We start from the raw sequence: 503,550 nt of genomic DNA on the forward strand, positions 1-503,550 counted from the left end.
CTTGAAGAAAGTTATTTCTCAGAAATGACTGAGGGAGTGCTCTAATGTTGATGGTTGCAACACTCTTTTCAACACCATTGCTTGGATATTCTTAATATAGTGGTACCACTGAAAACTGCTTCTGTACCACTGTGAATAACTTCTCCATAGACATATGACTCAATGTGGAAATCCAAAAGAAAGTGTTGTCAGTTAGAGCGCCTGTGGAAGTCCACTAATCTTGAGGTTCATAGGGAATTTGGCTCTCTTTAAATTAAACCATAAATAGCTAGAATGGCATATTTTTCCAATAATATGTCTTTAAATAGGACAAATTGTGGGGTCCTAACAATCACCTGTGATCCTTATTGTACCCGAGTCCTCTAAAGCTGACAGCAATGATTTTCTCTTTCTTGTGTGTCATGTAGGTCAGTAATGTCAGTGGAAGCACTCGTCCATCTAAGTGGCACAACTTTGTTTCTGGTTCTTCACTTTCACAGTCTCTGAAAAGGACTGAAATAATGACTCTCACATTCATCTTTACTTGATTAAATGAAAACATCCATGTATCTGAATGTCATTCTCCCTGTGGTATTTTTCTATTTTTTAGAAATATGTTTCCTGCTATTGGTTCTTGTATTGTAGAAGTTTGCAAGAATTTACTTGTGTACTGGCCTCTTTTTGCAAACCAAACCTCAGAAACATTGGTGTTACTTCTTATTCTGTCATTCTTTTTTTTTTTCTTTGCTAAAAAAATACTTCTTATCTGAAGAACTCTGGTGTATGATGTTACACGTGTTCTGTTTTGATCTTGTTATGGTTTTACTTTTTGTGTTTTTATACTTGGTTTTTGTGTAAAGCACTGTGATTTTTATCTGCAAAAATTGCTATATAAATAATGTTTACATAATTTTATTTGCATACTATTTATAGCATCACCAACAACAGCAGCCAAGCTGAACTTTGTTGCATAAATAAGAAGCTGCATTAGTCAAATTGTCCACAAGATGGAGGCCTTGCTTCACCTACTGACACCATCAAATATCAGTCACAGTTACTGCAAGAAATTGTGCTGAGACTGACAAATGAATGGAAAACAATGTTGAACATTCATCCACTTTTTTAAAATATTTTTTTTAGCACTAGTGGCGTCTATTAGTAAGTAGCAAGACAGGAAGAAGGGTCAAAAGATAAGGGAGCGACATGGAGCAAACAGCCCAGGGCCAGAGCTCAACGTAGGACAAGTGTGTCAAGAATTCAGCCTCACCTAAAGGTTCACTTGCTCTACCTCTGAGTCTCATGACACTACACCTTGACACTTTTAACCATGAATTGTACATCATCGTGCCAACCTTATTCCTGTGAGGCTTTACAGGATTTTTTTTTAAATTTATTTATTTTACTTTATGCAAGTCTGACTTCAAGACTCTGATCAAATCACATTTAGCTGCTTTGTCAACTCCACTGCTATAAACTGAGGGTCTACAAACAAATCAAAGTGTCTTAGCGCTTACATATTTATAAGGTAGGTGGGTTTTTTCAAAAAACATATGGAACAACCTCATATATCTGAAAGTAGATCGCAGTCAGAGCCTTAACCGCATATCACCGAACTTGGCTTAGTGATATTCCAGCCACGCAGCCACAGCATTTTTGAAGGTCTGAGCAAAATATTATTTGATGTTGATCTGGTACTTTTTTTACTTTTAAATCACCTAATAGTGTGTTAATTGTGAACTAGACTATTTTAAGGGTTAATTTGATGTTGTTGGGGATGCAATGAGGAATAAAGAGACTGGGATTCTATGCACTGATATTTTATTAAGAAGATGTGCCTACAGTCATATTCAATACATTAAGAATTTACATCCCAATGAGTTTTGTTTGTCATAGCAAAAGTTGAAAGTAGTGACCTTTAAGCATGTATTAAACATACTTGTAATTAAACCTACATTTCTGTTTTTAAAAATAGTAAATTTTAGAGATCTGATGTAATATCCTACTTTGAAATATCATGTTTTCATTAACTGTAAATAGAAAATCATCACAATTGGCAGAAGAAAAAGCCGTCTAAACATCCATTTGTGTGTAATTAATCTATACGATATGTTTCACTTATTGATGAAGTTCCTAAAATGAATGGGTTATTAGGTGATATTCTAATTTATTGAATGGATATGTATTTTTTTGTGAAACCTAAAATTCCTTTTGTTGTGCTGTTTGCAGAACTTGTGATTGTTTTCTGAAGGCAATTTTCCTTTTCTGATTGTCCAATGGGACGAGGATGTTCCTCTGTAGGCTCTTTGTTGACAAAGTAAAGGAGTAACAATGTTTGGCACAACTCCAGAATTCCGATCAGGTCAAATGAAATATTCTTTTGAGACCCACTAACTCCCAGAGGGTTGTTATGCTTCTAATGAGGCCAAAATACCTCAGAGAAACTCTCAGCCATATGAGAATTAAATGCTCTAAAGGTGAAAAATTAAGTAAAACTTGTCCTTGAACAACAAGTATGTCAAACCCAAGTTAGTAATTGCGATCATCATATTCCTGCATCTGATCCACTGACACAGAACATGAGTGAAAAAAGAGCATTTTAATGTAGACCATGCTACATTTGGGCAATAAGTGTCCAAAGGAAGTGTATGTCATGTTACACTTCAACATTACAAAACCACAGACTTTTAGTTTTTGCAGCAAAGTTTGAACATGAAAACAAATACTTTGCAAATGTGTTTGTCATTTATCGTCTTTATCCACAGTGGCACAATATGAGATAGGACAAAGTTTGCCGGTAGCTGGCCAATCTGTGAACTGTGATCTACATACAAATCACAGAACAGCTGTCACAACAATCTGCTGTGCTCAGATGTGTCCAGCAGATGTCAGAATCACCCCGCTTCTTCATATTTATGAACTAAATCAACCCTTCCTATGTAATTCGTCAAGGTGTAAAGAACGCTACTAAAGACTGTATGGATTTATTAAAACAGCAGCAATTTATTGCTAATATGATTGCAACTGATCAATAAACAGGTTCCATTTAATTAAAAAATGATAGGTTTAAAAATAATTTAATTATATATGTTAAGGTCTAATATATTCAGTTTGAATAACAATTACTTGATCATCATAAAAAAAAAAAAAAATCTTTGAGAATGCACATTATCGGCATCAAGCAGCATGTATGACCTTACTACACTTGTAAAACGTATTTATTTCTTTTTCTCTCTGAACCAGCAGGCTATGGGGTCTTTTTGAAGAGAAAATTTCATAGACAAAATATTTGCAACTCTTTCTGTGACATAAAAAATTGATTTCAATGTTCTTGGATTCATTAAAGAAACACATCTGCTTGAGGGAAATTATGTTGAGATTTCAACCATCAAAGCTCTGGTTTTTCCAACTCTGTCATTGCAAAAATGCTTCTTCTGTGGGCTCCTTGATGGCAGCAGAGCTGCTTGAATGTCTTCTGTTTCTTTGGACACTGTAGACCTGATGGATTTCTATCAAATCAAATCAAATTCTGTTCAAGGCCCGATAAAACCTTTGGCCAGCACTGCTGAACTTTCATAGGAAGTCTGTGGATCATGATTTCCTGCCTCAAGCTGTCTAGACAATACTTGAACACTAGATGGTGCAGCAATAAACAACACCTAGAAATCAGTTTTGCTTTGCATTGACAGTGATTGGTGCCTCACAGGGAGCCTAAATGACATGAAGTAAAAACAAGAGGAACATATAAGTTTACCATATAAACACTTACAGGTAATTTAGTTTATATTTCTTCTATATGGGCCAAACTGAGTCAGCAATTTCTGAACCATGAGTACCAGTTTAGGACAGTGACTCCATCCATTGTATTTGCCTTGTAATATCAGTAATATTATTTATTTTTCAATCTTTAACAAAACCTGAAAGTTCTAGAGTAAAAGTGTTTCTTAGTTTTTGATGATGGTATTGTACTTTTTAGTTTTACTATACAGTATGTGCATGCTCAAAGCTGCTGTGTACGTTGTATTTGAACTCCATCATGGCTTCTTGTTGGTTCTTTTTTATTTTTAAAATATCATTTTTCTCTCAAGGCCTACAATGTTCAGACACAGTTTTAAGGCCTTTTACAAGTATTGCACAAATTATTTTGATGCTATTTTATGAAAACATATTCTTCAGACTAATGCTTAAGGCCCTCCACAATTATATAATTCTAGTTGCAGTGGTAGTAGTGGTGATAGACCTTTCTATCCAATAGCATGCCAGTAAGACCTAGAGGAACTGACTAGGAGCCAGAATAAATACAAAAAAAAAAAAAAAAGAGTCTGAAATCCTGAGACTTGTGAACTTATAAAAAAACTAACAATCAGTGACCAACACAAAGCTGAAGGGAGTAACTCCATCACCCTCCCTAATGTTAGTCAGTTTCCTATCTGAGTAGATCTGTTGAGTCAATTAATTGCAAAAGTGAAACTCACACACTCATTCATTGCCCACCAGGTGATATATTTCAAACGTTTACTTCTGGTAATTTTGATGATTATGGGGATCAGCTACTGAAATTTAAACTGGAAATATTACAGAAGACCTCCAGGTAATACAGACATGTCAGCCTAATGAACGTTCCTCTTGGACGTCTTTTGCATAAATTACTGAACCAATGTGGTGTGATTTATCGTCCATCTTGGCTGTGTTGCTGTGCTAAGAAAACCCAGGTTGCTTCTGATGTCTCATCTTTTTCTTAGCAATATTCCATAACTTGTCTATGGGGCTTCGATTGGCAAGTGTGCCAACCAATAAAGCATGATGACATGCTTATTAGACCAGGTATTGGCATTTAGTGTTGGTAGGTGCCAAGTGCTGTTGGAAAATAAATTAGCAGCTGCATAAAGATTGTCAGGTGAAGGAAGACTGCTAGAAGACGCTGACTAAAAACAATGGAGAAAATTCAGCTAAGTCAAGATGGATTGTGGAAACTTTTGGAAATGACACAGCTTGAATTCTGTGCCTTTCCACTCTTCCTCCAAACTCTGGGAACTTGATCATTGAATGAAATGAAAAGTATATTTTTATGTAAAAAAGTAGCTTGGACCACTGATTAGCAGTTCAGTCTCTTATAATCTACCTTATATCAACGATATTTTCTACATGAAGAATAGAAATAAATCAAAGTCCATGAGTAGGATCTGTTTTACAGGGAACTTCTATTACGTCCTAGCAGACTTTTCAAACCTTGAGTAAATACATTAAAATTAAAGGCTACTGTTTTTTGTTTAAATTTTCCATTCCAGATCATACTACAAATGAGACTGATAAATTTACTTTAGGAGTTACTCTACATCTTTACTAAAGGACGACAAAGGAGATGTCGTACTGCTTCGCAAGATCTGTAAAGACCCACAATAATAATAAAAACTCAACTGAATTAAAACAATATATAAAAATGTAACATTTAAATCCTAGTGACTCTATGCAGTCACTAGGATTTTATGCAGAGTTTATTTCAGCATGAAACCATAAAATATTTATCACCTGACAAGGCTTTTTATTCCCATCCGTTTATGCAAAGTCAAGTTTATCAAGTGGAAAAACCAAACTCTAGACCAAATGAGGGAAGCAACATCTGTGTTGGACATTTTTACATAGTATGAAAATCGGGTCACACATGACAGCTTCCAGAAGAGAGCAGTGAAGTGTGCTACAAAGCTGCATCTCTTTGTGTTTGTGCATTAAACTTGAAATGAGCATGAGGTAAAGATTTAGAAGCAAAAGAAAAAAAAAAACCCCAAATCGTTACAAATCTTTTATTAGGATGTTTGTTTTTTTTAATTCATGACAAGTTTCATTTTGATTTCCATTTCTATAATTTGCATTTATTTTACAGTTGTTAATGTGCAATTATCTTTGATAACGTTGGGTCACAGTTACAGGGCTTTCACAAAGTTATTGGCACTTTGAACACAGAAAGAAGGAAGATGAGCAGTACAGGAGGTCCACTGGTGCTACAGGGTTACAGAGGGCAAAGAGCAGGGGCGGCGAGGAAGCGCCTAGTTTCTGGGTAAATATATACCTCATGCTGCGAGTGCACAACAAACAATCGGATCCTTATGTGTGTGTCTATATATAATATACAGTATGTATCTATACATGTATAGAATCGTATTTATATATGTACTGCTTAGAGACAAAAAGACTCCTCATGCTGTGCCACAACTTATTCATTCAAGTGTGTAGGTCTACATGTTCTGGGATGTGAAAAAAATGAAATAAAACTACGCAAATTACAGCTTGCTCTTAATGTTCAACAAACAAAAACAAACAAAGAAAAAAAAAAAGCTTTCAGTTCTCAAAAAATGAGATAAAACATCGTGAGAAAGGGACCTTTGAAAGCTGACATGTCATACTTCTTTCCACTTGAGCCTAAACCAGCGTTTATCAGTAGTCTAATCTAGAGACCTGATTAGACTACTAATCAAGTAGGATGTGGAGATTTTGTGTACTTGGGTTGGGCCGGAGTGTCGTACCAACATGGATGACTCACCGGCGAGAAGTCACTCTGCTATGAATCAGAACAGATTACAAATGGCTCAGTGGGTCACTATGCAGCGTGAACCAGTCTACAACAAGCTCGCTGCAAAGGCTTCTTTGTGCTGCACTTTACGAAAATAAACAAACGAGCGATGCGACTTCTAATTCTGGCCGCACAGCTTGAACCTCTTCTTTGCCTCTCAGAAACGCATGATTAGGCTGGTGGAAGTGAAACATGACACCAACTTGAAGCGTGAAAGAGAGGAAGCTCACAACAGTCTTCAAAGATGGTGGAGAGGTAAACGGGGGGAGGCGTGCCCACGTGGCACTTACAGTCGAAAGCAAAAAGTGAGGTTTTTGAAGTTGTCACCCTTACACAATACTGCATTTTAAAAAAAATTCTCTACACTGACCCTAGTTGAGCTATCTAAGTCAAGTCTTACATTTTGAACAATGACAAAAAGAGGTTGAGTTATTATGCATCTGTGACGCTCCCAGCAATGTAATCTGCAAGACAAAAAAGCACTTCAGATTCAACTGCATTTGAAAAGAAAGACGGATTCCCCCGTAATCGCCTGCAAAACAATATAAAAGGTTAACGGCACATTCTAAGTCAGTTCACCTGCAACAGAAAAAGTGAGTCCCCTGTACTGACATGCATTCAAAAGGATTCAGTCAAACAAACTTTCAGATTTGGGGGGGGAAAAAAACAAAAGTAAAATAAAAGAAAGAAAAAAAAAAGAACACTGGTTGTCGACATTGTTTTTCCAATCAGGTGCAAAGAAAACAGGAAGAACACTTCGGGTTTAACTCATTGGTCATCTACAAGAAACACAGGCAGGCATAGGGAGGGATAAATTAAAAGACATACTCCACCTACAGGGGTTTGATTGCTACACGTTTCTCAAAAAGATACACGAACCACTGGTTCTTTTCATTAAGGTGCAGAAACCACCCACATTTCTCTCTCCGTCTCTCATGGAAGGTGCAAAGTCATCTCAAACTCCAAAATAAAAGCCTTTCCGAGTTCCTACATTGCAGAGGTGCGACGGATAAGATACTGACACACATCTGTACAATCCACACCAAAGAACTACGTGGCACACACAGATAGTACCATTAAAATCGGTTTACTTCAAGCAATAGCTCGCTTTTTTCTTACTGCTTTCAGTTAAAAGGCACATTCTTTTGTCTGATAACTACTACTGACTCTTTTTTTTTTGTAATTTCTGTACAAAGACAAAGCTAACAGTTTTTTTTTTTGTTGTTGTTTTGTTTTTCGAGATCAATATAACCTTTGAGTTTCTGCAAGTAATCTTCAGGATTGTGAGCAAGCGGTTTATCAAAGCTGCAGATCCACAACCTAAGGAAGGGTTTTAACAGACAGTGAAATCCAACTAAAATGTTCGAAATTATTTCCTTTCAGGCTGGTGAACAGAAGACGAAATGTGTCAAATTTAGCAGTTCAACTGCTCATTCCATCTCTTTCATTTGAAAATAAAGCTAAAAATAAAATGACACAAATTCCTATCATAAGACTCCTTTGTTATACTCCTGCAAAAATAGCACTTTTCCTCTCATTTGACAATAACTCTTTCGACAGAAGCTTACTTACGTGGAGATTTTAAAACAATCACCCTCGCTCTCGTCGCTCACACCGATTTAGGCATCGGCGCCTGTATAAATATAGTTTTTCTTCTGAAAATAGAACCATCTTTGTTTACCTGTTTCCTCTCAGTCCTCTTTACAATCATCTTAGTAAAAAGCTCCCCTCCTTCCATCCCCAATTTTTAATGTTCAGTTCACAGACACAAACATGCGAGCACGTTTACAAAAAAGTTGAGAATATTTCTACAATATGCGGCACAGTGAAACACTCTGAGGTGAGGTGGGTTGAGAGGAAGATGTAAGGAGGAATAAGTAGTGTTATTGTGTTTTAATACAGTTAAATTTAGTTCTATTTCCAAGGCTGGAACACAAGTTGTCAGGCTTGCATAGAGAAAAAAAGCCAGCGACACTTACATTCATATTTTTTTTTTTTGTCACCTCTGCTCCCAGCCTGCCAAAACATCTCTCCCTTCTTCCCCTGGCTGCACTGGTAGCGCCCCCTACCTGCACCTCGGGGAATGTATCTTAAATGCAACCGTGGCTGCACTTGCACACCATATGAGACGAGGGGAGGTAGCGGACAAACGCTCAAGCATCCTTTTACTCCACTAACTCTGTTTTACAGTCATAAAGCAAAAAAAAAAAAAAAAAAGAAAGTTGTGAGTTTTTACGTCCTGGTTATAACGGAGTGACGGCTGTCGCCCCAAGGACTGTTGTACAGACAGCAGAGATGTAAAGAGAGATCAGGGAGGGGCCAAAGAGTGAGGAGGCAAGCACAACCGGGGAGTGGGGGTACTGGTACGTGCGTCACCAGACTTAAACCTTTCCAGGGGCTGAGCGTTTAGAACAACGGTACTCCATCCCCACCCACGCCTGGCAGAGATTCACCTGAGGAGCCGCCCGACTCCATGCCGGCGCCGCCGGTGGCCTCCAGGGAGGCGGGCTCGAAGGCCTGGTCCGCCCCCAGGGCTTCGTCCTCTGTCTTGACTCCGTCGGGGAGGAAGGAGGAGTAGGCGTCGCTCTCCGCCATCAGCAGCTTTAGCTTGGGGATCCAGCTCTTTCGCACCACGCGGCGGGCATTGGTGCACATGTCCGCTGCGATGGCGTTCATCTCGCTCTCTTTGAAACTCGTGGCAAAATTCTGGCAATAAACTGAGACAGACAAGACACGGTTAGGCTTTCTGGAGACACACCTGTCATGCTTTAACCTGATTAAATGTCGGAGAAAGGGTTTTACAAAGACATAGAAGCACAGGTAAAAATACTTTGGGTTCCCTTGATTGTATGTGAAACCTATATCTGTTAGTACGGAATTGCTTTTCCAACTGAATAAATGTACTCAAATGAAATGTTTATTTGTTAAAGAAAATACTCCAGTTTTCTAACTTTACAGAGTCTGACTTTAAGCTCATTTATCAATCTGTCACTATTATAATGTCAAGTAAAATTTCACACTCCCACTTAGGCAGACGCTTGACTTTTCTACAGCTGTGACAGATTCATTTTTCCACCCCTGCGGTTTTGGCGCATCGCCAGCGTGCAAGGTGCAAGTAGGTGGGACAGCTTGCAAAGCTGCTTTTTCCCCACAAACCTTAAGAGATGAAAGAAAACAGTCAGATTGAAAACTGTCGGTTAAATGCTTGGGAATTCTTTAAGTAAAATATTCAAGTCCCACCCTCACTGAAAAACATAATTAAAAAAAATATTTTACACAGAGTAGGTAGTTTCTTCAATTTCCTCTGTGATAATATATTGAAATAGTTCTGCAGCTACACAGACTTCAAATCTGTTCAATCTGAGAACATGTTTCTGCTCCCATCATATGCTCTTGAAAACAACTCAATTTAAACGCAGAATATTTGTGCAGCGAATCTATATATGTTAAACTACAATGACTAAAACTAGAAGACAGTCTTTTCAGGTGCTCTAGGTCATTGAGAATAACTGGAACTCAATCTGAAATGACTCACTTCTGCAGCTGACACAACTGGAATAAATGACTAGATAGAGCTGTGTTAGACTTGTTGGCCTATTTTATCTATGTATTCATCCAGATATCAGACATTCACTTAGCCATCTGTTAACTGACAGCCATGGAATAAAAAAAAACTGCCTAAAGATAAATCTCCAAAAATACTGAACTTATCTTGTTTTAAAACCACATAGTAAAAGATTGGGGTGATGCTGAAAATGGGAAATCCCACAGACAAATCCTTTGAGTCACACTCAGTAAAATGAGATGGAAAATTTCTGCATCTTCTCAGAACAACTCAAGACTTCACTGTTCGATTGGGGTTTAGTAGATCGTGGCTACAAAATACATAGTGCCCTCGCATTTCATCATAAATTTTCATTTAACCTATTGGACTTTGTGATAGATGGCAGCACATGCTTGACCAGGCGTCTTTAATTACCAGCAATTCCTACAAAAGTCACATTGGTGTCACAGTTTTAGAATAAAGACAGATTTCCTCAAAATATTAATGGAGTATCATTAAGACCAAGGAACACTCAAGAAGCATCCATTAATAGTAAAAGGGAAAACCTCTCAAGATATGGCCGTCCATCTAAACTAATATCTAAAATCTAAACAGACCAGCAAAGCCTTAATTAGAGAATCGGTTAGGAGACCCATCATAACAGTACAGATCCAAAGTTGGTAGAGTGGATTGGCCTGACAGCAGTTTTGCACTCCACAAAGTTGGCCTTAATGATGGTAAAAGGACGTTGTTTGCTGCAATATGACAATATTGCATTTGAAAGAAAGTGGTCTGGTCTCATCTGACCAGACCGCACAGTTTTGCACAGTTATGTCACATAACTGTGCAAAATGTTTTTGGATTTCTTCGATCAAGCTGTCATAAAGTCAATTTGTTCCTAGTAAAATCCATAAAAAACCCTAGTTAAGACTGCTAGAAAAGATTTTAACAACCTGGCCCCTATGAACTAATAAGAAAGGAAGACTTATGTAAAAATGTGTTGCTGTTCTTTACATTTCTTTTTCTTAATTAAAATAACAAGCAAATTCTTTAGCTCTTTGCATAGGCAGATAGGCAAAATGCTGTTGCTCACATTTGACCGCATGGAGAACTCTGTTGTCCAGGGGTTTGCGGCTAGGGTCGTTGGTGGACGAGCGGATCCCTGTCCCACAGCTGTTGGCCAGAGTATTCCTGATACATCCAAACAAAAATGAGGTGAACAGAATGGAGGGACGCTAAAATAGCTGTCCTATTTCTCTAAACTGAGCTCAAAAAGAAACAATAATTTCCATATTAAACCGGAGCCTCGTCTGTCTTTACATAAATACATTACAGAAATAGACCCTCACAGAGGAAACGAACCTGTCAAAGAAGGCAGCCAGCAGCCTCCTCAGCAGCACCTTGTGTCTCGTCCCTGCGCTCACATGACAGTTCATTAGCTGGGCTCTCGAAATATACACAGAAGTTCCTGCAAACAAAAGCACATGCCAGAAGGTCGAACACCCAACCACAAACAAATGAAGACATGTCCTAAACACCGATTATTTATAGAGACATGTTTATCTGGTTATGTTCAGACAGACATGGGGAAATTGTTTATCTAGAGACAACTGATTCATATCAGATTGCTGTGGCTGCTGTTGTTCTCAAAAGGCCGGGCTGTGTTTGCACCTATTTTGGTTCTATTTCGCTGCTTTCTTTGTGTCTTATATGCTTCACAGCAGAACAAGTTTGTATTCTGCAGGTTGCATTCTTTTCTCACCTTTCATACAAACACACACTCACCCCTGCACGCCCACCCCCCCACACACACAGGACACTATAAAGTAAAATTGCAGCCACACCCACATCTAATGTGGAGATTATCACAGGATGTCCTTAACACAAACATATGTGCAACACGGTCTTATACTCGAGTGCCAATCCCCTCTTATCATGAGCAGAGCTTCCTCTAAATGTGAACACACTATCACTACTCGCAAGTTTAAGATAACATCTGGGGATTAGAGCAACCAAGGTATAGAATTATTTCAAGTTTTGGCTACATTTCATATACAAAGCAAAAAAAAACAAACCCAAAAAACATAAAATACAAGCAAAGCAAAAATTTGTGTTATGTTTTTCTAAAGCTCCAAAAAGAGAGAAAATTTAATTTAAAAATGCCAAAAATAGAACAAAAAATACACAAACAACAAAGCACTGATTCATTTTCCAGCAGCATGTAACCTAACATGCAATTCTCTGAAATGTGGGAGATAACTCAAGAAACTTCACAGAAACAGCCAAGGGTTGAACCAGGAAGCAAGGCCTTTTGTGCAATATAACACCAGTGTTATCTGCTGAAATATACTATATGCACAGTAACAAACATAAGTTAATATTTAAAAAAAACACAGACCAGAATGAATTGTAAATACTGCTCACTCATTAAATCTAATAAAATAATGCTGGATATGTTACTAACTTGTCTTAAAAGGCAACCTAATAACAACTCATTGAAATATATCGGACAGCAGTAAAACAGTGTAAACAGAAGTATGATCTTTTCAACATATATTTTCAGAGACTCAGCTGAAGAAACGTGACTGTGATTTAAGCCAAATGAGAAAAATCACACAGAATTATGAATTACTAAAACTACTCCAATTACCAAAAAGCTAAATAAATAAGTAAAATAAAATAAATAAAGAGTGGTCAGGGGCGCACTGTATTCAGTTCTCTAATCTCTGAAAGTTGAATAATTAAACAATATTAGACCATTTTATTTTTATTTACAAGCCAAGTTTAAAAAAATAAACAAAAAAATCTTATTTGGACTGTAGGTCAGCAAATCTCAGCACCTGGCCTCTTTCCACACTGGGTGATGCTGTAACGTGCAAAATAGAATATTTTTTCAATGATCTTCTATAATCGATTGATTTATGGGTAAACAATCCATCATACAAATGCAGGATTTGTCTTGACTTTATATCATGCTTAGTGGCACATCGACTCTTTTAGTTTGGTAATTAAAACACAAACACCTAGTCAATAAACCTACAGTATGTATTAGCTGAATTATCCACACAGATTTTCCTTCCAGGACTTCACCGTGCCCAACAATAATCGGATGCACTCACATACCTGAGACTAGCTCTAGTTTCTCAGCAGGGTCTCCTTCCTCGTACAGTTTGGGATGGCAGCGGTTTCCTATCTGAGCAATAAGTTCTGGAGGAAGACAAGTAAGGTCTCGGCCTCGCATCCGACCTCGGGTCTCTATGTGGTCAGGAAGGGCCTCGACTCTTTCCCCAGCTGCTGGAGAAATTGCAAAGCCCACATTAAGTTCACACACTCATTGTATTTTCTGATTTTGCCCCCTAGAGTTTGATGTAGCGCTATAGAATTAGAGTCAAATATAAAAATAAAGGTTTGTGTACTTTGAAGCACATTAATGCGTATTAAATGTTTGCTTTAGTTCTACTACCTGCTGCTCCCATGTTGAGCATACTGTACATGGTATACATGTTACAGATCTGCCTGTACTGCTCCTCGGCACTTTCGTCTGTTCCCTCTTCTTCCTCCTCATCGTCATGGTAGCTGATGGGTGAGTCACTAGCGTAGGTACTCAGTGTGCCGGGGCTGGCACCCTCTGACATTCCGAGCACAGCTGCAGAATTCCCGTTGGTGCCGGCATTTCCACCAATCCCACCACTGGGCACCATGCCTGCCAGGCTGGTTGTAGTGGCGTTCATGCCCATGGCCAGTCCGAGAGCTACGGGGGTCTGGATGGCACTGCCCCGCACCGCTTCCTGGGAATAACGGGCCGCCTTTCTGGCCCCTCCTCCTCCACCGCCGCCACCCGAGCCTAACCCGCCTCCGTCGCGGGTGCTGCCGCCCTCCCACAGCCGCTTGGCAACAGGAGTGCAAACCACAGAATAAGGAGTGGCGGCTTCCGTCTGGGTGGATGGCTGCTCTGTCTTAAGTCGTGAAACGAGAGGGAGCGGCGTCACGCTGGAGGCAGGACGTGGTGCACTGTTACTGGTCTGTGTTACAGGACTCTGCGGCTCTGAGGTTGGAGCTTCCTCGGCATGAAGACCCTGGGAGTCACAACTTGGGGAAGACACCTAGAAAAAACATGTATATATAAGTTTTATGCTTGGACACATGGTCACTTTAGTAAAGATATGGACTTGCAGTTTTCTGAAGTGAAGTCATCAGTTTAGTCTTGTGTGACAAATAAACTAACATTAACAAACTATTCTTATTTGATTGCCTTACCCAGGGCAGCTGTGGCTACAATCTAGTTGCTTGCCATCGTCAGAGTGTGAATGTGTATGTTAATGGAAATGACTAATTTCATGTAAAGCATCTTTGAGTGACCTGAAAAGAGCTATACGAGTCTGATGTTATCTCATTTCATGTCATTATGTTGCAGCTGGTTTAAGAAAAGTCAAACTTCAACTTAAAACTGCAAAGAAAAACCTAAATTCATTGGAGAATTCAACTATTAGTAGAAACCACTTCAGCGAAGCTGCATATCAATTTTCTCACTTTTAACAAATGGACATTTTAGCCCATTATCTTTACAAATTGAATTCAATGTGGAGATATGTGTAGGCACTCATTAATAGGCGACTCCATTAAGATCTGATGGTCTTTAATTTAACACTTTAAAACAGGACCTCACAATGTATTGCAAATTTATCATTATTGTAATGTTACTATATGCAATATAAATAGTGTCTCTCTATGGTCATATTTGATAAAGCTTGCTGCTTAATGACACTAAGATGTTTTGGTAAGGTAATTAAGAAAGTACAACTAAGTTGTGGCTTCTTCAATTCAGCACATGTTGCCATATGCAGCTTTTTCAATAAAGCCATTTTGTTAAGACAGAAATAACAAATTACTTATTTTTCCCCCAGTACCTGAATAGCCTCCTCACCATATGCAGTCTATGTTTGTTAGGACCCCAGAGCAGAAAAGCTTCAACAGTCTTTTGTTGAAGCTAAACTTAAAAAGCAAAAAAAAAAACCTTTGCAATTTCATATTCTTTGCTGAAGATATGACTTGTGTATTTATCACAAGTAATACCTTGATTTCCTGCTTTGATTCTTTACATTTTCACCATCATGTTGTGGATTTTATCTTTGCGATTGTATTTAAGCATTATCCTGTTATGCATCTCATTATTCATCAAACTTTTACTGTTGGACTGATCCACCTTAAATTTGACTCACAATTTACTGGATAGATTTTGCTCAGGCCCTGCGGCTGCAGAACCCAAACCATTAGCCTTCCTCCGCTGTGCATGGCAGATCAAGCTATATATTATGGCCAAGCATCTCCATTTTGGTATCATCTGTTCAAATGACCCTGGTTATGTAATTATTTGAGTATCTGGCATGCAATTATTTTTTTAAAGCCTCCCCTTCTGTCAATTATTCTTTTACAAACAGTTTTGTTAGGTCTTATTCTTGCCAAACTGAAAAAAGCTTTATTAAGCGTAATTTGGCTTACAAAATGTAGCGACTGAAACCTAAAAAATGTAGCCTTTAAATTACTTTTTAAGAATAACTTTGGGCTCCTGGGACTGTCTTTCTATTGTTTTTAATCTTGCTTTAAAAGAAATTACCACTAAATATCATGAAATGGCCCGATAGCTCTGTTAGATTGAAGGGAAGTAACAGCTACTTCTTAAAAAGGAGTTTTGAATATTTCCTGCTTGAAACAAAAACAAGATAATTAAATGAAAAATGGGAGAAAACAGGAAGACTCACATGGTAAGGATCAGTTAAGTATATTTTTAGTTTTATAAGTAAGTCTTGTATATATATACAATTACATTCTGACAGAAAATGAAGCAAAGCTGACTTTATTTTTAACACAATACATCTAAATTTAACATTAGTTTCTTAGCTTACTTTTAACTGTCACTACACATTAGTTTTTCTTGATGTTTACAAACATTAAATCTCCTTCCCATTTTTTATGTACCTTTACCTTGAGGAAGAATTCGGTGCCCTTCTCCATGATCTGCTGGATCTGAAGAAAGCCGGCAGTATACATGAGAAGAAATTGGTCTCCCACTGTCATGCTGAGGCGGCCTGTGTAACAGAAAGCCAGAATCTGCTGGAAGCACTGGGGCTGCACAGCTGGAGGGAGCTCAACAACAGTGGGGCTCGTCTCGTTGCTGCTAGCAACCGGAGCATTGGTGCTGCTGCTGAAAAGGTCCCGGAAATATGAGCTGCTGGCCGCCAGAACAGCTCGATGTGCCTAAGGTAAGAATAGAAGAAAAAGAAATAGAAATAACCTTTATTGTCACTCAGCGGAGAAATTCAGGTGTCCCAGCAGCAAAGTGAAAAGCAAGTCAATTCACACCAAGGTCAAAATGTAAAAACACAAGGTAAGAATAAGAGACTGTACAGTAAGGACAAATTGAATGAAAATCCAAAATAATAACAGCATACTCCAATCCAAAGAAATGTGCAACTGAGTAAAATGATACCAGAAATGTACAACATGTCTGTATATACTTATGCTTAAAAAAAATACCGACTATTTTACCAGAATCTGAACAATTGTGCAAATAACAGCAAGGATGTAAACATTTACTGAGTCCATCTATCAATTGTACATTTTTTTTTTCCATTTTCAATTGACAACCAACTGAAGTAGAAAACGTACCACAGGATCAAATTTGATACTAATATTTCATTTAATCGGATTTATATGACCCAGAAATTGTACTGTGTGCAAAAGTGCGAACACATTCTAGTGAATCTAATGGCAGCACTTGAAGTTCTCAATTGGAATATGGACAAGTACAGTGACAAGCAGAACAATATCCTGGTCACAAAAACTCAAAAAAATATACAAATCAAATCTACCTCAGAGTTTGCTCTGACGCTTCCTGTAAAGATCACCAATGTTGAGACTCCAGTCCAGTTTATTGTGCAGGTGAACACCCAGATATTATAAGAGTCCACTATCTCAATGTCAATTCCCTGGATGCTCAGAGGCCTCGGTGGGGTGGATCTGCACCTGCGGCAATCAACCAGCTGGATTTCACCGTGCTGGAGATGGTTCAGCTGGCAAGGATCCACAAAGCTCTGTCTGTAATCTGAGACATCCTGATCTGTGATAAGGCCGACGATGGCAGGGTCATCAGAGAAGAGTTGATTGAGAAGTCTGCAGTGTAGAGGGTGAAGAGGAACAGTGCCAGCCCAATTCCCTGCGGGGCCCCCGTACTGCAGACTGGCCTGTCCATGACAAAGCCCTGTGTCCTCACATAATGTGGGCAGCCACTGAGATAGTCCAGTATACACTGGGACAGCTAATGGTCCACTCCTGACAGCTCCAGCTTGTCCTTTAGACATCACGGCTGAATGGTATTAAAAGAACTGGAGAAATCAATGAATATGACCCTCACAGTGCTTCCTGGCTTACATGATGGGCCCCAATACTCTCAAGAAATAAAGAAACTTATGGGTCAGAGGTCAGTAATTCCCACGATCTATGTGCTTCAGTCCCTCCTGGTACAAGATGAAGACAAAAAAGCGAATCTATAGTGCGAGAGGCTATCCATGTGGGGAGTCGTAGGTCATCCGAGGGTCAGAGGAGCCTTTTGTAACCCGTCTCCAAGAAGGAAGGAAGTCCATATAAGATTTGAAGTATGATGGAAAATTAACATCCCCCTCTTCTTCTAAGAAACTACTTTCTTTTCCCATTTGTTTTCCCCTTCCTGTATGTTAATCTGTTCATTTATAAAAATGTAGAACAGTGTTGTTAAGGGAGTTTTACAGGCAATAAGGTAAAGGGCTTTTTGGGGAGTTTTTTAAAAGATCATGTAATGGCCATTACATATATATATATATATATATATATATATATATATATATATATTTTTTTTTTTTTTTTTTTTTTTTTCACAAACCCAGGTTTCTAAATATTTTTGTTTGGTAAATGTCCTTTACAACAACAGTATAGTTTTATTGTTTCTTGCAGAGTAGATATTGAAAAGCATGTTGAGGTTTCAGGGTAAACAGGTTGTTTTTATACTCTCTTCACTTGGAGTCACTACCCCATTGGAGACAAAAATCATATTTCTGTATGAAGTAGATTGTTTTGGAATTCTGGGATAAGCCGTCTCTCCTACATAAATAAACACAGATGTCTCCTTGCCTATTCTATACTATCCTGGCTCCAATCTTAAGGTTTCTGTTTTTTTCCTCACTTTTCATATTCGAGATGGACTAAGGCTACGCTAACACGAGACCGTTGCCTGGAAACTGCCGCTATTATCGGACGTTGATCGGGAAAAAGTTCCACGTTTAGACAGAACCGCCAAGACACCTTGAGTCAGCTGTAGTTGTCATGCCAGACAACTATATGGTGCTGTGATTTTAGCATGTCATTGAATGCGCATGCACGTTAGACCCTTAGCTTTGCAACACACTAGCTTACACCTCATTGTAACTCGTGTCTGTCTCTCATGGAAGAAGTGCTCATGTAACACATATTCCTTATCAGAAGATGTGTTAAACTTAACAGGTTAAGGAGCACAACACAGCACAATACTATACACCAATACTATTGTTGATATCTGCTGGCTCATGCGTAGAATAAGCCAAAAATTGCCATTGTGAGAGACTCTGGTCACTGGTGTCATGAAGACAAGGATTGCAACAAAAATGTTACGGTTTAATTGATGAGCGGCTCTGTGTATACAGGACCTAAGACTTAAGAATAGCTTTTTTTGTAACAAAAAAAAATCCTGCTGTCTCTTGTATGTTTTATTGGACATAATGCCCAGCTCATATATGTAGAATATCTGGAGATGGATAAGCAGGTGACAACAGCCGGGCCTCTCAGAATTAGCTGACTAACCACTGAGCACTCTGGTAAATTTGACAAGGAATAGCCTTGGGTCAAATAGGACATCAAGACAACTTTAATAGGATGAAAAGTGAAATAAATACACAAGTAAACCTGGACTGGGTGATTTCATGCTGATTTGAGAGACTGAAGCACGGTTTGGATTTGTAACCTGAAAAAAGAAATTCTTGTCTTCTCAAATGTATAATTAAAATCTCTACTCATTTCATTATTGTGAACCCACTTATTGCATCAGACACAAAGAGAAAGACTTGTCTAGGGCGTCATTCATACAAGAACCACCACTTACCAGAACTTTGGTATTACAAAGTAAAACTGGAATTCAGCAGTAAAAATTGTCACATATATCATATCCTATATAAAACAAACCAAAAAGGTACCAAGGAGGCACAACAGCTCTAACTTCTCAAATTTTGTCCTTCATTCCCAACCAAGTCCTTCTCTAAAAAAAGAATACAACAGTAGAATAAAGTGTGATGAGTACCTTGAAGGCATGGCCCTTGACCACAACAGAGACATCACAGTAGAGGCCTTGCAGTCGCTGCTCGTTCAGACACTCTAAAATGTTGTTGCCAAAGTTTGGGATCGCCATCTGGAGGGTCTGGGCCATGGCGCGCCTACGCACACCACCAAAGGGTTTGCTGGGAAAGGAAGAAGAGACAGAAGCCAATAAGTTAAGCTACCACTAAGTCAAGTCTTTAATTTGAGACAAGGCTGCCTCTAAAGTAGACCTCAATAAATCCAATGAGCTGTTAGGCTGGCTATGACATTATTCACATGGTAACTGTAGAGCTGCTCAGCGAGTAACACTTTGATTCATGGGGTTCAGCAGCTTTGTCCACAGCTACGAGCAGGATCGAAGCCACACAGTGGGATAACTTGGAAAGAGCCACTCACAGCGATGACAAAAACTCTTCTTGTGATGTCTGTGTGGTGTGAGAAGCATTTCAGAGGGTAATGTGTGGAGGAGGAGCAATGTAACAAGGACAAAAAAGACAAAAGGCTCAAAGAAAGGAAAACAGGTGAGGAATGTGTGAGACGCAAGAAACTAAAAATGTCTCATGGAATTTCATCAGTGCAAATAAAATAGCTAAAGATCATAATTTAATCCAAATCTGCAAAAATCACATTACTTCCAACTGAAAAATATATTTAAAAGAGCAGCTCTTAATCTTCCAGAAGCATAAAAAGGTAAAAATGTGCATAAAGCCTTCAGAAAAACAGGTAATCTGAAAGTGAAAGATTAAAAACTTTAAGCATTTAATAACTGCATATCAAGTGGCAAAAATATGACTGGTAAAGAATAGCTGTTTTTAAGTGAAGTTAAGTGGTCTTGCTTTATTTTTTTATAAGTAACCAGAGATTTTTTAACATTTCATTAGCAGTCCACAACTTCATGTTTCCCCAAACAGGAACAGTCTTATGACATAAGAATTGGCCCCATTTCTCTTCACTAATCTTACAAATGGGAAAGGAAAGAGAACATGCCATCCATCCAAAGAAGATTTTTCATACATAACAATGGCTACAAGAAACACTTAAAAGCCTACAACTGGGGCTGTAGCAAAAAAATACAAATAAAAACGGATGAAAACCAAACCCAAGTTTATACTGCCACCACACACAACGAGGAAGATGGTAATGGAGGTTAAAAATAAGTCCACAAACCATACAGTTAGACAAATGGATCCCAAAGTCTCCAAAGTACCCATTAGAAACTATCTGCATACTAACTAGTTGCTCGGAAATACGTTGGACAGATGAGATCGAGACCAAGCTGTCCAGCAACAACCACTCCAGGCAGATCTGAACTGAAACAAATGAGGAGTATATGGCACCCAAACCTGGCATACTCTACCAAACAAAAAACTAAAAATGATCCAAACATACAGCCAAATCAACAAGGAAAAGGTTCACTAGATGGCATTGATATTACATTAAGACTTTTATATAAGTCTTCATCAGGGGCCCCGATAATAGCAAAGTGCTCTGTATATACTTTGACATTAAAAGACACACAAAAAAATACTTCTGCTTTCTTCCCAGTGAAGACCTTTCGTAGAGTTTCACAGATTTGTTTAAACTTCAACACAACCTATAATCACGCTGCTCAAGTAAATAACTTCAGCTGTACAATAACTGTTATTGTCAGGGGTAGGCTGGGTAAAAGCCTTTTTATCATCCTGTGTTTTGTGTAAGCTATAAAGTTGCACGTCCTCAGATAAGTGGGTCATGTTCTCTTATTCCGTGTGTGAAAGTGTGTGTGGTCTGAACAGAAACCACATTGCATGTTACAGTTCACCTCAATCAACAGTGAAACTACTGCACACTCACTTGGCTTGAAGCTTCTCTTGGACTGCTGTCTGTTAAATAAAAATTAACCAAAGGCAGACTGTGAAAATATTTGAGGACAGTGGGAAGACATTTCTGTTTACTGTTATGTGATCAGGTCTGCACGTATGCATTACTTACAGTTAGTGTACCAGCATTCTTAGCATGCTAAGTACAGTGACTTGCAGAAGCATTCATACTCTGGGAACTATTTACATTGACGTGCTATAGCCACAAACCTCAGTGTATTTCAATGGGATTTTATGTAATACACAAAGTATGTTCCCTGCCTGTAAAAGGCAGGGAACATTTTCAAAAATATTCTTGTTTTACAAGTAAGAATACAAATCTGTTCAATCAGTGCATCTGATAATTTAAAAAGTACTGTGGAACTGCAAACCAACAACTTAAAATGATGAGGACTGTGGAGATAAACTGCATAGTAACACAGTTGCTAGTGTGGTTACCTTGCAACAATAAGGTCTGGGTTCAAATCCCAGCTTTGGTTCTTGTTCCAAAGTGTTTGGATGTTCCTTCTGTACAAGGATGGATTCTCTCTGAGTAGCCAAGTATCATCCAACAGTCCAAAAACACGACTGGGAGGTTAACACAGTCGCTTACTCTAAAACGCTCCTACGTATGGAAGTGTGTTCATGGCTGTTTGTCCTGTGTGTCTATGTGCTGTCCTTTCATGGTCTGTATAGTTGTCCAGCATGTACCACACATTAAAGACATCAGCCCGCCACAAAGATGGACGGGCGAAGAAACCAAAAATCAGAGAAGAAACCAAGAGGACCAAGTTACATTTAGAGAGGAATGTCAGAGATCCACGGCTCAGAAGGATCTGTTCATCCTTAAATGCCATAAGTCATCAATTACATTTATGGAAGAGTGGCAAGGACAAACCCTATTGTTAAACAAGGATATAAAAGTCCCTTTTAAAATTAGCTACAAGCAATAAAGAGAACACAGCAACAATGTAAAAGAGGATCGTCTGAATAAATAAAACAAAAACTTTCTGGGTTCACATGCAAAACGTGATCTGTAAGGGGCAAAGCAGAACTGATCCCAGATATGAAAGGTGGTGGTGGCAGCATCCAGTTCAACAAGGACAGGGGAACTGTTCAACAGTATGGAAAGAGGGCAATACTGGGATAAAATGTATTGGGACTGCTAAAGATTTGAGTGGGGCAAAAGGTTGATACTTTTCAGACATTTCATTTGCAAAACAAAAATAATAAATAAGGGCTGAAAACTAAGTGTTCCTTAGTTTGTACTGGTCTACACAAAAACTATAATTTGAAAGACTGTAGTTGATGTACCAGGATTAAATGTGGAAAGGTTCAGGATGTGTGAATACGTTTGGTAGGTGTTGTATATACTTCGTATGCTCTCTGTAAAAGTTACGATCATAAAAGAGTCGTTAACTTATCCAAATAACATTGGTTGTTCTGACAAAAGCAAATAGCATTGGTTCTTTGATTTGCCCATATAGCACTTGTTGATGTGAAATTTTCACATGCTTAAGACTGAGCATGCCCGCACCACACTTTCAAGAAAAAAACATACACAAAGCTTTTCATCAAACAGATTCCTTGTGCTTAAAAATGCTGTTTGCATGCTGCTCTCATGCAAACAGGAAGAAACAGATATGCATCGGATAAATTCTGTTTTTCAATTGAACAAACTGACCGATACCCACCCTGTTAGAAGTATACAACCAATTTTGGTGTGACTGCGACTGAGAAGGGCTGGACTGAGCAGCCCCATCATATCCAAAGCCCTTCATTTGGGATCCAGCCAAGATCCAGGGTAAAAGAGAAATGCTTGCTTTGTCTCTGTCTCTCTCAAGCTCCCTCTCTCTCATACTAAAACACAAATGCACACACACACACACAAACTCAAACAAACCCACAAAAGGCACACTGAGTCACACACGGACATTAGACAATACTGCTTGTTTACAGTTTGGCGAGCTGCACCGAGCAGACACATGCGTGCACGTAAAGTCACACTAAACGCCACGGTGAGAGCAGGGTGTGTTTGCTCAGTTTACCCTGACAGTGATAGAGTGTGTGCATGCGTGCTTGTATCCATGTGTGTGATTATGCACTAAGGAGGGATAGTGGGGCCTGCGGAGATGAGAGGGATCATATTAGGTCCTTATGCTATTAAATATATAAAAAACAGCAACAGGAACAAGTCAATCTCATACTGTGGCTTAAATTTTATACTCCTCCAGCTTGGAGGAGAAAGTAGGTCAAACATTCTTGCAACATACTCAAAGACTTATCACTGTAAGCTTCAGGAATATTTGGCCCACATATAAATGGAACTGCACATACTTTTTTTTCCCAGAAACTTCTATTTGATTCAGTTTTTTGAGTGTCCTCTCCAGGTAGTTTAGAAAAAAGTACTGTGGATCTGCCTTAGGGATGAATATATCAGCATTAACATTTCATTTCAGATTATTTTATTTCACATTTGGATATGTAAAACTGGGCCAAAATCAACAACCAATGCTTATTTACATCTTGTTACCTTTTGTGTATGTGCTTTGGGATGAGGGGGTCATGTGGTATTTGTGTAGGAATGTGACCGTGATAGTTATACAGACAGTGCAGGACTGTGGAGTGCTTATCTGAAGCCAGGAAGCACTCAGCTGTGTGCTTATTTCTTTTTTTTTTTTTTCAAGGTGTTGAAAGGGTAGACAATGGTGTATAATATAGGTAAATATTGATTATTGGCTACAACAGCAATATTTGTTTTTCCTCTCAACACCGTTATTAATATTGATTATCGACCCCAATGTTCATGTTTCTGCTTCCCTAAACCGGTTAGTTTATTGTGTCAAGTTCTATTTGCTCAAAAAAGGGTGAAATTACATATTTTACTGTTGCATACCTGACTTTACCAACCTAATGATAAGACAAACCAAATTCGATTCATGCTACGACATGGAAAGGACGAAGAAGATTTAAGAAGAAAACAAAATTTGTTTTAATGGAGGTTGGTGTTTTAATGGTGGAAACATATTCTACAGTACAGACCATAATTTGTTGTCTAAATAAAAAGGACAATTGACAGTTACAAGCCAAATAAATACTTATTCTCACAATAAACTTATCAAATTCATAGGAAATTGTTTTTTGATACCACATGGGGATATCTAAAAGAAATATATATATACATATATATATATATATTTTTGTATGTGTTTTGGGTCACAACTTTTCATAGGTATGGGTATAAATAACTCCAAAGGACGCCTGTAAAAACGTTACAGGCGTCCTAATTTCTAACCAACAAGCATGACCTGTCACCATTGAAGCTCTGCCTGATGAAATCATTTGTTTTGACATTCAACTCTTTTCAAAAGTTTGAATATAAGTAATGAAAAAATGGTAAAATGTGAGATTTGAGTAATTTTATGACTGTAGAATACTTTAAAACAAAAACAAAGAAAAATAAAACTTAAGGCTTAAACTGGTTCAAGTATATAGGTGTGCAATGATTTATTTAGGGATATTAAGCAAAATTAGGGAGCAACAATAACCATGGGTAAGTTGGAAACTGGGTCACAAAATAGTTTATGAAACTCATTAAGGGGCTTGTCATTTTGGTCACTTTTCTACCAACCAACATTAATTCGTACCACCAGAGGACATTTCGTACCTGCTTTGAGAATAGATGGTTTGAAGTAACCTTGTACAATATACCCATAGTCTGCTCCAGTGAAATGTGGATTCTGCTTAGATCAGGAGTAAGAAATATGCTTCCTAGGAGTGAAATGACCCAAGTAGAGATCAGAACCAAAATAGAGATTAGGTGCAAGTCAAAATTTTCAGAAAATACTAAGCAGTTTAATAAAATTTTACATGGGATTAGCTGTAAAAAGAACTAACCGGATTTGCAGTGATTCAAATAAATCAGTAGAATAATAATAAAAAAAACAACAAGGAAAAGAACACAAGATTCTATTCTGTACAAACAAAAAAAATCATGTGACAACATACAACAATGCAGTTATTCTAGCTCTACATCTGCAGACAGCACAAGTTTTGACACAGCAACATGGATGATTCATGGAAAGTCACAGGTACACCTGGCACACAGTTCACTCCCTCTGTGGAGGCATTTCCTGGTGTGCATGTGTCCATGCCTGCATACCTGTGCTGCTCCTCTCATGTCAAGACATATACAGCTACAGGACAGATTTGTGATTAGTCATATCAAAGCAGCACACACACACACATATATACCCAAAGCTTCTCCTTTCTGAATCTCTGCCCATGCATGCCTCTCTGCAAAGATGTTTAAACTGGAAAAGATGTCAGACTGTGATGAAGAAGTGATACAGAATCCAGTCTGTAAAAGGTGGATGGGGGACATGAGGCAGAAGACCCCGAGTCACGTTGTTGGGTTCTAAGCAGACAAGTCGGTGGTAATTAATCCCCTTTAACAGACTAAATGCTCCATGCCCTCTCCCATCCGCAGCAGGCCTATGGGAGGAGGCTAACGGCTAAGCTAACGCCACTGTTAAATATTTTGGGCTCACCATCCCACCTCACCGGCTGCTCTCATCCCGGCTGCACAATGTCGAGGCATTTCCGCGCTACAAACATAAACAAAAGCAGCACTTACTTCCCGAGAGGACGGGGCTTAGGGACGTGCTAAGGCCCCAGGTGTCGGAGACCCCCAATTTTGCCTTCTTTTTTTTTTTTTTTTTTTAGCTTATTTGAATATTTTGGTGATGGGGGAAATCGGCTCCCCCTCTGCCATTCTCCATTCTACCGACATCAACAGGTCATCCCAGGACACGCAGCAGCTGAGGGCGAGCCAGACGGAACCAGTGCGGCACGGAGCAGAGGGGGGGTCGGTGGGAGCACAACAAGGCACAATTCTTCGAAACCGGCTATCGCAAGGGGCTGCCGGGCCAAATAAAACAAACAAACAAACAAACAAACAAAAAGACAGACATTGAGAGACTGCTTGCTCTCTCGCAAGTTTATTGACACCCACGGAATAAATCTGTTGAACATCATTAAAATCCAGATCTGAGAAAAGATAATGACGAAAGTTTAAGCTGCGCCAACCTGGATCCATTTCGCTCGCATGGTTAACCCAAAAACTTTAATCGTCCCGCATCTGCTAGACCGATTTGATCCCCACTTCCGCCGCCACCGGATCATCATCAGACCCCCCGACAGGACGCCCCCACACAACGGCAAAAAAAAAAAAAAAAAAAAGAAAAAAGCAAGACACTCACCCCCTCACTGGGAAGCTGATGCAGAGCGTTGGTCTAAAGGAGGAGACGCAGCGCTCTCTCCCCCCGTTTTTCCTCGATCCGGCCGGCCATTCAGTGCGAACGGAACGGCGATAGCAGAGCCATCGAGGGCGGTACAGTATCCCGGGGGATTGCGGAACACAGAGCCACTGATCGCACAGAGCAGAGGAGGAGGAAGACAAGCATGACGCGCTCGTCACTCAATCGCATGATCGTTTCGAGCGCAGCCTCATTTTGGGGGGAGACCTATCCCTGAACGGCGGAGACTGTTTGCGCAGTGGCACAGCAGCGGGACTGCAACGAGAAAGACTAGTCTCTCAGTTTTCCTGCTGCTCCCCGCCTGTCAGTGGAGAAACCCGGGGAAAGTAGGCTGACTGCTGACTGGCTGTACTCATTTCAGCTCGATTAAATTCTGGGCACGCATTTGAACTAGTATCAAACCTTCTGAACAAAACGCTGGGCAAGAAACCTCTAAAGCCATATTGCTGTATTTTCTTATATTTATACATATATATTGTGGCCTTAATGTGTGGGTCTTATATGGTTATTTATTGTGATAGGTTTTATTTCATGCTGCATCACAGTGGTGGTTATTGCATTAACAGCACCCTGGGCAAGCCCCCCCTTTTTTTTTTTGCTGCCCCCAGGTTGTACTACACACAACTGTCTGTGAAGCCTGGATTTCTCCTGCTCCTTAATTGAGGCAATTTTCCAACAACTCCTCTGACAGAGAAGCATAAGTGTTTCAAATTTGGCCATTCTTTTCAGTTGAAAAGCTCTAAACAGATTTCCATGTATATTTGTAAATGACCTCCTCCCTAGTCTTTGTGCAACCCTTGCAGTGGGTGAGCCTATTGATTTACTAGAGCCCAATGAACACAGGGCAGACTGACGCTTCCACCAGATGTGTGCACACAGGATCTGGGCTGGTTGTGAGTGGCTGTGAATGAAATGAAGGTGCAGCTGTAGAACCTCAGCTGCGAGAGGAAGGTTGGGCCCATGCCATTTCTAGCTCAAATCTAAACTTGTAGCACAAGCAGTAGCCTAAAATATGTACACTGCCATTTAGCTCACCCAGCATGTGCCACAGGTGCCACAATTTATATATTAAAAAGTTGTAATAAAACTGAAGCTGCGTGCACCAAATAAATCTGATCTTTATCTTCTATAAATACATGTTGAAATTATTATTTAATGAAATAAAAAACTTGTTTTTTCATAAATTAAAAATCAAAATCCCTGAGTGGGACAAGCACTACTAAAGAAATGGTGATTGGTCTGAAGCTCAGTAGTGGTTGTGCAGGTTAACCAAGACACAACAGCAGTTTAAATTCATGTACTTAAAATTAATATTTTTTAGGAACAAAATGTGTTTTGGAAAATATATTTATGATTTATGTTTTTGCTATAAATTTAATGTAACATTTTATTAGATTCACAAATTTAATTACTTCATGCAGTGACAAACTGAGAACTTTAAAATGCAGTGAAAACACAGTATGTATTTTTCTTATATTGGCTTATGAATTGCTAAATTTATTTTATGTGCAATTACATTTATTTACTGAAAAATAAACTATTTTGCATTAGTTTTGCATTGTTTGCCCATAACAGGAGCCCAGAACAGGAGTTAATGAATTAGATGTTAGTCTCTACATGACTATGCTCTTAATATTGATAAGACAATAGGACTCCTACAAGTTTTGTTATGGATTTTAAGACAGAAGGAATTCTGGTGGAACTGATGTCTTGTTTGTTGCAGTGATCAGGTTTTTTATAGTTATTAATCAAAGCAACACTGTCTATTGGTTTTCAGCTCAGAAAAAGACTGTGGTTAAATGTAATTATGTCAATTATTTTTTTCAAAACTTTCTTTTCACAATTTTCTTGTTCTCCCTGAGGCCAATTATTTATAAGTAATCGTTGACTTTCTCACGCTGCTCACATAAAGTTGTAATACATGTTACAACCACTAGGTGACACTATTACAATTAATTTTAAGTACTTGTCCTTAGATAAACTGTCAGTCCAAGTTACTGACTTTCAGTAAACTTTTTTTTTTTGAATCAAGACAAATTATGCAATTACAAAATAACACCTGTAAGAACATCTAGACTCTTTTCTTCCCTTTCTTTAAAGGCAATTTTATCTGCAATAGCCGATGCTCTGCTATTTCCTTTGAGTTTCCACTCTAGGCTTGATCAAAGTAAGCTGAAGTATAGCAATGATGGTCTTAATGTGTTTAATCATAAATGCACTGTGGTAAAATAGACATAAATTTAATTGTTTTGCTCATCTGTAATTCAGATTATGACATCATCTGACGTTGACAAGGATGTGTGAGAAATCTGAACATGTTAAAAATGACCAAGCTTCAATATTCTGTTGTTTTTTCTTTGTTTTTTTTTTCTTCAAGGTGTTACTGGTTACTTGACTTTCAGGTAACATTCTCCATACATGTTTGACTGGTTGCATGACTGTTGCATCCATGAAAAGATGTTTGGAGGAAATAGACGAGATAAATAATGCAATTACAGGGAAATGCTTCCATGATTCTTTTCTGTTGGCCCCTTGACACAAGATTGGCAGCAGCACACTGCGACTCCCTCCCAGCAACAGCGTCACAGATATGGGCCGTCTGCCACGGGGTCCACAGCCAATCGAGGACACAAACTCTGCCAGATCGCTACAGCAACCAATAGTAAACCTTTGTGTTCCTGGTGTAATCCCTCCGAGAAACAGATTCCAATGAACCCACAATGTGCACAAAGGCAAAGACAAGCCTAAAGTGGAAACTCAAATGAAATTTGCACACAGACCAACTTGTGCATCTCTAAATTAAAACAAAACATTTGTTTTAGGTTTTTGTAAAGTCACAATTGTTATTTTGCTTCCTCGTAACGGTGCCAAAAAAAGAAAATCTCGGATTTAAAACTGCATAATTTCTGTGTTGGAAATTGAATCATACAAAGCTGAATGTAGAACTTTGTCTCCATCTTGTGGACAATTCGTTCAGTACAGAAAACATTGATAGAATATAGCACACTATAGTATCATTCATTTTATTTATCTTAAAAAGCATTTACATCTCACACCAAATACATAAGAGAAACACAATAACTCTCCAAAAATATTTGCTATAAACTAGAACAAAGAACACAAGAGAAAATAAAAAAAGCAAAACAAAACAAAACAAAAATAATAATAATGAGCCACTCTATGCACACCAAACAAACAGAAAACAATGTAAAAATGTATCCATCCAATAAAAGAAAAACTGTCTTCTGGTTGTCATTATTTTGTCTGAAAGTAGAAGAAAAGAAAATCTGTCAACATGAAAGTGATTAACATTCTAATTCAAAATTATACTCAGTGAAGTACCTGCAGCAACACTATAGCTGATTCTTACCTTAATGATGAGGACAACAAGAGAAAATATGATGGTGAAGAGGAAAAAGCAGAGGAAGGTTAATGCCATAGACCAGGTTTCCTTCAATGCATCTTGACTCACATCAATGTCCTTGATAGTATCAAAGAAGTTACAGTTCTCCAGTGTGTCTGTAGAAAATGTAGTTTAATTATTTATAAGCTTATGATGACTTTAGTGGAAAAAAAGTAAATTAAAAATAAATCTGACTCACAGTGGTAAACACTAACTCTTTAACACTCAAGAAAAATGTAGCTCACATACCTGGTTTGGATATGTTTACTGAGATGGTGGCGCCTTCATGTGTCACCCGACAGGTGATAATCACGCCAGGTAAGGTGTCAACTGGTGCAAGGCGAAGGCGACTGAGAATTCTGAATTTCCTATCTGGGCCTACGTAGGGCTCGGTTATGTTGTAGTCCGACAGCTCTGTGGTTTCACTGCGGAACCAAGTGATATTGATGGATTTGGGGTTGAAGCCCGAGACCAGACACATGAGTTCGTTCTCTCCCTGGAGCAAGACGGCTGAGGGTTTGGTGTATCTCACAGTGGCTGAGGAAATAAGTTATTTGTTTAGAGAGTACTGTAGAAGAAAATAAGATTTCTGAAAACTGATTGTTAGCTTACCAAACACGTCACTTATGCTGGTTTCAAATGGAGACTCAGAGGATTCATGTCTGACAACACAAGAGTAAGTTGAGTTATTGTTCTCAACCTTAGTTATATTTAGTCTGCTCCTCATTGAAAAATAGCATCTTCCCGGTTCTTTCCATGAAGGACTGTTAATATAGAGAGATGCTGGGAGTTGTTGGCCATTTTCTGTCCACTGAACAATGACGTCAGATGGAAAAAATGCTGAAACTAAGCAAGTAAGAATGACACTGTCAGATGTATACAGCTCATCAAAAGTTGGTTCCACTATCCTCAGAACTGGCTGATACAGATCTGGAAACACCAATACAAAACAGAAGGAAAGAAATGGTAAATTACATTTAAGATAACATTTGTAAATAGTCCTTAGAGTGCTTGTAATACCTGTACTTTTGCTGATATAGTCTTCATAACTTTGGTTGGAACACAGATGTTTCCCCACACAAGACACTTGCTTATTTGAATGCCAGTCCTCTGCTGACACATAGAGGGAGCTGTGTAAAGTGTCCGTTCCGTTGTTGTGACTCACAGGTTTTTCCATATTGATATTACTTGGGGAAGCTCGCTGATCACCTACTTTCCAGATTATGGAGAAATCAGAAAGACTAGTCCCAACAAAAAGACATGTAACAGTCACCTGTCCCCTCTTTTGGAGTTCCTCCAGTTTAGGTCTCTGAATATAGACGCCAACCATATGAGAAGACGTTGGCGTAACTAAGGGAGAAAATAAATCCTTGATAAAGCAGGTGATCCATATTTAAAACTAGAAAACTACATGGACAGATTTAGTTAGAATTTTACCTGAACAGATACTGATATTCTTTTTGACATTTTTCCTTAGAGAAATGTCAGATACTTCACATGTAAACACCATTCCTCTTTTCCACTCTGCATGACCAACATGCAGTTGACTCATCACAACAACATGACCTTTGTTATTCATACTGATGTCTGAATTTGATGAGTTTATTTCCTTTGACCTGTTAAACCATTTGATTTGTGGGTCAAAGCCCCATCCGGAACACACTAGTGTTTGTTGCTCAAGTCCTTCACTGGGAGCAGGATGAACTTCCATTGAGGGTTCCACTAATATATTTTGAGAAAAGAAATTTAAACAGATAAGAAAACAGATTAAAAAATGCCACTAGGTAGCAATACATTTTCCAAGAAAATACAAACAAACTCTCACCAAAAATTTTGCTCATCAAATTTGACTTGAAGGGACTGCTGGAGAAGCCTTGGTTCACTGTGCACGAGACATCTGTGTCGATTTTCCAGGACTCTCTAGGAACAGAGAAACTTCTACTGACTGAATGAGGGCCGGATCCTTCAGGAAGATCAATATAATATTTTTGCGAAGCATCAGTTCCATTCACTTGAAATGTGACATAGAGGTCCTGTGAGGAGAGCTGTGACACGTCACACTGGAAAACGGCACTTTCTCTCTTCAGCAGCTCTGACAAGGACCTTCTGATCTCCACCTTTGGACGTCCAACTGAAGGCCCTGGATCATAAAAAGTAAAGGCAAAGTAATATGTAATCCCTGTGTTTCTCGAACATTCTGTGAAGTGCAATATTTAATGTGTAGGGCTGCTTCACCTGCTACATTTACTGTCTTTTCAGTGGGTGAAAAACACCTATGTTCTGCTCTACACGTTATGGTCTTCAGTTGCCTCCACTTTCCTGAGGGGATTGTCACATCAGTGGCTAAATGAGTCATGTTTTGAAATCGAGTCTTTGTATATTCTTCCTGAATACTCCCATCCATCAGCCAGGTAACTTTGACATCAAAAGCAGTGTGAACCAAACATGTAGCTTTCACAAGTGCTGTCGTCACAGTCTTAAAGTTTGGAATGTTCAATTCAATGTTTGGAGTTGGGCTTGAACAAGCTGAAAGGGAGAAACACAAGAAAAAAAATATGACTAAGAATAATCATTTACAAGGACAAAGTCATGGTGATGGTTTAGGCATTATGTCATGTTTAAGCCATTCTGTTCAGATGCAGTTTTCCAAGATACAAAGGAAAGGAATTGGACTTAGATTCATTAACAACAGCATTATCTTATTCAGGAATAACAATACTTTGTATCCTTGGGCAGACATAGAGTAGTTTTTGGATCAGTTGAGATGTAAAACTTCACACAACATGTAGAACTACACAACTTTAACACATAATCAACTTTTGACTACAGGTTATTTCAAATACAATAACTTATGTCATCAACAGAAGCATGGATATGCCATGGATCCCTAGTTTTAACTACTGAGGCAAACATAAACACAGAGGTGGATAAAATGGGACTTCATGGTAGCAAAGATGTTGAAAATTGTCCCCTTGCAGCATGATGGCCTTAACTGGCCTTTAGGCATAGGATTTTCATGTTCTTTCCATGTATTTATGGGTTCTGTCTGAGTACTCTCCCTGGGTATTCTGACTTGAGTGTGTGCATGAATAGAAATGGATCCTGCCTGTCATTATGCTGCTCTGTGATGGATCTGTTCAGAGTGAGTTACATTTCTCACCCAATAGACCAGTTCACTCTCCCTTCCACCCATCACATAAATATTTATGGATGACCTAGCCCAGCCATAGATGGATTTTTGGATGGAAGTGTATAGGTAAACACTGATCTCAATAACAACTAGTCACTCATTTAAATGTTTTTGACACCTGGGACCAAATTACAAGTGAATGAAGAAGAAGCTGTCACCGATCATGTCCACTCTTTCGACAACAATACCAATTTCTACATACCAGATATAATAAGCAACTGGTTTGTAAAAATTGATTGATGTGGCAGTCCAAAACTGAAGTCTACCGAAACAATTTAAAAAAAAAAATCTCACAAAACACCCAGCCCAAAACTGTGCATCATCAGAAAATTTCAGATAGAACAGCACAGGTCCCTCCAAGTTCAGAAGGTAAATGCAAGAAATACAAACAGATTCTGGAGGGCCAGAAAATCCTCAATCAATGGAAAGCAAAAGAGCAGGAGATTAATGGCCAATTCCTCAGTGAACTACAGGGGAGACATTAATATATTTTTAACATGATTGGACTACATTTACATCTGAAAAACAAGGTTAAAGGGAGATAAAAATGAACTTGAAATGAATACTGTACTAAAATACTTTCAGCTTTTTAAGGTAGGTTTAGACATCACCTGAGAAAATAAATTGTATGTCACTCTATTATCAAATATTTGCTTGTATGTAGTTCTCCAGTTTACCTGAGCAGACACTGATTTCCTTTCTGACCACTTCATTTAGAGATTTGTCAGACACTTCACATGTGAAGACCTCTCCTGATTTCCACTGTGTCTGAGCAACTTGCAGTTGACTTGTCGCGGCAACACGTCCATTCGCATCCATGCTGATGTCATGATTTGATGTGAATATTTCCTCGACGCCATTAAGCCATTTAATTTCTGGGTCGAAGCCCCATCCGGAACACAAGAGCGTTTGTGGATCTGATGCTCTACTTGGGGCCAACAGGAGTTCCACAGATGGTTTCACTAAAACGTTGTTGACAAAAATACACAGATTTTTAACGTCCTTAGAAAATACAGTATATACATGTAATTGAATAAAAGCTCTTATTGGAAAGCAACGCAATAAACTGTAAACAACTCTTACCAAAAATTTTGCTCATTAAATTTGACTTGAAGGGACTGCTGGAGAAGCCTTGGTTCACTGTGCACGAGACATCTGTGTCAATTTTCCAGGACTCTCTAGGAACAGAGAAACTTCTACTGACTGAATGAGGGCCGGATCCTTCAGGAAGATCAATATAATATTTTTGCAATGCATCAGTTCCATTCACTTGAAATGTGACATAGAGGTCCTGTGAGGAGAGCTGTGACACGTCACACTGGAAAACGGCACTTTCTTTCTTCAGCAGCTCTGACAAGGACCTTCTGATCTCCACCTTTGGACGTCCAACTGAAGGCCCTGGATCATAAGAGGTAAAAAATAAAAGTATGGTGAAATACAGTGTCACCAAGACATCTGATATGCACTCATGTTTTTTGTACTGATTTGAAGAATTTATAAAAAGCATAACACAACATAACATATCAAAATGTTACAGCCCATTTTAGAGATCATGTCACGTTATAAGAACTTTGAAGACAGTTCTTTAGTATTCATATTATCGTATCATTTTACCTGAAATACTTATGGTCTTCATAGCTGTGAAGCAGCGATGTTCAGCTTTACACTGAATTTTTTTCGTTTTTGCCCATGTCTCCAATGGAACCTTCAGTGTAGTGCTTACGAATGTTTCATTTCTAAGCACTTGGCTTTGATCCCCTACTGGAACCCTGTCCATTTCCCAGGTCAGTTTGGCATTAAGCACGGTGGAAATGGAACACTTTGCTTCCACTTCAGACTCTGTCATCACTTTCATGAAGTTTGGGGTCTCCATGTAAATGGGAGGAGTGTATTTTCCATAGACTGCAAAGAAAAAAAATTAAACACTTACTCTACAGGTCAATATATTTGGACTTTACTATTTGATATGTGACAATGCCTGTATAGACTTACTCTGACAAATGTTTATTGTTTCTGTCAAATCTTTGGCTTTGTGAGTAGACTTGCACTTAAACGTTGATCCTTTTATCCATTCTTCCTTGTCTGGAGTAATCTCGGTGGTTCGACTGTAGGTTGTGTTCTCCTCATTTGCACTTATAAAATTTCTCACATTTTGATTGCTTGTTAGAAGCTGGTCCTCCTTGTACCACCGCACAGTTATGTCCTTGGGAAAATAGTCGCTCAAAGCACAGATAAGTCTGACATCTGAAATCTTGACTTCTCCATCCCAAACAGGGTACAAGGTCATTTTTGGGGGGATCAGCCGTAAAGCTGTGGAAGAGAGGAGATTGCATGGCATCGTGAAGGTAAGCAGGGGTTCTTTAAAGATTAAATCTGATTCAAGTTAATCCATACATACCTTCATGCTGTGGTCTTTAACTAACAACCAACATTAATTAATAACCAACTTTGAATTTCAGGTGCAGTTTGCTTTTATTTACACTAGATGGCAAAGTTTTATAATCCACATTGTACAAAAAGAAATAAAAAAAATGCAAAAAAGGGTTAAAAGTCTGTTGAACAGATGTTGAGCTCGACAGAGCAGAGCGACCAGGGCATGCAACGAGCGGAAGGCTTGTGTAACACCCAGGTCCAAAACGGGGACCGAAAAGCAGAAGTGAAACAGAGCAGAGAGCAAGAGAGCGGCACAGACAGCAGGTGTGAGGCGCATCTATGCCAGTAAGAAAAACAGAGAACACATTTAAATATCTCAGGTTGCTTTACATAAGATATCACACAGACAATCTCTCATGACTTTGCCAAAGATTTTGGTTTGCAAGTCCAGTAATAACAGACCGAAAAAAGCAACCATGCAGCAAAATGTGCTAATTTACGTACAGAGTTGAACATGGGTCATTGCTTCCAGGTGCTGGTGGTTTGATGAGAACAACGTCAAGCAAAAAATGCACAACTTGAGAACAGTGTTAAAATATTGTAAAGAAATAAAAAGAGTAAAACAGTTTTCCTCTTTCAAAACTGTATCGCTCCACAAATTATATGAAGATGGATTTGGAATGATTGACAAATATCATTTGCAATTACTTACATGATATAGAAAGAATAGGAACAATTCTGAAAAAATATGTTTTTGTATTTTTTTTAATCTATTAAATGTCCTTTTTATGTACTTCTTGTTTCATTTGACCTGTAAAGGAAAAAAAGAAAGAAAAACATACATTAAAAATGGTATTATTCCTCCTTATGACTGTGTTGCTGATATAATTTATCAACATTTATGGACATAATGAATATAATAATACTCTGCTGAACTGTTTTGTTCTTTATGGACTCTCCACTGCTAGCAATACAAAGCTCATTCAGACCAAAAGTGCTATCATTGTAACAAATTAATCATATCTTAAAGTGGTTTCAGAAGAATTTCTATACATTTAAAATAAAAATGAGAAATTATTTATTTTATTCCTCTTTGTGAAAATAAAACAACACATTACACCTTTCATACAATATTTGGAGAAGCTACAAAAGCTCTCTTTATGTGTTTTCAATTTTAAACTGAATATTTTAATGCATTTAGCTGCTTTTATTGTAATGCCAAATACACCAAAGATTGCTAATTGTTTTCTTTTTAAGACACCTTTTGTTGTTATGATCATGCGGTGTGAAAATATTGTTTTGTTTTAAGAATGTTAAAGTAATTAGATTAGCAATATATAAAAAAAACTGAGGCAGGTTTTTTGATTATTTAATCATAAGTATTATTTTTAGCTAAATAAAATGAATAAAAGAATGAGCTAATTTTATTATTCTTTTTATTGTACAATTGTTAGTCCAGTGTGGAAAAGTTTTAATTCTTATTTTCATTGCACTATAAATACTTTTCTTGAAAGATATGAGCAGAAAATATAAAACATTTTCTCAGAGAACCTGACCAACTCTGGTTATAATCATGTTTTTTGTTGTTAATAGCGACAATACACAAAGATATATAAATAAATAGTTGGTGGATTTGTGCCTCATTGGTCACTGATGTTATTCAATAAAGAAATATATTTTTTAACTCATCACAATTAAATGAACAGGTTTATCAGCTAATGAATTTTCTCTCTGTTTTAATTTAACTATGTTATTAATTTTAGAACCTGAAATGGAAAAAAAAATGTTTGAGAGATACTTAAACTGATTCCACCAAAGTGTTGAAGTGTCCCTTTTAGAGTAATATCTAGAATCTATAAACTCTATAAACTAGAATGGTGATTATTGTGAACTAGTGCAACGAAAAACAGCTGAAATGTTTGATTTTGAAGGACTCTGACAAAATTTTGCATATTTCAATGGAGAGTGACATTTTCTGCATTATGGAAAACAATTGTATTTTGGAAATTTCTATGTAGATCCTTTATTTCACCTGTTTTGATGTTATACTTTAGAAACTCCAGCTGCTGGAAAAAATGTTTCTCTGAAAAACCCAATTGTCTCCTAGAGTATCAATAATAATAACAATGGGTATGCATTTTACATAAAGTACTTTACATTTAGGAACAATCTCAGAGTTACATAACAGTTCCACATACTCTTCATCTTGTTCAAATTTATAGGCCAAAGAATTATGTTTATATGTCAATATCTGCCTAATTCATAATCCGATTATAATCAAATGTTCAATTTAAATATGAAGAACACCATTAGGGTTAATAAACATACATATATTCTTCTGGTAGATTTCAATATTCATTTAAAACAGCTGAAGCATTTAGCATTGCAACTAAAAAAGCAATAGGTAGAAAATGGTTAAAGAAAGAACTCCTGGGTATTGGTACGAAACTGTTTTACAAAATGATTGTCAGGCATGAAAATAGTAATTACGTTTTTATAACTCTAGAAGACACAAGACAAAGAACTCTGAATTAGGTAAAAAAAATGCATTTTAACATTATGTTGTGTGTATGTACTATAGTACAAAAGAAAATGACAAAAAATGCCTTGTTTTAGATTTCACTGCATCATAAATACATGCCAGTTATAAAACCTTTCTTCAAGGGTGTGACTACTTGCTCCTCCAAAACCTTTGCTCATATCTGCTGTAGTGCAGTGTTTATCATTTCGCAAATACACATTTGGTTTTAAGTTCCTAATCTCAGTAATTCCAAATTTGTGCCCACACCAATTTGTTGTGTTACCTTAAATGCAGTGGTCCCGATGGAGAAGACCAGAGTGAGGAGGAAGAGAAGGATGAAGGTGATGGCCGTGTTAGTCATGTCATCTTCTTTGGTTCCACTTGAGTCAATCACGACGTCTGGTTGTACTGCACAGTTTGAAATTAGTGTATTTTTCAGTAGTGTGAGATAATGATCCATATTTTCTTTTACAATTAGTTTACAAAAAATATAAAGACTTCCAGAAAAGATAGGTTACAATTAACTATGCATTTTTTTTCTGTCCCTTTCAATTTTTTTTCTAGTTTTCCGTGTCTTTATCTATATAAAAAGTGCTACAGTAATCTGATTAATTTTAGTATGATACTGACTTGCTTGTGAAAGACCCTGTCATCAGAGTTTAAGAGTCATCAAGACTTTTTTGGGGGTGCAGAACCCAGTAGATGAAACAGTCACATAAAGACACATCACAGAAACACAGTCAGCTCTACTTTTGCAAATGAAATGAGAAAAATCTAAATTCAATACCTGATGTTATTGAGGTGATAGTATTCTTGTAAGTACTATGACATTTGAAATCCTTCTATATTATTATTGCACAACTATTTGAAATCTAAATATGTAGAACTCAAATGATATGTTATTTGGGTTGCATCAGGACAAAACTCACGTAAAACGTGACATGAACATTCAGTTTCAACACCAGATCAAGTACACACAAAGTGCAAGCGACAAACATCAACACAGTTGGCGAGTATTTTTTTTTTTTTATTTTCATTTTAAATTTGCACTAAAAACACACAAACAATTTAAAATCACAAGCAACAGACATCAAACAAGAAAGAAAAAAAAAACAACAACAAGACGCATAGACACATCTACTAGGCCTTGCACGTTTCAGGGAGGTTCATGCTAAGGTTGACCACATTGGTTTTTTCAAAGGTTCTGGATCCAATGGATCTGACAATCGCTCTGCTTGACTTTGCCACTGACTCATGATGAACAGCACAGCTATACACCACATCTTTCTTAGCCCATTGCTCTTGTGTGAGGATCAACTGGCTGTAAACAGAGAATAATCCATTGTTTTCCACGGGTTCTGTGGTACTGAACTGATATTTTGTGCCTGCCTTTTCATCATCGACAAGCCAGTCCACATAAATCTCCCGAGGAGAGAAGTCTTTCACATAGCAAGTCAGAACCACTGTATTTTCTCTAGTTTGTTCTAAGGGAGGCAACATAAACACTGATGGCCTCTTAGAAGCTTGTCCTGTAGGCATGAGAGAACAGTTAGGGTCACAAATGAATTACCACATAATCTGACGGAAACATCTATTGTTCACGGGAAGATATCCCTCACAAAGTGTTTTCTGTCATGAGAAGCAGAAGTAAATGCAGGTAAAGGATGAATTCTGAACAGTTTTCTTACCATTGTATCTTTGGTACTCTCTCTTCACTGTATCAATCCACTCAGTGCTGTGGACTTCACAGACACGCTTGAGCCCCTTGCTCCATTCATCAAAGGTGATTTCAATTTTAGCTCGATGTACATTGGATCCTATATCCTCTTGTGTGGATACCACTTCTGCGTCGTCCTCGTCCAACCAAATGACCTTCTCAAATCCCCCCTTTTTTTCGGTGACTTCACATATCAGGGTTCCTTTTCCATCCAAAAAGATGTCCTTGTTTGTGGGGGGTATGATTCTTATATCCATGTCTTCGCTACACCCTTCAGTAACTAAAAAGTAAAAGAAAAATTATAAAAAAATTAAACAGATTGGTAGGATCAATTTGGTGATTAGGTATAACGAAAAAAAACTACCATTGTACTCACCAACTGAACACTGCTTGTGGGACACAGTAGAATTCAGATAGACTGGATTTCTTTCGCCTTTTCCCTTAAATAAACATGTTAATTTTGAGCCTTCAGGCACTTCCCTGGACGGCAGTGTGAGCAGACTTGCAACACTGAACAGGGTGGTTCCATTCGTGTCATTTCTTCCCTGAGACGATGTGATGACCTCATCTATTGTGCCGGTGATTACTTGCTCATCTTTCAACCATTTGATCTCATATGTATTTGGAGAAAAATCTTTGGCAAAGCAGGAGAAGTAAGCCTCCTCTTTTGTCTCATCCACAGAGGAACACACTTTAAGAGTCGGAAGCTCAAAAACGTCGTCTGAAAGACAAACAGATACACATATATGTTTGCAGAAGCAAGGACAAAATCTATATATATGCAGAAGCCCTGGGAAACAATATGAGGCTTGGTTCATGTGATCAGGCCTGATGTATCTTTAACTGGTTCCAACAACATAATCATTTTAAGACATTCATTATATGAGCACAGCAGTAAGTTGTTCTTTGCCATTCAAGAGGGAAATACATCTATCCAAAATTGGCATTAAAGAACGCCAACACTCACTTCTGCATATACATTGACTGGCAAGCACAAAGTAATAGGGTTTACAACGAGGTTATTAATCAACAAACAGAAAAACAGACACAGGCAGAAGTCGGCAAACAAGAAGTATTGTTCAGGCACAAAAAAACAGAAGATGCAGAAGTAGTCTATGAAATGAAGAGAAAAGGTATTAGTGATGCTGAAAATACTATTGAATTTACCCTCTTGTTCCACCTGGTAAATCCTGCTAGATATCAATAAAGATATAAATAATATGCCCCATTTAAGCAATTTTAAAATCAAACTTCCATTGTTATGAATTTAAACCAAGAAAGACTTTCCAATTATTAAGAAAATAATTAAATATACCTTCATCAGAAATATGTCCCGTATACTTTAGCTGTTAATTTTTTAATTTTATTTATTTTTTTATTTTATCTTACATTTACTGATGCTTACTCATGTTGGTACTGATGGGAGGTCTGACATGAGTAGTTCTTTAAATTAATGCAAATAATTCTAGTTAAAGGTCTACAATAACTAATAAAACACCAGTTACAGGGTCCTACAATTCTTAGGACATAATAAATATATTTTTTAATTCAAGAAATTTGAACTATGGCATACAAGGCAACTAAATGCAATTTTAAAAAATACTAAAAAGGAAAGATTTATAACTTTGCATTAATCTTACTTTTTTTGGTGACTGAAGCATGTTGTCGTCCTGCAGCGTGATTTGCAATGCATTTGAAGGATTTTCTTGCTTCCCAGTCCTGTCTTTTGACTTGAACCTGACTGATTCCCATGTATTCATTTCCTTTCTGGATTGAAGGGTACTGGATGACGTTGTTCAAAGCAGTACTGCCTTGTTCCCACGAGAAGGTGATGGTGGAGGGGTTGAAACCGGTGGCAAGGCAGCCGAGGGTGACCAGGTCACTACCACCAGAACCACATGGAGCCAGAGGAAACACAGTGGGAGCACTCTGAGTGGCTGAAAATGACAAAAACAAGAGCACTTTTAAAACAACAATATATAAATTAAATAACATAACAACATAACTTAAGAAAAACAGATCTTCACAGAGTTCAGTCTGTCTTTTCTTGCTTTAAATCCTATTTTAAAAACTTCAGTTACACATTTCGTTTAAAGAAAAGATGCCAGTGCATACAAAGCCACAAACTTTAAATATGAGACATCCATGCAAAACCTAATTTAAAATTTTATCTCATTTTAACAGATAACATAAATATAGGTACACCAGTCTTACCTGACGAAACTTAGCAATACACATTTTCTTCATAAATCAAAAGCAACATTGTAAGACATTGTTCAATTAATTTGTACTGTTAACAAAATCATTTATCTCACCATTTCACAAAATCCAAATAAGACACCAAAGAACATGCTCACGTTAATTTCAAGAAAATTAAAAAACAACCAAAACATTTGCAGAGTTTAACCAATTCAAAATCCACCTTACTTACAATTGTAAAACTTTATTCCTTACCCACGATTCAACAAGCAACTTGTCACATTTGAAAAAAAGTCTATTTGACCTCAATTTTGATGATCATGAAAATCTCAAATACTCACACAATTTTGTAAATTCTGTTAAAGCTGTACAGTCTAGATCCTTTGTAATTAATTTTGACAGTATTAACTTACTACAATAAATACCATCCAAAAACAGTTTAGTTTGAGACATATTCATTTTTTTTATGTGAACATGCAATTCAAAAATTTTATCAATCAAAACACAAATGCATAATTGATAAACTATATTTGATTTAAAAAATCTCTAAAATCAAAATCATATTTCTGTAAAATTGTTCACTGATTTATGTCCTAAAACAACTTAGAGGTCGCATTTTTATTATTAGTTTTTTTTTTGTGTGGTAAATTTTCAAATCTATCCAGCATGTGACGAAATATGGCAAAATATAATCCTGTACAATTATATTTGACAATTAGAAAAGAAAAAACATTTCATACCTGAAGTGACGGTGACCATTGTCCCTTTTCCCCAATAGTCAAAAGCGTAGTAGTAACACAGTGATTAATCGGCTTACCTCTTAGTTTAAAAAGCTGATTTACTGAGTGTGAACTTCAAAGTCTTTAACACTTCAGAATCACCTCTATTTTTTAAATCAATTTTAAAAAAATCAAAATTTAAGAAAAGATCATACATTTTAACAATATTATATTTAAGGGTATTGACTTGCTACAATATTTAACTCAAGTGAAGTTTGGAAGGATATTTCCAAAGTTCTCAAAAATAATCCTGATATCCCTGTTCACATGAACGTTGCATTTAAAAATTTGTCAAAAAGTTAATTCTGAATTCAAGCATGTTCATAAAGTTATGATCCAACTTAATTTACAAGCGACTATTTTTTTTTTTTCCATTTAAAACATTATGGCCAAATTAGAAACAATTTAATTTCATACCTGAAGTGATGACGGTGACTGTTGTTCCTTTCCCCCAATAGTCAAAAGCATCGTAGCACAGTGATGGATATACTTAACAATGTAAGTAAAAAGGCCCACATACTGATGGAGAATTTCCAGTTCTTTAACAACTAAACATTCTTAAGATTTTTTGAAATCCAATTAAACTTTCTAAAAAGCCACATTAGAATGCTGGTTATCGGGTTTAGCAATGTTCAATTTTAGGATATCTAGTTTTATGCAATTAAAGTTCACATTGGGTCTTAGAAAAAGTGATTTTGCAATTAATAAAAAAAAAAAAAATCTCCAAAATTATTTTAACATTTTAATCTGTTACTGAATGTTTGTCGACCTAATGAACAAGCCACACGACTTTATACTAACAATCCTTAACATTATTGTTGAGTGACAAAAAGTAACAAGAACAGTTTTTTAAATTTAAAATTTCCTTTGCTACTTAAAAAAAAAAATTGTTTCATACCTGAAGTGACGGTGACTGTAGTCCCTTTACCCCAGTAGTCAAAAGCACCGTAGCACAGTGATGAATTAACTTAAGTCTCAGTATAAAAAGCCTAATGGACTAATGCTGATCATGTAACTGTTTAACATTTCACCACTTTCACTATTTTATAAAATACATCTAAACTAATCTAAAGGGATTAACCCTAATTATCAGTTTTGCCAATTATACATTTGAGTAATTCCTTTTTACAGTAAATATTCTCCAAGTACAGTTAAGTTTGAGTATTCAGATACCGATATTACGTAGTAATTTGATAAAAATAAACTGTAAAAACACAGTGCAGTTTTTTAAGAGGTATAAATCTTACCTGATGTTACTGTTACCATGGTTCCTGCTCCCCAGTAGTCAAAAGCCCAGTTGTCACAGTAATACAGTTTGGTCAAACTTGCAACAAAAACCTATTCCAAATAATATCTATACTTGTTTCCCATCTAGTACAAATCTGCCTAATGAATAATCAATCCACATGAATTTAACAACCATGAGGTTCAAATTTTTCCAAGTTTGAACACTGACAAAACAATATTGTTGTCTATTTATGTGCCAATTGTCATAACCCCATAAATCTGAAAATATATACCTTTTTACATGTTACAAATATTGTTTGAAACTAGAAATAAAACCTTTTCATACCTGAAGTGACAGTGACCATTGTTCCTTTTCCCCAGTAGTCAAAAGCGTAGTCACAGTAAAGCAATACTTAAACTGTCCCATACTAAAACATGTTTAAGGATTTACCTTGCCAGACAGCTTCATCAAAACATACCATAAATACTTATAAAGTATAAAACAAGTTTAAAACAACATTATTTTCACCAAAGCTTTGAGTAAGCATCAAATAAATCCACAGATTATGAAGGGTTTTCCTGAAATAAGTAGACTATCTTCTGTGGAAACTTTATTTTAACAACAAAAATGGCTGAAAATCTTCTAAAAGCCAAATTTAAACATTACAGTGACCAAATAAGATCGACTTACCTGATGTTACTGTTACCGTAGTTCCTTTTCCCCAGTAGTCAAAAGCATTGTCACAGTATGACAACTTAACAGACCCAACTTACAAAAACAAGCAGCGGGTGTTTTCCACTGCCGCTGGGATCCCAAACGTATTCGACTGAACAACTTAATAATTACAATATTTAATGTTGGAGAAAAACTGTTCATTTTAACCAGTTTTCACACTAACCTTTGTGTCTTCCCTTTAGGAATGAAAATAATGTCGTAGTTAAGCACATTCAATTTAGAGAAAATTATTTTTGTAGATGTTACAGATACACTTAAGGCTAAAAATAAGAAAAAAGTGAAAATAATTAAATGAAAGTATATCGATCAGAAGCTTTGTATTTTACCTGAAGTGACGGTAACCGTGGTTCCTTTTCCCCAGTAGTCAAAGTAGTGGCACGGTGACAAATTACAATGACACTTTAGTGCAAAAATATCCTGTGTCATCTAAAAATTAATATTTTGTCACCAGTACCTCACTATTTTCTACAGTTTTTGGTTGTGATAGACATACATTGGTTTTCACAGTAAATAAAACTACTAACCAGGATAAGTAATTAATTAAGAAATAAATATTCAATCTAATCAGCTTAACAGATATAAGGTTAGAACTTACCAGAAGTCACTGTGACTTGTGTTCCTTTCCCCCAGTAGTCGAAGTAGCCGTCACAGTGCTACATTGCAGTCTGTTTCTAATACAAATACAATAGCTCAAGTGAATCAAGAAAAGAATAAATGTTCATGGGCATTTTGCTCTGTAGTATTTACTATCGTCTCCCTGGAGACATTTATTTCCTGAGGTCTGGGTTACATAAAATGATTACAGTTATTCAACAGCTCTTGCCCACTTCCTTTTTGCCTGATCTTATTGTCAACTTTAATTTGTCCAGTTCTCTGTGCCAGAAAACTTCATATGAAAAGTCCTTTATAGTTAAAAAGTCAAACCCCTTCATCTAAATTCCAGATGTCCCTTACATGTACTATGCTTTGCAAACATTTTCATTCACCTTAAAATCATTCATACTGAACCAGAATCTAGGATTATAATAATTTTTTTTGTTTTTACAAAGAATAATCTGAAGTGAATCAAGCATGTATTCACTCTTTTTTATCAGATACATCCTCATTAAATCCAGTGCACTGGTCTGTAAATACAGTACAGTTGTGTGTAATTTAACACTGGTATAAATCCAGATGTTCTGCAAAGGCCTGAAAGGTTTATTTGAGAACATTAGTGAACAAACAGCAATATGAAGACCAAGAAACCCAACAAACACATCAGGGAGAAAGTTCTGGAGAATGTGAAAGCAATCCCAAGATTGGAATATCTCATACAACTTTCCATTCCTTCATCCAAAAGCCAACAGAAAATCTACCGAGACATGGCCAGAAATCTAAGGTGAAACATTAATCAAAACATCAATTTGTGAACAACAATGAGTGATGCACTCTACAAAACTCTGAGAAGAGGCAGGAAGAAACCTGTTGTTAAAAGAAACAATAAGAATCTTGCTTGGGATTTGAAGCTTGGAGTTTGTAACCCACGGAGAGAAGCAAACATGTGGACAAATGTGCAATGGTCATATGAGACCAAAATTGAAGTTTCTGGCTCACTTACAAAATTCTGTGTAAGAAGAAAACAGCTGATTCAAATAGTCCAATACCTTCTAAGCATGTCAAAGTTCTGCAGAGGCCTGCTAATGAACTGTCATTTGATTCAGGTGAGTTGAACCATGGAAAGAACTAAATCAAGCAGGACACCAGCCCTTGAGGACGGGACTTAGAGTAAAATATTCAAAATCAAAATCACTTGGGAATAAACCAGCACCTTTCACAGATCTAGACTTCTCTTATATATCAAGTAGGAGTCCAGTGGTAACTAACTGTTATACTGGCAGATAGATTTTCCATTAGTTCTTTAACTCACCAAGATGAAGGTTTCTCATTAAACCAACTGCTTTGTCTCCTTGATAGAAATATGTTAGTAACCAACCTGATAGTATGTTCAGTTGGATTCAGAGACATTAATGTGGAACTGGTTGGAAAAACAAAAACTAAAGCAGTAGTTGACATAATTGGTGTTTTTTGCATAAAACACATTTGTTTTGTAAAATGGGCAAAAAAGTATTTTATTACACTTTTTTTTGTCCCTGAAGATCAATTCTTACTCCACTTGAAATTTCACAATGTGAAAAACAAAAAAAAAATCCATATTTAAATCTCAATGAGACAAATCTGCTTGGGCAACGACAATTTTTAACTTTTCAGTTAATTTGTCAATGTTTAGTCTGTAGGGTGTATATGCAGACCCTTTGCAAGTCATTCAAAATTAACATCACAAACATGTCACAGCAGAATGAATTCACATCCAGTGTTTACCAGGTACATGTCCAGAGTGTACCCAGCCTTTCGCCCAGAACGTTAGCTGGAGATAGGCACCAGCACCTCCCAACCCCTCTAAGGGACAAGGGTGTCAGAAAATGGATAGATGGATGGATGTTCACCAGGTAATTGTGAACTAAATTCAGGCTCTGATGAACTAGTTCACAATTATTCTGTGTTTTGGAAGGCATTTTGATCCATTCCATTTACCAACATCTCTCCTGAGACATGCGTTTCCTGTGGTTTGAATTGCATAAAATTATCCTTCTAACTGCTCACTTCCTCTTTGCCTGTTCTTGTTGCCAACCTTTTAGTCCTTGCACTCTGCAGTTCTTTTACCCGAGGAACCCAATGATAAGATAACACAATACACCTTCTTTTTCACCTTCTAATTTGATGCTCTGCAAACTGAAATGTTATTTTGTACCTGATTTTACATCCCCAAGTCAGTTAAAAAGTATCTTTAGTGGAACTCACAGCTTGCCTCTGATTGTTCACAGTGGTAAACTGATCTTGTGGTACAAGATGTTGTGAAATGGAAGCACAGTTGGTCCTCAAAAAAAAAAAAAAAAGAAAACTATTATTCTTGACCTGGACTTGAAGTTGAGTTCTTAAAATGGGAGGTATTATTAATTTTTCAGGCACATTGGGACATTTTATCACACAATCAAAAACTATGTTACCTTCAGTTGTTATAAAATGCTGTACTTATCAAACATGAAATAGGAGAAATTTGACTTATTAATTTGATGTCTTGAATTTGGACCATCATCTTCTGATGACGGTTTCAGCTCGTCATCAGAAGAACTTTTCTCCATTAAGCTGTTGACAGCATTCTTAGGAGGGTTGGACTGAGAAGTAGCTTGTATGATGAGTTTGTATTGCAGTTCCACCAGGTGTTTGCTAATGGCTGCTGCCACTAGTCTGGGGGAACTGAGTGGGGAGGAGTGCTCTGTGGGGTGGAAGCTTGACTATAAGTCATTAAAACTTAACACCTCTAGCTCAGAACATCCAATTATTACTGAACTAAGGGGTTATTTCACAGTTTTTAGGAAATTTGGACTGTAAAAACAGAGTTTGCAAATATTTAGATCACATGTGTCAAACTCAAGGCCCGCGGGCCCATTGATTGACTTAAAATAGGTTTTGAGCACGAATTGACTACAAACTACATCTCCCATAATGCCTTCCGATTCTTACCAGCCAACATTACGGCTTCTCGCCACTAGAGTGCAGCAGAGTCACCTCAAGCTGATTATTAATTTCCCCAGCGAATAAAACTGAAACACCGACAAGCTAACAAGCTAAAGAGCGAAGTCCCGTGATGTTTCAATCGAGGACTTTTACCGTCTACTGCCCCCTGAGTTGATGCCACAGCTTCGACTCCATGCAGCTCGTGTTTTGTCCATGTTTGGAAGCACCTATCTGTGCGAACAGATGTTTTCAATAATGAATTTAAACAAGACCAAGACCAGATCGCGCATTACTGACGAAAACCTGCACGCCATTTTGCGGATTTCCTCAGCACAAGAACTAAAACCAGACATGGACGAACTGACCAGGGGAAAACGGTGCCAGACATCCGGCCAGAAAACATTGGTAAGCACGAACAAACTAAATTTAAATAGAATGAATGTAAAACCAAAACTCAGTATACTGGAACATGCATATAGTTTATTGATTTTGCTTGTGTTTTGTTTATTTACAGAACACAATGAGGATGTGTGTGAGTTGGTGACAGGGTGAAGAGGGATCAGCTTTGTGTTCAAGGACAGGCAACATCACCTCATTGTTTTGTTCTTATGTGAAATACATGTTCGTTGTGTAATAAATAACGAACAAGTTTTGTGAATGAAGTTGAGAGTTAATATCAAAACTTGTTTTTTATTCTTTGTCTGCTTATCTTTAATGCAGACAAAGAATAATTTTCATCCATCCATCCATCTTCTTCCGCTTATCCAGGGTCGGATTAATTTTCCCAGCGAATAAAACTGAAACATCGACAAGCTAACAAGCTAAAGAGCGAAGTTTAGCTGAGCAGTTTAAAAATACTGAGCATATTTTTAAACTGCTCAGTTTAAAACTATTGTAATTTTTAAACTGAACAGTAATTTTACATCCATGCAAACTCAAATGTAATATTTAAAACTTGAATACATAAAATCAGTTATTTAACAATATGAGGTGTTGTTTAATTTATTTTTAACATTGTATTTTCATACATTTATGCTAGGGTTGCCCAAGTCTAGTTTTCCAGACCTATCACTCTGCAACTTTAGATGCGTTCTTTCTCTAACACACCTGGATCATTGACTCATTCATAGGCCTCTACAGAACTGAGTTGCTGCTAATGAGGGAAGTCAACTTTTTGTCTGGGGAATGTTTTAGCAGGGACGCATCTAAAAGTTGCAGTCTGGAGGACTGCACTTGGGCATTCCTGATTTATACAGTCAATGGGGCCCGTTGAGGGTGGAAGTGGCCCTTGGTGAAATTGAGTTTGACACCCCTGATTTAGATCATGACGTCATGATGTCATGACATTGCATTTGGAACCTGACCTTTGCCAGCTCATTTGAAACCATTGTATTATTTGGTCCTGATTTCTTTGCACACATATGCTGTTATTTAACCAAATTCCAAACAGCACAGATTCAGATTTAAATGCTTTCAGAAAACAGAAGTGGTACGTACAAATTTGTCCAATTTGTCAAGACAACTTCCATGCTGTTGTTTAGGCAATAGCAGGATAGTTGCTTATATGATGAGCAGGGAACAAAGCTAGAAGTAACTGAACACGTTAAATTACGAGTGAATTCCTCTGCTCATCTTGGTCTGATGGAGATACAAATAAAAACTAACACAGCAATTAAGATTAAGATCAAGGCCATTCACATGACTACATGAATGCATGTGAAGACTGTTACATTAATAACAGTCCTTGCATGTGTAGAGGAGTGAAATCAAGTTGGCACAAGTAACTGGGCACACACATCGTTCAACCAGACATAAACCTATACACATATTTTGTTTTCAAACTCCACTGAAGTTTATTTCACACTTCAGGTTGCAACAAAACACACTACAAACCATCTTTACAGGGAAACACTTTTGTGTAGCTGTTGTTTTTTTTTTTTCCATTCATCCATACCACGTCCCACACTTTGGGAACCACTGCTTTAAGGGTTAAAAAGGTTATTGAATCGAGGGTCAACTAGTGAGTTACAATATGCAGTTTCTGATTAGTATTGTGTAGAAAATGGAACATATATCTGGAGGTTAATTAATGCTAATGCTAGCGGACTTTGTACGTGTGTTGAGCTAGCTGAGAAACAGCTAAAGGACTACTGATTTCACTTTTAACTTGTTGTATTTTGGATCTTTTGGAACGTTTCTCACACGAAATGCATTATTTTGGTCTCCTTATTTGTTTTACTGTTTGTAAAATGGACATTTCTCTATGAGTTATTGCAAAAACCAGAGAAAGCATATCGTTATGACTTTTGATAAGTAATGGCTGCCTATGTGTGAAACACAGCATTAAAGGGGCAATGTACCTTTTTGTAGTTAAAGTAGAGGTTTTTGTGTAAGGCATAAAATGTTGTTATTCTGTAAACACGTGCCAGGTAATACGTGTTCTCATATAGTTGTTGTATAGGTTACTATTTACTGTTTAAACATTTTACTTAAATTGGAATATCTATTTATTGAATTTCAGTAAGAAGCCTCAAGACAATTCAGTAACTATGTTTACAAAAGACAGCTCCTTTTGATCACTTTAGGCAAACTTTGTAAACATTTGTATGAAAAGCTATTGGACAAGCCTTTAACTCAAGTATTGATGCTGTGTTGTTCTACTTTTATATTAGATATTAATTAGGAGAAAACATATTTCATAAAAAGAATGCTTTCATGAAATGTGTTTTGAATTTATGATTTTTCCTGTTAGGAGACTGATAACGAGGAGATCTAAGAACTTTTCCAAACGTGTTAACTTTGTTGGTTTAAGAACAAAGCTTTTAATTTTATTGCAGTTTAATACACACAAATTCCCATTTTTGCCTCAGTGACATGGTGTGTTACTGTCAGAGCTCCTTAAATTTTAGTTTGGAGCTTCTGTTTCTCATTGGCATGTGGAAGCACCTGCTGTGGTGAAATATTTCCTGCAGTGTTACATAAATAACCCACTGTAAGGATGTTAACAACCACAAGTCCATGATGTACACATGTGTTGATACTTAACATTTAAACTTGGCTGTATTGCATTACTAATTTGTAATTGTTTGATATTTAAAAATTAAAAAAACGTGGCCAATTTTAATGAACTACTGAGTTGACTGAGAAGATTGACTTGTCCTGTTTAACTAACACAATACATAAGTTCACCTCAAATATGAGTTTAATATTTTATGTTTCAAAAATCATTTTGTACACAACAGAAAAGAAGATTTTCTTTTCAGGCAACATGTAATTTAAACAACCAAAATTGTATTATTCCGTATGAAGCAGATTGGAGTCCATTTTTCACAAACTGCAGCTAATTGTGGACCATACAATTTAAGGAGATGATTTTGTATTGGTGTTTCTCACAGTGGTAGCCACTGTTTACACAATGATTTATACTCATACAAAAACGTTTGCCTCATTTAGTGAACTGGTCATATTTTGAGTCGGGAAACTTCTGGGAAATTTTGATGAAAACTGACTCTTAATTTGCTACTTTTCAAACTTAATTAGATAGAGCTTTACAATAATGAAACAGTATGTATTTATTTATCAAATTAAATTCAAACAGCCTTTTTTTTCAAATTGTGCAAAGGCAGTTTTTTGGGAATCATTTTTTAAAATGTATTAATAATTAAAATCTTATTATTTTCATTTCGTCTTTACATAACCAAGAAAAGTGCTAATTAAAAGAGCCCATATCAGTCAATCTAATTCAAATTTGATTATACAAATCTGATGTATGATCTGTATCCAGTACAATCAGATATAGATCATACACCAGATTTAGTAAAAAAAAATGTCTATCTGTAAAAGAGCAGATTAAATTGAACCCAATACAATATTTATTTCTTAGGATAAGTTTATGTTTTATGATCCACTACTAGTGTATACACTGTGGTCAAACACTGTACAAGAATATATCCCTGAATGCTATTATACGACCCTTTTCCTACTTCTTTAAATAGGCTTATGACACAAATTGATTTCAGTTTATTAGTTCATTTTGTTATTTGACTTTTTCTGAATATTTCCATAGATTTTTATAAACATTCTTACAAAGTGTAAACGGACAGAAACGCGCAAAGTTTTCCTTCAACGATAGATTTCAGGCATGTACTGAGGCATAAAATAGCTCAATATCTGTAGTTTGAAACATAGAAATTATTGGTTGTGTAAAACGTTTTCTTCTTTAGGCAGGAGGTTTTTGTCACAGAGTAAATCACTGTGGTTGCCATTGTACACAGTAAAATGATCTTATGCAAAAACTCCTCCCTTCACTCTGACTTGTATTGACAGTGCATGGTTCTTTTAAATGATGGTGTTTACATTTAGGCATAGTAATTAAGTAATAAATAGGAATAAAACAAATATTACAACAACAATAAAGTAATCTGGTTGAAATGACATTGTATATGAGAAGACAATGTTACATACAATGAGCAATTTCTACATTTAATAGAAATGTAACTCAGAGCTCAAACTAAACATGATTTCTAAAGTGACAGTGTCGTTTTCTCTTGTTTTCTGTTTGCCAGGAGGTTTCTGTCATAGAGGACATCACTGTGGTTGCTATACTGCACTGTGACACAACCCCAGACAAAAACATCCCTCTGTACACTGGATACAGTAATCTGAATACCATTTTTTTACCATTGTAAAAAAATGTTTAAAAAATGTTTATTTTTCAAAAGAAATGTCAGACAAACGTGACAAAGAGCTACAAGTAATGCAGTATAATCTTATCTTTGCTGTTACAAGGATAAAGTTTATAGAGATGTACATTGTATTTAAAAAGACAGGTTCGTATTGTGTAGGTTTTTGTTTTTACTGCCTGAATGAAAATTCACAGAATATAAAAGCAATCTATTGTCTCTTTTATGAAATCCTTGACATTGTCAGTTTTGCTTCCCTGACAAATTGTAAAAAAATCTAATCAGACAAAAATTTTGCGAGATATAATGTTTACATCCTATGCCAAAGGTTTGGCTGTTATCGTTGTCAAATTTTGCTGAAATTTATTAAAAAATAAAATAAAATAAAAACCAAGCATGGTTAATTTTATTAGCTAATAGATTTGTTAAACTACTTAATTGATCATTTGATCAGCTGTGTCAATTTGTAAGATTTTGTTAATGGAGATTGTTCCTTTTTCTTTTTTCAAAAATTGTTTTGTGTTTTATGCTAAACATTGGGACCCTTGCATGCTACCCATGCAAGTTCTGATATGTAACAGTTTTTTTCTTTTACTCTGTCTCAATAATTATTAATTTATGGATGTTCAGCTAAGGCTCATCCAATGGCTTATGGAGAAATTCACTTAGTGAAACTGGAGAAAAAACGTTTGTGTACTTATTCTTCACATACAATGAATTTGAACCTCAAAGGAAACATGTTATATCCCGAATTATACATAGAGAAGTTTAGCAGAGGGTTACTGATGTGTAGAATCCAGCTCTATTGATTTTGTTTCAGATCCATCCCATCCAATTCAATTCCACTTTCTTTCTATTTCAGTTCAATCCAGTGATCAAATTAGAAAATGGCTAAATTTCACTTGTTTAGAAGTCTTTTATTAAAATTTGCCAATACAGACAATCAGCTGATTGTTTAAAATAAATAATATATTTTTTGGCACACATCAGGTTTTTGCTATAGGATGTTTCACTGTGGTTGCCACTGTATACACTGTAGCTCAACACTGAACAAAAACTTCTCTCTGAACTTCTTGTTTTCTACATCCCAACATAACTTCTGACCCAACCTAAGATTCAGTTTTTTGTGCTTATTTCATAATTCAGTTATAAAGTTTATTCTACGTTTTTTTCAAAAATAAAGTGCTTGATATGCTTTAATGTAAAGAAAATTTGAGAGGTTTGTTGTCCTAAACATTTGTACACAGAAACTCTTGTTTTATTCGTGTTTAAATTGTGATAAAATTTAATCAAAATGGATTTGCTTATCATTAATTGTACCCAATCTTTGATATGTTAAATCAAACTGTTATCTTTAAGATGATACTGCCGATAGTTTTATTATCAGGTATACTACCTGCATAGTGTGTTTAGGTTACCACTGATTGTTAAACCAGCTACAGCAACCTCACCTCTACCGAAGTTCAGTCAGATTTTGTATACCATGTAGAAATATTGCATTTTAATGCAACTGTAAAACCACACTTTATAATTGTTACATTAGGTGCTATCTAAAGCAAAAATGACATTTAAGATATTTAGAAAAACATGATTTAAAATTTCACTTAAGTTATCTACCATACATTGCTATCTGTTTAGTAGTAATGTCTTAACACGTTGTCTTAAATTAATTTGATTCATTTCCAAACGGGAGCTAAAAAATACACTGTGGCCTCATTCAATACTTTGTGTCCAAGCTATTTGAGTCTTTGGCTTTCAGTGAACAGCGTCAGTTTTGGACGCTGTTGACCCGCTTGTGGTGAAGAAAGTTTCCTGTGTGTTGCATAACTATTGAGAAGAAAGATGGTTGTCAACCACAAGTGCAAACATATGTACACATTAAATATCAAAGAAATAAAACATTTTCTCCATAATAAAACCAATTGTCAATGACATACTTGAACTTATTATCCAGTTGGAACAGGATCTTAGTGAGTAGTTTGACAATAAGTACAATTTTGAGCAGCACACCTCTGAGTTAAATGGAGTTTTGTTTTCATCAGCTAAAAAAAGACTAGACCTATTTAAACTCTTCTTCATTTGAGGAAGTTTTATTTATCGCTTTATTCTGCCTCCTTTTAAAGCTCATGAATAGCAAAGCTTTGGTAAAAAAAAAAAAAACATTTTGAAATGTTTGACAGATTCATTTTATAAATGGTAATTTGATGTAATTATCTACAGTGTGCTTGTATTTATGAAATAGACAGACTAACACTTTTTGAAAGCTTTGGCCTAAAATGGGTTTTTGTATTGCCGTTTATCACTGTGGCCGCTACCCCACACAGTGACATGTGACCATACAAAAACCTTTCAAATGCTCCTGTTTGTTCATTCAGTAGTCATGCACCATGATAAAACCTTAGTCAACTTAAAATATTGTTGAAAATTAAACTTTTTGACTAAGGTGTCTTACTGGTGCTTTTAGTATGTGCTTTATAACAATGGATGGATGGATAATATATATTATCATGAAACTTCATGAAACTTTTGTTGCACGATGGTACTTTTTTTATGCTGTGCCATTTATCATTTCAAACTTATTTATATAAAAAGGTTTTTCATCACAAGATGTAACAAAACTGTATTGTTATTCCTTTCCGTTCAATTATATTAACCAACTGATCATCTTTCATTTTTCACAAACTCTATTTGTGGAGAGGATTTTGTATTGGTATTTCCCACTGTGGTAGCCGTTATAATACACAGTGCTCCATACTCATACAAAAACCTTTGCTTGTTCATTTCATGCTGTCCAGGTGGTATTAGATTGTACCAGTGTTTTCTTTATGCAGTGATAGTAATTTTCTCTGTTAATGTCACAGAGAATATCAGTGTGGTAGTCATAGTACACTGTGACACAGACCAACACAAAAACTCCTATTTCACACTGGCTGTTGTAAATTCACCTTAGTTTCTTTTTCTATGTTTGAAACATGAATTAAAAACTGAACAGAAGAGCAAATAATGACTTAAGAGAGAACAAATTATCACTCCATCAAAACTGTAACCATACAGTATATTTTTGTTGTGGGAAGAAACTGAAACAGGCTGGTTTTCAAGCAGCTTTTTAAGCGGCAGGAGGTTTTTGTCACAGAGCTCACCACTGTGGCCGTTATAATGCACTGTGACACAATCCTGTTCAAAAACCCCACCTCACTTTCTGGCTGTAATACTCGTGAGTGTTGACTTCAGCCTTAATAGTTTACAGATTCAACCTTATAGACATATTAAGCAACCCTATGAATGATTCAATGAAATCTAACTGTTAAAATGATCTTTACATTTTTTAATAGATATCTAGATTTGAGCTGCAAGACTTTTACCAGATTTAAGAAGATGGTGAGTGAGTATTTAATGCTGCTCTGAGTGTGTCAAGTTGTCCCACCCTGTTGGTTAAGATATTTACTGTTAATATAGGTTTAGATTTGTTATATATTCACAGAAGTTTCATATTGTTTTCTTTTTTTAATCATAATTTTCATTTTTAATGTACAAAATGATTTGTTCCAAACAGGTTTTTGTACTGATGTTTGTCACTGTGGGTAGTCTACCACTGTGACTTGTGGCCATTCAAGAACCTGGACATGGAATACTGCACAGTTCACTAGATAAAATAGAAATCATTTTATTGTCATTTGCTCATAACTGCCCAAAAACCAAAAACTGGGCAATGAAATTATGCTCCGAAAACTCCCTACAACATCACTTTAAAAACCTCACATAAATTATGTGAAATTCATCAAATAAAAAAGAGAAAAAAACACTTTCAGTAAAACACCATATGCAAGCTTTAATGAACTTAAATCCTCATTTTCTCTTTTGTCTTTTCAAATAATTATTCCCATAGGTCTGCACATTCAATTCTTTTTGCAGGCATTTTGCATGTTCTGTGGATGGTGCACTTCCTCTACTCAGGCTGCCTCTCGCAGTCCAAAAATATGACTGAAAGGTTAATTGGTTGCTCTAATTTCTCCTTAGGTATGAGTGCGTGTGCACTCATGTGTGCACCCCCTCGTGTGTGCACCAGTCCATCACACCAGCCCTGTGATGGACTGGTGACCTGTCCAGGGTGTCCCACCTCTAAGCTAAAGACATTGCATGGACAAGTGGTACAGTGGATGAATGAATATTTCAAACATTAATCATCAAAAGTCAAATACCACTGTCCTGTAACACTGATATGTCACAACACTTATTTCAAAAGACAGCATTTTAAGATTTAATATTTATTTTTAAATGTTTGCACTCATCTTTCTTGAACATTCCTTAATGTTCTTAATCCAAACTTTCTAAAATTCTGTTCACATGTACTTGTAAGATATTTCAAATTGAACAACTATTTGATTTCAGAGGTTTTTGTGCATTCATGTGTGGTACCACTGAATGCACAGTGATGCATATCCATACAAAAATATTGACTGGGATACTGATTGCCAATATTTTCTGTTTATACAAAGGAGCAATAGATATTGTTTTTGTCTTCTTACATGAAATTCCTTTCAGATTTCAATAATAATAATAATAATAATCTTGACTTTGTCAAATAGTTTTGCTTGTGAAATTATTATAAATTTCCATTATCAATAATTTGTCATTTCTGGGGGACTTAGTGGGAATAAATGTCAAAGACAACCAACATGAATATGAATCTCCATGTCAATGCAAAAACATAGTTTAAATCTATATCAAAACTAACAAGTGCTATACCGACAAGAAATCACAAAAATGCAAAAGTAAAATTAAAAAGTCAAGAAAAAATGATCAGGATCTGACATGGAGTAGCTGATGAACTAAGGAAAGGAGGGAGGAAGTGAACAAGACTTGGTACAATTAAAATTAACTAAACACAAAAGGATCACAAAAAGAGGATTTTGTATTGCTGTTTCACACTGTGGTAGCTCCCATATATACACACTGGTTCCTGCTCATGCAAAAAGCACGCCTACTTTTGACAATCTTTTACATGCATTATTATTTTTAGTTAAATATGACTTTTTGTGTATTTTACTCATCTTTTGACAATAAAGTGCCAAGGGAGTTTTTTTGTTTTGTTTGATATTTAATTATTAAACTTGTTTATGTTCCAGGTCATGTTTTATGACTGCAAGTCTACCTTTTGAAAGTTTTATTTTTTTTGTTTCATATACAAGTTTGATATACTAGTTTTTCACCTTTTTATCTCCTACAAAGTGCTTTAAAATACAACTTTTGTTATTGCAGGGTACAATGACAATGACTGGTTCTGTGGATTCTTATCATTTTCAGATTAATTCAGTTCATTTTCATTTTTATTTAATTTGATTCAAATCAGTTTGATGCCAGTTCATAGAAAATATCAAGGCGCTACAGGATATAATGCAGGGAAAATAAATCTATATGGATTATAACTTATTATTTAGTTCTGTGCATTCAAGTCAGTTTATACATATTGCACTTTAGATATTTTGTTCTTAGATGTCAAAAAGTTATTTTTACTACTGTGGCCACTATGCAGTGTGGTATGGCACAGTACTAAAACCTACTGTGAAGCATTTATTTTGCTTCACAACTATGTTACTACTTTTATAAATATATATATATATATAAATATATGTAAAAACCTATGAAGCTGCTTAGAATTGTTATAAGTTTACATTATGACATTATATAATAATTAAGTTTAGTTTTATACATGTATGAAAGTATTCACACAATAGAATATCAGCTCTTAAGTCAATGCAGGTTTTTGTACTGACATTTACTACTGTGGCTGTTAACTCACAGTGAGTGAAGGCTGTTCAAAAACCATGACATAAAATATTGCAAACTTCAATGACGGTTGGTCCTTTTCCTGTAAACACCGTACAGTACACACCATGAGAAAGTTTTGCTGAGCTTTAAAACCTTTATTTTCTTTCTTAAAATGTTTTGAGATATTTGCAGTATTACAGCTTGTGCTTTTCTGAAGTTCTAAGTCAATAAGTCAGCACAGTTGGACAGAAAGCTTTTTTATTCTTTTTTATCATTTTCAATAACTGTGAATCAATGTATCCAACTCAGTGATATAATCCAAAGCTATTAACCAATTTTCAGAAAAAAGATACATCCCACAGTCTTGTAACATGTCAAGACATTATGCTTTGACAATTTTGTGTCAAAACATAATGTTATTGTGGTGAATGTTATGTTACTTCAGTGCTTTTCAATGCGCTACAAATGTTGTTATATATGGATTTGGTTAGATGGCCTGTTTTTTTTTTATTTTAGTTTATACATAACAAAAGCATATTTATAGTTGCATATTTGCTCTTTTTATTTTTGTATTGTTGATATATGAAACATGCCTTGTATCCCAGAAACAAACATGCTCCAGTCTGAATGTGTGAATCAATCCCAGATTGAATGAGAATAAAGTCACTGTTTTGAAGTGGTTGTTTTCCGTCATCATGCAGCATCCAACAGTATTTTTATGATGATCTGCACAGAGAGACCTGCAGATGTCAGCACAAGCAAATATTTTATTTTAGACCTTATCTCCCCTTCACACAGAAAGTTAGCTACCCATACTTTCCAAATTTGGAAAAAGAAGAACAATCATTTAAAGGAGCCCACAAAATACAGCTAGATATGGTATCACATTTCTAGTCAAAAGTCAAAACACACAAAGCTCAAAACACAGCAAACAGTTTCCCTGGACAAAAAACCCCCTGATAACAACGACAAACTTTGAGCAGACAATGCAATAAAAAAGGATAATACATGAAACACTCACAACAAACTCCCGACTCTGCTTGGATTCTTAGGTTCCCGAATCCACTCTGATCAATCACCTGAAGAAGAAAAAGCGAAAGTACATCTGAGCCAAAATCACCAACAGAGGGCGCTCATGTAACATGCTTCAACAGTCTGTCATATGAACATCATTCTTTAATTGACAATGACCTCAAAGGTCCTCAAGCTTATACTGAAAGCCTAGATTCTATGCTGTTAAGGCTGGAATATATTCTCTTAGGAAAATGTATAACTTTAAATTGGAGTTTAGCATTATTTAGAGGAACATACAGTACACTGCCGACAATAGGGCCTATTATTTGCATCCTATGGCAGAAACAAAATATTTGACATGCAGTGTATGTTGTTGAGTCTTGATTTATTTATGATTGATAAACTCTTAACAGACTATGTGTGTGAGCTGCAACAAAATTTCAGGATGTTGTGAGCACTTTTTTTTGTATTATAAATTAATTTATTTATTTTACAATTTTAGAGTCGGTATTATTTCCTTTTCGCCTTGCCAACAATTATCTGGATAACAGATTTTTGCTAATGTTTCTTTGGAACAAATATTGTATCATTTTGTACATCTCTTGAAATAATGAATCAACAATCATTTAAACACACAATTTAAGAGTCATTTTGTACTTCTGTACATATCAAGGAAGAACCTATGGGTTTCAAAAGCCTCAAGTGACATATTAAATTATTTAAAGGATTTAAAAAATTTTCCTCACATATAAAATTTGCAATGAATATTTCTACTTGACTGTGGAGTGAACTCAGAGTCAGCTTCGGCATAAGCAAAGTAAGCTATTTTTTCAGACCTCCTGCAGTCTTGAGGTCAGAGGAGCACTTCAATTCTAATAGCATCTGCTGATATCATTTGAGTAGTTAGTTGAAGAACATAAAAAGCAGCACCAAGTCTGACTAAAACTATGTTGTTATACAGTCACCGTTAAAGATTAAAAAATGGAAAGAAATTTTGTTGACTGTGCGATACAGTTGGGATCACAGGAGAGGTCGTTGGTGTTGGGTTAGTATGAACTTTACTCACTATGTGAATCATTTTGTGCTTGGGGACATTCTGATACTGGCAGATGTGAATGTTGCTTCAAGGAAATGTATTTATAGCTGTAATAGTGTCTACAAAGTTTCACTTCAGCAGGTGTGGTCTCAGGGGTGCAAGGAGCCGGGGAGTAGCTTTTGAAAGAATACCATGAAACATAAAACATATAGACATTTGCAAAATGCCAATTGTATTTTTGATTTTACTCAGTTTTATCTGATATTTGTGTTGACACAGAAACAATAAAAGGTACTGATAATGAATGTAATTATAGGAATTCTTTTTAATTAGATATTTATTTGGTTATATTTTTTCTATAAATCACCCACAAATCTGCATTATCATATTTCTTTTTTTGTGTTATGTTAACCACAGTGACATTTTCTGAATTATAAACAGTAAACTAGGACATTTCATGAAGACAGATGCTTTGCATAAGCTAAAAAACATCTTCTAAATTTTCTTTAAAATTTTCTGTTTACTACTCGATATTGATTCAACTCTGTTTCTTTATCCGATATCACTACTAATGATTTCTTAGAATGGACAAGAGGGTTGAAAAGAACAAATACAATACAACAAATACAAAATGCTACTGTCTGGTGTGTTATATACATCTTTAGGTCACTGTTTTTTTTTTTTTTTTTGTCTGATGGGGTTTTTGTTTTATTGTTCAGAACATGACCGACAACATCAAAAGCATAAAGTCTTCAACAAACACAGCATGCTGCATGTAATGGCAGTCAAATTTTAATTGTAATGTGAACAAACATGCAAATCAAAATGTCCTAGTTTCAAGTTTAACAGTATAGTTATTTTTGTATTATACAAAAATACATTTTATTATGAAACTATTTAAAAAAAATATTTAAATGTCATCTAAAAGTTGCAGGATAGCATCTCTGGAGGCCTGGACTGAGGCCGTCCTCATTTAGATAGTAAGAAATAGGAAGCATGTAGGAAATAAAAGCATTCATATGAACTGGTCAAACAGCAGAGAGATGATATATTTTGAAGCTGCTGGCTGCCCCAAGAATGAGAAAAATAAACATGTATGTTTCTGTCTTTTCAAGTCTGTGACTCTAACATTGAAGGCATTGTTTGTTCTAGTAACTTACTATACATAACTTGACATGAGAAAAGAATGTTGCATTTTCTTTTTTTGACATTTGCTTTGAATTGTATTTTTTTTCATTTTCTGCTAAATGTCCCACATTTACTGCTCTTGGTATCAAACGCTACATTCTTCTTTGTTATTTAAGGTTAATAAGCCAGTACAAAGCTCAATCCTTAATTTTTTAAGGAGTTTTTGTTGCGTGCACAGAGTATGACCAACAGATTAAAGGTCAAACCACACAACCTATGTTTCAAGAGAAAGTTTTAAGCTGTTATACCAAACATCTATGAGCAGAATATGCATGGTCTTCTTTTGCCCTATGGGGCAAGTATTGATGATAAAGAATATTTTTTGTTGTTGTTCTAAACTCAAATTACTGCCAGTAACTTTTCTCAGCAGTTTCAGATTATTTTACTGCAACTTTACCTTTTCTCCCAATAATTTTCAACTTTACTTTAATAATAAAACATTCTTTCTTCCATTTAAAAAAAAACGTCACTCTCCATTAGTAGAATGGAAAAAAAATGCAAATATACCACAGTTGACAGATGTTCTTTCCAGGAAGTTTAATTTTGACAGTTTCAGCAAAGTTTAAACTGAGGTCCCAGAGGTACAGAAGCACATTCAAACTTCTGTCTAATAATTTTATTTACAAAACCCCTGAGACACCAACCTTTAACTGACAGAATAAAGAAATGAGAAGAAAGGATGCACTCAAGTGAGATAAAAGTTGTCTTTGAGTGAAAGCAAAGACAACTTTAAGCATTGTTAACATAATTACAATCTCAATACAGAATGAAGTAGCACCGAAAACATTTATTCTCAAGATCATGAAAACACATACTATACATCAAAAACAAAATTATGGTTCATTTCTCTATATCAGTAATAATAAGAATTTTCTAAAAAGTAGCTTGAATACATTCAAACATTTCATACATTATAAAAAGTACATGAAATACTGGAAAACTCTTGCAGATATTCTGCGGTCATTCATTTCTGTTTTGCACATCTGAACCTTTATTATTTCTTCATCTGAAAACAAAAGGAGAAAAAAAATTAATAAATTAGAAAGAAATTATTCTCAAGATTACTGCCGTCATCAAATAGGTTCTTACTATACATGTAACACAATTTTGAGTTAGATAAATTATTCTTAAGCCTCGCTTGTGAGTATGGATCCATTTTATTCATAATGAAGTAAATGCAGAGAAAACCTCTTCATGTTTACCTGAACAAGAATGAAAATCATGTTATAGGTGAGAGAGAAGATGAAGAGGAAGACGAAGGAAGAGGTTGTGGACCACAAGCCGTTGAAGTCATCTCCTTCAGAGAGATTATCTATGCAACTTAAGGCAATTGTCATATTTGAGTCTGAGGGAAAATCTAAAAAGAGGAAACAAAATTGTGGGTGATTAGATAAGTTTTGTATTGCTACATATAAGATTTTTGAAATATCAGATTTCAGTGATTGAGCACTACTAAGCAAAAAGCCTGTTAGAAAACAAGTCATTCATATGGATTGAGAATTCATTTTCATTTGTTTTGCTTGTGTTCATTCATTCACACACAGACCAAAAGTCTCCATGCAACATTTATTTGGACGAGACAGCACGCTCATTAAGCTGTTCACAATAAGACGAGGACAATTTAAAACTCATAAGACGACAAAGAAACAGGTGCAGGAACAATGACATTATAGAGCACACAGTTTTACAACATAAAATTGATAAAAATAACAAAAAAAAACAAGAGCAAACAACATGCATACACAAAACAGCATGCTTAATCTGATTCACATGATTTACCCGAGACACTCGACAAGTCATGAGGTTTCATTTTTTCAACTGCAAAAGCAGGCCAAACATTGCAGCTGAACTTGTTTTTTTCATCAAGCCATTTCGCCATACTGATGGTGTGAAAGCTTGAAACTAGGTAAAGACTGTTGTTGATCTTCTGTGGGGGCAAGTCGATGCCCTCAATGTATGTTCCAGATTCAGTTCCAGAATCTTCTGACCAGGCGATGTAGTAATCTTGCAGCACTGAACTGGTGACTAAACACACCAGAGTGACTTCGTTTGTGTTATCTGAAAGCTTGTGGACTTGAACATCGGGTGTTGCTTCACCTAAAAGAAATTTACAATTTATTTGGAAAATGCATACTTCGAATTGAAAAACAGAAATGAAGATTATCATTTTTATGACAAACATATATTTCATGTTTGTACATTTATTACTCTCAAAAAATAATCCATTAAATTTAGATGGCATACCTCTGTTGACATCAAGAGTCTCAGTAATTGGTGCCATGTCATCTCTCGTGGCAACACACTGCACCTTTTTAACTTTCTTCCATTCATCAAAGCTTCGAATTAACGTACTGCTTCCACTTTGTGCTCCACTATTATTGGGCTGTCCATCAATGTACCACTGGATTTTAGTATTAGATACAGTAGCACCATCCAGTCCAGTAATGATACATTTTAGCTCTGCTTGTTTATCTTCAAACATCCTTTTAGGATTCGGAGGGTTCAGTGTCACTGTAAAAGATGCTAAATGAGAAAGGGGGGAAAAAAGAAAATGTGTTTAGGCATTGAGATTTTTTTTTTTTATTGATAAGTAAAATATAAAATACTTAATTATTATGTAATTAGAGAGACTGTATTTTTAGTTTACTTTCTAATAATTAATAATAAACAGTATGCAGTACCTTTTGAGGCCTTTTTTGCGTAATTTTGTCCTGCGTGAGTCACCTCACAGGTGTAAACAGCCTTACTGTCCCATTCTATTTTGTTGACTTCTAAGATGCTGGCAGCAATATAAACATCTCCATCTTTCACGGGATCAAAACTTTTGAATTTAGACACATCGTTGTTGCTTTTCTTCCACCTGAATGACACTTGTTTGGTGGTAAGGTTTTCAATGTAACAGACCAAGATCTGTTTCTCTCCATCTGATTCTGAGAGCAATTCTACTTTGGGAGGAGTGGAATCTAAGCACAAGATAAGAACAAACATAAGATTAAGACGTTTACAATTTTTCCTGTCGGAGAAAATGTCTTAGAGGAAATGAAAGAAAACATGTACTGAAATGGAAGAATTACATACATTTCACTGATACATTTTTGTTTCCTGCTGGATGAGTGAGAGAACAAGTGTAGGACAAAGCATTTGATTTTGACACACTGATCACACTGACTCCAGTGAATTTGTTTTGTTGAGGAAATATATACTGCTGAGAATCCACTTGAGTGTTACTGGTGCTGGTCCACTGGAATGTAGCACGTTTTGGAAAGAAGTCCTGGGCCAGACAGCCAAGAGTGATTGTATCTCCACTCCCAGGATCACATTGAATTACTGGATATAGAGATGGAGCTGCAGGTGTCACTGTAAAATAAGAGAAATGTTGAAGTTCAAATTTTCAACATACAGAAATAAAAATACATATTACAATAACAAATCTTAAATGCTACAATTCAGCTGCAAATAATTATTCAAACACTCTACACAGGTTTATATTTAAGGTACCAAAATTTAGATATTTTTGGAGAACACATAATATCTACCCCTACATTTTTGAAACAACTATTTTAAGTTTGAGTTCATCACATGTCAAGGATTTGTCTGATGATGAAATAATTAGGTGTTTTGAAATGTTTCTTAAAAAAAAATGTGAATGAACTGTTGAAATTTAATTTAACTATTAAGATGTAAAACAACATAAGGGAGAGGATTACGGTCAATGAAAAAAAAAAAAGAATTCTGACTTTAATCTCAAAATTCTGAGATTAAAATCGGAATTATTTTTTTTCAGTGGCCATAATTCTGCTCTGTAACATGTACAGTACAGACCAAAAGTTTGGACACAGCTGTGTGTCCAAACTTTTGGTCTGTACTCAATACAGACCAATAGTTTGGACACACCTTCTCATTGAATTCAATGAGAAGGTGTGTCCAAACTTTTGGTCTGAACTGAGTACAGACCAATAGTTTGGACACACAGTTGTGTCCAAACTTTTAGTCTGTACTATAGTTAAATTTGTTTGACAATTATACAACACTAAAACATGAAAATGTTGTTGTTATAGTCACAGACGCTGAAAGATAGAAACTTGTTTAGACATTTCTTTTTAACTTTATCTTTACAGTGAATGTTTGAAGTGCAACAAAGTACAAGATCATGCATCAGCTTTGAATTTCCAATTGCTAAATCTTTTACTTAAAATATTTTTAAACCGTCAAATTCTTATGATGAACACAATGGATATTCTCAAAATAAACTACATCAATCTGCCATTTTTTGTTTTTTTACTTGGTGACAATATTGATAAGATCAACACAACACCATGTAAGTTGCTGGTATATTTTAAGAAAAAAATCCCCACAACGAAAAAAATAGATATTTCAGATTATCTGAATGCAAACTGTGGCAGCAACAATTTCAACAGGTTATCTTGTCATTTTGCCAGAGATACTGCAACAAAATACACACTTTCTTTGATTTGCTTTTTCAGCCTTAATTTTTAAAGCATCATTCATTAACTAAATATCATAGATTGTTTTCCAAGTAACACAAGCTGCTTCTAAAAAAACTAACATTAAAAATCTAAAATAAAATACACACCGCTCTCCTATATTTTTCTTGATGGTAGGTTTTTCAGTATTATTTTTAACATATCAAGAAGTATAAATAAAATGATAGTGTTAATTGCTTATTACAAATTACAAATTGCAATTACAAAATATATAATAATATTTTTTATTCTAAAAAATACAATAGTAATTTTCTATTAACAAAAAATATTATTATATATTCTCATTATATATACTTTTTAAGGTTAATTAAATTGGTTCTTTGTTCCACTTTGCAGAAAATGTCCAGTGTCTTTAGGAGACAATAACATGTGATCTTAATTGTCAAAGCATAGGTTTTTGCAGTTCTTATTCTGCAAAAACATTGCTTGAATTCATTATGTAACAGATTCCTATGTATTCCACACAAACCCATTGCTCATTTTCTAGAGTTCTAAAATTATAAAAATATCTAATATATTTTGATATTTTTGTACTAATTCATGCCACTTTAATTTCTTTTTAACTATTCTGAAACAACAGACATTTTTTTCCCTGTGGAACTGTTCTATCTGTATAGATTTAAGCAAATTAAACCAACAAAACTCTATCAGCAAGCAGCCTCATTTAAAACAAAAAACAAACAAAAAAAAAACTTAACAGCATTAGGGGATATTTGATTTAAAAATGACTTACCTGGAGATACTGTGACATCAGTCCCTTTACCCCAGTAGTCAAAAACATCACAGTGCTACATCTCCACTTACTGCTTGAACAAAAACCTGAAACACTAGAAAAACACGTAGTAAACCAAGCAAAATTTCAAATATTTTAAAATGACAATAACTGAGACACTCACATCATCTGAGTACTTGTTTTCTGGTAATTCCTATTAATTCAGAGTTCACATAAAACTAAACTTTAAAACCAAAACACAGAGTCCCAATGTTTGAAATATGAACTTAAGTCAGCTTGAGTAAGATTAACTATTAGCTGATGAAAGCTAGATATATTTATTATATATTTCAATGTGACATGTTTAACCATTTTACCATATTATCCATTAAGACACTTTTATCCATCAGGTTTTTGTATGAGTGTATATTACTGTGGCCCCACCCACACTACAGTAAACATTATGACAAAAACTCTCAAACAGGAGTTCTCAAGTGTAACAAGCATCACTGCGACTGAATAATTAAAAGAATGGAAAGAATTAAAACTAACAAAATATTACTTCACTGATTATTTTCCAAATTGATTTTTTTAAAGTACATTATACAGAGAATTATATGTGGTCCCTGAAATAATGTTTTATTGTAATTACAAAATAAATAAAATGAAATTTTCCATTGTGAGTGTAGTCATGGCCTCACTTTTAATAAGAGTTTAGGTATAAATTGGAAATATATTTGTATAGTATTAAAAGGAAATTGTGGGATAGTATGTTTGTATAATTAACACATTCTTATACAGTTACCTTGTATTCAGATAGTTTTATTTGATTTAAATTGTAAATTAAAGCTTTAATTTACAATTTAAATTCAGATTTGTCACCTGAACAGCCAGTCTGCTGAAAGTGAGTAAATAAGTCAATGCTCACAAACAGTCATATTTCTTTCCTCATGTACTCAGGTATGAGTATGTGGAAAAAAATGAAGAACTAATTTAATATGATCATCCGAGATTGCACATCACATGACTTTGCTTTTATGTAGAATCATTTAAAAAGTAATGAAAGAACAAATTGTTAATGGTAAATGGCCCTCAGTTATACAGCAACTTATCAAGTCCCAGGACTACAATCAGTCATTCAGTCACTCATACTCACGTTGACATAATTGCCCTGGGGCAGACTGACAGAAGGGAGCTGCAACTCAATCTGCACCTCTGGGTCCTGTGGCCACCAGCAGCAGGCCAGACAGGTGAAGTGTCACAACAATTTAGACAGACAGAGTGGGCACTCAAAACCCATTTTCAAAACTCAAATAACTGCTAAAAACTTGGCCTAACTTGAGTATTTAATGTAACGTCTTTATTTTCCAACATGTCTTATTTTGTCTTTCTTAAAAAGTTTCGGACTCCATTATAAATATAGTCACTTATTTATTATTGTAGTGAATTAATATAAACTTTTCCAAAGCAAATACACTGGCTGGGAAAAATTAGTAGGTACAAGATTCTTATTAGATGGATACTGTGTGGATGACTGTCTACTAGCTGGCAACAAGTTATTTAATCCCAGCTTCACGTTTATTAAACAACCATGTGAAAAGACGCATCCTGTGATTGTGAAAAAGGTGTCAGTTTGTTTAAGAAAGGTCAGAACCTTAGCATTGAACAGAGATCACATTTAAGGAGAGAAAAAATATTGCAATTTGAAAGAGTGATCTGATGAGTCCATATTTACATTCTCCCAGATTGATGGCCCATCACTGATGGGCGCATCAGGGTGAGAAGAGAGGCAGATGAAGTGATGCACCCATCATGCCTAGTGTCTACTGTAGCAGCCTGTGTGGGCAGCATTATGATTTGCGGTTGCTGCACTTGGTCAGGTCCAGATGCAGCAACATTGATGTCTATCAATGGACTGTTTATTAAATAATGACACAGATGATAATGCCAAACTTCATGGGCTGAAGTTTGGCCAATCCATTTTCACCCATGAATTGGGTGAAAGGCCTTAACATCAGTGAGAATCTTTATGATGTTCTAGATAAGGCTTTGTGCAGTGGTCAGTCTCTCATCACCAATATAAGGTGAAAAATTAAAGCAACACTGGAAGAAAATAAATGTTGCTACACTGCAGAAGCAGAAAATTTTTTTCTGGCCAGGCAGTGTATATCAAAGATGACAGATGTTCTTTCGAGGAAGTTTTGGTTTGACAGTTTCAGCTGAGGTCCCAGAGGTACAGACACACGTCAACAAAAGATGCTTAGAAAACTGTAGAAACTCCTGGAGCTAAACGATAACAGAAGCAGAGATGCACTAGCATAAGTAATACAAAGCTGCTTTTATGACAAAGCAACATATTCAACTATACTTTCTGAAGGAAATGACAATCTAATAATACATTGAAGTTGTGTTCAAGTTTTATAAAAGTTTATATTGAAAACAGTCAAAAGATACTTAGCAATAAAGGTAAAATATACATGCAATATTCCTCATAATTGTCTTAATACTTCTGACAAAAAAGTCTGAAATATTGTCCAGTGTATTATGTAATATTAAGAACATTACATAATAATCAAATATATTAATGATCATAAAAGTACAAAAAAGGCAAGAAACATCTAAAAAATATTACTATTATTATAACTATTATTATTATGTGCCAATTCACAACAAATTCTTTCTGAAGGCAGTTCAGTTCAATCACACATACAGCAATTGATGCTAGTTATCAAACAGTACATCATGTTAAGTTAATTAATAATTCAAATTAGTTTTAAAAGTTTTATGAGCAGATTGCACCAAGTCTTTTACTTGATTCATTCCTTCCTGACGAGTACATAGAGACAGTAGACAATTACCCTCATCATGTTGTTGACTTTACAGCAATCTCTAATATTAAGCATGCATGTGGCGACAGTGGAGAGTAAAAACTCCTCTGTAGCAGCAATTTCCAGCAAAATGTGGCTCAATACATGCGGCCACCTGCTATGACTCACTGGGGATATAAGAAGGCAGAGCAGATACACAAAAAAGAAACAGAAGAACTGATATAGGATTATTGTTAGGCTAATGAAAAGTAAAATGTTAATAGCAGGAAAGGGAGAATGGTTTGGGGTTTGTAACTGTAGAAACATTATTTTAGCCGATGACCTCCTATAGGAGGTTATCACAGCTGAACACACCCTCGACAAGATGTAGTTTCTATGGAGAGAAAATAAAAAAACTGAGAGAAAACATAAAGTTAACAATTGAAATAGCAAATAATGCAAATTGGAGAGCAGTAGAAGAAGAAAGTAAAACATCAAGAAAAGTTGTTTGATCACCAGCTGCCCAAACTTCCTAGAATCACATGTGCATTTGCAATTTGATATAAAGCACCTCTTCTTTTTGTAAAAGATAATGCATTTACACAATGTTCCTGCAAAATAAATAAGAGAAACTAAAACTAATCTAAACAAAGAGTTAGACAGAGCAGAAGTGGTGACACAGGTGTCACTATAAAACAGAAAGGTTGAAGTTTAAAGGTTTTACACAGAAATAAATATGCATATTGTAAAAAACGATTTTAAAGTCAGCAACAAAGCTACAAACAATCATTTAGTTACTTATGTATGTTTCTTTTAGATTAACTGTATACTCTATCACAGCTACTATTTCAACAACTTATTTGGTCATTTTATCTTTGAAATATCCAGCAAGACTGAAACGAAATTTTAAAAAGGCACCTGATTGTGCCAAATATTAAACATTGGCTAAATATTCCCAAATGTTTTTCAAATCACACAATTACTCAGGATTGAGTAACAGTCAACCCTGACTATAGTCTAAAACCTAAGACAAATACATAACATTCTCTAAAGTTTGTTTCATTTTTTGCTATTCTTCAATTGTTTTTTACAACTAAGAAGTGCTGTCTATATGAATAATTCCTCAGAGCAAATTAGGGGTCTACGCAGAAAAAAAAGAACAGTTTTTAAAGACACACCATCACAAAACATGCATTTTTAAGCTACAGTTTTCTGATAAATATTTATATTATCAGATACTGTTGTATTTGTTGTAAACCTAATCAACAATATTGCTGAAACATTAGACAAAATGAAATATGACTAAGCAATAATGTTTTGACAATATTAAAAACATTTTAGATTTCGTGAATATTTTTTTTTTCTTTTCATATTAAGGAAACATATTCCACAGTATCAGACATTTTTTGCAGGTTTTTAGATAAACTGCAAAATGTTTACCAGGAATAATAATTTATAAGTGATAACTAATATCAGATAACAGAACATTATCATCCTCATCATCATCATCAACAAAATAAATTGTTTGCTCATTTGTTGGATCAGTCCTTCAACCACTTACTGTAAAACTAAATGAAACAACCGTCTGTGCTAATTTATATCACTTTAAAATGCTATTTTTAGCTATGTTGAAAGGATAGAAACACCTGATCTGTTCTGCCTCTTCACTGATAAGCTAAATGTAATTACTGATATGTAAACTTAAACCTATTTCGTCATAAAATGTATGATGAGGTGCTATGTTAAGAAAGACATAAAGTAGCTATTTCATATTTCACTTTGAAATTTGATTTTAAAATGTTAATGGATTATAAATACAGGTTTTATTTACTGTAGGTTTTTGTATGAGTGTATATCATTGTGCTCCCCAGCCCATAACACCACAACAAACCCTATAACAAAAACTTCATCACAGGATACTGAAGTGTAACAAGCATCTGGGTGTGAATATTTAAATGGTATCAAAGGATTAAAACTAAAAAATATTTAATTTCAATAAGAATAGGTTTTTCTTTGATTTTAGCTTTAGTGAATATATTTTGAAGACATTATTTAGACATTATTTCTTACTCAACTAATAAAAAAAGACATTTGTTACATTTTCAAAACATTTAGGCATATTTAAACATATTTCATTCAAATCATTAATATGATTCTTGTCTCATTTAATTTTCTGTATTTATTGAAGAACTGCTTTACAAACTGGACAGTAAATATCCTAAGCCATTAAACGGGGCTTCTTGGATGTACAGTTCTTTGTTAGTTGGGAATACATAATTACATCTTTTAGGATGGAGTTGAACAGCTTCAGTATGATTATATGACTAGTTTTACAAGTTTTAAAATGACACTAAATACCTGAAAAAACTATAACAGATTTTATTTTGCATTAAATGTTTCATAAAGATTTTTGAAGTGTTGATTGAAATTTCTTTAATCAATCAATTAATCATGTTTATTTCTATAGCGCATTTCAGCAACAAGGCAGTTCATAGTGCTGTACATCATAAAACCAAAAAAATACAAACTCATAAAAGACACCACACAGTCAATAATTGAGAAAACCAGTAAAAAATCTATTTTATCAAGTGCCATTGTTGAATTCGTAATTCTTTGTGAACTACATATTTAAAATGTAATGGGATGTCTCTTTCACTTACTTTTATGTAGATAATAGGTCTCATTAGCATTTAGATTTTTGCTTTCTTTATTCTGATCTGTTCACTTAGTCTTTTTTGATCCATTTTTTCCTACCATTTTTCCACTTGTACAGGCTAGCATAATAATACTGAAACATTTTTTTGATTTAAATGTTCAAAAGTACCCATTCTTCGGGCTGCATGTATTACCCACACTAATCACTCAAGACCAATGTTTGTCAGATTATACAAGACAGTTCTTACCTATATTCTTTTACAACATTACACTACTGATGAAGTATTAATGTTTTACATAATGAAATTCTTTTTAGCTCTCTTGCATATTTCTTAGTTTTGCATTTTTATTTATTAGGTTTATTTGATAGGGGAAAACAGACATTAACGTAGACACACTGTACAAAGCAGCAGTTCCATGCCTGTAGCATAGTGCTTATAACTAAGCTAATTTGCAGCATTTGTACCTATATGAGCTTTTCTAAGCAGCATAATATTAAGCTAAAGAGCTCTACATTTTCAAGAGATTTCTTAATAGTTTATCAGTCTGAAAACTTGTAGAGATTTATAGCTTCTATCTAAAACATAAATTAGTCTGTCTTTTTGTATGCTTATAAGTGCTTATATGGAGAGTAAAATCTGTTTTCTGATATTCAAAGGTGTTGTCAGAAATGATAACACCTCTGAGTTGTGTGAACAGATTTTCAGGAGTAATTTCATTTGAAAAGTTCAATCATATTGTTTTCCCAGGGTTTTTGTAGGGGTGTGTTTTATTGTGGCCCCGTAGCCGTAATCACCACAGATCACCACTCTAGCACAAAAACACACTCTTCTTTTCACTAGAGAGGAGGTGGACCTACCACAGTAAAGAGGTAAGTGGAAAAAAAAGGAATAACAGCAATTTAAGTTTTTCTACTTATTTTTAGTAAGACATTTTAAAATGTTTTATACGACAGTGTTGAATGTTTTTGATAAATTAGAATTTTGCTACCTAACCAGCCAGTGCATTTTGCAGTGACATTAGAATAATATTACCAGATAATATTTAAACTGCAACATGTCCTTTGATTAAATTGCCTGGCAGGCAAAGCTGTTTTTGTATAGCATGTTGTTGAAGAATTTTCTTCATAGATTATTAAAAACATAAATGTCATTTACTGGCAATTATTAGCTGATTTTGAATATGCAAGAAACATCTGTCATCTGACACTAGACTATTTACACAACAAATATATTACACTTCTCTCACAAACTACATGTACATTTACCAACATAAATAGTTTGAATTTCTGCTCCATAATATGTGCACTTTTTGCTAAAGAAAGTTCACATTCAAGATCTTATGGAAAGACCTATAAACTAGTAAACTAGTTTAACTATGGACACTGTTTGTTTCTATCACAGAAGGAAACATTTTTTGCTAATTATTAAGATATGTTTTTTTAACAGATCATGGATTAAGTTGTGATCAGTTTGAATATGTTGAAATATTATATGTGCAAAAGTATTATTGTTAAACTTCTGCATATGCTACATGGTTACTTAAAAAGGATGCAGACTGCACAAATTCACCACATTTTTACTGTTGAAACCCAGATATGTAAGGATGAGAAACTGTCGTACACCAAATATACAAATTACAGATTATAAAAATATATATATGCTATTTTTTAGTAGGTGTGTGGCTCATGTTAACAATGACTGTTTGTAGAAATACCAGAAAAAATTGCGTGCTTGAACTAAAGATTGGGCGTCTTTTTCACCTGAACTTGTATCAAGAAAACTCTTCTCTGTACCAGTTTATTTAGGCAATTTCTAGTAAAGCAGTATTCCATACATGCTACAATAAGCATTCAGTAACAATAGCCTTCACAATAAATTCACATACACAAAGTTTTGAGTAATTATTACAATCACTGTGATTAAATGCCAATCTGAGGTTGCTTGTATTCAAAGTTTTCAGCTGAAATCCTAGATGCTCCCCTGAGTGTGTTCAACCTGGGTCTCACGACTTCAACGCCTCCAAACACTTAAAAAAGGCAGTCAGAATGATCTAACAAAGACTGGATTTACAGTAGGATGAGCAAACAACGGGGAGTACTGTGGCAACATATCAATTACAGCATGTAAAGAATACTTTTTGAATACAAACACTCAAAGCATTTCTGTAGACTCCTTGTTCAGAGCAGCTCTCATTTGTAGCTCAAAGCAAACACTGAATTATCTCTCTGCTCCTGGAAAAACCTTTGCAGACATACTGTAAATGATGCCATTCACTATTATGTGTTTACAGCTCTTTTCAAACCAGCAAACATAAAGCAACTGAATTGATACTCTGACAATTTAAATGGGCATATTGGGAAAAAAAATTGTGATGTAATTCATACTGTAAAATATTTATTATTTAATTATGACAGCATTATTTGTTAAAGCCATACAATAAAAAATCATCGTCAAAGTCATATTCAACTGTTATTTTGATTCTGAAGTCAAAAACTTCATAAAGGGTCCATTAATTTTGAAAACCTTTTTAACATGACTATGTATCTTTATCAAGTTAAATATTTTCTTTACATAAGTAAATAACTTTTTCTTTTAAAATAATTAAGGGGGCAAAATGCTTGTGTCAAGCCTAACACTAAAGCACTCCCGCTGTAAATCGTCCCTGCAATAAGAGAGAACTAAAAGCAAATTCTGCACCAAAAGACAAACTGTTTGAAACATATAACTTATTTGCATGCTTCTTTTTATCAGCAAATTATATGGCTGTAAATATTTGCAATTTTCATATGTGCTATCACTTTCTTTTCTAATTTTCCTAAGCTGAGGCATACGTTGGTTTATTTGAAGGGAGGGCTCCCCCTCTGGTGTCTTTGAGACCTCAGGGGATTTTGTTTGGTCGTCTGATGTTTTGTGTTATGGTGCGGTCTCTTGCACAGAAATACACAGCAGTGTCTTCAGACTGCATGTTCTGGCCTTTAAGAGTCACTGTGTTCCTGGAGGAATCTATGTCAATACTGAACTTATTTTTCAGTGAATCTTTGTAGGATGTAGATGAGCCAACTCTGCATCCAAACCACTCCAGTCCCTTCCCTGCTGCCTGTCGGATCCAGCAGGTCCAGTAGCTCGTAACAGAATAAGATACCTGACAGGTGATGGTGAGAGGCTGACCTGGATGCACATTTACAGAGTCCGGCTGTGTCAGCTGTTCACAAATCACACCTGTTGGATGAAAAACATGTCTTAGTGGCAGTGATAAAATAGATCTGTTGGTTATGACTAATGCAGAGTTACTCACAGGATCCAGCTGCCAGCAGCAGCAGAAGAGCTAAAGGAGACATGTTGTGATTTGGAAATGTCTCCACTCCCAGCTGATATAATTTATAAATACCCGAGAGGAAGGAGGGGCTCAGTGAGTTTGCATAAAACCAAACAAGCCGTTTCTATCAGTAGTGGTTTAATCAAAGTGAGCTGTAATTTTGGGTTGTTACATGCCACATGCATAAACATCCACAAACACATAAACTCACACTGTACACTTTTAAGCTAAGTAAAATAATTATCAAATGTTATTGCAATTTTAACGTATTAATAACCACTGCATGTCAGGAAGTCAGAAACCACAGCAGCCGTTCTTTCTGAGGTGTGTTTTTATGTCTTTGTGTTTACATAAGTTGTGTTATCTTACCACATCTTCCTGTCACCTGTGGGTCAATGGGATTCGTAATTTAGATGAATCTCATTTCAATATTGAAAGTCATCAAAAATTGGGAAAAATTACATGTGTGACTATGGCTCATTTTTAGAAGTTTAAGCTTCTAGAAAACAAAAACAAAAACAAAACAAACAAAAAAACATGTCTCATGATAATGTTGAAAACTGTTTAAACATTTTAAGGATTAATCCATTCATTTATCCATCCACTGTGTTGGCTCAGGGTCACTTATGTGACTTAGACTTGTTGCTTAAAAACTTTAAATAACCCTAAGCCTTTACAATGTCTTACGTGATGACATGAGCTATAACTGACCACTGGATAAATTTGTGTGTTGTGCAGAGCGTGTGGCTGAAAACACCAGGGAGAAAAATTGTGTGACAAAGATTTAAAATATTAAAAAAATACAATCCTAAATTGAGTGCCTGGATGTTGTTTACCAGAAACAAATACAAGCTGTAAAACATGCTTAAAGTCATTTTTAAATTTGCTCGGCATCTGTTTGCTTGTTTTGGTTTCTACTTAAGAGTAATAAAGACATACAAGTTCAAATTTTCTCATTGCTCTTTCCTACACCATGTGAATGGTAGCAAAAGATAAAATTAAATTAAAAAAAACTTTTAACAATGGGTATATAAATGTTCTGTGCTCCACAACTACAAGAGAGAGAGATTAAATACCATTAACCACCAAACTGCCAGACAGGTTAAACCTCAAACTATCATGGTGCCTCAAAGTTTTATTAACTTACTACAATGACTGAATCTATGACTTTGTAAATTTATTTTGTATTTTTCTTTTTTCTAGGATACAGATGGAGGATTTTGTGCAGCTCTCCACACTATTTTTTTCACTGTGTGTGTCTAGCACAATAATAAACAGCAGAATCTTCTGTTTTCAGGCTGTTCATCTGCAGATACACCTGTTGTCTGCTGTTGTCCCTGGATATGGTGAATCGGCCTTGAACTGACGGAGAGTAGTATATTAGACCGCCATCACTTCTGACATAAGCAACCCACTCCAGTCCTTTTCCTTGAGCCTGTCTGACCCAGTCCATGCTGTAGCTACTGAATGTGTATCCAGAGGCCGTACAGGTCAGTTTGTGGTTTTCGCTTGGCCTCTTTATCACCGACTCAGATTGAGTCAGTGTCTGACTAACAACACCTGTAAAGTTAAAAATAAAAATTTAGCAAAACATTAGGCTTGAATGTAAAACATCTCAAAAGTCTCTGAAAGTGAAGAAAATTTATTTACAAGCCAAGCAGAAGGATAAAAACACCAGCCCTTCCTTGCAGTCCATCATGTGAACTTTGATCACTGCTCTCTGTCACCATCTACAGTCATATAAGTATTAAAAGTGACTGAATTTTTGCATTGACTCCTCCTCAAACAGTAGAACAAAACATCGATCAATCAAACTGAGGAATCGTCTGGTTAAATATTTGCTTATTAACTAGTCGTGAGATATTTCAGTATGTAAAAAAAAATACATCATGGACATTTCTTAAGTGAAGAAAAGCTGACTTTGTGAGGAACTAAAACTTTGACAGCAGTCAAAGTTTTAAGAGATTTTCTAAATCTCCTTGAAGTAAATGTTTTAGTTAGTCTCGTTACCGTCATATACATTCCTTTCTGTTTTACAGTAAATATTTGGAAGAAAATGTTATTCCTTTTGCACACAACATGACTTCAAATATAAGACTTGTGAATTAATGAAGATGTTTGCCTGTAGTTTTTTATTTGTGCAAAATAATAAAAAGTAAAATAAAATCAAACATATCTGCTGCGACACATTTTCATCTTATTAAATGATTTTGGAAATAAAAATATTTCATTTACTCCTAAAATAAAACAAATATCTAATTAGTGTGTGCCATATAACTCAAGCATAAACAGCAGCACTGTATTTTATTGCATAGACTGCCCTCTAGTGTTCAAACATGCGAAACTGCAAAGCATATGGTCATACCACAACTTATAGTTTGTGTGTTTGTGTTATATTTTAGTTTGCTCTCTAAATATAATCATCTAAGATCTCCTTTTTATCATTTAAATGAAACAAACTCTGGAAAAACTGCACTACGGTTCAGTTTTCAGACACAATGTGCATAAAAAGTGTAATTACAAGTTTTCAACAAACCAAAACACAAATATAACAATAATGAAAACAACAATAATTGATCTTCAAGCCAGAACAGAAAAACCTTCAGGCATTGTCTAAAACAATGTATCTTTTTTTTCTTGCCCCAGTTTGAAAGTGCCATCGTGTTTCATACCCAAAAAATGTATTGTTTTTTATGTATTAAAATACAAAATAATACAACACATTCTCACTCCCGACTCATCATATATTGACGAGTTGGGACGATTTCTGACCATGCGTCACATATTGACGCGAAGGGTACCCCACGCGTCAACATGTGACACCGACAGACCTTCCCCTGCGTCAATATATGACGAGTAGGGAGTGAGAATGGGTTGCATATTATAAGAAATTTTTACATTTTTCCTGTGTCCACAGGATCTTTCAATGCAGACTTAAACTGTAGGTATTCCAAATCTTTCTTTCCATTTACACTTTTATCCGTGCATATACCCATCTGTTTTATGTTTCTCAAAATTTCTGTAAAAACTTAAGACAGGGAATCATGGTGACTGAAAGAAAAGGGAGGTTTTTTTTTGTTAATTCCTTAATAGACTTTATTTTATTTCTGCAGAAACATAGGCTTTCCACACAGTGCATTCTTTTAAGCCAATAGAAAACGTGTTTTCAAAGCATCACACGCTTCATTGCCTCTCATAGATATTATTGTTTGTCAGTTTTTGTACAGCTTTGTAGAGTTTTGTGTCACTGTGTCTCTCTTGCACAGTAATAAACTGCAGCGTCTTCTGGTTTCAGACTCTTCACTGTCAGAGAAACTGTGTTTTGCGAAGTGTCTTTGGTGATTGAAAATTGGCCTTGGAAACTCTGGGCAAATATAGTGCCAGTGCCGCTGTCAATGCGTCCAATCCATTCTAGTCCTTTTCCTGGTTTCTGACGAATCCAGTGGAGCCAAGCCAGAGGCAATCCCTGTACTTCACAGGACAGAATGACTGAGGGTCCTGGTCTCTGGACCACTGGCTCAGAGGAGGTGAGGGACTGACCCCGAGCAGCCGAAACAAACACAGAGTTTTGACAAATGCAGACATCCTGAAGCTTTTTCTTTTTTCTCAGCTGGGTAGAGTTAACTCACCTGAAATAACAGCCAAGAGGAAAATACTTCCTGTGACTATCATGGTTACAGTTTAGATTTCAAATGCGAAAGCTGTTCTGGTGAAAATATATAGGACAAGCAGAAATGGGTGGAGACTTTGGATTTACATATCTTTCTATGAGTACATAGCTTATAAAAACCTATATGAGAGGATAAAATAAAATTTTCAGAAAGAAGAAATGCAGAACATCACTAATACAGTGGTAAATAATAGAGAAATATATGTTTTAAAGTTTGAGCAATGTTTTAGCACAAGTTATGCCTCTCGATATGCATAAGCAAAAGCTTAAGTTTGATGAGTTTGATTGATGAATGTCACTAAATTCAGATGAGCAACATTTTGAATACTTTTTACTGAATTCAAAGCTGATCATCAGAAATGGGTGAGAAGTGAATGTCTCTATAGTCATAAATGTCAGAAAGCCTGATGCTGAACTTTACTGTCTCCTCAAATTCAAAGCCGCAGCTGCTTTTATGGTTTATTTAGTAAAAATGTAACTTTAACTTGTGTTCAGTGTGAATACATTACTATAACTGAGATATGCAATAATCTTTTTTTTTCCCAACAGACAAAAGAAGATTTTTGGACAGTTTTTGAAATATTTATATTTACCATAACTTAGATTAGAGAGTTGTTCAGATTAATGTATGTCACTTGAGTTTTGATCTGAGGAACTTGGTCCCATGTGTTGCATATTTAATGAAATTGGTATCATAATTTTACAAACAAAACAAAACAAAAATAAACTAATTACATTTGCCATTTAAAAACCTCCACTACTGCACTTAAAACTAATTTTTCAACAATCGAAATTACTGTGCTTATGTATTTCATGATAACATAAAAAATAAAAATCAATTAAACAAAATTGTGGGTAGTAACGTTTATTTTTGCTCTTATAATTATTTTAAAGCTATTTATCACTGAACAATTAATCACTCATTTTGCTATCCATCCATCCATCCATCCATCCATCCATCCATCCATTTTCTAACACCATTGTCCCTAATGGGGTCAGCATTGTAAATTATTGTGTAAATTTACTATGTGACTTATTCACCAAAATCTAATATTGTAAAGAAAGATCAAACAGACTGCTATAAGGAGAAAATCAAATGCTTTGTGTGGCTGGTGTAAACAGAGGAAGTAGTTTTTGTCTGACAAATTGTGATACTTTGCCTCACTGTGTCTATTCGAGCGCAGTAATACACCGCTGAGTCCTCCGTCTTCAGACTGTTCATCTGGAGATAGACTTTACTGCTGGAGTCATCTCTGGAAATGCTGAATCGACCCTGAACTGAGTCTGAATAATAAATGGGTCTACTAGATGTGTGCACCAAAGCAATCCACTCCAGTCCTTTGCCAGGCGGCTATCTGATCCAGACCCACACTGATCCACTGAATCTAAAACCAGATGTTGTGCATGTGAGTCTGTGAGACTCTCCGGGGTTTTTAACAGCTGGTTCAGACTCTCTAATGGTTTGACCTTCAGCACCGCTCAAAATAAACAAAGTAGCCACTAACAAGGTTACATCTCTGAGAGCCATGTTGAAAGTGTTCTTCGTAAGTTTTAAAAACTACCAGTTTGTCTTAAATAGGATTTCAACTCTCAGGGAATTTGTTAACAGAAGCTCCTCCTCCTCCTTCATCGTATGTTTCAGTGAAATGTAATAGGAAAATCTATTCAGGCATGAAATTGTCTTTTATAATCTTGCATATAGGAAATAGTTATTCAAGAAATGAGCCTAATAATAAACAGCTGTAATCCAACAAAATTCAACCATTTTGATCTTCATATAAAAAAAAAATCATAAAGTTAAAAAGTTAAAAATATTGAAGCTTTTTCTGACAATACATTATTTTTTCTACAGTCAAAATTATTAAAATAAAAGAAAAATTTAATTATATAAAAATCAAACCAAGATATTTTCTCTCAGATTTATTTGTCTTGACTCTCCTATGACAAATTATTTTATCTCAATATTTTTGATATCTGGGTGAAGTTGGCCTCCTCACCCAGATAGGAGGCCAACATAGGCCAGAATTCAAAATAAACAAAATTGGTTTGCACTTGTTTGTGCAGCAGAAATGTTTGTTTGTACCGGTATTATTTTAAAAATTTAATAAATGTTTCCAGAGGTCATCAAAGATAACACTCCCCCAAGTCCCCATCGGACAATTTGTGTCAGTCAACTGTGCTACAAAAATGTTTAAAACTGCCTCTGTAACAAGTGAAACTTTAAAATAAAATGAACTGCTACTGAGTTTTGGGGTATTTTTTTAAGAAAATGTCAGCTGCAGGAACTCACAAACCAAAACAGCAGCTGTTCTGTCGATGCATTTGACTGTGTCCACAGTTACATAAGTTTCATTCGTGTTACTGATGCCTGTGGTTTCAGAGTAAAAAGATGCAATTGTGTGAAATTTCCTTTTAGTGTAGTAAAGTAAATTTATTCGGAACAGTAAACTTAAACACTCTATTGAACGTGACCTGACTTGAAACATAATTTCATGACTGACAAAAAAATGAATACTTAATCACAGTGTATGGTGTTAAGTAAAGTCATGTTTATTTGTATAGCATAAAGCAGTTCAAAGGGATTACATGAAGGTGTGTACTAAACATTTCTCTAAAGCTCCGATTTTAGTTTTGCTTTCTTAAACAAATAAATAAGTTGATGGTGGGGAGTTTTAAGTAGCTGAGGTCAAGTTCTAGTAATAATGAAATCCTACTGCTGGATCTAAAAGAATGTGTAGTTTCTTCTCACCAGCATGATTCTGTTTTGTTTTTATGATTATGTTGTTATATTTTAAGATGATTTTTTTAGTTCTGCTTTTGTCTCTAATCTCTAAGTTTGTGTCTCATCTGTGAGAATGTACTGGTACATAATAACCAGAGAGGGATTTACTCCTAACATGCAGAAACTTAGAATAAATAGGGCAAACCTGCTTATTGATTGTTTTCTTTTTGTTCAAACATTAACTTTTTTTCAGTTCTATGAAAACTATGTTCTTAAATATGTTACTTGATATTGGAGCTCTTCTTTCCACTCTTTGGACCAAAGACATTTCAAAAACTGTTCACTAAACTTTATTTCCATATCTTCACATACTTTTAAATGTGAAGAAATCAGCTGCATGTTTTATTGTGTATGCAGTCTTGATGAATAATTGGATTTGAAAGATTTGATTAAATGTTCTTGTATTTATTTGGATGATATCTAAGTTAATATGTGATGACATATTTAAACTTTTGACCTTCCTTTACTTTATTGAAGCTTAAATGTTTTACACCTGAAGCCTGAAGGGTGTGGAGGATTCTGTGCAGGTTCTTAACCAATATCAGCCATTGTGTGTTTCGAGCGCAGAAATAAACAGCAGTATCTTCAGTTTTCAGACTGTTCATCTACAGATACAGCTGCTGTTTGTCGTAGTCTCTGGAGGCAGTAAACCGGCCTCTGACTGGCTCAGAGTAAAAGTTGTTGCCACCAGCGTCTGTAGCGATATACTCCAGTCCTTTCCCAGGAGCCTGTCTGATCCAGTGCATCCAGTAGCCGGTGAGTGAGAATCCAGAGGCCGTACAGGTCAGTTTATGTGATTCTCCAGGTCTTTTAACCACTGACTCGGACTGTGTCAGAGTCTGACCAACAACACCTGTAAAAAGGAAGATAAATTATTTAAGTTAACAAAAAAGAAGATAAGAAAACTGAATATCAGTGAAACTCTGCACCTTCACAGAAAATAAAAATGAGTAACAGTCCTCTCCTCCAGTCCATCATGTTAAGATGACAGCAAACTGATTTCTGCATTATCTTCATGGTCAGATATGAAAAGGCAGCAAAGATCCATGTTTTGCATTGACTCCACCCATAAATTAATGCAACTGACTGAAAGTCTTTTTTTTTACTGTAATAATATACTTCTCTGACATTTTGGGTTCAACCATTATTAAAACCATGACAATGCAAACATGCAGAGTTTTTTAAACTCAACACTCTTCATCTGTGAATAGACTTTAATGTAATAGATTTCTGCTAGAATTTGTATTATAAGAAAATTATGTATTTCAGTTTGTCTTTTGCTCCAAGCTTTACATGAAACATTTGTCAGTGAGTTGCAGGAGGTTTAACTAAAGGGACTGTTCACATCACAATATGTGGGAAAAGTATCAAAATGGTGGCAAATTCCAGGTTCAGATTAAGTATTTGAAAAATAAACACAATGCAATGAGAATCTTAGAGAGAAGCCTGGAACTGAGAGAGCAGAAGGGTAATTAATTTATAATAGTTGTTACAGTCTACCCAGTAAAGGACAAAGGCAAATATAAAAAAAATATTTTCTATTTATTTTTCAAAAAAATCTTAACAAAAGGCTTTCAACAACAAATCTCAAAAAAATATAACAAAATGGGACCAAAAGAAATCATCAACTAAGGCATACCTAACTCAGGATAAAAAACCAAAACTGACCTCCCACAATGAACACACAAGGGAATTTATACACAAAGGCTAGCCTATACAAATGAGGAGGGGTGGGAGATGAGACAAAGACAAACAATGCATAAACACAAATTCCTAATTCAAACCAAAACATTTTGACTACAACACAACTGTAAAAAACAAAACAACCTAACACCAAACATGTTTTAACAATTATGCTATTAGTAGAGAGGCAGTTTCTTCAACATCAAGACCCCTGCTTCCAGCAGCCTGATGGTTTATTCCACTTCCTGGTTTGTCTTTCAACCAGTCCTTTCCCCCAGCCAGTCCTTCAAACTCAGCAAAACAAAATAGTTAAATAAATAGTCAAATAAACATAAGGCGTTTACTAAATCTGTGCACCCATAATAGTAAACACCCTAATGCAGTAACCACCACAAGAAAGTGAAATTATAAATATATTGTGTGAAAAATTCTAAATATATTTTGTGAAAGAGTTTAAATAAATACTAACACTGGGGAAAAGATGGAGGAACATGTACAATAGTGTTAACTCAATAATGAATTGGAAATACAACTTGACTCAGAGTAAAAGACAATTTTGAGCAAATGATTTATTACTAATATTAACTGACACTCACACGATAGACCATAATATTATGAATCTGACCTTATTCATTAATTCACTCTACATTCATGGTTGGTCCATCTAGGGTTGCAAAGGAAATCAAGAAACTTTCTGGAGTCAGGTAAAAGCACTAGCCACTGATCTCAGAAATGACATTAATTTATTCTGCTTGTTCTATGAATGATGTCTATTTCAAAAACGTTTGTGCAGAACAAGCAATGCAAGGCAATTTCTATCAACACAGTGGTTGATTTACTGTAGTAAATTCTCAAGTGCCAAAGCTTTAGTGCTTGCACATGATACGTTTTTTAGGATTAAACAGGTCATATATAGTATTTGTGTGGGCATCTTGGTATTTTGTCGCACTGTGCTGATTCTGACACAGTAATATACAGCTGTGTCCTCAGGCTGGAGAGTCTGCCCTGTTATCGTTATTGTTCCTGCAGAAGTGTCTCTGTTGCTGCTGAACTTGTTCTTCAGAGCATTATTTGGAGCTACGCTCCCATCACTCCACATGGTTAAAATCCAGTCCAATGTTTTTCCTTCACGCTGTCTGATCCAACCTGTTGCATAGCTGCCATCGGTCAACAAATAACCAGAGACCCGACAGGTGATTGTCAAAGACTGTCCAGGCTGAACGATCTTTGAGTCTGGCTGGAGGAGATCAATACAAAACACACCTGTAGGGACATATAAACATTAATGCCATCTTTCAGATAAACACCAGTGTTCCTAAAGCAATTTTTATGGGAAGTTCCTCACCAGATGCAGCTGTCAGCAGCAGTATCAACGCTACAGAGTCCATGGTTGGAGTCAAAGTTGAGCTGGTAGAAGCACTGGGAACTCAGATTTGAAACAAACACTTCATTTGCTTATAAATCCAGCTTGTTTGCATACCTATGAATATTCAGATAAATGTAAAATATCCCAAGTTGCTCCACAAAAATACCAAGGACATATGTGTCGATGCAAACATACATACTCCATTGGTTTACAACTCATGACATCTATGTAGATTTTATATATACAATTTATTTACAATTTATTTAATTATTCTGGGTCTTAGGTCATAGATTTCCCTAATATTAATTATTGTAGTTTAACCTCTTGTGTCATGCGTATCCAAAACTGATTATCTCAATGTAAATCCTATTAGACTCACATCAAACACGTTTACAGTGAGATGAAATTGTTTAAAGGCCTTTGTTTATGCTTGTTCTGCTTGTGACTGACAGTTGATGTTGCTGGACACTTCCTGTGTTTATAGTGGTGTGTCTCAGTTTTTCTTTACGGAATCATTTAAAAATTAATATTTTTTAATTATTAAAAGTATTGCATTTATTCAGTACACAACATACATCTGTTTCAGAAATAATTTTAACCAACAAAGTTGTTGTTTCTGACATTGTTGTTTAACACTTTAACATTTTAAGTTTTAATCGCACTCATCAGGATTTATGCAAGCACATTAAATGAATTAAAATGACAAGAAAATTAAGAAATTCTAATGTGAACTAGAAGTGTGGCAGGTGGGTGGTTACAGCATCAAGAAGGGTAGCAGTTTTTGAATTGATTTCCCTTTAGATTTTGTCACTGTGAGACACCTGGCACAGTAATACACTGCTGTATCTTCAGTCTTCAAGCTGTTCATTTGTAGAAAGAGTTGACTTCTGGAATCATCTCTTGAAATGGTGAATCTACCCTGGACAGACGAGGCGTAATAGATAGGTGTACTAGATGTGCTTATACAACCCCTGGCAAAAAGTATGGAATCACCAGTCTTGGATGAGCACTCATTCAGACATTTCATGCTGTAAAACAAACTCAGATCAAAAACATGATACAATATTAAGGTCGTTCCAAAGTGCAACTTGTTGGCTTTCAGGAACACTCAAAGAAATGAAGAGAAAACATTGTGGAAGTCAGTGAATGATACTTTAATTGACCAAACACAGGGAAATAAATATGGAATCACTAAATTCTGAGGAAAAAAGTATGGAATCATGAAAAACGCATAAACAAAAGACCATTCAAAATACATCACTAGTATTTAGTTGCACCACCTTTGGCTTTTATAACAGCTTTCAGTCTGTGAGGCATGGACTTGATGAGTGACAAACAGTATTCTGCATCAATTTGGTGCCAACTCTCTTTGATAGCAGTTGCCAGATCAGCTTTGCTGGTTGGACCCTTCTTGTGGACCATTTTTTTCAATCTCCACCACAGGTTTTCAATTGGGTTGAGATCTGGACTATTTGCAGGCCATGACATCGACTGAATGTGTCTTTCTTCAAGGAATGCCTTCACTGTTTTTGCCCGATGGCACGATGCATTGTCATCTTGGAAAATTATTTCATCATCACCAAACATCTGTTCAATTGAAGGGATGAGAAAACTGTCCAAAATGTCAATGTAAACTTGTGCATTGATAGAAGAATTAACCACAGTCATCTCCCCAGTGCCTTTGCCTGACATGCAGCCCCATATCATCAAGGACTGTGGAAATTTGGTTGTTTTCTTCAGGCAGGCCTCTTCATAAATCTCACTGGAACGGCACCAAACAAAAGTTCCAGCATCATCACCTTGTCCAATGCAGATTCTTGACTCATCACTGAAGACAACTTTCATCCAGTCATCCACAGTCCATGATTGCCTCTCCTTAGCCCATTGGAGTCTCGTTCTTTTATGTTTAGGTGTCAATGCTGGTTTTCGTTTAGCTTTCCTGTATTGAAATCCCATCTCCTTTAGGCGATTTCTTACGGTTCGGTCACATACATTGACTCCAACTTCCTCCCATTTATGCTTCATCTGTTTAGTTGTACTTTTTCGGTTTTCAAGACAAATGGCCTTAAGTTGTTTGTCTTGACGCTTTGATGTCTTTCTTGGTCTACCAGTACGCTTGGCTTTAACAACCATTCCATGCTGTTTGTATTTGGTCCATATCTTGGATACAGCTGACTGTGAACAGCCCACATCTTTAGCAACCATGCGTGAAGGGTTACCTTCCTCAAGAAGTTTCACAATCCTCTCTTTTGTTTCAAGGGACATTTCTCTTGTTGGAGCCATGGTTCTCACCACTCCACTTCGTCCAGCAGCCCTCCAAGGTGTCATGACTGCAGGTGTTTTGAACTGCACACTAACGGGCACATCTAATCTGGGGCAGGTGTCCATTTAGGGAAAGGAAATAGACTGGGTGTGTCCTTTTTTTTCTACCTCCAATTTGAGTGATTCCACACTTTTTTCCTCAGAATTGAGTGATTCCATATTTATTTCCCTGTGCTTGGTCAATAAAAGTATCATTCACTGACTCCCACAATAGTTTCTCTTCATTTCTTTGAGTGTTCCTGAAAGCCAACAAGTTGCACTTTGGAACGACCTTAATATTGTATCACGTTTTCGATCTGAGTTTGTTTTACAGCATGAAATGTCTGAATGAGTGCTCATCCAAGACTGGTGATTCCATACTTTTTGCCAGGGGTTGTATATGCCATCCACTCTAGTCCTTTCCCAAGAGCCTGTCTGACCTAGACCATCCTGTAGCTTTCAAACGTGAACCCAGACGTTGTGCAGGTCAGCCTGTGAGAAGCACCAGGATTTTTGATGACTGGGTCAGATTGTGTCAAAGTTTGACTATCAGCACCTAAAGAGAGATATAAAAACACCAGATAAATTTTGTTCTGAAAATAAGATGAGTGAGAAATGAAAATAGGAGAAAACCTTCACCTGTCAAACAGATGGCTAAAAGATTCTGATCCTGCAATCCATGGTTTCACAATAATTATCACAAGATCTCAGTGCAGTCAGATAAATAGTGGTGGCAGGAGTCGGAGTTTTGCATAGACTCCTCCTCAAATAATAATAAAAATCCACAATAAAATGTACAATATTGCTTTAATCAGTTACTAATAACTCCAACTTTGAAATCAATCAATATTAAAATGAGTAAAAAAATCTAATGATATGATAAAGATGTATTTTATATTGTGCTGTTAATTTTTCTTAAATCGGGGAGCATATTTTGTGAACAATTCATTATATATTAAGAAGTATGTATGTGTGTGAACAATGTACCAAATGATGATAAAATATATGAAAAAAATGAGTGAGACGGTATCCTCAGAGTGACAAATTTTTTAAGGTGAAGGTTTTGCTTTTGAGATTCACCACAAGATGTCAAATATTCCTGTCTCCAAAGATCCAGATTTTCACCAAAAAGCAAAGTATTAGCTGCAGAACAAGTATGGCACTCACATTCTAAGACAATGCAATCTTTGTCCAAATATTAAGTTTAAGTCTCATTTTAGGTCAGTAAGAATAAGCAACATTTTTACTCTTTGATAAATTACACAGTTGATAGAAAGAATATGTCAGAGATTTATTCATTAATGTCTTCATAATTACTACTATATTTTTAAAACATGTGGAAACCCCATGTGATGTCATGACATTAAAAAGTTCTGATAGGTTTACTGACAGCAAAGTTAATTGGAGGCACACCTGTGGATGTGTGTTAAGGTTGCACTTTGATTACATAGCTTTCTTGTTTCACATGGAAAAGTCAAATGAAATCAGCCAAGTCATTAGGAAGAGAACTGTGGATCTGTACAAGTCTGGCTGATTCTTGGGACTGACAAAATAAGACTGACAAAATAAGACTGACAAAAACATAGTCAGATACAATACTGTGTAACTTATATCTGTGCTGAGAAAGTTAGATAGATGAAAAGAGCTGTGGTTTTTGTACACATCTTGAAATAAATTCAGTCACTGTGTCTCTTCGAGCGCAGTAATAAACAGCAGAATCTTCTGCCTTCAGGCTGTTCATCTGCAGATACAGCTGCTCTCTGCTGTTGTCTCTGGAGACAGTAAACCGGCCTTGGACTGACTGTGAGTAGTATATCCCATCGCTGTCATATTCAATAATTGCTATCCACTCCAGCCCTTTCCCAGGAGCCTGTCTGATCCAGGCCATCCAGTAGCTGCTGAATGAGATTCCAGATGTTGTACAGGTCAGTTTGTGAGACTCTCCTGGTCTTTTTACTGCTGGTTCAGATTCTGTCAAAGTCTGACAATCAATACCTGTCAAAAAGACATAAACAAACAAAACAAAATATGAATTATTACAGAGATTAGTAAAAGTATTTCCAATTTACGGAATTATGGCTTAAAATTTCAGTTGCAGGTTTGATAAAAAAAAAATTAAAACAGAACTAAAGCAGGAATTAGACTCTAGCTTTAAGGTGATAATGTTTCCAGTATTCTTTACCTTTCCAACAAATGGCTATTGCCAGCAGTATCGCTATTATACTGTCCATCCTGCTAAAATACGCTGTGTTTGTCCACAGTTCTCTTTCTTTATCCATTGATTAAATAGCAATGTCCATTTTGCATAAACCCCTCCCTAAAAGCAAGAGAAGGGAGGACTTCAGACTGCTGGTAACATTGATGATTTCTCACTTCATTTAACTTAGGAAGAGGTTAAACATAGCATGTTTAACATTGTGAGTATTAGGATGATGTCAATAAAAGTAGAAAAGCCAGTTGCTGATGAGAGCATAGTATTTGATTTATTGATTGATTTTTAATCTTTAAACTTTATGGAGGAGAAATCATGAGTTCGTCTTGGTGGTCTGTTGAGGTTTTTCTGTTTGCCTAAGTCTTTTATTTTTTTTCATTTTTCCTATTTAAATTTTAGTGTCTGTTTGTTACACAGGTTGTTACTGCCCTCTAGAGATCTTCTGAAAAGCTGCAACATTGTTTTTCTCACCCTTTACATGGACATTATCACTTTGTATTACTCTTATGTGTTTTCTGCCACTTATTGTAGTAGAAATAAACTCTTTGTAATTAAAATATAGATAGAACTAATCTTTGATATTACAGCAAGAGTCCAGTGCTACAATTAAGGTACACTCCAGTTGACACATAAAAATCCTGTTTGCATGTCAGGCTTCAGATTCTGTCCTACTATTTTTACTGCTGCTATGCTGAAGTGTCTCAGTCGCAGCAGATCTTGTTCTTCAGAGCATTATTTTGGCAAAAGCTTGCAACATTCACATGTAAAAAAATAACAGTTGATTTTATTTTTGCCTGGTGTCGGAATCAACTTGCTGCTTAGTTGTAATCGGTCACAGATGATAATCAAAGAGTTATTGGATAACTTTGGTATTCAGATCTCAATTTAAAGTCCAACAGCTTGACAGCATTCTGGATTAACTGCAGATTGACTTTTTAGGCATACATGTGAAGCCATTGTTGAATAAATCAACGTGACTAATTAATAGCATTAAACAGCATTATATTTAAATTATGTTTTGACATTGTTATCATCCTCACAGCTGAATGATAATACACATCTAACAAAGCATTTATTTTGTCATTCTGTCATTGATTTTTTTTTTGTTCAGGTCTTTCTACTGTTTGCATCGCTGTGTCTCGTCTCACGCAGTAATAAACAGCTGTGTCCTCAGGCTGCAGATTCTGTCCTGTTATTGTCACTGTTTCAGCAGACATGTCTCTGCTAAAACTGAATTTGTTTCTCAGAGCATTATTTTGGTAAAGGCTACCACTTCTTCCTCCCCACTGATCAAATATCCACTCCATTGTTTTTTCTTCCCGCTGTCTGATCCAACCTGTTCCATAACTACTATGGAGAGAATAACCAGAGAGCCGACAGGTGATGCTCAAAGACTCTCCAGGCTGCAAAACCTTTGAGTCTGGCTGGATGAGATCAATGGAGAACACACCTGTGAACAAACAGAAGAATATCAACGCCGTTATTCATCTAAAAATGGAGAGACTGGTGTTTTTATCAGACAGATTCCACAGAAAGCTCCTCACAGGGTCCTGTGATCAGCAGGAGTATTAGAGGTAAATGGACCATGACTGATGCTAAAGCTGAACTGACAGAAGATGTGACAAGCAGCTGACCTCTCTCTTCCTTTTAAATCCTATTCATTTGCATGTTGAATAATCAGCTACCTTCAACTCAGGGTAGTTAAGTTTTCCTCAGATTTTTTTCTTTTTAGAGTTGAATATTGTACAATCAATCTTAGTTTTAGCTTGAGTAATTTTAATAGATGGTGTTAAAATGGTGAAAGCCACTGTTACAAGCTCATTGATCTATAATTAAGTACTATTTTTCACAGTTCTTTATTTCTAAAAGGTTATCTCCAGCAGAGCAATAAATAAAATTCATGTAGGGATTCCAGCATGTTGTTAGTTTGCTTCTCCAGTGAGACTCACAGGAGAAGCACAGCTACAGAGAAAATGTTGGGGTTGAAAGTGAAATGATTGGAGTTTATATCTGAAGTAAAGAATAAGATCAAGTGTTTTAAGAAAACAAAGTTTGCCTTACAAACAGCCAGTAACACAGGAATGAGGAATGTTTTTTCTGAGTTTATATGGAATAAGAAAGAAATCTGTTACAGGTCATTCAAAAAAAATTACAAAGATATTTGAACATTTTTTTTACTTTCTTTTGAAAAGGTTTGTTATTAATAACATGAAGAAGCCTTACTTAGTTTCAAAATCCTGCAACCATAGGTCATAATGAAGAAAACAGTGTGGCGTTTGTTTATTTAAACAAAATGTTATCAGCAAAACCAAGCATAAATAAACAAATCTTATGGTTGTTAAAATTATTTCTTAGTTCCATCACATTTTCAGGTTGTTAGTTGTTTTTACTTTATTAAACAGATTAAGTTATAAAATATCTGAACTGCTGATTTGTATTATTTCTGATGTTCTGTGCTAAGACTGTATATAATGTGCTAGCTCCCCCTCTAGTGGCTGCATGCAACACATGCACAAGGTTGAGGGGGGGGGGTTGTACACCTCTCATGGTGTTTTATATCAGTGTGACTATCTGGCACAGTAATACACAGCAGAATTGTCAGGCTGCATATTTTGCCCATTGAGAGTCACTGTTTTGCCTGAGGAGTATGAACTGAAACTGAACTGGTTCTTAAGAGAATCTTTGCAATAGGAGCTGTATCCAACTCGATCAGTTCCGATCCACTCCCAGCCTTTTCCTTCCCACTGTCTGATCCAATGAGTGTGACGTTGATTCAACGAAAATGAGACCTGACAGCTAATGGTCGGCGTCTGACCCGACTGCAAAGTCACAGAGGCTGGCTGTGTCAGCCGGTCACACCTCACATCTGTAGAAGAAGTACAAATTTGTAGATAATATTTCATATAAAATTAACATCTGGTGCTTTATGAAAGCCAGAGAGCCTCACATCCAGCTGCCAAAACAAACAGGAGAGTTAGGAGCCACATCCTGCAGGGTAAGAACTAAATGAGCTCAGCTGGCTTTCTGAGGTACTTTTTATAGCTGAGTGATGGAGAAGCTGACTCACTTTGCATAAAATTTAAAGAAGGCAATGTCATCATGACAGGTTAAATTGTGTCCTATTATTTTCTTAAATCCTAAAGCTTGAAGTTAACATTTCAAAATTATGTATTTTTTTTCTTTATTAAAGAAATTACTAATATCCCATTCTGAATTTAATGCAATAATTAAACAAAACGTTACACCGAGTACAAACATGTATCTGTGGTATACTTGCAAGGTGACGAAGGCACTGGTGCCTATTTTCAACAGTTACTGGGAAAGAGGCTGGGTACACCCTAGAAAGGTTGTTAGTTCATTTCAAGGTATACAAACAATTTTGCTCTATTTCACAGAATCATTAGTCAAAGAGTGTTTTGGTCACAGAAAAATTTTGCTCATTATTGCAGGTTAAAAATATGGTTCTCAGCCTGGTTCTTAAATGCAGCAAAAACAAAATTAGGACTTTTATTTGTGTTCTGATAATTCACAAGCTGTCATCAGTCAAATACAAAATTAGCATTTGTAAAAAAAAAAAAGCTCTGCATGATTACAGGTGGCTGAATAAATAAAAATTAAAATAGGAATTCTCTCTGAATTTGTTATTCAGGGAATAATTTTAGAATCAAAAGTAGAATAGTTGTTAACTATGTTGCCTCAAAAAAGATTTCATTTCAGAAACCTTTTTGTGTTAGCTAAAAAACAAAAATATCTATCTATCTATCTATCTATCTATCTATCTATCTATCTATCTATCTATCTATCTATCTATCTATCTATCTATCTATCTATCTATCTATCTATCTATCTATCTATCTATCTATCTATCTATCTATCTATCTATCTATCTATCTATCTATCTATCTGTCTGTCTGTCTGTCTGTCTGTCTGTCTGTCTGTCTGTCTGTCTGTCTGTCTGTCTGTCTGTCTGTCTGTCTGTCTGTCTGTCTATCTATCTATCTATCTATCTATCTATCTATCTATCTATCTATCTATCTATCTATCTATCTATCTATCCACATACCTTTCAAGTGTATATATATTTTTACTTGACTTGATCGTCAAAGCTCTAAAACTGATTTATACTTTCCACACTTTGTCATCCCAGCATTGGGCATTAGCTTTTCAGCTCATTAAGCTTTCATTTTGTTATCAGATGGGTTTCATTTTAGTGATTTCTTCAGTAACTATATTTATGTCATGTGATTTACAGACACTACAGCTGACACCTGCGATTGCTGAAGTCAAAAAACCCAAGAAGAAAACCTCTTTTTTCTATTGTAAAGTGCAGCAACTCACATCTGCTTTGTATGTCTTCGTTTACAAATTTGCACAAAGGTCATATGATTATTGCCACTATGTCTTGTTTTATCAGCACATCATAAAAATGTCTTTGAACAGAATACTGACTCATTGCAAGCATCATTTGCTTGTTTTTTCCTTGTGTGAAAGGAAAAAACAAGCAGGCTGAGGTTAACCAAAGCGTCCTCTGTCGACGTGAAACCGAGCTGCTATCTGGTTTCAGGCAGATTTGCATCTACAGCTTTGACTTCCTGTTCAAATGTGGTTTCAACTGATGAGAATTTCATTGCTGTCTTGGTTTCCCAGATATTAAAAAAAAAAAATGTCTGCAACCCCAAAAGACCCTGAGCGACTGAAGAAGACCTTTACCTTAGTTCAATAAAACATTTTTTAGCAATAAACACTGATCTGTTTATCATTCTCTAGAACTGAAATACTTGGTAAGTCTAACAAAATAAAGTGTCTAATAATGAAATGCAGAAAAGAACTCCATTTTTTTGTATTTATTTCCATTAAGAGTTAATTTTAACTTTCTATGTTATCTGTTATTTTTTTGGTGGGGGAGCGATATTTAAAACACTTGAAATTGCTCAGAAATTTTTTGTTTGTTCATTGATTCTATATTATGGAAGTTTTCAAAAGCAAACTAAAGACACATCTAGTCTGGCCTTTATTCTCCAGCTCTATGGTATTTACTGTGTAAAATTATAGCTACCAACAATTTCAACAACATTTCTCGTATGTATGTTTTAATTATCTTGTTGCTGCTTAAGCTAATGTTTATCATGGAAAATAAAATCCTTTTTCAAGTATACTGTTTTACCTTATTTTAGATTTTATTATTTGGCATTTATGTTTTGTACGTTTACCACAGTTGTTTTAGATCATTATACATTTTGTGTAATTATCCAGTTATTTATATATATTAACTTTTCTACTGTTTCTATTGTTTGATAATTATAAGAATGTGTTTTGTTTACTCAGTTTAGTGACTTTTTAATGTTGTGTTTATCAGTGGTTTTATGTACTTCCTGTTTTTAACGTCTGAGAATCTCTTTACATTTCATTTAATGTAAAGACATCTGCACTCATGTGTGGGATCGGCTTATATCCCCAGAGGTTTTGTAACTTCACTAATTTATATAAATACAAGTTATACATTTAGAATTATCTGTCGTTTTTGCAACATGCTAAGAAATAAACTTAAAGTGACACAATAAACAATGACATCTGCTTGTTTTTTTATTTATTATTTTCTGAATATGCCAGCAAAGCTTCTACTTATTCAACAATAATACATGAATTAAAAAAAACCAAAACAAATTAAAGTTAGACTTCTTGACAGTTCAAAAAACATACAACAACATGCATATTGCTCACTGGAATACGTACTGAGAATAATTTCAGTTCAGGTCTTGAACACAGAAATGAAGAAGCCTATAAGGAAATGTTTTCCTGCAACACCTCAATTACCAAACTATAAAGCAAAACAAAACAAAAAAATGTCACTGCCGTTCACCTAAAATTTTAATCTACACCAATATTGCAAAAAATATGGACAAACTACTTTCAAAATTTGAAATATTTGTTTACAGTGACCAAAAGAGATGGAAGTTGATTTCAAATTCATGTTTTACGATTTTATTTTTCAATTAATAGACAATTAATGGCATACATATTTATTTTTTTCTACAAAATTATAAAATCTTTGCACTTCACAATGTTTATTTTCTCATATTTAAAAATAAACCAAAACTAAATATTTAAGAATTGATATTATTCTCCTTTTTATTAAAATAGTTCAATGAAATCTCAGATTTTTTAACATTTTTTTAATCATAGTGAGTCTCAGAAGAGCAGGCCTCTGATGGTGAGGACGGTGCTGAAGGCCAGAGCTTTGGTGAACACCACTCGGACTCCGTTCATCAGCAGCAGGTAGAAGTTCAGCTTGGCTTTTTCTGGACGACAGAGAAACAGAGTTCAGACTGAACTGAACACAAACAGCAGCGATCAGTGATGGAACCAAACTGAGACATGAAGAGATCAGACTCACCTGGATAAATGCTGCCACATTCATCGTCTGATTAGAGACAGAAAGAAAATCAGTCACACAAACATCATAAAAACTCTGACAAAGAGATAATTTAACCACATAAACATTTTTCAGCAATGGATAATTTCAAATTCTGTGGGAAACAGTTTCGGTCAAAACTGAGGCAAAACTTTGTTTGGTACCAGCTTCATTGTTGCCGAAGGTCCCGTTCATCCCACAGGAGTAGATGGTTTCGTTGCTGAATGCAGCAAAGTTGTAGGTGTTGTCCTTTGACAGAACAGCATCATCAGTGCTCACGTTGACCGGACCCCCTTTTCCATTCAGAACCACTTCTCCCCCCTTTGGACGGAAATCTGTGACCAGACAGACGTTTGGACCGAGCTCGTCTGCTGTCTTCAGGGGGAAGTCAGGAGTCGACAGAGGACTGAGGACGAAGAGGGACGGAGTCTGAGGGGAATCACCTGGACAGGAACAAGAACCAGGAGTTTCTCAGAACATTGTTTTGAAGACAGGAACTATAGTTAAAAATACAAGATTAAGAGTTTATCTCTATATACCTTAAGATTTTTAAATAAAACTAGTTTTTTAAAAAACAATATTGTCTTGTAAAGTTTTTTTTCAAATAAATAAATCACATAAATAAAATGCTATATTTGATATTGAGAATATAGATAAGAAGTGATTAGTTAGTTTTCTTTTTATTGGCCTTCCACAAATAATGATAACTTATTACTTATATTTTCAAGAAGTAAAACTATTGTTTTTTTTTAACTGAGAAGTATTTCTTACTGCAAATATTTCAAATAGATTTCGAGTCCGATATATTTTCTATTATTATTATTATTATTATTATTATTATTATTATTATTATTATTGTGTTCGATTTGTTTTTTGAGTCATTGTTTTTAACACTTTACCTGATGATGCTGTTTAACGTATTTTCTATTTGCGGGACTGTAAGGCTCTTTCTTTTCTATTCCAAAATAGGCATATCATTTCTAATGATTTTGTATTTCCATGTCTCCACTGGACGGTAATGTTTTTGTACAGAAACCATCCAAGTACGGAACGCAGGTTGGTTTTGGCTTCAGGTTAAATTTAAATTTCTTTCTGCGGGATTTCGATCAGCTTGTCAAACTGAGAACTTTCTGAGAATGGCTCCGTCTTTGTCGGTGGGACCAGAACCACGGAGAGAAACTGGAGGATCAGGAGTTTTTCTGTGTTTCCACTCGGACGCATTTGGATCTCTCCACTCTGCGTGTATTTGTCCAGCGGAATTTTGGTGTAAAATACGACAACATCTAATGACGAGAGAAAAGAGAATTTATTTTACTGTGGGAAGATCTGCATGCCACTTCACGCCTTGGACTGAAGTAAAGAAATCTGGTACCCTTTAAATGAGCAGACATTTTTATGTATTTGTTTTCTAAATATTGTTTCCTTAAGGTAATATTATTTCAATCTAGAACCACGGAGAACCAGAGGAATAATCTCTTATAAAACGACGCAAGATGTATCGATTACAGAAATGTCATAATAAATTATATGTTAAAAGTTATGTTACAAACGATCAGTGTTTATGACAATTACAGAACGCTTGAACGGACCAACCAAATTATGCAAAGCAAACAATGTGATAGTCGATTTATTCAATAAAAGATTAAACAGTAGAGTGTTTCCTTACGTGTTTTAATGGAGCCTAACGTTGTTCCCCCATGATATTATCCAAAGTACTGCTCTTTTTTTTTAAACTTCACACTAAACACCACAAAAAAATAGTTTATTTTTTTCCGAACTCGCCACCCGTTTTTTAATTTATTTATTTAAAGAGTTAAAAACATAAACAAATCACTTTTTTCAGGATTATTTTTGTTCTGCAAACTGACACTTAAATCCTTAAGAAAATACCAGTCGATAAGAATAAAAGTGCGACACAAATAAATGGACACAACGGAGAACATTCAGGAAACAACTACCGCCAGATTCTTTTAAAATAAAACTGAACGGGAAGCTTCACCTTGATGTTCCTTGCTGATGGTTCTGTGTTACAACTGTTTTGCTTTTTGAACAGTTATTTTAAAATGAAATGATGTTTTGTCTCATTTTTTATTCATTTATTTTTCTTATTTATTTTTATCTCAGTAGAGCATAAATGTACTAAATAAAGCTCAGTTGTGACGCAGCAAGCCGCTGGGAATTCATACCAAATCATACATTAGCTGATGTTTATTTCATTCATAAAACTCAAACAGACCTACAGTATAGCACCAACGACGCAACTAAACTTTATTTTTACTTTCACTGCCATTATTTGAGAGTTTAAGCCTATATTTATTTTATTTTTAAAAAGATAACATCATTTTTAGCAAATTAAATAAATAATATCCTATCACGATGCAGACATTTCATGTACTCTTCTTGACGCACGACAAAATGCCAGTACCACACATTTCTTTCCATAATCTGTCAGAAATCAAACACAAGGGTGAATAAGAAAACACAATCAAAATCAAAAAGAAATAAGTTATATTTTAAAATGACCTTACCTGGTACAACAGTAACTGTGGTTCCTTTACCCCAGACGTCAAAAGCATCACAGTGCTACATCTCAATGGACTCCTTCAACAAAAACATGAGGCCCCAGAAAAATAATGAAATAACTCATATAGTCAGAAAAATGCACATTGATCCTATAAGTTATACTAAGCCTTTCAGTTTTGTGTTAAAAGTCTAAAATAAACTTTGAGTTTAATTTGATTTGTATGGTGAAAATATTATATGTTTAGATCTGTGTTGTACGGTATTAAACAGTAGGTTAAAAATAGTACAAGTAAATTAGCTAATTAAAACTATGAAACAATTGTATTACTTTATGTATAAATTATAAATAGGTGATTTATTGTCTTTCTCTGTCTTTTAAGCAGATTAATCTCAGCGTTTTGAGGTGAGGTTTTTGTATTGGAGTATATCTCTGTGCCCCCCAGTCCATCACAGCGACAAACCCTATGACAAAAACCTAACCACAGGATCCAGGTGCTTTAAACCAGGAAGAGAACTAAAACATGGAGGATGTTTGGTTGATTATGATGTGAATCCTTGATGACTGACTTTGGGCACCACTGATTTAGAAAGACAGTCATGTTTTTGGACTGTGGGAGGAAGCAGTAGTATCCAGAGAATCATGCAAACTCCATGTAGACAGGACTTGATTGATGCAAGGCAGCAGTGCAACCAACTACACCACCATGCAGTCCCTTCAATTTGATTAATATTAAGGTCAACATTAAAGAATTTTTGGCTTAAAACGAGTCAATACTCAATTTCTTGCTGAAATGTTAGTTGTAAGTTGGCTTTGTCTTATTTCAAAAATGTTTGCACTAGAAACTAAACCAATCTGCAGCGGAATTGCCTTGTGTGGATGCTTATGTATGTCTGAGGGACGGGAAAAGTAAGCCAGACAGTGACTTAAGTGCTTAATGATGATGAGTCTGGATGGATTGTAGAACAGATAAAGGGAAGGTTAGGATCAGAATGGGAGAATCCTGAGTGTGTGGCTGGAGAGACATGATTGTAAACCAAGTGAGTTATATTCTGGGAAAACTACTTGGTACCATGCTGTAAAGAAATTATTTAGTAATGATCAAGAAGCATCAATAAGGATAGGTGGGCTGACCATTGTCAGATGCTGCTAGCAGGTTACCTTGTATTAAACTGACTCAGTGCTGCAATGACCATTGATGCTGGAGAAATCCCTAAATGTTTATCGTTCCAATATTTATGTGACAAATGTGGTATTTGAAAATGATCCATTTGGACTTAATCCTCAGTTTTTAAACTTTTCATTAACAAGAGTGACCTCCTGCTTGCTGTTGTCTCTGGAGAACCACAGAACCCAGCCTGTGCATTCTGTGGTCCTGGAATGTGAATCCAGAGGCTGCAAAAGTCCTTTCAGTGTTTTGCAAATTCTTAATAATAATCAGCAAGGTTCTTTCTGTGAGAAGTTTCCTTGTTCTTCAAATGTTCAGTTTCTCTACCAGGAAAATGAATGGATGATGTTAATCATTTTACTGCCACAGTGATGTAATGCTGTGTTGCAGTGAAAAGGTCCTGAGTACAAACCCCGACCACAAACCTTCCTGCATGTTTTTTCCTTTAAGCGCTTCTACTCACACTAAAGATCTGCTTGTTATTTGTTCCCTCTTCATTTCCCTAAGGTGTGGATATCTGTATACATTTTAGAACTGGTCTGGATTCATTCTGTGTATAAATAACATTCCACTTAGTTAGAATTATTCTTCTTTCTGCCACCTTGTGGTCCATGTGAAAACTGTTCATGAGGAATTTTTGTTCAGGTTCTCCACCCGCTTTGATCACTGTGCTCTTCTGGCACAGTAATACACAGCAGAATCATCTGGGCTTAGATTGGACAGTCTCAGAGACACCATGCTGTTGCTGTTGTCTCTGGTGATCTCTATTCTACCTTGAAAACTGCTGGAATAATCAGTGTTACTTCCATGTGTATAGATATATCCCATCCATTCAAGTGCTTTTCCTGCAGGCTGTTTGACCCAGTTCATGCCATGGGAACCAAATGTGAACCCAGATCCTCTGCAGGACAAACTCAAAGTCTCTCCGGGCATTTTAACCACTGGACTGGAAGGAATGGACTCCATACTCTCACCTCTACAACCTAATTAAGAAAAAAGAGAATGTCAAAGCATTATGCATTTATAACCTTATTTAAAGCTTAAGCTATATAAAGATAAAATAAAGTAAAGAAGCAAAATGTCTTACATGACAGAGAGAGAAAAAGTAACACAAATCTGAATGTATTAATTATCCTGAAGGTTGAGGTTTCTGATGCTCCAAATGAAGTGAGAATAGTCAGGGAACAGACGTACTTTAACAGACTGCTGATTTGCATGAGAGGGAGGGTCAAACAGCCAAATTATTTCTGATGGTTTACATAAACCCTGTTGACTGAGGTTAGTGTTTACTCCTAAAAACTAACCTCTACCAGGAAAATGAATGGATGATGTTAATCATTTTACTGCCAGAGTAATGTAACAGTCAGGTTAAGTTCGCTGACTGGAGAAAGGAGCTGAATGTAGAAAACAATTTTTATTTACATCCACACGTTGTTTAACATTTATTTATTTGTTTGTTGTTTTCCTGTCACTTTTTTGTCTCGCACATATTTCCTTGCATTTAAAGAAAAAACAAAAAAACCTTTGTCAAATAAATGTTCTTTCATTACAGCAAATTTAGACATCAGGTTTGAGGTTTGTCAACTTGTTGCTGCATGTTTTTGTACAGCTACCAAACCAACTTTGATCACTGTGCATCTCGAGCGCAGTAATAAACAGCTGAATCTTCAGTTTTCAGACTGTTCATCTGCAGAAACACCTGCTGTTTACCATTGTCTCTGGAGATGGTGAACCGACCTCGTACCGACTGAGAGTAGCGTTTGTCACTTCCAGCCCAAAAACTGATAGCTGCAACCCATTCCAAACCTTTCCCAGGTGCTTGTCTGATCCAATGCATCCAATAATCTCCAAAAGTGAAACCAGAGGTTGTACAGGTCAGGGTGTGGGACTCTCCTGGCTTTTTAACCACTGGTTCAGATTCAGTCAGAGTCTGACCACCGACACCTGTTAACATAAACATAGAAAGCTTATTCAGCTTGTCTGACTGTAACAAAGAAATTTTTTTTTAGATCAAAAGCAGAGTAAACTTTTACCTGCCAGGTATAAGGTTAAAAACAAAAGACCTGTCTTACAAATCATCATTTTAACCAGAGTGTGCTCTGTTCTTTGCTCTGCTCCCAGCAGCCAGATAAGAAGGTGAGGAGAGGAAAGAGATTTGCATTGACTCCACCTCAAGGGACAAATGAAACTCATCGTAAATGAATTTGCACATATATTTACAAACATTATTAGACATTTTGAGACAAAACTGTATTACTGTTCTGTACCTAATGTGTCTGTATACTGAGTGATGAATATTTTGCAAACCGTGAAAGGAATAATAACGTAAAAACAAAATAATACATTTGATTGTGAAACATTAATCTCACTTTTAAAATTAAACCTATTTTTGGATGGAGACCATTATTCTTTGCACAATAACAACTTGTCCTGATTCTTCTCCTAATAATTTCTCTCTAATTTCTGTAAGGTTCAGCTCTTGAGACTGAGATGGGCATGAGAAAGGTTGCATTTGTCTTTGGGGAACCATTTCTGTTTGCATTTGCTAATATGTTTTGAATCATTTACCCTGTTAAAAAAAACAATCACCAGTGTTCAGTTTTCTGGCACTTTTCAAATAAGTCACAAGGCCGTGGACATTAATAAACCTCACAGGTTCCAAAAAAGAAAGCAGGCCCACATTATTGTAAATCTTATATTTTAATTTCCCATTACAGTTTGACATAATCCATTAGTATTTTTTTAATTTCCTGTACTGTAATAATGCAGTCTTTTTAAGCATATCTCTCACGGGGAGTGTCTGTGGTACAGAAAGTTTCATTTCCTTAACAAAATCCATGTGCAATTATGAAAAGTGACTAATTTAAGGGAATGTGTGTAAATGTTTTTTATAAGAGAAAATATAACTTTAACTTGATGGGTTTCAATTATAAATAATTGTTGTTATTTATAATTGTTGTTGGAAAATTAATTATCAGACAAACTAACAAAATCAGCTGGTGTTTCATGTAGCACACCTTCTGATTCACCAATGTACTGTTCTTAGACAACACTGCCACCAAAAGATCAGCCTAAGAATATTTTCTGTTTAGTTTTTGTTCAGCCTCTTCACCTACTTTCAACACTGTGCGTCTTTAGCACAGTAATAAACAGCAGAGTCTTCTGGATTTAGGTCGGGTAATGTCAGATGTACCACACTGTTGCTGTTATCTCTGCTGATTTCTATTCTATTTTGAAAACTGCTAGAATACTGTGTTGTCCTTCCATGACTGTATACACGTCCCATCCACTGTAGTCTTTTTCCTGCAGGTTGTCTGATCCAGTGCATGCTACAGCAATCAAATGAGAATCCAGATCCTCTGCAGGAGAGACTCAGAGTCTCTCCAGGCTTTTTCACCACATGACTGGAAGGAATGGACTCCATACTCTGACCTGTAAAACCTAAATAGAAAAAATAATGATGGTTTTTCTGTGATTAATGACAATTATGAATTGTCAAAGAAATTGCACAACTTATAGAAGCAAGACTTCTTACATGGAAGAAAGACAACAAACAGCACAATACTGAGAGAATTCATCATCCTAAATTTAGAGAATAATCTTCTGATATTCCTCACAAAGTAGACGAGTAAGTGAGTAGGATATAAATAGCAGGACCAGACTGCAGATTTGCATCATATCCCTCAGAGGGTGTGTCTGTCTTCTCTGCACTATCAGGTTGTGAACATACTCAAGTAAAGAGGGATTGCAGAGAACTGGGATAACTTCTTCACTAATTCTGTGCTTTCTTTTTTTATTGGATCTGATTGCATCAAACCACTTTGTATTTGTATTTTCATCAGCTTGAATAAAATGTAATTAGACATTTATATTTTCTTCAAAGTACTCAGTCATTTTTATTTATTAGCGACACCTATCGATAAAATAAGTTGAAACAAATTCTCAGCCATCAAGCAAACAATTAAATGAATCGGCCTTATTTGGTAGCATCCATAGTGGCATTTTTATTGTTCCTTTTAATCCTTAACATCAGTGATTTTGCTTTCAGTCCATAATATAGATTCCAGTGATTTCCAGTTTTAAAACAAGCACTTGATACATTTTTCCACCTTTACCTTGCACATTTAGAAGACAACATTTGATTGTCAGTGTCATGAGGTGGTGTGGTGGACCCAAAAGCAGCAGGTAAAACATGGTGCGGTTTAAAAAATTTAATGAATAAACTCAGAGGAAAAAATTAACATATAAGGGAAACACAAGAACAAACCAAAGCAAATCCAAAACGGAAACACAAAGAGATTCTAAGGAACAAGGGGGAAATTACGAGCACAGAGACAAGCAGGGTAACAAGACGGACTGGCGAGTTGTGACTGAAAAAGAGGAACTTAAGAACTGGGAGGTAGTAATTGGAACAATGGTCTATTTGTTGAAGTGGTTTGCACTTCAGGGCCACTGTAGAAAAGTGATTGCAGGTGTGAGTGGTTGGCACAGGAGCTGACTGACGACCGGGGAGAAGGTGGCACAGGGAAACGAAGGAGATCTGCTGGGGACACAAAAGGAAGGAAACGGGGAGCTGAAAAATACTTGTAATACAAAAGACACAAAGAGTAAAGAAAACCTGATAAAGTAGGAGAGAAAGATATGAGGGAACCCATAACCAAACCTACATTAAAACAAGACCGATCTAACAATAAGAACTAAGGAACACAGAGCTAAAGAAACTAGAAGATCTAAACAAAGAAATAACCTAACTAGAATTGATAAAGAAAGACTAACTGAACCTAAAGTGACAAAATAAGAACAAATATTGCTTCGGGGGGGGGGATGCTAGAAGGACTTAAGAAATAACCTAACTAGAATTATTAAAGGAAGATATACAAAGACATGAAAAAATAACTGAACCTAGGGTCATGAAATTAAGAAATGAACATTACTAGAAACACTGCAGGGAGGCTGAAATAAGAAATTACTAGAATGATAAAACAGAAACAAACTATAGTCATTAAAGAAGGCTTGACATGGACTCAGACAAACAAGGACAGAACCTAAGGTAACTAAAAAATAAACCTAACTAGAAACACTATAAAGGACTGAAATAAGGAAAGCAATAAGACAATTCTAATTACACTAAATATATCAAATAATAATATCAAAAGGACAATGAAGTGCTAAACTAAAGTGAACTAAAACATAAAGCTAAATAAAATGAAAAGCAAAACCAAACCAAAAACCCAGAGTCCTGACAGTAAGTATGGTGAGAATGCCTCCTCTTCTGGCTTCATAATATGCTCAGACTCGGTGGGGTTTTTGTACAGCTGCACTAATGATTTGTATCAGTGTGACTGTCTGGCGCAATAGTACACAGCAGTATCATCAGGCTGCATATTCAGCCCGTTCAGAGTCACTGTGTTGCTGGATGACTCTAAGCTGAAACTGAACTTGTTCTTTAGAGAACTTTTCTGGTATGCTTCATATCCAACACGAGCCCCTCCAATCCACTCCAGCTCTTTTCCTGGTGGTTGCCTGATCCAATGAGTGTGATGGTTACCCACAGAATAAGAGACCTGACAGCCGATGGCTAGCTGCTGGCCGTGCTGCAAAACTAAAGATGATGGCTGTGTCAGCTGTTCACACCTCACACCTGTTGAGAAAAAAAAAAACACATTTCTGAAAAATCAGTTGTGCAAAATACCATCAAGTGGATTAAGAAACCTAGACACTCACATTCTGCTGCCAGAAGCAGCTGCAGCAGAATTAGTCGGAACATGATCTTTGGTAAAGGATACGGTCAGGGGAAGTCTTTTGTAGCTGAGTGAGGGAGAAACTTGTTGAATTTGCATTTCCACTCCTTGCCAAGTCCTTTGTATGTGGAGATTTTATCTTCTCACTATCTATATGCAGACTTCGTCTCACATCCTACAAACTGAATGCTACGATAATTGAAAAGTCTAAATTACTCTGAATGTTGGCCATGTGTTTGATGCAGTGCAGTCTGTTGCCAATTGACTGATGGACATTGGCAGTAGTCCCACTCCCCATATGACTTTTTTGACTGTATGACTATAGTGAAAGTTGCTAAACCTTTAAATGAGAAAGGTTGTAACAGTAACATTTCCCAGGACATTTCAGTGTTTTATAAGAAGTGAAATGAGAAGACTGGGAGATAAAACAGGCCTGTTATGCTTTATTTAAGCATGTGTAATCTGTCAGAGTAACATATTTTTATATCACATTAAGACCAGAATGATTCTCATTTTAAAACGTTTTGTATTTTGATCTAATGATGGAGGTCCTATTTAAAAAAAAACATTGCTGCTTTAAGCTTTTTCAAAGCTCTGGCAGTTTAAAAGCTTCCGTACTGTTTCAATTAAAGAAAAGAAAAAACACTTTCAGAATATATTTCTTTATCTAAGAAAAATATTACATTTTTATTTTTTAAATTTCCTCAGATTGTTCATCTGCAGATAGACTTTACTGCTGGAGTCGTCTCTTGAGATGATGAATCTGCCTTGGACAGAATGGGAGTAATAGCGAGAGGTACTATATGTGTGCACAAAAGCGATCCATTCCAGTCCTTTTCCAGCAGCCTGTCTGACCCAGTTCATGGGATAGTCTCTGAATGTGAATCCAGAGCCTGTACAGGTCAGTCTGTGGGATTCTCCAGGTCTTTTAGTCACTGGTTCAGACTCTATCAGAGTCTGACCTGCAACACCTACAAAAACAGAAGTGTGAGTAACTAATGAGACACATAAAAGAAAATTAAAGAAAAGATAGATTCATCTTTTCACCTGCAAAGAAGATAGTGAATACCAGGAGCCCTGACCTACGGTCCATCATGTTTAACTGTGTTTTCCTGTCTCTCTCTGGATATAAATAGAGCAGGAAGACAATTCTTTGCATTAACTCCTCCTCCGAGGGAAAATCACAAGATTAGACCTGTTAAAATTATTAATAATTACTTAAGATCAAATCAAGAACAGATATTTTACATTTGAATTATTCAGTTCATTGTGTTTAGTGAAAATAGTAAAAAGTACAAATTATTTTCCTTCTTCGTTTTGTAAAAAAACCCTTAAAATTAAATGAAATGACAAGAGAATTAAATAGCGCTTTTCAGGACCCTTGGAAACGGTTTACATAAAATCAGTAATTTCCAGTGATGCATAGTTGAAATGTTAATGATTTCTGGGAAATTTGACCCAAAAAATATTTTGCTTGTATTTGCATGAAATGTACACATTTGGAATAAGGTTAATATTTAATGTACTTTTGCATAGAATGTTATTCTTCACAAGGTAATAAAATCCTTTTAGTAATTATTACATTTAAACAAAACTCAGACTCATATCCTTTTGTCTCTATTCCCATAAGACAGATAAATCAGAGTATGATAATAAAATATTATTCTAGAAGTGCTAACAATTCATGTGTATGAACCGTTATATGTTCATATAGACATATTTCAATCTGGAGAGACTCAGACAGAGAAAGGGAGATGATTAGAAAAGTTTATTAACAAGCATGAATTAAATCTTTGGCGCTCGGGCCCTGGCTGAGGACCTTGATTATCGTAAAATTTGCAATAAGCTCGGATGAGCATTCTAGATGCTGATAGGAATGTCATCCCCCAGGACCCGGCACTGGTGGTGGTGGAAGGTTGGTGACGAATGCGGCTGAAGGGCGGGGTGAGTGGAGGTGAAGGGGCGGTGATGGGTTGAGCTCTGCTGGAAAGCGGAAGACGCCATGGACGGTGGTCCTTATCAGCTGGAACTTGGACGGTGATTGGACGTGACGTGTCTTGGACCAGCGTTGATTGCTCGACGGTGATGAACGGGATGCACCGGTTGGACATTGCAGGTGGGGCTAGAAAGAGTCTTCCAGTTTCAATTTGTGCTTAAGCTTCATTTAACAGTAAATCACTCATTTCTGTTTGAAAACTTACTGATTAAAAAATATAAACAGCTCAGAGGATATTTTGTAAAACTAAAAGCTTTGTTGTTACAGGAAATGCATCTAAGATGTTCAGTGGCCTGATGGTGCCATCTATGGTGGCTTCATGTTAAAGCTGTTCATGTAGTCGGCCTATGAAGTTTTTGAACAAATTTTCTACTTTCTGTGTCACAGTGACTCTCATGCACAGTAATAAACAGCAGAATCCTGACTTGTCAAGCTGTTCAGCTGCAGATATGCCTGATTCCTGTTTGTCTCTGGAGATGGTGAACCGGTTTTTCAAGGACGGAGAGAAGATGGAGAAGAAGAATCCAAACTATGTGAGGAGTGCTACTAAACCCAGAATATGAGCAGGTCAGCCTGTAAGATTCTCCAGGCCTTTTAACCACTGGTTCAGACTCAGTCAGTGTTTGATCATCAGTACCTGCAGAAATAGTTTGATAATACAACCATATAAAATTCCTCTCTGTTTTAACTATAACTTTATTCTTACCAGTAATGATGAAAACATGATAGGAACAACCAAATAAAAGTATTTTACCATTTTAAAAGTTACTTCTCTAGTTCTGTTTGAAACATGTTTCTGAATGAGTTTCTGATTTTGGTTTGCAACACGTTTAAAGGAGCAGATGATATCTGACATGCATGGGCTCCACCTTAAAAATAAAGCTTGGACTTGCTAAGACGGGTTTGTAGTTTTGCATCCTCTTTCTTATTTTCTAAAACACAAAACCTGCTCAATCATACTTTTCAATGTTTTTCAAACCTTTTTAGGTAACTTTTGAAAAATTAAATAATGTTAAGGTGCATGCCATGCAGAGATTAAAGGTGTAAAATTTTAATGTCTACTTAAAGTTGAGAAATGTGTCTCAAACTATTTTTTAGAACTTTCTCAAATGGTTTTATGAGATTTGAGAAACCACAAGACCCAAACAGCAGCTGTGCTCTGTGTGGTCTCCATGTAGAGGATATGTTGTTTTCTTTGTGTTTTTTCCCCCATTACTTACATTGTGTGATATTGTATGTTTTTGTGAAGCTTATTGACTTTAAATAATGGCCATGTTCGTATTCCCCTGTTACACACAACCTCCTTTTCCACATCCCACATGTCTCACTGGGATACTTTAGGTCATTCAAAGACTCATTACTCGTGAATTGCTACCTCTTTTTTGTGATTAGTTTTATACCTTTATGTCTGCATGATATACAATGAAAGTAGAAGTCTAACCCCCATCTGAATATCAGGCATGAAAAGTAAAGAGTAAGGCTTCCCATACCATTTCAAATTGACTATTCATGTTTGCTTGACTTTTTGACCTTTTGGAAGGTTTTTCATTTCCTCCATCGGAAAAAGCAAGGTATATCTCCATACTGATTGTAAGATTTGGGGAAATTAAAATGTAAATTATATTAGAATATGAGATCAATGTGTTCCTTCCATCTCAAGAGATTCAAATTGACCAAAATTAATATCTTAAATAAGTTTCTTCACACAGGGCAGAAATGCAATTTTAATTAAAATTTTTAACCTTTGGGAAATTTTTCCTCACAATGCAAAAATGAATCATTAAGAAGGATCACAATATGTTGCTTTTGTGATATCCACATACTGAAGGAACTGCTTACTCCAGGTTATCTGCTCTCAGTCTACACTGCCACCTAATGGTCAATATCAAAATATTTATATGGGGTTTTTGTTCAGTCTTCCATACTAACTTGAATACTGTGCTTCCTTGGCACAGAAATACACAGCAGAGTCCTCTGGCCGTAAGTTAGACAGTGTTAAATACACCATGTTCTTGCTGTTGTCTCGGGTGATTCCAATTCTGCCCTGAAGACTGCTAGAATACTGTGTTCCACTCCCATCAGTGTATATTAATCCCATCCACTCCAGTGGTTTCCCTGCAGGTTGTCTGATCCAGTGCATCCAACAGCAGCTAAAAGTGAAGCCAGATCCTCTGCAGGAGAGACTCAAAGACTCTCCAGGGGTTTTCACCACTGCACTAGAAGGAATGGACTCCATACTTTGACATTTACAACCTAAAATAAAGGACAGAGAGCATTCATATTTTTTTATTATTATTATTATTATTATTATTATTATTATTATTATTATTATTATTATTATTATTATTATTATTATTATTATTATTATTATTATTATTATTATCAGAAAAAAACAAGTACAACTTTAAGAAGCAAGTTAACTTACAGGGCAGAGAGAGAGAAAGGATAAAAAAAGTCAGTGCCTTCATCATCCTGAAATCTCTGATCAGACTTCTGATGCTCCACACAAAATAAGAGATAAATCAACAGGGCAGAAATACTCTGAACACTCTGCATATTTGCATCAACTCACTGAAGGGGAGGGTCAAAAACCTCCACCCTCGGGTCATTGATTTCATCTTCAGAACAACATCCAAATGACATCCTCTTACATAAATATGTAACTTCCTGAACAAACAAAATACTTTTTTTTCCCCAGAATACAACCCATCTTTGGGTCTTTGCAGTTTGAAGCAAGTTCACGACATTGAATGAGCATAGATACTGTATGTTTAGCTTTTGACTTAAATTGCATAATTTCAAATCATATGTCTGTTGATTTCATTGAGATTAAATAGATACTGTATGATAATTATCAAACAAATCTGATCATTACAATATTATCATTTATTATTAATTTATTTACTCAATTTTATCTTATTCTTCTATCTGAATCACATAAAAGAAGGGAAAACTTACTCAGTCATAGGTTTTTGCTCTTTTATGGTTGATGATTACTGTAAATTACACTAAAACAATTTTATTCACATAGATGCTGTAAAGGAAGACAAGTTATAAACTTTGAGACATTTTTACAAAGGTATGCTGTTAAGTACAGAACAACAGTAGATGTTGGCAGGGTGATCTCAACACTTTTAAAGCAAATAAGAAAATAAATACAAACAATGAATCTTACAAGGTTTTCAAAGCCAGCTCGTTTTATGTTCTCAGCAAAGGAAGATTGCTTAATGAAGTCCAATGATTATATTTCTCTTGGAGGTTTGAGTAAAATGTTCCTCTTATGTCATCTGTTGGGTTTTTTTATGCACAGTGGAGTTTTCGTACAGTGTTTCTGCTTTCTGTCTCACCGTGAGTGGCGGACACAGTAATAAACAGCAGAATCTCCAGCTGTCAGGCTGTTCATCTGCAGATACACCTGGTTTCTGCCGTTCTCTCTGGAGATGGTGAACCGGCCTTTAATTGACTGAGAGTAGTAGATGCTGCCACTGTTACCACTGATTGTAGCGAGAAATTCTAGTCCTTTTCCAGCTGCCTGTCTGATCCAAGCGTTCCAGTGATGCTGATCAAACCCAGAATATGTGCAGGTCAGTCTCTGGGATTCTCCAGGCCTTTTCGCCACTGGTTCAGACTCAGTCAGAGTTTGGCCATCAGTTCCTGTAGGCAGGTTAATTGTTATCGATTGACGTCTAATGGTTCTGTTCTGCATAGTCAACAAGCTGGTTAAAAACCTTATTGTCTTACCTGTCCAGTTAACAAACAGGATGAGAAAAGCAAACACAGCCTCTGGTCTTATCATTGTAGGAGTCATTTCTCCCTGCTCACTCTGCAGCGAGTTTGTCAGTGATTTACTGCAGTTCTTAAACTCAGAAACAGATAAGTGCAGTTACTTTGAATTAACTCCTCCCCTTTGAAGAAGAAAGGAAGGGTTTGTACAAAAATTCAACAGTAACGAAATAAATTTGAATATAAATGGAAAAAATAATTCACAAAATAATTAACTCAATTCACTTGTGAAACACATTGTATACGATATCAACAGGAGCTGATGTTTCCAAGACTCTGATTCTACTCTAATTATGATTTTCTCATTACAGCACATTAAAACACAACTTCATATTAAAGTATTAAATCAGATCAATGCAAAACAATAAAACATAATTGTGTGATTAATAAAAGAGTATGTTTAATACCTGTTCAAAAACTGATATTTTTAAAAAGTTATTTTTTTAATCATCTACATGAGCCTCGTGAAGACATTTAGTAAATTCAATACATATATTGATCATGGCTTTGCATACTTTATTTAAATTTATATTTTTAAACATGTCATAAGCTACATTTTCAGAGAACATAAAATTTTTAAAAAATATTTTCATATAACTCCTCATGAAAAATATAAAGCTCAGATCTTAAGCAGAAATGTTCTTACCAAGACAAAGAAGAGGTACAACAAGAAATGGTCTGGAACACACTGATGAAAACTAGACAGGGATGATACAAAATGTTGAAGATTTCTCTACTTTGCTTTTTTTTGCAGTTATTGAATTAATATTTCATGGGTTGTTTTTGCATACATGAATATGTTTATGAAAACTGTAGACCAATATAAAATCTCTATTCCATGCCAGGTAGGTTAACATCTCCTTCTGTCTTAACAGAGACAAATAGGAAAACTCAAACCACACAATCAACTTGTCTGTTTAGTATGCCCATATCATTGTTGTTTTCTGTCACAGTCTGCTCTGTGAGGAGTTTTTGTACAGCCTCTGTGCTCATATGAAGTACTGTGTGTTTCGTGTACAGTAATACACAGCAGAGTCCTCTGGTTTCAGGTTGGACAGTTTAAGATACACCATGCTATTGCTGTTGTCTCTGGTGATCTCTATGCGTCCTTCAACAATGGTGTCGTAAACTGTTTTACTTGCGTCATACCAAATTGCACCTATGTGCTCCAATGGTTTTCCTGGAGGTTCTCTCACCCAGTGCATTCCTGAGCTACCAAAGGTAAATCCAGATCCTCTACAGGACAGACTAAGAACTTCCTGAGGGTTTTTTACCATCGGGGTGGAAGGGATGGACTCCAGACCCTGGCTGTTAAAACCTGTCACAAAAAGCAGAAATTAAGTTGGACACAAACAATGTGAGGCATAATATACTGTATGTATGACAGTATAAAAAATCTCACAGGGCAGACAGAGCACTGTCAGCAGAACAGACAGTCCGATCAACATCTTGAAACTGAAGCTGTGGGTGAGGAACCGTCATTTAATGAAGCCAGTCTGACTGGAGGAGATCTGAAGTATGACGTCAGCATTTGAATTAGGTTTAAAAGGCAAATGCAGCTGATCCAAAAGTCCATACTATTAATCTTTTAGATTTACATATATATTAATTTTGTTGCCATCTCTTTCTCTGTGTAATGTGAGCGTGTATTTCCAGAAACCTTCTCAGTGTTTCTCTACAGACTAACATCTAGAAATTAATTTTTGAACTTGGTTTAATATGGTTAGTTTTTGTACAGGGTTTCTGTTTTTTGTGGCACTGTGTGTCTCGAACACAATAATAAACAGCAGAATCCTCAATCTTCAAGCTGTTCAGCTGCAGATACACCTGCTGTTTGTTGTTGTCTTTGGAGATGCTAAACCTATTTTTCACTGACTCAGAAAAACCGCTGCCACGGCCAGTATCACTGATCCAGCCGAGCCACTCTGGTCTTTTTCCAGCTGCCTGTGTAATCCAGTTAATGTAAGGAGTGCTACTGAACCCAGAATATGTGCAGGTCAGTGTGTGGGATTCTCCTGGCCTTTTATTCACTGATTCAGACTGGGTTAGAGTTTGACCATCTGTATCTGCAAATATGGAAACAATTTGTTAATGCAATCACAAAATAAACATTATCTTACTTTCTTTCTGCTAAACCCCCATGATCTTACCAGTTACAATACAAAGCACAATGAGAAAAACAACCAAAAAAATTGTTCTGATCATTGTAAAAGTCCCTGGTGTGAGTTCTGTTCAGAGCTCAGATGTTAGAATGAGTCCCTGAACTTTGTTTTGGAACATAAATGGTGAAACCGACTGACAGTTTTGCATTGACTCCTCCTTTGTTAGAGGAGTCAATGCAGAATTTTATTTTTTTTCATTTTATGGCTTTTCAGCCATGATCTTGTATCTGGTGGATAGGTTGCATTATAAAATATGAAACTGTGTTTGTGTGACCTTGAAGCTTTGGATTATTTGTATGGGTGCACAAGTTTTACACGTGTGTGTCTGAGAGAGAGCTTGTATTTCCCTACAGATTATTGAAATTGTCATAAATGTGTGCTTGCATTTAAGGAATGTTTATCAGTAATCACTATCATCAGACTATACTGGTGCCTTGTGGTCAACATTGAAACACTTTCTTTAGAGCTGTAGTTCAGCTTCTCCACCTACTTTAAGTAATGTGTTTCCTTTGCACAATGATGCACAACACTGTTTTTTTACTTCAACTGGACAAAGTTGGATACATCGTGCTATTGCTGTGGTATTTTACTCTAAAGATTAGACTAGTCTGTTCTATTTACATTGTTATAAACAAATCCCATCCATTTCAGAGTGTTTTCCTCACGTTTTCTGATTCAATTGATTCAAAAGGAATTAGAGAGACCAGATCCACAGCATATGGCCTTATCTGAGTGTTTAAATAAAACTAACCCTAAGAAGCAAGAGAGTTTATATATTAGAGAGCGAGAGAGAACACAAGTAGAATGAGATTTTTTTTTCTCATCTTAAAACTCAAGATATGATTTCTTCTGCTAAAAAAAACAAACAAATTTATAAGATCATATGTCTGAAAACCACAGATATGTGTTCAAAGGAAAATGAACAGAAAACCTCAGTCTTGTTGATGTAGCTAGCCGTTGACTTTATATACAGTTAAGTCACATGACATGACCACATTAAAATAAGAACTTAAATGTAAAGAATATATATATGTGTATTTTAATGCTACTGTTGCATCGTCACCTTCTTCTCAGTGGGGAGTTTTTGTACAGCCTCTGTGCTCACATTAGCCACTGTGAGGCTCCAGCACAGTAATACACAGCAGAGTCCTCTGGTTTCAGGTTGGACAGTTTCAGATATGTCATGCTAATACTGTTGTCTCTGGTGATTTCAATGCGTTCTTCAACACAGCTGGCATACTCTGTTTTACTTGAATCATACCAAATTGCACCCATCCATTCTAGTGTTTTCCCCTCAGGTTTTCTGATCCAGTTCATTCCATATCGAGAGAAATCAAATCCAGATCCTCTGCAGGACAGAGTCAGAACATCCTGAGGCCTTTTCACCACTGAGGTGGAAGGAATGGACTCCAGAGACTGGCTGTTTAAACCTGAGAGAGATTCAGAAAGTCAATGAAACAGATTAAACAGAATAAAATCCAAATTAAATAATTAAAGGTTGATTAGAATATTGCATTTAAAGCAACTCACAAGGCAGACAGATCACTGTAAGCAGAACAAACAGTTTGACCATCATCTTGAAGCTGGAAGGAGTGACTGAAGGGTTTCCCTCTAAATAAGACAGTCTGACAGGAGGAGGTCTGAAGTCTGACATCCACATTTGTATCATATTATAAAGGCAAATGTGCCAAATATATCAGAAGAAAATCACCATTATGTTTCTTCAAGTTAGAAACGCATTTTTTCTATACATCAATGTTCATTTAAGCACATGGATTCGCTGCAGTTGTTTTGTAGTAGAACTATTGAAATGATTCAATATTGAACTTTCAACAAACTCAATGTAACATTCATTTAAATAGAAAATAAAGCAACATTGTCTAATTTACTTTCAGTGAATATTTCATTTTATGCTCCTGAATTTATGCTGAGTCGTTTCAATGATACTATCCTGACCTCTATTGCATTTTTGCCAAAATTGAATACAATATAAACATACTAATGAAGTTGTGAATTTAAAACAAAACATACCAAATGATAGTAAAATATTTATATTTTAGCTGTGATTTCCTAAAGTTAAATCCCAATTTTTCTTAAAGCTTTAGCCCAGTTCTCTCCAGTCCTTTTTCCTGCAGGCTGATGAACGCTCCTTGAAGACTGATGGTCAGATGTTCACCTTACTGCACATCAGTAATTCTTCTCGGTGTTCACAATTTAAACGTGAGGAGGGGGAGATCAATCAGGAGATTCTATTAATCTACAGATAATTTCATTAAAAGATGACATCTCTTTAAAAAAAAAAGTCAGGAAATTAGTTTTCCATTTTCTATCATCAGTGGGATATTTAATGTTCATGCTTCAAACATTATAGGAGTTTTTGTGTTATTTGTGTTTGTAATTTTGCTTGTTTACAACAGGTCTCTCTTGTAAATGAGATATTAGATCTCAACAAGACGACTTGTATAAATAAAGGGCAAATAAAATAAAATGAAATTTAAGCATATTTATTCTTGTATTTGATACTGTCAGTCTAATGCTCTTTAACTTAAACTTTTAATAACACTATAGTAGTAAATTATTTGTGAAATAACTGAAAATAGAGAAGTTTGACTTTAGTTAAAGCATAATGGAAAATATTCTCAAAGGCAAACAAAATAAAAGTATTTCTCAAATGTTGACTGCAATAAATTTGCTACTGATGATGAAATTAATTATACAGATGATAAAACATGAAAAGAAAAGACAAACCATTCTGTAAAATTCTAATTAATAATAACTTAAATTATTTTAACTTGCTTTGCAATTGTAGATATCTTAACATGTCTACAATGTTAATTCAGATATGAAAACATGAGACTGTTCCCGGTGTTGATGTCTAAAAGAGGAAGTAGTTTTTGTATCACTGTTCTATCCGTGTATATGATTGTGTGTCTCTTGCACAGTAATACACTGCTGTGTCCTCAGTCCTCAGATTGTTCATCTGCAGGTAGACTTTACTGCTGGAGTCGTCTCTTGAGATGGTAAATCTACCTTGGACAGACTGGGAGTAAAAGAAATGGGAACTATATGTGTGCACAAAAGCGATCCATTCCAGTCCTTTTCCAGGAGCCTGTCTGACCCAGTTCATGGGATAGCTGCTGAATGTGAATCCAGAGCCTGTACAGGTCAGTCTGTGGGATTCTCCTGGTCTTTTAACCACTGGTTCAGACTCTGTCAGAGTCTGTCCAGTAACACCTGTCAAAATTAAAGAAAAAAAAAATCAAGTGATTTAATCTGGTGGCACAAATAAAAAGATAATATATTTAGGATGTACATAAATTCACCTGTCATGAAGACAGTTAAGAGCAGCGGTCCTGTCCAACAGCCCATCATGTTAAACTATGTGTGCATGTCTTCAGGCATTTCCTGGTGATAAATACAGGTGTTTGGTGTGTTTTGCATTAACTCCTCCTCAGAAACTTTTCAGAATTACATTTGTCTGAACAGTATGTCACTTATAACTGTCTTTATTGTGCCACAATGTCTTTTTAGTTTGAATTATGGATATTAACTTTTCAGTGAATAAAGGCATTTTGAATTCAGTATGTTCAAATGCAACTATATAACTTTTGATTGTTATATTTCTGCACTAAATATACCAAAACACATATTTCCAGGCAATAACTACAAAGAAAACAGATACTCCCCACCTATTTCTGGATGATAGCGGAACAATGTATTCAAAATATACTGATGTTACATCAAGTCTAAATAATGGCGTATACAGAGGATATTCATAACATGTAACTCCTGTTAGAGGTACATTTTATTTGGAAACCCAGTAAAAGACGTTGGGAGGATAACAGTGAAGAGACACATAAGAGCATTAATTACATTGACGAAAACTTGCATTAGGACCAAGAGGACCAAGAGGACCAAGAGGACCTCTCTGGTAATGAGAATTAAATTATTCAAAAGAAATGGAGATTTTTTTCTATACCTATTTCCTCTAATCTAATGATCTATCTGTCTGTAAAAGCTTTTGCTCTTATCTATTTCAGATAATCTGCAATCAGTCCATATTGTAAAATTATTGTTATAATTGAGTTTTTTTATTGCTATAGTCTGATACCCTGCTCCTTTTTATGTTGTTGTTGTTTCAGAATTTTAAGCAATAGCACCTTGAACAAATTATGCATGACAGTACATAAAATAGTTGCAGCCACATATTGAGGATAACTGACTTAATTCCAGTCTTCTTCTGAATCATTAGTGGTGTTACGGCGCCCTCTCTGGTCAATCAGAGGGATTAATGTCCTGGGCTTCTCTGAATTATGCTCTTTTGTTTAGCTGCAAACTAAGGCCCCAGCAACTATATAATGTGTTTCTCAGATATTTCCCTTTTACAATTACCTTTGACACTTTAATGCATTAAATCTGACAGCATTAAACCTAAAACTAACCTATTTATTACACTTTTCATCATGAAAATCCAGTTTACGACTAGAAGCAGTTATGTTTGTGTGGAACACACACACACACCCAGACACACCCCATGGGTTACTCTTTCACATACACCTGATCTACCAGGGAGTGTGAGAGTCATATTGTTCAGAGCAGTGTCCTAATAATCACGTGATAGGTTTTCAATTTGTCCATTTGTAATCTTATGGGTAAACCTGGTGCTGCAATTGTGTTGACACATCTTTGTTTTGCATTAAATTGAGTCTAACTTTTAATGCGTTGTCTTTTTCCTCCAAGAAACTGCGCCCTTGTTTAAGCATATTTGACCTGACCGCATTCTTCTAATAAATTCCCCAGAGAACATTATGCTGACTCACATCGTCCTTAATTAAGACAAATGTGCAAAGCTTTGTCATGACGTTACTTAATGGTGACTCAGGTGGAATTCCCTTTTATAATCTGCCCCTCATTAAGTGTGCTCCAGTAAACTGTTTCTACATTTTTGCATTAAAAGTACCCTCATGTAATACAAAAAACAAAAACTGCCCAACACTCTAGGATCATAGTATTTGTATTCTCAATACAAATTTCAACCAAATCTCTTTTCAGTTCTGTGATGTTTTTTTAGTATCAATAGAAAGTACAGCCTAATTCATTTCATAAATTGAAAAAGAAAAAGAGAGTCATTCTCTTCTATGGTTGTAAAAAGCTTTTTCGAAAGGCAGAACCAGAGCCAGAAATGAGGTTAACCAAATCGTACCCCGTTGATGGGAAACTGAGCTGCTGTTTGGTTCCAGTCAGATTTACATCTCCTGCTTAAACTTCCTGTCGAAATGTGGTTTCAACTGATGAAACTGTTGCACCGAAAGACAAAACGAGAACTGTAATAAAAGAATCTGAGCTTCATCAAACTCATGCTAAAAGATATGATGATGTCTAAAAATACTTTATGGAGGGAATTAACACAAAAATACAGAAAAAAGCTAATAGGTTTAATTTTCGTGCAATTTATTATGATTTATGTGTTTTTTTTTATTTTCTAAACATTATGCTCAATGAACACTCAAATAAAGCTACAAAGTTTTATTTCTGTGTATTTCAAACAAACCAGTAACACATTTCAACCAAAAATGTGTCTGTGCTTAATTCAGAGCATTAACCACAGATATATAGAAAAATACAAAAGAACCTGGAAACATATTTAATGAAATACATACCTTGATGATTTAATACAGACTAATCAGATACTTCCTGGCATTAAAGCGTGAAACACAAAGCATATTGAAAAACCTCTAAGGAAATCTTTCCATGCAACATTACCACATGACAAATTAACTAAGCCTGCAGAAAGATTTTAGAAATTCTCATCACTGATGATTAGACTATACATATTTAATACAAACAACTGAAGTCAGATTTCTAGATAAATTCAAAAGTGTTTGCAGTTTAATTATTTAACATTTTACTAAATGATTAATCAATTCAATTTGGTATATTGATTTACTTATTTATTTTATCGCATTACTTGTGTTTATGTGGACCACGCACACATTTTCTTAATTTTGTGATGGTCTAAAAGCTCTCATATTGAAAAATAAGCCAAGTGTTTAATATTTATTGCAGTTCCTATTACTCCGTTGATTGCAGAAAAACCTAAGCACATTTAATTTGAGACAAGAGCTGCCTGAATACAAATATATCTTTAATGGACAGAAGGTTTTTGGCAGAGGCTTTTTTTTGGTTTGTTTTATGATTTGCTTGGTGAAGTTGATGACATCATTTAACAACGTGTAATATTTATTGCTTATTTCATAATTGGTGTCTGTATTAAGTGTTTATGGTGCAAAGCGCTTTGAATTGCCTTGTTGCTGAAATGTGCTAAACAAATAAACTTGGCTTAAAATAAACTTGAGACTTTCAGTGATAAATATGCCACTCTTCACATTTACACAATTAGGGGTAAAAATCTGATAGCAAAATTTCAAACTTTAAATCTTATTGACTTTAGGTTTGTGTCGTATATTGTTTTTTTTCTCAGAAGAGCAGGCCTCTGATGGTGAGGACGGTGCTGAAGGCCAGAGCTTTGGTGAACACCACTCGGACTCCGTTCATCAGCAGCAGGTAGAAGTTCAGCTTGGCTTTTTCTGGACGACAGAGAAACAGAGTTCAGACTGAACTGAACACAAACAGCAGCGATCAGTGATGGAACCAAACTGAGACATGAAGAGATCAGACTCACCTGGATAAATGCTGCCACATTCATCATCTGATTAGAGGCAGAAAGAAAATCAGTCACACAAACATTATAAAAACTCTGACAGAGAGATAATTTCACCACATAAACATTTTTCAGCAATGGATAATTTCAAATTCTGTGGGAAACAGTTTTGGTCAAAACTGAGGCAAAACTTTGGTACCAGCTTCATTGTTGCCGAAGGCCCCGTTCATCCCACAGGAGTAGATGGTTTCGTTGCTGAATGCAGCAAAGTTGTAGGTGTTGTCCTTTGACAGGACGGCATCATCAGTGCTCACGTTGACCGGACCCCCTTTTCCATTCAGAACCACTTCTCCCCCCTTTGGACGGAAATCTGTGACCAGACAGACGTTTGGACCGAGCTCGTCTGCTGTCTTCAGGGGGAAGTCAGGAGTCGACAGAGGACTGAGGACGAAGAGGGACGGAGTCTGAGGGGAATCACCTGTTCCAACAAAGAAAAGCAAATCATCATTTTAATGAATCAGATGTAATGAAAAATATGAACTGAAGTTTGTCAAGCAAGATAAACATCATCTTTTTTCTCTCTCTCTAAAACGTTCATATAAACGTTTGTTTAAAATCATAACTTAAGAATTTTAAACTTTTAAAAAGTTTTCAAAAACTTTCTTATTTTCTGTACATTTCACCATTGAATTGCCTTAGGGGGCAAGAAACATATTATATTTGTAAATAAATATTCCTCTTACTTCATAAATTTAAAGACATTTATGTTGGGAAATGTTTTGCCAGTACTTTTAATACCATTTTAAAAAGGTTACTTTTATTATTTAATTCAATATCAGATCTTTATAATAACACATAAATGAAATAATTTTTTTTAGGTAGTGATATTATGTCAGATACAAAACTCCCCTGTGTGAGATTACACATGTAGATAGTTTATTTAAAAATAGATAATTTTGTGCAGGGAGTATTTTGCTAGAACTCAACATGCTTTCGGGTTATCTATTCCAGTCATTATTTTAATAAATTATGTATATTAAAAACTCTGTTGTGTATAAATTAAAATGCATTTAAGCAGCCAAAGTGCGTAACATAAACACAAGCAATTGTAAAAAAATAATTAAAGTTTCTTGGCCTTTTGTAGTTCAGATTATCACAACTTATGCTTAGGTCACCCGCTTCGGATGTTAACATCCGAAGCGGGTGCTTAGGTTTCTTCTCGTCTCTCTTATTTGGCCCTAATTTATTTTTAACATAATTTTTGGTTAGAAAAAAAAAGCTTCATGTTTTGTCATTGTATGGATGTGCTGTTTCGTTATACTCCATAGTCTTAATCATAAATAATGACAATTGTTCGATTCCCATAATGTTTTTTGAGCTCATACAACTCAATTATTCTTTATGCTGCGGTTTTTAAGCAAAAAACTTCTCTTTCATTAAGTTTTTATCAAACATAACATTATTTGAGTATAAATCTAATTACATTTATAACATTAATTTCCATAATATTGCCCATCTCAATGCAGCTTTAAATATACAATAAAACAAGCAAAGGTTTTGAGCTTCTCTGTGTTTTTGAAGACGCTGCAGAGACTTTGGTTTTGCTTTAGACCAATGGATTTAAATTCTCCAAGAATATGAGATTCTAATGTTCCAGAGGACAGAGCGGTACGTGTGAGTTTACAGGGAGAAAACTTTACTAACGTCAGCTCCTTCCACACAAACTACATTTTTGGTACAAATTATTTAGACAACACTTGAGAGTTGGTTTAATTCTGTTCCAAGAGCCACAGTGGAGCAGAAGAAACTGACTCAGTTAAGTTTTCATCTACAGAAACATTTTTCACACATCTATTCTATTTTATGGTTAAAGACATCCGAGGACTAAACTATCTCTAAATCTTCGTTTTTGCAACACCTACAAAATATAAAAACTCTGTTTCTCTTCAGTAATTAAAATGGCTTCAAAGCAACTGATAGGACAATATTAATATGGGAAATATATTTTATGTAATAAAGTTTCAATTTAAATCAGGATTTATGAATGTTTATTTTCATGTTTTCCATTTCACCACAACTGTTATGAGAGATGTGCAGTCAATGGTACAAGATAATTTTAATATAGCGCTAAAGTACTTTGTCGTTTTTCGTGTCTATAAACAATATTTTGTTGTATTTTCACAATTGCTTCTATTTATTCTTGCAGCAGTTGTCATTACATTTTGTTCTCAATTATTTTATTATGTAATTGTTAGATTTTATGTAACTGCAATGCTTTCATATGTGAGTGACAATGTGTAAGACATTTTGGGTGTTTGCAAGAAGCGATTATTTATAATACTCTTTTTTTTTCTACCCTGCTTAATTCCTGAAATCTCACATTACATGTATTAATATAAATTGAAAGCCTAAATTCTTTTATGAAGCTTTTGTTAAAAATAACAATTTTGTTGATCAGAGGGATAATTAAAATAGAACAAAAAAAATGAACAAAATTCAAGGAATATTATTTTAACAAAACAAAAAGAAAAAAAAAAAACACATAAATTAGGAACTTAATAAAATTATCTCCTCTATAATGTAAAATCTATTAAGGCGGTTCATGCAGCGTGTTTTTAACATAATAAAACCACCAAAACCAAAAAAACAACACTTCACATTACCAAAATTACTTTAAAACACAGCAATAAGAAAGGTTTTTGATAATATTTTAAGAAGCCTCACCTGGACTAACAGTGACTGTGGTTCCGTCTCCCCAGTAGTCAAAACCATAATCACAGTGCTACATCTTCACTGAGTCCTTCAACAAAAACCTGTACCACCAAAGTAACAACAACTAAAACCAGATCCATTTGTTTTACTGGAATAGATTAACATTCACTGACGAGTCTGATCTCCATTAGCGATTACTTTGAAATAAACTTGGTATCAACTCTCAATCATACTTTAAAACTGAAATGGACTCTGAATTACATTCGCTGCTTTATTAATTTAAACGGCTAATTGTTAAACTTCCAAGCTTCCAAATAGACAAACAGTATATTTACCTCATGTTCTGCAAATGCTGGTGATGTTCTGTTTTTATTTTCTCTGCATACTGGAGGATTTCTCTCAGGTTTATATTCTGAGGTTTTTGTATTGGTGTGTATCTGTGTGCCACCCCAGTATATCACAGTAAAAAACCCTAATGCAAAAACCTACACCACCCTCAGGTGGGAGGATAAAAACAGAAGTCATAGAAATGTGATAGCTGCAAAGGTTGCAGTCTTTATTCATATTTTTGATCCAATTAGCAATAATTTAAAAATGCTTTATTAGTTTTTAAGCTCTATGTTTAAAACATTCCTATTTTTAAAAAAAATGACAATTAACAATGTGTTGAGACAATAAAACAACTTTATATCAACTCATTGGTTATTTTTTCACTAATAAAAAAGGGGTTGTGGATTTCAGGTTTTTTTTTGATGCATTTTCTTTAAAAAAAATCAAAAGAAACATCTCAAAATGTTGTAATGTGTCATTGTTTCATAGTCAACTGTTGCCAAATTTGTTCTCTCTATAACAATCTGCATGTTGCTTAATATTACTTTTATACATAATTTACTGATGTCTCCTATATCCATGTATATAAACAATGCAGGATATGCAGCAGAAAAAAGATATAACAATACAGACACAAGATGGTTTCTGTGGTTTGGCTTATCTGTTTAGGATGTTTAATTAGAATGAGGTTGACTTGAAGCACATATAAATTCAACTTGGGTGTATATACACTGGAGGCAGAAACTGCTAATAGATTTGAGCTGCAGTGTCAGAAGGCGTACAGAATGTTTCAAGATCTCCTAAAGTGTAAGTGCTGAAACTGACAATGAATGTAGCATCAGAGAATGTTACTTGGTTTGATCAGGGACATCTAGTGCACACTCAGACATGGAGAGTCTGATCTGAATCCAATCTTTAATCACTATTTTGAATTGAATTGGACTGAAATCTGGGGCCAGTGCTGTTGGAAAGACTTGTGATTCCATATTGTGTCAGAGGACAGATTTTTGAATTTTATTTTAATCTAAAGTAAATTTCCAGTAAATCCTATTGCCTCACCCAGATTGCTTAGATTAGTTGGATAACTTCTTTCAACTAATTTAATGGGACGAACATGTCAAAGATGCAGCTGATTATTCTTTTGTAAACAAAACAAGCCTAATAAATATCTTTATTGTAGGCTACTGTAAGTTACTAAGGTCAAGACAAAAGAAATTTACAAGAGAGCTGAAAGTCACAATTCACTAAGCTCAATAAATATGTAAATCAGTTTTGAAAATAATATACAATTTAAGTCAGTTCTTTATGAGTGTGAAGTCAAATCAGAAAAGGAAAAAAAAGACATGCGCTCACTATGTTCCACACGGACCTAAAAGAGGGACGGACAATGAAAGAAAAAAAGGCGGAAAAGAAAGTCAAACAAAGAGGACTGGAGTTTGGGGACTCTTCATCAGAAATCCTGGAATTTGTGCAGATCTGGACGAATCTGTAAACGAGCGGAGAGGCAGCCGGTAAGACAGAAGCTGTATCATTATGAGGTCGGACTGCAAAGTTACTCACGTCCCGACAGCGGGCCGCCATCTTTACCGGCCAATTAACGCCTATTAACCGCAGCGGTGGATTGTGGTGGTGAAGTCTGGAACTGATTTTAATGATTTTAATGATTGTTGTGTTATTGGGTGTTAAGTTTAACTATTAATCAATTTAGCATTAGCTATTCATATTTATAAAGTAAATATTTATAACTAATATTGAAAGGCGGATGTTTGTATATTTAAATAAATGAAAATATTATGTAATTGTAAATGTTAATGTGAAATGTATTATAAAGTTGGAGAACTTAAGTTTAGTTACTTGTTCATTTAACTTTAATTTCTTTGTGAGTTTGATTCACAGTGGTTTGCTTAGTATTGTTTATATAGTTTGTCATCATTTGCTTTGTAGTTTGAGTGGAATTAGTTTATGTAATATTACATGCAGATTAGTAAATTTTTTTTTCCTTTTGGGTTTGTTTAAAGGTTTTTACCTGCTTCTGGACCAATCATGGAATGTCTTGACACACATTAATAAATGGAGGATAAAAAATGAAGAAAATTGCTTGGTCCTTTGAGTAAAACCCTGTTAACGAAAGTCTACATCGATTTGTCCATCCCTTCTCAAGTGGGGAAGCTGCATAAATTAGAAAAGAACTTGACAATGAGTGTCAGTCAAATTGTTTAGTTACTCCACAAGACTTATTAGAAATGCCACCATCTCTTTATCCAAACACAGAGAAGGCTTTCTGTAATTAGATTCTGATGGTTGGCTGGTTTTTGTTCAGGGTTGGTTATGGTTTATATCACTGTGTCTCGTCTCACACAGTAATAAACAGCTGTGTCTTCAGGCTGCAGATTCTGTCCTGTCATTGTTATTGTTCCAGCAGAAGTGTCTCTGCTGTAGCTGAACTTGTTCTTCAGGGCATTGTTTTGGTAAAAGTCACCATTATGTCCCCACATATGAAAAATCCATTCCATTGGTTTTCCATCACGCTGTCTGATCCAACCTGTTGCAAATACATCAGTCAAAGAATAACCGGAGGGCCGACAGACGATGGTCAAAGGCTGTCCTGGCTGGACAATCTTGGAGTCCGGCTGAATCAGATCAATACTCAAGACACCTGAAAAAAAGGAAACATTATTGATGCCATAATTCATCTTAAGTTTTGAGAATTTAGTGTCTGAATCGACCCAAAGCTTCTCACATGATCCAGTTGTCAGCAGCAGCATCAGAGCCACAGAGAACATGGTTGATTTAGAGGCTGAACTGATGGGAGCGCCTTCCTCTACTGACTGACACAGACTCCTCTCTTCTTTTTAAATGACCATACTTTGCATATTGTTGAATACATTTTATTATAACTGAGTTTCTTATTTTGTCTCAGCCTCATAGAGCACATAATATATGCAGATTAAAAATTTATATCAATAATGTGTTAAACTAAAGTTGTAATTTAATGATCAAAGTATCAAGTATTTTAAATCTAACTTTAAAATCAGCAACATTGAGTGCCCTCTAGTGTTTCAAACAAAGAACTGTCATGGAGGAGTTTTTATGTTTGAACAGGACTCTTCAGATTGCCTACTATTATACCAATTTGTTGGCTGAAATATAATTTCTTTATGTTCATGCGTGAAATGTACAATCCTCAGTAGTTTTCTGACCTCAGTTTCTGAGTGACTTGCCTTAAAAAACTCTAAAGGAAGTCTGTCTGTTCATATCTGATCCAACTTGTGATGTAGTTTTGGATCACATTTGTTTGGGAAATGATTGAACTCAGCTCCTTCTTATAGTTTACTCCACCTCTTTGTGGTCTCCTGAAGCCTTCATTAATCTCCTGATTGCTCCATCCAGACCGGCAAATTAATCCGAAGTTCAAATCCTGTTGTCTCCCAATCAGTTGTCGTGTAAATCAGTACAAAGCTGCTTCTCTCCAATTTTTAAAATTTTGCTTTCCAACAAGTCTAGATTTCTTTTATGTTTTTTTCTTTTTTTTGCAGGTGGTTAGGGGGATAGTTATTTTATTTTATTTGTTTTATTCATCTTCAACTCTGTTTTTTAATACCATTTTTTATACTTTTATTTAGACTGCTTTTATTATTGATTTCAGGACCAGCTTAACCTTATCATGATACTCATGCCACATATCCCTGACCTTTGAATAATTCAATCCACAATGGTTCAATAAACTCAATTCAGTAAATGAGTCTGGTGTTTGTACATAACAGACAAATTGGCAAAAAAAATAAATCAGCTGCCACGTGAGCTCAATTAAATTCAGCCTGTTTCGTATTTTTGCTTCCATTTTTCCACAATCTGTGGATATAAAGTGACAATAAAAATTTTTTATTGAAGAAAATATAATTTAATCTGAAATATTACTAACATGCATTTGCTACTGTTAGATGTCACCACATTAAAGGTCTTTGTCTGTGGATGTTTTTGTGTAGCAGTTCCTCAGCTTTCAGTCACTGTGTCTCTTCGAGCGCAGAAATAAACAGCAGAATCTTCTGCTGTCAGACTCCTGATCTCCAGGTACTGGGTGCTGATGGGGACATTTTCAGTCATGATGAAACGGCTTTGAACGGAGCTTCCATAGTCTACTGAATTGCTACCAGCATTCATCCTCCCTATCCACTCCAGAGCTCTCCCTGGTTTCTGTCTTATCCAGTGAATGAAGTATCTGGTCATGTCAAAACCAGACATGAGACAAGACATCTTCACTGTCTCTCCAGGTCTCTCGTCCTGAGATGGAGACTGGTCCAGTTTAATCTCACTAAAGACTCCTGCAAGATCAAAGTTTTCAGTCAATAATTCTTAAATTCTCACATTAATGTTCAAAGACACAGATCATTCTCACCATCAATCCAAATTATTAAAAGCAAACTCCAGATGACTGTTTTCTCCATTTGAGATGAGACATAGGTGTTAACTGACTGAATTTGCAGTTTTAAGAGAGGAAGGGTTGGCTTAGCTCCTCCCTCTCTATTACATTTTCCCACTAAACAAACAAGATAGAAAGTCAAGTTCATCATAGTTTCAGTTGAGAAAATACTTTGAATAAACTTCAAATTTTCCAGCATTTTTGGTAACTTCTCTAGAACATTTGGTTATTTGAGAAAAAGCTGATTTTTGGTGACTAATTGGTTTTAAAAAAACATCTTTTGGGTAATTTATTAGTACCAGCTGAAAATATTGCAAATAATTATGTCATAGAAAGAAAAAAGTCTGACTAAATTTCTTTATTATTGCTGTCGGTTAGAGAGGATGTCTAAGCAAATAAGATCTACATGCAGGCTAAAATTCACAATTCACTAAATTCAATTTCCAAAAAAAACCAAAAGGGCTGAACGGCGTTTGGGGACTTTGAGTACCTCATATGATTTCAGTGCGTTCTTTGTAAGTAATAAATATGCTTTGTTACGCAACAAGTCTAATTGGACATATCAAAGTCTCTCTATTCACATGCATGCACAGCAGGTTTTCAGGCTTCCATGTGGTTTGTGTCACTGTGCGTCGTCTCACACAGTAATAAACAGCTGTGTCCTCAGGCTGCACATTCTGTCCTGTTATTGTTACTGTTCCAACAGAAGTGTCTCTGCTGCAGCTGAACTTGTTCTTCAGGGCATTATTTTGGTAAAAAGTCCCACCACCCCACTGGTGAAAAATCCAATCCATCGACTTTCCTTCACGCTGTCTGATCCATCCTGTTGCATAGCTATCTGTCACAGAATAACCAGAAGGCCGATAGACTATGGTTAAAGATTGTCCAGACTGGACAACCTTGGAGTCTGGCTGGATAAGATCAACACTGAAGGCACCTATGAAAACATGAAAATACAATCATTGTCATAATTCATCTGATTTTGACCAAATACAGTGTAATTAGTAGTTTGAATTGATTCAGAGCTTCTCACATGATCCAGCTGTCAGCAGCAGCATCAGTCATCTCTTCTTTTACATGAACATGTTTAGCACATTGCTGAACACATTTCTTTTTAATTCAGTTTCATATTTTGTCTCAGGAACTTAGAGCACAGAAAATCTGCAGGAGTACAAAAAGGTCTGCAAAGAAATGCTAGAATATTTAGGTAAATTGTCATTCTTATATGAGATCATTTATTTGCTGGAAATTAAATATTAGATCAGATCTTTTCTTTTTACTTTATGTAACCAGAACAATCCCTACTGACAACTTAACATAAAAACGTTAAATGAAGAAATAGAATAATTTGTTTTGCTTTTCTGTTTCATGAACCATTTCTGGATTTTGAGGATGATTAAAGGATCAATAATTCAAATCTAGCAATAAAGTCAGCAACTTTGAATTTACTAGTTTTTCCAAAAACTGAGGTTTTCACTACCTTGCAATTTGTCATTTTTAGTGTTGATGTATTTTAGTTCAAGTTTTGTATGTTATTAAAATGTAAAAACAAACAAACAACAACAAGAAATATATTTACTTAAGATTTACCTGCTTAAAGATAAAAAATGAGATTTTGTGTTTCTTCCGAATTTGGACTCTTCAGACTGTTTGTTTATACGTATGTTCATCGGCAAACTTTTTTTTTATCATTCTCATCTCTTGTACCTTTTTGATGTCAGTTGCTCAATTTGTACCCACATTCAGCAACTGAGGTCATCCTGTAACATGTCCTATTGTCTTAATCTGTGTGAATTTACAGGGTTTTAATCCACCTGCAGATTATATATAATAAATATCTAAAGAGCCCATCAGAGAACAGTCACTTTATGTAAGAAGAAAAAATTTTAGGTTAAAAATCCTCCAACTGAAATGTCCCTCTGTAGTAAACTGGTATGTTTCTTAACCTTTGATTACTCTACAGTGTTTCTGTTCCTGTTACAGTTTTGCATCAGTTTTGTTGTCTGAAATGATCGATCCCCATTTTGTATCGTCAGTTTCACACCAGATCCTCATGGTCTTTGGGGAGCCTCAGTTACTTCCTGATCTGTTCATAATCCTGCCCCTCTGGAAATGATAGCTTTGTTACAGTTACACAACCCAGATGTCCCTGCATTAAAGGTCTTTGTCTGTGGATGTTTTTGTGCAGCTGTTCCTCTGCTTTCAGTCACTGTGTCTCTCGAGCGCAGAAATAAGCAGCAGAATCTTCTGCTGTCAGACTCCTGATCTCCAGGTACTGGGTGCTGCTGGGGACATTTTCAGTCATGATGAAACGGCTTTGAAAGGAGCTTCCATATATTGCTGCATTGCTACCAGTATCCATCCTCCCTATCCACTCCAGAGCTTTGCCTGGTTTCTGTCTGATCCAGTGAATGAAGTATTCTGTCATGGTAAAACCAGACATGACACAAGACATCTTCACTGTCTCTCCAGGTCTCTTCCCCTCAGACTGAGACTGGTCCAGTTTAATCTCACTAAAGACTCCTGTAAGAGAAAGGTTCTTGGTCAGTAAATCTTCAACTCTCACAAACATTTTCAAAAACCCATACAATTCTCACCATTAATCCCAATTACTGGAAGTAAACTAAAGATGACAATTTTCTCCATTATATAAATAGAACAAAGGCTAGTTTATTCCAAATAAACCTCTGAAGGTTTACAGACAAAAACTGAGTTAAAGAACTGACTGTGCTGCTTTAAGAGCTAATGGGTTGGTGTGGCTCCTCCCCTTTTATTTTCCCAGCAGATAGACAGGAGAGTATGTTGTAGTCTGGAGAACAGATAGAAACCTGTTGAGTTCTAAAACATTTCATCAGAAGTCATAGTTATTGTCTCTCCCAACTGTGAACATGAACAGAAGTAATTGAGAAGAAAATGCAGTTATTTCATGCAGGTGCATCCCAATAAATTAGAATGTCATTTAAAGTTTAAAGTTGCTCATAGCACTGAATCTGCCTTGCTCCGAGTGTATAATGATCTCCTCTTAACAGTTGATTCAGGCAACATTGCAGTTTTATTACTTCTAGATTTGAGCTCTGCATTTGATACTGTAGATCATCAAATTCTCTTACATAGATTAAAACACTGTGTTGGCCTGCGAGGCTCAGTATTCCAATGGTTCAAGTCTTATTTAGAAAACAGAACCTTTTCTGTTCATCTTGACCAATCCTGTTCTGGGGCCAGACCATTAAAGTATGGTGTTCCCCAAGGGTCAATTTTAGGGCCCATTTTGTTTATCTTGTATTTACTGCCTCTTGGTAAAATTTTCCAAAAATTTAATATTTCCTTTCATTGTTTTGCAGATGATATCCAGATTTATTTGCCCCTTAAATTGCAAAATGGTACAACTGATTCTCTTCAGCTGTTGCTAAACTGTTTAGCTGAAGTTAAATTATGGATGGAAAAAAACTTTCTTCACCTCAATGAAAGCAAAACTCAAGTTCTATTATTTGGTCAGAAACTTCAGACTACAAATCCAGATCAGATTCTTGGTTCTTTAGCTCGCTCTTATCAGACCTCTGCTAGGAATCTTGGTTTCACTTTTGACAGCTCTCTAAAGCTACATAAACAAGTTAGTTCTGTCGTTAAATCGAGTTTTTACCACCTTCGGCTTTTAGCAAAAGTTAAATCTTATTTCGGTTTTAAGGACTTTGAAAGACTTATCCATGCCTTCATAACAACTCGACTGGATTACTGCAACTCTTTATATAGAGGGATGGAAAAATCACAGATTCAGCGACTTCAAATGATCCATAACGCAGCAGCACGGCTTCTCACAGGAACCAGGAAGCATGACCACATAAGGCCAACTCTGGCATCTTTACACTGGCTGCCTGTCTTTTATCGAATAGATTTTAAGATTCTTTTGTTAACTTTTAAAGTTTTAAATGGGTTAGCCCCCCCTTATCTTCGGGACCTTTTAAATTTCCAGTCTGTGTCCAGAACGCTACGATCAAATAATCAGTTATTACTTACAGTTCCTCGAACTCGACTTAAGAGGAAAGGAGATCGAGCTTTTTCTGTTGCTGCTCCTGTTTTATGGAATAACTTACCTTTCCAGATTAGATCTGCCCACAGCCTGGACCATTTTAAATCGCTTCTTAAAACTCATTTTTATTCTTTGGCATTTAAATGATGTGTGTTCTGTTTTGTCATTTGTGTTGTTGTTTTTGTGTTGTTGTTTTTGTACAGCACTTTGGTGCAGTCTTGTCTGCTGTAAGGTGCTATATAAATAAATTTGACATAAATTTGACATTGACATCAAAAAATTAATTAATTTTTGTAATTAACTTAAAGAAATGAAATTCAGAGAGATTTATCACATAAAGTGAGATGCATTTCATTTATAGCTTTTAAAGCTGTCATCGCTAATAATCAAAATCAGCAGAAATGCATTTATGCAGTTCAGATTTGCTATTTTATTGGTTTACATAATAGCATTGCATGCTGACATTCTTCAGTTAGAGGCTTTTTCAGATTTGCCCTACCCTTCCTGCCCCAACATCATCATCCAAAACAACTCTACGTAGACACTTGGATGATATGAGTTACAACATTTAATTTCCAAATTTGAACTGGATTTTTGAACTGAATTGAATAAAGTCCCACCAGAACCAGAGGAAATGTTCACAGTGTCTTACCATGAGTGTTGCTCAGGGGTCAAAGGTCCTCTGTCCAGATTTTGATTAATTTAACATTTCATTTAGAGAACAAGGCCCAAGAGTCTGGACCTATTTTTATCGTCGTCCATTAAAAGCTACTCTGCTTGCCAGAAATGTGCTACATGTTACTTCTGAGAGGAGATGATCTATTGACCCTGTTCTGGAGACTTCTTAGCCTTTTACTGAGAAGTTGCTTTTTAAATGTTTCACTTCTGTTCAAGCTTTTTACATTTTTTTGGAACTTGCTCATGGAAAAACTACACCAAAGTTTATATACAAAATAAAAATATGAATAGAATAAAGAGAACTCTTTTCCTCTGTAAAAAATATGTTAACTGTGGTCTGATGGCTCCTCCTCTGGTGGCTTTGAAGTATTACAAAAGTATTACAAAATACGTTCAGCAGTGTTTCAGCAGAATTATAAATAATTAATGAAACCAACCTAAAGCTGTTAAGAGCAGGGGTAAAACAAATAAAATATGTTCATAAAAATAAATTCCTGTTAACTTCATATGATTATGGCATAGAGGAGCAGGTGGCCATATTTGCATGCAGTCAAACCTAAAATGCAGTTAACTCCATCTAACATGACTCATCAGAATAGTTAAAGTCTTTTAAAAAGTTGGAAAATCTGCCACACATCTTCATTCCAAATGGATTGGTTGTCAAATATAAACTATGCTCACTGAAAATTGAATAATTTAAAGTTTTCAAGTAAAATTTCAGAGCTCACTAATAATTTATCAAACACGCTTTGTTAAAGTTAGCAGAGGATTGTTCTGAAGTCAGTCGGGTTAGGTTGATATAAAGCTCACGTCTGACTGCTGAATGCTAAGTTTTTGTTCAGGCTTGCATGTGGTTTGTTTCACTGTGCGTCGTCTCACACAGTAATAAACAGCTGTGTCTTCAGGCTGCATATTCTGTCCTGTTATTGTTACTGTTCCAGCAGAAGTGTCTCTGCTGTAGCCGAACTTGTTCTTTAAAGCATTGTTTTGCCTCAAAGCACCACCACCCCACTGATGAGAGATCCAATCCATCGACCTTCCTTCACGATGTCTGATCCAACCTGTTGCATAGCTGATATCAGTCATAGAATAACCAGAGGGCCGACAGGTGATGGTCAGTGATTGTCCAGGCTGCACAACTTCAGAGTCTGGCTGGATCAGATCAATGCAGTAGACACCTGTAGAAACAAAGATAAACATCAAGGCAGTGAGTCATTGAAGCTGTCATTGTATTAGATGTAGTTATTAGTTTGACGCTATAAAAAGATGCTCACAGGATCCAGCTGTCAGCAGCAGCAGTATCAGAGATAGAGAGAACATGGTTGATGCTGAAGCTGAACTGATGGAAGCTCTTTGTTCCTCTCAGTAACACATCATCCTCACTTCCTTTTATACAAGCTAAATTTGCATATTGTTGAGTGCATGATTGTTTGTAATGATGATCAGTGTTTTGATAATTCATTTAAAGAAAAAAAAAAACAACAAAATGTATCAGGACACATCAAGACATTGAAGACCTTCTATTCGTCCAGCCATAAAAAGACAACTTATTTTCCAATGTTCTGACTGAGATGATCATATTTTTTCCCTGAAGACAATATATATCTGACACAAAAGGGCTGAAGAAGCTAAAACTAAAAGATTTTCAGAGATTTTAACTGGTTGAATTTGTTTGATCATTTATCAAACAAATTCATACAAAATATTAAAAGCAATGGACTACTCCATTGCTGTACATAGACATTTTTCTTTATAAATTACATTAAAATGTGTTTAACTCTTACTTGCTGATAAAAACAGTTTATCAGATATTTGTCCACGGTACTTTCTATTTCTTGAGGGAAACTTTTACTTAACTTTTTCCTGCTCCTTCTTTAAGGTCATTTTCTGAAGTGATTAGCCTTCAATCAAATTAGTTTTTGTAGAAACATCTCTATTTAAATAATCTTTTGTGCCTTTTTACTACCATGAGCTGATCAGTTTAGATGATTTTCATGGCAACTAAGGATTTTCCCTTTACTGGTTCTGTGGTTCATTCACTCCAATGAACTTATGATGTTTTGTCAATCTACGTTGATTAGCTCAGGATTCCATTATAGCATTCAAATGACTTTCTTCCATTATTTTTTGTCACTATTGGCCTTTATTGAATGTTACCACTCAGTAAATGGGCAGGAAGAGAAGGTGAGAATCACATGCAACAAAGATCTATTACACTATGAAGTTCCCCAGGAATCCAGATTTTCTTACAACCTTTCTTGGTGCTTTTCCAGATGTTTTAACTGGTAAACTGACTGTTTTTAACACCTGATATTTAAGATTTTTGCAATTTACGTTTCAAATATTTCTAAAGTAGCTTCTTAAAAACAGAGAGTTTGATTGAAAAAAAAAAACTTTTCTTGAAGGACTGTATAATTAAGCATACATGCATTGTTAAAGTCAACAGAGGCTTGTGCTGCACTCAGTGTGGCTTGGTTTTTATGAAGTCCATGTCTGACTGCTGGCTGCTGAGTTTTTGTGCAGTCTTGAATGTGGTTTGTATCACTGTGTGTCTCACACAGTAATAAACAGCTGTGTCTTCAGGCTGCAGATTCTGTCCTGTTATTGTTACTGTTCCAGCAGAAGTGTCTCTGCTGTAGCTGAACTTGTTCTTTAGGGCATCATTCTTGTAAAAGGTCCCACCACCCCACATATCAAAAATCCATTCCATTGGTTTTCCTTCACGATGTCTGATCCATCCTGTTGCATAGCTATTATCAGTCACAGAATAACCAGAGGGCTGACAGGTGATGGTCAGTGATTGTCCAGGCTGCACAACTTGAGAGTCTGGCTGGATCAGATCAATGCAGTAGACACCTGTAGAAACAAAGATAATCATTAGGACACAGTAATTGTCATTGTATCATATCTAATTATACGTTTTATTCTATTAAAGATGCTCACAGGATCCAGCTGTCAGCAGCAGCAGTATCAGAGGTAGAGAGAACATGGTTGATGCTGAACTGATGGAAGCTCTTTGTTCCTCTCAATAACACAGCATCTTCACTTCCTTTTATACAAGCTAAATTTGCATATTGTTGGGAACCTGTTTGCGTGTACTGACTTTATCTAGAATTGGTGTTTTTATATTTTATTCACTAACCAAAGTGTATCTATATTCATCAAGACTTTGAATACACTCTCTTCTTTTAGCTGCTTTAAACATGGTTTAAGTTTCCAATGCTCTGCCTGAGATTTCCAGACTAATCTCTCCTCCCAGACACAAGGAGCTGAAACTAAACCTGAGTTTTCAGAGATATTATCTATTTCTTTTGGTTTGATTTAACCCTTTGTCAAGAAGTCCAACCAAAAAAGTTATATAATGTAGAGACCATAAAAATAATATTCCACTATTCTAAACATCCATCTACTGCAGAATCCTGAGAGAGAAGTTTTATATCTCCAGCAGTGTTTGGGAAAGAGACGGGGCACAGTGTTGCTGGTTGACAGTTTATCTCAGGACAAAACAACCATGGACACCCCTTCACACAAATCAGGGCAACTTAGAGAGACCTATTAACCTTACACTTATGTTTATGGACTGTGGTTACCTGAACAGAACTCATGCTTGCACAAAGGAGAACGTGGAAAGTGCATGAAGAAGGACCCGGATTCTAAGAAGCTTCTTACTGGAAGGCAACTGTGCTCTGTTGTAAACAGATGTTTTAAACAAATAATATTCAAATATGTGAAGCTTTGTATGTATTTTATGAAAATAAAATCCTAAATTCTATAAACTTAGTCATTCATCACGTTAACATTCTTGTGTCCAGAACTGTAGAGGTAACTAAAATATCTAAATTTATCAGCTCTAATTAACAGACCATTAGTTGACATGACTTTTATTTAGACTCACGAATAAGAAAAGACAACTGAATCATATAGTGAAATAATCCTTCAGGGGGAAAACTCAGTGTGTAAATGCAAACATTAGTAATAGCTTATTATTGTTTGTTTAAATTGTTTTTTTGTTTGTTTGTTGTTGTTTTTTTTTGCTAAAAAATTGCTTTTTGACAAAAGAAGTCAAGTTGTTTCATATAATTTGTGGTTTATTGGCTCCTCCTATGGTGACTGACAAGTATTACAAATGTTCAGACTTTGTGGGGTTTTTGTTCAGGGGTTCTGTTACTTTGTCTCACTGTGACTCTCTGGCACAGTAATACACAGCAGAGTCTTCAGGCTGCATATTTTGTCCATTGAGAGTCACTGTGTTGCTGGAAGAATCAGTGGAAATGCTGAACTTGTTTTTGAGTGAACCTTTATAGTTTCTTGAAGATCTTTATGCTTCTCCAATCCACTCCAGTGCTTTGCCTTCAGGTTGTCGGATCCAAGATGTCCAGTAGATATTAACAGAATAAGAGACCTGACAGCTGATGGTCAGACGTTGACCTGGCTGCACATTCACAGAGGCTGGCTGTGTCAGCTGTTCACACTTCAGGCCTGTGAAATAAATGTTGGAATAGGTCAATAATTTTTCAATAATTTAATAACTGGTGTAAAGTTCAAGAAACTCACCTGCAGCTGCTAGGAGCAGGAACAAAAGAGCACAAAACATGCTGGCTGATGAAGCAAACATCCTGTTAACTCACCTTCATACTGTGACATTTTATCGCAGATGGGAGGAGGAAAAGTTTGCATACGATCAAACCCCCAGTGAGAGAGTGTTGTTTTAACAGGAATCAATAGAAGAATTGATCTTTAACTCAAGAAATTTGGATTAAGCACTAATGATGTCTACATATGATTTCAAAATAACACATTCTTGTCTAAACATAGCTTTATAATTTACCATAACAATCTTCAATCTCTGCATTAGGAGTTCTCCACAATTTTCAGTTTAACTTTATAAAAAGTAAAATCTATAAAAGATTTCTCTGAAATCTAATAATGTACCACATGCACTTTGTTAGGTCAGTGATCACATTGTTTCCTAGAGATTACATTAGGATTAATTTGACTTAAGTATAATGACAACTAATAATGTTGTCATTATTTAGTCGCTAAAATCACAGTTTTGAAAATTGTGACACAATATTTTATTTTGTCTTGATGAATATATAATGAGCAAGGTGAAGATGAAAATGAGAGGAAGTGTTTGTCAAAATGTTTCAGTGTTTTTTCTACACAACACTTTATTTATTTAAAAGTGCTTTATATATAAAGTTTTAGGTAGAGATTAAAAATGATAATGAAGATGAAGATAAAGATGAGAGGCAGCATCAATATTGGTCATCCTGCTCTAAAAACATCAACAATGATATTTCACAATTCATTTCTGTAAGATATATTGTATAAATCTGTAAAGCAGTTGGATAATTGTGCATTAAGGGCATTTTTACAAAATATGACATATTTGTTTTTTCTTTCAAATTAGCCACATATATTAGAGTGAACTCTCATCCAAACTGGCAGCTGCTCTACACAAACTCATACAGCAGAATCATTGCACATATTCACATTTGAACTTTGTGTGAGTGTATCCTGCTTGCTGTTGAGTTTTTGTACAGGGTTACCTGTGGTTTGTATCACACAATAATAAACAGCTGCGTCTTCAGGCTGCAGATTCTGTCCTGTTATTGTTCCTGTTCCAGCAGAAGTGTTTCTGCTGTAGCTGAACTTGTTCTTCAGGGCCTCATTCTTGTAAAAGTTCCCACCACCCCACTGATGAAAAATCCATTCCATTGGTTTTCCTTCACGATGTCTGAGCCATCCTGTTGCATATCTCCTCTCCGTCACAGAATAACCAGAGGGCTGACAGGTGATCAGCCCTGTCAGGCTGATCACCTGTCAGGGTTGTGACTCAGAACTGAGTCACAATCTCAGTTCTAATCATTGTTGCACCCATTTGTCTTGGACAATCACTGTCAGCCTGGACAGTGATTGTCCAGGCTGCACAACTGTAGAGTCTGGCTGGATCAGATCAATGCAATAGACACCTGTAGGAACAGAGATAATCATTAACACAGTGAGTCATTGATACTGTCATCGTGTCAGATGTAATAATTAATAGTTTGGAAGTGTATAAAGCTCTTCACAAGATCCAGTTGTCAAGAGCAGCAGTATGAGAGATAGAGAGAACATGGCTGATGCTGAAGCTGAACTGATGGATGCTTCTTGCTCCTCTGACTTACAAAGACACCTCACTTCCTTTTAAACTTTGCATCTTGACGTGTAATATGCTGCTTATTCTGACTTGACTTAGCATAATAATTTTAATGTCCTGTCTTTTGCAGACTTCATCAAAGCTTTAAAAAAGTATTTCAAACTAGTGAGCCCTATTTCAGTTGTTCTTGAACTCATTAAAAAATGCACAGGTATTTTAGACTCCATCCATTATTGTCCTATAAGATGGTTACATCATGCTTCATTTGTTGTAAAACACTGCACAAGTTTCATTTAAAATATGTGTACTTGATAATAAAAGCATGCTTTCTTCTCTAAAGTGTTCCTTATTAATATTTCATCATCTGTCCTCCTTTTTTGGGAAGGGAATGGAGGGGGGGGGATTTTTTTTACATGAATACCTTCCCACAGCTATGTTTTTTGATTACTCTATCACATTGATTTGATTTTATAGATCTTTATAGTCACACTTGCTCCTATTACTGGGCTGGGGACCATTTTTAATGATATTCTTAATTCACTCATGAGACCAAAGTCATCTCACACTCCCTTTTATTGTAAAAGCTTCTAACATTTTTTTCATTTTTAAACATGTTCTTCAAAATATCTGGGAAGCCATTTGGCTTGTTTTTTTCTCTCTACTCATCTCATATGCATTAGTACTATTTATTTAGCCACATTAAATCTGAACTACATATACTTCATGGATTAATGTAACTCCTAAGCTGTAGGGCTGGACCAGTTTTATTAATTTAATACAGGAAAGTAAAGTTTTAATGTACTGGTAGATCTTGCGGTAACTTTTTAGCAGTCGGTCCCAAAAACAGTTTGTTGAATTTTCTCCATAGTTAGTCAGATAAAACAATTCAACAGATTGTAACAAAATCAACCTCACTAAAAATGATGACTGTGAAAAGTAATTGTCAGTAAAATGTGGTCATTACATTTGGGAAAATATACATGGTACAGATATATTTACATATCTATTTGTCACTGACAGTTCTCAGAAACCAGTTGTCTCTGTGATCACATTGTTTTTAATATATTGAGGTTTTTGTGCAGCTGTTCCTCTGCTTTCAGTCACTGTGCTTTGTCGAGCACAGAAGTAAACAGCAGAATCTTCTGCTGTCAGGCTCTTGATCTCAAGGTATTGGGTGCTGATGGGGACATTTTCAGTCATGATAAAACGAGTTTGGAAAGAACTGCCATAGATGACAGCGTTGTTACCATTGTCCATCCTCCCAATCCACTCCAGAGCTCTCCCTGGTGTCTGTCTTATCCAGTGGTTATAACCGCTTGTTGCTCTGTACCCATGAATGACACAAGACATCTTCACTGTCTCTCCAGGTCTCTTCACCTCAGAGTCTGACTGCTCCAGTTTGATCTGACTCCAGGCTCCTGTAAGAAAATGTCATGTCATTATCTAATAAAATCATAAATCACTGTAAGAATGTATAAAAAAAATACATATATGAGTCACTCACTGTGAATAAAAACTACAAAAAGAAAAGTCCAGATGACTGATTTCTCCATTTTATGGGAAAAATCAGTTTGTTTGCTAGTATGATTTAAGAATAATGTGTTGTTTATTTTTTAGTTGTTTGCTCTGTGTCCGATGTAAAATATGCAAGAACTGTTGATGGGATCTTTTTAAAAGAAAAAGACTTTGCATAGACCCTCCCCTGACTATAACTTGTCAGCTATAGGTGTAGACACTATAGTTGTGTCTACACCAATAGCTGATTTCCATAGTGTATAACAAGAGAAATTAATGTGAAACACTACTAAACTTTTTTTAGTAGGATGAACAAAATGAATTTGTTTATTTATTTATTATAAACTTTGGAATACATTTTATCATCTGAAAACTGTATTATGTGTTAGTGTGGTGATAATATAAAATCCTACAGAAGATATATAGATTGTTCATACAGGTTTTCTGTAAATTGCTCTGCCATACATCATTACCAATTATGTAGAGGTAATGATTGTCGTCATGAGCTGCAGTGAGAGTGGTGGTGGAGGCGGACGCTGAGACCCAGGTAGGATGAATGATGATAAATTTAATGACGAAAGTAATCCAGAAAAATCCAAAAACACAAAAGTCCAGACAGCACAAAGAGCGGATGCAAAAGCTCTCAAAATGTGACAACAAGTACTGGACATACACAATGAGGAACAAAGAACACAGGTGGGCTTAAATACACAGAGGGTAATCAAGGAGACAAGAAACACCTGGGAACAATCAAGGGGAGACAGGACAACACAGAGACTCAGACACAGAAACTCAAAATAAACACAGAGAAGGAACAGATCCTGACAATTGTAACAATGATTGTAACAAAAACTCCTTCTCAACCCTCATTTGCCAATTTTGAAGTTAGCAAATTACTCTCATACGTTAAATGAGGTTGTGATTTTATATCAGGGTTTTAATACAAATGTTTACTTTCAGCATAGAAGCAGTAATCATCACTGTTTGTAGAAAATAGTGACAAATACAGAAATGCAACCAAAACAGAAAAATAAATGCTATTTTTTGACAAAAGAATAATGTTGGACATTTGAATGAAACAGTGCAAAAAGTACATTGAAAATGCACTCATTTGCATCCCTGATTTGTAAAACCAAGAATAAGAACAGAAACTGATAGGACCATATGTGATGCTAAAGGAAAGTGTAACAAAAAGCATATGCAGAAGTTAATATGTTTTCAGAAGTAATAATTCTTCACCTATCGTAGTTTTAACATTGTTTTGGTTCTGGTCTGTTAAGAGAAGTGTCTTAACATGACCTAAACAAAATTCATGTTTATGACATTTTCATAGCAACAGAAATGTAGCAAAACCAAGCAACGGAAGACAAAACATCATAATCATCTCAACATGTTCAACTGAATACACAGAAAAGAAATAATTAAAAATGGGTTAGTCCCTGGCTGTAACGACAAATCTAGTGTTGTAGCTCCCACTGTGTTGGGTTTATCTTAAAATCTTGCATGTGCTGAAATGTTTTGTACAGAGTTCCTGGTTTCTGTGTCACTGTGGACCATTGTACACAATAATAAACAGCAGAGTCCTCCATGACAAACTGTTCATCTGCAGATACACCTGCTCTCTGCTGTTGTCAGCAACTTTGAATTGACTAGTTTTTTCAAAAACTGAGGTTTTCACTCCTTGCAATTTGTCATTTTTAGTGTTGATGTGTCTGAGTTCAAGTTTTTTATGTTATTAAAATGTAAAAGCAAACAAACAAACACCAACAAGAAATATATTTACTTAAGATTTACCTGCTTAAAGATGAACAATGGGATTTTGTGTTTCTTCTGAATTTGGACTCTTCAGACTGTTTGTTCATACATATGTTCATCGACAAACGTTTTTTTATCATTCTCATCTCTTGTACCTTTTTGATGTCAGTTGCTCAATTTGTACCCACATTCAGCAACTGAGGTCATCCTGTAACATGTCCTATTGTCTTAATCTGTGTGAATTTACAGGGTTTTAATCCACCTGCAGATTATATATAATAAATATCTAAAGAGCCCATCAGAGAACAGTCACTTTATGTAAGAAGAAAAAATTTTAGGTTAAAAATCCTCCAACTGAAATGTCCCTCTGTAGTAAACTGGTATGTTTCTTAACCTTTGATTACTCTACAGTGTTTCTGTTCCTGTTACAGTTTTGCATCAGTTTTGTTGTCTGAAATGATCGATCCCCATTTTGTATCGTCAGTTTCACACCAGATCCTCATGGTCTTTGGGGAGCCTCAGTTACTTCCTGATCTGTTCATAATCCTGCCCCTCTGGAAATGATAGCTTTGTTACAGTTACACAACCCAGATGTCCCTGCATTAAAGGTCTTTGTCTGTGGATGTTTTTGTGCAGCTGTTCCTCAGCTTTCAGTCACTGTGTCTCTCGAGCGCAGAAATAAGCAGCAGAATCTTCTGCTGTCAGACTCCTGATCTCCAGGTACTGGGTGCTGCTGGGGACATTTTCAGTCATGATGAAACGGCTTTGAAAGGAGCTTCCATATATTGCTGAATTTCTACCAGTATTCATCCTCCCTATCCACTCCAGAGCTCTCCCTGGTTTCTGTCTGATCCAGTGAATGAAGTATTCTGTCATGTCAAAACCAGACATGAGACAAGACATCTTCACTGTCTCTCCAGGTCTCTTCCCCTCAGACTGAGACTGGTCCAGTTTAATCTCACTAAAGACTCCTGTAAGAGAAAAGTTCTTGGTCAGTATATCTTCAACTCTCACATACATTTTCAAAAACCCATACAATTCTCACCATTAATCCAAATTACTGAAAGTAAACTCCAGATGACAATTTTCTCCATTATATAAATAGAACAAAGGCTAGTTTATTCCAAATAAACCTCTGAAGGTTTACAGACGAAAACTGAGTCAAAGAACTGACTGTGCAGCTTTAAGAGCTAATGTGTTGGTGTGGCTCCTCCCCTTTCATTTTCCCAGCAGACAGACAGGAGAGTATGTAGTAGTCTGGAGAACAGATAGAAACCTGTTGAGTTCTAAAACATTTCATCAGCAGTCATAGTTATTGTCTCTCCCAACTGTGAGCATGAACAGAAGTAATTGAGAAGAAAATGCAGTTATTTCATGCAGGTGCATCCCAATAAATTAGAATGTCATCAAAAAATGTATTAATTTTTGTAATTAACTTAAAGAAATGAAAATCTGAGAGATTTATTACATAAAGTGAGATGCATTTCATTTATAGCTTTTAAAGCTGTCATTGCTAATAATCAAAATCAGCAGAAATGCATTTATGCAGTACAGATTTACTATTTTATTGGTTTACATAATAGCATTGCATGCTGACATTCTTCAGTTAGAGGCTTTTTCAGATTTGCCCTACCCTTCCTGCCCCAACATCATCATCCAAAACAACTCTACGTAGACACTTGGATGATATGAGTTACAACATTTAATTTCCAAATTTGAACTGGATTTTTGAACTGAATTGAATAAAGTCACACCAGAACCAGAGGAAATGTTCACAGTGTCTTACCATGAGTGTTGCTCAGGGGTCAAAGGTCCTCTGTCCAGATTTTGATTAATTTAACATTTCATTTAGAAAACAAGGCCCAAGAGTCTGGACCTATTTTTATCGTTGTCCATTAAAAGCTATTCTGCTTACCAGAAATGTGCTACATGTTACTTCTGAGAGGAGATGATCTATTGACCCTGTCCTGGAGACTTCTTAGTCTTTTACTGAGAAGTTGCTTTTTAAATGTTTCACTTCTGTTCAAGCTTTTTAAATTTTTTTGGAACTTGCTCATGGAAAAACTACACCAAAGTTTATATACAAAATAAAAATATGAAGGGAATGAAGAGAACTCTTTTCCTCTGTAAAAAAATATGTTAACTGTGGTCTGATGGCTCCTCCTCTGGTGGCTTTGAAGTATTACAAAAGTATTATAAAATACTTTCAGCAGTGTTTCAGCAGAATTGTAAATAATTAATGAAACCAACCTAAAGCTGTTAAGAGCAGGGGTAAAACAAATAAAATATGTTCATAAAAATAAATTCCTGTTAACTTAACTTCATATAATTATGACAGAGGAGCAGGTGGCAATATTTGCATGCAGTCAAACCTAAAATGCAGTTAACTCCATCTAACATGACTCATCAGAATAGTTAAAGTCTTTTAAAAAGTTGGAAAATCTGCCACACATCTTCATTCCAAAGGGATTGGTTGTCAAATATAAACTATGCTCACTGAAAATTGAATAATTTAAAGTTTTCAAGTAAACTTTCAGAGCTCACTAATAATTTATCAAACACGCTTTGTTAAAGTTAGCAGAGGATTGTTCTGAAGTCAGTCGGGTTAGGTTGATATAAAGCTCACGTCTGACTACTGAATGCTAAGTTTTTGTTCAGGCTTGCATGTGGTTTGTTTCACTGTGCGTCGTCTCACACAGTAATAAACAGCTGTGTCTTCAGGCTGCAGATTCTGTCCTGTTATTGTTACTGTTCCAGCAGAAGTGTCTCTGCTGTAGCTGAACTTGTTCTTCAGGGCCTCATTCTTGAAGAAGTCCCCACCACCCCACTGATGAAAAATCCATTCCATTGGTTTTCCTTCACGATGTCTGATCCAACCTGTTGCATAGCTATCATCAGTCATAGAATAACCAGAGGGCCGACAGGTGATGGTCAGTGATTGTCCAGGCTGCACAACTTGAGAGTCTGGCTGGATCAGATCAATGCAGTAGACACCTGTAGAAATAAAGATAAACATCAAGGCAGTGAGTCATTGAAGCTGTCATTGTATCAGATGTAATTATTAGTTTGACGCTATAAAAAGATGCTCACAGGATCCAGCTGTCAGCAGCAGCAGTATCAGAGATAGAGAGAACATGGTTGATGCTGAAGCTGAACTGATGGAAGCTCTTTGTTCCTCTCAGTAACACATCATCCTCACTTCCTTTTATACAAGCTAAATTTGCATATTGTTGAGTGCATGATTGTTTGTAATGATGATCAGTGTTATGATAATTCATTTAAAGAAAAAAACAATAACAAATGTATCAGGACACATCAAGACATTGAAGACCTTCTATTCGTCCAGCCATAAAAAGACAACTTATTTTCCAATGTTCTGACTGAGATGATCATATTTTTTCTCTGAAGACAATATATATCTGTCACAAAAGGGCTGAAGATGCTAAAACTAAAAGATTTTCAGAGATTTTAACTGGTTGAATTTGTTTGATCATGTATCAAACAAATTCATAAAAAATATTAAAAGTAATGGACTACTCCATTGCTGTACATAGACATTTTTTTATATAAATTACATTACAATGTGTTTAACTCTTACTTGCTGATAAAAACAGTTTATCAGATATTTGTCTACAGTACTTTCTATTTCTTGAGGGAAACTTTGACTTAACTTTTTCCTGCTCCTTCTTTAAGGTCATTTTCTGAAGTGATTAGCCTTCAATCAAATCAGTTTTTGTAGAAACATCTCTATTGAAATAATCTTTTATGCCTTTTTACTGCCATGAGCTGATCAGTTTAGATGATTTTCATGGCGACTAAGGATTTTCCCTTTACTGGTTCTGTGGTTCATTCACTCCAATGAACTTATGATGTTTTGTCAATCTACGTTGATTAGCTCTGGATTCCATTATAGCATTCAAATGACTTTCTTCCTAAGAGGGATTCATTGTTTTTTGTCACTAGTGGCCTTTATTGAATGTTACCACTCAGTAAATGGGCAGGAAGAGAAGGTGAGGAACACATGCAACAAAGATCTATTACACTATTAAGTTCCCCAGGAATCCAGATTTTCTTACAACCTTTCTTGGTGCTTTTCCAGATGTTTTAACTGGTAAACTGACTGTTTTTAACACCTGATATTTAAGATTTTTGCAATTTACGTTTCAAATATTTCTAAAGTATCTTCTTAAAAACAGAGATTTTGATTGAAAAAAAAAACTTCGAGAGGTACTGTATAATTAAGTATACATGCATTGTTAAAGTCAGCAGAGGCTTGTGCTGCACTCAGTGTGCCTTGGTTTTTATGAAGTCCATGTCTGACTGCTGGCTGCTGAGTTTTTGTGCAGTCTTGAATGTGGTTTGTATCACTGTGTGTCTCACACAGTAATAAACAGCTGTGTCTTCAGGCTGCAGATTCTGTCCTGTTATTGTTACTGTTCCAGCAGAAGTGTCTCTGCTGTAGCTGAACTTGTTCTTTAGGGCATCATTCTTGTAAAAGGTCCCACTACCCCACATATGAAAAATCCATTCCATTGGTTTTCCTTCACGATGTCTGATCCATCCTGTTGCATAGCTATCTGTCACAGAATAACCAGAGGGCCGGCAGGTGATGGTCAGTGATTGTCCAGGCTGCACAAGTTGAGAGTCTGGCTGGATCAGATCAATGCAGTAGACACCTGTAGAAACAAAGATAATAATTAAGACACAGTAATTGTCATTGTATCATATCTAATTATAAGTTTTATTCTATTAAAGATGCTCACAGGATCCAGCTGTCAGCAGCAGCAGTATCAGAGGTAGAGAGAACATGGTTGATGCTGAACTGATGGAAGCTCTTTGTTCTTTTCAGTAACACAGCATCTTCACTTCCTTTTATACAAGCTAAATTTGCATATTGTTGGGAACCTGTTTGCGTGTACTGACTTTATCTAGAATTGATGTTTTTATATTTTATTCACTAACCAAAGTGTATCTATATTCATCAAGACTTTGGATACACTCTCTTCTTTTAGCTGCTTTAAACATGGTTTAAGTTCCCAATGCTCTGCCTGAGATTTCCAGACTAATCTCTCCTCCCAGACACAAGGAGCTGAAACTACAACTGAGTTTTCAGAGATATTATCTATTTCTTTTGGTTTTATTTAACCCTTTGTCAAGAAGTCTAACCAAAAAAGGTATATTATGTAGAGACCATAAAAATAATATTCCACTATTCTAAACATCCATCTACTGCAGAATCCTGAGAGAGAAGTTTTATATCTCCAGCAGTGTTTGGGAAAGAGACAGGGCACACTGTTGCTGGTTGACAGTTTATCTCAGGACAAAACAACCATGGACACCCCTTCACACAAATCAGGGCAACTTAGAGAGACCTATTAACCTTACACTTATGTTTATGGACTGTGGTTACCTGAACAGAACTCATGCTTGCACAAAGGAGAACGTGGAAAGTGCATGAAGAAGGACCCGGATTCTAAGAAGCTTCTTACTGGAAGGCAACTGTGCTCTGTTGTAAACAGATGTTTTAAACAAATAATATTCAAATATGTGAAGCTTTGTATGTATTTTATGAAAATAAAATCCTAAATTCTATAAACCTAGTCATTCATCACGTTAACATTCTTGTGTCCAGAACTGTAGAGGTAACTAAAATATCTAAATTTATCAGCTCTAATTAACAGAACATTAGTTGACATGACTTTTATTTAGACTCACAAATAAGAAAAGTCAACTGAATCATATAGTGAAATAATCCTTCAAGGGGAAAATTCAGTATGTAAATGCAAACATTAGTAATAGCTTATTATTGTTTGTTTAAATTGTTTTTTTGTTTGTTTGTTGTTTTTTTTGCTAAAAAATTGCTTTTAACAAAAGAAGTCAAGTTGTTTCATATAATTTGTGGTTTATTGGCTCCTCCTATGGTGACTGACAAGTATTACAAATGTTCAGACTTTGTGGGGTTTTTGTTCAGGGGTTCTGTTACTTTGTCTCACTGAGAGACTCTGGCACAGTAATACACAGCAGAGTCTTCAGGCTGCATATTTTGTCCATTGAGAGTCACTGTGTTGCTGGAAGAATCAGTGGAAATGCTGAACTTGTTTTTGAGTGAACCTTTATAGTTTCTTGAAGATCTGTATGCTTCTCCAAACCACTCCAGTGCTTTGCCTTCAGGTTGTCGGATCCAAGATGTCCAGTAGATATTAACAGAATAAGAGACCTGACAGCTGATGGTCAGACGTTGACCTGGCTGCACATTCACAGAGGCTGGCTGTGTCAGCTGTTCACACTTCAAGCCTGTGAAATAAATGACGGAATAGTTCAGGATTATTCTTTTCAATAATTTAATAACTGGTGAAAAGTTTAAGAAACTCACCTGCAGCTGCTAGGAGCAGGAACAAAAGAGCACAAAACATGCTGACTGATGAAGCAAACATCCTGTTAACTCACCTTCATACTGTGACATTTTATAGCAGATGGGAGGAGGAAAAGTTTGCATATGATCAAACCCCCAGTGAGAGAGTGTTGTTTTAACAGGAATCAGTAGAAGAATTAATCTTTAACAAAAAAATTTGGATTAGGAAATAATGATGTCTACATTTGATTTCAAAACAACCCATTCTTGTGTAAACATAGCTTTATAATTTAGAATAACTATATTCAGTCTTTGCATTTGGAGTTCTCCACACTTTTCAGTTTAACTTTATGAAAAAAGAAACATTTCTCTGAAATGCAATAAAGTATCACATACATTGTTTCTTAGGTCAATGACCACACTGTTTCCTATTACTTTAGGATTACTTTTGACTTAGGTGTAGTGTTTTATAATAGCTGTCAGGTTTTAATGTTGTCATTATTTAGTCACTAAAAGCATAGTTTTGAAAATAACCGACACAATATTTTATTTTGTTTCAGTGAATACAAAATGAGCAAGGTGAAGATAAAATGAGAGAAAGTGTTTGTCAAAATGTTTCAGTGTGTTTTTTCTAATCTATTCTTGTATTTTATTGTTATTTTCTACATAACACTTTGGTCCACTGTGGTCATTTAAAAGGGGCTTCATAAATAAAGTCGGATTGGAATCTTTGGCTCCTTTTAGCAAACTTCTTTCTTTTTTTTCTACTGTGGCTCTTGAGCATACGTCAAACTCAGGGCAACATTGACTGCTACTGACACCAGGCTAATTATAGTGTCCAGTGTTTTGTGAAGTAGAGCTGGATGCATCAGCTCTTAAAGAGAAGAGATTGTGCAGAACTACAGCTGATGTGACTTTTAGGTATAGATTAGAAATGATAATGAAGATGAAGATAAAGATGAGAGGCGGCATCAATATTGGTCATCCTGCTCTAAAAACATCAACAATGATATTTCACAATTCATTTCTGTAAGGTATATTGTATAAATCTGTAAAGCAGTTGGATAATTGTGCATTAAGGGCATTTTTACAAAATATGACATATTTGTTTTTTCTTTTAAAAAAATAGGGTGAACTCTCATCCAAACTGGCAGCTGCTCTACACAAACTCATACAGCAGAATCATTGCACATGTTCACATTTGAACCTTATGCGTGAGTGTATTCTGCTTGCTGCTGAGTTTTTGCACAGGGTTACCTGTGGTTTGTATCACAGTGTGACTCTGACACAGTAATAAACAGCTGTGTCTTCAGGCTGCAGATTCTGTCCTGTTATTGTTACTGTTCCAGCAGACGTGTCTCTGCTGTAGCTGAACTTGTTCTTTAGGGCATCATTGTTGTAAAAGTCCCCACCACCCCACATTTCAAAAATCCATTCCATTGGTTTTCCTTCACGATGTCGGATCCAACCTGTTGCATAGCTGTAATCAGTCATAGAATAACCAGAGGGCCGACAGGTGATGGTCAGTGATTGTCCAGGCTGCACAACTTGAGAGTCTGGCTGTATCAGATCAATGCAGTAGACACCTGTAGAAACAAAGATAAACATTAACACAGTGAGTCATTGATACTGTCATTGTTTCAGATGTAATAATTAATAGTTTGAATCTGTAGAAAGCTCCTCACAGGATCCAGTTGTCAGGAGCAGCAGTAGATATAGAGATGGAGAGAACATGGCTGATGCTGAAGCTGAACTGATGGATGCTCCTTGTTCCTCTGACTTATACAGACACCTCACTTCCTTTTAAATTTTTACATCTTTTTGCATAGTAGACCGCTTGTTCTGACTCGATTTATCATAATTTTTCGGTACCTCATGTCTTCTGCAGCTTTAAAAGCTTTAAAGCTGCAGAAGACTTTAAAGCTTTAACAAAGTATTTTTAAACTGGGGAACCCAAGTTCAGAAATTGTTCTTAAACTCATAATAAAATGCACACCTGTTTTAGACTGTCCATTATTGTCCTAGAAAATGGTTATGACATTCTTCCACTTGTTGTGAGCAGGTTCAGTTGTAATTACAAGTTTCATTTAAAATTTGTGTACTTGATAATAAAAGCAAACTTCCTTCTCTAAAATGTACTTTGTTATTTTTTTATCCACCGTTTTTCATTTTTAGGGGGCATTTTTTTTACTTCAACCACTTTCCACAACCAAGAATATTATTAAGAATATTATCAAGATTAGATTTTATAGATCTTTAACTTCACACCTGCTCCTATTACTGGGCTGGGAAACATTTTTAATTATACTCCTCATTCACTCATGAAACCAAAGTTCTCACAGTCTCTTTTATTGTTAAAGCTTCTTTTTTTTCATTTTTTAATACTTTGTCTGGAAATATTGAATCTTCATGCATTCAATTTAATTATTTTTTGTTTGGTTCACTAGGTTTTCACGTTGATGATCTAACTGATCACTCACAAATGAGCAATTACAGTTTTGATCGCAGGATTTCAATTCTGTTAGTTGATTTTAATTTATGAAATGCAAAATAATGTGTAAATGTCTTGAGAATTTATGATTTATTTCTATTTTACTCACAGAGTCATTTTTTAGTTGCCATGAGAAATATTTCTTCTAGCTCTCTTCAAAATATCTGGGAAGCCATTTGGCTTGTTTTTTCTTTCTGTCTAATCATCTCATATCCATTAATGTTAGTTTTTTTTATCCACATTAAATCTGAGCAACATATCCTTCATGCATTAATCTGACTCCTACGCTGAAGGGCTGAACCTTTTTCAATAATTAAAGACTGGAAAGTAAAGTTTTAATATACTGGTAGATTTTGTGGTAACTTTTTAGCAGTTGGTCTCAAAAATCTTCCCCATAGTTAGTCAAATAAAACAATTCATCACATTGTAACAAAATAAATCTCCCTAAAAATGATCACTGTGAAAAGTAATTGTCAGTAAAATTTTGTGAAGACATTTAGGAAAATATACATGGTACTGATACATTTACATAGTTATTTGTCACTGACAGTTCTCAGAAACCAGTTGTCTCTGTGATCACATTGTTTTTAATCTGTTGAGGTTTTTGTGCAGCTGTTTCTCTGCCTTCAGTCACTGTGTCTCTTCGAGCACAGAAGTAAACAGCAGAATCTTCTGCTGTCAGACTCCTGATCTCGAGGTACTGGGTGCTGCTGGGGACATTTTCAGTCATGATGAAACGACTTTGGAAGGAACTGCCATAGATGGCGGCGTTGCTACCAGTGTCCATCCTCCCAACCCACTCCAGAGCTCTGCCCGGTCTCTGTTTTATCCAGTGGATATTGTAGCGTGTCATGCTGTAACCAGAAATGACACAAGACATCTTCACTGTCTCTCCAGGTCTCTTCACCTCAGAGTCTGACTGCTCCAGTTTGATCTGACTCCAGGCTCCTGTAAGAAAATATCTTGTCATTGTCTGTTAAAATTATAACTCGCTGTAAATGAATGTTTAGATAAATGGGCTGAGGCACTCACTGTGAATAAAAACTACAAAAAGAAAAGTCAATGTGATTGATTTATCCATTCTCTGGCAAAAAGCTATTTGTTTGCTGGTATGATTTAAGAAAACTATGATTTTTTTCTTCTGTGTCTGATGGAAAATATGCAAGAACTGTGGATGAGATCTTTTTAAAGAAGAAGAATTTGCATAGACCCTCCCCTGATTACAGATTACACTTGAGTCCACACCTAAAGCTGCTTTCCATCCTGTGTCACAACAGTATGGAACAGAATTTATTTATTTATTTATGATCAGCTGTTAAGTATATGATCTCATCTAAAAACTGAAGTTATTTGGTCGTGTGGTGATAATATAAAATCTTATAGAAGTGCTTTGAAATTACAAATGAAACTGAGTGATTTAGACATTCTGACAGTACAGTTGTGGTCAAAAGTTTACATACACTTGTAAAAAACATAATGTCATGGCTGTCTTGAGTTTCCAATAAGTTCTACAACTCTTATTTTTCTGTGATAGAGTGATCGGAACACATACCTGTTTGTCACAAAAAACAGTCATAAAGTTTGGTTCTTTCATAAATTTATTATGGGTCTGCTGAAAATGTCACCAAGTCTTCTGGGTCAAAAATATACATACAGCAACATAAATTGTCAATTTTGGTGATGTAGAGAGTTGTGTCAATCAAATTAGCTTCATGTCATGGCCTCTTCACTTCTTGTAAGTGACTCTGATTGACTACAGCTGTTGACTTCTCATGAGCCCATTTAAATAGGGCTCATTTGACCCAGTGATTAGACTCAGCCACAAAAGCTACAATGGGAAAGTCAAAGGAACTCAGTGTGGATCTGAAAAAGCGAATTATTGACTTGAACAAGTCAGGGAAGTCACTTGGAGCCATTTCAAAGCAGCTACAGGTCCCAAGAGCAACTGTGCAGACAATTATTCGCAAGTATAAAGTGCATGGAACAGTTGTGTCACTGCCACGATCAGGAAGAAAACGCAAGCTATCACATGCTGCCGAGAGGAGATTGGTCAGGATGGTCAAGAGTCAACCAAGAATCACCAAAAAGCAGGTCTGCAAGGATTTGGAAGCTGATGGAAAACAGGTGTCAGTCTCCACAGTCAAGCGTGTTTTACATCGCCATGGACTGAGAGGCTGCCGTGCAAGAAAGAAGCCCTTGCTACAGAAAAGGCACCTTAAGACTCGGCTGAAGTTTGCTGCTGATCACATGGACAAAGATAAAACCTTCTGGAGGAAAGTTCTGTGGTCAGACGAAACAAAAATTGAGCTGTTTGGCCACAACACCCAGCAATATGTTTGGAGGAGAAAAGGTGAGGCCTTTAATCCCAGGAACACCATGCCTACTGTCAAGCATGGTGGTGGTAGTATTATGCTCTGGGGCTGTTTTGCTGCCAGTGGAACTGGTTCTTTGCAGAAAGTAAATGGGATAATGAAGAAGGAGGATTACCTCCAAATTCTGCAGGAAAACTTAAAACCATCAACCCGAAGGTTGGGTCTTGGGCGCAGTTGGGTGTTCCAACAGGACAATGACCCAAAACACACATCAAAAGTGGTAAAGGAATGGCTAAACCAGGCTAGAATTAAGGTTTTAGAATGGCCTTCCCAAAGTCCTGACTTAAACCCCATTGAGAACATGTAGACAGTGCTAAAGAAACAGGTTCATGCAAGAAAACCATCACATTTAGCTGAACTGCACCAATTCTGTCAAGAAGAGTGGTCAAACATTCGACCTGAAGCTTGCCAGGAGCTTGTGGATGGCTACCAAAAGCGCCTAGTTGCCGTGAAAATGGCCAAGGGACATGCAACCAAATACTAATGTTGCTGTATGTATATTTTTGACCCAGCAGATTTGGTGACATTTTCAGCAGACCCATAATAAATTTACGAAAGGACCAAACTTTATGACTGTTTTTTGTGACAAACAGGTATGTGTTCCGATCACTCTATCACAGAAAAATAAGAGTTGTAGAACTTATTGGAAACTCAAGACAGCCATGACATTATGTTTTTTACAAGTGTATGTAAACTTTTGACCACAACTGTATATAGTTTTAGAAAAAAAGGTGGACCTTGAACTATATTAGGGATGTAAGATAAACAATTTTCTATCAAAAACAGTGCTACATCTTTTTTATAAGTGAAATTACATGTGCACATCACCTGAGGAGTTTCTGTACAGCTTCGTTGCTGGTTTGTATCATTGTGGTCTTGTTTGGCACAGTAATACACAGCAGAGTCTTCAGGCTGCATATTATGTCCATTCAGAGTTGCTGTGTTAGTGGAAGAAACAAATGTGATACTGAACTGGTTTTGCAGTGAATCTTTGTATAATGTAGTCCATCTAGAGCCTTCTCCAGAACCACCAATCCACTCCAGTGCTTTCCCTGCAGGATGTCTGAAAAAAGCTGTCCAGTAGCTGCTGACAGAATAAGAGACCTGACAGCTGAGGGTCAAAGGTTGGCCTGGCCGCACAGCCAGAGAGGCTGGCTGAGTCAGCTGCTCACATTTCACACCTATAAACAAGAAAATATTATACTGGAGTGTGAGAACAGTGAGCAGACAGTCTAGTGTAATCATGCTGTCAACGCCTCAATGAGACTCACAGGATGCAGCAGCCAGCAGCAGCAGCAGAGCTACAGAGAACATGTTGGTGCTGAAGATGATCTGATGGGAGTTTCTCTTCTGCTGCCTCAAAAACTATTTAAGGTAGACAACCTGGAAGTTTAATTTGCATAGAGGCAAAAGACAGATGATCTGTCCAGTCAGATATTAAATAAATGAATTAAAGTGTGGTTTTGTACAGGAAGAGCAGAACTGATACTTGGAGCCCAATTTATGTCTTTGGGCTGTTGGAGAAAACTGGAGCATCCACACAGGCACATAAACAACATGCAAACTCCATGCAGATTGACCCGAGCTGGGACTCAAACACAGGACATTCTTGATGCTAGGAAACAGTGCTTACAACAACGCAATTGACACACTGCTCATATGGGTTTGCTGTACATCAATTTGTCAGTAAACATTACCAATTATATTTAGTGATTGCAGCAAAAACTCCTTCTGAACCCTCATTTGCCAATTTTGAAGTTAGCAAATTACTCTCATATGTTAAATGAAGTTTTTTTTTCTATCAGAGTTTTGACATATACAAATGTTTACTGTCAACATAGAAGCAGTAATTATGAGTCCTTGTAGAAAATAGTGGAAAATAAAAAATCCAGCCAAAGAAAAGAAACATTTTATTTTTGTATATAAAAAAAAAATAAATTGTGCAGTAACTGATTAATAACAAAATAAACTGGAGTCTAATTTGCACCCTTATTTTGTAAAACTAAGTAGAACAGTTCATGATATGAACAGGATCATGTTATAGTTGTGATATTAAAGGACGATCTTACAGTGTAACAAAAAGCAAGTTAATGTGATTAACTCCTTTAGTAATAATCCCTAACCTTTTCCAGTTTTAACATTGTTCTTTTTCTAATCTGTTTTCCTTTTATGAAAGTGTCTTAACATGACTTAAACAAAGTTAATGTTTATGACATTTTTGTAGGAACTGAAATGTAACAAAACAATGCAAAAAAAGAGAGAAAGAAACCAAAGGAATTATCTAAAAATGTATAGTTATATGAAGAAAATAAATAGATATACTGTTTAGTCCCTTGTTGTTGTGGCCATCACACCTAAATAATTTTGTGGCGTAGTGCCCTCTGTGTTGGCTTTGTCCTAAAAACTTACATGTGCTGAAATGTTTTTGTACATAGTTCCTGGTTTCTGTGTCACTGTGGACCATCGAACACAATAATAAACAGCAGAGTCCTCCGCTGACAAACTGTTCATCTGCAGATACACCTGCTCTCTGCTGTTGTCTCTGGAGATAGTGAACCGGTTTCTCAATGACTGAGGATAGTAGGTCCTGTCACCACTATTACTGATACCAGAAACCCATTCCAGTCCTTTTCCAGCTGGCTGTCTGACCCAAGCAAACCAAATGCTACTAAACCCAGAATATGTGCAGGTCAGTCTGTGGGACTCAGTAGCTCTTTTGACCACTGATTCAGACTCAGTCAGTGTTTGACACTCAGTACCTGTAGAAAGACAGTTAGTTAGCTACTGAACATTAATAAGGTTGTATTTATCAATTGAGAAGTTGCCATAAGTTCTTACCTTTCCAAATAATTGCCAGGATGACAAAAGTAGTCACAACCTCAGTTCTGATCATTGTTGCACCCATTTGTCTCTGCTAAGTCTACACTGTGTTTGTCCCTGATTTTATCAGGTTTAAAACAGATACTGAAAAATTAAAGGAGATAGATTTTTGCATCAGCTCCTCCCATTCAAAGGAGGTGAACACTTGAGCCTTATTATTGGAGTATCTTTTTGCAGAGACTTCAGAAGGACTCATGTAGTGTGCATTACATTATCTTTGCGCAATTAACTTATCAGCACATGCTTAGATCCATTCATTTCATTCCGAAACCAAGTGGTATTTCAATTGAAAGGTAGATATATTGAAGTTGAAAAGAAGAATGATATCCTCATCTGTTGAACGTCAAGTCACCAGATCCTTAAAAATAGAAGATCCCAAATCAACATATTGTTGTTGTTGCCATCCTTTTCTGCAAATTGTCTGATCTAGTGCATTCTACACTGACTGAAATCAAGGAGTTGCTGGGGCTTTTTCCTTTGCTATCATGGGAGATTGCACTCAAGCTGTTAGAACATGTCAAAGACCCAGGAATAATTAGTAATAAATGTAAAATTAGATTAAGACAAACTCACAATGGAAGAGATGTATGACTATTTTGAAAGACATCAAGGTCAGCAGGACATACATTTGACTTTCATCTTTAAGATGAATGTGTGACCAAAGGACGTCCATCTAATATCGAAGATAATCATACACTGGGAGTTCTAAAATATTACATCTGCATTGGAATTACATTTTATGAGACGATTTCTTTTTTTAGATTATGACCAAATTTTAACAAACTAAAGGCAAAAAAAAAAAAGAAGATGTGCAGAAAACAACTTATTGTGAAATTTTATATGTCAGCTCTCCTAAAAAGGAAATGTAAAGTTTGTCACTTCCAGACAAGAAAGTAGATGTCTTGTGTTATCAGTATATTTAATTTGTTAGCGTCCCAGCACTGGTCAAAAGTGATTATACAAGTGTCGGCTTTGAGGGGGTTTTGTACAGGTTGGCAGATGGTTTCAGTCACTGTGTCTCTTCTGGCACAGTAATACACAGCGGAGTCTCCAGGCTGCATATTCTGTCCATTCAGAGTCACTGTTTTACTGGAAGAGTCTAAACTGATGCTGAATTTGTTCTTTAGTGAGTCTTTGCAGTAATTGGTATATCCTACGCCTGCTCCTCCAATCCATTCCAGTCCTTTCCCAGCAGGCTGCCTGATCCAGACTGTCCAGTAGCTGCTGAGAGAATAAGAGACCTGGCAGCTGATCACCAGGCGTTGACCTGGCTGCACTGTTACAGAAGCTGGTTGTGTCAGCTGCTGACATTCCACACCTGCAAAGAAAAAATACTTTGTAGAGTTTTAACAAACATGGCGTTGAGAATGTGTTGTGTGTTTCTGTCTCTTGAGAATGTGTTGTGTGTTTCTGTCTCTGTGAGACTTACAGGACCAGGCAACCAACAGGAGCAGCAGAGTTACAGACATGTTGACGATCTGGTGGGAGTTTCTTTTCATTTCACTTGTTTTATAGCAGACAGCTTGGAGGTTTACTTTGCATAGAAAGAGGAACAAGAAAGTTTAACTGTCCAATCAGAGATAAAGAGAGAGTTTTGGCTGAGAAAATGTGTTATCTTTTTTATTCAGACTAGATTGAACAAAATAGTTCTGTTAGTGGTGAAAGTACCTTTTCTCATACAGTTACAATCAACAACAACAACAACAACAAAAAAAGGGTCAAGTTCCGATTTAACAGCTTTTGGTTGCTTGGAAAAGGTTAACGCAAAGAGCAACCAAAGCTCTAAATGTCAGTCACTAAGCATTCAAGTGTAATTCTACCCACTGCCTGATCCAAGTGTCTGAAAAGAAAGGTGAGCCATAACTCTAGAGCACTAGTAATGCACAGACTCTTATTTGCTAAGAAAGACAGCAAATAGTTAAACAATTAAAAAAAATATTAAGTGACAACTCAACACTTTGGATTGCATTTAAGTAACATAGATATAAATTATTCTCACATTCTGTTGTTTTCATGATGGTAGCAACAAAATTTCCATCAATTAAGTAAATTGTATAAATCTGACTTTAAAACCCTTAATCTTTACAGCTAATGCAAGGTAGCACGTTTTACCTCGCATATGATTAGTGGCTTGTCAAGTTTGTCCACTAGGTGGCAGCATATCTAAATATGTTTTTGGAAGAACCAATACAGTTTCTTATTAAAACTGGTTTTACCTGAGATCTGCATGATATGAGGAGGAACTATCTTTATTTTCTGTCAGTTCATACTTCAAACAGATTATTCCTGTTCATCATTTTTTTAAATCTGAACATATATACTTTAAAAGCTGCTGCTCAGATCACATTTTCACTTTTACCTAAACTTCCTCACAACGTTCTCCTGTTGTGTATTTAAATTTGATTGTGTTTTCCATGATTTCAAGAAAAAAAAAAAACATTCCTTGGAAACATTGTAACTAAACTCTGAGACAGAATAAGGAACAAACGTCCTAAATAAAAATAACAATAAAAAAAACTGAATGGAAGATTTCAGAAGATTTAAAATCTGAAGTGAAAATTTAAAATATTTGATTAAATGCCAAACACTACAAAGGAATCCTGCTGTCACTGAAGTCAATATGTGAAAAGATTCAGCATGTTGTGTGAAGAGAAGAAACAAGCGGAGGTGAGGTTAACCTCAGCCTTGTCGTCTTCATGTGAAACTGAGCTGCTATTTGGTTTCTTTCAGATTTCCATCTGTATTTCTGCTTCCTGGTGACATGTGGGTTTAAACGATCAAACTTTTGCGCTAAGAAGGAGATGAGAAATTAGGTGTATTTCTGACTGTTGTTTCTCCTCATCATTTAGGTTATTCGCCTATAGATTACTGGAAATAACCTGAACAAGTGGCAGAGAGTGGAGGTGGTTTATCACATAATCAGTAAGAAAATAATTCAAATGAGTGAAAAAAGGAAGACAACAAAGCTTTGAATGATGAAGGAAAACATTAGTACAATAAAAATATAATTAATAACAAGTTAGTTATAGAAGATATTTGATAAATAAAGTAACAAAGCTGGAACATATCAAATAGGCTGCATTAAAGTTTATTTGTAGATCTTGCAAATAAATGAAACATGAACATAAACAGAATGAAGCAGAAACATTGTTCAATTTTTACAAACACCAAAAATTCTTTCTTCATTATCATGTCAAACAAAGACTAACCACAGAAAATACAGGACATTTGACTAAATTGAAGAAAAAATATTTAAATAACAGATCACAAATTCCCTCTTTTCTGGAATGATAATTTATTTATTTATTTTTTTTAGCAAAGTTGTCCATGTTTTTCCTGAATTTATGGTTTACAGAAAAAATATATATTTTTTTATTTCTCTTAGATATGCTTCTTTATTTTCATTTTTATATGTTTATCATGAAAGCTGCCTGTAAAAATACATTTTCACATACATAAAAGTGCATTTTGATTTTTACAACTTTTTTGAGGAAGCCAATTTTTTAAATATAAAGGAAAAAACTCAAAATCGACCTCCTTTTTGCATACAAAAATACACACATAAAAAAAAACAATAAAAGACTAGAAACAACTTTGCATAAAATTAACAGAGACACTAGAAAAAAAAAACTGTCATTCAAAGGAAATTTCAATAAATTGTATTTCCCACTATAGCAAACAAACAAAACATCTCCAATTTATGTTAAAATTCCAGCAGCTGTGGTTGCCAGAATTTTAAATATGGTATAATCCATATTTGGCAACTACAACTGTTGGTATTTTACCATGAATTAGAGATGTTTTCTTATTTATTTTTTTAAGGGTAAATTTTCCAATTTTATTATTTCAAAGCCATTTAATCACACATAATTTTTTTGAAAATGGATTTCAATTTGATATTCATGAACTAAAGGCTCAGTCTCAGAAGAGCAGGCCTCTGATGGTGAGGACGGTGCTGAAGGCCAGAGCTTTGGTGAACACCACTCGGACTCCGTTCATCAGCAGCAGGTAGAAGTTCAGCTTGGCTTTTTCTGGACGACAGAGAAACAGAGTTCAGACTGAACTGAACACAAACAGCAGCGATCAGTGATGGAACCAAACTGAGACATGAAGAGATCAGACTCACCTGGATAAATGCTGCCACATTCATCATCTGTTTAGAGACAGAAAGAAAATCAGTCACACAAACATCATGAAAACTCTGACAGTCATAAAAAGTCAGTAAACACTCTTGTAAGAACTTCTTGTTATAAATTATTAACTGAAGCTTAGTTGAAGATGGGAGGTGTAATGCTGATGAAAGAGTTTAAGAAATAAAAAAAAATACCCAAAGTTTCAATGTCTTTAAAAACAAATTCTTAGATCATGACTCTTTATACTTTAAAATTTGGTACCAGCTTCGTTGTTGCCGACCGTCCCGTTCATGTGACAGGAGTAGATGGCTTCGTTGCTGAATGCAGCAAAGTAGTAGGTGTTATTCTTCGACAGAACAGCATCATCCGTCCTCACATTGACCGGACCCTCTTTCAAATTCAGAACCATATTTTCCCACTTTGGTCGGAAATCTGTGACCAGACAGACGTTTGGACCAGACTGGTTTGCTGGCTTCACCGTGTAACCGGGAGTCTGCAGGGGACTGAGGACGAACAGGGACGGAGGAACAGGGGGAGCATTTGGATCTGCAGATGAGCAAAGAAGAACAGATCATATCAGGACATAAAAATGACTGGAACAGCAAGATTAACTACTTCATGTCAATGCATAAACCACAGTTTAAACAACTGTGACCCTTCAACCCTCACCACTTACATACAAGTCAATGGGTCCATGAAGACACTGGGGTCCCCATAACAGTTAAAATATTACAAAAGTAACAATAAGTTGATTCAAAAGTAATAAGTCATGAAAAAAAGTATTTTTAAAGTTTGAATATTGCAATCAATTAGCTTTTTAAAATGTTTTGTGATATTTTTTTTTTCCAAATAATTTAAAGAACGCAATGTTAAGTTAAAAATCTAATGCTTCTGCAGCAGCAACTTTGCCAAAAAAGGGAAATTTTGCCAAAGTATCACTTAGTTTTTCAAATGTACTTTCCAAGAGAAATAAGTATTTTGTTATGACGGAAAGTTTCCACCATCAGTTGGGTAGGTATACAAAATAAAGTAAGACGTCTGATGTTTCAAACTTTAGGGCTACAACCTTTTTACTTTCAGAAACCTCCATCATCTACATCTTGAGTTAAAAACTAATGAGTCTCTATAGTTTCTATGGGTTTGATTTGTGGGAAATTAATGCATTTAAACAACTATTAAGCTAGTTCTTTTTCCAGCAAGCCGTTATATTAATTTGGTTTAAAAACAACAAAAAAAAAACATGTTCTGTAAATGAAAAACTCAAAAACAATAAATCTTGTTCAGAATTTTGACAATTCACCCAAACACCAACTTAGATGAAATTGTGTGAACACAGAAAGAATATCAGTCACCGTCCCACAATGTTTGAAATCAATAAAGCCTAAAATTAGGTAATGATGGTGTGTCAAAAACATTCTCAAAACATGTTTGCATAAAACTCTTCAATGAATTAAATACCATCACAGATTTATCATTAAATGTCAATTTTATTGTGATAAAATTTGAGAATATTAGAGTTACAACCAATTTAATTTGTCTAAAGCTTCTTCCTCAATGTAACGAAATGTAACTGCTGTTGCAGACCTCTCTGGAAGATCAGGCTCCCGATTTAGCTTCTTATTTAGTGAAAAAGTATGTTCTGCACATAATCACAATAAATGATAAGCATTTAGACATTTTTACACAGAGTAAATGATTCAATCATTTGAGTAATTTAGTTACCTTATATTTAGTTATATTATAGTCCTTTTGTTTTCCACTTTTTTGTTTAAGTCGAGGTTTTGTCTCCATCAGATTTTTAATCCATTTTTAATTTGGAGGACTGTAATTGTTAGAGATTCTGGTAGCCATATTTTTCTTTGGTTATTTTGAGTTGCTTGAGCATAAATTATTCTTATTTCGTCTTGTGTGTCTAAATTGCCACTATGCTGCTGTTTTGCAAATCAAAATCGTCTCTTTAGTCATTTGCTTTAAGTCAAAATGTAATTTAGTTGAGAAGTTAAAACAAAAAAATATGACATCACAAGCAATTATTTGAAATTATGCAAATAATTGCATAATTGTATGCAATATATATTTTTTTGCCTTCATGTAGTATTTTCTTCTGTTTGGATTTCATATGCAGAACATTTATTTCTGATGATTCGCTGTCATGTCCCCTTTTCCTCTACAGCTTGATCCAGCCTGGGTCAGATTCTAAATCAATCTTCATTTTCATATTTTCTGGAAAATAAAATGTTTACAATCTGGACCATCAATTACTTTTTTTCAACAGATTAAATTTGTTGATCTGGACGACAGAGCTCAAATAAAAATATGAAAAATGAGAAGGTTGTAGGGAACAACTTTCGGACGCTTTTACACTCATAGTAATGAAAACTTTGGGATTATTTAACACTGAATCAAAAATAAAAGCAATTTTACCGGAGACAATATTGAATGATTTTTTTGACAGTTTGTCATCTTACTGCAGTGTTGTATAATGTGGTTTGAAATATAATATTAATAAGATTTGTCAGTAAAACTAAAATAGTACATCTACAAATGCACTTTATTCAGATAACACCAAAACAATGTAACATGACTGTCAGTTAACAGGAGCATCAAAAGTTAAAACTAATCTAAAATTTTACATAAATATTATTATCATAAACAACAATTATAAATAGAACTGTGAACAATATTTTAAAGGATCTTACCTGGTAGAACCGTGACTGTTGTTCCATTACCCCAGTAGTCTAAATCTCACAGTGCTGCAGCTTCATTGACTGCTTGAACAAAAACCTGAAGCACCACAAAAAATGGAATAAAAACTGAATATTCACATAAAAGAGTTTCAACATTGGTTCAGTCTTATGAGATGGATTTTCTTGTGTAATCATTCTGAAAGAAACTATGTATCAATTCTCTGATGCAATTAAAACATACTCAAAAGTACGACTTATAGTCTATGAATTAAAGTCTAATTAATGTGGATTTGAAATATATCAGTTAAATGGAAACACTGTGTTCTTACCGCATATTACAAAGGTAGAAATTTCGTAAACTATACTTATTTATAGTCATTGTTATGAATTACAGACAGGTTTTTGCACTGAGGTTTTTGTATTGGTGTATATCTCTGTGCCCCCATATATCACTGTGAGAAACTCTGAAACAAAAACTTACAGCAGCAGCAGCAGCAGCAGCAGAGCGGAGGAGGGAACTGAAAGACAGGAGACAGTTGGAACAGTTGTGGTTTTTAGGAAAATGTTCACATTTATTTAAGCGCCAAAGCCTGGTAGGAATAAAACGGTTTCTTCAAATGTACTGATTTAGTTAAAAAAGTTGAAGGAGCACAATTTAATTTTAATTTCCTCTAATTTTTTTATACCTGTACAAAGCAAAGATATTTTGTTCTTCTATAGTTTGCCGTATCAGTGTCGACCGATGTAAGGCTAAATTCAAAATAATTATGTATAACTAACATTTTTCAATAAACATGCCTTGAAAATAGCTACACAAAGAGTATGTAAAAGATAGATTTAAAGCATTTGATATTTTCCTCCTGAACTGTATATGTTTTATATTAACATGTTTAGTTAATTTCTTGAGCCAACATGTTGAACCACTTTGTGCAATACTTAAAAAAGGGCTCAGTGGTGGAGCAGGCACAGCATGTGATGAAGATTATTGATTTTTGGCCTTGGGCCTTTTACTGCATGTTTTCCCCTTCACACTGTGACCCTACTTCCTGCAGATATGGCTTTTGTTGATTTTAAGCCTGCTATACATGAATGATAAAGATTTTCTGATGTGAATTATTTAAAATGTGTATGCATGAACTCTTGATGCCATAATAGATTTTATAAAAAGGAAGAACTGTTGGAGGTATCTTCCAAAATGATTTTGGTTGAGTTTGACTGTGGGTCAGGAAGTTCACATATTCCTCCCTGCACAGGTCTGAATCCTCTCCAGGGTGCTTCCTGTAGGCCTACTACATCCATGATTATTTACTGAACACTCTACCCTTAGATTTGAGTGTATGCAAGGATTGCGGTTGTCTCTTCTGTATGTCTCTGTTTTATTCTGTGAAAAGCATGTGATTTGTCCAGGGTTCAGTCTTTTGAATAGGAACGAGTTTCCTATATCCCTGGACATAGAAAACTGATATAAGTATGGAATAAATTGCTGGTAAATAATTTATGGTCTGATGGTGCCTCCTCTGGAGGTTTACAGTATTTCAAGTGTTCAAATACTGAATGGGTTTTTGTACAAGTCTGTTCATGTTTTGCTTCACTGTGGAGTCTTGCACAGTAATACACAGCAGTGTCTTCCGGCTGCAGATTCTGTCCCTTCAGAGTCACTGTGTTACTGGAGGATTCTGTGGAAATGCTGAACTTGTTTCTGAGAGAATCTTTGTAATCTGTTGAAGATCCAACTGCTTCTCCAATCCACTCCAGTCCTTTCCCTGCAGGCTGTCTGATCCAAGCTGTCCAGTAGCTGGTAACAGAATAAGACACCTGACAGCTGATGGTCAGAGGTTGACCCGGCTGCACAGTCACAGAGGTTGGCTGTGTCAGCTGTTCACACTTCACATCTGCTGAAAGAAGAATTGACTAAGTCAGAAAAAAAGAGGAAATCTTGTTTGTTGAGACTTATGGTTGACAGAGATCTCAAAGATTGAAGAAACTCACCTGCAGCTGCTAGGAACAGGAACAGAGCAGCTCGAAACATGTTGGCTGATTTAACAGACATCCTCTGAACTCAGATCTGAACTGAAGCCTTTTTATAGAAGGCTGAAGGGAAGGCAGGTTTGCATATATAGGATCCACTCTCTATCACAGTTTCAATCAATCTAGATGATGAACAACATGCACATTTATTTTTTTTAAAAGTGCTTTATTGTTGACTAAAAATGTAATTAAAATTTAGCATGACTACAGTGAGTGAGAGGTAAATAAAGTTTCCTAAATGCACATTTTTAGACTTAAACCTTTGACATCACAGGAAAATCATAAAGCATAACCCTTCTCACCATCTTACAAATAATTAATATTAATTTGTAAAATGAACCTTTAAAATTTGACACATTTTCTGCATGTGTACCAAAATATTGGTTACAAACACACTGAAGAGGACATAGTAAAAGAGCTCCTATATTTTATAAGCTGGAACATTTGTCCTCATTTCCAAAATCTATGGTTGTTTGAGAGTTAAAACCGGATAAAAAGACACTCCACACAACTGACATCTCCATTGCAAGACAAAACTGTTTGATATACATGTATTATTTAGTAGTCAACAGATAGAAAGATAGAGACAGATGTAGATACACATTTTTATTACAGTCTTTTTAATTACAGTATTTTTTTCCTGAACATCAGAAGTTTCAGCTTCCCGAAGCAGCTGTTCAGTCACAGTGGGGTTTTTGTTCAGGTCTGCTGCTGATCTGTGTCACTGTGGATCTCTGGCACAGTAATACACAGCAGAGTCCTCCGGCTGCATATTCTGTCCCTTCAGAGTCACTATGTTGTTTGAATAATCTAGATTTGCACTGAACTTGTTGGTTAATGAATCTTTAATAGTTGTGTCACTGCTAATCCACTCCAGTCCTTTTCCTGCAGGCTGTCTGATCCAGGCTGTTACATATGTGCTAACAGAATAAGAGACACGACAGGTGATCTGCAGTCGTTCACCAGGCAGCACAGACACAGAGGCTGGCTGTCTCAGTGTCTCAGATCGAACACCTGGAAAAACAACATTTTGTGAGATTCAAACCATGATCTGGTGATTCTCACAAATCTATAAATTCTTACCTGATCCAGCTGCTAATAGCAGCAGCATAAGGGTGACAGAGAACATGGTTGGTGAAGCTGAAACAAAGAGATCTGATCCCCTTTTACAAGGTTTCCAGCTTTACATCCTCATCACAAACAAAACCACAGAATTTGCATAAAGTTCCTTCAGAGAAATAATTTTAATATGTTTTGATTTGCAACACGGTTTCAACAAGTCAGAAAGAGAAATATTAAAATATGCAAATATCTAATATGAATCAACTTTTTTTGTAATATACTTTATTAGTCATTTTATAAATACTGGACTACTTTCAGAATGTTTCTCGTTTAATGCTATTTTGTCCTGCAGAAATAAACGAAATAACATAAAACGTGTCAGCTTTTAAATTTATTGTTACAGTTTTTTGGGAATTTCTATATTTTTAAAAGCAGGATAAGAGCAATAAGTTGAGGTCAGTTTAGATGTGATGTATTAGCTGTTGACCTAGAACATAGTACAAGTGCATCCTTTTTGTTATTTTATTTAAACTTCAACAAATCTTCACATAGTTGTCCATGTTATTCTGTGCTTTTTTATTCCTTACAGTTTTGCTTTCTTCAGCGCTCTAATCTCTGATCATGAATTGAATTTTATTTTTTAAAATGCAGTTTATTGCTATGCATATGCATGAGTCACAAATGATGATATACACATTAAGACTGCCAAAAAAAACAACTAATTATGCCGCATCTTTGCAATAATAAACATCAAATTCACAGCAAGTATGTTTATATTTTTTGTCCTCTTTTTTTAGAGGTGGGGAAAAAATGTTTACCAACTAAAACTTTGAAATAGGATTGGATTGTGGGGGTGCAGCAATGAATGAGTGAAATGTAGAAAACAAAAAAGTCATAAAAGCATTAACATCTGGGGTGTTTAAACAGACCAGACACATCATAGAAGAATCATATTGCTCTAGGACTTTTTGTACAGCTGCTCCACTGACTTCAGTCACTGTGCTCTCTTGCACAGAAGTAAACAGCAGAGTCCTCTGTAGTGAGACCGGTGATCTGCAGGAACTGAGTGCTGCTGGAAACATCTTGAGTGAAGGTGAAACGACTCTGAAAGGAGCTGGCATAGGTAGCAACAACTGTGTCTGTGTTTATCCACCCAATCCATTCTAAACCTTTCCCAGATTTCTGTCTTATCCAGCTCATGCTGTAATCTGTCATTGTGTAACCAGACGTGACACATGAAATCTTCACAGTGTCTCCTGGTCTTTTCACCTCAGAGGATTGAGGCTGCTGCAATTTGATCTCACCCCAAACACCTGTGGGAAACAAAAACATTACTTTTGCACCCTGTTTAACAGCTAACACTTTTTCATTGAGGCATGAAAACTTACCATGAATGGTAAAAACAAAAACTAAGCTCCAGGAAATTAACATGTCTTTGGTATTAAAAATGTGATTTTTCCAAGTGATATTTGTAAAGTGGGTCTGAGTGTTTCTCCCTCAGATGAAATGCTAGTTATTGATAGTGTGTTTGGTGTATTTATAAAGCAGAAACACTTTGCATAGACGTCCCCCTGCAGGTTTAAGTGAGGAACATCTGAAAAAAGTAACACCAAATTTCAAATTCATAGCATGTTTTGTCAACTTATGGGGAGTGTGAAGTTTCTGTGAATACATTAACAGTTTGGTTTACAACAGTGTCATGAGAAAGCACAAATGATTATGCTCCCTGTATTATAGCAGAAATTTAAATTTGAAATTTACTTTGACAAATATGGTTCTATGATCTATTCCTTAAAGATGAAATATTTGTGTGGCCTGTGATAGTCTAGTGGGCTTCCCCTGGGGTCCCTTCACCCAGTCAGTACCATAAAGAGGCAAACGGCTAACATTCCTTGCTGAAAGTATAGATTTCTCATTTTTTATTTTTTTTATTTTTGTTTTTTCTTTTTTGTTTGTTTGTTTTGTAGTAGTAAAAAGGTCATCTACATGTCATTTTCTCTCGCTAGTCATAGAACTTGTAACCAGATTGGTGTCACTATTGTTCTAACACAGTGGTTCTTAACCTGGGTTCGATCAAACCCCAGGGGTTCGGCGGAGCCTCTACCGCGGAGGTAAAGACACACCTGTGTAAAGTCGTGATGACACGCCCTGCTTGGCCATCACTTGCTGCAGAGGATCGTGTTACATTGCTCGGCCAATCAGTGCTGCGGGGAATTTAGTGCGCGCAGTATCAGCGGCTGTCGTAGTTGTACGTTGTGTGTTTTTATTCTTAATATTTTAATCCATACTTAATATGTCGAGCAAAAAAAGAAGAAAATTAACAGACTTTGCTCTGAAGATGCACTTGCCAAGGTGAAGCCACGCCTCTCTGAACTGGTCTCCCAAAAACAACAGCAGAAGTCGCACTGATTTGCAGGTATGTCATTTGTGCAAAACTTTATTCTGGCCCCAAAAAAGTATTTTGTGGATTCAAAATGACAAAAAACAAATTAAATTTAAAATAAAAAAAATTAAGTTATTAAAAAATTTGTCATTCTTTGAAAAAATGTATTGGGGGCTGAAATTCTTTTATGGGGCCAAAATACTTTTGGGGGCCAGAGTAAAGTAACACTGTAACTTGCTGTGAGTTCATACCTATGTCTTGAATTAGAAAAAAAAAATTATTTATCACTAAAGAAGGGTTCGGTGAATGCCATATGAAACTGATGGGTTCGGTACCTCAAAAAAGGTTAAGAACCACTGTTCTAACAGGACTCCCTCTGGTGGATAAGTTGTAATTACAAGTATTCAGGCCCTGATAGGTTTTTGTACGGCTCTGCTGCTCATTTGTGTTACTGTGGCTCTCTGGCACAGTAATACACAGCAGAGTCTCCAGGCTGCATATTCTGTCCATTCAGAGTCACTGTGTTACTGGAAGCATCTAAGGCAATACTGAACTTGTTCTCCAGTGATTTTTTGTAGTATGAATCTCCTGTATATTTGCTCCCAATCCACTCCAGTCCTTTCCCAGCAGGCTGTCTGATCCAGGCTGTGTAGTAGCTGCTAACTGAATAAGAGACCTGACAGCTGACGGTCAGACTCTGACCTGGCTGCACAGTTAAAGAGTCTGGCTGTTGCAGCTGCTCACACATCACATCTGTCAAGGGAAAATATTAAATATTAAAAAAGTTAAACCAACTGAAACCAAATGAGTGCCATTTATTTCAGACTCACAGGATCCAGCAGAAAGCAGCAGCAGGAGAGTTAGAGAGAACATGTTGCTGTGTGAAGGTACCAATGAGAAGGTAGCTTCTTTAACTGTGCATTGAGCAGCAGAAGATCAGCCTTTACAGTAGACTCACAGGAAGTTCACTTTGCATACAGACAAAACTAAAAGACTTTGAACAGTAGTGCTCATTTTAAAACTTGATTAGGTTAGGTTGGCTTTCAAGACACTGTGATGTCAGGAACCCATTTGAATTATTTCCTCAGTAGCTCAGCCAATTTATTTTAAAGTCTTTTAATTCTTTAAATTGAGAGCCTTGTTTGTTTATTTAGGGTTTTTAAAAACAGCATTTCTACAGTTTGACTATTCATGTTTTCATGCAAGGGATAAAAAATATAGAAATTTTTAATTCATATAGAAAATCTAATTTTTACATTTTTGAACATGGTGTGAGCGAAACAATAAATCACAAACAACAGTAGTCTTTGTAGTGTGCTGAGAAGTTTATGACGAATTAGAGAACAATAAAATGAAAAGCAAACATCTTGTTTTTTAAGAGATGGTGCAAACTATTTTCAACCATCAAAACAGTTTAGCAGAGTATAAACATTAAAATAATAAAGCAGATTAATGCGAACTGGGGGAACTTGGATAATGCATTTACACCTGAATTAGAATAAAAGGGATATTTGTGTATTTGAATAGTCTAAAAATAGTAACATGTGTGTCTTCCTTTTAATTGCTTTAAACTGATTTGAACACAGCAGAAGAAGTAAAGCTAAAGAGAACATGTAGGTAAAAGATGATCCAATGAATTCTTCTGTTCCTCTGTGACTGACAGGATGAGAGGAAGTACTTAGACTAGAAAATTGAATTTGTATAATGACAGGTTAACCAGTCACAAATAGCTCTTGCAATACTGTACTTCATAATCTTGCTGATCTACTCCATTTGATGTTTTGAACAGGATGCAGTTCTCTGAGTGACGCTATTTTGTGTTTAGCTTTGGAGATTTTAGTTGGAAATTCACAAGCAAAAAATGAGGGTTCCCATAAACTGGACTATAACAAATCACACAAATCAATTCAATACAAGAGTTGTTTTTCTTTTCTGCTGAGCTGCTATTTCAAGGGTTTTGAAACAGTAAATCTAAAACAACAGTCTTTGTTTTTATAGTGTGCTAATAATTGTATGTTGGATTGGAAAACAAAATAAAACAAGTGAAATTAAAACATTTCCATAATAATTATCAAGGACTTTGACAGATAATTTGCAATGGAGTCATTAGTGGTTTTACAGCTCCTCCCCTGGTAGTTATGTGTTCAGGTCCTGAGAGGTTTTTGTACAGCCCTCCTGCTTATTTGTGTTATTGTGGTCGTATCTGGCACAGTAATACACAGCAGAGTCTTCAGGCTGCAGATTCTGTCCATTCAGAGTCACTGTTTTACTGGACTCTTCTACTGTAATACTGAACTTGCTCTTTAAAGAATCTTTGCGAGCTCCTGTGCATCCAGTGCACATGTAACCAATCCACTCCAGGCCTTTTCCTGCAGGCTGTCTGATCCAATGTGCCTGGTAGCTCCTCACAGAATAAGAGACCTGACAGCTGATGGTCAGAGGTTGACCTGGCTGCACAGTCACAGAGGCTGGTTGTGCCAGCTGTTCACACTTCACATCTGTAGATGACAACATGAAATTAATCAAAGAGTAATACCAGTAAGAACATAGCATCAGGATAATGTGAATATTTCTGAGACTCACAGGATCCAGCAGCCAGCAGCAACAGCAGAGCTACAGAGAACATGTTGTTGTTGAAGGTGATCCAATGAGAACTTCTCTGTGACTGACAAGATGAGAACATGTCATTTAAAGGATGCCATTTAATTTGCCTAATGACCAAACCAGCCAATCATCAATTCCTATTATATGCTAACAGCACAGCAGGAAACTAGTAGTTTTTTTCAAACAGATTACCCCTTAGTTCATTTGTCTGAATGGATGTATAAAAGTGACCCAATTTGGTTGTTATATGCATGAGTTGTTTTTTCTTTTTTCTCTTTTTTTTTCAATATTCCTGTCTTGCTCCTGTTCCTCCTTTAACAACCGAAGACAGTAGGAATAACCTATTTAATTTATCATTAATGTTTTTCCTTGTTATATCAAAAAAAAATATTCACAAAAAAGGTTAACAGACTCATCAAATTTATTTTCTATGGCAGAATGTTTTGACTTTTTTGATGCTATGCATCAGAATTATGTTACTGGCCTTGCATGAGTCAAGGAAAAATATGAGGCAATATTGGATAAAAAAAATTAAAAGCTTGATGTACAAAACTTGAGGATAATTTCTAGCTTAATTGGCATTTTCAATGATTTTAGAGTTTGTTTTTTTATACAGTGTTTAATACAGTGTTATTATTTTCTATAATATTACTATATTTACAACAGTGTTTTGTAAGCAAGAGTAATTTCCTTCAGCATTTATATTAAATATAATGATTTTCTCAGTAGATGAGAGGTCACCAGTCCATCACAGGGCAATGCAGACACGCAGTAGGATATTTTAATAGTTTCATTTAAAATCAGAAAAGTGGATCCTCAGAAGATAGCCCATGGTTAACCCTGCGTCTGGGCAATTTAAACCCATAACCCTGAGGTATGAAGAAACACCTATAACACCATCATGCTGTCCTCTGTAATGCACACATACATTTTTTAGCTTTATTTGACAATAACCACCAGCAGACAAATAGAAAGAGTTTTACATTTAAGAAAGTCTCCTGAAGAAGGTGTTACTCTTTCTACTTTTACTGATAGTCCTTACAATGCTTTGGAAAATATGTATATGTGTAATCATCAGTTTAATGTTTGGATATGTCCCCTTATCAACCTCATTTCATGTCAAGTTAGAAATTATAATAATTTTTAATTAGAAAATAGACATTGATCTCCCTGACAATATGTCAAATCTCACCAAGTATGCTGGTGAAAATTATGTATGAATTTAGTTAGAATTAATATGAATTAACTGTTTAATTCAACAATGGCCAATGTGTACTGTCTTTATTTATTGTCCCACCTGAAGCCAAAATATAATTTACCAAAACAATTTGTAAGAAAAGTAATAAAACCCTTCTTCTATATAAAAACAAAAATATATTATGAATTCAGACTCAAATTAAATGTAGTGTTTCAATTACACATCTGATCCATGACTAAAGTTTATAATAAAACATTCTGTTGGACCAGCTGTTGCTAAAGCTAAAAAACAGGAAATCACAAACCACAGCTTGTTTATTTTTACACAATGCTCAGTATTCTATGCAAGTTAATGCAATTTCAACATTGTACAAAGTTTTTGCACAGCCCTTGCTGCTCATTAATCACTGTGTTTCTTGCACAGTAATACTCAGCAGGCGTTCTCTGGTTTTATAGTACCCACACGCAGGTGATTTCTATAAGACCTTAGACAATGTCGGCATAAGAGTTGCTTCCAAAATCCCTGAGTGTTTTTTTGTGCCAGTCGCTCGATCCAGTGTGTGTGATCGTTGCTCACATTAATAACATACCTAAGAGATGGTGGTCAGAATCTGAACTCTGTGCTCACACTTCACCCCTGTTGATGTTCAACATGTAATATCAATGAGACTGTAGTGATATGTATAAAAACAAAAGATAATCTGATGAAAGTGTAATTGACAGATCAAGTCCTTAATTTATAGTGTTGAATTTAGATGCTACTAAATTCAACATTATTCATTAAAAATAAGAAATGAATAAAATAAAAAAATATATTATTATTTATTTATTTAATGATAATTTGTCTTTTTTTCAACAGCATTTTTCCCTCTGAAATTATTTGAGAAAAGTAGAATTTTTAAATTTTCCAACTGGAATACCTAAGACATTTGTCAGATAATCTTTCTTGGAGTCATTAGTGTTGATACAGCGCCTCCGCTGGTCATTTCATAACATACGTGTGTGTAGGCTGAGGGATTTTTGTACAGCTCTGCAGCTTGTCCATCTCACTGTGGCTGTATGGTTTCTGCCTGGCACAGTAATACACAGCAGAGTCTTCAGGCTGCATATTCTGTCCATTCAGAGTCATTGTTTTACTGGGTGGATGTACTGTAATGCTGAACTTGCTCCTTAAAGAATCTTTGTAATTTCCGTCGCATCCAGAGCACATATAACCAATCCACTCCAGTCCTTTGCCTGCAGCCTCTCTGATCCAGTGTGTCCAGGTGCTCACATCATAAGAGACCTGACAGCTGATGGTCAGATGTTGACCTGGCTGAAGAGTCACAGTAGATGGCTGTGTCAGCTGTTCACACTTCACCCCTGTTAATGAGAAAGTTTAATACATGTAAGAGTATCGTCAGTAAGAGTGTAAAGAGATAATGGTACTGTCCTGGTGAGATTCACAGGATCCAGCAGCCAGCAGCACCAGCAGAGCTACAGAGAACATGTTGGTGTTGAACTTGATCCAATGAAAATAGCTGTTGCTCTGTGACTGTTAGAATGACACTGACTATTTATAACACCATGATTCATTTGAGAAATGACAAACCATCCAATCACAAACAGATCTGAAGCAACACAATGCTTGGCAGGTTGTATGTTTGTTTATGTTAAACAGGGTGTAGTTCCTCTGGTAACTGAGTAGGTTGATGCAACTGTCATATTTCTTGAGATTTTATGGGAAGAAAAAACTTCTTTGATTAAAGTTTATATGATGAGCTTTATTTTCCCGATATTCTTATATTTCAGACATTGTTATCCACTGTATCATTGGGCAAATGAAATTTAAAAAAAAATTATTAAACTTTACATAAATTAAAACCCGATACACATATGTGGACAGAATTCTGGAAAAACAGGAAATGATCAAAAACCACATTGCTTGCTGATGACACTCATGTCTTTTGCTCTGTGGAGAGTTTTTGTACAGCCTCTCTGCTCACATTAACCACTGTGTGTTTTTTGCACAGTAATACACAGCAGACTCTTCTGGTTTTATGGTAGACAGCGTCAGATACACAATGTTTTTAGTGGTGTCTCTGGTGATTCCTATACGTCCTTGAACATTGGTGGCATAGTCGTTACTTCCACCACTCCAAACAACACCCATCCATTCAGGTGCTTTTCCTGCAGGTTGTCGGATCCAGTGTGTGCCATAGCTGGTGACAGAATAAGAGACCAGACAGTTGAGGCTCAGAGTTTGACCTGGCTGCACAGTCAAAGAGGCCAGTTGTGTCAGCTGTTCACACTTCACACCTGTTGATGACAACATCAAATTAATGAAAGTGTACAATCAATATATGTGTGTCAGAATACTGTGAGTGTCTCTGAGAGACTCACAGGATCCAGCAGCCAGCAGCAGCAGAACAGATATAGAGAACATGTTGGTGTTGAAAATGATCCAGTGAGAGCTTCTCTGACAGTGACTGACAGGATGAGATCAATTTTAAATAGCATGACATGTAATTTGCCTAATGACCGACTAGCCAATCATAAATGATTATCTTACTCCTAACAGCTCAGCAGGAAATGTTTTTTTAAACAGGATGCAGATTGAGATTATTTCTATATTCATAAAACTGACCTATTTTTGACTTTATAATATTGCTATATTTTTCTCCATTCCTCTTTACACTTTATGAGAAAGACAATAAATGTTCTACAACACATGATATAAATATTTTTCATTAACCAAATATACTCGTTCTCTCTATTGATTTTTCATGGATTTTTGCAGTAGAACAATATGCATGAACTAATGTTAGAACGCTGTGACTTATTGTTACAGAGAATGATGTATATGACCTCGATATTAATCAAGAAGAAAGATGTTACATTCAATGTTCTGTTTTTAAGCACAACATTGCTCTGTTACAAAGACATGTTTAATTTGTAATGAACCGTTTCAATTTTATAAATGTTAGTTACAATCTTTTATTAAAATTTTAACTGATGTAATCTGAATAAAGATGTACTTGTTATATATTTAAGACATTTGGTTGAAATAATCATGACACTCAATGGCCTAAGAGCTCCTCCTGTGGGCGAGAAGTAAAAATACATGTACTCAGGCTCAAAGGATTTTTTGTACAGCTGCGCTGTATGGTTGTGTCACTGTGGCTCTCTCGCACAGTAATAAACAGCAGAGTCTTCAGGCTGCATATTCTGTCCATTCAGAGTCACTGTGTTACTGGAGGAGTGTGCAGAAAGGCTGAATTTGTTCTTGAGAGAATCTTTGTAGTGTGTTGTTGATCCATCAGCTGCTCTTCCAATCCACTCCAGTCCTTTTCCTGCAGGCTGTCTGATCCAGTGTGTGTAGTAGCTTCTAACAGAATAAGAGGCCTGACAGCTGATGGTGAGGGTCTGACCTGGCTGCAGAGTCACAGAAGCCGGCTGTGTCAGCTGTTCACACTTCACTCCTGGTAAGAACAAATGTTGTCAGAAATTATGAGTAAATGTTTAAAGTTAATAAATTACTGACTGAAATAAATTGTAGGAAATTAACCTGCAGCTGCAAGGAGCAGGAACAGAGCAGCACAAAACATGTTGACTGATGATACAGACATCCTATGAAATCAACTCCACACTGTCGCATTTATATAGTAGATAGGAGGAGAGCAAGTAGCATGTGATCATATTATGTGACAGTTTCAGTTTAGCAGCTCTGTTCTTCTCACATTTGTTTTCTTCGGATGTTGTTAATCTTTTCTTTATATATATATTTTATGCAATACAATAAAATATTTAGATTGTACAATATGTATGGTTTTAATGTGACCTATTTTTTGTTTTTAAATGTACTGTGCTTACATTATGAGTAGCATTAAACTGAAACCAAGCTATCATTTACAGTTATATTCAGTGAATTATAACATACTTCCCAATGAGTCTCATATGTCAGATTGAAAGCACCTTTTAAAAATATCAACCTCTAAGAAGGCATTAAACATGCTTTTCATGAATACAACATATTTGTTTTTAATTTTAAGTGTCAGGTTTTCAGCAGCTTTTAGCAGAAGGTCATCATTATTAAGAGAATTAAACATTATATAGAGATTACTCAGCCTTTGTCTGAGTAATCTCTATATAATGTTTTTCATTTGGTGATGAAGTTACTGAAACAAATTGACTTTTCAATAATATTCTAATTTATTGAATATGTACAATAACATCAGTAATTTAATGCCTTTAATATGCTGCTATAAGAATCAAACATACAATGCTAAGCTCTTGAAAATGGATTGAGAAGAAGAATAAAAACCTTTTCCTATTAAAAAAGCAGTTTTATGAATCTGGGCCCATTTTAATTCATTCTATTCAGTTTCATATCTGATACACAATTGAAGATGTGAAATATGGACTGTTTCTGCAGAACCACCTGCTGATGAAGCTTAAAACCGGAAATCTCAAACCAAAACAACTTCAACAGTTTGAACATGATGCTCAGTATTTGTATTCAGACTAATATCACTTCTACTCTGTGAGGAGTTTTTGTGCAGCCTCTCTGCTCACATTAACCACTGTGTGTCTCCGGCACAGTAATACACAGCAGACTCTTCTGGTTTCATGGCAGACAGACTGAGATACACAATCTTCTCATTCGTGTTCCTGGTGATTTCTATACGCCCTCTGACATTGGTGGCATAGTCGTTACTTCCATCATCCCAAATAACACCCATCCATTCAGGTACTTTTCCTGCAGGTTGTCGGATCCAGTGTGTATAATAGCTGGATAGATCATAAGAAACCTGACAGCTGATGCTCAGAGTCTGACCTGGCTGCACGGTCAAAGAGGCTGGTTGTGTCAGCTGTTCACACTTCACACCTGTTGATGACAATATAAATTAATTAAAGTGCATCACCAATATGTGTGTGTCTCAGCATAATGTGAGTGTCTCAGGGAGACTCACAGCATGCAGCAGCCAGCAGCAGCAGAGACACAGAGAGCATGTTGGTGTTGAAAGTGATCCAATGAAAGCTTCTGTTCCTCTGACTGACAGCACTGACTTTTTATAGCAGTTTTACTTTGCATGATGACCGACTACCCAATCAGATTTTAGGAAAAATGGTGAGAATTATCTCAGCTACAATGCCTGCAAACTATACAAATGAATGTATTGTTTCAACCTGTTGTTGCTAATTAAAATTTTATAGAACATAAAAATTTTATTTATTGTTTAAATCCCAATGGAATCCTCTATCATATCAATTTTTCAGTGGTAGCATCTTCACTGTGATGTTCAACTGCAAACGGATCTTAAAGGAAAGATTTTATGGATATTAATAAAATACAGATGCCCTGGCATTTGTCATTCCACAGGTATTAAAAACAATATTTTTTAAAAAATAAAAAAATATCATTTGAAAAATAAATAAAACTGCTTTTCAATGTGGAATGAGAAATACAACAGAATATGTCATTTGACTATAATGAGTTGTGTAAAAATCAATTTATTACAATATCTAAACATTATTTCTCCTTTGTAATTGTGTGGTGATGAGTTGTATTTTTACACAGACATACTTGGAAAATACAAACCAATAAGAAATTTAAATTTGTTTGGATCAAATGCCGTTCCATTAAACCAATAATCCTCAAATCCAGGCCTTGAGGGACGATGTAATGCAGTACACTGCTTTAACACACCTGAGTCAAATAATGAGGTCATTAGCAGGACTCTATACAACTTGACTACACTGAGGAAGTGAGTCAGTCATTTAATCCAGGAGAATTGGAGCAGGGACACATGTGAAAGTTGCAGGACACAGGCTATCAAAGCCTGGATCTTAGGACCCCTAGCCTGCTGTAATGCTTGATTATTAGTATGTGGTTTAATGCCCAATACTGCATGTGATTATGCAATGATTAGTGCAACTATATCTTTGATAAAGACAAAAATAAATAAATAAAATAACCTTGACTTTTCTGAGTTTTTTTAAATCATCAGTGATCCAAGAGCATCTCCTCTGTTTTAGAACTGATAGCATGTAACATGTATGTTTTTGTATATCTCTGCTGTTTGTGCCAGTGTGGCATCACAAAGTATATGGGGAGCGACAAATGACAGCGACAGGCCAAAGTCATCACAACCTGTTGGAAAACCCAAAAAATAGGAAGAAGTAGTAATGTATGTCAATCCCTTTTCACTATAATAGAGTGGAGAGACGTTGCTCATGACGTTGCTCTATCAATTCCTATTTACATAAAATATGAATTACGGATAACATACTGAACAAAATGACAACATAAAATACTGTCCTGAAGATAACAACCCTAGGGAAAAAAGTTAGATTAAACATATCCTAGAAGGATAGAGAGGAAATTTAAGTCATAATTATTTCTGTTATAATTGTTTTCAAGTTTTATTCTGCAGTATACTTAAAACATTTGGATATTTTTAAATCCATACAATGAAAGGCTGCTACTTCTGATTTGTTTTGAAATAAGTGGTCTAAGAGCGCCTCATCTGGTTGATAGGAAACTATCACGGTGTTTTTGTACAGCTCTCCAGATGGTTTGTGTCACTGTGTCTCTCTTGCACAGTAATACACAGCAGAATCTCCAGGTTGCACATTCTGTCCATTCAGAGTCACTGTGTTGCTGGAGGAAACTGTAGAAATGCTAAATTTATTTCTGAGGGAATCTTTGTAGTATGTTGCAGATCCAACTGCTCTTCCAATCCACTCCAGTCCTTTTCCTGCAGGCTGTCTGATCCAGTGGGTCCAGTAGCCAGTAACAGAATAAGAGACCTGACAGCTGATGGTCAGAGTCTGACCTGGCTGCAGAGTCATAGACGCTGGCTGTGTCAGCTGCTCACACTTCACACCTGGTTAAAAAAAATAAAAAATCAGAAATTATAATGAATGTAATAAAAAAATCAATTTCTCTCTAAAGAACATCTTAAAAACTCACCTGCAGTTATTAGGAGCATGAAAAGAGTAGCACAAATCATGTTGGCAGATGAAACAGACATCCTGTTAACTCTCTCCTGCTGCATTTTATAGCAGGTTTATGCAAAATGAGGGTCTAGAGAGTGGAAATGTGGGGGGAGGAGTAAAACGCTGAAAAACAATATATGCAACAGGAATAACAGATGCCTGCATTAATCATAGATATGACTGATGGGAGTTCTGCAGGGTTTTTATAGGCTAACATTACAATACAGAATGTTATATTATATTCCGTTGAAATATATATATATCTATATATATATATATATATATATACATATATATATATATATATATATATATATATATATATATATATATATATATATATATATATATATATATATATATATATATATATATATATATATATATATATATATATATATATTTATATATATATATATATATATAGATAGATTAGATAGATATAGATATATAGATATTATAGATATATATATATATATATTATATATATATATATTATTGATCTATATATCTATATATATATAGATATATATTGTATATTATATATATATATATATATATATATATATATATCTATATACTATATCGATCTATATATATATATATATATATATATATATATTTATATAGATATATATATATATATATATTATATATATATATATATATATATATATATATATATATTTATTTTTTAAGTTGATTGCTACATCGTATCCTATCACCTGGAGTCTGACATACATGATTTCAGGTTTTTTTCAAGTTTGAGTACTAGTTTTATTGATATTACAGCAGTTTGCAGGTTTTATTATGATCTTAGTGTTTTCTTTTTCTGCAATAAAAACAACATTTGTAAGCAAATATAATTTCCTTCAGGATTCAATTTTAATATGACTATGAACTCAATATGAGAGAAGCCAAGAGACTCATGAGCCATCCCCAGTCCATCACAGGGCAACACATGAAATAAGTAACCACTGATCTACTCAGTCATGACTAAGGTCATTTTAATTGTTTCAATTAGGGGAAAACTTGAGCCCATGAAGACGATGTATGCCTACCCCCACTGTGGTTGGTACTTAAACCCTTGACTATGTTGCTATGTAGGAACAACAATGCCACCATGCTGCGCTATAGTAACACAAATATTTTCTATTATTAATTAATAATTGCCACAGCCATATTTCTTAAAAGTGTTTTTATTCATGAAAGTTTCCTGAGGAGGGAGTTACTCTTTGTTCTTTGTTGAGTCCCCTAAAAACCCTCATTCTATCTGGATGTTTAATGGACACTTCATAATCAGTTTAATATCCACCTCATGTCTTTATTTCATGTCACGTTTAATATGCATGGCCTTTTTAGAAAGTAGAAAAGGATCTCCCTGACAAAATCTGAAATCTCTTCCAGTATGCTCGTGCTAATTAGTTGCAAAGTAAGATGTGAATTGTCTGTTTAATTCAACAATAGCCAAGCTCCATTGTCTTTAATGAGTCTCCCAGCTGAAACCAAACTAGCATTTACCACCATATTTTATCATATTTTTTCTTAGTAGGAAAAGAAATTTTCTTACTAAGCTACAAAAATCAAAAATACAATGCTAAGGCAATTAAAATGCTTTGAGAAAAATAAGAACATTCTTCTATAAAAGAACTGTTTCATAAATTTTGGCTCATACAAAAAATATTTTGAATACACATTTGGCACCTGACTGAAGATGAGAAATAAAAACATTGTTTCTGTTGAACCACCTGCCAACGAAGCTAAGAAACAGGAAATCTCAAACCACAGCATCACTGATAGTTTTACCATGATGCTGAGTATTTATATTCAGGTTAATGTCACTTCTGCACTGTAAGGAGTTTTTGTACGGTCTCTCTGTTCATATTAACCACAGTGAGCGTCTGGCACAGTAATACACAGCAGACTCTTCTGGTTTCATGGTAGACAGTCTCAGATCTACTATTTTCTTATTTGTGTCTCTGGTGATTTCTATACGACCTTGGAGACTGCTGGCATAATCCTTACTTCCATCAGTCCAAATTATTCCCATCCATTCGAGAGCTTTTCCTGCAGGTTGTCTGATCCAACCAGTGTGATAGCTGGTCAACGAATAAGAGACCTGACAGCTGATGGTCAGAGTCTGACCTGGCTGCACAGTCAAAGAGGCTGGTTGTGTCAGCTGTTCACACTTCACACCTGTAGATAACAACAATAAATTAATTAAAGTTTATCACCAACATATATGTGTGTCAGCATAATGTGTGTCTCAGTGAGACTCACAAGATCCAGCAACCAACAGGAGCAGCAGCAGAGATACTGAGAACATGTTGGTGTTGAAGATGATCCAATGGAAGTGTCTGTTCCTCTATGACAGGCAGCACGAGGTTGACTGTTTATACCAGAAGGTTCATTTACATAACAACAGACCACCCAGTCACAAATTACAAAATGTATATTTGTAACAGAATATTGGTAGAAACACATTTTTGTTTAAATAAGATAAAGCTACAGAACAAACCTATGAGTGGATTCAGAACTTTGTCATTTTCACTGAGACTTTTGACAGAAACTTTTTGATCTGAGTTCATATATTGAGATTTTGTGCCCTTGTTATTATGTTCCAGCCTTTGTCTTTTTCTGCTTAATAGGCCAAATGAAAGATTGTCATGGCAACTTCTGCTTTCAAATGAAAATATATTTTGGGGACAAAAATAAAATAACAAATATTGTCACTGCATTATATGCTATTAATAATATTAAGATGAGAAATAATAATATTTTTATGGAGTAGAAAAAAAAAATCAATTTACCCATGTTTTAGTCCTATTCATTCATGTTTCACATAAATGTTCCGGTGGCACTAAATGTGTTATGATGTTTTACTACAGAAGAAAATATATTGACAAATAAGAAGGTAAGCAGACTGAAAGATTCACTTTCATTTATTTTATTGTAAAGCAATAGTAAAACAATATATTATTTTTTATATAATATATAAAAAATATATATTTTTGTATTTTGAATACAATATTTCATATGAAAACTATTTGAGTGTAAGTAATGTGATGGTAGTGCTGTGAAAATAAAGATGGATTTACAATTTTATGTATTTGGATTACTTATATGTCCAGGAGAGTTTTATTTTAATAGTTTTATAAATCAATTTAGAATTTAACTTTATGTCCACCTGAGAAGAGAGCATCAAATACAATAATGAAATCAGACCTTCTCCTCTAAATAAGTAATAATACTCTTATTCAGGTGCCAATGTCTTATATCTCCGCAGTTGGTTGGTGTTGTTTTGCTTCTTACAGACTACACTCAGCTAAAATGATTGTATATTGTGGATAAAATTTACTTTGAGAACATTCTAGCTAAATGAATGAAAATTTTGACATTTCTATAAAATCCATAGATACATATTTTTAAATATTTAAAATAAGTGTAAACTAGTTACATTTGACAATTATCTTTCTTGTCTGTAGTGGCTTTCCTTTATTGTGACCAATGAGCCTAGTAAACATTTTTCATGTGGGATTTTTGTTCAGCTCTGCTGCTTGTTTGTGTCACTGTGGTCGTATCTGGCACAGTAATACACAGCTGAGTCTTCAGGCTGCATATTCTGTCCATTAAGGGTCATTGTTTTACTGGAATCCTGTAAGGTCATACTAAACCTATTCTTTAGTGAATCTTTGTAAAACGTGGGATATCCAATGTGTGCGCTACCAATCCACTCCAGTCCTTTTCCAACAGGCTGTCTGATCCAATTTGTTCGATAGGTGCTGACAGAAAAGGAGACCTGGCAGGTAATGGTCAGATGCTGACCTGCCTGCACAGCTAAGGAGGCAGGCTGTGTCAGTTGTTCAGACTTCACATCTGTGGACACAAAACATTTTACATTTTCAACTGTGAACCAAAAGAAAAATTTAAATTCTTTAAATTTCATTTATAGACTCACGAGATCCAGCAGCCAACAGAAGCAACAGCAGAGATAAAGAGAACATGTTGGTGTTGAAGGTGATCTGATGGGAGTTTCTTTTCTACTGAATTTAAACTCAGTGGGATGAAAACACAGGAAGTTAACTTTGCATAGATGCTGAAAGGCTTTGGCAGTACAGATGATCACTTTTGCAATTGCTGTTGGGTGGAATTAAATAAAGACCTCTGTCTTGCATGATTTAGGTATATTTCACCTCCAAATCACCTGAATACATGAATCTTCTTCTCATCAGGTAGCCAAGTTTTGTAGTAGACTGCTATTGACGCTTTCATGTATAGCAGATATGTTAAAGCTCATAAACATTAAAAAAATGTCTGCACGAAATAATTTGAGTGCTGTTTACATGTAAATAAATTATTTTTGTTTAAATACATTCACAATAAAATCTGTTAAACAGAGATTTCATAAAACTTTTGGATTGTTTTTTGCTTCAACAAAAAGCCTGCCCAAGTAGTTGACAATCATCTTTTTCCTACCCTTTAAATAGTTTAAGATATCTTGACATATTCAATAAATATTATTCAATCAAGCCATGGTTTTCCTTTTTGACGTCCACTTATTTAAAAGCCTAATATAACATTCTATTCACTTCAGCAAAAACAAATGTTGTTGAATAGATTCAGTGAACAATTAAAGCCCTAAAGTTACATAATAAAATTTGACAAAAAGAAAACTGAAAAAGAAAGCTGAACATTTAATTTGGGATGTCTTTATTACAGTGGCATTACTGTATAGATTGTGGGTAATGGCTGCACCTTCAATAGATCTAAATACAAAAATCCTGAATGACAAATCAGTCTAACCATCACAGGGAAGCAGATGAGACATGAAGGAGGACATGAGGTAAGAGACTCAAGAATGAAACTGGAAGGAGGGAAGCAGACTTTGGAAAGCCTTGCAAGGGTGACAAAATACAAAAATTAATACTTTGATTTTTGTTTTTTTCAACGGTTTTCTCTCTGATCCATTGTTGTTAAACATTCTCTGAAAACCAATGAAATAGGAAAAGATACTTTTTTCTGTTAAACCACATATTTAACTGGAAAAAGCGTGAAAAACAGGAAATCACAAACCACTATCAGCTTCTGTGTTGGTCGTGTGCTCAAGGAGTGAGGAGTTTTTGTATAACCTCTGCACCTACAGTAACCACTGTGTGGCTCTGGCACAGTAATACATGGCAGAGTCCTCTGGCTTCAGGTTTGACAGTTTTAGATGCACCATGCTGTTGCTGTTTTCTCTGGTGATTTCTATACGTCCATCAACACTGCTTGAATAAATTGTTTTACTTGCATCATACCAAATAACACCCATCCATTCCAATGTTTTTCCTGCTGGTTGTCTGATCCAGTGCATTCCATACTGACTGAAATCAAATCCAGATCCTCTGCAGGACAGACTGAGAACTTCCTGAGGCCTTTTCACCACTGAGGTGGAAGGAATGGACTCCAGAGACTGACTGTTAGAACCTGACAAAAGACAAGGAATAAAAACACATAAATTACATGAAAACTAAATTTAGCAGATCTAGTAACAGTATGATGCAACCTACATGGCAGACAGATCACTGCCAGCAGAAGAGACAGTCTGAACATCATCTTGATTCTAAAGGTGTGACTGAAGTTCGTCCCATTAATGAAGAAGGCAGACACACAGTGGGAGGTCTGAAATCTGATATTTGCATTAGTATTTCATTTAAAGAAACAAATGTTTGTCAATTTTGTCAGTACTGAAAAGTTTTTTGTAGATGCCACGCTGCCTTTCAAATGGCTTTTTACAATTGAAATCATAGATTTATTGATCTGTTTGTTAAAAAAGCATATATTGAAGAAAGCTAATTATTGACAAAATATTTGTGAGATCAAAATAACATAATTAGGTGAAGTCTACATTATGTTTTCTTTTTCTTTTTTATTCGTAGCACAATTAAAATAATCTAATAATTCCAGTAATAACTTTTTTAAAGATCCCTTAGGCTTCTATTAAGTAACATGCTGCTGTTTGCTTGTTTGTATATGTGCTGTTGCTGTAAAAACACAAATAACAAAACCATATTCAGCCAACATTTTAAAGTAACATTCAATTGTACTGGTGAAGAGAATTGGCCCTAAATTTATTTGTGGATTTAGAGCGCCTCCACTGGTGGCTCCATGTTATAGGGCTCCAGGCTCTGGGTTGTTTTTGTCAGCTCTGCAGATGTGTTGTGTCACTGTGGGGCCTCTAGCACAGTAATACACTGCAGAGTCCTGAGGCTGTAGATTCTGTCCATTCAGAGTGAAGGAGTTGCTGGAAGAATCCACTGTAAAACTGAACTTGTTTGTTAAAGAATCTTTGTAGATTGGAGTGCATCCACTGCATGTGTAACCGATCCACTCCAGTCCTTTCCCAGCAGGCTGTCTGATCCAGTGTGTCCAGGTGCTCAGACTATAAGACACATGACAGCTGATGGTCAGACGCTGCCCTGGCTGCACATTCGCAGAGGCTGGCTGAGTCAGCTGCTGACACTTCACACCTATGGAAGAAACATTTAATATTGAGCTGTAAACCATCGATGTGACGTGATCATGCTGTAAATGTTTGTCTCACTGAGACTCACTGGATCCAGCAGCCAAAAGCAGCAGAGTTACAGACAACATGTTGGTGTCGATGATCTGATGAACGTTTCTGTTTGTCTTTGACTGATATTGTGAGATCAAGCCTATAGAGTAAAATGTTTAATTTGCATAATGACAGACGAGCCAATCATATGTGGTTCTTTGGCCTGTCTTGTATATAATCTTGCAAAACAGGAGATTAATTTAAACTCTCCAGACAAAATAACTACACATTTGTATGTAATTTCATTAAATGATTTATGTAGCTGTATCTTTGAATATATATATATATATATATATATATATATATATATATATATATATATATATATTTTTTTTTTATTTTTTTTTTTTTTTTTTCAAAGATACAGCTACATATATACACATATATATATATACCGGTATATAATAATTCAGCTGATTGGAAGATGTGTTTTTCTGAATTGTTTTGGAATATCTGTACATTTTAATTTGCCTTTTTTACTGTATCAGGATTTTTCTTTCAGCCAAAAAAGAACATTTCCTTGTAGTTGTGTTATGTTTGTTGAAATATCACTAAAGTATTTTTATGTCACCAGTGCAATGAAAACTGTGAAGATTTGTGTCCTTTATTCCACTAAATGGAAAAAGGGTTTAATTTTTAACTGAGGCAAAAGCTAATCAACTCAAGGAAGCGTTAAGCTTAAATATTGAAACAAAAATTTCAGCGAACCCCTACGAGCTTCCACTATGAAAACAAACATTTTCCTTTTAGACCTATACTTATTACATACTCTCATCAGGCAGCATAACAATCAGGTCAAGGCCCAGGAAAAGGGAGCTGGCACTTTGAGAGCTGTGTCAGTCTGAGACCTGAAACTAAAAAGAATAAAGACCTTTGACCTACATTCACTGGAGGTCAGTGAATGTAACACATACCTGCATGTATGGGGGGGATTTGAACAACCAGGACTGTAATATAAACCAAGAGAGCATTTCAATCTCAGCTTTTAGTTTTTAAACGTCCAGATTAGTCGAATGCTTGTTGCTACTTTAATTGGTAAGGTTTTACTTCTCACCAAATGAAAAACAGTATCCAAGAACAACCTTGACATAAATATGGAAAATATATTCAGCGTTTCACTATGTTATTTAATTCTGTAGAAGGTTATCATTCTGCTCCCCTTTTTTTTCTGTGCTTCTTTCATAGATTTTTTTTATTATTAGTCAGGTCATATGTGTGAGCCCACATGACACAAAGTAAAAAGAAACAAGAAGTCATAAAATTGTTCAGAATCTTTTCATTAAGTATTTTTTGATCAACTTTAGTTTCAAAGTGTTTTTAATTGCATCAATTTCATTCAAGATGTCAAGAAGCATTTAATGAAAAGACAATGAAAGCAATTTTCAAGATTATAATTTTGCTCTGAAATGCTATACTGCACCAAACCTGCAAAAAAAGCAAAAACACAAAATGAAGGATGTGGCTCTTTTTAATGAGAACAATACACAATATCTGATTAATAGACATGAGCTGCTGTGTAAGCCTGCTGTGACAAAAGTCAACAGATATGAAATGATTATGTACACTGCGTGGTGAGAAAACTCAAGCGGAGCTCAAACTAACCACAGTATTTTCTGTACATGTGAAACTGAGCCGATGTTTAGTTTCTGTCAGCTTCCTGTTGATGCTGCGTGGGTTTAACTGATGAAACGTCTCTGCTAAAATCTCTGATGTGAGGCTGATCTCTCACTGGGGTTTCTGCATCATCGAGTTCATCATTGACACATTTATTACTGGAAATAGCCTGAATAACCTAAATGTGGGGTCTGCATGATGACTGAAAAAAGTCTTTGAACAGAGTTAAATGAGGAAGGTAGGTATGTTTACAGAATAAAATAAAGATGAAGACAGACAAAAAAGCGAATTATTTTGATATGAAAGACCAAAATACAAAAATACATTCATATTCCAGGACTCAATCTTCAAAACAATTACACTTTTCTGGATTCAGAAAGTGTGATTTTGTGGGATGTAAATTGAATAAATTGTTTTAAAAGGGTTTTTTTGGTTCTGCAAGCCTTTATTTAACAGTGAGTGGACAGGAAAAGAGAGGGAAGACATTTGGCAAGGCTCAAACCTGTGATGGTCACATAGATGCATTGCAAGCTTTACCTCTGCACCACTGCTGCATCTGATAGTTTTAAAAATAAGCACATTTCAATTGTAAAAGTAAACATTTGTAAATTGAAGAAAAAAAAAAACAATATTGTATCGTTTCTGTGTATCTACGGTAATTTGATTCTCAGTTATGCCAAACAAAATGAGTCTTCTGCTGCATGACTTCAACATATTGGTGGGCTTCTGACAGACTATGGTAGCCTGAAAGGCTCAGTTTCAGAAGAGCAGGCCTCTGATGGTGAGGACGGTGCTGAAGGCCAGAGCTTTGGTGAACACCACTCGGACTCCGTTCATCAGCAGCAGGTAGAAGTTCAGCTTGGCTTTTTCTGGACGACAGAGAATCAGAGTTCAGACTGAACTGAACACAAACAGCAGCGATCAGTGATGGAACCAAACTGAGACATGAAGAGATCAGACTCACCTGGATAAATGCTGCCACATTCATCATCTGATTAGAGACAGAAAGAACATCAGTAAAAACTCTGACAGATTATCTATCAGAGCCTGGTTCCCTCATATTTAGTGTTAGAGAGACATGATTTAACCAGAGAAACATTTCTCAGCAGCTGATAGTTTTAAACTCTCTGAAACAAATAAAACTATGAGTTTGGTACCAGCTTCATTGTTGCCAAAGGTCCCGTTCATCCCACAGGAGTAGATGGTTTCGTTGCTGAATGCAGCAAAGTTGTAGGTGTTGTCCTTTGACAGAACAGCATCATCAGTGCTCACGTTGACCGGACCCCCTTTTCCATTCAGAACCACTTCTCCCCCCTTTGGACTGAAATCTGTGACCAGACAGACGTTTGGACCGAGCTCGTCTGCTGTCTTCAGGGGGAAGTCGGGAGTCGACAGAGGACTGAGGACGAAGAGGGACGGAGTCTGAGGGGAATCACCTGGACAAGAGCAAAATAAGACGAGATATCAGTTTGAAATTCCAGAGAAACCTCAACATAATGGCCACTATTTTGTTGTTTTTATTTTATTATTATTTTGTTCTTTAAGGTGCAGTTTTATCAATACTTTTAGAGTGTGATTGACTACACTGCTTGGACTTTATTCAACACATTTCTCTTTTACATCTGTTTTCAAACTGTGAGCAAAATAAAACCAGAAACCCTAACGATCGCCATCTTTTAATGCTGTATAGAACTGAAAATGTTTTATATACATAAATTTTAGTGCAAGTTATGATCATGTATGTGTGACATTATTTGTAATTTTCCAATTATATACACTTTGACTAATAATATATCATCTATTTATGTTTTACTATTTTATGTTTATTACAGTTTATAACAATTTTAGTACGAAATCCTATCACTTTCACATGTTTTAGCATTGTCTTCTCTTAGGTGATTTTCTTTTATAAATTTGTGGGGTTTCAAGCTTCAGTATTTATACACACACAATTTTTATTGCGATTTACTTTTTCAACATGTGCAACTGCTTCACACTTTTCCATAGAAAAAAAAAATGATTCTACAAATAAAGTTTGATTGATTCACTAATTTATTTCAGATATGAATTTTAATATTTCCAAAGTAAAATCTCAAAATCTTTACAGAATATTGCTCAAATTACGATAGTGCCTTTGAATAAAGAAGAAAAATCTGTCAATTTTGTTTCTCAATGGAAAAACCTATTTGGGCTGTTTACTTTTGCAGAAGGATAAATGTAGAGATTTTCTGTGACATTTCTACAAACGTCCAGAAAGCATTCAACGAGTGAAATAGATTGAAATTGGTCGGAGTCATTGATTATGTCGGAATTTCTATCTATTTTACACATTGATCCATTAATTTTCAAGGAAAGTTCAAGTTCAGATTTTTCTTTTCCTGCAGCCGCATCAGTTTTACTTTGATTGCGTCATTTAGAACAAACTATCGTTTTTTTACAATGATCAACAAAGCCCAAGAGAAACGTGCATAATATATCAACAGCTTTGCTAGTACCGTGAATATTTGAATAAAATAACTCTTCTTTTCTTTTTTATTTCCATTCCATCTGAGGATTTTTTTTTCTCATATAAACATTCAGTTAAGATAATTAGCACACTTCCTAGCTGTAATTTTTTTCTCTAGCGAGTATCTCTTTTTTTCGCCGTGCAGAAAGTCTTAGGAGGTTTGAAATTATCTCTGTTGTGTTTAGATTAGTGAGAAAAAGCAGCCCACTTCTCTGCTGTTCGGACTAAGGAGTCAAAACGGGACGGGATTCTTCGTCCTTGATGGATTTTTCTGGGCGCTCCAGAGTAATCGGCATCATGTAATTCACAAATAAAAGAGTTTGGCTACAAAATGTTTAAGAATATCCTGTAGCGGTCGCCGCGCCGTCTGCCCGTCTTTTCGATCCAACGGGCTCCTGGAAAATGAGTTACAGTATTTAACTGGAGGGTTTGGTTCTGGTTACGTCAACTCGGGTGACTTGAACCACTTTCAAATATTCGGTCTAATTTATAGCCTCAAAACACAAAAATAACAAAGTTTTTGTGATACAACAGAATGTCTTTGAAACAGTATTACATAATAATGCCGCAATGATATGCATTGAGTATCCGTCTATTTGTGACCTAGTTAAAGTCTGATTTCTGCACAAAATCTTATGAAATATCAACGTTTCAAGTTGTTCACCGATTTTTGTTGACTGTAAACTGAGACCTTTTTAACTATGTTTATCCAATGACTGTTTTAACTGATTTGAGCAACACAGTAAGATTTTGAGACAGTGAATTTATGAAAGATTTTACGATTGTAACGACTGCTAAAAATACTGATGCTCGATGAGCGTTTTTCTTTTTCAGTTACTCCTCTTCAAAACCAAATATGTTGTTTTCTATCACAACCGTATCTTCAACAACTTCTATATTGAAGTGAGATTTTGTTTAAAAACAAACTCATAAGTCGTGCACAACGTAAAGAAAGGATAATAGTTTAAATCAATAATCATTAAGGTTTTCATGTTCCGGTTATTTGTAAATTTTCAGCAACTAATAAACGAATCAAAATGAAAATAACTGATGTGATTAAAAGATCTTACCTGGTTCAACAGTAACTTCAGTTCCGTCTCCCCAGTAATCAAAGCCGTAGTCACGGTGCTACATCTTCACTGACTTCCTGTACAAAAACATGAAGAAGCTGAAACATAAACAATAAAGAAACAAAACCTACAACTTTTCAAAAAACACAAATGACCATGTTAGATTGTGTGGCATTTTTGTTCTAATATATAGATAGCTTAGTTGGATTTGTTGTTAATCACGTCTTAGTAAAAAATGAGCATTTATTAATCTCATGTTAGACTAAAACAGATTTTCCACATTACTAACCAGACAGCTTACTTCAATATTTATACAGAAAATATATACTTGTTTACTGTACATCTAATAATAATAATAATAATAATAATAATAATAATAATAATAATAATAATAATAATAATAATAATAATAATAATAATAATAATAATAATAATAATAATAATAATAGAATTTTCTAATAATTTTTTCTCATATATTTGTGCTGAGGTTTTTGAATGGGTGTGTACCATTGTGCCCGATCACTGTGACAGACTCTATTACAAAAACCTACGTCACTGTCAGTGAAGATAAAACACAGCCACCCAACATAATTAAGATTGTAGTTGAATTTTGCTCCTTTATTCAAATTTGATTGTTTAACTAACATGAAAGATTTGTTTGTTTTTTCTTTATAAAAGCTGCTTGCTGCAGTATTATCTCCCTCAAACTAATCTGTCCTTCTGTCACGTTTTTGAAGATGTTCTTGATTAAGTAAATGATGCCACCTTCAGACTAGACTCATCCTGTGGCATGCATGGTGGGATCTCCAGCTAAGTCAGACTGTCAATGTTTTTTGGACATTTGTATTAATATTACCTCGACTGAAAAACCTCCTTAACACTGAGAAATAATCTGTTTTACTTCAGTCTTCCAGGGGCCAATAAAACTATCAAAGGAGAAGAAGAAAATAAGAGAAATATACTAAAAAGTGCAGCAATCTTTTCAAAATGTTTTTGTGCAGAGGTCTTGAGTACTTGTGTTTTGCACAAAATATATTTTTAAGAAAACAGAGTTGTATTTCTGAGCAGTACTGATACATATTTATTCAAACTTTCCTGGTTTTAAAAATAATCATGAAAATAAAAAATAACTATTTATCTTTGTCCAGACATTTTATGCCTGGGGGAGGCCTGTGTTTCCTGAACTGTTTTCTTAAGCCACTTCACTCTTACTGTGAAATAGTGAGATGTGAAAAGTTTTGCATAAACAGAAAGGATTAACCTCAATTTGGCAAAGATATAGTTTTCAATTTTACAACAGTTTTCACCAGTTACCTCTCTCAAAAACATGCCTTCTTTCAATTTATTTCTCTGAATCAACAAAGCATACATGTATAGAATAATGTGACATTGTACAGTCCAATTGTATTTTTTTGTGTATTTTCACTTTACTAAATACTGTTTCTGAACTAATTTAGAGTTAAATGCTTTAACTATAGTATTCATCATGAAAAAACAACAGATGCAAAAAGATTACATTCATCAATATATTCTGTCAATATTCATTTGCCATGAAACCAAGTGTATGAGCAAGGCTTCACATTGTTGTTGTTTGCTGTCGAGGTTTTTGTGCAGCTGTTTCTCTGCCTTTAGTCACTGTGTCTCTCGAGCACAGAAGTAAACAGCAGAATCTTCTGCTGTCAGACTCCTGATCTCGAGGTACTGGGTGCTGCTGGGGACATTTTCAGTCATGATGAAACGACTTTGGAAGGAACTGCCATAGGTGGGATCATTGTTTCCAGTGTTCATATAGCCAATCCACTCCAGAGCTCTGCCCGGTCTCTGTTTTATCCAGTGGATATTATAGCTTGTCATGCTGTAACCAGAAATAACACAAGACATCTTCACTGTCTCTCCAGGTCTCTTCATCTCAGAGGCTGACTGCTCCAGTTTGATCTGACTCCAGACTCCTGGAAGAAAAAATATCATCATTAGCTGCCAGAGCTTTAAATAATTGGATAAATAAAAAAAAATAATGGACTGAAAACCTCACTGGGAATAAAAACAACAAAAAGAAAACTCCAGATTGCTGTTTTTTCCATCCTATTGCAAAAACCTGCTCAGACCTGATTGGCGTTATTAGGAACAAGCTAAAATTGTTTGTTATGCTCAGTTAAATTCTGTATGATAACCTGCTGATGGTTTGCTTTTAAGAGAAGAAGAGTTTGCGTAGGCCCTCCCCTGACTCTGTAGGTTAAAACCAGGATGTGACTTCAGATTTAGATAACAGGAGAAACTAAAGCAAAGCAGAGTTGAACATTTCTAATTTATAGAAATTAAACACAATATAGGTTTCCTCAGTTTCTATGGATAGTCTAAGATGCATTTTGACATTTGCGAAACAGTAAGTGCATTTCTCAAAATAATTCATATAAACAGCAAGGCCACATGGATTCAGAAACAGGAGAATTGCATCTAATGACTTGCACAAGTGACACAATGATTTGAAGATTGAACAAGTAGTTTTTAAAATGTCAATTATTTTCTGAGCCAAGGTTTGTTTACAGAGAAAAACCGTAAACATGCCTTTCATTTCTGTATTAACCATATTTTTTTCATTTATTGATCTCATGTGGTATTCTAATCTTAAATGTCATGTTAGCTAAGCATAATTAACAGAAATAAATGCTTGAAAATATTAGCATGGGTTTAAAAATCTTTTAATATAATGTGTTCCAGTACCGTGTGTTTTTATTATTATTATTTTTTTATTTTTTATTACTATTTGTTTTTCTTAGCATTTCTTCGTTTATTGTTGGTTCATTCATAAAGGGGTCAACCAGGTCTCTCAAGTTTTATCTCTGCCTGGTGTTCAGCCACGTACTCATGAAAGTATTTGAATGGTCCCTAGCAGAACAACCTCTTGCATTTATTTGGCATCTACTCCACATATTATTATTATTAGTAGTAGTATTTCTTTCCCAGTAGCATATAATAGTTGCACTTGAGGTTTTTGCACAGCTGCTTAACCCACTGCAGTCACTGTGAGTCTCTGGCACAATAATAAACAGCAGAATCTTCTGTCTTCAGGCTGTTCATCTGCAGAAACAGCTGCTCTCTGCCATTGTCTCTGGAGACAGTAAACCTGCCCTGGACTGACTGTGAGTAGTACTGGCTACCTCGAGCTTCAGTAGCAACCCATTCCAGTCCTTTCCCAGGAGCCTGTCTGATCCAAGCCATCCAGTAGCTGCTGAATGAGATTCCAGAGGTTGTACAGGTCAGTTTGTGGGATTCTCCAGGTCTTTTAAGCACTGACTCAGACTGTGTCAGAGTCTGACCATCAATACCTGCAAGTACAATAAATAAATGACTTCCTTTAGGAGTGAAAGGACACTGTAGTGATTGTATAAATGAACGATAATCAGTGATAATCTCCACCTGTCCAGCAGATAGCCAGAAGCAGCAGCCCTGTCCTGTAACCTTTCATGTTGAAGTCAAGTCTGTTCACTCAAGATCAACGGCGTCATAAATAGAGATAGAGGACATCTGGGTTTGCATAAACTCCTCCCCATTGTGAAATAAAAAAATAACTGACTCAAGAAATGAAACAAGCACTATTAGTTTTATAGGGAATGTCTTTTCATTATTCTTCAACATAATTAGTTCTGACTGATGATCTATGCAAATTGTAATGTTATGAAACAGCAGAGAATTGTATGGAAGCAACTGATGGATGTTCAATAGGATTTGCAATTTGTTGGAAGGAATGAGTCAGTGTTGTGGAGGTTCATCTATCTGTTATGAGTTTTTGTATTCGAGACATTAATACACTCTATCTGATGTGTAACAATGGCAAAATGTAATGTTTCAATTGTTGACTGTCCTATTACTTTGTATTTTTTATGATGTAAAGCACTTTGAAATGCTTTGTTGTGAAAAGTACTGTGTAAAAGGTGTGTTGCAGCTCCTCCTGTGGAGCCTCCTTCACTGGCAGGTTTTTGTTCAGTGTTTCTACTTTCTGTGTCACTGTGGATCTCTAGCGCAATAATAAACCGCAGAATCCTCAGCAGATAAACTGTTCATCTGCAGATACACCTGACTTCTGCTGTCTTCTCTGGAGATGGTGAATCGGCCTCTCACTGACTGAGAGTAGTAGGTGCTACCACCACTGCTAATAGTTGAGATCCATTCCAGTCCTTTTCCTGAAGCCTGTCTGATCCAAGCAATCCAGGGATTTCCACTAAACCCTGAATGTGTGCAGGTCAGTCTGTGGGATTCTCCAGGTGTTTTGGCCACTGATTCAGATTCAGTCAGTGTTTGACCATCAGTTCCTGTAGGCAGAAAGTTGGTTAGCTACTCAGGTAAAATAATGAGAGATTAATCACTTTAGAATCAACTTGAACCAGTCTTTATTCTCACCTATCCAGTTCAATAACAGGATAAGAAAAGCAATCACAACCTCAGGTCTGATCATTATTAAAACCATTTTGTCTCTGTTCAGCCCTCAAAGTTTGCAACTGATTCTATACATAAACCTCAACTCAGATATAAGAAGACGGAAACATGAAGGGTTTGCGTTAGCTCCTCCCACTGAAGGAAAATAATTTGTCAGATCCATTCGAGCAGTTGTGACGTCAGGTTGTACCACAATTATTGACTTAAGGACTTAGGGCACAAGGAAAATGGATGAAATATCCAAATGAGACCAAAACAAAATGACAAAAAGAATTTCACTTCAAGAGACTAAACTGCCCGACAGGTAACTGTCAGCAGAGTCTAAGAGTTACTTTCAAACAAAAGATGAGACTTTAGCATTTCATTACAGACCTGCAATAGGTCTGAAAAAATATTTTTATGTAATTTATGTATTTATGTTTCTTATAACCATTTTTAAGCTAACCAATTACCAGTTATATCTTTGTTAAATTGATTTTTGCTAAAATCTTAATCTAAAACAGATCCATCCAACAAATAAAAATGTTGGATGGATATAATTTTATTTACATATTGATGCTAAAATGTTGTGCATCTTCAAATGTTTCTATAATTTTTACCATCAAAAACTATCAATGAAAGACATTTGGAGCTTTTATTTCTTTCACATAATGAACACATTGTGTTTTTTAAGCCTGACATAAAATATTTATTTGTTACAATTAAAGTAAAATTTAATAAATATTCTGAATTGAACACCAATTACATTTGTCTGAGAATTTATGATGATTAAAAAACCGCAAACATACAATTGCTTAAAAAAGTGATGTGAAACATAGAAACATTTTAAGAACAGAGTTTAACAACAAGGTTGGTGTCATTCGCCACAGATAATATTTATAACATATAGCTCAATTATATGTTGAGCTATATAACATATAATTGAGCTATACTTCAAGACAGTTCCCCTTTCAACTGTCTTGAAGTCAGTTATGGTCTCAGAGCGCCTCCTCTGGTTGATAAAGTCATAATATAATTGTTCAGGCAAGCAGTGTAAAGAGACCCTTTTTTACAAGAAAAAGAAACGACACTGAGCTTTTTTGTTCATCCTGGACCTGCTTCAGCTAGCAGCTGGCAAAATAAGTCAAGTTGGGTCATTTGGTTACTCTTTAAACCTGTATATTAATTAGTGCATCAAAATAAACGCAGTGTTGTTGGAGCTTGTGGAGATGTAACAGGTTCACTGGGAGTCACAGCATGCAGCAACAGCAGAGGTAGAAAACATGTTGATATTGAAGATGATCTGATGGGAGTTTTTCATTTTCTGCTTCGACTTCCCTGAAAGAAAAACACTAATGGGAGAAAGGTTGGGCCTGTAGAGGGGAATAAGACAGGAGAACAGTCAAAGCAAATGTAAAGCTGAAAAGCATTTTAAGTTTGGCAGCTTCCACAGTTTCTATAAAGGCTTGACCCACCCTCATCTGAAATTATTGTATATGGTAGATCACAGTTTTTTGTTTTTTTTAATCTTCCCATATATTCTGTATTTGTGATAAGGTAAAAACTGATCTGAGCTCTGGGATGCTAATGTGAGGTTCTATCTAGTTTCAAGTTGTATTTCTTTTAAACTTGATGTGACCTCACTTTCTTTAACAGGACAGAAAACACTGAAATGTCATCAAAAATCAAAATGTTTATCTCATTTAGTCATTTATTTAAGGTCCTGAAGAAAAGTAATATTAAGTATAGAAGCAGAGTACCAATCTAATGTTTACTTCACTCCATTTGGTCATAACACATATGATGTTTTATCCATGAAAGGTTCCCAACTGAGGAAAATAAAGTTTCTATGTAAGGAATATTTTCTGAACATTCATCATTTCAGAACTGCTGTTATTTTTTTACCATCTAGCAAACCTGCAGGTAGACATTGGTAATTGCCACCGACATAAATTCTTAGAGAAAATCTACAAAGAAATGAAAAAGTATTCTAAACGTTTTAAGATTGGAAACATAGATTAGTAGAACAATTAATTGTATTTGTGTTAAAGACGGGTGTAACCATGAAAACCTGCAACGACTTAAATCAACAGATGTGAAAAGATTCTGCATGTTCTGAGAAGAGAAGAAAGGAGCGGCGCTGAGGTTAACCAGAGTGTTTTCTGTCCATGTGAAACTGAGCTGCTGTTTGGTTTCTGTCAGATTTTCAGCTTCCTGTTGATACGTGGCTTCAACTGATGAAACTGCTGTGCTAAAAACTGAGGTGAGGTATATGATGCAGTCTCTGATTCACCAAGTTTATTATTAAAACATGTAATTCGTGCTGAAAATAACCTGAGTGGAGGCGTGAGGGGTGATGGATTGTGTAAAATTTAAAAACTTTACACAAGTAGAGTTTGGACTTTACTTGCTTGAGGAGCTTCAGTAAGTTTGAAATATTAAAGAAAAACACCTGAATTCACAAAAACAAACATAAATTTCTAACTGATAAAATGATAAATCTGGAATATTTTATTTGCAGATTGTAATTTCTGAAAAAAAAGACATTTAATGAATAAATATTTCCATGCAACTTGTCCATAACTTAAGTGAACAAAACTCACTATTATCCATTTTAATTTGTTCGTTACAATGTAGAACAATGAAGCAGAAACAAATAAAAACATTGCAGTGAGTATATTTGGTAAACATATCTTAATAAGTCTTTTCTGTTTTTCTAAATATATTGTGGATATTTGCATTTATTTACATAAATATGATTGTTCTTCACTGATATTCAAACCAATTTGAATTGTATTTACAATTTTGAATTCAAAATGTGTCTTGAAACATTTTCTATTTAGAATATAATTTGAGACACATCTTTTAATATAACACCAGCATATACATAGTAAAGCATAACAAATTGATAGAAAATATTATTGAGAATGTAAGAAAAATTAGAAGATCAAAAGGAAGTTACTTTTTTTAGTTATGAGGCCATTTCTCATTTTTTGTTGTCAAATTTAGAAACTAAAGACAATTTTATAAATTGTAACTTTTATCTGGGTTTGATTTTGTACTTAAATTTCTGGTTTTCTCTGCGATAGCGTCAGATCTTTATCTATTAGTAAAAAAAACTGTTTACACTTAATATTCAGAATTTTACAGGCTGCTGCCTTTTCTTTTACTCTTGACACAACCTGTAAACGATTTTGCTAAGATAAATGGGGTAAATGTGTTCCAATGAGGTAATAGAAACAATTATTTAACAGGTTTTGTCATGGCCTGTATGGTGGCCTAGAAGGCTCAGATTCAGAAGAGCAGGCCTCTGATGGTGAGAATGGTGCTGAAGGCCAGAGCTTTGGTGAACACCACTCGGACTCCGTTCATCAGCAGCAGGTAGAAGTTCAGCTTGGCTTTTTCTGGACGACAGAGAAACAGAGTTCAGACTGAACTGAACACAAACAGCAGCGATCAGTGATGGAACCAAACTGAGACATGAAGAGATCAGACTCACCTGGATCAAAGCCTCCACATTCATCATTGGTGCTGATGTTCCCGCTCATCCCACAGGAGTGGATGTTTTTGCTACTGAATTCATCAAAGTAGGTTTGGTTCTTTTTCAGAACAGCGTCATCAGTGCTCACGTTGGCCGGACCCCCTTTCCCATTTACAACCCCCTTTGGACGGAAATCTGTTGCCAGACAGACTTCTTGACTGAGTTGGTCTGCTGTGTTCAGGGGGTCACCAGATGTCTGCTGGGGGCGGAGGACGAGGAGGGACAGAGTCTGAGAGGAATCACCTGAACAGGAGCAAAATAAGAGATTTCAGTCTGAAAACTGAAACTGATATCCGGAAGAAAAAAAACACTACAAAATGGTCACTATGCATCTTGAAGCATCTGAACACACACACCCACACACACACACACACACACACACACACACACACACACATATATATATATATATATATATATATATATATACATATATATATAATATTTCAATTTAGAGATAATAAAGTATTTTTGAATTTAATTAATTTAAAAGTAGCTGTACATTAACCACGTGAATTCAATTTTAAGTTTGTATATTATTCTAAATGTTGAACGACTCAATTAAGTAACAATTTATAAAGAAGTTCACTCTCATACACTCATAAATATTTGAAGACATTTTGCAGATAGTAAAAGGCTAAATGTTCCACATGTTCAAACTGTTTGTCATGATTTTTGAATGATCGTTTTTGCTTTAATTGGTGTCTATTTATTAAGTGCATGCAAAAGTCTGTGTTATTAAGTAGGTGTTATTACGCCTTAGAATGAAATTTAATGGATAATTTTGATGATCATAATAATCAGATGACATTTATGAGACTTTAAATGTCTGTGCGCCGTGCTTCTGCAGAATCAGTGAAGAAAAATATACAGCTTTTCAGTATTTAATATTTTACACTGAGCACAACAGAAAACAATAGAATTGCATCCACATATTGTTGTTGTTTTTGTCGGGTGAAATAAAAGCGTGTTATCATCCCATCAATTATGAAGTCAATTCTGATTAATTGGCTTTAATGCTCAGAATCGCGCAGAGACATTTCAGCGTATATAAAGCTGGTTCTTAATACGGCATCGTTCAAATGGCAAATTACGATAATTCAGAGAAGCACTGAATTCCAGTTTTTCTCTGAGGGCTAAATTGACATTATTCCGATCAGTGAAAGCTCATATAAAAATATGCTCATATATATTGTTTGCAGTGGATCTAAGAATCTGTGTTGCGGGGAGGATTATTTTACCGCTGCGATGTCCTATATGTTTCCAGTGGACGTTCCCGTTCACTGGAATTTAAAAAGGAGCCTAAGAATGTGAGTTACGAAAATATTTATACAACAGAGTCTATGTAAGCGTCTTCATGATATAACTTTGCACCATTGAAGAATATCTTATTTTTTTTCCCCAACATAAAGTCATGTGAAAATTCAATAGTTATTTCGCTCTTTTATCTTGCTGATCCTGGGAAATTTTATAGTTACAGGTTATTTCTTATTTATCTTATGCTGATTTATTATCCATTAACAGAAATTACGTTCAACTATGTTCAACTTTAACAATTAAGACAACGGAATCTAATAACTGTTTGAGAACAATTTACATATAAAATGAAGATCCGCACTTTCTGCAATTGTTTCTTTTAATGGTAGCCAGATTTCAGCGTTCACTTTACCACTGCCAACACCATCACAGAACGAGAATTGTTGCACAAAGTGTCAGAATAAAACAAATACATAAACAAACAAAAAAACAATATGTGGTAAATAATAACTTTAGATTATCTTACCTGGCTTTACAGTAACTTTGGTTCCTGCTCCCCAGTAGTCAAGAGCGTAATCACAGTGCTACATCTCCATTGACTCCTTCAACAAAAACATGAAGCAGCAGAAAAAAACAAAAATCTAAACCTGAAAAAAATTTGAAAAAACACTATTAAAAATGTCTTCACTATGATGTTCTTTGAATAGCTATAATTTTGGGAAAGACATTTTGAATTAACTACTGATAAAGTCTCAATAATGAAACAGACTTAGATAGTATTTCACCAAAGTACTTTTAAAAAGGTTTTAAAATAACTTTTTAATGTCAATCAGCTTACTAGAATAGTTGCACGCAGTACTTATTTCATTTAAATACAGCATTATATTTTTCTTTGTCAAAAATCAAGGTAGTTAATCTCATTGTTTTCTCACAGAGTTTTTGTATAGGGATATATCTATGTGTCTCTGACCCCAGCTATCGTATATGTATCACTATGACAAATCTCAGTACAAAAACCTACAACCCAACCAGAGGCGAAGATAAACCAAAACTGACAAATGAAAGAAAAACAAACATTGATTTTTATACATTTTGAATATGGCTCATTATTGTTCAATATGGCTTAAAATCTTTTATGTGAGCCAGAAAACAAAACCTGAAAAAAACACAAAAAAAAATTTAACTCTTTTTGTTTTCTCGTTCAATTTCCTCAGCCTTAATCAACCAAAATGTGTACACTTTTTACTCTGTTTCCATGTATAACTATTTCCTATTTGTAACATTTCCTTAAAAAGCTCATTTAGAGCTTGTGTATACTTAAGATTTTCTATAGAAAAAACAATAATTTTGTACATTTTTGCATGATACTAAATAAACGCCCATACGCTCTTTATTGTGGTTGCAAATAGAGGAACTAGTTTTTGTCTGACTCCTCCGACATTTTGCCTCACTGTGTCTCTTCGAGCGCAGTAATACACCGCTGAGTCCTCTGTCTTCAGACTGTTCATCTGGAGATAAACTTTACTGCTGGAGTCGTCTCTGGAAATGCTGAATCTACCCCGGACTGAGTCTGAATAAGAAATGGGTCTACTATTTGTGTGCACCAGAGCAATCCATTCTGGTCCTTTGCCAGACGCCTGTCTGACCCAAACCCACACTGAGTTTCTAAAATCAAATCCAGAGGTTGTACAGGTGAGTCTGTGAGACTCTCCAGGTTTTTTATTTGCAGGTTCAGATTCAGTGATGCTCTGACCTTCAGCAGCCAAAATAAACACAGCACCTACAAACAGGATCATCTGCTTGTGAGTCATGTTTGAACTGTGGCCAGTATGTTTTCAGACCCACAGTTTCCCTCTAATGTCATGGAAAGTAAATCTCCCCCAGAACTAGTTCACAAAAGCTCCTCCTACATTATATTTTATTTGAATAAGCCCAATTTGCAAAAACAAAAGTACAAACAATGTATTTGTTTTCTCACGGCATTTCAATTTACATCCTTCAAATTAAAATAGTCTCATATGGATATCTGCACTGTATGACTATAAACAGCAGAATAACCAACTTTTAAATGTGAATTAGATTAATAAAATAATTATATGGACTTCCTACCTCATAGTCCAAATACTATATGTTGGATTTCAACTTATTTTTCTCTACATAATGTTACTTTTCTCTGAGGTTTCTGTGCTGAGGTTTTTGTATTGGTGCACATCTGTGTGACCTGATACAAAAAGCTCAACCCCCTTTAGAGGAGAAGTAGGAGCGAAACTACAAAAATAGAAGCAAAGTTTTTGTTGGGGTTATTTAATTATTTAAAATTCCATTAAATATTAAATATAATTTTCTCCAAAAATAGATGTTTATTAGTTTTATAAGATTAAGCAAATTTGAAATACATTAATTTAGCAAGACACAGAAGTGGTTCCAACAAAATAAAATCATGATTTTCTTATGTTTAAGAAAGAATTGATCATTAAATAGACTATCTATGATACATCTGAGGCAGTAGAGAGAAAAGGCATGTTATGTTTTTCTTGTTAAGCCTGAATGAGGCCATGTTGAGTTGACCAATGAAACAGTCAGAAATGGATAAATCCATTGAAATGGATATAAAGGTTATTCATGATGAATAACAAAGAATCATAAAGTTCATATTATATATAATAAAATCAGTATTATTGTTTTATTCCTCTAAAATTATGACAAAAATAACATCATTTTCACCAGACTGTAATTAATCTTTTACATGTGATTAACAAATTGAATCAGTTTCAAATTATTTTGAGATTAGAAGCAAATTAAATGTTAAAAGAGATCATTTTAATCATCATGTTGGGTTGATGAGATTAGTTGGACAAAAATTCTGAAGACAGGACTGAGAAGTTTTAAAGAATGTGGATTAAAGAGTTATTCACAAGATAATAACAGGACACATCCTCTACTACTGCATTGTGAGGACACGCTCCCTCTTTGTCCTGTTACAAATGAATGGAGTTGTTGTTTAACAATCCAGTTGTAATAGAATGTTATTTTCCAACCTCAAAGTATGTAGTTATCACAATGTGTATATGAGATGATTTTAATGAGTATTTGTGACTGAAACTTTGTGTTTTTTTTAACTGTTGTTTAATTTGGAAAACTTTGCGCTTTCAGTTAGATCAGGAAGATGCAAGTTAGCATCACTGATCTCTATTTGAATAACTTAAGGCAGGGGACACACACTCAAACAAGGACCAGTTCCAGGCAGTTTAAAAGCCAGTCTCAGTTTTAACATTACAGTTGATACAACGGTGACTTGATCTAAAGTTATTTCCATCACTAAATAGATATATTCATGATGGTTTACATACAATCTATACTGATAGAGCTATGTCCTAAATAAATACTGCATTGACAGACTTCATAATCAATAAACATTATTTGGACACCATTCTGAACAACATACACTGGCCGAATGGATGACACCCCCTGCATGAAGAGCCAAAGTGAAACCATCACTTTTTGTCAAAACAAAGAATACTTGAAATTCAGAGCTGAACAACAAATAATGTAGAAAAGGCCATGTTTTTATATGAACCATTTTTTAAATGTTTTGGTTTACACTAATTTTACTTTAGTTTAATGCAAGTTTTTGAGATTGTATGTTTTATTTGTTTCATAATTTTTCTTTTTTCTCTCTCCTATAACAATTGATCAGCTTTGAGACATGTGGGAAACAATAGTAGGAGACAATATGGGTTGGGTTGATTAATCAAACATCAACCAAGGAGACAAAATCTTTACATTTTCTAACACAGAAGTTTATGTACAGCTCTGAGGCTTCCTGTATCACTGTGGAGGTACGAGCACAATAATAAACTGCAGAGTCTTCTGTCCTCAAGCTGCTCATCTGCAGATACACTTGATCCTTGTTGTTGTCTCTGGAGATGGTGAAGCGATTCTGGACAGATGGGGAATAATTTTTATTGTCTCCACTGGGAGCAGAAATAAAAGAAACCCACTCCAGTCCTTTTCCTTCAGCCTGTCTGATCCAGCTAATATCAGCATATGTGTCTGATATTCCTGCATATGTACAGGTCAGAGTGTGGGATTCTCCGAGTTGTTTTACCACTGGCTCAGATTCAGTCAGAGTCTGACCAAAACCACCTGAAATAAAAAATTATGTGATCAGAAAAATCTGAACAGAAACCCAGTAAAAATAAGATAGAGAAGTTTGACATTTACCAGAAACAGTTAACAGCAGGAGAAGAAAAACACACTCAGCTAAAGCCATGGTGAAAAGTTGTTGCACATCTGTTTGGTGGTTTGGCGTCTGATGACATAAATGAGAATTGATGAGGCTTTAATTTGCATTGGCTCCTCCTTGGACTGTGTATGAAGTGGATAAAACAGAATACTTATCTATTTTCTAAAGAATAACAATACTTAATGAGGTCAAAATGCAACACTCTCTACTGAGTAAATTGTGACACAAAGTTTTTTTCAAGAGTTCCTCCTGCAGGTTATCAGATTTAAACTGTTGTTTCCTAGTCATGGCTTATAAAGTTTGGAAAACACTTTAAGCAATCATGTGTGTGTAAAAGAGAGAGAGTATTATAAATATAAATGTTATATTCATCAGTTTGATATGGAAAGAAGACCTTATAAAGTGCTAACCATTTAAATTTTAGATTTTAAACAGTTTAAATGAAATTACAATGTTTTAGATAAGAAAATAATACCTGAAAAAATTTAATTAGCCCTTCTAACTAGACTGAACATTTAAAGACCTGCGATGAAATGAATAGAATGACAAACATTTGAATTAACATGTTTGCTAAAAATCTAACGCGAACTGCCCTCTAGTGTTGGCAAAACAGAACTGCAACAGTCGCTGCCACCCCTAATTTGTATTAGTATGTGAATCTTTACTGGGTCTGTGTGTTGATTTAAATTTGATTTGTGGCTCAGTGATACATTGTTGTTTATTAGGATGAATAAAAAAAAATCATCATTTATTGAGATAAAATTGCTATAAGTGATACTCACAATCTGCTCCATTTGTCCTATACATGTTTTTGAAAAGTTAATAAAATGCATCCTGTGTGAAAACTTGTGCAAATTTTTAGAAATGTTTAATCTAAATAAATTGAATAAAGTGCTAAGTTGCTGTGGTTTTTAATATGAGGTCATTTTTTGCATCTCGTTTTAAAGGGGAAATGAATACTTTTGGGTTCACTGTAAATGATTTTATGTTGAAAATTACAAAACTTACTTTTGAAGAATTAGTGTAAAATTATGTCCAAACATCATATTGGTTCATATTTCTTTGTTATTCAATAGAAAGCTCATTTTCAAAGCCTGACAAACATTGATGCCGCTCACAGAGATCTTTATCAGTTTTTGTGCAGCTTTGTTGAGTTTTGTGTCACTGTGTCTCTCGTGCACAATAATACACTGCAGAGTCTTCTGGTTTCAGACTCTTCACTGTCAGAGAAACTGTGTTTTTAGAAGTATCTTTAGTGATAGAAAATTGGCCTTGGAGATGTTGGGCAAATATTGTGCCGGTGCCACTGTCGATGCGTCCAATCCATTCTAGGGCTTCTAACGGTTTCTGACGAATCCAGTGGAGCCATGAAAGAGGCAGTCCTTGTACTTTACAGGACAGAGTGGCTGATTGTCCTGCTTTGCTGATCACTGCCTCTGAGGAGGTGAGGGACTGACCCCAGGCAGCTGAAACAAAGAAAGAGTTTTGAAAATGGCAGATACCAGATCTTTTCATTTGCTCTGCTGAGCAGCCACTCACCTGATATGAGAGCCAAGAGGAAGACACTTTTTATGACTGTCATCATGATAAGTCAGACTCTGAGTGCAAAAACTGGTTTGATACAACTATAAATCAAAACCAAAAGGGGTGGAGACTGTAGCTTTACATAACTGGCTATGTGACTGATTGAAAAATAATCAGTAGCTCTACTTATCTGGGAGGAATAAGACATGTTTTGGTCACTATTTATCAGAACACTGCATTTCAATTCAAAAATTGGACATCTAAAACAACCTCTTGTATTGTTTGTTCATTCTGTTTCATATAATGAAATTTGCTAACTATCCTCCAAAGTTTGTTTGTGACTGCTGATCTACAGCTACATCGTCGCTATCGACGAACATTTTTGAGTTAACTTCCGAGGAGGATTTTTGTTTTCTTTTCGAGCAGTTCAGAAAGGATTCATTCATGTTAGAGATCGTGTTTGAACTTTATGACGAGTTCGTGCGGATAAAACAATCCATTTCCAGCCTTCCTTCCAGCGTCCACTCCAGCTCCCATCACACCTCTCGCCATCTCCGTCAGCTCAGCTCTAGCATCTCCGGAACCAGTACCACCTTCAGCTCCAGCTCCAGCTCCCGCGTCTCTGGAGCCGGTGTTCTCCTGCCGGCTTTTCCAAGCCTCCAGCTCACTCTCTAGAAACTGCTCCAGCCAGCGTTCCAGCCGGTGTTCCAGCCGGCACACCAGCATCTCCAGGACCAGCGCTACCTCCAGTCTTAACAGCCGCCCTGAGGATCTTCCGCCTCTCGCCGACTCTTCAGTCTCAGCACCACCAGCCGGCGCACCAGCCGGCGGACCAGAGACCGAGACCCTCTGCGTTCCTCCCAAGACCGAGACCATCTGCGTTCCTCCCGAGACCGAGACTCTCTGCGCTCTTCCCGAGACCCCGACTCTCTGCGCTCTTCCCGAGACCCCGACTCTCCAGACCCCGACTCTCTGTGCTCGTTGCCGCCGCCTCAGGGCGGTCCCAGAGACTCCTCGTTGTTACCTCCAGCGCCGCGGATGGCCGCCAGACCACCTCCGTGGTTCCCGGCGCCGCGGACGGCCGCCGGACCACCTCCGTGGTTCCCGCCTCGAGCGGCCGCCGGGCCACCTCCGTGGTTCCCGCCTCCTTTGCCTCCGCCCACCCTGTGGGTAGTTTTTTGTTTGTTTTTGGACTCTTGGCCCTCCCTGTGCTTCCGCCCACCCTGATGGGTTGTTTTTTGTTATTTTGGACTCTGGCCCCCCGTGCAACGCCCCTCCACCCGCCCTGGTTGTGTTTTCTGTTCGGACTTGTTTTTGGTAGCCGCCCTTGAAGTGGGGCGGGGGGGAGGGGGGGGGAGGGGGGTACTGTCAGGATCTGTGTTTTTCTGTGTTTATTTAGAGTTTTCTGTGTCTTTGAGTCTCCGTGTTGTCCTGTCTCCCCCTTGATTGTTCCCAGGTGTGTCTCGTTCTGTGATTACCCTCTGTGTATTTAATGCCACCTGTGTGTCTGCGTCTTTGTCGGGTCCTTGTCGAATGTGCGTTCAGTCCTTCGTCTGGTCCATTCAAATTACCAGTTGCTACAGGCATTGAGCCCTGGCTTCTGCTCAGTCATGCTGCCTGGTTGTGTGGATTTTCTGGACATTCTTTATTAAAATCATTATTCATCTTTACCTGGGTTTACAAGCGTCTGCCTCACCATCACCTACACGGCACCGTTTCATGACATTGAGGGGACGCTCTCATTTTCAATCTTGTATTTATATGTAATATTCTATATTGTAAATACTATACACAGCCAATTAGTATAAGCCATGGCTGATACTTTTCCTCTTAATTTTTATAGAAGAAGTCAGAGTACACTTTTCCACTCACAGCTGAAACCATTTTGAAGACACTCTAGGACTAGGTCAACATGTGCACAATTATTAGAGCTCTTCCTGGGCTGTTATGCCTAGAGTTATCTAGAACTGTGCCAACCCGGGTGACAGTACGTTGGAGATTTTTTCGGTTTTTCAAACTTTCAAAGTGAGATAGTCAAAATTAAGACACCCTTCAGATAACTTTGAAGTCACTTGAGGTTCTTGGACAGCTACTAAACTAACTTCAGTCTCTGTGTCTATCGAGCACAGTGATAAACAGCAGAATCTTCTGTTCTCAGGCTGTCCATCTGTAGATACAGCTGCTGTTTGTTGTTGTTTCTGGAGATGGTAAACTTGCCTCAAAATGATGAAGAGTTCCACTGGGTGCTACCCTGCTGACTTAAGCCAATAAGCCACTCCAGTACTTTTCCAGGAGCCTGTTTGATCCGGTTCTTGTAGTAGTCACTGAATATGAATCCTGAAGCTGTTCATGTCAGCTTGTGGGATTCTCCTGGTCTTTTTACCACTGAATCAGATTCAGTCGGAGTCTGACCATCAACACCTATGAGCAAGACAGTCATATTGTTGAGTTGCTCTTACAGGAAAGTTGCACAAAAATCTAGTACATTTTCCTTCAACTTTTTCTCACCCATAAAGCAAATCATTAAACGGATCAGTTCTGTAGTCCATCATGTTCAAATATGTTTCTTGTTCCCCGACAACCTAAACACCATCACATTAATAAAGCTGGAAGCTATTGAAGCTTTGCATTAACTCCTCTTAACAGGAATCGAGGTACTACAACTTTATAGTTTAAAATCTTTTCTAAGTAGAATTCTTAAACTTCAGAAATATACAGTGTCTATAAAAAAATACAAAGCCCCTTCAATGTTTTAATCTTTATTACTTTTACAAATCAATCATGAACAACATTTTTTTTGTTGTTTTGACAGAAATAATGACATAAAAAATCTCAAATTAAAAGCTGATTTTAAAAACATCATGGTAATTAATTAAACATTTTTAACATAAAAGTTGTGATTTCAGTGATGTTTGATCAATTGCCAGCAGAGGAAGAGTGTTTTTCACTGTGCAGCATATTGAAACCATTTGTTTACCTTCAAGGACTTTCTGCCTCTCCCTAAGATTTTTTTCTTTCTCTATATCAGCTTATCTTTCATATGTCTGACACAAAAAACTCTCCGGTCATGCAAGTTTAACACAAAGATTGTGTGAGGTTATAATACGCACACGTAAAATAATGATGATCGGAAACATTTCATTCATAATTTGTAGTTTGGGTTGTTTGGTCTGTGTAGCATCTTACTGCAGGCTGACAATAAGCATGAATGTGTGAAGTGAGGCATATTATTTTACAGATCTTGTTTCTCTGGATATAGAATCCACTCATAAAAGTATAACAATTCCATGTTTTTTCTGTATATAGAAATTACATTTGCAATTCTAGAAGAAGCTATTTCTTTTTCTGAACGTCCGTGTTTGTCAGATCAGAACTTATTATTTATTATGATTAGGATTATTTCATCTAATCTCTGTTCACCATGTTATTTTTTTTAATCCATGTTTCCTAAATTGATGTCATTTCAAATAATTTTGCCACTGAGTTATTTATCTACAATATTAATAACAAGTTGAGCAGAAGGTTTGCAGAGGAAGTGGCAGATGGGGGAAGTTTTTGTATGAGCCTCCTGCTTCCCTGTGTCATTGTGCCCGTCGAGCACAGTAATACACAGCTGTGTCCTCAGCTTTCAGCTGGTTCATCTTTAAAGAAATTTGGCTATTGGAGTCATCTCTGAAGATTAAGAATCCTCCCTGGACTCCCTTTGTCAATGGAAATTGGCTGGGTTCTACATAGTCGATCCATTCCAGTCCTTTTCCAGGGGCCTGTCTGATCCAAGCCATGTAGTAGCTGCTAAGTGTGAACCCAGAGGCCGTACAGGTCACGGTGTGGGATTCTCCAGGTCTTTTAGTCACTGGTTCAGATTGTGTCAGAGTCTGAGCACCAACACCTGCAAAAATGTTAACATTATTATAGCCTGGGACTCAAAAAAGGTTTCCAACTTAAGTTAGCAGAAGATATTCACCTGTCCAGCAGACAGCTAAGAGCAGCAGTGATGTCCTACAGTGCATCGTGTTGAACTGAGTCTTTTTTTCTTCGCAGGTATTATTGCTTGGTGTTTAAAACTGCATCAGTTTATCAGTTTTGCATGAACTCCTCCTTAAAGGAAGGAGTTGGAATCATGTGATGTTTTGCTCAAATGGATACTTCCGTTTTGTCAGCCATAATCACATAACTTGTAATCATCTATAACATCATCAAAAAAACAAACACATTAACTCAAAGGAATAAAGTGGTACAAAAAGAGAAAACTATCTTGATTAATTCATAGCTCCTAATTAGTTCTGCTGTAAAATTAATTATTGCTGAAGAAGTAGTATCTTCATAACGAAAACTAAAGACATTGCAATGTTTTGAAGAAGTTTGCCAAATAGACTGATTTATTTTCTTTCATGTTTGTTTATGTATTTTCTTTTATATGTACTTTTATTTGTTAATAAAAGTAAATTAAATATAATTGATAGAGTCAGAGTTTTCTTTTCAATTGGCTTTTTCATTGCTACGCTATGATAGTAAAGCAGTTTTAGTCAACAGTGGTTTCTAAAACATAAAAACCAGCTGCTTCCATCTACCTTTACTGCTTTCAGGTATATTTCTATGTTTTCCTTTCTGATATGAAAAATGTAATGGAAGGGCTTAAAATTCAAATTATAAAATGTAACATGATTTACTTAAATACAAATATTAGTTCAATGAAATTTGAGGTCTAACAGATCAATATTTATTGTTGCTGGAGGTTTTTGTACAGCTGCTGAACCAACTTCAGTCACTGTGTCCTTCTAGCACAGTAATAAACAGCAGAATCTTCAGTCTTCAGACTGCTCATCTGCAGAGACACCTGCTGTTTGTCGTTGTTTCTGGAGATGGTGAACCGGCCTTGGACTGATGGAGAGTAATACTGGGTGCTACCACTGGGCCGACTTACAACTGCAACCCACTCCAGTCCTTTCCCAGGAGCCTGTCTGATCCAGTGCATTTGGTAATCTGTGAATGTGAATCCTGAGGCGGTACAGGTCAGGGTGTGGGATTCTCCTGGTCTTTTATTTGCTGGTTCAGATTCTGTTAGAGTCTGAGCATGGCTTCCTATCATAAAAGAAATTAACACATAATTGATATGTTAGTAATATAAAATAAAAAACAATTCAAATAAAAATCAGAGTAAATCATCACCTATCCCAAAGACAATTAAAAACAGCAGCACTGCTCTGTAGTCCATCATGTTAACCTCAGTGTCCTCTGTTCTCTGTAGGAACCTATAAATACAGCTGAGTTTTACATTAACTCCTCCTCACAGGAAGAAATGAGCCACATAGAGAAAAAAACTATTGATCTGGAGTTAGCATTTGGATGACTTCTGCAGAATGATAGAAAAAACTGTCTTGCTCAGGTAAATGTAGGAAATTCAAAATATTTATTTATTTTTCTTGACAGAGTGGATATTAGTTTGACTTATATTATTTACAATTTTTGTTAGGTTAGACTTTATTTCTGCTGTTTTCAGTGATTATTGTCAAACCTTCCAAGATAAAAAAAAACAAGGTTACAACAACAAGAACGTGTTGAATTTAATTAATTCAACACGTTGACTAAAACTACTGTAGACTGTAGTTTTAGTCTACAGTCTAAAACTGTAGACTCTTAAATGTTAAAATCTCGTTAACATCAGTCATCTGAGGACACCTTGTGGTGAATTCCTGCAATAGTTAGGGATTTTTTCATCTCTAAATCTGGTTTGTGCATCAACAGTAAAAGGGTGAACAACTCCTTAAGCACTTTGGGATTTTTTATTTACATTTTTTTTTCTTTTAGTAAAATTAAAGAAGTTCTAGATAAAAGCTGAAATCAAAGTTCAGAAAATACTGCCAATATTTTCAGGTTACTTTCAACAAGATGGAAGGCTGTTTTTATGTTTTTATCTTCTTTTTATCCCTGCACCTACGGAATATTATATAAGAGACAAGTGCCTTTAGAGTTAGACATCTGTAAGTCATGATAATTAATATTGTATTTATAACTAATGTTCACTAGGTTGTGCTCAAAGAGAAAAGTCCTTAAACCCCTTATTTTGTGAAATATAATAAATAGATTAACTATGAAGTTATAGAATTCCTTTTGCATAAATACCTCACAGATGAACTCATATTTCTTCACATTAGATTTATGTTGTTAATGATAGGATAGAGATAGGATATTAAATGTAATAATATTATCTTCATTCTTTACTTTGTCTCAGTGGTTCAGTGCAGTCTTCATGTCTCTATACAGTGACAATCTCTCGCAGTCACATTAAAGACTTCCAGGCTTCAATGTGACTGAAGCCTGAAAGTCACATTGAGGTTTTTGTGCAGCTGCTCCATCAACTTCAGTCTCTGTGTGTCTCGAACGCAGTGATAAACAGCAGAATCTTCAGTCTTCAGGCTGTTCATCTGCAGATACAACTGCTGTTTGCTGTTGTCTCTGGAGATGGTGAACCTGCCTTGGACTGATTGAGAGTAGTATGTTCTGCCACCACCATAAATGACAGCTGCAACCCATTCCAGTCCTTTCCCAGGAGCCTGTCTGACCCAATGCATCCAGTGGTCACTGAATGTGAATCCTGAAGCTGTACAGGTCAGTTTGTGGGAGTCTCCAGGTATTTTAACCACTGACTCAGATTCAATCAAAGTCTGGCCTTCAACACCTTTAAGCCAAAGAAGTAAAATCACATTTCTTATAATAAGATAATTTCTCAAAGACAGATGAATGCTCTTTTAGCAATTTCTCACCCACAAAACAGAGGGCAAAAATAAACAGTCCTGATCTGAAATCCATCACGTTTCAGTGTGGCTCTATGTTCTCCAAGAACCTTTTCTTTTTAACTTAACTAAAGCTGGAAGTTGAAGGTTTTGCATTGACTCCTCCTGCCAGGGACAGAGCGGAAATGAAACTTACATCTTAGAACAGTTTAACAAAATCCTCTCTTTTCTTTAGTTTTGATCCTTCTACAATTTGGTCATTAGAGATTCCATCTTTTTCATACATGATTTTTTTCATCACATTAACAGGTTTTACTTTTTGCTATTTATTTAAATATCTGGCATTTTTGTCATTATTTTTTGTGATAACTTTATTTTATTTAAAGGAAGTCAGGTTGAGATGAGACCTTGCAAAAGAGATAATAGAAACATATTTTTTACAAATAGCTAGACAAATAAAAACTATATAAAATAATTATTGACACATAAAAGGAAAGCAAAATAACAAAGCATTAAAAAACAATGTGATGGATGGATGGATGGATGGATGGATGGACAGACGGATGGATGGACATTTTACAGATTAATTGACCAACTCCATGAAAAAAATATGTGTGACTGTTATTCAAAAAGGTGAGGGGATAGCAGATGCTAATTATTTTATCAACATTATATTTTGGTTGTTTATTAATCCCACTTGATTGCATAAAAAACAAGTGAGATGGGAGCTTTTTTAATTTTCATTTTCTTGGATAACAATAAACCTCAGGTCTGTTTTTTTTTATAACATTCTGGTTTGGTTAATATTGTTTTAAACACAAAGTGATTCAAATAAAACATCAAATTATTTTATGAACAAAAAGTTACTTGTGCTCAAACATTTTGGTAATAATGGATAACATTTATTGATCTAATTTCTCTCACACACACCTTACATATAAACAAAATGGTTCTTCTTGCAATTAGAACAGTTGGATATGATCAAACACAAACCTATTATGCTTAGTTTTCTCTTTGTCTCGGTGTCAGGTTGTTTACATTTACAGTCTTACTCTGGAAGATATTGGAAAAACTCTGTCCAGATAAATTTGAAGGCATTGAGGTTTTTGTACAGCAGCTGAACCGACTTCAGTCACTGTGCCTCGCGAGCGCAATAATAAACAGCAGAATCTTCTGTTCTCAGGCTGTTCATCTGCAGATACAGCTGCTGCTGGCCGTTGTCTCTGGAGATGGTAAACCTGCCTTGAACTGACTGAGAGTAGTATGTGCTGTCACTGCCCGGATGAATTAATGCAAGCCACTCCAGTTGTTTTCCAGCAGCCTGTCTGACCCAGACCATCCAGCGGTCACTGAATGTGAATCCAGAGGCTGTGCAGGTCAGTTTGTGGGATTCTCCAGGTCTTTTTACTGCTGGTTCAGACTCTGTCAGAGTCTGACCATCAACTCCTATAAAACAACAAAAAAGCACAGTTTTAGTTTGGTGATAATTTACTAAAGACAGATTAAGTTCTGTTAGCTTTTCGCACCCATTACAGAGATGACTAAAAGGAGCAGTGCTGATCTGTGGTCCATCATGATCCAGTGTGCTACTTGTTCTCTGACAATCGTCATATATTCATGGCTGAAAATGACTGAAGTTTTGCATTGACTCCTCCTGCAACGGAGGGAGGAACACAAACTTGGGCTGGACTGTTATTATAATAGTTTTTATTAATACCATTTCATGCATGTTGACAGTTTTTTATCTTAACTGAATGAATCATTATTTTTGGAATCTAAGCAATGAAATTCTATTAATTATGCTAATAACTACAACAAAAAAATTAAGAAAATTCCTCAGCCTTTCAAATTAAAGGAAAAATAATCAAAAATAGACTCCATAACAAAAGTTTCATATTTATATATACTTTAAAACATGTTGCAATTAAAATGATATTCGTTGTATTAGGTTTAAAATTTCAACTTTCAACTAGCTTTGTCAGCATTATTTGAAAACTCTTATGTAAACCACTTATTCAGTTGTGTTCATATTTGATCCCCAATACCGTTACAATATATAAGCTTAACAAGCAGCCAATCATAATGAAATTTGCATATTCAATAAACTCACATGCAATGTTTAGTTAAATTATAAAAATATATATTTCAACTATAGCATAGAGATTTTACAGTCTAAGTTGTTGTAATGTCTAAATGATACATTTATTATTATTATTATTATTACTATTATTATTATTATTATTATTATTATTATTATTATTACTGTGTTATGTCTGTCCATAAATTCCTACAACAATGCATAAACTGGGCAACAAGCTTAAGCCAAACAAAATGTTTTCTTGCTCCACAGAATCATAAAAGCTGCTGTCTTGGCCTCTACTCCCTGCTCCATTACTCCACAGACTTAAAGAAAGACGGCATCGTTCTAGAGAGATCAAAAGACTGGGAGGTCATGAGTTCATTGTCTTTAGTTTGAGAACTTGAAGAGGACAAAGTCTCTAAAACTCACAATTTAATTCCCCAGCAGAAAGCTGGGCATACCATCCCTCAGAACTGTTTATATACCTAGTTGTTCCTCAAAAATGAAAATATAAAAACCTATTTTTAATGGTATTAAAAACTTTATTTTGGTTATAAGACAGCTGTCATTATTTTTCTTTTCAAACTCCTGTTTAATAGTGTCAAAAGTGTTTAATAGGAGTGTTAGAAAAAGTACTCTGTAAAATATGGTGATTATCCTGTGAAATGAAAACAAAGATACAGAAATGTGTGCTCCTGGCATTAGTAAGGTCTGAGGCCACCTTCTGGTGATTTGCTGCAACATTTATTCTGATTCTCTGGGGTTTTTGTTCAGCTCCTCATGTAGTCTGTGTCACTGTGGCTCTCTCTCCTGCACAGTAATACACAGCAGTGTCTTCTGGCTGCATATTCTGTCCATATAGAGTCACTCTACTGTTGGAGGAGTCTAAGTTGACGCTAAACTTGTTTTGTAGCGAATCTTTGATAGCTCTGTCTCTACTCATCCACTCCAGTCCTTTTCCTGCAGGCTGTCTGATCCAGTGTGTGAAGTGGTTACTGATAGAATAAGAGACCTGGCAGGTGATGCTCACACTTCCCCCAGCCTGCACAGTCATGGAGGGTAGCTGGTTGAGCTGCTCACCTTTTAAACCTGCAAAGAAGGATTTACTGTGTGACATTTTTATCACAGACTAAATTGATGGTTGTAAATAATCTAGAAAGACTTACTTGCTACAGAAACTAGAAGCAGCAGCAACAGAGTCAAGGAGAACATGGTTGCTGTAGTTGCAGGGAGAACATCTGATCCTCTTTTAAGGTGTGTGAAGTGAACTTGCAGTGACAAACAAGCCACTTGATTTACATAGAATCACAGAAGGAGGCGATAACTTAAGTTTATCTGAGACAAAGACAAAACTCTGGTAGAACATAAGCATGAACTCCTAACATCTATTACATTAGTGGGATACATTTTGAAGGTTCCTATCATTTCAAGGGAATGTGGCATAATATATTTTTTTCTTTTTTTCTCCTTTTCTGATGAGATTACATTGGTTAATTTCATTGGTATTATTTTATGTTTTAATCCACAAATGCGGACAACAAACTGAACATCAAAAGATACTTAAGTGAGATATAAAGAGTTTATAAACAAAACTAGAAAAGTAAGAAAATTAATGTCTGGTTTTGTAAAAACAGTTTTGGTGGTTGTTAGGTTTTTATTTTTAAGTTTATTTAATGTTTTGTGTTGCAATTGGCAATAGTTTTCTTTATTCAAATGTATTTTATGTTTTTCGGTCCACTATGACACATTTCAGTAAATGTTTCTGTGCAAGATTTTATATTCAAGCTTTTGATGATTATAAGTATGCATAAAGGACTAAAGTACATTCATATATTTAACAAACATTTATTATTATTATTATTATTACTAGTAGAAGTAGTAGTAGTAGTAGTTTGTTGTGAATTGGATTCACAGTCTTAATTAGCATAAATTACTCATCTTCACAAAGAAAATTTATTTCTCTGTTATGATGTTAAGTTCACAACAATTTCCTCATGTCTTGGAAATTATATTTCCATTAAACTGATTAATAGAAATCATGTCAGACATTTTATTTATTAAATTCACATGGAAACAGTTGTATGTTTTGTATTTTTAATTATAGTTAAATTACTGAATAAATTCAAATACTTTCATGTACAAATGTGTGCATTGTGGGATGTATTTCTCATTCATTTTTTTTCTGTTACAGATTTATATCAGGGGATTTTGTACAGCGACTGAACTGACTTCAGTCACTGTGGTTGCCGAGCACAATAATAGACGGCCGAGTCTTCAGTCGTTAGGCTGTTCATCTGCAGATACACCTGCTGTTTGCTGTTGTCTCTGGAGATGGTAAACCTTCCTCGAACTGACTGAGAGTAATATGTGCTTGTGATATCGATAGTTGAAACCCACTCCAGTCCTTTCCCAGGAGCCTGTCTGACCCAAGCCATATAGTAGCTGCTGAATGTGAATCCAGATCCTGTACATGTCAGTTTGTGTGATTCTCCAGGTCGTTTAACAGTTGGTTCAGATTCTGTCAGAGACTGATTATCGACACCTGAAAGAAGAAGATAAAAGTTTGAAAAACTAAATGCATGTACAAACTGAAAATTGATCTAAACTGAGAAAATGTGGAAAGAAAAACCTTGAATATTTCACCTGCAAAGCAGATAGTTAAAAGCAACAGCCCTGTCCTGTAGTCCATTCTGCTAAACAGGTTCCTGTTGTTCCTAGTCAGCCCACCGAAAGTCAAATATATAGCTGTGGATGACATCCTGCCCTGTAGGGCTCCTCCTGATTGGACAAAGACTTATCGGCTTATTTGTTTAGTTTTGTTATTTTTGTGAGGTTTTACTTCAGGATCTACTTTAATAAAAAAATTCTAGTTTATTTTTATCTAAATTATTAGCTATTTGGTTGATATTCTTTAAATAAAATCTGTAAAAAGTTTCTATTTATTTATCTAAAAAATCCCTGACCTGCGTGTCATATTACAAGATTATTTTCTTAAGGCCAACAAATAAAAAAAATAAACAGATATGTGAACAGAAACGAACAATAACCCTTGGTAATAAAAACCAAACATAGAGAGGATCATGAATGGATTCATTTATTGATGTTAATTTTATGTTGTTTCACACAATAATTTTGGGTCCCATACAATAAAGAAATACCATCGCTGCCAAAGAGAAGCTTTTCAAAACAGGGAACCTGTGTGAATGCCAATAAATAGTCAGCCTGACTGAAAATCTGAGAAGATATACACTATTGACTGATAAGCTCAACACAAATAGAGTACAGGACAAACACCAAAGAAAATCATAGAGTAAATGTATAAGCTGAGCTCATTTAGGCACATCTGGAACACAAAACAAATATGAGATTATATTTACCAAAAATATTCATCACTTCTTGAAAAGTAAATTACCAATTATAATGTTTTCTATTACTGATAAATACATGCATAATATACTACTCAGTCATTCTACTGTCAGCACTGCCACCATCTGGTGACAGAGAAAACATTCTCTCTTGAGTTTTTGTGCTTCTGTTGCACAGTAATACACAGCAGAGTCCTCTGGCCCTGAACTACACAGTCTCAGGTACATCATCCTGTTTCTGTTGTCTCTGGTGATTTCTATTCGACTTTATAAAGTGCTCAAATAGTCGGTTCCACTTGCATCATAATAAATACGTCCCATCCATTCCAGTGATTTTCCCACAGACTGTCGGACCCAAATGAGAAGCTAGATCCTCTGCAGGAGCAAATCAGAGTCTCTCCAGGTCTTTTCATCACTGCACTGGAGGGAATGGACTCCATCCTCTGACCTGTAGAACCTGGTCGGATTATGGAAGCTCAAGAAATTGTTTGTGGAATTGAGAATCTTAATTACATTTTTTTCTTCTCTTTTATAACTCTACAGAAAATGTGAATAAGTGTTGATAAATGTCAGTCAGTGGTTAAGATGCACCAATATGATGTCATATTTTACCTTGGAGAAAGCAAAAACAGAAAACTATAAATAAAAATAATAATTGTCATTATCAAAGCTTTCTGCTTAAATACTTTAAACAATCCAGTCAGCTTTTTACATTGTTTTGTGTGATTTTTGATTGAAGACTTAAAGCACAGCTGTGCGCACAACAGTATAGTGGTTACTAGCTGAAAAAGCCACTATGTTGCTATTAATTTCCTCCAGCGATGTGGTGAGAAAATCTTTAAATATTTTGTGTGTTGTTGTGGATTTCATTACATCTACTGCACAGTAACACAAACATATGTAGTACTGAACAAGATTGGCATAAATTGACTCTATCTGTTAATTCATGTCTGTAAAAAAGAGATTAAATTTAACACAGTTTTGTTTTTCCTAAAAAACAAACCTGTCTATTATGAAAAAGTTTTATGAAGAACATATATTTTATGATGATCACCGTGCTTTTTCAAGCACCAAAAATGTTTCTTATTTATTCTCTCATTCTCTCTGTGTGTCGACCAGATCCACATGTGTTTGTTGGCATTAGATTATATTTACATCCCTTAAAACATTTTACATTAGGTTTATTCCTCTCCTTATCTTAGAACTATTTCCATTCATCTATCACATCATTATCAGTGTCTCATGGGGGGAAGACAGTGTCACAAAAACAAAAAAAGCTCAGGGGACTTGAGGTTTTTGTACAGCAGCTGAACCGACTTCAGTCACTGTGCCTCTCGAGCGCAGTAATAAACAGCAGAATCCTCTGATCTCAGGTTGTTCATCTGGAGATACACCTGCTGTTTGCTGTTGTCTCTGGAGATGGTAAACCGACCTCGAACTGACTGGAAATGGTCTGTGCGTCTACCATCACCATTGATGTCAGCGAGCCACTCCGGTACTTTCCCTGGACTCTGTCTTATCCAGGACATCCAGTGGTCACTAAATGTGAATCCTGAAGCTGTACAGGTCAGTTTGTGGGATTCTCCAGATATTTTAACCACTGGATCTGATTCTGTCAGAGTCTGGCCATCAACACCTGTAAAACAATGGAGTCATGAAGTAAAGTTCTTGTTAGAAAACAGTTTCTGAAAGACAGAATAAAGCTCCGTCTGCATTTTCTCACCCATAAAGCAGATGATAAAGAGAAACATTCCTGATTTGTGGTCCATCCTGGTCCAGTGTGCTCTTTTGTCTCTGACAACCTTTTTACAGTCACACAAATATGGCTGAGTTTAAAGTTTTGCATTGGCTCCTCCTGATAGGGAGGGAGAAGAAATAATACATAGATTTGTGTGTGAAACTCATTCTTTGACTGGATTTGCTGTAGCTCATACAGTTTCACGACTGTCTTTCTTTTTATTTTTCCCACTAAAGTAGTCAATTGAAATTTTTCTCCTGATGTTGTTTTCTCTCATGTGAGGAATCATTGAACGATGTCAGTGTTAATCTGCTGTCAGACCAACAATGTGAGAAATGCAAGAAATTTAAAATAAAGTTTGTTATTATTGGAAAACTCATCTCAAGACTTGAGTTTTTCCTGTTAATGATGCTGGATTTTATACATGTCTTTGATTAATGCTATATCAGTAATTCTTTTTGAAAGATAATATTTTCTTATTTTAGACGACAGTATAGTAGAGTTTAGTCTACCATAGCAGCTGTCAGAATAATTCATGACCATGTCCCCAGTTGACATATGAAACAAAGGAATATCACATCTGCCTTTTTGTGTGTGTACATTTTTATAGTTATCAGTTGAAGAGTAAATTAAGAAAATGTTTTTCTGTTTAAAAATATTATTCTTAAAATAAGCAATGCATTTAGGTTTTTAATATAGAGCTTTGATCATCAAAACATTTAATATCAAGCTTAAAGATGTGGCTATTACTTATATATCAAGCTTAAAGTCAAGAAAAAATAAAACCAAAACTGCAGTTAATTAATCTGCTTTCTACGTTTTATTCTGACAATATATGTCAGTGTGATATAAACTTATAGATTAGTTAGTTATTCTAATATTACATTCCCAGACCTGGAAAGCTTTGTGAGCTGAACAAAAATAGGAAAGATTATTCTCAAAAGTCTACAGTCCTCTTGTTGTTTAGTCCACACTGCCACCATCTGGTCATTGAGAAAAGATTTTCAGTGCAGTTTTTGTTCTGCCTCTCTGCCTACTTTAATACTTTGCTTATCTGGCACAGAAATATACAGAAGAGTTGTCTGCACTTAAATTAGACAGTGTCCAATACATTGTGCTGTTGCTGCTCTCTCTGATTTGTACTTTACCCTGAAAATACTACAATAACTTGTTCTACTTCCATCTGTAAAAATGTGTCCCACAGACTGTCTGTCTAGTTTATTTGACAGCCTCCAAATGAGAAGTCAGATCTTTTACTGATAATCATATTCTTATAATCACAAAGCTGTATTTCTTTGTACTCGAGTTTTTGAAAGACATATTACAAATATTTTGTGCTAAATATGTAAGAAGCTTAAACCGATAAAGTAATGTATGATTTATTCATGGCAAAATATTTTAAGTTTATATACATTAATCAATTGTTAGAATTTAAACATCATCTTAAACTTTACTTTTTATTTACTTATTTTACAAAAAAAGCTGATTTTAAAACTTTTGTATTCCCAGTGAATGAGCAAAAATCTATTCATTATGTTAAATGTTTTGCACCTTATGCAAAAATCATAACTTTCGTATTGAAACTTTATTTTGAAATTACTTATTTTAAAATTAAAAACATGAAATAAATAACTGTGTCACTGTTAGTTTTACAGACAAGTCTCACAGAGAAAATAAAATATGCCACTAGATAACTCTGAGGGGGATTGAGGTTTTTGTAGAGCTGCTGAAACAGATTCAGTCACTGTGCCTCTCGAGCGCAGTAATAAACAGCAGAATCCTCTGATCTCAGGCTGTTCATCTGCAGATACAGCTGATTTCTTCCATTGTCTCTGGAGATGGTAAACCTGCCCTGGACTGACTGTGAGTAGTACTTGCTACCACCACCACTATTGATATAAGCAATCCACTCTGGTCCTTTTCCAGGAGCCTGTCTGACCCAGTTCATCCAGTAGCTGCTGAATGTGAATCCAGAGGCTGTACAGGTCAGTTTGTGGGATTCTCCTGGTTTTTTAACTACTGACTCAGATTCTGTCAGAGTCTGACAATAAATGCCTGTGAAGCAGAAACATATAGTCATTGTAAGAAAATAGTTTCTCAAAAGCAGATTAAAGTTCTGTCAGCAATTTCTTACCTGCAAAGCAGATAATAGAAAATAGTAACCCAGATTTGTAGTCCATCATGTTTCAGTGGGATTCTTGTTCTCTTACTGCATTTCCACAGTCCAACTAATAAAGCTTGAAAACACAAAGTTTTGCATTGACTCCTCCTAACAGGGCGGGTGGAGTTCAAACTCAGATTTGTGAGATGTGTTCTCAGAAGTAAGCATTGATGATTATTATAGGTTATTATAGATGTAATTGTGCTTATAGACTAGTCATTTTTAGAAGATTTTGGTTTAGTCACAAAACATAAGCTTATTTATGTAATATTATGGGAAGACAAAAGTAAGCTTTAAATGTTAAATAGTAGAGTGTAATGGTTTCAGGATAGTGTGTGCAAATACGAGTTGTATTTGTTACCATGAGAAATGTTAAATTACATGATTTGACTCTAAGACGGTGAATAGAATTTATAATAAAAAATTAAATAATAATGGGTGTTTATGTGCAAATCTGTTAGCACCTCTTTAAATAGTAACAGCCATTAAAAGTGAAAGTGTTGTGTTCAATGTGACCCTGAGTGCTACTCTTTGTTTTTGCACCATAGCTACAGATTATGCATAAAATAATTATGCATAATTTTTATAGGTCGTGTTTAGGGGGATTCTTCCATACTTTAGGAAATGTGTACCTTCAATTGTTAAAAATACATTCAGAATAAATATTGAAACATTAAATGATAAAACGATTTAAAAATCAGTGTATTGTATATGAATAGAATATATTTTACAAAAGAAACTTTGTTGATAGATTGTAGATATTTTTGCGATTTCTTGGCATCAGATTAAATATTCCCGATGTTGGTAGAGTGATGGCAAAGGAAACATTAAGTGTATGGATTTATTCCTCTTAGATCTTAGGATCAGTGTTTTGTGTTGTGGAAACTGAATCTTAATTTTGCAGAGAGAGGCTACACAGAGAAAATGAAATATGCCACTAGATAACTCTGAGAGGACTGAGGTTTTTGTACAGCTGCAGAAGCAACTTCAGTCACTGTGTCTCTCGAGCGCAGTGGTATACAGCAGAATCCTCTGTTCTCAGGCTGTTCATCTGCAGAAACACCTGATCTCTGCTGTTGTCTCTGGAGATGGTAAACCTGCCCTGGACTGACTGTGAGTAGTACTTGGTACCACCACTGCCACTACTGATACGAGCAATCCACTCTGGTCCTTTCCCTGGAGCCTGTCTGATCCAGTTCATCCAGTAGATGCTGAATGTGAATCCAGAGGCTGTGCAGGTCAGTTTGTGGGATTCACCTGGTTTTTTCACCACTGATCCAGATTCTGTCAGAGTCTGACAATAAATGCCTGTGAAGCAACACAGTAAAATTAGTCTGGTTGTTGTTATAAAACTTTCAAAAAGACAAAATTAATTTTTGTCACCAATTTCTCACCCGTCAAGCAAATGATAAAAACCATCAGTTCATATTTGTAGTCCATCATGTCTCAGCGTGATTTTGATTTTGTGTCTCTGACAGGCTCACCTGCGACCACTGCCATATAAATACAGCTGGAAGTTATTTATCTTTGCATTGACTCCTCCTGTCAGAGAGGGTGGAGTTCAAACTCAGATTTAAGAGGTAAACACATTGACAAATCTTTTTTGGTGGAACTTAGTTATCTCTCTGAAAATACACAATTAAGTTAATAATAGTAATGCATCTGATATAATGGCAGATTGGCTTTATTATTATTATTATTATTATTATTATTATTATTATTATTATTATTATTATTATTATTATTATTATTATTATTATTATTATTATTATTGCCTTCAGTTAAGTCACTAAAACCGATGCCTAAAAATTAGATGGGTATCTCTCAAGAGACAGTTTGACAAAGTGAACTTTTATAAAACTGAACAAAAAATATTTATTGACTTTTTGTTCAAAAAAAGCATGTCATAAATATTTATTATTTATGAAACATTTCTGTTTCATAGTCAAACCCTTCTTATAATTGTTGACCAGCTTTTTGCATGCTTTCACTTATATTTTCACAATTTATCTTTGTGGTGGAGATTCAAGCATTTCATATATGAAGGCACCTATGCCACCAAACAGATCTTTAGTTTCCTCCAGCTGGTGCACTTCAACATGTGATTATTTCTTCCAGATAAAAGAAGCATGTTGGAAAATTAAAATATTACTTTAATCCTTACCATTACCAGCTTAATTGTATGCAGAATTTTCATTTTCAGAAGACTTTGGCTTAGACACAATGTATTAAGTTTATTCATAATTACTGTAGGGTATATTTCTTTTTCACAAGATTGTTTGAGGTTCATCAAAATAAAGGTCTTCATAGAGGAGAAGCAACACTAATATTTTTCTTAAAGCATCTGCTAGAAACAGGAAATCATAAATGACATCTATTGAAGCTCAGTGTTCTTATATTTTTGTGTGCCATTTTTTGCTTTGTGGGGAGTTTTTGTCCAGCTTCTGTGCTAACATTATTATTCTATTTATTGGATAATCTGAAAATACACAAGGTTGTTGCTGTTAACTCTGGTGATTTCTTTACATCCATCAACACTGTTTTACTGGTGGTTCTGAAAAGGAAGTTTTGAAGGCCTCAGTCAGTCAATTTATACAAAGAAGCAAAAATGGAAAACATTTATTTTTTCCATGATACACATTATATCTATACTGAGTCATGTTTCCTTAAATTATATGAAAATTCAAGCTGGTTGGACAGTGATAAAAAAATGTTTCTCTCTTATTCTTCAGTTATAGTGTCAGAGTTTAGTGTCTCTGCAGCTATGTCACTTGGTTTTATATCCGTGTCTCACAAAGAAAAACAAAATAACCCACAAAATAGCTCTGAGAGGATTTGAGGTTTTTGTACGGCAGCTGAACCAACTTCAGTCACTGTGCACCTCGAGCGCAGTAATAAACAGCAGAATCTTCTGTTTTCAGGTTGTTCATCTGGAGATACAGCTGCTCTCTGCTGTTGTCTCTGGAGACAGTAAACCGGCCTTGGACTGACTGTGAGTAGTATTTCCTATCGCTGTCATCTTCAATAATTGCTATCCACTCCAGCCCTTTCCCAGGAGCCTGTCTGATCCAGTTCATCCAGTTGCTGCTGAATGAGATTCCAGATGTTGTACAGGTCAGTTTGTGGGATTCACCTGGGCTTTTTACTGCTGGATCAGATTCTGTCAGAGTCTGACAACAAACACCTGTGAAGCACAGCAGTCAAAAAAGTATAGTTGTTAGAAAACAGCTTCAAAAATGGAGATCAAAGTTCTGTCCACATTTTCTCACCTGTAAAGCAAATGACAAAAAACAGCAGACCAAATTTGTTTTCCATCTTGTTTCTGTGTGATTCTTGTTCTCTAACAGCCTTGCCTCAGTCACACAAATAAACCTGGAAATTGTTCGGCTTTGCATTGACTCCTCCTGCCAGGGAGGGTGGAGTTGAAACTCCAGATTTTTGAGGTAAAGACACTGACTCTCCATATTCTGAAACTGTAACTTGCTGAAATAGTAGTTTTGTGTTATAGCTTCAAATCTCCAATAAAATATATTGTCTAATGCAACCTAAGGAGCTGGAAGAACTCACCACAAAGTCCGAGAGCAACCAGTGAGTTAATGTTTTCACCTTGCTGAAGTCACAAGATGTCTGACCTCAGTTCAGGTTACAAGGTCAGTCATTAAAGTGTGCTCTGCAAAGACAACAGATTCAAACTAGGAAAGACTCATTTAGGGATGGATTTTTTAACAGTAAGCATTTTATGCACAAACAAATTAACATATTTTTTAATTTTAATAGATAAGACTTGAAGGAAAATGCTTTGAGCATCTGGGGAAGTTTTGCTGATAACTGGAGTTGATTAAGGATCAGAGACAAGCAAGAAGAAGGCAGGTGCATAATGGAAAAAGACATTTATTGATTAACTCAACTTAGACAAACTACAAGGGGAAACCCAGATATGAAGAGCAACCAAATCTTGCAAATGAATCGGGAAAGGTTTACACAGAAAGGAGTGAATTCAGAAGAGTGGGGAAGAGTCCAATTAACAGAAAGCATTGCAGATGTGTGAGAAAACCTGACTATGAGGGAGCAGAGGGAAAGTGATAAATGACAACCATAAATATAGAGAAAACTATAACTATTAATGCAGTAGCATTATTAGTGAAAACATTAGTGAAAAAATTGCATCGCTATACAGTATATATTAATTGTGGAGCTGTTAAAAACTGGCTTTTCAGAGATCTCTTAGACTTTTTGAATTTTGATAAGACACTTATGTAAAATGAATTTATTATTAGCACATTAAATACAAATTGCAAAATTCTGAAGACGATATTGTAATTAGCCTCTTTCTCACACACAGACCTTGCAGTTAAATTCAGTCATGTTTCTTGATCTTCAAGTGCATTTATGTTCTTTTTGGTGGGACTGTATGAGAAAATAAAATGACTCTGAGTCTTTTTCAGGAAGATATTTTCACAGTCAAAATTAAGACTTCCTTCAGATAACTTTGAAGGCATTGAGGTTTTTGTACAGCTGCTAAACCAACTTCAGTCACTGTGGCTCTCGAGCGCAGTAATAAACAGCAGAATCTTCTGTTCTCAGGCCGTTCATCTGCAGATACAGCTGCTCTCTGCTGTTGTCTCTGGAGATGGTAAACCTGCCTTGAACTGACTGAGAATAATATAAGCTGCGATCGTTGTAATGAGCAGCGACCCACTCCAGTCCTTTTCCAGGAGCCTGTCTGATCCAATTCATCCACCAGGCATTGATTGAGAAGCCAGAGGCTGTGCAGGTCAGTTTGTGAGATTCTCCCTGTGTTTTAACCACTGATTCAGATTCAGTCAGAGTTTGCCCAGCAACACCTTCAAGGGGAAAAAAGAATTGAAACAATCTGAGCTTATTGCTGTATTAAATGTAGACAAATCAGAAATGTAATTGAGAAAAGTTTATAAAACTTCAGTATTTCACCTGCACAGCAGATGAATAAAAGCAGCAGTCCTGTCCTGCAGTCCATCTTGTTAAACTGTATCTGCTGGTCTCAGTTCATCCCTGTTAACTTAAATACACAGATGTAGGCAGATTTGTTTTTCATTGGCTCCTCCTCCACAGCGGATAGATAATATATAGATAGATAATGTCACTCATTTTACAAAACAAATGTATTTTCACAATATTAAGAAACACATTTGCCTTAAGTAAAACTAGAGGTGTTTCTATTATAACAATCCTATTCAACAAAAAAGCCCCACAATTATAATTCCATACACTACAAAGCAAATATGGTTAAATAAGAATACTTAAACATCCATTTCCCTGAAAAATATAATTTACATCTTCTCACATATTTTACTGCTTTTTGTCTATTTGTGAGGTGCTGCTGAATTAGAGACACCCTATTTCCAGCAATGTGACCATAGTCTTTAAAAAAACATTCTGTTTATCTCCACATATTTTGAACACTGTGAATTTTTCATGCTGTTGCTTTCTCAACCCTGAAAACTGTCCAAGTAATATGCTTTACACTACTCTGTTTAAATGTAGCCCATAAATGTAAACGTTTTTCTGATCCAGTTGATATCACATTTTCCAATGAGAAGTCAGATCCTTTCCAGTAGTGAAAAAGCCTGAATTTTCCACAAGCTGTCTCACCAAAGGCCTGGGTATTACTTTCTCAATAACAGATACAACATCTGTTGCTGTCATGTTGTTAACTGTTTTAGTTGTACAACTGTAAGATGTATATCATAATTATTCAAACTGTTTTCTTCTACTGCCACCTTCAGGTCAAAGTATAGACCTCTGTGGGTATCTGTTCATTTTAAACAAGCACAAGTTTTGAATATGCCAATTGAAATTACAGCTTTTTTCGCTTTTTGGTGGCAATAAAAAATCTGAAAACCAAATGAGTATTTTATATTTTTTTGTATTTATCTTTTTATAACATTTTTAATTTAACCTATTTATTATTATTATTATTATTATTATTATTATTATTATTATTATTATTATTATTATTATTATTATTATTATTATTATTATTATTATTACCTCAGTATTTAAAAATAAAATAATTCTGAAAATATATTTTATACATTTTATTTTATTTAAAAATAATAACTGTTCAAGGCAAATTTATGGTTCCAAAACTTGAAGGGTTGGGTGAAGTAGACTTTTATTTTGAAGGTCAGAGGTTCACCGGACCAGACTTCCTCTAAATGTAGCCACACCTCCACCTCCACACAAACACACGGTCCCAGCTAGGCTTTTTCCCTCCTAGCTTGTGTGTAAATATGTTAACTGTACCTCTTCGTTTCTCAAAAAGAAATGTGAGGTCTCCGCGTTTTTACTAGCGTCTGATGATTGAGCCAGCTTGTCTGCAGCCACCAGTTTCTTCCTGCATCACGAGCAAAACAAGCTGGTAGGAGATGAATTACAGGAGGCTAACTCTAGAATCACTACTGACCTTTTAGTTTATTTAGAAATACACTCAAAATACTTCTCACAGCAGTCGGGACATTTATCAGGCACTGGAGTTTCACCAGCTTTTCCTGCGAGCATCGACAAATATCAACAGTAAGAGAAAAACTAACAAACAGGTTAGCATTAGCAATAACTGCATGTTATCAACACCATATCCAGGCCTCAAAAATAATCATTTGGATGTTTTGAAGTGAGGTTTTGTGGTGACGTTTTTAGCATTAAATATCTTACGTAAACTAAGATATCAATGGCGGAGCAAATTGTTTTCTCTCTGTGAATGCTAACGTCTAGCCATAGCAGAGCACATTGTTCTGAAATCAAACTTTTGCAAGATATTGATTTGCATTAAGTTTCATGACCCTGTGCCTATGTCAGTCTTAAACAAGAATAGTAAACCACAATAAAAATCGGTGCACATATATAATCACCTTCTCACTTTTGCATCAGATGGTTTCTTTGTTAACATCTAGCAAAGACTAAATCACAGGTTCTGCTAGACATTACACAACTACAAATTTCCTTTTTTTTATGCTTTTGTAAAATACTTTCCATACTCGTATCTACTTTGACCTGCACCTTTTTTTTTAGTATGTATATATTTTTTATATATGTGTTTGAGCTTTTGTTCTTGTTTAGAGATGCTGTAATAAGCCTAGTTTCACCCAAGGATCTGTAAAGTTAATTTGATTCTTCAATATACAGCCAAGAGGGATCTATCATACAAGTCACACAAATTAGGAATAAATTAAAGTATTGGTTTTGATTTTTTTGTTTTGTGAGTTTTTTTCATTATTTGGACTATAAGTGTGTTGTGGCTTTCTAATAAACATGCTTGTAAAATGGTGGAAGTCTAAAGCCTGTAACAGCTGCATCTTCTCTCCAGGCTTTCACAATTTTCTCTGGATAACTTTACCTATAAATATAAATAGAATTCATAGAAATTCTAAATTTTCACTCTTTTTCTTTGTCACTACACTGCAATCTTGATAACTCTTTAGACCTGGTTTTCTGATTGTTCTTAAATTTGATGCCGTATCTTGATGAAGCGTTTTTTTGTAGGCTTTGCAGCTGTTGTCAAATCTTTCTTTATCTATTATCAACGAGTATCTTGTTGATAATAGATAAATAGATGATATACTCAAATTTTAACCTCAGCTGCCAGTAGTAAACATTAGCTGCTCTATTGCAAGGTAACATTCAGAGTTTATTATAGTCTGGATATTTGTGTTTCATTCATTTGTTCATTTACCTTTATGTCTAATTTCATCGGCTTATCAGTACATGATAGTGGTACTTGTCATACTTTGACTTCATTACCAGCCATCATAATAAGAAATATGCACAAACTGTTCAAAAAGTTTGAAACATAATATATCTATTTACATAGCTGACATTTTCCAGCTTCACAGACGGAGCACCAAGATCAACAGATGAACACCAAGCTGCATATATTTCATCGGACATCAAGAGTAAAACTGTCAGCTGTTGGAAAATAAAGCTTTTACTGGGCTTTATGTCTGCTTTCAGGGGCATGAGGTACACACCTATATGTTTGTATAAAGATGTGTGTGTAATTTTTCTCAAATTCCACTAATATTGTTTTTTTTGGTATTGCTCTCAGATTTTCCACAGAATTACATCCGTCAATGTCTGCGGATTCTCGTGACCAGATTGTCTCGCAGCAAGAGACGGAGTCCAACCATGAAGAACCAGAAGCAGTTTGGCCTAGTAAGACTCAGGAGAAACCAAAGTCTGTTCGGATTAAAGAGGAAGACAAGGAACTGTACATCCATCCAGATGACCAGCAGCCAGAATTGAAGCAAGAGACTGAGACCTCTGTGGAAAATTCTTCAGAAGAGGAAACGGATGACAGCGACCAGGACCAAAGTGGGAATGAACTCCTCTCTCAAAGTCCGGTTAAAACTGAGAACCAGGATCCGGAAATCTGCGGTAAAAGTTTGCTGCACTGCTGTGACATCTGCGGGAAAGAGTTCAGGAAAAAAAATCATTTGACGGATCATAAGAGAACTCACACAGGTGAGAAACCCTTCCTGTGTGGGGTCTGTGGCAAATGCTTTGGCCGAAAATACGGACTGAACAGCCACATGAGAACTCACACGGGGGAGAAGTCGTATTCCTGCGACGCGTGCGGTAAAGCCTTCAGCGACAACGGTCAGCTCAACACTCACGTGAGAACTCACACAGGCGAGAGGCCATATTCGTGCGAATTCTGCAGTAAAAGTTTCAGTCAGAACGGCCATCTGAAGGATCACATGAGAATCCACATAGGAAAGAAGCCTTTCCGGTGCAGGCTCTGTGGCAAAACCTTCATGAGAAAAAACTGTCTGAAGTGTCACATGGTCACGCACACTGGCGAGAAACCCCACAGATGCGAGCTGTGTGGCAAATCTTATGGCGTTCGCGCCAATTTAACGGCTCACATGAAGACGCACACGGGCAACAGGCCTTTCACGTGTCTAACCTGCAAGAGAAGTTTCATTACGAAGTCTGCCTTGAATTGCCACATGAGCACCCACTCGGGCGAGAAGCCTTTTTCATGTCCGACCTGTGGGAAGAGTTTCAGAGAGAAAACCTTCATGACCGTCCACATGAAAACGCACACAGAGGAGAAGCCTTTCTTGTGTCCCATGTGTGGGAAAAGATTCAGTCAAAGAAGGTATTTGACCAAACACAAACGGGGTCACACAGACGACAAGCCGTACACCTGCGAAGTGTGCGCCAAAGGCTTTTGCCAGAGCTGTGATTTGAGGTCTCACATGAGAACTCACACCGGGGAGAAACCTTTTCCATGTCTCACCTGTGGAAAAAGTTTTGGTAAAAAGAGTAATTTAAATATCCACATGAGAACTCACACAGGTGAGAGGCCCTTCCCATGTCTCACATGTGGAAAATGTTTTCGAGAAAGAACGTCTTTGAACAGACACATGGAAACTCAACACCCCTGAGAAAAAGGTAGCTTGACTTCTATATCTCTGTTGAGTCTAGCTTGATATTAATAAATCTCAGTCCAGGTTTAAAAAGCTTTTTGCTGGATGACAAACTCTGACTAAAACCACCGCTTTCCCCAGATATGAATGTCACCAGATATGGCTTCACCTTAGTCAAAGAATATCATCAAAATGTTTTTTTGTTTTTTTTTCAGTAATTTAATTTAAAAAGGATCTGTATTAATTATATAGATTAACTCAGACAGATTGATTTATTTCAAGAGTTTTTATTGTGTTTTTGATGATCATAGCTGACAGCTAATACAAACCCAATGCAAATCCAAATTACCTCAGCATTAGAATATTACGTAAGACCAATAAAAAAAGATCTTAGAGACAAATGGTTTGCTAAACTGCAGTGTAAATATTTGATTGTGGCTCGTTTTGCATGGATTACTACATCATGCTGTGTGGTATGGAGCCAATGATCTTGCGGTTCTGCTGAGGTGTAAATGAAGCCCAGGTTGCTTTAAAAGCTGCTCTCATTTCAGTAGATACCCATTACTTTCCTCCTGATGGTACTCTACATGGCCTTTAGATCGGGCCTGTTTTCTGTCTAAACAAGCTGGCATTGGCAGTGAAGTCATGTACCGAGTCCTGAAAAATTAAATCAGCATCTTCATAAAGCTAGTCTGCTCCCTTTGCTCCTTTCTGTACCATGCTTTTTTCTTCCACTTAACTTTCCATTAAAATTTCTGGATACATCATTTAGCATTTACCTTTTGTTTCTTAACCCCTTTGTGCAACACTGTCTGTGAGCGGCAGCTGGAAATTTATAAAGTAAGAAGGCTTTCTCTTTATTGTTTAGGTCATAAAAATGTTTAAAAGCTGCTTTTTCAGTCGGTTTATGTAATATGCTAATGTTAGCCATAAGTGCATTAAAGAATCACAGAAAAGAAAGCTTGAAATATATCAATCTGAGTTTAATTTATCAAGTTTTACTCTTTGAGTTCTTTTACTGAAATAAAGTTTTTGATAATGTTCAAATTTGTTTCAAATCTCCTGTATAAATGTGTTGTATGAATTGTTCTCTGCATGTTCTCGCAATATTATGTTTTGCCTTCAAATAAAGGAGCAGCATATTTTGCAAATATTTTGGATAAAGAGAACAGATGGAAAATGTCACGTGTGTGTTGTTTTTTTGGGGTTTTTTTCCAAGCTGCACATGAGGCGAGAGGTGTTTTAAATGAAATGACCAACAATAGACTAAATGATCCCTGTCCTGTAAATGTCATTGTTTTTGGCTCTACATAAATTGTCCATTTAATGCAGGATTATCCTCAGATTGTGTTGCAATTTACATATTTGGAATCATTTATCATGCAAATTAAAAAAGGATTTCTACAATTGTAGTTGTGTTATGCACCAACTCAAATAAAACCTAAATTTATTTTAAAAAATAATAATAAAATTAACTTCAACGATAATAATCTGACACCAAAGAGAGATGTTAGGTTTTATGAAAAGCCTTAAAATAAATATTTTTAAAAAATTTTCAGTAGCTTATTTCATGCCAAATTAGTTTTGAAACATTGACTATTCACTTCCTTGGTAGGAATGAAGACCTAACAAACAATTGTCTTTCTTTTTCCATCCTTCAAAATGGAAAAAAAAATTAACTTTATATTCAATAATCATCACTTCAGATAGAAATGGCACAAATGTTTTTATTTACAGGTTATTAAGCAAGGCTTCATTATATTTGTTCTATTCTCTCTCTATATATATATATAAATATATATATACTGTATATATATGTATATATATATATATATAGGTATATATATATATATATATATATATATATATACGTATATACTGTATATAAAGACTTAAATTGTACTTGGGCCTATAAATACGATCTTTTAAAAAGATGATCAATAAGAAAACTAGCAGATTTTAACCATACGCTAAAAAACATTGTGTCTATGTACTTTTCATGATCAGAAAAACTTTGACAATAAACAAAAGTTTCTTATAATAAAACTTATGAAATAAATGTATTACTTTTTACAAAAAATATTCTTCAAAGTTTTCAGTGTTAAATCTACCTACATACCCATCCAGCAATTACTGCAAATATCTATTTTTGGTCTGATGGCCCCCCTTGTGGTGGATTGGTGTTCAAGCTGTTCATGCTCTGAGGAGTTTTTGTTCAGCGTTTCTGCTTTCTGTGCCACTGTGACTCCCGAGCGCAGTAATAAACAGCAGAATCTCCAGCTGTCAGGCTGTTCATCTGCAGATACACCTGATATTTGCTGTTGTCTCTGGAGATGGTGAACCGGCCTTTTACTGAGTCAGAGAGGTAGATATAGGTGCTGGAATCACTGATAGTAGCGACCCACTCCAGTCCTTTTCCAGCTGCCTGTCTGACCCAAGCGTTCCAGTGATGGCCACTAAACCCAGAATATGTACAGGTCAGTCTGTGAGATTCTCCAGGCCTTTTAACCACTGATTCTGACTCAGTTAGTGTTTGACCATCAGTACCTGCAGAAAAACAGAACAATATTAATTGCCTTTACAAGCAAGCTTTTAACTCGATTAAAAACATCTTAGTTCTTACCGTTCCAGCTTACAGATACAATAATAAAGGTAAGGACAACCTGAAATCTAAGCATTGTAAAAGCCATTTGCTTGCACAGTGTCTGCCACTGAATCACTCTGTGGCAGGTCTGTGTTAAATGAACAGATGTATAAAAGTGGAGGAGTTAGTATTTGCATAGACTCCTCCTCCTGGTGAAAAAACTGATTCATGTGATTCATGAATTTGGGTAATTATTTTAGATTATGTCCAGATATTTTAATATGTTAAGTCATTTTTAAATAAATGCTATCTGCTTCATTCTGGTTGTAATTTTGAAAACCAGGAAATCATTATATGAACTTTTCTTTAACAGAGTGTGTTGCTCTAATATTGCTAAATAATGTTCTTTGCAGAGCTTTTTGTAAAGGTCTGTGTTTTTATTTGACACTTTTCCCTTACAAAACATGTTTGTCTCTGTTCTCATTACGCTTCATTAAGCACTCATCACTAATTGATTTTGACATAAGGGTGCCTATATAGTTTTTTATAGTTTTTTGATGACGTATTATATATATTCACGTTTTTTTTGTGTTTGTTGGTTGTTTGTTTTAAATCCACATCAAGTATTGATAAAGACACGGATTACTGAAATATTGTTTATAACATATAAAAATGTCAAAAACGGTAAATCACATCATGTATGATTAGAATTTTTTTCTTGGTTAATTGTCACGTTGTCACAGTTAAATTTTAAACATAACTGTTTTAAGTTAAAATAGCAACAAGGAAGCCAGAGAGCTCCCTCTGGTGGTTTGACAGCCTGTTCAGGGGTTTTTATACGGCTTTACTGCTTGTTTGTGTCACTGTGGTTCTCTGTCTGGCACAGTAATACACAGCAGAGTCTTCAGGCTGCATATTCTGTCCATTCAGAGTCACTGTTCTACTGGAAGAGTCTAAGCTACCTCCAAATTTGTTTTTTAATGAATTTTTGAATTCTGTGTCTCTACCAATCCACTCCAGTCCTTTCCCAGCAGGCTGTCTGATCCAAGCTGTCCAGTAGATGTCCAAATCATAAGAGACCTGACAGCTGATGGTCAGACGTTGACCTGGCTGCACAGTTATAGAGGCCGGCTGTGTCAGCTGTTCACACTCCACACCTGTGAGAGGAAACATTAGAACTGTTATCAGCAATAAATATTAAATTTAATGTGATCAAGCTGTAAATGTTTCTGTCTCAGTGAGACTCACAGGATACAGCAGCCAGCAGCAGCAGTAGAGCAACAGAGAACATGTTGATGATGAAGTTGATGTAATGGGAGTTTCTGTTCTTCTGCAGCTGACAGCATCAGATCAATTGTATAAACCTGACACTTCTGATTTGCATAATTGCAAACCAACCATATCAGAAGCACGTGATAAAAAAAATGCTTTACATATGACCAAGAATGGACAGCATCCTTCAATTCATAACGGTAATTTCACATTAATTCTCTGATTCTATTACAAAGGGACAATATAAACATTAATGTAGTTTGGTGTTTCTGTTTCTATGACTACACATACTAATTCTAACATACCTCTGAGTACATTTTAATACATGGTAAATACATGAAGCTTTTCAGACTAATGTCACCTGGATTGAAATACATTTTAAATGCCACTCTAGGAACTTTATATACAACTTCAGAATCAGAAGGAGCTTTAATTGTCAAGTTTAACTAATAAATGTTAAAATACTAGTATATAAAAACAGCTTTAAAAAAAGGGGTTTTTGCAAATATTCACAAATATTGTGTTCTTTTTGTTTCTATAAATAGAAAGATCACAATAAGAAGGTTTTCAAATTCATGAAATTAGAAATGGTCCTAGAGCTCAAATACACAAAATTTTTTTTAAAAAGCACAGTTAGAGCCCCTACTCTGGTGGTTTGATATGACCTGTTCAGGTTCTGCTGGTTTTTGCACAGCTTTGCTGCTTGTTTACATCCCTGTGGGTCTCTTGCACAGAAATACACAGCAGAGTCTTCAGGCTGCATATTCTGTCCATTTAGAATCACTGTTTTTCTAGAAGCGTCTAAGTTGATACTGAATTTGCTCCGAAGTGAATCTTTGTAGCTAGAACCTCCTGCGTTTTTCCACCTAATCCACTCCAGTCCTTTCCCAGCAGGCTGTCTGATCCAGTGTGTTGTATAGCTGCTCATAGAATAAGAGACTTGACAGCTGATGGTCAGATGTTGACCTGGCTGCATAGTCACAGAGGCTGGCTAGATCAGCTGTTCACATTTCACACCTGCAGAGAAACACATCGAAACTGAATATTCAGAAAAAAATATTCAGTTTAGTGTCATGCTGAAAATATTTCTGTCTCAGTGAGACTCACAGCATCCAGCCGCCAGCAGCAGCAGAGCGACAAAGAACATGTTGGTGTTGAAGGTATATCAGGGAGTTTCCCTTCTTCTGCAGCTGATCAAGACCAAGTCTATAAACCTGAACACTGTATTTGCATAATGATAATCAGCCAATGAGTGTATTGGTTAATTATGACTGGTTAATATTTCTGTCCTTGTAGCTGACATGAAGTGCCAATAATGCATTGTTTGGGAAATATTTGACTTATTATCATCCTCATTCTTTTGTTAGTTGTTTGCCTTCTGAGTATTATGAGAGATTAGGACACTAATCTAAATTGTGACAAATTGGCCAATCAGAGTTTCCAACAACCAAAGCTGCACATTTTCTTCATTCAAGCTCATTGCATCTGTCTTAAATAATGAACAGCTCTTTTTTTTCATTATTATTAAAATCGTGTTATTATTTCAGTATTTAAAAGAAATGTGTCTTCCCAATATAGAAAGGAAAAGTAGTTTGAGTATTTATCAGCATCACTGAGCCACATGCAGGGAAACTCTCAAGAACAACAAAGAGACTTTAAGAGAGTGATCTGCTTTATTTTATGTGCAGAACTACAATTGTATTCTTACATAATGTTTTTAGCTATTGACATTTATTTTGACATTGAAAAACATATTAAGAAAAATCTGTGTATTTTTAAAGAGAAAACATTAAGAGATATCAAACATTGTAAAGATAGGAATACTTTAAATTGATGCCTGTATTTAATTTTTAATCTAATCTAAAATATTAATGCAAAATCTTTTTCTAATGGATTTAAATCTTCTGAATAGTCCCATAGTTATTTCTTCTGTGTGAAACTATTAGTATATCTAAATGTGTTGGTTGTGATTAAGAAAACTGGTGTTATGCTTCCTCTGGTGGCTTCTTGTTAAAATTATTAATTCACAGAGGAGTTTTTGTTCAGTGTTTCTGCTTTTTGTGTCACTGTGGCTCTCGAGCGCAGTAATAAACAGCAGAATCTCCAGCTGTCAGGCTGTTCATCTGCAGATACACCTGACTTCTGCTGTTGTCTCTGGAGACGGTGAACCGGCCTTTTACTGAGTCAGAGTAGTAGATGTAGCCGCTGCTTTCGCTAATATAAGCGATCCACTCGAGTCCTTTTCCAGCTGCCTGTCTGATCCAAGCTATTCTAGGAGTGCTACTAAACCCAGAATATGTGCAGGTCAGTCTGTGAGATTCTCCAGGACTTTTAACCACTGATTCAGACTCAGTCAGTGTTTGACCTTCAGTACCTGCAGAAAAACAGAACAATTAAAATTGTCTTGCCACCATTTCTTTACATCAATCATGAACCTTTATTTCTTACCACTCCATTTTAAGGATGAAATAATGAAGACAAGGAAAACCTGATGTCTAATCATTGTAGAAGCCATTTGTCTCTGTTCCTATTGTGTTCACCACTAATTCACTGCTGCTCTTAAACTAACAGACATGGAAAAGTGGAGCAGACAGAATTTGTATTGACTCCTCCTCCTGAGGAAGAAACGCAAATCATCTGATCAAAAAAAGCAAAATTGGATGATTATTTCAGATAATTTTCAGACATTTTGGGTTTTGAAGACATTTTTAAATAATTTGATGTTGATTCCTGTTTTACCAAAACAGATAAAGCTTTACAGCAGATTTAACTTATTTCAACACGAACTGTAAAATTAAGTTATTTTGAAATCATAAATCAACAATGAAACTTTAATACAAATTCTTTCAAGAATTACATTTAATATGATCTTTGTACATTTTTCAACATTTTTGTAGATATGTTTCACTTTTGCATCGCCACATGATATTCTGTGCAGAACTTTTTGTTACTTTTTGTAATGTTTCTGTGCCTTTTTTAAACACGTTTTTTTGCGTACTAAACATGTTTGTCTCCTTTTTTTCCTTGTGTTACACATGAAGTGAGTTAAAGTTGGAAATTAAATCACTGATTAAATTTCAGATAGATTTGGGAACAGTAAAGGTGTTGGTATATTTTGGAAAAGAACAATTTTAAAACCCTCTATGGCATGGCGTTGCCCTCAGGCAACAAACCACATAGCTGTACCTCACATTGCTCCTTTATTTTATTTTTTGGGGGGCATGATTTTTGACATATTTTTGTCCAAAAAATAGTTCTTTTATGAATATAGTTTTTGTTTGATTTGTATTTCATTTCTCATAATCAGTGTAGACAATCTTGGTGTTCTAGACCAATGTTACCCTGAGGCAACAAACCCAAATCTGGTTCCAGGAGGTGTCAGAGTCCGATTTTATGATTGACATGTAATTAGGGACCACCAAGCTCCCAAAGAAAGCAGGAAAATATTTCTTCCCCACAAAAATAAAAAGTCATGCCATAGAGGGTTAACATAAATGGGGGTTTTTTAGTGCTTAGAATAAGATGCATATATCCTCTGTATGTTCTATGTTTTCAGTCCTGCTTGTGTTTATTAAAACAAATGAGAAGAATATAATATTTGTATTATATCATTTTTGATGACAAAAAATAATTTTTTTAGCAGACTGAATGTTTCTGACAAACCTCTTAGTAGAAGTTGAAACACGCTATTTATATAAAATTATGTTTTAAGTCAATGTCACCTTGAACGTTACATTATAAATATAACAGTTTAAATTTTCTGAATCAAAATCAGCTTCATTCACCAACTCTGTGCACACAATGGAGGAATTTGACTTTTATTCAATTTAAATATAAACTCTATATTTTTTGTTGTGAGGATCTATTTCTGCAATGTTTTTACAAAAGAGCAAAACAAGGTTGAGAAAGTTTCCAAATATTAAAAATGAACTCAAAGCTCCTCCTTTGGTGGTTTGATATAATCTATTTATGTTCTGAGGGGTTTTTGTTCAGCTCTGCAGCTGGTTTGTGTCACTGTGACTCTCTGGCACAGTAATACACAGCAGAGTCTTCAGGCTGCATATTCTGTCCATTCAGAGTCACTGTGTTACTGGAAGTATCTAAGTCTATACTGAATTTGTTCCGCAGTGAATCTTTGTAGTTAGAACCTCCAGTGTATTTCCACCCAATCCACTCCAGTCCTTTTCCAGCAGGCTGTCTGATCCAAGCTGTTCCATAGCCCAGAGAATAAGAGACCTGACAGCTGATGGTCAGACGTTGACCTGGCTGCACAGTCTCAGAGGCTGGCTGTCAGCTGTTCAGACTTTATATCTGTAGAGAAACACATTAAAAATGTATCGTTACCAACAATGAATTTAATTTAGTGTCATCATGCTGTAAATGTTTCTGTCTCAGTGAGACTCACTGGATGCAGCAGCCAGCAGCAGCAGCAGAGCTACAGAGAACATGTTGGTGTTGAAGATGATCTGATGGGAGTTTCTCCTCCTCTGCAGCTGACAGCATCAGATCAAGACTTTATAACATGATTCTTTTCATTTGCATAACACCAAACCAGCCCCATCAGAATCACATGATAAAAATACTTTTAATGTGCTGTGGACCAGTATTAAGAAATAGTATGTTTCCAGTTATATTGTCCTTAAATTAATTCTGTGATTTAATTATTTGAAACTGAGAATTAATGTAGAAAATTTATATATATATAAACATCTTGAGCAAATTAAGTCTTTATATAATGCATTATAATGTTATGGTTGATTCATTCTTTTGTCAGAGTAGAACGATCATATAAAAATCAATTATTATTTTTAAGATATTGACTTGTTCATGTTAGAATTCATTATGCATTTTTTTTATCTACACATCATCAGAATTCTGCAAACAGACTCAAACATTTACATTCACTGTTAGCAGTCATTCTGTAATAGTTCCCTGAGAAGTACATCTCAATTAAAACCTTCTGCCATCATTTTAAAGATTAAAAGCCTTATTTGTTACTTGAATCAGATAAACCCATTTAGTTCTTTTTCCCCATGTTGTTGACCTGGTTTACAAAACTGCAAGTAAACAAGAACGCAAATTTGTGCAAGAAAATATGAGAGCTGCATCCACGTTTTACAGCACATGACTGGAAATAATGACTCCATACTCTTATCTCTGGCATCTAATCATAACATAAGTAAAGCTGCCAGAGAGGTGAGTGTGACAGTCATATATGAAAAGTGGTGTTAGGGCTCCACCTGTGGTGGCTTCTTGTTAAAACTATTAATTCACAGAGGAGTTTTTGTTCAGTGTTTTTGCTTTCTGTGTCACTGTGGCTCTTCGAGCGCAGTAATAAACAGCAGAATCTCCAGCTGTCAGGCTGTTCATCTGCAGATACACCTGACTTCTGCTGTTGTCTCTGGAGATGGTGAACCGGCCTCTCACTGAGTCAGAGTAGTACATGCTGCTGCTGTCATACCAGATAAAAGCAATCCATTCCAATCCTTTTCCAGTTGCCTGTCTGATCCAAGCTATGGCAGGACTGCCAAGCCCAGAATATGTGCAGGTCAGTCTGTGAGATTCTCCAGGCCTTTTAACCACTGATTCAGACTCAGTCAGTGTTTGACCATCAGTACCTGCAGAAAAACAGAACAATTAAATTATTTTGCCACCATCTCTTTACATCAATCATGAATTTCTTAAAAAAAAAAAAAAGAATCTTTTTTTTCTTACCGCTCCAGTTTAAGGACAAGATAATAACAGCAAGGAGAACCTTAAATCTAATCATTGTGGAAGCCATGTGTCTCTGTTCATACTGTGTTCACCACTAATTCACCAATGCTCTTAAACTAACAAACATGTAAAAGAGGAGCAGACAGTATTTGCAGTGACTTCTCCTCCTGGTGAAAAACACAAATAATTTATCAATATAAACAAAGATGGACGATTGCTTTAGGACAATTATTTTAGATTATTTTCAAACATTTTGATATTTGAATTCATTTTCAAATAATTTTATATGGATTCCTGTTTTACCAAAACATATAAAGCTTTACATCAGTTTCACTTTTGTGTTGTTACGTGATGTTCTGTGCAGAACTTTTTCTTACTTTTAGAAATGTTTCTGTTCTTTTATTAAACACAATTTTTGCCTACTAAATATGTTTGTCTGTTTTTTCCCTTATGTTACACATTAGGTATGCTAGAGTTCGAATTTAAATCAATGATGTATTTCAGATATATCCTGGAACTGTAAAGGTGTTGGTACAGTTCAGAAAGAACTATTTTATCAAGATTGAGAGGTTTAGAGTCTACAATAAGGTGCATGTGTCCTCTCCATATGTTTTTTTTTATTTTCAGTCCTGCTTGTGTTGATTTAACTGAATTCTAAGAATATAATATTTGTATTATATCATTGTTGATGACAAAAAAGATTTTTTTAGCAAACTGAATGTTTCTGACAAACCGCTTAGTGGAAGTTGAAACACATTATTTATATAAAATCATGTTTTAAGTCAATGTCACCTTGAATACATTATAACTATTTCAATTTTCTGAATCAGATTCAGCTTCATTCACCAACTCTATACACACAAATGAGGCATTTTACTTTTGTTTACTTTAATTAAACATATAAAAAATGAGACAAAAACTATATTTTTGTTGTAAGGATGTATTTCTGCAATGTTTTTACAAAAGAGCAAAACAAGGTTGACAAAGTTACCAAATATTAAAAATGATTTTAAAGCTCCTCCTTTGGTGGTTTGATATAATCTGTTTATGTTCTGAGGGGTTTTTGTTCAGCTCTGCAGCTGGTTTGTGTCACTGTGGCTCTCTGGCACAGTAATACACAGCAGAGTCTTCAGGCTGCATATTCTGTCCATTCAGAGTCACTGTTTTACTGGAAGTGTCTAAGTCGATACTGAATTTGTTCCGCAGTGAATCTTTGTAGCCAGAATCTCCAGTGTATTTCCATCCAATCCACTCTAGTCCTTTCCCAGCAGGCTGTCTGATCCAGTGTGTTGCATAGCTGCTCATAGAATAAGAGACCTGACAGCTGATGGTCAGACGTTGACCTGGCTGCACAGTCTCAGAGGCTGGTTGTGTCAGCTGTTCACACTTTATATCTGTAGAGAAACACATTAAAAATGTATTGTTACCAACAATGAATTTAATTTAGTGTCATCATGCTGTAAATGATTCTGTCTCAGTGAGACTCACTGGATGCAGCAGCCAGCAGCAGCAGCAGAGCTACAGAGAACATGTTGGTGTTGAAGATGATCTGATGGGAGTTTCTCCTCCTCTGCAGCTGACAGCATCAGATCAAGACTTTATAACATGATTCTTTTCATTTGCATATCACCAAACCAGCCCCACCAGAATCACATGATAAAAATCATTTTTATGTGCTGTGGACCAGAATTTTGAAATAGTATGTTTCTATTTATATTGTCCTTAAATTTAGTCTGTGATTTAATTATTCATTCTTTTATCAGAGCGGAACGGTCTTATAGGAATCACTAATTGTTTTTAAAATAATGACTTTTGTGCATGTTTGAATTCATTGTGTGTTTTTTTCTACACATCGTCAAAATTCTGCAAACAGATTCAAAATTCTGCAAACAGATTTACATTCACTGTTAGCAGTCATTCAGTAATAATTCCCTGAGAATACTGGAATTAAAAGCTTCTGCCATAATTTCAGAGATTAAAAGCTTTATTTGTTACTTGTTAGAATCAGATAAATCTACTTAGTCCTTTTCCTCCATGTTGTTGACCTGGTTCACAAAACAGTAAGTAAACAAGGACACAGATTTCTTGCAAGAAAATATAAGAGCTGCATCCACGTTTTACATCACATGACTGGAAAGAATGACTCCATACTCGTATCTGTAGCAACTAATCATAACATAGATAAAGCTACTAGAGAGCTGAGAGTGACAGTCATGTCAGAAAAGTGGTGTTAGGGCTCTCCCTGTGGTGGCTTCTTGTTAAAACTATTCATGATTACAAGAGTTTTTGTTCAGTGTTTCTGCTTTCTTTGTCACTGTGACTTTCGACCGCAATAATAAATAGAAGAATCCTCAGATATCAGGCTGTTCATCTGCAGATACACCTGACTTATGATGTTCTCTCTGGAGATGGTGAACCGGGTTTTCAGTGAGTCAGAGTGGCTGGTGCCACTACCACTGCTGATATAAACAATCCACTGCAAACCTTTTCCAGCTGCCTGCCTGATCCAAGCGTTAGTATAATGAGCACTATAACAAAAAGAATATGTGCAGGTCAGTCTATGTGATTCTCCAGGCCTTTTAACCACTGATTCTGACTCAGTCAGTGTTTGACCATCAGTTCCTGCATAAAAGAACAGATAACTGATTGTCTTTCCACCATCTATTTACGTTAATCACAAATTGACGTAAACCGCCCCAGTTTAAGGACAAGATGATAAAGGCAATGACAACCTTAAATCTAATCATTGTAGAAGCCATTTGTCTATGTTAAAACTGCCACTAATTCACTGCTGTTCTTAAACTAACAGACATGTAAAAGTGGAGCAGTCAGTATTTGCATTGACTCCTCCTCTTGAAGAAGAAACCAGATCCATTTGATAAATGCAAACAAGATTTGGGGGAAATTTAAGGCTTAAGGCAGATTTTACAAATTTCTATATCAACTGTGATATTATTACGTTATTTCTAAAACATAACTTAACTAATAAAATTGGAACAGAAATTAATGTAAATTTTATTTTTGTAAATATTTTTTTTTGACCTGTTATGTAATTTGCATTTATGAATGTTTTTGTGGAAGGATCAAACGAGATATTTTTAGTTGAACCACTTGTTGATGAAAACCTGGAGAAATCAAGAATGGCTGCATGAAAAGTTTCATTTATTCATTTGAAGTGTCAATGATCCCTGAGCCTCTAAATCTCACATCAGTATGTATTTGTGGAAGAAGCAAACAAGATATTTTAAGTTGAACCACATGATGAAAATCTGAAGAAACAGGAAATCATAAACTATAACATGAACTGTTTTTAACAGAGTGCATAACTATTGTATTGTCACCTTTTGTTTTGTTTTAACCTATAAATTTCTAACATAACTAACAACATAAGAAATAGCATAGAATTATTAGGTAAATTGGTTTGAAAGGGTTTGTTTACAGAATCAAAGTGGAAGTAGGTTTGTAAAAGAAAGCAACGTGAATGGCCCATCTGACCTGAATGGTTTTGTGTTTCCTTCCAAAACATGTTTGTCTTTGTTGCTTTGTTTTACACAATAAAATTAGATGAGTAAAAGTTAGAAATAAAATCAAGAATGGCTGTATGAAAAGTTTCATTCATTCATTTGAAGTGTCAATGATCCCGGAGCTTCTAAATCTCAAGTCAGTCCTTCAGATTCTTGTAGAGTTTTCAAGCAGTGGTTCATATGTTCAGAAAATGAGTAGTTATTACTAAAAGGTATTATTTTAATAGGACATTTTTAAACTGAAAATAAGTATTTAGCTGTGAATGTAAAATTTCTGTTGTTTGCAGTTTAGCAATAGAGGATTGTATAGTTTAGAACGTTCTGGTAAATCATTTGACATATCTTTATGTAATACATCTTACCTAAATATTGCTAAAAAGCAATTTACTGATATACTTACCTATTTGCTGCACCTTGCAAGTTATATTGAATTTTATGTCATTTTTTAAGCAAATTTAATATGCCTCTGAAGGTCTTTCAAGATTTGAAAAATATATCAAACAGTGTGATGTGAATATATTTCAAACACAACTCTGTTGTAATTTTGACAAATAAAGTAAATAATTTAGGATAGTTGTATTGTGCTTGCTTAGTACAGGACTGTGTGGAATGACTCCATTTAATAACAATAACAACAAAAGAACCTGTAAAGGGAGAAAGACAGTCAGGTAAGAATAGTGTTGTTAGGGCTCCCCCTGTGGTGGTTTCTTGTTAAAACTATTCATGATTACATGAGTTTTTGTTCAGCATTTGTGTTTTCTGTGTCACTGTGGCTCTCGAGCGCAGTAATAAACAGCAGAATCTCCAGATGTCAGGCTGTTCATCTGCAGATACACCTGACTTCTTCTGTTGTCTCTGGAAACGGTAAAACGGCCTTTTACTGAGTCAGAGTAGGAGATTCCACCACTGCTGTACAAGATATAAGAGATCCACTCCAGTCCTTTTCCAGTTGCCTGTCTGATCCAAGCTATGTCAGTATTGCCAAGTCCAGAATATGTGCAGGTCAGTCTGTGAGATTCTCCAGGCCTTTTAACCACTGATTCTGACTCAGTCAGTGTTTGACCATCAGTACCTGCAGAAAAACAGAACAATTAAATTATTTTGCCACCATCTCTTTACATCAATCATGAATTTGGTTAAAAACATATTTTTTTCTTACCACTCCAGTTTAAGGACAAGATGATAAAAGCAATGACAACCTCAAATCTAATCATTGTAGAAGCCATTTGTCTTTGCTCATATTGTGTTTGCCACTAATTCACTGCTTCTCTTAAACTAACACACATGTAAAAGTTAAGCAGTCAGCATTTGCATTGACTCCTCCTCCTGCTGGAATAGAAACATAAATCATTAACATTTATCAACAAAAAGCAAAGTTAGACGACTATTTCAGATTATTTTCAAACACTTTGATATTTGAATTCATTTTTAAACAATTTGATGTAGACTCATGTTTTAACAAAATAAATAAAGCTTTACATCAGTTCCCACTTGTTTCTACACAAACTGTCATTTTAATATAACTGTCATAAGTTATATTAAAATTATAAATTACCAATGAAAATTGAACACACTTTGTTTAAGGAATGACATTTAATATGATCTTCGTGCATTTTAAACTTTTTTTGTGGATTTGTTTCACTCTTGTATTGTCACACGATGTTCTGTGTACAGTCATGGCCAAAAGTATTGAGAATGACGCAAATATTATATTTTCACATGATCCGCTGCCCTCTGGTTTTCATGTGTGTATGTCAGATGTTGTCATCACATACAGAAATACAATTGCAATCATATTATGAGTAACAAAAGCTTTTAATGACAGTTAGAATGAGTTAATGCAGCAAGTCAATATTTGCAGTGTTGACCCCTCTTCTTCAGGACCTCTGCAATTCTCCCTGGCATGCTCTCAATCAATTTCTGGACCAAATCCTGACTGATAGCAGTCCATTCTTGCACAATCAATGCTTGCATTTTGTCAGAATTCCTAGGTTTTCGTTTGTCCACCCGTCTCTTGATGATTGACCACAAGTTTTTAATGGGATTAAGATCAGGGGAGTTTCCAGGCCATGGACCCAAAATCTCCATGTTTTGTTCCCTGAGCCAGTTAGATATCACCTTTGCTTTATGGCAAGGTGCTCCATCATGCTGGAAAAGGCATTGTTCATCATCAAACTGCTCTTGGACAGTTGGGAGAAGTTGCTCTCGGAGGACATTCTGGTACCATTCTTTATTCATGGCTGTGTTTTTAGGTAAGACTGTGAGAGAGCCGACTCCCTTGGCTGAGAAGCAACCCCACACATGAATGGTTTCAGGATGCTTTACAGTTGGCATGAGACAAGACTGGTGGTAGCGCTCACCTCGTCTTTTCCGAACAAGCTGTTTTTCAGATGTCCCAAACAATCGGAAAGGGGATTCATCAGAGAAAATGACTTTACCCCAGTCCTCAGCAGTCCACTCCCTGTACCTTTGGCAGAATATCAGTCTGTCCCTGATGTTTTTCCTGGAGAGAAGTGGCTTCTTTGCTGCCCTCCTTGAGACCAGGCCTTGCTCCAAGAGTCTTTGTATATTTTATGTCTTCAGTCCTGCTTGTCCTGATTAAACCAAATAAGAAGAAAATAATATTTGTATTATGTTATTGTTGGTGACAAAAAAATATATTCTTCAGCAAACTCAGTGTTTCTGACAGACCTCTTAGTGGAAGTTGAAACACATTATTTCTAGAAACTCATGTTTTAAGAAAATGTCACCTTTTACTTAAAACATGATTTTTGAATACATTATAAATGTAACAGTTTAAATTTTCTGAATCAGAAACAGCTTCATTCACCAACTCTGTGCATACAAATGAGGATTTTGACTTTTGTTTATTTTAAACAATAAACAATAAAAACAAAAAGAGGAGACAAAAACTATATTTTTGTTGTAATGATCTATTTCGGCAATGTTTTTACAAAAAAGCAAAACAAGGTTGACAAAGTTTCCAAATATTGAAAATGAACTCAAAGCTCCTCCTTTGGTGGTTTGATATAATCTGTTTATGTTCTGAGGGGTTTTTGTTCAGCTCTGCAGCTGGTTTGTGTCACTGTGGCTCTCTGGCACAGTAATACACAGCAGAGTCTTCAGGCTGCATATTCTGTCCATTCAGAGTCACTGTGTTACTGGAAGTGTCTAAGTCGATACTGAATTTGTTCCGAAGTGAATCTTTGTAGTATGAACCTCCAGTATATTTCCACCCAATCCACTCCAGTCCTTTCCCAGCAGGCTGTCTGATCCAAGCTGTTGCATAGCTGCTCATAGAATAAGAGACCTGACAGCTGATGGTCAGACGTTGACCTGGCTGCACAGTCTCAGAGGCTGGCTGGGTCAGCTGTTCACACTTCACACCTGTGGAGAAACAAATTAAAACTGTATCGTTACCAAAAATGAATTTAATTTACTGTCATCATGCTGTAAATGTTTCTGTCTCAGTGAGACTCACTGGATGCAGCAGCCAGCAGCAGCAGCAGAGCTACAGAGAACATGTTGGTGTTGAAGATGATCTGATGGGAGTTTCTCCTCCTCTGCAGCTGACAGCATCCGATCAAGACTTTATAACATGATTCTTTTCATTTGCATAACACCAAACCAGCCCCACCAGAATCACATGATAAAAATACTTTTAATGTGCTGTAGACCAGTATTAAGAAATAGTATGTTTCCAATTATATTGTCCTTAAATTAATTCTGTGATTTAATTAATTGAAAATGAGAATCTCTGTAAAGTTTAAATATATAAACATCCAGAGCAAATTAAGTCTTTGAATAACGTATTTTAATATTATGGTTGATTAATTATTTTGTCAGGTTGGAACAATCATACAAAAATCACTAATAATTTTTAAAATAATGATTTTTGTGCATGTTTGTATTCAATATGTTTTTTTTTTCTTATCTACACTTTGTCAAAATTAGGCAAACAGACTCAAACATTTATTCAGTCATTAAAAAATATTTCCATGAGAAGTACATTTCAATTAAAACTTTAATTTTTACTTGTTAAAATAAGAAAAATCTATTTACTCCTTTTCGCCCCATGTTGTCTGACCTGGTTTACAAAACAATAGATAGACTAGAACAAAGATTTGTTGCAAGAAAATATGACAGCTGCATCCACGTTTTACATCACATGACTGGAAAGAATGTCTCCATACTCTTATCTGTAGCAACTAATTATAACATAAGTAAAGCTACTAGATAGGTGAGTGTGAGATTCATCTCAGAAAAGTGGTGTTAGGGCTCCCCCTGTGGTGGTTTCTTGTTAAAACTATTCATGATTACAGGAGTTTTTGTTCAGCGTTTCTGCTTTTTGTGTCACTGTGTATAACCGAGCGCAATAATAAACAGCAGAATCTCCAGCTGTCAGGCTGTTCATCTGCAGATACACCTGACTTCTGCTGTTGTCTCTGGAGATGGTGAACCGGCCTCTCACTGAGTCAGAGTAGTACGTGCCGCTGCTTTCACCCCAGATAAAAGCAATCCATTCCAGTCCTTTTCCTGTTGCCTGTCTGATCCACGCTGTAGCATAATTACCAACAAATCCAGAATATGTGCAGGTCAGTCTGTGAGATTCTCCAGGCTTTTTAACCACTGATTCTGACTCAGTCAGTGTTTGACCATCATTACCTGCAGATAAACAGATAATTATTGATTGTCTCACCACTATCTCTTTTCATCAATTATAATGTTGGCTAAAAACATCTCTGTTCTTACCACTCCAGTTTGCAGACAAGATAATTAGAGCAAGGAGAACCTTAGATCTAATCATTGTAGAAGCCATGTGACTCTGTTCAAACTCCGTTCGCCACTAATTCACTGCTTCTCTTAAACTAACAGACATGTAAAAGTTAAGCAGTCAGCATTTGCATTGACTCCTCCTCCTGGTGGAATAGAAACATAAATCATCTGATCAACAAAAGCAATGTTAGACGATTATTTCAGATTGTTTTCAAACACTTTGATATTTAAATTCATTTATAAATAATTATATGTGGACGCCAAAACAAATAAAGCTTTACCTCCACTTGTTTTTACACAAACTGTCATTTTAATATAACTGTCATAAGTTATATTAAAATATAACTGTCATAAGTTATATTGAAATCATAAATTAACAATGAAACTTGAACACAGTTTGTTTAAGGAATTACATTTAACATGATCTTTGTACATTTGAAACATTTTTTGTGGATGTGTTTCACTCTTGTATTGCCACATGATGCCACAGAACCCTGCATTTTATTAAACACAATGTTTGCTTACTAAACATGTTTGTCTCTTTTTTCCTTGGGTTAAACATTAACCAGGTGAGTTAGAGTTAAAGATTAAATAAATGATGGATTCCACATACAGTACAGACCAAAAGTTTGGACACACCTCCTAATTCAATGGGTTTTCTTTATTTTCATGACTATTTATAAGGCAATAAATCCCACTTATTAACCTGACAGGGCACCTATGAAGTGAAAACCATGTCACCTCTTGAAGCTCATCAAGAAAATGCAGAGTGTGTGCAAAGCAGTAATCACAGCAAAAGGTTGCTACTTTGAAGAAACTAGAATATAAGGGGTATTTTCAGTTGTTTTACACTTTTTTGTTTAGTGCATATTTCCACATGTGTTATTCATAGTTTTGATGCCTTCAGTGTGAATCTACAATGTCAATAGTCATGAAAATAAAGGAAACTCATTGAATTAAAAGGTGTGTCCAAACTTTTGGTCTGTACTGTATATCAGTAAAGGTGTTGGTAAAAGTTAGGAAAAACTATTTTAACAACATTGAGGGTTTTTAGAGGTTAGAATAAGATGCATGTATACTGTATATTTTATGTCTTCAGTCCTGCTTCTGCTGATTAAACCAAATAAGAAGAATATAATATTTGTATTATATTATTGTTGATGGAAAAAAACTTTTTTTAGCAAACTGAATGTCTCTGACAAACCTCTTAGTGGAAGTTGAAACATATTATTTATATAAAATTATGTTTTAAATCAATGTCACCTTGAACGTTGAATTATAAATATAACAGTTTAAATTTTCTTTATGACCTGTCCAGGGTGAACCCCGCCTCTCACCGGGAACGTAGCTGGAGATAAGCACCAGCAACCATCCAGACCCCATTAGGGACAAGAGTGAACAGAAAATGGATGGATTTTCTTAATCAGAATCAACTTGATTCACCAACTCTGTGCACACAAATGAGGAATCTGACTTTTGTTTATTTTAATTAAACATATAAAAAAAACTTAGACACAATCTATATTTTTGTTGTAATTATCTATTTCTGTAATGTTTTTACAAAAGAGTAAAATAAAATTGACAAAGTTTCCAAATATTAAAAATGAACTCAAAGCTCCTCCTTTGGTGGTTTGATATAATCTGTTTATGTTCTGAGGGGTTTTTGTTCAGCTCTGCAGCTGGTTTGTGTCACTGTGGCTCTCTGGCACAGTAATACACAGCAGAGTCTTCAGGCTGCATATTCTGTCCATTCAGAGTCACTGTTTTACTGGAAGTGTCTAAGTCGATACTGAATTTGTTCTGCAGTGAATCTTTGTAGTATGAATCTCCAGTGTATTTCATCCCAATCCACTCCAGTCCTTTCCCAGCAGGCTGTCTGATCCAAGCAGTATAGTAGCTGCCCAGAGAATAAGAGACCTGACAGCTGATGGTCAGACGCTGACCTGGCTGCACAGTCTCAGAGGCTGGCTGGGTCAGCTGTTCACACTTTATACCTGTGGAGAAAAATATTTAATTCAGAATTAGTGCAAAATATTTAATAATTTACATTTATTAAATATTTAACAGTGTAATGTGATCAAGCTGTAAATGTTTCAGTGAAACTCACAGGATGCAGCAGCCAGCAGTAACAGCAGAGCTACAGTGAACATGTTGGTGCTGAAAGTGATGGGAGTTTCTCTTCTTCTGCTGCTGACAGAATCAGATCAAGTTTATAAACCAGAACTGTTCATTTGCATAATGATAAATAGTTACCTAGTGCTTTTTCTTCTTTCTACTCTTTCACACAGGATTGAGGGACAGTATGCTGGAATTAGCAAGGCTGACATTAAATTATTTTTGCTATTGCAGGAGAAACATAAACAATAGCCTGTTACTTTTGTTGACTCTTTGTGAAAACTAGTTATGCTGCTCCTGTTCTTCCACTAGTTTTTGAGGAAAATAACAAAGATGTAACATCTATCTGAATGGATAGATGCTACTTATATTATTAATTGAGTTTTCATTTTTCATATAAAAACAATGACTCAATGATGTATTGGCAGGAAGACTAAAAGGAAGTAAGATGATGCTTTAAAATATATTTAGATCTGTAAATATATTTATTGTCTACAATATCTATAAAAGTATGTTTCTTTATTTGTTCTCCTTTTTCAGAGGTAGCATGATTCTGTTCATGTTTAGGTTGTCCAAACAGCCTATTCAGGAAACTGAACTCATGTTTTGTACTATTAATGCTGCACAAGCATTAATTTAAACATACAAAAAAAAATCCTTTTTACTTCACTTTTTAAGATGTTTTATTTTTACTAAAATCCCCTTTTTGAGAGAACAAGGTTTATGTCCAGTGTTGTCATCATCACAAAATATGAAGTCAAAACTTTAAATGAACTTATTCAACTACTGCTTGGTTTGTTGCTGAAATAAAGGTAGGATTAAATCTTACCACAGTGGATCCAGTGTAGGAACATAAACATGTTAAGCAGCAGATATTATAATCTGTGTAGAAATTCTGGGAAGAACTAAAACAATTATAGTGTATTTCTTTTGACAGCAAAAAACTTTCAATGTTGTTGATAATTCTTTTAGTTAAATGACAGCTAAAATAAAAGGCTTTATACTATTTAATAACACATTGATTTTTAATGTTAGAGTGTAGAAAATGTATCTTTCAAGCAGTTCATTTTTTACCTCAGAAGTTTGGGAAAGAAAAACAGCCAAAAACAGTGAATTTCTTTGCTGATGCAGGCCCAATAATTCAGTGGTCTTATGGTTCCCCTTTCGGTGATTTGTGTGATGCAACTAAGGAGTTTTGTTCAACATTTCTGCTTTCTGTGTCATAGTGGCTCTCGAGCGCAATAATATACACCAGAATCTCCAGCTGTCAGGCTGTTCATCTGCAGATACACCTGACTTCTGCTGTTGTCCCTGGAGATGATGAACCGGCCTTTTACTGAGTCAGAGTAGTAGATGCTGTTAGTGCCAGAGCTGATATAAGAGATCCATTCCAGTCCTTTTCCAGGCGCCTGTCTGATCCAAGCTATGTCAGTATAGCTAAGCCCAGAATATGTGCAGGTCAGTCTGTGAGATTCTCCAGGCCTTTTAACCACTGATTCTGACTCAGTCAGTGTTTGACCATCAGTACCTGCAGAAAAAACAGATAATTATTGATTCTCTCACCACCATTTCTTTTCGTGAATCATGAACCTTTTTTTTTTCTTACCAAGCCAGTTTAAAGACAAAATACTAAAAGCAAGAACAACCTCAAATCTAATCATTGTAGAAGCCATGTGACTCTGTTCATACTGTGTTCACCAATAACTCACTGCTGCTCTTAAACTAACAGACATGTAAAAGTGGAGCAGTCAGCATTTGCATTGACTCCTCCTGGAATAGAAACAGAAATCATCTGATCAATAAAAGGAGGATTATTTCAGATTATTTTCAAACATTTTTATATTTGAATTCATTTTTAAATAATTTCATGTAGATTTCTGTTTTACCAAAACATATAAAGCTTTACAGCAGGTTTCCCTTGTTTCATATTACGTTAGTTAGAAATCAATAAATCAACAATGAAACTTGAACACAGATTGAGAAATTACATTTAATCTGATCTTTATGCATTTGGAACCTTTTTGTGGACGTTTCACTCTTGTATTGGCACATGATGTTCTGTGTAGAACCCTGCATTTTATTAAACACACTATTTGCTTACTAAACATTTTTGTCTCATTTGTTCCTTGTGTTAAACATTTTGTGACATTTCAGGTGAGTTAGAATTAGAGATTAAATAAATGATGGATTCCATATAGATCAGTAAAGGTATTGGTATAAGTTAAGAAGAACTATTTTAACAACATTGAGGGTTTTTAGAGTTTAGAATAAGATGCATGTATCTTTTGTATATTTTATGTCTTCAGTCCTGCTTGTGCTGATTAAACCAAATAAGAAAAATAAAATATTTGTATTATATCATCGTTGATGATAAAAAACAAATATTTTTTTAGCCAACTGAATGTTTCTGACAAACCTCTTTGTGTTGTCCTTAAGACATTCCTATAAATAAGTAAGTTCATAAGGTTGAATAAATAATTCTAAAAGTATTTCATTGTAATTAAAATGATTGCAAGTTGTTTAGACAAACAATTTATGCTTTATATAAGTTTTAATAAAGAATGCTTTATCGGTAAATTCTACTTCCGGTTCCGGTTACCTACTTCCGGTATTCCGTTTTTGCTAAAAACAAAGGTTCACATGCAAGAGGCAGCATGGAAATGTTATCCGATGCCATCCACTCTGAATTATCATGCAGGAACGCCGTAAGTTACATCATATGTTAGTTTATACTGTTTAGTTGGATGTTATTGTTGATTTTCCTGTAATGTTATTTTAGCGAACTTGAACCACTTAATTTGGGCATATATCTCTCTACATGTTGAGATAGAGTATATTTTCTGTCATTTCAGTTTTCACCACATGTTCATGAAGACAATTAAACAAGCTGCAACTGAACTCCAGGGTCTTCATTTGTGGTTTAACTCGGTGTCACCAACAGCTACGTTGAAAACACTACACTCTTAGAAGAAGTTGAAACACATTATTTATATAAAATCATGATTTAAGTAAATGTCACCTTGAATACATTACAAAAATAACAGTGTCAATTTTCTGAATCAGATTCAGCTTCATTCACCAACTCTATACACACAAATGAGGCATTTTACTTTTGTTTATTTTAATTCAACATATAAAAAGATGAGAAAAAAACTTAGATTTTTGTTGTGATGCTCTATTTCTGCTATATTTTTACGAAGAGCGAAACAAGGTTGACAAAGTTTCCAAATATTAAAAATGAACTCAAAGCTCCTCCTTTGGTGGTTTGATATAATCTGTTCATGTTCTGAGGAGTTTTTGTTCAGCTCTGCAGCTGGTTTGTGTCACTGTGACTCTGGCACAGTAATACACAGCAGAGTCTTCAGGCTGCATATTCTGTCCATTCAGAGTCACTGTTTTACTGGAAGTGTCTAAGTCTATACTGAATTTGTTCTGCAGTGAATCTTTGTAGAATGAATTTCCAGTGTATTTCATCCCAATCCACTCCAGTCCTTTCCCAGCAGGCTGTCTGATCCAAACTGTCCAGTAGCTGCTCATAGAATAAGAGACCTGACAGCTGATGGTCAGATGTTGACCTGGCTGCACAGTCTCAGAGGCTGGTTGTGTCAGCTGTTCACACTTTATACCTGTAGAGAAACACATTAAAACTGTATCGTTACCAACAATGAATTTAATTTACTGTCATCATGCTGTAAATGATTCTGTCTCAGTGAGACTCACTGGATGCAGCAGCCAGCAGCAGCAGCAGAGCTACAGAGAACATGTTGGTGTTGAAGATGATCTGATGGGAGTTTCTCCTCCTCTGCAGCTGACAGCATCAGATCAAGACTTTATAACATGATTCTTTTCATTTGCATAACACCAAACCAGCCCCACCAGAATCACATGATAAAAATACTTGTTATGTGCTGTAGACTAGTATTAAGAAATAGTATGTTTCCAATTATATTGTCCTTAAAGTAATTCTGTGATTTAATTATTTGAAAATGAGAATCTCTGTGTAAAGTTTAAATATATAAACATCCAGAGCAAATTAAGTCTTTGAAAAATGTATTTTAATATTAAGTTCATTCATTCTTTTGTCAGGTTCAACAATCATATAAAAATCACTAATAATTTTTTAAATAATGATTTTTGTGCATGTTTGTATTCAATATGTTTTTTTTTTCTTATCTACACTTTGTCAAAATTAGGCAAACAGACTCAAACGTTTATTCAGTAATTCAAAAATAGTTCATTGAGAAGAACAATTAAACACTTCTGCCAGTATTCTGCCATAATTTCAAAGTTTTAAAACTTTACTTTTATTTGTTAAAATCAGATAAATCTATTTACACCTTTTCGCCCCATGTTGTCTGACCTGGTTTACAAAACAATAGGTAAACAAGGACACAGATTTGTTGCAGTAAATTATAGGAGCTGCATCCACTTTTTACAGCACATGATTTGAAAGAATGACTCCATAATCTTATATGTAGCATCTAATCATAACATAAGTAAAACGTCCAGAAAGGTGAGTGTGACAGTCATATCAGAAAAGTGGTGTTAGGGCTCCCCCTGTGGTGGCTCCTTGTTAATACTATTCATGATTACAGGAGTTTTTGTTCAGTGTTTCTGCTTTTTGTGTCACTGTGGCTCTTGAGCGCAGTAATAAACAGCAGAATCTCCAGCTGTCAGGCTGTTCATCTGCAGATACACCTGACTTCTGCTGTTGTCTCTGGAGACGGTGAACCGGCCTCTCACTGAGTCAGAGTAGTAGATGCCACTGCTGTCATACCAGATAACAGCAATCCATTCCAATCCTTTTCCAGCTGCCTGTCTGATCCAAGCTATGTGAGGATTGTAACCAAACTCAGAATATGTGCAGGTCAGTCTGTGAGATTCTCCAGGCCTTTTAACCACTGATTCAGACTCAGTCAGGGTTTGACCATCAGTACCTGCAGAAAAACATATAATTATTGATATTGTTGCCACCATTTCCTTTCATCAATCATGATTTTTTTTTAAAATATTCTTACCACACCAAATTGCAGACAAAATACTAAAGACAAGAACAACCTCAAATCTAATCATTGTAGAAGCCATTTGTTTCTGTTCATACTGTGTTCACCACTAATTCACTGCTGCTCTTAAACTAGCAGACATGTAAAAGTGGAGCCGTCAGCATTTGCATTGACTCCTCCTCCTGAAGAAGAAACAGGATACATTTGATGTGTAAAAACAAAATTTGATGAAAATTTAAGGCCTATTGTAGATTTTACATATTTCTATATTAACTGTCACATTATTACATTGTTTCTAAAACATAACTCAACTAATGAAATTTGAACTGAAATTGTAGTAAATATTTTATTTCTGACCTGTTATGTAATTTGCATTTCTGGATGTAATCGTGGAAGAATCAAACAATACGTTTTCAGTTGAACCACATGTTGCTGAAAATCTGCAGAAACAGTAAATCATAAATTATAGCATGAACTGTTTTAATAGTGTTTAACTCTTCTACTGTCACCTTTTGTTCTGTGCAGTACTGTGTGTATTGTCTTATTAAAAACTCTGTTCATACATTTGACATACAGTATGTTCATGTAATGCATCTTACTTTAATATTGTTGAAAATCAATTTACTGAAATATCTGCTTATTTGTTGCACCCATGCAAAAGTTACATTGACTTTAAGGTAGTTTTTGAAGCAAATTTAACGTACCTCTGAAGGACTTTCAAAATATGATACATATATCAAATAGTGTGATGTGAATTTATTTCAAACACAACTCTGTTTTTAGCCAAATATAGACAAAAAATGAATAACCTTTCTAGAGGTTTCAAATAACTTGTTTATGGGTTTTTATACAGCTATGCATCTGTTTTGTGTCACTGTGACTCTCTGGCACAGTAATACACAGCAGAGTCTTCAGGCTGCATATTCTGTCCATTCAGAGTCACTGTTTTACTGGAAGTGTCTAAGTCGATACTGAATTTGTTCTGCAGTGAATCTTTGTAGAATGAATTTCCAGTGTATTTCATCCCAATCCACTCCAGTCCTTTCCCAGCAGGCTGTCTGATCCAAACTGTCCAGTAGCTGCTCATAGAATAAGAGACCTGACAGCTGATGGTCAGACGTTGACCTGGCTGCACAGTCTCAGAGGCTGGCTGTGTCAGCTGTTCACACTTTATACCTGTAGAGAAACACATTAAAACTGTATCGTTACCAACAATGAATTTAATTTAGTGTCATCATGCTGTAAATGATTCTGTCTCAGTGAGACTCACTGGATGCAGCAGCCAGCAGCAGCAGCAGAGCTACAGAGAACATGTTGGTGTTGAAGATGATCTGATGGGAGTTTCTCCTCCTCTGCAGCTGACAGCATCAGATCAAGACTTTATAACATGATTCTTTTCATTTGCATAACACCAAACCAGCCCCACCAGAATCACATGATAAAAATACTTGTTATGTGCTGTAGACTAGTATTAAGAAATAGTATGTTTCCAGTTATATTGTCCTTAAAGTAATTCTGTGATTTAATTATTTGAAAATGAGAATCTCTGTGTAAAGTTTAAATATATAAACATCCAGAGCAAATTAAGTCTTTGAAAAATGTATTTTAATATTAAGTTCATTCATTCTTTTGTCAGGTTCAACAATCATATAAAAATCACTAATAATTTTTTAAATAATGATTTTTTTGCATGTTTTAATTCATTATGTTTTTTTTTCTTATCTACACTTTGTCAAAATTAGGCAAACAGACTCAAACGTTTATTCAGTAATTCAAAAATAGTTCATTGAGAAGAACAATTAAACACTTCTGCCAGTATTCTGCCATAATTTCAAAGTTTTAAAACTTTACTTTTATTTGTTAAAATCAGATAAATCTATTTACACCTTTTCGCCCCATGTTGTCTGACCTGGTTTACAAAACAATAGGTAAACAAGGACACAGATTTGTTGCAGTAAATTATAGGAGCTGCATCCACTTTTTACAGCACATGATTTGAAAGAATGACTCCATAATCTTATATGTAGCATCTAATCATAACATAAGTAAAACGTCCAGAAAGGTGAGTGTGACAGTCATATCAGAAAAGTGGTGTTAGGGCTCCCCCTGTGGTGGCTTCTTGTTAATACTATTCATGATTACAGGAGTTTTTGTTCAGTGTTTCTGCTTTTTGTGTCACTGTGGCTCTTGAGCGCAGTAATAAACAGCAGAATCTCCAGCTGTCAGGCTGTTCATCTGCAGATACACCTGACTTCTGCTGTTGTCTCTGGAGATGGTGAACCGGCCTCTCACTGAGTCAGAGTAGTACATGCCACTGCTGTCATACCAGATAACAGCAATCCATTCCAATCCTTTTCCAGCTGCCTGTCTGATCCAAGCTATGTGAGGATTGTAACCAAACTCAGAATATGTGCAGGTCAGTCTGTGAGATTCTCCAGGCCTTTTAACCACTGATTCAGACTCAGTCAGGGTTTGACCATCAGTACCTGCAGAAAAACATATAATTATTGATATTGTTGCCACCATTTCCTTTCATCAATCATGATTTTTTTTTAAAATATTCTTACCACACCAAATTGCAGACAAAATACTAAAGACAAGAACAACCTCAAATCTAATCATTGTAGAAGCCATTTGTTTCTGTTCATACTGTGTTCACCACTAATTCACTGCTGCTCTTAAACTAGCAGACATGTAAAAGTGGAGCCGTCAGCATTTGCATTGGCTCCTCCTCCTGAAGAAGAAACAGGATACATTTGATGTGTAAAAACAAAATTTGATGAAAATTTAAGGCCTATTGTAGATTTTACATATTTCTATATTAACTGTCACATTATTACATTGTTTCTAAAACATAACTCAACTAATGAAATTTGAACTGAAATTGTAGTAAATATTTTATTTCTGACCTGTTATGTAATTTGCATTTCTGGATGTAATCGTGGAAGAATCAAACAATACGTTTTCAGTTGAACCACATGTTGCTGAAAATCTGCAGAAACAGTAAATCATAAATTATAGCATGAACTGTTTTAATAGTGTTTAACTCTTCTACTGTCACCTTTTGTTCTGTGCAGTACTGTGTGTATTGTCTTATTAAAAACTCTGTTCATACATTTGACATACAGTATGTTCATGTAATGCATCTTACTTTAATATTGTTGAAAATCAATTTACTGAAATATCTGCTTATTTGTTGCACCCATGCAAAAGTTACATTGACTTTAAGGTAGTTTTTGAAGCAAATTTAACGTACCTCTGAAGGACTTTCAAAATATGATACATATATCAAATAGTGTGATGTGAATTTATTTCAAACACAACTCTGTTTTTAGCCAAATATAGACAAAAAATGAACAACCTTTCTAGAGGTTTCAAATAACTTGTTTATGGGTTTTTATACAGCTATGCATCTGTTTTGTGTCACTGTGACTCTCTGGCACAGTAATACACAGCAGAGTCTTCAGGCTGCATATTCTGTCCATTCAGAGTCACTGTTTTACTGGAAGTGTCTAAGTCGATACTGAATTTGTTCTGCAGTGAATCTTTGTAGAATGAATTTCCAGTGTATTTCATCCCAATCCACTCCAGTCCTTTCCCAGCAGGCTGTCTGATCCAAACTGTCCAGTAGCTGCTCATAGAATAAGAGACCTGACAGCTGATGGTCAGACGTTGACCTGGCTGCACAGTCTCAGAGGCTGGCTGTGTCAGCTGTTCACACTTTATACCTGTAGAGAAACACATTAAAACTGTATCGTTACCAACAATGAATTTAATTTAGTGTCATCATGCTGTAAATGATTCTGTCTCAGTGAGACTCACTGGATGCAGCAGCCAGCAGCAGCAGCAGAGCTACAGAGAACATGTTGGTGTTGAAGATGATCTGATGGGAGTTTCTCCTCCTCTGCAGCTGACAGCATCAGATCAAGACTTTATAACATGATTCTTTTCATTTGCATAACACCAAACCAGCCCCACCAGAATCACATGATAAAAATACTTGTTATGTGCTGTAGACTAGTATTAAGAAATAGTATGTTTCCAGTTATATTGTCCTTAAAGTAATTCTGTGATTTAATTATTTGAAAATGAGAATCTCTGTGTAAAGTTTAAATATATAAACATCCAGAGCAAATTAAGTCTTTGAAAAATGTATTTTAATATTAAGTTCATTCATTCTTTTGTCAGGTTCAACAATCATATAAAAATCACTAATAATTTTTTAAATAATGATTTTTTGCATGTTTTAATTCATTATGTTTTTTTTTCTTATCTACACTTTGTCAAAATTAGGCAAACAGACTCAAACGTTTATTCAGTAATTCAAAAATAGTTCATTGAGAAGAACAATTAAACACTTCTGCCAGTATTCTGCCATAATTTCAAAGTTTTAAAACTTTACTTTTATTTGTTAAAATCAGATAAATCTATTTACACCTTTTCGCCCCATGTTGTCTGACCTGGTTTACAAAACAATAGGTAAACAAGGACACAGATTTGTTGCAGTAAATTATAGGAGCTGCATCCACTTTTTACAGCACATGATTTGAAAGAATGACTCCATAATCTTATATGTAGCATCTAATCATAACATAAGTAAAACGTCCAGAAAGGTGAGTGTGACAGTCATATCAGAAAAGTGGTGTTAGGGCTCCCCCTGTGGTGGCTTCTTGTTAATACTATTCATGATTACAGGAGTTTTTGTTCAGTGTTTCTGCTTTTTGTGTCACTGTGGCTCTTGAGCGCAGTAATAAACAGCAGAATCTCCAGCTGTCAGGCTGTTCATCTGCAGATACACCTGACTTCTGCTGTTGTCTCTGGAAACGGTGAACCGGCCTCTCACTGAGTCAGAGTAGTACATGCCACTGCTGTCATACCAGATAACAGCAATCCATTCCAATCCTTTTCCAGCTGCCTGTCTGATCCAAGCTATGTGAGGATTGTAACCAAACTCAGAATATGTGCAGGTCAGTCTGTGAGATTCTCCAGGCCTTTTAACCACTGATTCAGACTCAGTCAGGGTTTGACCATCAGTACCTGCAGAAAAACATATAATTATTGATATTGTTGCCACCATTTCCTTTCATCAATCATGATTTTTTTTTAAAATATTCTTACCACACCAAATTGCAGACAAAATACTAAAGACAAGAACAACCTCAAATCTAATCATTGTAGAAGCCATTTGTTTCTGTTCATACTGTGTTCACCACTAATTCACTGCTGCTCTTAAACTAGCAGACATGTAAAAGTGGAGCCGTCAGCATTTGCATTGACTCCTCCTCCTGAAGAAGAAACAGGATACATTTGATGTGTAAAAACAAAATTTGATGAAAATTTAAGGCCTATTGTAGATTTTACATATTTCTATATTAACTGTCACATTATTACATTGTTTCTAAAACATAACTCAACTAATGAAATTTGAACTGAAATTGTAGTAAATATTTTATTTCTGACCTGTTATGTAATTTGCATTTCTGGATGTAATCGTGGAAGAATCAAACAATACGTTTTCAGTTGAACCACATGTTGCTGAAAATCTGCAGAAACAGTAAATCATAAATTATAGCATGAGCTGTTTTAATAGTGTTTAACTCTTCTACTGTCACCTTTTGTTCTGTGCAGTACTGTGTGTATTGTCTTATTAAAAACTCTGTTCATACATTTGACATACAGTATGTTCATGTAATGCATCTTACTTTAATATTGTTGAAAATCAATTTACTGAAATATTTGCTTATTTGTTGCACCCATGCAAAAGTTACATTGACTTTAAGGTAGTTTTTGAAGCAAATTTAACGTACCTCTGAAGGACTTTCAAAATATGATACATATATCAAATAGTGTGATGTGAATTTATTTCAAACACAACTCTGTTTTTAGCCAAATATAGACAAAAAATGAACAACCTTTCTAGAGGTTTCAAATAACTTGTTTATGGGTTTTTATACAGCTATGCATCTGTTTTGTGTCACTGTGACTCTCTGGCACAGTAATACACAGCAGAGTCTTCAGGCTGCATATTCTGTCCATTCAGAGTCACTGTTTTACTGGAAGTGTCTAAGTCGATACTGAATTTGTTCCGCAGTGAATCTTTGTAGCCAGAATCTCCAGTGTATTTCCACCCAATCCACTCCAGTCCTTTCCCAGCAGGCTGTCTGATCCAAGCTGTTCAATAGCTGCTCATAGAATAAGAGACCTGACAGCTGATGGTCAGACGTTGACCTGGCTGCACAGTCTCAGAGGCTGGCTGTGTCAACTGTTCACACTTTATACCTGTAGAGAAACACATTAAAACTGTATTGTTACCAACAATGAATTCAATTTATTGTCATTATGCTGTAAATGATTCTGTCTCAGTGAGACTCACTGGATGCAGCAGCCAGCAGCAGCAGCAGAGCTACAGAGAACATGTTGGTGTTGAAGATGATCTGATGGGAGTTTCTCCTCCTCTGCATCTGACAGCATCAGATCAAGACTTTATAACATGATTCTTTTCATTTGCATAACACCAAACCAGCCCCATCAGAATCACATGATAAAAATACTTTTTATATGCTGTGGACTAGCATTGAGAAATGCTGATCAATTTCTCAATGCTGTAATATGTTTCTAATTATATTGTCCTTAAATTAGTTTAGACATTTATTAACTTGAAATTGAGAATTTATATGTAAAGTTTAAATATGTAAACATTCTGGCTAAATTAAGCCTCTAAATGATGTATTTTAATATTATGGTTGATTCATTCTTTTGTCAGAGTAGAACGATCATACAAAATCACTTATCATTTTTAAAATAATGATTTTTGTGCATGTTTGAATTCATTATGTGTTTTTTCTACACATCGTCAAAATTCTGCAAACAGACTCAAACTTTTACATTCACTGTTAGCAGTCATTCAGTAATAGCTCCCTGAGAATACCTCAGTTAAAGACACTTCTGCCATAATTTAAAAGATTTAAAGTCTTATTTGTTACTTGTTAAAGTCAGATAAATCCATTTACCATTTTCCCCCATGTTGTTGGCCTGGTTTACAAAACTGTAAGTAAACAAGATCACAGATTTTTTTGCCAGAAAATATGAGAGCTGCATCCACGTTTTTGAGCTAATTTCTGGAAGAATGACTCCATACTCTTATCTGCAGCATCTAATCATAACATAGATAAAGCTACTTAAGAGGTGAGTGTGAGATTCATCTCAGAAAAGTGGTGTTAGGGCTCCCCCTGTGGTGGCTTCTTGTTAAAACTATTCATGATTACAAGAGTTTTTGTTCAGTGTTTCTGCTTTCTTTGTCACTGTGGCTCTCGAGCGCAGTAATAAACGGCAGAATCCTCAGATGTCAGGCTGTTCATCTGCAGATACACCTGACTTCTGCTGTTGTCTCTGGAGATGGTGAACCGGGTTTTCAATGAGTCAGAGTGGCTGGTGCCACCACCACTGTTGATATAAGCAATCCACTGCAGACCTTTTCCAGCTGCCTGTCTGACCCAAACTATGCCAGGATTGTAACCAAACCCAGAATATGTGCAGGTCAGTCTGTGAGATTCTCCAGGCCTTTTAACCACTGATTCAGACTCTGTCAGTGTTTGACCATCAGTACCTGCAGAAAAACATATAATTATTTATTGTCTCACCAGTATCTATTTTCATCAATCAAAATGTTGGTTAAAAATATATCTTTTCTTACCACTCCAGTTTGCAGACAAGATAATAACAACAAGGAGAACCTTAGATCTAATCATTGTAGAAGCCATTTGTCTCTGTTTCACCTGTGTTCACCACTAATTCACTGCTGCTCTTAAACTAACAGACATGTAAAAGTTAAGCAGTCAGTATTTGCATTGGCTCCTCCTCCTGAGGAAGAAACAGGATCCATTTGGTGTATGAAAACAAAATTTAAGGTTGATTTCAGATTTTACATATTTCTATATCAACTGTGATATTATTACATTATTTGTAAAACATAACTCAACTAATAAAATTGGAACAGAAATTGTTATACACATTTTATTTCTGACCCGTTATGTAATTTGCATTTATTGATGTTTTTGTGGAAGGAACAAACAAGATATTTTCAGTTGAACCACGCATTGAAAATCTGAAGAAACAGGAAATCATAAAACATAACATGAACGGTTTTTAACACAGTGTGTATATATTGTATTGTCACCTTTTGATCTGTGCAAAACTTTTTGTAATGTCTTATTAAACATTTTGTTCCCTCACAAAACTTGTTTCTCTCTTCTTGCTTTGTTTTACACCAGGTGTGTCAAACTCTAGTCCTCAAAGGCCACAGTCCTGCAGTTTTTAGATGTGCCACAGGTACAAAACACTGGAATGAAATGGCTTAATTACCTCCTTCTTGTGTAGATCAGTTCTCCAGAGCCTTAATGACCTAATTATTCTATTCAGGTGCTGCAGCAGAGGCACATCTAAAAGTTGCAGGACAGTGGCCATCCAGGACTGGAGTTTGACACCTGTGTTTTAACACAATAAAATTAGATGAGTAAGAGTTAGAAATAAAATCAAGAATGGCTGTATGAAAAGTTTCATTCATTCATTTGACGTGTCAATGATCCCTGAGCCTCTAAACTTCACGTCAGTCCTTCAGATTCTGATAGAGTTTACAAAAATTGGTTCATTTAGTCAGAAAACGTTATTACTAAAACATATTATTTTAATAGGAAATTTTGAAAATGAAAATAACTATTTAGTTGTGAAATTTAAATTTCTCTTTGTAACAGTTTATCAAAGAGGATTTTACAGTATAGATTATTTTAGTAAATCATTTGACATGTTTATGTAATGCATCTTACTTTAATATTGTTGAAAATCAATTTACTGAAATATTTGCTTATTTGTTGCACCCATGCAAAAGTTACATTGACTTTTAGGTAGTTTTTGAAGCAAATTTAACGTACCTCTGAAGGACTTTCAAAATATGATACATATATCAAATAGTGTGATGTGAATTTATTTCAAACACAACTCTGTTTTTAGCCAAATATAGACAATAAATGAATAACCTTTCTAGAGGATTGAAATAACTTGTTCATGGGTTTTTGTACAGCTATGCATCTGTTTTGTGTCACTGTGACTCTGGCACAGTTTTCCTGTTGGCTGTCTGATCCAAGATGTCCAGTAGTTGTTCAGAGCATAAGAGACCTGACGGTTGATGGTCAGACGTTGACCAGGCTGCACAGCCTCAGAGGCTGGCTGTGTCAGCTGTTCACACTTCAAACCTGGGGAAAAATACAGTAAAACTCAATTGTTACCAACAATGAAGATTCAGTTCAGTTTTATCATCCATTAAATGTTTCTCTCTCAGTGAGACTCACAGCAGCCAGCAGCAGCAGAGCTAAAGAGAACATATTGGTGTTCAATGAATCTGATGGGAGTTTCTCTTCTTCTGCAACTGAAAGCATCAGATCTATGTACCCTTCGCCACCGCAGCACCTTTATTAATAATACTTGTGTCTGCACAAACCGTGTCAGAGGAGAACATTTTAGAAATAATGTGATTATGAAGCACATGTGGCCATGAAGGATAGGTTTGCAATTTTTGAATTTAATTCAGGATTATTTTGTCACATAAAGCAGCTCAGAAAATATTTTATACTTACATGATAAATCGATTGCCAGTCTCTTTGTAGAAGTGGATTAAACCACTTTTCTTTCAGTTAAGCCACAAGTTGAACAGAACCCAGAAAAACAGGAAATGATAAATATTAATAAACTGTTCCTTTGTTTTGGAGCCCTTTAGGATTGTAATATCATTTGAAAATATAGTTTTATTTTTATGTTTTCTTTTCACACTCAAACTTTTCTTAAGCTATTAACAAAGGAACTTTTTAGATCTAATAAGCATTTTGGAGAACAATTCTTCAGTTCTTTTTACAGTTGCTGAAACCTGAAAAACAGATTGATTTGAGCTGTTACTTTGGTTTAGAGCAATGTAGGGTTACATTCTGGATTATCATGTGTTTGTTCAAGAAGATTGTGAATATATTTTAAAATTTGTTAGATATATTTTATGATTTCTTTTATTTGAAATTTGTGTTTTTTGTGTAATTTGAATGTGCAATAACATATCATACTTCTTTTGATGACTGAGTCAAAAATAAAACTAGTTCCAGAGGAACTACTCTGGTGATTTTGTAACACTTTGTTCTCAGGGGTTTTTGTTCAGCTCTGCAGCTGGTTTGTGTCACTGTGGCTCTCTGGCACAGTAATACACAGCAGAGTCTTCAGGCTGCATATTCTGTCCATTCAGAGTCACTGTTTTACTGGAAGTGTCTAAGTCGATACTGAATTTGTTCCGAAGTGAATCTTTGTAGTTAGAACCGCCAGTATATTTCCTCCCAATCCACTCCAGTCCTTTTCCAGCAGGCTGTCTAATCCAGTGTGTTGCATAGCCCAGAGAATAAGAGACCTGACAGCTGATGGTCAGACGTTGACCTGGCTGCACAGTCTCAGAGGCTGGCTGTGTCAGCTGTTCACACTTTATACCTGTAGAGAAACACATTAAAAATGTATTGTTACCAACAATAAATTTAATTTAGTGTCATCATGCTGTAAATGTTTCTGTCTCAGTGAGACTCACCAAACCAGCCGCACCAGAATCACATGATAAAAATACATTTTATGTACTGTGGATCAGCATTGAGAAAAAGTATGTTTGAAATTCTATGATCGTTAAATTAATTCTGTGATTTACTAACTTGAAATTGAGAAATTATGTGTAAAGTTTAAATATGTAAACATTCTGGGTAAATTAAGTTTTTAAGTAATGTATTTAAAAAAAATATTTGATTCATTCATTTGTCAAAGTGGAACGATGATACAAAAATCACTAATCATTTTTTGAATAAGAACTTTTGCGTTTGTTTGAATTCATTATGTTTTGTTTTTTTTCTTATCTAAACATTGTCAAAATTCTGCAAACAGACTCAAACTTTTAAATTTACTGTAAATTCACTGCATAATTTCAAAGATCAAAAGCTTTATTTGTTATTGGTAAAAATCAGATAAATCCATTTACTCATTTCCATCTATGTTGTTTGACCTGATTTACAAAACAGTAAGTGAACAAAGACACAGATTTTTTTGCCAGAACTTATGAGAACTGCATCCACCTTTTACAGCAAATGTCTGCAAAAAATGGAGCCTTGGCGAAAATTCAAACTGGGAGACTCGACCAGCTTCACCACATCATCTAATCACTACGCCCGACCGCAGCCAATCCGGACCGGAGCTTCACGCCGCTCCAGCCAATCGTCGTCCAAAGACACCTTCAAAAGTCCAAGCTACCCTGGGGTCTTCCTGCTCGTCAGCCGTGCTTCAACCCACCTCCTCCCCTTCTCCACCTTCACCATGAGGGACGTCCTCCAGGATCCCTTGTGCTCTTCCTCTCCAAGCTCCGCTCCACCACCAGTTTCGGTCCCGGGGGGGAAGACTATCCCGAGCTCGCCGAGCAGACCGCCTGCTCACGGCGATCCTCGGCTCACGGTCTTCTGCCGGGTCCGAGCGCCAAAGAAATTGTACCATTAAATCTTTTAACTGCTATTTTCTTCTCTGTGTGAGTCTCTCCAGATTGAAATGTATCCATACTCTTATCTGTAGCATCTAATAATAACATAGGTAAAGCTACTAGAGAGGTGAGAGTGACAGTCATCTATGAAAAGTGGTGTTAGGGCTCTGCAGATATATTTGACTTCTGCTGTTGTCTCTGGAAACAGTGAGCCAGCCTTTTACTGAGTCAGAGTCGTAGATGCTGACGCTGCCATCGCTGATGTAAGCGATCCTCTCTAGTCCTTTTCCAGTTGCCTGTCTGATCCAAGCTATGTTAGGATTGCCAAGACCAGAATATATACAGGTCAGTCTGTGAGATTCTCCAGGCCTTTTAACCACTGATTCAGACTCAGTCAGTGTTTGACCATCAGTACCTGCAGAAAAACAGATAATTATTGATTCTCTCACCACTACTGTATCTATTTATGTCAATCATAATGTTGGTTAAAAACATGTCTGTTCTTACCACTCCATGTCATGTTCTGTGTTTTCTGTGTGTTAATTTCAAGTTTTCTGTGTTGCTGTGTCTCCGTGTTGTCCTGTTCTCCCCTTGATTACTCCCAGGTGTTTCTCGTTCCCTAATTATCCCGTGTGTATTTAATGTCACCTGTGTCTCTGCGTCTCTGTCGGGTCCTCGTCTAATGTGTGTGCTGTCAATGCGTCTTGTCCATGCGAGTAGCCTGTTGCTACCAGTGCTGAGCCCTAGCCTTCTGCTCAACTGTGCTGCCAGGTTTTGTGGACTTTTGGAATTGTTTAAGCCTATTTTCATCATTAAACTTGCATCATTCATCTTACCTGGGTCTACAGCGTCTGCCTCACCACCTCAACATACCGCTCCGTGACACTCCAGTTTGAAGACAAGATAATAACAGCAATTAGAACCTTAAATCTAATTTATTTTGACATACTAAAAAACATATTTAGCAAAATTTGTGTATTTTTAAAAGGAAAACATAATGACATATCAAACATTCTACAGCTAGGAATAATTTTAATTGATCCCTGTGTTTATTTTTTAATCTAATCTAAAATATTGATACAAAACCTATTTCTAATGGATTTTAAATATTATCAATGGCTGGTAAATCTAAATGTGTTGTTTGTGATCAAGAAAACCAGTGTGATGATTCCCCTGGAGGCTTCTTGTTAAAATTATTGCTTCACAGAGGAGTTTTTGTTCAGTGTTTCTGCTTTCTGTGTCACTGTGGCTCTCGAGCGCAGTAATAAACAGCAGAATCTCCAGCTGTCAGGCTGTTCATCTGCAGATACACCTGACTTCTGCTGTTGTCTCTGGAGATGGTGAACCGGCCTTTTACTGAGTCAGAGTAGTACATGTTGCTACTGCCAGAGCTAATATAAGCAATCCACTCGAGTCCTTTTCCAGTTGCCTGTCTGATCCAAGCTATGTCAGGATTGTAACCAAACTCAGAATATGTGCAGGTCAGTCTGTGAGATTCTCCAGGCCTTTTAACCACTGATTCTGACTCAGTCAGTGTTTGACCATCAGTACCTGCAGAAAAACAGATAATTATTGATTATCTTGCCACCATTTCTTTATGTCAGTCATGAATTTTGTTAAAATATCTTTTTTTCTTACCGCTCCAGTTTAAGGACAAGATGATAACAGCAAGGAGAACCTCAAATCTAATCATTGTAGAAGCCATGTGACTCTGTTCATACTGTGTTCACCACTAACTCACAGCTGTTCTTAAACTAAGAGACATGTAAAAGTGGAGCAGTCAGCATTTGCATTGACTCCTCCTGGAATAGAAACATAAATCATGTGATCAATAAAAGGAGGATTATTTCAGATTATTTTCAAACATTTTTGCATTTGAATTCATTTTTGAATAATTTGATGTGTATTTCTGTTTTACCAAAACATATAAAGCTTTACAGCAGGTTTCCCTTGTTTCTACAAAAAAATGTCATATTAAGTTATTTTGAAATCAATAAATCAACAATGAAAGTCGGAACCAAATTGTTTAAGAAATTATATTTACTTTGGTCTTTATGCGTTTGGAACTTTTTTGTGGATGTTTCACTCTTGTATTGCCACATGATGTTCTGTGCAGAACCCTGCATTTTATTAAACACAATGTTTTTCTACTAAACATGTTTGTCTCTTTTATTCCTTGTGTTAAACATTAATCAGGTGAGTTAGAGTTAGATATGAACTCAATAATGGATTCCATATAGATCAATAAAGGTGTCGGTAAAAGTTAGAAAGAACTATTTTAACAACATTAAAGGATTTAGAGTTTAGAATAAGATGCATGTATCCTCTGTATATTTTATGTCTTCAGTCCTGATTGTGCTGATTAAACCAAATAAAAAGAGCATAATATTTGTATTATATCATTGTTGATGACAAAAAACAAAGTTTTATTTTTAACTGAATGTTTCTGACAAACCTCTTAGTAGATGTTCACATTCATTATTTCTAGAAAATCATGTGTTAAGTAAATGTCACCTTGAATACATTATAAATATAACAGTTTCAATTTTCTGAATCAGATTAAGCTTCATTCACCAACTCTGTACACACAAATGAGGCATTTACTTTTGTTTATTTTAATTAGACGTATAAAAAATGAGACAACAACTATATTTTTGTTGTAAGGATGTATTTCTACAAAGTTTTTACAAAAGAGTAAAATAAGGTTGACAAAGTTTCCACAGATGAAAAATGAACTAAAAAGTCCTTTGGTGGTTTGATATAATCTGTTTATGTTCTGAGGGGTTTTTGTTCAGCTCTGCAGCTGGTTTGTGTCACTGTGACTCTCTGGCACAGTAATACACAGCAGAGTCTTCAGGCTGCATATTCTGTCCATTCAGAGTCACTGTTTTACTGGAAGTGTCTAAGTCTATACTGAATTTGTTCTGCAGTGAATCTTTGTAGCTAGAACCTCCAGTATATTTCCACCCAATCCACTCCAGTCCTTTCCCAGCAGGCTGTCTGATCCAAGCTGTTCCATAGATGGTCATAGAATAAGAGACCTGACAGCTGATGGTCAGACGTTGACCTGGCTGCACAGTTATAGAGGCTGGCTGTGTCAGCTGTTCACACTTCACATCTAAAAAACCAGCAAATATTGTGCATCAGTGTGAGAACAGTAAGAAAACAAAGCTTGGTCATACTCAGAGAAACTTACAGGATCCAGCAGCCAGTAGCACCAGAAAAGCTACAGAGAACATGTTGGTGATCTGATGGGAGTTTTTCTTCTTCTGACAGCAACAGATCAGGTTTTTAAAGCACAAGGCTTAATTTGCATAATGACGAACCTCCCTGTCAGTATGTTTGAAATAAATGTCAACTATTCATTTCAGGACTAAGTAGTGCCATGTTTTAACTTTAATTTTGTTGTAAATGTAAAAGAGATAATTAAACTTGATTTCTTACCAGCTATAATATATTATAGTCCGCATTTTTCTATTTTATGATCATAAGATGAACAAGAGGAATTAAAAGATTCAAAACATCTTCTTTTTAAAAAGAAAAGTATGTTTTCAAAAACATGTATTATATAATTAAATGTAGCCATATTGTCACCACATTTGTAAATAATATCCATTGATAATTATTGTCTTATTTCTTCATTAAATATATGAACTCTTTGTGTTGTTTTTTCTCATTGTGGTTTTTTGAGTGTCGTAAAACCAGATCTAAGACAAATGCACCACATGTCTTTCTTTTTTGAATGATTTATTGCTGCTATTAAGTTACACAATGAGGATCAAAGTTTCTGAATCCACAGTCTGTCCTCTCTGACAGTGCTCCAGATGTGTGTCTATGAGGTAATAATGATCATTTTATTTTAAATATAGTGGGTCTAGATCAGGGGTGGGCAACTCCAGGCCTCGAGGGCCGGTCTCCTGCAACTTTTAGATGCATCTCTACTTCAGCACATCTGAGTCAAATAATGAGGTCATTAGCAGAACTCTGGAGAACTTGACTGCACTTAGGAGGTGATTCAGCTATTGGATTCAAGTGTGTTGGACCAGGGAGACATATAAGAGTTGCAGGACTCCGGCCCTCGAGGACCAGGATTGCCCACCCCTGGTCTAGATGATAGATAAGCAGCCAGGATTTGCAGTGTTGTTCATTGTTATATAGTCTAAATTATTTTATGGTCAGAGAGCGCCTCCTCTGGTTGATGGATAATAACACAAGTTTTCCAACTCATTTAAACAGTTTGAAAGCAAAATCTAAAAAAATGTAAATTTCCTATCAATCCTTTTATCATTTGTGTTTATTTTGAATCTTAATTTGTTCTGGTCATTAAATACTAATACAAAAACCGAATAAGATAACAATACACTTTAAAATCTTCTGAAGGGACTCAAAGTTATTACTTCAGTGTGAAGTTTATATGTGTTGGTTGTGACAAAAATAAGTGGTGCTAAGGCTCTTCTTGTTAAAACTATTCATGCTCTGAGGAGTTTTTGTTCAGTGTTTCTGCTTTCTGTGTCACTGTGGCTCTCGAGCGCAATAATAAACAGCAGAATCTCCAGCTGTCAGGCTGTTCATCTGCAGATACACCTGACTTCTGCTGTTGTCTCTGGAGACGGTGAACCGGCCTCTTACTGAGTCAGAGTGGTAGATGCTGCCACTGTTCCAGCTGATATAAGCGATCCATTCCAGTCCTTTTCCAGGTGCCTGTCTGATCCAAGCATTATTATAATCACCACCAAACCCAGAATATGTGCAGATCAGTCTGTGAGATTCTCCAGGCCTTTTAACCACTGATTCAGACTCAGTCAGTGTTTGACCATCAGTACCTGCAGATAAAACAGATCATTATTGATTCTCTCACCACTATTTCTTTTCATCCATCATGAACCTTTTTTTTTCTTACCACTCCAGTTTAAGGACAAAATACTAAAAGCAAGAACAACCTCAAATCTAATCATTGTAGAAGCCATGTGACTCTGTTCATACTGTGTTCACCACTAACTCACTGCTGCTCTTAAACTAACAGACATGTAAAAGTGGAGTCGTCAGTATTTGCATTGGCTCCTCCTCCTAGAATAGAAACAGAAATCATCTGATCTATAAAAACAAATTTTTGTGATTATTTTAAATTATTTCCAAACATTTTGATAATGGAAATAATTGTCAAATAATTTAGCATCAACTTGATTCCACTTTTATCAAAAATTATAAAGCTTTTCACCATGTTTTTCTTATTAACATGGTATTATAAGAACAGATGAATCAATAAAATTGGAACAGAAAGTGTTATAAATGTTTTATAGCTTTCTTTATAGAGATTTTTGTGGCGAGATTAATTTTTCAGTTGAACCACATGCTGATGGAAATCCTACAACAGGAAACCATGAACCCTGGACGCCTCCCTGGTGAGGTGTTCCGGGCACGTCCCACCGGGAGGAGGCCCCGGGGAAGACCCAGGACACGCTGGAGGGACTATGTCTCTCGGCTGGCCTGGGAACGCCTCGGGATTCCCCCGGAGGAGCTAGAAGAAGTGGCTGGGGAGAGGGAAGTCTGGGCCTCCCTTCTGAAGCTGCTACCCCCGCGACCCGACCTCGGATAAGCGGAAGAAGATGGATGGATGGATGGATGGATGGAAACCATGAACCATAACATGAGCTGTTTATTTAACAGAGTGTCACTCCTGTTCTGCCATCTACTGTTCTGTGTAGCACTTTTTGCAAACTCACTGCTTGATACAAAAACATATTTATATGTTTTTTGCTTTGTTTTACACATTAACAAGGTGAGTTATAGTTAGAAATCAAGCTGAATGGGTACCTGAAAAGAATACTGGTTAATACTGGTGAACAGTAAAACATCCAGTGTACTTTTCCTTCATGTTTATTTAATTTCAATGAGCTTAATAGCACTAAGCCTTTAAGCTCAAGATCAGTTCGTCATATTCTGCTTTTTCAAGCACTGATTCAGATACTCAGAAGACAACTAGCTAGTATTAAAATGTTTATTATTCTTTCAACAGGTTCTAAATCTTAAAACTATCTTTATTTATTTGTGGAAATGAAGTTTGAGTTTAGAGACTGAAGCAAATTTTTAGGGTTAGGATTTTTTTAGTGATATGTTATGTAATTTTTTTGTATTGAAACCTCCGTTAATATTGTTTAAAACCAGCTGAAGCTTAATGAAGTTTATTAGACTTTGATGTCATCCTGAAAAGCAAACACAAACTATCTCAAACCTTTGAATGAATTTCAAATCATGGTAGACTGTGAATTCAGTTCAAGTATAGCTCTGTTTTTGCTCAGCAAAGTAAACACAATAGAACATAAATCACAGAAAAGTCCCCCTGTGGTGGTTTGAAGTAACTTGCTCAGGAGTTTTTGTTCAGCTCTGCTGCTTGTCTGTGTCACTGTGTCCCGTCTGGCACAGTAATACACAGCAGAGTCGTCAGGCTGCATATTCTGTCCATTCAGAGTCACTGTGTTACTGGAATCCTGTAAAGTAATGCTGAACTTGTTTGTCATCATATTATTGTAGTTTGTGGTGTATCCAGTCCGTGCATCACCGATCCACTCCAGTGTTTTCCCAGCTACCTGTCTGATCCAAGCTGTCCTGTAGCTGCCCAGAGAATAAGAGACCTGACAGCTGATGGTCAGACGTTGACCTGGCTGCACAGTCACAGAGGCTGGTTGGGTCAGCTGTTCACACTTCACATCTAAAAAAACAGCAAATATTGTGCATCAGTGTGAGAACAGTAAGAAAACAAAGCTTGGTCATACTCAGAGAAACTTACAGGATCCAGCAACCAGTAGCACCAGAAAAGCTACAGAGAACATGTTGGTGATCTGATGGGAGTTTTTCTTCTTCTGACAGCAACAGATCAGGTTTTTAAAGCACAAGGCTTAATTTGCATAATGACGAACCTCCCTGTCAGTATGTTTGAAGTAAACATCATTTATTCATTTCAGGACTAAGTAGAGCCATGCCTGAACTTTAATTTTGTTGTAAATGTAAAAGAGATAATTAAACTTGATTTCTTACTAACTATAATATATTATAGTCCGCATTTTTCTATTTTATGATCATAAGATAAATGAGAGGAAATAAAAGATTCAAAACATCTTCTTTTTAAAAAGAAAAGTGTGTTTTCAAAAAAAAAATTATATAATTAAATGTAGCCATATTGTCACCACAGTGGAAAATAATATCCAATGATAATTATTGTCTTATTTCTTCATTAAATATATGAACTCTTTGTGTTGTTTTTTCTCATTGTGGTTTTTTGAGTGTCGTAAAACCAGATCTAAGACAAATGCACCACATGTCTTTCTTTTTTGAATGATTTATTGCTGCTATTAAGTTACACAATGAAGATCAAAGTTTCTTGAATCCACAGTCTGTCCTCTCTGACAGTGCTCCAGATGTGTGTCTATGAGGTGATTATTATCATTTTATTTTAAATATAGTGATTCCAGATGATAGATAAGCAGCCAGGATTTGTCGAATAATAAATCGCTCAAAGTATTTCTGAATTGTTGTCAGTATATTAGAGTGTTATCAGGTGACATCACCAATGAAAGGCCCATATTTAAACAATCCATTGATCAAACATAAAATAATTAGAAATGTACTTGTTCTATGTTTTATTGTATGGAATGTTTTTTACACAGAGAATGTAAACACCCAGCACTGTTCATTGTTATATAGTCTAAATTCATTTATGGTCTGAGAGCGCCTCCTCTGGCTGATGGATAATAACAGTTTGAAAGCAATATCTAAAAAAAATGTTAAGAAACAGTAAATATCCTATCAATGGGAATGCTTTTATCATTTGTGTTTATTTTGAATCTTAATTTGTTCTGGTCATTAAATATTAATACAAAAACCGAATAAGATAACAATACACTTTAAAATCTTCTAAAGGGACTCAAAGTTATTACTTCAGTGTGAAGTTTATATGTGTTGGTTGTGACAAAAAAAACTGGTGCTAAGGCTCCTCTTGTTAAAACTATTTATGCTCTGAAGAGTTTTTGTTCAGCATTTCTGCTTTCTGTGTCACTGTGGCTCTCGAGCGCAATAATAAACAGCAGAATCTCCAGCTGTCAGGCTGTTCATCTGCAGATACACCTGACTTCTGCTGTTGTCTCTGGAGATGGTGAACCGGCCTCTTACTGAGTCAGAGTGGTAGATGCTGCCACTGTTCCAGCTGATATAAGCGATCCATTCCAGTCCTTTTCCAGGTGCCTGTCTGATCCAAGCATTATTATAATCACCACCAAACCCAGAATATGTGCAGGTCAGTCTGTGAGATTCTCCAGGGCTTTTAACCACTGATTCAGACTCAGTCAGTGTTTGACCATCAGTACCTGCAGAAAAACAGATCATTATTGATTCTCTCACCACCATTTCTTTTCATCCATCATGAACCTTTTTTTTTCTTACCACTCCAGTTTAAGGACAAAATACTAAAAGCAAGAACAACCTCAAATCTAATCATTGTAGAAGCCATGTGACTCTGTTCACACTGTGTTCACCACTAACTCACTGCTGCTCTTGAACTAACAGACATGTAAAAGTGGAGTCGTCAGTATTTGCATTGGCTCCTCCTCCTAGAATAGAAACAGAAATCATCTGATCTATAAAAACAAATTTTTGTGATTATTTTAAATTATTTCCAAACATTTTGATATTGGAAATAATTGTCAAATAATTTAGCATCAACTTGATTCCACTTTTATCAAAAATTATAAAGCTTTTCACCATGTTTTTCTTATTAAGATGTTATTGTAAGAACAGATGAATCAATAAAATTGGAACAGAAAGTGTTATAAATGTTTTATAGCTGTCTTTATAGAGATTTTTGTGGCGAGATTAATTTTTCAGTTGAACCACATGCTGATGGAAATCCTACAACAGGAAACCATAAACCATAACATGAGCTGTTTATTTAACAGGGTATCACTCCTGTTCTGCCATCTACTGTTCTGTGTATGTTACACAGCAGGAAATGATGGGCCGAGTCACTCCTCGTGCAGCATATTTATTCAGTTTAAACTGTAAAAAGAAAATACAGCGGTTACAGTAGCGCTCCCAACATCCGCTGCAACAAGCTGTCCTCTCTGCAATGGCGGACTCCTACAGCCTGCCAGAGCGTCACCCGCTGTTGCATGTGGTACTACAACAAATACACATGCTCTCTACTGACATCACTGTACATCTACATCCAACATACTTTCATTAACTCAACTGAACTCAAACAATACATAAGTTTAAAACACATGTTGCGGCCCTATTAAGCCGACCCACCGAGCCCACATAAGCGCGAGCCAAGCGTGAGCCGTTAGCCTCGCTACTTTAGCCTGGTGCTAACTCCTGCTTTATATCTAGCTCAGTAATGCAGCTATACTGAAGCGCCTTTGTTGTGTCATTCCGTACCCATCGGAGGCTACTGGCATTACGAGCTATACATTCTAATACTCAGCTTACCTGTAAAAAGAAAATACAGCGGTTACAGTAGCGCTCCCAACATCCGCTGCAACAAGCTGTCCTCTCTGCAATGGCGGACTCCTACAGCCTGCCAGAGCGTCACCCGCTGTTGCATGTGGTACTGAGCGCCCTCCGATGGCGAAACCAAAACATTGTTAAATCTAATAAACATTAACTCTAATGAACATTGTTAACTCTAATAAATTCTAACGCTAGGCTGTGAGTGATCATCACCAAAAACAAAATGTGGGGGGGGGCTAGTTTCATGACTCACTTTCCTAGTGCCACATGTAGCACTTTTTGCAAACTTACTGCTTGATACAAAAACATATTTATATATTTTTTGCTTTGTTTTACATATTAACAGGGTGAGTTATAGTTAGAAATCAAGCTGAATGGGTACCTGAAAAGAATACTGGTTAATACTGGTTAACAGTAAAACATCCAGTGTACTTTTCCTTCATGTTTATTTAATTTCAATGAGCTTAATAGCACTAAGCCTTTAAGCTCAAGATCAGTTCGTCATATTCTGCTTTTTCAAGCACTGATTCAAATAGTCAGAAGACAACTAGCTAGTATTAAAGTGTTTATTATTCTTTCAACAGGTTCTAAATCTTAAAACTATATTTATTTATTTGTGGAAATGAAGTTTGAGTTTAGAGACTGAAGGAAATTTATAGGGTTAGGATTTTATTAGTGATATGTTATGTATGTTTTTGTATTTAAACCTCTGTTAATATTGTTTAATACCAGCTTAATGAAGCTTAATGAAGTTTATTAGACTTTGATGTCATCCTGAAAAGCAAACATAAACTATCTCAAACCTTTGAATGAATTTCAAATCATGGTAGACTGTGAATTCAGTTCAAGTATAGCTCTGTTTTTGCTCAGCAAAGTAAACACAATAGAACATAAATCACAGAAAAGTCCCCCTGTGGTGGTTTGAAGTAACTTGCTCAGGAGTTTTTGTTCAGCTCTGCTGCTTGTCTGTGTCACTGTGTCCCGTCTGGCACAGTAATACACAGCAGAGTCGTCAGGCTGCATATTCTGTCCATTCAGAGTCACTGTGTTACTGGAATCCTGTAAAGTAATGCTGAACTTGTTTGTCATCATATTATTGTAGTTTGTGGTGTATCCAGTCCGTGCATCACCGATCCACTCCAGTGTTTTCCCAGCTACCTGTCTGATCCAAGCTGTCCTGTAGCTGCCCAGAGAATAAGAGACCTGACAGCTGATGGTCAGACGTTGACCTGGCTGCACAGTCACAGAGGCTGGTTGGGTCAGCTGTTCACACTTCACATCTAAAAAAACAGCAAATATTGTGCATCAGTGTGAGAACAGTAAGAAAACAAAGCTTGGTCATACTCAGAGAAACTTACAGGATCCAGCAACCAGTAGCACCAGAAAAGCTACAGAGAACATGTTGGTGATCTGATGGGAGTTTTTCTTCTTCTGACAGCAACAGATCAGGTTTTTAAAGCACAAGGCTTAATTTGCATAATGACGAACCTCCCTGTCAGTATGTTTGAAGTAAACATCATTTATTCATTTCAGGACTAAGTAGAGCCATGCCTGAACTTTAATTTTGTTGTAAATGTAAAAGAGATAATTAAACTTGATTTCTTACTAACTATAATATATTATAGTCCGCATTTTTCTATTTTATGATCATAAGATAAATGAGAGGAAATAAAAGATTCAAAACATCTTCTTTTTAAAAAGAAAAGTGTGTTTTCAAAAAAAAAAATTATATAATTAAATGTAGCCATATTGTCACCACAGTGGAAAATAATATCCAATGATAATTATTGTCTTATTTCTTCATTAAATATATGAACTCTTTGTGTTGTTTTTTCTCATTGTGGTTTTTTGAGTGTCGTAAAACCAGATCTAAGACAAATGCACCACATGTCTTTCTTTTTTGAATGATTTATTGCTGCTATTAAGTTACACAATGAAGATCAAAGTTTCTTGAATCCACAGTCTGTCCTCTCTGACAGTGCTCCAGATGTGTGTCTATGAGGTGATTATTATCATTTTATTTTAAATATAGTGATTCCAGATGATAGATAAGCAGCCAGGATTTGTCGAATAATAAATCGCTCAAAGTATTTCTGAATTGTTGTCAGTATATTAGAGTGTTATCAGGTGACATCACCAATGAAAGGCCCATATTTAAACAATCCATTGATCAAACATAAAATAATTAGAAATGTACTTGTTCTATGTTTTATTGTATGGAATGTTTTTTACACAGAGAATGTAAACACCCAGCACTGTTCATTGTTATATAGTCTAAATTCATTTATGGTCTGAGAGCGCCTCCTCTGGCTGATGGATAATAACAGTTTGAAAGCAATATCTAAAAAAAATGTTAAGAAACAGTAAATATCCTATCAATGGGAATGCTTTTATCATTTGTGTTTATTTTGAATCTTAATTTGTTCTGGTCATTAAATATTAATACAAAAACCGAATAAGATAACAATACACTTTAAAATCTTCTAAAGGGACTCAAAGTTATTACTTCAGTGTGAAGTTTATATGTGTTGGTTGTGACAAAAAAAACTGGTGCTAAGGCTCCTCTTGTTAAAACTATTTATGCTCTGAAGAGTTTTTGTTCAGCATTTCTGCTTTCTGTGTCACTGTGGCTCTCGAGCGCAATAATAAACAGCAGAATCTCCAGCTGTCAGGCTGTTCATCTGCAGATACACCTGACTTCTGCTGTTGTCTCTGGAGATGGTGAACCGGCCTCTTACTGAGTCAGAGTGGTAGATGCTGCCACTGTTCCAGCTGATATAAGCGATCCATTCCAGTCCTTTTCCAGGTGCCTGTCTGATCCAAGCATTATTATAATCACCACCAAACCCAGAATATGTGCAGGTCAGTCTGTGAGATTCTCCAGGGCTTTTAACCACTGATTCAGACTCAGTCAGTGTTTGACCATCAGTACCTGCAGAAAAACAGATCATTATTGATTCTCTCACCACCATTTCTTTTCATCCATCATGAACCTTTTTTTTTCTTACCACTCCAGTTTAAGGACAAAATACTAAAAGCAAGAACAACCTCAAATCTAATCATTGTAGAAGCCATGTGACTCTGTTCACACTGTGTTCACCACTAACTCACTGCTGCTCTTGAACTAACAGACATGTAAAAGTGGAGTCGTCAGTATTTGCATTGGCTCCTCCTCCTAGAATAGAAACAGAAATCATCTGATCTATAAAAACAAATTTTTGTGATTATTTTAAATTATTTCCAAACATTTTGATATTGGAAATAATTGTCAAATAATTTAGCATCAACTTGATTCCACTTTTATCAAAAATTATAAAGCTTTTCACCATGTTTTTCTTATTAAGATGTTATTGTAAGAACAGATGAATCAATAAAATTGGAACAGAAAGTGTTATAAATGTTTTATAGCTGTCTTTATAGAGATTTTTGTGGCGAGATTAATTTTTCAGTTGAACCACATGCTGATGGAAATCCTACAACAGGAAACCATAAACCATAACATGAGCTGTTTATTTAACAGGGTATCACTCCTGTTCTGCCATCTACTGTTCTGTGTATGTTACACAGCAGGAAATGATGGGCCGAGTCACTCCTCGTGCAGCATATTTATTCAGTTTAAACTGTAAAAAGAAAATACAGCGGTTACAGTAGCGCTCCCAACATCCGCTGCAACAAGCTGTCCTCTCTGCAATGGCGGACTCCTACAGCCTGCCAGAGCGTCACCCGCTGTTGCATGTGGTACTGAGCGCCCTCCGATGGCGAAACCAAAACATTGTTAAATCTAATAAACATTAACTCTAATGAACATTGTTAACTCTAATAAATTCTAACGCTAGGCTGTGAGTGATCATCACCAAAAACAAAATGTGGGGGGGGGCTAGTTTCATGACTCACTTTCCTAGTGCCACATGTAGCACTTTTTGCAAACTTACTGCTTGATACAAAAACATATTTATATATTTTTTGCTTTGTTTTACATATTAACAGGGTGAGTTATAGTTAGAAATCAAGCTGAATGGGTACCTGAAAAGAATACTGGTTAATACTGGTTAACAGTAAAACATCCAGTGTACTTTTCCTTCATGTTTATTTAATTTCAATGAGCTTAATAGCACTAAGCCTTTAAGCTCAAGATCAGTTCGTCATATTCTGCTTTTTCAAGCACTGATTCAAATAGTCAGAAGACAACTAGCTAGTATTAAAGTGTTTATTATTCTTTCAACAGGTTCTAAATCTTAAAACTATATTTATTTATTTGTGGAAATGAAGTTTGAGTTTAGAGACTGAAGGAAATTTATAGGGTTAGGATTTTATTAGTGATATGTTATGTATGTTTTTGTATTTAAACCTCTGTTAATATTGTTTAATACCAGCTTAATGAAGCTTAATGAAGTTTATTAGACTTTGATGTCATCCTGAAAAGCAAACATAAACTATCTCAAACCTTTGAATGAATTTCAAATCATGGTAGACTGTGAATTCAGTTCAAGTATAGCTCTGTTTTTGCTCAGCAAAGTAAACACAATAGAATATAAATCACAGAAAAGTCCCCCTGTGGTGGTTTGAAGTAACTTGCTCAGGAGTTTTTGTTCAGCTCTGCTGCTTGTCTGTGTCACTGTGTCTTGCCTGGCACAGTAATACACAGCAGAGTCGTCAGGCTGCATATTCTGTCCATTCAGAGTCACTGTTTTACTGGAATCCTGTAAAGTAATGCTGAACTTGTTTGTCATCATATTATTGTAGTTTGTGGTGTATCCAGTCCGTGCAGCACCGATCCACTCCAGTGTTTTCCCAGCAACCTGTCTGATCCAAAATGTAGGATAGCTGTCCAGGGAATAGGAGACCTGACAGCTGATGGTTAGACGCTGACCTGGCTGCACAGTCTGAGCAGCTGGTTGTGTCAGCTGTTCACACTTTACACCTGCAAGTAAAAGACGTTGCATATAATTTTGAAAAGAAGATATCATTCATGTGTTTTCATTATTTCTCCCTCAGCGACACTCACAGGATGCAGCCACCAGCAGCAGAAAAGCCACAAAAAACATTTCGATGTTGAAGATGATATCATGGGAGTTTTTCCTTCTTCTGCTTCAGCTGCTGTTTTAAACTGTTTTATATTTGACGCCTGTAGGTTTACTTTGCAAACGGGGAGGACCAAAAATAAACCACCCAATCAGAAGTGCAGCATCAGCTAATGCTGTTAGCATCTATTATCATAAATACAGCTCAACAACTCTAAAAGTTATGTGCAAACACTGAAAGGAGAATATTAAATAGAAAAGAATAAGAAATAATGTTCTTATTGTTGTTTGAATCCATATTAAAATTTTGAGGTAAAAATCTGTTTATCGTTTCATTAGATGCTGAGATAATTAGTCGGCAGCCTGAACTCTGTGCTCTCAGACTGAATCTTAAAAATACAGACTTACAAAAAAAAATTGGAGGGGTTGGGGGTTGCATTTTAGTGCTGACCTCAGATGTTTGTCTTGATAAATGCAGATTTATCATCTGCATTCATTCATGGTGATGTTGTTATTTACTGGATCAGATTGCCAAAAAAAAATTACTTAGTTACGTGTCAGGAAAATATAAATATTGTTCCTAAACTTCTCAAATATATGTTGACGGGTATAATGACATAATGACATAATATTTCTAATACACTAAGTACATTTTTGATAATGATAAATATATACAATTATTTTTAGTGCAATGTCACATTGACAGACTTTCCTTTTAAAAACAACTTCGAATCAGATTCATTTTTATTTGCTGACTTTGTGCAGACAAACAATGAATTTGACTTCAGTTCAGTTAAATACAAATACAGGGAAAACAAAAATTAAAAGTGTAAATATTATGTTGTGTTTTAATAAAAAGATAACAAAAAATAAATAAAAAACATAAAAATGATCTTAGAGCTCCCCCTCTGGTGGTTTAATACAACCTGTTCAAATTGGGAGTTTTTGTAGAGCGTTGTAGCCTATTTGTGTCACTGTGTCCCGTCTGGCACAGTAATACACAGCAGAGTCTTCAGGCTGCATATTCTGCCCATTCAGAGTCACTGTTTTACTGGAAGTGTCTAAGTCGATTCTGAATTTGTTCTGCAGTGAATCTTTGTAGTGTGAAGCTCCAACACCATGTTTCATCCCAATCCACTCCAGTCCTTTCCCAGCAGGCTGTCTGATCCAAGCTGTGTAGTAGCTGCCCAGGTCATAAGAGACCTGACAGCTGATGGTCAGACGTTGACCTGGCTGCAGAGTCACAGAGGCTGGTTGGGTCAGCTGCTCACACTTCACACCTGTGGAGAAAAATATTTAATTCAGAATTAGTGAAAAAATATTTAATAATTTAGATTCATTAAAATATTTAACAGTGTAATGTGATCAAGCTGTAAATGTTTCAGTGAAACTCACAGGATGCAGCAGCCAGCAATAACAGCAGAGCTACAGAGAACATGTTGGTGCTGAAAGTGATGGGAGTTTCTCTTCTTCTCCTGCTGACAGAATCAGATCAAGTTTATAAACCAGAACAGTTCATTTGCATAATGATAAATAGTTACCTAGTGCTTTTTCTTCTTTCTACTCTTTCACACAGGATTGAGGGACAGTATGCTTGAATTAGCAAGGCTGAGATTAAATTATTTTCACTATTGCAGGAGAAACATAGGAGAAACAGAGGTTTCTATTCATGTTTAGGTTGTCCAAACAGCCTATTCAGGAAACTGAACTCATGTTTTGTACTATTAATGCTGCACGAGAATTAATTTAAACATACAAAAAAATTCCTTTTACTTCACTTATTAAGATGTTTTATTTTTACTAAAATCCCCTTTTTGAGAGAACAAGGTTTATGTCCAGTGTTGTCATCATCACAAAATATGAAGTCAAAACTTTAAATGAACTTATTCAACTACTGCTTGGTTTGTTGCTGAAATAAAGGTAGGATTAAATCTTACCACAGTGGATCCAGTGTAGGAACATAAACATGTTAAGCAGCAGATATTTTAGTCTATGTAGAGATTCTGGGAAAAAATAAAACAATTGTAGAGTATTTCTTTTGACATCATAAAACTTTCCATGTTGTTGATAATTATTTTTAGTTAAATGATAAAATTAAAGGCTTTATACTATTTAATAACACATTGATTTTTAATGTTAGAATGTAGAAAAATTAATCTTTCGAGCAGTTCATTTTTACCTCAGACGTTTTGGAAAGGAAAACAGCCAAAAACAGTGAATTTCTTTGCTGATGCAGGCCTAATAATTCAGTGGTCTTATGGTTCCCCTTTTGGTGATTTTGTGTGATGCAACTAAGGAGTTTTTGTTCAGTGTTTCTGCTTTCTGTGTCACAGTGACTCTCGAGCGCAGTAATAAACACCATAATCCTCAGCAGCCAAACTGTTCATCTGCAGATACACTTGATATTTGCTGTTCTCTCTGGAGATGGTGAACCGGTTGTTTACTGACTGAGAGTAGTAGATGTTTTTACTATCCCAGCTAATAGTAGAGACCCACTCCAGTCCTTTTCCAGCTGCCTGTCTGATCCAAGCATTCCAGTAATGGGCACTAAACCCAGAATATGTGCAGGTCAGTCTATGAGATTCTCCAGGCCTTTTAACCACTGATTCTGACTCAGTCAGTGTTTGACCATCAGTACCTGCAGACAGATTCATAATTAACCACTGCAAACAACGCATATTGTTATTATGTTAAAATATCAAAGTAGCTATTTGAGGAAATCCTTTGTTTTTACCTGTCCAGTTATCTGACAGAATGAGAAAAGCAATCATAAGTTCAAGTCTGATCATTTTGTGGCTGTTCATTTCAGCTCAGTCTGAGTGTTTATCGCTGGTTTACTGCAGTTTTTAATCTCTCTGATATGACATGCAAATATGGACGCAATCGCTTTGTATAAACTCCTCCCCTTGAAAGTATAAATAACACTCATCTTAGTTTAAAGTCTGAAAACATTTTAGAAGATAATAAATGGATGCATGGCTAAAATTATAGCAATATTTCTGTTTTAATTCAGGGTGTATTTTATACAGTCATTTTAAAATATGCAAAATATAAATAAAAAAAAAATACATTCATAAAATATCAGTTATGTATCAGCACATGACAAAATTGCTCTCAGCTTTACCCTTAAATCTTCATCAAAGGATGTAGCAGAGAGCTGACAGGAGAACTATGCTACAGAAATTAGGTGTACAGAGGTGTTTATCAGTTGATCAAACTGATAAACTTATTGATAGTGATCTTAAAACAATCATTAAACTTTTTTCCTGATTGTATGATTACTTATCTGATATAAAAATAATTTTCAATCTTGCTTTAGTCAAACAGATATTTCCACCAGATGATGAAATTTACCTTTTTATTGTTTTTTTATTATTGTGGTTCCAAATACCACTCCATATTATGTGTAGTTATATAGCCTTTTAAAAAACAACACACCAAGTAAACAAAAACAAATAAAAATAATCATATACATAGAGCCATACATCAGTGTGAAATTAAAAGCTGCACAAAAATTGGTCTTGGACTGTCTCCTCTGGTGATTGAAAGCAGCAGGTGTTCAGGCTCTTTGGGGTTTTTGTTCAGCTCTGCTGCTGATTTGTGTCACTGTGGTCGTATCTGGCACAGTAATACACTGCAGAGTCTTCAGGCTGCATATTCTGTCCATTCAGAGTCACTGTGTTACTGGACGTGTCGATACTGAATTTGTTCCGCAGTGAATCTTTGTAGTATGAAACTCCAACACCATGTTTCATCCCAATCCACTCCAGTCCTTTCCCAGCAGGCTGTCTGATCCAAGCAGTATAGTAGCTGCCCAGGTCATAAGAGACCTGACAGCTGATGGTCAGACGTTGACCTGGCTGCAGAGTCACAGAGGCTGGCTGGGTCAGCTGCTCACATTTCACACCTGTGGAGAAAAATATTTAATTCAGAATTAGTGCAAAAATATTTAATAATTTAGATTTTTTTAAATATTTAACAGTTTAATGTGATCAAGCTGTAAATGTTTCAGTGAAACTCACAGGATGCAGCAGCCAGCAGTAACAGCAGAGCTACAGAGAACATGTTGGTGCTGAAGGTGATGGGAGTTTCTCTTCTACTCCTGCTGACAGAATCAGATCAAGTTTATAAACCAGAACAGTTCATTTGCATAATGATAAATAGTTACCTAGTGCTTTTTCTTCTTTCTACTCTTTCACACAGGATTGAGGGACAGTATGCTTGAATTAGCAAGGCTGACATTAAATTATTTTCACTATTGCAGGAGAAACATAGGAGAAACAGAGGTTTCTATTCATGTTTAGGTTGTCAAACAGCCTATTCAGGAAACTGAACTCGTGTTTTGTACTATAAATGCTGCACAAGAATTAATTTAAACATACAAAAATATTTCCTTTTTACTTCACTTATTAAGATGTTTTATTTTTACTAAAATCCCCTTTTTGAGAGAACAAGGTTTATGTCCAGTGTTGTCATCATCACAAAATATGAAGTCAAAACTTTAAATGAACTTATTCAACTACTGCTTGGTTTGTTGCTGAAATAAAGGTAGGATTAAATCTTACCACAGTGGATCCAGTGCAGGAACATAAACATGTTAAGCAGCAAATATTTTAGTCTATGTAGAGATTCTGGGAAAAAATAAAACAATTGTAGAGTACATCATAAAACTTTCAATGTTGTTGATAATTATTTTTAGTTAAATGATAAAATTAAAGGCTTTATACTATTTAATAACACATTGATTTTTAATGTTAGAATGTAGAAAAATTAATCTTTCGAGCAGTTCATTTTTACCTCAGACGTTTTGGAAAGGAAAACAGCCAAAAACAGTGAATTTCTTTGCTGATGCAGGCCTAATAATTCAGTGGTCTTATGGTTCCCCTTTTGGTGATTTTGTGTGATGCAACTAAGGAGTTTTTGTTCAGTGTTTCTGCTTTCTGTGTCACAGTGGCTCTCGAGCGCAGTAATAAACACCAGAATCCTCAGCAGCCAAACTGTTCATCTGCAGATACACTTGATATTTGCTGTTCTCTCTGGAGATGGTGAACCGGTTGTTTACTGACTGAGAGTAGTAGATGTTTTTACTATCCCAGCTAATAGTAGAGACCCACTCCAGTCCTTTTCCAGCTGCCTGTCTGATCCAAGCATTCCAGTAATGGGCACTAAACCCAGAATATGTGCAGGTCAGTCTATGAGATTCTCCAGGCCTTTTAACCACTGATTCTGACTCAGTCAGTGTTTGACCATCAGTACCTGCAGACAGATTCATAATTAACCACTGCAAATAACGCATATTGTTATTATGTTAAAATATCAAAGTAGCTATTTGAGGAAATCCTTTGTTTTTACCTGTCCAGTTATCTGACAGAATGAGAAAAGCAATCATAAGTTCAAGTCTGATCATTTTGTGGCTGTTCATTTCAGCTCAGTCTGAGTGTTTATCGCTGGTTTACTGCAGTTTTTAATCTCTCTGATATGACATGCAAATATGGACGCAATCGCTTTGTATAAACTCCTCCCCTTGAAAGTATAAATAACACTCATCTTAGTTTAAAGTCTGAAAACATTTTAGAAGATAATAAATGGATGCAAGGCTAAAATTATAGCAATATTTCTGTTTTAATTCAGGGTGTATTTTATACAGTCATTTTAAAATATGCAAAATATAAATAAAAAAAAAATACATTCATAAAATATCAGTTATGTATCAGCACATGACATAATTGCTCTCAGCTTTACCCTTAAATCTTCATCAAAGGATGTAGCAGAGAGCTGGCAGGAGAACTATGCTACAGAAATTAGGTGTACAGAGGTGTTTATCAGTTGATCAAACTGATAAACGTATTGATAGTGATCTTAAAACAATCATTAAACTTTTTTCCTGATTGTATGATTACTTATCTGATATAAAAATAATTTTCAATCTTGCTTTAGTCAAACAGATATTTCCACCAGATGATGAAATTTACCTTTTTATTGTTTTTTTATTATTGTGGTTCCAAATACCACTCCATATTATGTGTAGTTATATAGCCTTTTAAAAAACAACACACCAAGTAAACAAAAACAAATAAAAATAATCATATACATAGAGCCATACATCAGTGTGAAATTAAAAGCTGCACAAAAATTGGTCTTGGACTGTCTCCTCTGGTGATTGCAAGCAGCAGGTGTTCAGGCTCTTTGGGGTTTTTGTTCAGCTCTGCTGCTGGTTTGTGTCACTGTGACTCTGGCACAGTAATACACAGCAGAGTCTTCAGGCTGCATATTCTGTCCATTCAGAGTCACTGTTTTACTGGAAGTGTCTAAATCAATACTGAACTTGTTCTTCAGTGAACCTTTGAAGTGCACAGTTCCATAACTATCTTTCATCCCAATCCACTCCAGACCTTTCCCAGCAGACTGTCTGATCCAAGCTGTGTAGTAGCTCAGGTCATAAGAGACCTGACAGCTGATGGTCAGACGTTGACCTGGCTGCACAGTCACAGAGGCTGGCTGTGTCAGCTGTTCACACTTCACACCTGAAGAGGGAAATATTAAATTTAAAATTACAATATAAACGGTAATCAGTTGGTTAAGATTGATCCTGCTGTAAGTGATTGTGTCTCAGTGAGACTCACAGGATGCAGCAGCCAGCAGCAGCAGCAACGGAGCTACAGAGAACATGTTGGTGTTGAAGTTGATCTGATGGGAGTTTCTCTTCTTCTGCAGCTGACAGAATGAGGTCTTTAAAAGTCAAGGGTTAATTTGCATAATATAACCAATCTGTTAGTTTTGACTGAACCTTGCTGAAATTTTATGTGTTAATTCAAGCAACATTTGGAAAAAATATACCTGGATTTCATATAGTTATAAAATAAATATTTTGAAAATATTCTTCTTGGAAGAATATGTTATCTAAGTGACTTTTGATCTAGATTTACATCAAGTTTTTCAAATGAAAAAAGGACACCCTGTATTTTCTTAAACTTGCCAGCATTGTTATCATAAAGCCACAAAATCAATATGAGTCTTCAATACGAAATTGTTTTGTTTCATAGGGCTATGGGGCATTTGTTAAGATTATTTTAATTTAAAAACATGTTTTGTTTGTTTTAGGTTAATGCATTTTTATTGGCCATTGAATTTTAATTGAAAATGACAGCCTGACGCCCACACACTTTAAGAGTCTTTGTTGAATTGCCCAAAAAGGCTTTGGAAAAATTGTTAAAGCTAACATTTTTAAAATACTTTTACATTTTAAAAACAAACATCCATTAAGAAACACACTTACAGTTTTGTGAATGTCAAAAATGATTCAAGAAATTTACTAAAATGAGTCAAAAAAATTATTTGTATTACAAATTTTATATTAATGAATTTACTGGAAAATCAGCTTTCAATAAATTACATTTCAAATTGTTTGTAATATTTGTATTAAATGTATAACAATTCCCCTACTGTTTGTGTCTCAGTGTTTTTGTAGCAGTGGCTAGGTTGCCTCGCTAACATTACAGAGTCTGAATCACTACACAAAATCACAGCTATTACTGTCTTGCAAAATAACTTGAAGTCTAAATTATGTCATCAGCACTTTAAGGTTGAAAACAATGGAACAAACACTGACCAGTTCAAATGACTCATTTTCTGACTCAGTATATAAGCCATGTTCTAATGTAATTGTTAGAGAAAGTGTTAAAGACACCGGGCTTGACTGTCTACTGTGCTGTTAGGTATAACTGGAGTTACAAATTAGGCAGAAATAATCCTTAAAGATGTACTTCTTCTATATGCCACTGTGTAATTCACAGTCCTTTTAAAATCATTTATTAGTCCTGTCATACAGTTTGAATAAGTTTGTATAACCTAAAACGTAGATTAACTAGAATCAAACTGACTTTTCGAACTTGAAAACAGTTTTTATTTTCTTTGAGTATCATAATTTGGCACGATGCTTCCAAATTTAGGAAAACAAGAATCCATATTTGGCAGCAAAATGTCTAATGTTGATGTTATCTGTATAAAACTGAAGACTGAAAATGGCAAGCTGTTCCTTTATGAAGTGGTTGGAATTCAGTTGTGGTCTCTAGACGCCTCCTACAATGGTTTATTAATAATGCATGTAATGCACATGTTGTGGTTCTGAAGGAGTTTTGTACAGCACTGCTGTGTGTCTGTGACATTGTGCCTCTTTGCCTGGCGCAGTAATACAGAGCAGAGTCTTCACGCTGCAGATTCTGTCCATTTAGAAGCACTGTGTTACTGGACGTCTCTAAGTTAATAAAAAAAACTTTTGTCTTTGACGTCTGGACTTCCATAACTGTCTCGTCTCCCAATCCACTCCAGTCCTTTCCCAGCAGGCCGTCTGATCCAGGCTGTGTAGTAGATTAGATCATAAGAGACCTGACAGCTGATGGTCAGTCTGACCTGCTGCACAGTCACAGAGGCTGGCTGTATCAGCTGTTCACACTTTATACCTGTGGAGGAAAAAATCACTTTGAGTAGGCAATGTATTGACAATAATTTAACAGTTTAGTGTGAGGTTTAGTCTGAGAAGCTGCGGTTGGGCAGAATATACGTGTGTGTTTTTTTAACCCAATAAAGAAAACTTATCAGTGCTGCCACAATTAGGACAATACTTTCACAGATATTTTAGAGAAACTTTTCAAAATTTTCTCTACATTGAAATTACTTGAACATTTCCTTATGACAAAACAGTTACATCATCCTGGGATGATTTTATGTCAAAAATGTCCATGGATTAAGGAGTCTCTGAATCTTTTGTTTATTTTGATACACATCTTTGAGCTGTTTGTTGAAGGGAGGAAATGGACAATTAATCTGTTGAGCCACATGTTGAGGGATTCCTAAAAAACAGGAAATCTCAAACCACAAGAACCGTTGAGTCTTTTTTTACATCTATACCTGTGTCACACAGTCAGAGAAGGAAAGCTGAATAGTTTCTTTGCTCAGTAAGAATGAAAATGATAAATTCTATTTTTACTCTTATACACACTTTTTTGCAAGTTGTTTTCGTCAACTTATGTGATATAGAACATTTGATATAGAACATAAGGAAGCAGAAAAAAAATACAGAGCACAGAGAGAACAGAAAAAGAAAACTGTACTGTGGTCATCGTTTTAATGCTGGAGATCAAAATTGCAAACTAGTAAGCAGGGCAAAAATACACAGCAGTTATGAAGAATTAAATATTTTATGTACTGAGAAAGTGTTCAATTTCAATATTACATTTAACTAACCTGTTTAAGACTTTAATTTAACAGTTTATTTTCTACTTTTCATGAAATTTTGAGTTTAAGAAAAGGTGGAAAAAAGGATAGCTGATCTATATTTTTGTACAACGGCAAGAAAATCTGGCACGTATATAAGCTGTGTTCTAATGCTTGAGAATATATAAAAGATGCCTGTCTTTTGATTGTCTTTCTTTGTTTGTGTTTGTTTTGTTTACTGGACTGGTTATTGCACTGGTGTTGCATGAATTAAAAATTAGACATGAAACAAAATCCTTCAAGAAGCACAATAATAAAGGGACCTGCTAATTTGCATGACATTCTTTAGAGAAAATATGATTAGTCCTGTCTTGTTTTGGTTTGTATAACCTAAAAAATGATTTATGTAACCTATTCGACTCCAAAAACCTAACTGACTTCCAAATAGTGTTTTATTATGTCAAATTATATTTAGGTAACAATATGCTTTCAGTATTAGGTAATCAAAAGCAATTTGAACAATTGGATGAATAAAAAATGAAAGCAAAATCTAATTGGATGTGTTGTATTGTTAATGTTTTCTATGTATAACTTAAGAGTGACTGCAAGACGTTCTTTTAGGAAATTGTCTAAATTCATTAGTGGGCATAAGGCGCCCCCTCTGGTTGTTTACTGCTAAAGCATCAGTTCAGGTGTGAGGGGTTTTTGTACAGCTCTGCTGCTTGTTTGTGTCACTGTGTCCTGCCTGGCACAGTAATACACAGCAGAGTCTTCAGGCTGCATATTCTGTCCATTTAGAGTCACTGTTTTGCTGCTGGTGTCTACGTCAATACTGAACTTGTTCGTCAGCGAATCTTTTAAGTGTAAATTTCCATAACTATCATTCTCCCCAATCCACTCCAGTCCTTTCCCAGCAGCTTGTCTGATAAAAGCTGTCCAGGCACTCAGATCATAAGAGACCTGACATCTGATGGTCAGACGTTGACCCGGCTGCACAGTCATTGCAGCTGGTTGTGTCAGTTGTTCACACTTCACATCTAAAAAGATTAAACAGATGTAGCAATTTAACACAGAGCAAATAGTATAAATAATTTAAACCCAGCTATTCAGTGAGACTCACAGGATGCAGCAGCCAGAAGCAGCAGCAGAGCTACAGAGAACATGTTGGTGTTGAAGGTGATCTGATGGAAGTTTCTTCTCCTCTGCAGCTGACAGCATCAGATCAAGTGTATAAAACTTGAATTTGCATGACTAAGCAGCCAATCACTGCATTAAAAATTACGTCACATCAAGTACTTGATCTTTTGTCTGGTCTGCTGGAGTTTGCATAATGACAGTCCTGCCTCTTAGTATTTTTGACCACATATTGCAAGAGGTTTTATCTTTTTTTATTTTAAATAGGATCCAGAAATAATATTTCTGAATTAACAATGTCTGTGTTAAATTATTATTTTCCATCTGTTGAGTGCAATGTGTTTACATTCATTTGGGTAAAAAATTAATATTACCACATGGTGAATGTATAATAGTTTACAGAATGATGCACAGATTCTGTGGATGTAAAACTAAGAACCATGATGAAGCCATTATTGTTTCTTTTAATGCAACACGAATTTTGCAAGATTTTCCACATGTTCTCTACATCTTCTCCATATTTACTGTGTAGCTGAACTGGTTCACTGTTGTTATAGTTCAATCTTGCAAGTGGTGCTGGTCTAAGTCTCCAAAAGAAATGAAGAAGTTTTGGAGTTTAAAAGACAAGAAGTTGTAAAATAAAACTCTAATGATCTGCTAATTTTATGGGGTTTTTTAGTCATTTGAATAATTCATATTTCTCTGCTCACTACTAACTTACCAAATAATGTTGACCAAATCTACAAGTTATGAGGTTTTTATGTTAATGTGTAGGTGCTGAATGAGACCCTAGATAGAGTTTTATCTGGGGTCCCATTCCAGTTAAGTGGGCTCATGACATAGGGGGTGTTGCTTAAATTAAAGGGGGTGCTATGATTAAATTGTATTATCCAGTACACTGGATTTTCACTGCATGTTTTCAATTCAACATATTCATTAGTAAACAAGTTTTTTTTAATGAGATTCTCATTTTGCATGTTTGTGATTACTGTAGGGTTGGAATGTTTTTTATCCTGTGACAAAAAAAACTCCATGCCTTGGTATAAAAGGTATACCTTGTGTACTTTTAAGTATAGTTTTGTGTGCATTTGTCTGTGTGTGTTGGTGTCACTGATCCTCTTCTGCCCCCTCCAGGCTGTCTGAAAATGTATTTCATGTTGTTTTTGTACAGCCTCTGTGCTCACTTTAACCACTGTGTTCCTGCAGCACAGTAATATACAGCAGAGTCCTCTGGCTTCAGGTTGGATAATGTCAGATGCGTCATGCTGTTACTGCTGTCCTTTCTGACTTCAATACGTCCACTAAGACCACTGGCATATGTGTTACTGCTGGGATTGTTAAAACCGCTTCCTATCCATTCCAGTCCTTTTCCTGCAGGTTGTCTGATCCAGTGCATGCCATAGCTGGTAAATGTGAAGCCAGATCCTCTGCAGGACAAACTGAGAGTCTCTCCAGGCTTTTTCACCACTGAACTGGAAGGAATGGACTCCATCCTCTGACCTGTACAACCTGGTTATATGGAAATAGAGGAACCATTGATGAGAATTACAAAGGAAGTGACATTTAGTCAGTAATATGATATGAAACATATGGAAGCAGGACAACTTACAGCACAGAGAGAGAACAAGAAGGAGGACAGTGAGAGTGTTCATCATCTTGAGGCTGCAGACACAAATGACAAACCAGTCAGCAGAATTGAAATACACAGCAGAGATCAGTGATTTGCATTAGTATGAAGAAGGAGGGACAGATGGCCCTTTTCCACCTCTGCTTGACTCAGCTCTACTCAGTTATGAGGGATTTTCACCAGTAATGATTAGCATGTAGTGATATTTTTGGATCTTACTTCACAGGGTTTCCAAGTGGGCCAAATTGGGCTTAAAAGAATTTCAGAATACTATTGGTCACAGATTGGCTAGGGGGACAAGTCACTGGTTGCGTTCCACAGTTTCCTGTACTTCTCCAGTGTTTCATTTCGCTGTCCAAAGCAATTTCTACCTCTTTTCTTTTTGAGTCAGACAAAAAGCCACCACCTGACCAGAATGTTCAACATAGTTTCTATTTCCAAATTATTTGTTGCATTTTTGTCATATTACAGATCACACAGACCACTTGATTTGTTACATGGCACCTGTTTGTGAACAGCTGTTTGATTATTTAATATGTTTACTTGATTCCATGGCATAATGTCTGTGCTTTGGTGTGTTACACTAAATCATATCAAAACTCATCAAACTGTATTTTTGCTGTAAATTCTCAGACTTGAACTGCATTGGAACAGAGGAGAATATCATATTGGATCAGGTTTTTGTTCTTTCATCTGTGTATGAGTGTCTTTTTCGTGGCTCTTAATCATTAGTATTTGTGGTCAAGCTCCAAGAGGTTGTTGTACAGCTTTTTTCTGTGTCATGGAGACTTGCAGGATCCAGCAGCCCGAACCAGAGGCAGTGATACAGAAAACATGTTGGTGTAGAAAGTCATCTGGTTGGAGATTATTTTCATCTATAGCTGCCAGCATAAGATCAGCTCCTTAAAACTGAATGACTTAATTTTCACAAAAAAATCACTGCCTCAGTTTAAACTGACGGTTTGTGTTTTTCATCACATGCTGTCAGATCTAAGCTAACCAAGTAAGTTTTATATCAAATGCGCATTTTGAATAAATCTAATTACTGAACAAGTGGAAGATATTTTTTCCTGCAAGAGAAAATAGCAGTTTTCAAATATTTTGTGATTTTAAATGCAATGATGTTTAAAAGCAATTATTTTAGGTAATATATAGTTTCATCTGCATTTGTCTGTGTGTGTTGGTGTCACTGATCCTCTTCTGCCCCCTCCAGGCTGTCATAAAAATGTATTTCATGTAGTTTTTGTACAGCCTCTGTGCTCACTTTAACCACTGTGTTCCTGCAGCACAGTAATACACAGCAGAGTCCTCTGGTTTCAGGTTGGATAGTCTCAGATGGGTCATGCTGTTACTGTCTTCTCTACTGATTTCAATACGTCCTCTCACACTGCTGGCATAGGTGTTTCTACTATTATCGGAGAACCCACGTCCTATCCATTCCAGTCCTTTTTCTGCTGGTTGTCTGATCCAGTGCATAACATAGTCAGTAAATGTGAAGCCAGATCCTCTGCAGGACAAACTGAGAGTCTCTCCAGGCTTTTTCACTACTGAACTGGAAGGAATGGACTCCATCCTCTGACCTGTACAACCTGGTGATATGGAAATAGAGGAACCATTGATGAGAATTACAAAGGAAGTGACATTTAGTCAGTAATATGATATGAAACATATGGAAGCAGGACAACTTACAGCACAGAGAGAGAACAAAAAAGAGGACAGTGAGAGTGTTCATCATCTTGAGGCTGCAGACACAAATGACAATCCAGTCAGCAGGACTGAAATACACAGCAGAGATCAGTGATTTGCATTAGCATAAAGAAGGAGGGACTCATGGCCCTTTTCTACCACTGCTTGACTTGGCTCTACTCAGTTATAAGTGATTTTAATCATTAACAGCGATCATTTATTAGTGATTTTTTTTTAGACTCCACTTTACTGGGTGTTAAAGAGACAGTGGCCCAATTTCAAGGTGTCAAATTGCAAAGTCAAATATCTTTTAAATCATGTTTGATATATAAATATTTTTTATAACAACTGAAGGTAACATGGTTACTAATGCACTATGTGCCTACAGAATAAATAATGCTAACTCTCTACGTATTATACAATGAATTTGAAACCAGTATTTGCAGCAAACTACATCATAAAATGTACAATTTCTGTACATGTTTATTTCATTTCATCATGATTATGTTTCCAAGTATGATTTTGGTCCTATTAGCTTACTTTAAATGTAAACAATCATAAAAAATGGTTTTGAGCGCTTCCTCTGGTTACTGTATGCAACAGGTGTTCAGGCGATGATTTGTTCTGATCACATTTCAAATCTTCAGTGGTCTATGAGCTCCCCGTCTTGTGTGTTTTTCAAGTTTAGGCTGTGAGAAGTTTTTGTTCAGCTCTGGTGCTTGTTTGTGTCACTGTGGCTCTCTGGCACAGTAATACACAGCAGAGTCTCCGGGCTGCATATTCTGTCCATTGAGAGTCACTGTTTTACTGGAAGTGTGCATCTATCCTGAATTTACTACTCAGGGAGTCTTTGTAGTATGAACCCCCACCAACATGTTTCATCCCAATCCACTTTAGTCCTTTCCCAGCAGGCTGTCTGATCCAAGCTGTTCAGTAGCTGTACAAAGAAAAAGAGACCTGACAGCTGATGGTCAGACGTTGACCTGGCTGCAGAGGCTGCTGGGTCAGCTGTTCACACTTCACACCTGTGGAGGAAAACATTGAATTCAAAATTACTGCAAAAATATTTCATAATTCAGTTACATAAAAACTAAACTGATTAAATTCAGTGTGATTAAGCTGCAAATGTTTCTTTATCAGATAGACTCACAGGATGCAGCAGCCATCGGCAGCAGCAGAGCTACAGAGAACATGTTGGTGTTGAAGATGATCTGATGGGAGTTTCTCTTCTTCTGCAGCTGACAGAATAAGCTAATGTATATGAAACATGACCATTTAATTTGCATAGTAATGTCCAAACCAATCAGTATGTCTGCTACATATTAAGGGGAACTTTATCCATTTTGTTCTACCAGAATACAGAGTGTGTCTGAACTAATAATGCTGATTTTCTTCTATGAGAACTCATGTTACACATTATACCAGTTTCCTTTGCTTGTGGACCCTGATTATTGTGGTTCATTTTTTCACTCTGTGAATTACAGAGTCTGGTTTTGTCAGCTGTTCATACTTTACACCTGCAGAGGATACTATTAAATTTACATTTACTATCCAAACAGTTATCAATATGTTTTGAATGAAGAATTAAAAGCGGTATGTTTACATTCATAAAATTCATTGATCAGATTGATATTTATTCTGATTAAATAGTACAAATTTATTATTTATGGGCAAAATTTAATTAATCTAATCATGACATGCATTTACATTCACCAGGTTTAACTTAGAATACAACCACTGACAAGCATTTAATTGTAAAATTTTCCACCAAACAACAGAAGAAGAAGCCACTTCCATCTGTGCTGAACATAAAAACAAATGCAGTACTGGCATGTCAGCTTGACATAGAGTTCACAGAATGACATGATCAGAACAAGTGTTTATTCACTGGTTTCCAGTATGTAGAGAAACCATCTCTATATGGTCCTGTGAATGAAACCATTAAACAAACAATTCATTTAATCCTGAATCTCTTGCCAATAATTTTCCAAGGATGTATGTTTGCTGAGGTTCGATTCTCTGAGGACTTCTATCAGGTGATGCTTTACTTCAGGCTTCTGCAAAATGCTAAGTAATATGTGCCACTCACCTTTCTCTCATTTTGTTTTCCAAACTACCTGACGAAAAGAACCAGAATCGTTAAAGTTAACAGTGAGACAAATAGATAATGCTGGAGGTAAAAATAACAAGATAGTAAGCAGTAAAAATTGACCAGTTCTGAGCAAGAATATAAGCAGTTTTCAAAGGCAAATATTTGAGAAAATGTATTTGTTTTGTTTAGTGAACTGACTCCTGTGCTGGTAAGTGTTGCTGAAATTAAAAATTACACATGGGGAAAAAAATCCTTAAAGCTGCACTTCTTGAAGTATCATAAGTAGGTACCTGCTATTTTACATTACATTCTTTATAAGAACTTGATAAGTCCTATCTAACACTAAGTTGTTTAAATTTAGATTTATTTAACTTAGCTGATTTCAAAAAGTTCTAAATTAGTGTTTTATCATTTTAGACAATCTTTGGCAAGATGCTTTCAGTGTTGGGTAAATGAAAGCCTATTTGAAAAATTATCATTGGATATACAATATAAAAGCAAAACCTAACTGACTGTAATGTTAATATTGTCAGTGTATAGATGAATAGTGAAAACTGCAAGGCGTTCTTTTAGAAAATTGTTAAATTCTGCAGTGATCTTAAGACGCCCCCTCTGGTTGTTTACTAGTAAAGCATCAGTTGAGGCTGAGAGGGGTTTTTGTATGGCTCTGGTGCTGGTTTGTGTCACTGTGGAGCTCTGGCACAGTAATACACAGCAGAGTCTCCAGGCTGCATATTCTGTCCATTTAGAGTCACTGTGTTGCTGCTGGTGTCTACATCGATACTGAACTTGTTCTTCAGTGAATCTTTTAAGCGTAAATTTCCATGCTTATCATTCACCCCAATCCACTCCAGTCCTTTCCCAGCAGCCTGTCTGATAAAAGCTGTCCAGTAGTCCAGATCATAAGAAACCTGACATCTGATGGTCAGACGTTGACCCGGCTGCACAGTCATTGCAGCTGGTTGTGTCAGTTGTTCACATTTCACATCTAAAAAGATGAAATAGATGCATCAATTTAACACAGAGCAAGCAGTTTAAATAACTCAAACTCGGCTATTCAATGAGACTCACGGGATGCAGCAGCCAGCAAAAGAAGCAGAGCTACAGAGAACATGTTGGTGTTGAAGGTGATCTGATGGGAGTTTCTGTTCTTCTGTAGCTGACAGCATTAGATCAGGTGTATAAAACCTAAATTTGCATGACTAAACAGCCAATCAGTGCATTAAAAATTACGTCATGTCACGTGCTTGATCTTTTGTCTGGTCTACTTGAGTTTGCATAATGACAGTCCTGCCTCTTAGTATTTTTGACCACATATTGAAAGAGGTTTTATATTTTTTGTCTTTTAACCAGAATCCAGAAATGATATTTCTGAAGTGGGAACGGGATTAGAAAGGTGCAAATGTGATAAAGAACTTCACTTTTTTAGGTGGTTTAAAGACCTAAACCCAATGTGCACAAGGCAACAGTCATATTATAAATATATTACTTTCAACATCATGACAAAACTGTTTTATTATTATTTTTGTTGTTTCCTCTAGTAAGAACAATGTTTTAACAATTGATTTTGTTTCCATATTTGAGCTCTTATTTATTTATGATAATGACACATTGATTCGTAATGATGGAGTGCAGTAAAATAAATCTTTCAAGCAGTTCAATTTTGAAATTGGCCTGAGAACATCCCAGGTTTTTAACTAAATGTTGTAAGAACATTTTGAATGAAAGCATCCAAATTATAGAAAATGTCTTCGCTGTTGTAGAGCTAAATGATTTAGTTGTCTGATGGTGCCACCTGTGGCGATTTTTGTGTCATGCAACTAAGAAGTTTTTGTTCAGAGTTTCTGCTTTGTGTGTCACTGTGACTCTCGAGCGCAATAATAAACAGCAGAATCTTCAGCTGTCAGGCTGTTTATCTGCAGATACACCTGACTTCTGCTGTTGTCTCTGGAGATGGTGAATCTTCCTCTCACTGACTGAGAGTAGTAGGTGCTACTACCACCACTACTGATAGTTGAGACCCATTCCAGTCCTTTTCCAGCTGCCTGTCTGATCCAAGCTTTCCAGTAATGGCCACCAAACCCAGAATATGTGCAGGTCAGTCTGTGAGATTCTCCAGGCCTTTTAACCACTGATTCAGACTCAGTCAGTGTTTGACCATCCGTACCTGCAGAGAGGTTCATTATAAACCATGTTAACAAAAGATCATTGTTATATCATAATGTCATATGTATTCATCAAGGAGCTATTTAAAGCTATCCTTTGTTCTTACCTGTCCAGTTAACTGATAGAATGAAGAAAAACACCACAACCTCAGGTAAAATCATTTTGGAGGATGTCTACTTCTGCTCAGTCTACTGACTGTTTCTCCAGGGTTTACTACTAAGACTCTTTGTAAAAATATATGGAAGCAGATAGTTTGCATTAACTCCTCCCACTGGAAGTAAATTGAACTCCTGTTAGAATAAATTTTACTTTTATGAATCAATCATTCAACTCATTGCTTTAACATTCACTGTATTTTTACTGTTTTCAAATCATTTAGAGAAGCAAAAGGCAGAAAAATTGTATCCATCACCTTACGACAACAGGACTGCAGACAGAAAATACATTGTAGAAATTCAATCATTTCTCATTTTTTGGGATTTTGAAAATGTTGCATTGTTTTCATCTGTTCTGATCAATTAAAGAAAAAGAACAATAATTGATATTAGTAAAATTAATATCTGCTCTTTAAGACCTCGTATCCTAACATAAATCACAATTTCTTATTGTAATATTGATTTATTTTCTGTTTAGTTAGGTTACACATGCTTCAACATGTACACTGTAAAACATTTGAGCCATATTTAGTTGTGTCTACTATCTTCTAGTCTTTAAGTCAAATAAATATAGTGAGTTTTAGATTTTAAACTTAAATGTGTGAATTTGTGAAAGATAAACTTACCATAGTAAGTTAACAGAGCAGCAATTAGTGATTTGTAGTATGATAAAGAAGGAAGGACTTGATGAACCAAGAGTTTGTTTTTTCAATGTGCATTTATATCAGATCATATTTTCTTGAACAGTAAATTTGTTAAATTTGATCTTAATTAGTAATAAACTGATTCATTTTCAGCTGATACATGTATAAAGTATCAATGTTCAGGTACTGTAAAATGTGAAGAAAAAAATATGCAATAATCTTCTGAGATGACATTGTTGATTTATATTGTAACTTCTTTATAATTACTGTTGTGATTTGCATTTGGGGAATATAAATTGTGTTTTCATCTTGATATCTGAGAAGTAACTTTTGACTTGTATTATTTTTTTCACAAGAATATTTTATATTTTAACATTTCTGTTTGTTTTTGTTTGCTCTGGTTTCCTAAGATCAAAACCCTGTTAACACTTTTCAGTGACTGTATTTATGCTGTAACTCTGTTACCTTACAGCCAGTTGTTTGAGAAACTAATCTCACATAAAAAGAAAAATGTATTTAAATTTATTTACAGATTGCGATGTCTCAAATTGCCTAATGTATGTCATATTTTTCTGAATACATTGTCTGCTCAGTGTAAAAATAACACTTTGTATGTGTAGTGGAACAAATGAAATTGCACAAAATCGCAAAGAAAGTTTGTTTTAAACAGTTTAAAGCAAACATATTTAAACTGTTTGCTTCAACATGTACACTGCACATAATTTTACTATTATTTTTACTATTTACTATTATAAAAAAGTTTAATTTTATAATAGTAAAATTCAACTGCCATACTTTCTAACTTTATGAAAGGATGGCCACATTTTCAGCAATATTTGCTGACTTTAGTAAAATGTAGCAAAGTTAATATTGACTATACATATTTTCATAGTTATGGTTGTTGCTCTGAGCAGGTTTCAAATCTTTAATGGTCTAAGAGCTCCTCCTGGTGTATTTTCATGTGCAGGATCTGAAGAGTTTGTGTACAGCTCTGCTGTGTGTTTGTATCACTGTGTGGTGCCATCCACTCTGGCACAGTAATACACAGCAGAGTCTTCAGGCTGCATATTCTGTCCATTCAGAGTTGCTGTTTTACTCGAAGTGTCTAAGTCAATACTGAACTTATTCTTGAGCGAATCTAGGTAGAATGTGTACCAAATACTTTTACTCCCAATCCACTCCAGTCCTTTTCCATCAAGCTGTCTGATCCAAGCTGTGTAGTAGCTACTAAAAGAATAAGAAACCTGACAGCTGATGGTCAAAGTCTGACCTGGCTGAAGAGTTACAGACGCTGGTTGTGTCAGGTGTTGACACTTAACATCTGTGGATGAAAAAAATATATATTAATTGAACTGACAATGAATATAAATTTAATCTGTTCATACAGTTTTTTCATCAGATAGACTCACAGGATGCAGCAGCCAGCAGCAGCAGCAAAGCTACAGAGAACATGTTGGTGTTGAAGGTGATCTAATGGGAGTTTTTCTTCTCCTGCAGTAAACAGCAGTAGTTAATATGTGCTTTATTTGCATAATAATGTACAAGCCAATCAATATGTCTGCTACATTTTAAGGCAAACTTTATCCATTTCGTTCTACCAGGATACAGAGCCAGTGTGTCTGAACTAATAATGCTGATTTTCTTCAGTGAGAAGTGAAGTTATGTATGTCAGTTCCTTTTGTCTGATTATGAACACTAAATATTGTGGTTCTTTTTTCACAGAGAGGCTGGTTTTGTCAGCTGTTCATGCTTCACATCTATGGAGGACGATATTAAATTTAGGTTTACTAACTAAACGGTTTCACAATGAAGTGAAAGAAATGCAAGACTTATATGAAAATAGTCTTAGTTAATTAGTGGTCTTACACTGATCATAATTAATAATACAACTGTTTAGGCTCTGAGGCATTGAAAAATGTGTCTAATCTACAGACCCATACCCATTCAATAAATTATAATATTATAGAAAAGCTCATTTATTTCAGTAACTCCATCACGAAGTGAAACACAATATATAGACTAATTAGACAATGAGGTTTCAGATCTTTTAACACATTAAGTTCTTTCAAACATGATTATTTTCTGGAGTTCAGTTTTCAGGAGTTTCTGAGCCACTCATCCTTTTAATACAAATTTGTTGAAGAGAGGAACTAAGGATTTTATCTGCTAAACCACATGTCGATGGATTCCTGAAAACCAGAAATAGAAATATACAACAGAAGTTATTTATTTGCATTTATTTGCAACCACAACTATTTATGGTTGTTGTTCTGAGCAGGATTAAAATATTCAGTTGTCTAATAGTTTCTCCTCTGTGTTTTTCACATGCAAAGAGTTTTTGTACAGCTCTGCTGCTTTTTGTATCACAGTGTGTCATAGTCATTCCATCTGGCACAGTAATACACAGCAGAGTCTCCAGGCTGCATATTCTGTCCGTTCAGAGTTGCTGTTTTACTGGAAGAGTCTAAGACAATACTGAACTTGTTCTTCAGTGACTCTTGGTAGAATGTGTTATAAATACTTTTAATCCCAATCCACTCCAGTCCTTTTCCAGCAGGTTGTCTGATCCAAGCTGCATAGTAGCTGTGGAAAGAATAAGAGACCTGACATGTGATGGTCAGAGGCTGGCCTGACTGCACAGTCAAAGAGGCCGGCTGTGTCAGCTGTTCACATGCTGACACAGACGGCCTCAGTAAAAAGCAGTAAAAATTGACCAGTTCTGAGCAAGAATATAAGCAGTTTTCTAATGCAAATATTTGAGAAAATGTATTTGTTTTGTTTAGTGAACTGACTCCTGTGCTGGTAAGTGTTGCTGAAATTAAAAATTACACATGGGAAAAAAAATCCTTAAAGCTGCACTTCTTGAAGTATCATAAGTAGGTATCTGCTATTTTACATTACATTCTTTATAAGAACTTGATAAGTCCTATCTAACACTAAGTTGTTTAAATTTAGATTTATTTAACTTAGCTGATTTCAAAAAGTTCTAAATTAGTGTTTTATCATTTTAGACAATCTTTGGCAAGATGCTTTCAGTGTAGAGTAAATGAAAGCCTATTTGAAAAATTATCATTGGATATACAATATAAAAGCAAAACCTAACTGACTGTAATGTTAATATTGTCAGTGTATAGATGAATAGTGAAAACTGCAAGGCGTTCTTTTAGAAAATTGTTAAATTCTGTAGTGGTCCTAAGACGCCCCCTCTGGTTGTTTACTAGTAAAGCATCAGTTGAGGCTGAGAGGGGTTTTTGTATGGCTCTGGTGCTGGTTTGTGTCACTGTGGTCGTATCTGGCACAGTAATACACAGCAGAGTCTTCAGGCTGCATATTCTGACCATTTAGAGTCACTGTGTTGCTGCTGGTGTCTACATCGATACTGAACTTGTTCTTCAGTGAATCTTTTAAGTCTAAATTTCCATCGCTATCATTCTCCCCAATCCACTCCAGTCCTTTCCCAGCAGCCTGTCTGATAAAAGCTGTCCAGTAGCTCAGATCATAAGAAACCTGACATCTGATGGTCAGACGTTGACCCGGCTGCACAGTCATTGCAGATGGTTGTGTCAGTTGTTCACATTTCACATCTAAAAAGATGAAATAGATGCATCAATTTAACACAGAGCAAGCAGTCTAAATAACTCAAACTCGGCTATTCAATGAGACTCACGGGATGCAGCAGCCAGCAAAAGAAGCAGAGCTACAGAGAACATGTTGGTGTTGAAGGTGATCTGATGGGAGTTTCTGTTCTTCTGTAGCTGACAGCATTAGATCAGGTGTATAAAACCTAAATTTGCATGACTAAACAGCCAATCAGTGCATTAAAAATTACGTCATGTCACGTGCTTGATCTTTTGTCTGGTCTACTTGAGTTTGCATAATGACAGTCCTGCCTCTTAGTATTTTTGACCACATATTGAAAGAGGTTTTATATTTTTTGTCTTTTAACCAGAATCCAGAAATGATATTTCTGAAGTGGGAGCGGGATTAGAAAGGTGCAAATGTGATAAAGAACTTCACTTTTTTAGGTGGTTTAAAGATCTAAACCCAATGTGCACAAGGCAACAGTCATATTATAAATATATTACTTTCAACATCATGACAAAACTGTTTTATTATTATTTTTGTTGTTTCCTCTAGTAAGAACAATGTTTTAACAATTGATTTTGTTTCCATATTTGAGCTCTTATTTATTTATGATAATGACACATTGATTCGTAATGATGGAGTGCAGTAAAATAAATGTTTCAAGCAGTTCAATTTTGAAATTGGCCTGAGAACATCCCAGGTTTTTAACTAAATGTTGTAAGAACATTTTGAATGAAAGCATCCAAATTATAGAAAATGTCTTCGCTGTTGTAGAGCTAAATGATTTAGTGGTCTGATGGTGCCACCTGTGGTGATTTTGTGTGATGCAACTAAGAAGTTTTTGTTCAGAGTTTCTGCTTTGTGTGTCACTGTGACTCTCGAGCGCAATAATAAACAGCAGAATCTTCAGCTGTCAGGCTGTTCATCTGCAGATACACCTGACTTCTGCTGTTGTCTCTGGAGATGGTGAATCTTCCTCTCACTGACTGAGAGTAGTAGGTGCTACTACCACCACTACTGATAGTTGAGACCCATTCCAGTCCTTTTCCAGCTGCCTGTCTGATCCAAGCGTTCCAGTAATGGCCACCAAACCCAGAATATGTGCAGGTCAGTCTGTGAGATTCTCCAGGCCTTTTAACCACTGATTCAGACTCAGTCAGTGTTTGACCATCCGTACCTGCAGAGAGGTTCATTATAAACCATGTTAACAAAAGATCATTGTTATATCATAATGTCATATGTATTCATCAAGGAGCTATTTAAAGCTATCCTTTGTTCTTACCTGTCCAGTTAACTGATAGGATGAAGAAAAACACCACAACCTCAGGTAAAATCATTTTGGAGGATGTCTAATTCTGCTCAGTCTGCTAACTGTTTCTCCAGGGTTTACTACTTAGACTCTTTGTAAAAATATATGGAAGCAGATAGTTTGCATTAACTCCTCCCACTGGAAGTAAATTGAACTCCTGTTAGAATAAATTTTACTTTTATGAATCAATCATTCAACTCATTGTTTTAACATTCACTGTATTTTTACTGTTTTCAAATCATTTAGAGAAGCAAAAGGCAGAAAAATTGTATCCATCACCTTACGACAACAGGACTGCAGACAGAAAATACATTGTAGAAATTCAATCATTTCTCATTTTTTGGGATTTTGAAAATGTTGCATTGTTTTCATCTGTTCTGATCAATTAAAGAAAAAGAACAATAATTGATATTAGTAAAATTAATATCTGCACTTTAAGACCTCGTATCCTAACATAAATCACAATTTCTTATTGTAATATTGATTTATTTTCTGTTTAGTTAGGTTACACATGCTTCAACATGTACACTGTAAAACATTTGAGCCATATTTAGTTGTGTCTACTATCTTATAGTCTTTAAGTCAAATAAATATAGTGAGTTTTAGATTTTAAACTTAAATGTGTGAATTTGTGAAAGATAAACTTACCATAGTAAGTTAACAGAGCAGCAATTAGTGATTTGTAGTATGATAAAGAAGGAAGGACTTGATGAACCAAGAGTTTGTTTTTTCAATGTGCATTTATATCAGATCATATTTTCTTGAACAGTAAATTTGTTAAATTTGATCTTAATTAGTAATAAAGTGATTCATTTTCAGCTGATACATGTATAAAGCATCAATGTTCAGGTACTGTAAAATGTGAAGAAAAAAATATGCAATAATCTTCTGAGATGACATTGTTGATTTATATTGTAACTTCTTTATAATTACTGTTGTGATTTGCATTTGGGGAATATAAATTGTGTTTTCATCTTGATATCTGAGAAGTAACTTTTGACTTGTATTATTTTTTTCACAAGAATATTTTATATTTTTAACATTTCTGTTTGTTTTTGTTTGCTCTGGTTTCCTAAGATCAAAACCCTGTTAACACTTTTCAGTGACTGTATTTATGCTGTAACTCTGTTACCTTACAGCCAGTTGTTTGAGAAACTAATCTCACATAAAAAGAAAAATGTATTTAAATTTATTTACAGATTGCGATGTCTCAAATTGCCTAATGTATGTCATATTTTTCTGAATACATTGTCTGCTCAGTGTAAAAAATAACACTTTGTATGTGTAGTGGAACAAATGAAATTGCACAAAATCGCAAAGAAAGTTTGTTTTAAACAGTTTAAAGCAAACATATTTAAACTGTTTGCTTCAACATGTACACTGCACATAATTTTACTATTATTTTTACTATTTACTATTATAAAAAAGTTTAATTTTATAATAGTAAAATTCAACTGCCATACTTTCTAACTTTATGAAAGGATGGCCACATTTTCAGCAATATTTGCTGACTTTAGTAAAATGTAGCAAAGTTAATATTGACTATACATATTTTCATAGTTATGGTTGTTGCTCTGAGCAGGTTTCAAATCTTTAATGGTCTAAGAGCTCCTCCTGGTGTGTTTTCATGTGCAGGATCTGAAGAGTTTGTGTACAGCTCTGCTGTGTGTTTGTATCACTGTGTGGTGCCATCCACTCTGGCACAGTAATACACAGCAGAGTCTTCAGGCTGCATATTCTGTCCATTCAGAGTTGCTGTTTTACTCGAAGTGTCTAAGTCAATACTGAACTTATTCTTGAGCGAATCTAGGTAGAATGTGTACCAAATACTTTTACTCCCAATCCACTCCAGTCCTTTTCCATCAAGCTGTCTGATCCAAGCTGTGTAGTAGCTACTAAAAGAATAAGAAACCTGACAGCTGATGGTCAAAGTCTGACCTGGCTGAAGAGTTACAGACGCTTGTTGTGTCAGGTGTTGACACTTAACATCTGTGGATGAAAAAAATATATTAATTGAACTGACAATGAATATAAATTTAATCTGTTCATACAGTTTTTTCATCAGATAGACTCACAGGATGCAGCAGCCAGCAGCAGCAGCAAAGCTACAGAGAACATGTTGGTGTTGAAGGTGATCTAATGGGAGTTTTTCTTCTCCTGCAGTAAACAGCAGTAGTTAATATGTGCTTTATTTGCATAATAATGTACAAGCCAATCAATATGTCTGCTACATTTTAAGGCAAACTTTATCCATTTCGTTCTACCAGGATACAGAGCCAGTGTGTCTGAACTAATAATGCTGATTTTCTTCAGTGAGAAGTGAAGTTATGTATGTCAGTTCCTTTTGTCTGATTATGAACACTAAATATTGTGGTTCTTTTTTCACAGAGAGGCTGGTTTTGTCAGCTGTTCATGCTTCACATCTATGGAGGACGATATTAAATTTAGGTTTACTAACTAAACGGTTTCACAATGAAGTGAAAGAAATGCAAGACTTATATGAAAATAGTCTTAGTTAATTAGTGGTCTTACACTGGTCATAATTAATAATACAACTGTTTAGGCTCTGAGGCATTGAAAAATGTGTCTAATCTACAGACCCATACCCATTCAATAAATTATAATATTATAGAAAAGCTCATTTATTTCAGTAACTCCATCACGAAGTGAAACACAATATATAGACTAATTAGACAATGAGGTTTCAGATCTTTTAACACATTAAGTTCTTTCAAACATGATTATTTTCTGGAGTTCAGTTTTCAGGAGTTTCTGAGCCACTCATCCTTTTAATACAAATTTGTTGAAGAGAGGAACTAAGGATTTTATCTGCTAAACCACATGTCGATGGATTCCTGAAAACCAGAAATAGAAATATACAACAGAAGTTATTTATTTGCATTTATTTGCAACCACAACTATTTATGGTTGTTGTTCTGAGCAGGATTAAAATATTCAGTTGTCTAATAGTTTCTCCTCTGTGTTTTTCACATGCAAAGAGTTTTTGTACAGCTCTGCTGCTTGTTTGTATCACAGTGTGTCATAGTCATTCCATCTGGCACAGTAATACACAGCAGAGTCTCCAGGCTGCATATTCTGTCCGTTCAGAGTTGCTGTTTTACTGGAAGAGTCTAAGACAATACTGAACTTGTTCTTCAGTGACTCTTGGTAGAATGTGTTATAAATACTTTTAATACCAATCCACTCCAGTCCTTTTCCAGCAGGTTGTCTGATCCAAGCTGCATAGTAGCTGTAGAAAGAATAAGAGACCTGACATGTGATGGTCAGAGGCTGGCCTGACTGCACAGTCAAAGAGGCCGGCTGTGTCAGCTGTTCACATGTCACCCCTGTGGGTAAAAGTATAAATTAATTCAACTGACAATGCAAATCAACTCAGTGTGCCCATACAGTTTTTTCATCAGTGAGACTCACAGGATGCAGCAGCAGCCAGCAGCAGCAGAGCTACAGAGAACATGTTGGTGTTGAAGGTGATGGGAGTTTCTCTTCTCCTGCAGCTGACAGCATTAGAGCAAGTCTTTAAATAAGAAAGTTAATTTGCATAATTAACAACAGCCTGTCCGTATTTTTTGACAAACCAATATGGCACTACTGCATCCGTGAATTTCTAAAGCTATGAAGGTATTAATTGTGTGACTGTAAAAAATGAAATATTTTGTTTTTAGGACTTTTGTATTTGGACTGGCAACATGTCCAGGGTGTATCACACCTGTTGCTCGTTGACCACTGGAGGTAGGCACCTGCCTCTCTTGTGACCTTACAAGGAAAAGTGAGCTCACATTTTTCTCTCCTTATCGTTTGACAAATGGAAGAGTTATCATCTTCCATTTGCTCACATTTGAAGCTACTTGAAGAGGGTCATAAACCTTTCATTGATATTCTTCTTTGTTGACTGGTGTGTTTTTTGTTTGTTTGATTATTTGTTTGTTTTATTTATTTATTTATTTATTTAATCGTCTGACATGGTGTGACACTTTTTTGGTTCTTGACTTACACATGTGGAACAAAGATTGGCCATATTATGTTAAAATCAAATTCACTAGATGCATTTAAATGTTATAATTTGAGGGTGAAAAGTAATTAAGCCATTCAATATTCTCATATCAGTGTTGGTTAAAATCAACATGCAGTTTTCATAATTACTATACATTCTGCGATACAAGAAATAAATCATTTTGTCACATGAAGGGCCTATAATATTCATAAAAAGAACCATTTTGAAAAATCAAGTAATTAAAAATCTAATAATTGGATAATCTACCTGATAGCTATTTATTTTAAATATTTTCCAAAGATGTGTAAAACATTTGTAATAAATGCAAAAATTTAAACCATTTCCTTTTAGATATGTGAAGTTAATTGTCTAAAAGTGTCTCCTCTAGTCAACAGTTGTAGAACAGGTGTTGAGGTCGTGGGGGGGTTTTGTTCAGCTGTGCTGCTGATTTGTGTCACTGTGGCCGTCTGGCACAGTAATACACAGCAGAATCATCAGGCTGCATATTCTGTCCGTTCAGAGTCACTGTGTTACTGGAGCCATCCAAACTGATGCTGAACTTGTTCTTCAGTGAATCTTTGTAGTATTTGGTATATCCAATGCATTCCATCCCAATCCACTCCAGTCCTTTCCCTGCAGGCTGTCTGATCCAAGCTGTGTAGTAGCTGCTTACAGAATAAGAGACCTGACAGCTGATGGTCAGACGTTGACCTGGCTGCACAGTTTGAGAAGTTGGCTGGGTCAGCTGTTCACACTTCACACCTGTGAAAGGAAGCCATTTAAAATTGTTACCAGCAGGGAATCATTGTGGTGTGATTATTGTATCACTCTTTGTAAGACTCATAGGATGCAGCAGCCAGCAGCAGCAGCAGAGTTACAGAGGACATGTTGCTGTTGAAGGTGATCGGATGGGAGTTTCTCTTCTGCAGCTGACAGATGAAGCCTTTAAACCAGGACACTTCATTTACATAAACACCCTGCCAGTACTTTTAGAGAACATCATAAGATTTGTTCATTCAGTTTTTCAAGCATGCAGTAAGATGCAAAGTTAACACTCCATTATTTCATGGTTATAAAAACAACATATTGTGTTTGTTGTTTATTATCTCTTGAGCTACTTTTTCTAGTTTAGAAGTCATTTTCACAGCTACCACCATTGTTTTACATCATAAAACCTTTTGTGAACTATTTTAAACTCTTTAGTTCCTGTGTGGCTTATTTCAGTCTAAAATATTAATGCATTTTATTATCAATGTTGTGTTTCTAATATTGATATTTCTATTTTATAGAAACAGTGAACATTTGTTAATCTTTTGTCTGTTTTGTTATAATCCAGAAAATATTCTTCACTTTTCATTTTCTACCCATTTTGTGGGATAAAAGGCTTATTCTATAGCTTATCTGAAAAAAGTTTTGAAGAAAAAAAAACTAGATAATGTAAAGCACTTTGAGTGGTAAAAGTGACAGAAAACTGCTTAATAAAGTGAATCTATTTCCATTTCGCTAAATCAATTTTGTAGTCTTATAGTGCCTCCTCTGGTCATTTATGAGTACTGCATGTCTCCAAGCTATGTGTGGTGCTTTTTTTGTTGTTTTTTTTCTTTCTTTCTTTCTGTACAGCTCTGCTGCTGTGTTCTCTGCATTCATGTGTGGGAGGCATAACCGTAACTGATACTGAGACTCATCCACCACCTTTTCAACTCTATTCCTCTGCACGTCCTGCAGGTGTCCAGGTCATAACAGACCTGACAGTTGCTGGTAATATGTTGACCTTGGCACACAGTGACAGAGGCTGACTCTTGTTACACCTGAAACAATAAGTTATCATTAGTTTACTATTAGGTCAGCAGCAAAGCTACTGATCTGCATGTTGAAGTAGTTTCTCTTGTTCTGTAGCTGAATAAATGACATTAACTTTGAAAATCTTGTGTGTACTTTGTAAATTTCCACAATGGCAAAACAAGCCAGTCAGTATTTTTGACTTATTCTGTTCATTCAGGCAAGCAAAGTCGGTCATGTCAAATCAATATAGCTAATTTAAAATCAATTCTGCGAGAAGCAAAAAATATACTATAGCCTTTTTCTTGACTTTTGTGTATTTGAATTCTTCTCGTTGTTTTTCTCTCTACAATATTTAGAGTATAAAAACCAGGAAGAGTCATGTATAAAAGGTGTTTGCTTATTTAATTTCTCTCTTGTGTTTGTCTGTTTGTATTTTGCCTGCCTCGGTATCTACATTTAAATATCTGATTTATGTATCTTTCTATATACATTATCAAACAAGAATAAGTGATTGTTTCTAGTTGTAACATATATTCATAAAAAAATTAAAAGTTTTATAATACCTGACAAGAAAAGGTGTTATTCTCAATGTGTTCAACCCAGTGTTAGCTGTCATCCAGCACCCCCTATAGGTTTAATTAAAAATAACATATCTCATGTTTTTGCACAGTCTCTGATATGTTTAAGCACTTTGTCTCTTCCTTTGCGTGGCAATATTTTTGCAGAATCATCTGGTTTTAAGCTAGAGAGTCTCAGATGTGCAATGCTGTTACAGTCACCTCTGCTGGTCTCCAAACATCCCCACAGACTGCTGTCATAAGTGAAATAAATAGAAACCCCTTTGACTCCAGTGCTTTTCCCTCAGGTTGCTTGATCCAGTCCATGTCACAGCAAGTAAAATGAAACTCAGATCCCCTGCAGGACAGATTTAGAGTCTCTCCAGACTGTTCTACTGGAAGGAAGTGATTCCACATTATGCTACTACACTATCTCGTAACATAAAAAGAAGGCAGATGATATAGTGAGATAATTGTCTGGACGTTTAATCCCTTTGCTAATCATATAACTGTGTTTAAAGCAGAAAAACTCACAGGGCAGTCAGAAAACAAGTAGATGTAAAGTGTGTTCTTCACTGTGAAGGTGGAGATGAAACCAATAATAGGCCACAAAAAGAACAACATCACTCAGCAAAACAGAAGCACAACCACAGATATTTGCATCAGACTATCAGTTCTCTGAGATTAACTACACATTACTCTGGTTCTTTGGTTAATCAGCTTTTATTTTGTACAAACACTGTGTATGACATCCAAAATGTTCAAAATAACCCATTAATTGGAGGTCAGTTAAATATTATACAACTTTACCTAAATCTTTTAGCATAAAAACAAATTACTAAATATGCATTTGGATTTACTCTCAAAATTATATTTGTCAATATTTCCTGAGCAAATACTGTATTTCTAATTACAACATTTATTGTATGAAATAACAATGTATGTTTTGATCCATTCATGTCATCCATTGTTTATTTTACTTATTGGAAACTTGTTTGTTAAAGTTTTCTCTCAGCAGAACTTAATTAAGTTCAAAGTTTGGATTAAATAATGTTTCTTGTATGAGGTCAAAGGTCAGTGATATAATCAGGTCAGTGGTTCCTAAGACCGTTACATTTATCTAAATACTTTTGAAAACCATATTAATATATGTTGTTTGATGCCTGTGACTGCTTTTAGTTTTGTCCTAATTTCAGAGACATTTTTTTAATTCAGTTCTTATAAACTCTGAAATCTCCTTTTGACTATTTTCTTCTGATGGAAGAAAATTTAACTCTTTGATGGTGTACAAAAAATGTGACAGAAGAAAAAAGTATGAAAATAAAAATCAGTCTTTTTCATTAATTTTGTTTCCCACTAGTAAAAATAAAATAAAACTATTAAAATCTGTTTCTAATTTAAACATTAATATAGTATTTTAGCCTGAGACATCTGTGTGTGACAACAGGATGTGTTGAGGAGTTATCTGAGCTCAAATGAGGGTTGAAGATAAATGCCTAAAAGGTTGATATCTCACATTTTTAATGTTTCTTGAAAAAGAAAGTCACAAAATATGAGGTATTTCCTTCACCGACCTACTGCTTGATCATTTTATGTCAAGATGTAAGTCAGGAAGCAGCTTGAACTGAGAGCTACAGCTGACATTCAAATGAAAGGAGTCAGATGCGTTTCTGCCGTCTGAAAGTTTCATTTATATTTCTGGTGGTTTTCACAAAGTTTCACAGCTGCAGGTGTTTTCCCAGAGGTACACAGAGAAAGAGGAATCGGCTCTCTGAAGGGAAACTGGAAACCTACAAGACTTAACTGATAACGGCCGGTCACGCTATAATGGCTTCAAGGGTCGTTATCTGAAAAAACTGATCTGGTAAAAAGAAAACCTCAAAAGTTCTTGTTTGTATTTACATATTTAATGTTTTCAACACACATGAAAATTAAAAACTACAAAAGATGCCAGTGATTCTTGCTGTACGTTGTTATCACCAGCTCTAAAAGAAGACAGCATTGTTTAACTGTATATGGAAACATAAGTTACAGATTGTTAAGAGATCATCAATAAACTGTATTGAAATGTAAACAACATTACAGCACTTTTAGGATGGCAACACTTTGATAACTACAGTAAAAACATAAAATTACTCATGTGCATTTTTAAGAAAATAGATAACTGCTACGTTATTGAAGAATATATGTTAAGAAGCATAAACAGATCTGACTGGAAATGCACAGCTTTGTGATGGTTCATCCATTCAAATAGACAAAAAAAGACTACTGTGTTTGTCGCACATTCCTCTGCTCTTGTTTCATCTAAAAAAAAGAAAAGAAAAAAACAAATAAAAAATGTATACATCTTGCAAAAATGTTGCTGCAGTTCTGAAACATTAAGAGACATTAAGTTATTGTACATTAAAAAATAATGTATTCTTTCTGTTTGTCAGCAAACAACAGCCAGCAAATTTACCTTGTGCAGGGTGAGCATTAAGCTGTATGACAGACTGAATATGAAGAGGGATAGGAAAGATGAGGCCGTGAACCAAAGGCTGCTGTATTCATCTTCATCACCACCTTTATCTTTGCTGTTCAGAGTAAATGTCAGACTGGAGAAATCTGATAAAAACACAACAGGAACCGATTAGATAAATTCCATGTGTAGAATTTTATTTACTAGTTCTGATGTCTGAAGGTAAGTTGTTGCACCAGATTTAGCTTAAGGGTATTAAAGTAAAGGGGGCTGTACACATATGTAGTTTTATTGGTTGAAAACCATGTATCTATTATTATGCATCTATTTTCTATCTCATCAGTTATTTGATATTTTTCATTTGAATTGATAAGAAAAATATTTTTAAAAATACACTGAAACTTCTGGCTGTAATATGACGAAATAAAAGTTTACAGGGTTTGAATATTTTTACAAGGTGCTAATGTATGCAATAAAGAAAAAAAATATTTCTGAGTGCAAAAAATATGCATAGTTTAGCACTGCTGCCTAGCAACAAGAAGGCCGTGAACTAGAATCTCAGCCTGGGATCTTTCTGCATGGAGTCTGCATGTTCACTCTGTGCATGTGCTGGTTCTCTCCATACACTCTGACTTCCTCCCAAAGACCAAAAACACGACTATAACTTTAAGTGGTTTCTGTGTGTGCATGGTCTTTCCTGTGGTGACCTGTCAGGGTCACCTTTCACCTAATGACCAAAAGAAGGGACACCTGCCACCCTGTGGCCAAGCAAGGACAAACAGGTATAAACAATGAATGGATGGTTTTTCTTGCACATGGGTAACTTGAACTTCAGTTCTTTCTCATTAGATCCATATAAAGAAAAAAAACTTTGACAATAGGTTGGCTAAAAGTTTTCTAAGCTAGTTGCCATTGTAAAAAAAAAATTATTGATTTTATTAACGTTCCCAATATTTTAAAACTCTGATTATTATTTATTTTCTCCTTTGTTATTTATTCACAAGCATAAAACAAAGTATTTCCATGCAACATTTATTTAAAACATTTGACAGCTGGACACGTTGACAGAGACAAATCATTGTTGAAAACTGAACAGAACGACAAAAAAACAGACAAAGTGACTTGTGAATATTCACAAAAGACACTTTCACAAGGACAGAACAACATATTTGCAAAAACATGTCACGTTTAAAAGCTGAATCTAGACGTCACACTCAGTAGCGTTACCCATGGCCCGAGACACTCCACTGGGTTTCATGCGATTCCCACGGCCGGCAGGCCACACGTTGCAATAGAAGACGTAGCCTCCGCTCCACTTGTCCTTGTTAGTGGCGTAAACACTTACAACTGAGTAGCCATTTTTGGTCTTTCTTGGTGGAAAGTCGATGCCATCGTAATACACTGAGCTACTTTGTCCAACATCTTCAGTCCAGGCAATATAGTAATCCTGAAGGACATCACTGGAAACCAAACACACCAGAGTGACCTGAGCTGATGCTTCTTGGCCAATATCCTTCTCTGGAAGCACGTGGACTGTTACTTTTGGCTCTGTGCCATCTGAAAGAAATAAAAAGATCAAGTTCAAACCATAAATCCTTCTATTAAGACAGAAGACAACCCCCTAAAAAATATTAATACATTTTTTTATGTTAACTCACACCATAAACATTCGCCTCAGTGAATTTTATTGGTATTGTATCTGTAAACCCAACAGAAAGTTAATGTCAGCATGACTTTAAAGTGAATGCAAAGAGAAAACATGGCTTTCAACATTTTCCACCAATATAAATCTAAAAAGTGCGGTGTGTGTATGTATTCAAAAGCCCATGGTAACTCTGGAGGAGCTCCACAGTGAGGAGCTATGAAAATACAAGAAGAATCCCAAAATGTCTCAAAGATCAAGAGGCATAGATATTTTTACAATGCACTACATATGCAGGCCATCTGAACTCTACATCCCCTCTGTTATCAGCTCTATTTATGAGTAACATACCTCCTTTGTTGACAGTCAGGTCTTGAATAACTGGTCCCACGTCTTCTGCTGCAGCAGAACATCTCACTTTGCTCACTGTCCTCCAGTCGGAGGAATTAAAAGTGATGATGCTGTGTTTACTGCCTTCAAACATCGTTGCTTCCTTAATCTTACTTCTCATAAGTTCTCCATTAATCTCCCAGGTGATTTCAGTCCCTGACACAATGTCATTGTCCTGTCCAGAGACGACACACTCCAACTCTGCCTGGTTGTTGTTGAACATTTTTTTAGGACTCAGAGGTTTCAGTGTCACTGTGATAGGAGCTGCAAAACAGAAATAAATGATTTAAATACAAGTCACATTAAATATTTGATCTGTTCACAAAATTAAAATTTGTCAATATCTGAGACACGCTTTACCTTTTGAAGCTTTCTTTGTGTAAGTTTTTCCAAGGTGAGTCACTTCACATGAGTAAACAGCGTCACTGTCCCAGTCAGAGCTCTTCAATTTTAGGACGCTGGCGGCTGAATACGAGTCTCCGAGTTTTTTGGGAGGCCATTCATTGTGTCCAGACACTTCGTTGCTATTCCTTTTCCATTTGATTAAAAGATTTTCAGAAGAAAAATCTTCAATGACGCACACAAGTGTCTGACCGTCTCCAGTTGTCACCGAGAGTACAGTCAGTTTTGGGGTACAGGAGGCCCCTGAGTGAGTGAGGAAGAGCAGAGAAAAATTGTCAGCATGACTCAGATGTGTTTATATGACATACAAAATATTATGAAGAAAAAGACAGGGAAAAATCAGGATCTAATAGGAATTAAAATATTAAAACTAATTACAAACTACTTACATTTTGCATCCACAGTCTTGGTGCCACCAGGATGAGTCACTGAACATCGATAAGACTTTAGATTTGCTTCAGATCTGGACATTTGAACCAAACTGACTTCTGTAAATCTGTTGTTTGTTTCTACTGCAGGATAACGTAGAGAATCCAGTGGTGCTCCACTCGCATCACTCCACTCAAAAGAAAGACTCTGTGGGTAGAAGTCAAGAGCCAGGCAGCTGAGGGTGACTTTATCTCCAGATGCAGGACTGAACCAAACCATCGGGACCAGAACCGGAGGTACAGATGGTTCTGTCAAGAAAAAAGAAAAAAAAACATTAGGAAAGACCTAATGTAATGAGCTGATCAATAATCATTAAGAAATATTTACTCTTTGATTCCCAAAGCCAAATTCTAATATTTACAACTAATAAATATTTAAAATTGTGCTGATAAACTTCTTTAATCCTCCAATAAGTAAATAAGTAAAATAAAATAAAAAGATACATTCTATATCATTTTCTTTCATTTAAGATTTTACATTTTATTTGTCCAAAATAATTACATATGACTCTTTACACTGTTATTAGCTCCCAGTAATCGTATCCCCCTATTCAGTTAATCTGAACAACACTTTAATTTAACAATAAATGTAAATATATTTTAAAATCCTATATGGAGAAAAATTGCAGAGTATTGTGCATGTTGATTTATTTGCATCAATTTATGTTTTTATTTTTTAAGTTAGCATCACAGGTTTTTCTTTATGTCTGAATTTACACATGTTGTAGTTGAAGCCAAGCAAAATAATAAAAGTCGGCTGTTTTATGAGACATTTACTGTTTTACTATTGTAATAGGATTTAATGTAAAAAATAAAAAATAAAACAATAAAACATGCTCAGCATGTCCTTCAGGTATTTGATAACAAAATAATTGGATAGCAAAGTAAAACAAGAACATTTTCTAATATCTAAAAAATTGCAGCTTACCTGAAGTCACTGTGACTCTGGTCCCTTCACCCCAGTAATCTAAGGCATCACAGTGCTGCCATCTCATTCACTGTCTGAACAAAAACACCAAACATATTAAAGCATGTTATATGTTAAAATGCAGGTAAAGAAAATACAGAGCAGGTATGTCCTAACATCAGCATGATATCCCGGTGAGTCTTTGAATTTGTGTGATTCAATTAAACTTCGACGCTTTTAATTATGTGCAGGAGCGACAGAGAGAGCAACTTTTACATCTACTCACAAACGTACTTTTTATGATTTTATGAGCTAAAAAGAAGTTTGTATTTTTCCTTTAACACATGTAGTAAAAAACAACAAGCTTATCTTTAATTTTATTTTGAAAAAATTATGATTTCTTTTGTTGTGCTTTGACCTCTTTCTTTTGGTAACTTTTTGTATTGCCATATTTCTTAGTGGCATAGCCTCCTGCCCACCACAGTGATAAACCGCCATACAAAAACCACCAGGTCAGATTTACATTAAACTTTGCAGAATCTTGTTCTAGAATGGTGGAGAATTTTATGCTTTTGTGGAGAGAGAAAACTAGATCTTTTGAGGTATGTCCTGCAGGAAATAAGGTCTCAGATTAGGCCCAGATTTTGCTGGGAGAAGTATTAAAACAGCTGGATGAATATTTTCCTGCCAGAGGAACCACTATTCTAGGTCTATTGTCAAATTCAATTCTTTTTTAATGTATTTATTGTCTAGGTAGTGAAATCTAACCCAAATCTAGAGTTAGTTAAAAACTTTATTCAGTCTGAAACTTTTATTAGAATAATCCTGAGAAAGAAACTAAGGATTAGGGTTGGGTACAGTGCTGTGTAGAAATGAAAAAGGAAATTATCAAGCCATCCATCTGGTGATGCACCTGTTGCACTCTGTCATCCCTGAAAGCCAGAAAACAACTCCAGATGTGCAAAGAGGAAGAGATTAAGTTCATTGTGAATTCTGACCATTTAACACAGAAGCCAAATTTTTAATTGTGAAGGGAATGTAACTAAATTATAATTACCAGTTGTTGTTACTTATATATCAGCCACAGATCTTTTTCTGACATTTTCACTCATTCACAAACAATTTTAATTGGATCTTTGTCTTAATGTTGAGCTGATTCTTTTTGTACACTACATTAAATATGAATGAGAATATGCTTTAGCTGTGATTTCATCGCTTGTTTTTCTCTGGGAGGTTTTTACACTGGTGTTGTGGCGTTTTGAGTCACTGTGCTGTATGAGCACAGAAGTACAGGGCAGAGTCTTCCTCTGTCAGACTCCTGATGCTGAGGTCTGCAGAGCTGCTGGACACGTCATATGAGAGAGTAAAACGACTTTGAAAGGATGAAGAATATTCTTGCCATGACAATGACTGTCTTCCGATCCACTCAAGAGTTTTCCCTGTCTTTTGCCGTGTCCAGTGAACAAACTCATTAGCTTTGTCAAATCCATTCACAGAGCAGGATAGCTTTGCTGCTTCTCCAGGCTTTTTCACCACAGAGGGCGACTGCTCCAGTTTGATCTGACCCAAGACTCCTGAAAGTAAGGAGATGATGTTGGACAAAAGACAAAAATCATAGAAAAACACAATTACCAAAGAGTATCCAACACATAAAAGGCGTGTGCTTCTCACCATGAATGGCGACTGCAACTAATAAAGTCCTGATTTCTAGATTTGTCATTCTGCGTTAATGCAAGCCAGGTAGTTTCTGGTTAGCGTTAGCGCTCCAGTCAAAAATAAACCAGCTTCTTGTTGTTCTGCCACAGTACCTTGCTGGTTTAAAAGCCCTTCCCCTACTGCTTTAAATAAGGGAAGTACTTCTAAATTATTTACATTCATATACAATTTACAAAAGGAGGAACATAAATGGTATCTTTGAAAAGCAACATCACACAAATAAACATGAAGGATTAAGAGTTTATTTTTCATGTTAAATGATTTTGCTCCATTGATGATTAATTGTCCTTTTTCCTAACTACTTTGACTTAAAAAATAAAATAAAATATTGGTATTATATTTAAAAAAATAAAATATTCATATCTGCCTTATAAAAACAAGAAGTTGACTTCATAGCTATTGATATACAAAAACTAATCCTCCAGCTCTTGACAGGACCAAAATTTCTGACTGTAAACTTCATTAGACAAAGTTCTTAACTCCCTTGAGAGTTTTTCTGCCTTGTAGTCATGAAGCTTTTTGGAAACAAGCACGCTGAAGGAGTGTGAAAACTGTGCAAAGAGAGAGTCAAGAGGCCAGGATGTATGAGATAAATGAATGAATAAATGTTGGGACATTTCTGTCCCAGTTCTTTCTGTTGCACAATATTTAATCAAATCAGGATTATTTTGGAGTCAAATAACATTGCTATGCCAACTGATAAAATAATTGACAGTAGCTATTTGTTGAATCTCTCTGCCACATTTGACACTTTTGATTCCAACATTTAGACTGCTAAGCTTTGATCCATTTGTTTAATCATCTGTCTTTTTGCAACTATTGTGCATTTCAGATCATTTATTTGTTTTTTTTTTATTTCTATTGTTTTATTACTCTGCTACACCTAGTCTTGAATTATTTACCAGAGAAATTTCTACTAGTAAGAAATTAGACATTTAAATCACTCTACAGACGCCTTTCACTAAAATAAAGTCACAAGTTAGGTGGAGAATGTTTTTTTTTATGATGGCTGGAATAAAAAACAACCTGCATTGTCAATTTTTATCAAAGTTCTGCACAGATAATTAAATGAAATGAATATGATTGTCTGTGTTAGGTCTTAGTTCTGCTATGTCTTATTTCTTCATAGTCTGGCTTTCTCCCTCCATCCTGAAACATGACTGAATTGCCATTGTGCATGGCTGGCAATTTAAAGTAGCCATTTCTGTCCAATGACTGCTGCAGAAAAACACCAGCCTCCAACCACTAGCCACTGACCATGTGAAGCTATGGTCCCCATTAAGCCTATGCTGTCTCTCCGGACAAAAGCTGAAAAGATAATCCACACGAGACGTCACCGCACATCGCTGCAGAGTTCACCACTGCTGGATTCATACACAGAGAGACCCTCGTCCTCAACAAAGACACCTTGAAGATATAGGCTGGTGGAATGTAAGGCAGGAAATTTTGTTTCTTTTATTTTTCTAGTGAGCTACAGCCGTTAGAAGAGGATTTAGACTCAGCAGCTCATCATGAGCATTAAGCAGCCCTGCATCTTTCTTAGAGGAGGAGCAAAGAGGACACAAGTAAGTCAGGAGAGTTTGATGATTTAACAGTAAAGGGTGCAGCATATGCTTCTTGGTTTAGTATCTTGATCAGTCCAGATGATTTCAGCAAATTCAAATTCAATTCAATGGCTAATCTTTCTGTTCACATCTTTGTTATTGCAGCCAGCTTATTGGTGACCTTTGATTTACTGTAGAAAGGTCAAATAACTGAATCTGCAGTTTGAGAAGAGCAAACTTCCTGCAAGTTATGGGGAGTTATGAGTACTCAACTTCTTTCTGCTCAAACACTGAATTTACTTAAAACCAGGATTTTGTACTTTTATTACAATCGTCACTCATGTCCAGATTTTGACTAAAGTTAAGAATCTCATAGAAAGTTTGAGCTGAAAAAATACAAAATCCTGATTAAATTTATTACATAAATAAAGGATAAGGGATTATTTTACAGAATTATTTAACAACAAACAAAGATTCAAGATATTTCTTGTGTAATTTTGTACATTTTTCATGAAACCATCAGAAGATAACTATGAAATGAACGTATTTTAGTTTTATTGACAGATTACTATTTTCCATATATTTCTGATTATGTATACATTTCAGATAATATATGTTTCATATATGAAGCTTATATATTTTGCAAATGGACACAATGTGCAGCATTGAACAAAATATAACATTATTGTGTAACTGTATGTATCACTTAACTGAGGTAAATGTTTGTCTTTGAAACAAAGTTTTTGTTGCTTTACAGACAAGAAATCTTACTCGGGACGAGCTCGAAGGTAATGTCCAGACGGTGTTTTCAGCTGTGTTTAACCACTGAGTTAATGAAGCTTTTAAGTTTTGACAATTCTCTGTTTTCTGTGTTTGTGTGATCTATAGAGCTACGTGAAGCCTTCATAGAATTTGATAAAGATAAGGATGGTTTTATCACCTGTAAAGACTTGGGGAACCTGATGAGAACCATGGGCTACATGCCGACTGAGATGGAGCTGATTGAACTGAGCCAAAATATTAACATGAACTGTGAGTGAACTGTGTATTAAAGTCATTAAAACAATATAGGTTAATCCCAGGTCAAATATAAGAAGTTCCATTGATGTTACTTTCTCTTATCTGCAGATAATTAAAGATAATGTATGCTAAAGCCATTTTTCTAAAAGGAATGCCACAATCAGTCATTGCATCTTTTTTAAGTTTTCCCAAAAAAAAATTAACTAATTCACCTTTTTTAACAATTTAAATGCAAACCTCTGTTTACAGGATTTGCATTGGGCTGTTTTATAAATGTATACCTATAGAGTATAAATGTTAATGTCAATCACAGTAGCTCACTGTGATGTAAAATAAACCGAATGTTTTTGTCATTTTACTGGCTTGTTGTCGTAGTGGGGGGACGGGTAGACTTTCAAGATTTTGTGGATCTGATGACCCCCAAGCTTCTGAATGAAACCGCCGGGATGATCGGGTTGAAAGAACTCAGGGATGCTTTCAGAGAGGTGAGCTCAACATATAGTACATTTTATTTATATCTATGTGCAATATGGAACCCCACTGGTGATATTAAATGTACTTATTAAAAATGCTTAAAATTGGTTCTTTTTGTGTAGTTTGATATAGATGGGGACGGATCCATCACCTCCGAAGAGCTGAAATTCGCTATGATAAAGCTGTTAGGCGAGCAGACGAGTGAGAAAGAAATAGGAGAGGTGGTCAAAGAAGTCGACGACAATGGAGATGGAAAAGTTGACTTTGAGGGTAAGAAAGAAGAAGACATAATCACAGTGAAATATCAGCATTATGTAACCATCTGTACTCAGATGTGAAGTCAGAGAGGATTGCTTTGTGAAATTGCATAATTAATGTGGTTCAGAATGCGGCAATGTTACATAAAAGAGGATTACAATTAACTTCTTTCTAATAATACATTGTAATCTGTTGGCTTCCTGCTGGCAGAAAACTTTTATTTCCCCCAAACTGGTCTCTGGTCATTTCTGATTTCCTTAATCTGACTGCGGTTTATTGAAAAGGGGCTAGGATTTATTAATTAGAGTTTGTCATTGAATTATGGTGCAAAATAACTTGACTTTTGTTATCAATTATTGCTACAATGAAATGTGTTTTATTGAATGAAATCTTTATTAATCTAACAGAATTTATTTGAGGTTTGTGAAGATGAATTGATTTAACTTGACTTGATTTTTTTTATGTGATTTGATCTGATTTGAGTTGAGTTTTAATTAACTTTAGGTGAAATGAAGCGACTTGAACTCAAGTTTAGCTGAGCTGAATTGAGTTGTCTTGACTTGACCTTTATTGTTTTGATGAGTTGACGTGAGTTGAGTTAAATAAACAGACCTTGACTTAAGCTGAGCTTAAAATTTCTTGTTAGAAATTGCTGTGGGGGAAATTTATTGTATTGAATGAAATAAACTTTAATTTAATTATTTGAGTTAACTTGAATTGAGATGGTTTTCTTTCAGGTAAATTGATTTAAACTGACTTGAGCTGAGTTCACTTGATTTGATTTGATTTGATTTGATTTGATTTGATTTGATTTGATTTGATTTGATTTGATTTGATTTGATTTGTTTGTTTTGTTTTGTTTTGATTCGATTCGATTCGATTCGATTTGATTTGATTGGTTTGATTTGATTTGATTTGATTTAAGTTTAGATGTCTTGATTGAGGTGAACTGAGTTCAGTTAAGGTTTTATGTTTTCTTTTTGTTGAATTTTTCTGTTTTTTGAAGAGCAACAAAATTTGACTAATTAACTTCTTTGTTGTGTATTTGTTGTTTTACATTATAAATTATAATCTGAATCATTCCTAATTCTCGATTTCCTCGTTAAAGAAGTTGTTGTGTGGCCCCTGTTTTCTGTTTGGATGAATTAGCTGAACAATCTGCTGTTTATTTTCCCTCCAGAGTTTGTGAAAATGATGTCAAAGAAATGAGGGCAACAAAATGAAGACAGAAGAGGATCCAAGTTGTTTTAATTTTTATCTGACAAACTCTTCTTTTTGTAAATAATTTGAATTTCTAGTTACATTAATAGTATGTTTATTTAATTTATTACAAAAAAAGTTGTTGAAAAATGATGGGCAAAATTTTCAGCGGTAGTTCTTAATTTGAGAAAATAAGAAATAAACTTTGTTGATGTATAATTTCACAGTTTTCTGTTACATTTGTTATATTTTTACCTTTTGTTATCCAGAACATTTTCATTGCGTTACCAGTTTGTGTCATTTGTTGAAAAAATGTGGTTCAACTATCTCTGAAAAAAAGTAAAGAAAATGATGTTTTAACAGTAATTGTAAGGACTTTGAATTGAACCTTACGCTGTAAAAATAAACTTAAGCAAGTTACTTGAGTCTTAGATAATTACATGATAGGGGGAAGAAGCTAATGCACATGCACTTTACTAACTTGAAACATTTTTGATGTACTAGATGTACTAGGAAAATCTTTTCATATGAAAACCCTTTTACATTCAATTTTCCAACAACTAATATGTAACTGGTGATTAATGTGGATAACTGGATGTATCATAATACAGTAATGTTTTAGTGGCCCTCTGTTGTGTAACGTTAGGTTGTCTTTATTATAGATTTTGTCTTGACATTTTTCTTCCACTCTCTTTTAGATATTAAGCTCATGTGAATGACTCAATATTTACATAATTATATCATGTACAGACAATGAATACTAAATTTGCTTCTAAGATTTTTTGTAGTGAGACAATCCGACAGGTTGATTAAATGATTATGATATTAAGCATATATTTTCTCATACTTGTTAAACAGCCCTGAACAACTGACAGTGGGAAATCTTAGCTGTCAGTATTTCTGTCTTATGCAGTGGCAGCTGAAAACGATTGTGGTCGACAGAAGTACTTCAGTCATGATGGACTGCAGCTTCTCTCACTTCATTGATTGTATCTGCAGGGAACTGCCGCTGGTTTAATGGGAATGAGACTCCCAAAGACAAAAGCTGTCTCTGCCTCCTCAGCATCAATACAACCTTGAGTTAGGCCTGCAGTTCTTTGTCTCAGTGGTGACACCTGGGGGACAATCTGAGCAGCGAACTGTCTCCTGTCTACTTTTTACCCCCAAACTTTCATTTTACAAGGATTTTCACAGTATTTCAGGCTTGGGAATCCAAATAGGGGCCTCCGTTTTTTTCTTCTAGTTATCCATTATGAAAAAATTTACTTTCAGCTTTTACTGTATTTCCACTGTAAAAGCTGGACATACTGTAAAAAGTCTATAAGTTTAATTTAAGAATTGCTGAAATTATTGATTTTTTTTTCTTGTGTTTTACAAACAAATTTTCAGCAGTCTTCTCTTTTTTATATAGATGTTGAAGTAGTGGCATTTTTTTTATTAAGAGTACCGTATATCTTGTAATTCAAGTAAACACTTTTTAATTAGAAATAAAGTTGATTTGTTTCCCCTCCTAACTGTCTACAAATCCTGTTTTGGAGAAAACACTTTACTGGTGTGGTACTGAAGGTCTTGCTATCCACTCAACGCTTCATTTTTGAGCCATTTTCATATAATAATATGTCTAGAGCATGAATCACAATCAAAACAAACACATAAAATACAATAGAGCATGAACCACAATCAAAACAAACATAAAATACAAAGACATTCCAAAAATGGTGTAATGCTGCAAATAAAAAGCTTTTACATGTCTATATAATTTTGTTTTTTGCAGAGGAATAAGAAATCTGATTGTCATATTTAGATATCCACAGACATGCAACTGATTACTGAGTGCTTTGTATCCACTAATACTTACATGTAGATTTCGTGTTAAGCATTAAAATAAATAAAACCGAAGCTTACACCAACCACATTAATCCAAGCTGAACAAGTATGACTGGCCTGATATTATGCTTCACTGTCAGACTGATGAGTACAGTGAGTATTTTTTCTTCCCAACCACTTTACTCATTCTGTAGATTTTAACTAATGCTATTGCATGACAGAGGAAGTATTTAATAGTGGGAATCAGCTCTGTTTGTTAAATAAATAACAAAGAGAGTTAGATTTTAAGATATACGTGAGTGCAGCCAGTGGCCTTTCAACATCTCTGCATGAAATCTGGCAGAAAAGGCGATATTTTCTGTCCTACAATCTCCATTTAACTGTCAATGAGTGTCTCACTCAGCAACACGCTGTAAGATTGTTTTTTAATTAATTTAAACTTGTAAGGTTTTTTTTAAAACTTTACATTCTCTTACCCTGCAAAGAACAGAGACAAATGAGTTGTAGATCATGAAGCAACATACACACGACCACATGTCAACAATCTCGGGACTAATCTGTCTCTCTGGGGTGGGATTATTTCCAGATCTGTAATCCTCAACATGGGACCCTCAGAGCAACAGATGGCAGATAAGATAAAATCACCACACTAATTCTCATTTACTGTCTACAAAAAAAAAGAAAGAAGGAAAGAATGACTGAAGCATTGCGGAGATAGGAATGTTCAATGTGCTATTTGTAGTTAAAATATATGGTTTAAATGGATGTGCAGATTTAGCTGACTTATCACTGGCATGATACGGTTGGGATTTTATTTTAAACATAAAAAAAACTGCAATGAAATACTTAAAAAATCTTGTGCAATTTGGGTATGTATTAAGTTATTATTACCAATTCCTTTGGTCTGTCAAAGAGTTAATCTTATTTCTGTTTCTTAATCCATGCATGTTCTAATCCTGTCTGAGGTCATAGGTCATGGGGCGCTCTCTCCTATCTCCACTGATCAGTGGACAAGACAGACCGTGGACAGGTCAGCAGGTAGTCACTTGGCCGACATAAAAAGACACAAGACAGACGTGCATACACACACACTCCTAACGGTAACTTCAGAGTCAACAATTCACTAGTTTGATAAAGCATTTGTTTTGGAAACTGTATTATTACAGAGATAGCAAGCTTCGCCCTCTTTCTTCTCAATACAATGACTGTGTCATATCCAGAAAATTGATTTTCAGTATCATCAGATCAGAGGTGACGTATCAAAACATGAAGGTCTTTGCCTCAGAGTGCATTTGAAAACAGTCATCTGGCTTTTTCAGTTGGATTTCGAGCAATGGCTTCTTCCTCTCTGAGTCAGCCCATGCTTGTTTCAGCGTGAATTATAGCGCTGTTGCCCGCTTCAGGAAGCCTCTTTACAAGAGTTTCGCCTTTGTTCTGAAGTTGGTACCCCCATTTTACACAAAACTTTATTTTTGTTTCCCTCAAAATACATTTGAGGGAAACAAATGTATTTCTCTCTGTAGCATCACAAAAATATCTAATGTCTGTAGTTGTTTTGTGATGCTACACAAGAAAATAGTGTGTTTGAGTTTTTGCCTTAAAATACATCTACAAGTGTGTCTAAATTAAAGTTTTCCATGTTGTTTCAAGGCTTAATAATCTTAGTGTGTGTAAACTTCAAACTTCAAAGAAATATTCATTTGTAATTATTCTGGCATTTAGAAAATAGAAAGTAGAAAATAGAAACCTAGGAAATAAGTATCTTAGCTGACATGAAAAATGTAATCTGATTTAAAGTGAGAGTAAACAGAAGATTTCAATTGCATTTTCTCAAAATTTTCATCACATTTAAATTCAGAGAAAATTCAGATTTACTTTAACTCAAGAAAAAGACACAACTGACAACAACTCTCATTTATACTCTTTTTTTTAAATCTTTTACTGTACATAAAATATGTAACAACAAACAAACTAGCAAAGAGTATTTATAAAGAAATCAAAAATATAATAATAACTTTGAGACCAGAAACATTCCAGCATACAAACAGCTTTGTGTTATCATGGAAAGAAAAAACACAGTATATTTGGTTACATTTTGATTGGAAATATCTTAGGCGAGAAAATACATTTAAATTTCTGTCATTTTTACTGAAGTATTCACAGTTTTTTGGTTGAATCACTGGTAGTCACACACCATTTCAAGAACGTTTCTAAAAACCCATGCACATGCAACAACAGCTCAGTAGCAATAACAAGTCTGAGGCTTTGCATGCATGAATTAGCATAGTAAACAGATTTATGATGTCAAAATTTACATCAGTTAACCCCTGCTCTGCTGTTTGTGCTTCCAGGTGCTGTCTGCTTGTATTTTTATATCAGAATGCCATGCAGGTAGCATAACAGTAAAACTGTTTTAATGATTACAAATGAGGGCCAAACATCCAACACTGCTTGAATGTGTGGCTAATGGCTTGTCTAATTCTTAAGGGAGGATTCACACAGTGATTCTCTGACTGGAATGAGACACGTGAACTGTGGGCTAAGTTAAGGCATCCCTGCACAGTGCTCACGGTGAAAACTCAGAGGTCAGGGGTGAACATGTAGTCCAAAGCTTGTCTCTCTGCTGCAGCCACATTTGGATGCCACAGGTCCACACTCAAAATGACCCTGGGTCCAGATTCTGGAGGACCTTTAAAGAAGACACAAAGAATCCAGCTTATAGGTGGAGATATATTTTTAAACTACACCAATTTTGCTTTTGCTGCGTGAGGATTTCCTACCCTTGTGAGAGATGGTGTGAAGGAACGAATCATCAAGAAGGAGGCAGTGCCCCTCTGACCAACACTGGGGCTCCCCTCCCACCACCAGCTCACACGAAGTGGGGGTCTGCAAACCTGTGGAAGTGAGTTTTGTCATGGTTCAGCTCCCGATATGGCAATACACAGCCATGTCCCATCTGCTTTTAAAACTGAGAGGATTATTGTCAGATGGGCCAAAGTACAAGATGCACAACACAGAAATTAACCTCAACCTCTTGCTAATGCATTTCTAACCATTTACATAACTTTGAGTACAGTCGTCTCGTTGGTGATTTTGTTATGCTTACATGAGATGATTGGTTTTGTAACAAAGTGCATGTGAAGTTCATGAAATTATCAGACTTAGAATTAGACTTGAAGGAGTAACGCCATCGAGAAACCCAGAACAATAGAACGGCAGTGCATGGAAGTAAATCCTAACATTATGGAAGGAAAAAAACTAAATCATTTCATGACTGCTGAATTTGTTGGGTTTTTTTACTTAAAAAGTACATATCGTTCACATACCAAGGTGACAGCAAAGGCGTGTGTTTGTCGGTCCGTAGGAGCTCCCCAGTATCGCTCCGGGGCCCAGCAGCCAAAATCCTGCAGATCCCAACGAGTTGCTGTTTATGAAAGTACGCAGAGAAAGAAGTGTGCGATATGTGGAGGGACAGGAGCGGCAGTTCTCTGCCACACAGACCCCGGCGCTGTACAAGGAAAACACGGCCTGGCTCTGAAAAAGAAAACATATTCCAGGTTTAAGTCTCAGACGTGGCTTAACCCGACACACTTCTTCTAAATATCTTTTACAAATTAAATCTGAACTATGTGTCAAGAACTCATGTATCCACTTCCATTGAGTGCATAATTTATAAAGGCCTTCTTTCTTGATGTTCACAGCTGCAAGTGTTATGGAGAATTTAAAAATTGGTTGAGCCGAGTCAGATTGAGTGGAGAGAAAAACTGAAAATTGATGTCCAAGTGTTAGCATAAATTTTCAATTAGACTTTGGTCTTGAGTTTGATTGACCCACTTTAATACATGACTGTAATGTTAATTTAAATCTGGCTGCTTGTTCAGAGTCAGTGTCCTGCTGGATACTTTCCTTATATCTAGCTTTATTGTTATTTAAAGAAACTCTAATGATTCCTTATGTCTCTCCTTGTTTCAAAATAAAGGGTTCTAAATAACATTGTTTACATGTATATTTAAAGACTATTTTTAAACCATGCAATATGCTCCTTTCACATCATAATCATTCAGTGTTTTATGTTTGCCTATCTCATAAAGTGCCTAATAATCCATGTTTATAAATATACTTACAACTCACAGTATGTCTCATTATATAATTTTTGTACATATTTATTCCAGTTACCTTTTTAGTGTGAACTTTTAAATAAATAAAATAATATCCCTCATTTGTGAACATTTTCAGTAAGTATTTTTCTCAGACTGTTGCATTCTGTGCTTATGTTTCTTGTCTTTGTTGTGTACCTTTGGCCCCAGACAGGTCCAGCCTGATTTGGAGTCTATGCCTCTCTGGTAAACAGCCTGGAATTCAGCCAAGATGGCGGGATAATTAGCTTCCAACACCTCGATATCGTGTCGGTGAGCATCACGCGGGAAGAAAGGAACACTTGGGACATCCGGCAGGAAGAAGAGATGTGGCTTTTGTATGGTGGAGAGATCGTTCAGTCTGACCTGAATTTGGAGAAATGGCAAAGTTGCCCGTTTTGTTTTGTTTTTATATGCCATGTTTCTTTAACTCTTTAAGCCATATCAGTAACACTTTAAGTAAAATTTTGTGAATGACTCCTAACTCTCAGTAGGAAGCTCTGAGTTTCTTACCTGCTCACGAAGGCCTTTGTGAATGCGGCCCATGCCCACCCAGCTGTAACGCTTGGCATACTCTTGCAGTGCTGCGTATAGCTTCTTGGCTTCTGCAGATGCCTGGGCAGGGAACAAGGCATGACTCAGCACTGGCGTGAGATATCCCTGTCCCTGCTCCTCATCCTTCGCTGTTTCCATGGAAATGAAAGGTGCAATTTGATCGCTCCTGGACAACTTAGACCGGGCGCTGCACTTTGTTCCCATACACACACCGCTCCGAGAAATCATGGACCGCCTTGAGCTCGACTTTAACTTTCCAGCATGGCCTGGGATTGGCAGGTCAGAGCCAATTCGATAGCAGTGCCACAGAAATAGGAACAGCAGAGTCCACAGAAGGCCACTCAGTGAATGGACACCAAGCTCAACGTACTCAGGCAAAGGCAGTGTGTTTATCGACCAGTCCATCCTTTAGGCGAGGGTGACACAGAACAACTGTAAGCAAAACAGATGAAGAAATCTTAACTTTAGATTTAACTGTTCTTATAATTTATTGAAAACAAAGTTATAGCCTTGAAACATTTTCGGATTTTGTCATTTTGCACCTACAAACTTCACTGCAGAACAATTTTTTGGCCGTTTTTCTTGCGTTTGCTCAGTGCTCTGTAGGAAGTTCAGGGCTCGGTGGGTTAGCTAAAAAGATAAATCTGCTCTAAACTTACACACAAAATTATCCCCCTTATGGTTATATTTGCCACTTTTGTTGCAGTCTGTTCATTAAGAAGCATAACTAATAGTGAAACACAAAGATGTCACTTATGCTTAATAAATATTCAATGGTCAAATGCAACAGTTTACAGCAAAGAGAACAATTGTTTATTTCTTTTACTCTAATCAACATGAGTCTGACACTGACCTTGTTTAGTGTTTTGCTTTTACAAAGCCAAGATTGCCTCTGTTTCCTTCCTTTGAGACGCATCTAAAATTATTCACTTGATACGAATTTGTTTTGTTGTATCTTAAAACAGAATAAATCAATTATTAGTAACTAAAACCACACTGACAAGTGAAGCAAAATCATTATTTTTGATTATATCACTGCCAAAAAGAATGTAAAGAAAGAAAATGTATCAACATCACAACTGACAAAATTATCTTTACCTCTGCTGACTTACACCTTTACTCCAAAAAAGTCAGATTGAATGTGTTGTTACTGCAAGTTTGTTTTCAAACTAGTTAAAAATCACAATTATTATTTTTTTTTTGTGATATTAGTTATTTCAAACATTATATATTCTTTGTCCTGTAGCTCCTGTAGCTAAGTAATTTGTTGAGATTGGCCAAAACATCAATAGGTTTGAACACTTCTACTTTGTAATGTAAATTATTAAATGATATTTAGGTGTAACAACATTTGTTTTAGATGTCCTTTTTGTAAAAAAAAAAAAAAAAAAAAGTAGAAATAATTATTTTTTGGTTGGTGTTGTTGTTGTTGTTTACTTTTTGAATAATGCATCAATTATAAGTTGGACTTTCCAAAACTTTCTTTGTGGGATTTTTTTATAAGTCTTCTCTAAGAGTATGAAGCCATTTTGACTAAAAACAGCATAGTTGGGAACAGCCCAGTCTATTTTTTTATTATTATTATTATTGGTCCAGTATAATTCGACATAGATGTAAGTTTCTGAAAGGCAAACAATTTTTATCAAGCCTTCAGTCATCTGAGTAGAGTGAATCATATATGAGTTAAAATAAGGGGTGATAAAGAGGCAAGGGGGAAGATCTATATTGTTTGTAATGTACGGTTACAAGGATGCAGAAAATAAAAGTGCATGCACGGTTTGAACGTATGTGCATGCAAGTTTTGTGTCATTGCAGACTTGTTGTTGCATCAACCCCAGTGATGCTCTCCACTGGCAGGCGTTGGATGCTTCATAAAATGATGCTTCTCGCAGTGGCGTGAGCATTCATTTTGTCTCTTTGCTCTGCACCAGCCCGCACAGCTCAGCTGGCTCGTGTTTACTCCTCACATTGGCAAACACATCCACCGTTCAAGGGAATTCCTGGCGCAAAATGTTTGCCATGCATTATTAAGCAGCGCATGCAAGCGAAAAATCTCTTTCTAGCGCCGGATCAAACATCTCTGTTAGATTACCTTGGTGCACCGTGGAGCTCCGTGTCTGACAGCTTCAGCACCGTGTTGGTTGGACAGCTCCAGCTCTCCAGACAAGAGATGTAAACTTCTGCAGTTTCACCGTTCGGCCGCTAGGGCGCACTTGACGCTCCAGCACAAATGCCCTCACATCTTAGCCGAATGCGTCAAGCACACGGTAACCAGCTAGAGGCAATCTCACCAGCACAAACACAGCATTGTTTACGGCCTTAAGCAACGCAAAACCAACTGAGATACGAGAATAGAAAAGAAAGGGAAACAAGAACAGTGGAAGCATCCTGGAAGACAGGTAAGCAGCTGGCACCTTTTTATTGTTGCTGCGGAAACAACAGCGGTGATGAATGATGTTTAAAAGAAAAAAAAATCATCCTCCGCACAAAGAGGGCCGGGTGATTCTCCCTCGAATAACCCCCATCACTTATGTCACACACCCGGCTGGTATCTTTGACAGAGGAAACGCCTCGAAGAGCAGCGGAGGTGCATTTTTGATACAACTAACAGGTTGGAAACAATGAAATTCAAGGGGAACCTTCGGAGACGATGTGGGCTCGCTAGCTGGATTCTGGAATAGCGCATTTTTCGGCGCGTTGTTGCAGATTTAGATGGGAAATTGCATTGGAGGGAAAGCCTGAATATTACACCTAAAAGCCGAGTGGTGTTCCCGTGTTATAATTGTACGACGTCTGTGGCAATGCTTTGCATACTGACTTCTAACGTCACGTTTCATTCCACGCATCAATTGCATTAGGAGAGCCTTTTTCAGCATCATGTCGACATGATCTGATTTCAGTCAATTATGACCCGTTTTATGTAAACATTTCAGTCAGATTTGCGGTGACTAACACATTGTTGGCCTATTCATTACCACTGTGTGATTCCTTTGCCTCTTGTTGCTGTTATGAGCTATTAATAGGCAGAGAAATGTGCAAAATCACAAAACGCTTTCTTTGGATTCTGCTTCCTTTAACCTTCTCAGGTCATTCAGAAACATGGGGTTCGCACACCTCGCTGTGATGTTCTCTGTCACCATGATGCACGTTGTTTCAGGTAATTTTGTTTGTGTTCTCCGGTGCATGCACGTTTTTTTTTTGTTTTTGTTTTTTTTCTTTTTCTTTTTGCTGCATCAGTCTGATGCTTGTTGTTTTTTCTCCATTTAAAATCTAAAATTAAGAGAGATAATAAAATCCACTCTTTTAGACTTTTGACTTATTTTAGACTATTCTGCTGAGGGGAAATTCACATGTCACCACAGCATGCGCTAAATAATAAAGCAAATGAAACACCATGTGAATTATTAAAGACATATACACAATTTTGGAAGGCACTGCGTTTTATTTGCATTGCAAATAACAAATGCAGTAACCAGTGTTGATTGTTTCAGGTATGACCTTTATGACTCCGGAGTCTGATACTTCACCGACGTCAGCTCCAGACTCCTATCCACCAGGTGAGCTGATACATGCTGCTCTGCAAAGTAAAGAGTACCTGGGACAGGTTTCCGGAGGATCAGGTATACAGAAAACAGAAAACACTTTCTGTCAGTTCCGCATGTACTTTATTCCACAAAGTGCCCTCGCCTGGGAAATTGCATTAAACTGAAGCCGTTAACTTTGCAGGTACCACCACCAATCCAACACAGGCGGTGCCTGGGCTTGGGATGGCTGAGTCTACAGCAACAGCCATATCACCAGGGCTCCTCACCACCGCTTTAGGCTCCTCCTCTGCCGCGGGCAAAACCGGATCGAGGAGTCCTATGTCTTCCTTCCCCTTGGAAGAAGAGACCACCACAACGCTGATTACCACCACCACTATAACCACAATGCACATGCCAGGTACAAGTTTACCCTCACTTGTCACCTTGAAAGGGATGTTTTGGTTTTCTGTTTTATTTTGATGGGGTATTAGATATAACTGAACCGCATTGCCATTTACTCTTTAACATCTGTTTCTCAAGCACCCTTGTATTGAGCGTACTACAGTAGCTGCCCTTTATCTACAAACACTCATATTCATTCTCACTCAAACTCTGATGAACATCTGAGGGACCCAGAGTGTAGCACAGTGCCATGTCCAGAAGAAATTCACACAGTGCAGGATTTGAATTCAAAAGCCTCAGTCTTCTCACTAAATATGGCGAGCTGGTCTTACTTTGCATGCAAAGTTACATAATTATTGGAAATCATGCAAAGTTTATATAAATATTATGATCGCAATATCAGTTGGGATAAATTAACATTTTCCTCATCAACTCTCATTGAAATGATTCTAACTTTCTCTATGACCTTTAGGATCTTGCCATTTCTTCTGCATCAGGTGTTTGTGTTTTTACAGTTTAAAGCACATATTTGCATTCTCTGTACAAAAGGAACTTGGCTGTTTTTCTCACCATCTGAAATTAAAGCCAATACAACTTTTCCCATTTAAGGTTAGAAGCAATTATTTAACTGATAATAAATGCTAAACTCCAGAATAGGAAAAAGCTTGGTTATTTTTTTAATTTCATCAATGTCAGAGGTTTACAACTGTATCCTCATGTGGTAGGGTGCCCTTTTAAAGTGCTTGACTTGGCTAAAACATATTGGGTTTTCTTCCAAAAGATTCTTACAGTAGCTTGGTGGGAATTTTGCTTATTCCTGCTGACAGAAGTGGTGCAACTGAGTCAAGTTTGCACAGACCTTTTCAGCTGTGGACACAAATCTTCTCTGTGATTGAGATCTAGGCTTTAAATTGGCCATTTCAGTCAGTATGACTAGAAAAGCACTTTATAAAATCAATCTGTTTAGTTTTTACCATTTCAAAGCATTGAATTTATTATTACTGAGCCTCTTAATAATTAATTAGTTGGTGTACTTAAGGTCTGTGCCCATTTACATTCAAACTCTAACTTCCTGGCTGTTGTCTTAAGATGCTGTTTCACTATTTCTACATAATCTTTGGTCTATACTTTGAAGTGCACCAGTCCCTCCTGCAGTAAAATACCGTACACTTGATGCTGTCACTCCCATACATCACAGTTAGTATTTTGTTTTTGGGGTTGCAAGCTTCCTGGTGGTCATTAGGGCCAAGTTTTCTCAGAATTCAGGACGTGTTTCTAAGAAATATGTCATGATGGGTGATAGCCGGGTTACCCACATGCAAGAACACACCAAGAGGAGCGATATGAAACAACAATAATATTTATTTTGGTGAAAGGAAGAGGGGTCAGGGGAAATAGTTCTGGAACCTGGGACTGGAGGAAACTGGTCGTCAGACTGTATATGAGAAAAAGCGGAGTGAGACACGGGATGGGTCAAATGGAATAATTCTGAGAATCTTTCGTAGGATGCTTACTTGAATGCGGAGGTAGTATTGTCAATGGTGGCGGCTGGAGAAGTGAGTTACCGTCGGAGAGCGAGCAGGTAAGCCTTGCAGCTGGAGAGCAGAGTGAGTTGACTTCCGAGCGGGGCTTCGACAGTTAGCTCCCGGAACATGAAACGCTGGCAGGCTCAGCCGATGGCGAGGCACAGAGGATCCACGGGGAGGGACCAGGGAGGTAAGTGCACGGAGGAAGGCAACCGATTGGTAATACCAATGGCGTCGTGAGGAACACAAGGAAATCCAGGGGGGAGCGCTTGTCCACATCCAGGAGTCACAGGGCGATCACAAGGAAATCTGACGGGGAGAACACAAGGAGCGATCAGAACACAGGGAGCGATCATAGAAGGCTTCTTCCTAAGAAAAACGTCTACCAGTGAAGGCAAACACTCAGGCACTGGAGTGTCAGCTAGGCTGTCCTTATGAAGCACCTCCGCAGCTCTCGAAAATTAGACACAGGTGCGTCTACAGGTTGGCCGCCACACTTCTCCAGGGGCTCCGCTCACTGGTGACATCTCATGGCTGTAAAAGGAAACGCAGCTTTCCAGAAAAAACCCAGGACAGAAGAGGAAAAGAAAACAAAATAAAACAGGAAAAAGAACCCCAACCTAACAGTACCCCCCCCTCAACGGACGTCACCTGACGGACGAGAAGAGGAGGAAGGCTGAGAGGCGGCAAAATCACTAATAAGGGAGGGGTCAAGGATAAAGGAGCGGGGGACCCAAGAGCGCTCCTCAGGACCGTAGCCCTCCCAGTCAACGAGGTACTGGTGACCCCGACCACGCCGACGGGAAGCCACAATCCGGCGGACGGAGTACGCAGGATGACCGTCAACAAGACGGGCGGGAGGAGGGGGTTCGGCCGGAGGGCAAAGATCACTGGACAGGACCGGTTTAAGCTGGGAGACATGGAAAGTAGCATGAACACGTAGGGAGGGAGGAAGGCGAAGGCGTACAGCTGCCGGACTGATGACTGACACTATCTCAAACGGGCCTATAAACCTGGGAGACAATTTCTTAGACATGGACTTGAGGGGTATGTCCCGGGTAGACAACCAGACCTTCTGACCGACCAAATAAGTGGGCGCAGAGGTTCTCCTCCGGTCAGCCTGTTTCTTGTTCTGGGAGGCAGTGTTATTAAGTGCAGTGACTGTGTCTGACCAGATCCGTTTACAACGGCGAATGTGATGCTGTACTGACGTGACAGATATGTCCTTCTCGTCGGATGGCAGGAGAGGGGGCTGGTAGCCAAGAGAGACCTCGAACGGGGAAAAACCTGTGGCTGCTGAAATGTGACTGTTGTGTGCATATTCTACCCATGGTAGATATTGAGCCCAGTCTCCAGGGTCAGAAGTAGTCAGGCAACGCAGCATGGCCTCCAGCTCCTGATTCAACCTCTCCGTCTGGCCGTTAGTCTGGGGATGGTAACCAGAGGTTAATGATACCTTCGCCCCTAGGGCGGAACAAAATTGTCGCCAAACTTGGGAGATAAACTGAGGACCCCGATCGGAAAGAATCTCCTGAGGGATGCCATGTAACTTAAAAACATGTTTAATGAGAAGCATGGCAGTTTGAGCGGCAGTGGGAAGTTTGCGAAGAGGAACAAAATGACAAGATTTGGAGAAGCGGTCAACGATTGTGAAAATGGTGGTCATACCCTTTGATGGGGGTAATCCAGTGACAAAGTCGATAGCGATGTGAGACCAAGGTCTCTTGGGGATGGGTAATGGCTGGAGTAATCCTGTGGGTGGCTGATGGGAGGACTTGTTCCTGGAACAGACTGGACATGCTAACACAAACTCTTTGACATCTTTATGAACTGATGGCCACCAGAACCTTCGGTTGACCAACCCAATAGTTCGACTGATACCTGGATGTCCGGAAAACTTGGAGGAATGCATCCACTGCAGGAAGCGGGATCGAGCGGAGGCCGGGACATACGTCTTTCCCTGTGGACATGACTCGGGGACAGGCTCGGTTAACTGGGCTTGACGGATGAGGTCTTCCACCTCCCAGGTAACTACTCCCACCGTGCAGCTGGGGGGAAGCAGGGGAGCAAGTTCCTTCTCAGGGTCATCAGGTGCATACAGTCTAGAGAGGGCGTCAGGCTTGACATTTTTAGAACCTGGACGATAAGAAATGGACAGGTTGAATCGAGAAAAGAATAATGACCAGCGAGACTGTCGAGGGTTGGAACGTTTAGCTGACTGAATGTGAGACAGGTTCTTATGGTCAGTCCAAACTACTATGGGATGCTCAGCTCCCTCTAGCCAGTGTCGCCACTCCTCTAGAGCGAGCTTAATAGCCAGTAACTCTCTGTCCCCCACATCATAGTTGCGTTCAGCTGGCGAAAGTCTGCGAGAGAAAAATGCACAGGGGTGGGACTTATTATCCTTTTCAGAGACTTGAGACAGCACAGCCCCCACTCCGGAGTCAGAAGCATCAACCTCGAGGATGAACTGCTTAGTGGTATCGGGCTGGACTAGTACAGGGGCGTTAGCAAACAGGTTCTTGAGCCGGTTGAAGGCTTCCTCTGCTTGTGGGGTCCAGGTAAAACTAGACTTGGTGGATGTGAGTGCAGTTAGAGGTAAAGCGGTCTGGCTATAATTCCGTATGAAACGGCGGTAAAAGTTGGCAAAACCCAAGAACCGCTGCAACTGTTTACGGGTCTCGGGTCTAGGCCAGTCCAGCACAGCTCTGATCTTGTCCTCTGAGGGTCTTACCTGCCCGCTCTCAAGGACGTAGCCCAGGAAGGTAACGGATGATCGGTGGAACTCACACTTCTCTGCCTTTACGTACAATCTGTTCTCCAAAAGGCGTTGGAGAACCTTCCGGACATGCATCTTGTGTTCCTCCAGGGACTTGGAATAAATCAGTATGTCGTCTAGATAAACGAAGACAAACACATTAATGAAATCTCTGAGGACATCGTTTACGAGGGCTTGGAAAAAGGCAGGCGCGTTAGATAAACCAAACGGCATGACTAAATATTCATAGTGTCCCATGGGTGTTTTGAATGCCGTCTTCCACTCATCTCCCTCGCGAATGCGAAGGAGGTGGTAGGCATTGCGGAGATCGAGTTTGGAGAAAACGGTGGCTTCTTGGACGGGGTCAAAGGCTGAGGAAAGAAGAGGTAAAGGATACTTATTTTTAATGGTAATCTGGTTCAACCCCCTGTAGTCAATACAGGGCCTCAAGGACCCATCCTTCTTCCCCACGAAGAAGAACCCTGCCCCAAGGGGTGACGAAGAAGTGCGTATAATGCCTGTTGCTAACGAGTCATTAATGTATGTCTCCATGGTCTGACGCTCTGGACGGGAGATATTATAAAGTCGGCTGGTGGGTAGTGGGGCTCCGGGCAACAGATCTATGGCACAGTCATAGGGGCGGTGGGGGGGTAGAGTGAGTGCTTTGCTCTTACTGAAGACTGCAGCCAGATCCTTATATTCGAGGGGAACAATTGAAAGGTCAGGGGGGTCGGTCTCATGCTGCTCTGCTGTTATGGACGTCGGAGGGACAGCAGAGTGGAGACAAGTTGCGTGGCACTCGCTGGACCATGACTCAATAATTGCCTTTCTCCAATTTATCCGTGGGTTATGTGTGAGCAGCCACTCGAACCCCAGGATAACAGAGGAGCTGACTGCGGGGAAAACAAAAAAAGAAATTAGCTCTGAATGGTTACCAGAAATCACAAGACGGACAGGTGTAGTCCTCTGGGTTATCCTGGGCAGGACCTCCCCATTTAGGGCTGAAACACGAAGTGGAACCGGAAGTGGTTCTGTAGCGATCCCTAGCTGTTCAACAAGGGTGGAGTCAATTAGATTCTGTTCACAACCTGAGTCAATAAAAACAGCTAGAGGAAGAGATTGATGGCGATGGAAAAGGGTAGCAGAAATAAGGAGACGAGATTTACTATTCGTGGGTTGCACCGGCAGCCTCCTCGTCCTTACCGCCGGGCCTGCAAGTTTAAACGGACGGGGCAGTTAGCGATGAAATGGCTGGGACCCCCACAATACAAGCATAACCGAGAGACTAGTCTTTTTTGCCTCTCCTCAGGTGTCAGGCGAGTGTTACCCAGCTGCATGGGTTCAGGTTCTGAGGTCTCCGAGGGGTCTGGTACTTCCTGAAGACTAGGACGGGTAGCCAGTAGGGGGGCTCTGGCTGAGGGATTTCGGCGATTTCTCTCTTTGGCTCGAGACCGAATTCTATTATCCAGTCTTATGGTCAGACTTATAAACTCCTCTAGAGTTGCAGGTTCATCCAGAGTAGCTAACTCATCTTTAATCTGTTCACTCAATGCATGAAAGTACGCACTTTTAAGTGCCGTGGCATCCCAATTTGAGGCTGCTGCCTTTATCCTAAAGTCAATGGCAAAATCAGACACAGTTCTTTGCCCCTGTCTTAAGTTCCAAAGTTCTCGGGAAGCTGAAGTCTGGTCTGTCTCTTGACTAAACACCTGTTTTAATTCTTTAATGAAATCGGGATAGGAACAACCAAAATCAGTGGGGGAGGAAAACTTAGCTTCGGCCCAAGCCAGAGCTCGACCGGACAGCAGGGACAGCACATATGCTATTTTAGCGTTGTCGTGTGGAAAACTCTGAGGACAGGAATTGAAAATGATGGAACATTGTAAGATAAATCCTCCACATTTGTGCACATCACCTGTGAACCTCTCGGGAACTGGCAGCCGAATCTCCGAAAACGTGGGACGGATTGGCGGGTCTGGAACTGCAGGTGAGGCTGGGGCTGGAGGCTGTGCCTGCTGAACGGAGCCTTGCAAAAAGTTAGACAACTCGGTTAACCGACGGTTTGTTTCGGCCTGTCTGTTACTCAACTCTCTTAAAGCTGAATCATGTGACTGTATGAGAGCGTGTTGTTCCGATAAAGCCCTTCTTATAGCGTCTGCTGGGGTAGGTTGTTGGCCTGAGTGTTCTGTCATGATGGGTGATAGCCGGGTTACCCACATGCAAGAACACACCAAGAGGAGCGATATGAAACAACAATAATATTTATTTTGGTGAAAGGAAGAGGGGTCAGGGGAAATAGTTCTGGAACCTGGGACTGGAGGAAACTGGTCGTCAGACTGTATATGAGAAAAAGCGGAGTGAGACACGGGATGGGTCAAATGGAATAATTCTGAGAATCTTTCGTAGGATGCTTACTTGAATGCGGAGGTAGTATTGTCAATGGTGGCGGCTGGAGAAGTGAGTTACCGTCGGAGAGCGAGCAGGTAAGCCTTGCAGCTGGAGAGCAGAGTGAGTTGACTTCCGAGCGGGGCTTCGACAGTTAGCTCCCGGAACATGAAACGCTGGCAGGCTCAGCCGATGGCGAGGCACAGAGGATCCACGGGGAGGGACCAGGGAGGTAAGTGCACGGAGGAAGGCAACCGATTGGTAATACCAATGGCGTCGTGAGGAACACAAGGAAATCCAGGGGGGAGCGCTTGTCCACATCCAGGAGTCACAGGGCGATCACAAGGAAATCTGACGGGGAGAACACAAGGAGCGATCAGAACACAGGGAGCGATCATAGAAGGCTTCTTCCTAAGAAAAACGTCTACCAGTGAAGGCAAACACTCAGGCACTGGAGTGTCAGCTAGGCTGTCCTTATGAAGCACCTCCGCAGCTCTCGAAAATTAGACACAGGTGCGTCTACAGGTTGGCCGCCACACTTCTCCAGGGGCTCCGCTCACTGGTGACATCTCATGGCTGTAAAAGGAAACGCAGCTTTCCAGAAAAAACCCAGGACAGAAGAGGAAAAGAAAACAAAATAAAACAGGAAAAAGAACCCCAACCTAACAAAATAAGGTCCTTTCCTTTGACTGCTTTTCCAAACTGTTACAAGGCTTTTTTTCATGTTTACTCGCTGGCATTGCAGTGCCAGAACATTTGCCTTTAGTTTTCTTTATGTCGACATTGGTATTTTCTAATCCAACTAAACCAACTACATACTATGTTTGGAGCCAAGTATAACATTGCTATTTTTTTCTTCCGAAGAATATGCTTAGGTCACGTTCTTTAAAACTATTGCAGTAGCATATTACTTTCATAGCTATCAGTCAGGACAAAGCTTTTTGTATTTTTTTTATTCTTGAAAGCAAAACTAATTCAGTCCAAATCATAAACACACTTTTTTTCATATTTGAGCTCTAAAACTATGCACTAATGAATTTACAGTCGCCTACCAAACTATCCAACCAAATTAGTGGATATGTGTGAGAAATGTTTTAACATTTTTTTAAAATAGAAATTTGAAAAGTTCTGCATCCATTTGCGTTCAACCTCCTTCACTCTTACAGCACTGAATAAAATACAGTGATCGATCCAACGTATGGTTTTTCTTCCGCTCGATAATTAGGCTTTACTTTGTGTCTGTGAATCACACAAACGTGACAAAATGTGAAAAAATTCAAGGAGTATGAATTTTTTCACATTTTGAGTATGAAGATGACAAGTTGCTTTCCAGCGTTGAAATTTGATGCAACCCAGAGCAAGAATAGAAACTAAAAATGACTTAGATATGTTATATTGATTCCATAATTTTTACCCTCATGCATAGAGTAAAGTCAGTACCAGACATGGAGCACATAACATTATTATTTGATGAACATATAAATATTAATAGTAGGACTATCCTTGCCTGCCTGTGGTCTGTCAGTCAATACTATGCCTTATGACCAGCATGGGGTGATGGAGACGATCCAGTGCTAATGAGTGTCAGAGAAACAATTTGAGACACACCAGTGCAGCAGCATTTCTATTGGCTTTCGGTGCCTGTGCAGCTCTCATAGTTTGTGATTGAGAGCGGGGGAGAGAAATATCATGTGAGACAGATGATCTCTGAGGTGTGAGCGTGCTTGAGATAAAAAGACAGAGGGAGCGTCACCTGGGTCCCTCAAGTGTTTCATTTTGCCATCAGTGGTCATTGTGGTTTGCTGATCTCATGTTGTCTGCAGGAGAGATCTCAAGCATGTTTGTTCACCAGCAAGAGTTGTGCCTTAAAGTAACGCTTCAGCTGTCTTGAAAATATTCTTGCCATGGCTCGATTGTGCCGTGGGGCATACTAAATTTGAGTCTGCAACAAAGCGTTGATTGATTTGCAGTCACCCCGCATGAATCTGCAAACGGTGAAGAACAACTAAAACCAATATAGACAAGTGGGGATAAAGCGAATGCTCGCCTAACAATGAGAGTATTGCTTGAAAGAGACATGTTAGACTCAGTTTTCACTAAATTTAAACATTTTCAGAGATCTTGATAGACAAAATCTACCTTTTTTTTTACCATAACCTAGAAATTAGTAAAAGTAGCCAGTTTTTAGTAAAGCTTGCCAGGTTATGCTATTTTTAGTATTATTATAATACACATTTTGACTCACTTCTAATTCCTTTTCTGTTATTTCTCTGTTTCTGCAGTGCAGTGCAATGCCACGTTGTCAGCAATGGAGGATTTTGTTGAGTCTCCTGATCCTGGATCATCATCCTCATTTTCTACTCTGGAATGCACCTACAGCATTACTGTGTATCCAGGCTACGGTGTGGAAATTCAGGTTGTGTGAACTGAAAAGCCTATGGTCCTTCAAATTTATGAATGTTTTTCTACTGCAAAGCAATTATCAATTTGTTTTATGTTAATTTTTAACAGAATATATAGACAATATGATTCGTATTACCAGTTAATCGTCTCAAACATTTTTTTGAAGAACACTTTTCATGAAGACAAGAGCAACACAAAATGTCTGAAGACATTAAAAACAGATTAACAAAACACATACTAGTTTTAAAGAAACTGATCACATAATCAGCTTATTTAACTAAATAAACTGATAAATAAGATAAGACCGTTGTTAAGGGGCAGTATTATGTAAAATTAGCTTTACATCATGCTATAATCTTATTCCATCATCAAGGCAATACCTGGAGTGTTGCCTTGCTTCCTTCATGCATGTATGAGAAATCCTTTAATCTCCCTTGGCAACCATTCAGCTGTGCAAAATGACTGGATGGACCTAGCTCCACCTTCAAGACGAAGCTCCTTCTCTGAGCTGCAGTTTCCAAGCTACAGAGTTTCCACCTCACAGTGTCCTCCCCCCACAACTCCCCCATTCTGCTCCTTCAGACTAGCGAGCAACAATTAGCAAACCCCTGGTGGAACTGCTGAGGCCATTAGACGAGCTACTCCTCAGGGAAATGCTGGTAAATACATTGTTGAAGGGTTAATAGAGGAGCAATGTTGTGATGACTTTCTGGAGGCGGAGTTTCAGAAAGAGAGGGAGTTTTTAAAGAGACAGAGGCCCAATTTCAATGCGTTAAATTACAAAGTCAATTTTTATGAAGTCATATTTGATTTGATATTTAGTTTACGAAAACTAAATATAATCGGATAATCAAATTTTCCGAGCAAAACTTTGTAAATATTGCAACTTAAAACATAAATCAACATGGAACAGATTAAAGATTATATCACCTAGGACAATGTTTAGACCACAATATGAATAGCAGAATTTCAAAACTGTACAATTTCATAACCAAAGGTGAAAATCAACACAGTAGGATCAGTTCATCGATAACTGAATTTCTGAGTTATTATTTATTTAGCTTAGGGTGTGTAAATCTTCTTGTTCCTTCCTTAAGGTGAGGAAGACAAACCTTTCAAAGGAAGAATCTCTGGTGATCATGGGTCACGGCGGTGCAGGGCCGGAGCTCTTAGCCAATGAGACGCTGATGAAAGAGGGGCAGGTGATCCGCAGTACCACCAATCAGGTGTCCATTCACTACCGCAGTCTCCGGCAGTCCAACCATGGCACTTTCAGCCTCCACTATCAAGGTAGAATAACTTCTGTCTGTTTCATGTCACCATTAGGCTCTTTAAAAAAAACTGCGATCTACACCTGTGACATACCAGGCAGCAGGTTCAGTGGTGAATTTATACTCCATGCAAATTAAGAGAGATAATGAAGCCAGACAAAGATAAAGAAAGACATGTATCAGTATTGCAGATAGCCTGTCTTACAATGTAATGATCAGTACCTTGCAGATTAGTTGAGAATGTCCACATAAAGGTGGAGTGGATATTTAAACATTATGACAAAAGACATCCTACTTTCACATTTGCAGAAGACGTGAAACTCACCATTAGGAGATGTTCCGATGTAAAATTAAACTATTTTTACATCTTCAGCATTAATTTTTATTCTACCTTTGTTGCCAGCCTTCCTGCTTTCCTGCCCTTTCCCCACTTCGCCTGAGGGCGGTGGAGTGACGGTGACAGACATCCATCCTGGAGGTCAGGCACACTTCCACTGCGATCCAGGTTTCCAGATCCGCGGTCATGAGGTGGCAACATGTGTCAACACGACGCAGCCACACTGGAGCACTCATGAGCCTCAATGTGTTGGTGCGTACGACGATTAAAATCTATGATAATGACACCAGCGTTGGCTGATTTACGGTTTGCAAAAAATAATACTATATACAATTTTTCCATCAGTTGTTTCTTGTGGAGGATGGATTCGTAATGCAACTGTGGGAAGGATACTGTCACCACCTCCTCCGCCTGCCAGCAACCACAGTAATGGAAATAATCTGAGCTGCCACTGGCTGATAGAAGCCAAAGAGGGACACAGGCTGCACCTGCACTTTGAGAGGATCGCTCTAGATGAAGATGATGACAGGTAAGCTTGGAGTTTAAGATTTCATATCAATACTCTTGCTTATCTGACGTAATAATAGCAAAGTGATCAAATGGATGAGGGGAAAAATACCAGTGGCGCATGCGATCCTCGCTGAGTTACAAAAATTTGGAGGTGCATGAGCAAGCAGCATAACCTAGAAATAATATGAGAAATAACATGAGGCCAACAGGCAGACGCAGAGATGATACGAATGGTACGTGTGCCCTTACGCCCAGCTCAGTGCGTCAACTATACACCTAGCTTAATCCGCCTTTTCTATCACTGTTACTTGTGTATAAAAAAAATATATTTAAGATAAACTATGCTTAACCTGGCGGGAGAGCAAGTAAAGCCTGGCAGCCACTGGGGGAAACTCTGCATACCAACGCTAATAATTCTACTGTTCAATGCTTGCTTGTAAGGCCAAAAAATTTAATTTGGCACTCCCAATCCCCAATATTGATTTTTAATGGCCACAATGTACCATTAAGACCATCAGGTAAAAATCTTTGGGTATTCTTCCACAAAAAAAAGGTCAAAAAGAGCAACAATAGTACAGAGACCAGCATGTTTTACCAAAGAAGCACTTTTCCCTTTGCTTTCCAACTACGGTCCTTATTGAGACAACAATTATAGTATTTTTGCACATTTATGTCTCGTCCTGTTCCAGGTTACTTGTCCGCAGTGGGAACAGCTCCCTGTCCCATCTGCTCTTCGACTCTGATCTTGATGACGTCCCAGAGCGCGGGCTGCTGAGCGAGGGCTCCACGCTCTACCTGGAGCTCACAGCTGATTCTTCCTCCATCCCTCTGCTGCTGGCACTTAGATATGAGGGTGAGCGGGGTCTTCAGTTGCAAAGCCTACTTCTTTATGCTTACCTCATTCTTTTTTTTTTTTAGATTCCGCCAAACAAAGGAGAACTAGGAATGATCTTTTTCTCTGTGTGTCTGAAGCTTTTGACGATGAGCATTGTTGGGAGCCCTACATGCCTCATGGAAACTTCAGCAGCAGTGACATCTCATATCAACTGGGCACCATAGTCACCTTCAGCTGCTCTCCAGGCTTCGTCATGGAGCAAGGCTCAGGAACCATCGAATGCGTTGACCCCAGCAATCCCCATTGGAACGACACTGAGCCTGTGTGCAGGGGTAAGTTTAACCTATGAGCTATGGTTGTGTAACAAAAAGACAGTTAGGAAGTCAAATTTTCTTTTCTAAGTCCTATGTTTTAATTGTCCACATACCTACGGTAGCTAAAACAGTAATTTGTATTTATTTGAAGGACATGATGTTTTCAGCATGTCTATTTCTGGGTGTTCTCACTGCATTTTGATAAGATGGGCGCCTGAAGCTGCAGGATGTTGGCGCCTCAGTGATGGTGTGGTGTGAAAACGTAGAGCAGCATGGAACGTATGACTCAGAACCTTAGCTAAGCACTAAAAGCTAAATACTGTCTTCAATTTTTAATTCCAGAAAAAAAAAAATTAGCTGCCGTCTGCAGTACCTTTGCAAGATAAATGATTACATTCTAATAAGCTGAATCCTTGAAAATCCATGCAGTAGCAGAAAGGAAACAGAGAGGAAACTGCTAGCAGCAATGTGTTGGAGCAAGTAGAACCTATGATTGGTAATACCTGTTTACTTACAGAGTGCATGCATTTATTAGCTGTTTTAACTTACACTATGTATGTTTTCTTAAAGTCTCTGAAATATTTATTGTTCATCCTTCAGATTTTGGTCTCACTTGTAAGTTTCTTTGTAATATCTTAAATTAATTTTACAAATAAGCTTTCAGATTATTTTCAATGGACATATACTGTATTTGCTTGTTAATCTCTAAACCCTCAAATACTTATTATTCTGCCTTAAAAAGGGTAAAGCCTAAGGCAAGGGATGGACAAGTGATGCGCACATTTTTCCAGACTCCATTTTCTAGAGTTCTGTATGGTTTTTTCTGCCTCTTAAGCTATAAATAGAAAAAATGACAACGAATAAAACTTATCTTTAGGTACAAAATTAATGTGCTCTTCATTTTTCTTCCATTGATCATTAGGCCAAAAGCCCATTCCCTAATGGCTTCATATGTTCTCTCATTAATCACGTTCAATTCATTCAAACATTGTTTTGTAATCTGTAATTTACTGATTCCCTGTTTATCAGTCCAGATTCTTACCTAATGCTGCTGTCTGCTTTGCTCTGTAAGCTTTGTGTGGAGGAGAGCTGACCGAGCCTTCTGGTACCATTCTGTCCCCCGATTGGCCCCAGAGTTACTCCAAGGGTCTTGACTGTATTTGGCAGATCCATGGTAATGAGGAGAAGCGAATTGAACTGGAGGTCAAGATGTGAGTATGCTAACAAAGGACTGTTTGGCATTTTATCACCAACATTATGGGGGGGGAAAGTGAATTGCATTTTATTCAGTAATTATTCAGACTTTATGTCTGTTTAATAAAAATGTAAATACAAATCTTGCTTTCAGCAAAGGAATTGACAACTGTGGCAAAAATCTCTTTTTTATTATTTTCAAATTTTGAATTTTTATAGGAATTTGTAAAACTGCATGACTCTGCAAATTTGACTTTTTGATACATTTATTTTTCCTATGTCTCATTTTAGAGTCCCAACTTGTGAAAAAAAACATTACTTAAAGCATGAATATATTTTTATGTAGATTTTCTAATAATTACTAAATTGTATTTTTCATATATAATATAAATGATGTTGTATTAATTTGCAGTAAATTAGTTTGAAAGGCTACATTGATTTGTTACAAGTGCATAGCTATTCAAAAAATTTTTTGAAATATTATGAACATGCAGTAATGAAGCATAATATAGTAACGTGTAAAAACTTGTTAATATCTCCATGTTATGATACCCCAAAGGAGGAACATGAGGTTTACTGGTGAACAACTGCACAAAAGAAAAACTGTTTCATTTCCAAAACCAAATCCATATCATATCTTTTTTTAGGAATTATTAATGAAAGACATAGATAAATAACTTCATGACTTTGTTTTATAAAACCAACTGCCTGTAGTTCCATTTCCTTTCTTCATTCTCCTCTAATCCATAAAATAAAGCAGTAGCTGGGTGGATTATTCAACTTAAAAGGAAAGACTCTTTCTGAATTGAAAGCTGACATATTTTTAACTTTTTTTTTTGTTTTTCATTTTTCTTTCAGCTTGAATATTCGTCACACTGATGTGCTGACGGTGTTTGATGGACATGACGTCATGTCTCACGTGATCGGCCAGTACATGGGCTCTAAAGAGCGCTTCCAGATTGTGTCTGGGGGGTCAGAGGTCACCATTCAGTTTCAGAGCGACCCGGATGATTCCAGCTTCATCCTCAGTCAGGGGTTTCTTATTCATTATCGTGGTGAGTGAACTGGAAATCCAATTTGCTTTACCATATGAAGCTTGTTTAGATTTGTTTCACTGATCAGTAAAAAAATTATTTGCTTTCACCAAGCCTCTCTCTCTTTCTCTCTCTCTCTCTGCAGAAGTTGAACCGAACGACACATGCCCCACTCTTCCTCAAATCGAGTTTGGCTGGATCAGCTCATCCCACTCCTCTCCTGTGAGAGGCAGCGTCCTGACCTATCAGTGCCAGCCCGGTTATGACATCAGCGGCTCAGACATCATCACCTGCCAGTGGGACCTGTCTTGGAGCAGCACCCCACCAACATGTGTTAAAGGTCATAGGATAATAGAAATGATCAAAAGTTACTTATTAAAGTTAAAAAGCTAATTTGTTAATACACTTAGCTAAGAAATGATCTTCCCTCTCTCACTTTTACTTTAGTTTTTTCATTTTGAAAAAAACATGCTGTGTAACCAGACAGGACTGAGAATAGGACGTTACTCCTCCTAAGGCTTCTTGAGCAGATTTTTAAAAATATTTTTGGTTAATTTTGTGTCACTTGTGTCTGACTTTACCCCTCACAGTGCAACAGTGTCCTGATCCAGGAGAGGTGGTGAACGGGGCACGCTCTGTGCGTCCCGAAGCGGGGTTTGCTTTGGGGACAGTCGTGCGTTTCTCTTGTAATCAGGGTTATCAACTCGAAGGGCCCAGTCAAATCTCCTGCTACGGTCGTGACACTGGTACCCCTAAATGGAGCGATCGCAGCCCGAAGTGTGTCTGTAAGGCTTCTTTTTGTCTCTTCTCCAACATTGCTCGTCTTTCATGATCGCTGTTGATGTCAATCTGACTGTAAGAGTGTTTTTGTATGTTATATACAGTGAAATATGACCCATGCCCAAACCCTGGAGTCCCTGACAACGGCTACCAAACTTTATACAAACACAGCTACCAGGCTGGGGAAACTCTGCGCTTCTTCTGCTATGAGGGCTATGAACTAATTGGAGAGGTCATTATCACATGTGTTCCTGGACACCCATCTCAGTGGAACAGCCCGCCACCCTTTTGCAAAGGTAAGGGTTGCAACACTCCCAATATTTCTTTTTGCTGCTTGTGGCTTTTCATGCCACACCTTCTACACCTAGTTTTTCTTTTCTAAAAAAAAAGCCTATTTTTTCCTTTATTACCAGATGTTAGCATGTAAAGCACTTCAATGTGCCTTGTTGCTCAAACTGATGAGATCTTGTTTTATTGTTCTCAGTGGCATACGAGGAGCTTTTGGACGACCACAAGTCAGAAGGTAATTTCTCATCTCAAGCGCATTTAAAATCAATTCCTACATTTTTAAAAGCTGCTGTCTGTGGGATCTAAATGTGCCTCTAAAGGCGTACTTTTATCACAAAGTGAAGGACACAGAAAATCGTCACAATTGACGTTTGATTGTTTTGCAGTGTCCCAGTCTTTCGAGCCATCCCGTCAGATCCTGAGTGAAAACATCGCCTTGGCGATTATTCTGCCCATCATTCTGGTCATCCTCCTGATTGGAGGCATTTACATGTACTATACAAAGTAAGTTATGCTGTTAATTAAAGTTAAAGGTTAAAAGGCCATGTTATTAAAGCAGAGGATTAAAATTAAGGTATAGGTATCAAGTTCAAAATAATAAATACATGTCAGAGATAAATAAATAAATCAATATCAATTATTTTATTTTGGCAGCAGTTGTTGCTTTTCAGTTCAACATAAAAGCAGGTCACTATATATATAATATGTTTATATAATTTTATAATACTGTTATCCATAGAGTTTTTACTCAGTGTTTTCATAGTTTTGGATTTCCATTCTTAGATTCAATATTGCTTTTTTTAGTTCTGTGCCTCAGTTTTTTCACTCAGCGCTTGATGTGTTTATCATCTGTCTCTTGTAGCATTTGCAGACTAGAATGGAAGCCTCTCTTCTGGAAATCTCTCTCTCACACACACTCCTACAGTCCCATTACAGTCGAGTCAGATTTCAACAACCCTCTCTATGAAGCGGGAGTAAGTAAAGGAGCCATCACTCTATGAAATTCATTCATTTCGCTCTCAGTCTCTAAATGTTCCCAATTTCAAAGCTTAAAGTAATCCGTTTGTTTCTAATGTGATCACAGGACACGCGGGAGTATGAAGTTTCCATTTGAAGAAGAGCATTTCTGGGTGAGAAATAAAACCACAGAAGCATTCATTTCTTGAGGAAGACAAAGTCTTTTTGTATGGAAAGGCCTCACTCCCCCTATAATACTTGCTTTTTCTTTATTTTTGTGTTTTCTTTTATGTTGTTTTTTTTTTACCATTGCAGTTTGTAACTACTTTATATTGATTGTGCTTCATCTGCCAAAAGTGAGACCCGGGTAATGGTGTAACTTTTTGTGCTATTAGGACTGGTGCCTTATGAAGGATAAGAAATTGACTTCTAAAAGAAAATGGAAAAAAAATTGCAGGCAAAGAAAATGTAAATGAGAAAAGGGGGAATTTTTTTCAGTTATTATTTTTGTTACAAAGCTAAAACAGTAGAGAGCATGGCAATACTTTAGTTGAAACAATCAAAAGTTATGTTCATGGTTCAATAAAAAATGCTTAATATTTGTTTTTACTTTCTAAAGCGACTCTTATTATGTTTCAGAGTTTCGCAGCAAATGTAAAAGAAACCTCTTTTAAAACAATAAACTCTCCTTCCTTTTTTTCTCACAAGTTGTAACAAATTCACACTATTTGAATGTAAATATCTGACTTAATATATACACTTGGTGGCAGGAGGCTATATATTTTCATTATATACACATAATGAAAGTTCTGTGCCAAAATATAATGTTAAATAATTTAATGTCTCTTAGTGTTTCATCCGTTGTTGGATTAGTGTTTACAAAGGCAGTGTTTATTTTATTCTTCGCTGTTTCTGCCGTCATCTGCAAACTGTCGCACCACATACTGTATAAGCAAAGGTGAGGACATGAATGTCATAACGCTTCGAGCATGCACTGATTGTAAATTATATTGCTTTTGCTCAATCTCTTACATTAACATTATAGTTACTGGCAGGTATCATTGTTATCAAATTTGATGTTGTATGCACTCCGTTGATGAGAAACTTTAAATCTTGCCGCTTGCTGTGATGCGCATTATGTATTTATTTATAAACGATTGTTTGAACGGTGAATTTTAGACATTCACTGGGCCAAATGAGGGATTCCTGGAGATTGTTGATTTGTTGACTTAACTCTTCTATGATCATCGGCGACATTTCTTTGCTTCATATATAAATACACTTTTAAAGACAGTGAATCATTTGCAGAATTGAAAATAAAGTCTTTGTTGAATGGTGTAACGAGCTCGCAAGTGTGTTTTCATTTTCGAAATAACTGGGATTCCTATTTCACATGTCAACACACATTTAATATTAATAAGTAAATAAAGTAGCATCTTTTTGACACTGTAGAAGAAACATTCAAATGATTTATGGATTTATTCCATGTATTCTGTTATACACTTAATGGCTGACACTCCTGGTAAAGATGTGGAAAAAAGACTTGAGTACACATTGCAACAGTATATCCTGATATAGAAAATTTTAGAAAAATACATTATTTAATTTCAAGTGTGTGAGGAAAATATCCTGATAAGTTTTAAATGTTTCTAACAAAATTGGCACTATCAGAATTGCATACAGCCTTCTTAATGTACAACCCCATTTTGCAAATGGTAAATTACCTAATCTTCCTTAATATCACAAAAAGAATTGGAGCGTGAAAAAGGTTTGGCATCATTATCCTGTTGAAAGACCTAACAGCCAATTTTCAGTCTTTCTGCCCGAGTGCATCAGCGTTTTTATGTCTTGGTATTTCATGCATCCTAACAGGATTCTTTGAGAGAGAACCCAAAGAATCCAGGTTCACTGCATCAAATGTCAATCACCAAACATAATGGAGGACATGAGACACTTTTCAGATATTTATGCTTTGTTTTATGCCAGACCTACCTGGAGTGTTTGTTGGTGAAAGCTTAATCAGTTTCGTTTCACAATAAAAACTTAATTGCAGTTCTTCCCAGGTCTTCCCATTCCTCTAAAACATGGATAGATAGCAATAGCATGTATTTGTTGTTTTGGAGAGTTAGGAAACCCAAAATGTACTGAGACTAAGTTCGCTCCAGTTTTCTAATAGTAAATACTGATTTTTATATTTTTTTTACCCCTATAGTTATCCTGCGGCAAGATGATAATTAGAACTTTGTTATTTATTTCGAGTTGTTTTATACCTCATAAAACTCATACTTTATTGTTGTTCCATGTAGACGTGCAAGATTAAGCAAGCAGCTATTGTTTTGTATTTTCTGACTTAAGAAAAAAGTCAAAGTATATCTGCCCTACTTGAATGACATGTTATCTCGTCTCTCATTTTCTAAGGGTAGTTATGATACATGGGTTTCTGTTGTGTTACATTTGGAAACCAGGAAAAATGTGTGTTTTTTATTTGTTTGTTTGTTTTTGGTCCTGGAAAACAGATAACAAATCATTGACAAGTAATATTTGGTGTCAGAAAGGAGCGAACGCAGTTTCTTGTGTGCCATGAAAATCAATCCGATGAAGAGTGCTGATGTTACAGTTTCCCATTTTAACCACATGGAGGCAGGAAAACACCAGGAATTACAAATTACCTTCCTCAGGTCAAAAGACTTTCAGAGCTGAATTTTCACAAATTTTATATTATTATGAGTCTTTGTTCTACGTATTTTCTCCTCTGATTTTACATACAAAAAGGTTAGAGAATCAAAACAGACTCGGCACCTGAAGGTTGACATTAATAAGACCAGCCAGCAGGTGGCGGTAAATCACGTCCGAACTGCGGAAAGCAGCGGAAGAGGATTGTCTTGTTTTTCATTTCCGAGTGACCTATTTAGCTTCTCACATTAGCATCAGTTGATAATCAGCGACTCAAACAATGGGGATAGCGTCAGTCGATATAGTAATTTTGTTTATTGATTAGGTCGTTTAGACTGTTCACCACAGATGAAGCTGTACTCAGTAAAATACATCTGTTAGCATGAAGTGAATGAAAATAGAGCAGTCGGGGTTAGCTTGTTTATCTGGGAAGGTGGTTGCGGTAGAAAAAAAGAATGATGTTTGTGCTGCTAGCTTCGTTGTAAATGCTTGTGTGTTAATTAGCTTGTTTATGCTAGCTGATAATAATTTCCTGATATATTATCGCTACGCTCAGAAAGAGTTTTCACTCTTTATCACCCTTGGATGTTCAACGTGGTGAGTATGTTCTAATGTAAATAGCCTACGTTTATTTGCGTGTTTACATTTGATATATTCGTATCTAGACACCAGTTGGTTCTGTAATGTATTTCTTTTTCACGCAGGAAACTAAGGGGCACATTTTAACTAAGAGATTAATATTCACATAAAATGAAAACCGGGGCTAAAAATTGTTTTCCAAAAAACATAAAAACGAATTAATCACAATTACAGATTAAAATGTATTCCGATGAAGAGGATATTTAGGCTTTTACTTTACTCAGATCTGACTGATAAGGCCGTATGATGATTTTTTTGTTGTTATTTTTATACAGTTTAAAACAACAGTAATTTAACTGAGGTAGATCAAGTTATTGTACTGTAAGAGATTATTATATTGTATACAGAAATGTTTTGATATGATGTCTCTCAAAAGTATCTTTCAGGGTCAAAATTAAACACAACTGTAATGTTAGAGACTACCTGCTTTTGTTTGTTTTACAATTGCTTCTTTGATGATGTTCTATATAATCAAAGTTATTTGTCTATTTCATGTTGGATCTAAATAACTATGATCTTAAAAAGTCAACTTTATAAACCTGAACAAAAAGTCCTGAAAACAGCTAAAGTATTGCCATCATCCAAATTTCACTGATACTCACCCGCCTTGTTTATGTGGTTGAATATGACTGCGGAAATGAGCTAGCCTGTTCTTCTGTACTGCAGTCGAGAAGCGAGCCCACACTCCCATGTCTGCGGAGGCTTCAGTCGGCGGTCATGATGCTGACTCCGTCCAGTCTGCCGTTCCCCAGCCTGCCTGCCACAGCACAGACGGGCACAGAAATCCGGGTCTGATGGGGAGCAAGTACGTCAAGTTAAATGTTGGCGGCTCCCTGCATTATACAACCATCCAGACGCTAAGCAAAGAAGACAGTCTTCTGCGAAGCATTTGCACTGGCGCAACAAATGTTACCATAGACTCTGAAGGTCAGTAGATGTGTGTCTGATAGCTGCTCACCTATTAGCGCATCTAACATTGCATGATATTGTTTACTGTCCTTATTTGCTGGTCCAATGTGACCTGATCCATTTGGGGGGGAAAAATATGTTGGAACTGTATTACAGTCTATGCTTTTTCCTGTTTGCAAATCTGTTTATTTTTCTGCAGTTTGCAGAGACGTATCACTGTCTGAGAGAAATGTTCCTGTTGCTTTAGGTTGGGTGGTTTTGGAAAGGTCCGGTCGACATTTTTCATTGGTGTTGAACTTCCTGCGAGATGGTTCGGTACCACTTCCAGAAGACCACAGAGAACTTGATGAGATCCTAAAGGAGGCCCAGTTCTACAGGGTACAAGGACTAGTCCAACACTGCCTCAATGCCATGCAGGTAATTAGAAGATTTGAGATTTTTACATGTTTAGTTATTGACATGAAAAATGGAGATTTTAAAATGAGCTTGAAATTAATTTTAAACAAGTTTGTCAATGAGCTCACCTGATCTGTCCTAACTAGTTTAGTTAGCGTCAATTAAACTGACTCACAATTTAAATACAATTTTATTTTAACAAAATATGAAGTCTGGAATAGATGGTCAAATAATTAGTAACAGTTCATCATTATTTGCTTTCTAATAACTAACAGGCAGCTTTTATTTTATTGTTCTTGTAACATTTATGTAGATCTTATTGTTTTGTCTCCATTTCATATAATTGGAGGATTCTAGTTTGTAAGAAATTCTCCTTAGAAAATTTGCTCTGGCCTCTTATTAGAAATGTAATGATGAGTTGTAATGTTAAGTTCTGGGCATTATTTTTTGTATCAATTTTTACTTAGGTTTTTTAAGTGTGAAGTCTTGAGTGTTTTTTTTGTTTTTGTTGTTTTTCTGTGATGAATTTGAGGGAATTCCTAAAATATTTACAAAATCTAAATTTTTTACAGAGTGGTTTTCCTTAATGTAATAGACATGTCTCATGCACATTATTATAAATGAAGAAATGTACACATCTTTTTCTTACATATGTAAAAACATTTTTTTTTGTCTTTTACTTTTAGAAACAACAAGATATTTTCGAAAGTGTTTGCCGCATCCCAATGATCACATCAGCCAAAGAAGAGCAGAAGATGATTGCTTCATGTAGAAAAGTAACTTAAATCTAAATGAAACAAAAATCCTGTAGGAAAGATATTTTCTTGCACTTTACTGTTTCCCGTCCCTTTCTTAAAATAATTTTCAGTTTAATCATTTTTTTATATTGTTGAGTCATTACAGAAATCTGATCTTGCTTTGCCTCATGTGTTCTTGTTCTCTATTTGCAGCCAGTAGTCAAGCTCCAAAACAACAGGGGAAACAACAAGTATTCATATACTAGGTAAAAACACTTACTAAACATGTTTTTTTGAGATATACATTGCTGATTATTCTGATTATTCTCCATCTTGTCATTTTACCCTGTTACTAGTAACTCCGATGACAACCTGCTGAAGAACATCGAGCTGTTTGACAAACTGGTGCTCCGATTCAACAACCGTGTCCTGTTTGTGAAAGACGTGCTCGGTGACGAGATCTGCTGCTGGTCCTTCTACGGCGAAGGCCGCAAAATCGCAGAGGTGTGCTGCACCTCCATTGTGTACGCAACGGAGAAGAAGCAGACCAAAGTAAGCTTTGTGTGACAGGTTTCAAAGCTGTTGTTACATGTTCTTGACAACAACTTATTCACTAAAATAAGTTGTTAAAAATGTGTTCAATTCTTGGAAAATGTTCACATTTTGTCACGTTGCAAGTACAAACATTGATTAATTGCACAGTATAAGAATTTCTTGTAATGAAATCCTTATACTGGATACCATTCGAGACAAAGTAGTATTTGATTCAAAGGGAATTTTTTTATACAAAAACAAATCTTGAGTTTGGTTCACTTTTGTATTTAGCCCCCTTTAACTTTGAGATCCCAAAGTAAAAGTGAACAAAGCATTATTTAAAAGAGTAACTTGAAAAAGGTAACATCGTAGAAATGAATAAGGGGGCATTCATATAAAATAAATCATATTCATGTTTTTAGGTTGAGTTTCCCGAAGCGCGGATATTTGAAGAAACGCTCAACATCCTCATCTATGAGAACAACCGAACCGGTCCAGGAGGGTTGCACCTTTTAGATTCTAGAGGCTCGGGTTCATCGCTCGGAGCCGGCCAATCAGAGGAGGAGGGTGCAACGGGAGGGGACAGACGGGTACGCAGGATCCACGTAAGGAGGCACATAATGCATGACGAGAGAGGACACGGCCAGCAAACTGTGTACAAGGATTAACTGTGACAGAAAATATGGCATGGAAGAATTCAATGTTTTTTTTTGTTTTTTTTTTTGTATGTTTGCAAAATGAAACATTCTTTGTTCACAGTAATAATGAAGTCTTTACTTATTTCATGACATGTCTTTAAGCACTTGCAGAGACCCAGCGGTTGATTGAATTTTAAGTGAGGAGAGAGTTTAGTGATGTTTACAACAAAATCAATTTGCATATTTCAACAGAAAGTGTATAAAGTCAGCTGTGACTGAAACTGGTAGAATAATATTTCAAATGCAAGTACCTTCCTGCATGATACTGAATGAGCCTCAAAACCCATGTATCTAGTAGAGCAGACCACCTGCCATTTATTTGGGTGTAAATAGTTTGAACTGGCAGCTTTGTCTGTGTTTAATATGTAGGAAACATTTATCCAGGATGTGATGCGTCTGGTTTCTCTGTTGGAGGACGATGGTACTGCTGCACAGAGCCTGACTGACAAGTCGGTGAAGTTGAGCCTCGACATGTTAACACTGGAATTAAAAAGAAAAGCCATGTTTTTAGTTGTTGAGCAGCTCTGTTTTCTGTGTTTAAATTATTATAAATGCTGCTTCAAGCTTCTTCTTTTTTATTATTAATTTATAAACTTAATTTATTGTTTGGTATTTAACTTTTGTAAATGAAATCAATCTTTGTTACCTGATGCTTGAGTGAGTTTTGATTCTGCTGCTATTGAGCGCACTCTGTTGCTCGTGGCAGATTTTGAGATTGCTCCTCTAGATTAATGCAACCTGAACTTTTGGCTTTAGTTCAGTGTTAAAAAATGAGCTGTGACTGTTATCTTGGTATGTTTTTCTGAGCCATTTTCTCTCGTGTTTGTTTTATCTTACACCAAATCACAGGATTTAGCTTAAATTAATAGGTAATGCACTCTGTAAAAAGTTTAACTAGACTTGACTGTCATTTCAGGAGAGTTTAAGGTACTATTTCTTTTTTCCTAATCATCACTGGTGGCAACCTAAGCACTCATAAAAATAAGAAGGAAAAAACACATTGAATGCAAATGGTATGTGTGTATGACCTTGGAAAATGCACTAATTTAACTTCCGTCCTGGAAATGTTTGAAATAAATTGCTTATGAAATCCATCTTCTGCTTACTACTTTTTTTTCCTTTAACATATTAAATGGATATAAACCTTAAATGTGGTTGACCAGCTTTACACATTTGGGATAGCTTGATAAAAGTATTCACTCTACCTTCTCCAGCTGTAGCTTGACTAGAGTATGAGCCTGCTGATTTTTATTTTTACGTTGTTTATCCACTCCTGCTAGAATTTAGGAAGTGTTTAAAGATGCTAGGAGGTATCAGAGAGAGGTGAGGATGGACCTCTCCCCTCGGTTCAATATTAGCTTGTTTGTCAACATCCTAATTGAAGAGTTATACTGCCAATGCAATCCAGAATGTTGACATTTGTAGCCCATGTTTAGCATTTGTCTGTGCAGTGGCTCTTTTGGAAAGGATTTCACTTGACAATCCTCAAGGCTGAGGATCTCCCTGTTGATAGGGCACTTTCTCCTTCCAGCCTTCATCCTTCCACTCGGTTTTCTGTTAATATACTTGGGTAGGTACAGAACTCCGTGAACAACCATCTTCATTAGCAGTGACCTTTCAGCATGGTCTTCCCCGTGATTATGTAGATTACTGACCCACAGAGAAAGAGACTCAACAGCTCAGGAAACCTTATCAGGTGTCTTTATTTAATCAGCTGATTAGAATGACAACAATTTTCAATTGTTGACTGTGTGTTCTATGACTTTGTATTTTTGTGCTTTTACCTTTTAAGACAATAACAATGTGGGTCTTCATTATCTTAAAGCCAAAATAAATTCACAAGAAAAAAAAAAGGCTTGGAGTATATCACTATCTGATTTATGCGTTTCACTTTATGAGATAACCAGCAAGAAATGTTACTCTTTACTCGAAATATTCTAATATTTTGACGCTGTTGGTAGAAAAAGTAGGCCTTGTGCATGGAGAGTAGAGCATGGGACTCAAACGTCAAGACCTCATTTTATTTCAAAGGGGGCGCGCTTGATTCTACGTCACTTCCGCCTATGTTCGAGAGACCAGCCGCCAAAAACCCAGCAAGCGGAGTAGCTGTTCATGATGGTGTCAGAGCAGGAGAAAGTCGATATCCGGAGGTTTATAAAAGGTCAACTCCTTGATGAGCCAGACCTTAGGTACGTTTAAATCTTATTATCATAAAGAAAAATACTAACATTAAAAAAAAACGCGCTTTTTGTGGTCATTATTCATCTCCACGAGTTCTGTTTGTTACTTACTGTTGCTTCATTTTGATAAGGAGATGTTTGCTTCAACATTGACGCCAAACACAGACATTCAATGGTCATTTAGTTCTCTAATTACACTTTCTTCTTTTAGTGGTATAGAGTCAACCACATGACTGATCTGTCAATTAGCGACTCAGCATGATGGTGTTTTCAATTTTTTTACGGTTCAGTCGTAATAAGTTGAGCCACCTGTCCTGATTATAGTTTTGATTGATCTAACTACATGTTTGAGAAAGGTTTATTTTATTCCTTACATATCAATCGGCCTCCTCTAGTGACAAACTGTTGCCACTGCAGAAATAGACCCGCGTTTTCTCTGTTTTGTTTTTTCTAGAAAGTTTTTTTTTTTTAAGAATAGCTGTTTGGATGTGCATTTAAATATTTAACTTGCTGCCAGTACATCTGATTTTCCCCACCGTGACACAATAAAGGATATATTTCATGCTAATCTTTTCTATTATAAAATGCCATGAATTGAACATTTTAAATATTAGGGACATTTAATTGTGGTAACTGATGACTATGGCCGTCCTCTATGGTATGTTGTTTGACAGTTCTTCTTTGTTTGAAAAAAAAAAAAAAAGGTTTTCCCCTTATTTCTCAGGTTGGTCAAGATTTAGTGAGGGTCCAGGTGGTTCCAAACCAAACAGAGTTTTGTTTTGGGGTGCAGACATGTTTATTCATTTATTTGTTTGTTTTTAATCCTTCCCAAGATCTGTGCTTTGACACAACCCGGTGTTGAAGGTCTGAAGCAAATTTCTTTAACTGTATTCCTTAGTTTTTGTTCTGATATGCATTTATCAGCTGTGAAACCTTAAATTGTATGTCATTAAAGATCAGTAAAAATCAGATGCAGCTTGCTTCTGAGTGTCTTGGCAAAAAGTGTAAATATTTGTGTACGTACAATTTATTTTTTGTTGCATATTTAAAATTTCTATATCTTCTTTACATATTACAAAAATGTTTGACAAAATGTTTTTACTTTTTGTGTGCATTTAAAAAAAAAGACTAATCTGTGCTCACATCATTTGTAGAATACCTCGTAACATTCAGTGGAATCCTAGATTCATCTGTGAGTTGTTCCATCCTGCTCATTCAACGTGTTTATTTTCTTATTTTGTTTCAGCACACTGACCTTAGGAATATTGAAAAAACGATACCTGGCTGAAGCAGGATGTGAATCATTGAGCTCTGAAGCAAGACAATTCATGAAACAAGTGGTGCAGGAAGAACTCATGAAAATGCAGGTATCTGAAACAAAAGGGTTGTCAAGCCTTTAACTGTTTGCTTCAAAAATAAGATTTTTATTTTTTGTTGTTGCAAGTTGGTGAAGCAAAAAAATAGAAGGGAAATGTTTCCTGATGCAGAACGCTGCGCCTGTATTATTGTTCATGTGTAAAATATTGTAGGAAGTATTTGTACTTCTCTTTTTGCAGTAAACAAGTTGTGTTTACTCTAGGAAAATGATGAGAGTGAAAGCGAGCCGGAAACCAAAAAACCACAGAAGAAAAGAAAGAGAGAGAGAGAAAAAGAGGAGTTAGAAAGTGAAGATGAAACCGAATCCACAGCAATGAAATCACGATCACAACAGTCTGACTCATCATCAGGTATGAATTATGTATTTTGTTTAAATAGCCCACATTTAAGTCATTAACATGCTGCTGATTTGTTAACATTAAATCTCCTGCATGACATTAAGAGCACCACTATAAGTACATCACCAGTTAAGCATACGGTCTGTTTTTAGTTATGTTTTTATTTGTGGTGGCCTGAGAGAATATGTCACAGCAAAACTAAACTCTCAGAGTGTGTTAGAATAACCTGCTACAACATGAAATTACTGATTTAGTGTGAACTGAAGCTCTAACAGGGGTCCCAAACTCCAGTCCTCGAGGGCCGCAGTCCTGCAACTTTTAGATGTGCCTCTGCTGCACCACACCTGAATAGAATAATTAGGTCATTAGCAAGGCTCTGGAGAACTGATCTACACAAGGAGGAGGTAATTAAGCCATTTCATTCCAGCGTTTTTGTACCTGTGGCAAATTCTAAAACCTGCAGGACTGTGGCCCTCGAGGTCTGGAGTTTGACACCCCTGCTACAAGCTAAAGTAGCTTCACCTTGCATGCAAAAGCAAAACATCTATCAATGGCATTTTTTTTGTCATGCTGCAGTGGAAATCCTTACTCTGTGCTTCCATAAGTTTTAAAAACACTGAAAATCTTCAACGTGAAAAATGTCCACCTTGCAGATTTGAAGGTGTTGGTTGGTGCATCTTTAGCTCTCTAGAAGAAAATTGATGTTCTTGTATTGTGATCATCATTTAAAGGTAAATTGATTTTACTGTAGTTCTTGGACGCCCTCGAAGCAGACTTCCATCCGCGTTGTCTAATTTGAATCATTTTAGGAGTCTCGCCTCATTTAAACAACTGTTGCTACAACACAATAGATTAAATCTTTATAACTACCAGACTTTATTTTAATTATAAATGATGGATGTTATTTCCATGTTATGGACATAACAAGAAATCAATATTTCGTAGTAGGTTTGCATGCTGTGTTTTGACATATTTGGGGGTTGATCTTAAACAATATGGATATAGCAACTGTGACTGACATGAGGAAATGTCACCAAGACTTTTTTTTTTCTTTATGATGTTTGACAGATTCTGAAGACACGCAGAACCGTAAAGCAGGAAGTCAAAACAAAGAACAAATTAGATCTCAGTCTAAAAATAAAGAAGCAGCAAAAGAATCAGAGCATGAGAAAAGCAAAAAAACTAAGCGCCGCGTCACAAGCGATGAGTCTTCAGATGAAGAGATGAATGAGTCAGAAGAGGATGGGAACGAGAGTCCAAGTCCGGAGGAAAGGGTGAAAAAGAAGGTCAAAGCTGCTGAGAGCAAAGAGACAAGACATGTTGATGCTAGTGGAGGGAAAAAAACACCAAGGAGCGACGAGGAGAGTGAAAGTGATTCGGACAATAAGTTGGAGAAAAGTGAAAAAATCAAGGATGATGATTCTTCTGCCAGTGAAAAAGGTAACTGTTCAACATGAGTGTATATGTTTTACCATTTACACAATAATATGATTATGCTTAATGTTGTTGAATGTCTTGCCCTTGTGCCAAGTAGAAGAAAATGTAATGAAGAAAAATGATTCAGACTCGGATTCATCATCGCTCCCGTCTTTGGATGAAGAGAAGAAAAGCGACCCAGAAAAAAATAAAAATGTAAAGACAAAAAAGAAAACAATGAAGACAGATGAGAAGAACCGAGGCCCAAAGGTGAGCTCTTCACTGATGCAAGAAATCTCAACTCGAATGTTCATGCTTTCAGACTTTTTTTGAAATTTATGATGGTAAGATGACTAAAGAAGGTGCTGCAGTATTGTTGTGATTTTTTTTTAAAATGTTAAAACAAGTCTTCATCTCCTCAGCTGTCTTCTTGTTCCTGCAGGATGAAGACAAAGCAGTCGTGCGACTCAAACGCTACATCACTCTTTGTGGCGTGAGGAGGAATTACAAGAAGCTACTGGACGGCTGCCGCTCCACTCGCTCCAAAGTGGCTGTTCTAAAGAAGGAGCTTGAAGATCTTGGGCTCCGTGGTCAGTGGGGATATGTTCGTCTTTTCACTGACTTCAATCTTGGGGCCTCTCTTTTTAACCGAGAGTACAAAATCATGTTCAAACACCTAGATGAAATCAATATAATTACATTGTGCTAACTGTTTCAGTACTACAATTAAAACGTACACCTCTGTTTATACTGGAAATGCAGATTCATCATCAGCCTCAGTCAATTGCTTCGTGATTTGCTTTGATCTGCAGCATCTATCCTCAAATGAGGGAGAGGAGAAAAATGCCAACAACATTTGAAAGGACAAAAACTGTTTTAAATTGTCAAAGGATCAGCAGATGAGCTCAAACTGCTCATCTGCAGTTTTCAGGTTATTCTCTCATTCAGTATCTTCAGGTACTGAAAAAAACAATCTTAATGAGTTGAGATATTATTCAGCTGCCAGGACCTCTATTTTTTCTTACCTTTCGACATTAGTCAATAAAACAAACATCAATGTAGACTTGGTTAAATTGCTGTTATTGGAATTTAACATTTATTAAGGATATTTTGCTTCTCTAATCACTTCACTAAATCAAATCACTAAATTATTACTCTTAAAGTGAAATGACTATTCCCCTCCTGTGTAGGTAACCCCTCTATTGAGAAATGTAAGAAAGTTCGATTGAAGAGAGAGGAAGCTCAGGAATTGGCTGAACTTGATGTCGATAACATCATCTCCACCGAAGGTACGTTCTAAATATTTTTTTTCGTTCTTGAAGCCCCAAATGAGTAAGTGCCTACAAATACTATAATATTACTGTTAGCTGGTTGTTGTTTTTTGAGGGGAGGTTTAATCCAGACACACTGATCAGCCACTCATAACTTTTGAAATCTGGCAAGTTTGGATTTTATTCTGTTCATATACACATAATAAATCTACTTGTCAAGGACATTTTTTATATCTTCTACCAATTTCAATAACTGAATAGTGTTTTGATCCAATATTGTTCTTATGCTGTTTAATAAGCTTTTGTCCTGCATAAGCTGATGATATGTCCACACACCTTTCGAGCAGGTCGGCCGAGACGCAGAGGAACCTCAGCCATGCAGGTACATAAGGAACCTCCCTCCTCTTATCAGCGGACTCTGAACTCTGATTCAGAGAGTGACCAGGAAAATAACGCTCCCAAAGGACGCAGAAAGATATCGGAGTGGGCCAACCTGCATGGGATCATCAGTGATGATGCGGACACTGACTGAACATGGGCTGTTCCACTTTTATACCATTTGTTGTTGGCTTGTACATAGGTAACACTTTCTTTGTTACTGGAAGCATAATACTTTTATTAACCTTTCAAGTTAAATTTGATAGTGATTTTTTTTTGAGTGCTCCGATTAAAATAAAAGTTATGATACATGATTTCTGATTTCATTTGATTTTAATTTTATACTTTAAGCCAATTTTATATCTGCCTGTAGATGCCTTTAAATTTTGCAGAGACTGATACAAAGATTGAAAAAAATTTCAGCATTTCCACAGTTGCCAAAATCTTCTCATGGTTTTAAACTCAAAATACACAATAAAATTAAACCAGTGTATTAAAGACTCACAGAAACGGGATTGGATTTGACACCAAGAACTTAATAGAAGTTTATGTAAAAATGGTCTTCTAGTTAGGATTGCTGTGTATATACATTTATTCTACTTTTTTTATTGTTGTACAGGAGCTGTTGTGATCTGTTTTTATGTGCAGATTGCTTAATATTTTGTCAGTTATTAGCTCTGAAATAAAACTGTTCTGGAAGTTGTTGGAAAGTAGTATTATGTTGTTTAGATCGTTTTTACATTACATGAGTGGAATCTGTTTAGCTATATTGTCTTTCTGTGAACATGTTGGTGTACAGACATAAAATATACAAATACATTGTATATTTATGCAGTAGCAGATGGGGTAACAAAGGGGGTTATTCTGAGACTTAAGTGTGTGACATAAAATGTACCTTTGTATTGAAGGATCTAAAACTGTTTATTACAGGAATAAGTATATTGTATATAATGACAAAGAAAATAACATGGACACAATGATTATTTTGAAGAAAGATCAAATCTGGTGCTGTTTGGAAATGTTTAATAAATATTTAATCAGAACAGATTCCAGTGAAGCACAGATTTGTTTCTGCCTTATCACTCCTACCTGTTCTTTGCTTTTTACAGGAAAATCAGCATCTGTTACACTGACACCAGGCCTGTTGTGTGTAACACATGCTACAATCACAATCTTTAATATGTTTTGTGGATAGGTTAGCATCTGGGCTGCTGGCCCATGCCTCCATGGGGACAAAGCGGAATTTTATTTTGGGGCCCTATATACCTACTATTAATGTGGATTGCTGCAAATCAACAGACTATTAGATAATTTGAACAACTGCTATAAACTCATTGCATCTCTGAATAGTGCTGTTTATGTTATCTTATATGCATATCATCTAGTGGTTTCAAAACCAAAAAAAACCCCTAGTATGCTCTGTACTTAAAATGGAATACATGCACACATATTCATGATATGCTTTGATTAAACTAATTTATAGACTAAATAATCTGAACAGCCATGACAGCTATTGTTTTTATTCTGATGTTAGAAAGTTCTTAATGTAATGTCTACATGGGTTATTTTGTTTGAGAAAATTATTTCTGTTCTTGTGTAAACCAATCAGTTATAATTTTGGTGGGAGTGTAAATAACCCCAAATTAAGCTCCCTATTTGTTGTATTCCCTCTTTGGCACTTATCGGGTCTGCTACATTATTACTTTAAACACAAGTACGCTCATCATTAAAACTACGAAATTCTAAGATTTCATATAATTTTACTTAGGATAAAATACCCGTATCCGGAACTTAAGTCTGCATTCAAGAATACGGAACGTTTCGTTGACGGACCTGTCCGACATGGTTTTATGTCCGCTCTCATTGCTTCAGGTCACTGAAGATTTTAGTTTCTAAAGCTTGACTTAACCGGAGTTTATTATTATTATTATTATTATTATTGTTATTATTATCATTATTGTTATTATTATTATTATTTATTAATATTATTATTATTATTTATTATTAACGTTCAGGACGTAAGCGATTACTTTTACTGTTGCTCTGTGTATATATAGGATTATTTCAGATAACGTTACACTATAAAGAAAATGAGTTTAGTGATTTAGGTTAACCAGTCCTAAATGCTTTTTAAAAAGACGGGTCAACATCAAACCAGCTTTAACTGTATGTAGCATTCACTAAATTGACTGTTTTTCTCTAGATAATTATTATTAAGATTATATTGTAAGTGTGCGGTCCGTTGAATGGTGCCGTCTGAATCAATAATAGTCAAAGGTAGGGATAAGTCTTCTCTTCTCTTCGCATCTCCTCGTTAATTGAAGAAATATAGCCTGTAATCTGTTACTACAGTGTCATAAACTGGTCTTGTAGTCCAAACCGTATTGACTTTATCTTCTCCAAGGCTATATATTACGTGGACCCTTTACGTCATGGGTATATAACATTTCAACTGTGAATTGGACTCGACTCCCGCTCATTTCTTGCATAAATGGATGATGACTCACCGGATGAGGTGTTTACTGACTTCAGGACCAGACACCTTGGAGGTTGGGGTGTTGTGCAGATAGCTGCTGGCACTGGGCTTGCTGTCTATGTGATGTGGGTTGGAGTCCTTCAGCCTGGCTTTCGGAGGGTACCACTGAAGCTACAGGTTTGATGTGCATCTTTCTCAAAACTTAGAAACTGTAGGAGAATGTTTGAATATGCTCTGAACATTCAGTTTTTGTAGGTCCCCTACATCCCTGCCAGCAAAGCACAAGTAAAAAATGTGATGACTTTGATGAGAGGTCGAACAGGTGATCTAGTCGATTTGGGATCTGGTGATGGTCGTATTGTAAGTATGATTGTATTAACAAAAAATCATTTTACCATACTGATTATCAGTTTTAAGTTGTGCTCCTTAACCATTTAGGTTTTGGAAGCCTATCAGCATGGCTTTAGCCCAGCTGTTGGCTATGAGCTCAACCCCTGGCTTGTACGGCTGGCTCGCTTTCATGCCTGGAGAGCAGGTTGCTACGGAAAAGTGTCATACAGACAAGAAGATCTCTGGAAGGTTTGGTATTTTTCACTTATTAATAATTCTACCAAAGCCAGTTGTATAAACAAAGTTTGTCACAGCCACCAACCCCCTTTTGACCTTGGGATTCCATGCATACTAGAAGTTACACAGAACTGCCAATATGAACCTTTAACCAGAGAAAACCTCTCAAATCAAAACTGGTATTTGGTCTGTCTGTATTTATTTATGCAGAACTTTTCAGGTTTAATTGCAGCTAAAACTGTAGCTTAAAATTCAAAGCTTAAAAAGATTAATAAAAAAGGAAAAATCTAACAGTTAATATTACTTGCATATTAGTGAGTACCGAATAAAATTAATAAAGATTGAAATGTTTACTTCAGACAAAAACTTTATGCTTGCTTATACACTAACGGTTAGGTATGTATATGCATTTCACTTGTCGCCAGTCAGAACTTCTTTGATATCATCAGTGACACATAAGAAACTACATTACCTTAGAAATTATTATGAATACAAAAACACCATTTTTTTGTTTTTTATTTTGCTTTTTTTTGTTGTTGTTTGTTTTGTTTTTCAAATGTTTAGGGTGTTTCTTGCTGTATTGTTTCTGCCTAAACCTGTTGGTCTATTTACATTCCTCTTTGTGTCCCATCTCAGGTCGACTTGTCAAAATGCAAGAATGTCACAGTGTTTCTGGCTCCAAGTGTGGTAGGTGCTGTTATGAACGCATGGCTCTTAGCTGGAAGAGGGTGTGGTGCCTCCTTTTACAGATATTACAGAAACTAACTTCTTAAAACTGAAGGTCCTCAGGCAGGTTGACTCATGAAAATGTTTTTAAAACACTTACATTACATCATATGTTAACCAGGGCCTACTTTATTTGTTATTTTGTAAATGAAAATTGAGATTCTTACCGGCATTACCTAATATTGTTTAAGTCAATTTAGGTACACGTTTCAAATGGATTGGATTGGAACAATTGGTTCATCATATTTTTTGTGATAAAAGTCTCAAAAGGAATCTAGAAATAACACTATTAATGAAGATTGACTTTCTATTACATGTAGGTTTTTGAGTAATGTCTGTCTTTACTGTATTTCTAGCTGTCTTTATTACAGAAGAAGTTGCAGGTTGAGCTTCCGGATGATGCCTTAGTAGTGGCCGGCCGTTTCCCCTTCCCAGACTGGAGCCCTTGCAGGATTGAGGGGCAGGGAGTGGACAGGGCCTGGTCGTACAGCATGCAAGCACAACGACAGCACACAAGTCAAAAAAATGAAAACCTCATTGTTAGAAGTATTGTTAGAAAACCACCTCTTGTTAGAAGTAAGTGATTCTAACAAGAAACTGGTTCAGGAATAACAATGGACTTTGAAGATAAATTGATGCACTTAGTCAGAATGGCAAAGGTTAATAGACTGACTTTGGGTTAACCATTCTGAACTAGTGAAGTTTTAGGACTCAGTTTGACAGTTAAAAAAAAATTAAAAAAATAATATACCCTCCTTATGTCATTTAATTGTGACATCAGTTAATCTTTACAAAGTTTTCAATGTTACACTCTTGTTTATTTATACAGGTGCTAAATTAAGACGCTGGTATAAATTAGACAAAATAAAACCCATGGAAAAAAGGCTTGTGCAGTGACCTTTGGTATATTGATTGAGCTTTGGAACAAATTTTACTAGAGAATAGCTACTCTGCTTGAAATCTCCTACTTTCTGGGTGCACTGTAAGTTTCTTTACTGTCCTGTGGAACTGGATTTATATTATTCATTTTGTTTTGTTTTTTTTACTTGCCATATCTCATATTTTAGCTCAAAATATTCTGTCGTTATTAAGGACAGAATATGACTCCAGTAAAAATTGCTCTTGCATTTTTTATCTGCACCATGATAAAAAAAAACTTTTATGTGTTCTATAAGTTGTTGTTTTGCTGTTTAAACTGTATGCCAATAACTGATGATTCAAGGTGCTGTGTTGTGACTTACAATGTAGATAAGTATCATACGTTGATACGTTGATATCATATTTTGATTACAATGCAAGCAATGGAAACCAAATTACATTTCTTGTTTGTGTCCACAAACCTGGCAAATAAAGTTGATTCAGATTCTTATTTTCATGAACAAATAAAATTCACAGTGGTGCATTAATTTTTGTATTTAGCTCTAATGTGTTTTTATGTATTACACACTTATTTTTTGTGTATTTTTTTCTGACAGAGATAACCTTATTTATGAAACATACTGTATTTTTTTCCCTAAGATATAAATAAAAAGTATTGCTATTATCTTTCTATGGCTAATAAATTACCTTTTAGTGCAGAATGTCAGTGTTGACTCAGTTTATCTATTTTGACATCAGCTAAGTGTTTCCCACTCAGTATTTAAGATGATTTGTGTGATTCCCAAGTCAGGTAGTCGACCATTTAAACCACTGTCTTTTTTCCCCAAAGTAAACATAAGTTACCGTACATATCAAGTTACACAAGTCACCACAGGTCAGATCTTCCGTTTTATTTTATTGTTGTTTTGTTTCTTTCGTGTGTGTGTGTGAATTTCTTCATTCAATTTTTAGTTTTCAAAATAAAAGTTCCAACATCTTTACAATCTAATTTTCCTGCCTGTTAAATGGAGATGCAGATCCTGCACAGTAAATTGATTGATAGAGCTTGTTGGGCATCCTTTCATAACTTTTTACTAATTGGCATTGTATAATCGAATTGGGATCCAATTATACTGTATGATATAAAATTAAAATATGCCTGTATTTAGATAATATTTACAAACTGAACTGAGCAATGAATACAATTTAATTGACAAGATGTTTGATTAAAATTACAGCACAAAATATTTTGGTGTAAAGATCGCAATAGCAATTTATGGGTTTCCTGACAAAGTAGATTATATGGGTATGAAAGGCAAACAATAAAACCTTTGCATATATTTTATTGTCAAAGTAGTTATGTTGAAACAAAAAGTCAAATGTTTTTCTTGTTTTTAATCAATTATATTAAATCTTAGTATATACATTCAATTTTAAATGCTTTTTAAAATTGTGATTTAGATTTACATTTGTATACATAAAAATCAAACAATATTTTTTTTTTCTACAGAAGCCGACATGGCCCAGTTTTAGAGCTTTATCTCAATCATAAGTAAGGAGTAATTTATCTCCTTATATTATAATATTGCTTGCACTCAAAACATGTATGTTGTCAAGTAGACTCTATAGTTTGAAAAATAAAACCGGATTACGTTTCTTACCCTTTGTGACTTGACAGGAGCCGATTGGGTTGGTTATGTCAAAAGAGGAAGTTGTGAGGCAGACTCCAACCTGACGCTAGCCGCCCTAAGCTTTGAAAAAGGAAATAACAGGAACAGACGTGTGTCGAGATATTCTATTAATAATTGCACGGTTGTAAGATGAGTGTTCGATATGAATATTAATTTGAGCCGAAATAATAAACCGTAAAGAGAATTCGTCGTGAGCAACGGCCACGGAACCATGCCTGCGGTTGACATTTAAGCTAACGAAAATGATGCCTCCAGCCTTCTAGAAAAGCTAACAGCTTTAGCCGCATCCGCTGCAGCGGTAGCAACTGGGTATTTTGGCGACGAAATGGCAGACTTTGAGCGCTGATTGATGCTTTGTGACTTCAGTGGGATCGAAAGAGGCAAATCTGGCTCTTTGTTTTCGACGAATGGTCGCTCGGTTTGTAGAACTAACGGTAAATGGCGACCTACGACAATGCAGCTAACTTTTAATTTTGAGACGGACTCTTCAACGTTCAGACTGTTTTAACTTGCGAGGTTTTATTACGGATCGGTAAATATACCGGTCGCACTGCAGTCGTTATTTTAAATAAAACGGCAACTATTTTTGGCCATCGCTGTGTGCAGAGCACCAACCCAGCAGTTGTGCACCATGATAAATGCGGTGTGCTGTTGCGTTAGCCAGAAACACCTTAGCCTGTGTTAGCATAGAATTTACTAGCAACGTACTAATGTTGGCCTATTACGGTCAACTGATCAGCGACTGAACAAACTGAAGGACGCATCTGAGTCAGGCTAACATGGTAAGTACAGATTAATTTGTGTTATTTGTCTATTTCTGTCTTCCTGTTTGGTGTCTTTGCAAAGATCGTTTGAAGTGTGAACCGAAACGGCTCATTAGCTGAATAATTTCGGTGCAGCCTGATTGAATATCCCACGAATGTCTGTGGTGGTTGTACCATCTAACAGTTTGAGGCCAGGCACTTCTGCGAAATCTGACAGCTCTTTGAGCCATTTCACTGTGCAAAACGCCCGTCTTGCAAAATCTTTGCTTTGCGCAGTGTTTAGCCTCGGCAAGTTGTGGCTTATTTGAGGAATTCAAACCTGCCTGCCAGGTGGACGGCTCTTTATAGGCTCCTCGCCTTTGGGCCTAGCTTCTCCTACAACAGAAAACAAGAAAGCAACATTACGTCTTTGATCAACAGGAGTGGGTACAAAAAAAGTGCTAGTACTATTATATGAAAACTGACATAGTAGAAGGTAAGACAATTGGATTTGCATGCCTGGACATGCAGAGGAAGTTGCATTTCCATCTCACTAAATGACTCCTCCGAGCACTTGATTCATGTGCGTTTTGTTTGACAAATTCCCTCAAAAGAAATGGACAAATAAATGTTTCTGCTTAATATTGTGCACAAAATATAGTTTGATCATTTTTACTCTGAAGATTTTTGTTGTATGTGTGTGTATATATAGAAATACTTTCATGGAGAAGCTCATCTTGCATGAATGCAGATTTTTATCTTTTGTTTACCCATTCCTTTCTCAAACTCTTCAGATTAATTTATTGGCTGAATGCACACTATGCTTTTACCATCTCTCAGGCTTCGGATGAATCATCGCTGCGTGCGTTGGAGAACCTGATGACAGAGTTCTTTCATAGCTGCACGACCAATGAGCGGAAACGGGAAATAGGTATGTTCAAATTTACAGAGAAATGTAACAATTCATGGTTTCGTAAAAGGTTGAGATGGGCAATTATCAGATTAAAAATGTGCTAAAAATATGTAGTTCTTTTAAGAATAAGAATAAACTAAATTATGTTTACTAACCCCTAAGACTGTTATTGTTAGGATTTTGACGACTAAATTATTAGTCACTTTAAATGCTCAGTTGGCATTTTTAAGATAGAATTTGATCTTAATAGTTTATTGTTTTGCAGTGCAAGTGTACTACAAAATGTAACTTTTGTTGTTAGTCTTATCAACAATGCAATAAATACAACAAAATATTGTGATAAAATTCAAAGTCTCTCTCATCTATACCTAGTTTTGACTCAGTCGGAAAAACTATGGAACTTGAGTTTTAGTATTAAGAAAAAATACACATTTTGACATGAAAAATATCATACTCTGCTATTGTGGGTTCATTCTCTCTATTAAAGAAATATGTGAAACTTTATAGCAAAAAGTTGTCTGCAGGTCAAATGAGGTCAGTGAAAAGAACATAAAGCAGCTTATAGTCAAACCACAACACTTCATGGTTTTAATCAATTCTTCTGCGTTACAGTTACTGCTCATGATTTTACCAGTAATTGCTTTTGAGTAGCTGAGTAGTTTTTACAAGGTAGAGACACTTCTAATAATTAGTTTTAGAAACTGAAAATAAGTTTGAACATTTTAATACAACTTGAACATGATCATCAGAAAATCATAATTTTTCCCCGTGTCCACTGTAGTTTATCAAAAATAATTTACACTCTCAAGATATTTAGTGTGTCCATACAGGTTCCAGATAATCTCACCACTAGTCGTGCTTTTGCCAAGTTTAGGTGTAGTGAGTAAAATTCGCTGCATTCTTAAAAAAAACAAGCCTGTATGTAGGATATATCCCGTTTAGATTGTCAGTCATGTTGCCTGTAGTTCAAATGTAGGCCATGAGAACCGTTGGTGCACATAGATCCCTCCTACTCATTTCCTGTTGGTAACTCTATGTTCATCGTTGAATAAAGTCAGCAGTCCTTGTGAGGCATTAAAAAATGAATTGGGTTTCTAAAATATGTTTTATTGATTTATTTAAAGACAAGCAGCCTCAGTTCATATAACTATCAGGTAAAGTTTTACGATGTTGGACTATTTCATACAGCATATATTTGTCTTTCAAAACTCTGGAACCCTAAATGCAACGTTTTACAGAAACAATTGATGCGTTAATATTCATTTTGAGTGATTTGTTTGCTGCCTTTTTTACTTGATGTTAAACATTTCCTGTGTTGCAACATGTTACTTTCAGTTTGTCCCTCGGTAAAGTACTACAAAGTCATCTACCTCTCTAAGATCTCACGCTTACTTCCTTTTTTTTTCTGCAGAAGAGCTGTTGAATAACTTTGCACAGCAGAGTGGAGCATGGCGCCACTGCTTGTTCTTCCTCTCCAATACTCGGAATGAGTATGTAATGATGTACAGTCTCACAGTATTTGAAGTAAGTACTAGAGGTGGAAGATCAAAGTTCTTTCTAGAGTCTTCTTCCCTTTAAATGTTTTAGAAAGAATTTGGTTTTAACAGAAAAGTATTGTTTTATTCATTTGGATGATATACTGTGATCCATTGATGATTTTTGTGGATTTTTACCCACCTATGAAGAAATGAACATTCTCTCATTTTGGTTTGCATCTCATCTCAGGAGGGATTTTGGGCAACACTTCTGTACAAGAACTCTTAAAATCCTTCAAGGTTTTTTTGCAGCTACTTGAAGTTTCAGCTTCTTGCACAGATTTTTCTATAGTTCTTGAGCATTTTATAACAAGCGCCACTTCAGTAAATATCAAATTAGCCAAGTACTGCTATTTTGGCCAATTTTCTACCTTTTTATCGAATGGTAGAACATTTAAAATGCATAGTTTTATAGATTAACAGAAAGTAGTGGGAGCCTATGGTTTTTCTGCAATTTTTGACCTTAAAATCAAAAATGACTACATTGCACGTAAAACGTTGTTCTTTAATTCAACGGCAGTGTTTGTTGAAAAGGCATTGCTAGCATTATTGCATTCTCTTCTTTTGCATCGTTTTGTATAATTATTGTTGTGTATTTTCAGAATCTGGTGAACAAAATGTGGATTGGATTGGCATCACAAGACAAGATGGAGATTCGCAGCTGTCTTCCCAAACTCCTACTTGCTCAACACAAGTCCGTGCCGTATTTCATCCGTAACAAACTCTGCAAAGTCATCGTGGATATTGGTCGTCAAGACTGGCCAATGTTCTACCACGATTTCTTCACAAACACCCTCCAGGTGAGCCCTGCCGATGCAAGGTGTCTTGTGTGGTTAGCGGTGTTTGAAGTATGTGAGCTATCAAATGATTTGCCTTTGACAAACATTGCATAGCCACAGTTTTTCTTATAATAAACATGTGCTCAGGTAATATAAGTAGCTTCAAAAAGCTTACAATGCGTCTTAATCATTTTAGTAACTGAAGTCTAGAAAAGGATGCTTGAGTAAATGTGTACTGTACTCCTGTGTTAAAAACACTTTTATTCTGATTTTATTACTTTTTTAAAATTCTGATTCTGTAAATGCCATCAATCTTTCAATAAATCCTTTTACCTGGAAAGTGTTGCTCAAAGATTAAAAAAGGAACTATTTCTAAAGCCATTGCTCCAGTCTTTAATCTGAAGTTTGCAGACACATACCACAAAGTGTGCTACTGAAAATGTACACACAAATCTAGAAAGGGGACTGGGATGTGGTTAGGAATGTAACTCGAGAACAAAGAAGCAAAAATAAACGAAAAATATGATGAGGTGCTTACAATAGATGTTCTACCATTATTTTTTTCTGTGGTTGTCCAAAATCAGTCTCATGTTTACCTTTAAGTTTCCATAAAAGTGATGACTAGGTTGAAGCAACTTGAACTTTTACATCAAGTTAACTTTTATATTTTCTCACAATTTGAATCAGCTAATTTTCTCAGTGTTTAGATAGAATCTGATTTGAAAACTTTAGCAAAAAGCACTTCAGTGTTTCTGTTTTTAAAAAGACAACAACTTCTAAACGTATTGCAAGTACAACTCAAGTATGACAATGACTTAAGCTGGTGGGCAGAATTTAATAAATCTTTCCAACTGTTGCCATCAGCTGATCCAGACCCCGGCTCTTGCTCCACTGGGTTTGATGATGTTGAAAACCACATCAGAAGAACTTGCTTGTCCTCGGGAAGATCTCAGCGTTGCCAGGAAAGACGAGTTGCGTAAACTGCTGCTGGAGCAGGTGCCAACTGTGCTCGGACTGCTGACCGGTAAGAACTGCAATTGAGATTTTGTACAACTGTGTACAGATGTGGACTTGTGGCACTTATTAGGCCTGATGAACACCAGAGTTATTCTTTATTTTACAACAGTGCAGTTTCACATTAAAAGCTAATGCTGGAGTGCATTAATGAACAAGCAGCAGGGCAAAGACCAAGGAACAGAAAGAGAAAGTTTTTGAGGTTTTAAAAAGGATATAAATCAAAAACTCAAGATTTGGACACACAGCATTAGTGAGTTCGTCATTTGAAAAAGGAAACGGCCAGAACTGCAATGAACTCGTCATGATCAAAACGTATTTGCACATTGATTTTTGATGGTACTCTCTATTTTTGTGTTGATGCGTCACATTTAATCTTAATGAAGTTGACTGTAAAATTGTGGTGTGCCAAAATGCGAGCATGAAGTATGAATACTTTTGTATGGCTTTGTATTAGGGCTGGACAATAAATTAATAATGATGTATATTGCGATAGCCCCCCGATCAGCATGAATAAATAATATGTCAGATAGAATTTTCAATAATTTCACTGAACCTCGCAGCACTCTGGGGGTTGTAAGCAGAGGAAAGGCTTCAGCCACTCAACCTCTCAGAGCCAGCTAAGCAACCAGCCTGCTCACTGGTTGATTACCTAGCAACAACCCGCTAAGCAACTCGCGCAGCAGCAGTTTCAGGTTTCATCACCATGCCTTATAACTGCTTAAAAATAAAGAATAGCGTGGAGTGAAAACTGTGGACAAAACTGAAAAGGCCATGTCAGAATTTAGGCATTATTTCAGATATCTAAAACAAAAAACTAATCAATAATTATTGATATTGACCAATATGGAACACTTAAATTAGGCAAATGTTGGAGTGCAGCTTGTTACTGTTACGTAACGTTTTCATGTATGACTGAACTGGTTGTTTTCCACAGGTATCTTGGAGACCTACTGGGACAAACACAGCGTCATTGCTTCTACTCCACCTCCATCACCCACTTCTAGGGAAAGTGGTAAGTGAATTGTCCTGATTTGTTGTTAGTTTCCTAACAACAATTATGAGATTTTGTTTTCTCATCTTTAACCTGAGTTGTAACATGTCTTTCATCAAGCCGTTTGTAAGTTAACATTACCAATTTTTGTTTCTTTAATGTGTCAGTGGAATTGCTGGGCAGTTTGTTTCAGGGCAGCCAATACTCAAAGCTGCTTTGTCAGCCTATGGCTGCGTTGGACAATGAGAGTCATCAGCTCTGTTGTCTTGTTTTGGAGTGCTTGGCTCACCTGTTCAGCTGGATCCCACTGTCCACAAGTATTACACCCACCCTGCTGGCATCCATTTTCCACTTCGCACGTTTTGGTTGCGATCTACGGACAAAGGCCAAGACGGGAGCGCTCATCTCCTCCACTTCTAACGGACCGCTCAACCCTGGGGCTGTGCCAACGACAAACGGGGAGGGTCGAAACGGACAGCAGAGTGAGGTCAATAAGGCGGATCGTGCTCGTCTCGGCGTGCTTGCCATGACCTGTGTCAATGAACTGGTGTCAAAGAACTGCGTGCCAATGGACTTTGAGGAGTACCTGCTTCGAATGTTCCAGCAGACGTTCTTTCTTCTGCAGAGGCTGACGCGAGAGAACAATGCTCATACAGTCAAGAGCCGCTTACAGGAACTCGATGAGAGGTATGCCTCAGTGCAGAAGCAGATTATGTTTTTGCATAAAGTTTGAAAATATTGGTGTGCTTTCACAGATAAATTGGGTATATTTAGTTTTACTCTAAAACCCATCTAAAACCTGTTTCCCTTTTATGTTCTTGGTAGTCCAGCTATGAAGCCCTCTTTCTTTATCTTTGTCATTTTCTGCATGGATTCTTTGAAGCCATGTCTCCTTTTGTCTGGAAAAAGTGTCTGATATTTATTTACACCATTTATTTTCTTGTCTGAGTTTGACCCTATATCTGTGGTCTGTTGAGAAATAGCTTAAGGATCCAATATGGTTAATACAGACAGTTTCTTATTTTTTAATCTAATCCCCTTTTTTTCCCCAAATGACAGCCTTTCTCTGTTTATGGTAACATGGACCAATTCTGATGTTAGTTTGGTTTCTTATAAAGAATTGACACACACAAAAGAAACTATATAAAACACATTTTTTCCATAGTTTTCTGGTAATTTTTAATTGTTTTATTTTCAGAAAAAAAGCCAATTTTACATCACCTGCGAGATGGAGCAGTCACTCTAAAGCATGGTTTGCTAACATTTTAGTGATTAGCAAGGTTAGCGTAATTAGCATTTCTTATGTATGCCCAAGAAAACGCAGGCCCTTATATTGAAGCTGTTATCTGGTAAAAGCTGCCAGCAATTTGCTATCCAGGGTATGAATTCAGACTGTGGTCGAAAGATAAAATGGATAAAACAGAGAGACTTTAATCTACTCCCACTAAATTCTTGTGCTTTCTGTTGAAATATTTCTCTTTTCATAATTTCTTACAGCCTGTGTGTTTCCTCTGACTTGAGTACAGGATGTAATGGCAGCCACACTAGCGAGTGCTGCTGTTAACGGTGACCTGGAATCACTCCAGCTTTCATTAATTATTTTTAAACCAAGTTTGGGAAAAGTCAGCAGAGTTGTGTTAGAGCTGTAGTCAAAAGAAAAACATAATATTGAATTAAGCAACCAATAAATATATGACTGACAACATTCAGGGGAAAAAAATGCAGCCTAACTTAACTGTCTCTTACATTTACGTCCTCTATCTTTCTTTTCTTCAGGATTGTTTATCAAACAGACTTTCGATGTGGTTTGACAAAGATGTGTTCGTGGTTTCCATTCAGAATGGAAAATAGAACATGGCCAGCTAGGTCTATGGTTTTATATTATCATAAACTGGATGATGCTGTGAAGCAACTTCTAACCACAGATTATATTACCTTGCAGACATATAGCTACCCCTTAATATTTGTAACATTACAGCCACATGTGTCAATTACTCTAAAGATTTGTGTGACAGACCAAGCGGAAGGAAAAAAGCGCATTGTTTTCAGAATTTTTTTTCAAATGACAATTGAAAAAGTGTTGCGAGCATATGTATTGTTATACATTAAATCAAACTCAGTGCAGCCAATTCTTGCTAAGAGAGATTCAGAGATAGGCCAGGAAAGAAGTCATGGAGAACTTTGTTTCCCATCATCAAAATGCAAATTGATTACATTAAAGGTTTTAACCAGGCAAGATGATCAGGTTCTATGAATACTTTTGCTAATAACTCTTCATGTAGTGAATGTCTTGTATTAATGAAGTCTTTGTAATCTTGCAGTTACTTGGAAAAGTTTACAGATTTCCTGCGCCTGTTTGTGAGTGTTCATTTGAGACGGATCGAGTCAAGTCCTCAGTTTCCAATTGTGGAGTTTCTGGGTCTGCTTTTCAAATACACCTTCAACCAGGTAAAGGTGGTTTCATCAGTAATCATCATGTTTATAATTGCTACAGAGCTTATTTACGCCTTCTCATCCTTGAATTGACAGCCTACACACGAGGGATACTTTGCTTGTTTGGACATTTGGAGTGTGTTTTTGGATTTTCTGACGACCAAAATAAAAAGCAGACTCGCTGACAGAGAAAGTGTACTTAACAGGTAGGTCTGATCAGCTGCAAATGGCACGTCAGAGTCAGACAGATGTTTTTTTAAAATGTTTTTATCCTTATTTATTGTGATTAAATTACATTGATGTGGGGTTTGACAGGTACAAAGATGCCTTAGTTCTTCTGCTGAGGGAAATTCTCAATCGCATTCAGTTCAGATTCAACCAGGCCCAGTTGGAGGAGCTGGACGATGAGACTCTGGATGATGATGTAAGAATATTTAACAAATGTAAATGCATGTCATGAATTGTTGTTCTGACGTTCAATTGGCTATATGGTGTCACCCTGTATTAGCAGATGGTTTAGATTTAAGATGTATAGTGTTATTATCATGATGATCCATGAACTCCTTTGACGTGTTATGAAGACAAATCTCTCCCTTATTTCAAAGCCTGAATGTTCTTCTTCATTCCATCACTATAGCAACAGACAGAGTGGCAAAGGTACCTACGTCAGAGTCTGGAGGTGGTTGCCAAGGTGATGGAACTGCTGCCATCCCATGCATCTTCTACCCTGGTAAGATATTTGACTTTAAACAAATTTGGTCAATGGGAAAGTCTGTAATTAAACCTAAATAAGTTTTAAATCTCCTCTCTGATCCAAGTGTTCCGCTTTTACTTTGAAAGGAATTGCTGTACATTTCCCCCCTGAGTTGCTACATCAATAATCATGTGTGAATCTGCATGAGCTGAAGAGCTTGGGAGATTGTGAGAAGTGATAACATTTAGCGTATTTTAAGTATGCATATTGTTGCTTTGTACTCTTAAAAACCATAACAAGAGCAGCGCTGCTGTGTTTACCGGAGCTTCTGCAGATGAAGCATTTTGTCCCGTTGGAGTTCGGCTGTTTGCTGAAAGTGGTTATGATCCAGAGAAATGGATAACAAGTTAATAGAAAAACAAGGTGCAGTTGCTCTAGGAGGATCATCTGCTAAACTCCTAATGCAAAGCAAACTTTGGATGCAAAACTTAATATTTAGATTTTCTCTTTTAGAGTAAATTTTACTACATACTAGGCAAGCACAGTATCATAATCTAGAAAAATATGCATTTTTTTTCTGACACTTTTTTTATTTTGTCATTACATGATTTCCCCACCATTCCATTAGGTTTTGCATATTAATTACTAAATTATTCCTGGTGTGGTCCGTGAAGTAAAGCTGGAGTCCAGTAGACTCGTCAAGTACATCATAGATATTCACAGTGTGAATGCATAGCAAATGAAATATATCCTGCCAAATATTGCATCCATTCAGTTCATTAAGATTATAGACGCACATTAAAAGCTGTATGTTCCATGTTGCGACTGCTTTATAGTCATAGCTTATTTACTCAGCTCAAAACATTGGCTTTGAATTGCGTTACCTTTGAAATAGTTCCTTTTTTAACCTACTTCCTCCAGAGAGACATTTTACTGTGTATATTTACTTCAGACTCTTTATTCTGTGTGCTTTTCTTACAATTGTGTTCTGTCCTTATCTGGTAAATGCTGGTTTTGATGCATATTCAGCCTAAGATGATAAAACTTTAAACTATACTTAAAAAGCACTTCTTTTCTTGTTGTCACACGACTGTTAATTTGACATATGCACTTTTTCCAGAAGTCTTATTTATTCCTACTTTGTCTTTCAAGTTTCCAGTCCTGCAGGAAAATTTGGACGTGTACCTGGGTTTGCGGCAGTTTATCGTCACCACTGGCTCGAGTACGTACAGCGTGAAGCATTTCTGAAGTTCATTGACTTGGTTTGAGTGTCATTACTGAACGATAATGATGTAATTTTACTTTTAGGCCAAAGACTGAACATTACAGCAGAGAATGACTGTCGCAGACTCCACTGTTCTCTCAGGGACCTCAGCTCGCTGCTACAGGCAGTGGGACGCTTAGCTGAGCATTTCATTGGAGAGGTGTTTGCTGCACGCTTCACTGATGCTCTGGCCGTGGTGGAGAGGTCTGTGCTTTATGTTTTCTAAAACGGGGAGTCAGAGTGCTAACATTAATAAACACCTTTGCATATGAAACAGTTCCTTTCTTTTACACTGAATGTGCCAACAGCTCAGTGTGGTTTATACTTTTCAAATGTTTTTGTCTGTTTTTGTGGTGTTTTTATGAAATATTGAGCATATGATGGATGATTTACTTCCTCTCTTAGGTTGGTTGAAGTGACTTGCTATGGCTCCCAGACCAGCCTCTATGACCTGGAGACAGCTGTGCCTTCTGTGCTCAAACCTGACCTCACCGACGTGTGAGTATCACATGTCATATCGCAATTGGCTTCAAGCACTGCTGGCTTACCAAACGCAGTGCTGCAGCTCGAGAGAAGCTGAGCTGAGTGTGAATAGTCAAAAATGCTGGCGTGAATTCAAATTTTGCGGACTGTGAATATATGAAAATGCTGAAAAGCCACCCCAACAGCTTGCAGAGTAGGAGCAGCGGGGGAGTTGGTTCCTGTTTAGAGCAGCTTTGAATTTGCAGAATAAACATGTTTCCCGCTTAAAATTTTCAATCATCTCTCTTCTCAATCCTAAGGTGTTCTTGCTTTATATGTTCTGTCTTTTCTTGATCATTTTTAGTGTTGATCAGTTATGTTGGACCCTTTAGGGCTCGATGAGATCCTTCCAAAAGTGTTTCATTCTCTTCTGCTTTTCTTTCTTACAGACATGCGCAGGCTCTGGCTGCTTTGCAAGCCTATTCCCACTGGCTCGCTCAGTTCTACAGTGAAGTCCACAGTCAGAACCAGAGCCAGTTTATCAACCTCATCACTTCTGCAGTAAATGCTAGCAGCCCACTCATCACAACTAAGGTACATCAAACGGATGTATTCTTTCTTTTAGATTTATACAGATGTAAGGATTTTTTTTAAATTTATGTTTTGTCATGGATGCCCTAAATGTGTTTTACCAGATTGTACATACACGTAGTAGTTTTATTTATTTATTTTTGCAAGTATATTTGACATACGTCCTTCCAAAAACAATTGGCTGCTCTTTATTTAATAAAAATGTTCTTTTTCTAACATTTCACACAACATTTGATTGTTGCCTTTTTTCGTGTGGGTGACAGATCAGACTTTTTTTATTTTGCTATGATTGTGCTTCAAGTTTGTCAGCGCCAGATTGATATTCCCATGGTTGTGTAGTAATTTAAGAAATTTAAAATTGCCATTGTTTTTACCCTTTTATATTTAATTATTTTTAATAAGACTTAGTAAAAATGTAGAATAAACCCCTGCCAAGTTTAGCAGGAAGTTTAGACTTTTATAACTGAGGGAAAAGCATAGGAATCTATTTTTAGCAAGCTGGCCAACAGTGTGCAGCATCTGGTGGAGTAGGGGGTTTAGTGTGTTGGCATGTGCGCCACACCGCAGTTAAATCTCAAGTCATTCCGGCACTGACACAACTTAAAGTCTCATTAAAAGGATAAGAGCTCTCTAAATTTCTTAATGTGAACCGTCTGAGAATCGATGTAAATTGCAATGTTTCCTTAGAGATTTGCTCATTTGTCAGCCATCTATTAAATGCATTATGAGGAAGTATATGGGTTTGAATAACGCAGTTTGACAAAAATAAACTGCTTTCGAATATGAGATTTTTCAAAAAGATTTTTAATCACCGTGCATTTTAACTGTAGCAGTGTTAGGGAAGAGGAAACTGGTGTGGTTAGTTGTTCCTGGAACACATCAGCTGGCAACGTCACATGCCAGGCTGGTAAATCTAACAGCTACAACAGTAGTATTATTGTTTATAGAAATGCATACTAGCAACTTATAATTTACATTATTAATTAGTCATGATTACGCTCACAAGATGATTTTAATTACAAAATGTTGTTTGTCATTCCTGTCTATGTTGGATCTGTTATGAAAATGGTTAAATTGGAGTCTCTTATGTTGGTGTGTATATGTTTATAGTTATTTCTAATAATAATAATAACTGAAGCTAACTGAGACCCGGTCATAAAAACAAATAGTTTCATGTTGCAGCAGTGATTTGCTAATGAGGAAGCAATACGTCGAAACTACCAACCTGAGCTTGAACCTTAACGCATAAAAAATAACTCTAGGTATTCCACTTACCGGGCCTTCCAGTTTTGGGAATTAGTTGTTAATGTTTCTCTAACAACAGCCAAAATGACAAAATGTTTGTCCCTTGCCTTATATGTTTCATCATTTTGTTGTCATACTCACTTTCCCTTTTGTTATCTCATATTTAATCTCTGATGTAGCGCTCTGATTTTGTAAACTTCAAGCTGTGGAACAGGATCAGTTGTTTTTGTTGCCAACCTTAACTCTTTAACTCAGCCCTTTGTCAATCTTTTGGTCGGAAGTGGTGGAGCAAGTTCCTGACTAAAAACAAAAACGCAGTGAAATCAGACCAAAATAAACTTTTGTTCCAAGGTGCAAATGAAGCCGAACACAGCTGTGGGAGGATGTGTAAAATTGACACTTTATCTCGGATTATTAGGTTTAAAAATGAACAATTTCACCTCCTACAAAAACCTCATTTGGAGTAAGCACTCCTGTGAGCTGTTGCTTACAATTGTTTTCTAATTTTCACTATGCTAAATAACTCCAGGTACCTGAGAAGTTGCTGCTCTCTGCCAGCCATCTGATGGTTTCCATCACCGCTACAGTGAGGCCGGTGTTTCTGGTCACTTTGCCAGCCATTCAGAACATCTTCAACCGGATTACTACAGAGAATCAGAGCCAAAGACTTCCCCAAGAGGTAAACTTAGCACATTTTATAGAACGTTTATATAACGTCATTTTCTTATTATGCAGCATTTGTTTTGGAAACCGTCTTCTGCGTCTCGTACAGCTGCAGATTACAGTTGACTATTTTATTTCTGGTCTTAAACGATGAAACATTCTTATAAATCTTTTCAGGAACTGAAATAACCAACGTGTCTGTCTGTGTTTTGTCCAGGCTCACATGTTTGTGTGCAGAGCTTTGTCCAACATGCTGTTGCTTCCATGGCCAAACTTACCGGAGAGCGAGCAGCAGTGGCAAACGCGCTCCAACAGCCATGCCAGCCTTGTGGCCGCGCTCACTCGGGAATATCGCATTTTAAGAGGAACGGTGAACATTAGTCCACGACAGCCGGGCCTGGATAACGGTCGGTGTATTTCCTGCTTGTTCTCTTAGAGAAAGTTACGATGCCTTTTTTTTTTTCTTTTTCTTCGTAAGTCAACTTTTTAATGTTTTCTCCCTACATTCGCCTCCTCTGCAGTGAAAGCAGTGATACAGCAGACTCTGCCTGTGCTCAGGGATATAGTCGACAGCATTTCGAGTGAATCCACAAAATCCCGTCAGATCTGTTACCAGAGTCTTCAGGAGTCTGTCCAAGTGACTCTTAACCTGTTCCCGGTTTTCATTCAGCAGCCAGGTGTGTTGGTCAAACATGGCTTCAAAAAATTGACAACAGTAAAGACTGTTGGCTCGCAAAAATGACTGATTTTAGTCCTCACCATCTAGTTCTGCTGACACCATGCGAACATTTGAATCAGGCGTGTTTTGCATGATGGGGGGGGTTGAATTATCCAGTGTACTTGCCAAGCATGGTGTGCATGCACAACCGGTGGATGCCTCTTCTTCTTAATTCGGATATACAGTATCCTATGTAGCTTAGCTGTTTAAAGTGGTTTTTGTTTAAGTCATCTTAATATTTGTAGAGTTTACAGAAAACTTCTTTTATTCAAACTTCATGCAAATGAACCGTTTGTTTATTAAAAACACTTAAATATATGCAGCTATCGGTCACTTTTACCAATAGCCACTTCTAAGTTCTGCTTACCCAAGTTTAAATTAATTAATTTACATATTTCACCAGCTAAAGATTATTACTCAAGTTTATAATAACTCTTTTGAATTAGCTTCTAAAAGACATATTAAAACGAGTACCATGATGAAGTGTTCTGAAAGTAATGCTAAAAATAATTTCAGTAATCTCTTTTAAGCTCTCCGACTTCTGCTTTTGTGATCATCTCTTCTTCTGTTGCAGATGTGACAGACGAGATGCTGGCCTTCTTCTTGACTCTGTTTCAAGCGCTGCGAGTCCAAATGGGTGTTCCTTTCACGGGGCAGATCATTCACACTTTTCTCAGCATGTTCACAAGGTAAAAATGAAAACTTAACATCAGTTTTGGTTAAAAAAACAAAAACGTATCAGTGTTTTATCAGGGAGTTTATGAATACATCCCGTTTGATTGGAAATATTAAGTGACGTGATGCGATGCCTCCTCAGGGAGCAGCTGGCTGCCAGCATCTTGCAGGAAGGCAGCGCCGGATGCAGGGTGGTGCAGAAGTTCCTGAAAATTCTGCAGGTGGTGGTGCAAGAACCCGGTCAAGCTTTCAAGCCCTTCCTGCCCAGCATCCTGTCACTGTGCATGGAGCAGGTCTACCCAGTGGTGGCAGAGGTCAGTTGGTATTTGGAAAAAGTCACGCTTGACTTTAAAGGCCCCCACATACTCGAGCGTACTGTGTGCATTCCATGAACGGTGTGGACTGTCCGCGGACGGTTGGGTCTTCATACTCGAGCGTACTTGATTACCTAAAATTCTCTCGTGACAAATTCCTTTATTTCACACAATCCTAATGAGAACTAGCAAGTTTGATGAACTATTTGGGTGCCTAGCTCTGTTCCTTCTCCATCTGGGAAGCCTTAACTCACCTCTCAGTGCGGGACAGAGAATGGCAGTCACATGTCGGTTCATCCGACAAAGACAGTGAACCGCTGCCCGGAGCCAGCGCAGCATCCTACTGTGGGAAGAGGAGCAGCAGGAGGCTGCGCTGGCTTTAGCTGTAATCAGGGATTCATTCAATAAGCTTTGTTTATTATGTTCCAAAAGCACAATTGTGATCGGTGTAATAATTTGTGCAACAATTGAAAATGAGCACGATCATCCTTTCCTTGCCGTTGTTCAAGGAGGAAAAAAAAAAAAGTCAGACGCAACTTATCGGACCACCTCTCTGCTCTACTGCTGATAAAGAAGTCTGGGATGATGTCGTTTTTTGTTCTTAGAATTCTGCATAACTCACCATGTCAATATTTGCGTGGATATATAAAGCCTGTTGCTGTTAATCATTTTCGCTTACGTGTCTCTCACGTTCCCGTGACAATGTTATGTTGACTGTTATCATGTTGATGTCAACTTTGAAACGACATGAACTCATAAAACCCTTTTTCTCAAACTTATCAGCCCGGTGTCACATGAAAACCAGTTTGATGTGAACACTGTTTCCACCGGGTAGTTTAATGTGCGACAACGAGTATGCGGTGATAAAAATCTATCCTTGTGCGGACCTCTGCGGACTGAAGTGCGCCCGAGTATGTTGGGGCCTTTACTCTCCTCTTTTTCTGCATGGAGCAGTTCTACTTGATGTGAGGATTTCTCGCCTCATTTTACACTGTAGGCAGAGTGTTATTAACTGACTAACCATGTGTTTGGTTGCCATGACAAACTTTTTTTTTTTTTTTTTTGCAATGCGTTACTGTTAATTAGGACATCATTTTGTCCAAACTAAATGAGAAGTGAGAAATGTGAAGCAGTGATGTTGCACCAGGTTTCAGAACCACCAGGGGGCATCATTTTCTTCAACAATGCCAAACGTTTAAAAAAAAGCTGAATTCTGCTGATTTTTAATTGTTTTATAAATTCTAACTAGAATAAAAAAATTGACCAGTAAAATCAAGAAAATAATAATCAGTCTGTTTAGAATTTGCTTCGTGGTTTCTGCTTGTCGTGGGCTCAGAGACGGTATTCCACATATCTCAGTCGCAACAAGTGGTTAGGAATTTGTTGCAATTTCTTGTTTGTATCATCTCAAACATCCCGCCTGTTCTTTTACCTCTTGCACCAGGGAGGCGGTTTCTGTTCATATATCTGCAACTCGCCCTTTCAGTCCTTCTTTCCCTTTCTGACACTCTGTTTCTTCAACACATCTAGACACCTAAATGGGTCGAGTTGCTGTCATGTCATTGGCTGATCACTTTTAGTTTTTTTTTTGTTTTTTTTTTAAGCTTTTGAAGAGGTGTACCTAATAAAGTGGCTGACTGTGTCCTACTGTGTTTGTCAGATTGTTTTTCAGGACTGTAACTAATTCTGTCAAAGTGACAAAATATTGATTAATATAATAAAGTTGTTATCAGTTGCTCAGTAATTTAGCTTATTTTGTTTCTCAGGATATCCATCAATTGTTTGAGCTACAACATGAACACACAGTATTTTGTATTGTTTGTAATGGTGAAGATGACTTCCTCTGCTTAACCTAAAGGGGTAAAGAGTGAAAGTTATGAGGTTGAAAATGCTCTGAGGGTCAACTGAATATATCTAAAACCTTATTGGTTGAAAATGTCGTCATTCTTCTTTGAAGTCCTGGAACAGCATATAAAGTCTCATACTAGATAATGGAGGTAAAAACAAATCCTTGACCTGATTTTCTGACTTTATGATTTCTCTTGCACAGCGATCCTCGCCGGATGTCAAGGCAGAAATGTTTGAGTTGCTTTACCAAATACTTCACCAGAACTGGAGGTACTTCTTCAAAACCTCAGTCTTAACGAGTGTGCAAAAAGGAGGCGTCGACGACACCATGGAGAACGAGGCCCAGTTCACAGCAGCCATGCAGGTGTGTTTGTATAGATCCCATTTATCAGTACAGCAACTAAAAGAAGAGATTCAATTTTAGGGATTTGAGTTTTGCAACTGTTCTGCCTCATTTGCATCTGATTCACTTTCTGTTCTTTGTTGAACTATCTTGTCAGGCTTTTGGACAGTCCTTCCTGCAAACTGATATCCACATCTTCAAGCAGAATCTGTCTTATCTGGAGTCACTTAACAGCAAGCACAAGTTGTACCACAGAGTACGTCCAGCTTTTCTTCCAACCTTTACATCTTTAAGTAACAAAGAACACACAGAGAAGGGAATATATCGCAACATATTTCAATATTTAAGAGAAGTAAAACTTGAATAATATTCAAACAATGGAAAACGGTATATATGATAGTATATATTTTTATTTATTTTTTTTATTGTTAATCTCCAGAAGCTTTTCCGGACCTCGATGCTCTTCCACTTCATCAACGTGCTCCTCCAAGTCCTTCTGCACAAAAGTCACGACCTCCTGCAGGAGGAAATAACCCTGGCCATTTACAACATGGCCTCTGTTGACTTCGATGCCTTCTACTCGGTTTTCATGCCGCAGTTCCTGAATGGTTGTCAAGGTGTGGACAGCAATCAGCGGGCCGTTCTCGCACGCAACTTCAAGCTGGAACAGGTAAAAAAAACAAAAATTAAGATAAAATCACTTTAACTCACCACTTTCTGATGCACATTTTCTTTAGAATGGGGGTGAATAAACAAGGTTTTTTTTCCATCTTAGCTTCCATCTTAGCTTGTCTTAACACAAACCTCAGTGTTTCACTGATGTAGTTTTACTTTTCTAGTCTTGTTTTGTTTTATACAAATGAATTTGTGAAAAACCCACAAATTCATTCATTTATTCAAATGAATCTGTATTCATTTGTATAATGAATACAAATAGTATTTGCCACACTATATCTGCCAAATAGTGTGGCAGATATTTGTTTTCTTGCCTTTCTTGCCCTGCCTCTTTTTGTACAGAAAAATGTTTAATAAAATACCAGTGGCGAGAAAACATTGTCCACACTGGGGTCCATACATCGTCTCATACTGTGTTTGTTGTCGTTTACAAAAGTTGGGTATTAGAAATGCAATTCAGGTGATATGGACAAATAATGGTGCTTTTCCCCCCCCTTTGCATTCACTTATACCACAATAAATACGGTGCTAATTAAACACCATATTAACATTTCACTTTGTCATCATAAGACTTCGCATGTTCACTCTTTTGAATCAGCAGCTCCTCCTACGTTCTTCACTCTCAGCAGGATTGTAATTGAAAACACCAACTAACATCAAGACATTGTTTTTCATCGTTCATTAACAAAATATGTGTTGAGTATTGCATTCCGCTTCAGAAAATCCGCCTTTTGTCACATAAAAATGGACTTTTAAAGGACAAAACGAGTCTTTGTATCCTTAAAGCATTAATTTGACGATCAGTAAATGAATTTGTTTTCCACCTTTACTCCAGGACCTGCCCTCATTCACTCAAAGCGTGCAGAGACTGGTGAACGACCTCCGCTACTACAGACTGTGTAACAGTAGTTTGCCCACTGGCACCATCAAGCTATAGCAGAACGACTGCTTGAACCACTCCACCTGTCCGCTGTGATCTTCAAAGACTGCCTGTGCTGACCACTCTGACCAACACTCCTCCACTTTGGCTTCGCCACACTCAAAGCAACGGCAAGGAGCAACACACACATTTCTTGGTTGAGTAGCGGGAGGGTGAGCATGCTGCTGATTTTTTTTTTCTTTTTTTTTTTTTTAATTATTATTTCTACTGTAAAAGGTTGGCACATAGGTCTTTCTCTGTGAGCAGTGTCCTCCTTTAGTGTCTTGCCAATGAACATTTGATGAGGAAATGTAAACCTGGTCTGCAGTTAGCATCTGCGCAGACCTGGAGCTGTCTGAGCCAGGCCTTCTCTCCCATTCTGCTGCAATAAAGCTGGGCTGGGACTGAGCACTTTCAACTCATTATGAGTTTTTTTAAATGTCTGCTTTTATTCATATTTGCCTTTTTCATCTCCAAAGGAGACCGAATCTCGACTTAAGATCTTTCATATCATTCCATTCTGAAGACGTGAAAACTGCTTGATTTAATAAATTGCTTTTTTTTTACTACAGCTTGTCTTTTTTTTGTTATTATTTCTGGGACTTGTCTGTTTAGTGTTGATGTCATAGTAATGGTGGTTATTAACACTGCAAAAACACAATCGAAACTATTTTTGTTTAATTTCTAGTGAAACCTCGGTACCTTTTCAATAAGATACAGGCTTGTTTTAAGTCAGTAATTCCTTAACATTGATTAAAAAAATACTATTTCCATTGGCACATTGTTTCACTTTTAATATGAGGAAAAATGTCTTGTAATAAATGAAATAATCTTCCAGTGGACTTAAAACAAGCTCTTATATCTCGCTGAAAAGGTGAATTAGTTTTGTATTATTTCAAGTGTACTGAGAGATTTGCACTAGAAAGTACACCAAAAATACTTGGGAAAATTGTGTGTAATATAAATATATAATATTATCATCAGTCGGTGACTTTTAAACCAGGATGAAATGAAAATGAAATTTCTTTGGGAACAGAACTGCCACACTGTCTAAACTGAATTTTTTTATTATTTTTTTTAACAAATATTGTTACAGATTCAATTTAACTTGTCTAATACTGGAGCATTTCAACTTCTCTAATTTTAATTCACAAAAAAAAAACGGTTGTTGAGACACTTTTGCATATCAGCCTTCTGTTTCAGTGATGTGGGAAAATATGCAGACTGAGGAAAAATAACAGCATGCCAACTTTTTTTAAACAAATGACTTGGCGTACCTAATTTCATCTCCACCTGAGCCGTCACAGCTGAGACGCCATGTGATTGTGTTTGAAAATGGCAAAAGAAAGTTAATTTTACTTAAACAATGGCTGTTCTGGTAGAAATTATTGTACATCCCCACAGGGCAACACAGGTTCTATAGGGAAATGGAAAAGGAGTTGCATTCTAAATAAGAGTGGATTTACATCACTGTGGTCTTTCCTTCTGTAGAAGAGAGTGCAGAAATTGATTGGTGTCTTAAATAAAATTATCACACTTGCTTTAAAATGTATAGTAAAATTACAAAAGTGGAGGTAACAGAAAACCAGTCTTATTATTGGGAATAAAATGTGTTAAAGAGGTTATACTTTGTCAAAGGGCTAGACAGAAAGGGTGATAAAATGGAAAAACTAATGTCTTGTTGCTGTAGGACAATTCCAGCCTTGTTCCCAATCTACATGCACTATAGAAACCGGGAGCACAACAACAAAAGAAAAGCAATTCACAATTCAGACGTAACAGAACATGATCTGCAACCTGTGGAGCCACAAATGGCTCTTTGGTCCTTTCACAATGGCTAATAATAATTTGGCTAAAATGTTCAGAAACATTTTTTTAAATATATAGTCGACATAAATACAGAATTTTAGCTGCTTTTTAATGATATTTTTTTTCTAGTCCGATTGGAAACGAAGTGCTTTTGTGTATGTTATTTCCCAAAAATATAAACATCCAAAAGAAAATAATGTAGACATCCTCTTTTTGTAATTTTTTAAAATGATTTCCTTTATTTTAAAAACGTAAAAATAGAAATATTAGTTGGAGTCATAAAAAAGTTTTTTTTCTCAAAAGCTTATGTAACACGTGGCTCTAAAACAGTTTTATTTTGCAGGACTGAAGGTGGAAGTGGCTCTTTGGTTTGTTAAGATCCACTGATCTAGAGGGAAATAGGTTTTTAAATCTTTTATCCTCCATCTGATGTGATTTTTTTTTTTAAACTGCGGCATAAACACAACTTGCTTTTATTTCTATAGCACCTCATTTAAAAGTGATTTACAAGACAAACAACAAAGCAATAAACAAGATTTAACAGTAAGTTAAAGACGAAGTTAATATAAGATATAAAAACTATACCTGCAAATTAAAGCTTGTTGGACAAATGGGTTTAATAAAAGCCTTTACGTATAAAAGGATTGTAAAACAGTGGGAATGTAAGATCTGAGAACAATTCGAGGCCTGTCTGTCGAGAGCAAAGATTTCATGTGAAATGGAGGATAAGATCTTCATGCTAAGCAGAAGCAGTGACTTTAACCGCTTCAAAAACAATAAGGGTAAGAATTTTACATTCTTAATTCCTTGATATTTACAGACCCCCTCTTAAAATCTATCTGTTCCTAGTTGAATTTTGTTATTGAATATCCTCCCAAATTAGGAGAATCTTTATGGTCACTATGGTTCTAGGCGCAGTTTTTTTTTCTTTTTTAAAACAGACCTGACCAGCATTGAAGGGTGAAAGAGGTTGGGCTCAACTCCAGTTGTGACTTGACCGGTTATTCTGCTTCAAATGTTCCCTTTTCCACAATAGTTTTGATTTGCGTAAGGTCTTTCTTTCTTCACGTAGACACTCTTGGGAAGGCAAGACCAGTGACTGATTCAAAGTTATCACACACTTGCTGCAAGGCGAAAAGGCCTTATGGAGGAAGATGAAATTGACATTATGTATCTTTTTCTAAAGCGCCTAAAAATGCATGAAGGAAGAGGGATCTGGCACGAGTAGAGTTAAATATTGAGGAGCGACTGTCAGTGAGTGGAGCCGGACAGATGGGTGGGGATGACTGGCGAGTTTTTAATGGGGAGGGTTGACTTCACTCCAGGGGCTGACAAAACACGCGTGAAGCGCACGGTCATGTTGCAGCGCAGGGTTTTCCACGCGGCTCTTAAGCACTTTTTCACAGGGACTCAAGAAACCAAACGAACTCTGCCATGTGGGCTCCTCTGTGCGCAGAGGTGGGGACACAATCTCGTCTTGCACAGGCGCAAATCAAGTAAGTGAAGAGGTTTTTTTTCTTCTTTTTTTGTGGAGGTGATAAGTCGGAGTCATTCGTGCATTTCCGTAAGTTCCTTTTTGCGCGTTTGTTTGTTTTTCCCCCCTTTATAAGTTTTGGTTATTTGTTACCTTTCATCCACTTCGTCTCCGAGTAACGGTGTTTTTAAATTTGAATGGAAGAATCTCTGAGCAGAGTTCACTCGAGTCAGAGACTTTAACCCCGAAGCGCAAAGTTTTTTTCCCCCAAAACCCAACGACAATATTTGACAACAAACCCGCCCTCCAGACTAACGGGGTCATGAACCAGAGATAGATTAGTGCAGGGGTGCCCAAAGTCGGCATCCTGCATTTTTTGTTCTCTCCCGGGTTTTAGTAACAACCTTTTCAGCATGTCAATGTTCTTCTTATAGGCCGTATGATGAGACATCATTTGAGCCAGGTGCGTTAAACCAGGGAGAGAACTAAAACATGCAGATTGCCGGGCCATCGAGGACCGACTTTGGGCACCACTGGGTTAATGTGTTAAAGGTTCGTGGCTGTGATGTGGACGTGCGTGTGGCAACAGAAAATGCCCAAAGGTACGCGGATTCAGTAAGGATCTACGCTTTTTTTTTTTTTTTTTTTTCTTTTTGTCGGCGGTGCAGCATCATCGCGTAGATTTGAACGTTTACGGATTCGAACTCGCAACCAATCCGCCCGTGCGTCATTGTTCACGTCTTGCGTGGCGCCGCTTCTCAGCTGCTCTCGTGGCGGGTCTCGTGTGTTGTTAATGGATCGCATGCAGTCATTCATGCGCTCCTGGTGTTGTGGCCCCTGTCAGGAGTCGTGGAGTACAACTGAACTGGAGCTGACATGTGTAAAACATCCATGAGGAATGAACCGGTCACATGGTTTATTTAAGAGAAAATGGTATAGAAAATGTTGACTCCTGTGGGGGAAAAAAGTATTCGCACTATATATATATATATAACTATTTTTGTCACTGTTAAATGTTTTTTTATCATAAAATTTATTATATTACTAGTTTAAGTCTGAACAGTTTTCCAAACCTATTTAAAAAATAAAGACCTCCTGAGCTTGATTATAGGTTGTACAACCTTGAATAACAACAACTGCTGTCAGGTTGTGTGGTTGTTTTAGGAATTGTGTTTGTAGAATTGTTAATTTTATCTCTTTTTTATTATTTTTGTTAATTTTGGAGTCATTTAGTTGTGGACTTTACTGGCGTGCTTATTGTGTGGCTTAAACAAGGAAAGGGATCAAAGTTGCTAAAGACTGATGATCACAATACAGAACAATTCAAGGCCATGCAATGAGGTCCAGTTAACATGCTGTTCGCTAGGGCAGGAAGACGGCATGTTTGCTTGTAGAGTTGCACTTAGAAATGCGCTTCCTTGCTCCAAGATGTTGAATTCGGACAATCATTACTCATCTTCTCTGCTGGATAGCTGCTGCTGATCCACCAACATGTAGCTGTGCATTTCAGTTGTATATTGACTCCTAGGTTCTTTTGCCACATCAGGTCTCCCAGATGTGAGGGAGCGGACTCTCATCGCCATAAAGCCAGACGGAGTCCAGCGTCGCCTTGTTGGACAGATCATCCAGCGGTTCGAGCAGCGAGGTTTCAAATTGGTCGGGCTGAAGATGCTGCAGGTAAATAAACTCTGTGTGTTGACTGTGTGAAAAAACGACCTCTCTCTAACTCCTAACTCCAGCTGTATTTGCCGCGAAGGCGTCTCAGGATGTCCTGTCCGAGCACTACTGCAACCTGAGGACCAAGCCGTTCTACGGCAGTCTGCTGCGCTACATGACCTCTGGACCCCTGGTTGTGATGGTGAGGGCTTCCCTTCTTCTCTGCCCGGCTGTGGGCTCCTTGCAGTTTTTACATTGTGTTTGCTTTATCTCGCACTTGTTTATCAGTCCGCTGCAATGCATGAGCGGTGCTTTTATCTATGTTTAGGTATGGGAAGGGCATAACGTCGTTCAGACATCACGGACTATGGTGGGAAACACTAACCCGGCTGAGGCTCAGGCAGGAACCGTCAGAGGAGATTTCAGCATTCATGTCAGCAGGTGAACTCAAATAATTTAATCTTGTCTTGTTTTACAAAACCTTACAAAATAAAATTAATACAAGACAAACATTAGCCAGAGAAGGAGCCAAGTCACCTGATGGTAGCTCTGAAGGAGCTGCAAATATTCACAGCTCAGGTGGAAATATCTGTCAACGCAACAGCTGTTTGTTACGCATTCAACAAATCTGGGCCTTATGGGATAGAGTGACAAGAAGAAAGATGTTTATGCAGGAATATCTAATTTGTGCTTTGGAAGAAGGTGTTAGGTTGAGATGCAGCAGGTGCTGAACTTTTTGGTCTAAATGTTGAGAATACTAACTCTACTCACCATACTGGACACAATGTATTTCTGTGGAAACACGGTGGTGGCGGAATGATGCCGCCGCGAAGTTTTACTTCACATACAGAGGGACCTTGGGTGGAGGCTGGTTAGTGTTGGTGAGAATATGAAAGGAACTAAATACCAGATCGTTCTGCAGAAAAGTTGAGACTGAGTCAACATTTCACATTCCAGTGGAATAGCAACACCTAGCATACACCTAGACCTAAAAACAAAATGGCTTAGATCAAAGCATAGTCATATTTTAGAACGACCTAATCAAAGTCCAGACCTAAATCCATCTGAGAATCTCTACCAGGACTTGAAAAAGATATTTAGATACGTTCTCCCTCTACAGCGGCAGAGCTATGTTCTGTAAAAAGTCTCATCTCTTGATTGAGAAGAATCTACAAATGACTTGAAGTTGTAATTGTGGCAATGTGGTTCTACAAAGTCTTTACAAATATACATCTCTCCTTTTAGATTTTTATTAACCACCTGTGATATTCATTTACTGTCAGAATTATGCACAACTTTAGTATGTCAAAGAAAATCCCAATAAAACATTTGTTTACAAGGAGAAAGAGTTAAAAATATTCAAGGCTCATGAATAGTTTTGCAATTCAATGTACGTAAATGCCCATTATCAACTCGCGTCGATGAAGTAATCACAAGTGTTGCTTATTTAAAGGAACGTGGTCCATGCCAGTGACTCGGTGGAGGGGGCTAAGAAGGAGATCCAGCTGTGGTTTCAAACCAAAGACCTTTTGGACTGGGACTCCTGGGACCAGACCAGCAACGACGATGTGTGAAGACGGCATCAATCGAAGGAAGTGAGAGATTTACTGCCTCTTTCCCTGCTGCTCAGTGGTCCGTCACTTCAGTGCGACCAAAGGCGATTGTAAAACATGAGCCGTATTCAGTGATCTCAGTGATTTACCTCAGAATTGCACACAAATAAAAATGTTGATGTTCTGTCAGATTTTAGTTTTTAATCCTTGTTTGAACTGGTGCATATTTTATTAATTTGTAATCAACATGTTTCTGTCTAATGGTTAAGTTACTTAAGGGTTTAAGATGCAGAATGTTGACTTAAGAGTACACAAAGTAAATTTATTATGATTGTATTTTTTAAAAATGTTCTGTTTGAACCTTTCATCCACATTCTCTCAGCGAAGAAACACATTTTACACACACTTTCTAGACTGGCTTCTTTTTTTTTTGTCCCCTAGGCAGAAATGTTGTATTTTAGCCAACTTTTTCTACATTTGGCAAGATTTGTTTTGAGGCCATAATTTGGCCATGCACTGAAAATATTAATAAAAGAGCAAAAATGGTTAAAAGTTTTTAAAAAATGAAACAAAACTAGAATAATGTTTAAGTAGATAATGACATATTTTCCTTAGAGGCGCTAAAGCAATAACCCAAAAATATAAGCCTGTTGTCAAGGGCTCATTTTTGGGCGGGGCTTCAAACATACCTGTATTTTTTTAGGACATTTTTTTTTCACATTCTGATCACTGCAAAATATTCAAAGCTGAGGACAAGATTAAAAATAATTGTTTCAAAATGATTTTGCTGTGCAGGAGGAGTTTAAAAGTTGGATTCACACAACGTCACACACCGTCAACTGAACATTTCTCCCTCATCCTTTCCTTCATAGGACTGATTTTTATTGTTCACAATGTTACCTGCTAGCTTAAATCTTCCTTAAGACTCTCCCCCAAGGAGAGCCCACACGTGGATATTGTTTTAACTTATGCTTTCGTTTACTTGTCGTTCTATGGCCGCTCTGAAATAGGATACAGCAATGGCACATTTGTAAAATGTTCTGTGTCAAAATATCTAAAATGAGCAATAAATATAGAAAGTAAACACATCTTCATCCCTGTGACGATGTTAGGAAAGCAAATCAGGACAGGCTTGCAAAACCCACACAGGGTAATCTGAAAGGTCAGTTGTTGTTTACACGGTAAAATTTGACCTCTGGTGAAAGTTATTTGTAAAACTGGTGAAGCAACGTTATGTGCACATCACGTTGATTTTCCTTCTGCTTGTGTACCTGGATGAGTGTTTTTTTTGTTGTTTTTTTGCATGTGAAGGGGTCTCAGGGTCAAAAACTTTTCACAACTGATAGAAAAAGACTTGAAAGCTAATTCTGAATTTAGTGTTGAGAGATATCATGAGTTAGAGGATTCAAAATAAACATTACAAATGCATCTATTGACTTCTACTGGTGAGATGTGAATATTCCAAACAGGAATATTTCTGGGTTTTAAGCAATAATTAACAGAGCAAATGATCGCCTCACTGTCTTGAACACAACAGAAAATCAACACTAATGTTTTTTTTGTTTTGTTTTTTTTAATGTGATATGCTTGTACATTTAGACTGAAACAACACGTGGCTGTACAAAGTGACATAATAAAAATGAATGTGAAATAAACATCAATGAATGCGAAAAGTGGACAATCTGGAGAGGTTTTCTGTTAATGTAATCATTTTACAATCATTTTGTCTCGTTTATTTGATTCACATTGTTAGTATCCACAGTATATCAACTAAGACGTGACTACAACAAAATAAAAACGGTAAGAGAAATTTATTTTGAGAACGTGTGAAATAAAAACATCTTGCATGTCGGTGCGGCCAATAGGGCTGCATCATTAATGCGTAGTTCATGTAACCTTCATGTGCAATAATACAAGGCCTTACTTTTTAGTAATGCTGTGTTCGAGATGCTTTTTGACACAATGAACATAATGGCTAACAGCATTTTAAAAAAGACATAAAACTCTAGCAACATGAAAACACTAAGAACAAAGTTAGCAGAGTTTATTTTAAAAAAAAGAAGTAAAATATTTTTCTCAGTGCAGATATTACTCTATAATTAACACATGTATGTAATCTTCATGTTACTGTGTAGTTGATGAATTTATATAGCCTTCATGTACAACAGATTGGTCTCATGTCCCTTTAAGTCACTATTGATTTCTTTGTCTTATATCGTGACGTTTACCAACCCAGGTCAGTCATCAGATTTCACATCTCCACCACCGTCTCTAGTTCAGAAACTTTGCGCACGTCCTGGTAAGAAGCAAACAATACGCTGGATCAATAGAACAAAATTATAATCACTTTTTTTTAAAAGCAAAAGATGACACATCCACCTGTTTTCCTCAATGTTTCCTCCATAGAGATGGAAAGTTAAATCAGCTCAATTTCTAACACAAACAATTATCATTGTTACCTTCTATTTTTAACAAAATGCACCATCAGACTGAATATGTTGTATGATTTTTACTTCATTGTCCCTGACATTTACCTAAATGGAAATTTGTTGTTGGTTTGTCAGAATTTGAGCAAAGTGTTTTCTCCAACATTTTTATGTAATTTTGCTAATGGTTAAGTGATACTCGGCTTTATGTGGATCATGGTCTTTAAAACTACAATTGTAATACTGTAAAGTCCTTTTTTGTACAATTAAGCAACTTTTCACATAAGTAGATTCACCACTGTTTACTAGTTAAAAGGATTATAACTCTGACACTATCTGCCTCACTTTATCAAGTGAACTCCTTATTTAAAGGTTTTAATGATATCTTCAATATAAACAAATTTACATTGTATTATATAAGGGCTATTAGTTGATTAAAAAAATGAAACAGAATCAGAGTTGATTACTTTCTTGTCCTTGCTCATTTTGAATGTAGGTCAGTTCAGTAACAATTTGGCAAAGTGATGCAAGTCTGTGCCTCAGTCAAGGCCGAGCAAATAAATGCCTGTTGACAACAGAACCAGACCACAGAACCTGACAACAGAGACAACAGGGTACAAACCTCGAGAAGGGACTTTTGTCCCAGCAGCTGCAGGTAAATGCGCTCTCCTTCCAGCGGACACACACTGCAGAGCTCCTCACTCTTTAAGGAGAAGAGCTGAGCTCCATTCAAAACTCCCAGCGTCTCCACTGTCCTAACAGAGGAATTGTGAAAGAAACGGATTAGTTTGTCGCCAGCTTAGTTTCAAATGGAAATTAAATGCAAATATTTACGAGAGAGTACGATAAAATAAAAGATGCTCAAGGGAAAGCGGTGAGTGGTTTAATCTGATTCAAAACATTTTCATGCTAGCTCAGAGAGATGCTAAATGATACAGGACTCCAAAGAGTTTGCTCCACAGTCAATCATTCACCCACTGATGGTGGTGAGTTACATTGTAGCCACTGCACTCTGGAGCAGACTGGCAGACATCGGTACCACAGGGACACATCTCAAACTGTTGGGAAACCAGTTTAATTCCCTTTAAATGGTGCCACATTTGTAAGGAGAATGCATTTGTGGATTAAGCAGAAAAGTTGAGGATATTGACTGTCCCTATGAAAACATACTAATTCTTATTTGTTAATGCCAAGCAGTTCTGACTACTGTTTTGTGTCATTTTTGGTTGGATGACTGAAGTTTGACGAATAGATTTGCTATTTATTTGTTTAACAAACACAGCTCCAGCAATGCGTGGAAGAACTATAGGCAAACACACCACCTCCTTCCCATGACGGTCTCCAGCTTAGTCACACACTGCTGAGGGATTGCATCCCATTCTTCAAACAGCATTTGTAGCAATACGGATGTGTTGGTGACTCTGACCCAAGCTGATCCTCAGTCTCCAAATAAACCGACTTTCTAAATGGACTAAGGCTGATTGGCAACAAAAATGAACATTGTTACCACATAACAACTACGTCATATGTCTAGTAAGATCAACTGAACACTCGTTTCCTGTTAAAATATACCGTGAGGAACAGATTTTTGCGTCGCTACATGCACGTTGTTATATCATCTCTCTGAAGTATTCAACACTTACCCCCGACTGAAGCCCTTCGCAGAGAGCCAGGCCTTCACCTCAGCGCTTTGGGAGTGGTAGTTCAGGGGGATCGAGGTGCCAGCTGTGGAGGGAACCGCCATCTCTTCAAGCGGGTTCCTTTTTTTAGCCAGCCGCTGCAGAAGCTCATTGTTCATAACCATGACTGTTACAAGATGGGGGGGGGGGGGGGGAGCAATGTTATTCAGACTTGCAATAGAGAGAGATTTTCTAAAATGCAATATCCTGACTGCTTTTTCTCTCATTTGTATAGTTTAGGCCTAAAAACTTTGGGGAAATAAACAACTTTAAATTGGATCAGAAAGAAAAAACATCTGGTCCTAATTGTGTAGCCACATCAACACAAACCTTACAAATTTGTAATAAGGGTGTTGCAACAGAAATTTAGTTAAAATCCTCAAAAATACAAAAAATAAATTCTTGGTTATAAGGTTAAAAGATGTAGCAAAGTTTAGGTGGTGTAGATCTGAATAATGAAATTCCCATTAATTAAATTCAGATATACTTAATTAAACCCAAAAGGAAATTAACTATTTTGATTTTCATGTGTCATGCCCAGTGTAGTAATCAGAGTTTTTGTCTGAGTGCCAAGAAGATGCCCAACAGATCTACTTTCACAAGTAGAGCATTACTGATTTCGCTATGATGCTTTAGATTTATTTAAAATGAAATGGACAAGAAGCAGGAACAGAAAGGGAAAAAGAAAGGAAGAGAGGTGAGGTAAAAAGTTATTAGGGAAAGAAGGAGATGAGGATAGAGAGGAAGAAGAAAAGAAAAGAAAACACAATAGAAGTCTGAAATTTAATCTTGTGCAAACTCTCCAAGTTTCCTAAATATTTACATTCCAAACATAAATATGTCATTTATGTTTTTTACACTGATTTCAGTTTTCATATTTAAATTCCTGCATGGGTGGGTTCTGTGTACCATTAGCATAAATATTAAAACTTTGCTAATGATGCGTAAACATCTAATTATTTTAGAAGCAAACAAGATCTGTTATTTTTTTTGTTTGTCATTTTTGTTTTGTCATTACTTTAATAGTACTGCATTGCATGGACCGGCGTGTTACCTCGGTCGCCATCTTCTTTTGTCATGTTCGATGGCAGAATCATGCTCTGATGTCGCTCTGCTCGGCTGGTCGCGCTCGGCCTGAACCCGTCGCTGCTCGACGGGGCGTACGAGAAACACCGAGGGGGGAGAGCTGTTTTCTGTTGAGAATGAAGCGGGACTTATTCCAAACCGAGGCCGCAGAGTATTTTCAGAAACACAAACATAGCCGTGTCCGTACCCTTGACTCTGTTCGAAGCACCGGATGGATTTTCTCTGTGCTGTTCAATGCAGACAGAGGCTCCAGAATATTACACGGAACAAGTCCTATCTCGTCATAACTATTCCGGCACTTCCAAAAGCGGTCCGATGATAATTCAAGGACCTAAAGGAAGAAATCAGTTAAATCAGTTTCTGCTTTTTACAGGTCAGTATTGAGCTCACTTGTGGGGGTGCAGTGTACCTCTAGTTTTTCCCCATGTAGTACAGAGAGTTCATCATTGTTTCTGGCCACAAAGTCGTAATTACAGTGATACATTCTCTCTCCATTTGGTGGGATCCCATTTTTATTTCTGAAATTACATTCAGAAGTTTTGCAGCTCATAAAATAACAACATTGTCCAAGTGAAGTATAATTCCTCTGCGTCCATTTGCTTTTATTTGCCCTTCCTTCACACCAATCTGACATCAAACCACAACAATAAAGTTCACCTGAATTTGGGAGGCCTATGTGCTTCTCATGCTGCAGCTTTAAAAGCATTATGTGTTTCTTTCACTGTCGAAGGAAATCCCTAGCAACGTCTTTAGCCAAAAAGAGGACCAGGAGTAAAAGAACAGAAAAAAAACGCTGACTTTTTCATAACTCATGACGGCAAACTTCAGGTTGAAATAATTTTCCGAGATGCCATGAAAAGTGGCTTGTAAAAAGAGCTATTACGCAAGCATCATCTTATGCTGCTAAAAGTTTGATGAAAGCCCTAATGGCGTTTCCTTCACCACTATGGTAAGGCTGGAGTTGATGGTTATGGTGCAGAAACCTCCCATGCACTAAGAGAAATAACAGAGAATGTGAGGATTCAGATACTTGAGGCAGAAACATTAAGGTGGCTGGAAAAGCTGCAGGCAAAAAGACGGCACACAAAAATGAGGATTTCACAATTTGTTGTGACCTGGTGACATTTGAAGGAGCAGGAGGTGTTGGATGCCATGGGGGGAAACTCCATGAAGTTTCATAACATTCTGACTGAATGTCCATAACATTTATATTCAATATTATGCAATAAATTAAAAATATGCTTTTCAATGTTTGTTCACAATAAATCTACCTTTTAAAAATAGCTAAATTTAAGTGGGTGCTGAACATACTTTTAATTAATTCCTCATTTCTGCATTAAAAATTTGATTTTTATTGATCTAATGTAATGTTCTACTCCTAAATGTTCCATTTTCATTAGCTGCAAACTGAAAAAAATCATCATAATTAACCAAAATAAGCACCACACACACACACACACACACCAAATGTATTTTTCCAATAACTAAACTCTTACGCTTTTTCGGTCCCTTCTCTGTAGTTCTTGGGCGCAGGTTGGACATGTTCCGGTTGACTTTGCTTCTGCATGCTTTCATTAAAAGCGTCCTCTTTGTGCTGCAACTGGATGGGATCTACCAGCAGCCGACCAGCTGAGTCGCAAGCCTGAGGCTGCCACCCATCTAGGAAGACAGGCGAATATGGAGGAGCAGAAACGGTCTTCTGCGAACTGAGGATGACAGAGAGAGCGTTTCTTCTTAGAACAGAGGTGCTGTGAGCTGAAGCAGAGATTGGTGCAGAGAGAAGGACACAGACGCGTCTGAGGTCCAGTTGGGTCCCAGGGATTTCCACAGCTCCTTTTCCTCTCCAGTCAGGTGCTCTTGGAGCAGAGAAACAGCACCTCTGGTCATACATGGACTCTTCACGGATGCAGCTAATGTCGGGCCCTCAGTGGTCTTCACCACCTGTAAAACAGAGAATGGATGCCACTCATGTTAGACTAAAAAAAGGGAAGCACTAAATCAAACAGTCTCATAAAGTCGGTCCTACCAAGTTCAGAGGTAAAAAGATGTGGTGGAGCAAATCTGGTGCATCTGGTTGTGAGATGGATGACTTCAAGCGATCCTATATCAAACAGGAAGTAGTTTCATGCATAGAAACATAACATGTTTTTTTAATAACTTCCAAGAATTTAGTGTGGACGCTTATATATTACCAATAAACAGAAGGAGTACTTTATTTTCTGAAAGATGTCCACAAATTCCTGCTCAGACGGAGGGGTCGCTTTCTTGGTCAGCAAGTCTTTTGCAAGACAAGAGAAAGCAATCACAATAACAGCCATAGCTGTAGAGCAGAGCATGCACTTAACCACAGACACAGAGCCGTCACTGTTTGAAAACCTTTGCAAACATGGGTAGGTGTTTAAATATTGTGACTCATCTGATGGGAGTGTAATTGCCTGTGTAAAAAAAAAATATAACAACCTTGCTTTATTTCCCAGTGACACACTCACTGTGAAGTCCTACACAGAAAGAAAATGTGAATTTAAAACAATATTTAAATAGTCACACCCTCAAATTAAATAAGACTTCTTAATTATATAATTTTAACCTTCACACTGTAAAAAATAATAACATTTTATGTTGAATTAGCTTAGTTTGCTAAAAGTTCACAGAAAAAAAATGCATGAAGGTTGCATTTCACAGTATTGTACATTTTAAATGATACTGTAAATTTAGCAGCCAATAAATTATTTTTGTTTACTGTTAATCGTTATTAAAAAGTTTGTTTTAATCGCTGTGAATATGTGTGTGATTAAAACATTTCCAAAGACACATAACCCTTTTCTCCTCACATCAAATATTAAAGAAAAAAAAAGTCCAAGGCACACCTATTGCATCTTGTTGACATCAAGCCTCCGTAACAATGTTAGGATTTACCTGTTCTGATTTGGGCGACTTCTTTTTTTTTATTTATTAGCCTCAGAAATCGAATTAACATTGCCGTCTATGCACTGAAATTAGATTTAGTAAACAACGGATAACGATTTTCTGTGAATGTAGGTGTGTACAGAATTGCATAAGATGAGAACAAAACCAAAGTAACATTAGTTGAATGATTAATCAGGCAGGAAGAGCAACAATACAGGTTGACCATCCCAAGTCAATAAGCTGCTCTCTAAGATTGGTTTGTCCTGCCCTGAAGACAAAAGGCGGGGTGTTTCAGCAAATACAAGAATTTTCTGAATAACCTGGGAGCTTTTTCAGCAATCTATCTACTGGCTTGTTTTAGTGAAGGCTAAAAAGGTTTTTCTTTGCCTTTTTCTGCTCTAATTACTTAGAGCTCAAGTTACAACCAGTCAATGCACTAGATTATTTCACAAAAACTGAGTTTCAGATCAATTTTTTTAGTTTCCCAGCTTTGTGGCCAGCAGAGTTTAATTTGCATGTACCAGCTTGTACCTTGTTTGTCATTTTTGGTGCTTTTCTTGGCACTCCTCTTGGTCCTTTGGTTGAGAACGCTCCGGGCCTCCGCGGCTTGTTGCAAGCGAGCCATGAACTTCTCGATGTCATCAAAGCAGTGATTCAAGATTTCCTGAGAACACAAGATGTGTAAAATAACACCTTAAATGTCAAAAATATTTTCAGATAGGTGGCTCCATTCTCAGGATCTTTGAAGATAATGTTACCTAATTACCTATAAGTAAAAAAAATATTTAGCGTATCATGAAATTTATCTTTAATTCTGCATTTTTTTTCCACTTTTGGTCAATATCAATGACACATATCTAATGCCATTCTTATTGTGTTCTTGATGTATCAGATTTAATCTGTAGATACTATAACAAGGGGAATTACGGACTTTACCAAGTATCCACATTTTTCAGACTTACAACTTCTCTTTCTGCAGTCATCAGCTTTTTGCGGCTTGACTTCCCGCTTGTGCCGTTCTCTGTACCAACACAAAACAGCCACATTTACCGAAAAACTGACACACTTTACAGATGCACTCGGTTCAGAGTTTCGACTCAACCCATGTAGTCAAAAGAAATAGTGCAAATAGACAGTGTGGCCATAAATACCTCTCTCAGCGTCTGTGATCATGGGCAGCCCATTGGAACGATGTTGCTCTCGAAGTGGAGTCAGCACTTTGACCCCAGAAGGCTTTCTTGGAATCACTTGAGGAGGTGACGTCGACATTTCTTCGATGCAGATGCGAGCAAAGTAAAGTAAGTTCCCAGTACAAATTAGGAGAACTGAATGGCAGCATTAGCTGGTTCTTCCTGTAAAGCTTTACAAAAAGCCTAAATGCAAATATATTTTAATAGTAGGAGCACAGCCTGAAAATGTTTAAGGATTTGAACCTCGTAATAATAGATTTTATTGTAGATTCAGTCAAGGGATAAAAAATAAGAGATCATGTTAGAGAATATTTGTTCTTTACAGAAATCTGCAAGTAAGACCATGACTGGTGGTGCCAATAATTTTACTAACATGCAGTTAGATTAATGACTGCATCTTAAAGAATTTTTAGTTTTCAAAATGTTTACACATTTTATACATTGCAACACTGTGTATTTGAGTCAAAAATATTAAACTAGTTCACCGGTCTGCACATTTTAGAGGATTTGTGAGCCGCCTTGTCTTACCATCTGTTTTCAGAAAAGGACTTTCAGGGCCATCAGTTCCCTCAAAAACCTGTTTTGTTGAAGAATTTTCGATTACATATCTCTAATGATTTAGGTTAAGATAAACCTTTTAAAAAAGTCAAACCGTCAGGTTGTAATACTGAATCTGTTTCCATAAAAGGGGGTTAACACACGATGAGACGTTGTAACATATAATAAATCCTCCACATTATGAACATTTGGGTGTTTTAAAATACTTTAAAAAAAAGTATACCATTAAGTCAGGTTTAGCGCAATTTGTGGAAGCCTTTAATGTCAATTTTGACACGTTTTCACATTTTAACACCTTGGTGATTTCGTCTGAAATATTTTTTAAAATGGTATAAAAAACTTTATAACAACTTTAAAACAAGATAAGGCTGACCTCCTTATCTTAGGTTACTGCCTAACAAAGAAGTTCTGTTTGGAAAGTTTTCTCCTGGGCGTCATTCTCAGAAAAATGACAGATAAGTAAATTCAGGAAAAACCACTATGACCAGTAGGCATGCAGGTGACACAACCATCAGAATCTAAAGAGAAACCTTTACTCATTGAATAAAAAAAGATGAGTGGTTTCAGGGTATCACTTTGGCTTTCTTCATCTTTCTTTCCCCCTAAGCTGTTATTTTTCATGAAATAAAGAAATTATTCTTATGTCACAAGCTGGCGTTTTGATTTCCAAGACCTGCAATCTGTTACTGGCAAAAACAGCTGGTGATCGACAGGTGCATCTCCGTATTCATTTCTCATTCCCATCACCATTTTCTCTCCTCATCTAAAAAAAAAAAAAACAAAAGGAAGAAATTTAGGTAAAATCAAGATTAATCACTGTACCTTTTGGTGAGATGTGAGTTGCAAGTCCAAGTGGCAGTCACCACTCCTCCAGCTGAGCTGTATGCGCACAGAGTTTTGGTTGTTTACAAGAGGACGTCCTACCTTTTAAGATCTGTCAGAACAAGTAAAACAAGTTTTTCTTCTGCTGTCTCTCTCCCTTGCTCTCCCTTGATTCTCCAAACACACACACACACACACACATGCACGCCCACACACACACACATACATGCATATTGTCCTGCGTCTCTCTCTCTCTTTCTCTGTGTAATTGGCAGTTTCTTCCTCCTTTTGACAGGTATCTGTGTCACCTGCCTGTGGCTTGTGCCACAAGGTCAGCCAAAAGAGCAACAAATGCCATTCCAGGACTGTTTTCAGTCTGCTTAAAAATCCTGCCAACATGCAGTTTCATTTGAAACTATTACAGCAAAAGCTAGAGTAAAACAGTCATTAAAAAAATCAATATAATAATGAGGGGATTGAAAAATGTAGACTTAGATATTTTTTGTTATGTGGGGTTTTTTGGGCATGCACTCTTTAAAAAAAACACATTAGTTTGATCCAACAAAAAATCCAAATAATTTAAGTGTGAAATCCACTCACTACAGGTAATTTGCAGAAAAGAGTTGAATGATTTCAAAAGTTGCTGTAGGTATCAGTGGAGCAGTGTATGTAGTGACCACTAGGGATTAATTTCTCTAAAATAAGAAACACAGATCTTGAAAATCTACAATTAGATTGATTGATTCTACATGGAGTTTCAGGATAAAGCAGAACGTTTTTGATAAGATTACAGAAACGCAGTCAATACAGTCCAGACAGAGATTAGTTATTGAGTTTTCCTGAACAGCAAACTATGTGTAACGTTGAGGTGGACTGGTTTCGTTTATGTAAGCGAGGAGTGACACCAGCTGGCCATTGGGCCCACATAACAGAGTGACTCTTCCAAATGCCTGCATGGTTAAATTTACAGACAGAAAACAGAATCAGATGCACTTTGGACATGATAAATAGCATTTTTTTAATTGAAAATGACAGAAAATTATATATATATATATATATATATATATATATATATATATATATATATATATATATATATATATATATATATATAGAGAGAGAGAGAGAGAGAGAGAGAGAGAGAGAGAGAGAGAGAGAGAGAGAAAAATACTAAACCGTTCTTGCAGTTTGTAATTTCACAATATGGCAAATAATTTTAACCACAGAATGAGAAGAAGAAGAAGAAGAAGAAGAAGAAGAAGAAGAAGAAGAAGAAGAAGAAGAAGAGCTTTTACACTTAATTTAAACTACTGCCAAGTTACTGTTATATTCTGCTGCCGGAGGAAATGAACAGCTTCAGGTTGTTTATACAAGGCTAAAGGAGGTATGAGAAAAGAACAAAAACACTACACAACCCTGGAGACATGACAACATGGAGCAGCATGTTGTCATGTCTAGCTATGAAAATTAATGCTACGACTCCTGATCATACCCACCCAGGGTGTTTAAAACCACAATGTGGATGTTGGGTCTAAAAGATTGCTTTGATTGAGAAATTCTCTGTCCTTGTTGCTTTATGTCATTGAGAAACATTTACCATGAGCCTGACGCATGCTGAACTTGATCAACTTATATCCCTGGAGAGAAGCGCATGCTTGGCCCTCTGAGGTGGCTCCCGTGGAAGGAAATTAAAGTATAGCCATTTTGGGAATGCAATGCATCAGGTTTTCATACAGCAACATTAATATATATGCAAACAAATGAGGAAATCAGTGAATGACCACATCGACACAGATCGGACTGTGTTATTCGTTATCAAAGTCATGTTAAAATTGAAATCTGAAATTTTGTGTCAGAACAATAACCAAAAGCAGATCCCAGTTAGAGGCTTTTCAAATGTCACAGTTGATAAAAGGTTCTTCAATTTCATCTGTAAGCCTCATTACTGATGATTCCCCTTAAATCCTCTCCTTTTAGATTTAAAGTTGTGTTTGGATGCAAATAAAGTCACAACCAGTCTCAACTTGCCTTAATTGCAATATGGAAGACCAACAAGATTTGCTACTTTTATTGCTAACTGACCTTAAAACAATAGTTTTAGTTGGATTCTATTGATTTAAACACCAAAGGAACATAATTACAAGTAGATGTTGTACAGGACTCCACATTTGTCATTTGTTTAATAAAATGTAAGCAACTGAAAGCGAGAAAAAAACCAGTTTATTCCTGTGATTTTCTTTATGTTCCACTCACACTAGAGTTTCAGCTCAGACCTCTGACTTCTACTGTTGAATTTTTGCATTCAAGAGGCTTTCCAGTTTATACATCGGGATGCAGAACTCATAAATCTGTTCTTTTCCAGCTACAAAGGGTATATTTTGTGTTGGCTAATGAAGGTGCAGCTGCAGATTTCTTCTTCTTCTTCAGCCCCTTAGCCTTTTCTTTCTTTTTTTTCTGATGGAAATTCATGCTTTTCCAGAGGTTGTTTGGTTTATGTTTGGATTAGAGAACCTACATTCAAAGAAGTAATGATCTTATTTTCTTCTTTTAATTGTACTTTTTCATTGGCTACTTGCTTTTGGTATTTTTGCAGTTTTTCATTTAATGCTATTTTATTATTATTATTATTATTATTATTATTATTATTATTATTATTATTATTATTATTATTATTATTATTATTATTATTATTATTATTTGCATTTCTTGTTTATCTTGAGAAGCACAGTGTAACCCATCCTTCATAATAATTTGCAAGTTTGCAACAGTTGGAATATTTGATGTTAAGAGCAAAGAATTCACTGGAAAAAAAATTAATAAAAAAGTCAAACATGTTTTATCACAACTTTAACAACATTTGGTTTCACAACCAAAAAAATGGGTATTAACATGTTTACTGTATGTTTTGCACAAAATTATTCTTAGATAATGAGACTTTAATCTGCTCAGTTTGGACTATTTTGACCTCCTTGCAGAATTAACTGTTTTGTGACCACTTGTTTTTTAAAATCCAAATAAGCTGCTGCTGGCCCAACGTTTTCTCTGACACCTGAAAATGACCTCAAACAGGTGTGCAATTACGCAACAGTACATCTTTGAAAAGCAAAAGTAGAGCCTCCTGCACAAGCAACAAGAATGCAGCAAGTGGTTTCTGATTGGTAAGTCAATAACAAAACCCTCAATGTCTTTTCCAGCAGCCATTGTAAAGCACATACCAGATGAAAAAAATGCCTGTAGCTCAGCTTGGGTTGCTAGGTGGCGGGCTGAGTTCTGCTGGGGTTGCTATGCCTGTTGATTTGTGACGTCACATCCCAGAAGTTTTTGAAATGGGTAAATTTCCAGATACCAAAGAAAACACTAACTTATTGCCAAAAAAAATGGCTGGGTGTTGTTTTATAAGTACTTGGGCTGTTTTTAGAAACAATAGGACCAAATCGTGCAAAATGCGAATTTTTCAAATAGGATTTTAATCCATATTAAAGAATATGGATTAAAAATGGGATGTTTTGTCAAAAGTAGCTTCCGTTTATTGTTAGTTGCAATACTCGTTATGTTTATTCAAAATATTTATTTCATAATCAAACATTTTTAATGTATTCATGTACAGTAAATCACACGTCTATTAAGATCTGAGTGTGACAGAAACAGGCTGTAAGGCGGTCATAGTCCCTTTAATTCATGCAGCTGGGCAGCAGCGGCAGTAGTCTCCCCTCTGCAGCGTCGTCCTGCCCCGCCGCTCCGTTTTTGGGACGGCTCGCTCAGCCCCCGTGGTCTCCCCATTGGCTCAGCTGTTGGAGCCGCTCCTTCGCTTCTTCTTCTTACGGTTGAGTCGACAGTTTGTTCCAGCTCACCAAAGTACCCCTTGAATTTCTCAAAACTGCCCGGTGGAAAGTTTCCCCAGTCAGCAAATCGCATGTGTTACCCAGATAAAAGCCTGAAGCCTGAAGATACAGAGGAGACTCGGGGAAGCCTTGCGAGAAGAAGAGCAGAGAAACCAACACCAGCAGCAGGACTCCTGGAAACTCTACTCCTCTGGGGGGCCGTGCTCTCTCTCACATGGTATGCCCACAACACAGCGTTGTTTTGCGTTCTCTCACTACAAACGCGACTTTAGTGTTCTACCTCCCTCTGCCCCAGTTTTCCAAAGTAAAATGTCATCACTGCTCACTTAACTTACAGTTATCTAACTTTTCCATCAGTTAGATAACTGTAGGAGTTGCTTTAACTCTGTGGGTTACCTCCCTATAGATAATAGTTTCTGTGCATTTTATGCAAACTGTCCAAGTGCTAAAAATGTTTTTCGGCATGTTTCAAAACGCAGCTGTCTGCAGCTGCAGCCAAGTCAAATGCAGGAAGTCCTGTCTAAGTTTTACGTTGAAACAGAACCTATTTTGCGCTCTTTCTGTCTATCTATATACTGTCTATATACCGCGCTGTCTTCTCGGGGGGGTTCTGGTTGATATAATCAAATTACTTACATAACGTCCTGCATATTTATTTGATTGTAAATACCCTGAAATTCAGGCTAACATCTGTTACTAAAACCTCATCTTTATTATTTTTAATCGGTCTTGTTACTTTTAGACATTTAAAAATAAAAATGTGAAGAAAATTAAATACACATTTTTATTATTTACAGTAATATGTGCAGCAGCTGAAGGTATCTTCAACGAGCAATAGCGTAAAATGTAGGTGGGCGTGTGCATTCATGATTGACAGTTATGTTATGTAATGTTCAGGGAAAGAGGATCTTATGTATATACAGTATACATACTGTTGGTTTAACACATGCAAAAACTTTTTCCAATGACTTGGTAAACAAAGTTTGTGCCTCATGCTTCACACCTCAGTCAACAATATATTGTTTACAATGTAGTTTTTATTCTGCAATTTTAAAATAGATAGATATCTCATGACTGATTTTGGCTTTTGACTTTTTTTGTGTGCTAAGATGACTTAATGCCTCACTTTCGCTGACATTGCAGATTTGCTTGTTGATTTCACGGCGGCTGACTTGAAAGTAGGCTTAATGTATGCACTACCTTAGCCAATTTCCTGATAAGTGGGACTTGCTTTTGACCCAAGTCCTCAAATAGGCACAAGGGGGGGAAATCAATCGGCATGACTCTAATCATGACACGAAGAACTGTGTGTAGTATCTACAGCACCTGGCAGAAGTACATATGCTGCACAAACCCTTTCAGCTTGTTATGTTAACTCCACAGATGTAAAAATATTTTATTTGTATTTTTAAATTAAAGATCAACACAAATAAACCGTTTTGGGGAATAAAAATATGAAAATGCCAGCTCAGAGAGCCTTCAGAAGTCCCTGGTTGTTAAATTGAGTACAAATGTGTGTGTAATTTAATCTCATTATAAACACAGATGTTCTGTGTCAAATCCCTGAGGGGATTTGTAAAAAAAAACATTAGTGAACAAGCAGCAGCCTGAAGACCAAGGAGCATAGATAAGGGAGAAAGTTTTGGGAAAGTTTTAAGCAGTGTTAGGTCATGTTCCACCTTTTAAGACAGCAAGACATTATTGTCTAAATAAACAGGCTGGAGGTTCACTTTCCAGCAACACTAACATACAACAAGAGTTACAATGAAACAGTAGAGACATACCCACCAAAAGACAAGCTGTAATTGTAGTAAAATGTGGTTTTACGAAGCTTTGACTCAGTAGAGCTGTATTCAAAGACACACTGTGCTTTTAAGATTTTGATTGGTTAAAAAAATGAAAGACATGTACCATTTTAACAAGTGCGCTCCATGGGTTGCTTTAACTTTCCAATTATTTGCGAGAATAAATTGAAGTTTGAGGTCACAACAAACATCAAAAAGTTCAAAAGTTAGGAAGGGTTCTTCCAGGTATCAAGGGGTTTATAGAAGACCTTGATATTTCCATGCTACAGCTATTTCTACCATGAAAAGACAAAAAAAACTGAATATCTTAAGCTGACAAAATCCTTGAGGATCCATAAATGGCACAACCCCCAACCACAAGTTTATCCTTTAAATTAAAACGGTCACATGTTTTTGTGTAGGTTCCCCTGAGAGACTTTCTTCTTTGCAAAGTACATGTTTGTTTACTGTATAAATTTAGGGAAGTGTGGGTCATCAGGACAAAAATCTAATGTTCATAAAGCTGCTTTTCTTGTCATTGTCGTATTGATGCTTAAGAGAACCGTCCCAAAACAATCCAGTTTCTACTGATAGGAAGGTTTTTACAGCTTGAGTTCTGCAGGTTGGATTAGGCTCAGAGTTGTGGTCACCTGTTTTCTACCTACAGAAAGCTCCCACTTCACCAGAAACAGAAATATACCAGCGCTCTTTGTGGAAGCTTGTGTGACTCTGTGGGCGTGGGATTGGTGTGCAGGGGGAAACAGACCCTTGGGAAAAGTGTAATTTAGGGTTAGCCAATTATAGAAAAGTGAAAAGAAATACGTTCCAGTTGTTTTACATTACAGTCAGAGTCTAGGACTGCAGGTTTAGCGGTTTGTTGAGTTCAAACTGGACGTTTAGTTTTGAAACTGAACCAGATCGACACTTTATTATATTTTTCGATTACCAGTCAGTCTGAATTATTTTTACTATCTGAATCACACATGTGTATTTTTGAACATCTATATGAAAACTTAAGAATGATAAAAACATGAGTACTGGTTCAAATTAAGGGGGCACCGACTGCAGTCTTCTGGCTGATCACCAATTACCGATCTTAACCTGCCGATTCCGATTTTGGTCGATACCAGTTTTCTTTTGTCTAAAATGTTGCTCAATATAGCAAGAAAGTTGTTGAGTTGGCAACAATGGGGTCACTATTGTTAATGATAAATGTGCAATTATAACTTGGTGGGCCGGTCTGTCAGTCAAACCTTTCTCACCGGAGAGCAAAAGAGGACAGTGGTTGATTCTCAGACCTTTGCCAAGCTAGATACGATCGGTGGATAAGATCAGCTTCACATGTAAAAATCGGCTGATCACCAATCTTCCAAAATTAAAGAAATCTGCACCGATAAATTGGTGCTCCCCTAGTTCAAGTAAAACCCTATCTCAGTTTTTGTTTTAGTGCACTATATGTTTTATTTTGCTCTAATTCTAATAAATGTTACTAACTATGGGAACTACAAGAGGTATACCTTGTAATTTGTACAGAATTACATCTTGTACCTTAATTTTTAGGTCCCAGCATTATGAGTTTTAAGTTTTGATATTAATCAACCACAGCTTTTCTTACCCCGTTTTTCCCAGCTTCTCCTACTTCATGGCCTTCTTGTGCACCTCAGCACCACCCACAATCCCAACCAATGCAAAGCCAACACCTCCCAACAGACTCTCTCCTCCTGCTCCCACTCAGTGAATGGCTGCTCTTAGCCTACCGTCCCCTCCTCTCTACTCGTATATGAATATTTTTGTCACAGTCTCACTCTCCTCTGCCTGTGTGTATTTATTTCTGAACACACCTGCCCTATCTGGCTGTGTTTCTTCAACAGGCCTTCTGGGTCATGCGCCTCTTGTAATTTTCCATTCTGACTCGTTGATACCGACAAAAGGGGGCTTGTAAACCATCTGGCTCAGAAATCCCGAAGCCGGCTTGAGTCGTGTTAATCCGTTTAGCTCATCTGAGCTGACTGGAGCTGCGGACGTTCAGCAGGGAGATTCAGCCGCTCATAAGTGAGCTGCTGCATGTGATACTCTTTATATTCAATTTAAAGCTGACTTTGAGGTTTGAGCCTGTCTCTAGTTTAAATTCATCCATCTATCCATCCGTTTTCTAACACCCTTGTCCCTAGTGAGGTCGGGAGAGGTGCTGGTGTCTGTCTTCAGCTAACGTTCCGGGCGAGAGGCGGGGTACATCCTGGACAGGTCGCCAGTCTGTTGCAGTAGTTTAAATCTACTAAATTTAAATTAGTAGTCTTTTTTGCACCTTTTTTAAAAGTTTTGACTAAATTTCATTGGTGTGGTTTGATAAAAATAATAGATGATTGTTGTGTTTAAGCACAGTAGAGTAAAACAACTGTCTGGACTGTGTGTAGGGATAATTTCTAAACATGGCAATGTCTCTGTTCTTATCAGTTTAATGTCTGATACAGATGTTGCATATTAAATTGATTCATGGAAGAGGGAGATGGAACAGGGCTTATTACTCCATCCGCTCCACACATCAGCCTGGTATTGCAATGCTTCCAGGATCGGTGCATCCTTCCTGTTCATGCATAATGATGTGCTAATGTTGGATGGTGGAGAAACAACGTACTGTTCCAGGAAAACCGTTTATCCACAGTGGCCATGCGAACTAGACTGAGCATTCATGGCAACCTATGTTGTGGTGAATCAGCTGTAGCAGGGGAAGGCTGAGAGCAGCTCATACATGAGAGTGATTTACAGCGCTAAAGCCCTCCCCTTGATTGTCACTGGCTGTTTCTAACAGAGCAGTGAATTTGCTCAGATAACAGCAGAACCATCAGAAGGCAGAGGAGCTTGATTTTTGTCAGATTACCCGTCTATTTGGAGTAAAATAGATTAAACCACACTCAGAATCTTTTCAATAACTTTTGTCCCCAAAGTGAAACCAGGTTTTGATCAATGAGGAACAAAAAGGCTCTGGAAGAGAGGGCAGGAATATCACACAATCAACTGAGTCAGCCTGCTCCGTACAAACTCATAACTTAATATTTGGCTTTCAAGCTTGACATTTAATTTATTTTTTTATTATTTAATCCTTATTTTACCATCAAGTCCCTTTAGATGAAATCTATTTTTCGAAGGAGACCTGGCAAAGAGGCACCTCGGTGTACAGTATATAAAACGATAATTAAAAGATACGTGTTTATTATCAATCATGTGATACATGTTGTGTCAGAGAAAATCTGACCGAGTAAAATTAGATTTTTCAGTTCTTGTACATTAAGTTGATAAACCATAGAGATGTTTTATTGTACATAAACACCATGCAGCCATGCATGTACGCCGCTAAAACGTGTTTGTAAAAGCAGCTCTAAATCAAAAGCATTTCAGTCTTGCATACCTCAAGGTTAAGATGTTTCTTCTCTCTGTGTTGTTTTTGCCGCTCTCCAGGAACTCAAAGTTTCAGAAAGTCCTCCTTTGTAGGTTCACTGACAAGCTCCCATATTGTTTTTGGAGGGTTCAAACTTTTTCCTGGCACACTTCCCAAGCAAGTCAAACATGAGCTGAATGTTTGGGGTCGCGGACTTTGACACCAACAGCCATCGACGTTATCTTGAGCTAAATTTACAAGGTTGATCAGGTTTGGACCAGTTGGCACATCTATTGATGATGTATTCCTTTACAGTGGATGGATCTGATTCATTTCTGAATAACTTTGGAGATCTTCACTAAGATAAGCCAAGATTTTTGGACATCAACATTAACTGCAGGAGCATAGTTGACAGAAAATGAAATATCAGAGGTTAAAGGTGCCGGTTTGTCAGAACAGATTAATAAATGGCTCTTGATATGTAACACATTCTTTGATTGCTGTGGAAAATTTTCACAATTTTTTTGACAGCCCCACCTTTAATTGAGTAAAATACTGGCCTCATGAGGTGAGCTTGAGGTGCTTTAGTGGTGTGTTTTGTTGCAAAAATAATCTTACAAAAACTTTATAAAACTTTATGTCCGTCATGCAAGGACAGAAGATGCCTGCTGTATTTTAACCTGCTTTCCAGACATAAGGTTGAGCATGTAGACATTGTCTAATGGTTTTTATGGGGACTTGATGATCACAAGATGCCTCTTTTTCCTGGACCTTCACTCCAATTATTTTCCCTGTGCTTTGTTTCAATTCAAATTTGGATCCTTGTGCCGGTTTTGGTAGTTGTTGCTCTGATTGTAAATATATGACGGTTTAGACAAGAAGTATTTTTCTGTAACTACTTCTTGACTTGAGAAAATCAGCATTATTCTGTCCTACCTGGACAATTCCTTCACATGACTGGTTAGGGATGCACTGGTGATTTTTTTAAAACGCTGGATGAATAAATGTTCTCAACTTAAAGGGTAGATTCTTCTTAATTTTCCAATGTGAGTTACTGCAAGAAAAGACTAAGTTATTTCAAGACTTTTTAGACATCTTCGCCTGGAATCCCAGTACATGTGGAGGGTGTTGTATTTGACTTAAACTGGACTGATATCCTTTAGATTTATGACTCTGCTTCCTTTGGTTTTGATTAGATGGAGAAGCCCACTCTTGATTCCAGTGAAGAGAGAACCTGGCTGGGAGAGGGCCAGTCTGAGGTCCAGCTTGCAACCAGTCCTGACCCAACAGGGCCGAATGATGACGATCGACCGGCCTGGGATTCTAAAATCCAGTATGTGTTGGCTCAGGTCGGCTTCAGCGTGGGCTTGGGGAACGTCTGGAGGTTTCCATACCTTTGCCACCAAAATGGAGGAGGTAAAGGTCTTTCAATAAAGAAAATACTCTGGTGTTAAACATAGCAAACCTTTCAGGCATTTCAACATTAAATCTTGCTGTTAAATGAAAAGGAAACAGTCATTTCATCTTTCTTCTTTCAATTCTTCCAGGGGCCTTCATGCTTTTGTATGTTTTTCTTTTACTGATTGTGGGAGTCCCCCTGTTTTTTATGGAGCTGGCAGCTGGCCAAAGTATTCGACAGGGAAGCATTGGCGTATGGAAGCACATCTCCCCAAAACTGGTGGGGATCGGCTACTCCAGCTGTGTGGTGAGTGTTGCTCCTTTAGGTTGAGGCATGTAAAAGTCATGTGGAAGCTGGAAAATCCCGCTTACTGTACTTGCTGTTTGCATGTGGTAGTTGAAGGATTATTGATCGGTGATAATAATATTCAAAGGGAAGGGCCGAGATTGGTCTGATTAAATAATAATGTCTTCTGCTGATTAGCTTGTAGTGTTTCTTTTGTCCCACGGGTACTCAACTCTCTTTTGATCAGTCGAGGTAGTGTGTATATGCTTAGAGATGGTGGTGATTTCATTTCATGCTGTAACTTGAGAGCAGAGCAGATCGCTGTAGCTTTTTCCTGTCAGGCTGTTGTGTAACACTTTCCTATGCAGACAAGACAAGGCAACTTCACAGCCCAAAGAGAATACATAGTAGTATGTAAAATGTTACGATAGAAATTATTATTTTTTTTATATAACTCAATTATTTTCATTTGCTTTTTACCTCATTTTCAATCCAGTAAATTACATTTGCTATGTGTTTTGACACAGATGTGCAATTTTAATTGCTTCTCAATGACATTAAGGTTCCCCTATTTAATTTTTTTTCCTGCAATGTTGTATATATGGATTTGGAAACAAACAAGCATTTAGGTGGAAGTGTCATGGTTTGGGATACTTTGTTGCAGCAGGACCTGGTCACCTCCACAATGTGTATCAAATATTGAGGAAAATACGAGGCTATCTGTTAAAATATGAGGCAGAGCTGGAGTCTACAGGAGAACCATGACGAAAAACATACCAATAAGTCCACCAAGGACAGACTGGAGTCAAGGAATGGAAAGTTCTGGTCAAAATCAAAACCTGAATCTTAATCTCATTTAGATTTTATGGTTTGACCTCAGATGTTCAAGAAAACCATCAAACATGTCACAACGGAGCGTGAGGAATGGGTCTGCTTTGCTCAAACTGGTGTTGGAAACTGGTTGATGGCTACAACATGGTGTTTATTTTGACAGCACATTCTAATTTAAGTCACGGCGTTTGGACTAAAAATGTCTTTAACAATCACTTTTAGGCAGTTTGTTGATTTTATTTGACTACATTTTAGAATGTCTTTGTAAATTCAATCAACTGATACATAAGACGCAGAGGAATGCTTTCTTAGGGATTTGTACATCTTTAAGAAAAATCTGCTCAACTTAAGCTGTACTTTTTTAGGTTTTTAAACAACTTTGAGTTATTTTTTTGATAAATTTTTTAAAATTAAAAATTTTAATCCTAATTAATAAAAAAAAGGCTCCAATTAAAAAAGGTCTGTTCTAGCTAAACAATGAATGTATATGTAAAACGGCATTTTTCTGCAGGAACCGTTATTTTTAAAAATGGATTTAAATGAAACAACTAATTCTTCACCATTGACCTTATCACCAAAGTCAGTCCTTAGTTCAGTTCATAGACTCGTAAACACACGGTGTAAAACTTTCCCACTTATCCGTCTATTTGTTCATGTCGCTGACCTTTTCTAGCATTACTCCAGGAGTGTCTGGCTCCAGGGAGAACAGCCTTTAGAGACACATGACCCCCCACAAGCGCAGTGAGGGCAGAACCTCAGTGGAAAAATGTCCAGCAGTACAGCAGCTCAGTGAAGTGCATTTATTCTTTTTTGATTTGACTCATTGATCACTGGGTTTGTACATATCTCAGTCTAGTTTCTGTTCATTTGTTCATAGCCAAAATTAGAATAAAAGGTTGTTTTGCTGCCTTCACAACAGGAATGAGGATCTCTCACCTCTTTGTGACTAACATAGTGACTTTGGTGCAATGCATGCCTTTAAAGTGTGGTAAATGGGTAAATCTAAAAAAAAAAGAAAATGTCAAATTAGAAAAACTATCCATAGCAAATAAATTATTTTTTAGTTAAGCTCTTGAAGTTTTAAGTTTGGGAATGTTCATTTACATGTGCAAGCGCTGTTTTCTCTGATACTTTGATAGATTTAATTAAATAGATCATGTCTGTGGTTTTCTGCTGGGATGAAGGTGCAAAGACTTTGGTTCTTTGCTAAGTTGATTTGAAACATTGCTTTACCTTTTATATTGCACCTGAATGATTGCTACAGCACTTAAACACGCATAACGGAGCATTCCTATAAATGCATCTGATACCAAATATTGAGTTACTGAAACAGTCAAAGTCTAAAGAAGATTTTAAATTAACTTGTGTTTGAAAATAACGAAAAGCCCTTTTAGGACCACTTTATTCCTAGCAGTCTAGCATACTTTTCCCACAACGTATTAATCATGTTCAAGTTCACAGTTAAACAGTCATAATTTAAGGCATTTTTCTTCTTCCTCAGGTTTGTTTTTATGTAGCTCTTTACTATAATGTCATCATTGCATGGAGTCTTTTCTACTTGGGAAATTCCTTCCAGTATCCTTTGCCGTGGGAACAGTGCCCGATTGAAGTAGGCACCAATGAAACAGGTATGAGCATAACAGAGACGTTTAATCAAACATGTCATGTAAGCACCTAAACTGTTGTCTGTCTTCAATGAACAGTAAAGGAATGTGCGAGTAGCTCTCCAACGCAGTATTTCTGGTTCAGGAAAGCGCTGAACATCACCAATTCGATAGAGGAATCTGGAGAGTTTAACCCCATCATGACGGGATGCTTACTGGCTGCTTGGGCGATCGTATCGCTGGCTATGATCAAGGGCATCAAATCCTCTGCAAGGGTGAGAGAACACCAACGTCAACAATCCTTACATCATCACTAAGTGTTTTAAGGAACAGTAAAACTTTCAGGGACATATTTTCATTGTGAGCACTAATGGCCAGCTGGATAAATCTGGATGCTTTGAGAGAAAAGTAATATTCTTGGAAATAAATCTTTCTATGTTTCTTCTCACCTTAGGTGATGTACTTTTCCTCAGTTTTTCCCTATGTGGTGCTCTTCATTTTCCTCATCAGAGGGACGTTATTGGATGGAGCCATAGATGGAATCACATACATGTTTTATCCCAAAGTAAGCAGGCAAGATATGTTTAGTTCTAGAAAATCTGTATTAAGAAACCTAATAGGGTCGTTTTTTTCAATGAGATCTTCTGTAATATTTCACAGCTTGAGATTTGGGGGAACGTACAGGTGTGGCGCCAGGCAGCTACTCAGGTGTTTTTTGCATTGGGTCTGGGCTATGGCTCTGTTATCGCATATTCCTCCTACAATCCAGTCCACAACAACTGCCACAGGGATGCCCTGATGGTCTCCAGCATCAACTTTATGACATCTGTGCTGGCCTCACTGGTGGTGTTCGTGGTGCTGGGTTTCCGGGCCAAAACCATCGCCCTACATTGCGTTGCTGAGTATGTATACCTAAGGGTAATGTTTCAATCTCACTTACACCATTTTATTGTCTTCTCATAAAAACCGCCTTCTTAATATTTGTTCCTTTATCTCAACCTCTTCTAGAAATCTTGGTGTGTTAAATCTTATGTCCTCTAATGGATCCAGCCAGCACTGGTGGCCTTCGTTCAACGTTACGGATCCGAACTCTGTGTCTTTACCTGAATACAGACAGTGGTACCATGAGCACGGCTCCACACTGGGTCAGTTCACTGACTGCAATTTGGAGGAGGAGATGAACAAGGTAACGCTCAGAATGAATAAACTCAACTCAGCATATCATAAACAAATAATAAATATACTGCTTTGAAAATTTGTCCATATTAGTGTTGGTGCTGATGAACTTCTGTGCGCTATTATCTGACCTCATGTCAATGCAATCAGAAACAGAGAAAATGAACTGGATGGGAATATTTTACCTCTTTGGTCTATTTCTGTTTACTTTGACAACATAGAAGTTTGAACAGTATAAATAATAAGAAAGAAAACGATCTCCAATCTCCATATACAGGTGAAACCAGATCCAGTTAACATTTTTCAGATGAAAATATTTTTATACAACTTCTAAAAAGTTTATAGACATTAAAAAAAGACAGAATCAGGCCAAAACTTGGTGTCAACTGTTGTGTTATGTAGTTTAACCTTATTATATAAAGATATAACAAAAAACAATTAGAGAAAAATGAAAGCAGGCAAAACACAAAAACCTTTCCAGTTTCCTTAAGCATTCTTAGAAGTATTAAAAAGTGATAATAAATTCATCTACTTACCAATTCAGTAAAAATAACATTTATTATATCATTAAATTTAGAAAAATACTTATGGATGAACAAATCAAAATTGGGAAATTAAAATTAAACTTATTTTAATTTAATAATTTTTTTAAATCATTAAATTAAAAAAAATACTTATGGATGAACAAATCAAAATCAGGAAATAAAATTGCTGCATAAAGTGAGCCATGGCACACTTAACTTAGGTTTTGTCTTCTGAAATAATAAATGCTGTTATAACATGTATATTTAATGCCTTATATACCAGATTTGATAAAGAATTCACTTAAAATACTGTATGAAATACACTACTTGGTAGGTAAATGTATGTATGTATCTTATCAGTCAGTGGTTCGTACAGTTTTCCTATCTTGGTTTGATGTAGATCAGATGTAATAATAGAAGCACATAAATGTGCGTTGAGGTAAAGCAGTAAAGATAGAAAAAATTAGTGTTGAGAAATCATGGATGAGAAATAGGAGCTATAAGAACATGCTGCTTGCAGGAGGCTTGTGTTACTGATACAAATATTATACTATATGCTTTTATAGAAACAGAGGAGATCATGTTATCTCCCAGTGTTTATGTTGTGTAAAAAATCTATAAAGTAAAACAAAGAGGAGGAATATTCAGTATAATGTGTACAGTTTCAGTCTCTCTGCAGCCTCCTCTTTGTGTCTGCGCAGGGCGTTGAGGGGACGGGCCTGGCATTCATAGCGTTCACTGAAGTCATGGCCCTCTTCCCGGCCAGCCCCTTCTGGTCCACGCTGTTTTTCCTGATGCTCCTCAACCTGGGCCTGAGCACCATGTTCGGGACCATGCAGGGAATCCTCACGCCTCTCATGGACAACTTTAAACTCCTCGGCCGCCATCGGACCATCCTCACCGGTACTACAACACATCCTCAAATACTCAGTGTGCACAGTGAGCCAAGCAGGGATTACAATGAATTGTTGAACATTATTTAAAAATACAGGCCTTTCCAGCAAAATGTATGAGGTTCCAGTTGAACTTTTCCACATTTGATGTCATTACAACCACATACTTGTTTTGTATCTTATTGGACTTATACACTTTTGATTGTGAAGTAAAAATAAGATTATATTTTTTTGAGATGGAGAATACATTTTCAAATCTTGTGTCTTATTGGTGTCAGGTCTGTGAGTTTCTCTGTTTTAAACAGTGCTTAGTATGGTTGCATTCAAAGTCTTCTGCTTCATTATTACCGGGTATGTTACTTTTCTGTGACATCATCATCATATATATTTGGAGCAATTGAGAGTAAAGGAGGTTTAAAGCAAATGCACTCCAGACTTTTCAGATTTTTATATGTGACTGGTTTGAAAGCTACCACATATATATTGCATTTCTACCACTTTACATATATGCACTTTGTGTTGGTCTTTTAAATTTAATCTATGTAATAAAATACGTTGAGGTTTCTGGTTGTAATGTGACAAAATCTAAAAAGGTTGAATGAATGTGTATTTTCAACAGCAGTGTACGTATAAAAATAAAATAACAGCAAGTTAAACAATATAAGTGAATAAATATTGTATTAAATGTTTTTTGTTGTGCTTAGATAGTTGTCTTATTGTGTTTTTTTTCCTGTTTTTCAGTGTTCAGCTGTGCTTTGGGGTTCATAATTGGTTTATTGTTCACCCAGCGATCTGGCAATTATTTTGTGATGATGTTTGACGACTACTCTGCAACCCTACCACTTGTTATTGTTGTGATTTTCGAAACAATCAGTGTGGCATGGGTTTATGGCACAGATCGGTAAGAGACAGAAATTGGTTGCAAAAACACTTGACTAAAATCTTTGTCCTTCTTTTTTTATGATAATTTTTGCCTTACTTGAACAAAAATGCCACCTTTGTGAAATGTTTTCTATCTCTGCAGTTTCCTGGATGATATTGAACTCATGCTCAAGTGGCGCCCTCCGGTGGTGTACAAATATCTCTGGAAATACGTGTGTCTGCTGGCAATGGTTGGTCTCCTGGCTGCCAGTTTACTGCGAATGGTTTTCAAGGGACCCACGTACACCGCCTGGAATCAGACCGCAGTAAGACTTGCCTTTTCAATCAGACATATTATAAAATATTTAAGGCTAAAGTTTGTTTGGTCTTTTTTAACAATTACAACCCAGAATGTCAGTCAAGTTCTATTCAAAATGTAAAGAAATGAGAAACGTGTCAGTACTAAAGAGACGTTATTGAAGGCTTTCTCTGCACGCTCCTTTGAGTTTAGCTCATGGTGGGATCGTGACCTTTGACCTGACATATGTAAAAGTGAAACCCAGCTCAGTCCGATTTAGACCTGGGAACGGATGTTACCCCAGACCAGTTGTCTCATCGCTTCATGGAAAATGTCTTACAGCTACTTTACCTGAATATAAATGTATCGGAATTAAACAAAATACTGTTCATTTATTTTTAAAACAAACTTAATATATTGTCTAAATTCAGTACATACTGAGATATAGTTGATAGATTTTATTTCTGTTATATTTCTAATAGGAACACCGGATTCATAGAAAGTTACTTGAGACGTTAATCTGCTGAAAAGTATGTCTGACACATCTACAGTATTTTCAGTCAATACTTGGTTGGGTGTGTAGAAAATGGGGTGTAGAAAAGGTGTAATGGAAGCCCAGGTTGCTGTAATAGCGTCCTTCAGCTTGTCTGCACCGTTGAAACTCTCCTAAATCTCCCACACTTTTTTCTTCTGCTCCATTAATATTCTTGGATGCAGCCTCACGTAACTTTCCCTCCTATTGGAGCTTGTTCCTAACTTTCTGCTCAACAACTGTCAATTAGACTGTTCTTGCTGTTAATGTGTTAATGTGTAAAGTCTGTTATCTAATTTTCTGAGAAACTGAATGTTGCGTTTATATTATTCATAAGGTAATATGAGAAATAACAGGAATACAAACTTCAAATATGTCACTCTTTCTGTTTTAAATATATAAGATAGAGGGATTCTACTTAATTAATTATTAATAATTCAAAATAATAATACTTTTTATTAGTTATTAATAATTAATTATCATTAATAAATCAACTTCAATAAATAAATCTATCAATGAATCTTTTTTGAAAGATAAAAATTCACTGTTCAATAAATGTAGAGCTTCACAAACCTTTTTTTTTTTTACCTTAGTATTAACTCCAGTGCAATCTTCTTCATCCTCTTCTGTGCTGTTTGACTTTCCAGGCCTCTGAGATGACACTGGAGTACCCAGGCTGGGCCCTGGCTATGATCGTCTTGCTCATCGTGTTCGCCAGCCTTCCTGTGCCCATCGGTTACATCCACTCCGTGCTGAAAAAGCGCTCCGCCCTCGACGTCCCCCCCCAGGAGGGCCCCGGCCCCGAGGTGCACCGCAAGCTGTACACCAAGTGCAACTCCACCGATCAGCTGGACTCCAACTCACATCCGGCCCCCTGTGAGGAAGACGGGGTTCGTCCCAGGACTTCCTTCCTGCCGGTGGGCAACGAGCAGTACCGGCTCCTTCCACAGCAGGAGGAGGAGGAAGGGGAAGAAGAAGAGGAGGAAGACACGGGAGTGTGAGGGGGATATTCAAGCTGATCAGATTTTGGACTGTGATGAGAAAAGGAGAGAGCAGTATAGACTAAAGTGAGAACAGTCTGTTACAGTATTTTTTTTTTTCGTCAGAAGAATTATTTGTTTTATATCTTTATTCAAAAATGTATGTCAATAAGTCAAAATCATTTTAAGTATTTAAAAATGAAATCCAACTCCTCCATGTGGTTCCCTACTCCACTTTCTGAACCACATTTAAACTGACTGAAGAGAAAGATGCAAATTCTTTTGACCATCTAAACTTCATGTGGGAGTCATAACTGAGCTGGTGGTCAATCAAGCCACCAATCGGCTATGAAGAATATGTTTTTAGATAAATAAGGCTTTAGTTTGCAAGAAAAACTATACTTTGAGAAACTGTGATGTTTGCATGTCTGCGTATGATAGTGGTGTTGGTGTGTCTGTGTGAAACTGGACGGGGATTTAACCGTTTTGATTTTTGTAATCAGTGTTTTCAGACTAGAGAGGTTGAAAGAATGAAGCTGCACATTTTAACATCTTGGCAGGAAAAAGATCAAACTTTACTTTGATAGCTTGGGGTTTACTCACCTTTTGCTTCAGGGAGGATTCTGTCTCCTGAACAATACGAGGTTGACTGACTGGTTCTGTCCAGGTGACTGGACCGCTGAGTCACATCACCTGGGCATTTGACACCCAAACTGATGAGCAGCAAACAAACCACACATACAGCCTATTTCAAAAGAGTAACTAGAGTCAGTTGTTTTAATTTGTTGTTGAAAATGAGTCGCAGATATGAAATAAAACTATTTTATTTAACAGGTTAAATAAAAATTTTTTAAAAAGTGACATTCTGGGTTAAGTAAATGAAAAACAAATTAATCAGAATTAATCAATGTTGATGAAAGAAATCAATTTCTTTCATCCTATCAGATTAAGAACTTTATGTTTTGTTGCACCTCTTTTGGCCTTTCTAACAACTTCAATTCTGTAAAGAATATATTTCACTAATGTGAAACATTATTTTAGCTCAGTCTCTTTGAGCCACCGTTTCACAACCTTGACCCAAAATACCAAAATACACTTTATTGTATCAAAGTGTCTTCACAAAAATGTTATGCAAAAATGACAACAGGATGTTTTGCTTTTATTTAAAACAGGAAAACAAGAGTTATTCCTACTACTGCTAAAATAATACAAAATATTAGTATTATTATTATTATTATTATTATTAATACAAAGTATTCTAAATACTGTTGACAATTGTGATTAGGTTTATGATATGTATTTATTGATATTTTATTAAAATACACAGACTTATTAGAAATACCTTATTACCAGCCACTACCTTTATCTGTAGTGTTCAAGTATACCTGCTCATTCTCATTCGTTTACCTTTTTGTTTAATAGATCCACAAACAGCTGAATTTATTTTTCCTGTAGGCTATACAGCATGGTAGCAGCCTCCTTTCAGCCAGCTGATCAGTAGTGTGCAGCAGCTACTCTGCTCCAAACAGCCAGTGGAAACATTCCAGCTCTGTCTCTGGCATCTGGTTAACAAAGACATATAAATGCAGTGATCTGATGTCTCAGTGGTTGTGAAAGTAACTTTTTAAAACTTAAATATCTGTTGGTAGCAGTAGTTGCAATATTTTTGTCTAATTTTTGACAAATCACACAAAACACTTTTTTCAGTATTAGGCATTTTCTGTTGAAATGAAAACTGGACTTTTTGCTGGCTATATTAAGTCGACATGCCTTCCAGGAGAACGACTATAACGCTCTTAGCTCAGCAGAGAGATACGTTATCAAATGGGGAAATTATTTCATCATCAACAAACTGAAATAACCCAACATTGTTGCAGAACACTAACTGTGAGAAATGTGCTTGTTTGTTCTTTTTTTCTCGGTTTTTCTGTGTTTCTTTGGAATGTTGCAAAACAAGATTTATGACTCAGAACAAAACTTTTATCCAGGTATCCACAGCTTCTCTTTAATCCACCAGAACCTTCTGTCTTTCATTTCTTTGGTGGCTTTTCTGTTTTCAATGCATGTTGCTGGAGCTTTGACTTTTGCCTCATTGGTCAATCTGTAATTTTCTCTTATCCAGCCTTCCTAAATAGTTTGTCCAGCCAATTTATAGAAACAAAAAAAAACATTTTCCTTTCTATTGTTTCACCTGTTGTTATCTGCAGACTCATTTGCATAATTAGACATATTCATGCATTTGTTTCAGAAATACAAATTGCAGGGGAACGCCATCATTTTTCTTCAGTATTGAGTGATACCTTATTTTTTTCGTAGCCTTGTTCGGAAAATGAATGTAACATTAATAAACTAGTGATTTCATCGTTTTTACAAGGGATTGTTCTGCTGAGAAGTCTTTCTTTGAAAAAAGATAACCAGCAGCAACAGTTTTCATCTCTGTTTTGTGTTTTTCCGTGAGATCAGGATGATTTGAGTGCATGTTTTCTGAATTGGTTTGCTTTTGAAATAAAAAAAAAAAAACGTGACAGTAAGACAGCAACTTTATTTTACCTTTGGTTTTACCTGGGAAGATCACACAAGTTTATGCATGTACAGTGGTGTTGTGCTCAATAATGAAAGTGTTTCTGCACCACAATGTGCAGAAACAAATCAAATTCCCCCAGCGCCCTTGAATGTGAAAACAGATTAAAACAATTGACAAAACACATTTTTGTTCCAGCTAAGGCTCCTTTTTGAAAAGTCAACATCTACATCATCATTCCAAGAATTTGAGATTGTAATTCTTGCTTTCATTTATTCTACATAAATTCTTTGCACGCTATTTGTAACCTTTGAGTTTGTGCTTGCAGGCTGCTCACATTGCAGCTGGGTGTATTCTTAAATGCAAGAAACTTTTGTTTTAATAAAGACTTCCAGCCTACGCCGCTCACAAAAAGCCAGAGATGTATGACTGTCAGGTGAAATTTGTGAGAAATGAAAAAGTTCACGCCACGTTGATGTTATGCCGTGAAAGTGTTCCGTTTTAGTAGAAGCGTGCAAATATGATTTCCTCATCTCAAGCAGTGTAATGAAACAAAAGCCGGCGACAGTGGTGGATATTCCACAACGAAAGATGTCAATGTCTCAAAAACGGTTCATGTGCCCAATGAGCGGCGGTGACAGCTTGACAACAACACCTCTTGCTGCTCATAAGTAAACTTATTCTGTACAAATGGTCAGTGTGATGGGCAGCATCAGGTCACTCAGGATCTGGGTACAGAGCTACGAGCCTCGTGGCGACTCAGTTCGTCTTATGTTTTATTCTGTGGGCTAGATTATAGCAAGTTGTGTAAAAAGAAAAACAAAAAAAACTAACATTGTACAGATGGACATGTGTATTCAAAACTGTAGAGAAAGTCAGATTACGTTCGCCTGTAAAAGTCATATTTGTTTTCGGTTCCTTTGTAAGTCCAATACATCTCTAATAGAGTGCTACTTAATTTGTTTAAACTGGTACATACTACTTACTGATTATTAGTTACTGAGAACTACAGATTCTGCACAACTAGCTTGACTTAATTCACCGTATGTGTAAATTATTCCAAACTATATTTTTTTTAAAAAAAGCAACTTATTCAGTTTTATGAGCAGGTGAAGAAAAGCGGGGGATTAAAAAAAACCACATCTGCGTTTTTTAGCTCTCAGCACTCTGTGAGCAGCGATGACGAAGGTTTGGACATTAATATTTTAAATCCTTTGCCTCTGCACGGTCCAGTCCAGCACATTGACAGATTTCACGAATGCGCAGAGAAATCGAAAGGCTTCCACCTGTCGCAGCCCATCAGTGGTGCTGGTTCGGTTGGGGAGGGATGAGAGAGGGAGCGTGATAGACTGTGCGAAAGGGGAGAGCAGCGCGCGTTCAGGCGGGACAGCAGGGCGCGCAGGACATCAGCACACCGGCCGGGTCAAGGAGCTGCAAGGATGGAGATCCGACCGGACAGGTTCAAGGCGGTGGCGGGGAAAACCTTGGGGAAAATTCACAGGTACGCAATCTAAACATTATTGATATTTTGACTTTTTACGCATGTTTTCTGTTTGGACGCGCCGTGCTCTGACCATTTCAGCTTTATTATATTTTTTTTTTTTTTTTTTTTTTTTTACTGTTTAGAAAGTTTTAGTTAAGGGGAAAAAATGCAGTTTTGCTATTTTTTACGCAACAAAAGTGTATTTTAGTGCACCGCTTTGTAGAGTGCAATGATTGGAAGTGAACGTGGATAAAAATGGGTCACCTGATGGAGAGAAACAATTGCTTTTTTGTTTTTTTGCTTTTTGGGGAATTTGGAATTGTCGTTTTTCTTCTTTTATTGTTTTAATTTCCATGTTTCTCCAAATGTATTTTTTTTAGGTGTGGCCCTCAAAGTGGGGCTTCAGATCAGAAGAAAGTCTGGTTACATAATATGTCCGTGATACATTGGCCTCGCTGATATCTGTCTATCTATGCTCCTCTTATGTTTTTATATGCATGTATTTTTAGCCTACCCAAATTCCTTTATTTTATCACATTAAAAGCATAAATATTCGTCATCTGTCGTTTTTGGATATTAATCCACAGTTAAGAAGGTTTGGAAAACGAGAAAGAGAGACAGAAAAAAGCTGAAGTACGCTCTAAAAAATACCTTTTTAAAAAATATCTGAAATACAAAACCCTAAAATCTGAAGGTGTTGCAGTCTTTTTGTTTTACCATGACTTTAAAACAAAAAGACTGTACACTGTAAATGTACATTCCTTTATACAAAGAGCCTAGATCACGTTCAGGGGCATTTCAGAGTTCATTTATAACTTAGGGGGAAAAAGAGCATTTGCCACTTCTAAATGATGTATTCAAGTGTCTCTTCAGTTTATATAGAAACTGACCTGACCTATGTGTTTTAAACTGTTTAACTATAGATATTAAAATCAGAATGCATATACTATAAAACTGCATCTGTATTTGCAGAAAGTCAGTGAAGTTGTGCAAGTATGTCTGGGCATTTCATGTCAACTCAAGAGTTGCGTCGGAAACTGGTTTGCAGACGATATTTCTGGGAGAAAATGGAGAGATTAAAGACACTGATAGAACCTCATGCAATACCCAAAGCTTTAAGCTTCCGCTCTCTCAGGATTTGAGGTAGCAACCAAACGTACAAATCCCGTCCTGAAATAGCCTGTTTTTCAGTCCAGCTGTCGAGCCATGCAAATCCCTAAACTCTCCCCTCCCACTCGCTCCATCCCGGCTCTATGTCACTTCCTCCTGTTTCTTCCTCCTCCTCCTCCTCACGCATCCATTGAACTATCACCTGATCTAAAAAAACAAAACTCAAAGATCTCCTTCTCAGTATCAGATTGATTTTAGTGAACGTTTTTGTGACTTTTAGTGTCACACCAGCACAAGATTTCAAACAGATTTAATGTTTCCATTTAAAATTCGGAATCTGTGGGCAAACGAAGCAGCAAAATGTGTTCCAACACGTGGCGTTCCTGGTGTTTGCAATCTCTCCTCTGCACAGACAAAACCGAGATTCCCCCTCGATGAAAGCAGCCAGAAGTCCATCTATTATTTAAACATTTTTTCACTCAGAAAGCATCTCTTGTTTCTATATTAAACTGCAGTAGGTAAGCACAAACTTCAGCCGCGAAAGGTCAAGTGCATTCCTTGTTTCCGCAGTAGCTAAACTCTCAAAAGAAGAAATAATCTATTTGCCTTGTACAAGGGAGACTACTTAAAAATATAATAATGCAGAATCATGGTGATCTAATATGTAACACAGTTCCTAATGAAACACTAAAAGAAGGAAGCTGAATGCATCGAGGATTGCTTGAGAGCTTATGGTTCACTACATAACAGGCAATACAGAAAATAACAGGTAATCCATATTTAATCCACTTGACTTGGAGCTCAGTGCGTTTTTCTGTTACTACCTTTCATTGTTCCCTGTTGAGATGAAATATTCAAACAACGGCAAGATGATTTCATTTACTCCTGTTTGGACGTCAACAATTTTTTATTATTTTTATTTTTTTTGGAAGTAGTGCATGTGACTGCACTCTTAATCATTTTGGCGTAGTTAACTGGGTCAATCTGGCATGTGATGGTGTGTGTGGAAGTGTTTAAGTTAAAAGGGTTTTTTATTTTTTGCAAATGACGCATGCAACATAGATGAGCAGTTTGGAGAGTCAGCTGCATCCACCCAGCGTGCTTCTTCTTTTTTTTTTTTTTGGCTGCAGTGTTGTTATGCATGCATGAAGTCGGTCCAGCTCCACCGTATTGTTCAGCGCACCGTTCTGGTTGTGTTTTAACCACAGCGCCATGGCAACAATGGATAGTTTATTCAAGGTACCTTAAAAATGATAAGTGTATGAAGGTCACAAGTGTGGACACTCAAACACTAGAGGTGTGTTGGGGTGTGTGGGGGCGTGTGTGTGTGTGTGGAGAGTATGGGGGGGGGAGTGCTGTGACAGGATGGGGAGGAGGGTGTCTCCCTGGGTGACACAGTCCCACCGAGACCCAATCTGTTCACTTCAGGGAGAGTGAGCAGCTCACAAAGGAAGGGGGGGAAAACACCACTTTCAGGATCACGAACAAAACGCATTCCTTTGTCAGGTGTTTGGTGCAAGATCTCAAAATGTTGAAATCAGGAAATAAAGGGGATCAATTTCTCAACCTGAATGCAAACAGAAGCTGACCGGACGGCTTGTGCCGTTATATAATATTTTCACCTCCCCTCGCTGGCTTTCACTCAGTCGCTGTCATCCTCATAAGAGAGGATTATGCAGAACACGCTGTGAATTGGTGAATTTGATGCACAAAGACAAGACCGAGGTCACTGGGTGTTCCTGCCCTATCACTGATATCAAATTATTGCAAATTTAAACGATAAAATCGGGCTCTGAACACGAACGTCAGCTTTAAACGCAGAACTAAGCTACTGGTAAATATGGCACATTTTATATTGTAACTTAATATGGAGCAGTTAAAAGTATAATTATTCATTTTAATCTATCTGCTCCTACAGGTTCAGGTTTGAAAATGTCCAATATGTAGGAATAATAATTTATGTGACTGACCTACACAATCTGATGTTCATTTTCTCAAACCTCTCTTCTGTCCTGAAGAGTAACAATTACACTAATTTAAAATACACACTTCTGGACTCTGTTTAATGATTTCCACTGGGTGTCATTTCATTGTTTTAGAGTAAAGAAACCAGAAAAAAAGTTTCATTGTTGCATGTAAAATGATTTAATAAGAATTAAAGTTTGTTATTAAAGTCTAATGATTAAATCAGTGTAAATACATACTAAGCTCAGTTCTGATTCCTGTGGCCCATCATCAGATCGTGAGCCTCCGCCAAGCCGATTCCTGCTCTAATTATGATATTTCAGAGAGCCAGAGGTCACGGCGCTTCTGCCTGCTCATGCTCTCCTGCTCATTAATTGTTGCCAGCTGAGACCAGCCAGGTTCTTGCTACGCTACGCTGAGTGGAAGTTCAGCTGATGGAACCTCCAGCTCCGTCGTGATAGTGAAGCTCAAATAAAGTCGAACTGACCTTTCATGTTCACAAACCTGCTCGGGTGCAGAAATGTCCCACGCTGTCTAGCCTATCAGACCCTGATCTGCTTTGCTATGTTGGGACACTAAAACGCTCACAGGGCAGAGACAGAGTGGCCTTTGGTGGGAGACACGTAATTAACATCCACTTTTCCTGTGGGCTGCCCTCGTTAGTCAGCAGCATATGCGTGAATGTCAAGCTGCAATCTGTCTTTTGACGCCTAATGAGGATCCTCCTGCAGCTTCCACGAACGCTGAACTAAAATTCAGCTCGGGCTCCACTCAGGGGGGCGGGGGAGCGAGTCAGCACATTTGTTTAGCACACAGAAGACGGCAGTGTGAGAGCAACCAACTGGTTCAACTTGAGATGTAAACAATTTAGCAGCCTGACCTCAGTTTGGAGTGGCTTAAATAATGCACCTATTTCTAAACAGCTTGAAATGAACTCTAAAAGAAAATAGTATGATCAATAGATTCATTCTTTATTCACTCTTCCATCATCCTTCTACTCTCCTCCATCCATTCTCCTGTCCTTTCTGTCTTTGTGGGGGGGTTTTAGACTCCGTACTTTAAGCTTGAAATATCTTCCCTGATTTCATGCTGAATTTTCTGTATTTAAACTTTGAAAGTTGGTTAAAAGTGAGCAAAACATTTAAGAAACAAGCATGTCGATTTCCTCAACATGCTTGTTGGCTATTTATTTTTATTGTACTGTGACTTGCATGTTAATGCACATTCTGTAGCTGGTTCAAACTACTACTTATAACGACAGACATCAAAATACCTCTTGATCTTCCACTGTCAGACAGGCAAAAACCTTTCAAATTTACTCGCCTTCCCATGTTTACTCCAACAAATATGTTGAATTAGAGACCGTTTGGAAGCTTCTATTTTTACAGGATGTCAAAAGCAGATAAATCACGTTTCAGCATCTCCTTAAACATTTGTCGTGCCAAACGTAGAACATGCTGAAGCTTGTCCACCGCCTGCCTGGCCCTCCATATTCATTTCCGGAAGTAAATCATTTTTGTAATCCTAATCTCAATGTGGTGACAGATTAAAAGGGAGAGAGAAAGAGAGAGAGAGGCTGCAGCCTCACTAATCTTTTCTAGATTCTAAAACCATGTTGCTTTGCAAGTATTTTTTTTTCCATTTTCCATTCTTTTTATCAAATGTAATGAGAGACTTTTAGTTGCATTTCTCACTCTGTTGAAGTGGGTTTTCCTTGGTTTTCTCAAAATGTTCTGCACATATTTACTGATTTGAATGGATGAGCAAATAGATTAGAGAATCTGCTGTATAAAGACAGAAAAGTGGAGGCGTAAAGGAGAATCTGCAAGCAGCATAAGAAATATAAACACATCATAGATGGAGCCAATTGTACATTCAAAGCCCCACAAGCCAGTGGACAGATAGGTTGTGGCAGATTATGGTGTAAAAAAGAAAAACATATGGAGTAAAATATTTATGCAACTCAAAAACATATTAATAATTGACCAGCGCCAGAGTCAGTCTTTCCTTCTGTTGGAGTTTGTGAAGAAGTTTTCCTGGAGTTTTGGCAGGTTGAAGAGGTTTTGCTACTGCAGCCTCGGCACTATGATTTTATTTTTTTATTTTTTTTAAACCCGACCAGCTCCTATCCTTCTGGATGTCATGTCTGCTGGACTGGATGATTCTCCAGCTCAGTGACTAACTGGATTAGCACAACGCAAAGTGGAGTTCTGAGCGCGTGAAGTGAAACATGATGAAGGAAAACCTACTCTCACAATCACATAGAAAACACAGAGGAAGCTGTGTTTGCTTTCAGGTGAATCAGAGGTCTGCTCGCTTTGTGCTCGTCTGTTAGTGGGGGGAGATCTCGAGCGAGGTTGTTGTACACAGATGGCCACTCCTCTGACTTCTCTGTTTGACTCCTGTGGAAAAATGTGACTCTGGAACATGATAAAAATAATCCCATTTAGTCAAACAACAACACACACCACTAAGAGTTGTTCATTTATCTTTAAAGATGAACAAAATATATTTCGTTTCCTGACACAAAGACAGTAGATTGTAAAGAAAATGGATTAAAATATGTTTATATGATGGTTTGTAACTTAAAATATCTAATAGCTTTTATAGGCAAAGCTTTTTAACAGATCTTTGCTTAACTACATCATATTTCTTGTCATACAAACTATTTTAAGTTGAAGAATTGCAGTCAAATGATCCTCATAGACAGTTTCACTAAAGATGCTCCAGAAGAACCTATTTTTTCTTGATCAACTCTGATCAATGATTGCCAGGTCAGACACTGAAAAATCTTTTCTTTTCTTTTTTTACCTCTCCATTAAATGCATCAAACTTAGGGTTAGGTAGTAAACCTTCATGCAATTGGCCAATTTACCAAAAACACTCCAAGAGCGCATCCTCAACTAATCCAGTTTTAGAATGAATTAAAATAAAGAAATCCAGATCAGAATCAAATGTTCAGATATCGAAGAAAATCAGTACCACTGCTGGACAGGAGAAACTTGATTCTTTATCTACTATCTTTTCTTGGAAAATTCAGAAGTTTAGGTGGGTTAGTCTCACAGCTGCATACCTGATTAAAAAACTGAATCTAAATTAATCAACAACATTCTTTACAGAAAGAGAAGACCCAAGAGAATGAGCAATGTCTTGAAAATCAATTAAAAATCAACTAAGTGTTTGATTTAATATTAGTTTACATATGATGTCAGGTCACAGTACCATTTTAAGGCACGGTTATAAAACATTTTAAAGAAAATACATATTTTTTTTTGTTTGTTTGAAGTATATGTGTTCAGACTTTTTTATTGAATCTATTTTTAACCAGGAGAAAACACTCAGTGAGATTACTATTCTCTTTTACTAGAGTCTGTGCTAAAACTGAGGCACAGCTTTTATTGATGAATAAACGAGTCCAAAACTTAGATCTAATATAGAGACAAAAAAAAATCCCAAAAAGGAGAAGAAACATATTTTTTGTCAATCTATCTATGAAAAAGTGCTACAGTTTTCTCACAGACCTTTTTTTAATATATTTTCTTTGTCTGCCCGCTTTAGGCTCATTGAGAAACGACAGGCCAATGGAGAAACCATCGAGTTATCAGCTGAAGGCCGCCCGGAGCTGGTGGAGGAGAAGGAGCTGCCCGTGGTGGACTGCACCTGCTTCGGCCTCCCCAGGCGGTACATCATTGCCATCCTGTGCGGCCTGGGCTTCTGCATCTCCTTTGGTATTCGATGCAACCTGGGTGTTGCCATTGTTAGCATGGTCAATGATCATACGGTCTACAAAGGCAACAAGGAGGTGCTTGTGGTAAGTAGTGAGAAATAATTTGAAGGACATATTTTGCAAAAATGCAACGTGAAGGCTAATTTCTGAAGATTGCTAACATTCCTTTCTTTCCTGTTCAAGACAGTTTTGCAGTCTATGGTCTTTGTAAAGATCATTTCTTTTATTTAGGTTTAAAGATACAGCTTTGTTCAATTAATTTAACATTTATGTGGTTGCAGATAAACATATTTAGATTTTATGTCATAATTATGAAAGGTTTGCACCTTTTTGGTAAAATAAGTGTCATATATAAAATCCATCTAATTTCCAAATCAGAGTGGTTCTTTTTGCAGACCAGGATTAGGACACACAATAGATAGTCACTTTGGAGACAAGTGGATAAATAGAGACAGAAAAGCAAAATTGTCTACTTGAACAGCAAAACTTTAAGAACTTTTTATGTTCACCTTTACATTTATTGTTACTGTTGCACCCAAAGATCCCCTTTGTGTTACAATAAAGGAAGAAAGAAACCTTTTTTATTGTTTAAATGAAAATTACGGAATGCACTAACAGGCAAGAGCCATGTTTTTATGTTCTCAATATTTTACAGTCTAATGCATTAGGTTACAGATCACTTTGCCAATATGGAATATATTACAATTCAATCAATGTTTTTTTTTACTTCTTGTGAATCAATAAAGAGGAACATCCATTCAGCCGTCACCAGTGTCATTAACGATGTTTTTTTTTTTTTTACAAAATCATTACACAAAAGCACAAGGTTTAAATCATGGTTTTATTAATCAAGATAAATCATTGGTTCAGATCAGTTTCAAAAACTTTTTGCGATAGCTCAAATGAGGGCATCAGTGTAGTTCAATGAAAAGAAATGTGTTGATTAGTTTTGCATCTAATAAAATGTTTTTCTTCCTTTCAGGCTGCACAGTTCACCTGGGACCCAGAGACGGTGGGGATGATCCACGGCTCCTTCTTCTGGGGCTACATAGTCACACAGATCCCAGGTGGCTTTATATGTCAAAAGTTTGCAGCCAACAGGTGAATATTCCCACTTCCAGCTGATCTGTGATCTGCACATAAACTTCTTCTGGTGCATTTTCAAAGTGTTTTTCGTTCTGCTTTTCTTCTTCTGTTGTTTTTGGTTTTGATTCATATAAACCTGCATGTCTTTTGTGTATTTTAAGAGTGTTTGGCTTTGCCATCGTGGCCACGTCCGTCCTCAACATGCTGATCCCATCTGCAGCTCGCTGTCACTACAGCTGCGTCATTCTTGTGAGGATATGTCAAGGCCTTGTTGAGGTGCAGTATGTGTCTGTGTGCAAATCTTCACGCTGGACTTTATGCACAAGCATTTGCTGACTGTGCTTTGTCCTTCAGGGTGTATCGTACCCAGCCTGCCACGGGATCTGGGCCAAGTGGGCGCCTCCTCTTGAGAGAAGTCGATTAGCCACAACAGCCTTTTGTGGTAACGTTTTTTTGTGCGTGGGGGTGTGTGTGTTGTGTCAAAATTTCATTTTGGTGTCTGGAAATCCCACCTGGAGCTTGCTGGAACATGGGATGGTGCAGCAAAAAATGTCTCTGAATTTTAAGAAGGCCTGTGAATAGGCCTGTCATGAAAACAAATTTTGCTGGATGATAAATTGTTCCAGAAGTCATTGTGATAACGATTATATTGTTGTTTTGAGACCATTTTTAAGTAATATAACAGTAATGGCAAAATAATAATGCAAGAGCACATTCTAGATTAGTAAACTTTAAATTTTAATGAACATTTAACATTGGAACTGAAATTTTAAATATTTAAATATTTCAATATTTTTAAATATTTCATTTAAAACATTTTAAATATCAAAAATAAAATAATTAAAACAACAAATCAAATTAATTTTGAAGTCTCTGTAAACAAAATTGCTCTTCAAAAAAGGGCTAGTTGAGACAAAAGCACCAAAGTGAAGACTTTTATCATCCTGTTTTTGGTAAAAAAGAGAAAAGCTAAATCACACCAATGGAAATTATTGAGTTTGTTTCCATTTATCGTGCAATTAATTGATTTAGTGATTATTATGACAGGCCTACCTGTGAAGTTGATAACTATAAAATATTAGAAGACCATAAAGCACAAGTGTCAAACTCCAGTGCTCAAGGGCCGCTGTCCTGCAGGTTTTAGATGTGCCACAGGTACAAAACACTGGAATGAAATGGCTTAATTACGTCCTCCAGAGTCTTGCTAATGACCTAATTATTCTATTCAGGTGTGGTGCAGCAGAGGCACATCTAAAAGTTGCAGGACAGTGGCCATCCAGGACTGGAGTTTGACACCCCTGCCATATAGGTATGCTAATATAATGAGAGAGAAAGAATTTTTTTTACATATGTGTTGTTTTCTTGTGCTTGTTTCCGTTTTAGGATCCTATGCTGGGGCAGTGGTGGCCATGCCTTTAGCGGGGATACTGGTGCAATACATCGGGTGGCCTTCTGTATTTTATGTCTATGGTTAGTATCCTTAAACAGTGCCTTGCAAATTTGTGCATATCCTTAAGAACAGAATGTTACAGCTTTTTTTTTTCATTACAAACACTATTTGTAAAATATGTTTAGGTGATATTATATTGGGGATTTTTAATGTGGCAAACAGAGAAAAGCGTGACTGTGACTTGAAAGGCAAACGATTCTGGTTTTCTTGTTGCTATTTGCTTACTAATGTTTTCTAGCAAACCTCTGAGGCCTTCACAAATAGCTGGATTTAGACTTGAATTAAACGGCACAAAGCTGGTCTTTGAAGTGGTTAGTGGCACTGGGATTTTGTTTTGGGTTATCGGAGTAAAAGTGGCTGAACATAAGTTATCTTTTCAGACTTTCATTTTTCTCTCTTTCTCTGCTGTTCCCGCTGTCTTCGTCTCGTCCTCTCCCAGGCAGTTTTGGGATATTCTGGTATTTATTCTGGGTTCTTGTGTCATATGAGAGCCCAGCAGTCCATCCCACCATCACTCCAGAGGAGAGAAAATACATTGAAGAGGCAATCGGAGAATCTGCAGCTTTTCTCAATCCCCTTCATGTATGCCGCTATATGACACTCAAAGATTTTTATTCATAAATTTACAAATTATAGAGGTTGAATGCTTGATGGACGATAAATTATTCTGCTCCTATTTTTCTTTTGATGGCAGAAATTTAAAACGCCATGGAGAAATTTCTTCACCTCCATGCCGGTCTATGCCATCATTGTGGCCAATTTCTGCAGGAGCTGGACTTTCTACCTGCTGCTCATCAGCCAGCCTGCGTATTTTGAAGAAGTTTTTGGCTTTGAGATCAGCAAGGTGAGTCTCAGAACACTTTTTTGTAGATGGGAAACATGGTTCTTTATGTGAGAATTCAAAAAACACGTCACTTGTGTGGTTGCACCCCAAAAAGTTTCTCATATCCAGTCAGTGGGGAGAGTATCTTCACCCACCTCCGTACTGACCTGCAGCCCCCAAGTTGGATTATACTCATGGTCTAGTTTAAAAATCTAGACCATGTGTGATTGTCGCCAGTTTTAGTTTTTATGATGTTTTAACAAGAAAATTAGAACCCTTTCTTTAATAACACTAATGATATATCGAACATTCTCCACATATGAGGAAATAAAAACATCATTTTAACCAAACTGTCTTCTTTTAGGTGATCTTCTAGGTTTTCATGTGGGTGTTTTTCTTTACAGGTTTTTTTTTTTATTAATATTTTTGGGTAGGAAGCATTGTTCTTTCTAGTGCAAAATTAAAGTACATTGATATTCCATATATCAGTAGCAAACACATGAGAATCCAGGGTCAGGTCGACTGACATCATGCTAGCACTTATGCTAACAGGGATGCCAATTATTTTTATACAAAGGAACCGCGTGAAGATTTGCTCCCAGCAATTACAAATGATCTAATAGTTCTGGGTTCTTTGTCAAATGTTTGCTTAGATGGTGAATCTTGTTTTCATCTCCTTGGCTTTACACTGAAATTAATCTGCTTTTGGGTGGTGTCTTTTTAGTGGGAATAGTGACATTATGAGAAAAACATCTAAAACACTCCCTCTCGTACCACATGCCACAGCATAAAAGCATGTCATATCCAGAACTCCTACGTGTTAAATCCTCCCACCTTCTTCCTCACCTTTCACCCCATTCAAGCTTTATTTTTTTAATCAGTTTCTAGGGCGGGTCCAGGCGTTGCCAGCTTACATGGAGAGTTGCCTTGAAATCCAGCTAAAATCATCTCTTACCTCTGTTTTTTTCTTCTCTATTAGTTATCATGGTCTAAAATTGTACTTTTGGTTTACTATCTTTTGAATGTTTTGAGGTTATCTTCACAGGGGTTTCCAGTGAGCGGAGGGAGGACATTTAATCATTAATCACTCTTAAAGCAAATAGTAAAAATTTATAATAGCTCGTCTTCAGATGTGAAGGCCACATATCCACCAATAAGTCAAGACATGTCCCTGTGTTGTCTGTTATAGGTTTTACTAAAGTCTAAACTTCTGTCTTATCAGGACTCTAACAAGCCTATAAAGGTGTCCAAACAAAAATCAGAGAATGAAGGCATGGCAGTTTTATTTCAGTAGTAAAAACTATAGAGCTATTTTGGTGCCTTGTTACTGCAAAGTTAAATTCCTCTGTACAAAACTTTCCCCCCTTTGGCTTTTTTTCTGGCTTGCTCCAATTCCCCACTGTTTCTACATGTTTTTCCTCGTCAGGTGGGCATCGTGTCAGCTTTGCCCCATCTGGTGATGACAATCATCGTGCCTATCGGAGGCCAACTGGCCGACTACCTGAGAACTCACAACCTGATGTCCACCACCAACGTCAGGAAGCTCATGAACTGTGGAGGTGAGAGAGCATCAGGCATGAAAGGACGATCTGTGGAGAAGCACAGGGAAGATTGAACAGGAAACAGGAAAAAAAAATGGCTGTACTGAGAGTTTCATCAATGAAAGCCACAACACTTCAATTATTTTAATTGGAACATTGTCAAATAAAAGCTACAAACAAACAGGATTTTAAAGTTGTAATATTATCCATATTTATAAAATGTGATTTTTTTCTGAGTTCAGAAAAATTGCTAAAAGATGTTATAAAAAAAGGAAACTCAAAATAAGTTAGAAATTTACAAAAACTGATAGCCAGTGATTAGGAAAAACACTTCCTGTCTTGTGTTGTGATCTGAATTCGCAACGCTGTTAAATAAAATTAAAATTTAACAACATTCTAAACATAAGTGACTCACTTATCCACACCAGCTCCTCTTCTCAGCATCCATTAGGCAGCAGCATGCAGAATCATATTAATATTTCAGCACTGCTTAAAGGTCATATCAACATGTGCTAAAAAAAACACGTCTGGCATTTCTGACATATTTATGATACACCACTTAGTAATCAAGAGCAGTGCTACAGTAAGAAAGAGTTTGAAGGTTTAACTGTGGATTTGTTCTCCCGTTTCAGGTTTCGGGATGGAGGCCACCCTCCTTCTGGTGGTCGGATTTTCTCACACTAAAGTTATTGCCATTACTTTCCTGGTCCTCGCTGTGGGGTTCAGCGGCTTTGCAATCTCAGGTAGGAAGCATGTTTTTAGTGTCTCTACATTATAGTAATCTTATGTCACTTTATCAAATAATTCTGAAAAAGAATGTTTTAATACAGCTTAGAATCCTAGAAGAAAACTTGACAAAGACTGCAAAAAAACTTTCAAGAGATTCACCTTCCAGCAGGACAACAACCCTAAACATGGTGCCAGAGCAACAGGGGGATGTTTTAAATAAAAACCTATTAATGTATTAGGATTACGCAGACTAGGTCTATGCCTTAGTACAATTTAAAATTTGTTGCAAGAAGCTTTTCATCCCAAACGCAAAGAATGTGCAAAAAAGCTTGCAGTGGAAATTGCACCAAATGCTTGTTTATTAAGTGTTTACTCAAGGCACTGAACAGAAACGTGGCACACTTTTCTAAACCAAAATTTGTGCTTGTAGCAAGACAAGCACTAGGTATGAATAATTTGGAAGGTTTTTACCTGAAACGCTTCATCAGTTCACTAGAACAGAGGAAGTCTTTAAGTTGAGAGTTTGGAAATGAGCTAATGGGCTAATATTACATGTTTATTTTTCTTTTTTTTTTAATGATCTGTTGAGTCAATAAGAAGAAAAAGTTAAATAAACAGCTTCCACTGGAACACAGTGAAGACTCGGAATTTAAAACATTAGACAAATCACTATTATAGCACTAAGAGCTGAATCATTTCTGATGTTAAGAGAGGAAAGTTAGAATTTACTCTTAAAACCAAACTCAAAAATCAAAGACAAAATAGATTTGACTTCATACCACTTCCAAGAGATACTGAGATGGAGATGTAGAGACATGACTGTCCTCTTCTCTGAAGTAGGAGTGTAAATCCTGACACCACAGTGAAAATAAGTTATTAAAATCTATGGGACTCAAAAAGTGACCAAGTGCTTTTCTTTGAGGATTGAGTTGTAATTTCAGCATCCAAATTATAACTCATAGGCAAGGAAATGACTATTTATTGTAGAATATTGTCCCTTTGTGAAACAATGCCCTCTAAAAACAGGACAAAGAAAGACTACAAGGGTGCTGAAGATTGATAGCACTAATGTAATGATACTGCTGTGCAACCTATTGGCTTATTTACAAATGCAGTCTGGACAGCTGTGATGGAAAAAAATCTTGGTCATCAATAAAATAACAAGTTTGCTTGTGGAGAGCTGCAACTTTACTGGAATCCATATAAAAAAAAAAGCTGCAGCTTTAGAAGGATGAGCAGAAGGTTGAAATCTGTGAGACGCAGCCCAGCTCTCCTTCAGTTTGACTTTCTCACTGAACAGACTCCAGCAGTCAATGTGAAGAATAATTTATTAATTATCTATGCCCTGAGTCTTCTCAAAGGCTTTGCAACTCGACAAACAAATGTTAATAGTATCAGTGTCTTATTAAGTTAGATCAGCCTGTTTCACACTCTGTATACAAGTTTCCTTTATTATTTCAGTATGATCTTTTGTTTATTTTTCTTGTATTTCCTTTTACTGCACAGAAACTAATTTCTTCTTCGTTTGCTTCCAAGTGACCAGATTTTTCTGTTGTGTCTGACGAAACCTTTCAAATTTAGTTGATTCCCCATATTTTCAAATCATTGTCCCATCAGAAGACCCAATGAAGAATAATGTTCAATTTCCTGTTGTTTAAAATTTTCTGGGATTCCGGTGATTTATTTATTCCATGCAGACCTACAAGGTTTCCAGTGCCTTTAAAAGAGAAACAAGCATGTGGCATCACAAATCCTCTTCTGTGCTAACAGGAAGTATAACCTAAATTTCCATGTATTCATCCAAACCTACCTGGAGGTATCACTGACTTAAAACACTCAACTTAAAGGTTTGATTTTTCTAAAATCTGTCAGAAAATGTAAGTGCAAAAAAACAAAAAAAACATGTATTTATTCTAAGGCTTTTAAAGCATTCTTTTTAACCCCAAAATGCTGCTGTTTGTTTTTGCTTTTAAAGGGTTTAATGTTAATCACTTGGATATTGCACCTCGATATGCCAGCATACTGATGGGAATTTCCAACGGAGTGGGAACGTTATCAGGAATGGTGTGTCCTCTCATAGTGGGGGCCATGACCAAACACAAGGTGACCGATTAACTTCTTCCAATCTGTTCACAATGGTGTAGGTCGAATTTGAAACTAAGTTGGATCTTTTTATAACTTTAGACGCGTGAGGAATGGCAGTACGTCTTCCTCATAGCGTCCGTCGTCCACTACGGAGGAGTGATTTTCTATGGTAGGTATGGTCCGCTCCGAGAAATTGTCTGTTGGTTCCACTTAAAAGCAACAGGACTTCCTCTCCCTTTCAGGGATCTTTGCATCCGGGGAGAAGCAGTGGTGGGCCGACATAGAGGACACGAGCGAGGAGAAATGCGGTATAATCAATGAGGACGAACTGGCCAATGAGACGGAGGAGCTCTACCGTGGAGGCGGCCAGTACGGGGCCATGGGTCAGCCGGTGGTTGGTTCAAATGGAGGAGGAGGCGGCGGTGGAGGCGGTGGAGCGGGATGGGTTACAGACTGGGATAAGTCTGAGGAGTATGTGCAACCACCGGGATACAACTCATACATGCATAGTGGAGGGAAGGAGAAGGAGCTGACATAGAAGACTGAAGTGATTCAACAAAAAATAAGTAAATGAAAAGATTGTTTATGTAGAAGGATTGTAAAGGAGCTGTTGAGGTACATTGAGGACATTTAAGGACATTTACAGCTGCACATGTCAAGAGTCTGGATCCGCTATGTTGCAGGGGTGTGGGCGTGTGTGTTGGCGTGTGTGGGCGCATGTGTGTGTGTAGGGGTGCGCGTGTTTGTGGGTGTGCAGCAGCCAATGCAGTGAACCTGCAGAAACATACAGTTTTCATTTACAAAATCTGGAATCTTCTCCCAGACTCTCTTCCTGATCCTGACTTCATGGTGAAGGGCCAGCAGTTTTGTTTCCAAGCCGTTGCTGAGGAGTTTGTGTGTGAGAAAGAAAAAAAGTGGTGGTCTTTTGTTGTTTTTACATTTTTACTTGTAAGGATTTTTTATTTATTTATTTTTTTTTCAATTTAAGGCATAAAACCGTGTCTAAATTACAAAAATACATTGTGAAATGGTGCATAGTTTCATAGTTTCAGAAGAAATTACAAACATGTCAGTGAAAAGGAGGGTGTTTGTGTCGGCTTGCATCAGCCTGTGCACATAAATATAATCTGATTTTTGAGGGAATATGTGTGTGGGGTTGGGCGTATGTGTTAAAGTGTACCTGGTTTTAGCAGTGTCTCACCCAGGACAGGGTCAACTATAAGATAAACAGTTCAGGTCAGAGGTTGACATGCACCTAGTGATGCATTCAATCTATTCCTTTATCCAGCACCAGCTCTGTTTGGAGAGCATACACACCAGGTTCTCCAGACACAGTGTGTATAACGACATCCAAACACTTCAGCTCTGACTTCATTTCACCAGCGTATGTTCACCAAGTATTAAACTGGCTTGTCCGGATCTTTCCCAGCCAATTTTTAAAAAGCTTCATCATGCTTTTTTTTCAGCGGTAGTCTAGTGCTGTGAGTTTGGTCTAACACATTTCATATTGTTTGCATGGGGAAAAACTGTAGAAGTTATTTTCCAGATCTTGCTGAAGCTCTCTGTGAGTGATCCTTAGCTTTCTTCACATTGAAGCCACGTTAACACTGCCACAGACTGACAGAATGCCTAAGAAAAAAAAGAAGCCCCTGCAATAATAATTGTTCATTTCTAGAGTGTGATGTTTTTATGTTATACAGAAAACTGTATTAGCTGTCATGCATGGTGGCAGAAGCATCATGTTGAGGGTCGGTTTTAGTGCCATTGGTATTTGTATATTGTCCAAAGTAAGCTGAATAATCAGAAAGGAAAACATTCTTCAACATCCAGTTGGTTCAATTTTGGAAACAGTTGGATTTACAAAAAGAACAGTGATCCCTAAAGAACATTAAAATGCTTTTGGAATGGAAAACTTAGGCTGACATTAAGAGTAGCAGAGACTTTAATCATATTTTAAAAATTGTGGACATTTTAAATTTTGATTTGTGCCTTTAACCAAACCTAAAAGCAAACAGAACTATCCAATGACCTACAAACAGCCAGTGGTGTCTCTGCAAATTGTTAAGGGACATTTTAATTAAATTGTTTGCTGCATAATGATTCCACCCTTCATATTCATATTTACAAAGATGAGTGTATATAAATGCCTGACCTGAACTGCACATAAAAGCAGAAGTTTACTCCTTCCTATCTGAGACATGTCAGTAAATAAAGTGTCGTGACTTCACTGCTCATTTAGCAGAACAATGGATGCTGTAAACCCTGACCTCACACTTCAAGGGGTCAAGCCTTTCCTTCTGTCTCTGGAGCTCCTTTTCTTCTGGTCTCTCTTTGCCTTTTTATTTTTCTCTCTGTCCTTTCTAGCTTAATTTCAGTTGTGTGAGTGTGTGTGTGGGTGTGTGTGTCAAGGGGTCAGGTGTCGCGTGTGTATGTGTGGCAGCAAGTGTGCGGTTGTGTCAGATGCCGGTGCTGAAAAATTGTGCGGTGAGCATGTTTTAATTTGCACAACTTTCCAGCCCTCTCTCTTTTTTTTCTACTCGTGATGCACAACAACATACAGAGTGTTTATTTCATCCATGCACAGCAAAGTGCAAACACGCAGAAAGAATGGTGACACAGATTTTAATCATAAAAGAGAAACCCACTACTGCCAATAAGCAAGCATTTTCTGGCAAACATTGTCAGTGAATGTGTAACCAGTCAGATGTTTCTTTTTGCAGACCCTGTTATAGTGGCCATCTCTGTTTATGACTGCTCAAGATTTTCTTGCAGACGAACTACTGAACTGCCTAACCCGCTGAGAGCACTGCATTGAATTCATGAAATAATGCATGCATGCTCAAAAACATAACTCCTGCTTTAATGTTAAGTAACAAATTTCAAATGAAAAAATGTTTGAGTCTTTCTCGGATCCTGTTTGTTATTAACTAAGAATGTTAAAACGGATGTGAGGGCACAACGATGTTGGTAGCCTCTGTTGACAAATCATTTTTTAAAAGGGTAAGCCAGATGTTGTTCTGAGTGTAACGTATTTAAGACATGAATGATTATTTCTTGTGTAACAATTTGTTTCCGTGTGTTGTATCAGTGTATCTTTAATGGATTTTCTTCTTTGTCAATCGTTTTGGCTGTTCAAATGTTCTCCTCTCCTCTCGATGAAATGCGTGGTTGCTGGGTGAGAGTTGGTGTACAAAGAAGAAAAAAGAAGTATCATAATTTAAACTTGCAGAAATGTGGAAATATTTTATGTATAAAAAATGTACATGTGAGGTGAACCTTGTGTAAAATAAAGATTGGAGCGACTTCAGATGGTTTCAACAAAATCGTGATGTCGTAGGGATTCATTATTTTACACTGAAGGTCCTGCGACACTGTGATCACACTGGTGTTTTCCACAATTGTATCTCTTTCTCTCCTGCTCTGCCTCTCTCTGTCTCTGTCAGGACAGATGGATTCAGGATTATTGCTGTGATTTTAGGCAAAGATTAGATCGGAGAGCAGATGCACTCAGTGGGAAGCGTGAGGCAGAAACATGGACGTCAAAGACGAGGGAAGTGAGGATGATGAGGCAGAGGGTGGGGCATACTGTGACTATGTGTGTCAACTGCAGCGCAGCCGACTGAAGGACATAATGTGTCCTTAAGCTGGGTGTGGGACCTACCAGAACACGCATCCACTGTGGATTTGGGTCAAAGTTGGGGGAATTTTTTATTTTTTTTTGTCATTCTTTTCTTTTTTAAAAGTACAATACTCTGTTTCTATATTACAAATTGTATTTATTTTCAAAATAATTTCAACTTGGACATTTTCTCTAGTGTTATTCTTGTTTTATCTTACTTTAAGCGGACGTTTTAATCCCACTTACTCTAATGTGGTCATTATCTGATAGATTGCAGTTTCTTAATTAATCTCATGATTTAAGCATTAAAAGTAATACTGAATAGCCAAACCTGAGGCTGGTCATTACTCTCCTTTATCCTGTTTCTTTATAACAAATCTTAAAAAATAATTCTTCATTACGAACACTAGAGGGTAATGAAACTCCTGAAAAAGCTTTCCTATAAGTCGAAGGTTTGCAACCAGAGCCACATGCAGCTCTTCAGGGCCTTTTAAAGTGGCTGTTAATACATAAAATAGATATAAAACTAAGCTGTTTTTACATAAAACTATTTTAAAAAGCTAATCTTATCGGGTTTCCTACTTTCATGTGATATCTGCACAGAGATTCCACAAAACAACAACACTAATTGCAAAAGAAATAAGATTGTTTAGTTGTTTTCTTTATTATTGTTTCCACAAAACTACAAGCTTTTTTCATCTTTGTCCGTGAGATTGAATGTTCTGTGTTCTTTGTGCTAGACAGACCTATCTGAATATTCACTGGCTGGGCCCCTTTGGGATTTGATGGAATAGAAAATTAATATCACTGATTTCCAACCAACAAGTCTGCAGTAAGTGTGTGATGCTGTCCTGTCAATATTTGTCCAAGTTATCTTAGGAATGTTTACCCTTTGAACTGAATCTGTGCTGCAAAAGAAATCAGTTCTGTACATTCACTATTTTTATTACTTCGTCCATATTTGTCTATGCAGATGTTTCCGATGTAAATATTGAGTTGCAGTTATCAAGAGTCACAATCAGAGGGCGGTAAATATTCAATCATCTCGGAATACACGCCCTAAGTCAGGAGAGTCATAAAATAAAGGTAAAAATATTCCAGGTAAAACTTTCAAAATAACCCCTAAATAGATAGCGGGGCTCAAATAAAGACAAAATAATAGTTTAAATGTGTTACCGCAGGTTTTTTTATTTTTTTTATTTTTTTTTTTATGTTACGCAACGCCTGTGAGAACTGCTCATCAGCATGTTGAGTCCGAGGCGAAGTTAAAGAGAAGGATCTGCAAGAAAGGAAAAGCTGTCCGGGAAGCCGCGCCCAAACCAAGACAAAACTGTTGATTGGGGATTTTTCAATCTTTGGGCGGGACTACAAACCAAAGCTTCATCCTGATTGGCCAGAAAGGACGTCATTCGTTGATATCTTCTTTTGATTGGTTGCCTTACAAGGCGATTAAGGCTTCACTTACAATGAACCGCAGCTGAGAAGAAGTAGGAATTACTACATTTTCTTGTTTGTACATCCTTGTGTTAAGTGCAGCATTTTTTCCTCGCACTTTGAGGATTGTCCAGCTTGAATAGTCATTTCTTTATCTAGTCCGACAGATAAGTTGTCAGACACTGAAGTGTTTCTACCAGTGCTTTGAATAAGGAAATAATCTCTTGCTAACGTTATGTAGCAAGCTAATCTCATTTATCTGTCGGAAACTCAACTTTCAGTTCACAGTTACACAACCCCACGGACAGGTAAGCGCAGCTGAACGTGTTTTCTTACTTCTCGTCCTCATTCGGCTCCTCTCCGCACTGATAAAACTGACTTTAAGTTAAACAAAAGCGTCTTGTACGGGGGAGATAAATCTGGGCTAGATTCTTCGCCATGTCAGTTCGGGGACGAGAGAGCGGATTGTCGCTGGGGGGGCGGGGGGGGGGGGGGGGGATCTGTTAATGATCACCTGATACTTTCTGGATAGGGAGATTATGAAATCGCGACTTTTAACTTCCAGCAGACTCGACCACCTGTTGACCCGACTCGTTTTTTTGCAGGCATGACCGAGTACAAGCTTGTGGTGGTCGGTGCTGGAGGCGTGGGGAAGAGCGCTCTCACCATCCAGCTGATCCAGAACCACTTCGTGGATGAATATGATCCCACCATCGAGGTGAGAACAAGACCGTCACACTGCGATCACCCCTCCAGGAAGCTGGATTTGCTCTAAATATCAGGGGTTATTCTGGTGTTAATGGCTGCAGGACTTTTAAAGGCCACTGCAGTCTGGATCTGTCATGTTAGAGCTCATGTTGTTGGCACCTAAACTTAAGAGGACTGTGTAACATAAAAGTTAAAAATGTAAATTAGAGTAGAGAAAAAGTGTTTTATTTATGTAAAAGTAACTTATCTCGTTTCAGCTTCATTTCAATGTCATGTAGCTTCCCACTCCCAATTTTTATAGATCATTAATAATCATGTAAAAACGATTTTATTCAGATTAGTCACGGGCCCTTTTTGGGATTCAGAGTAGAAATGTACAATAGCATTTTCATGTAACTACTCCTCTAGGTTCTAATTTTATATCAATGCATTTGTCATTTTGATTTCGACATGTAGATTTAAGCAAAAAATATAAGCGGATGGTAAATTTTAATAGTTATTTTGAATTGCTCACTGTGCAGATTGCACTGGAAATGTATCAAACTCATATTTCCTGGGTAATTACTCAGACTTCTTTTTTGACACACTGCTGCTTGGAGTTTTAGTTTTAGTTTTATTATGAGACATGAAATGTACGCCTTTTATAAGCTGTGTCTTATGAGCTGGAGACAAGTGCAAGTGCCGTCTTTCATCTAGCTGACAAGCAGTGCACAGCAGCAGAGAGGGGAGCACTCAAGCTGCTCAAAGAGAAAACCACAAGAAACATAAAAATGCTGAATATTCTCATATTATTGCAGACTAATTCTGACATTTTATTTTGATGTCAATATTTAAAGTTACAATAGAATTTAGATTATGGGATAGTCTTAAGTAAATGTGTCTATTGTTCATTTATTTTACGCTGCTTGGTAGTAACATGCGAGTACATCAGACCGTTCTGCTCGTTTATATAGCACCAAATTACAACAGATCTCATTTTCATATTTCAATATTGTATTTAAATCAAGTAGATGTATAACAATGCAATTTAAAAACTCACATTCAGAGCAATAGACGTGCTCTGCAACTTGATTCTACTTTCAGTACTCTACAGCTAAAGTCAAATGATTATTTAATGCCAATAATTGTTTGGTTATTTGTCTATTGTAGTCTGCAGTTGTCTGCTTAGGAGATGTGCTGCTCACAGCTCGCCGTCTGTGAGAGTTTCAAAACCACAATACCTCAGTAAAAGCAATAACTGACATGCACTTAGTTTCCACATTGCTGCTGTTTATTCTCAACCAGCACTGGAAATACGTGTCTTCTGTTTGCAAAATAAACTGCAGCCGCCGCCTTCTTTCAGCCAACTGACCGACAGTGTGCAGGAAGAGGTGGGAGAGGGTTCGCTCTGGAGTAACCTTTTCTGAAAGCTCAGTTTACCTTAATTGAACAGGCCCCTACTGAATGTAGACTGTGTTTTTCTTAAGCAGAGATCGTAACTGTGAAATAGATGCAGAGGACATCACGCCTCATAACGGAGGCATAATGAAGTCGAAGCATTTTTTTCACAGATCGGAACCGAATTTTAAATGTTTTCTCAGCTCTGCTAAAACGAGAAAACTGTTCAGCTTGCAGTAGTCGCATCTGGTAAATGAAATCCTGAAAGCCTATATGGAAGATCTTATTGGTTTCATTTAGTGTCGCTCAAAGATATAAATCATTAACGTCCCGTTAATACGGGATGAATAACTAAGATGCAACTTCAGCCAAACTGTTTGGATGATGACGTGTTTGTGACGCAGGACTCGTACAGAAAACAGGTGGTGATCGACGGGGAGACGTGTCTGCTGGACATCCTGGACACTGCAGGTCAGGAGGAGTACAGCGCCATGAGGGACCAGTACATGAGGACTGGAGAGGGCTTCCTCTGTGTGTTTGCCATCAACAACACCAAGTCCTTTGAGGATGTTCACCTTTACAGGTAGAGAGTGATTTAACAGAAATTCGAAATTCTGGATCTGCAGTAAATTGGTGCTGGAGAGAGACACCATGTTGACTCAGAACAGTTTGAGTCACACTTTACTGTTTTTGGGACATCAGATTACTGCAGGACTCAACAGTTTAGCTATGAAGGCCATTTCCTGCTGAGCAGGAACTGTGCGCATTTCTCTCAAGCACACATGCTGAGTGTAGTTAAAATTTCTTTGACCGTTTGAATCAAGGCAGCTCATTTGCTCATTTCAAGACGAACGGCTCCTTTGGAGTTTAGACTCTGCAGTTTATTGTTTAAAAAAAAAAAAAAAAAACGTGACCGACCCAGATAGGTGGCTGCGAACGAGGTCAACCTCATTGTCTGAGGGTTTTTTTTGTTTTGTCTTTTTACATGTCATCTCCTCAGAGAGCAGATCAACCGGGTGAAGGACAGTGACAGCGTTCCCATGGTGCTGGTGGGGAACAAGAGCGACCTGAGCGCCCGCACGGTGGAGACGAAGCAGGCTCAGGAGCTGGCACGGGGCTACGGCGTGCCATTCGTAGAGACGTCCGCTAAAACCAGACAGGTGTGTGGAAACAGGAACACCTGTGGTTCAACTCAATTAAACTGTAATGGAAAAGTTCATTTATCTCAGCAGTTGAATTCAAAAAGTCTTGGCACTTGGAAATTGAATTGTTTGGTTGCACACAAAATAATATTTTTAACAAGTTTTGTTTGTAATATGAGGACTAAGGGGTTGAGGTCTGACCTAATTTACCTGGTTTCTCTTCCACACCTTTTTCTTCCACTAAACCTGCCATTAATACCCTTGGCTGCAGCTCTCTATGAAGAGCAGCTTGTTAAGCGATGGCCTTTTGTGGGTTAGCCTCCTTGTGGAGAGTATCTGTTAGAAAACCTTTAAGTCTGTTTTTTTTTCACACGATTTTGAAAACGGTAAACGTGGCCTTCACAGTTCTTTATTAAAATGCTTTGATTTCTTTATGCGATGCGTCAGATTGCGAAGGTACCTAATTTTGGGTTACCTTTAAAACCATAAAATTATAAAAGTTTACAACCAATAAATACACTTTTTGAATGTGATTGATTTCTGGACCACCACTAACGTACGTACTAACAGACTGAAGTAAACAAGACTTCTGAAAATGTTACCAAACAAATTATTGGGTAACTTTGGGTTCCTTTCTGTGCAATCTACATGTTTTTTTGTTTTTCTGTCTGGTCTTGCAGGGTGTGGAGGAAGCCTTCTATTCACTGGTGCGGGAGATCAGAAGATACAAGGAGACCAACCGCAGCAACAAGAAGAGCAAGAAGAGCAATCAGAGACGCTGCATTATACTATAGCACACACACACACATCCAGCCAGCATCCCTGAGAGCACTTGTATAATACCGCCCTTCACTGTGGAGGCGTCGGTAAAACAGACGGTGCAGAATCGGTTTTCATCGCTGCGACCGTTTCTACTGTCGCCATGTTTGTCATTTCTTCAGTGTTCATCTGCTTAAGGAGGATTTCACTGTATGCTGTGCGTAACTGCACTTTGCACAACAATGGGTGAGGAGCTCAGTCTGCATTTGCATTAAATACTTTTGACTTTTTTTTCCTTTTTATTTTGAATCAAATGTCAGTGTTTGACATCGAAAGAGAACAAATACCTTCAGTATATTTTTCATAGGACATTTGCTCGTCGCCCTAGTCAGGTTTTTCCACTCATTTCAGAATAGATGTCTGTAGCCTCTCAAACACAACAGCAGTTTATTTTGTATGTCGGTAATATTTTCATGGGGCAGATTCTTCTGTTGAAACCTTCGAACCATGTTTCAGTCTCCCAGCTTAACTTTATACATTTGTGTTCATTAGATATTAGGATAAGTTTGTGCCACTTTCAAAATTTACTCAGGAAAATGCTTCTTATCGGGCTCCGACTAATCCGCTTACAGGCCTGTACACTCGCATCGTGTGTATCATTCTCAGTGTTGGTTGCATTTATAATTCACTGTCTGTGCACACTTTGTTACAGCACTCTTTCACCTCATCGCCACAGCATGTGAGTTGTGAAAACATTCGTGTCGCGTTATTTGCACACTCATGCTGAAGCCAGTGTTTCATCAGTTTTCCGATCATGAGAGATGCTGGATGGTTAGTATAAGAAAAAATGTTTTTGATTGTATGTCACTAATAGTTTTCTATTTTTGTAGAACTACTTGATGCATCCCCCACTGTAATAAAAAAAATATATGAAATTACAATGCTGAATGCAAAGTAAATAAAGAAAGTCACATCTTGAGTTGCTTTTTTTTTTTTAGAAACCTCTGCTGTTATATCATTTGTCATTGCATTGTGAACCAAAGTGGGTGCATAGCTCCGGGAGACATTCATACACATGGTAATTGAGCAAATGATTACTATGGAAGCCATTAAATTAATAACTGCATTAATAAAAATTATTTAGCAGATCAATGCTTAACCAGCTTGAGGCAGAAGCAGTGCAGTAGTCTATTTTAGGAACAGTTTTCCTGGTTTAAATTAATTCAGACTATTTGGAGTTGTAACAGTTCCAGTCACCATCCTCTGCAGGGCCCCTTTTTCTACCGTACTCTAGCTGCAGTCCCGCTGCATCACAGTGCCACTACTTTGAGTTAATGTATTAAATATACAAGGCCTTAATCTGAGCCATGTCTGACGGAAAATGTAGTCTATATACACTCTATAGTTGAATCAATTGACTTTTGCTTTCATAATTGGTCTAAAATGGATCACTAAGGGGAAGTTTTTCAGTTGGTAATGTAAAATCAGAAAAATATTGTTAAAAGGGGCAGTATTATGTATTGTCCAGGCACAAAGTGCTATTTCGCAGCTTAATGTAGCCATTACCTTCAATTATAAAAATGTGTATATCAAACATACAGTCAAAAAATGTTGACTTTGCAATTTTACAAATTTTGCAAACATTTAAGCAATCCCGAATGGTTGCCATGGGAGATTCAAGGATTCCTCAGACATGCATGAAGGAATCAAAACACTATTTGTGCTTTTGATGAGGGAATAATATAACTCAAAAAAGAACTTTACATAATACTGCCCTTTTAAGAAAATGTATTGCATAATACCATTTTGTTTTTGTACTAAAGCTAAACTAGGCTCAGGTTTTAGTCTGTCAGCTAGTAAACCAGAGGAAGAGCTGTGGTTTTGAGGTGTGAGAAAGAGCAACTTCTTTTACAGCTCTGAACCAGTTCAGTCTGACATCTCGTAATATCGGAAAGTTAAACATGCAGCATGTGGTTAATGCCACGTTAACCCAAACACCTGCTCAGTTACCGACCAGAAAATGACTCCACTTAAAATTAAATTTGACTTTATTTTACAAAAAGGCACTACAAGTAAATGTATTTATAGAAAACATGAAAAAGTGTCAAAAAGGCATTTTTACAGTCAAAAGCAACAAGTAGAGTCCAACTTCCCTATCCAACAGGATGAAGTTTTTAATCACCATCCGAATCGAGACACAAGCTTGCTCTGGTCATCTAGATCTTTCTGAACCTTCTTCCTCATGTAGAAGATTGGACAATCACGACTGCAGAACAGTGAACATAGACAGTGTTACATTTTTACAGCTAATAAACCTGAAAGCTTCGAGTTTAGATAAAAATGTGGATCAGGCGTTTCTTCTGTACCTGGTGCAGAGCACATCTTCATGGAGCGAACCCTGGCAGCGCTGGCACTGAGTCCACAGACGGGAGAAACGCTCCTCCAACGCATTCAGGTGGAAGATCTATTCCATTATAAAATAATAAATCAATAAAAGTCAAAGGGAAAATTTTTAAAACCAGGAAAATAAGAGAAAAATCGATTCTGCCAGTCACTTGCGTACCTCTTTTTGATAAAGTTCAGACTCTTTCTTTTTGCAGAAATCACACACAGCAGCTGGAAGGACAAAGATTAAATATAAAGTGACCTGAGAAGAACATCAATTAAAAGCAAATAAAAAGCACAGGAAGCAAAATCACACCATCAGTCTTGAGCACAGCTTTACAGCCGATGCAGGTGCTTCTCTTCTGAGCGAATGCCATGAGGCCTCCGACCTTTGAGGTCAACACAGTCTTGCAGCGCGTGTGGTCGCCCTCTAGAAAGAGAAAATTTAAACCATTCAGGCTGTAGTCACACATTTCTCTGCTGAAAAAGAAACGACGCATTCTCATTGCTACCGTCATCACACTGTTATGCGTACGTTTCTAAAATTTATTTCCAATTAGATTGGATGTTTGATCTGATTTGAAAAAAGTATTCAGATATTTACACCACATTTTCTCACAACCAGAAACGCCAATGTATTTTATGTGATAAAGTAATGCATAATAGTGAAAAATACTATAATTTATCTTTTTTTATACGCAAATATAAACCAAAACGGTATAGTCGTGTTTACTGTAACACTTCTGAATAAAATCAAGTGAAACCAACGGTGTTCAGTCTCAGGGCAAATTAAGCTGTTCTGAGACAATCTGTATGAACAATCAAGAACACACCGTGTTGGTGGCAGCATCACGTTGGCCAATCAGAAAAACATTTTGTTCCACTTCACTATTAAACTCTAATCTGAGTTGGTCAGTCACATACAATACTGCAAAAAATATGAATCAAGGTTTTAATGTGATAAAATGCTAAAAAGTTCAACCGGTGCGAGGCATAGTAAATAAAGGACACAAAAAGTCCTCTTGAACACGTGGCTTATTATGCATTAGTTAAGCCTGCTGCAACAGTCAATTGAATAATAAATTAAAATATGCTCAATAATATGCATTCTGATGATTAATAATTTTTGAAGGGCAATTTTGTTTACAGAGATATCATAATAAATTTTATGTTTAGTTCCAGTTGTTTGTGGTTTTTATTTCCATTTTATTTTGGATTTTTAAAATATTTTCCAGTTCCAGTGAAAATTAAAGTTTATTGGTCTTTGACAGGGGGAACCTGCATTGTTATGACGTTATACGTTACCTGTAAACGGTCTCACAACAACAAGATTGTCATTTATCGCAATTATTACTGGGACAACTTGGCGTCCAGCGAAATTTGTTGTCATCGTGGCAGATTTAGCATTAGGAACAAACATAATGGAGAAAAGGTCAATATCATTGGTGAGTTCTTGTACTTAGCAGGACGCTCTCCGCCTTGGTTTCCCCCAGGATGGGCTCGAATATCCTCAGCAGCGGCTTGGACAGCTGCTGCTCCAGGTAGTACTGTGTGTCGATGGGAATATTGTTCTCCAGAACATAGATTGGGTCCTGAGAATTAGAAATAACAGAAGAATTAAATGTCTATTAAAGAGAAAAATGACAGCTCACATGCGTTGCATACCTCTGACTTCATGTAAGCGGCTGCTCCCTTTGCAGCCTTGATGATGACGTAGGGGACTCGGTCTCCCAGGTTTGGGGCGCTACCTGCATCCCTTTTCCTCATCCTGTAAAAAACACCAACATGAACAAGGACATTTCCTACAAAAACATTTCTTTTCTCTAAACCTTAACTGAAATGAGGAGTTATTAAATAATCCGACCTTTCGGCCAGCTCCACGTGTGCCTGCTTGCCAGCGTACTCCTGGGCTGTACGCGTCAGCTCTTTAGTGATGACCAGCTGACTGATGTCAATGCGATTGCACAGCAGGTCTGAGATCACTTCTTTCGCATGATCCACTGCACCTTGAGGATCCCTAAAGAAAACACACAAAAATTAACCTAAAATGTAATTTCCTGTAGTTTTCATGCTTACAGAAACACATGAAGATCCGCTTTATTAAGATTCAAGCAGACTGTACCTCTCAATGAGAATCTTTTGTAGACAAGTGTTAATAAGGTTGGCCACTAGAGGGCAGTTGTCTCTGCGGACTGTCTCAATGCCTTTACAGTCCATCTTGTCATGCGTGTCTGGACTGGAGGAGAAATACAGGCCTGCATAGCGCTTCTTATTGATCAGCAGGTATGGGTAATACACCTGTGGAGATCAAAACACAGATGTTCATTTTATTAAATAAATTTGAAGTGACCAAAAGGAAAAACTGAACAGTGTTTCCCACTCTTGAAGGATTTACAGGAAATCCAACAGTTTGCTTATTATTCACAAGGTTTTTAGTCATCTTTCATGCCCAAACTCCGTGCATATCCAAAGTACAACTTCCCAGCACTAACATGTAGAAATAAAAAAATAAAGTATACAAACCAAAGTTTAAAATAAATTTTGAGTAAATTGTGCTATAGTATTTAGTCTTTCAGTCAAAAAAAAAAAAAAGTATACATTACAGACAGGTGACAGGTCAAAACATGGACAGACACGAATAAGAAGGACTGCCTAACTAGTTAACATATCATTTAAATGAAACTATTGAAAAAAAATGAGAAAGAAAAAAAAAACACACTTTTTGGAGCAACTTTTTAAGAAATTCTTATATTTAAATGGATTAACTATAAGATACATTTAATAGTTTTATTGTTATCCAGATCTAGAAAATATTTACATTTCAGGATTTCGGTTACTTTAAAAGAACCATCTTCACAAAAGTAAAAATGTAAAAAAAATATTTTGTACATCTTAAGGCATGTTGATAGTATATATTACTATCAGCATGTTTGATAGTAGCATGTACTACTATCAAACATATAGTTTGATAGTAATATCAAACTATATATACTATATAGTATATGCTGATATATACTATCAGCATGCCTTACAACAGGTACAACATTGTTAAAGCATGAAAAAGCAATGCGAGTAGTTATTTAAGACATTTGTAAATACAAAAAACAGATTCTCTGAAAGTTTATCCAGTTTATGCCTGGTTCTGACTTATGAGTTATTTGTATCAGAATTACACCGTGTCCCAAATTATTATGCAAATTGGATTTAAGTGTCATAAAGATTGCATTTTTTTGTTGTGCTATTAAATTTATAGATGGTATTGTGTGTCAGGGCTTTTTGAATCACTATAATTAATTTCAGAGAGTTGATTAGTTTGTCTTGTGAGCTCAATTAAAGGAAATCTATTTAAGAAGGATGTTCCACATTATTAAGCAGGCCACAGGTCATCTGTTCTTTTAAAAGGACAAATTTTACCTTCTCAAACTCCAGCTTGATGGGTGGAGTGAAATGCGACGACACCCACTCAGCTGCTTCCCTCCCGATTTCCATGGCTTCTTTCACGGTTGTAACTCCGAGTTTGACCATGACAGAGTCTGTGTCTCCATAAACCACCTTAAGAGAGACAAAAAGGATTATATTTTAAATAATCCAAAAACGAATCCCTGAAAAACAAAGATAGAAGTTTTTTTCAGTAATAAAAACACAGAGAAGTGTCTCACCCTGGCATCAGCTTGGTATCCGTTGGAGATTGTATATTTGGACTCCACCAGTTGTTTGGTTTTCTCAATCATCTGTCTTCCAAAACCAGTGACACTCTAAAAGAGATAAAAGCAAATGTAAAATAGGTAAACCTCTGACTTTAAGAGTGCATCATATCTCTCTCATTATTTAGCAAATAGAAATAATTTTGGTGAATGAAACCAAGCTGAAAGAGGAAATGTTTAGTGTGTTGTAACTTCAGACAATGGGAGAAAAAAAATGGTGTAAATATCTTGTTTCATCTAAACATCTCCATCTCCACCTGTTCTGTGGTTTCTTATCTTAACCCTACATCTCGTTTGCCGTACTTGCTCTAACTTCACATCTGTGCACAACAAAAATATGGAAAAAAACTGAGTAAAAAACAAAACAGCTGATCAAGGCCAAAACTGAACTGGGAAACTGCACCATGCCTATTCACCTAGAGCCATTCACCATCCGATTAACTGGAACAAGCAAGTGCTCACCTGTGAGATCTCCAAGCAGGGCAGTTTGCCCACCTGGGCCCCGGTGAAGCCGTACACAGAGTTGGCACTGATTTTCAGGGCTAGCTGTCGGCCATCTAGCACCTGCTTCTTGAAAGGATCGGTTTCCTTCTTTAGTTCCGCTTTGGCCCTGTGGGGACAAATGGGAATAAATGTCAGAGCTAAAATATCCAACTAAGTGATCTACTATTATATAACATCTATAAGAAAAAAACTGCAGGCATATGTTTCATTAAACCATATTATAGAGCATCCTCTCTCGGACTGGGTATGCTAAATATCAAATAGCTGTAGATGAATGTAAAAACTAATGTATACCGTCTTAATTCAGACTACTAGCGCTTTTTCGATTTTAAAGTAGTTCAAACCTCTTTCGGGCAGACAGCAGGTTCTCCAGGATCTCTGGAAGAAGGCCTTTTCTCACAGAGCTCTTCACAAACTGATCACCTGTGGGAGTCTTGATGAAGTCATCTGGTGACAATCTGCAGACATAGAAACATACAGCTATTAAAAACAAGTCTCCAAAGACTTGGTCTGAAGATAGTAGTTATTTATGCCAATTTAATTGAAACCATTTGTGAAAAGATGTCATATATCTGATCTTTGGTTTTTACAAGGCTTTCATTTGCTGAATCCGATTTCTTTTTCAAAGAAAATAAGACATAAATAATATTCATTTTCTTATGGTTACCATGTAGTAAGTGGTTCTTACATAATTATTTCAAAAGCAAAACAGATGCCATAAAACAGGTATTTATTTTTACAAAAGTGTTTTTTGTTCTTTTTATAGCGATTGAAAGTTTGTGCAAGAAGCCATAGTGTAATCTGCTTTAAATCTTAGACTCTTATAACCTCAGTAAACTCCTGATTTGTCACAAGGTTGTAGAAAATAGTCAGTTTTTAAATAGTTTTAGACCTTCCTCAAACACCTCACGAGAAGAACTATTTCAAATCTTCTTCCCTCAATAAGAGCGTCCACACTGCAGAGTGTTGTGAGAGCAATCTCGTCCCACAAACATATTTTTGCAAACAGTCAATATTTCCTTGAATTTCTTCCTTGTGGGTTGGTGACGGTACAAATCGAGAATGAAAAGGCTTACCCCAGTTTCTCAGCAGAGCCTTTCTGTAGCAAGGTGGTGTAGCACAGATTGTGAGCCATCATGATGGACGGATACAAGGAGGAAAAGTCCAGGGTGGCAATAGGAACGCTGTAATAGCTGAAAAAATAAAGAATGATGGATGATTTAATATCTGTACCTAACAGAGAGCAGTAGATTTTTGAACACACAGTAGCCTAAAGAACCAGTAGATGTACAGACCCTTTCTCTGGCTCAATGACCGTTGCTCCCGTGTAATCTTCTCCCCCCTCAGTTTTCACAACAGGCATTACCAGATCCTGTTTCATAGCCTTAAAAAAAGAGACATAGATACTTATTTCTAAGTGGATTCAAAAATCAGTCCATGCATTCATTACTGCCTGCATCTCTCGCTCTTTGAATCACATTTAACAAAGTGGAAAGGCCCAGAAGGTTTTTGGATATTAATATTTGACAGTACCATCTGAACAATACAAAGTAATGATATGGCTCAGGACAAACTGAAAAATCTTGCAGACCAATGACTTTTAAAGGAGGGGAAAGAGCTCTCTCACAGTTTGAAACTATTTCTTGTTTTATGAAGCTCATACATGTTTTCCAAATTACTTTCCTACCACAAACTGACCTACAACCCTTTCAGGGTATGGCAGAGAAACAGCCTCTCTCTAACTTGACTCATTTGCAAGTCCACCTTAGTATCTTGTCAAGTGGGAAAAAAGCACACATGAAGTAAATCCGATGTGAGTTTCTTACCTGCCGCAGCAGCTGAGAGACAACTTTGATCTGCTGTCCTCTGGAGAGGAGGTAAGTGAGAGGCACTCCCGTCACTCTGGCCATCTCCATGTAGTTAATCACACACATCAGTTTCTGCAGCAGGCGCAGCGGGAGGTAGGCATCTTTCAGGCAGTAGACCGCCAAACGGCGCCGTGTTTGCTCGTTTCCATTCTGATGTGGAAGAAAGAAGGTGGTGAAACCAAGCGAGGAAAAACAGCTGTGACGATAAAAAACAAAAAAGAAAAAAGAAAAGTTCAAAACCAGGGATACCTGCAGATCGGTGATGATTGAATGTTGCACATCCTCCTTCTGTTCTTGTAGAAAATGGAAACTCACAGCGTTCAGAGTGTAGGAGCGTAATTTGTAATCCCTTAGTAGAACCTGCAAGAAACACACCAATCTATAACCCTGGAAAATGTTTTTACCTATTCAATAATTGTACATAATAAATGTACAAGTGGCATTTAGAGTGCTGACCTGCAGCAGATCAAACTGAACTCGACCCTCCATGTTGATGGTCTTGTTCTCCCTGCGCCCCATCTGCTTACTCTGGAAGTTTGACTCTCGCAGAACTGATTTGATGCCTCGCATTCGACCCAAATATGGAAAATAATCCACCTGAAAGGATGTCAGAAAATTGAGAAAACAGATTGGATAGGGTTTTTTGTACTTTTGCACAATGTTATCAATGTTAAAATTAAATTAAATTTATTTGCACAGAACTAATTCACAATAAATGTGTCTGATAGCATTTTACAAGATAAAGATTTTCTCCTCATTTTTAAAATCAAAATTACAGCTTCAAAAGGAAAATTCCCTGAGCTCAGAGGAATAAAATAGAATTACAAAAACATTCCAATCTCGTTTTCTATTTTTATCCAGATCTGAAAAAAAAACTTGAAACAAATTCCAGTGTGCAGACATTTTAAGAGAGATTCTAGTTATATTGCAAAGCAATAAAATTCTGCTTGATTGCCAATTTTCTGTTTAAGAAAGCAAAATGTCTAGCAGAAGTTGGAACTGATTCAAAGAGTCTTTTAAACGTGGTTTTATCTCACCTTCAAAGCAGCCGCTCTGTTGAGCAAGTAGGGAAAGTCGAAGTTCTGGATATTATATCCAGTTATGATGTCTGGGTCTACAGTCCTTAAGAACTCCGCCCAGCTCTGCTCAGAAGAGAAATGTAACAAAAAAAGGTGATATTTTAAAATCAAATAAAAATATATATATATTCAAATCTGCTGTGAGAGTTTCTTATTCTGCCTTCTAGAGGCTGATCCCTACCCGCAGAAGCTGTTTCTCCTGAGTGAAGCATAATATCTGAGAGCCAACAATGCTAGCGCAGGCCTGGAGGGTGAAAACTGTGCGAATGAACGGCTCAGTTTCACCCTGCCTTTGGACCATAGAGGCTATCTGAATCACTGGATCTTTATCTGGTTCTGGGAAGATTCCTGGACAAAAAAAACATATTTTAAAAAATCAGCATCAACAGGTCTTTGACTGGGCTTTTGTCTCATGTTCAAATAATGTGGAAGAAAAGCAAATGACAAGAAATTACCTTTTCTTCCTGCACACTCTATGTCAAAGCTAAGGACCCTAAGTGGAGCGATCTTCTGCCACTCTCCTTCTGCAGGGTGACTTATGAAGTCTGTCCATCCGACATCAACTTCATATTGACAGAAAGAAACCTTAAAAAGAAGTACAAGAGGTGGAGTAGGACAGCAGTTTTACAACGTTGACAATATAAAACAACAAAATAATGAAGAAAGGTGGGATCAAGAAGTAGGTAGGTAAAGATACTCGTCTAATAAAAGCAACACCAACCTTTCTTGGAGTCTGAGAATCTGTGTCTATTGAGGTCTTCTCTTCACGCACTCTGTACTTGTCTTTGGGAAGTTCAATCCAGCAGCATCCCACTACATCACTGTCCACCATGAACCTATGAAACATGAGTAGGCTTGTCAGACTGCACAAGTAAAGCCTGCCATGTTCTTTAGTCAGTGTGAGCTGGTTTTGTTCCATGTCAACTGCAATGCATTTCATTAGGATGTGGGTATTAATGTAAAATTGGGAAGTGAATGGGAAACTTTACAAATAAAATTGAAAAGTGTGGCATGAATTTGTATTAACTCCTCACATGTTTGCTTACTTGCTTTAATAAAATAGTTCAGGTAGATTAGAGGGTGAGCATCTGTAAACAATGCTTTACAGGTTTTAATCCAGACTCTAAACCTATTCTAAAACATTGATATGCTTTAATACCTCTGTCACACCCATTTATTTATAAATACATTTTAAAAACATAAATTGATTATTTTTTCCCACCTTACAATTATAGACAACTTTATAGACATTGCCTCAATTGTTCTGATATTTTGGATTGTAGAAGATACAAAGTGTGAAGAAATTAGCCTTTCAAAAAGTTTATTATATAGAAATTATTTATTTATTTATTCTTGTGATATAGAAACAATAAGTTGGGCTTTTTTATAGAATTTTTAGTAATAAATACTATTCATTTAACACTCTTTTCTCTCCATTTTTTAACAAAGCATACCCACCTGATTTCAAAATCTATGTTGGCCTCATAAGCCTGGTAGCTCTGGATGGGAAAAGGTCCAAACTTAAAGCCCTGTTCCAGCAGCCGCTTTGCAGGCGCGATGAGACGAGGCATCGCCATCGTTATCCGCAAGAAATCAAGGCTGCGTTGTCCGTGGTAACCATATATGCCTTTAGTTGAAAGAAAAGAGATGCTTGGAATAACAATTATATCAAATCACATTGCTAGAAAGTAACAAGCATAATAAATACAACTCTGATGCAGGGTTTTATTCCAACATTGATTTTTTTACAGGTTCCATATTTTTCAAACAGCCTAATCAGAAATTATGACAGCTGGTAAAGTCCTTTAAAAGCTCAATTTCTATATACTTACTCTCTTTACGGCAGATGTCCACAGCAAGCACTGTGATCGAGATGTTGTCCTTATTGGAGCGCATGTCCTTAAGAACAACAGAGTTCAGCTCTCTTTTAAATTCATCCAGGTAATTAGATGTGAACCCTCAAAAAAAAAAAGAGCAAAAAATTATTGTTGTAACATCAGTTACAAGATTTTGTAACAAATAGTGATAATCTATACATAAGTCAGAAAACCAATGGTGCTTTTTTTGCTAGTTTAAGTATTGCAGAAGATCCACCTTATCGTATAAACTACAGCTAAAAGTCAAACACTCACCACTTGGTGCAGGAACATAGAAGTAAGGCGCAAAGCCATGAACATGACAGCACACACTGTTCCCACTATCTGTTACACCAAACATCCTAATGATAGGAACTTTTCCTTGTGACTGACCAGGCATCCCAGTTATAGAGCCACCTGCAGGAGGCGAAAAAACAACACACGTCGTTTTCTATCATCGTACATAACATATCCTGTCTCTTCTAGATGTTTAGTAGAATTTTCTTGCATTATCTAGATGTACTTTATGTTTCTTAATATCTACCCAGGTAATAGTCGAGATCAATCTGCTGGAACACCAATGTATCTGAAGATGGATCCAGTGAGGGGGCAGAAGGCCTTCTCCAACGAGGGTTTAGGTCTGCTGAGAAAAGGTCACCTGACAGGACAGGAAGTTAAGTTGGTGTTAATACTAAATTACATTATGAGATTTTGGTTAAAGTCAGCCCAACACTCACCCACGGGAATGACATCATGTCCGGCCTGTCCTTCCATGTCTTCCACATCCATCTCTGCATCATCAAACATTGACAATTCTTCCTCAAACTGGGATGGACTGTCCTCCCAGTCACCAGTCGCTTTACCTCGCTTGGCCTGGGATGCACCACCCATGAGAGGGCCACCGTTGCGTCGCTTGAAGTCCATAACTGCAAGCAATTTAATTCAAAATAAAAAGGTCAGAAAATTCAGAAGAGAGACAGAACATGCTTAATTAGCACAGGGAAAAAAACTAACAGTATAGATGCTTTATTGTGTGCAGCAGATTGAGAAAACGTATACTATTGAAAATATTAAAATATGCTGCAAACACATGTTGGAAAGAAATAAAAAAGGATAGATGATTATTGATGTTTATAACTATAGATGCTTAGCTGGGGAAACTGTAATAAAATTAATACACATTCATCAAACCCAACAGACATACAGAGTATTTGCCAATGTTATTGCAGCTCAGGTGCCCAAAGTCGATCCTCGAGGGCCTGCATCCTGCATGTTTTAATTCTCTCCCTGGAGGTAGTAACAACCTTTTCAGCATGTCAGTGTTCTTCTTAGGCTTTCTAATGAGCCATCATTGGATCCAGGTGCGTTAAACCAGGGAGAGAACTAAAAAAATGCAGGATGTCGGACCTCGAGGACTGACTTTGGACACCCCTGAGCTAAAGTATTATCCCAAAGAGAGTAAATGCAGTTGGATGGCAGCATTTCAGACCGTGCACTATTTTGTAAAGTACTCGTAACATGAGAAATTTTGAAAAAGTTCGCGGGTTGTTAATATTCGTTCGAGGCACATAATACACAAAGGCACGTGAAAAGCTTCACATAATACACAGTTCACCAACTACTTGAGTCAAAACGCACTCGACGACACGCATTTAACATTTCACTGTTATGTTAAGCACAGTGAGCGCAATAATTTATTAGTGGGACGTGTGGTTTCCATCTCAAATCCTTTACAACAAGCTACTAACGGCAGCTAGCAAACGGTGGATATAAACACAAATATGGTCTCGAGCTAAACTACATGAAGGTTTATGCTCAGATAAACCTACTAACACCATTATCGACCACCGATGCGTTTCTAGTGATGTTATAAATACCTGTAAAACTTGATCTTCCTCTACAAGCCCCTTCCGACAGCAGCTCCCGCCACTCGTCTTCAATTTGTGGGGTTTCGACGCCGAAAGCGCGGAAAAATTTCCGCGTAGTTACTCGGTCTACAACTAAAGGAACGGACAATGACGTCACAAATATGGCGGAAGTCAGAGTAACTACATAGGCGTCGCAGAGGAAGTCAAACTAGACTTGTCCACACCTTGTACAAGAAGAAGACAGCGTTTTCTTGACTAATTCACGTGACACCCGACTTAGTATATCCTTTTGAAATGTTCAAAAATAACGTTAACATTTTTTAATTTTAACGTTATTAAAATTAAATAATAATTTAATCATTATTAAATTATTATTTATCTCTCCTTTTTATATTACCATGAGATGACGTCTGTCCGGGGGGCGGGGGGAATCATGCAGCTGACCATGTTTTGTGTATTTTAATAAAATCTAATAAAAAGCCTTATTTTTAATTTTTTTAAAAATAGGGCAGCATATTTAAAATCGCTTCGTCTGACTCTTCAACAGGTATTCTTACTGTTTTTTATATTTTCTTCTTATATTTATATTTTTTTAATTGATCTTGATTGTAACAATAAAACAAGGACTAAAATATTTTCAGAAAATCTAAATTATTGAATTGTTTTCAATATTTTTCACAATTCTTAACTTACCTCTTCTAAACATCAGCCATTTTAAGCAACCATTATTTTATGAAGACGCAGCAAAGGTTGCTTCTTTTGGTCAGACTATCAAAAGTTGATGAAAAAATCAAAAGTTGAAGATTTTGCATGCTTATGCATGCTATGTTTTGCAGTATTACCAGACTTGTGGGGAAGTAGTTAACCTACACCAGGATATTTTTGCTTTTGCTCACAGAACCTGCATCTGGTCTATTGTTATTTCAGATGAGAAGCAGTCCAGCAGCTGTGATGATAAGACATTTAGAGAGCAAATATCTAGGCCTATTTTAAAAATAAATACCCTTGCACAATGGGTTTGCTTAATACATACCTCAATGTTTGTGATGCTTTAGCTATTTCCTGACTCACATGTGCAGAAGTCACAGACCAGGATGATAAAAGGCTCTGACACTTAACCAGATCTGGGCCAACAGACTTAGATAACAAGAAATAGAAAATTGAGCTGTGACAATTCAGACATGCATCAAATAACCCAGGATGCACTGCTACATTCCTGTCATGATTTTTCTCTTTAGACACCTTTAGGGTTTTCTGAAACTGCCAAACTAAGACTTCTTACACCACCCATTTGTGATGTAATTCTGGAATAATGCATAACTGAATAATGTGGTGTAAGAAAGGAAGTGGAGTCTCCTTTTAGAATGGAAGATGTCCCATGTTCAATTATTTGTAAAATTGACCTTGTGTAGTTCCACTCCATGTTTGCAGAATATTGCCAGCCTTAATTGTGATTCATACATGACCACATGACATTTAAAGAAGTGCTTGTTTTTTGTGAGTTAACAATAGAACATGCAAAACATAAATAAAATCCTTGCTCAAGCCATGATGATAGATAAATTATTTGTATTGTTTTATTCCTACCCTGTGCCCCAGCTATGCAGCCTTAGGTGATGAGCCTTTTTACCTATGTTAACATTCAGCACATTGTAGGACAGATAAACATAAGCAAGGCAACACACAACATGAGTAAATAAATACATATGATTTAATAAAAAAAAAAAAAAAATATATATATATATATATATATATATATATATATATATATATATATATATATATATATATATATATATATATATATATACATATATATTTCATAAGTCTATTACAATGGTTACATTCAAGCAAAATGTTCATTTCTGGCTATTTGCACTAAGCTATGCTGTTAAATTTCTGCCTAAATTTAGAACCGTTTAAATAAAATAAAAAGCTAAACCACGTCAATTTTTCTCACCCAATCACGTGCCTCCAATAAAGAAATCATCCAATCATCTTCTGGTCATCTGGGAAGGCGGAGAAAGTGACGAAAATCCAACCAATAGGCGTGAAGCTCATAAATAATGCGTCAGCAGGGATTCCGCATCCAGCCCTCCTTCTCTAGACGTTCCCAGCGTTCAGCAGCAAACCAATGTGAGTCGGTGACATTTAACCAAAGCCGCCGCCCCCTTTTCCCCTCACTAGCCTACACTGTTTTCCTCGTTTACGGAGTGACCGCGACAGCTGCCAATGTTTAGTTCGTCTTCGTGAAGTTGGGACACAACCGAAGGGTGAGTCGACCTTTGTATTTTGTCTTCCGCGGTTGTTGACGAGCTTATGAGGGGGGACGCTGTGTCGGACTCGGCCTCTCTCAGTGAGCTTTGCTGTAGGTGCTTCATGTCACGTTCACCAACTCATTAAAGGAGCTCAAGCATTCGCACATCGCCATGCTGTACAAACGGAGAGCTCTGCTCGCGAATTTAAAGCGCATTTTTTAGGGAGTTATTTCCACAACAGTCAATTTAAGTTCGCACGGGCCTTCTGGAAAATTACTACACTTACCATGAAGGTGCACACGTCTCGGCGAGGCCATGCAAGCATAAAGCTGTGCTCCGTAAACTGGTTACTTGTTGAACAAATAAGACTCCATCCATCAGAAACCATCTGTAAGAAGTGGCGTCTTAGGGGCCACTAAGTTGAGCTTCAGCATGTGGTGTTTACTCTCAAAATACCTTCAATAACTGCTACTTTACTTGTATCTAATTTTCTTTTCATTAAGTCTGCAAATTCAGTGAGGAATGTTGCTCTACATATAGGATTGGTTAATCTAGGACATTACACATCAGATTGTAAAGGTCTCTTATTGCTGCTTTGTTGGTGGTCTTCTCTGTTTAGGCCCAAGGTCAGTCTGTGTCTATGTAGACGCAGTTTAGGATATCCTTTCCACAGTCTGCATGCTACTTGTATGTGCACAAAAATAATGGAAATGGGACCATACATAAGAAGCTGTGGGAAAAACAACTCCATAGGTTGGGGGGAAAAAACCCTCCCCCACTATGCTGCATGTTCCTGTGGTCATGGGTCCATGTTTGTAGTTTTCCATGTGTCTCAGCTCCATGTGATTACAACATTTCATAGGGAGAACATCAGATCGTGCCAATATAAGAGCCGCTTGATCATGTTTGTACTTGATCACGTATGCCTCTTTTGCAACCATTTCCTGTCTTACACAGTAAAAGACAATAAGTTGTAATGTCACTCATTCACTCAAGCAGAAGGAATCCACTTGTCTAAATCATGCCCTGCCCTAGAGAAGCTTGGTGTTGTGAAATGTAAAACTAAAATTGTAGCATTGCAAATCAAATGCTCAGATTATTCAAAACAATGCATAGTATGCAATATTTATTTCCCTTATATGTACAAAATAGACAGAGGTGTTAAAATTTGAGTGAATTTTAAATGCTATTAAAAGGAGATGTAAATTAGTATTTTAAAACAAACCTGTTCTGTTTTTATTATTGGCTATTTCTCAGTGCCTTACCATAGGTTTCTCTTGAAAGCAAAAGCCTATGCTTAAGAAGTGACCAGAAAAAAGTGTGTGTTCAAATTATGATTCAGAAAAATGAGTCAAATATTTGACGTTTATTCTGTGAAAGAATTGAGAAAGGTGGGGTTTACATCACAGTTGGCTAATGTCGTACTTAGTCAAGAGGAAGTTCACAGCATTTCATTTAGAGTAGAAGTTAAAGCTTGTGCTCCAGCAAAGGGCAGCTTGATTCAAACTGAACTGAAATGGTAAATATAAAGTCTAACAAATGGAGTTGAAACATTTCATGTCTTGTGTCTCAAGGTTTTTTTTTTCCCCTTATGATTTCAAAATGCCACATGTGGGACTACCTGACAGTCACGTTTTGTGTATACATAGTAGTAAGGAGTGTGTTTCTATATTTACCCAGCATGCCGCTGGCTCGCAGCCTGTCTGTCACGTCCCTATCAGGACTTGACGAGTGGGACGAGGAGTTTGAGTTGGAGGATGCTGTACTTTTTGAAATTGCTTGGGAGGTAGCCAACAAAGGTAAGTATCTGTGTGTTTTCGGCCTTAAAATCTAAAATTCAGACTTTTATTTTTTTAGATTATAAAAGTAAGTAAGAAAACTTTGGCTTGACTGATTTTGTCTGGCTTGCTTTAAGTTGGAGGGATCTACACAGTCATACAGACCAAAGCCCGTATGACCGCAGAGGAATGGGGGGAGAACTATTTCCTGGTGGGTCCCTACGTGGAGAGCAACGTGCGCACCCAAGTGGAGCTGATCGAGCCAACCAATCCTGTGCTGAAGCGGACCATTGATAAAATGAACGCCAGTGGCTGTAAGGTACTATCATACATACTAGACACATATACATTCCTGAATTATAAATGAGAAATTTGGTTGTATTCTTTGAAAGTGGTCAATGAAACGTGATCAGACCCCCTCTTTAATTCGGGCCACTCCCTGTCTGCAAAGTCTAGTGTTGCTGATGACAACTCGAAAGCTGGTGACATTTCCCTACAAAGGTTAGGAGCTGTATCAGTGTCCCACTCTCTTTCCCACAGATGCTTTCCAGAAATAGAAGACTGACTGGGATAGTTTCAAGGTTTTCTGCTGTGTCACTCAAAGCTCGCTGTGATATTAGGTGTCAAAGCTAGAAGCTGCAGTCGGGCTATTTTTAAAGAATGAGTGCAGTCGATTCAACAAAGCCTGTAAAATGTTCACCTAGACTCATGCATCAGAGCATAATAAAACGGATTAAAATGAATGAATTAATTGTTGTTTCAGTCCTTTACTGATCTGAATAATTATTCAGATATACTAAGGTAAAGCTAAAAGCAACATGTTTTTCTTGATTGTGATTTAATATAAACAATAACAACTAAAATAAAGTCAACCAGTTACAGTTAGAAAGAATGGAAGATTAATATAATGCCTAACAAAAGTATTCACTAATACGCAACATTGTCATATTATTTATTTACCAAAAATTTTATACCATATTTTAAAAAGATATTTAGGTGATGAAGCAACACACAATGGTGCAAATCAGTGAAGTTAGAATTTTTTTTTTCAAAAGATTCTTCAAATAAAAATAAGAATATTGAGGTATGTATTTTTATTCACTCCTCCGTTTTATGTAGTATGCATTGCACATCTAGAAACTGACAATTTTACTCATTCTTTATTGCAAAATAGCTTTGTCGCATAGACATTTACAAAATTGGTCTTCTATCACCTAAAGACCATTTCCAGGATTAAAGGACTAATGTCTCAGCTGCAGCTGATCCAGAATGCTGCTGCTTGCATTCTCACTAAAACCAGGAAGATGGAGCATGCCACTCAAGTTCTAAAATCCTTCCTCTGGCTCTTTTTACCTCAGAAAATAACTTTAAAATACTGTTGTTAGTTCATAAATCACTGAGCGGCTTAGCACCACAATACATTAAAGATCTGCTGTTGTTGTATGAAACTTCCAGACGTCTCAGGTTTTCTGTTTCTGGTTCGCTCTGCATCCCCAGAACCAGAACCAAACATGAAGAAGTAGCATGCAGCTTCTATGCTCCACAAATCTGGAACAAACTTCCAGAAAACTGCAAAACAGCTGAAACACTGAGTTCCTTTAAATCTACACTAAAAACACAACTGTTCAGAGTAGCTTTTGAGTCATAATAAATGAAACACTAACCAACAATTTGATGCATATTGATGATTTTGATGATGGCGGTCACCAAAATATAACTTTTGGGGAGTTTTTTCATTTGTTGACTTTCTGGTGTCTTTTATGACTTTGTATTTTTGGGTTTTAATGATGTAAAATAAACTGGATTGATATTCTGGGATCTCTCCTTCACCAGTCAATGTGTTGCTGCACATTATTTCTGACCTTCAAACATAACCTGTATATTTTCACAGGTTTATTTTGGCCGGTGGCTTATTGAAGGCAGTCCATACGTAGTTCTGATTGATGTCGGCTTCACCGCCTGGTCTCTGGACCGCTGGAAGAGCGAGCTGTGGGACCTCTGTGCCATCGGCGTGCCTTGGTTCGACCGTGAGGCCAACGATGCCGTTCTGTTTGGCTTCCTCACCGCTTGGCTCTTGGGAGAGGTCAGCAGCAGGTTTTGAGTGTGTGTACTGTAAAAGTTTGATAAGAAAGTAACTTTTTTTTTTTTACTGTATTTACTCAAATCGGTGAAAGGTAAAATACCAGGAGGAGACATGAAGAAAAATATGAATGGTGAATGGAGGAAAAAATAAAACGGAAAACTGGGAAGAGAAGTTGCTTCAAAACTATTAGATAAAATCTTTAGTTTATAAACTGCATACAAGTTTATATTTGTTTAATTACGAATAGCGTAAAAGTTTCAAAGTAACCATACTTAAAATCTGATAGAAAGTTCTTAATAAGTAATTAGAATAAAAATGTTTTATTTTGATTTATTTTGAAACTTGAAAGTCTGATATGTTTTAAATTAGTGGACATATTAAATGTAGAAGAAATAACATTGCAAAAACTCAAAGTAATCCTACAGCTAGGTATAGTAGCATTTTTATGGTTGTTGGAAGCTGGACCTGAATATTCACTTCAAAAAGAAGAGGGGGAAAAACCTGGTAGATGTTTGGGTTTAACATTCATTAACACGATAACCAATGCCGCGTGCCTTTAATGACTCCAAAGAGTTGTAGTTGCAGTCACCAATATTTGGTTCAAATGACAAAATCTATGAATGCACTGACTCCTAACACCCCATGGCAATCAGGAGATGCTTTTGCTCCCCATCAGTGGAAAGCTAATCTAGCTTTCTTTTTAAAAATCCCAGTTAGAAATGTGCAAATATCTAAATAATATCTCAAGCATTTTCATGAAAAAGGTCCTTTGAGGAAAAATGGTCCTTCTCACCAAAGAAGTAAACTTGTTTTAAAGAAAGAGGGATTCAAAGTTTTCTGAGAAGAACATGTGTTGTCAACCTCACTGGTGATTAAATTAAGGCTTTGGATCGTTTTGCAGCCAAACAGTTGAGGGAACGAACATCTGATTTGAACAGGAAACACAAGTAGGAAGTAAAAGTGATACAGACTGACTTCTGCTATAGCTCATAACTAACAGCAGGTGATCTAAAGAAATGTCAACATCATGGGCTCTGAAAACCAGAGATGTGTGTGTAGTAATTACACACATTTACTTGAGTAATGTTTGGGAAAAAATTACTTTTAGGAGCAGTTTAGTACATTTAGTACATAATATTCTTGAGTAATATTATGAAGTATCACTACATGAGTAAAACTGGCTACTCTGTGCACTGTAAGTAACTTCACTGAATGAAGAACAAAAAAAAAATACATGATACACAGATAAATGCTTCTAGTTTATTTTAAGATGGAAGCTTATTTTTTCCTCATTTTTGGCTTCTCTACCCACCTATAAATATACATACATTTATGCATAAACTATGCTGGACAGCTGGGCGCTTGCATGCCACTCAAGTTGTGTTTCCTGATACTGCAGTATGCGGCTCAGTCTGAGGATCCTCCACACATTGTAGCCCAGTTCCATGAGTGGCTGGCAGGTCTGGGCCTGGTGCTGTGCAGACAGAGACAGCTTGCTGTTGCAACTATTTTCACCACCCATGCTACACTGCTGGGTCGCTACCTGTGTGCCGGAAATGTGGACTTCTACAACAACCTGGCAGAGGTACAGCTTTGTTACTTTTTCTATTCTGACATTTGATAAGGAAAGACGTGTCTCACAATAGATATTATTTTTTTAATATAAGAGAGACAGGAAAATAAAAAGGCTGATTGTTTTAGTGAGTGTTTAGTGGAGGGCTACCGATTTTAAGAGTCTGCAAAAGCGGTTTACTTGATGTTCTTCCTCCGTTCTGCTCTGATCAGTTCAATGTGGATAAAGAAGCCGGAGATCGGCAAATTTACCATCGCTACTGTCTGGAGCGGGCAGCTGCACACTGCGCTCACGTCTTCACCACTGTGTCACAAATTACAGCCATCGAGGCCGAGTTCCTGCTCAAGAGGAAACCCGGTATGTCGAGTTGGACTCAGCTGTCAGGAAAAGGAAAATTACACCACACTGATTATGGATGAAATGTGTTTATGGTTCTTCATGTTTGTCCTCAGACATCGTCACTCCAAATGGTCTCAATGTGAAGAAGTTCTCTGCTATGCATGAGTTTCAAAACCTCCACGCTCAGAGCAAGAGTCGCATTCAGGAGTTTGTCAGGGGTCACTTCTATGGGTCAGTCCTGAAAACGTGACAGCCCAGGACAGTCTGAGCACTGCAAAAACACCAAATCTTACCAAGTATTGGTCTAGTTTTTAGTGCTAATATCCCAGTCCACTTGAAATAAGACGAAACTAATTTGCAAGTAACCTTTTAGTAAGATCTCAGAGCTTGTTTAAGTAACTAATTCTTTAATATTGAGGAAATGGCACTAGTTCCAATGGCAGATTATTTCACTTGGAGAATGTCTTTGTTATAAGTGAAATAATAATCTTGATGAAAAGTTACTTGTAAGTTAGTTTTGTCTTATTTCTATTGAACTAGGCTGTTTGCGCTAAAAACTAGATTTGCAGTGAATCCGTTCAGTCTGTTACTGCCAAGTTAAAAATTTGGAATGCTAAAAATTGGAAAATAATCTCTCACTTATCACAGTTTGTGTTTACCATCAGGAACCTTGACTTCAACCTGGACAAGTGTCTGTTCCTCTTCATAGCAGGAAGGTATGAATTCTCCAACAAAGGAGCCGACATCTTCCTCGAGGCTTTAGCCAGACTCAACTATCTGCTGAGAGTAAGTGAAGTGGTTCTGCTGAAGGTGTTGAACCTCGGGCATGAAGAACTGAACTGTATTCTTTGCTCTTCCTCAGGTTAACCACAGCGATGTGACCGTTATAACTTTCTTCATCATGCCAGCTCGGACCAACAACTTCAACGTGGAGACGCTGAAGGGCCAAGCAGTGCGGAAGCAGCTATGGTGATTATAAATGTTTAATATCTGCCTTTCCTACTTCCATTTATGTGACTAAAGGTATTTCCATTTTTGTCTCTCCTTGCAGGGATACAGCCCAGACTGTAAAGGAGCGCTTTGGAAAGAAACTTTATGAATCACTCCTAGTGTAAGTTCACCACATTTAAGGTGCCACCATGTTCAGCAATGTCTGTCTGAACATTATCAAAAGCTACTAAATGCACTTTTCATTAAAAAAACATGAAGCGTGTAAATAACTCATCTATTTTATTAGATCCAGCTTTAGAGAATCTTGCAGAAATGTTTATACTCGGGTTTTTTTAAACGTAACAACCACAAATCTCTGGCTTTTAGAAAATGGTTACAAGAAGAAAGCCATAAGATCTCACAGCAGACATGTGGAAGAACATGCTCCGGTCAGATTGAACCAAAACTGAAAACAATTTTGTTCCTACGCTTTTTTCAGTGGTCAGCTGCCAGATGTGTCGAAGATGCTGGACAAAGAAGACTTCACCATCATGAAGCGTGCTATCTTTGCGACTCAGAGGCAGTGCCAGCCTCCAGTCTGCACCCATAACATGCTGGAGGACAGCAGCGACCCCATCCTTAACTGCGTCCGCCGCATCGGCCTCTTCAACAGCTCTGCTGACCGAGTCAAGGTAAGAGACAAAATGGGAGGCTTGACCTATAAATCGGTTGTGCACTATACTTCATTTATTGGATATACATAAAAATATTTATATGGCACTGCTTAAAATAAATTACATGGAGGCAGCGAGCTGTCGTCATACTTCCACGTGAAGACACAGATTACCTTTTGGTTCTCTTCACTGTTTCAGATTGTTTTTATAATAGTTTTTCAGAAAATAAGCGTTGTATCTGAGAAATCAGAAACGTGCCATGATTGGCCACCAGACATTGCAGCTGCTCCATTTCTCCCTTACACACCAACTGCCCAGAAAAGGCAGGATCACCATGACAACCATGGACATTGTGTCCCCCCAAGAGGACAAAGTAAAAACTACAGTAGAGCTCACTGATACTCTTCAAAATAAGTGAAGGGTGACAGGGTGAAAGTGGCTGTAGTGAAAGAGGTGTTGAGTGGTCGGTATTAAAAGTAATATTCAGCCCATTTATCAGTCCTAGCAGGCTTTAAACCCAGCAGTTAGGCATGTTTGGTGGAGAAAACCATGGTTGCATTTTTCTTGTGTGTTTCTTTTACACACAAGAAATTTTGTGTGAAAAACAATACAAATTGTTGTGAGTGCTTGATAATTACGATCAAGCTCTCACTGTGCAACTTTTTAGGTGCCTTGCATTGTAAACTAGGACTAGTTTTCTTCTTAGATTGCATTTGAGAAAGGCTGCAGTCGCTTGTTCTGGTACTGAAAAGCTTGTCCTTCCTCCACAGATCATCTTCCACCCAGAGTTCCTTTCATCCACGTCTCCTCTGCTTCCCATGGATTACGAGGAGTTTGTCAGAGGCTGCCACCTTGGTGTCTTCCCTTCTTACTATGAGCCTTGGGGTTATACACCAGGTATGACACATGGATCCTGATAGCTTGGATATGTTTATTGTGTTATACTTGACTCCCTTTGTAATATTTCTGTCATTTGACAGCTGAGTGCACAGTGATGGGTATTCCATCCATATCCACTAATCTGTCAGGCTTCGGATGTTTCATGGAGGAACACATAGCAGATCCTTCAGCGTACGGTGTGTGTCTTTACTCACTTTCTTTAATTTCTCAAAAGTTATCGACACATTGATTAGAAAGACCACATTTCTCATTATGCCCTTACCCGACAGGTATTTACATCCTTGACCGGCGCTACAAGGGTGTCGACGAGTCGTGCAACCAGCTCACTTCCTTCCTTTTCCAGTTCTGCAAACAGAGCCGACGCCAGCGGATCATCCAGAGGAATCGCACAGAGCGCCTGAGTGACCTCCTGGACTGGAGATACCTCGGCAGAGTATGGACACAAACCCTGAACATAATCTTTTAGCCCCTAACTTTTAAGTGACATTTTTCCTCTTCTCTTCCGCTTTAGTATTACATAGCTGCTCGTCATATGGCCTTGGCTAAAGCCTTCCCAGACACCTACGTATATGACCCTCAAGAGCCCTCCTCGGTAAGATTATGACAGTTTGACTGAAGAATTGTTAAAAACATGTCAAGGCTCTCTGTTAAAATGCCAGGATTTTATGATTTTAAAAAATGACACCAATATAAATAGAAACTCTCAATTGAGAGAGATGAACATATGTACAACTCTCAAATGAGTTGTACTTATGTCATGTTAAGGGTGGGAAATGTTCTTAAAATGATTATTTTAGTCCTGTTTGTTTTTTTTAATTCACAGTTTTTAAAAGTGATCCTGTTTCATTCCTTAGGCTTCGGGTTTCCGCTACCCTCGACCAGCCTCTGTGCCTCCGTCTCCGGCTCTGTCCCGTCACTCCTCCCCGCACCACAGCGAGGGCGAAGACAACGAAGAGGATGAGCGTTACGACGAGGAGCTTGAGGCCGAAAAGGACCGCGTGAACATCCGCCAGCCCTACACCATATCGGTTAAAGGCAAAACCGTCCTCGGAGGCAACGGGAGCGGCGAGGACGAGGCGAGCGAGAAAAACTGAGGCGCACACACTCTTTATGCATTATGCTGAACCTCACTAGTGAAACTTTTTTTTTCTTCTGTTGCAATCATTAGTCATCCTTGCACTACAGACTTGACAAATGGGTGCAGCTGTGTTCATGTGTGTGATTACTTTAGTCGTGGCTTTCTGTGAAAAAAGAAAATGCATCACTGTCTGTGTCTTCCCAACCAATGCGTACCTCAGAACCTTAAAACTGTCAGCCGGTTTTTGGTATCATTTCAAACACACCAGCACTGCAACCAGTAGTCGGCTGAAAACATAGAAACAGAAACCAGTGAATTAAAATGACCCTGTTTTGTGGATCTAATGGTGAATAATTTAGATATAAAGCATTAATAAGGTAACAGGAGTAGCAGAGGCGCTTAGATTCTAGGATTAAAATGAGGAGAAATAGAATGTGGCTTAAACCTCCATCTTTTACAAGCTTGTCATTTTTCTTCATTCAAAGCAAAACTTGCTTCTTTTTTTCCCCAGCTGTTTTGCAAATGCCTTTTTACAGCAAAATGTCCCAGATTGGAAAAAGATGGAGCTCATAAATGCCCAGTAATTAGTAGCAGCAGATATAAGAGAATACAAAACCTCTCCTTGAGCTTAGCATCATGTGTTTTTCATCTTCTTTATTTTTGCCTTATTGCATCAGTTTTCTAATAATTAAGGATACTGATCAGTTACATTTCACATCCATTTACCTGTCAACATGTGCACTTGTGTGGAGGTAGTTTATCTTGTTCAACGAAGTACTTATTTGTGAAAGTGGGAAGAAGGGAAGAAGAATTGCACTCTGTGGGGGAATCAAGATGAAGGTTAGATGATGGTTTTACCAGATGTGTTTCTCCTCAGTATGAGTTGTATCGTTTTCTCCAGTAAAATAAAATTGAAAGCTCTATATATGTTAGTATTTTACACATGATTTCTGTCTTTTGTTTTATTCCAAGCATTCAGTTCATTGAAACGCATTGAAAGGTCGGCAAGTTTACAAAGCCAAGTGACGCGCTAACGTAGAGATCCACCATACATGCAGCGTATCCATCCAGAGCTCTTTAATTTATCTGGAATTTGGTCGGGGATCTTCCTCCTACATTGCAGGTAATCCTCCATGGTTCAGCACAAGTAAACTCTGCCACCGTGACCTCTGCAAACTGAGAAGAACAAAAAGTTAGACTCATTTTTATAAAAGAAACGTTTCAAACTTAATCAAAGCCTGAAGAACATGGAGCAGTTTCATGTATTTTTACTGTTCCTTGCAAAACTACTTGTTCCCCTGGAACTAGGGCTGCAACTAATGATTTTTTTTTTGTAGTTGATTAATTTATCAATTATCTGACGATTAATTGATTGGCACGTTCAACAGATTTTTTAAATTTAACCACTTAAGTCTTTTGTTTGCAATATTTGAAATGCATTAAAAAATGTGAATCATTTAATTTTGTTTTAAAATGAGAAACTAAACTAAAATGTAAGATAACGTCATTCCTTTAGTGAATTTCAACCATGTGAATAGAAAAAATGCCACTTGAGGAGTTTTGGGACAAAATACATTTACAGATTGGTGGTTTTATCCTAAATGTTTATTTTCAGCATTTGACCTCTTTTTGAGTGTTGACTCCAGTTAACGATTCATTGATTACTAAATTAGTTGATGATTATTTCAATACTAGATTCATTAAGATTTAACCATTTTATACATACTTGGAACATTATAACATTTTCTTACACTCATCATCTTATGTGATAGAACACAAACGAGAGCACCACTGTAAGGGTGATGGAAAATGATACATAGTTTTCAAAACGTATCTCAACTAGAAAGCTGAAAAGTGTGGCTATCATTTGAATCCACCCACCTCGATTCTGACACCTCTAAATACCATAGATTGCAACAAATTGACCTCAGAAGTTGCCTGATTAATAAAAACAGACGTTAATTGTAAAGACATTGAAAACCATCCATCATGTTCCCTCCATGTCAAAACGATGAGCTACTTTGTGTTAGTCTATCACAAAAAATATAAAATTTAGTGAAACCACATGAGACTCACTGAGTAAGCTGTTCCAGAAGGAGTTGTATGTTGCGCTGCCAGTCACGGCGCCGAGTTTGGCTGGATTCCTCCTCACTGTGTGCACTGAGAACCCATCAGGCCCAGTCACCTCCACCTCCACCACATGAAAGTCTTTTAGCCTGAGGCGAGTAAGACGTAAAGCCCGACTGTTCAGACAGAAATGATCAGCTGTGCTGGTTTTGATTTGCAAGGTACAAAGACCCACTCTGTGTCTGATACGATCTCGCCCTGAACACCTGGAAAGCCGAGCTTTCCTGCTGCCAAGGCTGCTGCCGCCATGGTGTTGACGTTGTTAGGAGCGAGAGGACACAGGTCTGCCACTGAGCCTCTGAACAAAACCCGCCTGCCCTCTCCTTCTGTCCAGTCACTGAGGACGTCTCCTGTCAGTCGAAAGCATGACGGATGCTTGGACATTCTTATGAACAAAGCCTGGAGAGATTCCATACATATCTCAGAAACATTTCTAGTTGGGGTAGGGGGTGAAAAAAACTGCTGCTTATTCAGCTGCTAATATTCTTATACAAGTCTTACAAAAACACGCCATATGGTTTGAGTTTTGTTAAGCAGAACAGAAGTGAGCACAGTTAAGACGTTAAAATAAGCAGCTTTCTTTAGCAGTTTATTAAGTCTTAACATTGCAGGCGTAGGCATACCTCTAATGTCCCACTATCGTTCATTCTTTGGATGTCCTGGCCTCCCCATAATGCACCGCTTGGTATATAAAGCGTCCTGCTATGTTGTAGAGATGCCTGCCGCAGTTTCTGGTTCAGATCAGGATCAGAAAGGGCAGACGGAGAGCCCACCTAAAAGGTTTAGCATGTTGTGAAGTTTATTGTATATTAATACAGAGTTTATACTCAAGTGGAAAGATTATGCATTTTCCTCTTGCTTACAAAAACTGAGCCCTATTATATTTTTCAACTGGCTAATCATCCATCTTAACATTGTTTTAAAACTGCAGTTGGCGAGGTATAAGCAGCTTACAAACATCCTTGTACCCAAGATTTGTCTCTTTGTAGTCTTTTAATTAGAAAAGCAATACAAAACTCCGGACACCAGCAAGTAATATATAAGCTAAGTTTGTATTTAATTTATTAATGAAAATAATCTCACCATGAAGTGAGCCTCAGAGAGAAATTTGAGTCCAAAATCTCTCACGATCTGTGGATGACACACCTCTACAATCACATCACAGCGCCTGTAAAACCACCAGCAAAACAACTGTAACAAACATTTCTAATATAATCAAGGTTGTGCTTTGCAAAAGTATTCATACACCTTGAACCTGTTCACATTTTGATATGCTGCGACCACAAACGTAAATAGATTTCGGGGGGATTTCAGATCATAGACCAATACAGGGTAATGGAGAATAATTGTGAAAAGGAAGGGGAAACATTAATTGGTTTTAAAGCATTTAACAAATACAAGTCTAAAAGGTATGGTGTGTGTGTTCACACAAAACTTTGAGGTAGTAAATTGGTTCTTCTGCTGCAAGTCTTTCAAATGTGTCAACCAGCTTCATACATTTGATATTTTTGTCATTCCTTGTAGCAAAATACTTCAAGTTCCATCAAACTGGATGAAGCCAATAATCTGTTGAGATACATTTTCAGAAACTGCTACAGTTTCTCAGTCAGATTGAGGTCTGTCGTTTGACTGGATCATTCACAGGAATATGCATCCATCTAAATCAGTCCTTTACATCAGGTTTTCTGGACTATCCTGTCTTTAGCACCATCCATCTTCCCATTGACTTGCATCCCTACAACATAACATGTGTAGTGTGTTTTGCACGTAGGTCAAATAGTCCAAAAATAATCTGATCTAGCTACAGCATCTTCTTCCACATATCTCACTGTGTCTTCTACTGTTGCAACTGCAACTTTTGAGAAATTGAAGCCCATCAGAAACGCTGATGCAATATTAGCAAACAATAGCTTTATTAGCATAAAATATACATGTTTCTTGGCGAAAAAAAATAACGGAATAATAATAGCATTCATGAATTTATTTGTCATTTACCTAAATGGCAAATAAAAGAATGGCGGAAGCAAATAATAAGTGAATCTGACAGCAAACAATTCTTATCTATTAAATACTGATATTAATATAAATATAAGAACATTTTCAGTATATGGGAAGTCTATGGATAAAACATCGCTCTCAATTAGTTTTGACTAAGGCGAACTTCCTGTTTGAGTTGTGATACTTTTATTTTGAAGGAGCAATTTCCTGTTTAACTGTTAGCGCAAAGATAGCTTAACGGCAATTAAAAGACAGAAGATAAGTTTTAACAATGCATCTTATTATTAGCAGCCCCCTTGATTGAGGCACAAGGTATGTTTACGATGTAAATAAGTGCATGTTTAAAATATAGTGTGACTTATATTGTACTTTTTAAGTCGAGATGAATTTGTGGTATTTTAATACAAGTCTATAAAAAAAAGACCAAAACAGATGAATAAGAAAACGGAACCACTGACAAAACATACTGGTTTCTGATGGCTCTGACTGCTCACTGTACAGATAAGGCTCCAGGATTAACTAAGCCTGGTTGTTAGCCTGGTCTATATCAGGCGCTGCATAGGATAGATCACCATGGTAACTCATGTGCCACTGCTTTTGTAAAACCGAATCGAGGCTAGCCAGGATATCCGGAAAATCCCGTCTTAGTCCGCTATCCTGGTTTTGTGAAACAACCCTCTGATGTTTTTCCCCTTTTTTTTCTAACCGTTTTTGTTCCCCACTTGGTGGCAGTGCGCATGCGTGCGTGTAAACCTGTTTGCGAAGGACGACAGGTCATCAAGTATCAGTTCAGCAGGGACCGAACCCACGAGCTTGTTGGGATTCCGGTTCCAGACAAAACCCAGAACCAGACCAAGACCAGCTCCAGCTTCAAGGAGTTTGTCCACCAGGAACTGCCCTAAACCACATACACATCCAACCACATGCCGTCAGACAAACAATAGTCAGACCTCCAAAGAGTGTGACTATGGGGTTCATACCTAGGTGTCCATATCCTACAACGCCAACTCTCAGAGTGGAAGAATTAGTGTCCATAATCTGTGCAGATGACAGAAGAATAACAAAAATCCACACTGCACTAACAATTACATTATGCTCACGTCCGTTTTAACCTGGAGCTCTAACATCATTGCACTGTTTTCTGGTCTCCTTTACCTGGTCACTGTATGCCTCTCCACAGGTATGTCTCCTTCTCTGAAGAGCAATGTCCAGCCACAACTCAAAACAAGGAATTATGGGAAAACTAAGAACAAAGTTTGACTCTGAGCAGCTGCAGTTAATCATTGTTTGCCTTGGACAGTATTAGACAGACTGCTCTTCCTATAAGCACCTGGTTTTCAGTTTCAGATCCATAATCAAGGGACAATAAAAACTGCAGTGAAGATAGAAGGTTATTGAATTTCTTAGAATACGAGAGGCATTAAAGGTCATGGACTTCTGTCGCCCTTTGCATCATTTTTCGCAAACGGATTCTGAAGCAAAAAGTCAGATTTCTAAATGATACCAATGATCTCTCTTCGGTTTTACCTAATTAAACTTTTTGGCCATACTGAACATATAGATTCTCAGCTACAACACGCAGTTTGACTTTGCCCCCTATTTGCTCATGTCATCAACATATTACCGCTGGAAAGGTGAAAGGTCAGCTGTTTGTCCATGAAAACTTGAAACGAGGAGAACATTGATTATCAGAGAGCAATCGGACCGGAAGGACCGGTCTAAAGTTCATGTTCGTGGAAGTCCAGCGGACTGAGAGGAACGGCGCAGATTCAAGGCGAGGGACGCAGAGAACATCTGAGGACTGCATGCTGGTGTCATTTAATGCAGATTACTATTCATTAGTGAAGGAAAAGAGAAAACTCAGCTAACAGGGTGAAAATGGACATCCTTGAGACTGATGCCTATGACAAGCGCCGAAGGAGGAACATGGTAATTTTTACTCCTATTTGGGAGGGGGTTATAATTTAATACTTCTGTAAAAAAAAACTGAATTAGTTAAGCAAACTAAAGTCTAGTAAGTAAGAAAAATGTGACAAATATTGCTGTTATTTGCCTCTCTTTTCCAGTCTTGTGCCCTTCTTTTCTCCCTTTTGCCCTTCTTTTTGTCCTCGGCGTTATACTTCTACCTTTGGACTCCTGATTCGGTCCCATCAGTAGTCTCCGCGGGTGTCAAAGCGGCCCCGACTCTGCTGCTGGCCATGGTGGTCCTCAGCTGGAACGGAGGGCAGAGTGTGCTGGGTGTGGCAGGGGGGCTGATCTTCTCTGCTGTGGGGGACTGCTGTTTGGTGTGGCCTGAGCTTTTCATCCATGGTAAGGGTCTTCAGTTAAATCTAAATTAGCAGCACAATTCCCTCAATTGTTAAAGCTAAATTTGATTTAATCATAAACAGATGGCTTTTGTTTCTAATATTGCAAATCAACCCTCTGTCTCAGGAATGGGTGCCTTCGCTGTGGCTCATCTGCTCTACTCCGTCACCTTCCTGTCCAGTCGTTATGCAACGTATTCTTCCTCTTCCTCATCCTTGAACCGCTTTCTGCATCTGGTCCTCGTAATCGTGGGAGGAGCTTTCTACATCTACCTTTTTCCGTTCCTGCAGAAGACACCAAACTCTGACCTACTGACTCCTGGCGTAGGGATCTACTTCATCCTAATCACCGTGATGGCTGCATTAGCCGTCCGGACGCGCCACGTAGCTACGTTGTTGGGGAGTTTGATCTTCATGGTGTCTGATGCTTCCCTGGCTCTGCAGGTCTTCAAAGTTTTGCCACCAATAGAGCATGGTCAGATTGTTGTCATGGTGACTTATTATTTGGCGCAGCTGCTGATTGCTGTGGGTGACATAAAAGCAGTGCAGGACAAGGATGACTTTTCAAAGTGGAAGCGGTCCTAAACCGGATCTTTGAGGTGCTCCTAACATCAGAAGAGCGTCTTCTCTTGACCAAAGCCATAAACAATATGGTGTAGTTTGTTAATCAAATTAATTTGATGCAAAATAAGCTTGGGACAAGACAGGACCTCAAGATATTTAGATTTCAGTGCTGATATTCACTTTTCTTTTTAAAGCGACTGAGGATGGAAGAATGGAGCATTTCTGGTGGTTTGCTGAAGTATTCACACTCCTTGAAATTCTTTGTATTCTGTTAAATTAAAATCACAAACTTCAATGTATTTTATTTGGATTCAGTGGAAATGTTTGCCCATTCTTCATCGCAAAATAGTTCAAATCTTAACTGGATTTACTTTTACAACTTTGACTAGGCCATTCGAAAACATGGACATGCTTTCATCCAAACCACTCCACTGAAGTTCTAGCTGTAGTGTTATTCTTTAATTTACCCCCACATAATATCCAGTTTCCCCATAGTATGATGCTTTCAGTGTGAGTATAGTGGTAGTTTCACAACGCTCACTGCATTTTAGATCTAAGGCAAACATTGATTTTTGTTTCCCATTTTTATTTGTAAAAAAAAAAAAGTTTAAAACTCTGCATATTTTTTTCTTCTCTTTCATACGTTAAGATGAAAAAGGTTGAGGTTTGTGGTTGAATGGTGACAAATGTGGAACAGTTCAAGAGGGTTGAATACTTTTCTAAGTCACTGTATATTCTGGGATTTATTGGAATATATTTTTACATGAAATTCATGTTAATGTATAGATTGTACATGTGATGCCATAATACAAACTGCCCACTGAATGTATATGAACAGCAGTATTTTATTTACAATAAATATTTCCAATGTCCACAACTGTGAGAATTCTATATAAAAAGTTTGATTAAAAATAATTCTCAACCCCTTTTTCTTTAAATTAATAAAATGTTGGTGCCAAAAAATAATCACATTTGTACATACACCAAAAATATAAAAATACTTATGGGCAGGGTTTGTGCTACATAAAAGAAGAACAAACATAGAGAGGTGAAAGTGAAGAGTTGAACAGATGCTTTATACAGGACAACTATTTACACAGTAAAAATCCAACATGTGGTTTACATGCAAAACATCAACATCAACTGTCGTAACAGACAAAAGATGTTGCTCCACACCCACGATTCAGCTCATGAATGTTCTGTTATATTTTTCTTTTCATACGGAAGCAAAAACCGGCAAGGTTTAAAAATATAAATTGCCTCAGCGATCCATCCCAACATCATCGGTCTGCTGCCCGTTGAAGCACAAAACTCTCAAACGCTCACAGAAGTCAAGTTCCTCCTGTTGGTGAAAGAGACAGGAAGACTTTAAATGATGAAGTATTAAAGCTAATCTAACTATGACTTTGAAATGTTGAAGTTTTTTTTAATTCTAAAATGTATAACTTTGATTTTATGGTCATTGAACCAAAGAACCGTCTTCTATAGATTTACTCTGTTTCCCTACATGACTTGTGGCAACTTGTTACAGCTTTCTTCCCTTTAAGGGCAATATTTGTAGAGTGCATAATTAATAGTCACCCAGACAACAGAATCTGAATTTAAATGCAAAATCTGAAAACTAGTTTCCTATCTATCGCATAAATCACAATAAAATATACTGAAGTTTCCGGTATGTGACAAAATGGGGAAAAGTGGGATACTTTTTCCCATGATAGAAGTTTTTATTTACCTGACTTTCTTCTTTTCCTTGGAGCTCTTTGGTTCGCTGCTTGAGGAATTCCTCCAAACCCAAAGCCGGGCTCCTGCAGTCTTCCAGGCCTTGTTGAAAGTCCTCGACCAAACTAGACAGGCAGCAAACGAGGTCGGACATCAGTACCTAATATTCACTTTGACATTATTCATTTACATACTTGTGCTGGGGAGCAAACTGCTTCGCTCTACTTCTGACAATGAGCGACAGGAGCATTAAGTCAAACTGTTTCTTACCAGCAGAGAGCGCCAAGCACGTGCTCATGGAAAGGCGAATGTGGTGTGCGAAGAACGGAAACTAGCTGCTGCACCATCCCCATCGACACAACCGTTTCTGTTGGAGGCCAAATGAAAGAGCATTAACACACTCGATGAATCAGTGTCAAACTTGAAAATAAAACGAATAAGCCCACGATTATGGGGGTAAAACATATAGAATATTTGGTTCTGTTAATTATGAAATGAAAAAGAGAGAAAAACTTATTTAAAAAATAAATACTTTGTGTTTTGCCTAACATTTGCCACTTTATGAGGATTTCAATCTATCAGAAAAATTTTTGCTATAATTATATATTTTAGGGTATATTTAAAGAACAACAATTGGCAGTTTAAATTATTTAATAATGTATCATAGCCCATAAAATGTTCAATAATTTAATCAATACTGTAAACAATACATATGATTTTAAAATATAATGACTTTGGATTTAAGTTACGCTTAGTTTGTTTTTGTATTTCTTAAATTACTGATACATTTGTATAAATATTGATAACCTCTTAAAATTACTGTACTCATTATATATATTTAAATATTTCTCTGAGAAATGAAATCCCCAGAAACTGTAACAGAAACAGTTAAATGACAACATCAGCATTAGTGTAGCGCGTCTCTCCTTCACACCTTTATGTTCCGGGTTAGAGGTCAGCAGGTTGAGCAGGAGGAAAGCAGACTTGGTCCTGACTTTCTCGTTTTCAGACTGCATACCCCTCATCAGCACCGAGAAACCATCGTGAGAAACGAATGCCTGCAGTCCGGCTTCCTGCTCTCGGACCAAACCTACAGAGAGGACAGAAAACAGATTAGTAAACAGAGCTCTGCATCTCCTGGGTACCATTACGTCCAGAGATGGCTCATAAATGTGGCATCAGGGTGTAAAGCCTCAGGGACTCACATGAGACGGCGTACAGGGCTTTCACCCTGACGGTGGGATTGGGGTCTGAATCCGTCAGCTGCAGCAGCTTTGGCAGCACGTCAGCTTTAAGCAGGTATTCTTGGACCTGGGGCATATTCTGAGCACAGGAGGCAAGGAGCTGGGCGGCCCGCCACCTCAGCCCACTCTGGACGTGACAAAGATACCTGGAGACACACAACTCCAGTCCACCAAGAGTCATCAGATCTGGAAAGAGCATGAAAACGGTGAAATAAGTATGTTTAATTGGCTTCCATGTGATAAGAAATTACTATTCCAGCTTTCACAAACCTCTAGCATTGTCCAGGTTTTCACACAACTCAGACAGCATCTCAAAGGCCAGTTCTCGCTCATCTTCCTCATCCTCTTCCCTCTCTTCTTCACCATCTTGCTCTTTCTCGTTTGGTTCTTCTTTCTGCAGGACAGCCAGGCTCTGCTTCATCTGCTCCACCTCATCCATCTGACCTTTGCAGATATCTGACAGAGCTTCTCTCAGCCAGGTCTTCCTCTGGAGGGAGGAACGTTCAGTCAACATGGATTTTTAAAAATCAGAACTATAAACTATAGTCTGTTTCACTTGTGCTGGTATGCGCTTTTCATTGAAAATGTTCTTTTATTCTCTTGAGATTTCAAGCAAGCTCCTACTCAACATGGCATGTGTTACAACATTTAAACTACTTGATGACTGATTTAGGAGTCATGGCTGCGGCCCTAATTGATGATTTTGGTTGAATCTTACTGATGATACCATCCCTACTGCTTCAGGACAAAAATATACAACTGTATGGTTCATCATATTCTTTGTCAAGGTATTAAAAGCTAGAGTAGTTGTGCCTACCTCCTCTGACATTGGCTCTGAAGGGACTGGACCCTCAGCAGCGGACCCTGCCTCCACTGCCAGCTGCAGAACCCCCTGAAGGTTCTGGGGATACCTCCTGTCCTGTCTGTTGTCTGACATGACTTACACACCTGCATAAAGAAATCAGACATGTCAAAAAGACACTTTTTACAAAGGACATTATACATATATATATATATATATATACATGTATATGTATATATATATATATATATATATATATATATATATATATAGTACAGACCAAAAGTTTGGACACACCTTCTAATTCAATGGGTTTTCTTTATTTTCATGACTATTTATAAGGCAAGAAATCCCACTTATTAACCTGACAGGGCACAACTATGAAGTGAAAACCATTTCACCTCTTGAAGCTCATCAAGAAAATGCAGAGTGTGTGCAAAGCAGTAATCACAGCAAAAGGTTGCTACTTTGAAGAAACTAGAATATAAGGGGTATTTTCAGTTGTTTTACACTTTTTTGTTTAGTGCATATTTCCACATGTGTTATTCATAGTTTTGATGCCTTCAGTGTGAATCTACAATGTCAATAGTCATGAAAATAAAGGAAACTCATTGAATTAAAAGGTGTGTCCAAACTTTTGGTCTGTACTGTATATATATATATATATATATATATATATATATATATATATATATATATATATATATATATATATATATATATATATATGAAGAAAACCAGGGCAGTTTTAAACTGAGAGATGTTATTTAAAAGGAGTAATTTTGATAAGGAAAATGCCTAGCAAGGTAAGTTTGTATGATGGGTTAGGATATGATCATAAAGATAATATCAACATATTAGGAATAAAACTGGATTCTCATTTCGCTACTTTAAAATGGGTAGAAATACGCATCATGAACTTACCTTCGTGGAGTCCTGACGCACCGAGACAAACTGTGCTTCTCTAAAATAACAGGAGATGAGCCTGTCTCCTGTTATAAACACAGACATGTGAAAGAGCTAGAACATTCTAGCTAGTTGAGCTCACGAGCCGACCGCCATGCTTTACCGTAAAAATTGAACATAATGAGCAAGGGAGATTTGTGAGGTTTGCTCTTCGGTAATTTCTAAAAATAAGTCTGAGCCCACTTCAAAACAGGTTATGCTTCTGCATGTTTTATTCATTTTAGGTTGTTTATTTATTCATAATTATAAGATACAATCTCCATATTTAAAGGCTGAAAAAATAAGGTTAACCATATTAGCGTACTTAAGGTAAGTGAGTCAGCGGAACTTCCAAAGAGTAACATTAAAGCTTAAAGTCAATCCTCCTCCTTAAATTATATTATATTATATTATATTATATTATATTATATTATATTATATTATATTATATTATATTATATTATATTATATTATATTAGCAAGATATATTTAAGCTTACTTAAAATACGTTTCATTACCTATTACAATTTAAGAATGCGAACTCATTATGCAAGGACTACAAAAAACTAAAAATGCGTAATATTTGAGCCTTACTTTGATTTCAATAAAGTTGAGAAAGGTCTAAATTTGAAATCATTCGATAATTTACTACTACATAAATACACAGCCAAGTCAATTATTACGACTAAATCAATAAAGCGTAGTAAAATTTGGAATCGCAATTAGGAAAAAAAAGACACTAGTAACGTATATTTGCCACGACAACTTTGCGTGGGGTCAGAGTATCCTCTTGATATTGTCATAATCTTTGGTTTGTCTAACTATCCAAGATGGCGGCGCTTGTGGGGCTGCGTGCCTGTTTCTCTGGTAAAAAATCTTTGTTTTTTAGTGTACTTTGTGATTTCTTTTGATTGCATTAAAGCTAATTAAGCCACAGAACCATTATTTACTGAGGATCAATGTAAGCAACAAAGATATTAGATGATGCTGTCTCTTCCGATAGCACAGCAAGGTCACGTTACCACGGTGAGGGTTAGCTAATGATGGGAAATAATGCGGATAAAGTCTGAGACAAAGAAGTGCTTTAAAAATACTCAAATAATAGTCATTTTGGTACATAAATATACTCTTCGTCTGAAAAACAACTTCGTGTAGCGATCACAGTTGGTTCAGATGGCTTGTTGCTGCAGAGCTTCTTGGAGCTTGATGAAAAGCTAAACTCTGTTCCTGTGAAGTTTATCACCTAACATTTAGATTGTTGGTGCAGCTCAGTCAAAAGTTACAACGATGCAGTCATGCTGCTTAATGCTGTGAAATTCTGAGGTGCAACAGCATTGAATACGCAACAACAAAACGGGCAACTATTGCACAAGTGGCGAAAATTAGCAGACCCTGGTTTATTGGCGTGGAAATTAGTCTGGTCGTGTTTGAGACTTAAAGTGGACACGTCAGATTAATGACAATGATTTAAAGCATAAATGTAATCTCTTGTAGATTTTAATGATCGACAGGCTATATGTTATTACTGTGGCCTAATAAGATCAGTGGTGTGCACGACAAGATTATGCAAATAATAATAATAATAAAAAAATGGCTTCCAAACTAAAGTAAATGTTATTTTTCCACATATCACACAGTTTTTTTTTCGTTTTTTACCTGAACATTAGGTATGTAGTTGGAGCTTCATCGCATTCATACAAAAACCTGATACAGAAATAGATACCGTGATCTAATAATTTTTTTTTAAACAAAAAGGCATCGGTTATTTATACCACATATTGTTTAGTTGATATACAGAGGCAACGAAATCCTTAGATAAAATCTAGATTAAAATTAAAGTCCTTCTTGCTCAGAATGTTGTTGATCAATAGATACCCCAAAAGAACTTGCATGGAGAGAGTTGTGAAAACAAAATGATGTTTTTTTTTAATATTTTTCTCATAAAATAAATAATGGAATGGTGAAAACAGAAAGAAATATGCCATGTTTTCAGCAGGAAAAAAACTACCTTCACAAACTACAGTAATAATCTAAACAAATGTAACATCTTAACACATTTGTATCTTCTGCCCTCAGCCCTTCAGCTTACTTCGCCAAGCCTTCTGCACAGCTCGTTCAAACTCGTAAGGAACCAGGCGGATTGTCGCTTTCAGGCCCGTCAGCTCGGATTTTAGCCTCTGAGTCCTGGTTTGTCTTTTCCCTGCAGTGTGCTGTGCCTCTGAGTCGGCGGACGTTCGCAGCTGAGGCCAAGAAGACGTACAGCAGAGAGAAGCCGCACGTGAACATCGGAACCATCGGCCACGTCGATCACGGCAAAACCACCCTCACCGCAGCCATCACAAAAGGTAGAATCCCTTCCGATTAAAACCCGTGTGATTCAGTCAACCTTCCTTTATTATTTATTTCTGTATTGTCGCCTTCTTTTTTCAGTGCTCGCTGATGCTGGTGGTGCAAATTACAAAAAATATGAGGACATTGACAATGCTCCAGAGGAAAAGGCCAGAGGAATTACCATCAACGCCTCTCATGTGGAGTACACGACAGCCAACAGACATTACGCCCACACAGACTGCCCCGGCCACGCTGATTACGTCAAGGTAATCTGCTTTGCTTCTCCCCGTCACATGGCCTGACTTATACACTTAACATTGCTCTGACGAAAAGTCTCTTCGTCCATTTTTCCATCCCTTAATTCCTCCGTAATGAGGCAAAAGTGGCCCGAGACCCCCGCTTAAAAAAGTTCCACATTTGAACTCTTGAGTGGTGAGCCTGATCCACGCTCTCCGTCTTTCAGAACATGATCACGGGCACAGCCCAGATGGACGGCTGCATCCTGGTGGTGGCGGCCACCGACGGCCAGATGCCTCAGACGCGGGAGCACCTCCTGCTGGCCAGGCAGATCGGCGTTGAGCACGTGGTGGTTTTCATCAACAAGGCCGACGCCGTGGAGGACAAGGAGATGCTGGACCTGGTGGAGATCGAGATCCGCGAGTTGCTCACAGAGTTCGGCTACGACGGCGAGAACACACCCGTTGTGATCGGCTCTGCCCTCTGCGCCCTGGAGGTAGGCACTAAATTGTCTGCGGACACACCTTACGTCTTAAATTTTGACTAAAAATCATCAGCCTGATGTGTCCCAGTTGTTTCATGTTGCTGATGCTTTTGCTCCGTGTTAGAACAAGCAGCCTGAACTGGGAGAAAACGCGGTGATGAAACTCCTGGAGATTGTGGATTCCTACGTTCCTCTGCCCAAAAGAGAGCTGGTAAAGCCTTTCCTCCTGCCCATCGAAGGGGTTTATTCTATCCCAGGTAAGCTCCTCTCATACACTCAGTTATGTTTTTACACTTAAAATGCAAAAGTATCTGTAGTTTTTAGCACACTGGAAGTAATTAACACAAAAATCTAAACTTTAGGCAGAGGGACGGTCGTGACCGGGACGTTGGAGAGAGGCCTGATTAAGAAAGGAGACGACTGTGAGTTTGTAGGTCACAGCCGTTCCTTCAAGACTGTGGTTACAGGTGAGCGACTCCATCTTGTGACACTAAATAAAATGTGTATGATGTCCAAAGAGCAAATCCAAGGGAGCCAATATGGTGGCCTTGCAACAGCATTTGCTAATTTTTCTTTGCTCATTTTGTCATGTAGGAACCACAAACCTCAACTGTATTTTATAGTTAAAATCGCAAAGGTGTGGCAGGCATTTCTAATCAGCCCTATTCACTCTGACGACCCTGAATAAAATCCAGCCCATCTGTGTGCTGTTTATTAGTCTACATGCAGCTATCCCATGAACGTTTCAGGTTTGTTGGAAAAAGTTACTGAAAAAGCATCATGAAAACCAAAGATCAGCGATAAAGTTACGTAAAATCGCCTTTTTTTGTAGTTTTAAATCATGTTGTAAAAACATACCTGGAGTGCTACCTTGATTCTGTCATACTTGTTTGAGGAATCCTTTAACCTTCATGTCATGCTAATTCAGACTAGCCAGCAGAAATTAGCAAACACCTGGTGGCACTGCACATCTACTGAGCTCAATATACGAGCTGCTTCTCAGTGAAATGCTGGTTAAGGACGTTGTCAAAAGGGCTAATAGCAGAACGCCGTCGCGATGTCTTCCTGAAGCCGGACTTTCAGAAAGAGCGGGAGTTTTTAAAAAGACAGGCTCAATTTCAAGACATTAAATTAGGAAGTACAATTTGTTTTAAGTTATTTTTGATATATCATTTTTAATAACAACTGAAGGTAACATAGTTACTTAACTATAATACAAAATGTCACTCTGTGCTGGGAAAACATAAAACTGCCCATTTAAAAAGTTTTAAAGCAGAGCTATGTTATAAAACAATACTCCCACCGACAGATGTTCAGTCCGTTATCCCGATATGGAGAGTCTGGCACATACTACTCCGGAGGAAGCTGATGATAAATGCGTGTCATTTTCATTTGTAAAAAAAATAAAATGTTGAGAATCATGCAAACTTTTTCCCCAGTACTTTATTTTGACTTGTCATAAAATCCTAATAAAGAAAAATAATAAAGTCTGTCCTTTATAATGGGACAAAATGTGAGAACAGTTTGAGGCGTGTACGCTTATTTACGATATCGAAGCACCCGACCTGCTGCAGCATGTGGGCTTTTACACGGAAACTTCTTCATCATGATGAGTGAAGCCGTCTGCTGGTCTCGGGTTCAGGTATCGAGATGTTCCACAAGTCTCTGGACCGGGCCGAGGCCGGAGATAACCTGGGCGCTCTGGTTCGAGGCCTGAAGAGGGAAGACGTGAGGAGAGGGATGGTGATGTGTAAGCCGGGCTCCATCATGCCGCACCAGAAGGTCAAAGCACAGGTGTGGAAGCATTAACTAGAGTCTTTATATATCTCTTTAAATAATCACCAACTAATGACTTCAAATTATGATTATTTTTTTTTTTTTGGAAGACCTTCCACAACTGCCAGATGTGAAGTCTATTTTTTGTGCTTTTGGGATTTTTTGAAGTCCTTTCTAATTCATTCCTGGTGCACACTCTCACCCTGGAGAGGTTAAAAGGTCAAGACCGCTAAGTTGGCTAATTTGTTTTATGATGAAATCAAAGCACCACAGTTTGGCCTAAAATCTCCCCTCAGGTCATTCCTTTAATTATACTTACATCCAACGTCAAAGAATCAGCCTATTCTAACGCATACATGGTTAATTCAGTTCACTTTTTCCTGCAACACTTCAATTTACGAATTAATTTAATATAATTTAAAGTTTTTTAAGATGTCTTCTGAGCTACATTTGCTTGTTCTGCTGCCCCCCCCCCCCTTTGATTACCCAAAACGTTTTGCAGAAAAACCACATCTGTACTGTAAAGCCTTTGTAGGTTTCAGCAGAAGTCAAACGTTTGGATTCAATTAAATCAAAGCAGAGCGTGTGGCTGAAGTTTTTCTTTCTCCAAAACATTTCATCAGCGAATCTTTATTTGTAGTTTGTGTCAGTTTGAAACGAGGGTTATTAGCCAACGCGATTCACAGTGTGTTCAATGTTGCCCAGGTTTATATTCTGAGTAAGGAGGAGGGAGGCCGACACAAGCCGTTCGTCACCAACTTCATGCCCGTCATGTTTTCCTTCACCTGGGACATGGCCTGTAGGGTCACTCTACCTGGAGACAAGGTGAGCATCTTCCAGGGTTATTGTCTCAATTCGACCAGGTTGAGAGTCTTAAGTTGCAAGTCAAGTTGTTGCCAGACGATGACTGTGCTGCTCTTTTTAAGGAAATGGTGATGCCAGGAGAGGACGCGTCGTTGACGCTGACGCTTCGCCAGCCCATGGTGCTGGAGAAAGGCCAGAGGTTCACTCTGAGAGACGGAAACAGAACCATCGGTACCGGCCTGGTCACAGAAATCCTGACCATGACAGATGAAGATCAGTGCAACTGGGGCTGAAGGGGGAAAGTCCGCAGAGATGGCTGGAAAATAGGAGCTCAGCAGAATACTGTGAGGTGGGGAGGAGGGAGGGATCTGTTCGCGGGACGGCTGGGAGTTTGTCGAATCAGATGAATTTATTCAACAGAAATACAGAAAACTGAAATAAAAGCTGAGATGACACAGAAACGCAAGCATGTGTTAAGCAGTTCCTCTCAACCAAAATACCTATAATGTGCAGCTTAGACTTTGCGTTGGTCAAAATTGTCATTTGTGTAATAAAATGTATTTAATAATAAAACTGCCTTGTTTGTTTTGTGGTGCTTGGTATCACCAGCTGAATGTTTCCCTGTAAAGTTTAATGTCTCAAACCTGGAATGAAATAATTATAAATTTGTGCTAAATCCTGAAAAATATTGCATATATATGCAATATTATGCAATATTATATATTGTAGCGTACAGGTGTGCATTCTATTTTGTTATTGTACCACCAGAGGGCAGCAGAGGTGCCTGAAATAAAGTTTCTAATCTAGTTTTTAGAATATAAATATCCTTTATTGTTCCTCTGTCGGAGAATTTCATGTGTACTAGCAGCATAGTGAGAAGCGAATCGAAGAATGTAGCTACGCACAAAGCTAAAAATATTAAAAGAAGAGAGTGAAATGCAGGGGCAAATTTACAACATAAGAAAATAATACTGTACAGTTATAAATAGCTCTGATTAAAATAAATGTAATTAAAAGAAAAGGACATGTTTAAGGAAAAAAAAAACTAAATATAGAGATTTTTGCTTTTATTTTTTATCTATGTCAGTTCTGGTTCTCCATAGTTGATAGCATAGGAAAGTTATGCTACTGTTTTAAATTGTTTTTATTTTTTTAAACATTTTTTAGAATATTCCTAATCTTGTTTCATTTCTGAAATATTGAAAACACAATCTGAAGTATAAATGTGCACGTTTTATACTTTTCTTTCAACAGATCCCTCTCACCAAGACCTCAAAGTGTCAATAAATTAACTAAAGTCAAATATAAACTGATTTTAAAAACAAAAACGTGAGAAGCAGAAGGACCTTTGAATGCAACTTAAAAAATGCAAATTTGCATAAGACCGAAAATTCTTAGTCGTTAATGTTATATTAATGAAAACATTTATAGTCTTAATAAATTTATTCATTTTCATAGCGTTCAGCAGGCCCGGAAGTGAAAGCAGTGAAATGCTAATTCAATAATATTAAAACATTTAGTTAATATAAAGCATATATTAAACATACTTTTCAGTAAATCCACATACAGTATTTGTGTTCAAAACTATTCTTTTTTTATTGGTCTGATGTAATATTTGAATCTTAAGTGTCATGTTCTCATAAACCGTAAGTGGAAAATCATCGTGGCAGAAGTACAGGCTTGACTCGGTGAAATAAAGTACTGAAGTCAATAAACTTTTCAAAAATATTCTAGTTTTTTGAATGTGACTATATATCATACAGTATTTCCTCTCAGTCTAAAGCTGCCAAGAGACCTAAACATGCAGGATTTTATAACATTTAATTCATTACTGTAATAATACATTTTGACAATAAGGATGACCTGGAAAGGAACAAAACCTATTCATAACCGTTTGAGGATCTCCACATTTTCCACATTACACCTCATCTTTAATTAGAAAGATCAACACGTGTATGTTTAGTGTTGTTTTCCAGTACAAATTATACGTCTTTTGTATTTAGCTCCATCTGATTACCCAGCCTGCTCTGACCTGTTTCTGATGAAAAGCATCCTCACACCTTGAAGCTGCCACCACCTCGTTTGCACGTAGGTTTAAAAATAAAAAATTAAACACACACCACACTTTCCAGTTTTTTCTTTTTTTTAAAAACCCCACATATTCTTTTCCTTGTGCCTCAAAATTTCAACACACTGTGTGAGATATACCGTCTCCAGGCTGCATCCTGACAGTGTCCGAGGTCAGAGCAAGCGGTCGGTGTTCCCGCTGCTCGTCAGACGGCCTTCAGTTGCCGTGTTTGCTGTCGGTATTTGAGTCAGAGTCTCCTGTAATCCAATCAGCCTCCCGCTGTAATCAAATCCCGAACGTCTGCAGCAGTCAAGGCCCAGGAGCAAAGATCACTGCTGAGTGATGTGCTCAGCTGGAGGACCCATGTTTCCAGGAGCTAAATAACTCAGAGGATCAGGCAGTGAGATCTGCTATGCTTCGCCAACAGTTGCAGTAGTGAATCCGATTCAAGCAACCGCTGCAACGAGTTTTTTCTCTTGTGAACTTTAACAACTCCTCATGTTGTAGATGTAACGAGCAGGTTTTTATTTGGACAGTGTTGTGGATGTCAACATTTGTGTGTTCGTTCTCTGAGTTTGTTTTGTTTGGTGGGGAAGTTGTTTCTCCAGAAATTTATTGGCGGTCTAAGTTCCGTTACTACGCTGCGCTTGGCAGTTGGTGGTCACCATAGCAACCGGTAACCGACAGCTCGACCCCTTTTTCTGACCTCTGAATGGCTTGTATACGTGTAGACTAAAAATGAACTGCTATTGAGCTGGGAATTATTCAAGTTCAATTTGGTACAACTTGCAGCTTTTGATTCCGATTCTGTGTGTCTAACAACTACAAGGAAAGGTAGACTTTTATTCTCTTCAACGATTAAAACTGTTGAAGCAATTTCCAGATGCAACTTAAACATTTCTCAATGTCCTGCATGCTTGGAAATAGGACCAAAAGTAACACAAGTTCATATGAAGTCATTTCAAAGCAGTTAGATAACACTTTATCCTGATCTGATCGGCCGTATAGCCAGTTTCCTTTGTCAGCTTTTCCCCACCCAGGGTGGATTTTTCTTCCATCCTAAAGTTCATTGTCTTTAACCTTCAAGCTGTTCACGCCCACGAGAAGAATAACACGATGCCACCCTGACCTTTTGATGCCAGTGGTTGTTGGAAAAAGGACCTGCAATGAAATATCAAAAAAATGCTAAGACTGGGTTTCCTTGACGTGACATGTCTTGATTATATGTCGACTCCTTGAGCCAAAAACAGCTTCGATATCTTGTTGCAGTCGATTAAAAAAATATATATTTCCAAGCGTTTTAACCGCAAAGTGGATAAATTGTCTTGCATGAGTGTCAATGAGTTGCTTTATTTATGAAACGAGTTAAAACAAAAGCACCGAAAGATGTTTTGTACTAAATACTTGCAGATGTTTATTAGAGTTAGAAAAAAATTGGTGCTTTTAACAACTTAATTGAACCGTTCTACTTCACAGGTTATTTTTAAAAAACTAGAATTGGGTATGCAACTTAAATTGTTTTGTGGATTAGTAGGAAGATCCCACATCCACATGAAGAGATCTACCCAAATGTGTTTGAAAGGCGGCTGGGATGAATCAGTTGGGATAACCAAGCGATAATTTTAATGTTTTCATTTAGACTTCATTTAAACGGGACCTGTGGGCTGAAGCAACTTCGGTTTTCACTTTTATTTTTGGGGGGTTGAGTAGCCTTTTTCAAAAATATTTCCCTCTCAAAAAAACCTTAAAGTCAATAGAATAATGAAGGAGAGATGCCGCCAAGTTCCTTATTTTTCCTGCAAATCATCAAGTAGGAGGCAGAAACTTGGACACACCATCAAGATGTTCCAACATGATGACAAACACGCGTCAAAGCTGGGTTTAGAGTGGAAAAGGCAGACTAAAATTCACCGTTTGGGATGAACCTGACCAAAGTACCAAAGATAAAGAACAGAATACAGCTATGTGAAGAAGCAGCCGAAGTCCAAGCAAAACCTGTAATGGTCTGCAGAGCCCCTACAGATCTGCAGAACATTTTAAGATAAAGAGGAAGTTCTTCTACTTGGAAGAAAATCATTAAGAAATTAAAGGTGGGTTAAAACCGCTGCGCAGAACAGTAAATCACTCAAAGGAACTAATTTTGTTAACCTACTTTTTTTCCTAAGACTATTAACTCATTAAGACTCATTAAATTCTGACAGTAATCACTAATTTGACGGCAGCTCATTAGCAGCAAATGAATGATGTGCTGAAGCGTCAGGACTTCTTCGTCGAGGCGCAGGAGCTGCAGCTGTCAGCGGAGCGTCGCGTTCCTCTGCCCTCCACCTCTCTCTGTCGGCTGAAGGGAAGCACAGATAGCTGCCACAATTAGGGCTGAGTGCGGCTTTCAGCAGCCCACTCTGCGTGCTCAAAGACCGACCCCGCATGACTTCTCATCCTCCGACACTGCCGAGTGGGTGGGAAACATCTCCTCCATCGCGCAGCTCATCTCGAAGGATGCAGCTCCACGGAAGTGACAAGTAATGCTCTCATTTAGTGGCAAGAAAAGGTAGATTTTATCTGCAGCTCGATGCCTCTTTGGCGTCACACGTGTCAGGTGAAGCAAAACCGATCCGACGTCTGAAGGCAGGACCGGGACGTGAATGTGTTTCTAGTATTTCCTTCCTGGAAGGATAGGAAAAAAATCGGTTGCAGTCTGAAAGTCTATCTCATGCCTCTAGGACCTCAACACATTTTCTCATGTTACGACCCTTCTATGTGCTTGTTATCTGTATGCCACCCCCTTTTTTCTCCGCTTCCACTAAACAAAATCCAGAGCAACCAGCTGCTTTCAGACGTCAGGTAACAACTGCACACAAATCACGTCCGTCCACCAAACTGATGGAGCCAAAAGGCCATTTGTAACTCTGGAAGAGCTTCAGATTTCTTTTTCATATATAGAAAAATGCAAAAAATAATTTCACTGTGTTTATTATTATTATTATCTTCTTGTTGTATGTTGTTTTTAACTTTTTTGTACAAGCACTTTGAATTGTCTTTGGCTGAAAGGTGCTATATAAATAAAGTTGCCTTGCCTTTTTCTGTTAGCTGCTTACCAATAGCTTAGCATGCAATATTTTAATAAAAGGAACAAAATCATCAAAGCTTTGTAGGAAAATTGATCTGAAAATGACAGTACATTAAAAAAAAGAGATTAAAAAAAATATGCAGCTAGTCAAAATTAGTGAGTGGCTGTGTCAAGGTCTACCATTGAGTAAAAGATGCCGGATGTTTGTTTTCCTACTTATTGTGAAATTAGAATGAAAGGGGGGAAAATGTGGTTAGTGAAAAATAAACACATTTTAGATTTTATCGATCAGTTTTCACTTTAATGAGAATCTAATTGGACAGTGGAGATTGCACCGTAGAAACATGTTTGAAATATCTCCGTTTGCATTAAAAAAATGTGCCGTCAGATCAGATTTGAGGGACTGGGATTAGACACAGGTCAAAATAATTTCAAGGGCCACAAATGATCTTTGTGTTAGAACGGCCTTGTCAAAGTCCAGACCTACATCCAAGTGAGAACAGATGAAAATATCTAACTACGAGGTTCTCTCTACCCAATCAGACGAAACTTGAGCTATTTAGCCAAGAAGGACAGAGGGGCAGAAATTTCAGCCTGGATGTGCAAAGAAATTAGATTGCTGCCTGATCTTGAGTGTGTGTTTCTGTGATGTGCTCTCTGAGCGCAAATTGAATGAAGAACAGCCAAATCTTCTTCATGTACATGGAAAGGCGTGCCTGCTGGGTTGCATAAGAGTGAAAGCGGTGACCTTTGACCCCCTCTCCCCCCCAGCCAGACAGGGTTAGGCAATTCACCACCGTAAATTATAACCCGCTCCTGTTTTTCGAGCAGCTTGTTCACTCCTCCCCACCGGCTGATCTTATGTTAAAACTCAACACACGACAGCGTACAGAGCAGGTGCTTGTTATCGCTGTGGTGTCTGGCTGCAAGGAAGAAAAGGCAGAGAGGTTGGCTTCGTGGTATTTTATTATAGTAATCTGGAGATTTTCTTTGTACTCTGTGCATTTCCAGCTTGTTTTTTCTCACAACAAAGCAAAACGAAACGAGGCAAAAATCAGAATAAAATCAATTTGGGATACATTCAGTGGAAGACATCAAGAACAAATAAATCATCTTTGCACATTTTTTTTCAATCTTTTAAGCAAAAATATATGGAGAAAATGTTACGCTTTATTCCCTTTATTTTTTCTTCTTCACTTTTAAGTCAGAAGGGGGGAGGGGGGGAATAAACAAACTATTTACAAAATGTTTTCCAGACAGCTGTACAGATTTAAACTTTTGTGTTTCTTCAGGAAGATCTGACCTCAGTGCTGAGGAACCACCCTTTGGTTTCCAGAGACAGCCGGTTCTGCTGCTTTCAGCACAAGTCAGCGAAACATATATATATTGGGAAAAAAAACAACAAATCTGCTGAAATGGGCATCAGGTGCACAAAGCTAACCCACATAGAGCTTTTGGTTTGACTAACGGTGAGGAGAAAGTCATTCGTCTCAGCCAGGGAGAAAATCAGGAGTCCTAGCTACAGGCTTTATTACTTATCTACTATAAGAAATACAAACAGCGAAGATGAACAGTTTAAAGTGTCTTATAACAGTACTTTAGGCGTCTGTTATGAGGTTTAGGGCCTGGGTTTAAAGCGTCTGTTTCTGTGGAGGGGTCAAATGTAACTCAGCAGATGATCTGGAGTCACATCAGCAGGTCATTTCAAATCAGGAGTCTTACTTACAGTAAGTATGAAACACATAGTTAATATCCCCCCCCCTTCAATTCACATTAACAACAAATCGAAGGTTTCAGTTTTTGTTTTGGTTTTTTTTCTTCTTCTTTTATTTGCATGGTTTGTTTCCAATGTGAACAGATTGTGATGAGAACTGCTCAAATCTTGCAACGTTGCACATTTTAAATAACAGGACAACATAAAATCTCCCCTGACACGATGACTCTGTCAAGTCAATTTAACGACAGCACCCATTTTTATCAAAAAGTGGACCCTGTGTTTTATTGGAAAATATTCAAGGATCAGGATGTTTTTATTAAAAATGTGCATGCTTGATATTTCTTTTCTTATTCCTATAATTGATCATTTTGTGTTTCATAACATTTTTCCTTGTTTTTGTGTAGTTTTTTTTGTTGCATTTTTGCACTTTGGGCATTAGCTGAACGAGATGCCACCTCACCTCTATAATCAAAGATGAAGAGAGGTAAAACAAACAAACAATCAAAAAGCTTATTCTACATTTCCCTGACTCCCATACTGTGAAACCGTCTTCAGCAGCAAACTGTGTTGTGATTCCTTGGCAGAAGGGCCCCTTGTGTAATTCTTCTGAAAGCTGGAAGCTTCTATGTTAGGGGTCAGCATTATTGGCACAGTCTTACATTTTGCTGGACTAGTTCAGGGGCCCTGGCGGCCATTTGGTTGGATGACATGTCCTGATTAATATAAAAACAACTACAAGAT

The 503,550-nt window shown here is 36.7% G+C and overlaps 21 protein-coding genes, 2 long non-coding RNA genes, 1 pseudogene and 13 gene segments (V, D, J or C); 14 read left to right on the top strand and 23 right to left on the bottom strand.

The window, feature by feature from the left end:
• Positions 1-7,713: 7,713 nt before the first annotated feature.
• Positions 7,714-27,187, bottom strand: LOC102224848 (nucleus accumbens-associated protein 1-like). Of its 5 annotated transcripts, none has more exons than XM_023349111.1 (8): positions 26,566-27,187; positions 19,450-19,606; positions 16,065-16,343; positions 13,552-14,191; positions 13,212-13,379; positions 11,451-11,556; positions 11,182-11,279; positions 7,714-9,261 (listed from the first exon to the last, which is right to left on the bottom strand). In XM_023349111.1, the coding sequence occupies exons 2-8, from the start codon at positions 19,573-19,575 to the stop codon at positions 8,951-8,953; spliced, it is 1,728 nt and encodes a 575-aa protein (XP_023204879.1). In that variant the 5' UTR covers positions 19,576-19,606; positions 26,566-27,187; the 3' UTR covers positions 7,714-8,950. The 5 variants fall into 5 exon arrangements, with proteins under 5 accessions (XP_023204879.1, XP_023204875.1, XP_014327006.1 ...); XM_023349107.1 differs by having other exon boundaries at positions 13,212-13,382; XM_014471520.2 differs by having other exon boundaries at positions 13,212-13,382; positions 16,071-16,343; positions 26,566-27,184.
• Positions 27,188-29,629: 2,442 nt separating this feature from the next.
• On the bottom strand, positions 29,630-274,841 carry LOC106700343. 6 transcript variants are annotated; one of them, XM_023348736.1, is made up of 17 exons: positions 274,782-274,841; positions 274,582-274,703; positions 274,401-274,482; positions 45,363-45,416; positions 41,467-41,763; positions 35,208-35,525; positions 34,830-35,117; positions 34,299-34,613; positions 33,893-34,177; positions 32,261-32,551; positions 31,851-32,165; positions 31,463-31,747; positions 31,046-31,375; positions 30,638-30,955; positions 30,275-30,562; positions 29,993-30,141; positions 29,630-29,886 (listed from the first exon to the last, which is right to left on the bottom strand). In XM_023348736.1, exons 1-17 carry the CDS (start codon positions 274,822-274,824, stop codon positions 29,878-29,880), a joined length of 3,789 nt encoding a protein of 1,262 aa, XP_023204504.1. In that variant the 5' UTR covers positions 274,825-274,841; the 3' UTR covers positions 29,630-29,877. The 6 variants fall into 6 exon arrangements, with proteins under 6 accessions (XP_023204504.1, XP_023204503.1, XP_023204501.1 ...); XM_023348735.1 differs by lacking the exons at positions 45,363-45,416; positions 274,401-274,482; positions 274,582-274,703; positions 274,782-274,841 and adding exons at positions 43,703-43,750; positions 55,311-55,323; positions 105,469-105,764; positions 105,848-105,894; XM_023348733.1 differs by lacking the exons at positions 45,363-45,416; positions 274,401-274,482; positions 274,582-274,703; positions 274,782-274,841 and adding exons at positions 44,723-44,774; positions 55,314-55,322; positions 89,501-89,805; positions 89,993-90,060.
• Positions 75,211-76,055, bottom strand: LOC111611616. The segment is given in 2 exon segments: positions 75,211-75,911; positions 75,988-76,055. Coding segments are annotated over 2 exon segments (384 nt in total).
• LOC111611619 lies at positions 83,066-83,438 on the bottom strand. The segment is given in 2 exon segments: positions 83,066-83,313; positions 83,390-83,438. Coding segments are annotated over 2 exon segments (297 nt in total).
• On the bottom strand, positions 119,317-130,621 carry LOC111611614 (Ig heavy chain Mem5-like). Its single transcript, XM_023348754.1, has 7 exons — positions 130,526-130,621; positions 130,146-130,451; positions 123,631-123,637; positions 123,191-123,240; positions 120,666-120,944; positions 120,488-120,514; positions 119,317-120,392 (listed from the first exon to the last, which is right to left on the bottom strand). The coding sequence occupies exons 1-7, from the start codon at positions 130,572-130,574 to the stop codon at positions 120,283-120,285; spliced, it is 828 nt and encodes a 275-aa protein (XP_023204522.1). The 5' UTR covers positions 130,575-130,621; the 3' UTR covers positions 119,317-120,282.
• Positions 168,882-169,337, bottom strand: LOC111611617. The segment is given in 2 exon segments: positions 168,882-169,186; positions 169,264-169,337. Coding segments are annotated over 2 exon segments (348 nt in total).
• LOC111611621 lies at positions 188,184-191,078 on the bottom strand. The gene is made up of 4 exons (XR_002754126.1): positions 191,001-191,078; positions 188,582-188,860; positions 188,389-188,415; positions 188,184-188,293 (listed from the first exon to the last, which is right to left on the bottom strand). It is a non-coding gene; the product is annotated as an uncharacterized LOC111611621 (long non-coding RNA).
• Positions 197,935-201,187, bottom strand: LOC111611622. The gene is made up of 3 exons (XR_002754127.1): positions 200,738-201,187; positions 198,913-199,197; positions 197,935-198,817 (listed from the first exon to the last, which is right to left on the bottom strand). It is a non-coding gene; the product is annotated as an uncharacterized LOC111611622 (long non-coding RNA).
• LOC102232119 lies at positions 219,483-219,945 on the bottom strand. The segment is given in 2 exon segments: positions 219,483-219,796; positions 219,884-219,945. Coding segments are annotated over 2 exon segments (360 nt in total).
• On the bottom strand, positions 242,102-242,648 carry LOC102230561. The segment is given in 2 exon segments: positions 242,102-242,434; positions 242,529-242,648. Coding segments are annotated over 2 exon segments (348 nt in total).
• On the bottom strand, positions 247,569-248,125 carry LOC102230293. The segment is given in 2 exon segments: positions 247,569-247,951; positions 248,046-248,125. Coding segments are annotated over 2 exon segments (348 nt in total).
• Positions 251,002-251,510, bottom strand: LOC102230031. The segment is given in 2 exon segments: positions 251,002-251,334; positions 251,448-251,510. Coding segments are annotated over 2 exon segments (348 nt in total).
• An 8,605-nt stretch (positions 274,842-283,446) lies between the features above and the next one.
• LOC102220961 lies at positions 283,447-283,986 on the bottom strand. The segment is given in 2 exon segments: positions 283,447-283,796; positions 283,912-283,986. Coding segments are annotated over 2 exon segments (393 nt in total).
• Positions 283,987-286,097: 2,111 nt separating this feature from the next.
• LOC102219291 lies at positions 286,098-287,149 on the bottom strand. The segment is given in 3 exon segments: positions 286,098-286,423; positions 286,539-286,618; positions 287,082-287,149. Coding segments are annotated over 2 exon segments (369 nt in total).
• A 1,544-nt stretch (positions 287,150-288,693) lies between these two features.
• Positions 288,694-289,185, bottom strand: LOC102221227. The segment is given in 2 exon segments: positions 288,694-289,040; positions 289,140-289,185. Coding segments are annotated over 2 exon segments (393 nt in total).
• Positions 289,186-292,404: 3,219 nt separating this feature from the next.
• Positions 292,405-292,918, bottom strand: LOC102221488. The segment is given in 2 exon segments: positions 292,405-292,766; positions 292,850-292,918. Coding segments are annotated over 2 exon segments (405 nt in total).
• A 17,675-nt stretch (positions 292,919-310,593) lies between these two features.
• LOC102222281 lies at positions 310,594-311,026 on the bottom strand. The segment is given in 2 exon segments: positions 310,594-310,901; positions 310,984-311,026. Coding segments are annotated over 2 exon segments (351 nt in total).
• A 3,379-nt stretch (positions 311,027-314,405) lies between these two features.
• LOC102219916 lies at positions 314,406-320,475 on the bottom strand. The segment is given in 9 exon segments: positions 314,406-314,782; positions 314,937-315,082; positions 316,164-316,493; positions 316,930-317,232; positions 317,329-317,613; positions 317,760-318,047; positions 318,727-318,800; positions 320,105-320,279; positions 320,377-320,475. Coding segments are annotated over 7 exon segments (1,458 nt in total).
• Positions 320,476-321,804: 1,329 nt separating this feature from the next.
• On the top strand, positions 321,805-326,255 carry LOC102222536 (calcium-binding protein 5-like). The gene is made up of 6 exons (XM_014471758.2): positions 321,805-321,986; positions 322,723-322,753; positions 322,854-322,997; positions 323,361-323,470; positions 323,582-323,729; positions 324,898-326,255. The coding sequence occupies exons 1-6, from the start codon at positions 321,933-321,935 to the stop codon at positions 324,924-324,926; spliced, it is 516 nt and encodes a 171-aa protein (XP_014327244.1). The 5' UTR covers positions 321,805-321,932; the 3' UTR covers positions 324,927-326,255.
• Positions 326,256-328,744: 2,489 nt separating this feature from the next.
• On the bottom strand, positions 328,745-333,606 carry LOC102222793 (aspartate beta-hydroxylase domain-containing protein 2-like). Its single transcript, XM_005807029.3, has 6 exons — positions 333,528-333,606; positions 331,394-331,867; positions 331,040-331,246; positions 330,071-330,278; positions 329,525-329,638; positions 328,745-329,433 (listed from the first exon to the last, which is right to left on the bottom strand). The coding sequence occupies exons 2-6, from the start codon at positions 331,838-331,840 to the stop codon at positions 329,324-329,326; spliced, it is 1,086 nt and encodes a 361-aa protein (XP_005807086.2). The 5' UTR covers positions 331,841-331,867; positions 333,528-333,606; the 3' UTR covers positions 328,745-329,323.
• Positions 333,607-333,689: 83 nt separating this feature from the next.
• On the top strand, positions 333,690-353,294 carry sez6l2 (seizure related 6 homolog like 2). 2 transcript variants are annotated; one of them, XM_005806988.2, is made up of 19 exons: positions 333,690-333,834; positions 334,522-334,592; positions 334,927-334,992; positions 335,162-335,377; positions 344,313-344,446; positions 345,531-345,723; positions 346,108-346,293; positions 346,387-346,570; positions 347,241-347,404; positions 347,524-347,718; positions 348,773-348,911; positions 349,753-349,949; positions 350,074-350,268; positions 350,519-350,713; positions 350,813-351,004; positions 351,193-351,231; positions 351,383-351,500; positions 351,859-351,970; positions 352,081-353,294. In XM_005806988.2, the coding sequence occupies exons 2-19, from the start codon at positions 334,535-334,537 to the stop codon at positions 352,108-352,110; spliced, it is 2,613 nt and encodes an 870-aa protein (XP_005807045.1). In that variant the 5' UTR covers positions 333,690-333,834; positions 334,522-334,534; the 3' UTR covers positions 352,111-353,294. The 2 variants fall into 2 exon arrangements, with proteins under 2 accessions (XP_005807045.1, XP_005807043.1); XM_005806986.2 differs by having other exon boundaries at positions 333,691-333,834; positions 334,927-335,055.
• A 1,535-nt stretch (positions 353,295-354,829) lies between these two features.
• On the top strand, positions 354,830-359,634 carry LOC102232213 (BTB/POZ domain-containing adapter for CUL3-mediated RhoA degradation protein 1). Its single transcript, XM_005806989.2, has 7 exons — positions 354,830-355,223; positions 355,932-356,192; positions 356,422-356,591; positions 357,257-357,346; positions 357,521-357,573; positions 357,664-357,859; positions 358,264-359,634. The coding sequence occupies exons 2-7, from the start codon at positions 355,955-355,957 to the stop codon at positions 358,507-358,509; spliced, it is 993 nt and encodes a 330-aa protein (XP_005807046.1). The 5' UTR covers positions 354,830-355,223; positions 355,932-355,954; the 3' UTR covers positions 358,510-359,634.
• A 979-nt stretch (positions 359,635-360,613) lies between these two features.
• On the top strand, positions 360,614-366,499 carry hirip3 (HIRA interacting protein 3). 2 transcript variants are annotated; one of them, XM_023348749.1, is made up of 8 exons: positions 360,614-360,728; positions 361,966-362,086; positions 362,299-362,446; positions 363,503-363,874; positions 363,966-364,120; positions 364,293-364,440; positions 365,041-365,139; positions 365,469-366,499. In XM_023348749.1, the coding sequence occupies exons 1-8, from the start codon at positions 360,652-360,654 to the stop codon at positions 365,651-365,653; spliced, it is 1,305 nt and encodes a 434-aa protein (XP_023204517.1). In that variant the 5' UTR covers positions 360,614-360,651; the 3' UTR covers positions 365,654-366,499. The 2 variants fall into 2 exon arrangements, with proteins under 2 accessions (XP_023204517.1, XP_023204519.1); XM_023348751.1 differs by having other exon boundaries at positions 363,969-364,120.
• An 841-nt stretch (positions 366,500-367,340) lies between these two features.
• Positions 367,341-370,842, top strand: LOC102223308 (protein FAM173A-like). Of its 2 annotated transcripts, XM_023348758.1 has the most exons (6): positions 367,341-367,776; positions 367,904-368,152; positions 368,231-368,335; positions 368,414-368,554; positions 369,179-369,229; positions 369,625-370,842. In XM_023348758.1, exons 2-6 carry the CDS (start codon positions 367,991-367,993, stop codon positions 369,850-369,852), a joined length of 687 nt encoding a protein of 228 aa, XP_023204526.1. In that variant the 5' UTR covers positions 367,341-367,776; positions 367,904-367,990; the 3' UTR covers positions 369,853-370,842. The 2 variants fall into 2 exon arrangements, with proteins under 2 accessions (XP_023204526.1, XP_023204525.1); XM_023348757.1 differs by having other exon boundaries at positions 367,341-368,152.
• A 975-nt stretch (positions 370,843-371,817) lies between these two features.
• xpo6 (exportin 6) lies at positions 371,818-391,210 on the top strand. The gene is made up of 24 exons (XM_023348742.1): positions 371,818-372,599; positions 373,401-373,491; positions 374,885-374,997; positions 375,611-375,808; positions 376,652-376,811; positions 377,739-377,816; positions 377,963-378,482; positions 380,117-380,243; positions 380,325-380,434; positions 380,544-380,652; positions 380,866-380,958; positions 382,075-382,144; positions 382,231-382,390; positions 382,592-382,684; positions 383,098-383,242; positions 385,014-385,163; positions 385,365-385,554; positions 385,669-385,824; positions 386,440-386,554; positions 386,683-386,854; positions 388,905-389,066; positions 389,203-389,301; positions 389,485-389,715; positions 390,556-391,210. The coding sequence occupies exons 1-24, from the start codon at positions 372,597-372,599 to the stop codon at positions 390,655-390,657; spliced, it is 3,447 nt and encodes a 1,148-aa protein (XP_023204510.1). The 5' UTR covers positions 371,818-372,596; the 3' UTR covers positions 390,658-391,210.
• A 2,505-nt stretch (positions 391,211-393,715) lies between these two features.
• On the top strand, positions 393,716-398,792 carry LOC102223567 (nucleoside diphosphate kinase A-like). Of its 2 annotated transcripts, none has more exons than XM_023348760.1 (5): positions 393,716-393,944; positions 395,469-395,599; positions 395,679-395,780; positions 395,907-396,019; positions 397,032-398,792. In XM_023348760.1, the coding sequence occupies exons 1-5, from the start codon at positions 393,731-393,733 to the stop codon at positions 397,150-397,152; spliced, it is 681 nt and encodes a 226-aa protein (XP_023204528.1). In that variant the 5' UTR covers positions 393,716-393,730; the 3' UTR covers positions 397,153-398,792. The 2 variants fall into 2 exon arrangements, with proteins under 2 accessions (XP_023204528.1, XP_023204529.1); XM_023348761.1 differs by lacking the exon at positions 393,716-393,944 and adding an exon at positions 394,260-394,524.
• LOC102223823 (epidermal growth factor receptor kinase substrate 8-like protein 1) lies at positions 397,547-407,892 on the bottom strand. The gene is made up of 14 exons (XM_014471764.2): positions 407,800-407,892; positions 406,381-406,500; positions 406,192-406,250; positions 405,761-405,893; positions 404,515-404,600; positions 404,349-404,423; positions 404,115-404,263; positions 403,819-404,028; positions 402,732-402,840; positions 402,510-402,653; positions 402,291-402,429; positions 401,201-401,363; positions 400,180-400,312; positions 397,547-399,427 (listed from the first exon to the last, which is right to left on the bottom strand). The coding sequence occupies exons 2-14, from the start codon at positions 406,496-406,498 to the stop codon at positions 399,383-399,385; spliced, it is 1,563 nt and encodes a 520-aa protein (XP_014327250.1). The 5' UTR covers positions 406,499-406,500; positions 407,800-407,892; the 3' UTR covers positions 397,547-399,382.
• A 3,519-nt stretch (positions 407,893-411,411) lies between these two features.
• Positions 411,412-428,891, top strand: LOC102224081 (sodium-dependent neutral amino acid transporter B(0)AT2-like). Of its 2 annotated transcripts, none has more exons than XM_023348747.1 (12): positions 411,412-411,858; positions 417,998-418,217; positions 418,349-418,506; positions 420,818-420,944; positions 421,020-421,195; positions 421,375-421,485; positions 421,581-421,822; positions 421,929-422,106; positions 423,322-423,523; positions 424,255-424,414; positions 424,538-424,700; positions 425,852-428,891. In XM_023348747.1, exons 1-12 carry the CDS (start codon positions 411,856-411,858, stop codon positions 426,203-426,205), a joined length of 2,094 nt encoding a protein of 697 aa, XP_023204515.1. In that variant the 5' UTR covers positions 411,412-411,855; the 3' UTR covers positions 426,206-428,891. The 2 variants fall into 2 exon arrangements, with proteins under 2 accessions (XP_023204515.1, XP_014327246.1); XM_014471760.2 differs by lacking the exon at positions 411,412-411,858 and adding an exon at positions 415,337-415,477.
• On the top strand, positions 415,829-416,009 carry LOC111611741 (annotated as a pseudogene).
• Positions 428,892-429,941: 1,050 nt separating the features above from the next.
• On the top strand, positions 429,942-448,027 carry LOC102232733 (vesicular glutamate transporter 1-like). Its single transcript, XM_005806991.2, has 13 exons — positions 429,942-430,206; positions 436,822-437,074; positions 437,973-438,091; positions 438,238-438,352; positions 438,431-438,518; positions 439,460-439,546; positions 439,966-440,108; positions 440,221-440,370; positions 441,776-441,908; positions 442,523-442,633; positions 444,595-444,722; positions 444,804-444,873; positions 444,947-448,027. Exons 1-13 carry the CDS (start codon positions 430,145-430,147, stop codon positions 445,240-445,242), a joined length of 1,755 nt encoding a protein of 584 aa, XP_005807048.1. The 5' UTR covers positions 429,942-430,144; the 3' UTR covers positions 445,243-448,027.
• Positions 448,028-449,675: 1,648 nt separating this feature from the next.
• On the top strand, positions 449,676-454,722 carry LOC102232995 (GTPase HRas-like). Of its 2 annotated transcripts, none has more exons than XM_023348763.1 (5): positions 449,676-449,810; positions 450,363-450,475; positions 452,247-452,425; positions 452,843-453,002; positions 453,665-454,722. In XM_023348763.1, the coding sequence occupies exons 2-5, from the start codon at positions 450,365-450,367 to the stop codon at positions 453,776-453,778; spliced, it is 564 nt and encodes a 187-aa protein (XP_023204531.1). In that variant the 5' UTR covers positions 449,676-449,810; positions 450,363-450,364; the 3' UTR covers positions 453,779-454,722. The 2 variants fall into 2 exon arrangements, with proteins under 2 accessions (XP_023204531.1, XP_005807049.1); XM_005806992.3 differs by having other exon boundaries at positions 449,677-450,065.
• Positions 454,723-455,784: 1,062 nt separating this feature from the next.
• pold1 (DNA polymerase delta 1, catalytic subunit) lies at positions 455,785-467,141 on the bottom strand. The gene is made up of 27 exons (XM_005806993.3): positions 467,017-467,141; positions 465,877-466,065; positions 465,684-465,797; positions 465,416-465,556; positions 465,116-465,241; positions 464,742-464,910; positions 464,005-464,119; positions 463,739-463,868; positions 463,465-463,631; positions 463,242-463,346; positions 462,661-462,801; positions 462,454-462,564; positions 462,163-462,354; positions 461,632-461,720; positions 461,413-461,529; positions 460,681-460,794; positions 460,295-460,442; positions 459,788-459,883; positions 459,543-459,680; positions 458,251-458,426; positions 457,993-458,145; positions 457,794-457,896; positions 457,588-457,720; positions 456,445-456,558; positions 456,307-456,359; positions 456,110-456,207; positions 455,785-456,009 (listed from the first exon to the last, which is right to left on the bottom strand). The coding sequence occupies exons 2-27, from the start codon at positions 466,061-466,063 to the stop codon at positions 455,922-455,924; spliced, it is 3,318 nt and encodes a 1,105-aa protein (XP_005807050.1). The 5' UTR covers positions 466,064-466,065; positions 467,017-467,141; the 3' UTR covers positions 455,785-455,921.
• A 1,974-nt stretch (positions 467,142-469,115) lies between these two features.
• gys1 (glycogen synthase 1) lies at positions 469,116-479,560 on the top strand. The gene is made up of 16 exons (XM_014471756.2): positions 469,116-469,280; positions 470,946-471,064; positions 471,181-471,362; positions 472,935-473,126; positions 474,526-474,711; positions 474,912-475,056; positions 475,152-475,269; positions 475,704-475,824; positions 475,901-476,007; positions 476,090-476,149; positions 476,468-476,660; positions 477,413-477,539; positions 477,623-477,718; positions 477,812-477,975; positions 478,054-478,134; positions 478,397-479,560. Exons 2-16 carry the CDS (start codon positions 470,947-470,949, stop codon positions 478,634-478,636), a joined length of 2,130 nt encoding a protein of 709 aa, XP_014327242.1. The 5' UTR covers positions 469,116-469,280; position 470,946; the 3' UTR covers positions 478,637-479,560.
• Positions 479,258-484,044, bottom strand: aspdh (aspartate dehydrogenase domain containing). The gene is made up of 8 exons (XM_014471767.2): positions 483,901-484,044; positions 483,726-483,783; positions 483,499-483,643; positions 481,831-481,915; positions 481,371-481,520; positions 480,923-481,146; positions 480,697-480,836; positions 479,258-479,796 (listed from the first exon to the last, which is right to left on the bottom strand). Exons 1-8 carry the CDS (start codon positions 484,027-484,029, stop codon positions 479,759-479,761), a joined length of 969 nt encoding a protein of 322 aa, XP_014327253.1. The 5' UTR covers positions 484,030-484,044; the 3' UTR covers positions 479,258-479,758.
• A 460-nt stretch (positions 484,045-484,504) lies between these two features.
• On the top strand, positions 484,505-486,489 carry LOC102233773 (lysoplasmalogenase-like). The gene is made up of 3 exons (XM_005806995.3): positions 484,505-484,674; positions 484,812-485,055; positions 485,179-486,489. The coding sequence occupies exons 1-3, from the start codon at positions 484,624-484,626 to the stop codon at positions 485,634-485,636; spliced, it is 753 nt and encodes a 250-aa protein (XP_005807052.1). The 5' UTR covers positions 484,505-484,623; the 3' UTR covers positions 485,637-486,489.
• Positions 486,490-486,670: 181 nt separating this feature from the next.
• Positions 486,671-490,433, bottom strand: hspbp1 (HSPA (Hsp70) binding protein 1). Its single transcript, XM_005806996.3, has 8 exons — positions 490,305-490,433; positions 489,396-489,526; positions 488,849-489,065; positions 488,540-488,764; positions 488,269-488,424; positions 487,605-487,701; positions 487,348-487,459; positions 486,671-486,957 (listed from the first exon to the last, which is right to left on the bottom strand). Exons 2-8 carry the CDS (start codon positions 489,513-489,515, stop codon positions 486,877-486,879), a joined length of 1,008 nt encoding a protein of 335 aa, XP_005807053.1. The 5' UTR covers positions 489,516-489,526; positions 490,305-490,433; the 3' UTR covers positions 486,671-486,876.
• A 696-nt stretch (positions 490,434-491,129) lies between these two features.
• Positions 491,130-496,530, top strand: tufm (Tu translation elongation factor, mitochondrial). The gene is made up of 10 exons (XM_005806997.3): positions 491,130-491,192; positions 492,402-492,448; positions 492,532-492,670; positions 492,756-492,922; positions 493,120-493,389; positions 493,502-493,634; positions 493,740-493,844; positions 495,020-495,171; positions 495,859-495,978; positions 496,080-496,530. The coding sequence occupies exons 1-10, from the start codon at positions 491,156-491,158 to the stop codon at positions 496,248-496,250; spliced, it is 1,341 nt and encodes a 446-aa protein (XP_005807054.1). The 5' UTR covers positions 491,130-491,155; the 3' UTR covers positions 496,251-496,530.
• The last annotated feature ends 7,020 nt before the right edge of the window (positions 496,531-503,550 follow it).

This window comes from Xiphophorus maculatus, chromosome 16 (genome assembly GCF_002775205.1).
Source record: "Xiphophorus maculatus strain JP 163 A chromosome 16, X_maculatus-5.0-male, whole genome shotgun sequence".
Taxonomy (NCBI): Eukaryota; Metazoa; Chordata; class Actinopteri; order Cyprinodontiformes; family Poeciliidae; genus Xiphophorus; species Xiphophorus maculatus.

Excerpts from the sequence above, each read along its gene's own strand:
- LOC102224848 (XM_023349107.1), bottom strand. The coding sequence starts at position 19,575 with ATGGCCCAGACCCTCCAGATGGCGATCCCAAACTTTGGCAACAACATT. Across the intron at positions 16,344-19,449 it reads TCAAGGGCCATGCCTTCAAG|GCACATCGAGCTGTTCTGGC; the intron begins GTACTCATCACA and ends TTCTTACCTTAG. Across the intron at positions 9,262-11,181 it reads AGTTCTCCATGCGGTCAAAT|TTTATTGCCAGAATTTTGCC; the intron begins GTGAGCAACAGC and ends TGTCTGTCTCAG.
- LOC106700343 (XM_023348733.1), bottom strand. The coding sequence starts at position 90,041 with ATGGACAGTATAATAGCGATACTGCTGGCAATAGCCATTTGTTGGAAA. Across the intron at positions 34,178-34,298 it reads TTTAATGAGCAAAATTTTTG|TGAAACCATCTGTGGAACTC; the intron begins GTAAGAGTTGTT and ends ACAACGTTTTAG. Across the intron at positions 32,552-33,892 it reads GGAAATCAGTGTCTGCTCAG|CTTGTTCAAGCCCAACTCCA; the intron begins GTAAACTGGAGA and ends TCTCCCTTTCAG.
- LOC111611614 (XM_023348754.1), bottom strand. The coding sequence starts at position 130,574 with ATGGAGAAAATTGTCATCTTTAGTTTACTTCCAGTAATTGGGATTAAT. Across the intron at positions 130,452-130,525 it reads TCCAGTAATTGGGATTAATG|GAGTCTTTAGTGAGATTAAA; the intron begins GTGAGAATTGTA and ends TTTCTCTTACAG. Across the intron at positions 120,393-120,487 it reads ATGTGGCAGCATTTATCCAG|AAAAAGCCAAGCTGAACTTC; the intron begins GTGAGTCTGATC and ends TCTGTCGTCCAG.
- LOC102222536 (XM_014471758.2), top strand. The coding sequence starts at position 321,933 with ATGAGCATTAAGCAGCCCTGCATCTTTCTTAGAGGAGGAGCAAAGAGG. Across the intron at positions 322,754-322,853 it reads TACTCGGGACGAGCTCGAAG|AGCTACGTGAAGCCTTCATA; the intron begins GTAATGTCCAGA and ends TGTGATCTATAG. Across the intron at positions 323,471-323,581 it reads TCAGGGATGCTTTCAGAGAG|TTTGATATAGATGGGGACGG; the intron begins GTGAGCTCAACA and ends CTTTTTGTGTAG.
- LOC102222793 (XM_005807029.3), bottom strand. The coding sequence starts at position 331,840 with ATGGACTGGTCGATAAACACACTGCCTTTGCCTGAGTACGTTGAGCTT. Across the intron at positions 331,247-331,393 it reads ACAAAGGCCTTCGTGAGCAG|GTCAGACTGAACGATCTCTC; the intron begins GTAAGAAACTCA and ends CTCCAAATTCAG. Across the intron at positions 329,639-330,070 it reads ACGCCTTTGCTGTCACCTTG|GTTTGCAGACCCCCACTTCG; the intron begins GTATGTGAACGA and ends TCACTTCCACAG.
- sez6l2 (XM_005806986.2), top strand. The coding sequence starts at position 334,535 with ATGGGGTTCGCACACCTCGCTGTGATGTTCTCTGTCACCATGATGCAC. Across the intron at positions 335,378-344,312 it reads AACCACAATGCACATGCCAG|TGCAGTGCAATGCCACGTTG; the intron begins GTACAAGTTTAC and ends CTGTTTCTGCAG. Across the intron at positions 350,269-350,518 it reads CCCACCAACATGTGTTAAAG|TGCAACAGTGTCCTGATCCA; the intron begins GTCATAGGATAA and ends TACCCCTCACAG.
- LOC102232213 (XM_005806989.2), top strand. The coding sequence starts at position 355,955 with ATGTCTGCGGAGGCTTCAGTCGGCGGTCATGATGCTGACTCCGTCCAG. Across the intron at positions 357,347-357,520 it reads TGATTGCTTCATGTAGAAAA|CCAGTAGTCAAGCTCCAAAA; the intron begins GTAACTTAAATC and ends CTCTATTTGCAG. Across the intron at positions 357,574-357,663 it reads AACAAGTATTCATATACTAG|TAACTCCGATGACAACCTGC; the intron begins GTAAAAACACTT and ends CCCTGTTACTAG.
- hirip3 (XM_023348749.1), top strand. The coding sequence starts at position 360,652 with ATGATGGTGTCAGAGCAGGAGAAAGTCGATATCCGGAGGTTTATAAAA. Across the intron at positions 363,875-363,965 it reads TTCTTCTGCCAGTGAAAAAG|TAGAAGAAAATGTAATGAAG; the intron begins GTAACTGTTCAA and ends CCTTGTGCCAAG. Across the intron at positions 364,441-365,040 it reads TGAAGATCTTGGGCTCCGTG|GTAACCCCTCTATTGAGAAA; the intron begins GTCAGTGGGGAT and ends CCTCCTGTGTAG.
- LOC102223308 (XM_023348757.1), top strand. The coding sequence starts at position 367,991 with ATGGATGATGACTCACCGGATGAGGTGTTTACTGACTTCAGGACCAGA. Across the intron at positions 368,555-369,178 it reads GACAAGAAGATCTCTGGAAG|GTCGACTTGTCAAAATGCAA; the intron begins GTTTGGTATTTT and ends GTCCCATCTCAG. Across the intron at positions 369,230-369,624 it reads TGTTTCTGGCTCCAAGTGTG|CTGTCTTTATTACAGAAGAA; the intron begins GTAGGTGCTGTT and ends CTGTATTTCTAG.
- xpo6 (XM_023348742.1), top strand. Across the intron at positions 382,685-383,097 it reads AAACCTGACCTCACCGACGT|ACATGCGCAGGCTCTGGCTG; the intron begins GTGAGTATCACA and ends TCTTTCTTACAG. Across the intron at positions 385,164-385,364 it reads GCCAAAGACTTCCCCAAGAG|GCTCACATGTTTGTGTGCAG; the intron begins GTAAACTTAGCA and ends TGTTTTGTCCAG.
- LOC102223567 (XM_023348760.1), top strand. The coding sequence starts at position 393,731 with ATGACTGGCGAGTTTTTAATGGGGAGGGTTGACTTCACTCCAGGGGCT. Across the intron at positions 395,600-395,678 it reads TCGGGCTGAAGATGCTGCAG|GCGTCTCAGGATGTCCTGTC; the intron begins GTAAATAAACTC and ends TTTGCCGCGAAG. Across the intron at positions 395,781-395,906 it reads CTGGACCCCTGGTTGTGATG|GTATGGGAAGGGCATAACGT; the intron begins GTGAGGGCTTCC and ends ATCTATGTTTAG.
- LOC102223823 (XM_014471764.2), bottom strand. The coding sequence starts at position 406,498 with ATGTCGACGTCACCTCCTCAAGTGATTCCAAGAAAGCCTTCTGGGGTC. Across the intron at positions 404,264-404,348 it reads TCTTTTTACCTCTGAACTTG|GTGGTGAAGACCACTGAGGG; the intron begins GTAGGACCGACT and ends TCTGTTTTACAG. Across the intron at positions 400,313-401,200 it reads GCGAAGGGCTTCAGTCGGGG|GACAGTGGAGACGCTGGGAG; the intron begins GTAAGTGTTGAA and ends TTCCTCTGTTAG.
- LOC102224081 (XM_023348747.1), top strand. Across the intron at positions 418,507-420,817 it reads TCGGCTACTCCAGCTGTGTG|GTTTGTTTTTATGTAGCTCT; the intron begins GTGAGTGTTGCT and ends CTTCTTCCTCAG. Across the intron at positions 421,823-421,928 it reads GCCCTACATTGCGTTGCTGA|AAATCTTGGTGTGTTAAATC; the intron begins GTATGTATACCT and ends AACCTCTTCTAG.
- LOC102232733 (XM_005806991.2), top strand. The coding sequence starts at position 430,145 with ATGGAGATCCGACCGGACAGGTTCAAGGCGGTGGCGGGGAAAACCTTG. Across the intron at positions 438,092-438,237 it reads CAAAAGTTTGCAGCCAACAG|AGTGTTTGGCTTTGCCATCG; the intron begins GTGAATATTCCC and ends GTGTATTTTAAG. Across the intron at positions 438,519-439,459 it reads AGCCACAACAGCCTTTTGTG|GATCCTATGCTGGGGCAGTG; the intron begins GTAACGTTTTTT and ends TTTCCGTTTTAG.
- LOC102232995 (XM_023348763.1), top strand. The coding sequence starts at position 450,365 with ATGACCGAGTACAAGCTTGTGGTGGTCGGTGCTGGAGGCGTGGGGAAG. Across the intron at positions 450,476-452,246 it reads AATATGATCCCACCATCGAG|GACTCGTACAGAAAACAGGT; the intron begins GTGAGAACAAGA and ends TTTGTGACGCAG. Across the intron at positions 453,003-453,664 it reads CGTCCGCTAAAACCAGACAG|GGTGTGGAGGAAGCCTTCTA; the intron begins GTGTGTGGAAAC and ends CTGGTCTTGCAG.
- pold1 (XM_005806993.3), bottom strand. The coding sequence starts at position 466,063 with ATGGACTTCAAGCGACGCAACGGTGGCCCTCTCATGGGTGGTGCATCC. Across the intron at positions 461,530-461,631 it reads GTCATTGAGCCAGAGAAAGG|CTATTACAGCGTTCCTATTG; the intron begins GTCTGTACATCT and ends TTATTTTTTCAG. Across the intron at positions 459,884-460,294 it reads CCTGCTTGGAGATCTCACAG|AGTGTCACTGGTTTTGGAAG; the intron begins GTGAGCACTTGC and ends TATCTCTTTTAG.
- gys1 (XM_014471756.2), top strand. The coding sequence starts at position 470,947 with ATGCCGCTGGCTCGCAGCCTGTCTGTCACGTCCCTATCAGGACTTGAC. Across the intron at positions 473,127-474,525 it reads CCGCTTGGCTCTTGGGAGAG|TATGCGGCTCAGTCTGAGGA; the intron begins GTCAGCAGCAGG and ends CTGATACTGCAG. Across the intron at positions 476,150-476,467 it reads CTTTATGAATCACTCCTAGT|TGGTCAGCTGCCAGATGTGT; the intron begins GTAAGTTCACCA and ends CGCTTTTTTCAG.
- aspdh (XM_014471767.2), bottom strand. The coding sequence starts at position 484,029 with ATGATTAACTGCAGCTGCTCAGAGTCAAACTTTGTTCTTAGTTTTCCC. Across the intron at positions 483,784-483,900 it reads GAGAGGCATACAGTGACCAG|ATTATGGACACTAATTCTTC; the intron begins GTAAAGGAGACC and ends TCATCTGCACAG. Across the intron at positions 481,521-481,830 it reads TCTCTGAGGCTCACTTCATG|GTGGGCTCTCCGTCTGCCCT; the intron begins GTGAGATTATTT and ends TAAACCTTTTAG.
- LOC102233773 (XM_005806995.3), top strand. The coding sequence starts at position 484,624 with ATGGACATCCTTGAGACTGATGCCTATGACAAGCGCCGAAGGAGGAAC. Across the intron at positions 484,675-484,811 it reads AGCGCCGAAGGAGGAACATG|TCTTGTGCCCTTCTTTTCTC; the intron begins GTAATTTTTACT and ends TCTCTTTTCCAG. Across the intron at positions 485,056-485,178 it reads GCCTGAGCTTTTCATCCATG|GAATGGGTGCCTTCGCTGTG; the intron begins GTAAGGGTCTTC and ends CCTCTGTCTCAG.
- hspbp1 (XM_005806996.3), bottom strand. The coding sequence starts at position 489,515 with ATGTCAGACAACAGACAGGACAGGAGGTATCCCCAGAACCTTCAGGGG. Across the intron at positions 488,425-488,539 it reads AGCCCTGTACGCCGTCTCAT|GTTTGGTCCGAGAGCAGGAA; the intron begins GTGAGTCCCTGA and ends TCCTCTCTGTAG. Across the intron at positions 487,702-488,268 it reads CTCTAACCCGGAACATAAAG|AAACGGTTGTGTCGATGGGG; the intron begins GTGTGAAGGAGA and ends GGCCTCCAACAG.
- tufm (XM_005806997.3), top strand. The coding sequence starts at position 491,156 with ATGGCGGCGCTTGTGGGGCTGCGTGCCTGTTTCTCTG. Across the intron at positions 493,635-493,739 it reads AGGGGTTTATTCTATCCCAG|GCAGAGGGACGGTCGTGACC; the intron begins GTAAGCTCCTCT and ends TCTAAACTTTAG. Across the intron at positions 495,979-496,079 it reads TCACTCTACCTGGAGACAAG|GAAATGGTGATGCCAGGAGA; the intron begins GTGAGCATCTTC and ends GCTCTTTTTAAG.